The sequence below is a fragment of the Microcaecilia unicolor genome, chromosome 10, assembly GCF_901765095.1.
Source record: "Microcaecilia unicolor chromosome 10, aMicUni1.1, whole genome shotgun sequence".
NCBI classification, from domain to species: Eukaryota; Metazoa; Chordata; class Amphibia; order Gymnophiona; family Siphonopidae; genus Microcaecilia; species Microcaecilia unicolor.
Window position 1 is genome coordinate 79843432 of NC_044040.1, and position 576716 is coordinate 80420147.

Below are 576716 nucleotides of genomic sequence, written 5' to 3' on the forward strand. Positions count from 1 at the left end.
GAGGGACAGAAACAAAAGTGTGCCTCCCTCTAGCATAGTATGAAAAGGCAAATGCCGGCACTTGTGGACAGGTATTCTTCAAACAGAGCCTGAAACCTGGTGTAAATCCTGGCGTGCAAGTTGGGCGCAGATCCCTGGAATTCTGTAACACTGCGTGCATTTTTTGTGAGTGCCCATGATCCACCCCTCCCATGGCCATGCCCCCTTTTGGGTTATGCACTAGAAGATTTGGGTGTGGATTTTTATAGAATTGCGCAAAGATAGATCTGTGCACAAATCAAAATTAATGTCAATTAATGTCAATAAATCGATTGTTAACCAATTGTAACCCAGGTCTCACCGACCTGGGCCACAAACAATCCAGATCAATTCCTTTTCTTATCCATTTATTTATTTAAACAGATTTATAATCCATCCATCCAAACATCTAGACGGAGTGCAATAAGAACATACATAAAATCAGAAGCAATATAACATATCCCCCCATTACCCTACTGATATCCCAATCAAACTCACTCTCCACACCTCATCCAGTCCTTCTGATCCGAGCTTGGGTGCAGGCCGGGTCTGCATAAAAAGCTGGAAGATCACAGGATATTAAGCTGGGCTTATTCTGGAGTATCTTTTAACAGTCTGGAAGTAATCTCTTCGCTTCCTCTCATGCTTAAGAAATACTCACCACACCAAGGAGTTAAATTTTATGCAAACTTTACTGAACTCTGCAATGGGCAGTTAATTCAATCTCAATATTTTCTATGTACAGTCAGCACTTGGTTTAAGAGGTTTTCTACCCAGCCAAAACTATCTACTAATTAAACGATTTCTTATAGCAATCCCAAAATATGTACAAATATGCAACTCCTCCAGTCCATCATCCATTCCTTTGTAATGATAGCAATGGTTGTCACCAGCAAACTGCTCTGGGATCAGACTTCTCCTCCAGTGCTGCACCTCAACAGGATGCACCCTCTGACCTTCAACAGGCGCTTTCCTGTTCTTCCTCATGAGCTGGGCTCCCCTTGCTCATGCAGAGCACTCCTCTCACCAATTACTACCTTTGGCTGACAATAACTCCCCCTTAATCCGGCCTTAGGTTATCTGGTCTTTCCAGGATACCCCCTCTCCTCTTGGTGAAGGAAACCAAAGACCATGAGCTTAAATAAACCAGAACTTTTATTACCTTCAAACTCCACCTACATTGTCAATAATTTAACAAATTCACACTGTCTCTGCAAATTATTTCACAACATACCCCTTGGGCTGGGCTCTCCTCCCACCCAGGGCCATCCCACAACCTCCCCCCAGGGACTCCAGGGAAAAATCAACACCACTCAGTAATCCCCATTATAATGGGGAATTACATAACTATTGATTGTTAATGGCTCATTATCTAATTATTTGTGGGCAGATCTCATGACTGTGCCCAAATTTGGGTGCCATTTATATAATCTGGGGGTGTGTGCTGCATGCAGGACTGATATGGGATCAGACTAGAGGTGCTCCAGAGGGGACTGCAGAATGCAAGTAGGATGGTGTCAGCACAATAGCTTGGGGGATGGAGTGGAGAGAAGAAATTTCCCCTGCTAATCAACTCTTTCATTTCAGCTCAGGTAGCATGGGATTTTCACAAGCAGCTAGCATAAACATTACGCAGAAAATATTAGACCCGCAGTGGTCAACATTTTTAAAATGCTGGCCCCAGTGGACTTTTCTATACTTGAATATTCAGTGCTGGGCTGTACCAGAGGTGTAGCCAGATCTCAATTTTTTTTTTTGGGGGGGGGGGGCAAAAACCCCACATACCTGGGCTAGCAGGGGTCCCCAAGCCCTGCCAGCAGTGCCACACTGCCTGCCCTGCTTTCCTGTCCCAGTGCGCATGCTCGGTTTTAGTGAAATTCAGCACACGTGAAGCTTGCGCATGCTCAATTTCATTAAAACTGGGTATGCACGCGAGGGAGGGGGAAGCAGGGCAGGCAGCACGGTGGTGAATATCACTGCAGAAAAGCTTCTGCTGGCAGGGCTTGGGGACCCCCGCCAGCTAAACCAGCAGACTTGGGGGGGGGCCTGAACCCAAATTGGGGGGCTAGCCCCCTCCCCCCCCCCCCCCATGGCTATGTCATTGGGCTGTACCTGGATACTGGTGTAAATTTCAAGGTATTTGGTGGCCAACAATATTCAGCGCTGGTACATGGATAAGTATCTGGGCAAGTTAGAACAGCTATTTCTCAGATCTAACTTGCCCAGTTATCCAGATAATGCTACTGAATATTCGCAATAAGTGGACAACTTCTGGCTGTCTTAGCTCTGCTCCAACATTACACAGATAGTGCTGAGATGGTCAGATGGGTAGGTATTCATACCTCTATCTCTTTGTGTGTGTGTGTGTTTTTTTTTTGTTAGACTTACTCTAGTACTTGCTTACCTGTAAATTGTAGAAATAATTTCCCTTGGTTTTTATTTGTGTTTTTCTTATGTTCAATCTTATTTGTTTATGTCATTCTTATTTCCTCCGTATTAATTTACTCAAGGTAATTTGTTGGTTTGTACACCATTTTGATGCTTTACTACAGATGGTATAGTAAGCACCAAATAAACCATAATTACAAACCATAAATATGACATTTAGTGGCATTAAATTTGGATAATACTGTGGTGCATAACTGCCTGGGCTTGGTATGCACTACATTTTCGGCAAGCAGCACCTAGTGCTGGTACCTGGATAGCTAGCTTTAAATATGGACCCCTACATGCTATAATTTGACTAGATTGTAAGTTCTTATGCTTTTGTGTAAAGTGCTGTGGACAGTTTGTAGTACTACACAAATGATGATGATGAGGGTGATAATAATAATATTATCAAGACTATGCTACCGAGGGAAAGTTTTAGCATTGTCTCAGTAATATTTTTTGTAGAAGATGCGTCCCATTTTAAGATGCATGTAAAAACTGTTCGAGTTGCATAGTTCTTTTCTTGTGCAAACGGATTCTTTGCTATTGCATTGATGGAGTTCTGATTTCAGTCTTTTAATTATATTTTTATCTTATTGTACACCGCCTTGACCTGTATTTTCAGAAAAGCAAATTTTTAATTAAACATATACATAAAACATTTTTAGTATGAGTTTTTATTGCCCAAGCTCTTTACAGTGTGATATGGTAATATTAAGGATGGGGGTATCAATGTGGGCTATCATTAAGATGGGGTATTAGTAACTAGGTCTAACTGTATAAAATGGGACATATATACTAAAATAACATGAGTTAGTGATACAATAACCTTTCTTAACAGTAGCTCGCTTCCCCTCTAAATGACTTAACGCTTTTAACTTGTAGCAGTGAACTTAAGATGGAAATGACAGCTAAATGAATAACTACAACCTGTGAGTTGAAATGTTATTTTAACTATATAACTATTTTTAAGATTCTGATTCTGTTGAAGCTAAAATCTGTCAACCACCTCTGTATTAAATTTCCAAAGAAATTCACATAGAAGTGCAAAGTCCAGTCATTTGATTCTTTATTACCGGAAGCCTTTGAGCTCCCAAAACTGGTCTGAATTTATAACTTTAAAAGGTCTATTTTCTTAGACCTTTTGACTTAAAGCCTTTAATCCTACATTACCAAGTGGTAAAACTGATGATTCACTGAGTCTTTTAGGACAGAAGTGCAACCTAGTGAAATTTGCCAAAGGAGCTTCTGCTACAAAGAATGTGCCAGCCCAACAGACTGAGAACTCAGGGATCCCAGTGGTGTGTGGGAGAGGAAACTATAATCCCCACGAACCAAAGAGATGTCAGAAGTGCAAGAGGTCAAACGCCTACATAATAGTACTTAAATGATCACCTCACTGCTATACCAAAGCTACCCCCAGACCACCCTTTGGAACCATAGGCCTGGTGAATGCCAGATCAGCTACTAAGAAAGCCTCAGTAATCTGTGATGTCATACACGAACAGCATCTTGGCATTTTAAGAATAAGTGAAACTGGCTTGATGGAAGTGGGGGTTTACCATTGGTTGAACTATGCCCAACAGGTTTCAACATCCAATATCAACCAATTCGTTTTCATGGAGATGCCTGGAATGCCCTCCTGAGGCAGGTGATGGAATTGAAAAGGTGTGGGATGAACACAGAGGAAAACGAATGCTATAAAAAAACAAAACTTAAAGAGTTGCTTATATGTCTGCATGTCAAGTCTTGCGTAGATGGCAACTCTGGCTGTAAAAACTAAGGCTAGTGCTGGGCTGGCTGGTACGGTCTATGTCCCTCGTATATAGAAATCCAGTTTAGGATGGGTTGGAGAGGGCTTCAACAGAGACTCCAGTAATTTGGAACTTGAGGACAGTGCCAGGCAGACTTTTACGATCTCAGTCCCGCAAATGAAATGACAGATTCGGTTAGGCTAGAGTAGGCTTTGGAGGCAACTCCAGTAGTTGGAACATAAGGACAGAACTGGGTGGGCTTCTACGATCTATGTTCTAGAAACACCAAAGACCATGATTAGATATATAATCTCAAGTTCATTGTTGATTTGATCTTGAATTGATAATGAATGGACCATCTAGACTGGATGGACCGTTCAGGTCTTTACCTGTCGTCATTTATGTTACTATGATCAGGAAGATGGGGTGGTGGGATAGCAGTCTTGATTCAGGATATAATCAAACTGTGCAGAATCGACATTCCCCAGCTAAATGCATCAGAATCTAGAAATCAATCTGGCTGTTCATGGTGTATCAAACACCTTGTAACAACACATCATCTGTGGAAGAACTCCTTGATCTGATTACACAAGTGACCCTGAATTACCCTAGAATGGTGATTGTGGGAGACTTCAATCTACATATTGAAATCCCAGATACCACCATAGCTTTCTTCCTGGACATGATGTCAGCACTAGAATTCACATAGGTAATCAATTCTTCAACCCATGAAAGGGTAACATACTTGACTTGGTATTCTACAAAGGGGCTGACATCCAGAATACCAGGATAGCAGTATTGAAATAACTCCTCTGTCACGGACAGATCATTTTCTAATTAAGTTTTTCCTAAGTGACCATTTGAAATAAATTGCACCTCCCAGAGTTTGGAAGGAGATCAGAAACAAGAAAAAGCTGACTGCTGAAAGTTTCCTAGAGGCCTTGGACTATTCACATGTTGATGAAAAGATGACAAAAGTGTCAGAACAGGATGATATTTGGAATTCACACTTAGCTATGACCTTAGAGAAAATGGCACTACTAAAAAAGATCTTATGTCTGACTCACAAATGTTCACCTTGGTTTTCTCCAGAACTTTGGACCCTTAAGCGCGAAGGATGGAAACGGGAAAGGAATTGGGGTAAATGTCACTTGGATGAGGACAGGCTAAACTGCAGGAAAGGAAACACATGACAAAGTATAGCTGAGCCTTACCATCAGCCAAGAAACAATATTTTAATGCATTCAACAGGCTTCCAATTCAACTAAGCACCTGTTCAGCATAGTAAACAGACTACTGTAACCCCTCCCCCCCAACAGAAGCAGCCTGTCCAGTCAAAATGGAGCTGCAATGATTTTCCTGCATACGTTGCCAAAAGAATTTAAAGCCTTCACAAGGATTTACAACCAGTCCCACCCAGTCTCCAATCAGCTAACCAGCAGCATACAAACTCACCCCCTCCTGACAGAGACATATGGGACCCTTTTAACTCAATAACAGAGGAGGACTTTGACAAAATTCTAAGAGGTCTTCAACCAACTACTTTCTTCTTTGACCCCTGCTTTTCAAAGCAGCAGGCAAGCAGAGGCAACATAGAAGGCACTACCGACATCGTGAACTCCTCTCTTTCTAAAAAGCAACTACCAACACATTAAAAAGGGCAGTTGTGCTTCTCTAGCTAAAGAAGAACAGCCTTGACCAGGACGAACTTTAGTTGCCAGCCAGTATCTAACATTCTATTTTAAGAAAAACGTATAGAACAAACAGTTTGTGTTCAACTCAGTGATAGGCTAGAAGAGAGAAACTGGCTAGATCCATGTCAATCTGAATTCAGGTCCAGGTAAGGAACAGAAATGGTCCTAGTATCCCTTCTATCTTCACAGAAACCCTACCCTAACTAAGATAATATTGTCATCTTTCTGACCTGATGTGCATCTTTCTCTAAATTTGTCCCCTTGTTTTCTAACTCCTGTTACTCTATCCTATCTATATATTCCATCTTTGCGTACATCCTATGCTATTAAAATGTTATATTGTGTATTGGTGTTGATGTTGTAATCTAGCATATTATGCCATACTTTGTATTGTTATTTGAATATTTTACTGTTATAATTGACTATTGCTTATGTTTGACTTATTCTTGCTGTACAATGCCGAGTGAATGCCTTCAAAAAGGTGGTAAACACACGTCTATATTTTTATTGCAGTGTGGCAAAGTTTTTTCACTTTCTGCCTTTCCTTTGTGTTGAAATGAATGCTTGGAGTACTGTTGGTGGGCTCTCTCCTACCCTTATTCAGAAAAGCATAATGGTAACAGAGAGAGTGTGTGGGGGAGTGTGTGGGTGGGGGGGGGGGGGGGGTGGAGAGGGGAGAAGGATGGTGGCGGTAGGGAAAGAAGTCTTGGGTCAAATCTAAAAAAAGAGGGGAAAACGACTGAAACACAGCCAACAATGTATTCTATGTTGAAAACAGGAGTTTATAGGCTGTTTATGGGAGTAATTTTATAAGGAGCTGTCTAGTTTCAGGCAATATGAATGCATGCAAATGCCAATATTTTAGTTATTTGTGCTCATAAAATACCAACTAGCATGAAAGTATGTGTGTGTCATGGTGCATATTATTACTGTGGATATGCACAGGGGTGGTGTTTGGATGGAATTAACACTTAGGCGCATAGATTATAAAATTCCTTAATTTATGTGCAAACTGGTGTATGAATTAATTCCTAACATAGAAAAATGTAGGCAGATAAAGACCATATGGCCTATGCAGTCTGTCTATCTATGCCATCTGCTCTCCCTATCACTCCCTTAGAGATCCTGTGTACTTGTCCCCAAGCTCTCTTGAATTCAGAAACCGATTTCTTCTCCATCACTTCCATTGGGAGACCATTCCACGAATTCACCACCCTTTCCATGAAGCAGAATTTCCTCAGGTTACTTCTGAGTCTATCCCCTTTCAACTTCATCCTATGCCCCCTTGTTCCACAGCTTCCTTTCAATTGAAAGAGACTCGCCTCCTGTGCATTTATGTTGCGTAGGTATTTAAATGTCTCTATCATCTCCCCTCTCCTTTCTTCCAAAGTATACATATTAAGATCTTTAAATCTGTCTCCATATGCTTTATGATGAAGACCACTGACCATTTTAGTAGCTGCTCTCTGGACCGACTCCATCCTGTTTATATCTTTTGAAGTTTGTGGTCTCTAGAACTGTACACATCTACACATGTTCTTTTGTGCCTACACTAGTATTTTATAAAGTCAACTAGACTTTAAAATATGCATAAAACAGCCATATAAAAACCTGTGTAAACTAGGCAGGACTTCATAAAATTACTACTACTACTATTTAGCATTTACCTCTACATGTGATGGTCCACATACTGAAAGAAGAAAGGTATACAAAACTTTTGAATCCAAAATTGAGCTTTCATTCCAGAAATTCAGACTACCCTTAAGACCTATTTCTTCACTGAGGGGCCCTTTTACTAAGCTGCTGTAAAAAGGGCCCTGGGCTAGTGGCGGGGACCATTTTTACCGCACGCTGTGGCCCTTTTTACCGCAGTGGGTAAAAAGGCTGCAAAAAGACATGGTCATGCGGTAAAATTACTCTTACTGTGGACCATGCGGGGGAGCACCTAACATGACTCATTGAGGTGGCACTAAGAGCTCCCACACTAACCCAGTGGTAACTGGGTAGCATGCAGCACTGCCCGATTACCACCGGGATAGCAGTGCGCTAAAAAATACAGGCTAATTTTTCTGGGGCTAGAACTACCACCGGTAGCTCCAGATTAACGTGCGTTATGCCCACATTGGGCTTACCGACGCTTAGTAAAAGGGCATCTGAGGCCTTCCTAAAACTTGATCTGATATCTCCACTGAGCTGGCACTTAATTTGTGGTTAACAGCATTGTACCTTATGTTTTCTCCATCCTTTTTTCCCCCTTTATTGTTGTTATGACTGTAATTATTTTCCTGTTCTATTTCCCTTTTGTCTAGTGGCTTGGTTTCTTTGTTTACCTTTTATCCTGGTTTTCTCACCATTATACCGACTTTGCAAGCCACTTATTTTACCATGATTTTGAAGTACATTAAGATTAAATTGAACTTGAAAAATGTTTACTTAGATAAGTTTTCTCATTTGTTGGAAGATATGTTCATAAATGGTGATCATTTTCACACTTAGGACTAGATTCTATATATAACGCCTAAAAAAATCAGCAACAAAAATACGCAACTAAATTTAGTCATGGGCAGTTACGCCAAGTAAAACTTGGTGTAAATACCAATGCCTAAATTAGGCGCGGACCATTGTGTATTCTATAACCACGCCCACGACTTGCCCATTCCACACCAGGGGCCACGCCCCTTTTCAACTATGTGACTTAGAATTTACACACATCACATTACAGAATACGCTTAGACAGTTTTGTGTGTAAATTCTAATTTATGTCAGTGTCAATAAATTGTGCTATATAGAATCTGGGGGTTAATACCCAAGTGATTTACATGGCTGTCTGAAAAACACTCTCTCCCAATGTAGAATAAAGTACATGGATTTTGGAAGATAGAGGTGAGTACAAGTGGTGATCTGGAGGTGTGCTAATGTTGGGGTAAGAAAAAAAAAATTTGTAAAGAGTATATAGCTAGAATTTGAGACATCCAGGTAGATGAGTATTTTATAAAAGTGTTGCTCAACACATATGAATAGTGGGAAATATTTAACTGCTAGCAAATCTACTCAGAATAACATTTTAGTAAGAAATGTGATAAAGAAAAAAAAATTGAGCAGCATCACTAGAGCATAGTACCAAAAAAAGAGGCTTTACAGATCTGCAACAAACAGCAAGGAATAGAACACTGAGCAGACCAGGAGTCCAGAAAATTCTTTTTTGAAAGAGACCCGACATAGCCACGTTTCACCAAAATGGCTGCATCAGGGATTGAAGAAAACACTCACCTGGGGTAAAAGCTATGCTTGCCCCAGCTAACAAACGTATATCCAAGATTGCAATCAGCAGTTCTTGGAAAATAGAATAGCAGTTGGACACAGGGCAGCAACCTCCTCTCTTCTCTCTATAGTGCTATTCTGTTTTTCAAGAACTTGAACTGTTGATTGCAATCTTGGATGTATATTTGTTAGCTGGGGCAAGTGGAGGAGTGGCCTAGTGGTTAGGGTGGTGGACTTTGGTCCTGGGGAACTGAGTTCGATTCCCACTTCAGGCACAGGCAGCTCCTTGTGACTCTGGGCAAGTCACTTAACCCTCCATTGCCCCATGTAAGCCGCATTGAGCCTGCCATGAGTGGGAAAGCGCGGGGTACAAATGTAACAAAAAATAAATAAATAACAACTTTTACCCCAGGTTAGTGTTTTCTTCAATCCCTGATGCAGCCATTTTGATGAACGTGGCCATGTCGGGTCCCTAAAGAATTTTCTGGATTCCTGGTCTGCTCTGTGTTCTACTCCTAGTGGCATTGCCAGACCTTCAAAAAATAGGGGGGGGGGGGGTAAACATTTTTTTGGGGGGTGCTAAGGCCCCCCAACAAACCCCAACTCAACTTTTAAAAACCTGAACTGGCAGGGATCCCCAAGCTCTGCCAACGGAATTGATCCTCCGCCAATGGCCAGAAACTCCCCAACTCTGGTACTCAGTGGCATTTTCCATGCCCCCCCCCATAAACACTACATCACTGGTAAATTTTTACTTCTGGGAGTAATTCTATAAGTGGGTGCCTCCATTTAGGCACCTTGATGACTCATGGTGAGAGCTCACTCTTAAAGCCACCTGGGTACCTGGATTTTATTATAAAATACTAGAATAACCTGGAATTGGTGTAACTTACTGTTTATGCACTTGCAGTTACACCTGCCATAGACCTGGTATAACTGTGATAAGTAAATGTGGCTTGGACACATGTAACTTACAGTATTCTCTAAGGGGCCTTTTTACAAAGCGGTGGTAGGGCTACCGCACGTGTAGAGCGCATCCAATCGACACTACCACCCCGTTAGCATGCCCACCTGGTGGTAATGTCAAAGTTGGCGTGTGCTGTTTCCCCGCAGTAGAAAATATTTTTCTGTTTTCTACCATGGGGGTCATTCTGGGCAGTAAGCAGCAGTGCAGATACATTGGTGCATGCTGCATGATCCCAAATGAGCCCTTACCGCTAGGTGAATAGGTGGCAGTAAGAGCTCAGGCAATAAATACTAGTGCACAGCCATTTACTGCCCCCACTGAAAAAAGTGTTTTTTCCCCAGTTGCAGTAAAAAAAAAAACAGCCCACACTACCGCAGGCCACTTTGTATCGCGGCTTAATAAAAGGACCCCCCCAAGTTACATCCATTAGGTGGGAGCCCTGCCCATGTGTACACCCCCCTAACATTAACACATTATAGGCTAGAATCTACATATAGTGCCAAATTGGCACAGAAAAAACGCTATTCTTTAAGCCGCACTTAAAAGTTAGGCGTGGTTCATAGAATACTGCTTACACCTGGGAATCGTGCCTAACTTTAGACGCGTCCATTTACATGGAAACGTGTGTATGTACAGACCTACATTAGGCCTGTGTCCCCGTTATTCTATAACAATGCACATTAATTTTAGGAATGCCCATGACTCTCCCATTTCTGTGCCCCCTTTTTCAGATCATGTGTAAATTTTAGACATGGACCCGTGCCTAAATTTACGCATGTAAATGCCAGTTAACTCAAATTAGTGCCAATAATTGCTTGTTAGAGCCAATTATTGGTGCTAATTAGCTCGTTATTCAATTAAATTGTGCACACACATCTTGGCAACTTTTATAGAATTAGAGGGCATGCCACTACATGCATCATTACAGAAGAATACTTATGCGCCCTGCTGGCATTTTCACGGGTAAATAAGTGCTAGTATTCTTTGATTTTTGCAGGCAGTTTTAGCTGGATAACTGCTAGATATTTAAATGAAATAGTTTGCATATGACCCTGCCTAAATTTAAGTGTGAGAATGATCAGCAGTTAGAAACAAACCACATAACAGATGAGGAAGACTGTACTATTTTTGGATGCACAAATATTTTATATTTATTAGGAGTGACTTTCCTTTTTCCTTTCACTGTTGATTTGAGTCGTTTGACCTCTGTATTGTTTTAATTTGGTTTCACATACCTCCAAGTTTGTCAGAACTGAGCACCATGTTGAGTAATACAGAAATTTGAGTTCAGGAGTCAGAATGCAAGACAAAGCTCACAGTAAGACATAAAAAGATGGAATATTTTTATATATATTTGCCTAAAACATAATGAAGCATATACATTTCTCTTCTTTTCTCTTTTTTCATTGCACATAAAATTTTCAATACACATAAAATATATCCCTTTACTGAACTTTTGTTTTTCATCTTACAAAAAAGGTTTCACATTTCACAGTTACAAACAGTACTTTTAAACATTGGTCCAGAGGAATAGAGACAAGATGGCGTCTTGAAGAGAACGCAGGAAGCGTCTCTCTCTCCTACCCCAATATTTTTCCTAGTGTAAGTGTTCTTCTTACCTGTATGCCTAAGAGGAGGGGTAAGAAGCGTGTTGGCCCCACAACACCTGCTGCACCGAGGGTCGGACCAATGGACCGCTACACTGCAACTGGATGAATCTCAGGGCAAGATTCCAAGCTGCTGGAGGCAGTGGTGGAAGGAGACCCACTACCTCAGCTTGAGGTCGACATCTCGCTTAGCCCAGATCTTTGGAGTCCGCCTCCTATGCCGGCGTTGGACCCGCAGCGTGCGCTGGAGCCCCCGTGCGATGACGCTCATGGAGGACTCCACTCAGCGGGGGCAGGTCGCAACGAAGGAGCGTCAGCATTTTCCAGCCAGGAAGCAGAGATACAGGCAGAACCCAGCATTAAGCTGGATTCTAAATCGGTAGGAGAGGAACAATCCTTGGAGGGGAAGGAGTTTGAAACTATAGCTCTCAGTAAGTCTTATTTGCCTCAAAAACCTCAGAAGATTACTCTTGATACTATGTGGGAAGCCCTTTTGGGTCTGGAAACCTCTTTCTCACAAAAACTGATTTCAGTAAGCTAATGTTCTATGGCTTCTTTAGGAAAAATAACTGTGCTTGAAACAAAAGTTAAAACTGTTGAAAAAAATATTGAATCCAATAAGGGTAAAATAGAAAATCTTCAGCAAGCTCAGATGAGTCTTATGAAAGAAAATAAACTTTTGCAATATAAAATTGAAAATTTGGAAACAACAAGAGCTAATACTCTACGTTTGATAAATTTTCCTAAAAGGCCAACAATAGCTCTGCTCATTACCTTTAAAAAATACCTACAGGAGATATTGAAGATTCATGAAAATGTATATCCACCAGTTTCTATGATATATTATTTGTTACCATATAAAAAGAAAGATACTAATCAACTTATGGTGGAAGGAGGTGATGTCTCTTTTGATATCTTAAATCTTACACAATTGATTGAAGTGGACGAGCAGGGTGTTAAACCGGCAACACTAACAGTAACATTTGTGTTGAGGCCCAATCGAGATTGGGTTCTAAAGCAATTTTTCCGACAAAGAAGAACTTTTCATGAACTATAAGATTAGAGTGTTTCCAGATGTGGCAAGAACAACCCAAAAGTGGCGGCAACTATTTCTTAAGCTTCACCCTTGGGTATTACAATTGGGAGGTCTCTTTTGGTTAAATTTTCCTTGTAAATGTGTTCTGAAAGTTAATTCGGTTAAATATGTATTTTTTGACCCAACACATCTAACCTCCTTTCTAGACTCAAGGACTGTGGTATCTCCATCCGTGCAACCTGTATTAATAACATCATCTACTCCGTAGCAAGTATAAAGGGTCTAGGTTCTCTTCTATTTTTCTTACTTAATTAAGTGAATAGTTTTCATGGAATTGTGCCTTGTCCCTCATTCTATTAGTGAACTAGAGATCAGAAAGATTACTTATTTCCTTTTATATAATGTTGTAATACGATGAATATATTGTTAATATTTTTCTTTCCTTTTTCTGTATCTTTTCTTTATCAAGAGTATTCTTGATTATTATGTGAAAATATAAATATAAAATTTAAAAAAAAACATTGGTCCAAAACGTTTAAATTCTTCTTCATATTTTTTGGTACTTGCAAAACATAGAATTCTGTATTCTTTACAATACTATCACCCTTTACTTTTGGCCACTTCAAACCAGAATGGGAATGAAGAAAGCAGTAACTTCTAGAACATAAAAGTACCAATAGAAGAGCAAAATATGTAGAGGTTTACATAGAAAGCCTCCTTAAGTACATGACAAGTAAAGGGGTCCTTTTACTAAGACACGCTAATAGATTTAGTTCATGTTAAAGATTAGTGCGTGCTAAATGGTAAGATGTCCATTATATTCCTATGGGTGTTTTATCATTTAGCACAGGTCTTTTTCTGTCATCATCTACTATGTTACTATGTTATGCTACATGCTAATCATTAGCATGCACTTAATCTGTTAGCACGCCTTAGTAAAAGGACCCCAGAATGCAGTGGTAAAGGACAGCATTGTTTGGTCACTGTCTACATTGTAGCCACATTGGTGTATTTTCATATAACAGAACAAAATAACATGAGTTTATAGAGAACTGTGACAAAAAATGGATGGCAGTACCATGTTGGCCAAAATATACTTATGAAAGAAAGCTATGGCATGCTGTAGAAAAGACAGGGAGGAAGTCAGTGGGTGAGGTCAGAGGAAAAAGTAGGCTAAAATTTGCCCAGCTTGTATAGTATCAATAAAATATTAACAGAAACAAAACAAGACTTATGCATTAATTCAGTGTGGACTTCATACAATCATACAGTACTTCAAGTCCCTATCCTGAAACCTTTATGTCACATTTTGGACTCTTTGAAAACTGCCCTCCTTTCCCGGCTATAAGCACACAGACCTCCTGCAGCATGTACATGGTTAGCTGGATTAAAAAGAAGCATTCCAAGGGTTACATTCAGCAGGGATATGCATTTGTTGGAAACATGGGAAATGTCATTTCATATCAATTTTACCCCAAAATGACAGGAAAAAGAAACCCTGAAAATGTTGTTCTTCTTGTATTGTAAACAGTGTGCACTCTTCCTGACATAGCCTTTGAAATTAATCCCCTCCCTCCTCCCCCCAAAAATAAAGAACAATAAACTGAATTTCCCATAACCAGGACAGCTAAATAAAATGAAAAATTCTGGGCTGCATCCCCTAGTATTTAGGTTGGGGGAGTAAATCAGAATATATAGATTTGATATTCAAATGTACACTTGCTATTTTGAGTCCACAGCAGGTACACAGAACACAAAGAGTGGAGGAGTGGCCTAGTGGTTAGAGCAAATATTGCAAAGTTCTACAAGATCGATACACTTCCTATTTGGAAGGGCATATTGGAAAATAGAACAAGTTACATTGGAGTGGAGGAGTGGCCAAGTGGTTAGAGCACCGGTCTTGTAATCCAAAGGTGGCTGGTTCAAATCCTACTGCTGCTCCTTGTGATCTTGGGCAAGTCACTTAACCCTCCATTGCCCCAGGTACAAACTTAGATTGTGAGCCCTCCTGGGACAGAGAAATATTCAGCGTTACCTGACTGTAACTCACCTTGAGCTACTACCGAAAAAGGTTGTGAGCAAAATCTACATAAATAAATAAGGGCATGTAGTGATAATTTTGAAAAAGAAATAACACAGGTGCAATGTACTTCACTTAAGTATTCATGTATGCTACAAAAAAATGCAGGCTATTCAAAATTTCCTCTGTCTCTCCACAGCCAAAATATTATATGTTGGCAATTGCTTTGAATCATGCTTGGGAGCATTGGTTCTCCACAGTACTTCTCAACCCAGTCCTCCTCTGGGCACATTCAACCAATTAGGTTTTCAGGACATCCACAATGAATATGCATGAGAGAGATTTAAATACTAAGGAAAGTGTATGCAAATCACTCTCATGATTATTTACTGTGGATATCCTGAAAACCTGACTGGCTGCGTGTGTTCTGAGGACTGGGTGAGAAGCACTACATTAGAGAGGCTAAATTACTGACAATGAAACACTGGGATACATTGTTAATTATGGGGCAACAACCAAAATTTCTAAGCTGTAAAATGTGTGTTTAGCTGTGTAAAAAAGTGCTTTGATTATGGCTCCTCTCCTTACTGTGAGTAAAGTGGACAGGCATTTTCAAATCACTGTGCATATTTTCCGGCACACGCTTTAATGCTTTGTGTTCATAGTTTGTTCCCTGACCCTCATTTTCAAGTAGAACATCCTATTGGTCTTTAAGCTCCCAGCAGAGCTGCATTTTGGCTTCCTCAAAAAGTCATCAAGTAGATCTGTTTTAACATTTGTGCCCACAGTATACAGTACAGTCTTGATTATCCGACCGGGGCAGGTTGTTGGATAAGTGATACTGTCCATCCAGGTTTAAATTGATCCTCGGCTACTTGAGCATGAGCCTGTACTGAAAACTTGCTTACACACTGAAGCAGCACTGACATACTGCTCTCCTGCCATACTGCAGCCGCACTGCCATGCCCCAAATTTTGCCATCCTAGGGGCTGGCATTGTCTTGCCTGGAAATTACCAACAGGAAAGGAAAGTTGGCCAAGTTCTTGTGACTCAGACTGGTCACTGTTGGATACAGGATGTTGGGCTCAGTTGATTTTGGACCGACTCAGCATGGACAAATATCACAGATTCATGAAACGTGTTTAAACTGTAGGTGCCAAACCTGTTAGCACCATTGCATTCTAGAATGACATTTCTGATTTACAATGCTTTTAAGGTTTTATAAGAGAAGTTGGGTTTTAGAGAAAGCTAGAAGTTATTTTAGCTGAATTGGAAGAGGGACTTGGGCATATCTTTTGGCTTGGTGGCCAGCACTATTCAGCAGAGGGGAGATGGAATGGTTGGATGGGAACAACAGCATTTTCCTTTCTTGGGGAGCTGTGAGGGAAAATGGAGAGGATGTTTGTTTCATCATATATGCTTGTACTTGAGCAAGTGGGAGAAGACTTATCTGGTCAGTGATCATGTTATGCGGCAGAGCTTAAGGGTCCTGATTTCTATGCAACTCAGTTTTATCTGGCTACATTAAGATGACTTAACTGGCCAAAGTTTGCATGGCTAATTAGGCACTCATACCTTTTTAAAAAACTGACTTTAGCAGCCTAGCCAATAGATGATGATATGCAGAGCACACATATGTATATGTGTGTGTGTTTGTGGGGGGGGGGGGGGGGGGGGGAGGTAATTTCATAAAGTCTTTTATGTGAGCAAAGTCTTTTTTTTTTTTTTTTTTTTTAAAACTGCATGACCATGAAGGAGCAGGACAGCATGTTTGCTTCCATGGCCTCGGTGTTACCTCTGAGCCCAGACACACTGCAGCCCCTGCCGAACCCAGCTGCTGTTAGAGTGGAGAGCATCGGAGGTGAGAAGGTCCTAAAGGCAGGTGCAGGAGAACACCCAATGCTGGAGTAGAGGTGGACGCAAGAAGAGAGAGTATCCCCCCTGAGGACATGCCTGAATTGGGAACAGCAATGGTGAATAATAAGGAAAGTATTTCTCTCCTCCAAGCCTAACAAGCTAATCTGTTCATTGTACCTCATGAGATTCTCTACATTAACCAGCACAAAGTGCAACAAATTGATAGAACAGGGGATCCCTGCCTCCTACTTCCTCCCCAAAACAATGGAACTCCGCAGCTCCAGTCCTGCTCCCAGCAATTCCTGAAGACTTTAGATGGCCCTCCATGGCTTCTGATCCTCCTCAAAGATATTAAAAGTTCTTCAGGGCCCCACAAATCTTTCTTCATCTTCCATCAAAGACTCAGGGACCCAATATCCTTTCTCAACCCCACAAAGATACTAAGGGGCTCATTTTCAAAACATAAAATGTCATACGGTGGCAGAATGATGTTTTTCTCTCAAAATGTCCAAGTTATGATTTTTGACACCCGATTTTAGACGTTTTGCTCCACAGTTCATCCAAATTTCAAAGGGGTGTGTTGGGGTGGGACATGGGTGGCACCAAAAGACAGATGTTTTTCTGCAATAGTGGAACAAAATGAAAACGTCTAGGACAAAAATTAAGACTTTTTGGCTAGACCTGTTTGAATCGTGACTAAGTGATCAAAAGGTAACCCAAATGACCACTGGAATGATATAGACATAACCCCCCTTACTTCCACCACTGGGCACTGACCTTCTCCCAGCCCCCTAAGATGTGACAGTGACAGTACATACCATCCTCTATGACAGCCTCAGATAAGTACATAAGTATTGCCATACTGGGACAGACCAAAGGTCCATCAAGCCCAGCATCCCGTTTCCAACAGTGGCCAATCCAGGTCACAAATACCTGGCAAGATCCCAAAAAAGTACAAAGCATTTTATAATGCTTATCCTAGAAAGTGGATTTTCCCCAAGTCCAATTTAATAATGGTCTATGGACTTTTCCTTTAGGAAGCAGTCCAAACCTTTTAAAAACTCTGCTAAGCTAACCGCCTTTACCACATTCTTTGGCAACGAATTCCAGAGTTTAATTACACGTTGAGTGAAGAAAGGTTTTCTCCGATTCGTTTTAAATGTACTACTTTGTAGCTTCATCGCATGCCCCCTAGTCCTTGTATTTTGGAAAGCGTAAACAGACGTTTCACGTCTACCTGTGTTGTTATGGCCATTTCTATCAAAGCAGTAAGCAGGTCCCTTATGTGGCTTAATGGTCAATGCTGTAGACTGTAGAGAAGGGGACTCAGGTCCATATCCCACTCTAAGGTTACCATATGGCTCCAGAAAAAAAGAGGACAGATTGAGCCAGTCTGGGTTTTATTTCCATTGTTATGCTAACCCTATCCCACTCTAGCTGGTACACTTGTGGTAGAACATGTGAGCCCTACAAAAAAACACTAAATACCTACTTTACTTATATATAGGTGACACTTGCAGGCATAAGAGCTATTGTAGTGGTGTACAGTTGGGTACAATAGATTTTTGGTGGGTTTTGGAGAGCTTATCATACAATATAAGGCGCAATGAGATGGGACCTTTAATATGATGTCTATTGCAGCACCCACTAGAGTGCCCCACTGCTCTGCTGGGATGTGTGTGGCCAGTATACTAAGAATGCTGTGTGTCCCCTCCCCCCATATGTCCCAGTGTCTTGTTTTGTGCGTTTTTCTTTTTCCCTTCGAAAATGGTCACAAAAAAAAAAAACCTGACAGCAAAACACACCTACAAAATGTCTAGGAAATGGCCATTTTCGAAACAAAAAGATAGATGTTTTTCTGGTTTGAAAAGGGCCATGCTTGCACCTTGATTTTTGGACATTTTCAACAAAAAAGTCCAAACTCGAATTTAGAGACTATATCGAAAATGCCCCTCTATGTGTCCTTAATGTGCTCACTGAACTTTATTGAATAAGATTCTATATAGTTTTGAAATTTGTTTTGTCTATGTCCTGCAAGTGGTTGAAAAATAATTCCACAAGCCAAAGTTTGTACAAAAATTACTAAATTTAAGAATCAATTGAAAGTTATGAAGTATTCTTTGAGCAAACATTTGCTTGCACAATTGTTTTTCAGTTAATAATGTTCCTTTCCTAAAGCTGTAGGACATTAAATCATTTATTTATTTAGATTTTGCTCACACTTTTTTCAGCAGTAGCTCAAGGTGAGTTACATTCAGGTACTCTGGATATTTATCTGTCCCAGGAGGGCTCACAATCTAAGTTTGTACCTGAGGCAATGGAGGGTTAGGTGACTTGCCTAAGATCACAAGGAGCAGTAGTGGGATTTGAACCAGCCACCTCTAGATTGCAAGACCAGTGCTCTAACCACTAGGCCACTCCTCCACTGCGATCATTGATCGAAAGAAGGGTTATGTCAGGGCTGGCTTAACCCTTGGACCAGGTGAGGCACTGGTCAGGGTACTGACCATAAAAGGCACCAAAATCCCCGGCCACTGACGTCACTGTTAGTGCCCCCCCCCCCCCCAGTGGGTTCAGCATCTCGTCTCTCTCTCTTCCCCTCTATGCTCCAGCATCATGACCACATTTCTTCACTCTTCCCCCACCTGGAGTCCTGCAAACCTGCCAGCAGCAGTAATGTGGAAAGAGGCAGCCTCCACTCAGCTAGCATCCCACCCATAGGAAATTCATCAGAGGAGGCAGGACTGACAGAGGGAACACACCCAAAGGCAGGTTGAAAACTGCCTCTTTTCAAGTTGCTGCTGCTGCTGGCAGGTTTGCAGGACTGTGGGGGTGGGGGGAAGAGAGCGATACTAAACCATAAGGAGAGGGGCACCAATACAAGTGAAAGGGTGGGGCACTGCTGATGGGGGGGGGGGGGGGGGGGGGGGGTAAAGGAAGTTGGTTCAGAGTACCACAATCCTTGGAGCCAGCCCTGTATTTAAATACAATTTCTGCATGCAACTTGACTCACAAGCTTTCAGCATCTTTTTCAGTCCTATATTTGAAGTAGTATTCATAGCTTTGAGGTTGAAACAGGAAGCAGACTGCTAAGAGTGCTGGAGCGGGAAAATGAACTGGAAGCGTAGACCTGGAAAGGGAACTCAGAGTAGTGATGAGAGACTGCGCTGGAACATAGCGCTGGAGAAGAGACATAAGAACATAAGAAAAGAAATGTTGAGCCAGACGAAGGTCCATTGAGTCCTGCATCCTGTTTCTGACAGGGGCTAGCTTAGGTTGTAATTACCTGGCAGATCCCAAAAAGTAGATTGGTTTGCATGTTTCCAGGGAACAACAATAGCTCTCCCAAGCGTACCTAGAAATAATTTGTTACAAAGATTTTCTGCAAGAAGTTGCCCAAACCTTGTTGAATTGCGCTATGTTATTTCTCTTCTCTGGCAACAGATTCCATAGCTTGTTAGGAACTACATGAAGGGAAAAGCTTTCTATGACTTGTTTCAATTTGCCGGTCATTAGTTTTGTGGAGTGTCTTTTAGTTTTTGTGTTTGAAAGGATGTATCTTTGAGCTCTTTCTCCATATAATTAATTGTTAAAATGGTAAAGTAGTTAGGTGCATTTATAACAGTTTTTTGAATCCTGTACTACATATTTGACAGCAGCTTTTTTGGAATATTTGTACTATTTTGCTATTTCACCTTCTAATATTTTTATTGGGGATTCAGTGAAGGAGAATAAATATTCCTGAGATGGCGAGAATATGGTTGAACAGTTTGACAAGTGTTTAGCTGGCAGCATGTCTAATGGCTGCTTTTTAGCCAGTATATCCTATTAAGCCAGGCCAAATAAATACTGGAGTAAATAGGTACAGGTTTGTGATTAAAAAAGTGAGAAAAGGCAGTACCTACATATCTTTATAAACAACTGGCATAAGTGGCAGACATCATGCCTATGTTGCAGGCAGGGCAGTTATATCTGCCCTGGAGCAGGTGTAAATCTCTACATCTATGATTTTTAAGTACATATAGATGAACATATTTTAAATTAGCAAATTTTGATAATCCAAACTCTGGCCGCTGTACACGCATATCAGTAAAGTATATACCATCATACCAACAGCACATACTTTTATCAGAGGCCATGTAAGCATATGTACGCATTTAATGAAAAACGGGGAATGGATCGGAACTGCACCTTATGCTTAAATGTGTTATTCAGTACTGCATGTTTTAAGTGTTAATCCAGAAGAGTTAACAATACCTCAAATAGGGGATGTTAACTGCATCTGGGCTATGTGCAAAGCAGTTGACCTGTGGGAAGTGTGTTGTGTGGGAGGATGCTGGGCAGCCTCCAAAGGTTAACACAGAGGTTTTGCAGTTACTGCCTGTTAATTTTTGCAATTAATGTGCAGTAACTACAGAATTTTAGCACTACTTATTAAATGAGGGCCTTAATATGCATTAACCTACAAATTAACACCAGTAATTTTGGGCATCTTACAAATGTTTATTATACCACAAAATTAGAATGAACGTTTGAAACAAACTGAAAAACAAAATAATGAAATGAGAGAAACATTTGAAAACAAATTGAAATTTTCCTCCGTGCACATTCCTATGACCAGCCCTGCTTTACCACCAGCCTATCTGGTGCCATTCTAATCCTCTCATACTCAAACTCATTGCTTTCATCAATCACCCAACCTTTTCAACTAATAACTTAGCACAACCTTCTTTCCAGCCTCTAAAGGGGTGAATCAAACCCAAAGCATATGTAAAATTTATTTCAATAGATTCATGTGATTTCAAGCTAAACTTTGGCATTCCAGTATAGCTGTTTGGCCTCAGACATGCAGACCGCATCCCATCTGTTGCTTGAGAAATGTTCCATAGATGCTTAATGTCTGTGTGATAACAGTGCAGAAAGCACAGATGTTTCATAATCAGAGGTTACTAGCCAGTCAGTAGGATATAGGATTAAGTTTCTATAATGTATCATTCAACCTCCCCCTTTCCCCCATACACTCACACTCGGTCAACATATGGATGGACATACACTAACCTCCATGGCACTTTGAGTTGCATACACATGTCCAATTTGTCCACGCAACTAATTTAATAATGAGCCAATGTGCACTAATTGTGCAATAACAAGCCATTGTTGGTGCTAATGGCAATAATTAGAATTTACATGCGCATCTTTTTAGGCTGTATCCTATAAAGAGGTGCATGTAAACTCTAGTGCACGGATCGAAAAAGGGGACATGGCCATGGGAGGCGCATGGGCACGTTAGGGGCGTTCCTAAAATGTATGCACGTTGATATGGAATTAGGGGGATCTGTGACTAATTTGTGCGTGGGGATTTACACCAGGTTTTTATTGGTATAAATGGTCATGCCTTAACGTAGTTGCGGTTCCCAGCACTAAACCCTATTCTATAAACCACGTCTAACTATAAGCACGGCTTATAGTGCTATTTTTTTGGCGCCATTTATAGAATCTAGTCCTAAGGGGTCAATATTCAAAAGCATTATCTGGATAACAGCATCTGTTATCCAGATAAGTGCCTGCTGACCAGTATATTTAGAAGTACTATCCGGATAGTGCTATCTTTGCCACTATGCAGGTAGAGGGCAATTTTACAAAGGGGCACCTATTTGGAGCCTATTCAATAAAGGAAAATAGGCGCCCACTTTTCTTTATAGAATACTACTGTAACCAGGTTATATATACACATGTGTGCATTTATGCCAGCCATAGAGCTTTATCTGCTGTTACTATCTACATTTATGTGCTGAGTGGATGAGATTATCTTTAAACAAGTTAAAGTTACAGATTTTTAGCGTGACCACCCGTGATGTTTGTGCATTCAAAAATGTTTGCCGGTAAAGCAACCACACACGGCAGTGGTATGATAGCACTGCACTCATTTAATGGAGAAGGGAGGGAAGGAGGGAGAAGGATGCTTCTTATTTCCTTTCTGGGTCTAGCAGAAAGCAAATCACTAGCCCAAAAACCAATATGGCCAAAATCAGTCAAGAGTCCAAGCTGAAACCAGTAATTTTGGGGCTGTTTTGGGGGTGGAGTTAGCACTTGGCTGGTAAGTGGTAACCACATAAATAAGGACCCGCAAAAAGTCAGTCCTATCCTTATGCAGTTCACCATAGCTGGTTAAATGCTACATTATTGCACTTTACCGGCTATGGGGCCCGTTTACTAAGGCACATCTAAAGTGGCCTGCGCTGGTGTAGGCGCATTTTTGGATGTGTGTGGTCCATTTCCTCAGTGCGCCTGGGAAAAAAGGCAAAATTAAACCAGCGCGTGTCCATTTTCAGCCTGAGATCTTACCACCACCCACTGACTTAGCGGGTAAGGTCCTCACGCGCTACCGGGCGGTAAGGGTTCAATGTGCATAAACTGTCACCTACCAACGGGTAAGCACCACATAGCAGAAAATAGAAAATATTTTCTGCGGCGTGTTTGGACGCCACCACAAAATGGGATTACCGCCCGGGACTCTGAGGAAATTTATAAAGCCATTGTATATCCAATGTTCTGTTGTGGATTGGGAAGTGGTTTAAAAGTTAGAAAGCAGAAAGTAAGGTTATATGGACAATATTTTCTACTATGTTTTGGGTGCATGCCACAAATGGAATTACCGCACGGGGCACACAGTAGCTGGGCGGTAGTGCCAATTTGACACCTGTTGGAAGCGCCTACGTGCCTTAGTAAAAGACCTCTATGCTTTTCCACCTCCGAATACCAGGAAATTCAACGCTGGAGCCCAGACATGGCCTGGCATTGAATTTTTGAGGATAATGCCCAAAGGATAAGGCTCAAAATTACTGAAAGCAGAGACAAACATGGTATAGTGGAACAGAGTCAAGCATGCATTTAGCCAGAAAAGTCTTGCCTCGCCAATGTGCTAGATTTTTTTTATGAAGGTGTCAATAAACATGTGGATAAAGGGAAGCCAGCGGATGCAGTGTTATATCGATTTTCATAAACTCCTGAGGAAATTTAAAAAGCCATTGGCTAGAAGGCAATGTCCTGTTGTGGATGGGAAGTGGTTAAAAATTAGACAACAGAAAGTAAGGATAAATGGACAATTCTGTCAATGGAGGAGGGTGAACAAGAGAGTGCAACAGAGTTCTATAATGGGACTGATGCTTTTCAACATATTTATAAATGATCTGGAAATGGGAACAATGAAAGGTGATCACATTTGCAGACAATACAAATTTATTCAAAGCTGTTAAACTGCATGCAGACTGTAAATTGCAGGAGGATCTTGCAAGACTGAACTTCCAAATGACAGATGAAATTTAAAGCAGGGAAGTGAAAAGCTATGCACATTGGGAAGAATTATATTATAGCTTTATGCTGCTAGGTTCCACATTAGGAATTCATCACCCAAGAAAAAGATCTAGGTGTAATTGTGTACAATAACTGAAATCTTCTGCTTGATGTGAGGTGGCGGCCAAAAAAGCAACCAGAATGTTAAGGATTATTAGGAATGAAAAAGAATAAAACCAAGAATAATGCCTCTGTAGTGCTCCATAATGCAGCCACACTTAAAGTTCTGTGTGCAGTTCTGATCATCCCATCTCAAAACAGGTACAGCAGAATTAAAAAAAAGTACAAAGATGGACAACCAAAATGATCAATGGAATGGAATATCTCATATGAAGAAAGGCTAAGGAAGTTAAGGCTCCTCATCTCAGAGAAACACAGCTTGGGGGGTATATGATAGAGATCTATAAAATCCTGCGTGGAGAGGAATGGGTAAATGCAGATCGTTTGTTTACTCTTTCAAAAAGTACAACAAATTCCTGGAAGTAAATCCATAAAGTCCACTACCCTAGGGGTAAGTAACATAGAATCTTGCTACTTTTTGGGATCCTGCCAGGCACTTGTAACTTGGATTTGCCACTGTTGGAAGCAGGATACCGGGCTAGATGGACCCACTATGGCAATTCTTATGTTTTGTGTCTATGGTTCAATTTCTGACAAAGAACTGTCAAGAATAAATATAGTATTTGAAAAAACTTTATATTTCCTCTGGTATACAATGATTTTCCCATGAACTCTATCAGGAGGTTTACTTTCTTGACTTTCATACAATCACTGAGGACAAATATGATTTCACACTACTAAAATTGTGCAAAGTTGACATAAAGCAATATAAAATATTTTGGAATGCTAATAAATAAACCAAAGAATTCCAGTTTTAAATACAAATAGCTTCCAATACTAAACTAAGATTGCTTTCATTTTAACTCACATTTTCATCATGTTCCAAGATAAATAAATTAGTATATTTTTGGAAGATGGGCCCTAAAGGGATATTAATCAATATCACCTTACTGCGGACCAGGTGGTCAATTTTAAAGACAGGTATCCTACTCTCCTTGAGCAGCACAAACAGCTCTCCTTTCAGGATATCCTCAATAAATATTATTCAGATATCTTGCCCAGGAATCCAGTTAATTGACATATTTTAGCTAACCCGAAAGCCAATACTTGTGTAGCTCTTGAGGACAGGATTGGCCAACCCATGGTCTAAGCTTTTGAACTTCCACCTAGAGCATTCTGGGATTTTTGGTTTTAATAGGAAAAAAAAAATGATTGCCTCAAAAGCTTTTGGAAGGGACTTAAAACACAGAGATGAATCTTCATGTGACTCCATAAATGTATATGCTAATTTAAAGAACCATTCTTAAATGATTGTTCCTGTTCTGTACCTTGGTTACAAAAGAAAAAAAACGGGTTCTTCAATGCTTTTTTCTCCCCCTGTGCTATATTGGAAACCAAAGTATATTCTCACCAGTAGGAGGTCACAGAGGAATACAACATAGAGAACCTCAACTGATAAATCAAATAAGATATTCCTGCCATATAACGAAAACATTGAGACAGGGAAGCTGGAACTTTAAACATGCCTTTCAAAGACATTTGTGCAACGTTCTTTCTTTCTGGTCATAAAATCTCCAATTAGCATAGTTTTACAACACTTAGAGTTACCCTCATTGAATATGGGTATGAGCGTTACCTTAAGAGACCTCTTTCCTGACCATGGCTGCTGAATTTACTACAGTTTGTTGCCATAAATTAAAGGAATAACATAGACAGAAATATCATCTCCAGAGCCTAATCTGTCGTTGGATATTCTCCAGCCTCGGTCTTTCAGCACTCCTCTAGCCCGCATCACCAGATCCTGAGCTGCTAATGTGTACCTGTGGGAAAAGAAGAATTCAATTTGAACACCCTTTTGAAAAGTAAAGCTGTATATGTTACTTTCAGACATTTCACAATGCTAGTACTTTATAGTTTACCATGAAAATTCACTTATTAAGGACATGAGGATCTGTAGAGGTTTGTGTCTATCAGCTCACTAAGGGTTCCTTTTACAAAGGCGTGCTAGCTGTTTTAGTGTGCACTAATCATTAGCCTGTGATAAATGCTAGAGAAGCCCACAGAAATATATGGGTGTCTTTAATGTTTAGCACACACTAATTTTTAGCGTGTGCTAAAAATGCTAGTGCGCCTTTTAAAAGACCCTCTTATTTCTTTCATATTGTATATTATTCTTATGTGTGAATATTTCTATCATCTTCATGAGATTGAGGTAAAAAGGCTAATTACCCCCAGGTTAGCGCCACACTATAAAAATGTTTTTTTTCCAGTGCATTGGAAATGGCAAACACTCAAGGCAGAACTAGTGCCGAAAGCCGCTATGGGCCAGCAGTAGTTCTGAGTTAACATGTGGTAAGTCCACATTGGGCTTACCGACGCTTTGTAAAAGGGCCCCGTGGAGGGGCATAATCAAAAGGGATGCCCAAGTTTTGTTGAGGACGTCCTCGCAAGACGTCCCGATGGAGGGGCAGGGAAACCCGTATTATCGAAACAAGATGGACGTCCATCTTTCGTTTCGATAATACGGTCAGGGATGCCCAAATCTTGAAATTTAGGTCATCCTTAGAGATGGTAGTTTCTGATTTTCAGCAATAATGGAAACCAAGGACGACCACCTCAGAAACAACCAAATGTAAGCCCTTTGGTCGCGGGAGGAGCCAGCATTTGTAGTGCACTGGTCCCCCTGACATGCCAGGCCACCAACCGGGCACCCTAAGGGGCACTGCAGTGGACTTCATAAATTGTTCCCAGGTACATAGCTCCCTTACATTGTGTGCTGAGCCTCTCAAAACCCACTACCCACAACTGTACAACACTACCATAGCCCTTACGGGTGAAGGGAGGGCACCTAGATGTGGGTTTGTGGTGGGTTTTGGAGGGCTCGCTGTTTCCTCCACAAACGTAACAGGTAGGGGGTGGGGTGGGCCTGGGTCCGCATGCCTGAAGTGCACTGCGCCACTAATAAACCTGCTCCAAGTACCTGCATACTGCTGTCATGGACCTGAGTATGACATCTGAGGCTGGTATAGAGGCTGGGAAAAATATTTTTAAAGATGTTTTTTTGAGGGTGGGAGGGGATTAGTGACCACTGGGGGAGTAAGGGGACATCATCCCCGATTCTCTCCGGTGGTCAACTGGTCACTTCGGCCACCTTTTTGTGGTTTGGTCGCAAGAAAAACAGGACCAAGTAAAGTCGTCAAAGAGCTCGTCAGGGATGCCCTTTCCATTAAGGGTCGAGGACAGCCATGTGTTAGTCACGCCCAAGTTCCGCCTTCGCTATGCCTCCGATACGCCGCCTTGAACTTTGGCCCTCCCTGCGATGGAAAGCAGTTGGGGATGTCCAAAATCGGCTTTCGATTATACCAATTTGGACGACCATGGGAGAAGGACGCCCATCTTCCGATTTGTGTCGAAAGATGGGCGTCTTTCTCTTTCGAAAATGAGCCTGATAGTGTCCAGTGTTAAAAGTACAGATAAAAAATCTAAAACCTATAAGATGAAAAAATGGTCAACTTTGATCCTTTAAAACAAAACTGTAGTGAACATAAAAGATGCATCTCAGTAAAATATGTATTGTATTTGCCTCCATAGACAGTATAGCATTAAATTAACACATGGGCAAACATAAAAACATTCGATTGATGTGTGGATAGTGATGACAGCAAAACATGAATAAAATTATTCTAAAATATGAGGGCAAGGTTATGGATAGTGGCAAAAATGTGTACATGAATACTAATAGACATTACAAAAAAACTGTCATCATGTTCATTGTTTAAGCTTGCTGGAGCTACAGTATCAGATTCAAAGATAAGGCACTGTTCTTGTAGCAACAAACATTCAGTGTTACCGCCACGCCATGTCCTCTCAAAATGTCTGAAAACATATATTAAGGTGTGCCTATAAGTGGCCTGAGCTGGTGTAGGCGCATGTTTGAAAGCGCTGGTCCATTTCCTCCACGCGCCTGGAAAAAAGCATTTTTTATGTGCTGGAAAATGGACATGTGGCAAAATTAAAACCAGCGCGTGTCCATTTTCATCCTGAGACCTTACCATCACCCACTGACTTAGAGGTAAGGTCTCACGCACTAACCGGGCGGTAAGGTTTCAATGCGCGTAAACTGCCGATTACTGCTGGGTAATCGCAATGTGGTAGAAAATAGAAAATATTTTCTACTGTGTGTTTTGGGCGCATGCCAAAAATGGAATTACCGTCCGGGGCACACGGTAGCTGGGCAGTAGTGCCAATTTGACACGTGTAGATGCACGTAGGCGCCTATGCGTCTTAGTAAAAGGGTCCCTTAATTTCATTAAGGTTGTGCCCTAGAGTGTTCCAGTGTTGCAGTTACGGAGCTTCCTGCTTGCATCTCCTAATGTTACTCTTATGTTCTGTAATTCTGTTTTTAACCTTCCTGATAGCTTTTCCTACATACATCAAAGAGCAGGGGAATGTGATAATGTATATTACATTCTGTGTATTACAGTCTGTTGTATGTTTCATCTGGTAAATTCCGCCAGTGCGAGAATGTGTGAATTCTGTCAAAGATAAGGATGATGAGCATACTGAGCAATTTCTACACGGTGCGTGCCCTCTGTTAAATGTTGTCTTGTGCTTTGTCCTCAGGAACAGCAGATGGCTCTGTTAGTTCTTTTATGTTTCTACTTCTAGAGTGTGCAATAATTAAGGTATTTGGGGGTGGGGGGGGTAATTTCGTTACATAAAGATAGTATCTAGATATATCTATAGCTATACATGTATATCTATCAATCTAAATATAGATTACCAAATTGTAATTACTTTGTATTTATCTGCATATGAAAGCCAAATTTCAATTTATCCACGGTTTTAATTTATTCAACAGTAACATTAAAATCACAGACCTGTTGGGGTCATCGGGATCACAATTAGCTAGAAATTAGTAACAGCCTCTGCCACTTCTTCGTTTGATAAAACATCCCAGAGTCCATCAGTGGCTAAAATCAGCACATCATCTGCTCCATGCTCATACTGCAAGAGATTGTAGACTTTCACCTGAAACAGCAATAAAATATTGAACTGCATAAGGAACCTGTTGTATGGTAAGTTTTGATCTGCATTCTCATATGTAGCTTCCACATAAGATCTTATTTGGCAAGAATGGATAGAATTGTGCTGTGATTCATTGCAGGATTATAATTTGCTTTTGGTTTCAAAAGCTAACTAGTACATAGGCTGGTGGTGGTCTGCCTTTTTTTTTCTTTAAAGTGCTGATTGCTGCTGGCTAAATTAGACTCATATATTCAACAAAGAGCCAAGTCAGGGCACCGGCATTGCATGTCCAGGCATGACCGTTTATCTGCTGGCTGCCAGTACTTATGCAGGTACCAGCTAATATTCAGACTGGAAATGGATAAGGCTGTCAGTTGCTCCTCCCCTATTGAATTTAGCTGATCTCTCCAATTCTGCCTCTCTTTCCAGTTGCCTCACTCTGTTCTCTATTCCCCCCAGTTCCAATCCTCTCTGGCTCCCCAATCTGAATCTCCTTTCTGATTCTCCCACTCTGTACCCTAAAACTCTCCTTGGTCCCAATCCCCTTCCGCTCCCCAATCCATCCTCCCCCCTTTTTAATCTCCTCTGATTTCAATTCTCTGTTCCACAACCCCCCTCCCCCACTGGGACCCTTGGCCATCCTCTGGACTTTTCTGGAAGTAATCCCTGGTGTCTAGTGGGACAGGGTTGGCAATCATCTCCTTTCCATTCCTGTCCTGTCGGTTTTGGCTTTCAGAATGGCGGTGCTGACCCTAGCTGTAGTCTCAGTACTACCACTAGAGATGGAAGGCTGACCCCTAGTGGTAGTTCTGTGAGACTACTCTTAGGAGTCTGTGCCGCTCTTTTGAAATCCAGAGCCAATGGGGCAGAAGTGGAAAGGGAACTGCTGTAGCTCTGTTCCACTAGTCAATAGAGATCATCTCTTTGGGGGGGGGGGGGGGGGGGAGGGAAGTTTCATAAAAGGAATTGAGAGGGATGGGTGGCCCAAAATGGCTGCGACGGAACCGAAAGGAAACTTATTAAGGGCCAAAACTAAGGAAAAAAGAGGGATTTTGGTTTGGTTTTTTTTTACTAGAAAAGAAAAAACAAGAAAAGGCGACGGGAAACAAGAAAAAAGTGGCGAACAGCATGCGAAAAGGCGCCTAAGTTTTTCCTGGGACCTAAGGTAGAGAGACCGAGAAGCAGACACTCTCCACCGTGGAAAAGAAAAAACTGAGGCGGGAACGTACGCGCGCGGGTGGGAAGATGGCCGCGTGTGCGCAGTGAGTCCGTCGCAAAGCTCTTCAGATTTTACTAGAAAAAATGTCCGTTCCTGGGGCTGCCGTGGACGCCGACCCAAATGTGAGAACAAGCAGCCTGGTTGTCCTCGGAGAATGTATTGTTAGCTCAATAAAAAGGTATCTTTTACTTTCCATCTTTTGTTTTTTTATTCATTAATCTTTAGAACAGATTGACTGTTTAGAAACATAGAAACATGACGGCAGATAAGACCATATGACCCATCTAGTCTGCCCATCCTCTGTAACCCCTAATTCTTCCTGTTCCTAAGCGATCCCACATGCTTATCCCATGCCTTTTTAAATTCTGGAGCAGTGTTCAACTCCACAACCTCCACCGGGAGGCCATTCCACGCCTCCACCACCCTTTCTGTGAAATAGTACTTCCTTAGATTACTCCTAAGCCTATTCCCTCTTAACTTCGTCATATGCCCCCTCATTCCAGAGCACTCCTTCATTTGAAAAAGGCTCTCTTCCTTTACATAAACACCCTTGAGATATTTAAACGTCTCTATCATGTCTCCTCTCTCCCAGCTTATACATGTTGAGGTTCATAAGCCTGTCCCTATAATTTTGTAGCCGCCCTCTGGACCAATTCCATCCTGTTTATATCTTTCCATAGGTGTGGTCTCCAGAACTGCATGCAGTACTCCAAATGAGGCCTCACTAGAGGCACTATCACCTCCTTTTTCCTGCTGGTCATGCCTCTCTTTATGCACCCAAGCATCCTTCTGGCTTTGACCGTCGCTTTTTCTACCTGTTTGGAAGCTTTAAGGTAATCAGACACAATCACCCCCAAGTCCCGCTCTTCCTTCGCACACTGAAGCACATCACCCCCTATACTGTACCGTTCCCTCGGATTCTTGCGACCCACGTGCCAAATATCGGTCCATTCCTGCAGTTTCGCTAGGTCCTTCCTCATGTCATTCACACCCTCCAGGGTGTCCACACTGTTGCAGAGTTTAGTATCATCCGCAAAGAGACAAACCTTACCAGACAGCCCTTCCGCAATATCGCTCACAAAGATGTTAAAAAGAGCCAGCCCTAGGACCGATTGCTGCGGTACTCCACTGATGACATCCTTTCCTTCAGAGCAAGCTCCATTTACCACTACCCTCTGTCTCCTACCATTCAACCAATTTTTAACCCCATCAGTTACTCTAGGTCCCATACCGAGGGCACTTAATTTATTTATCAGTCGCCTGTGTGGAACCGTGTCAAAGGCTTTGCTGAAATCCAAGTATACCATATCAAGCGCCCCTCCCACATCCAACTGTTTGGTCACCCAGTCGAAGAAGACAGTCAGATTCGTCTGACACGACCTGCCACTAGTGAAGCCATGCTGCCTCAGGTCCCGCATTCCATTTAGTTCAGGAAATCTCATAATCCTCCTCTTTAGAAGCGTTTCCATTAGCTTACTCACCACCGGGGTCAGACTGACAGGTCTGTAATTCCCAACCTCCCCCTTACTTCCACTCTTGTGCAAAAGAACCACATCCGCCCTTCTCCAGTCCACCGGGACCACTCCAGTTTCTAAGGAAGCATTGAAGAGGTCAGTCAGCTGAGCCGACAGAACTTCGAGTTCCTTAAGCACCCTCACTTGCAGGAAGTTCTGGGTTACTGCCCCTGGGAGCTTGTAAAAACCGCCAATGCGCCATTTTTGAATTAGCAGAATAGAAAGATGCTTATATCTCTCCATGGGAATTGTTTTTTCTCCTCTCTCAACCTGAGAGGCAAGTCCTTTGAGTGAGGGCAGCATTAGGGAGAGTTCAGACTATGCTACATTACTTTGTCCTTTCCCCAAGCTCCTGAAGGTACAATGCTCAGGAAACCTGTTTTCCCTCTTAAATGACAGGGAACTTTATTTTTTGTTGGGGTACTAGGAGTTGCTTTACCATGTCCTCCTCTATATTTCCCTTCACTACCCTGTACAGTGCATCCCTTTTTATTATAAAGTAAAGAGGGGCTTTCCCTGCTGTGCCTTGGTTGGGTACGGGATTCCTATCTATAGCTCTACTGCCTAGAGTTGAGCCTTTGGAAATCTAAAGGACTCATCCACCCTCTGGGCTCTTATAGTTCCTGAGGATTTTTGGCAACTTGTGTTAATAGCTGTGTTTTGAGAGGTGTGTACTCTAAATCACAGGGTTTTTGAGCTTCTAGTTTGATTTTCTTGGTGGTTTCTGCTCATTATCTATTTAGTTTTTGTCAAGTGAGTTTATTCCCCCTCCCCACATTCAGGTATACTCACTAATTTCCCTGGCAAATTTTGAGTTTCCTCAACCACTTCAAAGTTCCTATCTACTGCAGCCTCCAGATTCTGAGTGTAATGAGACTTCTCAAGCTGGTGTTGCCACTGGGGTTTAGATACTTCAGGGTCCTTAACATATAAGTCCAGGCCTTCTAGAGGGAGATCTCTAGGAACAACTCCTTTTCTGAGCTCGACGGCCAAGGGTTAGTGGGGTCTACACAGTTCCATCCCAAGATGACCAAATGGAGAAGCCAAGACAAGACTCTTATCTCCAGCTCAGCATACCGCGCCAACAAGTTGTTGGGTATTGTCTGTGGTCTATATAAATGAAGGCTAAGGTTACTGCTTATTCATAATTGATTTGAAGTCTCTTGATTAACTCTCTCTGGATAGGGTCTTTACAATTTCAGAGTCCGAGATTGAGTGGGTGCCCTATCCAAATCATCTTGGACTACAAAAGTCCATATCTCAGTAAGTGAAGCATTCATGAAGTTACAGGTATGGAGTGCTGTCAGGTTAACATCCATAGCCTCATCTTTTGACCACAGGGCAGTCTCAAGCAAAATATTCTCTCGCTCCACAGCTGAAGCAGGCTCATGTACTTGGAATGCAGCTAAGTGCTGGTTCCTCAGTGGTGGCAATGGCAGCCATTCACTTTTCCACCTATGATACCTTGGGTCCTGGAGCAACTTCTTTTATTTCAATCTGGAGCTATTAAAATGGATTGAGCCTGATGAAAAACTCCCAGTACACATTCTACTGTCAGCTTGGGATGTTGATGTATCCACCGACTTATGTGAATACTCAAACTGCCTTAAACCTGTTCTAAGAAAATAAACTTGGCTATTTCACCTCCAGACTTCTCTTCTGGTTGTAGTCACTTTCAAGTGACATCCTTAGTCTGTAAAAGAATGCTTGGAGATTCTCTTCTGGGTAGAGGTCCCTTCTGAAACTGTTGTAGATAAGACTCTGGGATGCACCTGGCCCATTCCAGGATGATGGCCTTAACCTCATCATAGGTGGGTCTCCTGTCTAGGTTAGCATCCTTGGAAAGTTTGGCAATTGCTGATTAACAGATTGCCTAGGTAAGCAGTCCAGGTTATCTCTGGCCACCTGGCCAAGAGGGCAATCATTTCAAAATTTCTCCCAAAATAACCTGGCTCATTTTCTAGGATAGTCTTACTCATAACTGAGACTAGTGTTTGCCCCTGCATTGCTTGGGACACCTGAGGTTCAACAGGAGCTCTGTTGAAGTGTTAACGCTTTTGAAAGGCTTGCTATTTTTCAACTTGGATCTGCATAAGTTCTGCAGCTGCTGGTGCCCCTCCACTAGGGTCTGTATTAACCTCAACATCCTGGCCTACGCCATCCCAGTACCTGTAGAGCCATGGCATTTGTCAAGAACAATCACCACAAACACAAAACAATTGCACCTTTCCAGCTCTAATTTTACTTTTTCTGGTTCCTCTCTAGGGCAGGGCTATTCTCTTTAGTCCAACTGTATGTTATGTTATTAGTTATGCTATCAGGGATTTATCTCTTGCCAACTCTCTTATTTTAGATTCAAGGCGAGTTACAAACAGTAAAGAAACTGACAACAAAACATCAGGAAGTCCAAATAACCCAAAAGAAAAAAACATATTAAAATTTAAATTAAGACCCACCCAGTCTAGTAAACAAATAAGTTTTCACGGCTTTACGAAATTAAAAAATAATTTTTCATCAGGTGTAATTCAAGTGGAAGATCATTCCAAAAATGAACGCCAAGAAGAAAAATGATTAAGAGAGAACGGCCTTAAAACATATATTTTTAACTGAAGGAAAAGCTAGTAATAGATAATTAAACCTCCTAGAAGTTATCTTAGGTCTTACCACAGTCACCAACTGAGGACCACCTTCAGGGCACATACCTTTCAAAAACTTAAATACTGTAAACTGTAGTGAGGCTCATAGCCATTGCCCACGCTTGCCTCAAAATGTAATAAGAAAGGTAAGTGTTCAAGCTTTAAAAACAAACAAATGCACCCTTTATTCAGGATGCAACACAGAATTAAAACAGAGAGTCTGTTCTACCTTGCAGCAACATCAAAGCTGAGCAACAAAATGGCCCTTGCACATAGGTAGTGGAAGTGTAGTCTGGAGGGCTGCTTCTTCCTTCTGTTCTGAGCCTCCCTGACTTACTCCAAATGTAGATTTTTATCTTCCCTAGCTAGGCAATGCACTCTTGGCTAAATTCTCCAGCCCTAGCTCTGTTAAGGTGGATCAGAGGATGAATGTGTTTAAGGAGGTCTGGCACTCTCTTATACACTTCCTCATAGACCTATTTACTAATAATGAGGGCAATTTTATAATAGGCAACCTAAGTTGAAAGGGCAAGTAGCCTATTTTATAAAGATACAAACACCAAAAGGCTGCTCCTTCATTAAAGTGTTTGGGACTACTAAAACCATAGGGATAGATATTCATCCAGTGGTGGTGAGTGTTTTTTTAGCCTCCACTGGCATTATTCCCAGAGATTCAATGTGAGGCCATGTCCAGGCACTGGCAGTGAATATCCAGGTTTATGCAGCCAGCTATTTCTTAAGAGGTTAAGTGCGATATTTAGCACATAAACTCCTAAGCAACACAACATAAAGATAGGACTGAGTTTCATGTGGTCTGATATGGCTGCTTAACTTAACTGCATAAATACTGACTCTGCCCCTGGACCACCCACAAAATAGCTGGCTTTTACTTTAGTGGTCTGTGATGATATTCAGCAGCACTAACTAGTTGAGTGCTATTGAATATCAGTGGATAACCCAGGACAAGCAATTTTACCTGCCAGGAGCTGTTTCTTGCCAGTTAAATCACTTTCTAGTACTACCCCATAAGAACTACAATACTAAATCAGATAAATGATGAAATATCCACTATTCTGTTCCCAAAAGTGGACAATCCAGGTCACAAGTACCTGGCAGGTTCCCCAAAACAGCTTGACTCCATGCTACTTACCCTCAGGGACATGCAGTGGATTTCCCCTAAGTCTACCTTAATAACAATTCATGGACTTTTCCTCCAGGATCTTTTCCAAACCTTTCTTAGATCCAGCTATGCTAACTCTAACTAATGAATTCTCTAGTCATGAACAGTGCTCAATTATGTATTGAGTGAAAACAATATTTTCTCCAATTTGTTTTAAATGTACTACTAATAGGGCAATTCTATGAACTGGTGCCTAGAGGTTCGCACAACTATGTGCACCAAAGACATCATTAATTGACAGAGGTCTATGTGCATTAAGCGCTATTCTATAAGGTAGCACCTAAGTGCCATAGCGCCTATCTGCAAGAGGGGGCATACACATGGGTAAAGCATAGGTGGGTCACGGACATGTCTCTCAGTTACATAAGTAGTTTATTGAATACTTAAAATTATGTGCATAACGTGGTGCCCTTTGTTGAATAAAAGCATAAAAAATAGAAGTGGAAAGCTTCAAAGAACATGCAGAGCAAGCTGTGTCAACATTAAGACCTCCTGAGGCATGAGAAAAGATTGACGGACATTAAACATCGGCCAAAGGCACGGCTCCAGAAAGTCTGGCAAGAAGGGGGAGCAATAAGGGAAAACAGATGTAGCATGTTCTGCACATGATTAACAGCGTTGTGGTATTCAGAGACTTGCACAGGAATGTTGTGTGAGAATTAGTCAGATGCCAAAGAAGAACGGTATAAAAACAGTGTGGAACAAAGAGGTAGTAAGCATTTTTTTGCCTTAAGCATTCTGATTTCTCTCTCTGTATATAGCATTCTGATTTATTTTGCTGTATATTGCTTGTTTGTGTAGATATGCTTTCAGTGCAGAAATGCTTCCTGAATACCCAATTGATGGTATTCAGTTTGTAAACTAAAAAAAGTGAATAAACTTTTTATATTAAATAGGAAATTCGTCTGGCCTTTTCTACAAAAGTGGCGACCGCGGCAGGACTGAAGATTTATGCCGCACACGGAAAAGAGAAGGCGAGACGAATGACAAATTAAGTGTTTGTTGTTAATGAAAGTTTTTTACAGGATTTTGAGAGCAAGCGTTGTTTAAGCCTGATTTCTGTGTACCACTAATTTGGGAGTGATCAACCTACTGACGTGGACATACGGGTGACGACTCCTGGGCTTGCTAAAAAGAGAATAAGAAGACGCGTGAGTAAGCTTACATTGTGGACTTATTAGTGGTATATTGTTTAGCTTTGTAGTTTTCTTTTTGTATATTTCTTGTTTAGGTGCATTAGTATATTTTTGTAGGTTGTGGCTCTATAGGAGAAATTGTAATAGTCAGAATAGAATGAAAGGGGCAGATAAGAAAGAAAAGCCTCCTGTATATGCTTTGTATTTAGATTTAGATAGTTCAAAAAAATGCACCCCTTTGCAGCATGTCATAGAATTATTCCCGTTAGAAAAAAAACAGATTGAAAAATACATTGAGAAATGGGTCAAATATGATGCAAACTGGTCTCAGTATGGATCGTTTGAAAAAATACAGCAAGAACAGGAAAAGCAGCCTTTGGTTCAGCCTGAAGGTTGAGGAATGTCATCTGGTTTGATTTCTTGGTGTACAGGTTAGAAAGGTCAGGAAGAACTGAAATTTGTTTTGTTCCTTTTAAAAGATTGTTTTAGATTAGATTTAAATAAGTTTGATTTGTCTTATAAGGTGATCTCTGTTTATTTTACAATATGTGTTATTCTGTTAATTAATAGTTCTATTTCTCTATGTGGAAACTTTGTCTGACCCTTATTAAGTGAGATTTCTGCAGTTTTAAGAGATCATCTGGTTTGAATTAGGCACAGTCCTAGCTAGTTTTGTGTGTAGGGCTAATAGGTGAAAGAGGTGATTAAAATCTCTAATAACCTCTGAACAATATGATTTGTCAACATAATTTGAGGCTGAGGGACGGCTACGGGTTAGTCCCGAGACCTCAACAAAAACCAAAGGTAATCCTGTTCAAATTGACACCCAGACCGTCAAAGGCAATTTTTAGGGAAACCCATGTAGCTGCAGAGCTTGTGAGAATGGATAAAATCAAATGTGGGGAGTTACTAAAAACCTGTTGGAAGTTAAACATCTCCCCTTCCCCCGTGACAAGGGAGGACCTACATCACTTGAGGATGTACAGAATTTGACAAAAGCAGGAACTCAATTGACTATTGGGGATTTTAAAGCTTTATGTGCAGCATCAGGTATCAGTATTTCTCAAAGTTGGGCAGCTATGATTATCAAATAATGAAGTAAATACACCAGTAGCTTTTTTATCAGGCTCTTTTAATCATGTGGAAAAGGGAATGAAAGAAATACCAAAGTTATTGACAGCTATTGTGGCAGCAGTAGGCAAATGGAGAGCACAAATGCCTTTTGTTTCCTATTGTAATACATACCAACCACACGATTAAAACGCTGTTGAGCCCTAGCCAGACGGCATTGACAGCCACTAGAGTTGGAAAATATCAAGCAGTACTTTTAGGACAAGATATAAGAATAATACCATTAACTAAAGAACAGAGAAATAAGATAGATCTGCTTTTTTCCTGTCGATCAAGAGGGTGAGATCGATACTATAGAAATCCCTACATTTCACTGTCTTACTTTGAACCCTTATCTGATGGGTTGATATGGTTTACAGATGGAGCTTGTGAAAGGACTGTTGCAGGCTTTGCCTGCATGCAAGTGGATGAGAATCTAAGAAAGATAATGCAAGTACAATATAAAACCCCTCCTGACCATACTGCACAGCATGCTGAACTTTTGGCCGTTATTACGGCCTTACAACACACTGATATGACTCAAATGTCACTATATATACTGATAGTGGTTACGTTGCAAGTTCACTACAGTATCATATATAAAATGGCAGCGTAGGGGATGATAACCAGTGCAGGTAAAAATTTACAAACATACACATATTGGAAATTGCTGTTTGAAATTTTGGCAAGAGGGAACGTGAAGGTAGAAAACTGCAGTTGTGTGGACCCCGGCCCACACTGAAAGGCCAACCTTTGAGGCACTAGGTAATGCAATGGCTGATGCAGCAGCAACGGAGGTGGTTAAGCAAAGTGAAAGATTTTGTATAATACTAGACAGACACAGGAAGGGCCACTTACGAATGTAGATAAGATTGAAATGTGGCAGCCAGAGGGACAGGAAAGTGAAAAATTGGTTGAAGAGAGGATGTATGAAATTGGGAAGTGAATGGTTTAATGCAGAAGAAGGATTACCTTGTATGCCAATGAGTCAGGTGATTAAGGTATTAACTGAGTGGCATGCAACCATGCATTGGAATAAGGAAACAATGAAACAACAATTTGAGCAAAGATTTTGGACTTTAAAAATTGATAACCTGATTCAACAGGTTGTGCAGAATTGCATGGTATGTAATATTAACATACCTAAAAGAGGTCCTAAAATATCGCCTGGGACACTTCCAATACCAGAAGGCCCAGCAAAAGAATGGTATATTGATTTCACTGATATGATTGTTCCAGTGCAGGGAAAAAGATATTTGTTAGTTTGGGTGGATGCTTTTTCAAGGTGGATAGAAACATTTCCATGTAAAAGGGAGACAGCACATGAGGTGGTACAATGCCTGGTAACTCACATTATGCCAAGACATGGGTGTCTGTCTAGAATAATTTCTGATACGGGACACATTCAATACAGTGTTTTGAAAGAAATGGAAACGATTATGGGTTTAACACACAGGAAAGTATCAGTGTATCGCCCCACCTCCAATGGTTTGGTGGAGCGCTACAATGGCATTTTAAAAACAAAATTGAGAGTCTTACTAAAATCTCTCAATAAAGAAATGGTGGGAAAATTATATACATGGCTTGATGTATTGCCATTAGCATTAATGACAATAAGGGCCCAACCTAATGGGCGTACTAAATTGTCCCCATTCCAAATTCAGACAGGACGTCATTTCTTCCCGATGCAGACAGCAAGTACTGATAGCACAGCTCAGTACTGGCAAAAGCTACAACCGATGTTGAACCTGACAAGTGATATGATCCGAACAAATGTAGCATCACAGGCAGGGACTACTACTGATGTTTGTGCTTTTAAAGTAGGTGATCTAGTACTATGAAAGAACTTTACACATAAAACATGGAAGGATCCTGTGTATGTAGGGCCTTTTGCTATCACGGCCCTTACTCAGACCGCTGCCCGTCTGGAAGGTCATACTTCTTTGGTACATTTATCAGATATTCGACGAATCAATAATACTGAAGTGGACAAGGAATAGACAAAACAACATGTCCATGTCCCTGAACATATTGATATTGCGTTGTTGTTGCTGTTAGTTTTCCAATAGGATGGACAATGAATACGTATGAGAACAGGCTTGTAACGGCAGCAAAAATGTTGAATTTAATTGACTGTATTATATGCGCACACAGACTGACATCATCCTTGTCCTTGCCAGCTATGATGTTTGGGACTACAATGATAAACCTCAACATCATGTCTGTTATCCCAATAATACCTGTGTAAGAGATGATGGAAACTTCATTGGACAAATGAGACTATTTATAAGCAAGCCTTGCTTATGGACAAGTACCCACAGACATCATTTTGGTGTCTGATTAATAGTATGACAACTGGAAACATTCCCCTGATAAAGTGCAATTACACGCACAATGTTGTAACAGGTAATTGGTCTATAGGAGGAAATACAGTGATTGTAAATGTCACAGCCACCAAAGAAAAGTGTGGCAATAAAACAAGCTGCAATAAGACTTTAACTCAATGGTATGTAACAACTGATTCAATGAATGTTAACACCTTGGAATATGCTTTTAATTTGTGTAATTTTTAATGCCACATCAGCTAATGAAAAGTAAGAATGAATGACAGTGTATTCCCCTTTGATGAAGCTCACTGTCCTATAAATTATATACCTCAAGAGATATGAATTTTGTACCCTAGTACAATTGAATCTGTTTAATGCTGTGTAACATGTGTATTAGCATGTTTGCAAAGATGTGCCAGGATGCTTTTAAAATGACAATGGTAACTGAAATCAAGAATGAATAGAACTTTAATATGTCAGCCAAAAATATTGAAAAAGCGTGCAGAAACTGAATGCCACAACATGGGAGAGGAGATTTAGAAGGGAGGTAAGGAAACAGACTGGAGCTGAAACAGATGTTTGAGTCCTGGAATACCAGGCCTCAAAGGGAGGATGTTGAATAAAAAGCATAAAAAATAGAAGTGGAAAGCTTCAAAGAAATGCAGCGCAAGCTGTGTCAACATTAAGACCTCCTGAGGCATGAGAAAAGATTGACGGACATTAAACATTGGCCAAAGGCACGGCTCCAGGAAGTCTGGCAAGAAGGGGGAGCAATAAGGGAAACAGATGTAGCATGTTCTGCACATGATTAACAGCGTTGTGGTATTCAGAGACTTGCACAGGAATGTTGTGTGAGAATTAGTCAGATGCCAAAGAAGAACGGTATAAAAACAGTGTGGAACAAAGAGGTAGTAAGCATTTTGATTTGCCTTAAGCATTCTGATTTCTCTCTCTGTATATAGCATTCTGATTTCTTTTGCTGTATATTGCTGTTTGTGTAGATATGCTTTCAGTGCAGAAATGCATCCTGAATACCCAATTGATGGTATTCAGTTTGTAAACTAAAAAAGTGAATAAACTTTTTATATTAAATAGGAAATTCGTCTGGCCTTTTCTACACCTTAGGCATGTCAAAATACACCTGCTATTGACAAGGTATAAGAGGATGCTCCTAAACCTGGGTGCACCAATGTCAACATAAGCTAATCTCTCTATATAAAAGGCAAAACCAACGTTCTATGAAGCCTCCAGCCGGAAGTGTGAAGGGAGCGAGATATCCGGTTTCCCTATGAGTGTCTGCCCCGCCCTCTCTGTAACACAGTCAGTGAAGGAAAACAGCAGAGCACGAAATCAAATCGCTGGCTCTGTAACAGTGAAGGACTCAGAGGGGGGAGGGGAGAGGGGCCAGAGGGCAGGGACACACACACTCCCACATGCACACAGAAGAAAACATTGCTAGCCCGTTTCATTTGCATCAGAAACGGGGCTTTTTTACTAGTATTCTATAAATGGCATCTTGGTGTCAAGATGCAGTTATAGAATTGACGCTATGGAGGAAGATGGCTGCCGCGCAGGTTGATTGTTGAAACGCTCTCGTGTCTATGAGCGAACAATTTTTGTTTTCTAAAGAAAATGTCCCATTCTAAAAGAAAAGGAATTGTGAGATTGGTACCTCCACCCACCGCAACTTCTTCACCAGCTCAGACGTCCCTTGAGCGTTTCTTTCCCGGAGCTACCAGACTACAGTGAGGCGCGGATCCCATAGCGGGGAAAACCGGAGAAGCGGAATCCCTGCCGGGAGAGGAAGTCTCCTTAACACCACCGTCCACCTCGCTTATTCCTCCTAGCCCGGCGTCGAGAGCGACCCTGGCGGGAAACCCCCATCGGCTCCGATGATGCGTCGATAGGGGCGACAGTGGAAGACCCAGGCATGCAAACGGTGTTCCAGGGCTCTGTGGGTAATTTGATTACCACGGAGCAGACCTCGGAGGTAACTCTACAGACCTTGAAGGTGATGTTGGACCAGATTTCCACCACGCTACAGAAAACGTCAGGTGATGTGGTCAATTTAAATACTAAATTTGAAGAATTACAAAGTACTGTAGATTCTGTTAAGAATGATTATCGACGCAAGTTCAAGCCATAAAGAAAGAAGTTGAACTTTAACCTCTTTTAAAATGTGATAATAAAGACTCTTTGGACATTAGAAATAAAATCGAACAACTTGAAAACTTTAACAGGCGCCTAAACCTCCGTTTACTTAATTTTCCAGTAATAGCAGGGGAAACTCTAACATTTTTCGGAAATACTTGATGGAAGTTCTGAATATTCCTTTAGAGGCTATACCTCCGCTAAACAAGATTTATTATATTCCTGTTAGAAATGAGGGTCAAGGTCCTGCTAAAGATAATCTTGATTTGCAAAATATCTCTGATATCTTAGAACAATCCTCGGAAATAATAGTGAACAGAGCTACAGTCATTGTATCATTCGTTTTTGAGCAAGATTACAACACTATCTTAAGACTTTATTTTAAAAACCTTAAGTCCCAATTTTATGGTGCTAAGGTTTGGGTATACCCTGACGTTACTAAGTCAACTCAGCAAAAAAGGAAGCAATTTCTTTCTTTAAAACAAAACACAATTGATATTGGAGCTTCCTTTTTTCTTGCATATCCGTGCAAATGCGTGGTCAAGCTGGCTCAAACAAAATATACATTCTTTTCACCGGAACAGCTAAAAGTGTTTATAGAGATGAAGAAAGTGGAGTGAAAGTAATGAAGCACTGGTTAATAACAGCCTATACCTATGAGATTATTCTTTTTTTCTTTTTGATCTTCTCCAACTCTTTTCTCTCTCACATTACTATTGAGGTCTAAGAAAGGCTGTAAAATATTATTTTGTATAAATGTACCAATAGATATTTTTCTTTAGAGTGTTAAATACCTTGTTATTATGAATGGAACATTATTCTTTTATATTAATTTTTGCCTGTATTTCTCTTACAAGGTTTATCCTTGTTAAAAATGTATTAAAATTATAAATAAATAAATAAAAAAGAATTGACGCTATGGAGGAGTGGCCTAGTGGTTAGAGCACCAGTCTTGACATATTGGCGAGCCTAAGTGCACCAAGTTATGCACATAATTTAACTGAGGAGCCAATTTATAGAATTGCCCCCTTAGTAACGTCACAGCATGTTCCCTAGTCTTTATACTTTTTGAATGAGTAAGCAACTGATCTACATTTATCCATTTCATTCCACTTATGACTTTATAGACCTCTATCATATCTTCCCTCAACCATCTTTTTTCCTAACTAAATAGCTCTAATCTCTGTAGCCTTTCCTCACAAGGAAATAAATCCCTCCCCTTTATCATTTTATCATTTGTCATTCTCTGTATCTTTTCTAATTCTGCTATATAGCTGAGATGTGGTGATCAGAATTGCACACAATAGTCAAGGTGTGACTGTATCAAGGCTTATGATATTCTCTGTTTTATTCTCCAGTCCTTTCCTAATAATTCCTAACTTTCTATTTGGTGTTTGGGTCACTGTCACACACTGGATTGGTAACTCTTAATACAGAACTCAGCATCATGTTGCTACCGTTTTAGTTATTCTCCTCTACGTGATGATGTCTGAGAAAGGGACTTCAGTAGTTCAGATATTTTATAACTTCAAACATTTATTAAACAAATATTTCATTTTTTTCTCACTGTTTTGTTTGATTGGCTAACATATCACTTCCTTAATACTTTCTTAATCAGGGAATCATAGGCAAGTATGAAAATACCTCTGGAATAGAAGACAGAAAAGGTTTGATGCATATGTTAGAGTCATGGACCTTCAAATCGTGATCTCCAAGCCCCCGGGTTACTCCAATGGTTGCCATCACACGAGCCTGGGAAGAACATGAAAGATTTTGAAATTTCTTCAGATTAGCTGCACGTTTTAGACATATTTGTACAAATATAAATGATCTTAAACATCATACTAAGCACTTTATGGATAAGCTACATCAAAGGGGGTATCCCAAAAAAAACCCTTTAAAACATGCACACAAGAGAGTGAAATTCAACCATAGGAACTTATTACTGCAAGAACAAAACTCCAGCAATGCTGATTCAGATGTTAGTAAGTTTGTGATCAAATATATCACCAGTTCTACAAGGGTGGCTTCCATTATTAAAAACCATTGGAGAATTATGCAATCACATCCAGTATTTGACCAACAAGAAATTAGCTCAGCCTATTCCAGGGGACAAAACCGGAGAGAATTATTACCATAAACTAATATGGATTAAATTATTCCCAGTATTAGTGAACAGGCGATTGGACATCACAAATGTGGCCATTGTTCCATCACTAGTGAGTTGATGGAATTTAAAATCCAGTTGATAATAAAACTTACAAACTTAGGGGTTACACAGATTGTAATAGTAGTTTTATGGTATATGTCAACCATTGCCCTTGCCAAAAATTGTATGTGTGTAAAACTGTGTGGGCATGTAAGCAAAGGATGAATGAAGAAGAAGCTGCTGATACACTGTTTTTTGGATACAAGACTTGCTCACAGCATTTTTGGATACCCAAAACACCCAGGGCATTGCTTGTTTCCCTCGCTAGTGTTTTACAATACCCTTGATGCAGCCTGTTTGGTGAAATGTGGTGGGTCCTTTAGAATAAAGATTGAGTCCTCTTGTTTCACACATCTGCATAAATTAGAAGAACTTAGATGTTTTATAATTGATCAGATAGTTGGCAATAATGAGGGGGGTCAGGGGGGAAACTATTACTACAACAGGAAGAGAAGTGGATATCCCAATTGAACAGTATACAACCAATGGGGTTAACCATCAATATTGATTGGAGAGTGTTTTTCTGATCACACTGAGATGTTAAATCGAGAACAGAAATTTTTTTTTATTTTTTATTTTTGTTACATTTGTACCCCGCGCTTTCCCACTCATGGCAGGCTCAATGCGGCAGGCAATGGAGGGTTAAGTGACTTGCCCAGAATCACAAGGAGCTGCCTGTGCTGGGAATCGAACTCAGTTCCTCAGTTCCCCAGGACCAAAGTCCACCACCCTAACCACTAGGCCACTCCTATATTCATGTTCATTCATTTTTTGTACACGTCAGTGGATGATGAACTGTGATTGGTTGACAGATGGGGCGGGTAACTGAAAAATGCTACCACTGGGGTTTGTAAGTCATGAGGGAGGATGGTATATTGGTAAGGGGGTATTTTTCAAAAATTCTTTGCTGTTGTCACCTTGTTGGGAGAATATTTTGTTTGGTTACATTAATTGTGATAATGTTTTTTGCAGTCTGTAATCTGTTCATTTGGTGACTACAATAAACATATTTAAACTAAAAAAAAAAGCTGCCACCATCTTACATAAGCAGTACAGCCACTCTTCAACGGTGGTTGGAGTTGAGACCTTTTACTCAATATCTGCGGGCTCATGATATGCGCTATAGATGAAAACATCCTTTTTGCTGTTGTTGTTCTACCATGCTGGTAAGCTACATCAAGTGCGCTCGTTACAGGAGGGCCATGAACTGTTCCCAGATATGGCAGAACCTGTCAATGTTCCAGTGCCCTCTAAGGAGGTCATGGGACCAAAAGTGACCCCGAAATGGCAGCGAGCTCCCAATAACAAATTGCTGAAATGGTAGCGTTCAGATACTGTTCTCCAGGGTCAGCGGAAAACATGTGATGGAACCTTGGTGTTTATATAATCTTCATTTATGTGTGGCATCTGAGTGCTGTTCTACAATTCTAGGGCACTTTCAGCTCACAAGAGAAATTTGACTAACTGTTTCTCCTGTTCCAAGCTACAACAAAGATTGGGCATTTGTTTAAGCTTTGTAGCGCTATAGAAATGATAAGTAATAGTAGTAGTAGTATGAGTATTTTACTCCTTTTAATCTTGTTGCTATGTGACAACTTTATAGTCATCAGTTAGCACCAAGAGGAGTATCATTTAGGACAATATATAGTAGGGGTTGTGGGATGGAGCTCTTCCTCCAGGGATGTAACCTTTAATGTGCGCGGACTGAATCTGCCACAAAAGTGCCAGCTTGTGTTCAAGGAGCTGGCGTGTTTAAAGGCAGATTTGACTCTGATACAGGAGACGCATTTGCTGCCACGTTATAAATACTCGGGGCTTTTTTGAGGGGGTACTGAGTACCGGCACCTTTTCCACTGTCTACTAAAATTGGCCCATGGACCCCAAGTTTTAATGAAAGAGCTCAGGCTCTACACATCCATTCTGCCTTGTCATAGATTCTGTGACTGGTTGCAGGGGGCCTGGCTATTGTGGGGTGGATCCCTCAGTGATCACCCCACCCCTGAAGGGTGGCCTAGCATTTGAGTACCAGAACCTTTTTGGCTAGAAAGAACACACTGTAAATACTAATGTGTCTCTAAGAAGTATCCCACTGATTTATTTCTCTTCTAATAAGCAATAAGCTAAGACAAGAGGAGCACTGGTGTCATTTTCATCCACGCATGCATGAGATGTTAAAAAGATCATAAGGAGTGGGGCTGGGAGATATCTTTTGCTTCTCTTGCAGTTGGGGAATATTATGTTTACTATTCTGAATGTGTATGCCCCGAATGACTCTCCTCAGGCTTTTTGGGATGATCACTCCACGCTCTTGCTTACTCATTTAGAGGTAAGCTTATACTTTTGGTGGTGGGGGGGGGGGGGGGGAGAAATTTTAACCTGACACTAGCACCACATTTAGACAATTCTGCCAGGGGTGTATATTATGCTCAGAGTGTTAGGGACTATTTTCAGGGGGGGGGGGGGGGGGGGGGTTAGCCTGATGGAATCTAATAGATTCATGGAGGAGCTTTTATCCCACCCAGGACTATTCATACTATTCAGCAGTTCATAGGTCCCATTCTTGGATAGATTTTTGGTTTGGACACCCATCTGTGGTTCAGAGGGTGCAGTCCATTTCTATCTTTCCTTACACTTGGTCCGATCATGCACCCCTGCTTCTCAGTTTGGAAGTACAGCCTGCACGGGTGGGACTTAGTTATTGACAGTTGAGTGATGCCCAAAATCTTCAATTGTGTAGAAATCAGTATAGTCAATATAGTCCATTGATTCCAAAACCTGTTCCTAGAGGCACCCAGGCAGTTACATTTTCAGGATATCCAGAATGTATATCTATGAGAAAGATTTGCATGGATTGCCTCCACTGCATGTGTTTATATTCTGAAAAGCTGACTGGCTGGAATACATCCAGGACCAGGTTTGAGAATCAATTCTATAGCCCAACTATCAATCTTGAAAGAAACAGGTAAGTGTTATGGAACAGTTCTCCCAATTTTGAACCTGGCACTGGCAAGTGCAGGAGCAACTGAGTATTGTTCCTGTTCAGACCCCACTAAACCCCTGTAGGAGAGCTGCTGAAGCACTACTGTAGCACTATGAGCACTTTGCCCATCCATCCATGTGACTATATGGACCTACATGGTCCTACATACTTGGCACTATCCAGCATTAAGAACCTGATTATAAACAAATTCAGACATTTTCTCTATAAAGACTCTAAGACATTATGGCAACATCAAGTCTAACAGAAGAATAACAACTCTTGTTTACTGGGCAGAAGCTGCTGATAAGGTCATGATGTTCCAGGACAATCAAGCTGTTATCAGGTTGTTACCAGAACTGACGTCAATGTAGGAGGTTGTTATCAAAATGGATGTCAATGCAGCAAGCTGTTATCAGAATTGACATCAATGTAGGACACTTGGAGCTACTATTTATGTTCTCCAAGGTTAGCACATATGTCAGCAATACAGATAAGGCTCCCGATTTGTCCATAAAAGGCAGCTCTTGCCAGGGTTAGCTGCTGTGTGTCAACATCTGCATTGGACCAGACTGACATCTGAAGAATATGCTGACATCTGTAGGACTACATCAGGCTGCATGTGTGCCATGTAACCTTGCAGTGCCCTGGGGTTAGAGTGACTCTTTATACTTTAGAGTCTAGCTAGGGATTTACATACCTTTACTCCAAGCTATTTCTGTAATAGGATTGTCTTTATTTCTGTTTACTCTATGCTATTTGTCTTATTAAATATGAGGGAAAGGGAAATGGGACTTGATATACCGCCTTTCTGAGGTTTTTGCAACTACATTCAAAGCGGTTTACATATATTCAGGTACTTATTTTGTACCAGGGGCAATGGAGGGTTAAGTGACTTGCCCAGAGTCACAAGGAGCTGCAATGGGAATCGAACTCAGTTTCCCAGGATCAAAGTCCACTGCACTAACCACTAGGCTACTCCTCCACTTATTCTATAAGTTGTGCATTCAAATTTCAGAGTGTACAACTTCAAAAGGATGTGGATCAGGGAGAGGCATGGGCAGGTCAGGGAGTTATGCACTCAGGTTATATGGAATACTACTAGCATTTATGTTCCTAACTGGCATGAGCATTTATGCAAGATACTGAGCAAACATAAGTGCCTGTGCCTGAAATTAGGCATGTAAATGCAAACATGTGCTAGTATTCTATAACAAAATTTGCATGCACAACTGCTGTTATAATATTTGCGCTTAGCACTCATTATCCTGATTTCAGGCAAGCTATACAGAATCACCCTCATCACAGCTACTGGAACATATGCGAGACATATCTGAATATTGGCTAGAATCACAGAAGGGGATCTAGGAGGTCATCTAACCGGGCAAATAGGATTGCACACAATGCTGCCCAATTATGCCCTGTTAGTTGTCCACAAGGAGGTTTTATGACAGGAGACAACATGACATCAAAAGGTTAAGCTGTCTCCCCCATGCATCTGCCACATTGTGGGACCTCAAACATTCAAGACGCTATTGAAGATAGCAAACTTGTGAGGTTTGTGACTGCCTATGTATGTGTGTGTTTTTTTTTTATTTGACAGCTTTATTATTTATTTGAAAACTTTCCATATGTAACCCAAGGGTTTTTTTTAATCCTCTAGGGGGATCCCCACAACTAGGACCCGAGGCGCAGGCAGAGCCAAGACCTTTCTTAAAGATGCCCAGAGGTTAAAAACTTGGGTTACATATGGGAAGCTTTTAAAATAAAATATTCAAAAAAAAAAACACACACACAGGTAGTTGCAATAGCATCTGTGAATGGCTTTTTTTTTGTTGGGGGAGGGGGGGGGCACACAATACGGCAGACAGGCTCTGCCCACTGGCTACAGCATACAGAATGGGCCAGAGAGGCTCATGCCGTCTCCTGTCATAAAACCTCCTTAGTTATCCGGGTACCAGTGCTGAATATTGGTAGGACCCTTATAACTTCCAGCAGCCTGCAAAACTCGGATATTCAGTGCTGGTATCTAACTGCCATAGGCTGAATAGTGCCCTCAAAATTCATATAAGGCCGTGCATTTTAAAAGGTGATCAGACAGTGGCAAAACTGATTTATGTCTGATCTGATCTTCCATAAAGGTGTCAAAATGAACAATATAAGAAAATATTACTTGGAAAATATTTTGTTTTCCACAAAGTTAACCAAATGGAAATTAATGTTTGCCCTTTGACATTTCATTTCCGGACAGCACGAATACTCACCTTTTTACCTTCTCCATATATTAGGGGAAATTTCAAGTCATCATCCTCGATGGTCTTGTATGCCCTGTGGGGCAGAAACAACACTATAAAAGCTTGTATGCAATCAGTAATCCTTCAAGGTCTAATTTTTCTTTTTTCTTTTATTTTATTGAAGACTTCACTGAAGGAAAGACAAATGCAAGATTTTTCCACTGGTAGTCACCCTGTTTGTACAGATAGACAAATGTAAGAAAATAAATAACACAGATAAGCAAAGAATATTATGTATCTAAAGATGAAACTGTCTTTGCTCTCAAGATACAGATGCAGCAACTACCTAGTTATCGACAACACTGGTGATATATTACCATCCTAGATGGTAACATGAGCACTATATTACAGTATTATCGCATCTTAAGTAGAGATTGAATTTGTGTAAGTGCCAGAACTTCAAATGAATACTGCAGTGCTCATGAAGACAGAGAGAAAGAGAGATTCTGAATCTTACATATATACATATATCTCCCCAACACATACATAGAATTTTCTTTGACAAACTAGTTGAAGGCCTGAGACACCAAACATTCTGGGCCTAACTAATTACTTAAAAAAAAAAACTTGTAATGAATCAGCTAGAAGGGTGTCCAAATTTCTACATCTACAATATTAACTTAGGTCCCAAAATTCCGCAGCACTTATCAAGGTAGGAGCCACTCCTGCCTGGATAAGTACCACTCACTGGGGCCATATTTCCAGGTGACTTATCTATCATCTCTGATCATCCTGGTACTAAACCCCAAATTCTATAAATGGCACTTTATATTGCGCACACAAGGTGTTGTGGGATGAGTTTTTGTTCTGATTAAATTGTGCCATTATTGCTGTGAATGATTCTTTGTTATTATGATATACCAATAAAAATGAGATTTCCATAAATTGCACGCTCAAATTTGGGTGTGCCCAATTTGCAAAAGTAATTTAATTAACATACCAATTAGTGTTGATAATTGAGCCCTAACAATCAATTATTGGTGCTGTCATTGAAATTTATATGCAGAAATTTATTCACCTGGATCCGTGTGTACATTTTATGCATGGCTCCAAAAAGGGGACACAACTATGGGAGGTTCATGGTTAGATCGGGGTGTTCCCAATATTTATGCGTGTTGTTATAGAATAAGGGAGATCCGCGCCTAATTTAGGCACGAAGATTTACACCAGGGTTCAGCTGGTGTAAATGCTCATGACTAAAAAGAGTTATGGATCCTGGAACTAAGTGCTATTCTGTAAACAGCGCCTAACTTTGAGTGCTGATTACAGAATCGTGTTAAGCGCTATTTTTTTATGCACTATTTATATAATTTAGTTCTAACTGGATAAGGCCAAGGCAATCTGGGGGGCTGAGCCAAGGTCCTTCCTTCTCTTGCCTCCAGATCATTCTTCTGTTACCCTGTACCCCATCTCCTACTGCATCTCTTTCACCATCTTTTTAGCCACATTTATGCCATCCCATGATATAACTGAATTCTATTATTCTGTCTCACTGTATTTTCAAATGTAAGCCACATTGAACCCAAGTTTGCTTGGGATAATGTGGGATATAAATGTAAAAAAAAAAAAAAAGTTGAGCAGAAAGATGTCCCATTTAACATTGTACCATGTACAGGTTATGTCAATTTCTGTTCACATAATTCAGTGAAACATATAGCTTGCACAGGAGTACCTAAACGTTTGCACATAACTGTATATATATACTACTAATAATAATCATTTCTATAGTGCTACTGGACATATTATATGCAGGTACTTTCTCTGTCCCTAGAGAGATCACAATCTAAGTTGGTTTTTTTTGGTACCTGGGGCAATGGAGGGTTAAGAAACTTGCCCAAGGTCACAAGGAGCTGCAGTGGGAATTGAACCCAGGTTGCCAGAATCAAAGCCTGCTACACTAACCATTAGGCCACTCCTATATGAGAAAAGGATGCAAGTTGAAGTAGGATTAGAAGCTAAAGTCATCAAGGTAAATGATAATGGTAGGATAAATGTATTACATATACGGTCTTAGCAAACAATAAATGTATCAGTACCCTGCTGGTCTACAGATTTAGCTGTTGAACAAATAATTTTCACTCATTGGTTTTTACAAGGATTTTCTCATACTGCCTTCTCAATGCCAACAATAGAGTAAAACAGCAGGGAATGTCTATGCTATGTTTCCTGTTTATATCACCAGAGGAAAACAAAAACTACAAAATCATTTCTTTTAACTTTAATGGGAGCTATATAGCTGCAACAAGAGGCTCAGGAACACATAGTTTTGGTTCCGAGTGGACCATGAGATGAACAAAAGACATATGTGTGGGTGAATAAGTCTTTCCAGGTCTGTTCATAGGTACATAAGCACATAAGTAATGCCACACTGGAAAAAGACCAAGGGTCCATCGAGCCCAGCATCCTGTCCACCACAGCAGCCAATCCAGGCCAAGGGCATCTGGCAAGCTTCCCAAAAGTACAAACATTCTATACATGTTATTCCTGGAATTGTGGATTTTTCCCAAGTCCATTTAGCAGTGGATTATGGACTTGTCCTTTAGGAGACCGTCTAACCCCTTTTTAAACTCTGCCAAGCTAACTGCCTTCACCACGTTCTACAGCAACGAATTCCAGAGTTTAATTACGCGTTGGGTGAAGAAAGATTTTCTCCGATTTGTTTTAAATTTACTACACTGTAGTTTCATTGCATGCCCCCTAGTCCTAATATTTTTGGAAAGCGTGAACAGACGTTTCACATCCACCTGTTCCACTCCACTCATTATTTTATATACCTCTATCATGTCTCCCCCTCAGCCATCTCTTCTCCAAGCTGAAAAGCCCTAGCCTCCTTAGTCTTTCTTCATAGGGAAGTCGTCCCATCCCCGCTATCATTTTAGTCACCCTTCGCTGCAGTGGAGAGAGTTAATAGAGCATTCATGGTTGGCAGAATGGTGGCCCAGTTTTTATCCCACATTTACATGGCATTTTGAAAATTATGCATACTAATCTCGCTATCTTTATCATATGCATGAAAGAAAAGGCACAATTACATCAGTGGTTTTAAAATACATATTTTACTTCAATTTTCAAAGGGAAAGTATCAATGTGATTTCCTTTTGAAAACCCTGGTCAAGTTTGTGTGTTAAGTGTTCAAGTAGGGCATCATTTACTAACTGATTTAGGGAGTCTTTTACTAAGCTGTGGTAGCGTTTTTAGCTTGCGGTAGAAATCAGCTGGTGGTAAATGTGCATCTTGGCGTTTACCACCAGCTTATTTCTACCATGAGCTGAAAATGACCCCCCCCCCCCAATGAGTTAATGCATATTAATATGAGTTAATTTAAGTTAAACTCACAGGGGGCTATTCTATAACTGGGTGCTACAACTTAAGTGCCCAAAATAAGTGGGTAGTTCTCCCATAATGGCATTTACAAGTGTAACTGTCATTATAAAATACTAGTGTTAGTCAGTAATGTGCCTACATTTAGACACTAACATTTACATTAGGTTTATGGCTGGAATAAATGTTAGCACCTAAATGCAAAATTTACAGACATAATTTACAGTTGGTCCCACCTCTGCCCTGCCTATGTTTCCCCCTGTGAATGTCCCCCTTACAATTACACACTAATCCACTCATACTGTAAAAGGCACCAAAATTTTCATGCACAATTTAATTAAACAAGCTAATTAGCACTAATAATTGGCTTTTTAACAAGCAATTGACACTAATGACATTTAATTGAACTTTGTGTGTGTGAATTTATGCATGATTTGAGAAAGGCAGAATGGAAACGGGAGGGTCATGGGTGGAACAGGTGCGTTCTTAAAATATGCATTGCTATAGAATAACAGAGATACGTGTCTAATGCAGGCGCATATATTTGCACCTCATTTCAGTTGGTGCAAATAGCCACACCTAAAGGTAGGTGTGATTTCTGGGTGTAAGTGCTATTCTATAAACTGTGCCTAACTTTAAGTGCGTTTTGTAGAATAAGCTTTTAGCGGTGCCAATTTTTTGGGGGGCTATATATAGAATTTACTCCTAAGCTATTTTAGCCAATTATAGAATAGCAGCTGAGCGCTATTTACCCATGTAAGAGCACACTTGCACGCATAAATGCCAACAATAAATTTAAGCATACAATGAGGCATATTTTCAAAGCACTTTGGGAGGCTAAGTTCCATAGGTTTCTATGGAACTTTGGGAGGCTAAGTGCTTTGAAAATGAGCCTCATTAGGTGCTTACATGTAGACACCTGTTACAGAATGAGGGGATAATTAGTAATGCACCACCAAGAATAATGGGGCTTATATTATTTAATTTGTGTTAAATTATGGCAGGGCTGCTGAGATGGGGGGGGGGGGGGGGGGGGCAGTGAGGACAAGATTTGCTGGGCCCCGCACTGGTTTGCCATCCCAGTTCCTGTTTCAGAATTGCACGTCGGCTCTTCTACCTACTGCTTCCTCTGCCACTGCTGTTTTCTGAGATGTGCAGCAGTGCCAATAAAGCAAATAGAAGCTGCGGGGCTTCCACAATGCCGGTGCTGTTACACACTCTGCCGGTGCCAGTTCCGCCCTCAAAAACAGGATGTGACTTCCGAGGGGAGCGGACAGGTACCAGCAGAGTGTGTAGCAGCACCGGCATTATGAAAGGCCCAGTGATTTCTCTCTGCTTTACTGCTGCTGCTGCGCATTGCAGAAAATAACAGTGGCAGAGGAAGAAGTGGGTAGAAGAAGGGAGGAGCGATTCTGGATCTGAGGAGGAAAGTGCAGATGCCAGACTTGTGGTGGAAAGTAGAAAGACAGAGGAAAGATGATGGGAAGGGGGAGAGGGAGACAGAGACAAGATGCTGAACATGGGAAGAGGGAGTAGGAAAACAACGGGAAGATGCTGGATAGAGGGGTGGAGAGAGGGAAGATGCTGGACGAAAGCTGATAGAGAAGACAGAGAGGAAATAATGGATCAAGGATGGATGTAAAGAAAGGAAACATGCTTGCTCAGGTAGAGAAGGGTAGATGGTGTACATGGTGGGTATAAGATGACAGAAGGGAGATGCTGAATTGGGATGGGGAAGAGAGGGTGTACTGGAACAGGATGGGGGAAGATGCTGGCTTAGAGGATGGGGAAGAGGGAAAAGATGCTGGATTAAGAAGTAAAAAGGGACATGGGGGGTATAGGGCTACAGAAGGGGACATGCTGGATATGGGGGGGTAGTCAGAAAGCAAAGGGGACATACTAGACAATTGGACAAGAACAGAGAGGAGAATGCTGGACAAGGGAAGGGGTGCAAGTTAGGGTGATGGAGAAATGCTGCATGGAGGTGATACTGGGCAGAGGAGGGAAAAGAGACACGGAGAACTGCTCAGAGGGGCAGAAAGAGGAAGTGCTGGATAGAGTGGAGGAGAGAGGAGAAACTGGGAGGAGAGGGGGGGGGGGGAGAGAGAGGGGAGTGCAAACATGAAAACTGAGGAATCATAGGATAAGGAATAGTAGGAACAGGGTGAGGGAGATGGTAAGCTGCAGGTAGATGTAGTAAAGAGAAGAAGACCAAAGACTAGATAGAATGAATTAATGAAATCAGATGTACAGAAAAATAAATGAAAAAAAAAAAAAACTACAAGGAAAACAGATTAAAATCAGAGATAGATGTAGGAGAGGAAGTGAAGAAGTTAGAAAGAAAAGGAAGATATGATAGATGGATTGGAAACCTTTGAAAGAGAGTAAAGAAAAAACAGAGGAAAGCAGACTGACAAATATGAATAAAATGACCAAACAACAAAGGTAGAATGAAGCATTAATTTTTATAATTTAGCAAATGGAAACTGTCAATTTATGGGGAAAGTCCTAGATCTATAGTTTCGGACTGTGGTGTGTGTTACAAAACTGGAGGTTCAGGGTTTATACTGAGATTCTCAGAGCTGTCGTTACCCAGTTCCAACAGGGAGATTTAAGACCACATCTAGCTTCTGACAACCCTGTATTGATGCATTATGAGACATGCAGCATGGATTTCAATGGAAAGAATCAAGGACTATAAATCTCACACTGATTTGAGGTGTAAGTTCAAAATCAGAATTGGCTAAAATGTCTCCATCCTGGAACTAGGTAACTTGACATGTCTGGTTTCTGGTCCGTTTGTATAGAATTCAGCTTTGACTTCTGTAACAGTAACGGAAAAAAGCGAATGCTACATACCTGTAGAAGGTATTCTCCGAGGACAGCAGGCTGATTGTTCTCACTGATGGGTTGACGTCCTCGGCAGCCCCCTCCATCGGAAAGTTTACTAGCAAAGGCCTTTGCTAGTCCTCGCGCGCCCATGCGCACCGCGCATGAACAGCCGTCTTCCCGCCCGAAACCGGCTCGAGCCGGCCAGTCCAGTATGTAGCAAGACAATACACTTCAAGGGAAGACTCAACTCCAAAGGGGAGGCGGGCGGGTTTGTGAGAACAATCAGCCTGCTGTCCTCGAAGAATACCTTCTACAGGTATGTAGCATTCGCTTTCTCCGAGGACAAGCAGGCTGCTTGTTCTCACTGATGGGGTATCCCTAGCCCCCAGGCTCACTCAAAACAACAACCATGGTCAATTGGGCCTCGCAACGGCGAGGACATAACTGAGATTGACCTAAAAAATTTACCAACTAACTGAGAGTGCAGCCTGGAACAGAACAAACAGGGCCCTCGGGGGGTGGAGTTGGATCCTAAAGCCCAAACAGGTTCTGAAGAACTGACTGCCCGAACCGACTGTCGCGTCGGGTATCCTGCTGCAGGCAGTAATGAGATGTGAATGTGTGGACAGATGACCACGTCGCAGCTTTGCAAATTTCTTCAATAGAGGCTGACTTCAAGTGGGCTACCGACGCTGCCATGGCTCTAACATTATGAGCCGTGACATGACCCTCAAGAGCCAGCCCAGCCTGGGCGTAAGTGAAGGAAATGCAATCTGCTAGCCAATTGGATATGGTGCGTTTCCCCACAGCCACTCCCCTCCTATTGGGATCAAAAGAAACAAACAATTGGGCGGACTGTCTGTTGGGCTGTGTCCGCTCCAGATAGAAGGCCAATGCTCTCTTGCAGTCCAATGTGTGCAGCTGACGTTCAGCAGGGCAGGAATGAGGACGGGGAAAGAATGTTGGCAAGACAATTGACTGGTTCAGATGGAACTCCGACACAACCTTCGGCAAGAACTTAGGGTGAGTGCGGAGGACTACTCTGTTATGATGAAATTTGGTGTAAGGGGCCTGGGCTACCAGGGCCTGAAGCTCACTGACTCTACGAGCTGAAGTAACTGCCACCAAGAAAATGACCTTCCAGGTCAAGTACTTCAGATGGCAGGAATTCAGTGGCTCAAAAGGAGGTTTCATCAGCTGGGTGAGAACGACATTGAGATCCCATGACACTGTAGGAGGCTTGACAGGGGGCTTTGACAAAAGCAAACCTCTCATGAAGCGAACAACTAAAGGCTGTCCCGAGATCGGCTTACCTTCCACACGGTAATGGTATGCACGGATTGCACTAAGGTGAACCCTTACAGAGTTGGTCTTGAGACCAGACTCAGACAAGTGCAGAAGGTATTCAAGCAGGGTCTGTGTAGGACAAGAGCGAGGATCTAGGGCCTTGCTGTCACACCAGACGGCAAACCTCCTCCAATGGAAGAAGTAACTTCTCTTAGTGGAGTCTTTCCTGGAAGCAAGCAAGATGCGGGAGACACCCTCTGACAGACCCAAAGAGGCAAAGTCTACGCCCTCAACATCCAGGCCGTGAGAGCCAGAGACTGGAGGTTGGGATGCAGAAGCGCCCCCTCGTCCTGTGTGATGAGGGTCGGAAAACACTCCAATCTCCACGGTTCTTCGGAGGATAACTCCAGAAGAAGGGGGAACCAGATCTGACGCGGCCAAAAAGGAGCAATCAGAATCATGGTGCCTCGGTCTTGCTTGAGTTTCAACAAAGTCCTCCCCACCAGAGGGATGGGAGGATAAGCATACAGCAGGCCCTCCCCCCAATCCAGGAGGAAGGCATCCGATGCTAGTCTGCCGGGGGCCTGAAGCCTGGAACAGAACTGAGGGACTTTGTGGTTCACTCGAGATGCGAAGAGATCCACCAAGGGGGTGCCCCACGCTTGGAAGATCTGGCGCACCACTCTGGAGTTGAGCGACCACTCGTGAGGTTGCATAATCCGGCTCAGTCTGTCGGCCAGACTGTTGTTTACGCCTGCCAGATATGTGGCTTGGAGCACCATGCCGAGACGGCGGGCCCAGAGCCACATGCTGACGGCTTCCTGACACAGGGGGCGAGATCCGGTGCCCCCCTGCTTGTTGACATAGTACATGGCAACCTGGTTGTCTGTCTGAATTTGGATAATTTGGTGGGACAGCCGATCTCTGAAAGCCTTCAGAGCGTTCCAGATCGCTCGCAACTCCAGAAGATTGATCTGTAGATCGCGTTCTTGGAGGGACCAACTTCCTTGGGTGTGAAGCCCATCGACATGAGCTCCCCATCCCAGGAGAGACGCATCCGTGGTCAGCACTTTTTGTGGCTGAGGAATTTGGAAGGGACGTCCCAGAGTCAAATTGGAGCAAATCGTCCACCAATACAGGGATTTGAGAAAACTCGTGGACAAGTGGATCACGTCCTCTAGATCCCCAGCGGCCTGATACCACTGGGAGGCTAGGGTCCATTGAGCAGATCTCATGTGGAGGCGGGCCATGGGAGTCACATGAACTGTGGAGGCCATGTGGCCCAGCAATCTCAACATCTGCCGAGCTGTGATCTGCTGGGACGCACGCACCCGCGAGACGAGGGACAACAAGTTGTTGGCTCTCGCCTCTGGAAGATAGGCGCGAGCTGTCCGAGAATCCAGCAGGGCTCCTATGAATTCGAGTTTCTGCACTGGGAGAAGATGGGACTTTGGGTAATTTATCACAAACCCCAGTAGCTCCAGGAGGCGAATAGTCATCTGCATGGACTGCAGGGCTCCTGCCTCGGATGTGTTCTTCACCAGCCAATCGTCGAGATATGAGAACACGTGCACCCCCAGCCTGCGAAGTGCCGCTGCTACCACAGCTAGGCACTTTGTGAACACCCTGGGCGCAGAGGCGAGCCCAAAGGGTAGCACACAGTACTGGAAGTGGCGTGTGCCCAACTGAAATCGCAGATACTGTCTGTGAGCTGGCAGTATCGGGATGTGTGTGTAGGCATCCTTCAAGTCCAGAGAGCATAGCCAATCGTTTTGCTGAATCATGGGGAGAAGGGTGCCCAGGGAAAGCATCCTGAACTTTTCTTTTACGAGATATTTGTTCAGGGCCCTTAGGTCTAGGATGGGACGCATCCCCCCTGTTTTCTTTTCCACAAGGAAGTACCTGGAATAGAATCCCAGCCCTTCTTGCCCGGATGGCACGGGCTCGACCGCATTGGCGCTGAGAAGGGCGGAGAGTTCCTCTGTAAGTACCTGCTTGTGCTGGAAGCTGTAAGACTGAGCTCCCGGTGGACAATTTGGAGGTTTTGAGGCCAAATTGAGGGTGTATCCCTGCCGGACTATTTGGAGAACCCACTGATCGGAGGTTATGAGAGGCCACCTTTGGTGAAAAGCTTTCAACCTCCCCCCGACCGGCAGGTCGCCCGGCACTGACACTTGGATGTCGGCTATGCTCTGCTGGAGCCAGTCAAAAGCTCGCCCCTTGCTTTTGCTGGGGAGCCGCGGGGCCTTGCTGAGGCGCACGCTGCTGACGAGAGCGAGCGCGCTGGGGCTTAGCCTGGGCCGCAGGCTGTCGGGAAGGAGGATTGTACCTACGCTTACCAGAAGCATAGGGACCAGTCTTCCTTCCCCCGAAAAATCGTCTACCTGTAGAGGTAGAGGCTGAAGGCTGCCGGCGGGAGAACTTGTCGAATGCGGTGTCCCGCTGGTGGAGAGACTCTACCACCTGCTCGACTTTTTCTCCAAAAATGTTGTCCGCACGGCAAGGCGAGTCCGCAATCCGCTGCTGGAGTCTATTCTCCAGGTCAGCGGCACGCAGCCATGAGAGCCTGCGCATCACCACACCTTGAGCAGCGGCCCTGGACGCAACATCAAAAGTGTCATAAACTCCTCTGGCCAGGAATTTTCTGCACGCCTTCAGCTGCCTGACCACCTCCTGAAAAGGCTTGGCTTGCTCAGGGGGAAGAGCATCAACCAAGCCCGCCAACTGCCGCACATTGTTCCGCATGTGTATGCTCGTGTAGAGCTGGTAAGACTGGATCTTGGCCACGAGCATAGAAGAATGGTAGGCCTTCCTCCCAAAGGAGTCTAAGGTTCTAGGGTCTTTGCCCGGGGGCGCCGAAGCATGCTCCCTAGAACTCTTAGCCTTCTTTAGGGCCAGATCCACAACTCCAGAGTCATGAGGCAACTGAGTGCGCATCAGCTCTGGGTCCCCATGGATCCGGTACTGGGACTCAATCTTCTTGGGAATGTGGGGATTACTTAGTGGCTTGGTCCAGTTCGCAAGCAATGTCTTTTTTAGGACATGGTGCAAGGGAACAGTGGACGCTTCCTTAGGTGGAGAAGGATAGTCCAGGAGCTCAAACATTTCAGCCCTGGGCTCGTCCTCCACAACCACCGGGAAGGGGATGGCCGTAGACATCTCCCGGACAAAGGAAGCAAAAGACAAACTCTCGGGAGGAGAAAGCTGTCTCTCAGGAGAGGGAGTGGGATCAGAAGGAAGACCCTCAGACTCCTCGTCAGAGAAATATCTGGGGTCCTCCTCTTCCTCCCACGAGGCCTCACCCTCGGTGTCAGACACAAGTTCACGAACCTGCGTCTGCAACCTCGCCCTACTCGACTCGGTGGAACCCCGTCCACGGTGGGGGCGTCGAGAGGTAGACTCCCTCGCCCGCATCGGCGAAGCTCCCTCCGCCGACGTAGTCGGGGAGCCTTCCTGGGAGGTGGCCGCTGTCGGCACCGCACGCGGTACCGACGTCGGGGACCTCAACCCGGGCGATGGGCCAGCCGGCGCCACGCTCGACGGTACCGGAGGCGCAAGCACTGCCGGTACCGGAGGGGTAGGGCGCAACAGCTCTCCCAGAATCTCTGGGAGAACGGCCCGGAGGCTCTCGTTTAGAGCGGCTGCAGAGAAAGGCTGAGAGGTCGATGCAGGCGTCGACGTCAGAACCTGTTCCGGGCGAGGAGGCTGTTCCGGGCTGTCCAGAGTGGAGCGCATCGACACCTCCTGAACAGAGGGTGAGCGGTCCTCTCGGTGCCGATGCCTGCTGGGTGCCGAATCCCTCGGCGACCCAGAGCTCTCGGTACCGACATGGGGAGGAGACAGGTGTCGATGCTTCTTCGACTTCTTCCGAAGCATGTCACCGGAGCTCCCCGGCACCGACGAGGAGGACGTAGAATCCATCCGTCGCTTCCTCGGGGCCGAGACCGAAGAAGGTCGATCCCGGGGGGGCTGTACCGCAGGAGCCCTCAGGGTAGGAGGAGACCCACCCGAAGGCTCACCGCCACCAGCAGGGGAATGGACAGCCCTCACCTGCACTCCTGACGATGCACCTCCGTCCGACGACATCAGCAGACGAAGTCTCGGTACCACCGACGTCGATGCAGTCGCCCGATGCCTCGGCGCCGATGCAGAGGTTCGATGCCTCGATGCAGTCGATGAAGCGGCAGCCAAGGAAGATGGTCCGGACGCTGACGACGTCGATGCCGACGAAGAGCCCGAGAACAAAACGTTCCACTGGGCTAATCTCGCTACCTGAGTCCGCCTTTGTAACAGGGAACACAGACTGCAGTTCTGAGGGCGGTGCTGGGCCCCTAGACACTGAAGACACGCAGAGTGCCTATCAGTGAGCGAGATTACCCGGGCGCACTGGGTGCACTTCTTGAAGCCGCTGGAAGGCTTCGATGTCATGGGCGGAAAAATCACGCCGGCGAAATCAAAAGCCGAAATGGCGAAAATTGAAGCACCAAAATTTAGAGGGAGAAAAATCTCGACCGAGGCCAAAAGAGGCCTACCCCGACAACGAAAGAAAACTTACGGGGCAAAAACTGAGAAATACGGGAAGGGCAGAAAACCCGAAAGGGTCTTCCGGAACACTACCGGAGCGCTTCCCGAACTTTTTCAAGGAAAAAACAGCAAAAAAACACGTCGAAAAGGACGCGCGAGGTCGACTCTCTGGGGCACGAACGGCGTAACACGACCGTACCGAGCGCGGACGAAAGAAGACTGGCCGGCTCGAGCCGGTTTCGGGCGGGAAGACGGCCGCGCATGCGCGGTGCGCATGGGCGCGCGAGGACTAGCAAAGGCCTTTGCTAGTAAACTTTCCGATGGAGGGGGCTGCCGAGGACGTCAACCCATCAGTGAGAACAAGCAGCCTGCTTGTCCTCGGAGAATATACAGTATATTGCTGTAAGTACTTTTTCCCTTCCTGTTCCTAATAGTGCATCAGTGTCTGTATCTAGCTGGTAGTCTTTTTTTCTGTCAGCCCATAACAGTAAATATTTTTGTTTTTTTTAGGGGGGCACGGCTACTAGGGGTGGGGGATCCTCAAGACTGATTGCTCCGGGCCCGGCTTTGACTCTTGACAGCCCTGAATTGTGGTAATGCAAGTCAGTTGATAAGAAACGCAGTTTGTAACTACAGGGGCAAATGAAAAATGGCCTCCTTAAGGTTTAACATAAATCTCAGAAAATAAATGCACAATTTCTGTAATAAGCTGTTGAAAAGTGATGTCAGCATGAAAGATAAGACGACTGGCAATAAGGAAAATTCCTATTCTATTATGCTGCTTCACACTGAAAGGCCGCATGGCAGCACTAGCACTATAACAAGATAAAGAGTTCTCCTTTCAGGACATAATTAGTAACAGGATGAACACAGCATGTGTTGAAACTCCAAAACAGGTGCCTATTTGATTTCTGTTTTATAAAGGGAGTGGAGGAGCGGCCTAGTGGTTAGAGCACCGGTCTTGCAATCCAGAGGTAGCCAGTTCAAATCCCACTGCTGCTCCTTGTGATCTTGGGCAAGTCACTTAACCCTCCACTGCCTCAAGTACAGACTTAGATTGTTAGCCCTCCTGGGACAGAGAAATATCCAGTGTATATGAATGTAACTCACCTTGAGCTACTACTGAAAAAGGTGTGAGCAAAAATCTAAAATAAATAAAGACAACATAACTGCCCAGAGGGCAATTCTATAACTGGGTTTCTATAATTGGGTGCCTCTAGTCAGGCACCTGGAGGGTGCCTGGTAGGATCCTATTCTATAATGGAAGCTAGTCACCTAGGTTTCATTACAGAATACTAGCATAACTGGCTATCAATGCACCTAACATTTAGACGCTTGGGACATGCATAACTTATAGTAGTCTATAAATGATATGTATGTGCCTATATCTCACCCATGCTCTGCCCCTGTGTACACTCTCTTGCAAATACGTGCTATGTAAGTGGGTGCCAATTACAAGGGTTGCCAATTGCACATGCAAGCTCTAGAATACTAGCATTTATGTGCAAACACAAGCTAAGAACTATTCATCAGATATTCAGCGCTATTTAACCGGAGTGGCTCCTGGCTGCTTAAATATCACTTAACCAGCTATCTGCGAATATTCAGAGAGAGATAGTCAGTTATCTCCTGCTGAATATTCGTGGACAGCGCTTAGCGGCTATCCATGAATATTCAGTGCATTGCTGGCTAAGTTGCAGCCTATCTCTGGCTGCTAGAAACTTAACCAGCCAGAGCTGCAATATTGGCTTGGCTGCTTAAGTTTAAACCGGTCAAAAACAAACTGGATATTCAATACCAGTCACCGGAAATGGCCTGGTATTGAATATCCAGGCTGACCACTGACCACGGGAATTATCTGGGCTGCCTACTGCGGTCTGAATATCGGTCCCTATAACTTTAGTGCACAACAGAATTCAGACAAATTATTTGTTGTGTAGTTCAGGAAATGATTGAAGGCACATTTCTTTTGTAGAGACTTGATATTTCATGAAGTTACGTATAGTCAGTATGGTAAGGGCGTTTTTTACTAAGGCGCACGCTAAAATTGTGGGCGCACTAAATGTTACAGACGCCCATAGGAATGCACCGGCGTCTCTAACGTTTAGTGTGCCTACAATTTTAGCACACATCAAAAACAAGAGCGCATCTTAGTAAAAGACCCCCTAAGTGTTTTTTCAAAAATATTGTGTATGTTTCAAGTGTAAGCCGTCTAGAATTGCTGGCTAGAGCAGGACAGAATTTTTTTAAAATAAATATTAACCCATATATGCTTATCATATCACCGTGCGAAGCTTAAGTTCTCACATGTTGTTGCAATGCAAGGTTCAGACAGTGAGCAGTAATATTAACTCCAGTGCTCCTCAAACATTTATGTAATGTGATTCCATACGCATATGAATTCCAAAATTGAGGCCATGTGCTATTCTACCAGAAAGGCACTCAATTATGATGGTGCGTACTTTGAACTTGGCCATACACAGGGGAGGTGTCTGGGCAGAGTATGAACAGTTATGAATGTAGATTATAGAATACTATAATTTAGATGTGCTTTTCAGCAATTAAAGTGTGAGCACTTACATGAGCTCTATGGCTGGCATAAGTGCTTGTGGCTAAATTATATACAAGTAATCTATCATGTTACGTTAATATTCTAGGATAAGCAGCATATAATTTGTTTTACTCTTTTGGGATCTTGCCAAGTACTTGTGACCTGAATCAACCACTATTGGAAACAGTAACCTGGACTTGATGGACTTTTGGTCTGTCCCAGTATGGCAACGCTTATGTTCTTATATTTTTCTATAAAGGAAAGTAGGCACCTACTTTCCTAAAAAAATAGACTATACAGATGCTTCACATGCTCATATGAGACAGGCGACTAAATATCAACATCATTTAAAACCTTGGCAATAACATAACCATACACTCATGATGCAGCCACAATGGGGGGGGAGGAGGGGCCGGGGGAGGAGGGGCCGGGGGTCTGCCCCCCCCCCTTTGGGCTCATGACCCCTCCAAAATTGTTCAATGGCTGGCAGGGATGCTGAAGCCCTGCCAGTCAAAGGGCTCCGCTGCATGAACTGCTCTCTTGCCTCTCTCCCTGAACGCAGCATGCTTCCAGTTGGCGACCCCAGCACTCCCCGAGCATCCCTGCTCACAAAGGTATTATTTTAAAACCAATATTGGGGGGGGGGGGGGGGGGGAGAGAGGAAAATATCCATACCATCATCCAGTCCATCCCTAGTCCCCATCAAAAACAGACTGCTGGCTATGCCCCTACTATATCTATAATAATAATTCTCACCTGGAAACATTCTGAAGCTCACTCTGTGGGAGGGAAACACTGAAGGCTAGGCTCTCAGCTCACTCACTCTCACTCATGCACCACTCACTGTCACTCATAGCCCTGCCCCTTCCGGACATAATTCGCGACCCCAACGTTCTAAATGAAGCCTCCAAACTGCTCCAAACCGGAAGTGTGAGGCTCCAGAGATATCCGTTTTGCCCATAGCTCAAAAACGGAAGTGTGAGGCGTCGTGTGCCCCGCACCCCCATGCACACAATTCGCACCCAATGAAGCCATGTACTGTTCCTAACCTCAGAAACACTCATACAGCCACCCTCAGCCCTGCCCCGCATAATACGTCACTCCCGCTCCACCCAACCCACAACTTCTCATACCTCCATCTTCTGATTTCAACAACAACTGCCGGCAACGGAGACCTCCATCTTTCCATCATAGTGCCGCCCTCAGCCGCACACCCCACACAATATGTCACTCCCTACATCAGTAGCAGATGGCAAAGGACGATACAAAAAAAAAAAAAAAACGGCATTACTGACCCACAACCGATGTCATTCCGTTACAGCACTGAGACTGATCCTCCATCCTCGCTGCACACACTTCTCAAAAACAATTCTGTTTTGCATTACCTACCAGGTACAGTTGCTGGCCAGGCATTGCCCTCTGCTTCCCTTCCGGGTGGCCCCTTATCCTCTTCCACTTCCTGCTACTGCATCTCCTTAATCATAGCCAGAAGCCCCGTCGGGGAGCACAAACATTCTCACTGTGCACAGGTACAGACCGACCCCTCCCCCGCTTTTTTCTCACAATTCCCCCTCTTTATTCTCTGCCTGAGACCCGGCAGGAGGCAGGAAACACCCACCTCCTTACATGAAAGCTAACCAGCTCAAAGGTTCATCTCGAAAACGTCCACAGCTTCAAACCATGCTGGACAGAAAGTTTGAATGGTTAGCAACTTGCTTACAGTAAAGGTATGCGATTAACATTTAACATTCAAGTCACCCAGATGAGTAATGATAAGTAAGTGCTGGCCAACAGGGTTGGGGTTTCCAGTCCTACTCTCTTCCAATGGTTACATAATCACTAAGGAATGGTGTACACAGAAGCACTGGTTGTAGGAGAAACTCACACATCCTAAAATCCCAACCTCATCCAAAAGGAGGCACTGTAATATACATCTCATTATGCACTATCAAACTACTTATAATACACCACAGAAAATTATTTATTACCATCAAAGCATATTTCTCCAAAAAATTTACCTAAAAACATTAATGGGAGAAGGTGATTACCTTGCTAGCGCCCGTTTCATTTCAGTGAGAAACGGGCTTTTTTTTTACTAGTATATATATATATTTCAAACAAGCTAATCTAGTCATTTTTCTATACGGTTTGAGAGTACAGATTGCTATTAGTTTTTCTATTTGGAGTTATCATATTGTAAACCCTATGGGAACAGGAAAATATCTACTGAGAAAGGTGTGAACTAAAATCCCCTGTTATTTTTGATCCCAAACAGCTGCCTATTTTTGAGTCATATGCAGAGTAAAGAAAAGGAGAATAATTCATTGTTGTCAAGAACTATGCTGCAAATAATAATTCAGGTTTCATCTCCTTTATTACTTTGGTCAGAGCAGCAGATCTTTGCAGTTTGCACATTATGCATCTTTCAAATAACTATATATCATTACAGAACCATGCATTCCACACTCAGCTAAAATTAAAGGAACTGACCTTAGTCTTTGCTCACACATGAAACAATGGCTCATTCCTCTTCCATAGCTGCTTCTCATATTTTTTAACCTTGAAACCACCTTTTTAATGTTCTCTAATATTGTTAGATTACATTCTACACCATCACAACACCATGTACAGTGAGTTTTCTACAGTTTCCAGCAAAAGTATAAAACTAATGTCATCGAGGTAATTTTTCAGCTGCTACGATTGTCTGTGATTATGAGGCTCAGCCTGCTGGAATCTTTGTCTTTTTCGCCTCTTCCCTGTTGTGTGCTGATTCTTTTGGTTATCTATCCCCTTTCCCCTAGCTACCCTTACCTTCTCTCTATTCCCCCAGTTTCTTTATCTTTCCTATGGCTATTGTAGTTCATTTTCTATAATCTCTCTTATTATATAGTCACTGTGAGCCGCTATGATGGCACAAACCCTTTAGCGGTATATCTAGAATAAAGAAACTTGAAACTTATTATATTATTAATATTGTTTATGGTTTGTAGGGTGGCATGGTATATATTATCTGAACTAATTCAAAGAGGACTTATAAAAATATACTTCATGTAGGATTTATACAAATAAACAACGAACAGATATTCACTTCTATAGGTAAATAACTGAAATATCTGTTCTAAAAATGGAGTCATAAGACTTTGTGCTTCTTTGAAAAGCTAAATAAATCTATTTGTAGTATGCAAGTGTTTAAGCCTGCACCCACTCTTTAGCATGTAGTACAATATGCAAAAGTCTTGTTAAAATTATTCAGAATTGTAGATGTAATATTGTTCGCATGACAATGGCAGCATTTGGAAGAGGGCAGAGGAACCATATTTATTTAGTTATTTGCACAGTTTACATCCTGCACTATCCATAGTACTAGACGGTATACAAAAACAATATAAATAATTGTTACACAGTTATCACAAGAACCACAAAGCGAAGATACTTACCTGTAGCACGTTTTCTCCGAGGACAGCAGACTGACTGATTGTTCTCGCATGTGGGTCGACGTCCGCGTCAGCCCAGGAATCGGCATTTTGCAAGCAAAATATTAAAAAGGTTTGCCAGAGTCTTCTGGCGCATGCGCGGACTGATTTCCCGCCCGTCGTGTGAGCACTTCTCACAGATCCTGTTAGAGTGGAAATATAGAAGTCTGTGAGAGAGACTGGAATCTAATTTCCATAGCCCAAAGAACTCTAACAGGCTGTCTTTTCTTGTTCCTTCTTTATGAATATGAGAGTCACAGCGTTCTAAGAGGTGAGGGGAGCTATTGCCACAGGAGAAGCCGTGCTTAACTTGAGGTAGCTAAAGTTCAGTGTAATTTGGAGAATTCACCCTGAATGTTAGTTACTGGAAATAAGGACTACTGTTGCTAACTCCTCCCTCTATTTAGGAGGGAGGAGTGGCCTAATGGTTAGCAAAGCGGGCTTTGATCTTGGCAACCTGGGTTCAATTCCCACTGCAGCTCCTTGTGACCTTGGGCAAGTCACTTAACCCTCCCCATTGCCCCACTTACAAAAACTTAGATTGTGAGCCCTCTAGGGACAGAGAAAGTAGCTGCATATAATATGTACAGCGCTGCATACATCTAGTAGCGCTATAGAAATGTTTAGTAGTATTAGTAGTAGCTATCAAGAAGGGTAGCTGTGCAGGCTGGAATCTTTTCTATTAGAGGCAAGGCCCTATTCTCAGTTCTGAAGGACCATTGACCAGCCCCAGCTCTAATTCAAGGGAAGCAGGGCCTTAAGCTGCTCCCTGACCATGTAAATGAGACTGAGTAATAATTGAAGTGTAAGAGAATGTTTTTATCTTCTTTTTCTTACTTTTTTTTAGCATTACATTATGAGTATGTTCCAAGCTGATGGTGCTTGGTATATATGTTAATTTGTTATATTTTTTCTCCGAGGACAAACAGGTTGCTTGTTCTCACATATGGGTCGACGTCCGCGTCGGCCCAGGAATTCACATTTTGCAAGCAAAATATTAAAAAGTTTTGCCAGAGTCTTGTGGCGCGCATGGGCGGACTGATTTCCCGCCCGTCGTGTGAGCACTTCTTTTCAGTTAAATCCAAACGCATATAGAGAAATAAATAACAACTCCAAAAGTGGAGGTGGGCGGGTTTGTGAGAACAATCAGCCTCCTTTCCTCGGAGAATACCTGTTATAGGTAAGTATCTTCACTTTCTCCGAGGACAAGCAGGCTGCTTGTTCTCACATGTGGTGCATTCCTAGCACCCAGGCTCACTCAAAACAATGAACATTGATCAATTGGACCTTGCAACGGTGAGGACATAACATAGATTGACCTGAAACCATAAACAACTGAGAGTGCAGCCTGGAACAGAACAAAAATGGATCTAGGGGGTGGAGTTGGATCATAAACCCCAAACAGATTCTGCAGCACCGACTGCCCAAACCGACTGTCGCGTCGGGTGTCCTGCTGAAGGCAGGACACCCGACGCGACGTGGTCTCAGTCCACACATTCACACTGAAGAGATGTGAATGTGTGGAATGATGACCACGTTGCAGTCTTGCAAATCTCTTCAATGGAGGCTGACTTTAAGTGAGCCACTGACGCAGCCATGGCTCTAACATTATGAGCCGTGACATGGCCCTCTAGAGTCAGCCCAGCCTGGGCATAAGTGAAGGAAATGCAATCTGCTAGCTAATTGGAGATTGTGCATTTTCCAATGGCAACTCCCCTTCTGTTAGGGTCGAAAGAAACAAACAACTGGGCGGACTGTCTGAAGGGCTTTGTCCGCTCCACGTAAAAGGCCAATGTTCTCTTGCAGTCCAAGGTATGCAAACTGCTTTTGCCAGGGCGGATATGAGGACGGGGAAAAAATGTTGGCAAGACGATTGACTGGTTCAGATGGAACTCCAACACCACCTTTGGCAGGAACTTAGGGTGAGTGCAGAGGACTACTCTGTTATGATGAAACTTGATATAAGGTGCATGCACTACCAAAGCCTGAAACTCACTAACCCTACGAGCTGAAGTAACAGCCACCAAGAAAACAACCTTCCAGGTCAAGTACTTCAGATGGCATGAATTCAGTGGCTCAAAAGGAGCTTTCATCAGCTGGGTGAGAACGACATTGAGATCCCATGACACTGGTGGAGGTTTGACAGGGGGCTTTGACAAAAGCAAACCTCTCATGAAGGCAACAACTAAAGGCAGTCCAGAGATAGGCTTATCTTCTACATGGCGATGATAAGCACTAATCGCACTAAGGTGAACTCTTATGGAGTTGGTCTTCAGACCAGACTCTGTGTAGAAGGTATTCAAGCAGGGTCTGTGTAGGACAAGAAAGAGGATCTAGGGCCTTGCTGTCACACCAGATGGCAAACCTCCTCCATTTGAAAGAGTACGACCTCTTTGTGGAATCTTTCCTGGAAGCAAGCAAGACTCGGGAGACACCCTCTGAAAGACCCAAGGAGGCGAATTCTAAGCTCTCAACATCCAGGCCATGAGAGCCAGAGACTGGAGGTTGGGATGCAGAAGCAACCCCTCGTTCTGAGTGATAAGGGTTCGAAAACACTCCAATCTCCACGGATCTTCAGAGGACAACTCCAGAAGAAGAGGGAACCAAATCTGACGCGGATAGAAGGGTGCAATCAGGATCATGGATCCACAGTCTTGCTTGAGCTTCAGCAAAGTCCTCCCCACCAGAAGTATGGGAGGATACGCATACAGAAGGCCTGTCCCCCAATGCAGGAGAAAGGTATCTGACGCTAGTCTGTCGTGGGCCTGAAGCCTGGAACAGAACTGAGGGACCTTGTGATTGATCTGAGTGGCAAAAAGATCCACCGAGGGGGTGCCCCACGCTCGGAAGATCTTGCGGACTACGCCTATGTTCAGTGACCACTCGTGAGGTTGCATTATCCTGCTCAACCTGTTGGCCAGACTGTTGTTTATGCCTGCCAGATAAGTGGCTTGGAGAAACATGCCGTGACGGTGAGCCCAAAGCCACATCTGGACGGCTTCCTGACACAGAGGGCGAGATCTGGTGCCCCCCTGCTTGTTGGTGTAGTACATGGCAACCTGATTGTCTGTCTGAATCAATATAATTTGGTTGGACAGCTGATCTCTGAAAGCCTTTAGAGTGTTCCAGATCACTCGCAATTCCAGCAGATTGATCTGAAGACTTTTTTCCAAAAGGACCAGGCTCATTGAGTGTGAAGCCCATCTGCATGAGCTCCCCACCCCAGGAGGGATGCATCCGTCATCAGCACTTTTTGTGGCTGAGGAATTTGGAATGGACGTCTCATGGTCAAACTGGATCGAATCGTCCACCACTGAAGAGAATTCCGAAAGTCAGTGGACATTTGGATTACAACCTCTTTACTATCTCCAGCTTGGTACCACTGGGAAGCTAGGGTCCATTGAGCCGATCTCATGTGTAGGCGTGCCATGGGAGTCACATGAACTGTGGATGCCATGTGGCCTAGAAGCCTCAACATCTGCCAAACCGTGACCTGTTGAGACACTGGAGCTATGGACACCAGGGACAGGAGGTTGTCTGCCCTTGCCTTGGGAAGATAAGCTCGAACTGTCCTTGTGTTCAACAGGGCTTCAATGAATTCCAACTTTTAGACTGGAGTGAGATGGGACTTGGGGTAATTGATTACGAACCCAGTAGTTCTAGCACCTGAATAGTCATTCGCATGGATTGCTGAGCACCTGCCTTCGAGGTGCTCTTCATCAGCCAATCATTGAGATAAGGGAACACATGCACTCCTAGTCTGTGCAGTGACGCTGCGACTACCGCTAGACACTTGGTGAATACACTGGGTGCGGACGCCAGACCAAAAGGAAGCACACAGTACTGAAAGTGCTGAGTTCCCAGCCGAAATCGAAAATACTTCCTGTGAGCTGAAAGTATCGAGATGCGTGTGTAAGCATCCTTTAAGTCCAGAGAGCATAGCCAATCGTTCTCTTGAATCATGGGAAGAAGGGTGCCCAGGGAAACCATCCTGAACTTTTCTCGAACTAGAAATTTGTTCAGGCTCCTTAGGTCTAGGATGGGACGCATCCCCCCCTGTTTTCTTTTGCACAAGGAAGTACCTGGAATAGAATCCCAGCCCTTCTTCCCCTGGTGGAACGAGTTCAACCGCACTGGCCTTTAGAAGGGTGAAGAGTTCCTCTTGTGCTGGGAACTGTAAGATTGAGCTGCCGGTGGGCAATTTGGAGGTTCGGAAACCAGATTGAGAGTGTATCCTAACCGGACTATCTGAAGAACCCACCAGTCGGAGATTATGAGAGGCCACCTGTGGTGAAAAAACATTAACCTTCCCCCTACCGGTAAGTCGTCCAGAATGGACACCTTTACTGAGGCTATGCTGAACTGGAGCCAGTCAAAAGACCATCCCTTGCTTTTGCTGGGGAGCAGAATAGGCCTTAGTCGCACGCTGTTGACGAGAACGAGCGCACTGGGATTGAGCCTGGGCAGGCTGCCAAGAAGCAGGAGTGTACCTACGCCTAGAGTAGGTATAGGGAGCACTCCTCCTCCCTCCAAAAAACCTCCTAGATGAGGAGGCAGTAGCAGAAGGCGCCCAGTGGGAGAGAGAATCCGTAGCATCATTATGCTTCTTGATTTGATCAACTAGATCTTCTACTTTTTCTCCAAAAAGATTGTCCCCCCGGCAAGGAACATCCGCCATCCGCTGCTGGATAGAATGATCCAGGTCAGAGATACGCAGCCATGAGAGTCTGCGCATCACTATACCTTGAGCAGCGATTCTGGATGCCACGTCAAAAGTACCCCTGGCCAGGAACTTGCGACATGCCTTCTGCTGCTTGACCACCTGGCGAAAAGGCTCGGCCAGCTCCGTAGGGAGTGCATCAACCAAGCTGGACAATTGATGTATCGAGTCCCGCAAGTGTACACTCATGAAGAGCTGTTTTGACTGAATCTTGGCAGCAAGCATAGCTGCCTGATACGTCTTCCTCCCAAAAGAATCAAGAGGGGCGCCGAAGCAAAGTCTCTACTACTACTACTACTTAACATTTCTAAAGCACTACTAGGGTTACGCAGCGCTGTACAATTTAACATAAAAGGACAGGCCCTGCTCAAAGAGCTTACAATCACATTATATGCAGCTACTTTCTCTAGTACTCCTGGCTTTCTTGAGGGCGGAGTCCACCACCATGGAATTGTGGGGTAACTGAGACCTCATCAACCCAGGTTCACTGTGGATCCGAAACTGTGATTCGGCTTTCTTCGGGACCACGGGGCCAGGCAAAGGGGCTGACCAGTTTCGCATAAGGACTTCCTTCAGTACCTTATGCAGAGGAACTGTCACAGCCTCTTTAGGTGGAGAAGAATAATCCAAGACCTCGAGCATCTCAGTACTGGGCTCATCCTCAACCTCCACAGGGAAGGAAATAGCTGTAGCCATTTCCCGGACAAAAGAGGAAAAGGGCAGACTCTCTGGTGGAGACAGTCTCCTTTCTAGCGGAGGGGAAGGATCAGAGGGAATCCCAAAGGACTCATCAGAAAAAAAGTACCTGGGATCCTCATCTGACTCCCATGAACGCTCCTGCTCAGTGTCGGATAAAACCTGAGGTAAGGTGCTTCGACGCCAAGGAACGATGTCCTCTATGGCGATGTCGAGAGGTCAATGCCCTGTCCGACTGCGGCAAAGCTCCCTCCAGGGGAGTCGAACTGGGTGGCAGCTGACGTCGATGCCACAGGCGGCATCGTGGATCTCACCACAGGTAAAGGCCCAGACACCGCTGCAGCAGATGGTACAGAAGGCACAAGCACCCCCAACACCGAAGCTGACTGATGTAGCAGTACCTCCAGAAGTTCTGGAAACAAGGTCCGGATGCGCTCGTTGAGAGACGCCATCAGAGAAGGCTTTGGGGTCGGTGGGACAGGTGGTGTCAGAATCCGTGGAGGCTCGGGAGCAGGCATCGGGCTGCTAGGAGACCGACGCATCGGCACCTCCTGTATCGAAGGGGTGCGATGCTATCGGCGCAGATGCTTTTCGGGTGCTGACTCTCTCGATGTCCCGGAGCTCCCAGTACTGTGCATCGAAGGTGAACAATGACGGTGCTTCTTAGACTTCGCTCGACGCCCATCATCGAGACTCCTCAGTACAGATGAGGAAGACGTGGAATCCTCACGCCTCCTCGGGGCCGGGTCCCAGCATGAGTTGGTCTCATAGCAGCCATTACCTCTCTCCCCGATATCGATGCTCCCTTCGATGCTAACGCAGCCAACCTCGGTACTGATGTCAATGTCGAAGGACCGGATTGAGCCCCAAAATGCTTTTCTCGAGACGCTTGGGTCCGTTTCTTCATACGAAGACACAGACTACAAGCGGCTGGGCTATGGTCAGGCCCAAGGCACTGAATACACCAGGGTATCGGTACCTGAGATAGTCCGGTTGTACCGAGTACAATGCTTGAAGCCGCTGGGAGTCTTCGATGACATGGAAGGAAAAACGGCTTCTGTGAAATCAAAAGACATGATTGTGCCTAAAAAAACAGAAAAAGGCACAAAAGAGAAAAGGGGAGAACCCGACCGCGCAGCCTAAAGGCCGGCAGCAACAAAAAAGAAAGAAAACTTGAAACAGGTGAAAAAACTAAAAGGAAACTACGGGAACCTGAATTTTTTTTTTTAAATCTTGAAAGAAAAAAATTAAATAAAGAGAAGGAAATGAACTCACGAACAGTGAAGACTCTTCCTGGGCCTGAAGAGCAGAAATGAACGTTGCTGCACCTCAACGCGGAGAAAGAAAAACTGAAGAGAAGTGCTCATGCGACGGGTGGGAAATCAGTCCGCGCACGCGCGCCAGAAGAATCTGGCAAAACTTTTAAAATATTTTGCTTGCAAAATGCAGATTCCTGGGCCGACGCGGACGTCGACCCACATGTGAGAACAAGCAGCCTGCTTGTCCTCGGAGAAAAAATATAACAAGTTAACATATACACCAAGCACCGTCAGCTTGGAACATACTCATAATGTAATGCTAAAAAAAAAGTAAGAAAAAGAAGATAAAAACATTCTCTCACACTTCAATTATTACTCAGTTTCATTTACATGGTCAGGGAGCAGCTTAAGGCCCTGCTTCCCTTGGATTAGAGCTGGGGCTGGTCAATGGTCCTTCAGAACTGAGAATAGGGCCTTGCCTCTAATAGAAATGATTCCAACCTGCACAGCTACCCTTCTTGATAGCTACTACTACTACTACTAAACATGTCTATAGTGCTACTACATGTATGCAGCGCTGTACGCATTATATGCAGCTACTTTCTCTGTCCCTAGAGGGCTCACAATCTAAGTTTTTGTAAGTGGGTCAATGGGGAGGGTTAAGTGACTTGCCCAAGGTCACAAGGAGCTGCAGTGGGAATTGAACCCAGGTTGCCAGGATGAAAGCCCGCTTTGCTAACCATTAGGCCACTCCTCCCTCCAAAATAGAGGGAGGAGTTAGCAACAGTAGTCCTTATTTCCAGTAACTAACATTCAGGGTGAATTCTCCAAATTACACGGAACTTTATCTACCTCAAGTTGAGTACGACTTCTCCTGGGGCAATAGCTCCCTTCACCTCTTAGAACGCTGTGACTCTCATATTCATAAAGAAGGAACAAGAAAAAGACAGCCTGTTAGAGTTCTTTGGGCTATGCAAATTAGATTCTAGTCCCTCTCACAGACTTCTATATTTCCACTCTAACAGGGTCTGTGGGGTTTCTCTACTTTGCATTCTTCAAACATTTAACATAAAGACTGGCTCCTATTCCATAAGAACTGAAAGCTCCAGTCTAACAGCCTCCTCACCCTGGATAGGACCAGACTCAGGGCAAGATGCATCCACCAAACGTAAAAGAATCTAAAACGTAAAAGTCCTTACCAAAGTTGAAAAAACGAAGAATGCACTAAAAAAACAAGTTGCACATGTTCGGTGCAGTATTGTAAAGTAGAATGCATTAAAGAGTTGTTAAACTGGTGTAATCCCCGTCGATAATCTGCCCGTAAAGCATGCGCAGAGCACCCAAGCTCCCCAGCTCCGCCTTCTGCCATCCTCCGCCCCCATCAGACGGGGGCGGGCCCAGGAGGAAAGGAGGGACGCCCGAAGACTCCGCGAAGAGGCATCAGCTGTTCTTCTTGCCCGTGCAGCGCCTTCACACAGAGGTGAGAGGCGCTGCGCGGCCCGGTAAGAGGGAGGGGGGAGTGGCAGCGGCGATGAGCTCAGGGGGGGCGGCGGGCGCGCACATGGAGGCGGAGGATGGTGGGAGGCGGAGCTGGGGGGAGACAGAGAAAGGAAGAGAGGAAGGGAGGGGGGCCGGGGCTGCTAAAATTTTGATTTTTCATGCAGGGGGAAGCGGGGCGCAGCGGGGATCACGGGGGGGGGGGGTAGGGGGCAAGGCCATCCATACAGGACGCTCCTGACGAGCGCATTTGCCCCCTCCTGATCCTTTTTTTTCCCTTTTATTTTAATGCAGGGGGAGCGGGGAGCAGTGGCAACCTCGGGCGTCAATAAAGGACGCTCCAGATGCGCGTTTTTGCATTTAACATTTTAGTCGGGCAGCCCCAACGAGAGGTACAACCTCTCGTTAAATTTTCCGGTGATTTCCACCGTTAAGGCAATTGGAAAAGGTTAGTGCATCTCATTACAATAGGGTTTCTGCACAATTTGCTCATCTGCATTCCGTTTTCGTTAGCTGCTACCGCCGTCGGAAAATGGCCTTTAGTGCATGCCACGGTTTAAAACTTGTTCATTAAAGGGTCGTTAAAGGCTCGTTTTGTTTAGTGCATCTGGGCCTCAACGTGACCTTACAGTTCTATTCTTCACCCTGACTGTTCTTCTCAGTTCACAGAAAAAATACAAGAAAACACTGTCCCACTTTCCAAGGTAAGTACCTTGTTCCCTTTTTGTCTACCCTTCAATCTGTTTCACATGAGAATTTTAGGTTGGAGTTTCACAGGCTATCTACTCTCTCCCATCTCCAGGCTATGGGTTCTTCCTTCTCTCCCTCAACTTCCTAGGATTCTCTGCCTCTTGAGAGATATTTTAAGAGACCCCAGGGTTTCAACCCTTCCCTTCTCCTTAGCTTCCAACCTATCCATGGGCTTTGTCTCATTATACTCCCAATTATGATAACTGTTTTTTTCCTCCCAGCCTCTCCTAACATGGGCACAGTTTTCCTTCTGGGATGAAGGCTTCCCTGACCCCACCCTTCTGGGCCACACCTCCCATTTATCCTTAACTTGGGTTGGAACCTTCCTAGCTGATCCTCCCCTTTCTGGGCTCCGGAATTTTTCTGCTGTAGCCCAGGCTTCTGGAAGTTGTAGTTTCCTTCCCCTTTCATCTCTTAAAGGGAAACCATCATTCCGTCTACAGTTTTTAACTTTAACACATAATCAGGGTTCCATAGCGCTCTCCTATGGTATCCTGTGACAGGGCATAACCTGTACCTGTCACAACATATGGTCTGAAACCCCTACACACTCCTGATCTATAGGAAAATAATGGGAGGAAAAGAAATAATTAAAAAAAAACACATCATAAAATGTACTCCCAAGCCTTAAAAATATATAAAACACAAAGATCTGCAATAATAGAAATATAATTATAAGTACATAAGCATTGCCATATTGGGACACACTGAAGGTCCACCAAGCCTAATATCCTGTTTCCAACAACAGCCAATCCAGGTCACAAGTACCAGGTTCCAAAAGAGTAAAACCAATGTTATGCTGCTTAGCCCAGCCAGTGGATTTTCCCAAATCTATCTTAATAATGGCTTATGGACTTTTCTTTTAGGAATTTGTCAAAACCTTTTTTTTAAACCCTGCTAACTGTTTTTACCACATTCCAAAGTTTAATTACACACTGAGTTAAGAAATATTTTCTCTAATTTATTTTAAATTTACTGCTTAGTAGTTTCATTGTATGCCCCTAGTCCTTCTATTTTTGGAAAGAATAAACAAGTGATTTACGTTTACTCGTTCCACCCCACTCAGGATTTTATATACCTTTATCATATCTCCCCTCAGCTGTCTCTTCTCCAAGCAAAAAAGACCTAGCTTCTTTAGCCTTTCCTCACTGGAAAGTCGTCTCATCCCCTTTATCATTTTGTCACCCTTCTCTATACCTTTTCTAATTCCACTATACCTTTTATGAGATGCGGGGACCAAAATTGCACACAATATTCTAAATACAGTTGCACCATGGAAGCGATATAAAGGCATTTTCTCCATTCTTTTCTTAATTTTTCCTAACATTTTATTTGAATTCTTAGCCACCGCTTCTCACTGTCATCCATGATGACAACTAAATGCTTTTCTTGGGTGGTGACTCCGAATGTGGAACCTATGGTTTAATTAAAATTTGATACACCACTCTTCCTGCAGGCATTACAGTGCAGTAAACATAATAAAATCACATATAAAAAGTAAGGAAAAGGAACTCATTTGTGTGATAGGAAAGTAGTCTGTCACACAAGGCAGCATCACTGTCATGACTTACACAATACAACAATGACACCAGGTAGCACATTAAACCATTCAGTGAAACATACATAGGATTATCAATGCATTATGGACCCCTTTTACAAAGCAGCGGTAAGCCGAACGTGGGCTTACCACTCACTAAAAAGGAAGTACCGCAGAGCTACTGCAGCAGCCCGGTGGTACTTCCCACCCCCAATGCCATATTTTGTAAGGTCTGTAGCTTTTTTTTTTTTTTTTTTTTTAAATCAAACTTTCAGATAACCCCACCAATGCAGAATTGTAATAGTCAATATGAGCTCATATTAACGACTGAGCAAATAATCCTAAAAGCATTAAGATTGAATTAGCTCTGACCCTTCTTTTCATTGTGTACAATACCTTTTTGCTTACTGAATTTACATGGGGTTCTAAAGATAAATATTCGTCAAACGTAACACCCAATATTGTTGGCTGTTTTTCTAGCTTGAAAATGACATTATTAATTGAGGATGTTTGTTCAGAATAAGGTTTAGAAGGGTTTACTAACACTAAATATGTAGGGCCTCTTTTACCAAACTGCATTAGCGATTCCTTCACAAAAATGCCGATGAAGCCCATTCAAACTCCTTTCGCCATAGAAATGGATTAAAGCCATTTTTGGGGGCGCTAATTCTCTGGAACCCACAGTCCAATTTGGCCTATTTACCAGTTTCTCGCACATGGCATATTCTGTTAATTCTTCTATGCTACAGAAGCTTGAATTTCTCCCATAGAAATGTATTGGGTCTTTTTTTATTGGGGAGGGGTGTTTATTTGTCTGGAATATCATAGTCCAATGTGGCCCATTTTCATGCAAAGTTTCATCCTGTTTTGTTAAATTTTCAGAGAGTTAGTTTGTCCCCAGACAGATATTCTCAACTCATTGTATTATTTTTTCCAACTTCCATTGGGTTGGATAAAATAGAAAGGGACACTAACGGCCCTATTTACTAAGCCACTCTATAGGCGCGCTAGCATTTTTAGCACGTGCTAACGCTAATGTTTAATATAGAGCTGTCTGGTTTTTACAGCGATCAGCCAGCTTTGTATATGTAACTTATTCCCTTTTCTATGATCTAGCAGGGCAAACAGCTAGCCTGTGGTTTCTTGGCCTTTTCAGGGACAAGTTAACAGGCAAAGCTATAAAATTTAACGAGCGCCTGCTTGTTTTCAAAGAAGCTCTGGACACAATGCAGAGAAACTATCACTGAAGGACAAATATGAGTGATAAATATTCAGGGACATTTGGGACTACAAAGGGCAAATAATGAATAATGGAAAAATACCAAAGAAGCAGAGGTATGTTATGGTGACCTTAGAGGTCAGGGTTGAAGAATACCAGATAAGAAAGAGAAAAAATATAAAAGGAATTAAGAGAGCAGACAGAGAGAAACTTCAGTAATCTGACAAGCACATCTTGTAGCAGTCAGATCTGTTAGCTTCTAGGGAAACACAGAAAGACCAGAGACACATTTTATTTTGCTTACACTGAAATTTAGATTTATAAATAAATAAGAATTCAATTTTCTGTAACATTGGGATAAAAGAATTTTATTGTAATCATTTATTTAGTCTAATAAATTTTAGCATGATTATAAAAGAAAAAAATATATAATCTGGAGTGTGTTTCCTTTGCCGGAAGGGCTTTCTGACCCCTCCGAAGTGTTTAGCTCACCTCAGAGGCAAGGGGGTGATTTACACTAGAGATGACAATAGGAATATATGAGTGTCTCTAGAGTTTAGAAAGCAGTAAAAACGCTAGCACACCTTAGTAAATAGGGCCCTAAGAATTTTTTTGGTGAAGAAACTACTTCATGATTCTATGTATGCCAAGAGGATGCGCAATACACACTTAAGTCATTAGGGGCTTAAGTGTTAATGGCCACACACTAATGGGAAAATTAGAATGTGGCCATTAATGGGGAAAATAGAAAAATTGTCCATTTTACCCCAGCAATAAAAATGGTCTTACAGCATAGGAATGACCAACATAAGGACGCGCTAAGGCCACTTTCTACCACAGTTTGGTTAAAGGGCCCCCTAGAATGTTATTCATTATTCTTCTTTTTATTAGATTATATATTTGGTGGAAAAGACCTCCGTAAACTCTTAGTGCTCTCCTTTGTGCCTGGACTTCTCTCTTCAAACATTGGTCTAATAAACCTCCATTTTTAACATTTATTTCAAAAAGTTTTTTACAAAAAAAATATTTTTTTTAACAGGGATGCAATATCCTCTCGCACCGAGGATGTAATTCCAGGAGCTTCTGCCCATGAGGGAAGGGTTAGGATGGCTGTTGTAATTGGTGATTTGATTATTAGGCATGTAGATAGCTGGGTGGCTGGTGGACGTGAGGATCACTTTGGGGCTCATTTTCAAAGCACTTAGCCTTCCAAAGTTCCATAGAAACCTATGGAACTTTGGAAGGCTAAGTGCTTTGAAAATATGCCTGCTAGTCACTTGCCTGCCTGGTGTGAATGTGGCGGACCTCACGCGTCACCTAGACAGGATTTTAGATAGTGTTGGGAAGGAGCCATCTATCTAGGTACAATGACATAGGAAAATGTAGGAGGCAGGTTCTGGAAGCCAAATTTAGGCTCCTAGGTAGAAAACTAAAATTCAGATCCTCCAGGGTAGCGTTTTCAGAAATGCTCCCTGTTCCACACATAGGGCCAAAGAGACAGGAAGAGCTCCGAAGTCTCAATTCATGGTTGAGACGATGGTGCAGGGATGAGGGACTTAGATTTGTTAGGAACTGGGTAACATTCTAGGGGAGGGGAAGTCTGTTCCGAAAGGATAGTCTCTACCTTAACAAAAATGGAACCAGGCTGCTGGTGCTAACATTTAAAAAGGAGATACAGCAGTTTTTAAATTAAAATTGGGGGTGGGGGGGGGGGGGGGGAGAAGCCAACAGTCACTCAGGAACACATGGTTCAGTGTGGAGTATCCTTGATGGATATTATTGAAACAGTATCTTTAGGGAATCTCATAGTGAGGTTTCAATAATGGTGAAAGAAAACCAGGATTGTTCAATGAGAAGATGCAAATTATCCCCATTAACTTCAAAGCAGCCTGAAGATGCAAGGGAAAAAGACAATTTGAAGTCTCTATATACAAATGCAAGAAGCCTTAAAAATAAGATGGGAAAGTTGGAGTGTATAGCACTGATATAACAGGCATTTCAGAGACCTGGTTGAAGGAGGTCAATCAATGGTATAAACTATATTGCAATGATACAATGGGTCGAATTGGAGGGGGGGTAGGGGTTGTGCTATATATTAAAGATGGAACTGAATCAAACAAAATAAGCATTTTACATGAAAGGAATAGCAGCATGGAATCTTTATGGATAGAAATTCCAGGTGTGAAGGAAGGAATATACTGGTAGGGCTGTACTACTATCCTCCAGGACACAACGAACAGATGAAAATATGTTTACAGAAAATAGGAAAGTTGGCATATTGGGCAACATTATAATAATGCATGATTTCAATTATCCTAATATTGACTGGATAAATGTTACATCAGGGAGTGATAGGGAGGTAAAATTTCTAGATGTAATAAATACTGCTTCTTGGAACAACTGGTCTAGGAACCAAAAAGAGGGGAGTTTTTTTGGATCTAATCTTTAGAATGCAGGGCACAGTACAAGAAGTAACGGTGTTATATCCACTGGGAAACAGTGATCATAACATGATCAAATTTGAGATGATATCTGGTGTTAAGTCACTAAGGGCTTCTTTTACAAAGCTGATTCCCGTGTGGCAAATGAAACGGGCGCTAGCAAGGTTTTCCTCGGAGTGTGTGTGTTTTACAGAGTGTGTGTGAGAGTGAGTCTGTGATAGAGAGAGAGTGAATTGAACTGGCTTCCTCTCATTTCACACACTGGGAATTGGTAGCGCAGCTTTGTAAAAGAGGCCCTATGGAAATCTACTGTAGCAGCTTTTAAAGGGCGACTATGACAAAATGAGGAAAATGGTTAAAAAGAAGCTGAAAGGGTCAACTGCAAAGGTTAGGACTCTGAATCAGGCGTGGATGTTGTTTAAGAACAGATATAGGTAAAAAGTGGGATGTTTGACCACGGAAATACAAATCCTGGAGACAATATCATAAAAACTTCTTTACTGAAGAAAAGACTCGACACAACTGTTGTGTTTCGGCCTACAGGCCTGCATCAGGAGTCTATAAAATCATAAATCAAATAAATCTTTCAAACAAATACTTATACAGAATCAAATAAAACATTCAAATAAGTAATAAATATACAATAAGAGGTCAACATATAATAAAATACAACAATAAAAAAAATGATAATAAATAATGATGAACGTAAAGTCTCTAAGTGACGTATACACAGATTATGCATATGTGGGATGTTATAATATCACCAAAAAATTACACAAAATGGTCGTGTAGATAAATAAATAATTGTAAGAGGGACTAATTATAGGAAGGACTAAACATTCAAAACATGTAAAAATAGATCATACTATCTTAAAATACATGCATATATGAAGGACAATAGATAAAATATCCATGAGGCATTATATGGAAACCTATATATACTAAAGCATATCATAAAAGCAGCATCATACAAATACGCGCACAGCTTATGTTGAAACAAGGAAGACATACAGAAGTAAAACATGCTGTCTTCAAAAGGCAAATATAAAAGACTTTGAATAAAAAACCAAGTAAAAATCATACAACCAACATCATGTATACAGGAGAAAACGTAAGACCAACATCATATATAAACAAAAGAAGGAAAAGTAAATAAAATATGCATGAAAAAGGAACGTGGTGTCAACTAGTGTATGCATGTGGTGGTGCCTATACCTGTGCGCACCATATACAGCCAATTGAGAAAAATATACTGTTGCCATGGCTATTTGAAAGACATTGGACAAAAAAAGGAAAAAACCATGCAACATAAGAAAATATATAGAAATGTATATATGTGCAAAAAAATATATATAAGAATATATATGAAAAATGTATATGGTAAACGAAAGAAAAATGAAAATAAAAATAAAAAGGGGGTAGAGGGAAGGGAAGAAAAGGAAAAAGCTGAAAGAAGAAGAAGTGGGATCACCAAAAAAAGGCATGGTAAGGACGTAGAAGATATGTGCCCAAATTGTACCTTACAGCTGTGATGGAGCAAGAAGCACATGAACTGGATAGAAAGTTAAGCAAGCAAACTGCCTGCCTCCCGTGAATACCACAGAAAATGAATCAGAGTTTGTACATAAAGTGTATGGTATACACATATTATGCCTTACAGTTTTGATGAAACAAGGATTGTGCGAATTATATTTAAAATGTATTTTAAATAGACAGAGCAAGTACCCACCTCCCGCTATGACGTAGCGTATATGAATCTGTTGAAACAGAAAAGCAAAACACAACAAAATCCTTGTTAGAAGGGGTGGAACAGGATGCTAAATTAAGAGCAAAGGAAAAAGAAATGGAAGGTGTAAAAATTGAAAAAACTAACCTGAAATGCCTGAAACACGATTTGGTCCGTGTGACGAACCAAACGTAAAATGTTTAAGAACACCTTTGTGGAAGCCCAGACTAGATGTATTTCACGTATTAACAAAGTTGGAAAAAAGAGCAAACAACTGCCAGCTTGGTTAAGAGGTGAGGTGAAAGATACTAATAGAATCAAAAGAACATCCTTTAAAAAAAAAAAAAAAAAAACCGGAAAAAGGATCCAAATGAAGAAAATAAGAACTAACATAAGCACTGTCTAGCCAGATGCAAAGCACTGATAGAATATGATGAAAAACTTGCCACAGAGATGAAAACTCATAGTAACACTTTTTTCAGGTACATCAGAAGCAGGAAGCCTGCGAAGGAATCTGTGGGATCGTTAGATCAGGAATGAGTAAAAGGAGCACTCAGGGAGGATAACGCCATAGCGGAGATATTGAGGGGCCCTTTTACTAAGCCACGTAGGCGCCTATGTGCACCTGTGTGCCAATTCATAAATGTTATTCCAGTTTATTGGAGGTCTTTATAAAATAGGCATACAAATAATTACTTTTTTGAATTATTTACGTTGTGTCCCTTTACAAAATTAAGCCTCAAAGGCCTTATCTTTAAAAAGTGCTGAGTGTCTTACTAGATGTACCTGAACTGACTGCTAAGTTTAGGTATCTCTATTCAGAAAGTAAAAGCAAATTCCAAAAATTTATGACTATAGGTGCATTAACTTTTACTTTAGGAACCTCTAATAGAGGTGCCTTAACTTAGGACTGAGATAAGGATACCTAAGATATGTGGAAGGGCACTTTCGATATGACGTCCAATAGGAAAGAAGGTCGTTCTCGAAAAAGAAAAACATCTTATCTGTTTTGAACAAGGTTTTGTGCTTTGGCAGATAAATTTATGTGAGAGAGAGAGAGATACACTTTAAATACTACCTTGAGATCTATGTAACGCTAATGATGACCATTATTTGAAAACGTTTTGTTAAATGACTGTCTCCAGAATAGAGTCTATGGCTTGTTAATGGGGCTTTTTGTGTGTGATTCAATACACTGGCTTGCAATAAATGTGGGTGCAGGCTCTGGCATTCTCTTTATGCATCATTCTGTAGTGTTTCTCATACTTTTCACTCCCTTCCTTCTAGCTCAGGCTGTCTGACTGTGCTGTCATAGGTCTTTGAAAAGAGTACAGAAGAGTAAGACAAAAGCCAAATCCATAATATTTGGTAGAAATGAATTTGCTTTACCAGATTAAAATGTACATGCTGGCCATTATTTTTTTTCTCTCCGGTATCTGAAGAGATTACTAAGAGCCAATTTTTGTGACGGAGAATCATATTCATACTCCAAAGCTGGCTGCACATCAAAATGACAGATTTAAAGTGCTGTTGCTTTCAATCATGTCTTCAGAGACTAAAAGACCTTCTCTGCAAGAAAAGGAAAAAAAAATGAGCTCTGAAGCTGAATAGGTTGTCAGCATTCCTGAAGGCAGACAATGCTCCTTTTTTTGAAAAGTGCCCTTTGCCTAGCACTAGCCCCAGGGTACTCATTTCCATTTTCCTGATTTGGATTAAATCATCTTCTTATTCCCAGAAATGTAGCAGTCATTGGCTATTAGCCTAAAAAGAAATCTTTCTAAACAGAGAATTTTTACTAATGGTTGCCACTGGGAATCCAGGATATTGGGTGCACTTTACAGCCTTCAACACTGTGTGATCCTGTTTTAAAAGTAATGAGTGCAGTTGACAGTACTGCATCATTTAGTCCATGAAGCAGCTATAGTATTTTTTTCCCTGAATGATCTAAATACTGACAATAGAGGTCCAGAAAAATAGCAAGGAGCTCTTGTGGGTTTTCTTAGTTTCCACAAATGCAACATAATGGAGTGAATTCTGCCAATGCTGTAGGTGGAATCCTTTACAATTAATATTCTCATTGAGGTACACAAGAAATAGGAGGCATTTTCTCCAAAGGACAGAAGGATAGGAAATGGGATAAAAGATCTTTTATCATGCTGCTATTTTTTTGTTGTTTTTTCAGCAAATTTGTTTTGTTCATTAAATTATTGCATTTCAGTTCATTGCATTACTTCTGTCCTTTCTATCTCTATGCTTCTAGGTAAGTAACAGTAAACAATAATAAGGCACACAAACAGAAAAAAAAAATAAGGGACATGAATTCCTAACACTCTTAACACTGGCACTTGCATCCACTTCCATGCTCACTCACAAATAAAACACATAATACAGTTTTTCAAATGGAATAAAATTTGGCTGCAGCTTTAGTAAAATCATAATATCAGAAAATACATTACAAAGACAACTAATCTCAAGCAACCTTCAGTCTCAAATAACCACTTTATGCTGCTAGTTGGTGCCAAACTAGTTGCCAATTTAACCACTCTCTATATTAAAAAATGTATTCCAGAGAAACCTGCAATATCATCAAGGTCTCATCTCAGATCATGACGGTCTTGCACACCAGCATATAATACCCAAACCAAATACTACTTCACTTGTTACTGAAGGCTGCTTAACAATTGTCTCTTGGTCTTCGCATAACTGTGACTCCTCCCCCCAACCCATTTCAAGCAACCTTCATACAACACCAAATGCAGAAAAATCCAAATCACCATGAACAGTATTAAACAGGGACAAGATGGGTAGTCTTAACATTATTCAACTTATACCCTTCTTGTCCCACTGAAACCACCAGTCACCCTAGCCCTTCTACACCTCAAAAACCCCTCAGAAATTTAATAAATGATCCTCTTCTCTTCCCACATTCCTATCCACCAATCCCCATCTCCCACCAGCTCGCTTCCAAGACCAATCTGCTCCCACTCTCCTGGAATTCCCTCAGCAACATAAAATTAGCACCTATCAGCATTTATATTTCCTCCATCCAAACTCAGCCTCTTACAGGTCACAATTAATATTAACCTTAACATTTTCCGCACCCCTTTCCAGCCCAACCATTATTTAACCCCTTCCTTACTACAACCTTATCTATATTACAAAACTGTTACTCCTAATACACCCTCACCTCCCCTCCCCACTCATCCCGCCCCTTAAATGAATGCAATAGCATACCCTCCAACAGGAGCGATGCCAATGTTATTTTGCCCTCGGACTTCTATGTATCCTATGTATTCCCCATGCTGTTTAGGGTGTATATTTGGTGAATGCATTCAATGGAATTGAAAAAAGCATGTTGTCATATTTAGTCTGACATTTTTCTGTTCTGGGGAAGCCTGTTTCCTTTTTCTTCCCTTTCTTAAGTTCAAGAATGCAATACTACATTTATTTTTTAATAAAAGGGGATAAAGGATAGAATTGTATTAGGTCAGTCTCTACCTACAGAACAAGCTGACATCATAACCCAAAGGGGAAACCAACAATTTGGAAATATGGAGGGTAATTTTATAACATGGTGCTAAGTTAACTAAGACTTCCATATTGAAAAGAAAAAGAAGAACCCCCAAATGAACACACAAGACAAAAATAACAGAAAAAAGAATGGGGGATGACCTGGCGGCTTCCAACTCAAGAGATAAGGTAAAATTATGTATCATACCTGATAATTTTCTTTCCATTAATCATAGCTGATCAATCCATAGACTGGTGGGTTGTGTCCATCTACCAGCAGGTGGAGATAGAGAGTAAACTTTTGCCTCCCTATATGTGGTCATGTGCTGCCGGAAACTCCTCAGTATGTCGATATCAAAGCTCCATCCACAGGACTCAGCACTTAGAGAATTACACCCACAAAGGGACACTCTGCCCAGCTCACCACCGCCGAAACGGGGGAGGGGAATTAACCCAGCTCATCCCCGCGAAGCGGGGGAGGGACACCACCCCGCCGATGCGGGGGGATCTGGCTTATCCTGCAACCGCAACCGCGGGAGGAGCTGACTGACCCTAACACCGCCGAAGCGGGAGGGGTACAAAGCTGCCCTACAGCCGCACGAAGCGGGAGGGAGTGCCGGCAGAATTTAAGTCTCAATCCAGCCCCGTAAAACGGAGGGGAGAGGAATGCAGCAGCTCACTGTAACACAAACTCGTCTCAACTCTTGAAGAATCCAAGTGAAAAAACTTGAACACGAAGTCCTCCTGAAGTAACTGAAGACTAAACTTGAACCTAAAATTCAACCAGAATATAAACAGTACAGATATCTGGGAGGGGCTATGGATTGATCAGCTATGATTAATGGAAAGAAAATTATCAGGTATGATACATAATTTTACCTTCCATATCATCATGCTGATCAATCCATAGACTGGTGGGATGTACCGAAGCAGTACTCACCCAGGGCGGGACATTGAAATCCCTGACCTCAACACTGAAGCTCCAAACCGGGCCTCCGCCCGTGCCGCCACAGACAAGTGGTAATGCTTGGAGAATGTATGGGCCGATGCCCAAGTTGCCGCCTTGCATATCTCTTCCAAGGAGACGGACCCGGCCTCTGCCATCGAGGCCGCCTGAGCTCTAGTGGAGTGAGCCTTCAGCTGGATAGGCGGCACCTTCCCTGCGGCCACATAAGCCGCTGCAATGGCTTCCTTGACCCATCTTGCCACTGTAGGCTTAGCAGCCTGCAGACCCTTACGAGGACCTGCAAACAGGACAAACAGATGATCCGATTTCCGGAAATCATTGGTCACTTCCAAGTATCTGATGATGACTTGTCTCACATCCAGATATTTAAGAGCAGAGTATTCCTCTGGGTAGTCCTCCCTACGAAAGGAAGGGAGACAGAGCTGCTGATTCACATGGAAGCGAGAAACAATCTTGGGCAGGAAGGAAGGCACTGTGCGAATAGTCACTCCTGCCTCAGTGAACTGCAGAAAAGGCTCTCGACATGAGAGCGCCTGGAGCTCGGAAACTCTTCTGGCTGAAGTGATAGCCACCAAAAAGACTGCTTTCAACGTCAGGTCTTTCAGAGATGCCCTCGACAAGGGTTCCAAAGGCGGCTTCTGTAATGCTCTTAGGACCAGATTGAGATTCCACGCAGGCACCACCGAGTGCAGAGGAGGGCGCAGGTGATTAACTCCCTTGAGAAAACGCACCACATCTGGCTGCGAAGCCAGGGAAGCACCCTTCAGGCGGCCCCTGAAGCAAGCCAGGGCCGCTACCTGGACTTTAAGGGAACTGAGCGACAGGCCTTTCTCCAGACCTTCTTGCAGGAATGCCAACACTGAAGAAATTGGAGCAGTGAATGAAGAAAATGAGCCTGCTTCACACCACGCTGCAAAGGTACGCCAAACCCTGGCGTAAGCAGTAGAAGTAGAGCGCTTCCTCGCTCTCAGCATAGTGGCGATGACCTTGTCTGAGAAGCCCTTCTTCCTCAGACGCTGCCGCTCAATAGCCAGGCCGTAAGACCAAAGGGGGAGGGATCCTCCATCACCACGGGACCCTGATGCAACAGGCCCTGCTCCACTGGCAGCCGCAGAGGATCGTCGACTGAGAGCCTGATCAAGTCCGCATACCAGGGACGTCTGGGCCAATCCGGACCCACCAGGATTATCCGGCCTGGATGCTTTGCCACCCGGTCTAGCACCCTGCCCAGCATGGGCCAGGGCGGGAACACATAGAGAAGCTCTTGTGTCGGCCACTGTTGGAGAAGAGCATCTACTCCCAGGGATCGATGGTCCCGTCCTCTGCTGAAAAAGCGCGGCACTTGGCAATTGGCCGATGACGCCATCAGATCTAGGCTCGGCTGGCCCCAGCGCTTCGTGATGTCCAAGAACGCCTGAGCAGATAGCTGCCACTCTCCGGGCTCCAAGGTATGGCGACTGAGAAAGTCCGCCTTGACATTCATGACTCCGGCAATGTGGGCCGCTGACAGCTGTTCCAGGTTCGCTTCCGCCCACTGGCATAGACTCATAGCCTCCTTGGCTAGAGGGGCGCTCTTGGTACCTCCCTGGCGGTTGACATAGGCCACAGCCGTGGCATTGTCCGACAGGACCCGTACTGGCTTCAACGCCAGTACCGGGATGAACTCCAAAAGCGCCAACCGAATGGCTCTGAGTTCCAGGAGGTTGATAGACCACTTTGCCTCTGCAGGAGACCAGAGCCCCTGCGCTGTCCTTCCCAAGCAGTGGGCTCCCCAGCCCGACAAAGAGGCGTCCGTCGTGACAACAATCCACTCCGGGGTCACCAGAGGCATTCCCGCAGACAACTTGTCTGTCTGCATCCACCAGCTCAGCGCCTTGCGCACTGCTGGGTCCAAGGGAAGGCGCACAGCATAATCCTCCGACATCGGAGTCCAGCGCTGCAGCAGAGAGAGTTGTAGTGGTCTCATATGAGCCCTGGCCCAGAGCACTACTTCCATCGTGGCCGTCATGGAGCCCAACAGCTGCACATAGTCCCAAGCCCGAAGAGGAGAGGCTACTAGGAACTGGTCCACCTGAGCCTGAAGTTTGACAATCCGATTGTCTGGCAGGAACACTCTGCCCACTTGGGTGTCGAATCGAACTCCCAGATACTCCAGGGACTGAGTCGGCCGCAGCTGGCTTTTCTCCCAGTTGATGATCCACCCCAGGGAGCTCAAAAGAGCAACCACCCGGTTCACAGCTTTGCCGCACTCTGCATAAGAGGGGGCTCGGATCAACCAGTCGTCCAGATAAGGATGGATTTGTACTCCTTCCTTCCTCAGGAAGGCCGCGATGACCACCATGACTTTGGAGAAGGTCCGCGGAGCAGTAGCCAACCCGAACGGGAGGGCTCTGAACTGGAAGTGTCGGCCCAGGACTGCAAAACGCAGAAAGCGTTGATGGGGAGGCCAGATGGGAATATGCAAGTACGCTTCCTTGATGTCCAAGGATGCCAGGTACTCCCCTGCCTTCACTGCCGCTATAACAGAGCGGAGAGTCTCCATGCGAAAGTGCCGAACTTTCAAGGCCCGATTGACCCCTTTGAGGTCGAGGATAGGCCGTACAGAACCTCCTTTCTTTGGTACCACAAAGTAAATGGAGTAACGTCCCTTGCCAAGCTGATTTTCTGGCACCGGAACGACCGCACCCAGGCGGATCAGATTGTCCAAGGTCTGCTGCACTGCCACAGCTTTGACCGGAGACTTGCAGGGAGAGAGTACAAACCCGTCTCTTAAGGGTCGGCAGAACTCTAGCTTGTAGCCGTCTTTGATGACTTCCAGCACCCAAGCGTCTGAAGTTATTGTGGTCCACTCGCCCAGAAACGAGGACAGCCGTCCTCCAATCTGCACTGGGGTGTGGACCAAGGCCCCGTCATTGGGTACGAGACCCTGGGGGAGGACCGGAGGGAGCACCTCCGGGACGGCGGTCTCTGCGAAAGGAATGCTGCTTGGGGGAGAAGTTCCTCTTGAAGGAAGAGGAGGCAGAAGAGCCCGACCTGCCCGGGCGGTACCGACGGGCTTCCTGAACCCGTCCTCTGGAGGCACCGGGACGAGTACTAGCCCGAGCCCTGACCTCTGGTAACTTCTTGCCCTTAGACGTGCCGAGATCGGTCACGATTTTGTCCAACTCGACCCCAAAGAGCAGCTTGCCTTTAAAAGGCAATTTCGCTAGGCGGGATTTAGAGGCGTGGTCAGCAGACCAATGCTTCAGCCAAAGCCACCGCCACGCAGAGATTGTCTGAGCCATGCCTTTAGCTGAGGCCCTCAAGACATCATACAGCAAGTCTGCCAAATAGGCCAAGCCCGATTCCAGGGCCGGCCAAATCAGCCCTCAAGGAATGATCCGAGGGGGAAGCCCGCTGCACCAAAGTCAGGCACGCCCTGGCCACATAGGAGCCGCAAACTGAGGCCTGCAAACTTAATGCAGCCGCCTCAAAGGACGACCTTAAGGCCGCCTCCAATCTTCTGTCTTGGGCGTCCTTTAGGGCCGTGCCACCTTCCACCGGCAACGCCGTTTTCTTAGTCACCGCAGTGATTAAAGAATCCACGGTAGGCCACAGATAGGCCTCACGTTCACTTTCAGGCAAAGGATAGAGGCGGGACATAGCCCTAGCCACTTTAAGGCTCGCTTCCGGGACATCCCATTGAGCCGAAATTAAGGTGTGCATGGCATCATGCACGTGGAAGGTTCAAGGCGGGCGCTTCGTCCCCAGCATAATGGCAGAGCCAACAGGGGCTGAGGGAGAGACGTCCTCCGGAGAGGAAATCTACAAAATGCCCTCGGCCTGCACTAACAGGTTGGGCAAATCCTCTGAGCTAAAGAGCCGCGCTGCAGAGGGGTCATCCGCTCCATCCGAGCGGGGATCCGTCTCCTCCAAGGAATCCGCAAAGGACCGTTGGGAGAACTCAGATACGCTGCCCTCATCTACATCGGAGGAGACAAAGTCCTCCAAGGCCTGGGAATCAACCCGAGGGCGTTAAACGGAGCCAGCAGGAGGGGGGAGAAAAGGAGGGACCTGGCGCCACCAGGTTTGCACTTGCTCAAGAAGAGCCCTCAACCCCAGGCACTCAACAAAACCTAAAAATTAGGCTTAGAGGCCTAGCCAGAGCTGCTGCTGTGTGTGACCACCACCTGCTGAGATAGAGAACATACTGGGGAGTTTCCGGCAGCACATGACCACATATAGGGAGGCAAAAGCTTGCTCTCTATCTCCACCTGCTGGTAGATGGACACAACCCACCAGTCTATGGATTGATCAGCATGATGATATGGAAATGTTTATTGAAAACAACTCAATAAAAACTGACTTGACGGGAGGGGAGGGCAGGGGGAGAGAAGAGATCGCTGGACAGGAGAGGAGGGGAGGGCAGGGGAGAGAGGAGAATTGCTGGACATGGATGGATGAATGGGGGCAAGGGACAGAGGAAATTTGCTGGATATGGGTGGATGGAGGAGAGGGCAGGGGAGAATGGAGAGTTGCTGGATGGAGGGCAGGGGGAGAGAAGAGATCGCTGGACATGGAGGGGAGGGGAGGGCAGGGGGGAGACAAGATCGCCGAACATGGAGGGGAGGGAGGGGAGGGCAGGGGGGAGACGAGATCGCCGAACATGGAGAGGAGGGGAGGGCAGGGGGAGAGAAGAGATCGCTGGACAGGAGAGGAGGGGAGGGCAGGGGGAGAGAAGAGATCGCTAGACATGGATGGGAGGGGAGGGCAGGGGGAGAGAAGAGATAGCTTGACATGGAGAGGAGGGGAGGGCAGGGGGAGAGAAGAGATCGCTGGACAGGAGAGGAGGGGAGGGGCGAGAAGAGAATTGCTGGACATGGATGGATGGAGGGGAGGAGACTTGCTGGACACGGATGTATGGAGGGGAGGGCAGGGGAGGAGAATTGCTGAACATGGATGGATGGAGGGGAGGACAGGGGAGAAGAGAATTGTTGGACATGGATTGATGAATGGGGGCAGGGGAGAGAGGAAATTTGTTAGATATGGGTAGATGGGCAGGGGAGAATGGAGAGTTCCTGGGAATGGATGGAGGGCAGGGGAGACAGCAGAATTGCTGAACATAGTTGAATGGAGGGGGCAGGGAAGAGAAGAAATTTGCTGGATATGGGTGGATGGAGGAAAGGGCAGGGGAGAATGGAGAGTTGTTGGACATGGATGGATGGAGGGGAGGGAAGTCAGGAAGGCGATGCACACGGATGGAGGGGAGGGAAAAGAGGAGAAATGCTGGACATGGATGGAGTGGAGAGCAGCAAAGAGAGGAGAAATGTTGGACAAGGATGAAGAGAAGGAAAGACAAAGGAAGGAGATGCACATGGATGGAGGGGAAGGGAGAGAGGAGAAATGCTGGACATGGATGGAGGGGAGGGAAGGCAGAGGAAGTACATGCACTTGGATGGAGGGAAGGAGAGTGAGGAGAAATGCTGGATATGGATGGAGGGAAAATTGCTAAATTTAAGGGCTGGATCGGAACAATTTGAGGGCAGATGAAACTGGAGGAAGGATAGGGATATGGCTACAGATGGTAGACAGGACGCATATGGACACAGGAGGATGGTGGACATGGTGAGAGAAAAAATATCAAATGGAAAGAAGACACTGCATAAAACAGAATACACTGGGACCAAAGCGAATAGAAAAACTAAATGATCAGACAACAAAGGTAGAAAAATGTATTTTATTCAAAATGTATTAATTGGAATATGTCAGCTTTTGGAAATGTGCATCTGTGATATTTTGCATGTAAGTTTCAATTTTTCTAGTATTTCTGCATGCTGAGTCTGACTTCTTTTTTTTTTAATTATTATTATTTTATTTTATGTTTAAATCTTTTTTATTAAGAGTATAAGGAATACAATACAGAACCAACGATATATGAAGATACAACATGTGATACAGAGTTTGATTTCTCAATAAATCTGTTGATTGAAATTCCATATGGTGTCTTCTTTGGAAGTCATTAAGTTTAAATCTGCTTATTGGCGTATTATAGGAAACCTATATATTTATTATCCGGCATAAAGCCCAACTAATATCATAGACAACTTGTAATCCTTCCACATTCATCAAATCATTTTCTTCTTTTATCCCTGAACCCCCCCTCCCCCCACCCTTCCTTCCTTGTGGGTTTATATAGTAATCATGTTTAATAACGGAGGTAGTGAACCTTTCACTGAAACTTATCAAAGAAACTACATTACAGGAGATGTTCTCTGATGTCATATCTTCAACAAATGAGTTACCATATTTGCATTTATTTATTCCTCCCTTAATCACCCTCCCTCCCTCCCTACATTGTCAACCAACATTAGGGCAGTGTCACAACTCTTTTTTTTTTTTTTTTTTGTTCCAAAGTAACATGTTATTAGCTGTCTGTACATCAGAATATGAACCAGTCTACGCCTTGCTATAAAGTACTGTCCTACCTGTCACCTTGTCTTAGACTCCCTGACTGATGCAGGGTCAAAGAGTGCCAGATTATGAATTTAGCAGTAAACTTCGCGCTCTAGGCGGGAGGGTGTCCCACAATGGCTCCCATTGCGCCCTAAACCTATGGCCTGCTGAACTGTCCAGATCCTGTACTCCACATCTATCAATTCTCATTTGTTTCACTAATTGGGATCGCCATAGCTGCAGAGGGGGAACTTCTTTTACTCTCCAATATTGCAATATGGCTGTTATTCCAAAATAGATTGCTATCTTTGCAAATGCCCTGAATCCCTCTGTGGGGTCTGCGGTGTAGCTAAAAATATTGAATAAGATAGTAGGTTCCCGCACAAGGGTGCAATGCCATAATTGACCTATCCCTCCTATGACTTGTTTCCAGAATTTTTCAATACCGGGACAGCTCCAAAACATGTGGCCGAGTGATGCCTCCTCATGGCCACATTTAGGACATGCCCCTGTTGTATCAAACCCCGCTTTCCGCGCTCTATGGGGCGAAATATGTGTTCTAAGCATCCACCGATATAGTCGTTCCCTCTGTGGGATAGACAGCCTCTGTTTGTAAATAGATTTCAATTGAGTTCTAAACTCTCCCTCAGTGAGTGTGCACCCTAAATCGTTTGACCACTCATGCGCTAGCCGCCGGAAGTCTATCTCTTCTGTGGAATCTTTGAGTTGCTGGTGGTGGAATTTCAGGGGCACCCTAAGCTGCGCTCCCAGGGTAAACTCCTCCGATAAGACTTCCACCACATCTTCCGTAAGGTCTGTCCAGCCCAGGGAGGCCACATAATGGTGTAATTGATAGTATGCAAACTGATGTGTCTTTGGGATCCCATATCGTGACTGAAGTTCCTGATACGTGTGTATGTGTCCCTCCTCTGTAACTATATGCGCCAAGTATATAATCCCCTTTTTTGCCCATCTGCTAAATATACTGGGCCCTTGGCCTGGGGGGAAAGCAGGATTATCACAAATTGACATCCAAGGGGACACTCGGGGGGAGAAGCGGCGGCGTCTGCACACCCATCTCCAAGTTTCCCTGAGGGATTTCAATAATGGGTGTATCTGAAATGCTGATGTGGGTAAGGGGGTTCCAGAGTGTAATAAGTGACTAAAGTGGATATCCCTGAACATCGAGGTCTCCACTGATGTAACGGAGAAATCCGATGTTCCCCGGTACCAATCGTTTATGTGTCGCATGGAGCTCGCTATTGTTAAGAATTTTATATTCAGTAGTCCCATGCCGCCCCCCTCCCTTGGGGTTGCCATCTGATGATAAGGTATCCTAGGTCTTTTACCCTGCCACAGGTATGCTTGTATTAAACGCTGTAACTGCCTTTCATCTCTATTTTTCAGGTAAAGTGGTAACTGTTGGAAGACATAGAGCCATTTGGGAGCTATCATCATGTTAAATAATGCTATTCTTCCCCAAATAGAGAGTGGCAGTTCCCTCCACATCGACAGTTTACTCCTAGTCATTTCCAATAGTGGGGAAATATTTTCTTTATACAGGGAGGTTCTATCACTTGTAATGTGTACCCCTAGATATTTCAACTTCGCTGTCTCCCATCTAAGTGTGGTTTTTCCTTGCCATTGTAATTTAGTACCTATGTCCATATGCATCGCACAAGATTTGGATAGGTTAAGGCTAAACCCCGATAACACTCCGTACTCCTCTATCAAAGTCAAGGCCATTTTAAAAGACTTTTTCGGATTAGTCAGCACTAGGAGGACGTCATCAGCATAAGCCAGCGCACGAACCTCCTGTTCTCCCAACTGTACACCACTGATTCTAGGGTCAGAATTTAACTGACGAAGTAGTGGTTCCAATGTTAGATCGAACAGTAGTGGCGACAAGGGGCATCCCTGTCGTGTTCCTCTGCCTATCTGAAATTTTTCCGAGAGCCCCCCGTTCGCTGCTATATGTGCCTCCATGTTAGTATATAAAGCCTCTATTGCTTGTCTTACTCCAGGAGGAATCCCAATCCAATCTAGCATATAGAATAAAAAGTCCCATCCTACCCTGTCGAAAGCCTTGGTAGCATCTAAGCTTACCAAGATTCCAGGAATCTTCTCAGTTTGGCAGCGTGCCATTGCGAGCAATACTCTCCGGGTGTGCAGCACGGATTGTCTATTAGGTAGAAAGCCCACCTGCGCAGGCTCAATCACGTTGGGTAACAACTTATTGAGCCGTGTGGCCAAGATTTTCGCAAGAAGCTTAATGTCAACGTTAATTAATGATATGGGCCTGTAAGACTCCGGTTCCTCTACTGCCTTCCCTGGTTTCAACAATAATGATATACATGCAATATTTTCGTGCATTGGGAATCTCCCTTCCTGAATTACCGCTTGATGATATTCAAATAGGGGCCGTATCAATTGGGGTTGCAACATTTTATAAAATTCTCCGGAATACCCATCCATCCCTGGTGCTGAATATGCTTTCAGCCCTTTAATCGCTTCTGACAGTTCTTTGGGCAGGATGGGAGCCTCCAAAGTGGCAATATCAGTTTCTTTGAGCCTTGGCATTTGGGCCCTTCTAAGAAATTCCTCCATGTGTGCCTCCCTGGGTGGATGTTCTGCAGTATATAATTGTGTGAAGTGCTCTTGAAATATTTGAAGAATCTCATCTGGACTGTTAGTAATGCTTCCTGTTTTACTTTTCAGGACTGAGATAGTTCTACCCCCTCCCCTTCTCCGCACCACCCGGGCCAACATGCTTCCCACTCTATCTCCGAATCTGTGGAACTTATATTTTAGGAAAGTCCTATTTTTTACCGCTCTTTCCTGTAATAATGAGTTTAGAGCAGCCTGGACAGACAAATACGCCTCCCTGTTTCCTGCGGTTTGCTGCTGCATATATCGACGCTTAACTTTCTGCAGTCGCTTATTCAGATGTAAAAGGCTAGCTGCATTCTTTCTCCTTTTTCTTGCTACATAGGCAATTATGTCACCCCGGAGCACCGCTTTACCAGTACACCAATACAGTTGCGGGTCAGACTTATGTTCTTTGTTAAATGAGTCATATTCTTCCCATTTTTTGACCATGTATTTTAGAAAAGATTTATCTTTCACTAAATGATTTGGGAATCTCCATTGTCTGTGTAATTGGAAGTTGCATGGTGCCCCTAATTCTATCCATACCGGACTGTGGTCAGAAATCAATATTTCTTCAATCTTTGTGTCTCTTATGCACTGGAATAAAGCTGATGATATCAATATATAATCCAGCCTTCCCCAGGTCCCATGTGCTCTGGACTGATGTGTATACTCCCTTGAGTCTGGGTGTAAATTCCGCCATGCATCTATCACTGAGAGGGAGCTTCCAAACTCCTTCAACATCCGAGTGCCCTTCCTACTCTCCATTCCCTTGTGTCCCTCCCCTGAATAATCCATTTTAGGGTCCATAAGCACGTTCATGTCTCCCACAATTATCAAATGCTTGTCTTCATATGGAAGTAACTTTCTGGACAGTTCAGGAAAGAAAACATTGTCAGGGGGGGTGGGTGCGTATACATTTAACAGGTATAATTCTCTCCCTTGGAGCCACACTTTAACCAAAATGAATCGCCCCTTGGGATCTTGCAGTACTGTCTCTACCGTGCAAGCGAGTTTTTGATGTATGCAGATTGCCACCCCTCCCTTCCGCCCTTCGGGGGACGCGTGGATCACCTGACCTACCCATCCCTGCTTGAGTTTTTCATGCTCTGGTGCTGTCAATTTTGTCTCTTGCAAACAGGCAATGTCTGCGTTGAGGCGCTTTAGGTGTGTTAGGATCTTTTTCCTTTTTATGGGAGACGTGATGCCTCCTACATTCCAGGTGACTATTTTACAGTGTGTTACCGCCAAGACATATTATCTTCATAACAGTATACCAGAAAAAACTCAGCTCCTGGGTCCCAGCCCTTTCCCAGAAGCTGTAGATGTTGCCTCTGCTTTGTGTTTCAATATTCTGATTTTGACATCCTACCCACTCGTTGGTCTTGTGTATAATCTGAGTGGAGGACCTGCCCTTTGTGTTTCTGAGTGCCCCTCCCCCTAAGTGTTGCATCCCACTAAATCCCCATTCCCCCCCGCCCATTACCTTTCTCTTGCGAGAACCCTTACCCTCTAGTAGAACTTCCTCTTATTTGTGGTGTAAGACCGCTATTGGCTCATCTCCCCGCGCCTACCCCTCTCTCCCCTTCATAAGAGGATCCCCCCTATCCCTCGGTGATAACGCTAAAGCCACCCCGGTACTACTACCGGAGGGACTCTTCATATAGACAACAACACTACAGTTATAACTTTTTAACCCAACATTTCTTAATCAACATATTCTTTGCTTTAGACTTATCTTGCATATTGTGTCCTCGTCATATGCAGGGAACCATAAACCAGGTTAAGACATTGTTCTTTCTGTTTTTTGCCAAACATAGAGTCAGGTTGGTGCCTCAGCTGGTGCATGTAGTTCAGTTTCTAGAAATTGTTGGGCCTCCTGGACAGAGTGAAACGATCGCCATCCATTTTCATGTTGAATCTTCAATATGGCTGGGTAAATCAGCATAAATCTTGTTTTTCTGTTTACCAGTGTCGTGCAGAGGGGGTGGAACCGGCGACGTTGCTCTTGTACACCAGCCGAATAGTCTTGGAAGATTTTTATCGATGCGCCATCGTACTTTAAGGTGTCTCTTTTCAGTCGAAAGCCTCTCATGATTTCTTCCTTGTGTAGATAGTTGTGGACTTTGATTATCACCAGTCTGGGTCTTTGCTGTCCTGGTTGCCGACGGCCAAGCCTATGGGCCCGCTCTATGCATAGTTCCCCATAACTGTCTGACAGGGCAAGTTCTTTTTTAAGCCAGCTTTCCAAGAGAAGTCCTAGTGATCTCTCAGGAATTGCTTCTGGGAGACCCACAATGCGGAGATTGCATCTCCTTGCTCTATTCTCCATGTCCTCGATCTTGTCTTGCTGTGCTTTAAGTTGCTCCATCAAGCGCGTGACATCTTGAACATTCTGCGCTCCCCTGTCCTCTGCCGTTGAGATTCTACTTTCCGCTTCACCCATTCGTCTCACCGTGTCAGCCATGGTGGATTCTAAACTGCTCATTTGACGTTCTAGCAAGTCAAATCTGGGATTCAATGCAGCGCTGACCGCCATGGTGATCTGCGCAAGTTGTTTTTCAGAAAAATCACCAAGCTTTTCAAGTTTACCTTCTGACATCTTGATCCCAGTGGATGTTGGGGAATTTTTCCCTTTGTCGTACTTAATTCCGCTTCTAGTTGTTCCTGCTGATTTGGGCCTCAAAAATTGCTCCATGCAGAGGGTATTACAATTTCTCTTTAGCCTCTTCGTCACTGATCTTACTTGCTTAGTCCTTTTTGCCCGGGGGTAATTCAGTGATGTTGTGGGTCCAGTTTTTACCCTCTTATCAACGTGATCAGCCCAATTATAAAAGTCTGGAGAGACACTCTCCGCGTTAATCCAGCCCGTTGGTTTTATTCGCTTTATGGGCTCACTCCTATTTAACTGCCCAGAACCAGGCCGCAGACACCAATTATCTATAACACCCGGCGTCGCCTTCTCGTTTCAGCCAGCATGTTGTGGTAATAGTCTTTATTAACTATCCCTACTATGGTGAGACAGCGTCTATGCACGCTGGGGCATGAATTAGTATACTCGGATCTTTATAGATGAGATGTTTCCAGAAAGTCTCTCGTCATATCTGTATATGGTCCCGTTTCTGTGCGCCGAGGGGGGGAGGGAGAAGAAAAATGGAAGCATCGTCGACTTACTCCCGCTTCCTAATGCCCTGCCACGTCTCCGATTTCTCCAACAATCATCCCCTACACACTTGTTCTGCTCGCCTTACCGCCGCGGCACGAGTGCACTGCACGCTCTCACTCTGCATCCTTGGCCGCCATCTTGCCACTCCGCCGCGTGCGTCGCGATCCTCTGTCGTTCCCGCTTCTCAAGGCGTGGTGGGTGTCTTTCGGCAGAGTCCTCCGGTGCTGGAGGGCTTTAGGCATCTTTTGGGCGTTGCATGGTAGGTCTGGGGAGCGGGGAAGCAAAGAGCCCGATAGCGGAGTTGCGGAGCTCTTCTAGACCGCGGCCATCTTGCCCTATTATTATTTTATTTTAAATTTTACAAATAACTTCAAGATACTACTTGAAATCAGCAAAGATGATTTACAAAAGAAAACAGCTCAAATATTTTACATCCTATATTGGTTATCAATAAGTCTATACTTTAACAAGAGAAAAATCAAAAATATATATTCAATTTTGCAATATAGAATATAAGTATTTCTAAATTTGTACATCTATAGTCCACAACAGTGAAGGCATATCTCAACCCTTTTATTTATATTTGAAAACCTTTACTTTAGAAATTTTAGGGACAGGGGAGGAAGTCTGACTTCTTAAGGTAACTTTCCGGTTCAGTATTTTGCCTTCATATTTTTTTTTTATTTTTAGTTCCTTGTCTCATATCTGTTGTGTCATGTGTTTTTCATGTGTGATCAAGGTGCAGTATTCTGCTAGTGTGTAGTATTTGCAGCCCATTTTGTTTTGTTTTTGTCACTAGGTAGTGTACTGGGTAGTGAGCCCAGTGTAATTACAGTGCTGTCTTTCCACGCATAAGGTGTAGCTCGTCCTAACCTCGGAATTAGTGCTGTTATGGTTTGCTAAGGTTATGAGTGTGTTTTCGCACAAGTTTGTGTATAGTGTTTTGCAGTGGAGAGATTATGTGTTGGCCTTACTGAGGTGGCACCAAAACATCAGAGAGGGTGTAGAGCCTAAATCATGACACACTACCTCTTGAAGGATCTACATATAGAGCTTATGCATTTCTAAGGTCTAGATAATGATGAAGGTGTAGATAATGATGAAGAAAAAGCTAATTTGCTAAATAGATACTTTTGTTCTGTTTTCACAGAAGAAAATCCTGGAGCAGGACCGCGATGGACTGGCAAAAGTACATGTGAGAATGGAGTGGATATAGCACCGTTCACAGAAGAGAGTGTGTATGAACAACTTAAAAATCTAAAGGTGGACAAAGCAGTGGGACCGGACAGGATCCACCCCAGGATATTGAGGGAGCTCAGAGAGGTTCTGGCGGGTCCTCTAAAAGATTTGTTTAATAAATCCTTGGAGACGGGACAGGTTCCGTGGGATTGGAGAACGGCGGAGGTGGTCCCTCTTCACAAAAGTGGTGATAGGGAAAAAGCCGGAAACTACAGGCCAGTAAGCCTCACTTCGATTATTGGAAAAGTAATGGAAGCGATGCTGAAGGAAAGGATAGTGAATTTCCTAGAAGCAAATAAGTTGCAAGATCCGAGACAACATGGTTTCACCAAAGGGAAATCGTACCAAATGAATCTCATTGAATTCTTTGACTGGATGATCGGAGAATTAAATTAAGGACGTGCTATGGACGTAATCTACTTAGATTTCAGCAAAGCTTTTGACACGGTTCCCCACAGGAGGCTCTTGAATAAACTAGACAGGCTAAAGATAGGACCCGAAGTGGTGAACTGGATTAGCATATTCATTTGGGAATAACCATAATGAATATGTATGAGATATCTCATACATATTCATTATGGTTATTTGCATAAAAGCCAGCTCTTTCTTCCTTCCTTCATATTAGCATATTCATTTGCATGCATATATATATATATATATATATATATATATATATATATATATATATATATATATATATATATATATACACAAATGAATATGCTAATATGCCCCACCCCATCCTTTGCCCCCCTCCCAAATGAAACAAACTACGCCCATGCAGAGGAGTGAGCAAGAAAACTGGGTCACAACGATTTAAAGCAACAGATGGCTGGTTGTCATGGTGGAAAGCAGATTCAGGATAAAGTTTAAGACAGCACATGACGAGAATGACAGAGCTGATGCTATAAGTGCTGAACAATGGAAAGCCACAAAATTTCTATGGTTGCTTTGTAAATTTTGTACAGCTGACATTTACAATGCTGACAAAACAGGGTTATTCTACCATGCCACACCGGCTGGTTCCCTGACCTATAAACACACAACACTGGCGGGCTCAAAGAAAGCGATGGATCGTTTCACAGTGCTAAGCTGTTCCAACATGTTGGGAACTGATAAATGCAAGCTTCCGGTCATTGGAAAAAGGGCAAACCTGGTGTTTTCAAGGGATTAGTATGGAAAGTTTACCTGTTCTGTATCATGCTACCAAAAATGCAAGGATGACATCTGAAATTTTTAGGAAACGGTTAATGAGTCAGGACATCGAATTACAAAGCAAGTCTAGGAGGACTGTGCTAGTCCTAATTGTGCAGTGCACCCACACATCGACTCTTTGAAAAATATTCAGGTGGAATTTCTGTCTCCCAACACCACATTTTTGGTGTATCTGATGGACATGGGAATCATACAAAATCTGAAGACCTTATACTGCACTAAACTGGTAACTTACATCCTTGAAGCAACTGAAGAAAATCTGCTCACGTCATCTTTTGCAAAGAGGTCAGTGCAAAGACTGATCTTTTACAAGTGGTCCAGTTTATTGCTGATAGCTGGCAAAATGTTACCATCACAACCACTCAGAACTGTTTTCCTCATTGTGGGTTTAAATGCCCCAAATTGGGCACACAAATACTGCTGAAAATGTTATGGAAAATGAAAATGATGTTTTTGAAGAATACCACATTGAAAATTATGAAGCATTTTCATTCATTGACAATAATCTGCAATGTTACAACAAAAAAGAGGGTTGTGAGGATGAAATCGTTGAGCAAATTTCAGCCAGACATCTGAAGTCATCAGAAAATCAGGAAACTGAAGAGGATGACACAACTGAGCCTGAACAAGTGACAAACTAGGATGCCAGGAGATTTATTTCTGAATTAAAACTATTTGATGCAGGAAGGCAATCCTTTAACTGCACTACAGACCTGTGTCGATTTTGTTCAGCTACAGTCAATTAAGAGAGCTTGTCAAGGTACGCTCGATCAGTACCTCCAATGTTAATACTTTACTATTTTCAATGTGCAACTCATAAATGAATTTTTTTTTACTTTTACTGTACAGTTTTCACTGTGTATTTATCAGTGCTTTGCAACTCTGTTTTTCTTTTGTTCAAATTTTGTTTCAGAATAAATTAAACTTTTCTCGGGGTACCCTTAGAGCTTTGTTTATCTGGGGAAGCTGCTTAATTGAGACAAAATACTAAGTCCTGATGTGTCCCAATTGACTGGAATCCACTGTAGTACTGAGTTCTTGAATACTCTTTTATCAAGTAAATTTTATTCATGCAATTTAGTAATATGTAGAGTCAGTTTGGATTTTCAAAACTACATACAATTGTTTACATCAAAATTTTACTCAAGAAAAAGTAGGGGCAAAGTTCATGGCCACTTTATACTTAGTGACAATTTTCATAGGCAAAATACCCACATCTCTTTTTTTTTCTGTCTGTCTTGTGGAAAATCTCCATAATTCCTACTGCTGACGGTTGAATTGAGCTCAGGCAGGCACATTTTTTTTAAAAATTTTAAATAAACCAGCACAAAAACAAAGGTTATACACATAAAAGTTCCAGCATATAAATTAGCTGCTTCTCTTGCTTTACGTGCAATTTTAAATTCCATATGCATATAGCTGAGCAGCTCCATAGTTTATAATCAGTTCATAGTTCCTCTGCACACAGAGCAAACCAGTTATTTGGATTTAATATGTAGAGTCACATTCCTTACAGAAAAGGTTTTACCTTTTTTTATCTACTACTTACTACTACTTAGCATTTCTATAGCACTACTAGACGTATGCAGCGCTGCACGCTTGAACATGAAGAGACAGTCCCTGCTTGACAGAGCTTACAATCTAATTAGGACAAACAGGACAAATAAGAGATAAGAGAATTACTAAGGTGGGATGATGAAATAAGGGTACTGAACAAGTGAGTAAGGGTTAAGAGTTAAAAGCAGCATCAAAAAGATGGCCAGAGATGGAGCTTGATGTACTGGCTCAGGAAGTCTATTCCAGGCATATGATGCAGCAAGATAAAAGGAAATGAGTCTGGAATTAGCAGCGGAGGAGAAGGGTGCAGATAAGAGAGATTTAGCCAGTGAACGGAGTTCCCGGGGAGGAGTGTAAGGAGAGATGAGAGTGGAGAGATACTGAGGAGCTGCAGAGTGAATGCACTTATAGGTCAAAAAGAGGAGATTGAACTGTATGCGGAAACGGATAGGGAGCCAATGAAGTGACTTGAGGAGAGGGCTAATATGAGCATAACGGCACTGGCGGAATATTAGTCGTGCAGATTGAACAGATTGAAGAGAGATGGCTAAGTGGGAGACCTGTGAGAAGCAAGTTGCAATAGTCTAAGCAAGAGATGAAAAGAGTGTGGATAAAGGTTCTGGTAGTGTGCTCAGAAAGGAAAAGGTGAATTTTGGTGATATTATAGAGAAAGAAATGACAGGTTTTAGCAGTCTGCTGAATATGTGCAGAGAAGGAGAGAGAGGAGTCGAAGATGACCCCAAGGTTACGAGCTGATGAGAGTGTTATCCACAGAAATAGAGAATGGGGGAAGAAGAGAGGTTGGTTTAGGGGGAAAGATAAGAAGCTCAGTCTTGGTCATCTTTAGTTTCAGATGGTGCTGAGCCATCCAGGCAGCAATGTCAGACAGGCAGGCTGATACTTTGGCCTGGATTCCTGTTGATTTCTGGTGTGGAGAGGTAGGTCTGGGAGTCATCAGCATAAAGATGATACTGAAAACCATGGGATGAGATCAAAGTACCAAGGAAAGAAGTATAGATGGAGAAAAGAAGAGGACAGATCCTTGAGGTACACCAACTGACACTGGGATAGAAGTGGAGGAGGATCCACCAGAGTATACACTAAAAGTACGATGGGAGAGATAAGAAGAAAATCAGGAAAGAACAGAGCCCTGAAATCCAAGTGAGGACAGCGTATCAAGGAGTAGGCTGTGATCAACAGTGTCAAAAGCAGCAGATAGACTGAGATGGATGAGGATAGAATAGAGACCTTTGGATCTGGCCAGGAACAGGTCATTGGAGACTTTAGCAAGCGCTGTTTCAGTTGAATGAAGAGGGCGAAAGCCAGATTCAAGTGGATCAAGAATAGCTTGAGATGAAAGAAAGTCAAGACAACGGTGGTGAACAGCATGTTCAAATATCTTGGATATGAAGGGAAGAGGCAGATGGGGCGATAGCTTGAGATGAAAGAAAGTCAAGACAACGGTGGTGAACAGCATGTTCAAATATCTTGGATATGAAGGGAGGAGGCAGATGGGGCGATAGTTGGAAGGACAGGTAAGGTCCAATGAAGGTTTTTTAAAGAGTGGTGTGACTGCGGCATGTTTGAAGGCATCAGGAACAGTCACGGTGGAAACTGAAAGATTGAGGATATGACAGATAAAAGGGATGACAGTAGGAGAGGTAGTGTTAAGTAGATGGGTGCGAACAGGATCAGAGGAACAGGTAGTTAGTTTCGAGAAGGAAAGAAGATGTGCAGTTTCCTCTTCAGTGATTTCAGAAAAGGAAGAAAAGGAGGCAGGGGTTGGAGGGTTGAGAGAATGGACTAAGGGAAGGAGAGGTGGAGATGACTTGGTTGAGAATTCAAGTTTAGTCTTGTGAACCTTATCATGAAAGTACTCAGCCAGAGTCTGGGGGGAAAGTGAAGGGGAAGTTGGTGGTGAAGGCACTTTAAGGAAAGAGTTCAGTGTGGCAAAGAGACGTTGAGGGTTAGAGCACATGCCCAGGTGCACGCGGACCCGAGCTGTGCTGGGGATAGACCCTAAGTGGCCACTGGGTTAGCGTCACAATCATAAAATAAAACACATATTTAAAAGGTGTTTTCCTATGTAAAATTGTTTGAAAACTGCCCTTTCCCCCAAGGTGAGCAAACATAACCACTCTTTTCTGCCTTGTGGGTATTTTTATCTCCATACGTTAGGTTACTGTGGAGACCATTTTCATCCAGCCCTTGAGTACTTAAGATCTCTGGATAATCTTAGCCATTGATCTCGGGCAAATTTCCAGCTAAATATAGTTGCAGCTGAAAAGGCTGCCGACACTGAGTGGCTCAGGGGAGAAGTTATTAATATGGGCTACCATTAAGATGGGTTATTTTACAGAACTTGTGCTATTTTAGCAAAGGTCCTATTTTATATGTGACTGCGTTCTTTTACAAATCTATGACTTTCTCTACGCTGGGAGTTGTTTACTGACTTAAGAATTTGCTCTTATTGAGCTCCCTGTTTACATATCTGATACTGAATCTGGACACCTAAGGCAGGTGTGGTTTGCATCAGAGCCGTAGCGAGGGGAGCTGACACCCGTGGCGGGTTGCTGCTGCGCACCCCCCCCCCCCACCCGGGTGCAGCACAGCGCACCCTCCTCCCGCTGGAGCGCACCCCTCCCCCCGGAGCGCATACCCCCCCACCCCCGAAGCGCATACCTGCGGCAAGGGATGGGCCGATCCACCCTGACTGCACGTTGCAGGGGTGTGTCGGCTCCACGCTGGTTCACTGCTCTCTCTGTCCCGGAAGAGGAAGTAACCTGTTCCGGGGCAGAGAGGGCAGTGCACCAGCGCGGAGCCGACACCCCCCAGCGTCGTGCACCCGGGATGGACCGCCCCCTGCCCCCTTCCTACGCTACTGGTTTGCGTCAAAACACGGCCTGTGTTGGGTCATACTGAAATAGAGGACTTCTGTTGTTTCTGTCTTGAAGGCGCAGTTGTGCTTTTTCTCTTTGTTTTTTAAATTTTATTTATGCTTTTAAATACAATTGCCAAGGATTACCTTGTTCAGAAATGCAGGTAGAAATGAAAACTTATTATTTTAGATTTGAAATTTTCACATAACATTAAATTAAATATTCATAAAGAAGGGAAAATTAGGTTCTTACCTTGGTAATTTTCTTTCCTTTAGTCATAGCAGATGAAGCCATTACGTATGGGTTATGTCCATCAACCAGCAGGGGAGATAGAGAGCACTCAAACTTTCACAGTGCCCTCTTGGCCAGCTAGCTCCACTGCCTCTTCAGTATTTGAAGCTTCCAAAGCAGTATGGCAAACCGCAATGGGAATCACAAGAGCTTTCCTCACAGCGAACGATGGCCCATCACAAGGGCATGAACTCATAAAGGAGGGAATGCACATCCTCCTGGAGGGAATAAACTCATCCTCCTTATTGTATAAGTGGAGGGGAACACACGCGCCTCCTGGAGGGAATCACACATCCTCCCAACACACTGGAGGGAATGAACTCATCCTCCTATTTATAGAACTGGAGGGGAACGAACACATCCTCCTAAATTTAAAATGAACATGAATCCTGAAGATTGTTTTCCAACTTTCTCCCAAGGAAGGAACTTCAGAAAATTAGAACAGAACCTGAAAAACAGATTCACAGCATACAGACAATCATACAGGGAGGGCTCATGGCTTCATCTGCTATGACTAAAGGAAAGAAAATTACCAAGGTAAGAACCTAATTTTCCCTTCCTTGTCATCAAGCAGATGAAGCCATTACGTATGGGATGTAACAAAGCAATCCCTAGATAGGGTGGGAACAAGCCACACCACGCGCTAGCACTTGTGCACCAAAACGCGCATCCCTCCTGGCAGCCACATCCAGCCTGTAATGTCGGGCAAAGGAGAGCTTAGAAGCCCATGTTGCTGCACTGCATATCTCTTGAAGAGAGAGTGCTCCAGTTTCAGCCCAAGAGGAAGAAATCGCTCTAGTAGAATGTGCCTTAAAGGCTACAGGCGGAACCCTGCCGGCCAGCAGATAAGCTGAAAAGATAGTTTCTTTGAGCCAGCGGGCAATAGTGGCTTTAGACACTAGAGACCCTCTGCGAGAACCAGATAGCAAAACAAACAGATGATCAGAAGTCCTGAAAGAGTTAGTAACTCGCAGATACTGCAGCAGAGTACTGCGCACATCCAAAAGGTGCAGCTGCCCAAAAGATTCTGGAAACTCTTCCTCTGAAAAAGAGGGCAAGAAAATAGGCTGGTTTAAGTGAAAGGCTGAAACCACCTTAGGCATAAAGGAAGGCACGGTCAGAACCGTGACTCCGGACTCTGAAAATTGCAGAAATGGGTCTCTACAGGACAGCGCCTGGAGCTCTGACACCCGTCTCGCCGAGGTAATGGCCACCAGAAAAACGGCCTTCAGTGTCAAGTCTTTCTCCGACGCTCACCGAAGCGGCTCAAAAGGAGATGCCTGCAGGGTTTTCAAAACTAGCCCCAGGTTCCAAGCTGGACAGGGTGCTCGCACTGGAGGTCAGAGCCGAAGCACCCCTCTAAGAAACCGTGCCACATCTGGGTGAACAGCCAAAGACACGCCTTCCACCTTACCACGAAGGGAGGCCAATGCTGCCACCTGCACCCGCAGGGAATTATAGGCCAAGCCTTTTTGTACACCTTCCTGCAAAAAGTCCAGAATCGGCGAGACAGGAGCCCGCATTGGAACAATGGCTCTGGAAGCACACCAAGACTCAAACAGGCACCAAATCCTGGCATAAGCCACGGAAGTGGACCGCTTGCGGGCTTGCAGGAGAGTGGAAATAACTTTATTGGAATAACCTTTATCCCTCAATTGCGCCCTCTCAATAGCCATGCCGTAAGACCAAAGCGGCCGGCGTCCTCCATGGCTACCGATCCCTGAGTCAACAGGTTCTGTACCAGAGGTAATGGCAGAGGAGCCTCCAGGAGCATCTGTCAGAGGTCTGCATACCAAGGTCTCCTTGGCCAATCCGGGGCGATGAGGACCACTTCTCCTGGGTGCAGCCGAATCCGCAAGAGCAGGCGCCCTATCAAGGGCCATGGGGGAAACACATAAAGTAGACCCGGAGGCCAGGGTTGAGCCAAGGCATCCAACCCCGCCGAGCGAGGATCTCTCTGTCTGCTGAAGAAGCACGGGACTTTGGTATTGGCACTTGTTGCCATTAGATCCATTACGGACTTGCCCCTTTTGGCACAGATCTGCAGGAATACTTCGTCTGCCAGATTCCATTCTGCTGGATCGATCTGATGCCTGCTCAGATAATCGGCCTGCACATTGTTCTGACCTGCAATATGAGCTGCCGACAGACACTGAAGGTGCAGCTCGGCCCAGTGGCAAATCTGTTCAGCCTGCGCGGCTAGAGCTCTGCACTGAGTGCCGCCTTGTCGTTTTATGTAGGCCACTGCTGTCGTGTTGTCCGACATCACTCTGACAGCCAATCCTTCCAGGGTCACTTGAAAGGCCAGAAGCGCCTGAAACACCGCTTTCAACGCTAGGCGGTTGTTGGACCACTCCGACTCCTCGGGTGTCCATAGACCCTGAGCATGCTTCCCCTTGCAGAGTGCGCCCCAGCCCTTCAGGCTGGCATCTGTTACCACTAGGCACCAAACGGGGAGCGTCAGCGTCATTCCACGCCGCAGCATGCTGTCCGAGAGCCACCACTCCATGCTGAGACGGGCCGCAGGGAGCCAAGTAAGTCTGCATTGGTAATCCTGAGAAATAGGAGACCATCTCCGGAGTAGGGAATACTGTAGAGGTCTCAGGTGCGCTCTCGCCCAGGGTACCACTTCCATCGTGGCTGTCATCGATCCCAGCAGCTGGACAATGTCCCAAGCTCGCGGGCGGGGCATCCTCAGGAGCAGACGGACCTGATTCTGAAGCTTGCACCACCTTAGCTCGGGTAGGAACACATAGCCCGAGACTGTGTCGAACCTGGCCCCCAAAACCTCTAGAGATTGTGAAGGGGACAGGTGACTTTTGGCCATATTGACGACCCAGCCTAGAGATTGCAGTACTGAGACCACTCTGGCTGTAGCTTGTAAGCTCTCTGTTGCAGAGTCTGCTCTGATGAGCCAGTCGTCTAGGTACGGGTGAACCCTGATACCTTCTCGCCTGAGAAAAGCAGCTACTACCACCATTACCTTCAAAAAGGTTCGGGGAGCTGTGGCGAGGCCAAAAGGCAAGGCCCTGAACTGGAAATGTTTTCCCAACACTGCAAACCTCAGAAACTTCTGGTGCGGGGGGCCAAATCGGTATGTGCAAGTAAGCTTCTTTCAGGTCTAGAGACGTGAGAAACTCTCCTGGCTGAACCGCCGCAATGACGGAGCGCAGGGATTCCATGTGGAAATGCCGCACTCTCAGGGACTTGTTCACTTCTTTTAAGTCCAGAATAGGGCGAAAGGACCCACCTTTTCGCGGCACCACAAAGTAGATGGAGTATCGGCCGCAGCCTTGCTCGGCGGGAGGCACCGGGGTCACTGCCCGTAACTGAATCAGACCTTGAAAAGTCTCCTCCACCGCCGCCCGTTTGACGGCAGAACCGCATCGGGACTCCACAAACACGTCTCTTACTGGGGCGTTGAATTCTATTCTGTATCCATCTCTGATCAGGTCCAGAACCCACTGATCTGAGGAAATCTTGGCCCACTCCTCGACAAAGAGGGAAAGCCGTCCTCCGATGACAGGCATCGAGGAGAGGGCCGGCGCACCATCATTGAGAGGGTCGCCCCTGAACTCCTGGTCTTGAGCCACCGGCTGCGGAACGCTTGTCCGAGCGAAAGGAGTTCCTCTGCTGACCACGGGCATGTGAAGTGAACCCAGCAGAACGCCCCGGGCGGTACCTTCTAGCTTCACGGAAGTGAGGTCTGTACGAGGAGTGGACCGCCTGGCCCTTAGAGGAAGGCCTCTGCCTATCTTCGGGCAAGCGCTGGGGTTTGGATCACCCAGGCCTTTCACAATTTTCTCTAACTCCTCACCAAATAGGAGAAGTCCTTGAAAAGGCAACTTCACCAACCTTTGCTTAGAGGCCATGTCCGCTGCCCAGTGTCGTAGCCACAGACGACGGCGAGCCGCCACTGCTACTGCCATTTGTTTAGCCGAAGCTCTGACAAGGTCATAAAGGGCATCAACCAGAAAGGACAAGGCCACCTCCATCCGCGGAGCCACATCCAAGAAGGGCTCCGCTCCATCTCCGGGCTGAGCTACTGCCTGTTGCAGCCAAGCTAGGCAGGCTCTCACAGCATAACAGCTGCATGCAGACGCCCGAACAGTGAGACCTGCAATTTCAAAGGACCGTTTCAACGCTGTTTCCAGCCTACGGTCTTGAACATCCTTCAGGGCAACACCTCCTTCAACAGGGAGGGTAGTTCTCTTTGTCACCGCAGTGACTAGGGCATCCACTGTAGGAATTTGAAAACGAGCCATATGTCCCTCACGCAGAGGGTATAACTGCCCCATAGCTCTGGAAACTCTCAAAGGTCCCTCGGGGTCAGCCCACTGAGCCGAAACAAGCTCTAGGATGGAGTCATGCAAAGGGAAGGCCCGAGCAGCTTTCTTGGTACTAGCCATCCTGGGATTACCCGAGGAGGCCATGCCACTGTCAGGATCTTCAATCGAGAGGGCCTGCAGGGTATCTGAAATAAGCGCTGGCAGCTCATCACGGTGGAAAATCCTCACCGCGGAGGGATCATCCAGATCCTGTGGTAATTCCACACCTGACTCTGGTTCCTCAGAGCAAGAACGTCTGTCAGAGTTCTCCGAATCCTCACACCCCGACCATGGGGGGGGGGGGGAAGGTGCACCACAATCTGAAGGGGAATTAACCCTTCTGCACTTATCTTTAGGCCAAGCATCCGGGAAAAAAGCCTCACTGGGCAGTCCCAGGCCACAATCCATCGGGGGGGGCAATCAGAGGAGCCTCAGGCGACCCTTGAGGAAGGGCTCTTTTCATCATGTATGCTTTATGCAGCAAAAGCACAAAATCCGGGGAGAAAATCTCACCCTGGGTACCCAAATCCTGTCCGGTGCTAGCCACTCCTGAAATAACCTCATCTCGAGGTGCCCCACCCGGCTCAGGTCTCTCCGTGTCCACGGAGGCCCCGCCATGCGGTGTAAGCAAAATGGCGCCCGCTGCCAGCTCAGAGCGGGAAGAAACATCGCTCGCCATGCTCGGGCCGGCTCCTACGCCAATACAGCACGATTTACAGAGCCCTGCTGCTGATTTGCGCTTGCCACAAGTGGAACAGCGCTTTACATTGTCCGCAGCCATCGCCGAAAAACGGCGGTAAAATCCAAAAAGGCGGTTTCGCGCCAAAATCGCCCCGATCGCGGGCCCACCCCGGAGGAGTTGGAAAACACTCTTACCTCAAAGGATCTAGTGTACAACTACGATCCTGCTGAAAATCAGGTCAAAAACCTCTGTTCCAGCGTCTCTGCGTTTAAAAACGCGACTTTTGGTGGGTAAGGACAGGGAAAGCAAGGCAATATGTCCACATCCACAGAGGTATGGGTAAGGCAGGGAAAGGCTAACCTATGTGCCTTTAAAGTGAAGCTGCTATAGCCTCCAACACCCCGGTTAACAACTGGCAAGCCAGGAACCACCTCCTGGCAGATTTTTCTGGAGCTCGAACAAGCTGCAGCCACCCTGCTAAGGGAGATAGAGAATACTGAAGAGGCAGTGGAGCTAGCTGGCCAAGAGGGCACTGTGAAAGTTTGAGTGCTCTCTATCTCCCCTGCTGGTTGATGGACATAACCCATACGTAATGGCTTCATCTGCTTGATGACAAGGAATGTAATATTTTAAACATTTATACATACAATATAATTTGAGACCTTCCTTAGACCCCAATAAAAAAGAAAAAAAAAAAGGGGGGGGGGAAGAGTTAGAGAAGTAATTACAAGGAACTAAACAATTTTAAGTAAAGCTGCATTAACTCCAGACAAATCATTTCACTTGTTTCATTTCTATAAACGATTTTAGCTGTTCCGGTGAAAAGAATGTATATTTAATTTGGCCCAGTTTCACTATACACTTACACGGGTATTCATCACTCTATGTAAAGAAAAACTTCCTTAAGTCACTCTTGTATCTACTTATCACCTATGTGATGACCCTATTTTTGTAATGAAAGATGTTTTAAACAAGAACAATAATTTAGGGGCCCTTTTACAAAGTGGCGGTTAGGCTACCAAGGTAGTGCACGTCAAATCGACACTACCGCCCAATTAGCGTGCCCACCCGGCAGTAATGTCGAATTTGACGTGCGCCGTTTCCCACAGTAGAAAATATTTTTCTATTTTCTATCGCAGGGGGTGTTCCCAGCAGTAATCACCAGTGTGGACACATTGGCATGTGCTGTATGAGTATCGCACGTGTAGCACGTGAGCTCTTACTGCTAGGTCAATGGGTGGCGGTAAGGGCTCAGGCAGTAAATAGCCGCACACTACATTTAATTCTAGCGCATGGCCATTTACTGCCCCAATTGAAAAAAGCCTTTTTCCCCAGCTGTGGCTAAAAATGGCCCAGCGTGTACCAAAAACACGCACCCACAATACTGCAGGCCACTTTTTACCATGGCTTAGTAAAAGACCTCTTAGTTTCTCATATATATGCACTAAAATACCCTTGTTTATGTTTATAGATACCCAGCCTTTACAATAACAAGATCAAAGCATTTAAATTAAAAAAAACCCAAATGCAATAAAAGGGAGGAAAAGAAATACATCAAGGTGATAGGAAAGAAAATAATCAAACAAAAAGTCAATCAAAGCACACTTGCACAAGAGATTAATTAATTAAAAAGCATTCATTCATTCAACTCTATACAGCCATATGTCTAGTGGGATAAGCTGTCGGTGGACAAATTAAATGCCAAATGAAAAAAGTGGCTCTTAAGTAGAGCTTTGAATTTAGAAAAGGAAAGTTCTGATCTGAGTAAGAATTTTGTTTTAAATTCAGAGTTCTTATTTTGAAAAGGGCACAGTATATGCTTACCAGCCTGTCATGTTAAAGTCCCTGAAGAGCATCCTCTTTCCAAGCTCTTTGCGTTGTATCCTCCTCGGAAACTCTAAATGCGTAAATTCATTTCCTAATAAGTGCGGCTGCATGAATGCCTGTAGGCGAGACAAAACACACCGCCACAACGTCAGAGCAAGCATACTGATCCTGCTTTGATTTTATGAGCAACTAGCCTACAACCATCCACATTTATTCTTTTCAATGTAGGATATCAGCGCAATGGCTGGGCGAGCTAGCAAAAGAAAAAACTAAAGGGGTTCTTTGATGACAATTTGATGCAAGTTTGTTCCCATTATATAATTGTAAACTCTCTGAGGCCGCTAGTAATAAAAAAATAAGCTGAATTTCTAAATTTCAGAACCTATTTGTCTCCTTTTTCAGCTTAAATTTAGGATTCTATGACTTATGATTCTAAATTTAGATCTGCTATTCCATTTGCCTAGATTTAGAAGCTAAATTTAGAAGCCTAGTTGTGAAGGTGAGTGCCGAGTTCTTCCTCGCCCTAATTCCACCCCTGTTACCACCCACTTTTTGGGATCTTAAATTTAGGAATCTAGTGAAATTAGGAGCACAAATGTCAAGCACTCAGTCCTAATACATTTTCAGAGAGACCAATTTAGGAACCTAACTCTCAAGGTTAGAAGCAGAAGCGTTTGAATATTGGCCCCTAACCCTCTCATTCTATAACAGGTGGCCTAAATTTAAGTGCCTGTGTGCGCTTAAATTTGTAGAATACTAGCACCTGTTACATTATTCTATAATTATGCGCTAAAATGACTTACCACATAATTGTAAGGGGGGCATTCACAGAGGACGGAATGTGCAGAGCAGGGCAGAAGTGGGGACAAGATTTATGCACTTAACCCCAGATTCTATATAGCACGACTTAAGTTACATGCACAAATCCATATTCTGGGTTTGTGTTGCAACTTATTTACTTAACAAGCCAATCAGTGCCGATAATTGCCACTTAAGCAACTGCTACTAATTGGCATTCATTAGAATTTACGTGCAGAACTGTCTAAGAGTATTTTATAATGCAATGTGTGTAAATTCTTTGCATAGTTGAAAAGGAAAGTGGCCATGGATGGGTCATGGACAATTCTACAATCTATGCGCGTTGTTAAAGAATACACGCATAATTTAGGCGTTGGCATTTACACCAAGTTTTACTTGGCATAACTGCCCGCAACTAAATTTAGCTGCGCGGACAGGTGCTTGCTGTAGTCTATAAACCACGTGGAAATTTAGGATTATCTTATAAAGTACACCTAAATTTAGGTGTACTTTATAGAATACACCAAGGCTTATTTTGTTTCGGCGCCGATTTTTTAGGCACGATATATAGAATCTAGTCCTTAACTTATACAATACTGCAAATGCTGCATTTAGGGACTAACATTTACACCTAAATGTAGGTGTGCTGGTGTTGACTTATGACAGTTTTCTATAATGGCAATTATATGAATAAGTGCCATTATAGAATAGGCTCACAGCCCGCAAAAAGTGGACATCAAAAATGTTGATGCCCAGTTACAGAATTGCCCGAGAAGAGGGTAATTTTATAAAGTAATTTGAACATGTATATTTATTTATTGGGGTTTATTAACCGCCTTTATGAAGCAATTCATCCAAATTAATATATCGACTGGCATAAAAGTATGTACCATGACATGATGGTACAGGAGCAGAGTTCAGAAGTATCTAGATAGATTAGAAAACACACTAATCTACAGTATGTACCTGCATAATTTAGGGGTGGACAGTTATATCTGCCTCAAAACAGGTGCAATTGTCTGCATGTGCATGATGAGCGTTTCACGGGCCTTCTAAAATTTATGCGCCTAGTTATAGAATATGGCCCAGTGCGCGTAAATCAATGCGCTGAGATTTACACCAGCTTTTTGTTGGTGTAAATGGATGCACGCAGATATTGGTGCTGAAATATCAACTAAGCATATTCTATAATCAGCACCTAAATCTAAATCTTCTCTCATATGTACAATCTAGCCCTTTATGTTTCAAAGTAGCTATGAATAAACAGAATATTGAAAACCTCATACTAAGAATGACCGAAGAATGTCTGCTTTAGGAAAGAATCTGTTCTTAAAATGATTTTTTTTTGTCTTAAGTAGACTTCAATTTTTAGGTCTGAAAAACCTGAACCCAATCATTAACAGTGTTTCTGAACAGAATTCAGTCTGATTATAGCCATACAAATCAGTTTTTAAAGAATCAAGAGAGCTGGCAATTTCCAACTCAAGTTTCACATCATTTGCTCTGAAGATGTTTAACATTTTTAACGCAAGAGAACAAACACCCAGAATGGCCAAGGGAACTTTTCTGTAATTTATTTTGTTTTATATTTTGTGACCAGATATTCAGATCATAAGTTATTCTTCATTCATGGGCTCTCATGGGAGCAAAGTTCATGTGAATGTCTCGTTGCACGATTTCACACAAAAATGCAATGTTTTCTAATGTGTTGCAGTTCAATGGAGGGTTGCTGAACTCATATCACTACAGTTGAAAGTTGTCACTCATCTGTGAAATAAGAATTTTGTTTAGTTTTTTAAAATGTGTATTTCTGTAAGATTCACAGCAGACACAGAAGTGGGTCATAAAATGCCATACTCTGAACTAATTTTTTTTGAGTAAACAATATTTGAACAGTATGATAATCTGCTTCAGATTAGGTGTCCTTAACCAATATAAAATGAGGATATTAGGAATATAAGAGGAACAACTCCCTAAGAAAGATGATATCAATGAACCCACTTGAATATGAAGAAACATCTAAAACAAAACCATTTATCAGAAAACATATTCCAGATGAAAGAGTTACTCATAAATGGAGGGGTGAATTTTTAGAACCAGCTTGTATCTTTATGCAGATTTTTAAAGAAATATCTGTAAATTTTGCTGCTGCTGAAAATATAAACTAAAGATATACAAATATCTTTATCCTAGCTATTTCTGTGGGTGTGATATATTGATAACTTTATATAAAAGGTCACAATATGCAGCACCTGTTTTTAAAAAGACACTTGTGCCTATGTGCCTTTCTAGAATTACCCCAGAGAAAGCAAGCACATACATTTATACCTGCCTTTATATGCATGTGCCAGGACGAACAGGCAGATACGCATACACTCCCAAATTCTATATATCTCGTCTTAATTTCCACATGGAAATCGAAGTGTATTCTATAACGTGTGTACCATAGTTGGTTAACTAGCTAATCAGCTCTGTTAACTGGATATTAACAATTATAAGCACTAATTTGCATTAATATTTACACGCACAACTAGCTAAGTGTATTCTGTAACATGGTGCATGTAAATTGTAAGTCGCATATTTGAAAAGGGGGTGAGGCATGGGCATTTCTAAAATCTATGCGCATTATTATTATCTCTTCAACAAGATATATCACAAAGATCAACATGTGTAACTGTATAATCTTTAAAACATCTAGAACTGTCTTATAATGTTTGTTTTTTTTTTGCTTTAACATTATCATGTATTTCGCCACCATGTAACACAAAACCCTCTGTAAATTAATTGTATATTTACTTCTATTTCCAGTATCCATGATGAATTGTAAGCCACATTGAGCCTGCAAAGAGGTGGGATAATGTGGGATACAAATGCAATAAATAATAAAATAAATTATTATAGAATACACCCACTTTAGGCCTTATTCTATAAAGGTTATGCTCCTAAAATTTATGTTTCTAAATTACAAGCATACTCTATGATCCAAAATAGATTATGCTTATAATTTAGTAGCATAAATTATGCTCATAAATCAGGAGCATACATTTAGGAGTATAACCTTTACAGGAAAAGGCCCCCTGCGCCTAAATTAGGTGCCGGAATTTATGCCAAGTAAAACATGGCCTAAATGGACGCAACCAAATTTGGTTGCATAGAGAGGTGCGGCGTATTCTATATACTGTGTGGAAATTTAAGCCTATTCTATAAAATTTAGGTGTACTTTAGAGAATACACCTAGGTGTATTTTTTTACCATGCAGATTTTTCTGGCGCCATATATAGAATCTAGCCCATATTTTATTAATTGCACACTTTCTTCATTCCTGAAAATGCCTATGTAAATAAGAGGAAGTTCTATAAGGAGTTGCCTAAACTTAAGACTGCAAATACTTACTTAAATGACAGTATTCTAGCCAGATAAGCACACATGTGTGCACATGCTTGCGAAATGACTAGCATTCTGTCTACGCACTATTTTGTAAACATGAATGTAAGTGCCATAGCATGTGGCTTTGAGGTGGGCATACACATTGGAAGTCTGCTAGGCGCGTGGGTAAGCTGCACAATTACAAATATAATTATAGAGTACTACAATTTACGTGTTTCTTGGCAAGTTAGTGGCTGGTGTAAGAGGTTACAGTTAAATTATATGCATTTATTAGCACTGTTACACTAGTATTCTATAAAGGAACATAAGTGCCTACTTTCCTTTATAAAATAGGTTCCAGATAGGCGCCCCTTTACGTGGAGCCTATTCTACAAAAAAACATGCTAGAGATCAGCCTTACATATAAGTGCTATTTGCCACTGCATGTAACGTGGTGCCTGTGCAGTAACCCCCAGATTCTAGATATAGGACCAAACAAATCGGCACCAAAAAAGATGCTATCTATAAGCCGCGCTTAAAGTTAGCCTCAGCTTATAGAATAGCGCATATATCTGAGAATCATGCCTAATTTAGGCGCAGCCATTTGCACCAACTGAAATGTGGTGCAAATATACGCATATACATCAGATGTGTACCCCCGATATTCTATAACAATGCATGTTAATTTTAGAAATGCCCCCGTTATGCCCATGACCTTCCCATGTCTGTGCTCCCTTTTTCAGATTGTGCATAAATTTTAGGTGCAGAACCTGCGCCTAAATTTACATGAATAAATGCCAATTAAATCTAATTAGTGCCAATTGCTTGTTAAAAAGCCAGTTCTTGTGCTAATTAGCTCATTATTCAAATAAATTGAGTAAGCAAATTGGGCATGTGCCCAAATCTGCACACCCAATTTTTGGCAACTTTTATAGAATTAGGGGGATGGCAACTCAAGTTGGAGTGGAGGAGTGGCCTAGTGGTTAGGGTGGTGGACTTTGGTCCTGGGGAACTGAGGAACTGAGTTCAATTCCCACTTCAGGCACAGGCAGTTCCTTGTGGCTATGAGCAAGTCACTTAACCCTCCATTGCCCCATGTAAGCCGCATTGAGCCTGCCATGAGTGGGAAAGCGCGGGGTACAAATGTAACAAAAACAAAAATATGGCAGTGCAGCCAAACTGTGCATGCAACGTAATTGTTTAAGAAGCCAATCAGTGCAGATAATTGGTCAATAACAAGCAATTAGCACTAACTGGCACTAATTAGAATTTACACACTCAACTTTCTAAGCGTATCCTGTAAAGTGGTGCAAATAAAGTCTAATGCGCGGATCTCATAAAGGGGTGTGGCCATTGGGGAGGGGCATTGGTGGGTCATGAGTGTTTTTTAGAAACTATGCACACTGTGATAGAATACACCTGATCCATGCCTAACTTAGGTGTGGGCATTTACACCAAGTTTTAGTTGGAGTCATGCCTAAATTTAGTCATGTGTCTGGGTGCTACACATATCCTATAAACCATGCCTAATATTATAGAATAGTGCTAAGCGTGTTTTTCCTCCGTGCCAATTTTTTTCGGCGCCATATATAGAATCTACTCATATGTGCGGTAAATACAGGGCAGATGCTGAGTATGTCCCCTCCACTTACCACACAGGCTTTGCATGTTCCACGCACTACTTTCTGCTCCTAAAGGGTGGTAAGTGCAAAATCTTACTACACTTTAGTAAACATGCTCCTTAGACTTTTTGAAACATGATTTATTATGATTTTTCCACCATAAACAGAGAATGGGAAAAAAAAGGAAAGAATAATTCAGACCCTAAGCCTTTGACAATGGTCCCCCTTAATATTTAAAAAAATATTGCTTAAAAATCATTTGAAAATGTCAGAATGATTTATTTTCCTGCTCTAACTGTGCTCTGAACTTTTCCTTTGAAGATGAGAACCATGACACTGTACATTTGAAATGGTACATGCAAAAATGAAACAAGCAATATCAACAAATATTCTGGAGGAAATCAGATCAAGCACTTTTCTAATCTGTTGCTGTCCTCAAATATAAACCAGAAACACAACATCAAAACATTAAATATGAGCCTTCCAGCTAGCACCAAATATGAACTATGTCAAGTAACGTGGAAAAGATAACATCATTGCCTTTTACTGAGATAAAATAGGTGCTATCGCACACTTTATGTAGCATAAAATTGCGTACAGCAGTATCTGTCAAATTAACTTGCGCTACAAAGTATTTTAGGGGGACAGACCATGTCAGAGGGGCGGAGAGTGGATAGTTACCGCATCCACATTATTGCACACTAACTGGTTAGCATAGGAATACCACGTGAGCCCCTACTGCCTACAAAATGGGTGGCGGCAAGTGCTCACACCATAATTTTTAAAACGGCTGCACGCTCTACCCCCATTTGCATGGAGGCGGGGTGTTTGTTGTTTATATGTATATATTGGATATTGCTTACAGGAACGTTCAAGTCCCTGTGTCTTTAAACAGAATAGGACTACAAGTTTTTGTCATTCTGAAGTTCTGTGTCATGGCCTCTTCCTGGGCACATGTCCCAGTTCCCTGTATGTGGTTGGACTCACCCTATTGGCTGGCTTGATTCTCTAAGCTTTCTGGGTAGTTAGCCCCCCCTCTCCTTTGAGCAGGGGGAATCTGTCTGCAGCATGCTTCTCTATGAACAGTAACTAAGCCCTGTACCTTGCTGCATGAGCCTTTCAAACCCTTTTTGTAACATCAAATTTTCACCAGTTTAAAAGTATTTACAACATCTACTCTCTCAGCACAGTGCCGAATCTCCTGGCACCTCTTTGTGTTCAGACTAAGCCAGTTAACAGACTCCAATATACTGGGCAGAGACTCTTGTTTTACACTTCAGAACTGTATTTTCTTTGTTTGATTTTGCATTAAAGAAGATTTTGGTTCAAGAGTTCCGAGTCTTCTCAGTGATGTTCTGTACTCTGGTTTAACTTACAGCCACGCTTAGTGTTTGCTAACAGCACTTTTAGAAGGACTGTAACAACACTAATGGCAACATTAGCGCCCGACCATTAATACAAACCCCCCCCCAGAAAACTGGCCATTTTACAGCTGCAGTAAAATGGCCTTAGTGTGCATGAAAAACCCAGGTTAAGGGCAAGGCATGGGTGTTTCTAAAATCTATGCGCATTATTATAGATTACACCTGATCTGTGTCTAATTTAGGGGCCAGGATTTACATCAAGTAAAATGTGGCTTCAATGAACGCTACCAAATTTAGGGCCTCTTTTACCGATTCTTGGTGCGGCAAATGAAAGGACTCCCATTCAATTCCTATGGGCTTCCTCTCATTTGCAGCATGGGAATTGCTAGTGCAGCTTTGTAAAGGAAGCTATATGTCGTGTGATGAGCTGCTCGGCATATTCTATATACCATACAGAAATTAGTCTATTCTATAAAATTTAGGTGTACTTTAGAGAATATACCTAGGCATAATTTTCTTGTGCACTGATTTTTCAGGTGCCAAATACAGAATCTAGTCCATAGTGTTGTTCCTGGGTAGTGATTTGGACTTTACATATTTATAGCCCAGAGATTTTTTGCAATTGAGTCATTATAAAATCCCAGTAATAGCATATGTATATTTATTAGGGATATTCTAAAAAATCTGATTGGTTTACAACTCTCTGGGATTTTAGTTTGACACTCGTGTCATACACTGTCTTCATTAAGTGTTGTTTCTCAGACAGAATAAAGTAGATATTATTGAACCTGCAATCTCATGTTCTAATTCTTATATCCTTCACAATTTGCAACACTAGTTTACTGGCAATAGAACCAACCAGTGATTCCAATTTTTTGGTGTCTATGGGGCCTTTTTACTAAAGTTTAGCGTGTGCTAAAGACATTAGCTAAGTGCCACCTGGCCCACAGGTATAAAATAGGATGTGCAGCATTTAGCGCGTGCTATCATTATAGTGTGTAAAAGCTTTAGTGAAAGGGCCTCTATATTAGCAAAGCGTAACTCAGAGTCCCTAAAATGAACTTTCTGTTCATTCTGCAGTAAAACGCTAATTAGAATCAACTTTTCTTTGTAAAGGCTATTGTATGTCTTACCAGATATTGCAGCCGCTGACGCTCAGTTTCAGGTGTGAACTCTGAAGACATTGGAATAATTTCCCCATTTCTAATTATTATGGCCCTGAAATTGATAGAAAACACAGTAAGCAAGAATTGCAGAGAATACAAGAAGGATTCTGTCTTTATTTATATCCTCTTTTAGGTTCTCATTCTAGTTGACTAGGAAGATATAAGACCACTAACTAAAGCGCATTTTCTGTTTTCATGTCTTTGTTAAAAAAATAATACAACAGTATATACACGAACAGAGGCAGGAATTTCTCCAAAAAAGGGGGGAGGGAGTAATTTTTTGCATTATCCAACAGAGCTTTCTATGGAGCAGGTAGTAACAGGGAGGGTGACACCAATGAGAATCGCCTTATGTTCGTGGGACAGATAATATTCTAGAATTCTTGAGTAATCAATGTAAGGAACTGTTAAAACATCAACAAGCTTTTTTTTCCCTTATAAATCTTACCATACAAAAAAGTCTGATGCTAGTGTTATCTCAGTAACATCAACATAAACACTCTCTCAGTACCAGGCACATTGTAAAATACAATCTTGGATAGGAAGCAAAACAGCAGATAATAGAAAAAATTCAAAATTTATTCACCACATACAAGCATAAATACTTAAAAGCCTGACGTGGCTATGTTTTGCCTACACAAGGGCTGCGTCAGGGGCTGTTAAAAACTGTTAATAGATACATGAAAAGCATGTTAGTACAAATAAAACATACTCAAATACAAATAAGTAATACAATAAATAAGTGAATAATTAAATCATAAACCACAGATTAAAGCTAAACACATGTATATAATAATAAAACAATGTAAAATAATGTAAATGAAAACCTCAAAAACATAAAGAAGAGGTGAAATAACCTAACATAAAGAGGTGTGATCCAAATATATCACTTAGTGGTTAAAAGTTAAAGACAAAAAAGAATCATCATTAAAAGAAATATAAACTATCCCCATACTGACCAGCAAAACTTGGAGAGATCAAATCAATCAGCTCAAAAAGAAGCTAATGCTCACATACCTTTCCTCCATATAGCAGCAGCTCGTGATGAATCTGCCACAGCCATGCCAGTGCTTGCTCTTTGAGCTGTCTGTGTGGGGGTTAGAGGTCACAGCTCAGCTTGATTAAACCTTACTAAAACTCTACTAAAAGCCACGACATTGAAAGAAAAATCATTTTGGCATGATGCCTCACTTAGGGCTCCTTTTACAAAGCCGCAGTAGTGATTCCCGCTTGGCAAATGTGATGAAGCCCACAGGAATTGAATAGGATTCGTCGCATTTGCCACACTGGGACTCACTACCGCAGCTTTATAAAAGGAGCCCTTAATAAACGTGCAACTGATATAAAACAAATTATTATCAGTCTCCCAGCACACACATTACATAAAAACGCAGAATTATTAAGACATTAAAAATGAAAAAATGACTAGGTGATATATATTTATTTATTTTACACATTTATAGACCACTTAAACCAAAGCGGTTTAAAATAAAAACATACAAAATAAAATCACCAACAACAAAATTCATGGCATCACTGTATCATAAATTAATAGTGTTCAAACATAACATCGTTCAACGTGTAAGAAGGAGGAAAGGCCTCACAGAGCTCCTAGATGTAACTATCTATCTATCGGAGCTAAAACGGATCTATAATGATCCTCTGTTCATCATTGGCCAAAACCTTCAAGAATGTGTAGTAATCTGATCTATTTCACACACTATGTCTCAAACTGTGAATTAATGAAGATTCCTCTCTCACTATAGTACTCTAAAAGAGCTACTCAATACAGTGTTACTCTGAATATATATAGCTCAAAAGAAAACTTATGTTTTGAAACTGCTTGCACAAGAGTATTCAGTGATTCCAACTCGTTCCTTCTCTTCCCTTGCCCAGCTTGTGGTAGATTACCACACATTCTTGAAGGTTTTGGCCAATGATGAACAGAGGATCATTATAGATCCGTTTTAGCTCCGATAGATAGATAGTTACATCTAGGAGCTCTGTGAGGCCTTTTCTCTTTCTTACATGCTGAACGATGTAATGTTTGAACACTATTAATTTATTGATCAGTGGAAACTAAGACAAGTGACAGTATCTAAAGATTTTATATTTCCACATCCTAATTTACATATATCTTAGTGATCACTGTATCATAAGTAGAGGAGTGGCCTAGTGGTTAGAGTGGTGGACTTTGGTCCTGGGGAACTGGGTTCAATTCCCACTGCAGGCACAGGCAGCTCCTTGTGACTCTGGGCAAGTCACTTAACCCTCCATTGCCCCAGGTACAAATAAGTACCTAAGCCACATTGAGCCTGCCATGAGTGGGAAAGCGCAGGATACAAATAAAAAAATATATAAATATATATATATATAACCAGAATTTGCTGCAAAACTGCGCCATTTTAACAACTAGCTTTAAATAAATGCCTCCACAAACATGTTTTCAATAGCCGCTTAAACTGTGAAATTTCAGTGCATAATCTCAATTGACCTTTTAATGAATTCCATAACTGCACCCCAGCCACAGAAAAGGAAGCAGATCTAACTAGTATCACAAATCTGAGACACTGCATCAGTAGACAAATGCATTGTTGACTCTGACCTCAAACTCCTGGCAGGATGGTACACATAAAAGGTCTCTTTCAAGTATTTTGGTGCAGATCTCTAGATAGCCTGATGCGCATAAAGAACCTTAAACTATATTCTACTCTGCACTAGTAAAAGTGCAACTGTCTCAAAATTGGAGTAATATGTGTTGCCTGGGTTACACCTGTCACTAACCTAGCAGCAGCATTTTGGACTAACTGCAATGCCCTAATCCTGGTCATTGCTATGCCAAGATAAAGAGCACTGCAGTAGTCCAAACGCATTAACACCACAAAACTCCACAAAAATCATGGGGAGACAGCATTCGTTTAAGTCTGAACAACAGACAAAACTGTGCACACCTCTTGGGTATGTGAGTTTATTTCACCTCTCCTTTATTTATATGCATGTTTTTAGAGGTTTTAATTTTTATTTTTACGTTCCTTTAGTCTGTGGTTTATGATTTAATTATTCACTTTTTTATTGTATTACTTATTTGTATTTATGAGTTTTTAACACTTATACTAACATGCTTTTTATGTATCTATAACAGTCCCTGATGCAGCCCTTGCGAGGGCAAAACATGGCCATGTCGGGCTTTTAAGTATTTATATATTTATGTGGTGAATAAATTATGGACTTCTATTTTTCTATTTCTGTTTTGCTGCCTATCCTGGAACTTATAGATTACTTGCCTGTTTGATTCCTAGGACCTAAATACAATCCTATAACAACAACAACAAAAAGTCACTCAAGCCCTATAGCAAATTTACTATTACAACATTAACTTTCAAAAGTCACATAACAAGGACCATACATATGTAGTGGACCCCCTAGGATATAACTAACATTCCAGTCCTAACATTGAAAATAAAATTCCTTTTTCTACCTTTGTTGGCTGGCCATTTTATTTTCCTAATTGTGTTGGTACCAGGCTCTGGTTTCTGCTTTTTGCTGTCTTTTCTTAACTCAATTTCCAGGGTCCTATGTGTTTGCCAATTCTCTCTCCTCCAGTCTTCTCTTTCTTTCCTACAGCAACTCTAACGCTGATTTTTTCCTTCCAGCTTTTTTCCATTTACAGTCTGCTTTGCTATCCAGATTTCACTTCTTACTTACCACTCCTTAATTTTCCTATTTTATATAGCACCTACCAATAGCTTTCTTTCCCCCACACACCAGTCCTCCAATTCCCTATCACTTTCTTGTTCCCCCATATGCAGCACCTCCCCTATCTCCCTATTCTCACTCTTGCGCTACATGTCCCCCATCTCTCTAATCTTCCCCTTATGCTGCATCATCCCTCGTCTCCCTAATCTCACCCCTTCTGCTGAATCGTAACCTACCTCCCTAATCTCACCCCTTGTGTTGCATCGGTCCCCATTCTCCTTAAACTTCCCCTTGTACTACTACTGCATAGTCCCCCATCTCCCTAATCTTCCCCTTTTTCTGCATTTTCCCTATCTCCCTAATCTTCCCCTTGTGTTGAATCTTCCTCCTCTCTATTCTCCCCCCTTATGCTGTATCTTCCCCTCCCCCTATTTCCCTCGCCCCCATTCCTCCCCTAGGTCTACTGTTTTTCCACTGTCACCATATTCCTGCACTCCATGACCCCTTTTCTCCTATCTCTCACTAGCTATATCCTAATCCGGTTTCTCTTGACAGTCAAATCCCTCCCCTCCAGTGACTACAGCATTAATCTTCCTTCCCCACCTGCCAGTTGGCATACCGCTGCACTGCTGCAGTTGCATCACCCCTGCTGGACCTCTGACAATGTCAGCCGTAATAACAGCAAAGAACCATGAGGCCCCATTGAGTCTATGTGAAAAGGAAATCTCCGCTGCCTCTAATCCCCTCTGTTTTAGACTTCCTGTTCCTATAGGGGCGGGACACAGCACAGACTTTCAGCACACTCACTGAGGCTCAATCAGACCCTGACGATTGTTTGCTGTTATTACAGCTGGCGCTGTCACAGGTCCTGGCAAGGCTAAACAACTGTGGTAGTGCAATGGTATGGTCATCTGGAAGATGGAGATGGGCCCCAAGGCCAGTTGCCAGAAAACCAGCCCAACAGCTAAGAAATCTGGGGTGGGGGTGGGGTGGGGGGAGGGTAAAATGCTCCCCCTTGACCTCACCTCCCTACACCCTTGAGGATATAGTTTATACTCCCTATTTCTCATTCTTAAGGCTATAAAGGATCAATCACCAAGCAATACTTAAAAAAAAATTGTTAATAGCCAACATTTAAAAAGGTGAATATTTTATGCTTTCCTATACAAAGATTTTGGAAAGCATAATGTGAAAGGGGTTTGTATCTGTCTTATCTATATGCCCAACTGTTTACATGTCTGGGGCAAAATAAGAGCCTGAGAATATAAAATGTGCTATGCTAGGTCAGGCCAAAGGCCTATCAAAGTCCAGCATTCTGTTTCTGATAGTGACCAATTCAGGTTACAAGTAACTGGCAGATTCCTTCCTTGCTGTTCACTCCCAGTTACAAGTTGAAAATTTCCCAAGTTTACATGGCTAATAATGGCTAATAGATTTTTTTTTCTTCCAAGAACATGTCTAAATTGCTTTATAATCCAGCCACTGATTATGCACTGAATGAAAAAAAATAGTCTCTGATTTCTTTTAAGTTTGTTGTTAATTGTATGAAGTGTCACATAATCTTAGTACTATTTGAAACAGTAAACAACCATTCTTTTTTTTTTCACATGTGCCACTCAAATCACAATTTTATAGACCTTTATCATATCCCCATCTCAGCCATTTCATTTCCAAGTTGATGAATCTTTCTTCATAGGGGAACTATTCCATCCTTTTGTCATTGCCCATTTCTGTTCCTTTTCAAGTACTGGTATATCTTTTTAGAGACACAGTAACCAGAAATGCATATAGTACTCAAGGTTCTATCACACTATGAATTGATAGAGTGATATTATGTTGATCTCTATTTTATTCTCTACTCATCTCTATATATAAAAACGCACCTCCAACGTTCTAATGAAGCCTCAAGTCTCCCAACGTTCTAAACCTGAGGTGGTGTAGATCGCTTTTTCTCCATGAGTGTCTGCCCCGCCCTCGCGTCACAACGTGATGACGTCGAGGGCGGAGCACTGACACTCAGCAAATCGCATAGCTAGACGTCAAACCTGAGGAGGGCGGAAGGCAGTGATTGGGGCGGGCTCTGCCTGCCTGGGAATGCCAGAGATCCCGACGGCGGGGAGCTGTCAGAGGCTCGGTCACTTTCACTTCCTGGATGCTGCTATTGCTGCCCCGCCGCTGACTCCGATAATTCCGGGAAACAAAAGAAGCCAGCGACTTTGTAAGATGGCGACATGCAGAAATCCGCCCAATTAAGAAAGGCTTTACTAAAAGCTCGGGACAGTTCGGGACAAGGAATCCACAGCTGCTCGCGCAACGACCCAAGGGGGGAGGCTGCCATGAGGCGATCCTTGCCGAGAAGACCTGCTCCCGTTTCCACCTTCAGAGACTCTAAAACTCGGGCTAGGTAAGTTCCAATAGCATATTAACAAACGAACGCAATGCAATATTTTACACATTGCCAAATAGGTGTTTTGAACGTTGGAGGGTGGGAGGGAGCCAGCCAGCTGGACTGAACGTGGGAGGGAGGGAGCCAGGTGGAGGGAGGGGGGACCACGATCCTGAAGCTGGGAGGGGGGGGGGAGGAAAAAGGGGAGGGGGAGGGGGAAGGAGGGGGGCCCTGCCAAACACTCTCATTCTTTCTCACATACACACTCTCAATCTCACACACACACTCACACACAGACAGCCTCACTCTATGTCACACACACTCGCACATTCACTCTGTGTGTCTCTCTCTCACACAGTCACTCTCACACACACTCTGTCAAACATACAAACTCCGAGGAAAACCTTGCTAGCGCCCGTTTCAGTTGTTACGGAAATGGGCCTCTTTTACTAGTTTCTCAATAATTCCTACTATATAATTTGCTTTTTTGACTGCCACCATATGCTGAGCTGAGGATTTCAATGTCTAAACTGACTTCAAAATTCTTTTTCTGGGTGGTGACTCCTAAAATGGAACCCATCAATGTGAACTTATAGATAGCAGGGCTGGCTTAACTTGTAGGCAAAATTTGGTTGTTGCTAATTTTATTTGCCATTCTAATCCTTGTTAGACTTTCACAGTATGTTTCTTCATCCCAGCGAAATGGATGGGAATATACTCCATGCCTCAACAGATCCCAAGCACCAGGTCACCATGGTACCCAAAAATTGAACCTTGGCATCCAGGATTCAGTGCCCCTGAATTGGCTGCATTTAACCAAAATAACAGGTATTACTCTACCTCTTCACATGCAGCTTTCATTAGGTTTAATACAGGAAGGAACTCCTATGAAAGTCTTTTGAGGCCTGAGACAGAGACTGGCACCAGAATTCCCACACCACACAGTTAAAACCTACTGAGAGCTGAACATACAATACAGAGGTAGAACAGCACTTATTTCTCAGCAGTGACGGCAATAACAAGCAATAGGAAGAAGAAGTAGAATAACTGTATTGACAGGTTGAGGGAGTGCCTTAGAAGTGGAGGGTAAGTAGTGGCTGGCCAATTGAGGGGGTGCATAGGAGATGAGGAGTGACTGGTTTGTAAGAGGCTGGCTAGGGGGTTAGGACCGATGTAGAAAGAAAGGACTGAGTGAGGGTAGGATGCGGAGGAATGAAAGAGAAAGAGAGAGAGAGAGAGAGAGATTGACCAGGCCATGATGATACACAGAGAATAGAAGACAATTGCCTAAGGTGCATTAATAAAGGGCAACCACTATGCTGTTGAAAGCATGCTTTTTATGGATGATAGGAGGAGGAAAGGGACACTCTTCTGTTGGCACAGTGCAATGGCACTGTTATAGGGGTTATTTTAGAAGCATCTCCATGTGTACATAACAGCATGTGGGGATCTACACCATGAACAGATTGGAAGGCAGATTGTTTTGAGAGGCTGAAACAATCTACATGTGTAGTCCCCATGGTACAAACTCACCCTCTTTTACAAAGCCACATGGTAATGCCGACACAGCACAATCATGGGCAGTGTCAGCATTACCATGCACCTTTGTAAAGGGGGAGAGGGGTAGATTTTAAGCTCTCGGATAACCGGAAAATACCTACTGTTCCTGAATGTAACTCACTCAACTTGTTATTACTGAAAAGGCATGAGCCACATCGAAATATATTGAATAAATCGATAAATGATGCTTAGCAAAGAGTTCAATAGTAAGTCAATCTATCAAATAAAAACTTTTAAAAACTCCTAAAGAACATAATGTAAACTGGTCGATCGTCAAAAAAGGGAAAATTAGGTTCTTACCTTGGTAATTTTCTTTCCTTTAGTCATAGCAGATGAAGCCATTAAGTATGGGTTATGTCCATCAACCAGCAGGGGAGATAGAGAGCACTCAAACTTTCAAAGTGCCCTCTTGGCCAGCTAGCTCCACTGCCTCTTCAGTATTTGAAGCTTCCAAAGCAGTATGGCAAACCGCAATGGGAATCACAAGAGCTTTCCTCAAAGCGAACGATGGCCCATCACAAGGGCATGAACTCATAAAGGAGGGAATGCACATCCTCCTGGAGGGAATAAAGTCATCCTCCTTATTGTATAAGTGGAGGGGAACACACGCGCCTCCTGGAGGGAATCACACATCCTCCCAACACACTGGAGGGAATGAACTCATCCTCTTATTTATAGAACTGGAGGGGAACACACGCGCCTCCTGGAGAGAATCAACACATCCTCCAAAAAAAACATGCTGGAGGGAATGAACACATCCTCCTAAATTTAAACTGAACATGAATCCTGAAGATTGTTTTCCAACTTTCTCCCAAGGAAGGAACTTCAGGAAATTAGAACAGAACCTGAAAAACAGATTCACAGCATACAGACAATCATACAGGGAGGGCTCATGGCTTCATCTGCTATGACTAAAGGAAAGAAAATTACCAAGGTAAGAACCTAATTTTCCCTTCCTTGTCATCAAGCAGATGAAGCCATTACGTATGGGATGTAACAAAGCAATCCCTAGATAGGGTGGGAACAAGCCACACCACGCGCTAGCACTTGTGCACCAAAACGCGCATCCCTCCTGGCAGCCACATCCAGCCTGTAATGTCGGGCAAAGGAGAGCTTAGAAGCCCATGTTGCTGCACTGCATATCTCTTGAAGAGAGAGTGCTCCAGTTTCAGCCCAAGAGGAAGAAATCGCTCTAGTAGAATGTGCCTTAAAGGCTACAGGCGGAACCCTGCCGGCCAGCAGATAAGCTGAAAAGATAGTTTCTTTGAGCCAGCGGGCAATAGTGGCTTTAGACGCTGGAGACCCTCTGCGAGAACCGGATAGCAAAACAAACAGATGATCAGAAGTCCTGAAAGAGTTAGTAACTCGCAGATACTGCAGCAGAGTCCTGCGCACATCCAAAAGGTGCAGCTGCCCAAAAGATTCTGGAAACTCTTCCTCTGAAAAAGAGGGCAAGAAAATAGGCTGGTTTAAGTGAAAGGCTGAAACCACCTTAGGCATAAAGGAAGGCACGGTCCGAACCGTGACTCCGGACTCTGAAAATTGCAGAAATGGGTCTCTACAGGACAGTGTCTGGAGCTCTGACACCCGTCTCGCCGAGGTAATGGCCACCAGAAAAACGGCCTTCAGTGTCAAGTCTTTCTCCGATGCTCGCCGAAGCGGCTCAAAAGGAGATGCCTGCAGGGTTTTCAAAACTAGCCCCAGGTTCCAAGCTGGACAGGGTGCTCGCACTGGAGGTCGGAGCCGAAGCACCCCTCTAAGAAACCGTGCCACATCTGGGTGAGCAGCCAAAGACACGCCTTCCACTTTACCACGAAGGGAGGCCAACGCTGCCACCTGCACCCGCAGGGAATTATAGGCCAAGCCTTTTTGTACACCTTCCTGCAAAAAGTCCAGAATCGCCGAGACAGGAGCCCGCATTGGAACAATGGCTCTGGAAGCACACCAAGACTCAAACAGGCACCAAATCCTGGCATAAGCCACGGAAGTGGACCGCTTGCGGGTTTGCAGGAAAGTGGAAATAACTTTATTGGAATAACCTTTATCCCTCAATTGCGCCCTCTCAATAGCCATGCCGTAAGACCAAAGCGGCCGGCATCCTCCATGGCTACCGGTCCCTGCGTCAACAGGTTCGGTACCAGAGGTAACGGCAGAGGAGCCTCCAGGAGCATCTGTCGGAGGTCTGCATACCAAGGTCTCCTTGGCCAATCCGGGGCGATGAGGACCACTTCTCCTGGGTGCAGCCGAATCCGCAAGAGCAGGCGCCCTATCAAGGGCCATGGGGGAAACACATAAAGTAGACCCGGAGGCCAGGGTTGAGCCAAGGCCTCCAACCCCGCCGAGCGAGGATCTCTCCGTCTGCTGAAGAAGCAAGGGACTTTGGTATTGGCATTTGTCGCCATTAGATCCATCACGGGCTTGCCCCATTTGGCACAGATCTGCAGGAATACTTCGTCTGCCAGATTCCATTCTGCTGGATCGATCTGATGCCTGCTCAGATAATCGGCCTGCACATTGCTCTGACCTGCAATATGAGCTGCCGACAGACACTGAAGATGCAGCTCGGCCCAGTGGCAAATCAGTTCGGCCTGCGCGGCTAGTGCTCTGCACCTTGTTCCGCCTTGTCGATTTATATAGGCCACCATTGTCGTGTTGTCCGACATCACTCTGACAGCCAATCCTTCCAGGGTCACTTGAAAGGCTAGAAGCGCCTGAAACACCGCTTTCAACTCTAGGCGGTTGATGGACCACTCCGACTCCTCGGGTGTCCATAGACCCTGGGCATGCTTCCCCTTGCAGTGTGCGCCCCAGCCCTTCAGGCTGGCATCTGTTACCACTAGGCACCAAACGGGGAGTGTCAGCGGCATTCCTCGCCGCAGCATACTGTCCGAGAGCCAACACTCCATGCTGAGATGGGCCGCAGGGAGCCAAGTAAGTCTGCATTGGTAATCCTGAGAAATAGGAGACCATCTCCGGAGTAGGGAATACTGTAGAGGTCTCAGGTGCGCTCTCGCCCAGGGTACCACTTCCATCGTGGCTGTCATCGATCCCAGCAGCTGGACAATGTCCCAAGCTCGCGGGCGGGGCATCCTCAGGAGCAGACGGACCTGATTCTGAAGCTTGCACCGCCTTAGCTCGGGTAGGAACACATAGCCCAAGACTGTGTCGAACCTGGCCCCCAAAAACTCTAGAGATTGTGAAGGGGACAGGTGACTTTTGGCCATATTGACGACCCAGCCTAGAGATTGCAGTACTGAGACCACTCTGGCTGTAGCTTGTAAGCTCTCTGTTGCAGAGTCTGCTCTGATGAGCCAGTCATCTAGGTACGGGTGAACCCTGATACCTTCTCGCCTGAGAAAAGCAGCTACTACCACCATTACCTTCAAAAAGGTTCGGGGAGAAGGAAGTGACGTCATCCCCTGAAATGGCTGCCTGAGCCACGAGCTCCGATCAGCCTCACGCTATCAGGACACCCACGGAGACGCGAGCGCATAAAAACAATTAGCAATTACATGGAAACAGCATCGGAAGCCAAGGGTAAGCGATCCATGTCGAAATCAAAAACGAACCCGATCGACTTACAAGCTTTTGCGTACACGGGCCCAGCGGCGAACATGAGCGCGCCGTCCCCCGAGCAAGAACCGACCAGCCCTCGTGAAGGCAGTCCCCCGCTGCTCTCCCCGCCACTTTTCATAACGGGAGAGGGACACAACCCAGAAGAAACCCACATGCACGAGATCCGCGGGTGGCTACAAGAAATAAAAACTGAAATTATCGCCGCAGTGCGAGCGGACCTCGTGGCACTGGGGGCGGAGCTCCGAGGGGAAATAGGCGCGCTGGGCATCAGAGTCGCAGAGACAGAAGATCGCATTGACGAACAAACAGAATTAATACAGGCCATAGACTCCCAGATGAGGGAGGCTAAACTGGAAACAATGCAAATATGGGACAAAGTAGAAGATCTCGAGAACCGGAGTCGACGCTGCAACGTGAGGTTCCGCGGCCTTCCAGACACGCCACTGTACAATGATTGTGAAACAACAGTACAGAGTATTGCAAGCGCCCTACTGAAAGAAGTTCAGATATCTAAAGAACCAGCAACAATCCAACTTGTACGGGCGCATAGAGCCCTAGGAAATACCATAAATAACCGTCCAAAAGATATAATCGCCTGCTTTAATGACTTTAAATTAAAGGAACAAATTATGAGGGCCTCACGATCAACACCTGGATTCCAATGGGACACCTACCATATAGAATGCTACCAGGACCTAGCCACAGCCACACTGAAAAGAAGAGCAGAGCTCAAGCCCTTCACTAAATTTCTGACTGACAAGGGCATTAAATATCGATGGGGCCACCCATTTGTGCTACGATTCTACAAAGAAGGGAAACAATATCAAGTGCGAAGTATAGAGGATGTGGCGGAAATATTCCCAGAAGAAGGATCACAGGGGGAAACTACTGCATCAAAGAAACATCTACCCACGATTGGCGATAAACCACGTTGGCAAAGAGTCGTCGCGGGAAAAGGCAGACTACAACGCCAACAATCAGACAAGCAATTAACAAAAATGGACGCCAGAGTAAAGAAATAAACAAAGCCTATATCCTTGGCATCGGAACCCAGATGCAGGCCGCAACTTGGTGACTATGTAATTGAATTGTGCAGAGTTGATGTTGTTAAGAATGCACTACTTAGTGCGGAAAGGAGATATAACTATGATAAGTAATTAGCAATGTATAAGTTAATGAAGTGGGGCCCAGGTATTCAAAGTTGATAACTAGAGGGGTGGGTCATTATCCTTCTAGACACCCTTATGTATATGACACGAGGATGTCCTCAAAAGGGGAGGGAGGGTAAGGGGGGTACTAGTGGGAAAAGACTGACAAGATTTAAACACCACATGAAGGGGAGGGAAAAAACACAACAAGAGGGGATAATCTGGAAGACTAAGCAAGGATTAAAGTCAAGGGGTGCACTCTCACAAATTAGATGAGTGTTGTTAAATGTATGACCCTAAATGTAAAGGGCCTTAACTCCCCAGGTAAACGCCAACTCATGTTCAAAGAAGTGCAACGCCTAAAAGCAGACATAACATTCATTCAAGAGACCCATTTGCTACAGTCAGCTGAGCGGTTCTGTCAAAGTACAAGACAGCAACAGGTATTTTGTGCATCCAACCTACTAGAAAAGAAAAAGAATGGGGTCATGATCATGCTATCCCAAAAATATTCATGGCGGGTCCAGAGAGTGATCAGGGACAAAAAGGGCAGATATCTGTTAATGATAGTACGAGTGGAGGGGGAAACACTTACGCTTCTAAACATATACGCACCTAATGACCAGCAGGGTGTATTCTATCTGGAACTGTCAGCGCTCCTCTCCCAGCACATAATAGGCACCCTATTAATAGGTGGGGACTTCAATCTGACGCTGCACCCAACTCTGGATAACACCACACAGGGGGTTAGATACTCACAATCCGCTCGGTCTCAGCTCCACAAATTTATGAGGCAATGGCATCTAGTAGATATCTGGCGACATAGAAATCCCCAAACGAGAGGATACACATTCTATTCGGCAGTCCACAACTCATACTCTCGCATAGATTTCTGGATGGGCCCACCAACCCTAATGACTGATATCATAGATATTCAGATACACCCGAGAACGTGGTCGGACCACACACCAATGGTGCTAGAGGTGAAGCTGAGGGTTTCGAGCCCTGAGGCGCCGCAGTGGCGATTCAATGACAAATTACTAGCAGATTCGGCTATCGCTACCAGTCTAGAAGTGGCCATTAAAGATTACATCACCCTTAATGATAATGGAGAGGTGACATCAGGAATATTATGGGAGGGCTGTAAGGCAGTGATAAGAGGGAAAGTAATAGCTCTACAGGTACATCTTGCACGCCAGACACGAGTGAGGACCCAACAAATACACACAGAGCTGACAACCCTCAGTGCACAAGAAACCCGCCAGAGAGATAAGGAGAAAATACAACACCGCATACATGCATTGAGGATGGAACTTAGGGAAATCCAGATGGCAGAGATAGCAGAACAACTCCAACGGGTGAGACAGGCATACTATGAATATGGGAACAAGTCCTCTCGGCTAATGGCATTTAAGTTGAAAAAATGGTCTGCCAACACACATATCACGGCCATTCATGACAAAGAGGGGAAAATATGCACCACACGAGAAGATATTCGGGCAGCCTTCACAAATTTCTACACAACACTCTATCAGGCCGAGGGAAACTCGGATCCGCAGGAATCCGAGAGATACCTAGTGCAAGCCAAGCTTACAAAATTAACACCACTAGAAGAGGAGATGCTCTCAGCCCCCATTACACACGACGAAGTGGCATGGGCAATTAAAGATCTACCTAATGGGAAAGCACCGGGACCAGACGGGTTCACAAATAAATTTTACAAACGATATAGCAAACTGCTGATCCCCCTGCTAGTTCGGGCATTCAACGAGTTGGAATTCCAGGGGGAACTATCTCATTCTTGGAGATTGGCAGATCTAGTGGTCCTTCGCAAACCAGGGAAAGATCCACAATTTTGCGGTTCTTACCGCCCAATCTCCCTTCTAGGCTCTGACTATAAAATCTTCACCAAAATACTAGCCAAGAGACTACAAAAGCTAATGCCAAAGCTAGCACAGGAGGATCAGGCGGGATTTATCACAGGCAGACAAGCAACTGATAACATTAGAAGGGCACTCCACTTGATCCACGAGGCACGAAATACCCGACAACCTATGTTGCTTCTCTCGTTGGATGCCGAAAAGGCGTTCGATCGGGTTAGCTGGGGTTTCATGTTTAAGGTCTTAGAACATATGGGATTTACAGGTCGTTTTATAACATGGCTTCAATTGATTTACACCAGACCAATGGCTGCCTTGAGGATCAACGGGAAAAGTTCAGACCCGATAACACTAGAACGTGGGACACGCCAGGGCTGTGCCCTATCACCACTATTGTTCGCTTTGACAATGGAGCCACTAGCCCAGCATATCCGGCTGGACCCATATATACATGGCATCACTGTGGGGGGTGTGACACATAAAATCATGTTATTCGCCGATGATATTCTACTAACCCTAGTGGACCCGAGCGACTCCATGCCTCAGATAATGCAGGAACTAAATCGATATGGTAAATGCTCTGGGTTTCGAGTGAATATGGACAAATCAGAAGCTTTAGGGCTGGGATTAACAATGAGAGATGAAGCTTCAATACGACAACAATTCCCGATCAAATGGGTCACGAGATCCCTTAAATATTTAGGAGTGCACTTAACACCCAAATTGACAGATTTATATCAAGCTAATTTTCCCATGAAGCTCAGGGAACTATTTGAAGATCTGGACAGATGGGAGGGCTTAGAACTATCTTGGCTGGGGCGAGTGGCAGCGATAAAAATGATGATCCTACCCAAATTGCTATATTTGTTTCTTGCACTGCCCCTACCAATGCCGAGGGGGTTCTTTAGGCAACTCAAACGGAAGGTTTTCGCATATATTTGGCAGCATAAACCGCCCAGAGTGAAGGCAGCTATACTATATCAGCCCAAGAAATTGGGAGGTATGGGAGTGCCAAATTTTACGCTATACCATCAGGCGGCACAGTTACGTGTGCTGGCGGGATGGAGTGCTGGTAGTACAAAAGCATGGTTTCAGATAGAGCAACACTGGATGGGACTAAACAACCTGGGCTCTTTACTGTGGATACCAAAGGGCCAACTACGGACATATATTAAGAGAGCCCCCCCAGCGGTGCAATACCCTTTGCAGACATGGTTAGCCATCAGGGGGAAGTATCTTCCTAATCGCTGTTGTTTCCACCAAATGGCAATAAAAACGGCCCCAGGGTGTCCACTAGGGATGGATAATTTAATATACAGACAATGGGAGAGGAGAGGTTTGACCACACTGGGCCAGCTATGGGATGAGGGTCAGGTATTCTCATTCGTAGAATTACAGGAAGATTATGGGCTACCACTTTCACATCTGTTCCACTACACTCGCATTAGAGACTATATAAATAAGAGAGCCAAAGCAGAATTACTTATAGAAGAAACGACCCTAGAAAGAGCAATGAGAGTGGGAAGTCACAGGGGGTGTATCTCTCGCATATATGCTGCACTGCTTAATGACAAGGGACCCATACTATATTACATACAACGATGGGAACGAAACTTGCAGGTTACCATAGATTACACACAGTGGGAAAAAGCATTGAACCACTTGTTGCGGGTTTCCATATCTAGCTCAATGATTGAAAATAGTTATAAGATACTATATCAGTGGTACTACACGCCACAGAGACTGGTAAAAATGTATGGACAGGGGTCTGCACAGTGTTGGAGAAACTGTTCAATGGTGGGGGATATGCTACACATCTGGTGGTCTTGTCCTAAGATTCAAGCATACTGGACAGAACTGTTGGACCTATTTGCTATAGTGACCGGGGTAAGATACCCTACTAAACCGGAGATTTGCCTGCTACACATCAGACCCCCGGGAGTGCGGCTGTCGATGCACAGGCTCACAACAGTTTGGATGGTAGCGGGAAAAATCACACTGGCATCAGCGTGGAAAAGCCAGCTGGCTCCGCCAGTGATAAAGGTGATACACAAGATGGACTACCTCTACCAAATGTCCAAAATGACAGCTATACGATTGGGACATGTAACAAAATTTAATTTACAGTGGGAACAATATCGAGTCTGGCGATCACAAAATGGGATAGACTTAGATGCACCTAAACTGATTATACCAAGACTATGAATGCTATAACACAGTCCTCATATCATGATATCCCACTGGTAACATGGGGGGAGGGGGGTTTATGGGACGGGACAGGGGGGAGGGGAGGATTGGGGATACACCGCTTCTTGTTTTTGAAGCTCAAACATTCTGTATGTGATACATGACTGTTATAAAGAGGTTGTCAATATGTAATCGTTTAAAAACCTTAATAAATAAATATTTAAAAAAAAAAAAAGGTTCGGGGAGCTGTGGCGAGGCCAAAAGGCAAGGCCCTGAACTGGAAATGTTTTCCCAACACCGCAAACCTCAGAAACTTCTGGTGCGGGGGCCAAATCGGTATGTGCAAGTAAGCTTCTTTCAGGTCTAGAGACGTGAGAAACTCTCCTGGCTGAACCGCCGCAATGACGGAGCGCAGGGATTCCATGTGGAAATGCCGCACTCTCAGGGACTTGTTCACTTCTTTTAAGTCCAGAATAGGGCGAAAGGACCCACCTTTTCGCGGCACCACAAAGTAGATGGAGTATCGGCCGCAGCCTTGCTCGGCGGGAGGCACCGGGGTCACTGCCCCTAACTGAATCAGACCTTGTAAAGTCTCCTCCACCGCCACCCGTTTGACGGCAGAACCGCCTCGGGACTCCACAAACACGTCTCTTACTGGGGCGTTGAATTCTATTCTGTATCCATCTCTGATCAGGTCCAGAACCCACTGATCTGAGGAAATCTTGGCCCACTCCTCGACAAAGAGGGAATGCCATCCTCCGATGACAGGCATCGAGGAGAGGGCCGGCGCACCATCATTGAGAGGGTCGCCCCTGAACTCCTGGTCTTGAGCCACCGGCTGCGGAACGCTTGTCCGAGCGAAAGGAGTTCCTCTGCTGACCACGGGCACGTGAAGTGAACCCAGCAGAACGCCCCGGGCGGTACCTTCTAGCTTCACGGAAGCGAGGTCTGTACGAGGAATGGACCGCCTGGCCCTTAGAGGAAGGCCTCTGCCTATCTTCGGGCAAGCGCTGGGGTTTTGGATCACCCAGGCCTTTCACAATTTTCTCTAACTCCTCACCAAATAGGAGAAGTCCTTGAAAAGGCAACTTCACCAACCTTTGCTTAGAGGCCATGTCCGCTGCCCAGTGTCGTAGCCACAGACGACGGCGAGCCGCCACTGCTACTGCCATTTGTTTAGCCGAAGCTCTGACAAGGTCATAAAGGGCATCAGCCAGAAAGGACAAGGCCACCTCCATCCGCGGAGCCACATCCAAGAAGGGCTCCGCTCCATCTCCGGGCTGAGCCACTGCCTGTTGCAGCCAAGCTAGGCAGGCTCTCACAGCATAACAGCTGCATGCAGACGCCCAACAGTGAGACCTGCAATTTCAAAGGACCGTTTCAATGCTGTTTCCAGCCTACGGTCTTGAACGTCCTTCAGGGCAACACCTCCTTCAACAATGAGGGTAGTTCTCTTTGTCACCGCAGTGACTAGGGCATCCACTGTAGGCATTTGAAAACGAGCCATATGTCCCTCACGCAGAGGGTATAACTGCCCCATAGCCCTGTAAACTCTCAAAAGGTCCCTCGGGTTCAGCCCACTGAGCCGAAACAAGATCTAGGATGGAGTCATGCAAAGGGAAGGCCCGAGCAGCTTTCTTGGTACTAGCCATCCTGGGATTACCCGAGGAGGCCATGCCACTGTCAGGATCTTCAATCGAGAGGGCCTGCAGGGTATCTGAAATAAGCGCTGGCAGCTCATCACGGTGGAAAATCCTCACCGCGGAGGGATCATCCAGATCCTGTGGTAAATCCGCACCTGACTCTGGTTCCTCAGAGCAAGAACGTCTGTCAGAGTTCTCCGAATCCTCACACCCCGACCACGGGGGGGGGAAAAAGGTGCACCACAATCTGAAGGGGAATTAACCCTTCTGCGCTTATCTTTAGGCCAAGCATCCGGGGAAAAAGCCTCTCTGGGCAGTCCCAGGCCAGAATCCATCGGGGGGGCAATCAGAGGAGCCTCAGGCGACCCTTGAGGAAGGGCTCTTTTCATCATGTATGCTTTATGTAGCAAAAGCACAAAATCCGGGGAGAAAATCTCACTCTGGGCACCCAAATCTTGTCCGGTGCTAGCCACACCTGAAATAACCTCATCTCGAGGTGCCCCACCCGGCTCAGGTCTCTCCGTGTCCACGGAGGCCCCGCCATGCGGTGTAAGCAAAATGGCGCCTGCTGCCAGCTCAGAGCGGGAAGAAACATCGCTCGCCATGCTCAGGCCAGCTCCTACGCCAATACAGCACGATTTACAGAGCCCTGCTGCTGATTTGCGCTTGCCACAAGTGGAACAGCGCTTTACATTGTCCGCAGCCATCGCCAAAAAACGGCAGTAAAATCCAAAATGGCGGTTTCGTGCCAAAATCGCCCCGATCGCGAGCCCACCCCGGAGGAGTTGGAAAACACTCTTACCTCAAAGGATCTAGTGTACAACTATGATCCTGCTGAAAATCAGGTCAAAAACCTCTGTTCCAGCGTCTCTGCGTTTAAAAACGCGACGCGACTTTTTTTTTTTTTTTTTTAAGCTGTGAGGAAAGCAGAGGTATTGAAGACTCCGGAGGCTCAGATGAGTGGGAAAGGCAGGGAAAGGGCGAACCTATATGCCTGCATCCACTGTTGGTGGGTAAGGACAGGGAAAGCAAGGCAATATGTCCACATCCACAGAGGTATGGGTAAGGCAGGGAAAGGGATAACCTATGTGCCTTTAAAGTGAAGCTGCTATAGCCTCCAACACCCTGGTTAACAACTGGCAAGCCAGGAACCACCTCCCGGCAGATTTTTCTGGAGCTCGAACAAGCTGCAGCCACCCTGCTAAGGGAGATAGAGAATACTGAAGAGGCAGTGGAGCTAGCTGGCCAAGAGGGCACTGTGAAAGTTTGAGTGCTCTCTATCTCCCCTGCTGGTTGATGGACATAACCCATACGTAATGGCTTCATCTGCTTGATGACAAGGAACAGTCTTTTTGCCCCTTGGCATCTTTTGTTTTCTACTTTATATTTGAAGACAGTCTATAGCTAGGGATCTCCATATATGTCAACTTCATAATGTCCTTGAAGAAGTTGTGGAACTATAACAGGTTCTCCAAGCCAGCAGGATATTCAGCCCACACAAACCGATGGGCCACCTCTAGGACCTGTCTTCCATCTTAGCTTATACATTAAGGTAGAAGGGGCCCTTTACAATGCTAATGAGGTGGAAATCTCTGGAGTTGTCCAAGAAAAATCCAATCAGGGTTTTGCTGATGTCACTCATGTCTGTGAAATGAACATATTACTGTCCTATTCAAAGTAAGTAATCTTGCTACTAGTACTTTTTATAGAAGTACTTTGCTTCTATATTAATCTATGTTGAAGCCATGTATCTGCATGCTTTACCCACTTGTTACTGATAAAGCTGTGCTTCTTAATGAAGTAGCATTATGAAATACAAAAATACTTAGCATAGTCATTAATGCTAGTCATGGATGTCATTCTAGCCTAGCTTCAGACTACTCATTCACACCACTTTTCATTTACTGATCCATCATATACTTATCAAAACATCCCAGCGTAACACTGGGTAGAAATGGAATCCTGTATGACATGTATCTAAACCTGAAGCTTACTAATAGGCGAACAGCCAAGAGGAAACCAGGATTAGATCAGCTTTCTAATAAAGCAACAATAATCCTTACAAATGAAAGAAATTATATGTCTTAATTGTTATGTGTTAAGTTCATGGTCATCATTCCCATTTGTACAGTTTGTTCTTTATGATCCACGTAGCAAGAAAAGGCGATAAAAGATTGAAATATTTACTCATGACTTATAGTAACAAAAAAAAACAAACAAACAAAAAATGCTTGTAGAGAGTTTAAAGACACTCAGAAATAGAAAATTCAGGGTTAGATGGGGTCTCAACATCTGTCTTCTTACCAAAGACAAATATTTCCTTGCTGACTGCTTAAAATGTATTGGCATGCTACAGTTTTGATGATACAATAAGCATGCAAACAGCTACCAAAACTAGTGGGCCTGTTGTCTGAACATCTAGATGCCCTTTGATTACTGATGTTAGTGTTGTAACCATGGCTGCTCCAGGAAAGTTATCCCGACCTTCTTGAAATTCTGATGCAGCTGACCCACTAACAGCAGGGTTGTAACTGTAGCCAGCCTCTCATTAAGAGGGTGAGGGTAGCCCCAAAGGTTCTACATAAAAGATATTTATAGGGGTGCCACTTACTTTAAATGAGAAAATAGGAAAACGTCAAACCTGTGAAGCAAAATAGAGTGAAATACCAAATAATACAGAACACAAATGGCATAGCAGACTCCTGGGCTGGCAACGGGGCAGCATATATGAATTGCTGCTACTGCTGGACATGTCTAGATGGCCAGTGAAGGTAGAGTTGGGGGAGAGGGGTGTGAAATAGAAAGAGAGATGCCGGACTAGGGGGAAAGAGGGATGGAAGGAGAGATGACGGAATGGGGAAGGGGACAGGATGGAAGACTGTAGGTAGGATCTAGTTGGGCTGTAGGACTAAAAGGTAGTTCTAGACACATTCATGAGGCATATTTTCAAAGTACTTAGCCTTCCAAAGTTCCATAGAAACCTATGGAACTTTGGAAGGCTAAGTGCTTTGAAAACGATCCCCAATTTGTCTCTCTACCGGAGATGGCGAACGCCTCTATGGTACTATGTAAGCCACATTGAGCCTGCAAATAGGTGGGAAAATGTGGGATACAAATGTAATAAATAAATGAAGGGTGGAGGTACTCTGGAGAAAGTTTCTGTGCTGTAAAAGTGAAGTTTCTGCATCTGACAGGAAGATAAATGAATCCCCTTGCAAAAATGCCGTAATACATTTTTATGGGAAAAGCAAATCAAACAGCTGCAGTTTATATACACTAATTCAACCTCCCTTTTCCTCTCCTCTCCTGATCACAGACACACAAAAAGCACATATGCATATCAACATACAATCAAACATGTACAGACACATAAACATAGACACTCCCACACATACATACCAACAGACAAATAAACATGTATACATATATACACACACAGAACTTGGAAAACATTCCATGAGCCACACTCCACAAGCTTTCCCCATTTGTTTTTACTTATATAGATAGAGGGAGGACAGTTTTCAAGAAGTCCATTTCTGTGGGTATAATTTTAGGCTGTTTCTTTTATACTGTTGTATTCTGTGATGCTGTAAGATTGTATCTGGCTCTTATGTGGAGGAGTGGCCTACTGGTTAGAGCACTGGTCTTGCAATCCAGAGGTGACTGGTTCAAATCCCACTGCTGCTCCTTGAGATCTTGGGCAAGTCACTTAACCCTCCATTGCCTCAGGTACAAACTTAGACTGTGAGCCCTCCTGGGACAGAGAAATATCCAGTGTATCTGAATGTAACTCACCTTGAGCTACTACTGAAAAAGGTGTGAGCAAAATCTAAATAAATAAATAAATAAATAAAATACGTTATCCTCTTTGAAACTGTATATGGGAGTTGACAGAATATAAATACCATTACCACTGAAAATAGCCCTCACCATGCCTTTATTTTCAAGACTGTGACATCCTGCAGGATCTAGAATGAGCAGGTTATTTCTCTGTAGTCAAACACACACAGGGAACTGATATGCCAGGGTTTCATAAATCTGTCCTGGGAACCCCATGGCACAGTTTTTCCCAAGTCCAGTCCTGGAATACCCCTTGCCAATCAGGTTTTCAAGATATCCACAATGAATATGAATGAATTTGAATTGCATATACTGCCTCCATTATATGCAGATCTCTTTCATGCATATTCATTGTGAATATGCTGAAAACCTGACTGGCAAGGGAAACTCCAGGACCAGACTTGGGAAACACTGCCATAGCCAGCTGGGTTTTCAGGATAAATGCAATGAGTATGTACATAAGTACATAAGCACCGCCATACTGGAAAAAGACCAAGGGTCCATCAAGCCCAGCATCCTGTCTCTAACAGCGGCCAATCCAGGCTTCAAGAACCCGGCAACCCCCACCCCCCCAAAAAAAAAAAAGAAAATACATTTTTTAATAATGTTCAATGGACTTTTCCCTCAGGAATCTGTCCAAACCCCCTTTAAATTCTGTAAGGCCAGCTGCTGTCACTACATTCTCCGGCAACGAGTTCCAGAGTCTAACTACACGCTGAGTAAAGAAAAACTTTCTCCTATTGATTTGCATACATTGAGACTTCAAAACAGGTGAACTGATCTGATGTACATTCCTTGTGGATATCCTGAAAACCCAATAGATTATGCAATCCCAAGGACAGGTTTGGGACATCTCCGTGCATTTTGCCAACAGAGTTTCCAAAGTTCAATTTTACTGCCATCATTTGTCTTTGTGCTTTTGGTGTTGAGAATAACAAGACATCTGCCACTGCTTTTCATTCAATTACACATTTTCCTCAGCTGGAAATGATTCGCAATGAAACATTAAACTGAATATTTCTAGAAAGAAGGGTAAAACATAAGGGGCGCAAATGATATGAAGTCATTCGGAAAAGCATTTCTGACAGGGAGTAACAATTTAAAGCTGCAGGGAGAATGGATCCACCTTGTCAAAAAAGAAAAAAAAAAGGCAGAGTGTTTTGAATGCAGTGCTGATAAGAGAACTGACCAAAAAATATTGAAAATATGCTAATGCTGAAAAAAGAATGGATCAGGCTGATGTGTATATGACAAAGCTTTTATCCCATTCTTTCTAATTAGACTGAGAAAAAACAAATACATGTATGTGTGTATATATGATGTAAGAATTAGATTTACATCTCTCTCTCTCTCTCTCTCTCTTTCAAGTTTGACCATTATGTCATGGGAGTATTTGTTTATGTTAAAAAAATGAATGCCTTTTTATCCTTTTCCATTTCTATCCAAATGGAAATAATTATACAAATGGAGTTGAGAATATCAGGCTGTCTATGGGCAAAATAACTCTTAGAAAATTGGCCAAAATTGACCAGGGGTCCCCACCCCCCCCCCCCCCCCCAAAAAAAAAAATATATGGCCCAATGCATTTCTAGAGGAAAATAAGTTCCACCTTCTGTACCATAGAAACTTTGCTAGACTGAAATTTAGCAGTTAGAAAACAGTTTAAAAGGTGGAATTCCCTACTCTTCCAAACCCCTGAAAAAAGACAAACAACGGGGAGTGACGTCACCTGCAGGAATGGCTGCTTAAGCAGTTGGCTCCATGCCACCCCAGTGCATATCTTGCAATATTGTCGCCATCAACTGACCTACTGGCACAGAGACCCACTAAGACCAAATAACTGTATCCTAAAAGAGGGAATGAGTCTTAAACATCACCAGTCTTCCTTAGCAGAGTTTGCCTACACTAGGTGCCCGGCACCAATAATCACCACTTAAGCAATTACTGACACTAACTGGTATTAATTAGAATTTACGCGCAGAACTAAGTATATTCTGTAACATGATGCGTGTAAATTCTAAGTAACATAGTTGAAAAGGAGGCATGGCAATGGGCTTGGAATGGGCGGGCTGTAGGCATTTTGCAAATCTATGCACGTTGTTACAGAACACACCTGGACTGTGCTTAATTTAAGCATCGGGATTTACACCAAGTTTTACTTGATGTAACTGCTTGCAACTAAATTTAGTTGCACAGATATGCGCTTGGCATATTCTATAATCCATGTGGAATTTTAGGCTTATTCTAATAAGTAATCCATAGATATTGTTACGAAACATTAATATAAAGATGTTGAAAAAAGGAAGGAAGAGCCTCAAAGTCGCTCAGACCGTCCTGGGTTTTAATGAGCGATAGCGATCTAAACAGATCCTTGCTTCATCATTGGCAAAAACCTTCCAAAAAAGCAACAGAAAGCAACAAAACATCAGCTACATTAACAAGGAGAAATCTTCTGCAAATTTTTAAATTGTAAGTTTTTATAGAGACACTTATCTTGCAGCATGAGGACAACTTCTGGTGAATGTCAAAAGTAATGTTTTGCCCCTGGACCAATGATGGCCAGTCTTTCGTCAAAACTGCGTCAGGGTCCAGATGGCAAGTATGTTTAATGCAAGCAAATTCAACAGGTGATCTATAGCATGCATAGATGACCTGTTGAATTTGCCTGCATTAAACAGAATATGTGCAGGAATAAGGGGCTCGATATTCAGACTGCGGTCAGCGCTGAGCCTGGATATTCAATGCCAAGCCATTTCCGGTGACAGGCACTGAATATCCGGGTGTATTTTGGCCGGTTTAAATTTAACGCTCAAGCCAATATTCAGCGCTAACCAGTTAAGTTTAAACCGGCCAAAGATATACCTGCAATTTTGGTAGCCAAATTTGTCCTCCAAACGTAGCTGGCGATGTGCTGAATATCGGTGGATAGCCGGTTATATTGCGCGATATAACCAGCTAGCCAGTAAGCGCTAACCGGCAAGATTCATCGAGAGATAATCTTCTCCCACTGAATATCGCTGGATAGCCAGTTAAGTACCATTGAACCGGTCAGGTTCTGTTCCTGGCTGGTTAAATGGTTTTAAATATTGGCCGGAGGGTGTTTAGGAAGGTCCAGAAGGAAATCAGTGGGAGGGGAGCCCCATAGCACAGTATCCGAGAGTGCACCAAGGCATAAAACAAGGTTCAGGCTGCTTACTGTAAGTGGCCTTCTGTTCCTCAGGGAAAGGTGAGCCAGGAACCAGAGCTTAATGACTGGAGATGGTCCCTAGCAGAAGGGTTGCCAAGTAACATGGGTGGGGTTTGGAATCCTCCCTGGGCAGATCATGATGGAGTAGAGGGTTCCTACCAGCTGAATTATTGAGAGAAAGGTAAAGCCAATGGATATCAATGATCATGTGGAATAGGAACAGCCCTGGGGCCTTAATATGGAATGAGAAGCAACTTGCTGCCACATGCAGTCTGAGTAGCAGTGCTTTGCCTTGCCACTTGTGCTGTCAGGGATCGGTTGGCTCCAGGGGGAGGGGAGGCCTTGAGATGGTTTCCATGTGAATACATAGTAGGAGGAAACTCCTTCTTTGCATTAGCTGACCACACAGGAATGTCAGTAAACTAGGAAAAGCAGAGGAACCCAAACAGACTATATGCTAACAGTGCTAGACTGGGACAAAGATTCTGTGTAAAGGGACTTACTATACATAGCACAGGATTGGAGAGGGGATGGCGCACTGCTGGTGGCTTCCAGGTGGACTGGGAATAAGTAAGGTAGGCTTGGGACAACATTCTCTAGTCTTAAAGGGCTACCATACTGTACTCTGAATCAATGATCAGCCACAGAAACTTGGAACAAAGCTCCAGAAGCAGTATTTTGGGGTTTAATAGCTACCTGCAGAGACTACTCACCTGTAGCTTGTCTTATTTTGGGGAGAAAATTATGCTTTAATTGACAGAGGTCCAAGCAGCCTGGCTTACCAGAATTCTATACCAAAGTGAACCCAAGTGCAAATGTAGCCTCCTTTAACAAATACTAGCATAACCTGGTATTGGCATGTCTTATATTTATGCACCCAGTTACACCTGGCAAGGTTGGCATGAGTGCCCGTAACTTATATTATCCTGCACATTACATGTGGAAGTGGGAGTCCTGCTCACTGCTGCCCATGCTTCACCCATGTGTACACCTCCCTTGCATTTATGCCCTATGCCACTTATGAGCACCCTTACAGAAAGGTGCTTAGGTGCCCTGCTAGCACTTTGTAAGTGCTAGTATTCTGTAAATTTATGTGTATAAATGCAGGTACCAATTGTAGAATTGCCCTTCACGAGTCTTTATAAAATAGGCCTAAAATAGTCACTTAGTTGCCTTCCCAACCTAGGCAACTAGCTATAAAATTACCTTCTATGTTGCAGCAGAATTTCAAAAATGAAGGACTTATTGGGCAACAACAGAGGTTATGCAGATCAGTCCATTAAATATCATCCACATTATTTTTATTTTCTATGATCGAACAGTTACCTCAAAAATATCTAAAACATAGTCTCTTACCTGCTATCTCCAGCATTTGCTACATATAATTTTCCCAACAGATAAACAACAACAAGAGCTGTGCAGCCACCCGATATATTGTACATGGCTCTTTCCTGTTCAATTTGTAAATCCTGAGAAAAAAAGGAGTAAAATGTTAAATAGGTCTTGGTATCAAATTACAGCACACTTAACTTAAAAGACTTTTTCTAAATCAAGGCCTGATGCTCAAAGATTGATGGTAGAGGGAAACTCTGCAACGAATCTAGTGCTGAAAAATTGCAGCAGCATGCTCAAAATAATGAGCATGCAAATTCATGCCACGCTAAAATTGCAGCAAATCTGCAGCTCAGTGCACAAAATGTCAACTTTTCTGTCAGTGAATGAGAGGTGATGGCTCAAGTACTGATAGAAAAGTTGACATTAGGAGACAGAAAAAAACATGATGAGGCAATAATTCCCCAACCTGACACCTCTACCTGCTCCCCCCACTCCTACAAACATATCCGTCAGTAACCATGACCCAACACAAACCCCCTTAATAAATAAATAAAAAATAAAACTTAAAGGTCCGATGTGTTCTCTCCCCTAACCCCCGCGCCTAGGCTAGGCCAGGCCAGACCCAGCCCACCTGGAGGCCCCCCACCACCACCACTAGGCTAGAATGGGCTAGGCCAGGCCCTCCCAGAAACAGGCCTGGTGGTCTAGTAGAGACCTGACCCCCCTCCATACCTTTCTGTTGGAAGCAGGAGCAATATTCACTCGCTCCTAGTTCTTCTAGTTGCCATCATGAAAATGGTGGCACCCTGCCCCACGCAGTGCATCCTGGGATGTACCAGGAGGGGCTTAAGTACCATATAAGGGAGTTTCTCCCTTAGACGGTACTTAGGCCCCCCATGGTGCATCCTAGGTTGCAACAGGTGGTACTCTTTTAAAGATGACAGTGTCCAGTCAGAAAGGAGTATGCATCACTCCAGCCTCCTAAGAGGGAGGTATGGAGGGGTCTGATGGAGGTGGGGGTAGGATTCCACTAGACCACCAGGCCAATGGTGACTGGGGGGACACTGGATTACCAGGGCATTTTTGGACAGGGGGGAGGGAGGTATATGTAAGGGAGTGGCCACCGGACCACCGGGGAATTATCTTTTTAATTAAGACAGGAGAGGCTGGTTCGGTATGGTCAGGTTGGAGGGAGAGAAGGACTTTAATCACCCACTCCTCTCATACAACCCTTCTACACTGACCCAGACCTGGCATGAATTTTCCTGAACACGCCTGAGAGCCTTTTATATTAGGGGGAGGGGAAGGAATTGGTGCGAGGTGCTTAACAACTACATTTAAATGCATTTACTGGAGCAGTGGAACATCTTATTCTTTGGAGGGGCCAAAGTAACCAATATCCACTCCCACTCCAATCTCTAGTTACTGTGTTGGGTAAAATATTGTTGGGGCCATGGCTCCTGTGGCCCATCTCATTCTGCTGCCTATGCATTTAAATGCAGTGAAACCAGTAGAGCATTTGTAGGCACACTAATGTGAGCACTAGTCCGGTGCTAATCATCTTTAGCACTGGCGTTAGATTTTGAGCATCAGGGTAGCATTCAGGAATGGGCACAGGTTTGGAAAGGGCAGAAAAAATTAGCAGTATGACTTTATTGTCCCCTTAGTCCCAACACTTTAGAAAAGCACACCCCTGCAGAGAAAAAAATGGTGTGACGATGAAAAGGAATGCCCACAAAAAACAGCAACATGGAGCTTTTAATCCCAGACAGAGACTGCCAGGAGCAGGAGCATAAGAGGGTAAATTGTGACACAAAAAAGCTCAAGGGACAATGCAGAAAGACACTCTTTGCACCAGTTCTACCACACAATTAACGAAAAGTCTCACTGGTATGGAATAAGCAATAAGCATGCAAATTATTGCTCACCTATACCACAGTCATATCCCTTCCAGTCCAGCCTGGCTTATCCATACCACCCACACTCTGGCAGGATGGTTGTTTTATTTTTGTCAAAAAGGAAAATGATGTCCCTCTCCATTTCTGTTTTAGTTTGAGAATAGACTATATGTCCTCTCCATTGCAGAACATTTTCAGACCATGGCATCACATACTGCCAAAACGCCCTCTGCTCCCCCATGTCCCTTCAGTAAAATAACTTATTTATCCTGGTGACTGCAGGGCTGGAATATGGCAAAATACCAGCTATTCCCCATCCTCAACCCAGCCCAGCTAGCACAGAAATCTTTACTGAACCTAAACAATGCTTCAAATCTTTGGGTCTATAGTTTGTCTTATACCCTCTGGCTCCCTCTCTGTCTTCATGTTCTTTGTTTTTTATGAATTATTTTCTAATCTTATTTCTTTCATTTCTCTTTCTTCCATATTTTTGCCAATCTATAACCTGTGTCTCTACTTTCTGTCATCTCACTTCCTTCTAGTGTCACCACCTCATGTCACTTCTCAACCTTGTCACCTTCATGTCTCTTCCTCCATCATGACCTCTCTTTCCTCTCACCTTTCTCTTCCCCTTTTTTTCAAGTCCCACACAGCAAAACTCCATCTCTTTCAGCTCCTCTTTCCTCTGTAGTTTGTAACCTCTCTGCCTGCTCTTTTTCTTCTCTCCCATCACAGCTCATGCTCCCCCTGAGTTCCTCTTACCCCACTCCCTAGTTGCTATCCCCATCACTCAGCCTCTCTGTCCCTTTAGAGCTACCAGATATCCAACTCTTTACAGCAACATTCTCTCTCTCCCAATTAATAATCACTTTCACTTCCCTTCACCTAGTCGTAGCCCCTCTATTGCTTCACACAACTCCACTCTCAGCCTCTATCCCCATTATCCAGTGTCTCTTCCCCTTACAACTACTTTCGGCCTCTTTCAGCCCTTCACAACAGAATCCCCCCCCCCCCCCCTTTCACTTCCCTTCATTTCTTCCTAGACCTCTCTATTCCTCTCTCCACAGCTTCACTCCCAGTGCATGTCTCCATCACCCAGCCCCTCTCCCTCTTATATCTCACTTCCAGTCTTTTACAACAGAATTCTCTCCTACACAGTAACTCCTTTTAATCCATTCACCCCCTCCTAGTCCTCTCCCTACAGCTCCACTCTTAGCTTGTCCCATCACCCAGCCTCTCTTCCCCTTATAGCTCCTGCCTGTTCCATCACTTCACAGAATTCTCTTCCCTGTCAGTAACCCCTCTTCAGTTCTCTTCACTCCTTCCTAGCCCTCTCTATTCCTCTCCCCACAGCTCCACTCCTTCCTAGCCCTCTCTATTCCTCTCCCTATCACCTAGCCTCTCTTTCCCTTATGGTTTCTTTCTGCTACTTCTAGCTCTTCACAGCTGTATTCTGCGTCCCAGACAGAAATTACTTTCAGTCCCCTTCACTCCTTCCTAGCCCTTCTATTCCTCTCCCAATATAGGGTTACCATATTTGCGGAGACAAAAAAAAAATGGTTGCAAGCTTTGCTAAAGAAATATTTAATTGTAGCAAATGTGTAAATTAATTTTAGTTAATGAACACACATCAAACAGTGACTGACATCTAAGCCCAAGCGTACTTATCAGAAGAGCAGACATCACTCAACAACTTTGACCAGCTTTTGAGATACTTGTGAGTCTTTGCATGACATATGCTTAAGTTGAGCTGTACAAACAAAATTCCATTGACTGACAGCAGGGAAACAGAGAGGCCATCAGCAATGCCTTTCTCTCTCTTTAGCACCCCCATGTGCCCAGACTGACTAATAGGCCAGAAAAGGTTTCCCTCATTATGTGGGTAGGTATGTTGGCCACAGGCATATAAAAAAAAGGATATTTTCCTAAAAATTAAAAAGCCTGTTATTTGAATATTTTTACTGCTATAATTACCTATTGCTTAAGTTTGATTTATTCTTACTGTACATCGCTTTGAGTGAATTCCTTCAAAAAGGTGGTAAATAAATCCTAATAAATAAACTTAGGAAGATTCTGTTCAATCCAGGTCCAGGCTTTACATGCCATTTGTAAACTAACCAGTATAATTGAAGATTGATATTGTTCTAACCAATGGAGCCATCTATTGGTCATTAGTTGCAACTACAATATTATCTCACATTTATTCCACATATACTACTTATCATTTTTATAGAGCTACAGGACATACGCATCACTGTACATTTGAACACGAAGAGACAGTCCCTGCTTGAAAGAGCTTACAATCTAATTAGTACAAACAGGACAAATAAGAGAAGGGAATTACTAAGGTGGGAATGATAAAACAAGGGTACTGAACAAGTGGGTAAGGGTTAGGAGTCAGAGATGGAGCTTGACGTACAGGCTCTAGATAGTTAGTTCAATGTTACAAAAGAAAATGATATTTTTTCAGTTCTTATATGGCATCCCAGCCAAGGCACAGTAATTCTTACTTACTTAACACCATCTCTCATACTCTCATACTGTCACCCCACCCATCTGTCATATCCTCAACCTCTCTCTCTCCACTGCAACTGTCCCTGACACCTTCAAGCACGCCGTAGTCACACCTCTCCTAAAAAAAAAACATCACTTGACCCTACCAGTCCCTCCAACTACCGCCCCATCTCCCCCCTACCCTTCCTCTCCAAAATACTTGTGCTGTTCACAGCCGCTGCCTTGATTTTCTCTCCTCTCATGCCATCCTCGATCCGCTTCAATCCGGTTTTCGCCCTCTACACTCGACAGAAACGGCACTCTCTAAAGTCTGTAATGACCTGTTCCTTGCCAAATCCAGAGGCCACTACTCCATCCTCATCCTCCTTGATCTATCTGCTGCTTTTGATACTGTCAATCATGATTTACTTCTTGCCACACTGTCCTCATTTGGGTTCCAGGGTTCTGTCCTCTCCTGGTTCTCCTCCTATCTCTCCCACCGCACCTTCAGAGTACACTCTCATGGATCTTCCTCCACCCCATCCCTCTCTCTGTTGGAGTTCCCCAGGGATCTGTCCTTGGACCCCTTCTTTTTTCAATCTACACCTCTTCCCTGGGCTCACTGATCTCATCTCATGGTTTCCAGTATCATCTTTATGCTGATGACACCCAGCTATATCTCTCCACACCAGACATCACCGTGGAGACCCAGGCCAAGGTATCGGCCTGCTTATCCGACATCGCTGCATGGATGTCCAACCGCCACCTGAAACTGAACATGTCCAAGACAGAGCTTATCGTCTTTCCACCAAAACCCACTTCTCTTCTTCCTCCACTCTCTATCTCAGTTGATGGCACCCTCATCCTCCCCGTTTCATCTGCCCGCAACCTCGGAGTCATCTTCGACTCCTCCCTCTCCTTCTCTGCGCATATCCAGCAGATAGCCAAGACCTGTCATTTCTTTCTCTTTAACATCAGCAAAATTCGCCCTTTCCTCTCTGAGCACACCACCCGTACTCTCGTCCACGCTCTCATTACCTCTCGCCTTGACTACTGCAACCTACTCCTTACTGACCTCCCACTTAGCCATCTATCCCCCCTTCAATCTGTTCAGAACTCTGCTGCATGTCTTATATTCCGCCTGAACCGATATACTCATATCACCCCTCTTCTCAGGTCACTTCACTGGCTTCCAATCAGATACCGCATACAGTTCAAGCTTCTCCTTCTTACCTACAAATGCACTCAGTCTGCAGCCCCTCATTACCTCTCTACCCTCATTTCCCCTTACGTTCCCGCCCGTAACCTCCGCTCACAGGACAAATCCCTCCTCTCAGTACCCTTCTCCACCACCGCCAACTCCAGGCTCCGCTCATTCTGCCTCGCCTCACCCTATGCTTGGAATAAACTTCCTGAGCCTTACGCCAAGCCCCCTCCCTACCCATCTTCAAATCCTTGCTCAAAGCCCACCTCTTCAATGTTGCTTTCGGCACCTAACCTTTATACCTTTCAGAAAATCTAGACTGCCCCTATTTGACTGACTGTACATTTGTCCTTTAGATTGTAAGCTCCTTTGAGCAGGGCCTGTCCTTCTATGTTAAATTGTACAGTGCTGCGTAACCCTAGTAGCGCTTTAGAAATGTCAAGTAGTAGTAGTAGTAGTAGTAATTCACATACAGTAAAAGAATAATTCTTACTGTGTGTAAATGTTGATATTTTAAGTAATTTACATGAAAAGAAATACCAACCAGCAGAAAACATTGTTTGCTTGGCATTTACTTTCACTACGGACATGCACAAGGGCAGAGTCTAGGTGGATCATGGGTGGCGCGAGCAAGTATGCACATGAATTACAGAATATTGTAATTTATACACATTGTTGCTAAATGTAACTGAGGTCATTTGCACCACCTATAGGGCTGGTGTAAGTGATTATGTCTTAAATGTGATTTCAACTTAGACTGGTAACTTACAGAGAAAAGTTGGCATCTGTTTTACAATAGGCTTGAAAGAGGTTTGTTTTTGCCACCTTAAACTAAGTGATTTGGTTATAAAATTACTTTTCACATTACCAAACCCTACCAAGACAAGCTGTATACATTCTCCTCTCCTTTTTCTTCCTTCAACACCTATAAATTGTGTTGTGGTTGCAACTGTGAATTTTATGTCTCAGCATGATGGCACAGAAATTTCTTGAAACTAATGGCTGTAAAAATTTAATTTGTAAGAAAAAAGGGGGTACCCCGCAAACAATGAATGCATGAATAGGTCTATGGAGTTTAAAACAGCAATAACATTTTAAGATATATGGATTACATGGATTTCTCCTTCAGACATACATATCAGCTGAGATGGCTGCAGTGAATAGGGATACTTTTCATTCTGGTATCATTGTTTTAATTATTTTTGTGTGTATAGGTCTGCTGATGCAGTTAAATAAATGAAAAATGTCTAGCCACAACGAATATCAATAATAACAACTGCAACAACTGCAAATGCAAGATAACTCTTGGGTTAGCCACAAAAACAAAAATTAGTACAACAAATCATCTAGACTATATATAAAAACCTTACTGTCTATTTAACCTTTGCTATACCTAATAATAATTCAATACTATCCTATTTAGAGCCACAATTACATAAAATCAGTTTTAAATCAAAAATATTTATAAAAACCATTTATAAAGAGAGGCTCCCAAATAACAGAGCTGATGACAAGCATTATTACCTTGAGTTTTCAGCATAAGGAGCAACAACAACAACAACAACAACAACAACAACAAATAACCCATTAATAACTAGCCATTAAAAAGCAAACTAATATATTATAAATGGTTTATATATATAAACCCCTGGCCCGAAACTATCGGGCGCCCTGGTGGGTTCAAAAGGGTTTTGTGAACCTTGGGTAACGTATAGAGCACTGGTATTCCATGTGACTCAATATTAAGGAATTGAAGCTCTTTTTGGGTGATGAGATTACTAGCATATGCCCTTCTCTGCTGCCCCCCAAGGATCGGGTGTCTCCTGTATTTAGTGGGCACAAGAGGTGTAATGAATGTACGATGTGCCCCCTGATGGTGGAAACTGATAGATTTGCTCATCCCTTGACAGCATGTGAATTCGTTTTTTATGTAAACACAGATTGCAAGTCTGATTGTGTAGTTCACTGCATCATGTGCCCGTGCGATAAGCTGTATGTGGGACAGACCTCACGACAGTTATCCACTCGTCTGATTGCACACAAGAGGCTACCTCACCTTTAGCAAGCCACTGTAATGCTTTGCAGCACCCGTTCATGTCCCTGAAATGTTTTGAGATAGCAGATCACCGAGTCCCCCTGAAAGGAGGGAGAGTGAAAGGAGACATTTTCTACTCCAGAAGGAACAGCAATGGATTTTCAGATTAAATTCCCTGACCCCTGGTGGTTTAAATGAGAAGTTAGAATGGTGCCATTTCTTTTGATGCAATGGTACTTCTTCCACACTGTCAATAGTTTTTCTTTTACAATGTTAATAGTTTTTGGACTTTTTGTCTCTTTAACACACTGTGTTCCTTTAAGATCGTGATGTGATTGGCTGCTGCCCTGACGTCAACCTGCTGTAAGGGTCGCCATTTTTTCTGTTCAATGTCTTCCTTTCTGAGAAGAGATGGATGCAGCTCTTTTGTTGTATGCAAGAAGCTGAAAGACTATAACTATGCACGGTTATTATGTGGCTTTTTCTCCTGAGCTCACTCTTTGTTTCCTGTTTTGTTAGAATATTTGACCGTCGGACCCTGAAGCAGGCAATGAAACGCTGGCCACCATAGGTCGCGGTGTCACACCCCAGTGAAGAGCAGCGGAAGGAAGTACAAGCACTTTCTGCATACAACTTTGGAATACAACACACAGCATGAAAGCGTTAGCTTGTTTAATGTTGGAATGAAGACGCTCATTGTGTGTATACATAAGGAGGTTTTTTGAGCCAACGATGAAGCAGCCCTGCTCTTGTTGCTTAGTACAATTGTGAGCTTCTTGAGGCTTTTTCCTCCTTGTAAAACTACTTAAATTTGGAAGTCGGACCCTCTTGCTAGATATATTTTTGTATATGAGAATTACTTTAGAGGGTTCCCTCCCTTATTTCTAGTTTAGTTCATGTTCTTCCCATGACCATGCCCCCTTTCTCGGTCGCATGCTATATGATTTAGGCACCCAGTGTTATAGAATAGTGTGCAGGCAGATGCGTGTGGAAATCCAAATTAATGCCAATTAATGACAACTGATTAACATCCAATTATTGACTGTTAATGGCTCATTATGTATTTAATTTACGCTTGATTGTTAGGATTGTGCCCGAATTCGGGCAACCTTTATAGAATCTTGGGGCTTGTCTGGCAGCAACAGCTATCTGAGTGTTATTTCACACTCCTTTCTGCTGAAGAAAGAATACGAGTTTGTGTCAGGATGCTGAATGCCAGGTATGCCTTTGGTTGATAGGGAAATAGTTTTGTGCCCAACCTAAACCATCAGAAGTCTGAAGTTCAATTACATTCTAAAACCACAGGGGTCGATACAATACTGAATATCAACCCCCTACAGATGGTTTAGGTGGGCAGCAAAGGCTCCTACCCACTTAAACCATGCTGAGCTGGCTGGCTGCCAATATTCCCTGGCATTTAACCAGGCAGCACTGCTGAATATCGGCTCTGACCACTTGGCCACAATCCAGGGTGGTACAGAGAAGGAGTCAAGGCAGACCCAGAAGTTATGTGGGCACACGCAATATTCACTGCTGGTGCCCATACATGGAACTAGGCAGACAGGACCACATAAAATCTTTGCCCAGTTAGATATGCAGGTACATAACTGAACATCAGCTGGCATCCACTTAACTTTCGGGTTCATTAAGGACCAAAATAGCTAGTCCCCCAACCTGATCTGGTACTGAATATCTGGGTCTAATATAGCCGGTGGTGGTCAGCACTTTAAAAAAAATGCTGACCTCCTCTGGTTGAATATTGATCTGACAGATATCGACCTAATTCAGAGGGTGTCTATGAAAAAAATGGAACATCTAGGTCAGAAGATGCACAATTCCCTGAGTATTTTACAAAAGGGTCACTATTACAGTACAAATTAACATATTAAGAGCTCTGTTTACTAAGATGTGGTAGCGTTTTTAGCACTCGCTAACTGCTAGAGTCGCTCATATGTTCCTATGGGTGACTTTAGCATTTAGCACGCGATAATCATTAGCACATGCCAAAAACACTAACGTGCTCTTAGCGCAGCTTAGTAAACAGGGCGCTAAATGACAGCAGATATAGACTGTCCATTCATTCTGTTTAACAGTCGCATTCATTTTCAATTCATGATTAAACCAAAAATGAATGTGATACAAAATACTTGATCATGGTTTCACGTTGACATTTCTGAGACATTGACCATAGAAAACCGCCCAGCACTGTCCTTAAGTTTCAACTACTGGAGTTGCCATCAAAGCACACTCCAGCTTATCTGAATCCATCTTGTCATTTGCGGGACACATACTGTAAAAATCTGCATGGCACTGCTACTGGAGTTGCTGTCAAAGCTCTCTCCAGCCCATCCTAAACCTGACTGCCATATATGGGACACAGACCCTACAAAAGTCTGCTTGACACTGACCTTTGTTCTTCACAGTCGCACTCGCCTTCCAGGGGCGTAGCCAGACCTCAACATTTGTGGGGATCTGGAGCCAAAGTGGGGGGCACAGTTTGGCCTGCTTTCCTGCCACAACCCTACATACCTTGGATGGTGGGGGTCCCCAATCCCCCGCCTGCTGAAGCCTTTCTCTAGCACTGCTCTCTGTGCATCGCCTGCCCTGCTTCCCCTCATGTCACGTGCATGCTGTTGACGTGAGAAGCAGGGCAGGTAATGCACAGAGAACAGCGCTGGAGAAAGGCTTCAGCTGGTGGGGGTTGGGGACCCCCACCAGCCAAACCAGGGGCCTTAGATCCAATTGGGGGGCACAGGCCCCCAAGGTCCCTTATAGCTATGCCACTGTCACCTTCTAAGCGCCACTCGACACATCCACACACATTCAGCCATATAAGTTTTGTTATACCACCCATTTTCTAATTACAGATCCTCTCTGTTTATCCCATGCCTTTTTGAATTCCATCACCATTTTTGTCTACACTACCTCCCTCAGGAGGGCATTCCAGGCATCCACCACCCTCTTTGTGAAAAAGTATTTCCTGACATTACTCCTAAGTCTGCCACTCTGCAACTTCAATTCATGTCCTCTAGTTTTACCATTTCCCTTCCTTTCAAGTATTTAAACATCTGTACCATATCTCCCCTGTCCTTTCTTTCCTCTAGGGTATACATATTTGGGTCTTTCAGTCTCTTCTCATACGTCTTTTGGCGCAAGCCTCATACCATTTTTTGCCTTCCTCTGGACCGCTTCAAGTCTTTTTACATCTTTATCAAGGTACTGCCTCCAAAACTGAACACAATACTCGAAGTGGGGCCTCACCAATGACTTGTACAAGGGTATCAACACCTCCTTTCTTCTGCTGGTTATGTCCCTCTCTATGCAGCCTAGCATCCTTCTGACTATGGCCACCACCTTGTCACACTGTTTTGTTGACTTCAGATCCTCTGACACTATCACCCCAAGGTCTCTCTTCCTGTCTGTGCATATCAGCTCTCACCTCCTAGCACATTCAGCTTCCTTGGACTTCTACCTCCCAAATGCATCACTCTACATTTCTTTACATTAAATTTTAACTGCCAAACATTAGACCATTCTTCTAACTTGTGCAGATCAGGGGCGTATCTGCGTGGGGGCACAGGGGCCTGGGCCCCCGCAGATTTCGCCCTGGACTCCCCTATCGCCGTCAACCCTCCCCCGCCGTCACCCACCTTTGCTGGCGGGGGACCCCAACCCCCACCAGCCGAGGTCCGCTTCCTCCTCCCGCTGCCTTTAAAAATATTCCTTCAGCTGGCGGGGGACCCCAACCCTCGCAAGCCGAGCCGAGGTCTTTGAAGTTCTTTGTCCTCGTGCTGTTCAACTGCTGAATCTAGTTTCAGAGTCTGACGTCGCAGCACGATGTACTTGCAGGACGTCAGACTCACAGAAACAGAGTCTGTGAGTCTGACATCCTGCACGTACAATGTGCTGCAACGTCAGACTCAGAAACTGGATTCAGCAGTTGAACAGCACGAGGACGAAGAACTTCAAAGACCTCGGCTCGGCTGGCGAGGGTTGGGGTCCCCCGCCAGCTGAAGGAATATTTTTAAAGGCAGCGGCAGGAGGAAGCGGACCTCGGCTGGCGGGGGTTGGGGTCCCCCGCCAGCAAAGGTAAGTGACAGCGGAAGGGGGGATCGGTGACGGCGGGGGGGGGGGGGCTATAATGTGCCCCCTCACTCTGGCTCTGGCCCCACCTACCGCCACAGTTCAGATACGCCTCTGGTGCAGATCCTTTTCCATGTTTTCCACTCCCTCCGTGGCATCCATTCTGTTACAGATGTTGATATAATCTACAAAAAGGTAAACCTTACCTTTTAACCCTTCGGCAATGTTGCTCATGAATATAATTAACAGAATCTGCCCCAGCCACCAATCCTTGAGGCACTACTCACCTTTCCTTCCTCTGAGTGAATTCCATTAACCACCACCCTCTGGCATCTGTCTGTCAACCAGTTTCTAATCATTTTCACCACTCTGGGTCCTAACTTCAACCTGTCAAATTTATTCAAGAGCCTCTGATGAGGAACTATGTCAAAGGCTTTGCTGAAATACAAGTAGATTACATCTAGTGCCTGTCCTCAATCCAATTCTCTGGTTGCCCAAAGAATTCAATCAGATGTGAAGCCTTTTGTAGAATATGTATAAAGATGCCAGGAAATAGACATCTGAAATGCACTACATAGAGTGGACACAACTATTGCAGACAGGAACACATTCAAAAAAACAAGCAGTATCACTCAAGGGTTTGAACATATAAGTGCCAATTTTACAACCTCCATCCATGGATAAGTGCTAAATTTTATAAAACTGCATGTACAGGAACAGACAATTAAGTGAAAAAATAAAACTCTTTTTAAAAAAACATTTTTAAGGCGGTTTTAAACATCATTAAGCATAATTGCCCTCTCAATCACTCGTCTGCCTGAGAGCATGTAGAAATACCAACTAGTTTTTTAATTTTTGTGTTTTTTTAGGTATGCAGTTGCAAAATTGGAAAATGTATACTTTTCCATCTCACCCAAAAGATATCCAGAATCCCTCAGATTCTAATATATCCTACTACATTGACTAATATACCATTTTTTACCTCTTTTTCAATAATAAACTTCACATATACTTTGTTCAACTATTCAATTTACATATTTTATCATTCAACTTTTTCAAACAATAAATACAATAAATGCCAATACAAAAAATACAAACTCCAAAAAATACCAAACAGATGATGTCCGACGTTGTCCTCTTTATCAGACTGATTGAATCAGTTGTGGTATAAATTCTTCCGGTTTTTGCACAATTAGGTTAAACATTTAACCATTATAATAAGTCATTCCAAAATCCTCCTGTGCAAGAACCATGTAGTGTAAATTAAAGATTTCACTTGTAGCTTGATCGAAAACACTCTGCTCCCAGCCTCAAATTGTTCACAGCTGAATTGGAAGTCCAAATTCAAACAATTCTATCACTGTCGCACATCATATGAAAGGTGTTCCAAACATTCCAACAGACGAATCACCAAAATATTTCTGGTCACCATCTGTTTGGTATTTTTTTGGAGTTTGTATTTTTTGTATTGGTATTTATTGTATTTATTGTTTGAAAAAGTTGAATGATAAAATATGTAAATTGAATAGTTTAACAAAGTATATGTGAAGTTTATTATTGAAAAAGAGGTAAAAAATGGTATATTAGTCAATGTAGTAGGTTACTTAAAGTTGATTTGGCTAATTATTGAAGATATACCCCTGTAATTTTGTAGTAAGAGATTCTAATATATGGCGCCTAAAGATACCAATCAGTGTCAATACTTGGTCAGTAAATAGCAATTATTGGCACTGATTAGAATTTACAAACACAACGCTCTAAGCGTATTCTGTAAAGCGGTGCACATAAATTCTAATGTGCAGATCTAAAAAGGGTGTGTGGCCATGGGAGGGGCATGGGTGGGTTGTGGGCGCTCTTAAAATTACGCATGCTGTTATAGAATATTTTTATTTATTTTTTGTTACATTTGTACCCCGCGCTTTCCCACTCATGGCAGGCTCAATGCGGCAGGCAATGGAGGGTTAAGTGACTTGCCCAGAGTCACAAGGAGCTGCCTGTGCCGGGAATCGAACTCAGTCCCTCAGTTCCCCAGGACCAAAGTCCACCACCCTAACCACTAGGCCACTCCTCCATATGCTCGATCCGCACCAAAGTACAAACTAAGTGGAAACCTAAGGTTTGAAAGACAGTGGTATTTTGATCATTCAATCTTTTTTAGAAAAAGATATATTTTGCTGAAACACGCACCATCACATTGCTGGACCTGAATTATGGAACAAACTGCCTACAGACAACGATTAATACAACAAATTGAAAAAAAATTTACAAGTTTATTTTTAAAGCAGGCTTTTGACGAAGACCAATAAGAAGTCAGTATGAAGCTTTCTAGATCAGGTATACAGATTTTGAAACTGTTTAGAGAAGGCATCATTGAGACAGGCAAAATTACCAGCACGATTTACAGATGGTTTATTTATATGACGATGTTGTATTTTTTTTTAAATGGGATGTTCTATTTGATGATTTTATTTTGTGAGGTTTTTTTTGTTTATTTGAACAGAATTTTAAGATATATAAAGAGAAAGGTAACTTGTTCTTGATATCCTATATAATAATTCTCACCTCCAACTTTCTGAAGCTGCCTGGGACCGTGGCTTCCACTGGAGGTGGTCTGCTAGGTGCGGTAGATCACACTGATGTCACTGGCCGCATTCTGACGTGCTCCCAACAGACCACTCCCACTCCACCCTTCTCTTGCCCTCCCCTCCGTAACAGCCACCTGCTTAAAAGTTCTTCACTCCTGCACGCAGGGACGCCGCTACCGACAGCCTTTTCTTCCGCTTCTGTTTCAGCTGTTCCTGTGAGGGCGGGACCACCGGAACAGCTGAAACACAAGCGAAAAACAAAACTGTCGGAAGCGGCGTCCCTGTTTGCAGGAGGCTCCCTACCCCCTCCTCCTCCTCTTACCGGGGTCCCGGTGGAAGCATTGAAGAGCGAGCAGGCTGAGCGAGTCTGCTGCCTTCCCTTCTCTTCGCTCTGACTCTGGTCCCGCCCTTGCCGAAACAGGAAATGAGGTCGGGACCAGAGTCACAGCTCAGAGCGAAGAGAAGGGAAGGCAGCAGACTCGATGAGCCTGCTCGCTCTTCAATGCTGCTGCCAGGACCCCGGTTAGAGAGGGGGAGAGGGGGGTTGGCGATTTTGGAGGGGGGGGGGGCGACGTGCATGTTGGGGGATAGGGGGAGGGAGGGGGAACTGGAACTCAGAAGGACAGACTGAAGGAGAGTGACAGAGGGAGGGAGGAAGCCGTAGAAATCGGAGGGGAGGAAAGGGGGCTGTGGGAGGGGACAGAGGGAGAGAGTGGGGGGGGGGGGGGGGGAGGAAAACCTTGCTAGCGCCCGTTTCCTTTCATACAGAAATGGGCCTTTTTTACTAGTTTATCTATGTTTTGGTTGGAATCTGCCTATGAGTTAGGTGGAATAAATAATAATAGATTAAGGGGGGAAGTTCAAACTATCCTCACCTCCACAAAAATCTTTTAAGTACGTTTTACCTATGGACTTTGTACTGGTTTTTGTACGTACTTTCACTTGAACATTTGGTGCAGGTACATAGAACTCCAAACATATGCATTTATTTTTTCTTTGGGTTACCACGCTATTTTTAGCTGGGTTTTACCTGCATTGTCTGAACTGTATGCAATTGTGCTCTTTCCCTGGAGTAAGCTCCACCCTCTGTTACCACCAATTTCTTCATCTGAATTGCAGGAGCCAGCTGAGCCAAAGGTGCAGTGAGCCTTGTCAGAATGCCTTGGAGGAAGCTGTGCCCTCTATTACTGCCTATATCTCTATCTGCAACTCTGGAACAAGGTGACATCAATACTTTGGTGCCTCCTTTAAAAACTGCTGAATTGCAACACACATCAGTTACTACTGTATTTTTACCTGCATAGTCTGACTTGTGTGTAATTGTGTTCCTTCCTTGGAGCTGAGCCAAGGGTGCAGTGATCCTTGCTAGAGCACCTTGGAGGAAGATCTGCCCTCCATTACTGTCTATGTCTCTCCCTGCATCCCTGGAGCTAGGTGACTTCAAATAGTTCCACACTTCCTTTATAAAACATTGAACCACGGTATGCTGATGGTCACCGGCTAAATTATCCCCCAATATTCAGTGCCAGTCCATGTCCAGGCACCAGTACTGAAAAATCGGGGGATAATTTTGGGCAGGCAGGCCAATGAAGATTATGAGGGCCTAGACGATATTCAGCCAAGCCAGCATAAGAAAGTTATGCAGCCCTGGCTGAACATTGGGCCAGGGCCACATAACTTTTTTTTCGGAGCCCCCTCCCACCCCCTGACAATGATCTTCTTTCTTTCCACCCCCCCCCCCCAGCCCATGGCATGAACCACCCCCGAGAGCCCCAGTCCCCCCCAGCTGTCCAGGTAGGCTGTCCTCCCGGGTCTACCTGTAGCCCTGGTGGTCCATGGTGGTCATTGGGAGCAGGAGTACAGGTCCCTCGCTCTTGCCCCTTGCAGTCGTTGAATGAAAATGGCTGCTGCGATCTCTCGCAGCAGCTCATGGTGTACCATGAGCTGTCCTAAATTTGACTGCTTAGCTATGTGGGTCCCAGCACTAAATATTACCGGCACCCACATAACCCTGGGCTCCTCCCTAATGTCACCCCTGTACCGCCCCTGACCTGCCCCTTTGTGGAGGCGATCAGAGGTGATACTCAGTGACAATGCCCACTTTAGTGCCGCTAAATATTGGGTGGTAGCAGGCGATAGGCGATATAAACGGGCAGAAGCATTTCATACCCACTGAAATCGCTTTGAATATCTGCCCCATAATTTTTTGGGTGCCTTCAGAATGTTTATTTTTTCCCTTTTACTTTTTCTTGTTACCAGGCCACCTATGTCTCTGGAATCCTTATGGCTACTTTTTTGATCCTAGATTGCTGGGGTGTAGGTCAGGAATGGTAGTTGCATGATGTTTATCATGTAGTCCCTCTTCAACAGAATTCTCATGGAAACATAAAAAATGATGGCAGATAAAGACCATATGGCCTACCTACACCATGACTATATCTTTCTCTCCTTTAAATGTCCTACACCATCCACTATCTCTTCCTCTTCCTTAGAGAGCCTATGTGGTTGTTCCGTTCTCTCTTGAATTCAGTCCACTGGAAGGCTGTTCCACACATCTGATACTCTTTCCATGAAGAAGTATTTCCGTAAATTACTTCTGAGTCTATCCCCTTTCACCTTCATCCCATGCCCCCTCATTCCTGAGATTCCTTTCAGATGAAAGAGATTCAACTTTATAGCATAAGTGCACGAGGTATTTAAACATAATATGTTAAATTAGACCATACCTCTTACTTAGTTTATGTTTATACCTTTTGCAACATAGTGCAAGCCACACTGAGCCTGCAAATAGGTGGGAAAATGTGGGGTACAAATGCAGCAAATAAATAAATAAATAAATATTTCCCCTCTCCTGCTTTTCTTCCAAAGTATACATATTGAGATCTTTAATTCTGTCCCCATATGCTTCATGGCAAAGACCATTGACAATTTTGGTTGCTACCCTCTGGATCCTCCATCCTGTTTATATCCTTTTGAAGGTACAGTCTCCAGAACTGTACACAGCACTCTAAATGGGGTCTCACTAGAGACATACAGGGGCACTATCACTTCTTTCTTCCTGCTCATGCCTCTTCTTATGTAGTAGACCAACTGGCCCAGGTGCAGGTGGGTCTTCTGAAGAGCCGTTCTGTAAAGAATAAATGCATCCAGTATATGATCTAATTCAGGGTAATAATCTTCAACTTCTTTTCCTGAGATCTGGCTTAAGGAAAGAAAGGCTCCTTTTTGACACAGTCATGCCTTCAGTCTTTCTTTATCATCTGGATAAAGCTGGAAAACAGGGTGGAGGAACATCTTAAGTTTAGAGACATAGCATTAAGGAAACACCAATTTTCTGGGGTACGGCTCTCTAGGCTCAACATTGAAAATAACTAACAGCAGCTGCTTTTGATCACCCTGTAGCACTGGGTTTGAAATTTTTTTTGCAAGAACTTTACTCTATAATATCAAAGAATACCTCCTTTTTAAAAGATTTGCCCATCTTAGGTGAACTGAAAATTCATGCAGACAGCTGAGACAGAATATCTCACCTTTACGGCAGATCTCAGAAAAGCTTTGGAAAACCGGTTTGCAAGCACATTTATATTTTCTGATATAGCATTCAGTCAGGAAAGTATTCACAGCTGACTTGAACCCTAGGGTTCAGTATTTGGCAAACATGAAACATATCCTTGTGAAACTCTAAATAAAAAGTTGCTAATTGGATAGTTTTAGACACTTTCAGTATCTTATTAGACTGAAGAATATGTATACTAGATAGAAAAAAGGGTTGACTTAGCACACATTTCAGATTTATAACCAGTTGCTCAGGCTTCAGTCTTAGCTACTGACCATTCATGCATAAGAGCACTGTACTGGGTCAGACCAAAGATCCATCAAGCCCAGAATCCTTTCCAACTGTGGCCAAACCATATCACAAGTACCTGGCAGGATCCCTAAATAGATAGATTCCATGTTTCTTTTAGTTAGGATTAGCAATGGCATTCTCCAAGTGTACCTGGTTAATAATGATTTATGAGCTTTTACTCCAGGAACTTATCCACACCTTTTTTAAACCCAGCTACTCTTAAGTGTTTTTCATGAACATTCATAATCTGATTAACTGAAAATAAATAGAAATAAAAATATTAAAAGTAAAAATATTTGATTTTACTTTATGCTTGTGTTGGTAAAAGAACCTGGGTTTTTAAACGTCAGTAGAAGGGCTGAGAGTGGGAGGGTTGCAGAGAAATATGATATAGCCTGGGAAAGAACATATTCATTTTACCATTCATGTAACGGGGGCACAGTTTGGATTGGGTTTTTTTTAAATTCTTTCTCCCCTGGTTCATCTTTCACCTTTTCAAATTATAATCTTTCACTCTCTTGACTGGATCATTCACTTATCATTTTCAAAGTCCTTAATTTAGGGAAATTGCTTGTGTACTTGATCGATAGAGATAAAATCCTGGTTCGGAACTTAAAACATCTTAATCTGGATTCATTGGAGCCGACTCTGTGGGTGCTTGAGCACCCCCAATATTGAGAAAATTCCTTGTATGAGTCCAGGGAGGGGTAATTTCCATTGGGTTTAGCACCCCCAATAGTTTTGAAAAGTTGGCTCCTATGTCTGGATTTACTAAGTAAGATCAAGCAACCTGTTGGAGCAGCACTCCCAACACAGCTTTAAATCTGGTCATATCTCTTGAAGAAGTCACTAGTCAGCCCTTGCATTCACAACCATAGAACCACCCTTGTCTCCCTCTGCTTGAAAAGCTGTCTTGTCAGTTAGGGGCCCTTTTACAAAGGCGTGCTGAAAAATGGCCTGTGGTAGTATAGATGCGTGTTTTGGGTACGCGCAGAATCATTTTTCAACACACCTGTAAAATATGCCTTTTTTTTTTAAAATTTTGCCGAAAATGGACATGCAGCAAAATGAAAATTGTCGAGTTTTCATTTTGGGTCTGAGACCTTACCGCCGGCCATTGACCTAGCGGTAAGGTCTCACGCGGTAACCGGGCAGTAATGGTCTACGTGCGTAAAATGCCAATTACCGCCCGTGCGCCAGAAAATAAAAATATTTTCCAGCACACGTAGTGCAGCTTCTCTTCTCGCGGAGAAAACAAAACTGAGGAAACTGCATTCTCGTGGCGGGTGGGAAAGCACCACGCATGCACAGTGGAGAACGGCTCACGCTTCACAAAGCACTGTTTTTTTTTACTTGGGCATAAATGCCAGACTGGACGACACGGATCGGCATCTACCCACAAGTGAGAAAATGAAGACCGCTTGTCCTCGGAGAACACCTGCTACAGGTAAGTATCTTCGCTGTATGGCGCCTAAGCGCTAGTCTGCAAATACCAGCAAATTTACAAAGCAAATATTTGCAAGACAGCATACACAAGAGCAGAGCATGGATGTGACAGAGGCGGAATTCCCATTTATGCATGTAACTTACAGAATACTGTAAGTTACACGCATCCCTGCTGCACACAGGCGCACACATTTACACCAGCTCTCTGGCTGGTGTGTCTGAGCATCTAAATTTTAGACACATGAATAGCTGGTTATGCTAGTATTCTATAAAGGAAACTAGGTACCTAGGTCCTTTTACAGAATAGGCTCCCACCACATGCCCTCTGGGCACCTAACTGGAGGCAACTAGTTAAATAATTGACCCTGTGGGGGTAATTCCATAGCTGGGTTTAGGCTCCTTGAGGTGGCGCAGGAGGAGTCTATTCAATACCTGGTCCACTTTCCACCCAAACTACACACAGGCATGATACAGACAGTGCCAAAGTGTTTAAAACAATTTTCACTGGTGCTATCCATGTGGAGAGTCATTTTATACTGGGTCGCCTATCTGTCTATATAATACTAGGAGCAAATGGGCAAAATTTACACCTGTTTAGTAACAGGTATAAATTTTCATATGTAAAATGCATACATACATACCTCTCTCTATATAAAACGCACCTCCAACGTTCTAATGAAACCTCACTTTCCCAACATTCTAAAAGTGAGGTGGCTGAGAACGCTTTTTCTCCATGAGTGTCTGCCCCACCCACGTGTGAAATGTGATGACATCGAGGGCGGGTCATAATGACAACACTACACTGTAAGCAAGGAAGCCCATTGGTTAATCTCTGTTTCCACTCCCCAATGCAGCACACTCAAAACCAAGCAAAATTGCCGCTGGACCCCACCCCCCCGCCCACAGTCCCCCTCACCCACCCTACCGCAACCGCTCGCTCACCGATCCGCCGCCCTCCCTCTCCTCCCCGACTCCGGCCATGCTGCAGGACGATTACAATCAAATACACTGTAAGCAAGGAAGCCCATTGGTTAATCTCTGCTTCTACTCCACAACACATCCGTCATTCCCATACACTCAAAAGAAAGCACACCTAGGAGCTGCTGATACACATTGTCGGTTTTTTTCCTTCTTCCATTTGAAACATGTCTAAAGCTGCTTCCCATATGTACATATGAATATCATGAAATCTAAATTAAATATCACTAAAACAGCTTTAAAAATTATTCTACTTGGTAGAAACTGCAATTTTAAACTCTGTATTTTCTGATCATTTGTCAACAATACAAGCTTTATCCAAGTAAGTGCCCGTGGCTGCGTCAGCCCCGCCGTTGCCTGTCAATGTATGAGGGAGCTCCAGCCAGTGGCGTAGCCACAGGTGAGCCCATTTAGTGCTCAGGCCCACCCAACAGTAGCACACATTTAGCGGTAGCTGATGGGGATCTCAAGCTCGGCCAGCTGAAGACTTCCCCCTGATGGTAACAAAAATGGTACTCTCCACAATACTGGCACCTGCACACGCTCAGTTTTCAGCACATGCCTGCTGCATACTGCCAAGGTGGAAAGAAGCATTTTCCCGCCAGCTAAAATATTTTTTTTGGTGGTGGTTGGGAGGGGGGAGAACACTTGATGCCCACCCACTTTTTGCCTAGGCCCACCCAAAATTTGTTGTCTGGCTATGCCCCTGGCTCCAGCTGCCTGTGGGTCAGGACAGGACTTAGCTGCTGGACGCCAGAAGAAGTGTCTCCTTAGGTTGACCGCAAATAGCAACCCCCCCCCCCCCAACCACCTCGGAAGGAGGAAGAAAGGGAGGGGACAGGACCATGAAACTGGGAGGGAGAGGGAGGGACCCTTGAACTGGTAGGGGGACCCTGGAACTGGGAGGTGGGAGGGAGGGAGGGGGACTATGGAACTGGGAGGGAGGGAGGGAAGGTGACCCTGGAACTGGGAGGATGAGGACCCTGAAACTCTGAGGGAGGGTGGGGGGGGACACTGAAACTGGAAGGGACACTGGAACTCAGAGGGAGGGGGGGATGACCCTGGAACTGGGAGGGACGGAGGGAGGGATGGAGGGGGGACCCTGGAACTGGGAGGGAGGGGCCCCTGGCACATACTCTAATTCTCACACACACACTCGCACCCAGTCTCACTCTCTCTCTGTCACACACACACTCGCACATTCACTCTCTCTCACACAGTCAATCTCACATACACTCTCTCAAACATCCACACTCTGAGGAAAACCTTGCTAGCGCTCATTTCATTTCTGTCAGAAACGGACCTTTTTCACTAGCATTTTATAAACAACTCACTGCATATAATTCGGTGGTACTGTGCAATTTTATAGTGGGAAAGTTAAATAATTACCTTACTATAACCATTACATCCAAAGCTCTTCAGTCTTTATACTTAATACAGTAATACCGAGGGGTCTCAATGAGAAGATTAAATGGATGACTTTGGTATGAAACAATTGGTACAGAATGACCAGTTCAAGGAGTGTAACTCAATGTAGTGAGTCTCTGGGAAGAAGTCTTTATCCATCAATCGCCTGGAGATTCAAACGATTCGCTTGGCACTTCAGTCCTTTCTCCCTTGGATCTTGGGCCATCTGGTTCGAGTCGTGTGCAGCAATGCGACGGCAGTAGGTTCATGTCAACAGGTAGGGGGGCACCAGGAGTGCTCCTTTAGCGAGGCAGGCAGCAATTGGGTGGAAGTCCATCTTCCTCTTCTCTAAGCCGCCCACATTGTGGGATCATTGAATGTGCATGCAGACTTTCTCAGTCGCATCTCCGGAAGAGGTTCGTTTGCGGATTGGTGCCTTTCGGGTATTTGAACGTCTGTATCCATGCCACCCCTGTTTCTCCTTTCCTCTAAAGTGTACATGTTTGGTCCAGCGGGTCTCTCGTGCGTCTTGTGGCGCAGATCCCATGCCATTCTCGTAGCTTTTCTTGGCACTGATTCAATTCTTTTTGCTAAGGATGTAAGGGGAATTGAAGCGGTGCAGAGAGTGGTGTGGGATTTGCGTTGCAGGACATGTGAGGAGAGGCTTGCTGGGCTAGACGTGTGCTCTGGAGGAGAGAAGAAGCGGGGGTGATGTGATGCGGACGTTCAAATATTTGAAAGGTGTTAATCCGCAAACGAACCTTTTCCAGAGATGTGAAGGCGGTAGAACGAGAGGACATGAAATGAGATTGAAGGGGGGCAGACTCAAGAAAAATGTCAGGAAGTATTTTTTCACGGAGAGAGTAGTGGATGCTTGGAATGCCCTCCAGCGGGAGGTGGTGGAAATGAAAACGGTAACGGAATTCAAACATGCGTGGGATAAGCATAAAGGAATCCTGTGCAGAAGGAATGGATCCTCAGGAGCTTAGTCGAGATTGGGAGGCTGGGCAGACTTATAAGGTCTGTGCCGGGGCTGGTGGTTGGGAGACGGGGATAATGCTGGACAGACTTATACGGTCTGTGCCAGAGCCGGTGGTGGGAGGCGGGGATAGTGCTGGGCAGACTTATACGGTCTGTGCCCTGAAGAGGACAGGTACAAATCAAGGTAGGGTATACACAAAAAGTAGCACATGTGAGTTTATCTTGTTGGGCAGACTGGATGGACCGTGAAGGTCTTTTTCTGCCGTCATCTACTATGTTACTATGTTAGTAGGAATAAAATGCTCTGTTATAGATTAATTGAATTTTTTTGCCTAAAGTCTTGTTAAATTATCATTGAAGGCTGGATCTTAACTGTTTATTTACAGGTGCCTCTGTCCTGATGCAGTTATTACGAAACATGATCATATTGAAGGAGGTTACCTACTGATCTTAAGCTCAGTGCTTCTGTTATTCGCATAGAGGAAAAAGAATATAATTAGGAAGAGTTATATTGATGAATACTTGGAAAAATATTTAAAAAATCATTTGGACCTATGAAGATTTGAGTGATTGATTGGTACCTATGAAGACAATAATGGGATACCCTGTGCATGGTCTGATGGTCCAGGCACTATAGATAAGATATATAGGGAGAAGTAGTGATTATGATATTTTATAAACAACACATGCAAACTGCAACCCTACCCACACATCTCCCAAACTCTACCCCCTAAACACACAGGGCCAGTCTTAGCAATTGCTGGGCCCTGTGCAAACCAGTTCAGTGGGGTCCCCCAGCTCCTTGTCTACCGCCACCCCCACCTAGCCTTGCCCCCTTTTGACAAAATTATTAAAAAAATGTTATTTGTGTGCACTGATCCGGAGGAGAGAGTCAATGGGTCCACTTGGAGGTCTAAATCAGCAAGAAGAGAAAACCAAAATGAAACACACAAAGCACAGGTAGTAGCAAAAAACAGTAGGAAGTATCAGGCACACAAGCAAAATGAAGACCCACCTTAACTGCTGCCAGGTTAGCCACAAGCCCGAAGGCAGTGACCTGAGGCATGCAGAAAGCTGAGTGAAGACTGGCTGCTGAGAGGAAGCGGCCTGAGAGCAGCTGAACTGAGGACTGGATCACAGAGAGTAAGCGAACCGACTCGCTTGACAGCAGCTAGGCTGAACACTGACAGGATCGGTACATAAGAACATAAGAATAGCCATACTGTGACAGACTAATGGTCCATCTAGCCCAGCATCCTGTTTTCAGCGATGGCCAAGCACCCGGTAGAAACCCAAATAGTAGTACATTCCATGCTACCAATCCCAGATTTATGTACATATTTTTGTGCTCCACTTAGTACTTTAGGTGGACTATAGCTGCTTAAGAAAATTGAAGATGAATTAGAAACCCTGGTACAAAGCTCCCATTTCATTCCAACAACCAGCTATACCCAATCCTGGTCTGCTGTGAACAGTGAACTTTTCCTATCTGCAAAGGGGAAGGCTCTCCACAATTTCACCTCCCTCCTGGGCACAGCATATACTGGCTGTATATTTACACTCACTGTATACTGGCTCAAGTTACAAATGCAGCATAAAATTCAGTGTCTCAAAATGCCACACACATGCACCCTGGGAGTGGAAAGTTAGACCTCCAACCAACCAAAGAAAGCCAACTGGTGACCAAATAAACCACAAGAGAAAAATACAATGCAGGAGCTAGAACTTTTCAGTGCATGTTACACCGCATAAGAGACAGTCTTTTCTACAGAGCACTTTAAACAGCTCAGCATTTAGCATTCAAATGAAAACGTAGGGCAAAGGAGAACACATGAGCATTAGTAAATCACTTCTGTGATCTGTAAAGAAAAGCTCTGCAATCTCAAGCCACCTCACTGGCAGTGGTGTAGCTAGATGGGGCGCAAGGGGTCCCCCAATCAGATTTCAAAGGAAAACGGCGCCTACCTCTCTCGCTGCCGGGCCGCCACACAGCACCATGGATTTTATTTTAAACTTTGCGGCATAACTAACTCTTCTCTCTCTCTCCCACCATACCAAAACCATCCATCCCCCCCGCACGAGTCTAGCAAGACTAACACCGCTTTCGCTTTCCCCCTCCCCCTCGGTGCCTCAAACCTGCTTTTTTTAGCGGCCCCTCCTTGCTGCCTTGTAGCGCTGACAGGCTGCCTGAGCCGGCGCCGAATGCTTCCTTCTGCTTCGCCCCTTGACACAACTACTTCCTGTGTACGCGAGGGTGGGACACGGAAGAGGGAAGCATTTGGCACCGGCTCGGGCAGCCTATCACTGCAGGGGCTGCTAAAGAAAAGCAGATTTGAGGGATGGAAGGGAACTTACAAGGAGGTTAGACTGAGAACTGGCGTCGGTATCAGCCAAGGAAGTTGGATGAAGACAGGTTGAGCCTATCTAGCTCATTATATGAAATAAAAATTGAATATCACTACAACAGCTTAAAAAAAAAAAAAGCGTAATTTGCTCTGCATGAGGAGAAATGGTTTCCACTTCTATCTTACTTTAAAGACCCTAGTGTGGCATGTTGTGCTAAATACCACTAACTGCTGCTCTTTGGGTTTCTATGGCTTTTGCATGAAATGTACTTTTGCTATGTATCCTCCTTTTTTTTCTCTTTCTCTCCTCCCTTTGATTTCTTACCAATTCTGTACAATTGTTCATTGTTACACAGTTGTTGCTTCTTGATTTACCTTTGTATCGAAAACCAATAAAAAATACTGACAAAAAAAAGTGTAGCTCATAGAAACAGCAGTTAAAAACTTTACATTTTGTGCTCATTTTTCTACACTGTTCTATACAATACAGATGAGATTTCAGTGAGGCTGAAGGCGGGACTAAGGGCACGAAGCAAACAGGGAGGGAAAGCTAGAGACGGGCAGAAGGGCTTTAACGCAGCGCTTCAACGGAGGAGGTATTTAAAAAAGATGGATGAGAGCAGGAGGGGATGGTGGGGGCGAAGGACAATCGCTGGGCATGTTTGGGAGCAGAAGGGGAGGTAAGCATGGCGCTCTCCTGCCATGCTTACCTCCTGCAATGGAGCCGGCTCGCCCCGAAGAACAACCGGCTCGCAAGAGCTGTCAAAATTTAACAAGCGGCTCTTGCGAGCCGGAGCGAGCCGGCTCCAGCACACCACTGACTATGCCAAAACTGAAAACTCTTCTATCTGGTCGATAACAAAAGGAGCTCACTGTGAACACTATCCACCCTAAAAGGTTGTTTTGTGGCTGTACATGAGGAATTGTGATACTGAATAAACAAGTTTGTTTTTGTTCCTAGTCATGCATCCAAATGTTATATAATCCTTTCAAGAAAACCAGTTAATCATTTAGTCAAACATAACCATAGAGGCATGGTATGGTTCCATTTTCAACATACTAGAGTCTAGCTAAGGAACAGGTTATTTTGAGTTCGCCTTCACTGGACTAAACTTGCTTTCCTTGTGCCATCACCATCCTGCTGGATAGGCAGTGTCTTAAAAGGTGGAGGATAAAGTTTTTTTATTTATTTATTTATATCATTTATACCCCACAATTTCCCACCACTGGCAGGCTCAATGTGGCTTACAACATTTAGTTAACAAACATGAAAGTACAATAAATGGAAAGTGATACGAGGGGCGGAAAGGTACAGGGTTAAGAGAAAGTAGTTAAGTCCACAAGATCTTTAGAGGAGTTGGAGTCCAGGAATCACAGAGGCAGAACGGGATCTTTAGGGTAAGCTTGCCAAAATAAGTAGGTCTTGAGAGACTTCCTGAAAGTCAGATGATCTTGAACCATTTTTACAGATTTAGGTAATGTATTCCACAAATGAGTGCTGATATAGGAAAAGGTGGAAGCATATGTGGTTTTATACTTGAGACCAGAACACGCAGGGTAATAGAGGTTTAAGTATGAACGAGAAGATCGAAGCGAATTCCTTGGTGGTAAGTTGACAAGGGCATCCATATATGCTGGAGCTGCTCCGTAGAGGATCTTATGGACTAGGGTGCAAATTTTAAAAGTTATTTGCTCCTGTACAGGAAGCCAGTGTAATTTCTTACGAAGAGGTCTGGAACTGTTGAACTTTGATGCTCCGAAGATAAGTCGAGCTGCTGTGTTTTGGGAAGTGTGTAGTTTTTTTGAGAAGTAGGTCTCTGCACCCTGTGTATATGCCATTGCAGTAATCGATTCGGCTTAAGACATTTTACATTTATATCCCACATTATCCCAAAAGAGCTCAGGTTACCACCCCTTAGGATTCGCCTTAAGCAAAGGCCCTTAATATGTAATACTTGGTAGCAGTCATGAAACGGTGATGGAATATTCACATAGCAAGCAGCCTGAGCCAACAGATTTATTTTCCACTGAACATAATTAACTTTGTATGAACTTGGAAGCTAATAGTGTGCTGAACTAGATAATGTTGGTACATTTAGACTGACTCTGTGTTTTTGAGGAAAAAAAGATGTTAAATGCTCCAAGGTTTCAACCTAATTAATGTGTTTATATGTATAATTTTTTTTAAAATCTGGATTTCTGATTGTTAAGCACCTGATTCTTCTGTTTCGGTGGCCCTTTACTAGGTGAGAACATCTCTGCATGAATACAGGAAGTCTTATAACCAGCCCCTCCAAATGACACAATGATTTATAATTTAGAACTAATTAGTACTCTAACTGATGAAACCAGTACTTCCCCTGTGTACATCCATATGCTGCACAAGCCAACATTTTTGAAAATATAAGTGAGATCAAGTTAAATGCTACCAACAATAAAGAATGACAATGTGGATAGAGCAGCTCGTAGGTTTGCTTGTTTTGTTTTGGGTGAGGAGGAGAAGGAAAGGGAGACTAACCCTATTTGGCTTCAGCTTTTTGATGTCAAGCTATCTCATGTTCTCAATCTAACCTCCTTGGGGAGGAAGAAGAGAAAGAGGTGCTGGACTTAGGAAGGTGGGGGAGGGGGGTTTGAGGGAAGAAGAAGGTGCTGGACTCAGGACAGGGGTTGAAGGAAAAAGGAGGAGCAGTGCTGGTATCAAGGTAGGGCTGGGAAAAAAAGTGGGAATGGTGCTGGATTCAGGAGGCAGCTGAGAGAGAAAGAGAGTGGTGCTGGACTCATGGGGGAAGCTGAGGGATAAAGAGAAAGTTGCTGGACTCAGAAGAGGTTGAGGAAGAGTTGTTGGACTCGGGGGTGGGGATTGAGGGAACGAGAGGAAGAGTTGCTGGACTCATGGGGTGGGGGGATGAGGGCAGATGGAGAGGTTATGGACTCCAGGGGGACTTCGGGAAGAAGAGAGAAAGGTCCTGGACTCATTGGGGAGAAGAGAAATGTGCTGAACCCATAAGAGGGGGGAGAAAGAGGGACGAGAAGGGGATAGGTACTCGATCTGCAGGGGTAGAGAGATAGGAGAGATGCCAGACTATGGGTGAGGGGACCAGGGAGAGAGGAAGAAGATGGAAGGCCATAGGGGATGGAGAGCGTGAGTAAGAGAAGGGGAGAGATACTAGACTCACAGGAGGTGAAAGTACACAACCCTTGATGCGGTGCTTCTTCCTATTTTGTGCAGGGGCTAAACCATGCTTAGCAGGTTTTCATTTCTACTGTGCAGTTTGCCGCTTACACAACCTGGAAAGGCACATGGCACTGGGATTTGTGTAGCCACTTCTCCTGGCATCAGACTGGGTTTCCTGAGTAGACTCTTCTCTCTGAGCTGATGCCCTGCTGAACACTGATGCTTCACTTTGAGGGGTGGGAAAGGGATAAAGAGAGAGGACAGGGAGCTGCTGGACCATAAGGGGGAAAAAGAGAGGACATGGAGTTGCTGTAGCATAGGGGTGTAGGAAAAGGGGACAGGGAATTCCTGGACCATAATGGGAAAGAGAGGAGAGAAATGAGAAGGGGAGTTGCTGGACCATTAAAGTAGATGGGGCAAGAGAGGACAGGAAGTTGCTTGACCATAGGTGTAGAGGGGAAAAGGAGTTACTGGACTATAGGGGTGGAGGAAAAGGGATAGGGAGTTGCCAGACCATAAGGAGGAAGGGAGGAGAGGAGACAGGGAATTGCTGGATCATAAGGAGGAAGGGGGGATAGGAGACAGGGAATTGCTGGACCATAGTGGTGGAAGAGAGGGGAGAGACAGGGAGATGCTGGGCTACAAGGGTGTAAGAAGGGAGAGGGAGGGGGGAGATAACTTGGCATGGTGGAACCATGTGGGAGAGACCATGGGGGATCTCAAGGAGAAGAGGATAGTAAATACAGAGGGAAGAATTGTACTAATGGGGAATGGGTGAAAGAGAAGGCAATAGAACTGTACTAAAGGGGAATGGGTGAAGGAAAAGGGAATAGAATTGTACTAAAGGGGAGTGGGTGAAAGAGAAGGGAATAGGAGGCCAGGGAAGGAGTGACTCAAGAGATGTAAGGGTGACAGGAGGAGATGAAAGGTTGATAGGTACTGGCAAGTGAAATATAAGTGAAGGACTGAAGAGTGAGAACGTGAAATTTGTGGGGAGAGACAGAAAATATAGAGAGAGAGGAAATATATCAGAGATATTATGAGGGAATAGTAAAAGATAAGAGTAATGTAGAGGAAGGATAAATGGACTGCACTCACTAGAAAGAGAGCAGAAGACAGACAGGAAAACAGAAAAGAAGAAACAGGAACCAATATGATTGGAAAAATAAAGTACCCAGGCAACAAAGGTAGAAAAGAAGTGTTTTATTTGAATTTATTTGGTGGAATACGTTAGCTTTGGGAAATGTGCATCATGGATGTCTTTGTATTTTTTTGTCTAGTACATACCTAGTTTGACTTCTTGGGTTTCCCAGTTCAGTTTGACTTCTTGGGTTTCCCAGTTCAGTTTTTGTCTTTATAGTTCTAATTTGTGATCCCTTGTTCTGTATTTATGTGTGACCGAGGTGTAGTATTCTGTTGGCAAATAGTTTCTTTGTAGAATTCTGTAGCAGTCTCAGTTGTTCTGTTGTACCAGTGGTAGGTATATCGGTGTTCTGTAGGTATATCGGTGTTCTGTAGGTATATCGGTGTTCTAGAGCCCCGTGTACTATTTGTTGTGCTGCTTGTTCTTACATAGGGTCCTTCTTGTTTAATTCATAGGAATCAGTGCTACTGTTCTATGGTAGATTTTCCACATGTATGTTGAGTTAGAAGTTTTTCAAGCTTTGTGTTATTTCACAATGTGCCTGGTAGTGGAAAAATGTATTTAGCTATTACTGAGATTATGTCAAAATCAGAATTTGTTTTTTGTATGGTAACTTCCATGGAGAAAATGTGCTAATTAAGATCTAAACCTGTTATTGGGAGGGGGGGAGATAGGGCTTTTGTGGATGCAGAACATGTTTATATTTAATATATAAGAACTGACATACTGTATCAGATCAAAGATCCACGAGGATCATGTGTGTAGTGTGTCATGGATGTGAGCATCATCCATTTATTTATTGTATTTATTTACTGCACTTGTATCCCACATTTTCCCACCTATTTGCAGGCTCAATGTGGCTTACAAAGATCTGTCATGGCATCACCATAACAGGGTCAATAATACAGTTGGTGTTACAAAGAAATTAGAGAAAGCAAGAGGATCTGGTCAAGGAATTGTAGAATAAGACATTCTGAATGGAAGGTGTTTAGGTGTTGTGTTGTAGTTAGTTATGGGTTCTCGTAGTAGGCCTTGTTAAAGAGAGAAGTTTTCATCAAGTATGTCCTTACTGAAAAAAGGTTGAGAAGCACTGATATAGAATGATGCTGGATGGGGGGGGGGGGGGGGGGGGGGGGGGGGAGAGAGAGAGACAGAGTGATGCTGGATTCTGAGAAAAGAGATGCTGGATGGGGAGGAAGAGTGAGAGATGCTGGATGGAGAAAGAGAGACAGGGCGATGGGTGAAAAGAGAGATAAATGGGGAAGAGAGACAGGGCGATGGGTGAAAAGAGATAGATGGGAATAATGCTGGATAGGGGAGAAGAGTTAGAGTACAAGAGTGAAGCCGGATGGTGAGACGAGCAAAAAATGTATTTAGACCAATAAAAAGATATCACCGTATTTTCTGGGGTTTTTGTTTGTTTGTTTGTTTTATTTGTATTTGTAAATGTCTAATAAAGTGATTGGAATATGTCAGTTTTTGAAATTTGCAGCTACTAACTTTGTTTTGCACAGTACAGTGGGACACATGTCATTGTTTCTACTTCTATGGTGTTGCATACTCTGGCTTCTTGGGGGTTCAGATTAATTTGTCTACATATTTCTATTTTTAGGTTATTGTGCCACAACCCCTCAGCCTTGGGTATGCTGTAATAAGTAAAGGGGTCTCAACAGCCGGATGATTGTAGTCGTGACAGCTAAATTGAGATCCCAATCACCAAGGTCAGAGGGTGGGTACAATCACTAACCTCGTCTCCTAATCTCTAAGACCAGGAGAGGAAAATAAACTAAAATTTTAGGATCTTTCCTGCCCAAACTCCCAAAATCAGATAGCAATCAGATGGTTTTTTCATGTAATTAAATAACATTTTTTAAAGACTTTTCAATATAATAGTAATCGCAATTCAATAAAAACAATAAATATTTCTTGAACCCCCAAATTTACCATACATTCTTTTTCTTTTTCTTTTTCTTACAGATCGAATTTCAGTACTGCTCCAGCTTATATATCAGATAAGTTCTTTATTTTCTTTTCCTCTTTATTTCCTTAACCTTTCCTAATATTGTTAAGTATTCCCTTAAAAAGTGTTTTTCTAGAATGTGATTCTTTGTGTTCACTTTTCTGTTTTACAGAGGACCTCTACACCCAACTTTTCCAGGTACAGGTAAGTATTTTGTTTGGTTTGTTCTCTCTTCTCTTTCGGATTACCTGACCCTACCATTTTCCCTTTACCCCCAGTCCCAGAATTCCCTGTACAGTCACTTAGCTGTAGGCTGTTCCTCTTTCTCCAGTGCGCCGGTGAACCTTTCTTGCGTTGGGGCCCTTGTAATTGCAGTGTCAGCTGTTCCAGAATTCTTTGCAGGTGACGGCTCTTCCTCCTAAACCTCACCCTTTAATAAAATAAATGGAAGCAAGACCCTCCCTTCACTGACCAGGTACCAGGATACCTAGTGTCCGTAACAATTTTATACTGGGGCCGTCTAGCTAATAAAATCAAAATAATTAACCAATTCCCTATCCTACAAACTTACACTCTCTAATTAAACTTTTATTTTATCTAACTTTCCTATTAAATATGTTTGGCAGTCTTCATTCAAACATACCTCTCATTCCACTTCTATACTCTTAATCATAATCTTAACATTCCATACTATACCCCTATACCTATCCCCTCTCTATTAACTTAACCTTTAAACTCAGTTAACTCTCCTAGATTCTAATATTAATTCAGACTATTCACTATACCCCAACTTCCCATATACTTTATTCACTATTCCAAACCCCACAACTTTCTAAAAATACCCCAAATTCCCAAATCCCAATAAAAATGAATATTAACTCTAACCTATACTCTACACAGTCTATACTCTAACCAATATCCTATTTTTCAATACTTTCCCAATATTTTCTCAAACCTCTACCTCTTCCTTCCCTGAAACCACTCTCACACACTCCCAACACACACCATACCTCCTCTCACCTTGACTCCCAAACACATTCTGACCAACTGCCCAAACACCGTTGCCAAGGAGACCAGCACTGGCTTGCCATTCCGCAGTCAGCTCAGCCAATCACCATCCCTTTTTAAAATTCTAAACTGGCCAAGCTGACCTGCGGAATGTTGACCAGCACTGCTCCAGCACCATTTTGAATAGAAAAATCCCATAGACTTCAATGGAAAAATATTTCCAAAAATCCTAGCCCCCCCTACCGTTTACCCAAAACCCTTAAAACTTGGCCCAAAAATTAAATCCCCCATTCTCTATCCATCCCTGTTTTTCAATTTTAAAAATCCCAAATTCCAATGTCCGCCCTCAAATAAACTGTTCTAAATCCCTCCAAAATCCCTAAATCCGACCAAAAACCATCCCCAAAATTTCCAACTCCCCTCCCGGACCTACCCTATCGAATTAAAAAAATTAACCCTTAATTAACCCCTTAAAACCTGACCCCTCCCAAAAGACCCCCTTAAAATATTAAAACTCAAAATGTAACCCACTGGAAAAATCAGGAAAAATCCCCGGAACCCGAAACTGAAAACCAAATTTAAATTAAACCAATCCCTGATTTTTTAAAAATAAAAAACTACATTTGTACAATTTAAAAATCAATAAATTAAAATTTCGGGTTAAAAACCCCCTTACCTGATTGTAGATTTTCCCCACACGTGTAGCCTTCCCCTGGTTCCGGTCCCGGACGTCCTCAAACGAAAACGGATCGAAAACAAAAAAACTATCGAAGCCCGGCCCAAAATTTAGGCCCCGGCTTCGGCCTAGACGGAAAAACGCGCGCCACCGATATGTGCATGAGGCGCGCCGCCTCATGCACACTCGCGCCGACGTTTTCTACTCGCCGGCCATCTTTAAAAAAAAAAAAAAAAAAAAACAACTCTGCCGCTTCCCCCCAGCCGGAAAACTTCCGCGCTGCCTCCTGCAGCGCTCCTCCGGCCTCCGGTTCCCCTCTTCAGGTCCGGGAACACGCTCCATTGCTCCCAGACCCCGAAACTGACCGTGTGGCCTCCGAACCCGGCCCAACACGCCCCGGACCTCCTCTTCACTCCCGGGGACGTGCTCAATCGTCCCCGGGAGCCAAAACTTCAGCGCTGCCTCCCTGCAGCGCTTCCAGTCCCACACCGGCCCAAAAATTCGTAACGCTGCCCTAGGCAGCATCTTCCTTTCCTCGCTCCTCTTCCCCTGGCCCTCACTGACTCCAAATCACCCCCGAAAACCCAGCCAAGGGCCCGAAGCTGGCACTGTGCCCCAAAATGATTCCCCAGGTAAGTTAAAAAATTTCTATAAATATTTTTCCCTTTCCCTTCCTACCCTTAACCCCTTGTTACATTATGATTACTTATTCTGTATTTGGTGAGGGTCTGTGTGTGAAAGAGGCCAGGTATTCTGTTAAGCACTGAATTTCTATGTAGGATCAATCTGTACTAATCCAGCTTGCTTAGTTTTCCCAATAGATGTATTGAGTTCCAGTGCCCATTGCAATATTTACAGTGCTGTCTTTTCCTAGATAGACCCTTGTGTGATTCCTGGAAATGTAGTGCTATTATGGTATGCTACAGTTGCTTTATAGGTCCTGAGTGACTTCTGTAGGGTTTTGTATTCATAATACAGGGTACTGGATTTTGGATTTGTATTTATCTCATACCTCTCATAGTAGTAGCTGAAGGTGAGTTACATTCAGCTACAACAGGTATTTTCCTGCCTCTGGAGGCTTACAGTCTAAGTTTGTACAGGATGTAATGGAGCAGTAGAGGAATTTGAACCCTGGCTTCTCTGGTTCTCAGCTCACTTCTCTAACCAGTAGATACAGCTAATATACATAATGCCTATTCCAAACATGTTTTGTAACTCTACAGTAAACTTGGTGGCCATTTGGCAACTTACCAAAAATATGATAGCCAAATCATCTTATGGTTGCTAGTAACCACAGGATTTCTGTTACAGTGCTGCTGAACATCACTGTTCACATGGTCAACAAGAAGATGTTGGACTGGAGAGCATAAAAGTACCTGCATATATTTCCAGAATACTGCAAATACTATTCTATTTAATAATTAGTATTATTGTGGTACAGTATATGAATATTTTCAGCACATAATTCCCTGGAGTGTATTCAGTGTACACAATACCATCAGTAATAGAGATACTAGGGGGAAATGACTGGTGCAGCTGTACCAGAGACACAGTGAAGGGGTCCTTCACTGCTGTGTTCAAAAGTACCCTCACTGTTCCTTTGCTGCTGACATAGGTGCTTCCCTCACCCTAAGGATTTTATCTAGCTGTGCCTTAACCCCACTCTAGGCCCACCTCACCCCACCTTAGCCTCCCCACACAGCTGAGTCACTGATCACACATATGCCTATGAGGATTTTAACCCTTCCCTCTCTCCCGGCCCTTCAGCTTCAAACTGGCACAAATTTTACAGAAGTCTGCTCCCCCTGATGTCAAAACCTGGCTACGCCTCTGCTCACTGGTGTTCCAAAACTAGAGACAGCGTTCTGAAGAATCAGTCACTGGAGGACAGCAAGTTATCTTATCATATGGCTCTTGGCTCTTGCAGAGTAGACAGTGCTTGCTCTGAATTTGATTCAAGGTAATAATCCACGAGGTTGTTTACAACTGTAGACCCACAATCTACAGTCAAAACAGTATAAGCAATTAAAGGATGTCCAGCAGCACAATTCAGGGTGTTCCGATAGCAATCGCCATCAGAGCTGCCTACACTTCAGTTCTCTGGACTCAGCTACAGGTTTTTTTTTTTCACATGGCTGAGCTACAGAAGTGGAGCTGTGAATGGTCAGGGAGCCTGTCTGACACCTAAAAGGGCACTCCTAATTGGCTGGAAGTGATGCTGATGACCACGAGGACTGCTGGTTGCCGAGCATGAACTCCAAAGTTATAAGGTAAAGCTGAGGCTGGGGAACACTGCGGGATGGGACGGGGTTTCTGGGGGGTTTCTGAGCTTCAACTGATGCAAGAATACCAATGCTGGGGTCGCGGAGCCCCTGGGAGTGTGAGACTCTGTGAGGCTGCCCCTGTCGCCCCTGCCTAAGATTGGCCCTGTAAACACACCTACACACAGGTCACTTAAAAGTACATGTCTTCTTGGCACCACACATTTATGCGTATAATCACTGACAATTTTAGAAAAGGCATTTTGAACAAAAAATCCTTTATAAAATTACACCTTTTGAATATTGAGGCCATAGTATTTAGAAGAAAGAAAGGAATGGGAAGAAAATGGCAAACCTATTCACACATCTAGTACTCTTCTGCTTAACAGAATGAAAACCTCAAGAACATGAGTGTCACTGTATAAAGCTAAAGGAAAAGAAGTTCAAAAGGAATGTGCGAAAATACTATTTCACTGGGAGGATCATAAACACTAGGGGTGTGCAGCCAGAACACTTTCAGTTTGTTTTGTTTCTCATGTTGTTTCTGGGCCTGTAAATTTTGATTGGGTTTTTTTTTTCATTATTTGTACTCTCTTTCCAAAAGAGTGCACATTGTTGATGGTACATGAAAAGACACAAAATGCTGTGAGGTTTTTTTTCTGCTCCTTTTTGTTTGCCAATGACATGAAACCATTTGGAAAATGCTGCTGACTGTAACATCATTTATGCTGGTCTACTGAAAAAAATTGCAGACTGTGCAAAATACTTCAGTACGACTGCTCTCCCACACTTCTCGGTATGATCATGTTTACCCGTTGTTGGCACAGCACCACAGGCTCCCCATCTTGTACCACACCCATAAAGACCTTTATTTAGGGGTTCTCTCTTACCTGTCCTCATTAATCACCCCATAAAGGCCCTCATGCGTGCTGCGCTCTTCCACTGAGAACCATCTCGCTATCTACTCTGTTTATTAGTCTAGGCTGGAATCTACTGGTTCAATATTCAAAGCGATTTAACTAACCAGTAATGGCTCCTGGCCAGTTAAATCACCTACTTGGGGATAATCAGTCAACTTCAAGAGATCAATCCGAGACAAAGGGTGAGATGCTCCAGAAAAGCTTTATTGGGACCCTACACGGTCCGTGTTTCGGCTTTTAAAAAAGACTTCATCAGGGTCGATCAGTGGATGCACAAAGTGTATACTGATTGACAATGGAGCACATGAAATGTCGTCTCTGAGTAAAATAAAGTGTACTGCCTCGTACCAACAGATTCGATTTGAAATAATTTGAAAAAAAAAAAAATATTTCAAATCGAATCTGTTGGTACGAGGCAGTACACTTTATTTTACTCAGAGACGACATTTCATGTGCTCCATTGTCAATCAGTATACACTTTGTGCATCCACTGATCGACCCCTGATGAAGTCTTTTTTAAAAGCCGAAACACGGACCGTGTAGGGTCCCAATAAAGCTTTCCTGGAGCATCTCACCCTTTGTCTCGGATTGATCTCTTGAAGTTGTGTTTTCCACTTCCTTTTTTTGTATAATTTTGTAAACCACTTTGACATTTTTTTTGAAAAGCAGTATATCATGTAAATAAACATAAAACTCACCAAAATCTAGCCAGGCTAAACAGATCTGTCTAGATTCAAAACCACTATTTGTGCAGCTGGGCTTACCAGTCTCAGTTGCTAATGTTGCACATGTCCATTAAAAAATATTAGCATGTGTGCACTAACTAACATCTATTTTGTACACAATAAGGTTCATGTATTAATCCTGTGCTAACCAGTTAGCGTATGGTAATGCAGATGGGCTAACTGATAAGCACAGGAATGCTCACTTTCTGCCCCTGACACATCCCCTCCAACAAAAAAAAATATATAAAAAATTCAGAGCATAAGCTAATTTGGCTTTTACCACAGGCCACTTGAGTGCATTTCATGGTAGACCATTTTAAGCTGCAGTAAGCACGTGGTAGTGCTTATCACTGCTTAGTAAAAGGTCCCTTAAATAAATCATAAGCCCATCCTTTGTGCCAAGGTAAATTTGTCCGTCTTATGAATTTAGGTGGCCAAATTTAGAAAGACGGAGGGGACAATTTTGGGAAGCAGAAGTTCAACCAGAGTAAGACCTGCGATAGTACAAAAATTCTAACATTTAAACAATGATTTTCTATTTTAAATGTTACCATCTTCATGTTCAGAAAAACAAATCAGTAAGAAAACTGAAATAGATTTTTGCAAACACAGTGAATCTGACAGCCAAAGCACAACTCTATAAATATACCTACCATTTCTTTGAAGGCATTTTCAATGGCCCCAATTACGAGGCACTCGTGTGGTATCTTCTTCTCTGTAAAGAAACGTGTTTGTGGAGTACTAGGTGAGCCTGGAGCTCCTGCTGCCCCTCGCAGGGAAGCAGCTCTGGTTAGAGTTCTGTTGTTACTGGCTGTTTCGGGTTCCTCTCCAAGGCAGGTGGGGGGAAGAACTGCTGAATTCTTCAGGATCTCCACTATGCCCTGCAGCTGTTCCACAATATGATGCTCAAGTAATTTGGAAGCAACCACAGCAGCCCCAGCTCCAGCATGTCCATCAAACAGGGCCCAGTAAGAAAGAGTAATGCCATCTGCTTCCTAATAATAAAACAAGAAAGGAAAATGCAGTTTAACTTTTATCATTTTTATTACTTTTATCATTTTGTTATTCGCAGTGTTACAGTCCACTGCAATCACAGGTGTAGACTGGGGAGAAAGGGAGAAGGGAAGGGAGTTTCCACCCTAGATGTTAGTGCAGAACTGGCTCTCCTCCCCCCCCCCCCCCAAAAAAAAAATAATCTCCCTTTTCTTTGCACCCCCAAACTACACAAATTGTACCTATGACTGCAGATAAATTTAGCCTACGTTTAAGATAGTAAAAACTAATTTTAGAGGGAATTTGTATCAGATATTTCAGATTGTGTCAGGCTTGAACCTGATACACACATTTACAGCTCTTATGTTTTTTACAATTCTTCTAGCCAGGTTTTTCTCTCCTTTTTCCATAGATGTTCATCACACTTCTCCCTTTACACTTATTCAGGATATAAATTTTGTAAATAAATAAATACATTTTTTTAAAAATAAATATGTCCATAGCTTCCATTTTTAGGTTCCTTGCCACAAGCACTGAATGGACCCAATAAGTAACAATCTATGGAGCTCATTTTCAAAAAAAGAAAAATGGCACAAAATGACACAAAGCGACAGATGGATGATTTCATGGGAAAATGTACAAACCACGATTTTCAAAACTCAGATTTGAGATGTTTTTGTCTACAGTTCAACTAAATTGGTAGGGGGCGTGTTGGGTGTGTGTTTTTGGTTGGATTTGGGCAGGGCCAGGATGTGGACTTTTTCAGTGATAATGGAACAAAATAAAACCATCAAGGGCCCAAAATGGGACCTTTTATGGACCTGTTTCAAACACAGCTAAGTCACAAAATGGTGCCCCAACTGACCAGCTGACCACTGGAGGAATTAATCCCCCAGTAGTCATTGACCCCCTCCCAACCCTCCAAGATGTGACAGCGACAGTACAGAACAGGCTCTGTGACAGCTTCAGATATTATGACCATTCCTATTAGAGCAGCAAACTGGTCCAAAGAATAGCCAAGTGGTCAGTGCAGTGGACTGTAGAGAAAGGGACCCAGGTCCATATCCCACTCTAACTAGTCACTTGTGGTAGAAATTGTGAGCCTTCCAAAACACGTAACTGTACCTATAGATAGGAGACACCTACAGACCTGAGGGCTTTTGTAGGGGTGTATAGTTAAGTACAGTAGGTTTTTAGGTGTTCTTGGAGGTCTCACAACACAAAATAGGGGTGCTCAGGTGGGATTTGTACGCGTGTCCTTTTATGTGAAGTCCACTGCACTGACCACTAGGTTGCTCCTCTGCTCTGCTGGGATGTCTATGTGGCTAGTCTACTAGTGCCACACAGCCATCCTTATGGCTCAGTTTTGTGTGTTTTTCTCTAGGACTTTTTTTTTAAATGGCACCTAAAGATATATACTGAGCACAAAATATCTGGAAAACAAAACAATAGATGTTTTTCCAGTTCAAAAATTGGTACATTAGGGATTATTTGACTTGAGAGTCATATCAAAAATGGCCCTCCATGTACCTTCTCTACAAAGAAGCAGAAAATGTGTGCCTGACATAATAACAAAAGCATTATGATCCAGCTAGACACATATACATCATGAGATCTGAGGACCTATTTCATTATCTAATATAATAAAACGCACCGTGAACGTTCTAATGAGGACAACGTTCTGAAAGGGTTCGTGGGGTTCGTGGCGTTCGTGTTGTGAAGCCAGCAAGCCGTCTCTGCCCCGCCCTCGCGTCTAAACAAACAAATCCGGAAGCGAAGCGTCAGGGAAGGAGGCGGCGCTCCCGACGTCTACCCTTCCCTTCGCTGTGTCACAGCGAAGGGAAAGCTAGACGTCGGGAGCGCCGCCTCCTTCCCTGACGCTTCGCTGCACGAACCGCCACGGAGGTAAAGTTAAAAAGAATAAAAAAAAGGGATGCATGGATGCGAAGGGGGGGGGGGGGGAGAAGAGGGCGGCCCAGGCTGGGACATGGCAGAGAGAGTAGCATGGATGCGAGGGGGGGGGGTCATGGAAGGGCGAGAGGGGACTTGCTGGAAAAGGATGAATGGAGGCGGCAGGGGACAGAGGAGTATGGATGGGTATGGATTAGGAGGGCAGGGCACAGGGAGAGAGGGGAATTACTGGAAATGGATGAATGGAGGGGGCAGGGGACAGAGGAGTATGGATGGGCATGGATTGGGAGGGCAGGACTTAGGGAGAGAGGGAAATTGCTGGATAGGGAAAAATGGAGGGGCCAGGTGACAGATGAGCATGGATGGGCATGGATTGGAAGGGCAGGACTCAGGGAGAGGGGAATTGCTGGATAGGGATGAATGGAGGGGGACAGATGGGCATGGATGGATATGGATTGCAGAGCAGGCCTCAGGCAGAGAGGGCAAATGCTGGATAGGGAAAAATGGAGGGGCCAGGTGACAGAGGGGCATGGATTGGAAGGGCAGGACTCAGGGAGAGGGGAATTGCTGGATAGGGATGAATGGAGGGGACAGATGGGCATGGATGGATATGGATTGCAGAGCAGGCCTCAGGCAGAGAGGGCAAATGCTGGATAGGGAAAAATGGAGGGGCCAGGTGACAGAGGAGCATGGATGGGCATGGATTGGAAGGGCAGGACTCAGGGAGAGGGGAATTGCTGGATAGGGATGAATGGAGGGGACAGATGGGCATGGATGGATATGGATTGCAGAGCAGGCCTCAGGCAGAGAGGGGAAATGCTGGATAGGGAAAAATGGAGGGGCCAGGTGACAGATGAGCATGGATGGGCATGGATTGGAAGGGCAGGACTCAGGGAGAGGGGAATTGCTGGATAGGGATGAATGGAGGGGACAGATGGGCATGGATGGATATGGATTGCAGAGCAGGCCTCAGGCAGAGAGGGGAAATGCTGGATAGGGAAAAATGGAGGGGCCAGGTGACAGAGGAGCATGGATGGGCATGGATTGGAAGGGCAGGACTCAGGGAGAGGGGAATTGCTGCATAGGGATGAATGGAGGGGACAGATGGCCATGGATGGATATGGATTGCAGGGCAGGCCTCAGGCAGAGAGGGGAAATGCTGGATAGGGATGAATGGAGGGGGCAGGTGACAGACAAACATGGATGGCCATGGATTGGGAGGGCAGGGCTCAGGGACAGAGGGGAATTGCTGGAAAAGGATGAATGGAGGGGGCAGGGGACAGATGGCCATGGATTGGGAGGGCACGGCTCACACTCTCTCTCTCATATACAATGTCTTTCTGACTCTCACTCTCACACACTGTCTCACACAGTATCACATTCACTCTCTATGTGCCACACAGTCACTCACACACTCGCTTGGTGTCATACACTCACTCTCACAGAGAATCTGTGTCTCACACACACACTCTCTCTGTTGCCCAGACACACACACTCTCTCTCACACTGTGTCTCACATACACACACTCTCATTCTCACACACACTCTCTCACAAACACACTCACACCCAGACACACTCTCTCTCTCACACACTCACACTTTCACTCTGACTCTCAAACAGTCACTCTCACATACTCTCCCAAACATACACACTCCAAGGAAAACCTTGCTAGCGCCCGTTTCATTTGTGTCAGAAACGGGCCTTTTTTACTAGTTACATATATAGGGAACAAGTGAAATTGCCAAAAGATGGTTCCAAAAATCAATGAGTTACATATTTAAGCACACCTTACTAAATCTGGTTCATATTGGTGAAATAAAATGCAATTAGTTTAGTTAATTGGGCATTTGATATACCGCCTTATCAAAGCAGTTTACAATAAAAATTATAGGAAAAAGAAAGAAACTACATGTCAATATCCTATGAGCAAGGACTGTCTTTCTTTGTTAAATTGTACAGCACTGCATAACCCTTGCAGCGCTTTAGAAATGTTAAATAGTAGTAGTAGTAGTAGGAAAACCATAGAAGAGGATAGTATCAGGGAAAAAAATATTTATGAACTGCACCATTCTGCCAGTCTGCTCTATCTCCTAGATATTTGAGAAGGCCAGTGAAAATAGGTGGGTCTTCAGGGAGGTCCTAAATCTTCAATAAGACTGTTCGGCATGAAGCTCTTTGGAAAGGGAGTTCTGTAAGGTAGGAGTGATACAGAAAAATGCTGAATGTTGGATGGACTCAAGGCAGGAACAAAGGACAGGAGGAGGCAACAAGTGGTGAACGGAGGCTGAGCACAGCACAAAAGAAGGAAGAGAAGAAAGTACATGTAAACAGCTCTGTCTCCACCCCCAAGTTCTCTAGTTGCTGAAGCTGTGTTGGCCAAAATATTGGTTGGGCCATGGCCCCAGTGGCCCACCCCATCCGAGGATGGAAAATGCTGAATGAAGTGGCTATTTCATGAGAACCACCAGATGCTCACAGTCCATTAACTAGTTCTGCAGAGCACTCAGGCAGGCAAGGACTATTCATCAGAAAATTTTCAATACATCACAGTGCATCTGCAGCAAGTTCTAAACAGGAACTCAAGATTCCTAAGAGATGTTTATGTTCATCAGTCAACACCTCTACTGCAAACCCACTGTGAATGGAAGTCAGAAAAAAAGAATATTTCACAGACTCACAATTACTTACAAAGATACTCTAAAGAGTGGAATGACCAATGCAAAACAAAAGTTTCCCTGGGATGCAACACAACTGGTGAGTCAGCCATTTTTTCTTGCAAAGGTCTTCACATAAGCTCATTTAGATGAAAACAAATGTCGTGTTACTCAAATGTTAGTTGCTTCAGAGAAAACCTGGATCAATGTGTATTGATTATCTCTAGATTTTGATTTATTATTGCCACATCATTTTATAGATATATAATTTCTATTGAGACAGATCTGATTCCATGGCATGTTATGCTTGTATAATTTCTCTGGTCCCACCATTATTTCTTGTGCTATCTATTTCTTGGGATGAGTTTTTCTCTCTTCCAACTTATAGATCACCTTTCCAAATACTCAGTGATTTACAATACGGCAATTACAGTGTTAAATAAATGAGCTCTACATATAAATAACACATTTTGCTCATAAAACTGTCATTGTACCCAAAAAGGTCAACACTCAAAATATTACACAAGTACAGACTCATACTACCCTATCCCCGTTAAGATGGCCAGCAGTTACAATTAATAAAAACCTCACCGTTAGGAAGAACATGCTAGTAAAACTAACTCTGGCTTCATACAATGTCTAATCCGTACAAACTCTTGCCAAAGTAGTAAACAACACATTACAATAATTCGCATGTGATAAAAACATGATCTTCAGGTTTTCCTCAGTAGCGCTCTAGAAATGTTAAGTAGTAGTAGTAGTAGTTAATTGATAAATGAACCAAAGCTTAATTGTAGCTTTCTGGACTACCAAGGAAAGGTAGTCTTTCGTTTGATGAGTAGAGACAAGCTCAACCATTATGCTCTTGGTCATAAACTGTAAAGGAAGAACCATACATCTAATTTTATTTGATGCTCTACCAACTGAGGGTCAGTTTTGCCAATTCAAAAACCTCACAGGCTGATATTTAAAATGACTTAACCAGACAGGAGAGGATCCTGCTCTGTTAAATTGTAGTGGCTGCGTGATCCCCAAATACTGTCACAGAAAATCCAGGGAGACCATTGTGGCACCATCCAGTTAGTGCTGGGGGAGTCCGGGAATGGAGTGTGGACGGAGACAGGATTTACCCAGTAGCGATTTTCAGACCTCTAACTGGATTAACCACCTGGATAAAGTTAAAGCAGCAAAAAGGCTATCCAAACTTTATCCAGCCAGTTATATGGACCCCAGTCTAAATATTGGCCACCATCCAGACAACATCCAGCAGATTTGGCCCAGCATTTAATATCCCATGGTGGTCACCACTTTTAAAGATTGCTGAACACCATGGGCTGAATATCAGCCTGTCCTATTTTGTGGGATTCAATTTCAACTTATTATTTTTCATCCAGATAGCTATATTCTCTAAACACTGATAGGCTGCAAATTTTGGGATGAGGCAGTGTACTATGGCTCTTTTATTCCAAGCATTTCCTGTGTTTTGCTGTCCAGGTCCTGCATTTCTGAGGTTCAGAGTTGTGGCTGTTGTCTCTGTGGCCTCTGGGGTGTTGCTGGAAGGTGAAAGTGACCCCTGAAGCACCTGTGTAATCCGTTGGGTTGGTTGTGAGCCCTTGGGCCTTGGCCGAGGCCAGCAGGGCGCCGACCCAGGCCAAGGGGAGACCGACCCACCACCGCACACCCCAGCTACACAATACCCCCTAAGCTACCCCTCCCCACAGTCCCTCAGGAAGAAGGGAAATAGGCATACAGGCGGGCCTCGCGGCCGAACCGGAACCCACGCAGACAGAGCCACTCGTGCGAGCCTCACGGCTGAACTGGAACCCAATCACACACAGGGAGGGATGAAAGAACCCAGAGGGCCCCAAGATGCCAGACACGCGCTGAACACCAGCAATAGGGCAGAGGGGGAAACAAAGGACCAGAGCAGAAAGCCTTTGCCTCAAACCCACTGTAGCCAGAGGCACACAGAACACAAAGGGTTAAGCTTGTAGAGCGGGAGTGGGGCCCATCCAACACACACACTGGCAGAGGCAGGAATACAATACACACAGTACACAAAGGGTTAAACTCACTGAGCCAGCAGGCCGGGACACACACACACACACACACACACACACACACACACACACACACACACACACACACACACACACACACACACACACACACACACACACACACACACACACACACACCACACACACACACACACACACACACACACACACACACACACACACACACACACACACCAGCTAACCCAGAGGGAAGGAAAAGAATACTCTAAGAGGTAGATGCACTAAACGTTTTTCATCGTTAAATGAGCCCTCAGGGAAGAATTTCCTATCCTTTCCATGCACTTAAGCCTATTTTCCGACGACAGTAGCAGCTAACGAAAACGGAATGGAGATGAGCAATTAGTGTGAAAACCCCATTGAAACGACATGCACTAACCTTTTCCGATTGCCTTTACGCAGGAAAAAGGCAGGAAAACTAACGAGAGGTCTGGACCTCTCGTTAGGACAGCTCCGTGGCAGGAAAAAGTGTTAAGTGAAAAAATAAACAAACTTTGAGCCAATCCCAGCGCATTAGCAGAGCTAAAAGCGCTGTGATTGGTCCAAAGGACCTCAGAAAACACATAAAAAAATAAAAATAAAAAAAGGATCGGGAGGGGGCAAGGGCGCTCATCAGGAGTGTCCTGTACGGACGGCCTTGCCCCCCCCCCACACTTTCCGCCGCTCCCCCCACCCCGAAAAAGCAAACTTCTAGAAGCCCCTGCCCCCCTCCCTTCCTCACTACTCTGTCACCTCAGCTCCGCCTCCCGACATCCTCCGTCCGCGCCCCGCCCCCTTTTGGGGTCGTCGCCGCCATTCCCCTCCTCCATCGGGCCCCCCTTCCTCTTACCGGGCCCGTGCAGCGCCTCTCTCCTCTGTCCGAAGGCGCTGCACGGGCAAGAAGAACGCTGAATCAGCTGATGCCTGCCTTCGCGATGGGCGTCTTTCTCCTCCTGGGCCCGCCCCTGTCTGACGTCAGTAACCTACGTAGGTTACTGACGTCAGACAGGGGCGGGCCCAGGAGGAGAAAGACGCTCTATCGAAGCTAGGCGAAGGCAGGCATCAGCTGATTCAGCGTTCTTCTTGCCCGTGCAGCGCCTTCGGACAGAGGAGAGAGGCGCTGCACGGGCCCGGTAAGAGGAAGGGGGGCCCGATGGAGGAGGGGAATGGCGGCGACGACCCCAAAAGGGGGCGGGGCGCGGACGGAGGATGTCGGGAGGCGGAGCTGAGGTGACAGAGTAGTGAGGAAGGGAGGGGGGCAGGGGCTTCTAGAAGTTTGCTTTTTCGGGGTGGGGGGAGCGGCGGAAAGTGGGGAGGGGGCAGGGGCTGCTAGAATTTTGCTTTTTCGGGGTGGGGGGAGCGGCGGAAAGTGGGGAGCAGCGGGGGGGGGGGGGCAAGGCCGTCTGTACAGGACGCTCCTGATGAGCGCCCTTGCCCCCTCCCGACCCTTTTTTTTAATTTTTGTTTTTATTTGGGAGCCATGTGCTTGCGATTTGACTGTGTTTTGACTGTTTGTGGCATGCGCAGAGCAGCTAACATAACGCTTGGCTGCTCTGCGCATGATTTGGGGGCCGATTAACGATGTGTATTGTGATTCTTTGATACATTGTACGTTTCACTACCGATCTCAGCATGTGTGACTTTTTTTTTTGGTGCATGTTTCGTTATTTTAAAATCGTTAGGGACTTTAACGATTTAGATTTTTTTACGTTTGGTTGCTGCATCTGCCTCTAAATCAACACAGATCCCTGTCAGAACCTAGAGCACGTTCTGAGAGAAACCTATCAGGCTTTCCTGTTACCACCAAATAAGTAACGCAAAAGCAGAGAAACTCTTCAGTACTATCCCCTGACGTCAGCACAACCCCTGGCAGCCAATCAGAAGAGACGTCCCCCCTCCCCCTCAGCCAAACCAGCAGAATCATAACATCACCCCCCCTTCAAGGGCCCCCCCTACCCCGTCCACGAGGTTTAGGTTTGTGAGGGAAAAGGCGATGGAACCGTCTAACTAGGACTGGCGCGTGGACATGAGTAGCGTCCTCCCAGGAGTTGTCTGCCGGTCCATATCCCTTCCACGCAATGAGATACTGGAGATGTTCCCGGAAGCGCCTTGCATCCAAGACATCCCGGACTTCGTATTCCCCCTGGGAGGCTGAGATGGCTGGACTAGCAGGCAACGAGGGCAAAGCCCCTTTTCTCAGAATCACAGGCTTCAGCAAGGACACATGAAAGGTGTTATGTACCCGTAATGTAGGTGGTAACTTTAGCTGATAACAGACCCGAGTCACTTGCCTCACAATGGGATACGGACCCACAAATCGAGGTGCAAAGCGGGAGGAGGGAATCTTCAGACGAAGATTACACGTGGACAACCACACCAAGTCGCCAGGCTGGAAGCGCGGTTCCACTCTGCGAGACCGATCCGCTTGGCGTTTCATACGAGCGGAGGTCACTCGCAGTGCTTTCTGAACTGATGACCAAATTGCTTGGAGCGAGGTCATCGCATCAGCCGCTGCCGGAACATCCAAGTTGGTTTTCAAGGGGGCTGGTATCCGCGAATGTCGTCCATATACGATGTAAAAGGGCGAAGCGCCCGTGGCCGAGCTCACTCGGTTGTTATGAGCGAATTCTGCCGAAGGCAGCAGCTGACTCCAGTCGTTGTGGTGCTCATTGACATACATCCGCAGGAACTGCTTCAAGCATTGGTTCACTCGTTCTGTTTGGCCATTGGATTGTGGGTGATATCCCGACGAAAAGTTCAGCTTTATTTCAAGGGCCCGATTCAGGGCTCTCCAGAACTTTGAGACAAACTGTACTCCTCGATCAGAGGTAATAGATTCTGGCAGACCATGGAGACGAAAAATAGCGCTGATGAAATACTGTGCCAGCTTCACCGCCGAAGGAAGGGTAGGCATGGGTATGAAGTGGGCCATTTTAGAAAACCGGTCCACCACTACCAAGACAACTGTGTGCCCTTCAGAGTTAGGCAGATCCGTAACAAAGTCCATGGCAATGTGGGTCCACGGTCTCTCAGGTACCTGTAAAGGCATCAGCAACCCCTGGGGTTTCCGACGGTCAGCTTTATGCTGGGCGCACTCAGGACATGCAGCCACGAACTCCTGCACATCCCGATCAAGTGAAGGCCACCAATACTGCTGGGAGATGAACCGCTTGGTTCCCAGGATCCCGGGATGTCCTGCCATTCGAGAGGCATGCCCCCATTGGAGTGTCTTTTCTCTCAGCCGGGGTGGCACAAAGGTCATACCTGCAGGTACTGCTACCGTCATCGCGGGCACAATGACATCGGGTTTAATTACATACTGCAGGGGTTCTTCCTCCAGGTCAGCCTCCATGGACCTGGAGAGGGCGTCTGCCTTGATGTTCTTCTCCGCTGGACGATAAGTCAGAATGAAATCAAAGCGGGAGAAGAATAGTGCCCACCGGGCCTGGCGAGGATTCAGCCTTCTCGCTTCTCGTAAATAAGTCAGGTTTTTATGGTCCGTGAACACTGTGAAGGGCTCCTGCGCCCCTTCCAGCAGATGACGCCATTCTTCCAGGGCCAATTTAATGGCTAATAGCTCCTGATCCCCGATGGCATAATTCTTCTTGGCATAATTCTTCTTTTTAGAGAAGAATGCACATGGGAGAAGTTTCCCACTGGGGTGGGGCTGGGACAGCACTGCTCCTACGCCAACCGATGATGCGTCCACTTCCACAAAAAATTTATTTGTCGGGTTGGGATGGCGCAACACTGGAGCTCCAACAAATGCCTGTTTCAGATTCTCAAAGGCCTGACATGCCTCAGGCGACCAGTTGCGAGCGTCAGCGTTCTTCTTAGTCAAGGCAGTAAGAGGGGCAGTCAGGAACGAGTAATTCCAAATAAACTGCCTATAGTAGTTTGCAAAACCTAAGAAGCGCTGTAGAGCCTTACGCCCCGTAGGTTGCTGCCAGTGCAGGATGGCTGTCAGCTTACTAGGGTCCATACGCAGCCCGTGGTTAGAAATGATGTACCCCAGGAAGAGCAGTTCGGAGCGATGGAATTCACATTTTCCCAATTTCACATAGAGGTGGTTCTCCCTCAACCGCTGCAATACGGTCTTCACGTGCTCCTGGTGCTCTTCCTCAGCCCTTGAAAAAATCAAAATGTCGTCCAAGTAGACCATCACAAACTTATACAGGAGATCCCTGAAGATGTCATTCATGAAGGCTTGGAAGACGGCTGGAGCATTAGCAAGTCCAAACGGCATTACCAGATATTCGTAATGCCCGTCGCAAGTGTTAAACGCCGTCTTCCACTCATCCCCCTCCTTGATCCACACAAGGTTGTAGGCCCCCCTGAGATCGAGCTTGGAGAAGATCTGGGCCCCCTGGAGGCGGTCAAACATCTCAGAAATCAAGGGAAGGGGGTATTTGTCCTTCCGCGTGATGGCATTGAGTCCCCTGTAGTCAATACAGGGGCGCAACCCCCCATCCTTCTTCTCCACGAAGAAGAATCCAGCCCCCGCGGGCGATTTAGAGGGCCGGATGAAGCCTCGAGCTAGGTTCTCTCGAATATACTGGGACATGGCTTCCGTCTCTGGCCGGGATAGGGGATATACGCGGCCACGGGGAGGTTCAGTGCCAGGTAGTAGCTCTATGGCACAGTCATAGGAGCGATGAGGAGGCAGAATCTCTGCTTGCTGTTTGGAAAAAACATCTCCAAAGGATCTGTAGGGCCCCGGTAACATAACATTGGCTCGATCCAAAGGAAGCGTCACTGGGGCTGGCGAGACCTTATCCAAACAGACCTTCTGGCAGCCCGGGCCCCACGCCGTCAATTCACCCCGGGCCCAATCAATGCAAGGGTTATGCAGGCAAAGCCAGGGTAATCCCAGGATTATGGCCTCAGTGGCCGACAGAAGAACGTAGAAGGAGATAACTTCTTTGTGTAAGACTCCTACCCGTATGGTCATAGGCACGGTTCTGGAGCGGAGAACTCCCCGAACCAGTCCCCAAGCCGCTGAGACAGTGATGGACTGAGGTAACTCCATCGTAGGAATTTGATGAACCCGCACCAGGTCCGCGCTGATAAAGTTGCCTCCCGCCCCCGAGTCAACTAGCGCCTCAAAACAAGGGGTATCCTTAATCGCCAGTAGAACTGGCACCAAAACCTGCATCCAAGGGGAGAAGGACTTTGGCCCTGACCCGGTCTCCCTAGCCGGTATCAGGGCTGCTGGTTTCCCGACTTCTTTCTCTTCAGGCACTCACGGACAAAGTGCCCCTTCACTCCACAATGCAGGCACAGCCCCTTAGAGCGTCTCCGCTGTCTCTCCTGGGCCGCCCGGTCAACCTGCATAGGTTCAGACCCATCGGGCACACCCAGCGACGGGGAAGCAGGGCTTTTGTGCGAGCTCCTCAAGTTAGCCCCTGCAACCTGCTGACCAGCGCGACGTTCACAGGCCCGCTCCCCGAACCGGATGTCCACCTGGGTGCAGAGACGGATGAGATCATTCAGATCTGAGGGCAGCTCCCGGCCTGTGAGTTTGTCCTTAATGTTGGCCGAGACCCCATGCCAGAATACCGCAGTCAGGCTTGGGTTATCCCAACCTAGCTCCGCAGCCAAGGTCCGAAACTGGATGGCGTACTCACCCAGAGAGAGTCGCCCCTGATGTAGGTTCAACAGCTGAGTCGCCGCCGAAGAGGGCTTCCCGGGTTCCTCAAAGATGAGCCAAAATTGTCTCAAGAACTCTGCCAAATTATCCAGGAGGGGATCCTTCTTCTCCCATAAGGGCGAGGCCCAGGACAGAGCGGGGCCTGCCAGTAGAGAGATAATATAAGCCACCTTCGCCCGATCCGAAGGAAAATCCCGGGCCTGCAACTCGAAGACAATTTGGCATTGATTGAAGAACCCCCGGCAGGTCTTACTGTCGCCCTCGTACCTCGGGGGCGTAGCCACCCGAATCCCTCGGCCGCATGCGTGGGAACCCCGCGGAGTAGCTGCTGGCGGGCCCTCCGCAGCCCCCGTGACAGTCAGCGTGTCTACCCGTTGAGACAGTGCATTCACGACTCCCGATACCTGTTGTAGCTGAGCATGCAATTGCTGGAGCAGCTGCATGGGGGATGGATCGGTCGAGCTCATGGCTTTTGCGTTCTGTAATCCGTTGGGTTGGTCGTGAGCCCTTGGGCCTTGGCCGAGGCCAACAGGGCGCCGACCCAGGCCAAAGGGAGACCGACCCACCACCGCACACCCCAGCTACACAATACCCCCTAAGCTACCCCTCCCCACAGTCCCTCAGGAAGAAGGGAAATAGGCATACAGGCGGGCCTCGCTGCTGAACCGGAACCCACGCAGACAGAGCCACTCGTGTGAGCCTCACGGCTGAACTGGAACCCAATCACACACAGGGAGGGGTGAAAGAACCCAGAGGGCCCCAAAATGCCAGACACGCGCTGAACACCAGCAATAGGGCAGAGGGGGAAACAAAGGACCAGAGCGGGCCACGCCCACGCAGGGGACTAGCGCAGGACAGGGGAACTAACACAGCAACCCCCCCCCCCCTACCAGGGTAGGAGCCCCAGGCAGAAGCCAGAGGAACCAAACACAAAAGGAAGGCAGAAAGCCTTTGCCTCAAACCCACTGTAGCCAGAGGCACACAGAACACAAAGGGTTAAGTTTGTAGAGCCAGCAGAGAGAGAGTGCCATACATCAACAAACAATCAGAGAGAACGCTTCCCCTCCAGAGAGGGAGTGGGGCCCATTGAACACACACACTGGCAGAGGCAGGAATACAATACACACAGTACACAAAGGGTTAAACTCACTGAGCCAGCAGGCCGGGACACTGGGAAGAGAAATCCTTAAAACAAACAAACAAAGGAGAATGCTCTCACTCAGCCCAGAGCCCCAGAGGCTGAGCAATGCCCAGCCCCCACTAAACAAACGAGCAGCTGACCCTGATTACAGAGCTACCCACACACACACACACACACACACACACACACACACACACACACACACACACACACACACACACAGCAGCAGCTAACCCAGAGGGAAGGAAAAGAATACTCTAAATCAACACAGATCCCTGTCAGAACCTAGAGCACGTTCTGAGAGAAACCTATCAGGCTTTCCTGTTACCACTAAATAAGTAACGCAAAAGCAGAGAAACTCTTCAGCTGCAGGCTAAAGTACTATCCCCTGAGGTCAGCACAACCCCTGGCAGCCAATCAGAAGAGACGTCCCCCCTCCCCCTCAGCCAAACCAGCAGAATCGTAACAACCTGCAGTGACACACTTCTTTGTATGTATCACCACCTCAGCTGTTCACTGTATATAGGACTGAAGTCTAGATCCTCCTGTAGCACATCATCTTACAAGTTAAGGATTTGGTAACAGCGGTTAGCGTATCTGGGTTTAAAAAATGTTTGGACAAGTTCCTGAAGGAAAAGTCTATAATTCGCTATTGAGACAGACATGGAGAGGCAGTTGCTTGCCCCTGGATTGGTAGCATGGAATGTTGCTAATAACTGGGTTTCTGCCAGGTACTTGTGACCTGGCTTGGCCACTGTTTGGAAACAGGATACTGAGCTAGATGGATCATTGGTCTCACCCAGTATGGCTACTCTTATGATCTTATGTATGTTCTTATGACATAATCTCTCTGTTGAAATACCAGTCTATCCTGGACCTTGCTGAGGGTTCTAAGGAGTGAAATAAGGGCCGGTTGTTGGTATTTAGGGGTACAACCCCTGCCACTATACTAGTGCAATATAGAATTTAGTCTAAAGCATCCTGCGCTCTAGAATACAAATGAGCAATGCTGATGCTTCAATACAGCATGAACTTGCACTTCTGAAGGAAAATACCTGTGACCCGCTTATGCAAGAGTGGGGCAACTATGGCAAGAGCCCTTTGTTAGGGCGACCCAGCCTCCCTAGTGCTAGGATTCAGAGAAAATTTTCTAGAATGATAGCAAAAGACATTCATGTAGTTTTCTAAACCATAACATACAGGATACAACTAATCATCTATCTAATCTTCATAAACATTGCCCTTATCAAAATGCTATAACATGGGGCATCAAGTGTGTCAAGGGGGACCAGCTCTATCTCTCTTGTAAACTCCTCTGAATTTCTCTATTCATCTCATCAGTTCATCTACTGGAACACTTCAGAGTATGCCCAGCCAGCTAGGAATCAAGTAATAAATCAGTTGGCTTGATAGTGAGCCTAGGGAGTGTGTTTATTCAACTAGTTTCTGATAAGTGTTCATTTTAAAGTGTTTAAAAATGTTTATTTTCCATTTAATTCTAAGCGTATCTAGTATTTGTTTATAACTTTTAAGTCTTGATTATTTCCATTTTAATTCTTGGTTATATTATTTTCTTAAAAAATAATAAAGCTTCATTGTTATCATATTTAGCACATGTGTTATATTGTTTATTAGTATATCTGGGAGGGGTGAAGAACTCAGATTTGCCCAGTTAGGGGACCGTGAGACGAAGATCATTCCAAAATGGTTTACACAAATATTCTTTGCATGTCCCTACCTGCACTGTCCCATAGGAAGCAGTGTAACTACAGATTTACAACCCCACATGTTGACCTGTGAAAATGATGAAAGGAGACGGTAACTAGAAGGAGCAAGATTAAATGTTTGTATAAAGTGAGGAAATTGTTTAAACATACCGTCTTGGAGGCACAAATAAAATGCACTCCATAAATTAAAAAAAGGTTGAAGCAATAGCAAGCATCTCCCAGGGTACTGGGAAAGATGCTAGTAAAGTCAAAATGATATCCTTTAAGAAAATGAAATTAGGACCAAATGAAGAAAATAGGAACACGCATAAATTCTGGCAAATTAGGTGTTAATAAAGCAAGTAGGCCAAAAGAGAATTTGAGATGAGATTTGCCATAAAGACAGAAAGATAATAACCTTTCCAATTAGATTAAGAACAAGAAGCCAAATGAATTCTTTACTTTGGTCTTTATGGCTGAGGATGTTGAACAGGTATTCAAACTGAAAACCACTCTTTGTAGGTGATGATTTGGAGGCAATGAAACAATGTAGAAAAGTTGCTAAAGCAAACTGATAAGCCAAATAGTGGAAAAATCATTAAGACCTGATGGTAGTAAGGGAACTCAAATATGACTATTGATCTGTTACTGGCAATCTGCAAATTATCATTTAAATCAGCCACAGTGTGTGAGGCATGGAGGGTAGCCAATATAATGCTGATTTAAAAGAAAGGCTCCAGAGATGACCAAAGTAATTACAGACCAGTGAGCATGTTGTCAGCATCAAACAAAATTGTAGAAGCTCTTATTATATATACCTGCATGCTGCTCTAACAGACCTGACTGTAAAATCTTAGGCTGTCATAGAGACTGGTAAGTCATATTTTTATTCACATTTTTGGGGGGTGGGAGGGGGTCAGTGACCACTGGGAGGGTATTAGGGGGGAGGGTCACCCTTGATTCCCTCCACTGGTTATCTGGTCATTTAGGGCACATTTTTGTGTCTTATTCGTTCTGAAAACAGGTCTAGACCAAAACATCTTAGTTTTAGTCCTGCTTTGTTCCGTTATGGCTATAAAACGTCCATTACGCACACGCTAATCCTCCTTTGAAACGTCCCCAACACACCCCCTTGTGATTTGGATGGACTGCAGACAAATTGCATAGATAAACATCTGCAAAACAGGTTTTGAAAATACCAATTTGAACTTTAAAAAAAAAAAAAAAATGTCCAGATGGTGCTTTATGACACTTTTGGCCATTTTTCTCTTTTGAAAATGAACTCCATAGTGTGTTTAGATTTTAGAAGGCATTTGACAAACTAAATCATCAGTTTTTCCAAAATGGTCAATAGTGGAGTGCCTCAGGAATCTGTGTTGGGACAGTGTTAACATTCATTAACGATATGGAAAAGAGTGTAATGATCAAATCTGCAGTTGACATAAAATTGAAAATAGTTAAAACACAAGCAATCTATGAGAAACTGAAGAAGGACCTTGCCAAATTGCAGCTGTGGGTGTCAAAGTAACAGAGAAAATTTAATACGGACAAAGAAAAAATAATCATAATATGTAAGTAATATGCTAGGAGTCACCACCTAGACTGTTTTGGACTATATGTTAAGTAGAGAGGTGTGGTAGCCGTGTTAGTCCACTCTTAAAGGTTATCAACAGAAATCAAACAAAATAAAACATGGAAAAGAAAATAAGATGATACCTTTTTTATTGGACATAACTTAATACATTTCTTGATTAGCTTTCGAAGGTTGTCCTTCTTCCTCAGATCGGAAATAAGCAAATGTGGTAGCAGATAGTATATATGAGAGAAACATCAAAGCATTACTTTGACAGTCTGACAGAGTGGGAGGGTGGGGGTATGCATGGGGACATCAAAGCATTTCATTGATATTCTAACAGAATGGGTGTTGGTAGGTGAGAGGAGGGTAATAAACAGAGAAATACAGCTTTATGTTTTATAATGAGTTAGAAAATCCAGATCAGAAGTAAACTTCCAACACAGACTGAAAAAGAAAAGGGCACGTTTCCGTGTAACACAGCCAGCTGCAAACTATGCCAAAACATTTCACAGTCATTCACAAAGGAAAAATATTCAACATAAAGGACTATTTTACATGCTCATCTTCCAATGTGGTATATATCATTCAGTGTAAAAAATGTAACGAAGGATGCTATATTGGAGAAAGAGGCCAGATGCTTAAGACAAGATTCAATCTGCACAGACATCACATGAAAACAGCCAGTCAGTCAGGCCCCCACCCCTGTGGGCCAACACTTCACAAGACCAGAACACGGCACCAGTGATTTCACAGTAAGAATACTGAAAGGTAATTTTAAAACAATACAGGAACGTAAGACCTTTGAAATAAGAATAATTGAATATTTTGACACCCAACAAACAGGACTATATGTTGAAATCAACTTACTGTGCAGTCATGGTCACAAAATCAAACAGAATGTTGGGAATTATTTGTAAACAAATGAAGAATATTATAAGGCCTCTGTACAGATCCATGGTGCAATAGCATTTTTAGTAATCCCTTCAGTTCTGGTTGCCTGGTCTCAAAAAGAACATAGAACTGCAAATAGTTCAGCAAAGAGCAATAAAAATGATAAAAGGAACAGAACAACTCTTTCATGAAGAAAAGGTTAATAGATTAAGGTTCTTCAGTTTGGAGAAGAGATGAGAGGGCGGATTTATGATAGAGGTTTACAAAATCACAAGTGGGGTGGAACAGATTAATTAGGAATAGCTATTTATGCCTTTGAATTGTACCAGGATTAGGGGACACTCCATGAAACTCATAGGTAGAAGATTTGAAATGGCAAGATTCACTTGTTTCAAAAAACGACTGGAGAGTCAGGTAACAGATTTAAAAAAAAAACCAGAAGGTATTTTTTCCCTTAATGAACTATCAAGCTATGGAATTTGTTGCCAGATGATGCAATCAAAGCATCCAGAATTGATGGATTTAAAAGGGTTTGGACAAAATCCTAGAGGAAAAGTCTATAATGCAATAAATAAATAAAGAAATAAATATAAACTAATAGCTAAGTAAACCAAAAAATGCTTCTACTCATCTCTCAGAGGACTCTGAAAAAAAAACCAGATCTATTCTTTGAGATCTGCTAAGCATTTCCTAGTGACCCAGGCTTTCCACTGTTGGAGACAGGATGCTGGGCTTGATGGAATATTGGTTTGACCGAGCGTAGCATATGGTCTAAAAGGAGACAGAGAGTAAATAAAACACTGGCCAATACAAGCTGAATTAGACCTGGACAGTTGCCTGGATAGTTACCCAGGAACCCGCATTGAATATCAGTAGCGCCTGGATAATTTTCACCTCTGCCCTGGCAGTGTCACTGAATATCATGTGGGGAGCAGATCAGTGGATGTTAGCCAGGCAGAACCCACTCCTGGCTGGTTAACTCCTGTCCAATATAAAGCCCTAATACAAAATATAACTCTGAGGAAAAATAATATTTCCTGGTCTTTCCAATAATACACTTCAAAAAGTGCACAGAGACCGTTACACGATAACCCAAAATAAATTCACCAAACCAAAACATTTTTTGTATGAAAGGTGCTCAGTGAAAAACTAATTATCTCTCAAGAGAGGAAAAACAGACAGTTACCATCACTGACCAGAAGTCTTTTCCCAAGTTCTTATATAAGCTTAAGTACAACCATGCATAAAAATTCCATCCAATACCACAAATATGTGAAAATGATAAACTTATCTGTATATTCTTGTTCTCCCAGTGCAGTGGTTCTCTTTTCCTGACACACTATGAGGGGCATAATCGAACGGGGCGCGCCCAAGTTTTCATGAGGGCGTCCTCGCATGACAGCCCCGTAAAGGGGCGGGAAAACCTGTATTATCGAAACAAGATGGGCATCCATCTTTCGTTTCAATAATACGGTCAGGGATGCCCAAATCATGAAATTTAGGTCGACCTTAGAGATGGTCGTCCTTAGGTCGTTTTTGAGATGGTCGTCCCCGGTTTTTCGGCAATAATGGAAACCGAGGATGCCCATCTCAAAAATGACCAAATCCAAGCCATTTGGTCGTGGGAGGAGCCAGCATTCGTAGTGCACTGGTCCCCCTGAGATGCCAGGACACCAACCGGGCACTCTAGGGGGCACTGCAGTGGACTTCAGAAAAAGGTCCCAGGTGCACAGCTCCCTTACCTTGGGTGCTGAGCCCCCCCAAACCCCCCCCCCAATACCCACAACTGTACACCACTCCATAGCCCTTAGGGATGAAGGGGGGCATCTACATGTGGGTACAGTGGGTTTCTGGTGGGTTTTGGAGGGCTCACATTTACCACCACAAGTGTAACAGGTGGGGGGGATGGGCCTGGGTCCGCCTGCCTGAAGTACACTGCACCCACTATAACTGCTCCAGGTACCTGCATACTGCTGCGATGGACCTGAGTATGTCATTTGAGGATGGCATAGAGGCTGGCAAAAAAGTATTTTTAAAGATTTTTTTGAGGGTGGGAGGGGGTTAGTGACCACTGGGGAAGTAAGGGGAGGTGATCCCCAATCCCCTCTGGTGGTCATCTGGTCAGTTCGGGCACCTTTTTGATGCTTGGTCGTGAAACAAAATGGACAAAATGAACCAAGTAAAGTCGCCCAAGTGTTCGTCAGGGACGCCCTTCTTTTTTCCATTATCGGCCGAGGACGCCCATCTCCTAAGCACGCCCCAGTCCCGCCTTTGCTACACTGCCGACATGCCCCCGTGAACTTTGGTCGTCCCTGCGATGGAAAGCAGTTGAGGATGCCCAAAATCGGCTTTCGATTATGCCGATTTGGGCGACCTTGTGAGGACGCCCATCTCCCGATTTGTGTCGGAAGATGGGCACCCTTCTCTTTCGAAAATTCACCTGTATGTCCAAATCTCTCTCCTGAGGGTTCAACAATTTGTGCGTGAAATGTGCACAGTCTATTCTCATAAATCCAAAAATATATCATGTTGATAAAAACTAATCTTGCTCTCAATGTAGGTCCACATTTTGCTAAACAGCATCTTCAGGAGGCAAGACTAAAAGCCCACTATCTCCTCCATCCCCCTTCCACCCCCACTGCCCTCCTCCTCCTCTTACTTCCTAACCAAATGGAACCCTGCAAGAAATACTGTCCTGGATTCTTGGCCTCTGTAGAAATAAGGCAAGGACTGATCAAGATCAAGTATGCAATCTCTCTGTGACTCTTTTCTCTCCTTGCTGTTACTCTGGAGTCATTCTTGACTCACAGCTCTCTTTTGAACAACAGATTTCCCAAGTTGTTAAAAACAAGCTTCCTCTGGTTTCATTGAATTTGATCAATCAAGTTTTTGGATTTTCCTTCATTGCACACGCTTGTTCACTCATTTATAATTTCACGCTTAGACTATTGTAATTCTGTGTATACTGGTATTCCTCATAGCCAGCTCCACTGACTTCAATGTCTACAAAACTCTGCTGCATGATTCTTCTTGAAAGCCAAAATGTTTGATCACGTCACTCCGTTGTACCTGCAGCTCCACTGGTTACCTTTTCCCTACAAGCCTTGGTTTAAAAATCTGGTCCTTGCTCATACATTCAAGTTCACTCCCCCCCCCCCCCGCCCCTTTACCTAGCATCCGTCATCATCCCCTTCATGCCTACCTGTTCCCTGCATTCTCTGGACTCCAACCGACCAGTTCTTCCTTCCCCAAGGTCTACCCACTATGAAACCACCAGATCCTCTGCATTTTTCTTCCTAGCTCCTAAACTATAAAATGATTTGTATCCCTCCCCAAGATCAGAACTTTCCCTCCCTAGATATAAATCCTGCTTGAAAAGTCATTTTTTCCCCCTGGCCTTCCCCATGGACAGTCTCCACAGACCAAGACCCTGCACAGACCCTGAGTCCATTACATTTTGGATTACCCTAGTATTTCTTTACCTGACTGTCTTCCTATGTGACTAGTTCACTGTCCTATTTGGAGTTCTCTTTTCCACTTGTGCAGCTCTGGGGCCAGACTTTCAAAATGTTCATGGAGCACTAGGGAGGTAAAATTCCTAGATGTAATAAATGACTGTTTCTTGGAGCAACTGGTCCAAGAACCAACAAAAGGGGGAGCTATTTTAGATCTAGTTCTTACTGGAATGCAGGGCATGGTACGTGAGGTAACTGTGTTGGACCCCCTGGGAAACAGTGATCATAACATGATCAAATCTGTGCTAATATCTGGAGTGAAGTGACTAAGGAAATCTACTGTAGCAGCATTTCATTTTCAAAAGGGCGACTACAACAAAATGAGGAAAATGGTTAAAAGGAAGCTGAAAGGGTAGGTCACAAAGGTTAGGACTTTAAATCAGACATGGATGCTGTTTAAAAATACCATCGTGGATGTCTATGCCAGATGTATTCCATGTATTAACAAAGGTGGAAAGAAGAGCAAATGGACAGCCAGTGTGATTAAAAGGTGAAGTAACATAGTAGCATAGTAGATGACGGCAGAGAAAGACCTGTACAGTCCATCCAGTCTGCCCAACAAGATAAACTCATATGTACTACTTTATAAGTATACCTGACTTTGATTTGTATCTGCCATTTTCAGGGCACAGACTGTAGAAGTCTGCCCAGCACTAACCCCACCTCCCACCACCGGCTCTGCTATTAGAGCCACAAGAGCATCCTTCAAAAAATGGAAAAAGGATCTGAATGAAAAAAATAAAAAGCAACATACGCAATGTCAAGCTAGACGAAAAGCACTGATAAAGAAGACTAAAAGAGAATATGAAGAAAAACTTGCTGCAGAGAAAAAAACTCATAGCAACACCTTTTTTCAGGTACATCAGAAGCAGAAAGCCTGCAAGGGAATCCATGGGACTGTTACATCATGAAGGAGCAAAATCACAGAGGACAAGGCCATAGTGGAGAGACTGAAGCAAAGAATTTATTCAGTCTTTAAAGAAAAAAATGTAAGAGATCTACATGTTCCAGAAATGGTTTTCAAGGGTGAAGATGCGGAGGAACTGAAAGAAATCTCAGCAAGTCTGGAAGACATATTAAGCCAAATCAACATGTTAAAGAGTGAATCACCTGGACCGGATGGCACACACCCCAGGTTACTGAAGGAACACAAACACGAAATTGCTGATAGGCTACAGATCACTAACAGACGGTCATTAAAATTGTCCATAGTACATGAAGATTAGAGGGTGGCCAATGTAATGCTGATTTTTAAAAAGGGTTCCAGGGGTGATTTGGGAAATTACAAACCAGTAAGCCTAACTTTAGTGCCGGGCACAATAGTGGAAACTATTATAAAGAATAAAAAAAAGGAACACATAGACAAACATGGTTTAGCGGGACAAAGTCAGCATGGATTCAGCCAAGTCTTGCCTCAACAATTTGTTTCACTTCTTTGAAGGCGTTGTTAATATGGGTCTCTACAGCGTGAATAAACATGTGGACAAAGGTAAGCCAGTTGATGTAGTGTATCTAGAGTTTCAGAAAGCTTTTGTCAAAGTTCCTCATGAGAGATTTCTGAAAAATTAAGAAGTCATAGGATAGAAGGCAATGTCCTTCTGTGGATTAGGAATTGGTTATTGGACAGAAAACAGAGGGTAGAGTTAAATGACCATTTCTTTCAATGAAGGATTGTAAATAGTGGAGTGCCATAGTACTGTGACCAGCGCTATTTAACATATTTATAAGTGATCTTGTTTTATCATGTTTTATCATTATCATGCTACCCAAGATCCTTTTGCAATACCAAATGTCAATCTTTTTATATATTTTTCACTACTCATGATGTATTGTAAGCCACATTGAGCCTGCAAAGAGGTGGGAAAATGTGGGATACAAATGCAATAAATAAATAAATCTGGAAATCAGAATGACAAGTGAGGTGATTACATTTGCAGATGACACAAAAGAGGGCAGAAGCTGAATGGGAGAGAAGGAGGGCAGACGCTGGATGGAAGGGGAGAGAGAAGGATGGCAGACACTGGATGGAAAGGGAGAGTGAAGGAGAAAATGTATGGGAATGCAGGTGTTGGTGGCTGAAGCATGGTATCGATTTGCTTGCGCAAGCAGCATGGAGCTTGGGCTTCGGGCATTGGACCTCTTCAGATAGTGGGAATGGGCATCCTACCAGCAAACGTATGAGTCAATGCTGTTGGGTGGGGGGAGGGTGGGGGAGTGGGGGACTTGAGAGGAAATGTGTAGCCTAGGGGTGCCGTGACCCAAGAAACTTTGAGAACTACTGTGCTAATAGGATTTAAATGAGGTCATTCCCTATTCCCTCCAATGCTCGAACAACAGGGCACCCTTACTGCTGAAAACCTTACACCAGCTTGGAGCTGGCATTAGGGGTTGGGCATGCATAAAATAAAGTACTTTTGAGATGCCTTGCTGCTGTTGCCCAGTCTTCCTTGGTGCTCGTCTGTCCCCTAGTACTCTCCTCCAGGATATCCAGAATGGACGCTGACTTCTGTTCCTGCCCAACCACTTCAACCAACAGCAGTAGTGTGAGCAGGGACTGGAGTTGCTGCCAGGACATCTCCATTGGAATCATCTCTACTGCACAGCCTGAAACTGGACAGGGAGGAGCAGGGGGGATGCACTTTGATGCTCAAAACTAGAAGCCACAGAGATGCTGGATAGGAAGTCTAAGGAGATGAGAGGATGGCAAATCTTCAAGGCCTCTTCCCCCTGGCCATTTGCTCCCTGCTCCCTGACTGTGCATGGGCACAGCTCTTGCATACATGTACTGGGCACATTCCCCCTTCCATACTTCCCAATGCTCAGAGTTAACAGTGCGCATAAAATTTGCATACCATTAACAATGAACATTGGGAAGCTCTTGTACAGTGCTAGAGTTTTAAGAAGCGGCCTAAAAGCGCATAACTGCATGAGGACATACAAGTGGGTGGATATTCCACTATAAAGGTAGAGTGTTGATTGGTGTAATAAAGGGACAGGTACTGTCAAAGTTGTATATTGATCAATAAAATATCTGTCATTTAGTGAAGGAGAGACTAGATTGCACAGCTAGGAATAGGTGCTGTACATTGCTTTGTGGCTTGACAGGGCATTGCAATTCTCGTAATACATACCTGATTGTGGCTTTTTTTCTCTATTGGTTCTTATGGATCCAGTCAAACTAGTGATAGATTCTAAACCAAGGCAAGGACAATTGTTTGTGGCTTCTTGCTCTTAATTCATGCTGACATCACGGCTGGAACATGCTTTATGCATTTGCCCCACTTTTTTCTATAGGGACTCATGTCACCAAAGCAACTCTGCATATCCAGACAGGGAAGAGAATCATGCATATTGTAATAACCCTGATAATGTATTACTTGGAACCCAACTGGCCTTGGAACACATCATTATTATATGTTCATTACTGGCTTAATTCTAGTTATCTAGCCTCCTAAGACTGATGTTGTCAAACTCAGCATTGGAACTGCATGACCTCATTAAATAACTGTTCACTATGGCCTCCATTCCGATTTATTTATTTATTCATTCATGACATTTATTCCCCACATTAGCCCGAAATAGACTCAAGTTCAATAATAAGTACATAAGCATTGCCATACTGGGACAGACCGAAGGTCCAACAAGCCCAGCATCCTGTTTCTAGCAGTGACCAATCCAGGTCACAAGTACCTGGCAAGATCCAAAAAAAGTACAATACATTTTATGCTGCTTATCCTAGAAATAAGCAGTGGATTTTCCCCATGTCCATTTTAATAATGGTCTATGGACTTTTCCTTTAGGAAGCCATCCAAACTTTTTTAAAACCCTGCTAAACTAACTGCTTTTACTACATTCTCTGGCATCAAATTCCAGAGTTTAATTACACGTCGCGTGAAGAAATATTTTCTCTGATTCGTATTAAATTTACTACTTTGTAGCTTCATTGCATGCCCCCTAGTCCTAGTATTTTTGGAAAGAGTAAACAAGCGATTCATGTCTACCCGTTGCACTCCACTCATTATTTTATAGACCTCTATCATATATCCTCTCAACCGTCTTTTCTCCAAGCTGAAGAGCCCTAGATGCTTCAGCCTTTCCTCATAGGGAAGTCTTCCCTTCCCCTTCATCATTTTCGTCGCCCTTCTCTGTACCTTTTCTAATTCCACTATATCTATTTTGAGATGAGACGACCAGAATTGAACACAATATTCGGGGTGCGGTCGCAACATGGAGTGATACAAAGGCATTATAATGTCCTCATTTTCCATTTCTTTCCTAATAACACCTAACATTCTATTTGCTTTCTTAGCCACTGTCGCACACTGAGCAGAGGGTTTCAACATATCATTAACGACGACGCCTAGATCCCTTTCCTGGTCAGTGACTCCTAATGTGGAACCTTGCATTTCGCAGCTATAATTCAGGTTCCTCTTTCCCACATGCATCACTTTGCATTTGCTCACATTAAACGTCATCTGCCATTTAGATGCCGAGTCTCCCAGCCTCGTAAGGTCCTCTTGTAATGTTTCACAATCCTCTCACGATTTAACAACTTTGAATAACTTTGTGTTGTCAGCAAATTTAATTACCTCACTAGTTACTCCCATCTCTAGGCCATTTATAAATATATTAAAAAGCAGCTGTACCAGCACAGACTCCTGGGGAACCCCACTATCTACCCTTCTCCACTGAGTGAATAAAACATAATAATGTACAGAACACAAATTACAATAACTCCAAGAAGCAAATTAATACAAGTGCACTAAGTAACCAGGGTTTTAGACTATCTCAAGGACCAACACATAATTAAGGGTGGATAGGTGAGAGCATAATTAGGCAGGACTAGATGGGAAATGAGATTAAAGAAAAGGGTGTGGGTAAAATTCAAAGAGAGTTCTTTGTATTCAAAAAGGCCAGCTTGAAGAAATGTGTTTTCAGAAGACTTCTAAAAGTTAGGTAATCATCTGTAAACTTGATTGACTTAGGAAGAGAATTCCAAATTGTGGTGCCTTGATAGGAAAAATTAGCAGAGTGAATTGTTTTATATATCACATTCTTACAGATAGGGAAATGTAAAAAGATATTTTCTAGATGACGAGGGGGTAATTCAATTAGATTATTCATATATGATGGAGCTTGATCAAACAGGATTTGGAGAATGAAAACGCATAATTTGAAAGATATTCTATCTCTTATTGGTAACCAATGTAGCTCATATAAAAGAGGAGTTGCTTTGGTGAAATGAGATCTACATGTAAGACGAGCAGCAGTATTTTGAGCTGTTTGTAATTTTTTCAGACGACCTTAATGTCCAGCATAGATGGAATTACAATAGTCGAAATTTGGTGAAGACAAGGGATTGAACCAAAAGACAGATTTAGAGAAATAGCCTCAATCTCTTTAGCTTCCAAAGTGAGTGAAAGAAACTCGAGGTCAACTTGGAGACTTGGTTTTCAAGGGTGAGGAAATAGCCAATTGTGACTCCCAAGATTTTCATTGATAAATAACGCTGGTTTTACCCCATAGTAGACGTTAGCGTAGAGAGAAACATGGAGGAGAAATTTCAACATGATGTCCAAAAATCCAGTGTCAAACATGGTTATTTTTGAATCAGAAAAAAAACGTCTAATTTGTTTGGTTTGAAAATCTCCCTATTTTAGACATTTTTGTATCCAGTGTGTCTTTCTTTAAGTGCCATTTTCAAACAAAAAAACATCCAAGGGAAAAAAAGCACAAAAACAAGCCATTGGGATGTCCGGGGACCAGCAGTCTTACTAGACTGGTCACACAGACGTCCTGGTAGAGCAGTGGGGCACCCTAGGGGGCACTGCAGTGAACTTCACGTCTACATTAAAAACACTTATAAAGAAATATTTATACACTAGTAAAAAAGGCCCGTTTCCGAAACCAATGAAACGGGCGCTAGCATGTGGTTTTTTGTGTGTGTGTGTGTATGTGTCACAGAGTTATTTTGTGTGTGTGTGTGAGTGTGTGAGGGTGCGGTGTGTGTGCAGGTTGTTGATGTGTGTCTTTTTTTGTTTTGTTTTGTTTTTTGCTTGGGGGATGTGCTGTGCTGGCAAAGTGGGTTGGATTGGTGTGTAGCTTTGAGGGTGTGTTTCTGTTGTATTGTGTGTGTGTGTGGTTTTGTCTGTCAAGGAGGTTTGTGGAGGGGGGTCTTTCTGTTGGTGAAATGTAATGTGGTTGTAGGGGGGGGTCAGCCTTTGTTGAGTGTTGTTTTTTTTTCCATGTTTTTTTTTTTTTGTGTTGTGCTGAGGCAGCAGTGTTGTTTTAGATGGGCGGAAGGTTGAGGAGCACGTTCTTTGTCTGTCGGTATTTTTTGGCCGTTTCAGGGCTGCTGTAGGGGAATGCTGGAAGTGAAATGTGCTGTTGGAAGCAGCGCCATCTTTTTCCATTGGGCTGGGGTTCTGGGCATCCTGGAGGTGGGTGACGGCTTGCCTGAGGACGGGGATGGTTGTCTTAAGTTGGCGGAAGGGAGAAGAGCACGGTCTCGGGCCGTCGGGGGGTGATCCAGTATGTTTGGTCCATTTCAGGCCGGCTGCAGGGGAATGCTGGAACATTTATGCGCTGCAGGAATCAGCGCCGTCTTTTTCCGGGTGCTTGGGGAATCCCTGAGGTGGGAGACAGCTTGCCTGAGGCTGGGGATGGTTGGGCACATCCTTGTCCGCTTCGGCAAAAGGGGAAGAGGAAGGGGGTGGGGAGTTACCTGCAGCCGCCTGAGAAACCATGTATTCTTTGTTTGTTTTGTATTATTAGTTTGCATTTCTGTTGAAGAAAGAGTGGATGCCTTTCAAATGATGGAGGTGGTGCGTCGGTGTGCGGTTGTTTCGTTAGTTTGGCAGCCAGTCTCCAGCGATTCCTAGGCAGGGAAGGAGTAGGGATACTCCTCCCCCTTCCTTGGTCGCTGTTTGCTGCTGGCTGGGTCGCGGGTAATTCTTCCAGCTGGGCCGCAGCTTGTCCTGTTCGCCCACGTCCCAGATGGTGACGGGCACGTTGTTTTCCGGCTCCTCTGACTCCATGTCAAGCGATCCCAAATATAGTCTGTGCTATAGGCCCTCTGGCACTCTTCAGTACTGGCATTAGGCATTTAAAAATTCCCCCTCCCCTCTCCCCCGGTCTATTTTTGCACATACCCACAGCAGGAATATTCTTCTCTCGTTCCAGCGGTGGTTCTGTGCTCTCCGTGCTGCACAGATAATGAGCCATTCTGCTGGGGAATGCTCCTCCCTTATTGTCACGTAGTTTCCTCTGATTGGTCCGTCTTACGTTGCCTAGTGTTGCCTGGGAACGGTGTTGTGATGGTCCTTTGTGTTTCAGAATGTTGAGGGTGTTTTTTCTGATTGGTCCGTCATGCGAGGGCGGGGCAGAGAGACATGGTCAGTGTTCTGGCTTCACCACCATGAATCCATGAACCCTTCATTGAGTGACTGAGTGACTTCAGAACGTTGTCTTCAGAACATTGAGGGTGAGTTTTATTATAGTAGATATCTTTATAAGATAACAGTGATCATAATATGATCGGTTTTGATATTGGCATTGAAGGAAGTGAAACTAGGAAATCAAGTACGCTAGCGTTTAACTATAGAAAAGGTGATTACGACAAAATGAGAAAAATGGTGAAAAAAAGACTGAAAGGAGCAGCTCGCAGAGTAAAAAACTTGCATCAGGCGTGGATGCTGTTTAAAAACACCATCCTGGAGGTTCAGGACAAATATATTCCACGTATTAGAAAAAAGGGAAAAAAGACTAAACGTCAGCCGGCGTGGCTAAACAGTAAGATAAAGGAAATCATTAGAGCCAAAAAACAATCCTTCAGAAAGTGGAGAAGAGAAACCAACTGAAAGTAACAGGATAGATCATAAGGAATGCCAAGCCAAATGCAAAGCGGAGATAAGGAGGGCAAAAAAAGGACTTTGAGAAGAAATTAGCGTTGGAAGCAAAAATACATAGTAAAAATTTTTTAGATACATTAAAAGCAGGAAACCGGCCAAAGAGTCGGTTGGGCCGCTGGACGAAAATGGTGTTAAAGGGGCGATCAAGGAGGACAAAGCCGTAGCGGAGAAATTAAATGAATTCTTTGCTTCGGTCTTCACCGAGGAGGATTTGGGGGGGACACCGGTGCCGGAAAGAATATTTGAAGCGGGGGAGTCGGAGAAACTAAACAAATTCTCTGTAACCTTGGAGGATGTAATGGGTCAGTTCAGCAAGCTGAAGAGTAGTAAATCACCGGGACCTGATGGTATTCATCCCAGAGTATTAATAGAACTAAAAAATGAACTTGTGGAGCTACTGTTAGAAATATGCAATCTGTCCCTAAAATCGAGTGTAGTACCGGAAGACTGGAGGGTAGCCAATGTTACTCCGATTTTTAAGAAGGGTTCCAGAGGAGATCCGGGAAATTATAGACCGGTGAGTCTGACGTCGGTGCCGGGCAAGATGGTGGAGGCTATTATTAAGAATAAAATTGCAGAGCATATACAAAAACATGGACTGATGAGACAAAGTCAGCACGGATTTAGTGAAGGGAAGTCTTGCCTCACCAATCTAATGCATTTTTTGAGGGGGTAAGCAAACATGTGGACAATGGGGAGCCGGTTGATATTGTATATCTGGATTTTCAGAAGGCGTTTGACAAAGTGCCGCACGAAAGACTCCTGAAGAAATTGCAGAGTCATGGAATCGGAGGTAGGGTATTATTATGGATTAAGAACTGGTTGAAAGATAGGAAGCAGAGAGTAGGATTGCGTGGCCAGTATTCTCAGTGGAGGAGGGTAGTTAGTGGGGTCCCGCAGGGGTCTGTGCTGGGTCCGTTGCTTTTTAATGTATTTATAAATGACCTAGAGATGGGAATAACTAGTGAGGTAATTAAATTCGCCGATGACACAAAATTATTCAGGGTCGTCAAGTCGCAGGAGGAATGTGAACGATTACAGGAGGACCTTGCGAGACTGGGAGAATGGGCGTGCAAGTGGCAGATGAAGTTCAATGTTGACAAGTGCAAAGTGATGCATGTGGGTAAGAGGAACCCGAATTATAGCTACGTCTTGCAAGGTTCCGCGTTAGGAGTTACGGATCAAGAAAGGGATCTGGGTGTCGTCGTCGATGATACGCTGAAACCTTCTGCTCAGTGTGCTGCTGCGGCTAGGAAAGCGAATAGAATGTTGGGTGTTATTAGGAAGGGTATGGAGTCCAGGTGTGCGGATGTTATAATGCCGTTGTATCGCTCCATGGTGCGACCGCACCTGGAGTATTGTGTTCAGTACTGGTCTCCGTATCTCAAAAAAGATATAGTAGAATTGGAAAAGGTACAGCGAAGGGCGACGAAAATGATAGTGGGGATGGGACGACTTTCCTATGAAGAGAGGCTGAGAAGGCTAGGGCTTTTCAGCTTGGAGAAGAGACGGCTGAGGGGAGATATGATAGAAGTGTATAAAATGATGAGTGGAATGGATCGGGTGGATGTGAAGCGACTGTTCACGCTATCCAAAAATACTAGGACTAGTGAGTTGAAGCTACAGTGTGGTAAATTTAAAACGAATCGGAGAAAATGTTTCTTCACCCAACGTGTAATTAGACTCTGGAATTCGTTGCCGGAGAACGTGGTACGGGCGGTTAGCTTGACGGAGTTTAAAAAGGGGTTAGATAGATTCCTAAAGGACAAGTCCATAGACCGCTATTAAATGGAGTTGGAAAAATTCCGCATTTTTAGGTATAACTTGTCTGGAATGTTTTTACGTTTGGGGAGCGTGCCAGGTGCCCTTGACCTGGATTGGCCACTGTCGGTGACAGGATGCTGGGCTAGATGGACCTTTGGTCTTTCCCAGTATGGCACTACTTATGTACTTATGTACTTATGTACCAGGTACACATCACATCATAACCCCCTTATATTGTATGGTGAACCCTCCAGGAATAGCAAAATATATACTGTACCCAAATATACACCAGTACAATAGCCCCTATGCCTGCAGATGTCACCTATATGTGGGTTCAGTAGGTATTTTGTGGGTTTTGGGGTGCTTACACTTTCCACCACAAGTGCATCAGTTAGACTGCGATATGGGTCTGGGTTCCCTTCTCTGTAGTCCACTGCACCCAGAGCTGATTCAAGGGATTGTGGTGCCCTGTGCCAACTTTTGGTTTGGCGCCCTTCCATTGGAGTGTCCCCCATTGGCAAATCCCCCTCATGCCATTCTCCATCCCTCCCGGACTACCTTTAAAGGCAGTTTCCCTCTTCTGAATACCAACAGCGTTTCACCTAATGCTACCTGCATCGGCCCCTGCATCTTCCTTCTGTTGCGCCCCTGTGGAAACAGGAAGTTATGTCAAAGTTGGGATCAGGTAGCATTAGGTGAAACACTGTCTGTGTTTCGAAGGGGAAAATGCCTTTAAAGGTTGATTGGGGAAGGTGGCTGAGACAGAAAAAGGAAGGGGATTGCCAGCTCTTCTTTTTTCCTTGCACACGCAAAGCCCCCTGGTAAGCTCTGGGCCAGCTTAACCTATAGGGCCAGTGACATCACTGACTCAGGCGTTTGGTGCCCTTTATCTCCGGCACCCTTGGCCAGAGCCTCACCTGGTCCATAGGATAAGCCAGCCCTGACTGCACTGACTACTAGGCTACTCCAGGGACCTACTTGCTGCTGTAAGAGGAATGGTCATTATTATCTGCAGCTGTAACCCCTTAGGAGGATGGGGGAAGGGATCATGCCTTTATCCTTCTAGTGGTCATCTGGTCAGCTTGAGCAGCTTTTTGGCACTTAGTTGTTACTAAAACAGGTCTAGCCAAAAATGTCTTATTTTTTGCTCTGGACGTTTTTACAATGTTCCATTATTGTAGAAAAACAACTAAATCATAAAGTCTTGCCCAAAACACACCTCCAACACACCCCCTTGAGATTTAGATGAACTGCATAGAAAAACATTTTTAAAATGAGTTTAGAAAATAGCCATTTGGAAGTTTTTGCTTAAAAAAACAGTCCACCTGCCACTTTGTGCCATTTTTTGGGGATGTTTTTCTTTTTCAAAAATGAAACCCCATAAGGTGCAGTAAAGTGCAAAACCCTACTGTGCTTTATTAAATATGCCCTAAGCCACTGCCTGGTATTGGGACATTTTGGCAACTTTCCATTCAACATTTTTTAATGTTCATCTGAAAAGCTTTTATTAAAAAGTATCCCTCAGAGATGAGAGTTTTGGGGAAACAGCTGATATCTCTTCTTCACCTGCACTTTTTGGTACAGTGAATTTTTGGAGGTATAGATAAGACCATGATAGAAAATAATATCTTAATATTTTAGCTATGTGGTTTTAATATGTTAGGATTTTTACTTTTTTTATATAGTTTGGAAATGGCATAATCATATCCTATTAAATCTCAGTGGTTATTTCAGGCTTCTGAGGAGGAGAAATAATCAGTTTCTGGCTTTCCCACTGATGGATTCAGCCAGGAAGCAACAACAGCTTCCAATCTGTGCTTCTGCAGTTAGATATTAAATTAAAATTGGCCTTCCAAATACTTGGGGACTTTTTTTTTTTGTCTTACAGAGAATAAATGTACACAATCAGAAAAATACAGGATTACATAAATCTGTATATTGAGGGCTTAATGAAATGATAGCAATGTGGAAAATATTCTACCTTAGAAATATATTTTAATAGTAGGTTAGAATTTAGTAAGTATGACCACTTTCTGAATGTGTATTACCTCACCATTTAACTATAAAGAACAGTGACCAAAGTGTTAAGTGACTTAGGGACCTTTAGGAATAGAAAAACATTGTTTGTCATTTGTATCTTTACTTAAGGAGCGATTTATCATTCCAATATATGATGTGTAATCTGATGGTCAAGGGGTGAAGGAGTCTATCACAAAAGCTATAAATTATGTGTGTATATAGTCATTAGTAAACTAACCTATGCTCCTGTAATGATGAATCTTTCTTTTGTGTATTCCTTTGATCCTTTTGTGTTCAAAATGCCAAATTCCCCATATAAGGAGCTGTTTTTTTTTTTCCAGAATTCAGAACAAACCTTGTCTGCTATTAAGACCTGTATGTCCTCATATATCGATAACAATTGTTAATTTTGAGCACAGGTTAGTGTTTTTTTATTTACAGTTCTACACAAAAATACAGTGAGGGGCATAATTGAACGAAAACGTCTATCTCCATGGGCGTTTATCTCCGAGAACGGGTCCGTGAAAGGGCGGACCGAACCGTATTTTCGAAAAAAATAGACGTCCATGTTTTATTCGACAATTTGTGAGCTGGGCGTTTTTGTTTTTCAGTGATAATGGAAAATGAAAGCGCCCAGCTCAAAAACGAATAAATCCAAGGCATTTGTTCGTGGGAGGGGCCAGGATTCGTAGTGCACTGGTCCCCCTCACATGCCAGGACACCAATCCGGCACCCTAGGGGACACTTTTACAAAAACAAACAAAAAAAGGTAAAAGAGCTCCCAGGTGCATAGCACCCTTCCCTTGTATGTTGAGCCCCCCCAAATCCCCCTCAAAACCCACTGCCCACAAGTCTACACCATTACTATAGCCCTAAGGGGTGAAGGGGGGCACCTACATGTGGATACAGTGGGTTTGGGGGGGTTGGACGACTAAGCATTAAGCAGCACAATTGTAACAGGTAGGGGGGGATGGGCCTGGGTCCACCTGCCTGAAGTCCACTGCACCCCCTAACAACTGCTCCAGGGACCTGCATACTGCTGCCAGGGAGGTGGGTATGACATTTGAGGGTGAAAATAAAAAGTTGGGAAACATCATTTTTTGTGGTGGGAGGGGGTTAGTGACCACTGGGGGAGACAGGGGAGGTCATCCCCGATTCCCTCTGGGGGTAATCTGGTCATTTAGGGCACTTTTTGGGGCCTTATTCATGAAAAAACAGGGTCCAGGAAAAGTGCCCTAAATTCTAGCTACAAACGCATATTTTTTTCCCATTATCGGCGAAAGGCGCCCATCTCTCCTCGGCCAATAACCACACCCCAGTTCCACCTTCGCCACGCCTCCGACACGCCCCCGTCAACTTTGTACGCTTCCGCGATGGAGTGCAGTTGAAAACGTCCAAAATCGGCTTTCCATTATACCGATTTATTCGTTTTTGTGAGATAAACGTCTATCTCCCGATTTGGGTCGAAATCTAGGCGTTTTTCTCTTTCAATTATAAGGTGGAGTGTGTCCCTGATACTATAGAAGACAGGATATGCAATTAATTACAGGACAGTAAAGAAAGTGGTTGCCTAATCTAATCTTACTCAGAAAATAAATAATCCAGCCCTCTGGATTGTGAAAATGGTAGTTTACCATGGTTTCTCATTAAATCTTATGTAAGGACTCAATACAACTAAATCAATGTTTCAATCTATTTCATTCAAAAATTGCCCATCGCCTTCAATTCTCTTAAACAATGAAGTATCTTCCCCATATCTTTTCAAAATTCATACATAAATACATCCAATCTTTTTTTCATTATTTAAATTTAATTAATTAATTAATGGACCTCAGTAGCACAACGAGCGCAGCAGTGGCGATTCATATGTCAAGAGACCCGATTGCTCTCAACTCTTGACACGCCATTGGCTCTTCATGGGTCCATACATACTTCATTCACTTCAATCATATTTATTCACTCTTGCATTAAGTAATTTACTCATTTAAAATGACTGAATTAATTAGAACTTAGCTTTTAGTAGCTGTCTGTTATTAATTAACGGGACCAGTAGTAAACAAGACTTCATTGTTTAAGAGAGTTGAAGGTGCTGGGCAGTTTTTGAATGAAATACATGGTTTCTCATTAGCCAGGAAAAATTGATTACTCCCATAGGTGCCCCATATAAAAAGCTTGGGGATGCTAAACTTCCCCAACCCCAACTGCAACCTTCCCCACCTGCTGAACCCACTGCCTCTCTCCTCCCATCCAGTCGTACCCCATTTCTCTCTCCCTCCCCACCCCCGTTTCTGCCTTTCTTCCCTCCCATCCACTACTGCCATACAGCACAATTTTCCTCCTTCCCTCCTGTTGCAGCTCTGCTGGGCCTGCGCTAATAAACAACCAAAGAAGAGCGTGAGCACGGCTCCTTGCCTGCTGCTACTACTTCCTGTGCCAGTCCCGCCTCCTCAGATGTAAAAATTCTGGGCCTGGCACAGGAAGCAGTAGTGGCAGGCACAGAGCTGCAATCCTGTGCATCTTCTTTGGTTGTTTATTAACATAGGCCCAGCAAAGCTGCAACAAGAGGGTGCTGGTTGGCAGGGGGGAGAGAGGGAAAGACAAAAGAAGAAATGCTAGATGGCAGTGGAGCGAGACAAGAAAGGAGATGCTGGATAGCAAGGGAGAGAGAAAGACAAGAAAAAAGATGCTGGATTGTGATGGGGGAGGGAGGACGAGACAGAAAACGTGGATGACAGGTGATAGAGAGATCCATGAAAACAATAAGGCAAACGGTTTGCAAGATCCAATATGGATAAAAAAAAAAAAAAAAGAAAAGCAGACGTATGAAATTTGTAGGCTTTATTCACTATTTTAGCTCCCAGGTTTATACATACATGCCTGACATGGCCATGTTTCACCACAGGGGCTGCTTCAGGGGCGAATGGATACTATGGAAATATACATACAAACTGTTAGTAATGAAAATAAATAATTCAAATAAAATGATATTGAAATCATATTCACCAAAGGTGCAAAAACATCTATATTAAAAAACACTCATAAAGAAATGTTTATATATATACTAGTAAAAAAGGCCAGTTTCTGACACAAATGAAACGGGCGCTAGCAAGGTTTTCCTCGGAGTGTGTATGTTTGAGACAGTGTGTGTGAGAGTGACTGTGTGAGAGAGAGAGTGAATGTGCGAGTGTGTGCATGTGTGACAGAGAGACAGCGAGACTGGTTGCGAGTGTGTCTGTGAGAGAGTGTGTGTGTGAGAATGAATGTGTGTGCAACTGCGTATCTGAGACACAGTGAGTGTGAGAGAGAGAAAGTGTGTTTCACACAGATACAGTGTGAGAGAGTATGTGTGCGATACACAGACTCTCTGTGAGCAGCCACCCATGTCCAGCGACCCTCCTCTCTCCCCTGCCCCCCTTCCAGCCACCCATGTCCAGCGACCCTCCTCTGCCCCTGCCCCCCCTGCAGCCACCCATGTCCAGTGACCCTCCTCTCTGCCCTGCCCCCCTCCAGCCACCCTCCTCTCTCCTCTGCCCCCCTCACCCATGTCCAGCGACCCTCCTCAGCCCCTGCCTCCCTGCAGCCACCCATGTCCAGCGACCCTCCTCTCTGCCCTGCCCCCCTTGCAGCCACCCATGTCCAGCGACCCTCCTCTCTGCCCTGCCCCCCTTGCAGCCACCCATGTCCAGCGACCCTCCTCTCCCCCTGCCCCCTCCAGCTACCCAGGTCCAGCAACTCTCCTCTCTCCCCTGCCCCCCCAGCCACCCATGTCCAGTGACTCTCCTCTCTCCCCTGCCCCCCCTCCAGCCACCCATGTCCAGCAACTCTCCTCTCTCTCCTGCCCCCCCTCCAGCTGAAGTCGCGGCGGCCATTTTGAAGAGTGATCCGGCAGCAGGGGAGGGTCAGCGCCGGCAGCGGGCAGGCAAGACTGGGGATTTTTCCTGCCTGCCCCAAAGAATTCGCTGGACAACCTGGGTGGCTGGAGGGGGGCAGGGGAGAGAGGCGACCTCGGGGGTGGAGGGGGGAGCAGTGGCTGCGGCGACCTTGGGAGGAGGGGTGAGGGGGGAATGGTGGCGACCCTGGTGGGGTGGAGGGGGGAGCGATGGTGACCTTGGGGGGGGGTGGAGGGGTGAGTGGCGGTGGCCTTGGGGAAGGGGCGTGGTGGTGAGGGCGGGGCCTCTTGCTGCTGTCGTGCGGTTGGTCAGTGCTGCGTGTGACGTCAGCCTGGGTTTCAGAGCCTAGCAGACCAACTCTGAAGAAAGCCACGGACACAGGCAGCCAGACTCATAGAACGTTGGAGGTGAGAATTATTATATAGGAAAACAATTAAAAATGATCATGAACAACTCACACTGAAACCATATTTAAATCATATCAAACATTAAAAGTTTAAAAACATCTATATTAAAACACTCAAAATGAACCCATTACTTAAATAATAAGAACTTACAAAACCATGCAGGAACTAATGAACACAGACACAAGTGAGCTTACCCAGTAAGTGTTAATAGTCCAGACTTCACCAAACTGGTAAAAACTGATAAAACACAATGAAGTGATGGAGATGGATAGCTGTCTGCACTCACCCACCCCCATGCTCTGCTTCTTCTGATTTGCACTTGACTTTAAAGACAAATTTTTTAATGAATTTCAAAGGAAAAACAATAGCCTTTGGAATAATAGCTCACAGTATATGCACTTAATCTTTTGTGCATATACCTTAAATACACATGTTTACATGGTCTGGATGGAGACATTCAAGAATGTAGGACTGGGGTGGGATTTGCATTTCTGTGTGCACTTTATAAATTAAGCGTACAGGCCCATAAAATGAAATGGGAGATTTGTACAATGTAAAATGCAGATCTAAATACGTACATATATTTTCTATGGGATAATTTATAAAATTTGTAATGTATAATGTATATAATTATAATGCATATTATCAAGAAATCCATATGGAGAGACAAATAGAAAGAATGTTATAGTGCTAGAAGATGGGTCCCTCAGGTTGGAAGGCACTCAATAAATTAATGAGGGAGAGCCAAAGTTTTTTTCGAAGTACCATTAGCTTTTATGATGTGGCCAGAGCAAAACATTGCAAGTCCTCTGATTATTGACGCTGCCATCATGGCAAAGAAGATCAAAAGCTGCAAAGACAGAATTACAATTGGAACCTGAAATATGCGAACCATAAACTAAGGCAAACCGAACACAGCCAACACTGAAATGGACCATCTTAATACTGGCATTTTGGGCATTAATAAACTGAGGTGGACGGGAATTAGACCCTTCTGTTCAGGAAAACATATTTATTTATTTATTTAGATTTTGCTCACACCTTTTTCAGTAGTAGCTCAAGGTGAGTTGCATTCAGGTACTCTGGATATTTCTCTGTCCCGGGGGGGGGGGGGGGGGGGGGGAGGAAGGAGTCAGGCTGCCCGTCAGGGAGCTGAGCCACCGGTCGGGGAGCTGAGTCGGGAGGGAAGGAACCCTGCTCTTGTGGGGGCAGCAGGGGAAGAAGGTCACAGTTGGGATGGAGGCTTAGCCTCCCCAAGCCTCTTATATGGGGCGGACGCCGAGAGGAAAAAAGGTGCCGGTACACCATACCGGTGCATACCGGCACAAAAAAAGCACTGGATAGAGTGGTTTGGTCTGGTGTTCAGCACCTTCTTGTCTAATGTATGCTTGCACTTTCTTTTTCACATTAAGTTGTCAATGCAGAGGATCACAGGTCTGATTGAAAATTCTTACTCACTGCTACACACTCCATCAGATTCTACAGTGTTTTGCTTTCATACTACATAAGGTAAATCCCAGTGTATCTGAAACAGTCACCTATGAAGGTCACCCAACAGACTGTCACAATCTTCTCTGGTCCATACATATCATTATGCATATCATTATGTATCAATTCTAGGGAATGATTTGCTCTGCTTCGGCTAGCTTTAAGATAATGTGTTGCTTTGGTTCTTATGTAATGCTTAATTCAGTGATTTCCAAACTATTTTGAGTCACGGTGCCCCAAGGCTACACATTTCCTCTCGTCTCTCCCTCACCCCGCCCCTATCCTCATGAGTCCTACCTTTGCGGGAGGGATGTCCAAGCCTGCTAGCTGAAGAGGTCCACTTCCCGAGGTCCAAGCTCCATGCTGCTTGTGCAAGCAAATCGGTAGCTTGCTTCAGTCACCAACACCTACATTTCCATGCATGCCCTCCTTCTCTCCACCTATCCAGCGTCTGTCCTCCTTCTCCTCTTTCATCCAGCATCTGCTATCCTTCTTTCTCCCCTTCCATCCAGCATCTGTCCTTCTCCCTCCCTTTCATCCAGCCTCTATCCTCCCTCTCTCCCCACTTTCATCCAATCTCTGCCTTCCATCTCTCCCCCCACTTTCATCAAGCCTCTGCCCTCTTTCTCTCTCACTTCCAACTCTCCCTCTATCACTACTTTCATCCAGCCTCTGCCCTCTCTCCTCTTTCCATCCAGCCTCTGCCCTCCCTCTCTCTCCACTTTCATCTAGCCATTGCCATCCCTCAAGCTCCTTCATCCAGCCAGCCTAAGCTCAGATCTCTGTTTCTCTCCCCAATCCAGCATCTGTCATCCTTCTCTCCCCCTTCCATACAGCCTCTGCTCTCCTCCTTTCATTCACTGTCTGCCCTCCTTCTCTCTTCCTTCCATCCCTCCCTGTCTCGTCACTTTCAATCAGCCTCTGTCCTCCTTCTCGCCCCACTTTTATCCAACCTCTGCCTTCCCTCTCTCCCCACTTTCATCCAGCCTCTGCCCTCCTTCTGTCCCCACTTTCATCCAGCCTCTGCCCTTCTCTCCCTTCTATCCCTCTCTCTCACTACTTTTATCCAGCCTGACCTATCTCCTCCTTTCAGCCAACCTCTGCCGTCCCTCTCCACTTTCATCCAGCTTCTGCTCTTCCTCTCTCCCCATTTTCATCCAATCTCTGCCTTCCCTCTCGCCCCACTTTCATCCAATCTCTGCCTTCCCTCTCTCCTCACTTTCATCCAGCCTCTCCCCTCCTTCTCTCTCCCTTCTATCCCTCTCTCTCACCACTTTTATCCAGCCTCTGCCCTCCCCATCTAGCCTAAGCCCCCTCTATTTCTCCCCCCATTCCAGCATTTGCTTCCTCTCTGTTCCCTCTCCCCCCCACCCCCACATCCATCCCTGCTGCTTTTCTAGATGAGCAGTAGCATTGGAAAAACAAGCTGCAGCCACGCGGGACTGGACTCTCCATACACATGGCTGCCAGCTGTGCCCCAGAACAAGAAGCTGATGTTCGAGGGGCAGGATCGGCAGCCGCGTGTATGAAGAGTCCAGCGCTGCATGGCTGTAGCTTGTTTTGCCGCTGCTGCTGCTCATCTACAGATGGATGTGTGTGGGTGGGGGTGCGGGGACAGAGAGAAGGCAGAAGCTGGATTGGATGCAGCAGTAGCATTTCAGGTGGCCGTGAGAGGGAGGTCGGGATTCGCCGCAGCACTCCTGAGAGTTTGCTGCGGCACACCAAGGTGCCGCTGGTTTAATTTATTAATTGTATTTATAACATTGGCACTTGCACTTCCAGCCTTTCACACATCTTTCTATTAAACTCACATTTTCTCAAATGAGAGTGAAGACACAACAGTAATCTATCCAATGTGGCAAACATTTGCCACAGCTTTAACATCAAAGTAGTTTAACTTTTAGAATGATAAACTATTTTGCACAGAACTGTTTTATGAACTTCCCCACTGGTTGGTCGATAACGACCTAGCCCAACTTCTTTTACATGAAAATGTAAAATAACGGTCCCAAATCACGCCAACACTTGTTGCAGTGTCGCACAAAAATGTTCCCCCCAATTTCACAATATTCTTTACATATCGTCATTGTTTCATTATTCCCCTCTGGGTTTTCTACTGACTCTAGTCCCACTAACCCAAAGCTGCGACCCCCATTATCCACCTCCAACCCAACCACAATGGCACAAAATACCCAAACACACCTAGAAACCCAGTGTGAAGGAAAACCCACCATATCAATCAAGCAAAAAGGGAGAGGAGAGTGGATGGGGTTGCTTTACCGCCTTTATCCAACACTCCAATCACCCACCAATCCCTCACCCACCTCACCACACTTTCACCTGCCAACTCCTCACATAAATGCACGCCCTTTCACTGCTCCAACTGCACCTCCTCCCTCACCAACCAACCAATCACCATCATGACCTGCCTCCATCACTACCCTTCATATACATATGGTTTTCTGCCTTTATTCCTCCTTTTCCTATCAGTTTAACATTTCCACTACTTCTATAACAACACAAGTAACTGTTAGGCATGCCCCTGTTCTGCCCATGACCCTCCCAATTCCACGGCCCCTTTTTGAACTTGCACATATATTTCAATTAAATCTAATTGATGCTAATTGGTTAATAATCCAATCAGTGCTAATTAGCTCATTATTCAATTACATTTGAATGCATAATTTTTAGTGATTTTTATAGGATTAGGGGATAAATGTTGAGAGCACTCTAATTCACCTTGTACATATAAGCACTCTAGTTGAGAAACAACTGAAATCATCAAACTAGAACCATCAAAATCAAACAGCAAAAATCAAATTATAATTTACATTTTTGAAATAAACTATTTTCCATACAGTAAAATTCTAAGACAAACAAAATAGCTTTAAAAAAGTCTAAAACGGTGAATAAATCAGCTTCGAATTTTCTAGTTTTCTCTTTAAAAACGTATATGAAAGACTTATCCTAAGATAGAAACATCAGAAAACTAAAAACTGCCAACGGAATGAAGCTATGCATTTCTTACTTATTTTACTAATTTACTTTTCTAAAACACTTTAACTGAGAGAAATATGAACGTCCAAAGGATACAAATTCCAAAAGACTGGTTCAAGAAATATAAAAGACCTTTTTGGCTATATTCTATTTCCTTTAATGAAGACAGGTACAAATTCACAGATCTAAGGGCTGAGGCCGATATATATTTTATTAAGCTCTCTTTCAATCAGGACCCAGATCATATAATGGCTGCTTCGCGAAAGCGTGGCTATCTGCACTACCGTTATCATGAATTACACTTGAGATAACTGCGGCCAGCCCCATAATTTTCAATGGGGCTAATTTACTAAAAAGCATTTGGTGACCCATAACAATGGCAGCACAGATTGCAATTCTGTAGCAAATCAGATTGTAAGAGCCTTAAATGTCAACAGAGCTATATTAAACAGACACCTACATAGCTAATGTAATTCTTTCAGTGTGGGGTAATATAATCTATCCTTTTGTCCCCATTAATCATCCAAGCTGCCATAGTTTGAATTAGTTGAAACTTTTGACAGTATCTAATCAGCAGACCCGTATAAAATGCATTACAATTTTCCAGCTGTGCAATTATATGGGAACGGCCAACTGACCTCAGATCCTGACATAAAAATCAGCAGAACTGTCACATACGGTGGAGATGGGAAAAAAAAAATTTAGTGACAGGCATAGTTTAGTTGTCCTTTTGACAGGAAAGGGTTAATGATCACTCCTGAACTTTTAACCTGCACACTAATGACCTGAATCATCCATCTGATGCTAGCAGAAAAGGCAAAAGGATAGAGAGGGAATGTTCCTTATAGATAATATCTCAGTTTATACCAGACTGAGCTTTTGCTTTTTTCCCCTGTGAGGTTTTCTCCAGGCAACAATTCAAATTGTGCACACCTTGGAGGTAATCTATAATTATGCACCTAAAACAGGTAACCAGAGGAGCCTGGTATGAGCCTATTCTATAATTTTCCTTTATAGAATACTAGCATATTAGTAAAAATGTACGTAAGTTACATGTGTAAATGGGAGTCCTGCTCACGCTCCACTTAAACAAATACAAGCTATGTAAGGTACATGTGTATTTACAGAATAATGCTTAGGAGGAATTTCGGCACATATGCGGCACACATGCGCAGGTACATAAGTATTGCCATGCTGGGAAAGACCAAAGGTCCATCAAGCCCAGCATCCTGTTTCCAACAGTGGCCAATCCAGGTCACACATACTTGGCAAGATCCCCAAAATGTACAAAACATTTTATACTGCTTATCCCAGAAATAGTGGATTTTCCCCAAGTCCATTTAATAACGGTCTATGGCCTTTTCCTTTAGGAAGTCATCCAAACCTTTTTTAAACTCCGCTAAGCTAACCGCCTTTATCACATTCTCTGGCAATGAATTCCAGAGTTTAATTACACGTTGAGTGAAGAAGAATTTTCTCCGATTCGTTTTAAATTTACTACATTGTAGCTTCATTGCATGCCCCTTAGTCCTAGTATTTTTGGAAAGTGTGAACAGACGCTTCACATCAACCCATTCAACTCCACTTATTATTTTATAGACCTCTATCATATCTCCCCTCAGCCGCCTTTTCTCTAAGCTGAAGAGCCCTAGCCGCTTTAGTCTTTCCTCATAGGGAAGTCGTCCCATCTCCTTTATCATTTTCGTCGCCCTTCTCTGCATCTTTTCTAATTCCACTATATCTTTTTTGAGATACGGCGATCAGAATTGAACACAATATTCGAGGTGCGGTCGCACCATAGAGCGATACAAAGGCATTATAACATCCTCATTTTTGTTTTCCATTCCTTTCCTAATAATACCTAACACTCTATTTGCTTTCTTAGCCGCAGTAGCAGGTATATGCCATCATTATGCAGGGGGTTCTCAACCCAGTCCTCAGGACATACCCAGCCAGTCAGGTTTTCAAGATATCCACAATGAATACACATGAGATAGATTTGCATACAATGGAGGAAGAAATAAAAAAGAAGCAAATTGCTAAAAAATATATTTCAAAATGTCCAATTTATTCACCGGAAAATCACAGATAAATAAATAGTTAAAAGCCCGACACAGCCATGTTTCATCCTCTCAAAAGGCTGCATCAGGGGCTTGCAATTGAACCCACTGGTGTTGTAAGAAAGATTCACCTATTGGTTTTAAACAACTTCTCTCTTGAAAAGCAGCAGTTGCGATTACCTCTGGGTTCAATTGCAAGCCCCTGGCGCAGCCCTTTGAGAAGGTGAAACACAGCCGTGTCAGGTTTTTAACTATTTATCTATGATTATAGTGGTCAATAAATTGGACATTTTGAAATATATTTTTTTGGCAATTTGCTTCTTTTTTATTATGTGCTGGATTTTGTAAATAGTCTGTCTACTTACTTTCTTGGATCTACAATGGAGGTAGCGCATGTAAATCTATCTCATGCATATTCATTCTGGGTATCCCAAAAAGATGACTGGCTAGGTGTGTCCCACTAACTGGATTGAGAACCACTGTTCTAATGAAATACACATGTAATCAGTGCTTAACTGTTCACACATACTTTATAAAATTATCTTCCTTATGTGTGCTCTGATGCCATGAAGATTCAGAGTGGAATATCACTTGCACAGATGAAATATTTAATCCCCATGCTGGATGTGGCACATGCATTTCACTAAAAAGATGTATGGGGATACTTCCAAATCCACTATCAGGTTCTTATTTAGACAATCGTTTAATGCACTCAGGTTTCAGTGCCCTATATTGTTCTCTCACATTTGAATGAATGCACTTCTGATGAGGATACTGAGAATTTGCTTTAATTTCCTTTTCTCCACTTGTGAGCGCATAGAAATGACAATCTACATGGCCCTTAGTTAAGATCTGTGTCCTTTCTGAACTGTGCATACTTCCACAGATCAGTGGCATGCAGTGACATTTATAGCAGGGGATTCAGTAGATGTGCTAAACTGGGGGGTGACTAACCTCAGCCCTCGTCAGGTCTTCAGGATTTTCACAATGAATATGCATGAGATCTATTTCATACAATTAAGGCAGTGCATGCAAATAATCTAATGCACATTCATTGAGGAAATCCTGAAAACTCGACTAGACTGTGGTCCTCAAGGACCGAGGTTGGACACCTCTGTGCTAAACATTAGTGCAATGCGTACCCTTAACAAAGGTTAATGTACTCGCTGTTTGGTTTGAGTGATGTCATGTCTTGGTCTCTTTCTGACAGTCACCTACAGTGCTTTTTTTGTGGCGGTACTTGCCGGTACGGAGTACCGGCACTTTTTTTCCCCCTTCCCCACTCATCTGCCCCATCTTCCGCGGCCACACAGCTGCCTTTCCTATGAGCAGCAGGGCCGCAGACACAGCATTGTAAGGAGTAGCAGGCTCCAGTGCTAGGACACGTGCTGGTGTCTCTGCCAATCCCCTGCCCCGGAACAGGAAGCTGATGTCAGAAGGGCAGAGGATCAGCAGAGCCGACAGAGTGTGTCTCAACACTGTAGCCTCATCTACAAGGAAAACTTTCTTTTGTGTTGTGTGTGTATAGGGTATGAGAGCGGTTGTGCAAGTGTGCATTAGTGATTGGAAAGAGTGCATGTGAAGAAAGGATCTTATTGTAAAGTAATGGGGAGTTCTTGTTCATCATACATATAATTTATATGTTCACCAATTTTTCACAATTGCCCTTCACCAGAGCATAATCGGAGCTCAATTACAGTTACATAGCAATGCTACAGTTTTACTCATATTTTATCTTCTCCAAAATTAACATGGATTATAATCTTAATGTCAGCTCTTTCACTCTTTTAAGAATTTACAGCCCTTAAGTAGGTGCTACTTGTTTTATGTACACCAAATTTGTATCAGGCTGTCAATTTTCTTTTTAATAGTGCCAAGTTTCATTAAGGATCTTTGGTGAAATTAATTTTAAACTGCTCTTAACAGCAGTCCGAGAATTGGGTTTATATAATCCACAGCTGTGGTTGTCTGAGTACAGAAGCAACTACCACATAACTCATCTAATACGTACAAAATGAAAACAGTCTGGCCCCTTCCCTGTCAATTCCTACTTTCACTGACTCACTCAAGCACAGGGCTTTGAATCTAAAAATTACCATGGGGCTCAATGTTTTATTTCGTCACATACACAGCCTCATCAAGCACTCAATTCCAGCACTAATTTCACAGTAATACTCCAAGAACAGAATTAAACACATATATTCTCAGCAAGTTTTCCTTCCCAACTGCCTTCCTTGGCAGTTTAGAATCGCTGTTGTGCAGGCTCATGAGCCCACAAGGCCCTGACAATGAGCCTGCAGCAGCTCTGCCTCTTTGTGCCCTAATCTCAATAAGCACCATTCATTAATCCCAGCACCCTTCCAGTACCTTGCCAGGCAGGGCCGTGCTAACCCGGTAAGCGAGGTAAGCATGGCAGGGGGGCGCTTCCCTCTGGGGGGCGCCGCCGCACCATGCTCACCTTGCTCGCCCTCCCCCAACATCCCTTTTCTTTTTTTTCTTTTTAAATTTACCTCCGTGGTGGCGGTTCCGGCAGCGCAGCGTCAGGGAAGGAGACGGCGCTCCCGACGTCTCTAGCCTTCCCTTCGCTGTGTTCCGCCTTCTTCTGACGTCAAGGATGACGTCAGAAGAAGGCAGAACACAGCGAAGGGAAGGCTAGAGACGTCGGGAGCGCCACCTCTTTCCCTGACACTGCGCTGCCGGAACCGCCGCCACGGAGGTAAATTTAAAAAGAAAAAAAAAAAGAAAAGGGATATTGGGGGAAGAGAAGAGGGTGGGCAGTTGAACAATGGGAGCGGGAGAGCAGGGGAGAAACCACAGCAAGGATGCGAAGGCGGGGGAGAAGAGGGTGGGCCAGGCTGGGACATGGGAGAGAGAGGAGCATGGATGCGAGGGGGGGTCATGGAAGGGAGAAAGGGGAATGGCTGGAAAAGGATGAATGGAGGGGGCAGGGGACAGAGGAGCATGGATGGGCATGGATTGGGAGGGCAGGGCTCAGGGAGAGAGGGGAATTGCTGGAAAGGGATGAATGGAGGGGCAGGGGACAGAGGAGCATGGATGGGCATGGATTGGGAGGGCAGGGCTCAGGGAGAGAGGGGAATTGCTGGAAAGGGATGAATGGAGGGGGCAGGGGACAGAGAAGCATGGATGGGCATGGATTGGGAGGGCAGGGCTCAGGGAGAGGGGAATTGCTGGAAAAGGATGAATGGAGGGAGCAGGGGACAGAGGAGCATGGATTGGGAGGGCAGGGCTCAGGGAGAGAGGGGAATTGCTGGAAAGGGATGAATGGAGGGGGCAGGGGACAGAGGAGCATGGATGGGCATGGATTGGGAGGGCAAGGCTCAGGGAGAGAGGGGAATTGCTGGATAGGGATGAATGGAGGGGACAGATGGGCATGGATGGATAGGGATTGCAGGGCAGGGCTCAGGGAGAGAGGGGAATTGCTGGATAGGGATGAATGGAGGGGGCAGGTGACAGAGGAGCATGGATGGGCATGGATTGGGAGGGCAGGGCTCAGGGAGAGAGGGGAATTGCTGGATAGGGATGAATGGAGGGGACAGATGGGCATGGATGGATATGGATTGCAGGACTCAGGGAGAGAGGGGAATTGCTGGAAAGGGATGAATGGAGGGGGCAGGGGACAGAGGAGCATGGATGGGCATGGATTGGGAGGGCAGGGCTCAGGGAGAGAGGGGAATTGCTGGAAAAGGATGAATGGAGGGGGCAGGGGACAGAGGAGCATGGATTGGGAGGGCAGGGCTCAGGGAGAGAGGAGAAATTGCTGGACATAGAGAGGAGGGAAGAGAGATGAAGGAGATGAAATGAGGGAAAAGGAAGAGAGGAGAAAAACTGCACATGGATGAAGAAAATAGGCAGAAGCTGAGGACCAGAAATGACGAAGAAAGGAGGAAAGGAAAGAAATAAATGGAAAGGAAGTCCTGGAAACGGAGTTAAGAGGACAGATAGCAGCAGAATCAGATACTGGGCCAGCATGATCAGAAAAAGAAAGTCACCAGACAACAAAGGTAGAAAAAAAAATCATTTTATTTTCATTTTAGTGTTTGGAATATGTCCACTTTGAGAATTTACATCTGCTATCTTATTTTGCAATGTATAGCAATTTGTTTCTAAGAATATTGCTGACAATTCCTGTCAGTGTGGCAAGTGGTGAGCGATCATTTTCATGGGGGGGGGGGGGGGCCCGCTGTCGCCAACTGATAGTCTGCAGGGGGGGGCGCCAACTGATAGGCTGCAGGGGGGCGCCAGAGACCCTAGGCACGGCCCTGTTGCCAGGGTCCTCTATTGTGGTCTCTGCTCCATCTTCTTTCCCCTATCCCTGCATGCTCTATACTACATAGCTCTGCCAACGGAGTCACTTCCTGCCTACTGATCCGGCCCCTGCCACACAGTGACACCATTCAGGATCTAGGCTCTCTAACTTCCCCAACTCGCACATGAGCAACTTGCTGCTTCACTCACAGAATTGACAAGTACTCAGTTCTGCTTTCTGCCTCATTCTCCAGCACTTCCTCCACAACAGGCCTATTTCTCTTCCAGTGCCCAGCAGACCTCCCACAGACCTACAGCTGCCACAACCCGCAACCCTAAGCACTTCTGGATCCACAGGACATTTGCTCTGCCCACCACTCGGCAGCCTGGAAGCCTTGGAGAATCAGCGGGCAGCTTCCAGCTCAGATCCCCACACTGAAGAATGGCCAGCAACCTTCATTGTTACAACAGGGCTACAAATCCCTGTGCTACACCAACCTGCCAGCAACGGAGCACCAACGTCCCACAAGCAACCATATCAGGACTGCCAAAGTCTCTCATCCCTTCAATCCTGGTTAATATTTTTAACTTAAATTTTAATGTCCCTTTACAATTGGTTAATCAGTTATAGGGAACAATTGGTTAATCAGTTATAGGGAACAATGGATGACTTCTTGCCCCAAGCCTTCCACTTCTGGCCTATAACCAGTGTTTTTTTTTTCTAGCTAAAAAGGTGGAGGTACTCAAATGGCCATCCTTTAGGGGTGGGGTAATCACTGAGTGACCTACCTCACAATACCCAGATCCCCTACAATCAGCTACAGAATCTTTTAAAAATACAGCAGTGTCGTGCAGAGCTTTGGCTCTTTCATTAATATTTGGGGACCATGAATCAATTTTAGCAGGCAACGGAAAAGGTGCTGGTAATCAGTACCCTTGAGTACCCCTTGAAAAAACGCCTTGTCTATAACCCTCTTACAGGATGTGGGTGGTGTAGACTCAGTGGACGACAAGATTTATTTGTGCTAGAAATCATCAACCTGCCAGAGGGTGATATTAAAGTCAGAGTCAGATAGTTTCAGTTTGTCCAGGCACCATTACTATCAATCATACTATTTGTTGACTGCCTTTGCCACAGTCTCTAGGTACTTCAGAAACAATTGTGTCTGATGGCTCTGCAAATAAAACTCCTGTCTCAAAGACTTGTGGCCCTTTATATATTATTATAAAATCATAGAAAATTATGTTAGACAAAAACCATATGGAGCCAAGATGGTGGGGGGGGGGGGGGGGGGGGGGAGGAGCCAAGATGGCAGCCTGACTCGTTTGGAGGAAGTTTGTGGAGCTCTGTTTTTCCTGTCTAAACTACTCTTTTCTGACTAAATGCCACGTACTAAGAGAAAAGGGATGGTAAAGGGTCAAATGCCGCTGACCAGAACGTCGTCCCCAATCCAACAAACTCTCCACCGATACACAAGTCTTCCAAAAGAAGCCAGTTTGTTGAGCCCTGCTGTTAGAGCCGACGGAGGAGCGTCGGCACTACTGGGGATTGAAAGATCTCTATCTCCTCCGGATCTTAATCCACCACCATGTCCTGCAGGGAACCTGAGAAGAAGGCCTAGTCGAATCGGAAGTCAGTATCGTCGAAGCCTTGAGCGGCTGTCATGTTCTCGAGGACCTTGGCATTCTGTCAGGCTTCTTCCCCGGGAACCCTGGGTACGTGAGTCCTTGGACCACGGCCGAGGAGCGGCAGTGGCAGGCAAGATCACCTTCGGAGCAGAGAAGAGACAAGGCTGGACTGGAACCTCGGACTGGAGTCCTGCACTGGAACACTTGGGACTGGAACGCACCGGACTGGAACACACTGGAGTAGGCTTCACCTACGCTTAGCTGCCTTTCCCCGAGGGTTGAGCCCTCAGGTTCGAGCAGCCGGTAGGGCTTACAGGAAAACCAGAACTGGAACCAGCAACAGGACCAACCGGAGTCAGGATCCAGCCGTGCTCCCAGGAACCTAGGCTAACGTGAGACAGGCAGGCAGGGAATGTCCGGGTTCAGGCAATAGTCCGAGACAGGTGGCTGGCAGAGAAGATCTGAGTACAGGCAATAGGCAGAGACAGGTGGCTGGCAGAGAATATCTGAGTATAGGCAATAGGCAGAGACAGGTGTGGTCAGGTTCAAAACAGGAGTCTCTGGACAGGCGGCTAGCAGAGCAGTAGATAGGTACAGGCAAGGGTCAGAACCAATAGCAAGACTAGGGCTGGAGCTCCAGTAACAAGGAGAACTGGCAAAGGAAAGACTAGGGCTGAAGCTCCAGAACCCAAGGAAACCCCACCGGGGAAAACCAGAGGCTAAACTCAGGAGACCGAGAAGCTGTACACAAGCTAACAAGCAGAGCAGTGCCCAAGCTAACTAGGCAAACACTAGGAACTAGAGAATGTAGCAGTGCACAGAGCACTCTAGCAAACCAGGGACCTTAAACGATGCAAAGGCAAAGGCTGCAGTCTCTAAGTGATTAATAAAGCCCTTCAACACCAGAGACACAGCTGCAGCAATCTCTAAGTAACTATGGAGGCTGTTCAGGCACAAACCACAGAGAAGGCAGAAAGCACAGTGAAACACAGAGAGGCTTTCCACACCCAGGTGTAGTGTAGTGAAGCAATTAGAGTCATGCTGGAAGCAGCCAGCACACAGAGAGAGAGAGAGAGAGAGAGCTAACCCAGGCAACACCCACAGGTGCAGTATAGTGAGGCAATTAGTGTCATGCTGCTGGATGCAGCCAGCACAGAGAGCCAGAGCTAGCTCAGAAAGGACAGACAGAAGAAACAGGAGCCAGCTAGGAAGTTGACCCCCAGGAACAAGGTAAGTCTGAGGGTGGTCACGGCCACAGACGTGACAGCGGCACTACCCAGGCTGCAGATGAAGTGATTGTGGAGCATAAAACTCCCTTGGTGCCAACTTTAGAAACTATTTGGGGAGTGATACAAGAATTATCTACAATAGTTACAAAAACTACCCGAGACACATCTCTTCTCGTAAGTAAAGTTGAAGCTTTAATTTTATCTACTGACAATGTAAAACAAGAATCGCTTAACCAAATTTCTCAATTGCAATCTGAGGTTTCAAACATAAGAACTACTACTGAACTTTTGGTTAAGGATAAACTTTTGACATCACGTAAAATAGAACAAATAGAAAATTTTAATAGACGGTTAAATTTGAGACTCCTGAATTTTCGGATGTCGGAAGGAATGAATGCGTCACATTTCTTCAAAAAATACTTAACAGAGATTCTCCGATTTCCCTCCGAGGCTATTCCTCCATTAAACAAAATTTATTACCTTTCTCAAATGCCTCGACCTGGAGTTGGACTCGAAATTCCAGAACGTCTGCCTTTAGAAAATGTTTCTGAATTAGGAGTTCATGATATTACTGCTTTACTAGATCAATCAATATCAGAAGTTAAATTACGACGAACCTTAATTGCATCATTCGTATTTGAGCAAGACTTAAATGCAGTATTAAAGCTGTATTTTAAGAATTCGACAAAGATTTTCTGTGGTTCTAGAATATGGATATATCCAGATATTACAAAGACAACACAAGATAGAAGGAAAAAAATTTCTCTTCCTGTCTCTTTGGCCCTATGTGTGGAACAGGGAGCATTTCTGAAAACGCTACCCTGGAGGATCTGAATTTTAGTTTTCTACCTAGGAGCCTAAATTTGGCTTCCAGAACCTGCCTCCTACATTTTCCTATGTCATTGTACCTAGATAGATGGCTCCTTCCCAACACTATCTAAAATCCTGTCTAGGTGACGCGTGAGGTCCGCCACATTCACACCAGGCAGGCAAGTGACTAGCAGGCATATTTTCAAAGCACTTAGCCTTCCAAAGTTCCATAGAAACCTATGGAACTTTGGAAGGCTAAGTGCTTTGAAAATGAGCCTGATTTAAGGCACTTGGAGCAACATTTTTTGGAAATGAAAAGAATAACCAAATAGACTCTAAGTTTGAATGATAAGTGATTAAGAATTTGAATAGGATGGAATATTCCGGCTAGACATTTTTCCTTTTTATTTTTTGTTATAATTAATGATCTCCTCATCTGTAATACTCCCCCTCTCACTATTTTTCCTCTTTATTTGTGGTCTAAGAAAGAGAGCATATATAATAACTTATGATGGATATTTTCTTATATTTTGATTTTCTCTGTATTGCAGCTTGCAAGTTAATCTTGTAATGTAAAAATAAATATTAATAAAAATAAAATAAAAAAAAAGACCATATGACCTATCCAGTCTGCTAATGCATGCCAAGTTCTATAATACCTTTCTCTCCATCTTCTGTGCTTTTCCCATGATTTCTTGAATTCAGCCAGTCCTAGTCTCCACAACCTCCACTGGGAGGCTGTTCTATTAATTCACCACCCTTTTAGTAAATAAATATGTCCTTAAATTACTTCTGAGTCTATCTCCTTTCACCTTCAGGCTATGACCCCTTTGTTCCAGAGTCTCCTGTGCCTTTATGGCAGGAGGTAAATATCTCCGTCACACCTCCTGTCTCTCACCTTTCTTCCAAAGGAAATTTATCGAGATTTTTAAAGTCAGTCCCCATATGCTCATATGAGGAAAAGCTAAAGAAGTGGGCTCTTGAGCTTGGAGAAAAAACAGCTGAGGGCGGATATGATAGCAGTCTATACAGTTCTGAGTGGATTAGAATGGAGAATCAATTGTTTAATGTTTCAAAAAGTACAAAGACTAGGAGACTTTTTATAAAGTTACATAGTAATACTTTTAAATCAATATTTTCCCACCCAACACATAGATAAGGTCTGGAACTTGTTGCTGGAGGATGTGATAAAAGCAGTTAGCTTAGCTGAGTTTAAAAAAGGTTTGGACGTGTTCCTTAAGGTAAAGTTTATAAACTTATCAAGGTAGATTTAGGAAAACCACTGCTTATCCCCCTGGAGTTAGTAGCATGGAATCTTGCTACTTCTTGGAATTATGATCTGGATTGGTCACTGCTGGAAACAGGATACTAGACTAGATGAACTTTTTGTCTGACCTAATAAAGCAATTTATATGTTCTTATGCAGACCACATTTTAGTAGCCGCCTGCTGGACTGACTCCATTTTGACAGTGGGGTTTCCAGAAATGTACACAGTACTCCAAATGAGGTCTCACCAGAGACTTTAACAGAAGCACTATTGTCTCCTTTTTTCTGCTGACCTCTCTCTATGGAGCTAAAGATCCTTCTGGCTTTTGTCATCACCTTTTCTATCTGTTTGAACGCTGTCAGATACAAGCACCCCCCTAAACATTTTGTATTTCAATCTTTCTATGTACTGTTGCCTCAGCACCACAGGGTGGTCAGCTTGCTTTGCTCTATAAATGCTTGGAATTAATAGAGGTCAGTGGGGTATGGTTTTAAAATGGTGTGTTTCTCTTAACAATCACATTTTGAAGTGACAACACCTATTTTATTTATTTACCGCCTTTTTGAAGGAATTCACCTATCTCAACATCTAAATGTCTTTCCTTAGAATGCAGAGTACCAATTTTGTTTAACATCTTTATGAGCCCCTTAATCACCATTATTCAAGATTCTGGAATAAATGCTCATTGTTACGCTGATGATATGCTTTTACTAGCAAAAGTTCCAGGCTTACCTCAAAATTGTTCAGATGCTGTTTCTGGATGGATCACTAAGCACAGATTAGTTTTGAACACTGCAAAAACTACAGCATCTTGGACTACAGGACATTTAGATCATCCTTCGCTAACTCCAATATTGTTTGGAAGGCCAATAACACTATTGGATATTTTTAAATATTTAGAAAATTTGATAAATTACTGGCTAATGTTTACAGAACATTTCTGCAGTAGTTAAAAAAAGGCTTCTTTGTACTTTATCAAATATGTTTATTAAAAAACTTTTTGGATGAAGCAGCCTTACACACTTTGATCCATGCTCTTTTAATATCTCGCTTGACAATGGAGATGTGATATATGCAGGTATATCTGAATTAAATATGAGAAGACTGCAAATATTGCAGAATGCTGCCATATGACTTTTGTGTAATGCATATAAGTTTGACCAAGTGACTTCCCTGTTCTTACAATATCATTGGCTCCCAATTCATTACAGGAGTAACTTTAAGTTAATAGTATTGGCTCATAAGGGTTACTATGAGCAGCCTTCTTTATATCTGGCTTCTATGGCTATTCCATATGTTCGAGGGAGGGCCTTAAGATCTTTGAATGACTATTGCTTGGTCATTTCTTCTGTTTCAAAGGCATGTTGGGAAATCATGTGTGATGCTTTTTTGGTTAGTATCTAGGTTATGGAATAGACTTTCTGCTTTAACATAAGCAGGACTTTGCTTGAAAAAATTTAAGAGATTGTTAAAGCCACATTTGTTTATTCAGGAATTTGGCATACAGGTTCCAGAAGTTTGAATGGGCTGGATGAAATTTTTCTGCAGGGATGTTGAATTTATATGTTTTGTTTTGGGGATTTTTTAGTCTCAAAGAGAATGGTAAGGTCTTTTCTATCTTACATGGAGTTCTTTTCATTATTTTATAATTTTATATATTATGTACACCACTTTGACCTGCTGAAGCCAAGCAATATAGCAAATTTTAATAAGCATAAATAATAAACAGAGGATGTGATGGGGGTGCATGGACCTCAATGATCAGTACAGGAAGATCATCCCCACATGCCAGTTTAGTTAACTCTAAGAGGCTAGGAGAATGTCTCTGATAGCAGGAACTGTTAGCATCAACTCTCTTGGTTTCTCTAACTCAAAACTATTTATTCATTCCAGGACTGCGTGTGGGACTCAGTGTCATGTCAGGAATATGAGACTCAATCAGGGTGGCATTACTCAGCCACTTCTGCTTGTACAGTCCTGTCTGGAGGTGTATGTTTGCATTCTTTGGCAAGAAAGAACAAGGAGTGCATAGGTATTGTGCATACATATACGGCAGTTGTTGGCTGGCACCTTCTAAGGCTACCCCAATCCTGGGAAAAAGGGTACCACCTATCTGCCCAACTCCTGAGGAAGGGGTCTACCCCACCCTTAGCAGCCAACAAGCAAAGTGACCATCTAAGACTAACAACCTTGTTTTGCGTTATTACTGATTTGATGTCTTTTCAATATCTAGGTCCTCCATGATCCAAAAGATGGCTTCTGGACCCATGATACCATAGAGATTTTTCTCCAGTCTGGTCAGCTATTAAGAACAAGGCCTGCTGCCTCCCATCTTGATCTGGTATCACCATACTCTGGCTATCTTATCCCTAATTCCATGCTTGTAGTCCTGGTATCAATGTTCACTTTATTTGATCGTCCTGAGTTTCCCTCCTAAGTCTTGATTTCTGCTACTACTGCTTTCCAAGTGCATGCCTTCTCAGCCAGGAACTTTCATGTTGCATCTTTACCAAAAAGGATAATGTAATTGTTTTGGAGAGTGTTCAAGGATCTTCTTGTTCCCTTCTCTGCTATATTATCCATAAATGTACCCTTGTCTCATCAGCACTGATGACTGGGTCCAATGACTCTAGAAAGGAAATATATCTTTCCATAAATAACACAGTTTGCAAGGTTAAACATCAGTTATATTATTCAGTATACATTTATTCAGTATACACAATAAAACTGGTGCTTTGCATGAATTTGCATGCTTTGTGTCTCATTATTACTTAGCTTGAATTGCTCTACCATTACATTGGTTATGGGTATATAACATAAGATTTTGCTGTTTAACATGTGTTACTTGGATAAATTCATATGCTATTCTTTTAGCGTATGTTAGTAACTACCCTCTTAAAACAGGTCACCATCAGCCAGACTATATGGATATCTTTAACAGGCGTATATCCCACTGAATATCAAATTCAATATGTTTTGCTTATGTTGGTTGCCTTCTTACAACAGCTGTTACACTAGTGGTTTTCATGGGACACAGCCTGTTAGGCAGATTTTCAGGATATCCCTCAATAAATATACAATGGAGACAGTGTAAACAATCTGTTTTATGCATATTCATTTTTAATACCCGTAAAACCTAATTGGTTGGGTGTGCCCTATGAATTGGATTGAGAACCACAGTATTACACCGAGACTGCTCTAACTTTCTAAATTTAAGGGGGTTTAAGAGGGCAGTTCCACTAAATATTCCATCTGACCACTACACCACTGTTCAATTAGTGCCAGAGCGGTTTGAGGATGGAGTCAAGGCGGATCTGGAAAGATAATACCGCACAAACAGCTGCCTTATCTTGCCCGGTTAGGTATGCAGAGACCAGCTTTGAATATTGGCCAGCACCTGCTTAACTTTGGGCCCACTGAGAACTTGGATATCCAATGCCAGTGCCCAGACATTGCCCGGCATTGAATACCTGGGTCTAATTCAGCCTGTGGCTGTTAGAGGCTTAAACCCACCAACTGCGGTGGGCTGAATATCGCCTGGTTAGTCATTTAAACAGTTTGGGGTGATATACACATGATTTATCCAGTTAACTTCCTTAATTAACTAGACATACTCAATTTTACATTTTCAGGACCACAGACTGGTTAAGTTTTGACCAGAGAACTCGTCTGGTCAAAAGTTAACCAGTTACAACAAGAAGGGATTGGAGGCATGACAGCTGCATGGTTATATTTTAAACAAAATTCAGCATTATCCAGATAAAGATAACCAGTTAAACCAGGCCACACGAATATCAGGACAGAGATAACATACCTGGATATCATTATGCGAAGGCCCTTAGCAGTATATCAAGTTTGTTGTTGATGTATTCAGCAGCGCTGACTTAACCAGTTACACCTTTAACCAGATAAGATGCCACAGAGTATCAGCCACTCCTATTCTTTGCGATCTCTTTCCTGCCATCTGCTTTAACTCCATTGGTTTTCTCCTTTTTATTAATATATATATATGCATTTTCTTTTAAGTGTGCATATGGCCTGTCCATATTTTCTAAACCACAGGCCTCGAAACAGGTTGGGCCATGCATGGATCTACCAATATTTTGCCCCACACTGCATTAGCAACTAGAGAGTTAGGGAGTGGACCAGAGATAGTAACATAGTAGATGACGGCAGATAAAGACCTGTACGGTCCATCCAGTCTGCCCAACAAGATAAACTCATTATACATGATACTTTATATGTATACCTGTCCTTGATTTGTCCTTGCCATTTTCAGGGCACAGATCATAGAAGTCTGATTGGTTTGTATGGCCTCTCCAGTTTCAAAGGTGTTCCACTGTCCCTCCTCTAAGCTATTCCCATCTGTGTATCCTTAGCCTACATGCTTCCATCAAGTTTTCCCCAGCAAGTAAATACTTGATTTGCTGAAATATGACTAATGTACTCTTCTGAAGTTTCTATTCACCCTTTGAATTTAGAGAATTTACATTACACAAAATTAAAGCATGTGGCAGCAAATAATCACAATGCCCATCTAGTCCACCTTTCCTCCCCTACTTAATGCAATAAGCTACCTGATCTACAGGGTTTTTTTTTAATTATTATTTCTAATACATTATTTTCAAACACAATCAGGCAAAAGATACACAACATTTAAAAAAAATGGAAAGGAAAGGGGACCTTTCACATAGGAAAAAATAAGTCATCTAGTCCACATCTCAGAAACCTGAATATACTAGCGTCTGAGAAAGAAATAACCCAACGTAATCAAACATAAAGGACCATGGGCAGGAAAAACAAAATATACTTTCTTTAAATTACCCAATGAATAACCCTTGAAGTATAGGTTTATCAGAAAGAAAAAGTTCTAAATGAGATGGATCTACAAAAATATACTTATTATTCCCATATGTAACCAAGCACTTACAGGGAAATTTCAAGAAAAAAGTTGTTCCTATAGTCAAGGAATTGCTTCCTACACTGATCTACAGTTTTAACCTCATTTTTTCACAATCAAGGGCTATCTTTGCGTATGCCATGCTTCCCTGAACTCAAATACAAGTAGTACCCCAACACTTTCTTCAGGAAGCTGCTCCATGCACACATTGCTGCTTCTACAAAGAAATACCATTTCCTGGTATTCCTGGGCCTCCTCCCATTCAGTCTCACAAAACATTGAGTTTTATAATTGCTAAAATGTCAGAGGATAGGATTAAAGTGTTGCTTACTGGGCTTTCCTTCACCTGCATTCCTTCTCCATTTGGCAGGGATGACCTCCTTTTTGTTGAGTTTTTGTTTGGTGTGCCATGGATACCAGGCTTTTTCTTCACAAATATCACTTCACAGCTTGCTTGGTCTTCATTATGTGTGCTCTTCCCTGCATTAATGACTCTAAAAATGAACAGCCAGGGGAATGAAATAAGTATAAACCAGTGTAAGCAGTCACAACAAGATGCCAATTAAATAACATTTAAGAGAGCAAGGATTTATTTCAGAGCTGGCTCACACCTTCTCAGTAGTAGTTGAAGGTGTGTTACATTCATACAGTAGAGTCTAAATAGTATCTGAGGCAAGCGAAGATTAATGGGGAGATCTAATTGTACGCAATAGGACTCTAGTCTATTAAGGCCATGTAATAGGTGTCTATTCTATAAAGGAACCAAGGCGCCTATGTTCCATTATAGAATACTAGCATAACCTGATATTGGCGCCTAAATGCGACAGGCATGCACGTAACTTTCAGTTCACCCTCCCCTCCAGCATTGAATATATAGGTTAGTGCGGCAACTCCCAAGGTAACAGGGCACCAGTTGATATTCGGAGTGGTGACCGGTTAACTCGGCAGATAAACTTAAGGCAGCATTTTTTTCTGTCCTTACTTTATCTGCTTACTTAGCCAATTAGTGAAAAAAAACCACGCTTAGCTCTATTCTATAAACCTCGCCTAAAGTTAGGTGTGGTTGGTTTATAGAATACTTGTAGCATCCACTCCCATGACTAAAATTTAGGTGCAACCATTTCCGTCAACTAAAGTCTGGTGTAAATGCCTGCGACTAACTTAGGCGTGGATCGGGCATATTCTATAACAGTGTGCGTAATGTTTAGGAATGCCCATGACCCTCCCACCACCACGCTCCCTTTTCAGATCCATGCAATAGAATTTACGTGCACCACTTTACACAATATGTTTAGAAAGTTGCGTGCGTAAATTCTAATTAGTGCCAATTAGTGCTGATAATAGCCAACCAGTAGTGCTGACTGGCTTGTTAAACAATTAAGTTGCTTGTACAATTTGGCTGCATGGCCAAATTGCACAAGCAACTTCAGTCACCATATATAGAATTTATGGGTAAATGGCTAAGTAGTGGTTATGCCCAAACTCGTCCCCGGACCACTCCTAACCTAGATAGTTAGGGAATGGCCAGTGAGAGCTAATATTCAGCGGCAATACCCGGTTAGGTGCTGCTGGACATTGGCAGCCGGCCAGCTCAGTGGGGTTTAATCAGACAGGAGTCTAAGGGACCCTTTCACTAAAGGGTTGCTGCGCGGCCACTCAGAACTACTGCTGGCCCAATGCAGGTGCCTGTGGTAGTTCCACCTCCAGCACACACCATTTCCGGCACTACCAGAAATATTTAAAAGATATTTCTGCAGGGGGTTACCCGGAGATAATCGGGCAGTGTGCAATGGATGGCAGCACGTGCTTCTCCCTGAAATGGCTGCAAGGCAAGTGTGAACTTACCGCACAGCCATTTTTTTTCCATCATTTTTTTTACCCACTGCGGTAAAAAGGGACTCCGTGCGCAGCAAAAACTCGCATTGCCACTAGCGCAGGGCCCCTTTTACCACAGTTTAGTAAAAGGGGCCCTAAGTGACTTGCCTAAGGTCATATGAAACATCAGCAGTTCTCATCTCACAATTCTAACCACCAAACACCTCCTGTACTCCAAGCTACTAAGGAGGCAATAAGAGTTAAAGCAAACTGTAATGGGTAATTTTAATCAGCAGGGTTTGCAGCAATAGTGAAAGCAAAGCCACCTGCTATTAATACCTAAAATTACATTACTTAGAATTGTGTGCCTGTTTCTCTGTGGTTAATTTGTCCACTGCAATATTCTTTCCCATTTCCAATGTCTCTGTGCCTCTGGGACACCTCAGTCTGTGAGCAAACATACTCATGCTATTGAACAATACGTAAATGTTTATTCACGGACACGTTGGGCAACATTCAAAGCCTCAATTTCCCACAGGTGAACTGCCTTTTCAGCCAGAGAAAGAGCTTTAAATGTTGTCCTCCCCAGAAGAGTATGATCTTTAGAAGTAGCAAGTTTAACAGTTTTACAACCTGCTACATTTGGGATGAAATCAGCTATGCAAATAGATTTCACATTATATATCCATGACAAATCAAGATGAGTTCTGGGGTCAGTTAAAAAAAAAAAACCCTCAAAGGTCCATGTTCAAAGGGTTTAGGCGTCTAACTCTCAATCTAAATCGGTCTCTTTGGAAGGTTCAAAGAAGAGCAATCAAAATGGTAAAGGGGATGGAACTCCTCTCATAGGAGGAAAGGCTAAAGACCTTAGGGCTCTTCAGCTTGGAAAAGAGATGGCTGAAGTGGGATAGAATTCAGGTCTACAAAATCCTGTGTGGTGTAGAATGGAAAGTGAATCAATTTTTCACTTTTTCAAAAAGTACAAAGACCAGGTAAAACTCAATGAAATTTCATGGAAATACTTTTAAAACAAATAGGAGGAAATATTTTTTCACTCAAAGAATAGTTAAGCTCTGGAACTCCTTGTCTGAGGATGTGGTAATGGCGGTTAGTGTACATGGGTTTCAAATAGGTTTGGACAAGTTCCTGGAGGAAAAGTCCATAGTCTGTTACTGAGATGAACATGGAGGAAGTCACTGCTTGCTCCGGGATTGGTAGCATGGAATGTTGCTACTAATTGGATTTCTAACAGGTACTTGTGACCTGGATTGGCCACTGTTAGAAACAGGATACTGGGCTAGATAGACCATTGGTCTGACCCAGTATGGTTAGTCTTATGTTCTTATGTGATTAGGGCTAAGCATCGCTATTTAGAAGCCTACTACTAGGATCTTACATTTAGGTGACTAAAAAGGGGGCAAAAATAGGGGCAGAGGTATAAAGGTTAGATACTTAGAGGTAATTAATCAAAACTAGGTGCATAGGTGCAAACTCTCTAGGTGCTTTTTAACTATGATCATAATCAAAGCAAAAGTACACAGGTACTTTTGTTTTCAACATTGCCAAAGGAAAACATTACCTGCACACATTCCCCCAGATTCTATATATGGCGCCCAGATTTGGGCACCCAAATTTGGGCACGCTGCCAACATGCACGTGCATTTTAATTGGCTAACAAGAAATAAATGGATACTAACAGCCAATTACTGATGCTAATTGGCACCGACTGGGATTTGTGGCTGTGCAATATTCTATAACGCTGGGTGCCCAAATCCCATAGCACACAACTGAACAGGGAGTGTGGCCATTGGAGGGGCATGGGCATGTCAGGGGCCCAAAAACTTCTGCGTGTTGTTACTGGGTGCCAGCATTTACAACAGGGTTCAGCAGACGTAAGTCTGGCGCCCAAAGATAGGGTGCAGGAATCAGTGCTAAGTGTGATTCTATAAAGGCTTAGTGACGATCTTTTTCAATGCCCATTTCTGAGCATCATTTATAGAATCTGGCTCTTTGCACCTGCTTTCTCTGCAGGTAATTTATTGACACAAGATACTGCAGGTAGTGGATTAGTCACCAAAAATATTTCCCTTAATTTAGGAACCTAAAAGCTTAAATTAAACTGAGGCCCACAATTCATTTGCGTAGACTTATAGTTGGTGTCAAAATCCCTATTTACTAAAGTGCCATAAGCAGTTAACATGGAAATTAACACACATTAACACTTAGGAGGTATTTTACTAAAGCTTAGCTCGAATTATCTGCAGCAGGGCCCATAGGAATAAAATGGGCCCTGCTGCAGATAACTCGAGCTAAGCTTTAGTAAAAGACCCCCTTAGTACAGCTTGACTGCGTTTACTAATTGCTGCAATGACTGTCAAATATACCATGAGCTCAGGAATGTATGGGACCTCCATCTTACAGCTAATAGTTAACACAGAGCTAGATAAGAAGCATTAACTGATAACATGGCAAGTAATGCAGAGGTGCGATTTAAGTGAGTCCAAACATCAATTGAAAACAATGTGCCTCCTACATGAGGCATAATCAAAACTGGATGGAAGTAATAACAGAATCCTCACTTTAGTCTTGTCTTAACTTAGGCATCGCTTTTACTAAAGTGTGGTAAAATGTGGCCTCAGCGTGCCCTTACATGGGTTTTTCCCGCACACTAAGGCCATTTTTACTGCAGCAGTAAAATGGCTGATTTTCCCTTTTTTTGTATTAATTAACGTGTGCTTTTTAGCTGGCCTGCAGACTCGGTGACCTGATCGGACACCAAGCGGGGAACTCTGCTGAAGATCGCTGGGATCTGTCGAAGATCGCGATCACAGCAGCCCACGATTCACGAGGAGGTGGAATATCTCCTCACGAAAAGAATTACATCCCAAGAGAGCACTGAGCGAGAGTCGTCGGAGCAAACGGGACCGAGCGCAGACCGCCGGGAATAACCACGAGTCCGAGACCGAGAACCAGGTCACAAGGAGACTACGGTCAGAGCGACCTTGTCACAAACGAAGAGGTGGGAAACCCCCTCTCAAAGGATCGCACTCCTGGGAGGCGTGGAGTGAGGGCACCTGGAGAGAAACCCAGAGATTGAAATCGCGACCGATCCTGCTGGAATCCGCAAACGAGGCCTCTCCCACAAGATCACCACCCGGCCGCTAGATGACTCGAACTGCGACGGCCGACTGAGACGCGGCCCCGAATCAACACCCAGACCCCATCCTGCCATTCGATCACAGAGAGGAGGGAGAGGAGAGCGGCTGGGGACCGACGATCGAAACAAGCCCAAGACCGCCCAACGAAGGCCCACCACGAGGCTATGCTCCTACGACCTGGGCCCAGCACACTGGAGAGACCTCCGAAATCTCGTTGTGCCAGGAAGACAGAAACGACAGGGGAATCAGCCGCCGAACGTACAGAGTAGCAGTAAGAGGAAAAAGACAATACACCAAGCAAGCACACACCAGAGTATCGGACTGCAAGTCATCCAAGCACATCGGAAGTACCAGGGGACCAGATTACAGGAAAGCAGTTGGTGGAATGCAGCTCCAGACCTCTCTGCCTGTACAGGTTAACTCTTAGTTTGCTTGTTGAAACACTATAGCAAATACTTTAGCAAAAACCTCTCTGCCCGCACAGGTTAACTCCTAGATTGCTTGTTGAAACACTATAGCAAAACTCTTAGATTGCTTGTTGAAACACTATAGCAAAAACTTTTGTGATAAACTCGTTAACTCTTTGTTTGCTTGTTGAAACGCTATAGCAAAAGGTCTTGTGATAAATCCCATGCATAGACACTCAAATCAAACTACTACTCTGTTTATGAAAATATTGTAGTAAGAGACCCTAAGAACCGGGCCAACTTAAATGTTTCAGCCGCACTGCTACTCTCAAATGCACCTCAAAGTTTTCCGATTGCTTTGCTTTCAATGCCTTGCCTATAAATGCCTATAGTGCCTTGCATTATAAATGACCTACCTCTCACTTAAATGTTTAATGCCAATTTAAATGCTCTAATTGCCTTGTTACCTTTAAACACATGCTAAAACCTTTCAAATTGCTTTGCTTCCAAACGTTCTTAAATGCCTACTTTTATATGCTATTTTTAAATACTTTATAATTAACCTGTCAGACATCTAATAATTCCATAAGGAAACACAAACTGCTACTACCTGCAATCTAAATTTAAATACACATCACAGACCTCAGTACAACAACCAACATGAATACCAACAAACTGATTATGATAATCTACTTCCTCCCCATTATACATTATGCATGGACCATTCCTAACACAAACACCAATTTGCCTACTACACACGCATCTTACAGACAATTCATGCATAACCCACCAGAACAAAAGAACAACAATCAACTAAAAGGAAAAAATAATATATATGGTAATAACCAACAGAAAGGGAAGAAAGGAAATAACAAAACTAAATACCAGGAAAACAGGCAACTAATAAAAATTAAAACATCAACGTCCCGATTTGAACCTTACCACTCAATCCTAATAGGATACGTAAATGGCAGATCAGCAGTAACCAAAACAGAGACCATAACAGCCTGGATCACTGCTGACAACCTTGACTTCCTATTTATCACTGAAACCTGGGTCCACAACCTTCAAGATCCTATAATCCTAGAATTATGCCCACCAGGATACAAAATTACACACTGGACAAGAAACGGGAAAAGAGGAGGAGGAATAGCCATAATATACAAAGCTGAGTTCAACATCATAAACACAGCTGAATCCATACTGCCACAACTCGAAATTGCCTCCATAAAAATCAGCCACCCAAATCTGCAGGAACACCTTAACGCAGTTATACTCTACAGACCACCAGGCAACTGGTGAGATAGCCAAACACACTTTATGGACTTTATCTCAAACACCTGTATCTCTTCCTCTAACCTCATAATAATAGGAGATATTAACCTACACCTGGAAGATCTCACCACAACAAGCACCCGAGACTTCAAAGAGTTCCTACAATTATAGGATCTACAAGGTCCAAACACGCAACCAACACACAAAAAAGGGCACACATTAGACATCATAACACACAAATTTGATCATGACGCAAACTTTATATTAACTAACACTAAATGGTCACCTATACTGTGGTCAGACCATTACAAAGCACATATCACCCTCCAATGGAGAATGAAAGACATACCTAGCAAACAACCACCAAGAACTTACACCACAAGAGGAAAAATAGATCCGGTTATACTCTGGCAACAGATCTACACTGACGGATGGACAATAAAGACAGACACAATCCAATTCCTCTCAAAATGGGATAATAGATGTAAATTAATATTAGACAACATTGCTCCAATCCAAACCAGAACATCGCACAGAAAGAACTCAATACCATGGTTCAACGAAGAACTGAAAAAACTCAAAACACAAGTCAGGAAACTAGAACGTGCATGGAATAAAAAGAAAGACGATCCCGCTCTTAACGCTTGGAAGCAACTCCGAAGGAAATACAAATATACCATAAGACAAACCAAAAGACAATACTACAAAACTGAAGTCGGACCAAATTACAAAGACACACACAAACTCTTCCAACTTGTGAATAAATTATTAGATAACACTCCAGTCACTAACAACAACAAAGACATACCAGAAGCTGACGATCTGGCGAAATACTTTAAGGAGAAAATCATACAACTGCGACTCAAAATACCTGTCAGCCCAATCGAATACACTACACTCCTAGAGTGCCTAGAACCAGACCCCGGAGTTTACCCAGCAGACAGGATCTGGACTGAATTTACTACACTACCAGAAGACCTTGTTTCACAAACACTTAAAAAATTCGCCAAATCTCACATTAGACATCATAACACACAAATTTGATCATGACACAAACTTTATATTAACTAACACTAAATGGTCTCAATACTACATGATTCTCAGTCAGGATTTCGCTCTAATCACAGTACTGAAACCGTACTAGTTACGCTCCTGACCAAATTCAAACAATTGATAGCAAATGGCAACAACATACTACTGTTACAATTCGACATGTCAAGCGCATTTGACATGGTCGACCATGGAATCTTATTACACATCCTCGAATACTTCGGACTTGGAGGCAACGTTCTAAATTGGTTTAAGGGATTCCTAACCACTTGCTCATATCAAGTGACATCAAATTCGACTACATCAGCTACATGGACACCTGAATGCGGAGTTCCACAGGGATCTCCCCTCTCACCAACCATATTCAACCTAATGATGACACCTTTGGCTAAACTACTATCGAATCAGAATCTAAACCCATATATATATGCTGATGATGTAACGATTTATATTCCACTCAAACAAGATCTAAGAGAAATCTCTCATGAAATCAACCAAAGCCTACATATCATGAACTCCTGGGCAGATGCATTTAAACTGAAACTCAACGCAGAAAAAAAACAATGCCTAGTACTCACCTCGCAATACAAGACGAATGAATTCACCACCATCAACACACCTAAACTAAGTCTACCAATTTTGGATACCCTAAAAATTCTTGGAGTCACCATCGACCGACACCTAACACTTGAGAATCACACAAAAAACATAACTAAAAAGATGTTTCATTCAATGTGGAAACTAAAAAGAATCAGACCATTTTTTCCACGGAATGTCTTCCGCAACCTGGTACAATCATTGGTACTTAGTCATCTGGACTATTGTAACTCACTTTACGATGGCTGCAAAGAGCAAATACTTAAAAAAACTCCAGACAGCCCAGAACACGGCAGCCAGACTAATATTCGGCAAACCAAAATACAAAAGCACAAAACCCCTACGTGAAAAACTGCACTGGCTCCCACTCAAAGAACGTATCACATTCAAACTTTGTACCCTAGTCCATAAAATCATCCATGGTGACGCCCCAGCATATATGTCAGACCTAAAAGAACTACCACCCAGAAACGCAAAAAAATCTTCTCGCACATTCCTTAACCTTCATCCTCCCAAGTGCAAAGGCTTGAAATACAAATCAATGCATGCATCAACCTTTTCGTATACAAGCACACAGCTCTGGAACGCGCTGCCACGCAACCTGAAAACGGTCTATGAATTGACCAACTTCTGCAAACTACTGAAAACTTATCTCTTTGGGAAAATATATCATAAAGATTAACACGTATAACTGCACTCTCTCTAATATATCCAGAAATGTTCTTTAATGTCTTTTGCTTTAAAAATATCATGTATTTCATGTATCTCTAATATATCCAGAAATGTTCTTTTATGTCTTTTGCTTTAAAACCATCATGTACTTCACCACCATGTAACCCAAAACCCTCTGTAAAACCAATTGTATGTTCTCTTCTACCTCCAGCATCCATGAAGAATTGTAAGTCACATTGAGCCTGCAAAGAGGTGGGATAATATGGGATACAAATGCAATAAATAAATAATATCCATATGTTGACATTAGCACGAATGCACTTACCAACACCTATTTTGTAGGCAGTATGTGCTCATGTGGTAATCCTGCGCTAACTAGTTAGCACGTGGTAATGTAGATGCATTAACTAACACATGAATGCCCACTCTCCACTCCCTAAGCCCCCTCCAAGAACAAAATATTAAAAAATTCATAGCATGCATATTAGCCTGTGCCAATTTGGTTTTTCCTGCAGGATGCCTGAGCGCGTCCCCTGGTAGACCATTTCAAGCTGTAGTAAGTGTGCGGTAGCACTTACTGCAGCTTAGTAAGACTATCCATACTGGGTCAGACCAATGGACCATCTAGCCCAGTGTCCTGCTTCCAACAGAGGCCAATCCAGGTCACAAGTACCTGGCAGAAACCCAATTAGTAGCAACATTCCACACTGCCAATCTCAGAGCAAGCAGTGACTTCCCCAGTCTATCTACTACTACTACTACTACTACTTAACTCAATAGAAGACTATGGACTTTTCCTCCAGGAACTTGTCCATACCTTTTTAAAATCCAGATTTGCTAACCACTGTTACCACATCCTCAGGCAATGAGTTCCAGAGCTTAACTATTCGTTGAATGGAAAAATATTTCCTCCTATTTCTTTTTTAAAGTATTTCCATGTAACTTCATTGAGTGTCTCCTAGTCTTTGTACTTTTTGAAAGAGTAAAAAATTGATTCTCTTTTACCCATTCTACGCCACTCAGGATTTTGTAGACCTTAATCATATCACCCTCAGTCACCTCTTTTCCAAGCAGAAAGCTCTAATTTCTTTAGCCTTTCCTCATATGAAAGGATTTCTATCCCCTTTACCATTTTGGTTGATCTTCTTTGAACCTTTTCTAACTCCATTATACCTTTCATGAGATACAGTGACCAGAATTAAATGCAATACTCAAGGTGAGGTCGCACCATGGAGTGTGATACAAAAACATTATAGTATTTTTGGTCGTACATATCATCCCTTCCGTAATAATTCCTAGCATCCCATTTGTTTTTTTGGCCACCGCACACTGGGCAGACGATTTCAGCATATTTTCTACAATGACACCTAGATCTTTTTCTTTGATGCTGACTCCCAAGGTGGACCTAATATCACATAACTATGATTTGGATTATTCTTTCCAATGTGAATCAATTTGCAACTGTCTACATTAAATTTCATCTGCCATCTGGATGCCCAGTCTTCTGGTTTCCTAAGATCTTCCTGCAATTTTTCACAATCCGCTTGTGTTTTGACAACTTTGAATAGTTTTGTCATCTCACTTGTCATTCCAATTTCCATATCATTTATAAATATGTTATAGTCCCAGTACAGATCCCTGCTGCACTCCACTATTCACCCTCCTCCATTGAGAAAAAGGCCATTTAACCTACCCTCGGTTTTCTGTCCAATAATCAATTCCTAATCCACAACAGAACACTGCCTCCTATCTTATGACGCTTTAATTTTCTCAGGAGTCTCTCATTAAATACTTATATTGTTTTCATTATGAGTTGCTTAGGAATGTAATAATGCACAGAATAGAAACATCTTTTAAACATATAAAGACTCTCTGGAACTGTGTCTCTAGAAACAATGTTTTAAAAAGTTAAAAGTAGAAACAGGAATCAATGCACTTGAAAAATATGAAAAGAAATGAAGTTAAATAAGTCTCCCATAATCTGCAATTCAGATCATGCTTGGCAACTTTACTGTCTGAGCATTAACTGTGTAAGAAATACTGGGCACGCCCCCTGCAGTTAGAATACTAGCATAACCTGGTATCAAATTACCTAACTTGTATGTGCCCACAGTTACACCAGTCACAGAACTGGTATAAATGCAGACGCTTAAATGTGACAGGAACACATGTAAGTTACAGGAGTGATTCTCAAACCTGTCCTGGGGAACCACCAGTTAGTTTAACTTTCAGGCTATCCCTAATGAATATGCATGAAAGATCTGCACATCATGGAGGTGGCAGGCATGCAAAACTGTCTCATGCATATTCTCTAATGAAGAGACTAATGAAATCTGCTGTAGAATATTCAAAGCACCAACCGAAACAGAGCAGGAAGGATTTTTGCCAGCAGAGAAAACACCAGAAGTTGTAAAGCATTAAAACTTTCTCCCCTCTTTGAAGTGGAATGTTTGTCAGAGGAGAAGCAGCAGGATAATAATACCAGAACAATAACAGCAGGTCTTGGAGAGGCAGTGATTGAGGTCAGTGACACTGCCACTGAATTTCTAGTGCTCTTTAAGGATTATAGCCTAAATGGACAATCAACTGTAGATAAGGACATTATGGCTGGAGAATCAGAGAGGGTAGGGTTGATTTAAAGGGTATACTACTACACTGGGCAAATTTGAACTCAGCTCAGGCATCTGGTGGGTTTGTTTTAAATGTATGACTTTTGTAAGACTTTCTATTAAAGTTAATAAAGGTATTTTTGTGAATAACTTATAGTTGATGTACAATAATCTAAGACATAATTATGCATATTCATTAGGGATATCCTGAAAATCTGGCTGGCTGGTGGTCCCCCAGGACAGGCTTAAGAACCACTGACTTACATTATTCTCTGAATTACACAGATAAGTGGTAGCCCCGCCTGTGTATAAGCCCCCTTGCATTTACATGTTATGTAAGTTACATGTGCCATTACAAACAGAGCTTACCTGCTTTGCTGGCACTTTCACAGGTACATGTACACTTATGGGCATAAGTGCTACTATTCTATATATTTACAGGCACAAGAAGTGCGTAAATATGGGCACCTAGATTTTTTTTTGTTTGTTTTTTGTTACATTTGTACCCCGCGCTTTCCCACTCATGGCAGGCTCAATGCGGCTTACATGGGGCCAGGGGCGTAGCCAGCCTTCCGTGGGAGAGGGGTCCAGAGCCCGGGGGGAGGGGGCACATTTTAGCCCTCCCCCCGGCGCCGCCCCCCCACCGCCGACATTGCCGCCCCCCCCTCCCGCCGCGAACCCGCCGCCGCTGCCGCCTACCTTTACTTTTGCTGGCGGGGGATCCCACTCCCCGCCAGCCGACGTCTTCTTCTTAGTCGCTTCCCGCTCTTCAATTTGTTTGCTGACGTCCTGCACGTTGTACGTGCAGGACGTCAGACTCAGAGAACAGAACTGTTCTCTGAGTCTGACGTCCTGCACGTACAATTACGTGCAGGACGTCAGCAAACAAATTGAAGAGCAGGAAGTACTGAGAAGACGTCGGCTGGCGGGGAGTGGGATCCCCCGCCAGCAAAAGTAAAGGTAGGCAGCGGCGGGGGCGGGTTCGCCGGGAGGGGGGTCCTGGGGTGAATCTGCGGGGGCCCCGGCCCCCTCAGGCCCCACGTAGCTACGCCACTGCATGGGGCAATGGAGGGTTAAGTGACTTGCCCAGAGTCACAAGGAGCTGCCTGTTCCTGAAGTGGGAATCAAACTCAGGTCCTCAGTTCCCCAGGACCAAAGTCCACCACCCTAACCACTAGGCCACTCCTCCACTGCCTTATAAGTTTGGTGCCTAGTAAGGAAAATCAGTATAGTATGTTATTTGTTTTTCTCCACCCTAACTTCTGAATCTGCAGCTCCTTTATTTACTTATTATTTGGATGTTTCTCACACCTTTTTCAGTAAGCAGCTCAAGATGAATTACATTTCGGTACATTAGGTATTTAGTAGCTCAACCTATTCAATTTTCAAAGAGGAAGAATTAGGAACCTACAACCCAAAGTCAAGTAACTTCAGAAATTGACCCTTATATACCTAATGTATTTTCATCTTTGAAATACCTTTTATCTAGAACTATCCTATGGATGAGTCTGTAAATACATATGTCAGCCGTAATAGCTTCTATAATTTTATTTTCATGCCTACAGACATCTTTATTTTGGGAAACTACAGTGAAAAACGCTTGTATTAGGCTTGCCAATGGAGGCTTTCTTTGTCTACATTTTCTATATGGTTCAGACAGGACATGAACATTAATCTGACTAGAAAGCACCATCGAATGGAAGTAAAAAATCTAAGACGCTCTTGTAAAATACCAAGAAGAGCCCAAGGCTGGTCTAACCTTTACAAAGATATTATGTTTATACACAACAGCACTTGCTCCCACCCAGTTTACCAGTCATGAGTGAAGAAATGATACCCCTGGAGCACACTGCTAGCAATGAAAGCTGAAAGAAAAAGTGGAAAGAAAAAAGAAAAAAAAACTACCAAGAAGGAAAAGACTTGTGTGGGGCTAGTAAATCATGTCTACTCAAAATGACTTGACTTTTACTTGTCCTGTGCTGGTAATTTTGAAGCAGCAGTGCCTGTTAATTGCAGCAAAATTACCATTTATCTGAGTAATCAAGATCAATCCCTCTCTCCCACTGAAAGGAAGACTACTACATTTTTTATAATTTTATATTTTTCTAGTGCATTAGCTTCTGTTTCTACTTTAACATATTTTTTTATCACTGCTGAAAACACATTCCCAGAGATTCTTTTCTTTTACTGCAATGAGCATTCCTTTATTTATTTATTGGGATTTATTAACTACCTTTATAAAGAGAGTCACCCAAGGCAGTGTATAGAATGCATTACATCCAGCCAAATTTTTTTTTTTTTTTTTTAAATATTTTTATTACGTGAGGAGTCAGTCACCATACAGCATATGTCTCCAACATAACAGAACCTGTACAGTCATAATAAAACTCTTTATACAACAACATATAATAACTTTATATCTATCTGATCTCCACAGCATTTTACTTATTACCCCTTTCCTCCCTGTTACCCCCCTCCCCTCCCCCTTCCATTCCCCACTCCCCCTCCCCAGTGAGTTCCCCAAACTACACACAGACTCTACTATCCAGGTTTGGAGCATTGTTGTGAGAACAGAGCTTGAGTTCTTCCCCAAAGATCTCGGTATTGGCGAAGTCTCAGGGCAGTAGCAAATTTATATGTCATGCTTACCCAACTACCCATTTCTACCATACATGACTTCCACGACTCCAGGTCCAGGGGCTCCTCAACAACCCACACCCTTAATATACACTTCTTCAAAATTATCATTGCTAGTAGTATAAATTTGGTCTGGGCCGCACCCAATCCCTGCTTTTGGAGTGACTCCCCAAATCCCATCAGGGTGACAGAATACTGCCACTCCACTGTACGCTGCAATAACACCTCAAACAGGAGGCATGGTTTTTATTTTTTTCAAATTAGTGTTTTGGCACTCTTAAACCAAACGTTAAAGTGCTGTGACCAATTAAAAGGCCAATGCACTAATTTACAGCAAGTTTGAAGCTAAGGTAATCTCACAAATTTGCAATGGTACGTGTCAGGACAATAATCCATGCATGCTTAAATTAAGGCTGCAGTAAAACATCCCTTGAAATGGACACCACAATCGCACTGTTTCCTGGGGATGTTGTAACAGTGATACTATGGGGACAAGGCTACACCCCTCCATCCTTAAGTTAACTGGTAGAGTATTAGAGAAGAGATATTGGGGAGGAGGGCAAGACAAAAAAATAAAAGATCACAGCAATCGGGCAGGGTAAAAGTAACAACTTCCTCCACCTCTGCTTCCACCATTCTGCCTTTGGAAATCAAATCAGGTTTCCAATATCTGAAAATCCACTACACAGGTGCAATAGTGCTCTAATGCCATACTCCCCATGGTGCTGTATATCCTGAACTAATGGCTCTTTGATGTCAGTTGTTATATTTCATTGCACAGGAGCACAAAGGACAATTTTTTAAGAAATCTCGCAGAATGAAAATGGATTACTGCATCTAAACTGCCCTGTCTCAAATCTTGTCTCCTCAGCCCACCTAAACGTATGCAAAGGCCTCTAACAGTGCATGTACTTTCAGATGAATCAGGAATAACAATGTTCCCTCAAGGTCAGTGGTCTTTGTTTATTTTTAAGCTGGGGGCACTTTGCAATCTAATGAGCTGAAAGCCACCAAGTATCTTCCCATGTGGGGCCACAACACTGCTGACCAGTGTGTCAATGACATCCATCTCCACTAGCCTATCTTCAAATTTCATTGGATGGTATCCTCAAGGTTGTGAGCATTTCCAAATGCATTCTCTTTTATTTAAGAAATGCCTTGTCCTTCAAGCATGCAGCTCTTCCTCCTCATCCATTTTACCCTTTCTGTCCTGAACCTGGGTAGAGAGGCAGAGTAGCATAAAAGGAGAAAAATAAAACACCCCAAAGATAATGGGGCCCACCCCAGAGGTCTCCAGGGGCTGCCTTTGGCTCCCCAGACCGTGCATTGAACACCATTGCTCTAGGTTGTACGGAACTCCACACTACCTGTGTTCCTTCCCGGGGAGTTGGGGGGTAGAGTAGTTTTAATATTTTGTTTTCAACAGCAAGATACAGGCAGGCAGTTCTGGAATACTCCCAGGGACCTGCCTGCACCTCATGACTGAAAACTCAAAAACTCAGGATTGAAGCCTTCCCCCTTCCACCCCACAGCTAACAGGGAGCCTTGATGAGTAGGCATTCTTAACAGCAAATTTAGGTCCAGAAGGAAAACAGCATTCATTTATAACATTTTCAAAATCACGCATACTAACTTCCCCTTTTCAGCCACCTGTTCAAAACAGCGTGTGAAAAGTAAGCAGGTGCTTTTAAGGAGCATACTTAATGCTACTTAAGAAAATAAATTAGCATAAAATAGTGTCATTTAAAGTGCCCTTGTGCTTAACAAATATATAGGCTACTTGAAAATTGCCCAATACTGGCTAAATAACTCATCGCGTCCCTCTCCTTTTGCATGCCAATCTAAATAATTGAATATGTTGTTACGGTACTACCAATTTACCATGGCTGTTAGAATGTGCTTTAATGCATAGCTTGACTCTGTGTGCACAGTGCTATCTTTAATATATACATTAAAGTCAGCATGGTTTTTTTAATACACCAGTCCCACTCTCTGTAAATTACATGCATACATGTTCAATAAATATTCCACTATATTAACAGCTAGCAAGCAGACATGGTTAAATACTATAATTACAATAGGTAAAACTGAAGTGCTGCTAATTAAAATCTACTTGCTTTGCTGTCAGCTGCTAATAAAACAATCACTGTATGTGATTTTAGTTGCTATTATATTACTCCCATCAGCAGCAGCAAGGAGTATTCAAAATAAAATCAGTATCAATGACGTGTAACCTCAGGTTCTTTTCTTATTTATATTAAACCTAAAGATGAAAGGAGTTTTGAAAATATCTTGAAGGCAGAGTCAAAACTGGCATGGTACAAATGATGGGGTGGCCTCTTTTGTAGAGCTCTCAGAGGCCTAAGTGGTGGCAGAACTGTTATTACTGCTCATTTAGTGATGGGGTGAGTGGAGAGATGCTTTGAATTGTTTCAGTGCAAGGTGATTAATTCTCTAGTTATAGCACTACCTCCAGAACTGTCAAAACCTGCCCAGAGTAAGAGCATGGATGGAAAGCCTAGGCTATGGGCAGCCAAGAAAGGCAGAAACTAGGCACGATCAGGGACCAGTTGTGAAAAAGGAATCACAGGTAGAACACGAGCCAACCTTGGTGCCACAATTCAGAGTACAACAGGAATCAAGGGCAGAGCGGGAGTCAAGCATGAAGCAAGTACAGAAGAACTTAGCCCTGAAGCAGTGGAAGGAGATGGGATACCAGTATACCCAGTAAAGCTCATTGAAAACTGCTGAACCAGCAAGGGTATATCTGGCTGGACTTCTTTATATACTGCATATAGTAAGACATACCTCTTGCTGGTCCAGTAGGCTCCTCCAGAGACAGGCTGCTCCTTCTGCCCCTTTGGTTTTTTACTGTATAGTACAGTACATCACTATATCTGGCCCAGTCCAAGCGACTGAGAAATCAACTCTTCCTATCATCTCTGTCTTTCAAGGGCACTTCAACTCGCTCTTCCCTGTGGCTGGAACTTCACTTTGGAACCTCCTACCAAGTGCCATCAGAACAGACAATGTCTACCATAGCTTTAGCAAGAAGATAAAAACATTTCTTTGCCCAAAATCTCCTATCCACCTTCATCTCACACCTAACCATACCTTTACATCCTCTCTCTGCCCTCTGATTTCTTCATGCCTTGCTCCAACTAATGTGCTCTGTAAACCGCACAGAACCCTAAAATGGGGATATTAGCAGTATATAAGATCGAATTTGAATTGAATTGCGGTCACATTCAGGAAGCAGCAAAGTAGAATCTGGGTTCGACCACACATCTTCAGTGCTGAGGCTGCAGATTTGATTCCTGTAAAACCCTTACAAGGACTTATAAACCAGCTTATCCAATAAATTTAGCACCACACATACAAGATTCCTTCTGCTAACACAACAAAACAAGCAAATGATCCACATGTATTCCTAGACTTTTCTTCAATGACTTTGTCTATTAGGTTCTCCATTTCTTCTTGTATTCCTTCTACCTAGATCACCCAAATCTGAATTTAGGTAATGTAGATCTTTCTTTCCTTCCTCCTATTTTACCTTTTCTTATCTCCTATATATCAACCTTTCTTTTTTCTACGATCAATATACAGTGACATGAAAAAGTACTCCCCACCCAATTTCCCCTATTACATTGAAACACTGCTTGTATGCACATTTACTGTATCATCTCTGAAAAGTACAGAACAGTATATGGTACTCATAATTCCAAAAACTGCATACTGTAAAACAAGTATAATATCTACTGTAAATACGCTGTTATTTTCACTTATTTTTGACTGGCAATGTGCACCTTTCTTGTAAATTCTTTCATTCTCCTCAGGTGCTTAATTTCAAGTGGTTCAGCGCTATTTTCTTCCATAAATCATGTGAATATCTCAACAGCAGGAATCTTAGCCCACCTTTCTTTACAGAACTACTTTATAGTTAATTCTCTTTATTAATTGTTTTCATTTTACATTCATATAAACAATAAATGTCGGAAAACCTACATACTTAGTTCCACAACCATTAATACAAAAGGTAATTCTAGTCTTACTTTTATCCACAATTTACAGATCCAAGAACAAGGAAACAATCAAATATAAGGAAAAAGGAAATAAATAAATAAATACATTTTCCTTTAATAAAAAAGGACTAAATCAGAGCGGAAGGTCCACCAACCTTGCATTCAGGCTGTAGCATTAGCCACTGAGACAACCCCAGGGCGCTCTTTCATTCGTTCTCTGCTTTCCACAAAACTTTTTAATTTTGGGGGGTAAAAAAAAAAAAGGTATGTGTTGGATTAAAGTAATATAATACATTTACATGGGAACTTGATAAAGAAGGTGTCTCCTAGAGCCAGAACTCTTGACTTAGCCCACCTTTCTTTACAGAACTACTTTAATTCAGACACATTTGTAGGTTTTGTGCATTAAGCTTCATTGGGTGAAACTTTAGGTGCGTCTACCTCCAAGTCAAAATCTTCATCAGTGTTCTCAGAGTTGTTTGTATCATCAATATTTTCATCACCAACTTTACGTCAAATTGTTCGTATAATCTCTGCAATCTGTCATTTATAATTTCTATAGATGTGTCCATATTGAACTCTTTTAATATGCCAAAGAGATGGACAGATTTTTGTTCATAAGTTTGATTTGCTGTACAGGTATCAGCTTCGGAGTCATGTTTACTTTCAGCCTCATCTACAGCACTGTTTTCTGAACTGGGCTCATTTGGAGTAGAAACAAATTTCACCAAGGCCTTTCATCAAACAATTTTCAGTGTACAGTTGCTTAAAATTATCCCAAGCTTTGTTAATCATGTATATGATTTCTTTCAAATTTTAGTTTTTTAGAAACTAGCATGCTTAGATTTTCCAATACCAAGGTTAAAATGATTTCACATCAATAATTTTGTTTGAAATTTTGAATAATGCCCTGATCTAAGGGCTGAATTTTACGGTAGGTAAAAGACATATGGCCCTGTTTACTAATCAGCATTATAGGCGCGGATAATGTTTTTAACAAATGTTAACCATGTACGTGCCTACAATATCCCTATAGGCGCCTACATGGTTAGCACGCGTGTTAAGTGTAGGCGCGTTAAACACTAATGCGCCATAATAAACAGGGCCCATAGATTTTTCCATTTTATGATATTAGAGACTGTGCAAGCGGGTGAGCGGGACAATTGTCAAGCAACACTATTACCTAGAGTTTCTTTGTACAAAGTAAAAAAAACCACACAGATCCACTTCACTATAGATAATATGAGAATACTCAGACATAGCTAAGTGAAGCACAAAAATCAACACTCACAATTGTATGTCAAAATTAAAGGAGGAAAAAGACCTCATAATACTGCAGCAAATACTGTGTCTTTATGATATTAATTGCTGTCTGAATTTCTTTGCACACAAATGCCTTTTAACAGCCTACATATGACTGGTGAAACCAGTCATTAAATATGGCACAGGTCATCCATGGATTTCTGTTGCTTTTGTAGATTATGGGTAATTTTGCTTTATTAAGATGGCTGAAGTATCAAGAATTTTCAAAATGGTCAATCAATAAGGGACTCTCAAGACCGAATATACTGAGTGGCGGGTGCACTGAATGTGCTCCATGGTAATAACGCTCCTGATGAAGCCAGGGTGAAACAGCCATGCTATAGAGCATTGCAGCATTTGTTCCAGATAAGTACCAGGGAGAATGTCACTGTATTTGGACTTTAATACTGAATTTTTTTAAAATGATAAAAAATTAAAGAATTATAGAATTAAATATATAGGAGGTTTTTTTCAGGACTAATGAAGAAGTAGGGCGGGTCATTAGTCAAAGCTTTGTTTCAGACGTGACCTAAGCCACTTAAGTCCTTTTTCCTCACTGTATTTTTATTTTTAGCAAATATGATGTTACCTGCTAGTTTTGCATGGTGAAACAATCAACAAGGAAGCAAGCTTGTGTATGCCCATTTTATTGGTGCAAAACAGTAGAATCACAAAGTGGTCTTTTTTTTCTTTTTTTAATAGCCACCTGTTTTACGAGGTTCATAATTAAATGCCAAAGTTTTATCTGGTAACAGTTTTGTAAATAAAGATGTTTCATTGCGACTGTATACTTGTTTATCTGTGTAGCCTTCATTTTCAAGAAGTTTCTTAAGCTCACTTGGAAATGCTCTGGCTGCACCTGAAACTGGGGGTCTGTTTTCCCCAGATACTGAAACCTGAGAAATTCCCTGGCGCTTTTTAAACCTACGTATATATCCTCTACCAGTTGAAAATGATTCTTCGCCAGTTTGGGGGTCCTTTTACTAAGATGCACTGAAAAGTAGCCTGCGCTAGTGTAGGCGCGTATTTTGGACGTGCACAGAACCATTTTCAGCGCAACTGTAAAAAAAAATGCCTTCCTTTTTTGGGGGCAGAAAATGGACGTGTGACACAATGAAAATTGGCGCGCGTCCATTATGGATCTGAGACCTTACCGTCAACCATCCACTAAGAAGTAAGGTCTCACGTGTTAACCAGGCAGTAATGGTCATCATGTATTCAAATGCCGATTACCACCCACGTACCAGAAAATAAAAATATTTTCGGGCGTGCGTTGTGGATGCGTGTAAAAAATGAAATTACCACCCAGACCACGTGGTAACCAGGAAGCAATTATGTGCATTATGCACTGTAGGTGCCTACACAGCTTGGTAAAAGGGCCCCCAACTTTCCTAATTTTTCTGCTTGTGCTTGAAGAATTGAGCCACTAAGGGGTCCCTTTTTTTCACTCCTGAGCAACCCACGTGCGCAAATTTGAGGATTTGCTATATAACACACTCTTTCTTGTTCAAGTCCCTGAGATATATCAATGTTTTAATAAAGTCTTGCAGAATATAAGAACATAAGAGTAGCCATACTGGGTCAGACCAATGGTCCATCTAGCCCAGTATGCTGTTTTCCAAACAGTGGCCAAGCCAGGTCACAAGTACCTGGCAGAAATCCAAATCATAGCAACATACTACAAATCCCAGGGCAAGCAGTTGCTTCCCATGTCTGCCACAACAGCAGATTACGGACTATTCCTCCAGAAATGTATCCAAACTTTTTAAAACCCAGATACACTAACCGCTGTTACCACATCCTGTGGCAAAGAGTTCCAAAGGATAACTATTCGTCGAGTGAAAAAATATTTCCTTTTATTTGTTTTTTTTTTGTTCCAATATTTTTATTGAGTTTTAGGAAGATAACAAAATGGCTAAAATAAATACAATTAGCCAACATAACAGGATAACAATGACAGAGCATCAGTATACATGTTTAAGTCAAGATTAGAAAATAATTATTGCAATAAGAAATCATAGTAGTCACAGGAGTATACATACACAAATTTCAGCTCTGAGAGAGGTTATTATGTAGTTGATCTGGCAAAGGAGACCATATTTTTTTGTATTTAATAAGTGAGTTATATTTTTCAGCCACTGCATATTTGTGTTTAGCTAATATACACACAGAATTCCACCATGTTAGATAATTTGCTTTGGATAGGTCTTTCCAACAAAAGAAAAGGGTTCTTAAGGCTTGGTATAACAGTACATCCAATAGTTGTGCTTGGTAACTATATAGTGGTGATTGTATCATTAGAGATCCTAGAATGACTATATTATATGACTAGTAAAAAAGGCCCGTTTCTGGAGCAAATGAAAAGGGTGCTAGCAAGGTTTTCCTCCCCAACCCCCCTCCCTACCCATCTCTACGTCGTTGTGAAGGCACTGACGCCATTGCTCCGCACCTCGTCAACGCACGCCACCTTCATCTCCTGAGTCCTTGTTCATTGTGAAGCCACTGAAGCCATTGCTCCGCCCTTGATCTGTGATGCCATTGCTCCACCCTCAACGTCATAACGTTTGACGCGAGGGTGGGGCCCAGAGACAGTGATTTCGGTGGCTTCACCACCACGAACCCTTCGAACCCGAAGGAAGTGCCCGAAGGAAGTGACACTGACGTCAGTGTCCTCAGAACGTTGAGCGTGAGTTTTATTATATAGGATAAAGTGTCCTGGATATTCAAAGTAGATGATACAGTGTCCCATACAGAGTTCCAGTATTCTTGAATGATTGAGCAAGAGTAAATAATGTGTTTAAGATTTCCATCATCCATTTCACATGTCCAACATTTATTCATATTGTTTTTTGTTTTTGCTGTGTTAATTTGGCAAGCTTAGCTGGAGTCCATAGAGCTCTATGTGCTAAGTAATACATGGATTGGGAAATGGACACTGATTTGGTGGTATGAGTAGTTTTGAACCAGAATTTTTCCCACTCTTTTTCATTTAGTTGGACATTTAAATCATGTTCCCATGATTGCATGGTGTTAGTTGGTGAATTAAATTTTGCTAATTGAAGTATTTTGTACCATTTAGAAGCAAATTTTTTGGAAGATATAAAAGACTTGCAAAGTTGGCAACAGCTGGGATACTCATTAGATAATTTGCTTATGACTAAGGTGTTAGTTACACAGTGTTTGAGTTGAATCCATTTATAATATTGAGAACTTGAGAGTCCATATTTGGTACATAACTGAGAGATGGGAAGCCAAAAGTGATCTTTTATAACGTCATTTAAGGACCAAATGCCAGCATTTTTCCAATTAGACCAGTTAATACAAGACTTATTAATTTTAAAATTTGGATTATTCCAAATTGGAATGTACATGGAATGCTTTAAGGGATGTTTAACAACTGAATCAAGTTCTTTGAAAACAGTTTTAAGAGTTTTAAACAAAACATTGGAAGAGACCTTGAGCTGTTGAGACCAAGGGAAGAAATGTGTAGGTGTATCTGGTTGCTTTAGTATTTCAATATGAAATCAAGATGAGGTGCTGTGTTGATCCTTATCATACATGAATGTTGAATTTTGTTTCAAGAGAAAAGATATATGGTAATCAAAGAAACTGGGAAAGTTGACACCACCATTTAATGAGCAGGCTTTCAATTTTTTAACAGATATTCTAGGTATTTTATTACTCGATAAAAATTGTATTAGTTTAGCTTCAACTTTCTTATAAATTGAGGGGTTTCGTAGTACGGGAAACATGCTAAGAATGTAGTTAAGTTTTGGCACAATCATTATTTTTATAGTTTTAAAAGTACTTCCATGTAACTTCATCGAGTGTCTCCTAGTCTTTGTTCTTTTGGAATGACTAAAAAAACTGATTTACTTCTACTTGTTCTACACCACTCAGGATTTTGTAGACCTAAATCATATCTCCACTCATCTGTCTCTTTTCCAAGCTGAAGAGCCCTAACCTCTTTAGCCTTTCCTCATATAGGAGAAGTTCCATCCCCTTTATCATTTTTGTCACTTCTTTGAACCTTTTCTAATTCCACTATATATTTTCTGAGATACAGTGGACAGAATTGAACACAATACTCGAGGTAAGGTCATACTATGGAGTGATACAGAGGCATTATAATATTCTTGGTTTTATTTTGCATCCCTTTCCTAATAATTACTAGCATATTGTTCGCTTTTTTTGGCCTGCTGCTCCACACTGGGCAGAATATTTCAGCGTATTGTCTATAATGATGCATAGATCATTTTCTTGAGTGCTGATTCCTAAGATGGATTATTTCCAATATGCATCACCTTGCATTTGTCCACATTAAACTTCATATGCCATTTGGATGACCAGTCTTCCAATTTCCTAAGGTCTTCCTGCAATATTTCACAGCCCACACGTGTTTTAACAACCTTAAATAGTTTTGTATCATCTGCAAATTTAATCATCTCACTCGTCGTTCCGATTTCCATATCATTTATAAATGATCCCTGTGGCACACCACTGTTCACCCTCCTCCACTGAAAGAAGTGACCATTTAACCCTACCCTCTGTTTTTTTGTCCAATAACCAATTCCTAATCCATACCAGAACCTTGCCTCCTATCCCATGATGCTTTACTTTTCTCAGGAGTCTCTCATGACAAACTTTATCAAAAGCTTTCTGAAAACTTAGTACACTACATCAACTGGCTCACCTTTGTCCACATGTTTATTCACATCTTCAAAAAAAATGAAGCAAACTGGTGAGGCAAGGCTTCCCTCGACTGAACTCATGCTGACTCTGTCCCATTAAACCATGCTTGTTTACATATTCTATAATTTTATTCTTCATAATAGTTTCCATTATTTTCCCGGCACCAACATCAGGCTTACAAGTCTATAATTTCCTGGACACCTCTAGAACCATTTTTAAAATTCGGCATCCAATTGGTCACCCTCCAATCTTCAGGTATTATGGACATTTTTAACAACAGGTTGCATATTACTAACAGCAGATCAGCAATTTCATGCTTGAGTTCTTTGAGTACCCTTGAATGTATGCAATCCGGTCCAGGTGATTTACAACTTTTTAATTTGTCAATTTGACTCAGTACATCTTCCAGGTTCACTGAGATTTCTTTCAGTTCCTCCGCATCATCACTCTTGAAAACTATTTCCGGTACAGGCTGATCTCTTACATCTTCTTCCATAAAGATAGAAGCAAAGAATTCATTCAGTTTCTCCGCTATGGCATTGTCCTCCCTGAACACACCTTTTGCTCCTTCGTGATCTAACGGTCCCACGGATTCCCTCGCAGGCTTTCTGCTTACGATGTACCTGAAAAAGTTGTTACTGTGAGTTTTAGCCTCTGTGGCAAGTTTCTCTTCATATTCTCTTTTAGCCTTCTTTATTAATGCTTTGCATCTGACTTGTCAGTGCTTATCTTGCTTCTTATTTTCTTCATTTGGGTCTTTTTTTCCATTCTTTGAAGGTCATTCTTTTGGCTGTAATGGCCTCTTTTACTTCACCTTTTAACCATGCTGGCTGACATTTTCTCTTCTTTCCACCTTTGCAAACACATGGAATGCATCTGGTCTGGGCTTCCAAGATGGTATTTCTGAATAATACGTGATTTAGTATCCTAACCTTTGCAGCCAATCCTTTTAGTTTCTTTTTAACCATTTTCCTCATTTTACTATAGTCACCCTTTCAAAAATTAAAGCAGCTACAGTAGATTTCCTTTGTGGGTTCATCCCAGATAGTAGCTCAAATTTGATCATGTTATGATCACTATTTCCCAGGGGACCCAACATCACCACCTCTCAAACTATTCCCTGCATGCCACCAAGGACCAGACCCAAAATGGCTCCCCCCTCTCGTCGATTCCTGGATCAGTTCCTCCAAGAAGCAGTCGTTTATGACTTCTAGAAATTTTATCTCCCTGGCACTCCCTGACATAACATTTATCCAGTCAATATTGGGGTAATTGAAATCACTCATTATTACAGCATTGCCCAATTTGCCAGCTTTCCTAATCTCTGTAAACATTTCTTCATCCATCTGTTCGTTTTGTCCTGGCGGACAGTAATACAGCCCTACGAGAACACTCTTTCCCTTCAGAGATGGAATTTCTATCCATAATAATTACATGCTGCTATCTGTGTCATGTGGAATGTTTATTTTATTTGACTCAATTCCCTCTTTAACATATAGCGTAACGCCCCCTCCAATTTGATCCTATTATTGAGAAACAATTTGTACCCTGTTAATACAGTGTCCCATTGATTGTCCTCTTTCCACCAAGTCTCTGAGATGCCTATTATATCTACCTCATCAGTTAGTGCTATATATTCTAACTCTCCCTCTTCAAATTGTGTTTTTTCCTTTGACCTATGCTGCTTAGAAGTTGAAGGGGATAATGTGCATCTTTTATCCTACTCTCTCATTAGGCACACATGGCTTACTTTCAGCATTGTTGAAACCTCTCTACTAGGATTCCCTAAATGTCCTGTTTCAATAGTATCTTTCAAGGACACTCCACATTGAACCATGTGCTCCTGGGCGATTGTTGGCTTCCCCTTCCATTCTAGTTTAAAAGCTGCTCTATCTCCTTTTTAAAAGTTAGCGCCACTGTATGGTCATTCCCTCTTCACGCCCTCTCTATGCTTCCATTCTTCAACTGAAGCTTTAGAATGTGGTGTCTTTGTACAGGGCTTTTCCCCCTATTATGACTGCTAAATGATTATTTTGAATAGCTGGAAAGCAGAAATATGACCTACTAATTCTATTGCCCAAGCTGAAATATGGAAGTTGGGGTTGAATTCCACGTGCAGGTCCCAAAAGGCAGGCAGAGCTCCGAAGTCTCAATGTGTGGTTGAGACAATGGTGCAGGGATGAAGGATTTTGTTTTGTTATGAACTGGATGACGTGCTGGGAAAGAGGGAGACTGTTCACCATTTAAAAAACAAGTTTCAAAAACTACCAGAGCAAACTTAGGGTTAGATTTACTAATGCTCACTAACACTTTAATGCCCATTAATTTGAACTGGGGCCTCTTTATTTAATTATTTATTCATTACATTTGTACCCCGTGCTTTCTAGCTCATCGCAGGCTCAATGCGGCTTACATAGTAACAAGAGAATACAATCTGTAGTATCAAAATCAACAAAGGAGGTATGTGATAGGACAAATAAACAAGGAGTAAATGGGATAAAAGAGGTATGAGAGAAAGGATAGGGATAGGTACGGAGGTGGAGCGATAAAGAAGAAGTTGAGGAAGAGCATGGAGGGTAAGAAGGTTGGTAGGAGATATTATCTGAGTCATTGTTGTTGATGATTAGATGAACCGGTAAATAGATGGGTTGCTTATATCTTTTATCGTGCTGTGCTAGCGGCTCCCAGTGCAGTAATGTCGACACTTTGAATGGGTTCTGTTGGCATTGCTGCATGGGAATCGCTAGCGTGGTTTGATAAAAGGGGACCTTAATGAGCATTAATGTGATTAATATGAAGTTATTAGTAAATAGGCCCCACTGAAAATAATGATACGTGTTAAATAATGTGTGTTAAATCTCATCAACACATGTTCATGTGCAATAACACGTTAGTAAATCTAGGACTTCAACTGTAAGCCCTCTGGGATGGGAAAATACTGTACCCGAATTAACTTGCTTTGAGTTAGCAATGGAAAGCCAAGAACTAAATACAACCAATTAAAAAAAAAAGAAGTTGAATCCTAAGTTGAAAAGTGCACACTTAGGATTCAATTCTGTAAAAAAATGCATGCTACGCACTATTCAATAAATGGCGCTCAAACTTGGGTGCCATTTATAGAATAGCGCTTAGCGATGGGATCCTCACCTAATTTAGTGCAAGGATTTACACCAACTGAACCATGGTGTAAATCCCTGTGCCTAAATTAGGCATAGATCCTCCAAATTCTAACACACTGCGTACAAATCCTAGAAATGCCCCTGACCTGCCCATGCTCTTCCCATGGCCATGCAAGTTTCAGTGTTATATATAGATTTAGGGGGTTAAACTTCCTCTTCCTCCATTCACAAACTCAGCCATGTCTAGGGACTTGGTGGCAAAAGACAAAGTAAAGTGTGTCTTCAGAAGGTGGCAGAGATATATGAGAGGGTTAGTAGAGGGTTGCTGGGTGTTTGGGGGGGAGGGGCATTAGGGTGTATTTATGTGTCTATACAGAAAACATGAGAGTGTATCTGTGGAAATGTGTGTGGGCTGCCATTAGCATGTCAGGGAGGTATGGGGCCCCCTGGGTGGGGGTATACTGTGTTTTTTTATGTGCAGAGAATGTTTTCAGGCAGTTTGTTTCCGCCTTCAGGCATATAGATATTCTCTGCCTGCCCCCCAATACACTTTTCCCCATTCCTCCCAACCATGCACTCACTTCCTTTGCATCGCCTTCCATTGTCTTCCCTCCCCGCTTCAGTTTGCACTCTCTCCCTCCTTCACCTCACCCTTCAAACCCTCTCTCCCCTCTCCTCTGGTATTCTATCCTCCTTGAACCCACTGAGTGTTCCATCCCTCCCTCTCCATTCTTTACCTCCCCTCCTCCTTCCACTCCTTTCCTTTGTACTCACCCTCAGCAAACTGCTCCCCTCCTTTCAGTCACCCTTCTCTCCTTGAAATCTCCCCTACTCCCAGTACCATATTCTGCCACCGGCAACACCCAGCAAACATTTCAGCCACACCTGTGACTCTTTCACTATTCCTCTACTACCAGGGGATGGGTCCCATAAGGCAGTGCACAACCATATTCACCACAATTAAAGATCTTCCACAGGGGAGAAACTCAGTTTCTGCTCCCCAGTACCTCTCCACTCTTGTCTCTCCCTACGCCCCCCCACCCCCCCCATCGAGTACTCCATTCTGTAGATAAATCTCTCTTGTCTGTCCCCTTCTCCTCTACTGCTAATTCCAGACTCCGTCCCTTTTATCTCGCTGCACCTCACGCCTGGAATACACTTCCCGAGCCTGTAAGTTTAGTCCCATCTTTGGCCGTTTTCAAATCCAGGCTAAAAGCCCACCTCTTTAACGCTGCTTTTGATTCCTAACCACTACTTACTTGCCCTCTACCCTTTTGTCCCCACCTCTTTAATTCCCTTACCTCTTAATTGTTCTGTCTGTTTGCCTGTCCTATTTAGATTGTGAGCTCTTTGAGCAGGGGCTGTGTTTTCATGTATGGTGTACACCGCTGCGTATGCCTTGTAGTGCTATAGAAGTAATAAGTAGTAGTAGTAATCTCTCCTTCCAAGAGTTGGGTCCCTGGTAGCAGCAAGCAGCCATGTCTTTCTTCCTCTGTTTATCTGCTGCTGGGGTTTGGATCCCCAGTGGCACGTTAAAAATGGTGCCACCATAGCTTTTCTACCTTTTTGTGTTGTATAGATAGGGTTCTATGGCATCCACTTTTACATGCTGGACAGAAACTCTTCTGGTGGCAAGGCCTGACTTCCCCGCCAACCAACTAACTTCTACCTTTGGTGTATGGAAGGACAGACAGACAGATGGACCCTTCCCAAGAGGTGCTACTGCCTAAGCATAACACCCCTAAAAAGAATTGATAATAAACAAGATTTTGTGAGACAATGATAATATACTACTATTTGTACTCTTAAGAAAAAAAGCTTTTAGTATTTGTATAGAAGTCACAAGCCTATCATACGTGGAGGGGCATAATTGAACGAAAACGTCTATCTCCATGGGCGTTTATCTCCGAGAACGGGTCCGTGAAGGGGCGGACCGAACCGTATTTTCGCAAAAAATAGACATCCATGTTTTATTCGACAATTTGTGAGCTGGGCGTTTTTGTTTTTCAGCGATAATTGAAAATGAAAGCGCCCAGCTCAAAAACGAATAAATCCAAGGCATTTGTTCGTGGGAGGGGCCAGGATTCGTAGTGCAATGTCCCCCCTCACATGCCAGGACATCAACCGGGCACCCTAGGGGACACTTTTACAAAAACAAAAAAAAAGGTAAAAGAGCTCCCAGGTGCATAGCACCCTTCCCTTGTGTGTTGAGCCCCCCCAAATCCCCCTCAAAACCCACTGCCCACAAGTCTACACCATTACTATAGCCCTAAGGGGTGAAGGGGGCACCTACATGTGGGCACAGTGGGTTTGGGGGGTTGGACGACTAATAAGCATTAAGCAGCACAATTGTAACAGGTAGGGGAGGGATGGGCCTGGGTCCACCTGCCTGAAGTCCACTGCACCCCCTAATAACTGCTCCAGTGACCTGCATACTGCTGCCAGGGAGGTGGGTATGACATTTGAGGGTGAAAATAAACAGTTGTGAAACGGCATATTTTGTGGTGGGAGGGGGTTTGTGACCACTGGGGGAGCCAGGGGAGGTCATCCCCGATTCCCTCCAGTGGTTATCTGGTCATTTAGGGCACTTTTTGGGGCCTTATTCGTGGAAAAACAGGGTCCAGGAAAAGTGCCCTCAATTCTCGCTAAAAACGCATATTTTTTTCCCATTATCGGCGAAAGGCGCCCATCTCTGATCGGCCGATAACCACGCCCCAGTTCCGCCTTCGACACGCCCCCGTCAACTTTGTACGCTTCCGCGATGGAGTGCAGTTGAAAACGTCCAAGTTCGGCTTTCGATTATACCACATTATTTGTTTTTGGGAGATAAACGCCTATCTCCCGATTTAGGTCGCAATATAGACGTTTTTGTCTTTCGATTATAAGCTGGATAGTAATATACATAGTAGATGGCAGCAGATAAAGACCAGTTTGCCCAACAAGATAAGCTCAATACATACGGCATGATGTGATACATCATATGCATACCTGATCTTGATTTATTCTTGACATTTTTAGGGCATAGACCATAGAAGTCTGCCCGGCACAGGCTTTGTTCTACAATCTCTGAAGTTGTCGTCAAAGCCCCTGAACAGTTCCACTACTGCCCATCCAAATCTATTCAGCCTCGATTAGGACACATGTCATAGAAGTCAGCCCAGCACCGGCTTTCCCACTTAATCTCCTCTAAGCTTCTTCGGATCCATTCCTTTTAAACAGGATTCCTTTGTGTTTGTCCCATGCATTTTTGAATTCTGTTACTGTTTGCATCTCTACCACCTCCCATGGGAGGGCATTCAAGGTATCTACCACCCACTCTCCTGACATTATTCTGACTTCACTGACATTATTCTGACATTACTGACTTTGATGCCTGCCTTTCCTTCTTCCTTGAACCTTCATCTCCTTCCCTCATTCTTGGGGATTTTAACATTCATACTAATGATCTCTCTGACTCTTATGCTTCTCAGTTTCTTGCTTTAACATCCTCTTTCAATCTTCAACTGTGCTCCACTGCCCCCACTCACCAAAATGGCCACTGTCTTGATCTTATCCTCTTCTCAAACTGCTCATTCTCCAGTTTCTGTGCCTCAACTCTTCCCCTCTCTGACCATCATCTGATAACTTTCACACTTAACACCCTCTCCCCAGTTCCATCCAATCTCCACTTAGGAATTTTCAGGCTATTGACACTTCTATACTCTGTCCTCCAGTGTTTCAAATCTCTTCTCTACCACTATGTTATCCAAGTCTGTCAATGAGGCTGTCTCTTCCTATAATACTATTCTCTCCTCTGCTCTGGATACTCTCGCTCCTCCCATTCCCCGTTCTGTAAAACGTACCAAACCCCAGCCTTGGCTGACCTCTAGAATCCGCTACCTACATTCCTGTGCCCGCTCTGCTGAACGCCTTTGCCTGAAATTCCGTGCCCATGCCGACTTCATACATTTCAAATTCTTGCTGACCTCCTTCCAGTCTGTTCTTTTACTTGCCAAGCAGGACTATTACATCCAGTTGACAAATTCTCTTGGCTCAAACTCTCGACGTCTCTTTGCCACACTGAACTCTCTCTTCAAAGTGCCTTCACCTCCAACTCCTCTTTCACTTTCCCCCCAGACTCTGGCTGACTACTTTCATGATAAGGTTCACAAGATTAAACTTGAATTCTCAACCAGGTCACCTCCACCTCTCCTTCCCTTAGTCCATTCTCTCAACCCTCCAACCCTTGCCTCCTTTTTTTCCTTTTCTGAAATCACTGAAGAGGAAACTACACATCTTCTTTCCTCCTCTAAACAAACTACCTGTTCCTATTCCCACCCATCTACTTAACACTATCTCTCCTACTGTCATCCCTTTTATCTGTCATATCCTCAATCTTTCACTTTCCACTGCAACTGTTCCTGATGCCTTCAAACATGCCGTAGTCACACCACTCCTTAAAAAACCTTCATTGGACCCTACTTGTCCTTCCAACTATCTCCCCATCTCCCTCGTCCCTTTCCTATCCAAGATACTTGAACTTGCTGTTCACCACCGTTGCCTTGACTTTCTTTCATCTTAAGCTATTCTTGATCCATTTCAATCTGGCTTTCGCCTCCTTTATTCAACTGAAACAGCGCTTGCTAAAGTCTCCAATGATCTGTTCCTGGCCAGATCCAAAGGTCTCTATTCTATCCTCATCCTTCTTGATCTATCTGCTGCTTTTGACACTGTTGATCACAGCCTACTACTTGATACGCTGTCCTCACTTGGATTTCAGGGCTCTGTTCTTTCCTGGTTTTCTTCTTATCTCTCCCAGCATACCATTAGTGTATACTCTAGTGGATCCTCCTCTACTTCTATCCCACTGTCAGTTGGTGTACCTCAGGGATCTGTCCTGAGACCTCTTCTTTTCTCCATCTATACTTCTTCCCTTGGTACTCTGATCTCATCCCATGGTTTTCAGTATCATCTTTACGCTGACGACTCTCAGATCTACCTCTCCACACCAGAAATCTCAGCCGAAATCCAGGCCAAAGTATCAGCCTGCCTGTCTGACATTGCTGCCTGGATGTCTCAGCGCCATCTGAAACTAAACATGACCAAGACTGAGCTTCTTATCTTTCCCCCTAAACCAACCTCTCCTCCTCCCCCATTCTCTATTTCTGTGGAAAACACTCTCATCCTTCCTGTCTCATCAGCTCGTAACCTTGGGGTCATCTTGGACTCCTCCCTCTCTTTCTCTGCACATATTCAGCAGACTGCTAAAACCTGTCGTTTCTTTCTCTATAATATCACCAAAATTCGCCCTTTCCTTTCTGAGCACATTACCAGAACCCTCATCCACACTCTTATCACCTCTCGCTTAGACTATTGCAACTTGCTTCTCACAGGTCTCCCACTTAGCCATCTCTCTCCTCTTCAATCTGTTCAAAATTCTGCTGCACGACTAATATTCCACCAGTGTCGTTATGCTCATATTAGCTCTCTCCTCAAGTCACTTCACTGGCTTCCCATCCATTTCCGCATACAGTTCATCTTAAGTAGAGGAGTGTGGTAGCCGTGTTAGTACACTCTTAAGATTATCAATAGAAATCAAACAAAATAAAACATGGAAAAGAAAATAAGATGATACTTTTTTTTTTTATTGGACATAACTTAATACATTTCTTGATTAGCTTTCGAAGGTTGCCCTTCTTCGTCAGATCGGAAACAAGACATTTGCTTCGAAAGCTAATCAAGAAATGTATTATGTCCAATAAAAAAAGGTATCATCTTATTTTCTTTTCCATGTTTTATTTTGTTTGATTTCTATTGATAACGCATACAGTTCAAACTCCTCTTATTGACCTATAAGTGCATTCACTCTGCAGCTCCTCAGTACCTCTCCACTCTCATCTCTCCCAACATTCCTCCCCGGGAACTCCGTTCACTGGGTAAGTCTCTTTTATCTGCACCCTCCTCCACTGCTAACTCCAGACTTCGTTCCTTTTATCTTGCTGCACCATATTCCTGGAACAGACTTCCTGAGCTGGTACGTCAAGCTCCATCTCTGGCCATCTTCAAATCTAAGCTAAAAGCCCACCTTTTTGATGCTGCTTTTAACTCCTAACACTTATTCACTTGTTCAGAACCCTTATTTTATCATCCTCACTTTAATATTCCCTTATCTCTTGTTTGTCCTGTTTGTCTGTCCTAATTAGATTGTAAGCTCTGTCGAGCAGAGACTGTCTCTTCATGTTCAAGTGTACAGCGCTGCGTACGTCTAGTAGCGCTATAGAAATAACTAATAGTAGTATTCCTGAGTCAGCCCCCTTTCAACCTCAATTCATGTCCTTTAGTTCTACGGCCTTCCCATATCTGGAAAATGTTCGTTGCGGATTAATACCTTTCAAATATTAGAACATCTATATTATAGCATCCCTGTTTCTCCTTTCCTCCAGGGTATACATATTTAGGTCAGCAAGTCTCTCCATATACGTCTTGCTATGTAAACCCCATACCATTTTCATAGCTTTTCTTTGAACCGCTTTAAGTCTTTTTACATCCTTAGCAATATAAGGCCTCCAAAACTGAACACAATATTCTCAGTAGGGCTTCACCAACGACTTGTACAGGGGCATCGACACTTCCTTTCTTCTGCTGGTTATACCTCCTCTCTATGCAGCCTAGCTTCCTTCTGGCTGTGGCCACCGCCTTGTCACATTGTTTCGTCACCTTGAGATCCTCGGACATCATCACCCCAAGGTCCCTCTCTGGATCCGAGCTTACCAATCTCTCCCCTCCTATCTGGTACATCTCTTTTGTATTTCTGCACTCTAAGTGCATCACTCTGCACTTTTGGGCATTAAATTTTAACTGTCAGACCCTTGACCGTTCCTCCAACATTTGAGAGATCCCTTCTCATGATTCTACTCCCTCCAGGGTATCCACTCTATTGGCTATGTTCGTGTCATCCGCAAAAAGGCAAACTTTTCTTTCTAACCCTTCATCAATGTCTCTCACAAATATATTAAAAGTCATACCCCAAATTACAGATTTCATAAATAAAATCCCCCCCCCCCCCCAGGCAGAAAATGGGAGAAACCCTTTGATAATTCAAGTCTACTGCCGTAGCATCTGAGCCTCAAACCAGATGGGATGAGATAATTAGCAAAACAAGCTTCTCACTGCTGAACAGAAAAGAGCAGTGAAGTTGAATCATGCCTAAAATTAGCTCTTTTCCATATGTAGAAGGAAGATGTGTTATTATTATCAGTCTGAGAATGCATGAATGATTACCATTTACTGAAGAAAACTTCTCTTTTTTGGAGTAGTAATATATTTCTAATATGTTTATATTTTTCTTGCAGTGCTCTTTATTCAACCGTTGCCAAAAAATCTTAATATTCTGATTTTTTGGCAGCTCACTCCAGTTTTTTTTAGGCCTGGCAGCTTCCTCTTGCTCATTCGGGTTTCTTCCTTAATCAGAATTGAAGTTGGGAGCCAGAACCATGAACCTTCATTCACAAATCTCAATGAATTTTTCCTAAATTTATTATCCCCTCCCAACTCATCTACTCTAGTCATTGCAACAATGGACCTTGACTGGAGGCCATGCACCAAGGATCCTTCCAATACCCTGGGCCCTAAATCCAGCTATTAGTTTGCAAGCACTATAGAGCTAAAAACATTGCTAGTTACAAAAAATTTAACATGTGCTTAACTCGCATTAAGATGGACACCAAATGAAGCAGATACGTATGTGGAAAACAATATTTAATTGATATGGATCAATAAAAAATTAACAAGCTTGTTAATTTTTTATTGATCCATATCAATTAAATATTGTTTTTCACATACGTATCTGCTTCATTTGGTGTCCATCTTGGAGTTTGCAGATCGATTACCCTGCTGTTTTTTTGGACCTTAACTCGCATTAATACATAACAACATATACTCTAATCCTCTAATTCTATATATAGCACTAAAAATTGCATGCACAAATTTGTTTGCACAATTGTATAACGAGCCAATTAGCATCAATATTTGGGTGCAAATAAATTATTGGTACTAATTGGCAATAATTAAAATTTACATGTACATCTTTTAGTCACTATTCTATAAAGATGTGCAAGTTAATTTTTACGAGCAAACTCAAAAGGGGGAATGGCCATAAGAGGGGGACGGGTGGTCAGGGGCATTCCTGGAATTTGCACGCAGTGTTACTGAATTAGGCAGATCTGCGTCTAATTTATGCACGAGGGTGTATACTAGGTTTTAGTTTGTGTATATCACCATCACAGTAATATGTAAGCCACACTGAACCTGCAAATAGGTGGGAAAATGTGGGATACAAATGCAACAAATAAATTCATTAAATAAATCCTCACACTCAAAATTGGGCACAGATCCAGGCACCAAATGCTATTCTATAAACGGTGTCCAATTTGGAGTGTTGTTTATAGAATAGCACTTAGCGCTAATTTTTCGGTGCCATATCCAAAATTTAGTCCTAACGCACACAAATATTCTCTCTAACATGCAAACAGTATTAGCAAATTAAGAAACACTTCAACCCTTCAATCACCCACTCATGCTACTAGGGGGAATCTTGTTATATCTTAAGGGTCTATATCTGGAAACACACTTGCTTCCCAACAATTCTGGTTTCCATTTGTCCCATATTTGGAATGTTAACACTGTAATGGGGTTGGTCACCTGATGATAGGGAATCCACAACCTCTCTGACAGAGGCACCATCTTGCTTCTCTTTCTTTCTGCTCAACCATGCTAATGTTGCTTTCAGTTGGGCACTAGAACAACATCAATATACCTACTGAAAAACTAAACAAGCTGGATTCTAACCCTGCACAAATATTCAACGCTTACAAGAAAACCCAGCCTTTTTCACACATGAACACAGGTAGACCATTATCAAGTACAGAATAAATAACTACAAACTAAAAATAGAAATATGTAGACAAAAATTAAACTGAACCCCCAAGAAGCTAGACTGCATACAGTGCAACACCAGAAAAACAGAAATAGTGACACATATCATTCTATACTGTGCAAAATATAAAGATGGCAGATGTAAATTTCAAAAACTCACATATTCCAATTGTTACATTTAAAATTAATAAAATGAAAATGGAAAATAAGGTGATACCTTTACATTGGATTAAAGTATTACATTGTTTGAATTGCTTTTGTAGGCCAAAATCTCCTTCCTTCAGTCAGGACAAACAGACTACAATAGCAGTATACTGTCCCGACCTGAAGGAGGAAGTTTTGGCCTCCAAAACCAAGTTTAAAAAGGTATTTAGTCCAATAAAAAGGTATTACTTGTAGGGGTATTTCCCTGTGATCTTACCCAGGCTGGCTTTGGTTCATACAAACCTAGTGCATCCTGTTACAAACAAGATGGATGCTACAACCTCTGCCCTGAAACTTACTGTGTCAGCAAGATCCAGCTTCAGCTTGTGGAAAAACACTGGCAGATTCACTGAAGCCAAGGACATTCCATGTTCCAACCACCCCCTTCCAACACTCTGAGAAGCTGAGAAGGGAGTCAGACCCATGGCACCAGAAGTTACAATTTCCAAGGTCACAAAACAAAAGAACTCTTCTTGCCCATGTACTGAACTGGACGAGATTATGATTGGTCCGGGCTGTCACCTGACCGAGAGATACTAGGAAAGCAGGAACAGAAGTTAGTAAGTTGGAGACCCTCGGAGGAGGGGTAACTGGTAAGAGGACCTGAGAAATCCAGCAAGGCTCAGGGTGAGCCAGAGACTGTGTTTAGTACAACCTTGTGACCTGCATAACTGGTGCAGATACATGTGGCAGATATATTGGCTCGGAGATACAACACGGAGGGACGGAAACCTGCTTCCTGCAGAGAGACCTGCACGACATCTAAGACACAGACAGCTGGGATAGCGTCTGGGGAGAATCTGCTCCAGTCTCATCAGAAGCCTTCATAAGGACAGCGGTGAGATCACAGTGATTTACTTCCTAGTCTGGGGTTAGTGGTTAGTTCTTATCTAGGTAAGGATTGGTTTATGTCAGCTCGTGGTCAGAGAATAAGCTGCTAATTTGTAATTTGCATAAGATGCGATAAGTTTTCATAAGGATTATTAGGATATCATTTGTACTGTTCTAATCATTACTGTACTTAGTCTCAGGATAATCAGATTATAGTTTAGACAATATATTTTGGTAGTGCTCTTATCAATAAGAGATATTTCTATTGCATATAAGCTAATGCAGAGTGTTTCTATTTTTCTTATTACCTAATAAAATATATATATTTCATCTGTGGCTTGTTTTCACTTCTCTCACGGAACATCTGGCAAGGTGACAGAACCAAGGTTCTTGTATATTATTTTCCCTAGACAGAGCTAGGAAGTTGCTTAGGCAAATTTCCTCACCTTAGGACCTTGGAATAAGTAATCTGTGGGTAACTGTTATCCTAAGTATTATTTATTTACACCTACACACCTTATTTTCTCTATTTTATTTATATTTATTAACTTTTAAAGTAGACTAACATGGCTACCACATTACTTCATCCTAATCTAAAAATAAAATTCTTTTTTCTACCTTTGCTGTCTGCCATTTAATTATTTGTTTTGTGTTGGCCCCATTCTTTGGTTACTGCTTTTCTATCTTCTTTTAACTCTTTCCAAGGATCTCCTGCCCATTTTTCTCCTTCCGTCTTCTTCCTTCTCACTTTCACTACATCCAACACTTCTCACTTCCTCCACTACATCCAACACTTCTCACTTCCTCCACTACATCCAACACTTTCAGCTTTCTTCCATTTTTTTCTCTCTATCCATTCAGATTTCAGTCAAATATCCGGTCTTCAATCTTGCTCTTTTTACTCCGCCTACTTACAGCATTCCATCTCTTTCCCTCACCCTGGCCCTCCCATTCTCCTTCCTCTTATTCCACAGTCTTTCACTTTCTTCACTCTGTCTACTCCTGCTATCTAGTAACTTCCCTCTTTCTCTCTCTACCATCTGCCATCCAGTATCTTCTCTGTCTCTCCCTCCCTCCACCATCATCCAACATCTCCTCTTGTCTCTCTCTCCCTAATATCCAGCATCTCCTCTTTTGTTTCTCTCTTTCTCCCCACCTACACCAGCAGAGAGATTGATTTTTGGTTGTGGCAAGTTTGAGCATGTAACATTTGGGTTGAAACGGCTTCATTGGTTGCCAGTGGAATACAGACTGTTTTATAAAATTGAGGTGTTGGTGTATAATTTGGTTTGGTCTGGTGCACCTCTCTATCTGTGGTAGAAACCTGCAAGATTACTTCACAACAGCTTTCTATATCACCTTCGATGGACACACATTATGTGGAGACTAGCCAGGCTTCATTTTCGATCACTATGCTGTTGCTTTGGAATAAGTTACAGAGGTATTTACAGCTCAGTATAACATTGCAGCAATTTAAGAAAGCATTGAAAATCTATTTTTTTGTACAGGACTTCCCCAGTAGGTAATGTTGTAGGCTTTGCTATTAGGATTAGGTGTGGCGGAGCATTTTCAATATGACATCCAAATCTGATTTTGGATGTTTTAATTTTCGAACCAGAAAAACATTTATCTTTTTGGTTTGAAAATTGCCCTGTTTTAGATGTTTTTCTGCTCCATGCGTCTTTCTTTATAGGTCATTTTCAAACAAAAAACGTGCAAGGGAAAAACGCACAAAAACAAGCCATTGGGATGTCTGGGGGCCAGCAGTCTTACTAGACTGGTCACACAGACATCCTGGTAGAGCAGTGGGGCAGCCTTGGGGGCACTGCCGTGAACGTCACATAAAAGGTCCCAGGTACACATCACATTATAACCCTCTTCTACTGTATGGTGAGATCTCCAGGAATAGCAAAAAATTTACTGTACCCAATTGTACACCACTACAATAGTCCTTATGCCTGCACGTGTAACCTATATGTGGGTTATATGTGGGTTCAGGAGATATTTTCTGGTTTTTGGGGAACTCACACTTTCCACCATAAGTGCACCAGTTAGAGTGGGATATGGGCCTGGGTCCCCTTCTCTACAGTCCACTAAACCGACCACTAGGCTACTCCAGGGACCTGCTTGCTGCTCTAAGAGGAATGGCCATTATATCTGCAGTTGTCATACAGCTTGGTATTTACTGTCACTTTCATGTCTTAGGGGGGTGGGAGGGGGTCAGTGACCACTGTGGGAGTAAAGGGGGGTCATGTCTTTATCCCTCCAGTGGTCATGTGGTCAGATGGGCATCTTTTTGGTACTTAGTCATTATTGAAACAGGTCTAGTCAAAAAGTCCTGTTTTTGCCCTGAACATTTTTGCAATGTTCCATTATAGCAGAAACACGTCCAAATTGTAAGCACACCCTTCTCACACCCAAAATACGCCTCCAACATGCCCCCTTGAGATTTAGACAAACTGCATAGAAAAATGTCTTAAAAATGAATTTCAAAAATAGAAATGTAGACGTTTTCGTGTAAAATCATCCATCTGCTCCTTTGTGCCTTTTTTGGATCTTTTTCTGTTTTGAAAATGAGCCCTTAAATGTATCATCAGATGGATATATTTTACATTTGTTTTCTAGATTTTAAAATTATGAATTGTGGTGATCATGTGCCTTTTTTTTATGTATGCTTTGTAATGTAAGCAGGTCAAAAATTTTAAAATAAATAAATGTAACATGTTAATTTTGACTCTCTGCTCAAGAGAAGTAAAATGATGCTCCAAATGCCTATTTCCTGGTTTCTTCCTAAATGTAAGAATGTTTCAAGATTATGACAGTTACTAACTGAACTGATGTAAAAAAAAAAATACTTGTATACACTCAGAACCTTGATTGAAATTTGAAAGCATTTGAGAAAATGGTTCAAATTATAGTAAAATTAAACAGTCAGTTGCTACTGATAATAAAGCTTTACATCTATTAAACCTACTGCTATCTTTGCCCCTTTCAGAGCTGCTCTGGAAAAAATATCTTTCTTCAACTAAATAAATTGATTTTTATTGTACAGCTCAAGGTCTGTTATCAAATGAACTGTCAAGGATATCCAACAACAGCAGAAATCTACCTTTCTTAATTGATGACTTCTGTACTAAACAGGGGGGTCAACATTCAAAATGATTTAAATGAGCAAGAGAGACATCTGCCTGCTCAAATTGCACTCAGTGGGTGAGTCCCCGATATTTAGCAGCACTTAACCAGGCATTGTCACTGAATAATGGCTCTGACCAGGGCCGGTCTTATGCCGAGGCGGCCGCATAGGGCCCCACGCTTAGGGGGGCCCCGCACGGCACGCCTCAGTCAGCCTCTTCCCAGGGCCGGCAGCGATCTGATGACACGCTATTCTGCCCGCCCTGGCGCCCTCTTCTCCCCGCAACCAACAAGGATCCTTTTTCTTTTAAATTTACCCTCCGTCGCCGACTCGCTGGAATCCGACTGGACAGCACAGCAGGCAGCGTCGCTGAAAGTGCTCCTCCCTCCCGAGTCCCCCCGACATCTCTAGCAGAACGTAGAAGCTCTTCCTGATTCGTTCATTCTCAGTGTCCCGCCCTCGAGGGCGGGACACTGAGAATGAACGAATCAGGAAGAGTCTTTGATGCGGGACGGTAGTTGTTCGGTGCTGAGTGTGTTATCCAGGGAGAGGTGAGTTATTTGTAAGGTGGAGGATCGGAATTTATTGGGTGATGTTCGAGGTTGTGAGTCATGGGGTGAAGAAATAGCTTCTTGCAGCTCAGTAGCTGATGCCTGGGCTAGGGGGGACGGGCAGACACCGGCTAGGAGCTCGGTGGATTATGTCGGAGCAGGATGCGGGGCCAGGGGTGATGTGTGGGACGAGATGGGAGTAGAATGGGGTTCGGAGCTCGGTGGGCGATGCCTAACTGGTAAGTAAGCTGGATGTAGAAAAGAACTTTGTGTTCTTATTTCTTTTGCCTTTAAAAAGCGAGTTTTGTGTGTGTATGTTACGTATAGTTAAGGTGTAAACTAAAAAGTGTCTTTTAGCTGAGTCTTGGAGTCATGTTTCAGAATTAAAATTGTGAGTTCCTAACGCTACAAATAAGTTCCGTTAGTTTTACCTTTTTATACACCCTAATTTTCATGAGTTGCCCAAAGGTACTTTGGGGTCACAATATCTAAATCGTATACGAGCGTTTGTGCAGAGAAAACTTTCTAGTTTGTATTTCCAGTTTTATGCTTTCCTGGGTTTGTGTTTGTCAATTCTTAAATCTAAGGAGTTTTGTCACAGGGTGCTACTTAATTACATGCCATTTACCTTTACTATTCTGCTACTTTAGATACTCGGACAAACCTTGTGGATTCCTGGGGCTACAGAACAGATTGCTTTCTATCTTTATGGGTTAGGGAAAGGGAGGAAATACTCTCTCCTACATCCCCTACTTTTCCACTTAAGATCTGCCCTCGATGAGGGTATGCAATTTTACTGAACAAATTTGGATCTCTGGCACACTTGCCTTCTCTCCCACACTAGAAAATCCTCTGTTCCTTGGCTTTTAGAGGGTATTTCTATTTTTTCAAAACTTAGCCAGTGCTGGGAGGCAGGGCTGGTGGTTGGGAGGTGGGATAGTGCTGGGCAGACTTATACGGTCTGTGCCAGAGCCGGTGGTGGGAGGCAGGGATAGTGCTGGGCAGACTTATACGGTCTGTGCCAGAGCCGGTGGTGGGAGGCAGGGATAGTGCTGGGCAGACTTATACGGTCTGTGCCAGAGCCGGTAGTTGGGAGGCGGAGCTGGTGGTTGGGAGGCGGGGATAGTGCTGGGCAGACTTACACGGTCTGTGCCAGAGCCGGTGGTGGGAGGCGGGGATAGTGCTGGGCAGACTTATACGGTCTGTGCCCTGAAAAGACAGGTACAAATCAAGGTAAGGTATACACAAAAAGTAGCACATATGAGTTTATCTTGTTGGGCAGACTGGATGGACCGTGTAGGTCTTTCTCTGCCGTCATCTACTATGTTACTATGTTACTATATCTGTTGTGTCATATGTTTTTCATGTGTGATCAAGGTGCAGTATCCTGCTAGCGTGTAGTATTTGCAGCCCTTTTTATTTTGTTTTTTTCACGAGGTAGTGTAATGGTGTTTTAGAGCCTGGTGTAATTACATTTCTGCCTTTCCACGCATAAGGTTGTAGCTCATCCTGTCCTTGGAATTAGTGCTGTTATGGTTTGGTAAGGTTATTAGTGTCTTTTTGCACAAGTTTGTGTATAGTGTTTTGCAGTGGAGAGATTGTGTGTCCACACCTCTGACCCCCCCCCCCCCCCCCCCCCCCCCCCCCCCCCCCGGGGTTATGAGAATTGGAACTACTAATTGTAGTGGACTTGAACTGAATAATTTCTGGGAGGGGGTGTTTCATGATAGCATTGTGCTTATTATTTCAATCAGTTTTTCTGTACAAGTTTAGCTTCATTTGTCTTTATTTGAAATTTCATAAATAAAAAAATTTCTAAAAATTGAATATTATCAATGGGGTGGAGCTGGGGTAGGCGGGGCTAGGATGGGGCGGGGCTAGGATAGGGCCCCACCAAATTGCTCTGCATAGGGCCCCGCACTTGCTAAGACCGGCCCTGGTTCTGACCAGCCATTTTTGAAGTGGGTCAGAGGGTAGCATTCCATGGGTGGAATCAAGGAGGAGCTCGCAGCTAAGCAGATGCCAGCAATATTCAGTGCCATGCTCACATAGCTAATCAACCAAACAGGACCACATCGGAATAAAATGGGCCTTGCTGCAGATAACTCGAACTAAACTTTAGTAAAAGACCCCCTGAATCTTAGGATTATGAATTTTCTACAAGTTCTAACTGCCACACCAATCTGTTTTATAGATTTATTTTATGTTTTATAGAACTCAATAAATATGACCAAGTAAATTACACTTGTACAGTAAAGTAAGAAATTTATTAAAAACAAAATAGGGAACAGGTAGCAACATTTAAGCTAAATATGAAAACAAGAAGGAAATTATCTTGCAATACAAATCATACTTACTCTAGGCCTCAATATTAAGAGATCCAATTACAAAATAAGAGAAAAAAAATCAGAAAAATTTAAAGATCATTCAAAGAAATGTAGCTTTAGTAAAATTTTTACATGACAGTTCAAAGGAGAAACATATGTACACATAACCTCTAATCTACCCCGAGAGAAATACTGCTGGGAAATCCTCTGGTATACAAAAAGGAGGTTAAGTGGGCAATATACCAAAACACATATTTCAGGATTGGAATATTATTGTACATTTACATGGGGATTTTATATAAAGAGGTGCCCAATTGGAGAACCTCAGGGACACAGCAGTTAAAAACTGTCTTGAATCTGAGACTATAGAATTTCCCAAGTCATCCGTTTTTTTTTTCTTCACTGAATTTATTAAAAACTTATTTTGAGGAAATTCTATTATTGCCAAAAGAAGTTTTTTCACCTACAGCTAAGGCATATTATATATCTAATAAATCTAAGACATTACCTCAGCAGAATAAAGACTCAGGGGATGCTCGGATTCTATACCTGAAGGAAATATTGTAGGACAGCTTAAGTTTGACTGCTTTTCTGGAAAAATCTGATTCTGATTTTGAGAGTATGACTTGAGAAACCTTAATAGTAACTTTTTTATTTCCTCAAGATTGTGACCATATTTTGAAGTCATATTTTCGTTACAGACAAAAACTTTTTATGGGCCAGAAAGTATGGATATTTCCCTACTTGACTAAAAGTCCACAAGATCGTACAGAGTTATTTTTTCAGATGCGGCAACAAGTGCTAGCAGCAGTTGGTGCCAAGTTCATTTTGAGATTTCCTTGTAAATGCTGTGTGATGTTGGGCTCTCAGAGCTTTATCTTTTTTGACCCTAAGCAGTTGAAATCATTTCTGAAAGCGAAGAAGTCGGAGATTCCTATACCTGCAGGCAAATAAGAGCAGATTAAGATTTTGTATAGATGGGTTCTCGCTCAAATAATTCTTCATAAGGTTGTTTACCCTTGTTTCAGGGGATTTTTCGTTTTGGATCTCTCCTCATTGTTGTGGACTAAGGGAAAATTAGATTCTTACCGTGATAATTTTCTTTCCTTTAGTCATAGCAGATGCAGCCATTACAGATGGGTTGTGTCCATCAACCAGCAGAGGGAGATAGAGAGCACACTTTTTTCAGTGCCTCATACCAGCTTGCTCCACTGCCTCTCTTCAGTATTTGAAGCTTCCAAAGCAGTATGGCAAACCGCAATGGGAATAACATGAGCTTTCCTCACAGCGAACGATGGCCCTACAACAAAAGGCATTAACTCAGAATGGAGGGAATGAAATATCCTCCCGGAGGGCATAAACTCATCCTCCACTGAGACATAACTGGAGGGAATAAACTCATCCTCCAAAACATGAAACTGGAGGGAATTAAGTCATCCTCCTTTAATTGAACAAGAATCCTGAAGACTGTTTTCCGACTTTCTCCCAAGGATGGAATCTCGAGGAAACCTGAAATAGATTTACAGCAGATAGCATCAGACAGGGAGGGATCATGGCTGCATCTGCTATGACTAAAGGAAAGAAAATTATCATGGTAAGAACCTAATTTTCCCTTCCTTGTCATCAAGCAGATGCAGCCATTACAGATGGGATGTATCAAAGCAATCCCTAGATAGGGTGGGAACAAGCCACACCATGCGCCAGAACTTGCTCTCCAAAATGTGCGTCCCTCCCGGCAGCCACATCCAGCCTGTAATGTCGGGCAAAAGAGAGCTTAGAAGCCCATGTTGCTGCACTACAAATCTCTTGAAGAGAGAGTGCTCCAGTTTCAGCCCAAGAAGAGAAAATTCCTCTAGTGGAATGCGCCTTAAAGGCATCATGCGGAGGCCGGCCGGCAAGCAAATAAGCTGAAAAGAGATTCTTTAAGCCAGTGGGCAATAGTGGCTTTAGACGCTGGAGACCCTCTGCGAGGACCTGATAGCAAAACAAACAGATGATCAGAGGTCCTGAAAGAGTTAGTAACTCACAGATACTGCAGCAGAGTCCTGCGCACGTCCAACAGGTGCAATTGCCCAAAAGATTCTGGAAACTCCTCCTCGACAAAGGAGGGCAAGAAAATAGGTTGGTTTAGGTGAAACGCTGAAACCACCTTAGGCAAGAAGGAAGGCACGGTCCGAACCGTGACCCCGAACTCTGAAAACTGCAGAAAAGGGTCTCTACAGGACAGCGCCTGGAGCTCTGACACCCGTCTCGCCGAAGTAATGGCCACTAACAAGACAGCCTTCAGTGTCAAATCTTTCTCTGAAGCACGCCGAAGTGGTTCAAAGGGAGCACCCTGAAGGGCCTTCAGCACTAGCCCCAGGTTCCAAGCTGGACAAGGTGCACGCACGGGAGGACGGAGCCGAAGTACCCCTCTAAGAAACCATGCCACATCCGGATGAGCAGCTAAAGACACGCCTTCAACCTTGCCACGTAGGGAGGCCAACGCTGCCACTTGCACCCGCAGGGAATTATAGGCCAAGCCTTTTTGTACACCATCCTGCAAAAAGTCCAGAACTGGCGAGACAGGAGCCCGCAGGGGTGTGATCTCTCTGGAAGCACACCAGACTTCAAACTGGCACCAAATCCTGGCATAAGCCACGGAAGTGGAACGCTTGCGGGCTTGCAGGAGAGTGGTAATTACTTTATTGGAATAGCCTCTGCCTCTCAATTGTGCCCTCTCAATCGCCAGGCCATAAGACCAAATCGGCCGGCGTCCTCCATGGTCACCGGACCCTGTGACAACAGGTTAGGAACCAGAGGTAACTGAAGGGGATCCTCTACAAGCATCTGTCGGAGGTCCGCATACCAAGGCCTCCTGGGCCAATCCTGGCCGACGAGAACCACTTCTCCTGGATGCAGCCGAATCCGCAGGAGCACTCGCCCTATCAAGGGCCACGGAGGGAACACATACAGTAGGCCCGGAGGCCAGGGCTGAACCAAGGCATCGAACCCCGCCGCGTGAGGATCTCTCCGTCTGCTGAAGAAGCACGGGACTTTGGCATTGGTGCTTGTCGCCATTAGATCCATCACGGGCTTGCCCCACTTGGCACATATCTGCAGGAACACTTCATCTGCAAGTTCCCACTCCGCTGGATCGATCTGATGCCTGCTTAGATAATCGGCTTGCACGTTGCTCTGACCTGCAATGTGAGCTGCCGACAGAAACTGTAGATGCAGCTCGGCCCAGTGGCAAATTTGTTCGGCCTGCACGGCTAGAGCTCTGCACTGAGTGCCACCTTGTCAATTTATGTAGGCCACTGCTGTCCGTTGTCCAACATCACTCTGACAGCCAATTCTTCCAGGGTCACTTGAAAGGCCAGAAGCGCCTGAACACCGCTTTCAACTCTAGGCGGTTGATGGACCACTCCGACTCCTCGGGTGTCCATAAACCCTGGGCATGCTTCCCCTTGCAATGTGCGTCCCAGCCTTTCAGACTGGCATCTGTCACCACTAGGCACCAATCGGGGAGCGCCAGCTGCATTCCTCACCGCAGCATGCTGTCTGAGTGCCACCACTCCATGCTGAGTCGGGCCGCAGGGAGTCAAGAGAGTCTGCATTGGTAATCCTGAGATACTGGAGACCATCTATGGAGTAGAGCATACTGTAGAGGTCTCAGGTGCGCTCTCGCCCAGGACACCAGTTCCATGGTGGCCATCATTGATCCAAGCAGCTGGACAATGTCCCAAGCTCGTGGGCGGGGCATCCTCAGGAGCAGACGGACCTGATTCTGAAGCTTGCACCGCCTTTGTTCGGGTAGGTACACATACCCCGAGGCTGTGTCGAACCTGGCCCCCAAATATTCTAGAGACTGCAAGGGGGTCAGGTGACTTTTGGCCAAATTGATGACCCAGCCCTGAGATTGAAGTACTGAGACCACTCTGGCTGTTACATGCTGACTCTCTGCAGCAGAGTTTGCTTGAATGAGCCAGTCGTCCAGGTACGGGTGAACCCGAATACCCTCTCGCCTTAGAAAGGCAGCTACCACCACCATAACCTTCTAAAAGGTGCGGGGAGCTGTGGCGAGGCCAAAAGGCAAGGCCCGGAACTGGAAATGCTTTCCCATCACCGCAAACCTCAGAAACATCTGGTGCGGGGGCCAAATTGGAATGTGCAAGTAAGCTTCTTTCAGGTCCAGACACGTGAGAAACTCTCCTGGCTCTACCGTCGCAATGACAGAGCGCAGGGTTTCCATGAGAAAATGCCGCACTCTCAGGGAATTGTTTAATTCTTTTAAGTCCAGAATAGGGCAAAAAGACCCTCCTTTTTGCAGCACCACAAAGTAGATAGAGTAGCGGCCACAGCTGTGTTCGGCGGGAGGTACCGGGGACACGGCCCCTATCTGAATCAGACCTTGTAAAGTCTCCTCTACCGCCGTCCGTTTGGCGGCAGAACCGCATCGGGACTCCACAAACACGTCTCTTACAGGGGCGTCGAATTCTATTCTCTAACCGTCTCTGATCAGGTCCAAGACCCACTGATCTGAGGAAATGTTGGCCCACTCCTCAGCAAAGAGGGAAAGACGTCCTCTGATGACAGGACTCGAGGAGAGGGCCGGCGCACCATGATTGAGAGGGTCGCCCCTGAACTCCAGGCCTTGAGCCAGTGGCTATGGAACGTTTGTCCGAGCGAAAGGAGTTCCTCTGCTGAAAATGGACACGAGAAGTGAACCCAGCAGAACGCCCCGGGCGGTACCTTCGAGCTTCACGGAAGCGAGGTCTGTAAGAGGAGTGGACCGCCACACCCTTAGAGGAAGGCCGAGGCCTATCTTCGGGCAAGCGCTGGGGTTTAGCCTCACCCAGGCCCTTCACAATTTTCTCCAACTCCTCACCAAACAGGAGAAGGCCTTGAAAGGGCAACTTCACCAACCTTTGCTTAGAGGCCATGTCCGCCGCCCAATGCCGTAGCCAAAGAAGACGGCGAGCCGCCACTGCGACTGCCATGTGTTTAGTCGAAGCTCTGACAATATCATAAAGGGCGTCAGCAAGAAAGGACAAGGCCGCCTCCATCCGCGGAGCCACATCTGAAAAGGGCTCTGCTCCATCAGCAGGCCGTTCCACTGCCTGTTGCAACCAAGCCAGGCAGGCTCTAGCAGCATAACAACTGCATGCAGACGCCCGAGTAGTGAGACCTGCAATTTCAAATGACCGTTTAAGTGCTGATTCCAGTCTACGGTCTAGAATATCCTTCAGGGCAACACCTCCTTCAACAGGGAGGGTAGTTCTCTCTTTGTCACAGCTGTGACTAGGGCATCCACTTTAGGCATAGCAAAGCGAGCTATATGCTCCTCACTCAGAGGGTATAATTGCCCCATAGCCCTGGAAACTTTCAAAGGTCCCTCGGGGTCAGCCCATTGAGCCGAAATAAGCTCTTGGATGGAGTCATGCAAAGGAAAGGCTCGAGCAGGCTTTTTGGTACTAGCCATCCTAGGATTCACAGAGGAGGCTGTGCCACTGGCAGGGTCCTCAATAGAGAGAGCCTGCAGGGCATCAGAAATAAGCGCTGGCAGCTCATCATGGTGGAAAATCCTCACCGCGGAGGGATCATCCAAATCCTGAGTCACTTCTGCACCAGACTCTGGCTCCTCAGACCATGAAGGCCTGCCAGAGTCCTCCGAATCCTCGCAGCCCGACCACGGGAGGGGGGGGGGGGGAATGGAGGTGCAGCACTCTCTGAAGGGAAATGAGCCCTTCTGTGCTTCATATTCTGCCAATTATCAGGGAATAATGCCTCAGAGGGCATACCCAGGCTAGAATCCACCGGGGGGGGGGGGGGCATTAGAAGAGGCCCATGCCGGGCTTTGTGGGAGAGCTCTTTTAAGCATGTATGCTTTATGCATTAATAAGACAAAATCAGGGGAGAAAAACTCACCCTGGGCACCCGGATCTCTGCCGGGGCTACTAGCTCCCATATCAGCCTCACTCCGAGGCCTCCCCCCAGTCTCAGGACTCTCCGTCTCAGCGGAGGTTGCGCCATGTGGTAAATTCAAAATGGCGCCCGCTGCCAGCTCAGAGCGCGAAGAATCGTCGCTCGCCATGCTCGGGCTGGCTCTAACGTCTGTACAGCACGATTTACAAAGCCCCGCTGCTGATCTGCGCTTGCCACAATTGGAACAGCGCTTTACTGTCTCCGCAGCCATCGCCGAAAATGGCGGTTTGCACCAAAATCACCTCGATCGCGGGCCCACCCCGGAGGAGTCAGAAAACACTCTTACCTCACTGGACAGAGTATCACAGCTCCAGTCCCATAGAAAAAGGCAAGGAAAAACCTCTATTCCAGCGTCTAAGCGCTTTTTTTTTTTAAACTGTGAGGAAAGCAGAGGTAAATAGAACTCCGGAGGCTCAGGTGAGTTGGGAAGGCAGGGAAAGGGCGAACCTATGTGCCTGCATCCACTGTTGGTGGGGAAGGACAGAGAAAGCTAAGCAATGTGTCCACATCCACGGAGGTATGGGTAAGGCAGGGAAAGGGCGAACCTATGTGCCTTTAAAGTGAAGCTGCTATAGCCTCCAACACCCCTGCTAACAACTGGCAAAAGTACAGGAGCAACCTCCAGGCAGGTTTTAGATGGAGCTCGAAGAAGCTGCAGCCACTCTGCTAGGGGAGATAGAGAATACTGAAGAGAGGCAGTGGAGCAAGCTGGTATGAGGCACTGAAAAAAGTGTGCTCTCTATCTCCCTCTGCTGGTTGATGGACACAACCCATCTGTAATGGCTGCATCTGCTTGATGACAAGGAATAAATGTTACTATCAATGTTGCATATAGGTTTACATAGAGGGGCATCGAAAGGGGCGCCCAAGTTTTCCTGAGGACATCCTCGCAGGTCGTCCCTGCGAAGGGGCGGGGAAACTCATATTACTGAAACAAGATGGGTGTCCATCTTTCATTTCAATAATACAGTCAGGGACGCCCAAATTGCGAAATTTAGGTCGACCTTAGAGATGGTTGTCCTTAGAGATGGTTGTCTCCGATTTTTGGCAATAATGGAAACTGAGGACGCCCTTCTGAGAAAGGACCAAATGCAAGCCATTTGGTCATGGGAGGAGCCAACATTCGCAGTGCACTGGTCCCCCTGACATGCCAAGACACCAATCAGGCACCCTAGGGGGCACTGCAGTGGAATTCATATATTGCTCCCAGGTGAATAGCTCCCTTACCTTGGGCGCTGAGCCCCCCCAAACCCTCCCCAAACCCACTACCCACAACTGTACAACACTACCATAGCCCTAAGAGTGAAGGGGGCACCTAGTGGAATGGAGGAGTGGCCTAGTGGTTAGAGCACCTGTCTTGCAATCCAGAGGTTGCCGAGGTGGCCAGTTCAAATCCTGCTTCTGCTCCTTGTGATCTTGGGCAAGTCACTTAACCCTCCATTGCCTCAGGTACAAACTTAGATTGTGAGCCCTCCTGGGACAGAGAAATATCCAGTGTACCTGAATGTAACTCACCTTGAGCTACTACTGAAAAAGGTGTGAGCAAAATCTAAATAAGTAAATAATAAATAAAATACATGTGGGTTTGTGGTGGGTTTTGAAGGGCTCACATTTACCACCACAAGTGTAACAGGTAGGGGGGGATGGGCCTGGGTCCGCCTGCCTGAAGTGCACTGCACCCACTAAAACTGCTCCAGGGACATTCATACTGCTGTCAGGGAGCTGGGTATGACATTTGAGGCTGGCAAAAAATATTTTTAAAGTTTTATTTGAGGGTGGGAGGGGGTTAGTGACCACTGGGGGAGTAAGGGGAGGTCATCCTCGATTCCCTCCAGTGGTCATCTGGTCAGTTTGGGCATCTTTTTGAGGCTTGGTCGTAAGAAAAAAGTCGCCCAAGAAAAAAGTCGTAAGTAAAGTCGCCCAAGTGCTCGTGAGGGACACCCTTCTTTTTCCCATTATCGGTCGTGGACGCCCATGTGTTAGGCACACCCCAGTCCTGTCTTTGCTATGCCTCCGACTCGCCCCCATGAACTTTGGTCATCACCGTGACGGAAAGCAGTTGAGGACGCCTAAAATCGGCTTTCGATTATGCCGATTTGGGCGACCCTGGGAGGATGCCCATCTTGCGATTTGTGTCAAAAGATGAGCACCCTTCTCTCTCGAAAATAAGCCTGATAATGAACCATAGATCCCTGGGTCAGTCCTAATGAATCTACAGATAAATCCAGTGCATTCAAAAGAGTTCCCTGACACTTCACAGGCAGAAAATAAGCACAAGCAATAAGAGGCAGTTTAAACTGAACAATACCCAAGATTTCAGAAAAATACTTTTTGATTGCATCAACTGGAGTCATATTAATATCTTGTGGAAAACTGATAAATCTTAGATTAGCACTTCAAAAAGAAACTGACCATATTTTCCATCTTGTAGTGTACCCCTGATATATCCTTAATTAGAAATGTTTGTACATTTTTAACCGATTGAATTTGAGTAGATAAATGTTCAGTATTCTTCTCAAGTTTTTCCTCAGTAAATTTAATCTGAGATAATCACTTTCCATGTTGTGCAACTTTATTACCCAGCTCCTTTACTTGAAATTTCAGATCATTCACCATGGGGAGCATCAATTTAGCTAAATCAGAAACTGCAAGACAAATAGTATCGAGGTTCATAATTGTAGGCTTACTCACTAAAGCTTCTGGAAGTGACATTATTAGTTTCTCATGGGTACCTCCCTTCAAGCCTTCAACTACCTCAAAGATGTCCATGGTAAATCTTCCTTCTGGGGATCCATCAAATCTCCCACACCTGGAAGTTGTTCTGTAGCAACTACAACCTTGCCCTGCCTCTTCCTTCTCCCCCAAAGACAAATGAAAACCCTCCTGCTTCCACCTCTGTATCAAGGGGCGTACAGAACTGCTCATGGCTGAGGGGGTGGGGCATTCAAGTCTGCAGTAAGTGTGACATCAGGCCCAGGTGACTACCTCTCCTATCCTCTCTGAGGCCATGTCGTTAGCAGGCTAGATTCTGGAAATCCTTGTGGCTCTCCCCTACAGGTCACAAAGGGATTTATTGGACCCATAACTGGGGAGGTAGGAAGAGAGGAGGATCATTGTGGCTGCCCATCCTTTCGCTTTCTCATAGTGCTACACAACAGGAAAAGGTAAGAGACTCCGCAGTCAGAACTCTTCATGCAGCTGCCATCTCAGATCTCCCTCAAACTCTGTTTTACATATTTCTAAGAGAAGTTTTTCATTTCCCTGAGAACACATTGCCTCCTTTGCATAAAACCTATTATGTACCACTTCAGGCTAGTCGTTCAAGAGTGGAAACTGAACAACAAATGGTGCTTGACACCTCTGCAGTGCTTTGAATGTTACAGCTATTTTGGAAAAGTCAGATGATGACGTTCTTCACAGAAAAGGATCTCTTGGTGTCTTTTGTCTTTTTACAAGACAAAAAAGATCTTCTAAGACTGTATTTTAAGTTTCCTGAGCTAAAGTTTCGGGCATTACAGTACATATTTACCCAGATGTATTTAGACAGACTCAAGAAAGAAGACATTTTTGCTGTTATATTAAAAAAAGTTATAGCTTTAGGAATTACATTTCAATTACGACATCCCTGTAAATGTGTTCCTAAATTAGAAAATATGTCTCATGCCTTCACAACTGAGTTTCCTTTTGAATTCTAGAAGGAGTCTTATGAGGTGGGGGGAGAGACCTGATCACATCCAGTGAAGTTCTATAGAATAATGGGGAAAAACTGAAGTCCTACTCTACTGATTTAATCTATATTTCCCTGTTTAAATTTGACTGTCCTTTCTGGTGTATGTGAATGGGATCCTCCTCTGTTTGTGGTCTAAGTTTTTTGACAACCTTTTCTTTTGTACTTCTACTGGAATGATATCTTGGGAAAAGATTTTTCTTAGGTTGTTTTCCTTATTGAATGTAACTTGATATTGTTGGATTATTTGTAGTAAATAATTAGCAGATTTTAGTACACACAGCTTCAGCTTTAGAAATGTTAATTTCTTTCTTCATCTCTCTCTCATTCACCCCTGAATAATTCACTGCTGAGTCACTTTAAAGTTGAAGTAACAAAACATCTGTTTACTCACAGTTTGTAGTTAGATTATAATCAGACAGGCTTATATATACATATTATTATACATTTGTATTATCAGCTCCTTCCATGTGCTTAGATGGTAATGGATGCTCACACCACCATAGATCCTCTCAGGTTAGGAGAGATCATGAGCTCCATGTGCTCCATGTGCTGCATGTGCTGCATCTGCTGCATCTGCTGTGTCTAACCCCCACAGGAAGTTGCATAGCTGTGTGACCTCTCTAAGTAATTCACATCAGAGGTCACAGAGTAATCACAGAGAAATAATAGGTGACAGGCAATGCATGTAAAATACAATTACATTCCAACAAACCCCTTCTCATGCATAACTGTCATGCAATTATTTATTCATACAAAGTCCAAGCTTTATACGCAGATTCACAAAATGTTCTCTGGGTAACGGTTTGGTCATGATGTCAGCTGTCATCTCACTGGTGTGACAATAGTGTAGACTGATGACCCCTTCTTTCGCCAACTCTCGCACGTTGTGGTATTTCGTTGCGATGTGCTTGGTGCGTGACTGAACCTTGTCATTCTGTGACAGTCGGATGCAGCTCTGATTATCTTCCATTAACTGGATTGGTCTCTTTTCAGCTATTCCGAAATCCAGCAAAAGTTTTTCAACCCACATCAGTTCTCTGCACGCTTCCGATACGGCCACGTATTCAGCTTCTGTAGAAGACAAACTCACAATACTTTGTTTATGACTGGCCCATGAAATTTGTACATTTCCATACATAAACACATATCCACTTGTGGATTTATAATCAGAATGATCCCCTGCCCAATCTGAATCACAGTAACATATTAGTTTTGGATTACTATTGGCTGAAATCTTTAATTTACAATCAATGGTACCCTTTAAATACCTTACCATCCTTTTAACTGCAGTCCAATCTGATTTGGTAGGTGAGCTGACCCTTCTGCTCAAAATTCCTACTGCATTTGCTATATCAGCCCTGTATGTGGTAGCTAGATATAAAAGCTTACCTATGGCTGATCTATATTGGATGTTATCTGGTAAAGGTTCTCTTACTGTTTCATCCTTCAGAAAATCAGTGATCATGGGAGTGCTTACAACTTGGGCATCTTGCATACCTAAACTTTCAATAAGCTCATTTATTTTCTGCTTCTGGCTTAGAAGATAAGAACCATCATTTTGTTTCTCAATTTCTATACCAAGATAGTATGACACATTACCCAGTTCTTTTATCTCAACATTCTGGTTTAAACATTTTACAATGTCCTTGTACTCTTGCTCACTTTTGCTTGCAATGAGCAGATCATCAACAAAAGCTAAAATGTATGCATATTGTCCATTTGTGCACCTAGTGTACAAGCATTTATCTGCTTCACCTTGCTTAAATCCTAAATTTGTCAATATTTCATGCAATTTTTCATTCCAACATTTTGCACTTTGCTTTAATCCATAAAGACCTTTGTTTAATTTACACACTAGCTGTCTTTGTTTTGTATTTATGAAACCTGTTGGTTGTTCCATGTACAAGTCTTCAGTTATTTCTCCGTGAAGAAACGCTGTTTTCACATCAATGTGGTTGACTTGCATGCCTTTTGAGACTGCAATGCTCAGAAGTGTTCTGATTGTCGTGTGTTTCACTACAGGTGCAAACACTTCATCAAAATCTTCTCCATATTTTTGAAGATATCCCTTTGCCACTAATCTGGCTTTATACCTTTCCACTTTTCCTTGTGCATTCCTTTTTAACTTGAATACCCATTTGCATCCTATAGCTTTCTTGCCAGGAGGTAATTTTGTAAGAATCCAAGTATTATTTTTATCCAATGCATCAATTTCTTCTTGTGCAGCTTTATGCCATTCAGCAGCTTCTTCTGCTGGCATTTTCTCAATCTCATCCCATGTTAAGGGCTCTTGAGCTTCTGCTGACTTTGTTAGGTAAGACAGTCTTGGGGGTGGAACACCTTTGTTTTCCCTGGATGAGCGTCTGACAACAGGTTGGTCTGACCTTTCCGCATCCTCAAAATCTGAGAGTTCTTCTCCAATTGATTCCCCTTCTCCAACTGTACTGTCTTCTTCAATGATCCTTTCTGTGTCTGCTTCCTCTGCCTGTTCCTCGTTAGATACAGATGAGTTGCTTTCAGACATCTGCCTTGGTATGGCATTTATATACACTGGCATGTCTATTATGGTTCTAGTTTCATATTCTGGATGATAAGGCTCATCTGGGATAATCCAGCCTTTATCAACCCTTTTGTTTTCATCAAAATATGTAACATGTCTTATGCCAACAATGCCAGTTTTCAGATTCAAAATTCTATATCCTTTGTGTCCTGGAGCATAGCCAACTAAAATGCCCCTTTCTGTTGTGGAATCCAGCTTATGCCTTTTTTGCTTTGGTACATGAGCATATGCTGTACTTCCAAATGTTCTTATGTGTGACAGGTTTGGCTTCCTACCATGCCATGTCTCATGTGGTGTGCGCTCAGCGCCTTTAGTTGGCATTCTGTTTTGTAGGTACACTGCTGTGAGAATGGCTTCCCCCCATAGTCTTTTAGGGAGATTGCTATCTGACAGCATACATCTGGTCATTTCCACAAGTGACCTAAATTTTCTCTCTGCAACAGAATTTTGCTCTGGTGTATTAGCTACTGTTGTGATATGTTGAATGCCTTCTTGTTCTATAAATGTGCGCATGCTTTGTGAAGTGAACTCACCACCATTGTCGGTCTGAAGAACCTTTGGTTTTCTTTCAAATTTATTGCTCACCATGGCTACGTATTTCTTCAGCATGTCTGTGACTTGACTTTTCTCTTTCAGCAAATAGGCCACACAATATCTAGAGAAATCATCCAAGAATATTAGCACAAATCTGTTATTTCCCAATGATGGGATATTAAACGGTCCACATAAGTCACTGTGTATTAAGTCCAGTACTTTATTACTCCTATTTCCTGTGTATGCAGGAAATGAGGGTCTTACACCTTTTTGAGTAACACAGTCTATGCATTTCTCCATATTACCAGCATCTGCACTTATCTGAATGCCTGTGGCTAGTTGCTTACTGTAAAGATCCTGGATCACCTTAAAATCACGATGTCCCAGGCGGCGGTGCCAGATTTCCAGACTACATTTACCATCATTCTTCCTTACTTGCGCCATATGTGAGGCTTCACCTGAAATGCTCAGTTTATAAACATCATTATGCATAAAAGCTTCAGCATACACTTCATCATTTTTAGAGATTGTGCACTTACTGTTTTCAAAATGAATCACAAATCCCTTCTTATCTAATGTAGATACACTAAGCATATTGCAAACTGCTTGGGGAATATACAAGACATCACTTACAGGAATTTCTTTAACTTCATTAGACACTTTGCATTTTAAGAATCCAATACCTTTTGCTTGGATCTTAGCAGTCCCTGCGTTTGCAGTTTTAAGAATACCTTCCTCTGGACACATTTCCTGAAAGAAATTCTTACAATTGGTTAAATGGCATGTGCTCCCTGAATCCAAAATCCAAGTACTTTCATTTGAATTATTATTTACCATAGTCAAAGATTTTTCTGCCATTAGAAAACCCTTGTGTTTATCTTTGTCCTTCATACATTTCCTGGTTTGAAAATTCTTTAGTTCCATTGGCTTAGGTGAGCTAGAGGGAGTGTTTTGTGTTTCCTTACACCATTTAGATACATGTCCCTCCTTTCCACATGAGTAGCAAATCAGCTTGCCCTTGGGTGGAGTTTTCCCATAGCTCCGCCTTCCTCTGTTCTTTGCCAAGAAATTTGTTTCATTTCTCTCTGACTTGCTTTGAGAACACATCTCCTCAGAATCATTTATTATGCATTCCTGCCTTAGTTTTGATGTTGTCTGTTCAAAAGATTGCCCTTCAATGGCCTCATTTACAGACCTAAAAACATCAAACTTCTTTGATAGTGAGGTAAAAAGAAATGCTCTTTTCAATGCATCACACATGGGAATTCCAGAAAGTTCTAGCTTTTGAAATGAAGACATAAGATGCATAATGTGATCATTACATTTACTTTTATCCCTTAATTTGGTTTCATTCAACTCTGCCAGCCAAATTGGTTGCTGCTTTGCATATGTAGTTGCATACATAGTTCTCAGTTTATATAAAATGTCCTTTGGTGTATCTTTTCCCTCCACTAATATGGCTTGTTTCTCTGAGAGAGCTTCCAAAAGCATGCACTTCACATAATAGTTTGCATTGTCCCATTCAGCCATATTTTCAGCTGTTCTGTCTTGATCTAAGCATATATATAATCCTTTTGCTCGAAGGAGACATATGAATCTTAGTTCCCACTGCTGATAATTAAACTCAGTTAATTTAGGCACCTTGAGAGAATAGAACAATGGTGAATTTCTTCCCTCAGCCATTTTCTTAGCCTTCTGTCTGCTGTGTGGGGGGAGAGAGAGACAGACTGAATCTTTCCTTTAAAACTTAAGAGAAAAATGTGGCCTTTTTTTTTTTGCCTGGTAATATTTCTCTTCTTTTTCAATTCCTGGACCCTGGGCCCATAACCCTTTTGTTGGATTATTTGTAGTAAATAATTAGCAGATTTTAGTACACACAGCTTCAGCTTTAGAAATGTTAATTTCTTTCTTCATCTCTCTCTCATTCACCCCTGAATAATTCACTGCTGAGTCACTTTAAAGTTGAAGTAACAAAACATCTGTTTACTCACAGTTTGTAGTTAGATTATAATCAGACAGGCTTATATATACATATTATTATACATTTGTATTATCAGCTCCTTCCATGTGCTTAGATGGTAATGGATGCTCACACCACCATAGATCCTCTCAGGTTAGGAGAGATCATGAGCTCCATGTGCTCCATGTGCTGCATGTGCTGCATCTGCTGCATCTGCTGTGTCTAACCCCCACAGGAAGTTGCATAGCTGTGTGACCTCTCTAAGTAATTCACATCAGAGGTCACAGAGTAATCACAGAGAAATAATAGGTGACAGGCAATGCATGTAAAATACAATTACATTCCAACAGATATTAACATATCTGAAAGGCTCCCCTCTCTATGTGTGTGTCATCGGCTGCCTTCTACTCATAGGCGCAGGGTGAAGAGAAGCAGGACAGCTAATGACACACACACAGAGGAAACACACACATGCACCGGAGAAGCAAAGGAGTGTGACTAAGGAGCTTCTTAGGGCACTCCTTTGGATGGACATTGGGGGCACAAAGTTTTGGTGGTGTGTGTTGGGTGGTTGGTAAGTGAGGAAAAGAGTGGTGTGGGGTGGGTTACAGTTGGGGTATGACACTAATAGAGGTAGTGTATGTACACGGGATGTATGGGGAATTGGGGTTTATGAATATGAGAAGGTGGGAGAGATACGGTTTACATCTGCATTAAAATGGACAGGTTCTGATGTATGGATTGGGAGGGGTAGGTTGAAGGTGGGTCTGGTGAATGCAAGGTCATAAGAATAAGATGTCTGTGGTTTATGATCTTTTACTGTTGGATAATTTGGATGTGTTGTGTGTGACTGAAATCTTCGTTCCTTGAAACTGATCTAGTGTTGGTAAGGCAATGTTGTCCTGTGGGATACACATGGGAATGGGTTTGTAGAGATATTAAACAAGGGGGAGGGGTGGTGGTTTTTTAAAGCAATGTTTGAGTTTAAAGTTGGTGGTTGGGCAGTCTGCAGAATGGGTGGGGGGGAAGTATTAGTGGTGGGCAATGAAGATTAGGTTAGCTGTGTGATGTGTTGCCCTCTGGGGGTTTTGATGGCTGATTGTTCCACTCTGTTGGATTTTATTTTGTCTTAAGATGTGGAGAAGTTTGTATTTTAGGGGATTTTAATTTGCCATTAGATCCTGGTGTAGGTGTGTTTGATGATACTAGTCATGTGCTGTTTGAGGCATTGGCAGCCTGGTCCTTGCAATGTGGTGTTGAGTCAACGCATAAAGCAGGTCACATGCTGAGCTTAACATAAGTCAGGAATGCATATGTTAGGTTCAGTTCAGGTTTTGAAGATGGGGTGGGGTTGTCTGATTATTGTGTTTTGATGTTTAGTGTGGATGTGCAGTGAATAATAAGGAAGGAGCAATATGGTGTAAAGTCAGTGAAGATACACCCTAGATTTAAAATTATGAACTTGAAAAGGGAGTGGTTGCCTAGGTTACGTAGAGAAGATCTGGGATTGGTTGAGGAGATGATTAACTTTGGTATCAGTCATTGATACAGTCATTGGTTGTGACTGCTCTGGAGCGGATGATTGTGTTGCATGAGAATCAGATATCATAACCTTGGTAGTTGGGTGCTTTGCTTGGGATATGGTAGGAATTAAGACAGACTGAGAGGGTGTGGAGGAAATCTAGGAACACGGAGGATTATGAGAGTTATGGGATAAAATTGAAGGAAAGCGAAGATACTTACTTGTAGCAGGTATTCTCCGAGGACAAGAAGGCTGCTTGTTCTCACATGTGGGGCAGTGGCGTAGCCAGAAGGCAATTTTTGGGTGGGCCAACAGGTTGGATGGGTGGGCACTAGAGTTGCCAACTTTTTTGAAAGAGAAAAAACAGCAACCTGATGCACCCATGCTCTGTCCCTACCCCACTCCCCATAACTTCAATGAGGGTTGCAGGGCAGGCTTCAGTGGCTGCAGGCCAACTGAGAGCTAAGGGAAGTACAATAGGCTGCACTATTCAGCCCCATTGAGCCATGGTCCTCCAACACATATATGGTATTGAAGCCAAACACATTCTGCATCAAGAGAACCTCCTGGCCCTCCACCAACAATAGATACAGAGCACAGCAAGGACAATTCTCCATAAAACTCATCATACAAAGAAATTTTGTTTTCTAGTGTAATCTCAATTACAGACATATTATAAATTAACTTTAAAAAAATCTATAAAACAAAAGTCACTCAGAACCTAGAGCAAATCTACCATGCCAACACTAACTTCCAAAAACAAAGATCCTACCTATGAAAAAGAAGTGCCTTAAATATTATAGTAGGGTCCAAAAATACAAATACATTTATCAGGAAAGCTGAACACGCCAAATTACTACAGAATGCTACATGGAAACTTCATGCTGACAGAATACCTCAGTCACACACATAAGACACAAATGCTAAATACAGAATAAGTGACCACAAACTCTAGAAATATAAATTAAACGGAAACCCCAAGAAACTAGACCTTGCATGTAGTACAACACTATAGAAACAAGAAAGGCATTTGCTCCTGTGCAAAATATAAAGATGGCACATGCCAGGGATGGTGTTAGGGATTGCAACTAGGGCAATTGTGCTTAGTTCCTTGGCAGAGAAAGCTTGCATGCTGGAAGCTGAAGGCGCAGCCTGGTAATGGACTTTGGGGTCCTTTCCTAGATTTCTGTCCTGGACCCCAGCCATGTTTAACATCAACTTTGGCAAGATGTACATTCCAAATCCAACATATTATATTCACAACATTGAAAATAAAATAATTTTTTTTATACCTTTTTGTTGTCTGGTCATTTTTTCTCAAATCATATTGGTCCCAGTCTCTGGTATCTGCTTCCCTCTTTCTTCTCTTAACTCACTTGCCAGGGTCTCCTATTTGACATTTCTTCTTTCTCCATGTCCATCATCTATCTCCCATCTCTGTTTTCCTATATTTCCTTGTCCAGTATCTCCCCTGTGTTCATATCCCCTCATCCATCATCATTCCTCTGTGCACCTGTGCACCCCATGCCCAGCATATCCCTTCTGTGTTCCTATTCTCCCCCTTGTCTGGTATCTCTCCCCCCCTCTGTGTCCATATACCCCCCTCTCCAGTGTCCAGCATTTTATCTCTATTACATATCCCCGTTCCCCCCCCTTGTCAGGCATTACCCCTCTGTGCCCATGTGCCATCCTCACACAGCATCTTACATTTGTGTCCCTGTCCCCATGCTCCCACCTAATGCCCATCATCTCCCTTCTGTATACTTAACTATGTCCCCTTTCTCCCTCCACAACACCAATGTGTCCCTCTCCTCTCTGATCCCACCTCCCAACCAGCTTCTCTTCCGCTCTTTCCTTCCCCTTAAGCATCTGGGCTCTTTTTCCATGCACCTCTCCCCTTCCCTCCAACCTCCCCTCTGCAAATCCAAAACCTCTCCCCTTCCCTCTGCAAATCCAAAACCTCCCCTCTGCAAATCCAAGACCTTTCCCCTTCCCTCCGACCTCCCCTCTGCAAATCCCAAACCTCTCCCCTTCCCTCCAACCTCCCCTCTGCAAATCCCAAACTTCTCCCCTTCCCTCCAACCTCCCGTCTGCAAATCCCAAACTTCTCCCCTTCCCTCCAACCTCCCCTCTGCAAATCCAAAACGTCTCCCCTTCCCTTCAACCTCTCCTCTGTAAATCCCAAACTTCTCCCCTTCCCTCCAACCTCCCCTCTGCAAATCCCAAACTTCTCCCCTTCCCTCCAACCTCCCGTCTGCAAATCCCAAACTTCTCCCCTTCCCTCCAACCTCCCCTCTGCAAATCCAAAACGTCTCCCCTTCCCTTCAACCTCTCCTCTGTAAATCCCAAACTTCTCCCCTTCCCTCCAACCTCCCCTCTGCAAATCCCAAACTTCTCCCCTTCCCTCCAACCTCCCCTCTGCAAATTCCAAACCTCTCCCCTTCCTTCCTTCCTTCCTTCCTTCCTTCCAGCCTCCCCTCTGCAAATCCCAAACCTCTCCCCTTCCTTCCAGCCTCCCCTCTGCAAATCCCAAACCTCTCCCCTTCCTTCCAACCTCCCCTCTGCAAATCCCAAACCTCTCCCTTTCCTTCCAACCTCCCCTCTGCAAATCCCAAACCTCTCCCCTTCCCTCCAACCTCCCGTCTGCAAATCCCAAACCTCCAACCTCCCGTCTGCAAATCTCAAACTTCTCCCCTTCCCTCTGCAAATCCCAAACCTCTCCCCTTCCCTCCAACCCTCTGCCCCTGGCAAGTCCAGCACCCTTCTGTTCCCTTCCCAGCCTCCCCTTATTGGGCCAGCACTCCACTGACTTCCTCACCCTCTCCTACCCCTGCCGCAGCGCTTCATTTAATTCTGTCGGCGCTGTTGTAAATGCACAGTCTCCCACCACCACCCCCCCCCCCCCCCGCCCACGGCGGCGCTTACAGTTTGCTACGGTGCTGACAGCAACTCTACAGATGCGGCTCCGACGTCCTGCTCTGAGGCCTTCCACGTCCCGCCTCCGTAAACAGGAAGTTACATCAGCGCAGCAGAGGGAAGGCCCCGGAGCAGGACGTTGGACATCGGTTCTGCATCTGTAGAGTTGCTGTCAGCGCCGTAGCAAAGTGTAAGTGCCGGGGTGGGAGACTGTGCAACAGCCGTGCCCACAGAATTAAATGAAGCGCTGCGGCAGGGGTGGGAGTTGGGAGAGGGTAAGGATCTGCCTCTGGGCGGGCCTGAAGCTAAACTGGGTGGGCCTGGGCCCATCCAGGCCCACCCGTAGCTACGCCCCTGATGTGGGGTATCCCTAGCAACCAGGCTCACTCAAAACAATGAACATTGGTCAATTGGGCCTCACAATGGCGAGAACATAACATAGATTGACCTGAAACCATAAACAACTAACTGGGAGTGCAGCCTGGAACAGAACAAAAATGGGTCTAGGGGGGTGGAGTTGGATTCTAAACCCCGAACAGATTCTGCAGCACTGACTGCCCAAACCGACTGTCGCATCGGGTATCCTGCTGAAGTCAGTAGTGAAATGTGAATGTGTGGACTGATGACCACATTGCAGCCTTGCAAATCTCTTCAATGGAGGCTGACTTTAAGTGAGCCACTGACGCAGCCATGGCTCTAACATTATGAGCCGTGACATAGCCCTCTACAGTCAGCCCAGCCTGGGCATAAGTGAAGGAAATGCAATCTGCTAGCCAATTGGAGATTGTGCGTTTTCCGATGGTGACTCCCCTCCTGTTAGGGTCGAAAGAAACAAACAACTGGGCGGACTGTCTGAAGGGCTTTGTCCACTCCACGTAAAAGGCCAATGCTCTCTTGCAGTCCAAGGTATGCAAACTGCTTTCGCCAAGGCAGGTATGAGGACGGGGAAAGAATGTTGGCAAGATGATTGGTTCAGATGGAACTCCAACACCACCTTCAACAGGAACTTAGGGTGTGTGCGGAGGACTACTCTGTTGTGATGGAACTTGATATAAGATGCATGCACTACCAAGGCCTGAAGCTCACTGACTCTACGAGCTGAAGGAACTTGATATAAGATGCATGCACTACCAAGGCCTGAAGCTCACTGACTCTACGAGCTGAAGTAACAGTCACCAAAAAAACGACCTTCCAGGTCAAGTACTTCAGATGGCAAGAATTCAGTGGCTGAAAAGGAGCTTTCATCAGCTGGGTGAGAACGACATTGAGATCCCATGACACTGGTGGAGGTTTGACGGGGGCTTTGACAAAAGCAAACCTCTCATGAAGCGAACTAAAGGCTGTCCAGAGATAGGCTTACCCCTCTACACGCCGATGATAAGCACTAATTGCACTGAGGTGAACCCTTACAAAGTTGGTCTTGAGACCAGACTCTGCCAAGTGTAGAAGATATTCAAGCATGGTCTGTGTAGGCCAAAAAAGAGGATCTAGGGCCTTGCTGTCACACCAGACGACAAACCTCCTCCATTTGAAAGAGTAACACCTCTTTGTGGAATCTTTCCTAGAAGCAAACAAGACTCGAGAGACACCCTCTGAAAGACCCAAGGAGGTGAATTCTAAGCTCTCAACATCCAGGCCGTGAGAGCCAGAGACTGGAGGCTGGGATGCAGAAGCGACCCCTCGTTCTGGGTGATGAGGGTTGGAAAACACTCCAATCTCCACAGTTCCTCAGAGGACAACTCCAGAAGAAGAGGGAACCAAATCTGACACGGCCAGAAGGGAGCAATCAGAATCATGGTTCCGCAGTCTTGCTTGAGTTTCGGCAAAGTCTTCCCTACTAGAGGTATGGGAGGATACACATACAGGATGCCTGTTCCCCAATGCAGGAGAAAGGCATCTGACACTAGCCTGTCGTGGGCCTGAAACCTGGAACAGAACTCAGGGACCTTGTGATTGACCTGAGTGGCAAAAAGATCCACCGAGGGGGTGCCCCAAGCTCGGAAGATCTTGCGGGCAACATTCATGTCCAGTGACCACTTGTGAGGTTGCATCATGCTGCTCAGCCTGTCGGCCAGACTGTTGTTTACGCCTGCCAGATAAGTGGCTTGGAGAAACATGCTGTGACGGCGTGCCCAAAGCCACATCTGGATGGCTTCCTGACACAGAGGGCGAGATCTGGTGCCCCGCTGCTTGTTGGTGTAATACATGGCAATCTGATTGTCTGTCTGAATCAATATGATTTGGTTGGACATCCGGTCTCTGAAAGCCTTTAGATCGCTCGCAATTCCAAGAGATTGATCTGAAGACCTTTTTCCTTAGAGGACTAAGCTCCTTGAGTGTGAAGCCCATCTACATGAGCTCCCCACCCCAGGAGGGATGCATCCATCGTCAGCACTTTTCATGGCTGAGGAATTTGGAATGGACGTCCCAAGGTCAAATTGGATCAAATCGTCCACCACTGCAGAGATTCTGGAAGTCGGTGGACAACTGGATTACATCCTCTAGACTCCAAGCAGCTTGATACCACTGGGAAGCTAGGGTCCATTGAGCTGATCTCATATTTAGATGTGCCATGGGAGTCACATGAACTGTGGAAGCCATGTGCCCCAGAAGTCTCAACATCTGCCGAGCCGTGATCTGTTGAGACGCTGGAACTATGGACACCAGGGACAGGTGGTTGTATGCCCTTGTCTCGGGAAGATAAGCTCGAGCTGTCTTTGTGTTCAACAGAGCCCCAATGAATTCCAACTTTTGAACTGGGGTGAGATGGGACTTGGAGTAATTGATTATGAACCCCAGTAGTTCTAACACCCGAATAGTAATTCGCATGGACTGTAGAGCGCCTGTTTCCGAGGCGATCTTCACCATTCAATCGTCGCGATAAGGGAACACATGCACTGTGTAGCAACACTGCGACTACTGCTAGAAACTTTGTGAACACTCTGGGCGCAGACGCCAGACCACAGGGCAGTACACAGTACTGAAAGTGCTGAGTTCCCAGCCGAAATCGAAGATACTTCCTGTGAGCTGGGAGTATCAAGATGTGTGTATAAGCATCCTTTAAGTCCAGACAGCATAGCCAATCGTTTTCTTTAATCATGGAAGAAGGGTGTCCAGGGAAACCATCCTGAACTTTTCTCAGACTAGAAATTTGTTCAGGGCCCTTAGGTCTAGGATGGGACGCATCCCCCCTGTTTTCTTTTGCACAAGAAAGTGCCTGGAATAGAATCCCAGCACTTCTTCCCCTGGTGGAACGGGTTCGACCGCACTGGCCTATATAGAAGGGCGGAGAGTTCCTCTGCAAGTACCTGCTTGTGCTGGGAGCTGTAAGAATGAGCTCCCGGTGGGCAATTTGGAGGTTTGGATTTCAGATTGAGGGTGTATCCTAACCGGACTATTTGAAGAACCCACCGGTCGGAGGTTATAAGAGGCCACCTTTGGTGAAAAAATATCAACCTCCCTCCAATCGGTAAGTTGTCTGGTACGGACACTTTTATTGAGGCTATGCTTAACTGGAGCCAGTCAAAAGTTCATCCCTTGCTTTTGCTGGGGAGCAGTATGGGCCTTAGACGCACGCTGTTGACGAGAACGAACGCGCTGGGGCTGAGCCTGGGCAGGCTGCCAAAAAGCAGGAGTGTACCTACGCCTAGGATAGGAATAGGGAGCACTCCTCTTCCCCCCCCCCCCCCCCCCCCAAAATACCTCCTAGATGAGGAGGTAGTAGCAGAAGGTGCCCAGTGGGAGAGAGAATCCATAGCATAATGATGCTTCTTGATCTGATCAACAAGAACCTCTACTTTTTCTCCAAAAAGGTTGTCCCCCCGGCAAGGAACATCCGCCATTCGCTGCTGGACCGAATGATCCAGGTCAGAGACACGCAGCCATGAGAGTCTGCGCATCACTATACCCTGAGCAGCAATCCTGGATGTTACATCAAAAGTGTAAAACGTACTTTCGACATGCCTTCTGCTGCCTGACCACCTAGCGAAAAGGCTCGGCCAGCTCCGTAGGGAGTGCATCAACCAAGCTCGACAGTTGCCGTATCAAGTCCCACAAGTGTACGCTCGTAAAGAGCTGGTATGACTGAAGTTTGGCAGTGAGCGTAGAGGCCTGAAATGTCTTCCTCCCAAAAGAATCAAGAGTTCTAGCTTCTCTGCCTGGGGGCGCCAAAGCAAAGTCTCTAGTAGTCCTGGCTCTCTTGAGGGCGGAGTCCACCACCATGGAATTGTGGGGTAACTGGGATCTCATCAATCCAGGTTCACAGTGGATCCGATACTGGGATTCAGCTTTCTTCGGGATCACAGGGCCAGACAGAGGGGCCGACCAGTTTTGCATAAGGACTTCCTTCAGTACCTTATGAAAAGGAACTGTCACAGCCTCTTTAGGTGGAGAATGTATGGAGAAGCTCCATACCTACTGTCACAGCCTCGGCTTTAAGACTGTTAAATTTATCTCACTTCCACCTATACTTTTTCCTTGTAAAAGGTCTCTTGGCTACTATTTTCAGTTGTAATTTTAAATTTGTACTTGTCCTAGTAGCTGTTATCACACCCTTTTAATTTACAATTTGTTTTGGGACAATGTTAAAGGTTTTATTTTTATTTTCCTATTATTTCCTTTATTGTTCTAATTGTTTTTCTAAGACTTTCCCCGTTATTTCTGTTTATGTAATTTAAATTGAAGTTGCTATTCTCAGATACAAGGGTAACATCAAACCCTAATACTGGCTATGATATCATAATGTAGGTGTAAACCCTGTTAGTATCAACCAGTTATGCAATTGTTTAACTTTGGTGTAGGCTTACTTAAGCTGCATGTCTTTCTGTAGGTTTGACTGAGCTCCAAGTGGGGTAGCGGATATATAAAATGCTTCCCATACTTCCAGGTCATTATGCATATGTCAAGATCCATGATCCATGCATGACCTTTGTTAATATAAATATTCCTAGGATTGACCATTTTTGCTGTATGAGGCAACCTCATACTTGCTATCCACTTTTTAGTGCTCATGATTGGATGCTAATGATGAGTAATAGTAAGGTCCAGGCACTCCGACCTGTTTAATGATTCTGAATACCTACAACCTTAAACAGCCTGCAAACAGAGTATTAACCATATATTTGTTGAGCCCATAACAATGCTTAATCAAAACCACTATTCCTTCTCAAGACCACTGAGATAGATACATTAGATTATCTCCCCATGCACTATGCTACAGATACAATAGAAGCCATAGAAAGACCTGAAAGTATTTATTAGCATGATCCACCTGAAATTGCTATTACCCATATACCTATACTTCATGAGATTTTGTAGATGAACTCATGGATTTGTCCCATTCATAAAACCTCAAGAGAGATGACATCAGAAAATATACCACCTAAGAATGAAGTTTCCTGTCTTGCACCATACCTTCTAGCAATTTGTAAGACCAAAACTCCCCCTCTAGTTTGATAGCTTGCCACCTTCTGGAATGGATGATGGCAAGCTTGACGAGCTTTGTGTCACCCCTCCTCAGAGGGGGTGACAAGTGGGGAATGTATAATTATAATACAGCAAGAGGCCCTCACTGGATGCCCACCGGAAGGGTGGAAGGCCAGATTTTAGGACTCAGGCTGTAAAAATACCAGCTAGGTTTAAAAATCTATGACTGGCTGAGCAAGGACTTGCTTTTCCTGCAAGTTAATATGTGTTCTAGCTTAAGACCTATCCACTGGAATAGTGGTGGACCAAGCTACATAGCTTTAAACAGCTGAAAAGCACTGACTAGGCCTGATAACAAGATGATGGCCTTATAGCAGAGAGCCTGCAAGAGCAAGGACTGCTTGGTGAGTTCTAATGAAACCTGGTGCAACTTCCAAATTGAGTGTAACACACATGATGTAGAAATTAAAGACAGAAATGATAAGAAGTTTGGTTCATAACACGGAGTCTGTCTTTAATAAGTTGGCACCCAGATCACAAGATGTTATGAAATTGATATATCTATATTTAGATATCTTCATAAGAACAAAGTGTTTACAAAAAAGGAAATTACACAATAGCCATGTTTGGATGTTTGGATGTCCGTATCTAGGGAGATGTTGACAAAAAGGGAAATTGCACAATAGCTTGCAATAGCTAAAACGGAAAGATGGGCACCTGACCGGGTATGATTCAGAGAGATTGAGCAAGATTAGAAAAAAAGTCCCTCTCAATAGACTTGTATGGGGACCAGATGGTATATAAGGACTGGTCACCCAAGCATATTTCGGAGGTTCTCCCCAACGCATCTAGGACGCAGAGCTCCAGTCAGCTGAATCCAGAATTTGTCTGATGAATGTATCTGATTAAAGTCTGATTTGGTAAGAATAAAAAGACTATTTCTTTAACTACACTGTTTCTGTCCTTGCTTCAATTTATTCTCTATCTTCTATCTGTTTTGCAAACTAACACACACACACACACACAAGTAAGATTTCCCACTGAACATAAATAGCCAAAGATTCATTTAGATCCAAAGAGACAGAAAGCTGTGGTCATGGGAATAAGATCTGAACTAAGCCTTCTGATGCCTCCTCAACAGCGATACCCATGGGCAGGAGTATCGCTGCAATTCAGGGAGGCGGTCCACAAGATCATAGAAGAACAGACCCTCTGTACAACTCCGTGTGGAAGGATCCCACGGGGGTCTATAGAGGGGTAAATAAACAAGAAGAATAATCCAGGACCCCGAGCATCTCAGCTCTGGGCTCATCCTTAACCTCCACAGGGAAGGGAATAGCTGTAGCCATTTCCCGGACAAAAGAGGAAAAGGACAGACTCCTGTGGAGACAGTCTCCTTTCTGGCAGAGGGGAGGATCAGAGGGAATCCCAAAGGACTCATCAGAAGAAAAGTACCTGGGATCTTCCTCTGACTCCCACGAGTACTCCTGCTCAGTATCGGATAAAGCCTATGTTAAGGTGGTTCGACACTGAACTTGCCTCGACACCGAGGAACAATGTCCTCTATGGCGATGTTGAGAGGCCAACGCCCAGTCCGACTGTGGCGAAGCTCCCTCCACCGACGTCGAAGGGGAGTCGACCTGGGTGGCAGCCGACGCCAATGCCACAGGTGGCAACTCAGTCAGGGACCTCACCACAAGTGAAGGGCCAGACACCGCTGTAGCAGATGGTACAGAAAGTAAAACACCCCCGATACTGAAGCTGACTGGCGCAGCAATCCTTCCAGAAGTTCTGGAAACAATACCCGGATGCGCTCGTCGAGAGCCGCCATTGGAGAAGGCTGCGGTGTCGATGGAACAGGCGGTGTCAGAATCCGTGGAGGCTCAAGAGCAGGCACCGGGCTGCTAGGAGACTGACGCATCGGCACCTCCTGTGTCGAGGGGGAGCGATCCTCTCAGCGCCGACGCTTCTCGGCTGCTGACTCTCTGGACGCCCTGGAGCTCCAGGTACCGTGTGTCGAAGGAGAACGATGGCGGTTCTTCTTTGCCTTCGCTCGACGCCTGTCATCGAGACTCCTCGGTACTGACAAGGAGAATGTGGAATCCTCACGTCTCCTCGGGGCTGGGTCCAACGAAGGTCAGTCCCGGGGGCCTGCATAACATGAGGCCTTGAGACAGGTGGAGACCTGCTCCACGCCTCACTGTTCCCAGTGCGAGTTGGTCTCTCAGCAGCCATTACCTCTCTTCCCAACGTTGATGCTCCTTTCGATCTCAACGTTGACGACCTCGGTACCGATGTCAATGTCAAAGGACCGGACCGAGCCCCAAAAAGCTTCCCTCGTTGGGTTTCTCGAGATGCTTAGGTCCGTTTTTTTTCATAAGAAGACACAGACTACAAGCGGCTGGGCTATGGTCGGGCCGAAGGCACTGGATACACCAGGCGTGGGTATCTGTATCTGAGATGGTCCGGTTGCACAGAGTACAAAGTTCGAAGCCGCTGGGTGTTTTCGATGACATGGAAGGAAAAATGGCTTCAGAGAAATCAAAAGACGCGATTGTGCCTGCTAAAGAAAAAAGAGCACTAAACAAAACAGAGGAAAAACCCCAGCCGTGTAGAAAAGAAAGAAAACTTAGAAAAGGTGGAAAAAACTAAAAGAGAACTACGGGGATAGTTTTTGGTTTGGTTTTTTTTAGAAATGCCGCTAAAATATTTAGAAAAAAGTCATCAGACTCTGTTCCTGGGCCAAAACGAGAACACGAAAATTCCTGTTACCTCGTCGCGGACAAAAAAGAACCGAGGAGGCACGCTCACACGACGGGCAGGATGTCGCCTGCGCAAGCGCGCCAGAAGACTGGCAAAACTTTGTTTATATTTTGCTTGCAAAATGCCGATTCCTGGGCCGACGCAGACGTCGACCCACATGTGAGAACAAGCAGCCTGCTTGTCCTCAGAGAATATTTGGTTATTAGTGAGAGTGTAAAGAATGAGTATTATCAGAAAAAGGTGAGAGAAGCTTTGAATTGGCCAAACAAATTATTTGGTAGGAAAGAATGTTGGGACTATGAAGTTGGGATTTGTGTGTGAGTTTGGAAAGTTTTTGAGGGAGAAAACTGTATCTTTGGTTGGGAGATTTAGGCAGCATTTTATGGGTATAGACATGCAGCCAATGTTAGGTGTGGAGGGGCAGGTGTAGGAAACTTTTCTGGAGATATCTGAAGCTGAGATGGTGTTAATGCTTCAAGTGTGGAACCTACAAAGGCATTAATGGACTTGTGTTCTTCAGTGATTTTGAGACAGCTGGCATGTAATTTGGTGCCTGTGTTATGAGTGTTGATGAATGTCTCTTAAACAGGGGGTTGTTAAAATATCATTGAATTTGGCCACAGTGGAACCTTTATTGAAAAAAGTGGGGTTAGATCAGTCAGTGATGAGTAATTATGGTAAAATTATGTATAATCATACCTGATAATTTTCTTTCCATTAATCATAGCTGATCAATCCATAGACTGGTGGATTGTGTCCATCTACCAGCAGGTGGAGATAGAGAGCAAACTTTTGCCTCCCTATATGTGGTCATGTGGTGCCGGAAACTCCTCAGTATGTCGATATCAAAGCTCCATCCACAGGACTCAGCACTTAGAGAATTACACCCACGAAGGGACACTCTGCCCAGCTCACCACTGCCGAAACGGGGGAGGGGAATTAACCCAGCTCATCCCCACACAAGTGGGGGAGGGGAATCCGTCCAGCTCATCCCCCGCGGAGCGGGGGAGGGACACCACACCTGCCGATGCGGGGGGATCTGGCTTATCCTGCAACCGCAACCGCGGGAGGAGCTGACTGACCCTAACACCGCCGAAGCGGGAGGGGTACAAAGCTGCCCTACAGCCGCACGAAGCGGGAGGGAGTGCCGGCAGAATTTAAGTCTCAATCCAGCCCCGTAAAACGGAGGGGAGAGGAATGCAGCAGCTCACTGTAACACAAACTCGTCTTAACTCTTGAAGAATCCAAGTGAAAAAACTTGAACACGAAGTCTTTCTGAAGTAACTGAAGACTAAACTTGAACCTGAAATGCAACCAGAATAAAAACAGTACAGATATCTGGGAGGGGCTATGGATTGATCAGCTATGATTAATGGAAAGAAAATTATCAGGTATGATTATACATAATTTTACCTTCCATATCATCAAGCTGATCAATCCATAGACTGGTGGGATGTACCGAAGCAGTACTCACCCAGGGCGGGACATTGAAATCCCTGACCTCAACACTGAAGCTCCAAACCGGGCCTCCGCCCATGCAGCCACAGTCAAATGGTAATGCTTGGAGAATGTATGAGCCGAAGCCCAAGTTGCCGCCTTGCATATCTCTTCCAAGGAGACGGATCCGGCCTCTGCCACCGAGGCCGCCTGAGCTCTCGTGGAGTGAGCCTTCAGCTGGATAGGCGGCACCTTCCCCGCGGCCACATAAGCCGCTGCAATGGCTTCCTTGACCCATCTTGCCACTGTAGGCTTAGCAGCCTGCAGACCCTTACGAGGACCTGCAAACAGGACAAACAGATGATCCGATTTCCGGAAATCATTGGTCACTTCCAAGTATCTGATGATGACTCGTCTCACATCCAGATATTTAAGAGCAGAGTACTCCTCTGGGTAGTCCTCCCTACGAAAGGAAGGGAGACAGAGCTGCTGATTCACATGGAAGCGAGAAACAATCTTGGGCAGGAAGGAAGGCACTGTGCGAATAGTCACTCCTGCCTCAGTGAACTGCAGAAAAGGCTCTCGACATGAGAGCGCCTGGAGCTCGGAAACTCTTCTGGCTGAAGTGATAGCCACCAAAAAGACTGCTTTCAACGTCAGGTCTTTCAGAGATGCCCTCGACAAGGGTTCAAAAGGCGGCTTCTGCAATGCTCTTAGCACCAGGTTGAGATTCCACGCAGGCACCACTGAGTGCAGAGGAGGGCGCAGGTGATTAACTCCCTTGAGAAAGCGCACCACATCTGGCTGCGAAGCCAGGGAAGCACCCTTCAGGCGGCCCCTGAAGCAAGCCAGAGCCGCTACCTGGACTTTAAGGGAACTGAGCGACAGGCCTTTCTCCAGACCTTCTTGCAGGAACGCCAACACTGAAGAAATTGGAGCAGTGAAGGGAGAAAGTGAGCCTGCTTCACACCACGCTGCAAAGATACGCCAAACCCTGGCGTAAGCAGTAGAAGTAGAGCGCTTCCTCGCTCTCAGCATAGTGGCGATGACCTTGTCTGAGAAGCCCTTCTTCCTCAGACGCTGCCGCTCAATAGCCAGGCCGTAAGACCAAAGGGGGAGGGATCCTCCATCACCACGGGACCCTGATGTAACAGGCCCTGCTCCACTGGCAGCCGCAGAGGATCGTCGACTGAGAGCCTGATCAAGTCCGCATACCAGGGACGCCTGAGCCAATCCGGACCCACCAGGATTACCCTGCCGGGATGCTTTGCCACCCGGTCTAGCACCCTGCCCAACATGGGCCAGGGCGGGAACACATAGAGAAGCTCTTGTGTCGGCCACTGTTGGAGAAGAGCATCTACTCCCAGGGATCGAGGGTCCCGTCCTCTGCTGAAAAAGCGCGGCACTTGGCAATTGGCCGATGACGCCATCAGATCTAGGCTCGGCTGGCCCCAGCGCTTCGTGATGTCCAAGAACGCCTGAGCAGATAGCTGCCACTCTCCGGGCTCCAAGGTATGGCGACTGAGAAAGTCCGCCTTGACATTCATGACTCCGGCAATGTGGGCCGCTGAAAGCTGCTCCAGGTTCGCTTCCGCCCACTGGCAAAGATTCATAGCCTCCTTGGCTAGAGGGGCGCTCTTGGTACCTCCCTGGTGGTTGACATAGGCCACAGCCGTGGCATTGTCCGACAGGACCCGTACAGGCTTCAACACCAGTACCGGGATGAACTCCAAAAGCGCCAACCGAATGGCTCTGAGTTCCAGGAGGTTGATAGACCACTTTGCCTCTGCAGGAGACCAGAGCCCCTGCGCTGTCCTTCCCAAGCAGTGGGCTCCCCAGCCCGACAACGAGGCGTCCGTCGTGACGACAATCCACTCTGGGGTCACCAGAGGCATTCCCGCAGACCACTTGTCTGTCTGCATCCACCAGCTCAGCGCCTTGCGCACTGCTGGGTCCAAGGGAAGGCGCACAGCATAATCCTCCGACATCGGAGTCCAGTGCTGCAGCAAAGAGTGTTGAAGTGGTCTCATATGAGCCCTGGCCCAGGGCACAACTTCCATCGTGGCCGTCATAGAGCCCAACAGCTGCACAAAGTCCCAAGCCCGAAGGGGAGAGGCTACTAGGAACTGGTCCACCTGAGCCTGAAGTTTGACAATCCGATTGTCTGGCAGGAACACTCTGCCCACTTGGGTGTCGAATCGAACTCCCAGGTACTCCAGGGACTGAGTCGGGCGCAGCTGGCTCTTCTCCCAGTTGATGATCCATCCCAGGGAGCTCAAAAGAGCAACTACCCGGTCCACAGCTTTGCCGCACTCTGCATAAGAGGGGGCTCGGATCAACCAGTCGTCCAGATAAGGATGGACTTGTACCCCTTCCTTTCGTAGGAAGGCCGCGATGACCACCATTACTTTGGAAAAGGTCCGCGGAGCAGTAGCCAACCCGAAAGGGAGGGCTCTGAACTGGAAGTGTCGTCCCAGGACTGCAAAACGCAGAAAGCGTTGATGAGGAGGCCAGATGGGAATATGCAGGTACGCTTCCTTGATGTCCAAGGATGCCAGGAACTCTCACTGCCGCTATAACAGAGCGGAGAGTCTCCATGCGATAGTGCCGCACTTTCAAGGCCCGATTGACCCCTTTGAGGTCGAGGATAGGCCGGACAGAGCCTCCTTTCTTTGGTACCACAAAGTAAATGGAGTAACGTCCCTTGCCAAGCTGACTTTCTGGCACCGGAACGACCGCGCCCAAGCGGATCAGATTGTCCAAGGTCTGCTGCACTGCCACAGCTTTGACCGGAGACTTGCAGGGAGAGAGTACAAACCCGTCTTTTAAGGGTCGGCAGAACTCTAGTTTGTAGCCGTCTCTGATGACTTCCAGCACCCACGCGTCTGAAGTTATTGTGGTCCACTCGCCCAGAAACGAGGACAGCCGTCCTCCAATCTGCACTGGGGCGTGGACCAAGACCCCGTCATTGGGTACGAGACCCTGGGGGAGGACCGGAGGGAGCACCTCCGGGACGGCGGTCTCTGCGAAAGGAATGCTGCTTGGGGGAGAAATTCCTCCTGAAGGAAGAGGGGGCAGAGGAACCCGACTTGCCCGGGCGGTACCGACGGGCTTCCTGCAACCGTCCTCTGGAGGTACCGGGACGAGTACTAGCCCGAGCCCTGACCTCTGGTAATTTCTTGCCCTTAGACGTGCCGAGATCGGTCACGATTTTGTCCAGCTCGACCCCAAAGAGCAGCTTGCCTTTAAAAGGCAACCTAGCCAGGCGGGATTTAGAGGCGTGGTCAGCAGACCAATGTTTCAGCCAAAGCCACCGCCGCGCAGAGATTGTCTGAGCCATGCCTTTCGCTGAGGCCCTCAAGACATCATACAGCAAGTCTGCCAAATAGGCTAAGCCCGATTCCAGGGCCGGCCAATCAGCCCTCAAGGAATGATCCGAGGGGGAAGCCCGCTGCACCATAGTCAGGCACGCCCTGGCCACATAGGAGCCGCAAACTGAGGCCTGCAAACTTAAAGCAGCCGCCTCAAAGGACGACCTTAAGGCCGCCTCCAATCTTCTGTCTTGGGCGTCCTTTAGGGCCGTGCCACCTTCCACCGGCAACGCCGTTTTCTTAGTCACCGCAGTGATTAAAGAATCCACGGTAGGCCACAGATAGGCCTCACGTTCACTCACAGCCAAAGGATAGAGGCGGGACATAGCCCTAGCCACTTTAAGGCTCGCTTCTGGGACATCCCATTGAGCCGAAATTAAGGTGTGCATGGCATCATGCACGTGGAAGGTTCTAGGCGGGCGCTTCGTCCCCAGCATAATGGCAGAGCCAACAGGGGCTGAGGGAGAGACGTCCTCCGGAGAGGAAATCTTCAAAGTGTCCATGGCCTGTAACAACAGGTTGGGCAAATCCTCTGGGCTAAAAAGCCGCGCTGCAGAGGGGTCATCCGCTCCATCCGAGCGGGGATCCGTCTCCTCCAAGGAATCCGCAAAGGACCGTTGGGAGACCTCAGACACGCTGCCCTCATCTACATCAGAGGAGACAAATTCCTCCAAGGCCTGGGAATCAACCCGAGGGCGTTTACCTCTGGGAACCTCAACCTCTTTACCAGACGAGGGAGCAGGGGCAGCGTTGTGCATGAGGAAGGCCTGATGCAGCAGCAAAACAAACTCGGGGGAGAAACCCCCCAGACTGTGCACTTCCGCAGCCTGGGCAACAGCCCTAGACGCACCCTCAACCGGCGCTCGCAATAGCGGGGGAGAGACATGCTGCGCATCCAAAATGGCGTCCGGCGCGAAACTCCGCGAAGGAGCCGCGCGGGAAGAACGGCTCTTAACTTTAGCCGCTTCTGTGCCGTCACCCAAATTAAGGGCGTTCATGGCATTAATGTCTCCAACCTCAAGGGCGGCCCAAGAAGAAGCCGTCCGAGCCGCGTGGCCGGCCAAGATGGCGGAGGCGAGGAGCGGGGGATGGGCGTTTATGGCGGGAAAAACCGCCACGCCAGAGGAAGGACCGGGACATTCATCGGTCACGAAACTGTCACCCAACAAGGGCGAATCAGGCTTTAAGACCCCCGCATCCCCTCTAGAAGCGCTCAAGCGACCCGGGGAGCGACCCTTTGCGCCCTCGCCCTCCGACGCCATATGCCACGAGGAGAAGAATCGGGGAACCTCCTGCCTGCTATAAAAAGGTAAAAATTACCTGCTGTCCGCTCCGAGTTGTAACGACCTGGTGTCCCAGTGAGTAGCTGCAATAGACGCTTAAATAAACGTCGAAATAAACGCCTTTAAGGACGTTCAAAATTTTTTTTTTTTTTTTTTTTTTAACGGAGCCAGCGGGAGGGGGGAGAAAAGGAGGGACCTGGCACCACCAGGTTTGCACTTGCTCAAAAGAGCCCTCAACCCCAGGCACTCAACAAAACCTAAAAATTAGGCTTGGAGGCCTAGCCAGAGCTGCTGCTGTGTGTGACCACCACCTGCTGAGATAGAGAACATACTGGGGAGTTTCCGGCAGCACATGACCACATATAGGGAGGCAAAAGTTTGCTCTCTATCTCCACCTGCTGGTAGATGGACACAACCCACCAGTCTATGGATTGATCAGCTTGATGATATGGAATACCCCATTTCCATGCTGCCAGTTGTGGCAACAATTGCGGAAAAAGTGATGTTAGGGCAATTAAGTGAATATGTTGATAGAACTGGTGAGTTGGATTAATTTCAGTTTGGGTTCCAAGGAAAGCACAGTGTGGAGTGGTTGTTGGTGTTAACAGTGGATGAGTTGCATTGTGGTACGGATGAGAGGAATATTTACTGTTTTGTGACATTAGATTATTTCCTCATCGTTTGACTATGAACATTGATGTGTTGTTGAAGAGATTGTTTGAGCTTGGTTTGCGAGAGAAATGTTTATGAGTGGTTTGTGTCTTACTTGACAGACAGGAAGATCAATGCAAGTGAAGGTTGGAGATACTGTGTCTCTGGTTTACCCTATGTCTATGGGAGTACCACAGTGGATGGCATTGTCAACCCTTCTGTTTAATATTTACATGGCCCCTGTGGGGAAGGTGTTTAGGGATTGGGGGTGATCTATTGGCTTTATTGGGATATTTGCAGCTTTTTTTTTTTTCCTGTGCAAGGTCAATGGGGACACTGTGTTCAACAGCTAGAGTTGTGTCTGGAGAAGATTGGGAAATGGATGGGAGATAACCAGTTGGTATTAATGTGGAGAAATCAGAATTTATGCTGGTGGGTAGACATATAGATTGGGAAATGACAAGGGAGGTTGGGGTTCTGGGTACACAATTACTAGTGAAGAAATGTGTGAAGAGTTTGGGAGTTGTATTGGATTCAGGATTAAATATGCAAGAACAGATAGGACAGTTGATAAGTTCATCTTTTCACCAGTTCCATCTGTTCAGCAAATTGAAACCGATGCTGGCAGTTTATGACTTGAAGATTGTAGTTCAGAGCTTAGTGTTCGGAAAGACGAGTTATTATAATACATTGTATCTGGGGGGTTTTGCTGCTCACTACAAGGCTTTGCAGATCAAATGCTGCAGAACGTTCGATCACTGGAACCTCTAGGTACATGCATATAACTTCACTATTGAAGAAGCTTCATTGGCTGCCAGTGCCTAGCAGGATTTCATTCAAAGTGTTGACTCTCGTATACCAGGCCATTCACGAGACAGCTCCCTGGTACTTTTCACAGATTTTGAAGGTGTACCAACAGATGTGTACATTGCATTTAGTGGATGCAAAATATTTGGAAACTGTAAATCTGAGGAAAGTGCATTATGCAGATACGAGGGCAGCTGCATTTTCTATTGTGGAACAATGTCTGTGAACAGTTTGCTATGGTATTTATGTCTAGCCATAAATGTGACCCAATTTAAGAGGCTGCTGAAGACCTACCAATTTGTTACTGTTAGTATATCCTTTGGCATAATGGGAGTACAGGTATAGTGTGGGATGTTTTGTGTCAAATGTTGCTGTTGTGTATGTGGAAAGTTTTTATGGATGTTTTATTGTGATCCGCCTAGTGTTTAGGTGGAATATAAATAAATAAATAAATCAGAAGGCATCAATTTTAGTATATGCTTCTTTAAATAATGTTTGTGTAAAAGTGTGGACTACATAGGAGGTAGGGCCATAGTGGACATTCCACCAATGCCATCCAGTTCACCCACAGACATTCCTCAGATTAATCTGAATATGATTTTGCTACAACTTTAGGATACTCCAGGCACAAATATTTATACATTGTCATAACACCTTTAAGGAACTGCACTATTCTTAGTGCTTACCTAAGGCTTTATGTTTATTAAGACTTATTTGACCGTCTTTTCTGACGTATAAAGGTCAAACTAGTTTACTTACAGTTGCCTACAGAAACAAAATGTGCACATGCATACTAGTACACAATGAAAATATAGATAACCTTAGCAATATGCTCCTCTCAAATATTAAGCAATGATTTGATTTGAGATCCACATCAAACCAAATTGCAGGCACTGTAGCATATACTAGGGTAGGCAACTCCGGTCCTCGAGAGCCGCAGGCAGGTCAGGTTTTCAGGATATCCACAATGAATATGCAGGAAATAGATTTGCAAGCACTGCCTCCATTGTATGCAAATCTCTCTCATGCATATTCATTGTGGATATCCTGAAAACCTGACCTGCCTGTGGCTCTCGAGGACCGGAGTTGCCTAGCCCTGGCATATACAATTACCAACACGCAAATGCATTTCTATTTTTAAAAAATGGAGACACACAGTCATTCACACTTCAAAATATTATATTTCTAGTTCGCTTCTACTGTTTGAACTAAGGAATCTCCAGAACTTTCCAGTGGGTTATTTTATATCTTCAGCCTCAAAATAAGATCAGGCAAGTAAAAAGGCAGAGCACCAATCACTCCAAGACAAGAAAAAAAACAGACTCTCCCCCGAGGTTGCCTCTTCAGTCTTTTGCCTGGAAATCATATCAGTATGGGGTGAAATTGGGGTAGGCTCAAGGAACAGCAGTGCCAATGACAACACTGAATGGAGGGAGTGACGTAGAAACTGCTTTGACCCCAGAAAGCAACCAGTCAAACTGAACAGCCTCATTCAGCCCACTCATTTGATGTCTTTATATGATTGTCAATCCAAGACTGCTAAAATCTTGCTCCACATATGTGACCTGCTGAACAAAAGGTACTAAAAGTGGGGTTACAAATAAGAGGAAAAGATTATGAAGGGGTAAATTTGAGGAACTTTTATTTTTTAAATTTGATCATCTATATAAAACATGGTCAACATTTTATCCGCAATTTCCTATGGATTATAGAGATGTAAAAGTTTCGTGTTTGCTATTTTTCAAATGCGTTTAAAAAAAAAACACTTTTTTATTGATAAGTTTTTCATTTTTTAAAGATGTAATTAGTCTATGCCTGAGCCCGAAATTTTGTAGGATTATGCAGTTGATTCCAGTTTTGGTACCTTTTCACTCAGTGGGACACATATATTCCCACTTCTGAGATAGTATATCCCAAAATTAGATTTCTTATTTTTCACACTGAAGTTTTTCTACTTTGAAAATTTTGATGAATCAGAGCCTACTGCATTTGCTGATCATGGCCTTAAATAAAAGAGCAAAATATCTAAATATCCAATTAGGAGGGGGAGTTCTGTAAAAAGCTATCTAGTTCTGTGTTGCAAGAATGCATGTAAATGCCAGTATTCTAAACAGTCAATCATGACCTTGAAGTGAAATAACAAAAAAATTTTTTTTTTATGTTTGAATCTGTTTATTAAAGAAATAATAATACAATATACAGGGCTATACCAGAAAATACAACTGAAGAACAGTAACCATGTAACAGACAGCCGATAGCCTCTAGTAGTCTAGACAGTTTTTCTTTTTGTTTTGAATCCCCCCTTCCCCCCCTATCATCCCCCCTCCCCCCCTCCCATCCCCAAAGATCACTTATGGATATGGAGTCAGATAGTTACTATTCAGTCCTTCATCTTACGGGGTTACACAACATTAAGGTCATATCTAAGCTACAAAACATGACTGTGCTTTTAGGTCAAGCTGATACAACTGTCATCCAGGGTTTTACCCCGGATTATAACTCATAGTTACAAGGGTCCCGAAGAGACATAGGTAAACACCATCGCTGTCTTTTACATTATCTCCTTCATCTTATCACAGAACCATGTCACCTCCCTTTCTCTGTCACCGCACCGGGGCAAACCCATCGGCCCAAACTTTAAGAATTCAAAATTCTACTTCTAGCCACCTCCGTTAATGAGTCCCAAAAAGGGGCCCACGTCAAGCAAAATAGTTCCCCTCTGGGTGAGGCCAGGTCGCCCGCTGCTCTACGCTCTAAAGAACATAGAAAGATCATTCTCGCTCGCCAGTGGGACAAAGTTGGCGAGTCTGGTGTGATCCATAAATTTAAGATGACCTTCTTACCCAGTAGTACCGTTCTTTTAAGAAACGGACGTAGCCCTTTAGGTGTTTTTTTGGGTCAAGTGGAATTTATGGAATAGTAGGTGTGGCTTTTGCCGCCAAGTAATCTTCCACAACTCTGACACATGATTACACACCTGTGCCCAAAATCGGGCTATTCTGGGGCAGGTCCAAAACATGTGGCCAAGGCCCGCTGGGGAGTGACCACACTTCAGACATCTGTCTTCCTGTCCCATATGAGCTCTCCATGCTCTATGTGGGGAAAAAAAACATTTGAGACAGGAACTTATACGCCGTTTCTTGCAGCGCCACACTCTCCGATATTCTGGGAATGTCCAGAAAGCATGCCTTCAAGTACTCAGACTGAATATTCACTGGTAGGTCTTTATTCCATTGTAAAGCCAATTGCTCATAATCGTTCTCACCCAGTTGTTCCCGGATTTCTGAATGATAGTATTTTAAGGGGACTGCCCCCTGAGCATCCAAAGCTAAAAGAGACAGCAGTCGATCCCATATCTGTGAACTCAGGTGCTCGGGCGGAAGGGATCGCAAATAATGTCGTAATTGAAAGGAGGCAAAAAAATCTCTTCTAAGTGTACCAAATTCTCTATCTAGATCCTCCATAGTTTTTAAAGTGCCCTCTTCTGAGTATAATTGGTGAATGTATCTTATACCATGTGTTTCCCAATCTGAAAAGAGCCGGGCTGTGTTCCCCGGGGGGGAGTGACTGTTGCCTCGTATCGGTAGTAACGGAGTACAAGTCACAAGGAAGCCGTATTTACGGCCTAGCCAGCGCCAAGTCTGTCTTAAAGGTGACACCACTGATGAGAAGTACCGGGGCGTATTTACTGCCCCTGGTTTAGCATGCAGCCATGAACTGAAATGACGGGGGAAAAACACCTTGGTTTCCATTTTCATGCACGAAAAATAACTAGTGTCACGAAACCAATCTGAAAGGTGTCGCATATTACTGGCCACAGACAGGAGTTTTAGGCTTAGAAGTCCCAACCCCCCTTTAACTCTGGAGAGATATAATTTAGATACTGGTAATCTTGGTTTTTTCCCATTCCAAAGATATTTGGTAACCACCCTTGTCAACATCAGGTCCTCTTTGTGCTTAAGGAACAAGGGCAACACCTGCAGCACATAGACCCATTTTGGGACTAGAATCATGTTGTAAAGGGCTATCCGCCCCAGCAGGGAGAGGGGCAAGGATGTCCACGTCTGCAGCGTCTGTCTAGTTTTCAGTTTAAGAGGTTCTATGTTTAGGTTATATAAAGATTTCAAGTCGGCAGTTAGCCATATGCCAAGATACTTCAGTTTACCCTCTGCCCAGGACAACGGAAAATCACCCTCCCAAGCCGTACGGATCCGGGTCTGAACTGGTAGTGCCATTGATTTGCCCCTATTCAGAGATAGACCCGAGTAGCAGCTGAACTCTTCAAGAGTGCCAAACAAGTGGGGTAGGGAGGATTGGGGCCTTGTCAATGTTACCAGTAAATCATCTGCAAAAGCTAGAGTTTTGAGTTCCTGTGTATGTAATCTGATCCCCTTTATATCTGGATCTCTTTGAATGGTGCGCAACAAGGGTTCAAGGTATAACAAAAATAAGATTGGAGAAAGCGGGCAACCCTGCCTGGTGCCATATGATATAGGAAAGGAGTCTGATCGTATACCATTAACCAATAAGGAAGCTTTTGGATTAGCGTATAACGTTGTTATAGCATTGAGTACCCACCCTCGTAGGCCAATGTGATTGAGAACGAGAAAAAGGTAATCCCAGCGCACCTTATCAAAAGCCTTTTCTGCGTCTAGGCTGACCAGCAACAACGGTTCGTTCATGGTAAGGCTCTGTGCAATAGCTAAACATGCTTTCCTAACATTATGGCATGGATGTCTACCCCGCACAAACCCCACCTGGCCCTCTCCCACTAAACCTGGTATTAAAGGGGACAGACGCTCAGAGAGAACCTTCGCTAAGATCTTTAAATCCACATTTATGAGTGATATAGGTCTATATGATCCCGGATTTTCTGGGGGTTTGCCTTCCTTTGGGATTAGGGTTATCAAGGCTTCATTAGATTCTCGCCTGAATCCTCCACACCTAATGGATTCATCGAAAAAGTCTAGAAGAGGGCCACACACTTGTGAGAATAGCAACTGATAATATTCCGCCCCAAACCCATCCGGGCCTGGGGCCGACCCTCGTTTAAGCGATTTTACTACTTTTTGTAATTCCTTGGCTCGTATTGGCATATTTAATTGCTCTAATACCTCGGGGTTCAAGCGTGGCATTCCAGAGTCTGCCAAGTAATCTTCAATGGGTGGGCCTGAATGTTGTTCTGGGGCAGTATATAGGTTTGCATAATATTGTTCCAACAATCGTACTACCTCCTCTGAGTTATTCGTTTGTTTGCCCTCTGAGTCCCGTAGTGTTGGGATAAACCTATTTCCTCCCCAGGTTTTGTTAAGGCGAGCTAACAGTTTCCCGGATTTATTACCGTGCTTGTGAAAGGAGTAAGATCTATGAAAGAGTTGTTTCTTTGTTTTCTCATGGATCATCGTGTTGAGGGCTGCCAAAGAGGCCAGCATAACCTCCCTGGTCTCTTTCGAGGGGTGAGCTATGTGTGCCCGCTTCGCAGCTTGATATGTGTTTTCTAGGTGTTTCACTCCTCTTGCCAATCGCCTCGAACGGGCACACATATAGGCAATTATATCCCCGCAAATCACCGCTTTGGAAGTCTCCCAGAACAACCTAGCTTCCTGCACATGACCACCATTTGTGTCTAAGAAGTGAGACCATCTTTGTTTCAGATAATCCTGAAAGGCCGTATCATCTGCCAGATATCTGGGGTACCTCCAGACATGATGGCGCAACTTAGTTGCCCCCACCTCCAGTTCGATCCAAATCATTGCATGGTCTGAGACCTCCATCACTCCGATTTCTGCACGTGGCACTTGGGAGAACAGAGCTGAGGATATCAATATATAGTCTATTCTCGACCATGAACCATGTGCTCTTGACAAGTGTGTGTAGTCTTTAGATGTAGGATGCGTTAACCGCCAAGGGTCTATGAGGTCTAGGGCAGTACTCAAATATCCCAACCCTTTACCTGTCCCAAACGCTGAGCTTGCAGTCGGGCTCGAGCGGTCTTGTAACCCATCCATGACTTGATTAAAGTCCCCTGCCACTATCCATGGGGTGTGCCCATATTGGATTCCTAACCGAACTAAATGTTGGAAAAAAGAATGATCGTATACATTAGGGCCATAGACATTGAGCAGAAAAACTTCCTGCCCCATTAAGTTTAGTTGTAAGAGTATGTATCTGCCATCCCTATCTTTACAAATTAACTTTGAGGTGCATTGCAGGTGTTTGTGTATTAGAATTACTACTCCTCCTCTTTTACTTCCAGAGGAAGCAAAATGACATTCACCCACCCAGCGCTGTTTAAGCTTTTGATGTTCTGCGTCCGTTAATTTGGTTTCTTGGAGGCATGCTATCCCAGCGTGGTGGCGCTGCAACACTGTCAAGATTTTTGTACGTTTTATTGGGGAGGAGATACCAGATACGTTCCATGAGATCAACCGGGGGGGGGGGGGGGGGGGGGGGGTGGTGGTTTAGCCATAGTCCCAGCCAACCCATTTGCATAAAATAGATAATTTTTGTACTCTTAAGGCTCCCAGGTGCCCAGCCCTCACCCAGCAGCCCTGTATTTGTAACAGAAGTGGCGTATGAACATATCTCAGTAGACACACATTCTTACCTACCCCGGCACAGCAACAGAGCTCACCTAAGTTTTGCACTCTCCAAGACCCTCACAGTGTAGGCGGCACCAGCTCCGTCCAACTGAACTCCACAATCCAATCTAGTGTCCAATTTTGTGTCTTTCCCCTTCTCCCCCCCCCCCCCCCCCCACACTACAGATCCTACCCCACCCCCTCCCCTCTCTCCCACTTCTCCTCCTCCCCCCAAATCTTGCCCAACCCTCTTCCCTACACTATTCCCCATATAACCGAACCTAGGCCTACCTCACCAGTTGCAACCTAGTACAAGCTGCGTCCGGTGTAGGGTCAATGGGTGCCAGTAAAGCCTCGCTCTCAGTCAAACATAATTAACATGAAACAGTATTCGAACCTTCCTCCACCCTCTCCAGCCACTCGGCAATCTGGGCAGCAGACCCCTCCTCCCCGGGCTCTCATGCCTCCGGTATAACCCGGTAGGCACACAGTGCGCCCGAGGGGGCCAAGTGTCTCTGGTTTACACCTGTTAGTGTTCTGATCTTGGCCTTGTCTCGCCATCATCTGAGTGCCTCCAGTCTCAAATATTGTGCCGATTCTCCAGAGAAAGCCAGGATGTTTAAACCAATGTTCCAACTACTCAACAAAGTTCCAACAGTAACTTGTCATTCTCGACTGGCGTAATCCAACAGGTTTTTATGCGTACATCAACATATCATCACGAAACCGCAGCTGAAGTGCACTAGTCAGTCCGCTGGTCCCATAGCTTGCTTATTCAGCCACTCTGCGGCTGCCTCTGGTTTGGTGAAAGCTTTCCAAACACCATTCTCCATGATTTTTAGAGTAGCTGGATATTGTAACATAAATCTGTACTTCTTATCCACCAGGCGGGTACAGACTGCCGAGAACGCCCGTCGCTGCGCCGCCAGGGCCGCCGAGTAATCTTGGAAAATACGAATGAGGGCGCCATCATATTTAATGGTATCTCTGCAGCCTTTGTATGTTCGTAAGATGGCTGCCTTTTGTGAGTAGTTATGAAATTTTGTGATGACAACCCTAGGGCGCGGCTCCCTCACTGGCCTAGGGCCCACTCAGTGGACTCGCTCAAGTCGGATCGGCCTCCCCTCTCCCGCTTCAGGAAAGGTCGCCTGTAGCCAGGTTTCTAGTGTGGATTTTAAGTTGGCATCTGACAAAGATTCTGCAAAGCCCACAAAACGAAGGTTGTCCCACCTGGAGCGATTCTCCAAGTCTTCCATTCTTTCTGCATAGTCATGTACCAGGCGGGACAATCGCTCCAGCTCGCCAGCGTGTTCTTGGTGCCCCTCCTTCACCTCAGCCACTCGGGCCTCCAACTCACCCGTGCGTCGTGAAAGTTCTGAAGTCACCGCTGTTATGCCCGCTATTTGCGCTGATAGTTGGTCGAATTGAGGAGCTAAGGCCCGCACAACCGCTTCCGTGAGTTCCGGGACGAGCGCCTCCATATTCGGGCGGGGAGGAGAAGGTGCCGGCGAAACCGTCACCATATTGGCTTCGCTAACCCTTGCTTTGTCCTCCTTTTTCTTTCCACTTTTCGCCGCTTGAGCCATCAAGGATCTCGTGATATATTTGTCCATGCGCTAAGGAAGATGTTTTTGTGCAGTGGGAGTTATTCCCAAGGGTGGAGACAGCCGAAAAAATTGATTTTCGAGCGAGGCTCTGAGCAGCTAGAGTGAGACACGTCCTCTGCCGCTCACTGCATCACGTGACCCCTCCTCAACAAAACAAAAAAAAAAAAATTTTTTTTAATTTACTTTTTTACTTTTCAATTACTTATAATTTCTTATCATAGTTTCTAAAATAAAATCTGAAAGGCGGGACATCAGCAATATCATACTGGGTCACAGGGTTTCTTACAACACAAAGTTATTTCAGATTCCAACTCACTGATCAAATTCAATCTGTCCTGCCTTCAAAAACCATAACATGCCACCATTACTATGAGTGAAAAATTTCAAAATATACACACAGCACTTTCATAAATGTCCATCTTCTGAGAGACAAATAAATAAAACCAATGTGACCATTTATTTGTTACTGCAGAATCCAGTGCTCAAACAACACATCCGATGCCAACCTACAGCAAAAATGGGCATTTCATAACAACCTGCTTCGGGGGACCAACATTCTGAAGAAGTGGACAATGGTCAGAGCAGCAGCAGTGGGCAGAAAAGAGTGGGGTTCTTTCCTGCCCCATGAGGTGCATCTCTGTAGCTCCTCCCATGCTGGACAGGTAAGTGTGGGTTGGGGGGAGGTTGGAAAAGGTGAGTGGTATCTGTGGATAGAGAGGGAAGGGGCTGCAAGGTGGGTGAAGTGGGGGTGAATGGAGGGGGGCTGGAAAAACTATATATGGATGGTATCTGTACAGGGAGGGGGGCTATAAGATAGAAGAAGTATGGGTGAAGGGAGGAGGTGGATAGAAATAATTAATATGAATGTTATCTGTGAAGGGAAGAGGGAGGCTGGAAAAAGTAAATATGGTTGGTATCTGCACAGGCAGGGGGGCTGTAAGATGGATGAAGTGTAGGAGTAGAAAGAGAGGCTGGGAACAATGGTGGATGGCTGTGGGTGCAAAAATATTGTTGAAATCATGACAAAGAAATGTGCAGAATTTGCAAAGTTTTATACAGAATTTGAATATTTTATCACAGAATTATAGCAGGCGTAATCCCACTGAGCACCTACAGGGCACTGGGAATCAACCTCAGAGTCACCAACTGTGTAGTCCATACCTTAGAGAAGCAAGCTACATAAAAAAGATCCTACTGCACCAGTCCAAACTGTCACCATCTGCTGCAGGCAGAACATACAGGCAAGTTCCATTGCTGCACCTCTCCTTATATTGGTGATGATGTCACTGAAAGCTCAGTGTGCTCTGCCTCCATCTGCAGTTGGGAAACATAACTCACTCATCTGGACGGGTCTAGCAGAATAATAAGGAAATTATCTTTTCATTGTGTTTTCTCTGCAAGGTGCTTTGAGACTCTGTTAGGTAACTGTGACCTGGACAGGTCACTGTTGGAGACTAGATGCTGCATTTGATGGACCTTTGGTCTAATTTGGCATGGCATGATTCAATATTCTTAATCTTTATTTTTTGTAGGGTTAAAACACTCTTCTCTGATTGAAAACAGAAATGATTGCACCAGTTTGCGTATATAAGTTGCTGCCAAAATACTGCTCTATAAGAAGTAATTAGACAAGAACAATCATACTGCAAAATAGACATGTTTATTTCCAACTGGAGAAATGCAAGCTCATCTGATTTGAAAGCAAAATTAGCTTAATGTGTAATTAACAGATGTATCTCAACTGAAGACTATTTTTTTTTCAATTCCATCAAATAAAATACTATAGATTCAACATGATCACTACTCAGCCAGACTGAGTAAACTCATTAGCCAAAGTTCCTTCTGAAAACACTAAAATATTTTTCTGGGGAGAGTGGCCAGCATGACAGTTTTTCCTGTCCAGTGCTTTTACTGGAGTTTCTAGCTTGTTTCCTCCCTTACTCAATGCCACCCACAAAAAAAGAATTGTCAAGGCTGTGCCCCCCAATGGCCAAGACTTCTTCTTCCATATAACAGAAGATAGACTGGTAAGCTGCCAGAGCCCCACTGATAAAATCCGAAGATATGCCCTGCTTGGATCTTTGATGAAGGAGTGTCCGAGATCCAGTTGCCAACCCTCCAACATGTCCAGCAGATTCAGCAGTTGTGAGAACAGGGACACTTGCTGTGAAAGTTGCTGACAGAAGGTTCCAGGAGAGGTTGTCACACCCAGCAATGGGATTACCGAGAAAGAAATCAGTGGAATCACAGCATGTAGGGAGGCTCCAATGGTGGTTACATTAGAGAACATATAGAAAGCCCTTAAATATTTTTCTATCAGGAACTTCAGCTTGTTCCTATGATGAACCATGTCAAAGGCATTCCTGAAATCCAAAGAAACTACATCTAGTGCTTGCCCTCAATCTTGTTCTCTGGTCACCCAATCCAAGAAATCAATCAGATTTGTATGACACAATTTCACTTTTATATGATGAAAACTACATGTTGTGATGAGCCCCTCGTAGCCAAGGGCCCACTCCATCTAATCTCCTCTCACTGGAGACTCGGTCTGGATTCTGACCACTTTCTCAGACAATTGATGCTTTGATGCAAGCTCCCTGGTTCTCCATAAACTTGACTGTAGCCTGTTTACTGTGTGTTGACCCTTCAACAAGTTCCACCTGGGGTGTTATTATATGATGGCCCTCTTGTGGCTCACGGCCTGAACCACTAGCTTTGCCTCTAAGAAACAGCTCAGAGACAGCTCTCCCTTCTAGGCAGCTAATGCTATCAGAGTCAAAGTTAGGACCTTTCTTCCACCTTAGGGTGACTTTTGTCCACCTTTGATTTTTCACTCCCAACTTTTCTGGAAAGGTTATTCAAGGATTATATAACAGTTCTGGTACCATCTCTCTTGGTCAGCAGGCTTCTTTTATTCTCTTTAAGAAAATGGTTATCAGGCTGAAGGTAATATGCAAATTAGACTCCACCAATATCCAAATTAGCTTCCTATAAGCATTTTAATGAAGGTCACTTTGGGGGAATGACTTCTTTACATCAATAAGTTATCAAATACTCCTACACCTGAGCATTCCTTAGGAAGAATTGGAGTCTCAGTAAAATAGCCTCCACCCATGGACAGGACTTTCAACTTTCACCACAACTTTACAGTCCTGTCCTCCACTCCACGGCTGTTAGTCCAGTTCTTAATTCACACCACCGAATGTTACCTCACACTGGGTTCCACAACAGTTATTTACTTATTCAGTGTAGCATTATGGTAAGTACCTTTTCCTTGGTTTTGGGACATGGTATCCTGCCTCATCATCCCCAGGCATCTGGCAGAGATCCTCTCCGCTGGTCCGTGCCCCGGGGTTTACAGCCCATTCCAACCAGTCTCCCAGGTTACCAGGTACTCTGCATGCCTCCTTACTCTTCGGGTCTCCTTTTCTTCCTTCTTCCTAGCTCCTCTTGGAAGGTGCCTTTTTATGGTGCTGGAAATAACCCGCCACACACCCCTTCTGGGCCTCTCCTCCTAGTTCTGGAAGTGTCCAGAATCTTCTCCTGGGTGCTTTCTTCTTAAAGGAGGATCCTCTGCTAGGGTCCTCCCCAGCTCCTATGTTCCTGGCCCTTTGATTTACAGGCTTTTCACTGTGAGAGCACCCTCTGGTCTTTTAAGGATCTAAACAACCTTGGACCAAAGTATCTGGAAACATGTCTGTCTCAGTATCTGTCTACAAGAACACAGCATTCTTTGCAGCAGTTGCTATTTCAGGTTCCTTCCAATAGCAACTTAATGGATATGAACAAACTAAAATTTTCAAGCCTATATCCAACAGTTTGGAAATCTCTTCCATGGCAGCTGGTGAAAAATCTACATCAACTCAAGCTTTGCAAACATGGTTATTTGAATGTGTCTTTGAAGAAAGAGTTTAAGCTACACTAGACAATTTTGTTATTATTGAACTGTGTTACTGCATGTTAATATGCATCAATGCAAGTTAATTAAAGCATGTTCCATTTTAAGCAAAGTGGTAGGGTACTTTAGTAAATCTAGCCAGTTATAGGGATATACCTTGCCTGCTGTTATATTTTGTTTATTGAGATGTTTTATCTATTGTTTTTTTCACTGTTTTATGGTTAGTGAGCTTTAATTGCACTGCATTGTTTTTCATGTTATGTAACTAATTTGACTAAATGACCTGGACCAGATGGCATGCACCCTAGAAAAAACATGAAATTTCTGATCTGCTCTTAGTAATTTGTAACTTGTTAAAACTGACCGCAGTACCTGAAAATTGGAGGGTACTCAATGTAAAGCCAATTTTTAAAAAGGGTTCCAGGAGTGGGTCAGGAAATGCAGACCTGATAAGCCTGACTTCAATACCAGGCAAAATAGTGGAAACTATTATAAAGAATAAAATTATGGAACACATACACAAACATGGTCTAATGGGACAGACTCAGCATGGATTCAGCCAAGGGAAGTTTTGCCTCAAAAATCTGCTTCACTTCTTTGAAAGTGTGAATAAACATGTCGATAATGTATAGACCATTTTGAATGGGCTGTGTTGGCATTACCGCACCGACAGCCACTAGCACAGCTTAGTGTAGACACCCTCTGTTGAGAGATGAACCCAGTCCTATTCTTCAACCAGTTTGTGTAGTTGTTGTGTATCGGACTTACCTCAGAGTTCAATTCTCAGGAGGTGTTATGATCTTGCCTGTCTGGCAGGGGAGGGGTGTGGACTTCATTCCTGATTGGCTGTCAGGGTTTGAGCTGACGTCAGTGGGTAGTACTTAAGCCTACATATTCCTGCTTCCCCTGCTTTGGCTTACATTCCTTTGTGGCTAAGCCTTTGCAGTTCTCTCTCAGAACGTTGTGCTCTGGTTTTGAATCTGTGTTCCCCTGTTCGGGGCTTTCAGTTACTTTCCCTTTGTCTGGGATATCTCGTGCCAGCATGGGTGTGTGTATGTGTGTATTCAGCTGGCTGTTTAGTTACCTTTGTCTGAGTTCGTTTCTGTCAGCCTGTGTGTGTAATCAGTTCACTTGCCTCCAGCTGGGGCTCTCCCTCGCTGCTTGCAGTTCTCTGTGGGAGGCCAGCTGCTTTGTTTGTTCAGTGGGGGCTTTGCTCTTGTTCTGCCGACTCGGCAGGCTGCTGGTCTGCGGGCCTTCCCTCAGGTTTGTTTCTTTATTTAGTTATCTTCCTCCTCCATGCTCCTGCCTCTGACTTCTGGTTCAGTAAGTGTTAACCCCTTGTGTACTGTGTCTCTGCCTCTGACTTCTGTGTGTTTAAGACAGAGGATTTTCTTCCTCCCTTTTGTGTCTTTGCCTCTGGCCTCTGGGTTGGGGGCTAATCTACCTTTTTGTTTGCTGTATCTGTCTCTGGCTTTTGTTGTTTTTTTAGTTAGTTCTTTTCCCTTCTGTGTTGGGGGGTTCCTGGCTGCGGTGTTCTTGTGGCAGCCCAGTCTTCTAGTTTTCTCCCTATTCCCCTGTGGTTACGGGGTGCTTCCTGTACTAGTTCTCTTTTCCTGCGCTTGTTCCCTGGGGGTGTTGCACCCCGCTCTGGTTCCTGTGGTGTCTTTCCTTGTTAGTCTGGGGGGGTTCTGTCCTAGGTCTGTGGAGCCTCTGTGGTTGGTTATTTTTCCTGCGCCCTGTGGCTGGTGTTCAGTGCACTGCTGGCACCTTGGGTCCCGTGAGGACTCCTGTGTTCCTTTCCCTCTACCTGGGTGTGTATCGGTTCCAGTTCGGCCGTGAGGCCCATACGAGTGTGTCTGAGTGTATCGCTTCCCGTTCGGCCGTGAGGCCCACTTGTATGCCTGTTTCCCTTTCTTCCTGTAGTGCTGTGTGTGTAGGCAAGGGGTGTTGGATAGCTGGGGTGTGTAGTGGCGGGTCGTTCTCCCTCAGGCCTTGGCCTCTGCTACCAGCAGGCCTCGGCCTGGGCTCAAGGGCTCACGACCAATCCAACAGATTACAGAAGGGAGGTACTACAAAAAAAAATTACTCCATCCACAGATAAGTTACCGGATGAAAATTAATTTTAGAATGAATTATGAGTGAGTTAAGTGTTTAAAAGAATCAATTGATGTTAAAGGTGCTTTTATTTCACTCAGTTAAGAATGAACAGATGCTTGTATAAAATGCAAACAGTTATTTTATTCAACTTAATATTCTTAAGGCCCTGTTTACTAAGTTATGTTAACGTTTTTAGCATGCACTAAAAATTAGCACGTGTTAATGCTAGAGAAACCCACACAGTGCGGCATAGTAAACAGGGTCCTTAGCTAGTTAAAAATATTTTTTAAAAACGTTTAAATATTTTAAGAAGTGCACAAAAAAATAATTTAATTCTTTTAGACATGCCTACTGGATCCAGTGCTAACTTCATAGGTAATATCCACACTGAACATTCTGTTAAGTTTACAGATTTATTTTCGAAAGAGAAGGACGCCCAACTTTCAACACAAATCGCCAAGATGGGCGTCCTTCTCCCAGGGTCGCCCAAATCGGCATAATCAAAAGCCGATTTGGGTGTCCTCAACGGCTTTCTGTCGCGGGGACGACCAAAGTTCACGGGGGCGTGTTGGAGGCGTAGCGAAGGCGGGACTGGGGCGTGCCTAACACATATGCATCCTCGACCGATAATGGAAAAAAGAAGGGAGTCCCTAACGAACACTTGGACGACTTTACCTGGTCCTTTTTTTTCTTATGACCAAGCCACGAAAATGTGCCCTAAATGACCAGATGACCACTGGAGGGAATCGGGGATCACCTCCCCTTACTCCCCCAGTGGTCACTAACCCCCTCCCACCCTCAAAAAAATTTTTAAAAATATTTTTTCCAGCCTCAAATATCATACCCAGCTCCATGACAGCAGTATGCAGGTCCTTGGAGTAGTTTTAGTGGGTGCAGGGCACGTCAGACAGGCGGACCCAGGCCCATCCCCCCCCCTACCTATTACACTTGTGGTGGTAAATGTGAGCCCTTCAAAACCCACCAGAAACCCACTGTACCCACATCTAGGTGCCCCCCTTCACCCCTTAGGGTTATGGTAGTGGTGTACAGTTGTGGGGAGTGGGTTTTGGGGGGCTCAGCACACAAGGTAAGGGAGCTATGCACCTGGGAGCATTTTCTGAAGTCCACTGCAGTGCCCCCTAGGGTGTCCGGTTGGTGTCTTGGCATGTGAGGTGGACCAGTGCACTACGAATACTGGCTCCTCCCACGACCAAATGGCTTGCATTTGGTCATTTCTGAGATGGGCATCCTCGGTTTCCATTATTGCTGAAAATCGGAGACGACCATCTCTAAGGTCAACCTAAATTTCGCGATTTGTGCGTCCCCGACCGTATTATCAAAAGGAAAGATGGACGCCCATCTTGTTTTGATAATACGGGTTTCCCGCCCCTTCGCTGGGACATCCTGCGAGGACGTCCTCAGGAAAACTTGAGCGCCTCTTTCGATTATGCCCCTCTATGTAGGGCTAGAAAAACATCTGGAGGAGATAGTTTTTTAAATATTTTTATATGATGCTTTCTCTTTTTGTAATTTCAATATGTGTACATTTTTATTTTACTGTATATCTTTTATTTCTTTTCCCTTATTATCACCTTTTGTGCTATGTCTATTCGATGGACAGTTGGTCTGTCTGTGTACTCTGTAACCCCTGTCTGATCCTAGTCTTAAGAACCTTTCCAGCTAGTCTGATTATCCAGTGAATATCTATTAAATATATTCGTATGCACTGCCTCCACTGTAAATATGTCATGCATATTTATTGAAGATATCCTGAAACCCCAACTGCACAGATGAGTCTTGAAGGTTACATTACCACATTGTTGTATTTAAAGTACTTTGGTTCTGGCGCATTCTACTTGTCATCACTTAGCAGCTGTTAAACTACCACAATTGCATGATATATGATCTTTTAAGTTGCATCAGTTTGAATGAGCACATTCAGTTTACTGCTTAAAAACCCACACCTACTCCTTCTTTAATTACAAACTGAATCTAAAACACACAACCCACAGTACTGTTTAAATAAAACATGTGAGGATATGTCAGTGAAATATTCTGAATGTTTTGAATGCAAGTATGGTTTGTGATTTTGTAATTTTGTGGCTCTTGAGAGTTTTGTTTACTGTTAAAGTGTTGCCGTATTAATGCTTTTCATATATTTTAGTCATCTATCCCCGGCTTTAGAACCTATTTTGGAACTCAATAAACTATGCATATGGTTTATAGAACAGGAAAAGCAGCATCCAGTCCTGGACAAATTCAAAGCAGATGCCCTTCAATTTTGAATACTAATCTAAACTATATCTTACTATTGTTTTACTGTTAATTTCCTTTCATTTTCCTGTTTATTGTTTTTATGCATATGATTTTATAATTTAATTAATGTAAACTGCTCAGATGGTAATATTAACGGGCAGCATATCAGAACAAATAAACCTGAAACATGAAACGAGGCAGCTCCTTACAGAATTATCCCCAGAAGACCCACTAGATACAGGTGTGTCTGTAGACCAATCATGCAGGAGTACCACTTGTCCTGGCCTCAGCATGAAGATTTTTCTAGCTGGACTCCCCATAAGGAGAATCAGGGCAGGAGCTTGGTGGGCTCCATAAGGTATGCAGGACATTGTCTGGAGGGAAAAAGCGTCTCTCCTCTCTCTCTCTTTCTATCAAGCTGACAGCTCGGAGGCAATACTGCAGTGTCAGTGGGAGCTTGGTTCTGAATTAGACCCATGCTAAAGAAAAGAGGAGGGTCCTGCTGCATATGAGGTCTGCATACCATGGACTTACGGGCAAGTCCAGAGAAACAAGAAGGACCAGTCCAGGATGCAAAGCTATCTTTTGCAATGCCCCTCCTAGAAGAGGCCAAGGGGTAAAGTACACACAAACCTCCTTGATAGGGACCATACAAACAAGTGTATCCACTATTCCTTCCATCAACTCAAAAAGCAAGGCACCTGTACATTCTGCCTTCTAGCCGTAAAGTCCATTATTGGAATGCTCCACTGACTCCTGATCAAAGCAAAGGCTTCTTCTGATAGCAACCACTCCCACAGATCCAGGACTGCCTACTGAAGAAGTCCACTTGTACATTCTGCATTCTGCAATGTCAGTTGCTGACAATACCAGAAGATGGGACTCAGCCAATGCAACAGAAGAGAGGTGGACCCCCCCCCACAGCCGGCACCGACGAACTACCCAAACCCGCACCCCTGTTCCTCAACAGCGGTGGAAAACTTGCAGACCCTGTTCGCACCCAAACCCCACTGCTGACAGACGGAGCAGCGGCGGAGTTTTTCTGACATGTCATAAGAAGAAAACAGCTGATACTAAAAGCGAAAGTAAATACACTACTAAGAAAAGAGCTGCAGTGCTTAGTTTAAACTATAGGATTTGCCACAACAGAAGACCTGTCAGTCCAGTTGGGTTTGGTTTTTTTTAAAGACTGCCTCTCCCTAAGTTCACAGGTCTTCCAGAGAAGAGCTTGAGAATACTATTCTGTGGCTTTTATTCAGTATTAAATATAGACGTAGTCAAAATCATATATTAGAGTCACATTCATTAGGGAGGGAAAGGGGGGAGGGACTCGGGCTCCCGAGTGTGACACCCCCGAGGCTACAAGAGACCCGCACGGACCTCTGCCTCAGAAAAGCAGGATTTGGGGGGGGGGGGGGGGGTTGTAAATGCACAGGAAAATTAAAGAAATAATGGAATAAAGAATTGAAGAATAAAAAAAACCATAGAAATAATAAATGAGACTGAAGGGCTCACCACCTTCCACCTGCTGGAGACTGAGCTTAATGGATCTTTCTCTAGCTGGCAAGGGCTCTTATTGGCTTGCTAGAGTCACAGATTTTTTACTCAGTCTCCACCTGCTGGAAGGCGGGCACAACCCATCAGTCACATTCTGGGCCGGTCCGGAGGGACGCTAAGGAAATTACTACTAATATTTATAGCGCTACTAGATGTAAGTATTGTTGTACAAAAACACGCAAGAAGGGCTGGGGTTCAAACTACGGTTAAGGGCTTCACTATTTTCATATTGTCTATTTGGTCATTTTCCAAGACAAATATTTCCAAAACCATTACGGCTCTCCAGGACATGACTTAAACAACCGCTCGCCAGATTATTTTACCCATTGTATTCAATGCCTTACAGATTTTAGCAATCTAGCACCAAACTGATGCAGCAAAAGTATGCAGACATTGACATGAGGTTAGGACAATATCTGTGCACAATTTTGCAGGTGCACATTGCAGAAAAGAGTTTTATGGAGAAGCTAACCCTTGAAAAGCTGTGCATTAGACACCAGCATGCATGATATTCAAATCAATGGTAATGAGGTTATTAACTATTTGGACCCAATGCATAGCCTTAAAGCCTGCAGAAGACTTTAAGGCTGGGCACAACACAGGAGTTTGAATGCCATGTCCAAAGAGGCACAAAAGGGTTATTCTTCTGCAGTAGTGTTCGTGAGGATTTATTGCTGTGAGAATAATAATACCTGCAACTTTAAAATGAGGAAAGTGACAGTTCTATGTTAAGGGCAGCTACAGCTGCATACAGGTCTGAGCAGAAAATAAATTGTGCTGGCATACATCTACGCATTTCCTGGAATGCTACTCTGTGCACAAATATCACCATTACAAAAATTTTATCCAGAGACTAGCATTCCTGCACATGCGTAGAGGTGTCCCGATATGGTTTTCAGCTCAGATATGCACACAGCAGTAGCTGCCCATAGCATAGAACCTTGTGTGCATGTGTCCGGTGTAATCTCCCTGATTAGCATATAAGATTTACATAAATCAAAATATTCAGCTAATCCCATAATTATCGTACACAATGGCCTGTGAGCCTAATACACCCAGAATTTGGCAGGTTCCATATCCTTCTTGGCTCATGTTTTGGCCCTCCTTGCCCTTTCCCAGCAGCTCAAAGTGAAATGAATTAAGTAATGATCCAACTAGGAGACTAGATATACTCCCCCCTCAAAATTCTAAGTCGCACCTATAATCCTCACTACAAGAATAAAATACCTAATCTACAGTATACCTGCAACATGAGTAAGGCTGGCAATAAATTGGAAAAAGCTCAACAGGCATACCATCCATAAAAGTTCCACTAGATCTCAAAGTCAAATTTGTCCACGTGATCATTAAAATTGTCTGGAACTAAGAAATTAAAAGAAGCCAAAGCCACTTCCACTGTTATATCTAGTAACTATAGGAAGACATTAGGAAATTGCAAATGAAATTTAATATTGACAAATGCAAAGTGATGCACATTGGAAAGAATAACCTGAATCATAGTTACCTGATGCTAGAGTCCAACTTGGGAGTCAGCACTCAAGAAAAAGATCTAGACGTCATCGTAAATAATACGCTAAAATCTTTTGCTCAGTGTGCGGCGGTGATGAAACAAGCAAACAGGATGCTAGGAATTATTAAGAAAGGGATGGTGAATAAGACCAAAAATACTATAATGCTTTTGTATCGCTCCATGGTGCATCCACACCTTGAGTACTGCATTCCGTTCTGGTCGCTGTATCTCAACTAACTAAAAGGTGTGTCCTTTAAAAAGAGGAGTTTCCGGTTATACTGAGGTCTTTTTTTCTCCACGATCTTTCATGGTTGAGAGTCCATATTCACCTTTGAACACTTTAACAGTTGTAGACTTTTTTGAGTATAGTGGAGATTATATTCTATATATTCCAAGATTTACGGTAATTGAAATCATCCGTTATTATTATGTTGCCCAGTTTGTTTGCGTCCCTAATTTCCTTTAGCATTTCTACATCCGTCTGTTCATCCTGGCCAGGCGGACAGTAGTACACTCCTATCACTATCCTTTTCGCCTTTACACATGGTGATTCTAAGAAGTGTTTTCTTTCCTGCAGAATTTTCAATCTATTTGATTCAAGGCTCTCGTTAATATACAATGCTACCCCTCCACCAATTCGATCCACCCTATCACTACAATATAATTTGTACCCCGGTATGACAGTGTCTCACTGGTTATCCTCCTTCCACCAGGTCTCAGAGATGCCTATTATATCTAATTTTTCATTTAGTAAAATATATTCTAACTCTCCCATCTTATTTCTTAGGCTCCTGGCATTCGCATATAGACATTTCAAACTATGTTTGTTGTTCCTATTTACATCATGCTCAGTACTTGACAGTATTAAATTGCAATCTCTTGTCTGATTTTTATTTTTATTTAAGGACACCTGCAAGCTCATTTTCAAAGCACTTAGCCTCCCAAAGTTCCATAGAAACTTAGCCTCCCAAAGTGCTTTGAAAATATGCAGGCTGATCTACTATGGTCTCTTTTGCAACCTCACTAACAGGATACCCTATCTTCCCTGTTTTGGGGTTATCTTTGAAAGATACCTTATCCCAAACCATGCACTTTTGAGCGACTGTCGGCCTTCCCCCCGTTTCTAGTCCTACTTCACCGGGTGATGCTCTCCTTCTAGGAGCCCTCCCTTCTCCAAGGTAGCACAGGGGCTACCAGACTGGAGGTGGGACTTCTCACAACATCCCTGTAGGTCTCCTCTATGTACCTCTCTGTCTGCTACTCTAGCCTCAAGAGAACGGACATGTTCTCTGAGAGCTAGGAGCTCTTTGCATCAGGCACACATATATGATATCTCACCAACTGCGAGATAATCATACATGTGACACTCAATGCAAAAGACTGGATAGCACCCCTCTCGCTGCTGGACTGCTGATTCCATCTTAGTGTTTTTGAGCTTTTCAATAATTTAAAACTTGCTATTAAGGATATTAGCCTAATATAAAAATGTCTTTTAGTTTATATAGAGGGACATTTTCGAATGGGGGCACCCATCTCTAAGGACATCCTGGCGAAGGGGCGGGGAAACTCATATTATCAAAACAAGATGGGCGTCCATCTTTTGTTTCGATAATACGGTCGGGGACACCCAAATCTCAACATTTAGGTCGACTTTAGAGATGGTCATCCCCGGTTTTCGGCCATAATGGAAACCAAGAACGCCCATCTCAAAAACGACCAAATCCAAGACATTTGCTCGCAGGGGTGTATTTGAGGTTCGGCGGTAGGGGGGTCAGGGGCTAGAGTGAGGGGGCACATTATAGCCCTCCTGGCCGCTGCCCCCACTACCGCCATCAACCCTCCCCCGCCTACCGCCATCACTTACCCCCGCCGAGGTCCGCTTCCTCCGGTCTGGTGCCTTTAAATATGTTACTTCAGCTGGCGGGGGACCCCCAACCCCCGCCAGCCCAGCCGAGGACTTGTTTTAAGTTCTTCTTCCATCCTCGTGCTATTGAAAACTACCTGCCTGCATCCCTTCCAGTTTAGGACTGAGTCTGACGTCGCAGCACGTTGACGGCTTTCGATTATGCTGATTTGGGCAACCCTGAGAGAAGGACGCCCATCTCCCGATTTCTGTCGGAAGATGGGCGTCCTTCTCTTTCGAAAATACCCAATTGTATATTGTATGATTTATTTAGTGTTTCCTTCTTAGATGGTAATGCAATGTATTTAAAACTCTGTAAGAGCACTCCTTCCTTGTTACCCTAATTACAATAGCTGACTATAAATGAAGAGTTGTCCTAGGGGTGGGAAGACTAAACTAGATCCTGCAGTGCCTGCTAGATTCTGTTAATGCTGTGGTACAAAGTTTTTAAAACTAAGTGGAAAAGACTATGGAGATTAGTTGATAAAATTTGTTTTTTATTTTGCCTATCACTAACCTACAATTCCTCCTTTAAACCCCAATCTTTAAGTTCCCAAATCACAAAGCAAAATTGTGTTCACTTACCAGAGAAATGTCCTCTTCTCTCAGAACTTCTCAGAAAGAAAGTTCAGTGGGACCTTTCCTCTTTATATAGTTTTGAATCTAAGGGGGCTTTTTTAAACAGGCTCTTTAAAGCTGACTCAGCAACCTATGAAAGTATTCTACTTCCCCACACCTTAGTTAACACTTAATTGAGGTCGCTGGATGTGCTACCTCTCCAGCAGCCAAGGAACAGTAAATAACTGCCAGAGAAATGTCCTCTTCTCTTGGAACTTCTCAATAGCAAACTTTGGACATTTCTCCAAGAACTTGTCCAAACCTTTTTTAAAACCAGATGCACTGACCGCTCTTATCACATCCTCTGGCAAAGACTTCCAGAGCTTAACTGGAAAAATATTTCTTCCTATTTGTTTTTAAAGTATTTCCGTGTAGCTTCCTTGAGTGTCCCCTAGTCATTGTAATTTTGAAACAAGTAAAAAATTGATTTACTTATACTCTTTTTTTTTTTTTGCTCACACCCTTTTCAGTAGTAGCTCAAGGTGAGTTACATTCAGGTACTCTGAATATTTCTCTGTCCCAGGAGGGCTCACAATCTAAGTTTGTACCTGAGGCAATGGACAGTTAGGTGACTTGACCAAGATCACAAGGTGCAGCAGTGGGATTTCAACTGGCCACCTCTGGATTTCAAGACTGGTGCTCTAACCACTAGGCTGCTCCACTCCATTCCTTCTATACCACTCAGGATTTTGTAGACCTCAATCATATCTCCCCTCATCCGTCTCTTTTCCAAGCTGAAGAGCCCTAACCTCTTTAGCCTTTCCTCATACAAGAAGAGTTCCATCCCCTTTATCATTTTGGTCGCTCTTCTTTGAACCTTTTCTAATTCTGCTATATCTTTTTTGAGATATGGTGACCAGAACCGAACACAATACTCAAGGTGCGGATGAACCATGGAGCAGTACAAAGGCATTATAGTATTTTTGGTCTTATTCATCATCCCTTTCCTAATAATTCCTAGCATCCTCTTTGTTTTTTTGACCGCCGCTGCCGCCACCACACACCAAGCAGAAGATTTCAGCGTATTATCTACAACACCACCTAGATCTTTTTCTTGAGTGCTGACCCCCAAGTTGGACCCTAGCGTCAGGTAACTATGATTCAGATTATTCTTTCCAATGTGCATCACCTTGCATTTGTCCACATTAAATTTCATCTGCCATTTGGACACTGCGGCCCAGTCTTCCAATTTCCTAAGGTCTTCCTGCAATATTTCACAGTCCACACGTGTTTTAACAACCTTGAATAGTTTTGTTTCATCTACAAATTTAAACACCTCACTTGTTCCGATTTCCATATCATTTATAAATACGTTAAATAGCAATGGTCCCAATATAGATTCCTGTGGCATTCCACTGTTCACCGTCCTCCTTTGAGAGAATGACCATTTAACCCTACCCTGTGTTTTCTGTCCAATAACCAATTCCTAATCCACACCAAAGCCTTGCCTCCTATCCCATGACTCTTTAATTTTCTTAGGAGTCTCTCATGAGGAACTTTATCAAAAGCTTTCTGAAAATCTAGATACACTACAACAATCAGCTCACCTTTATCCACATGTTTATTCACACCTTCAAAGGAATGAAGCAAATTGATGAGGCAAGACTTCCCTTAGCTGAACCCATGCTGACGCTGTCCCATTAAACCATATTTGTCTATGTGTTCTGTAATTTTATTCTTTATAATAGTTTCCACTATTTTGTCCGGCACAGACGTCAGGCTTACCGGTCTATAATTTTCAGGATCACCACTAGAACCCTTTTTAAAAATCGGCGTCACATTGGTCACCCTCCAATATTCAGGTAATACAGAGGATTTTGACGACAGGTTACATATTACTAACAGCAGAACAGCAATTTCATGCTTGAGTTCTTTGAGTACCCTTGGATGTATGCCATCCAGACCAGGTAATTTACTACTCTTTAATTTGTCAATTTGGCTCAGTATATCTTCCAGGTTCATTGAGGTTTCTTTCAGTTCCTCCACATCATCACCCTTGAAAACCATTTCCGGTACAGGCAGATTGCTTATATCTTCTTCCGTAAAGACAAAAGCAAAGAATTGCTTCTCCACTTTGGCCTTGTCCTCCCTGAGTGCCCCTTTAGCTTCTTTGTGATCTAATGGTCCCACAGATTCCCTCGCAGGCTTTCTGCTTCCCATGTACCTGAAAAAGTTGTTACTGTGAGTTTTAGCCTCAGTGGCAAGTTTCTCTTCATATCCTCTTTTAGCCTTCTTTATTAATGCTTTGCATCTGACTTGCCAGTACTTATGTTGCTTCTTATTTTCTTCACTTGGGTTCTTTTTCCATTCTTTGAAGGTCCTTTTTCCATTCTTTGAAGGACAATCTTTTGGCTGTAATGGCCTCTTTTACTTCACCTTTTAACTACGCTGGCTGACATTTTATCTTCTTTCCACCTTTGCAAACACATGGAATGCATCTGATCTGGGCTTCCAAGATGGTATTTTTGAATAACATCCACACCTGATTTAGTGTCCTAATCTTTGCAGCCAATCCTTTAGTTTCTTTTTAACCATTTTCCTCATTTTACTATAGTCACCCTTTCGAAAATTAAAGCAGCTACATTAGATTTCCTTTGTGGGTTCATCCCAGATAGTAGCTCAAATTTGATCCTGTTATGATCACAGTTTCCCAGGGGACCCAACATCACCACCTCTCAAACTATGCCCTGCACTCCACCAAGGACCAAATCCAAAATGCCCCCCCCCCCCTTTTGTCGGTTCCTGGACCAGCTGCTCCAAGAAGAAGTCGTTTATTACATCTAGAAATTTTACCTCCCTGGCACTCCCTGATGTAACATTTATCCAGTCAATACCAGGGTAATTGAAATCACCCATTATTATAATGTTGCCCAGTTTGCCAGTTTTCCTAATCTCTGTAAACATTTCTTCATCTGTTTCTTTGTTCTGTCCCGCGGATGGTCGTACAGCCCTGCAAGAATACTCCTTCCCTTCACACATGGAATTTCTATCCTAATGATTCCACGCTGCTATCTGTGCCATGTGCAATGTTTATTTTATTTGACTCAATTCCCTCTAACATATAGCGCAACCCCCCCCCCCCTCCAATTTGATCCTATCATTGTGATACAATTTGTGCCCTGTAGTAAACACAGTGTCCCATTGATTGTTCTCTTTCTACCAAGTCTCTGAGATGCCTATTATATTTATCGCATCATTTAGTGCTATATATTCTAACTCTCCCATGCTATTTTTTAGGCTTCTAGCATTTGTATACAGGCACTTCAAATTGTGCTTTTTCCTTTAACCTGCAAGCTGCTTAGAAGTTGAAGGGGATAATGTGCATCCTATATCCTGCTCTCTCATTAAGCACACCTGGCTTACTTTCATCATTGTTGAAACCTCTCTACTGGAATTCCCTAAATGTCCTGTTTCAATAGTATGCTTCAAGGATACTCCACACCAAACCATGCGCTACTGGGCGACTGTCGCCCCCCCCCCCCCCATTCTAATTTAAAAGCTGCTCTATCTCCTTTCTTTCAGAATAGTCTCCCCCTTCCCCAGAATGTTGCCCAGTTCCTAACAAATCTAAATCCCTCATCCCTGCACCATCATCTCAACCACGCATTGAGACTTCGACGCTCTGCCTGCCTTTTGGGTCCTGCACATGGAACAGGGAGCATCTCTGAAAATTGTACCCTAGAGGATCTGGACTTCAGCTTTCTATCTAAGAGCCTAAATTTGGCTTCCCTCCCACATTTTCCTATGTCATTGGCACTCACATGTACCAAGACCGCTGGCTCCTCCCCAGCACTATCTAAGATCCTATCTAGGTGACGCGTGAGGTCTGCCACCTTCGCACTAGGCAGGCAAGTCACCAGGGGATCCTCACATCCACCAGCTAAATAGAAGATTATTTTCATGTGATCTTGGATTGTGATCCTCTAAACACTGTTTGTAAAACACACGGTGAGTGGGTGCAAATTAGGGTTACAGTGCAAAATTATCTTTTAAACAAATTTGTAAATGAATTCAACTCCTGGATGTGGCATTTATACGTTCTCTGCAGATTTATTCCCTTTTCAAAAGTTTCAGAGTATATTAAGACTAGTCAATAACGCCTTTATATTTCTACTAATGAAAAAAAAATTGGCAAAATATCTAGGGCAAGTGAAACTGAAAATCTGTTTAATCACACTGGTAGTAAAAGATTGATTCATCTCTAGTTTCTTGGTCTTGGTTTTATCCATGTGTGGAATCTTAGGATGTGCAATGAACAATGCACAAGATGTACTTTTTGTAAAGCCTTCTTGTATTCAAAACAAATGCATGAAAATATTTTATCAGGCTTGAAGCCAGAATTTTCATCTTTCTTAGCCATGCCTATTTATAACCTCCAGAAAGAGCAGGCTTTGTAGAACAATCTCCTTTAGAGAGCTGCCTTTATAGTTCATTACAACTGTAATTTGCAGTTTTAGTGCGATGACCCCATTATATGTAAAGCCACAAGTGACAGACCTTGGCTTGGTGGTCAATGCCTCCAAAGAAAAATTTAAGCTTCTAACTGTTAGAACACAACCTCTTAGATTTTCATATGGAAGTAAATTCATCTAATGATTAATTACTTTTACTTGCTTCCTTTACTTTGATTTACTTATGATATAATTTTCTGTTTGATTTTAGACCAGGAAATAAATACATATATACATATATATATTCTCTGAGTATTTCAATACCTCCTTCAAGTACCTATGAAATAGGTCTCTAGGAGGTAATATTTCAGAATATGGAACGTTCAGAAGCCTTAAGTTCAAATTCCTTATGCAATTCTTTAGATATTCAGTTTTTATATGAATGACAAGTCGATCTTCAGATGCGTGCGCTTGAAAATCTTTAATTTGAGAAACTGTAGTTTCCAGTTCTGCTAATTTTGCAGCTTGAGAACCCATCTGTGTGGAAAGTGTCTTTAAGGAAGCAGACTGTTCCATAGTAGCAAGAATAAAGATAGAACAGACCTGATGGAGAGATTCCAGTGCTGTCCATATTGTCTACAGAATGATTTGAGGATAAAGTTGCTATGTGTGAACGGTCCTCTCCACTCTCCGTCTCCACATCACTCACAAGATCTCTTCCACTCGACAGAGGCCCAGATTCTGAAGAACTCCCCGCAGTGGGCAGAAACGCCTCTTGAGCATATGCAGTGCCAATTATAGATTACACTTCCTATATAATAATTCTCACCTCCAACAGGATGTGCTTGGGACCGTGCCTGCCGGAAGTGGTCTGCTAGGCAGGCACACACTGACCTCAGTGACATCAGTGACAGACAATTTGGCAAAGCAAAACAATCTGAGTGCTGGCCATTAGGACACAGGGTTGATAGGAGAGTTTTAAAAGACTGAAGGAACTGAAAGTGTTAAATGGGGGGAGGGGGGGAGTTGTGAAAGACTGAAAGACATGCAAATTTGGGACAGGAAAACAATCTCAATGCTGGCCATTAGCACACAGGGTACATAGAGTTTTAAAAGACTGAAGGAACCGAAAGTGTTCGGGGGGGGGGGGGGGGGCAAGTTCTGAATGAATGAAAGAAATGAAATTTACGAGAGGAACACAATCTGAATGCCGGGCATTTGGACACAGGGTAGATAGGACACTTAAAAAAAAAAATGAAGGACATGAAACTGTTACATCTTGGGGGGGGGGGAGGAGGAAAGCGGTGGGGTATCTGGATACTGGGCGTTAGGGCCACGGGGGTACATAGACTTTTGAAAGCCTTAAGGAACCCAAGTTGTGGGAAGGAGGAGGGAACGGGGTGAGGGGCATTAGGAACAGGGGAGGGGGCCCTGCCACACACTCTCATTCTCACACACACACTGTCACACAGACAGTCTCACTCTGTCACACACCCACACATTCACTCTGGCTCTCTCTCTCAAACATACACACTCCCAGGAAAATCTTGCTAGCGCCCGTTTCATTCGTTCCAGAAACGGGCCTTTTTTACTAGTAGTAGATATTAGAGAATGACATAGGGACGGGGACGTGCAGTAATCTGCGGTAAACCACAGTAAATCCATGGCAATTTTTTTTTAATTTAAGGTTTACCAAGGGTGTAGGAGCAAAACCTTTTACTGCCCCACGGGAGTGGTAAAAAGCCTTGCTCCCGTAGTAAAAGATAAAAAGCACGATTATTGTAGGACAGGCATCTCCTCCCTCCCACCCTCCTTCCTTTGTTCCTCCATCCGTTACCTTCTTCCCCATCGTGAGGAATGGAGATTCCCCATAGGCCTGCTCCAGGGCCTTCTCTCCTCTGCTGACTCCTGCCTTCTGATGCAACTTTCTGTTTTGTGAAGGGAGAGAAGAACAAAGGAAGGAGCAGACACAGAACATAGGCTGTAACTAAATACACTGGATTTTACTCACAGAGTTTCAAGTATATTTCATCAGAAATTTTCTATTTATTTATATGTGGCCATATTATGTACCATATGTTGACTTACTGTTGTTCACTGTCATCTACTTTGCTGTTAAAGGTTTTTTGTATTTCTACACTCTGGTAAGCGCTTCAGTCACCTTTTAGAAACAAATATATGTATTTTTCTAATCAGTAGTAGCGGCGGCAGCTGCAGTACTAACGTCCCCTCGTTTCTTTTAATTTCAGTTCCTGTGATTTTGTTAGCGTCTTTTCATTCAGTTATTATAATGTATACATTCCTCACGTGCACAGTTCAAGAGAGATAGGAATGGTCTCATAATAGTTAATCAATAAGGTGGAAACTGGAAACACACTGAGGTTTGGGTTTCAATAAACTTTTAACTATAAAAAGAATCGCTTTATTCATAATGCATTCAATTGTAACACACATTTCTCATGCGAATAATCCAAGAGAGATAGGAGTATACCATTCATCTTATATGTTGGATATGCACAAAAGTTTGGTTTTCAAGTACTTTGTACTGTATCAATAATCACTGTTTACACTGCATTTAATCCACTGTTTGCACAATATTCACGTTGACAAATATTGCACATACTCATTTGGTTCCACAACCTACAGTGTAGTAGTTTTCTTTAAGGATCTGAGCACATCACTTATCTAAGCGAATCATAAATTTGATATAAAGTTTCACACTTTCTCATTCATATTATCTGATGTGTCTCATCCATGTCACAAAGATTAACACAGCATTTCTGATATGCAAATAACAATCTTTCTTTTTTCATTGCCATTTTTAGTTCCTATTGAACTTGTCTTTTTAAAGACAAATACTGTTTGCAGGAAGTTTCTATGTAACATTCTATAGTACATAATGTGAGAAATGTGTAAACATATTGCTTTTTCACTTAACATAATTGCAAAGATAGAATATATAGCATATGCCCTGGTAGAAAGGAACTCTTTAGGGGTAAGGGTATAACTATATTTGTGTAGGCCCTTTCTAACAGAGATCACCACATTATATCTTTCTAAATTACTAAACAAAGGAACTGTGTTAGTTTAAAGAGACGTGTGCAAATGATAAGGAATGCTGAGACAGGAGGAGAAAGAAGCAAGCCCAAACTGCCGAGACAGAGATGTATGAAAGTTTCAAGGGCAGGTTTTAGAGCTGAAATAAAAATATAACCAGGCATGAGACCATGAGACTGAAACTATGAACAAAGAGAATAGAAGAAAAAGGGGTTGGGAGGGGGGAAGGTGAAGAATACCATGTATGAAACTACTAATGCAGAGTTCTCACATGAAGGTTTGAACAGAAGAAAATGTAAACCGAGTAATGAATAGAGGCTCTGTCTATGGAAAAATTTCAGAAGGGACTGTCATATGATAACCAGAACTGATGTAATAGGGGGTAAATGTGATCAATATCCAATGAGAAACTTAGGGGCAGACACCTAATTAACCAGAAAGAAAGAATATATAAAAACTGTAAAAATTAAGGGAGGGTGTGCCTGCTTGCTTTCAGAGACACCCATTCTTGCAAGACAATATTTTTTTTTAACAATAAAGACTTGTTTCACCAATTTGATTTTGTAAGTTCTTTTTGTATAGGTTCTCAGGTTATCTGGGGGCTATTTATAACACATAAGTACATAATGTGACAAGGCAAGACCCAGAGATTCTCCAGTGTAACAGTTGAGCCCAGAACTACAGGTCCCAGAAGTCATTGCAAGAATGAGAGAAAAGAGTAGTCCTAAAAAAATGGAATGGATTCCCAGCCCCAGCAGGGGATGCAATGGCTCGAGGCAGGCTGAGCCTGTTACTCTTCGCCATCAGTATATGATTTCCCCCCAGCTGTGAGAAGGGGAGAGCAGATTTCCCGGAGGCTCTCAGTCACCAGGAGATAGGGGAGACAAATGGAGAGAGAGATTCCATGGAGTATGTGGAGGAAGGAAGTAGCCTGCCACTAGAGCTGCCTAAGGGAGAGGAGCCAGCTACCATGAAGTGGGAGAATTCAAAGGTTGCCCTGCCCAGCACTTCACGGCAGAGGAGGAGACCACACTGGGCATGGTGCTGAGAGGTTGGAGAAATAGTAGTAGAAACTGCCAACCCTGCTCCTTACAGGGTTCACCTGCCTTTTCACAGCACAGAGGGATTTGTGGTATTGGTTTGATGTGCAAAGACTGTCCATGAAGATCTGTTCTGAACTGTTGTGCTATATTGGAAGTGTGCTGAACTCTTACTAAACCCTTCTGAAGGAGGGGGAAGGGAAAGCTAATGTCCTAATAGAAGACCTGATGTCTTGAGGAGCTGAGCGTTTGCTGAGGGATTTTGGGACCTGGACTGTACCTTTTTTCTTTTGAAGATTATCTTATGAGGACTGTACCTTTTTCTTTTGAAGACTATATTAAGAGGGCTGTACCTTTTGAAGAATATAATTATGATTTTTGGTATGAAATTGCCTTGATAATAAAATATTTTGGCTCCGAGTCCCAGCATCAGCAGTATTCTGTCCTGGAACCCTGGGAGCCCCGCAGGCTTGCTGGCTCCACCCAAGAGGAGGAAGCGGACCCCCCCCTTTACAATAAGTATTGCCATACTGGGTCAGACCGAAGGTCCATCAAGCCCAGCATCCTGTTTCCAACAGTGGCCATTCCAATGAATAAATGCATATTTATCACCTTTTTTCTGTTTTATATATTTTATAGGTATTCACATTTGTATATTTGTTTTTAGACGCCTGATGCAGACCTAGCAGCCAAAACACAACGTTGTGTCAAGTCTTTTTATCAATAAACTTTTTTTTTAAACTTAAGATTGCATCTCTCCAGTCTCTGATACCTGTGGTCAATCTCCCACTCCTTCTCATATTGGTGTGTTTTCCGTGGAATGTTTCAATTCTCCACTTTTGCGGATTCTTCTAGGCCAATTAAGAATTTCGGCACGGATCTCTAGGCGCACTATATAGAATCTGTGGGATAAGGTCTAGTTTTTCACCAGAAGTGAACAGACTCTGATACTGTTCCATGTCAACTACCGTAATAGTCTACATGGACTGAATACAACAGCGCGTTTGATTTTTAAGGAACCAAAGTTTAAGAAGGCTACTCCATTGCTGGTAGTTGCCAGTGCATGCACGTGTTATGTTTAAGTTGTGCTCTTTGTTTGTTTGTTTTTTTTAATTTTGCATGGGTTAGTTCCTCATTATATGGTCTACTATTACTACTATTTAGCATTTCTATAGCGCTACAAGGCGTACGCAGCGCTGCACAAACATAGAAGAAAGACAGTCCCTGCTCAAAGAGCTTACAATCTAATAGACAAAAATAAAGTAAGCAAATCAAATCAATTAATGTGTACAGGAAGGAGGAGAGGAGGGTAGGTGGAGGCGAGTGGTTACGAGTCAAAAGCAATGTTAAAAAGGTGGGCTTTCAGTCTAGGTTTAAAGGTGGCCAAGGATGGGGCAAGACGTAGGGGCTCAGGAAGTTTATTCCAGGCGTAGGGTGCAGCGAGACAGAAGGCACGAAGTCTGGAATTGGCAGTAGTGGAGAAGGGAACAGATAAGAAGGAATTATCCATGGAGCGGAGTGCATAGGAAGGGGTGTAGGGAAGGATGAGTGTGAAGAGATACTGGGGAGCAGCAGAATGAGTACATTTATAGGTTAGTAGAAGAAGTTTGAACAGGATGCGAAAACGGATAGGGAGCCAGTGAAGCGACTTGAGAAGAGGGGTAGTATGAGTAAAGCGTCCCTGGCGGAAGACGAGACAGCCAGCAGAGTTTTGAACCGATTGGAGAGGGGAGAGGTGACTAAGTGGGAGGCCAGCAAGAAGCAGATTGTAGTAGTCTAAGCGAGAGGTGACAAGGGTGTGGATGAGGGTTTTGGTAGAGTGCTCGGAAAGAAAGGGGCGTAGTATACAGATGTTGTAAAGAAAGAAACGACAGGTCTTGGCGATCTGCTGGAGATGAGCAGAGAAGGAGAGAGAAGAGTCAAAGATGACCCCAAGGTTTCGAGCTGAGGAGACAGGGAGAATGAGAGAGCCATCAACAGAAATAGAAAATGGGGGGAGTGGGGAGGTGGGTTTGGGGGGAAAAATGAGAAGCTCGGTTTTGGTCATGTTTAATTTCAGGTGGCGTTGTGACATCCAGACAACAATGTCAGACAAGCACGCTGAAACTTTGGTTTGGATGCAAGGTGAGATATCAGGGGTAGAAAGGTAGATTTGGGAGTCATCAGCATAGAAATGGTAGGAAAAGCCATGGGATGAGATTAATGAACCAAGGGAAGAAGTGTAGATAGAAAAGAGGAGGGGACCCCTGAGGTACGCCGATCAGGCGACCCTCAGGGGGAGGAATGCTGGCTTCGGCCTAACCCCTGGTAAGCCTTTCCTCAGCTGAGAGATGCCCAGCTCTACCACCAGCTGCCTTTCAGGTGCTGTGGAGGACTTGCAGCTCATCTGCATGTCCTTACAGCCTTCTCCGGGGTGACACCCAGGTCCACTCCGATCCACTCAGGGCCTCCGCTCTAGGTGCCGCGCACTGGGGCATTTTTTCTCTTTACATCTAAACTTCTTCCCAGTTGCTAAAGTACCTTAGTCGTTTATGGCCCCTATTCACATTTTCTTCCTAGCCTTGTCCCTTCCTAATCTTTTCCCTCACCCCCTACCTCTCTCCTCTACAGGAACTCACTGACCATCCATCGACTTCATCACCTCACCTTCTCTCCTACCCTCTTCCTCCCTCTTGGCTTTTAATCTCCGTCTCTTTCTTCCCTCCATTTTGCCTTCCCCATTCCACCTAAATACCTCTCGCCTTCGACGCCTTCGTGGCCACACCTCTCCTACTCTCCTCCGCTCTCTTTTACTCCTTCTCTTACTCTCAGCCGGTGACATCAATCCCAATCCTGGCCCTCCTCACCAACTATTATCCCAACTCTACAGATCTCACCACAACCTCTCTAACCTCATCTCTATTCCCTCCTCTTCTCTGCCCTTCTCTTGCGCCCTATGGAATGCCCGCTCTATCTGTAACAAACTCCCCTATATCCAGGACCTCTTTATCTCGCGTCACCTCCATCTGCTCACCATAACAGAAACCTGGCTCTGCCCTGATGACTCTGCTTCAGTCGCAGCCCTCTGCCATGGCAGTTATCTTTTTTCACATACTCCTCGCCCTGCTGGTCGCGGGGGCAGTGTTGAACTACTTCTCTCTCCCTCCTCCAGATTTCAATCCCTTCTTCCACCTCAATCTCACTGTTTTTCCTCCTTTGAAGTCCACTCTATCCGCCTTTTCTCTCCTCTGCCTCTTCGAATGGTCTCTCTCATTTATCTGTCTCCTGACTCTAGGGAGTTCCTATTGCTCCATTATTCCAACCACAAAAGGGTTATATTTAAGGGTTATTTTGTCAGCATTTTTGAATATCAGGCTGCCACTTAGTGGAATAGTCTTCCATGTAACATTAGAGGTCAGGTTAATTAGGCCACATTTTGGAAGTTGTTGAAATCTTTTTTATTTACAAAATTTTGATTCAATGATTGCTATGGATTATTTTTGTGTTAGGTAACTTTTTTAAATGAATTGTTTATTTGTATTTATCATGATTTCTCTGCTGTAGTATTTCTGGGAATCTCCATTCTTAACATGTAAGCCACACCGAACTAATGAGGCATGTGTGGGATATAAGTGTCCAATAATGTAATTTCCTGGAAAATAGGTGATGACAATCAGGCACAATACACAAGAAATTATGATTTAGTAAAGCGAAGGTATTCTCCGAGGACAACAGGCTGATTGTTCTCACATGTGGGTCGGAAGCCACGGCGGCCCCAGGAACGGAGATTTTCCAGCAAAATCAAAAAAAAAACTCTGCGACAGCCAATAGGGCGCAGGACGGACGTTCTGCGCATGTGCGGCCATCCTCTCGCCCACGCGCCTGTTCCCGCCTCAGTTAAATGAAAAGTAAATAAAGAATAAAAGAACAACTCCAAAGGGGAGGTGGGCGGGTTGGTGAGAACAATCAGCCTGCTGTCCTTGGAAAATACCTGCTACAGGTAAGTATCTTTGCTTTCTCTGAGGACAAGCAGGCTGCTTGTTCTCACATGTGGGGTATCCCTAGCCCCCAGGCTCACTCAAAACAACAAAGAAGGTCAACTGGGCCTCGCAACGGCGAGGACATAACAAAGATTGACCTACGAAGAAATAACTGAGAGTGCAGCCTGGAACAGAATAAAAATGGGCCTAGGGGGGTGGAGTTGGATTCTACACCCTGAACAGATTCTGCAGCACCGACTGCCCAAACCGACTGTTGCGTCGGGAATCCTGCTGAAGGCAGTAATGAGATGTGAATGTGTGAACTGATGACAACGTCGCAGCCTTGCAAATCTCTTCAATAGTGGCTGACTTCAAGTGGGCCACTGACGCTGCCATGGCTCGAACATTATGAGCCGTGACATGACCCTCAAGAGTCAGCCCAGCCTGGGCATAAGTGAAGGACATGCAATCTGATAGCCAATTGGAAATGGTGTGTTTCCCGACAGCAACTCCCCTTCTGTTGGGATCGAAAGAAACAAACATGCGGGCGGACTGTCTGATGGGGCTTGTCTGCTCCACATAGAAGGGCAATGCTCTCTTGCAGTCCAATGTATGCAACTGACGTTCAGCAGGGCGGGTATGAGGACGGGGAAAGAATGTTGGCAAGGCAATTGACTGGTTAAGATGGAACTCCGACACCATCTTCGGCAGGAACTTAGGGTGAGTGCGGAGGACTACTCTGTTATGATGAAATTTAGTATAGGGAGCATGGGCTACCAAGGCTTGCAGCTCACTGACTCTACGAGCTGAAGTAACAGCCACCAAGAAAATGACCTTCCAGGTCAAATACTTCAGATGGCAGGAATCCAGTGGCTCAAAAGGAGCTTTCATCAGCCGGGTGAGGATGACGTTGAGATCCCATGACACTGGTGGAGGTTTGACAGGGGGCTTTGATAAAAGTAAACCTCTCATGAAGCGAACAACTAAAGGCTGTCCAGAGATAGGCTTAGCCTCTACACGATAATGAAAAGCACTAATCACACTAAGATGAACTCTTACGGAGTTGGTCTTGAGACCAGACTCTGACAAGTGTAGAAGGTATTCAAGCAGGGTCTGTGTAGGACAAGAGCGAGGACCTAGGGCCTTGCTGTCACACCAGACGGCAAACCTCCTCCATTTAAAAGAGTAACACCACCTCTTCGTGGAATCTTTTCTGGAAGCAAGCAAGACTCGGGAGACACCCTCAGAGAGACCCAAGGAGGCAAAGTCTACGCTCTCAACATCCAGGCCGTGACAGCCAGAGACTGGAGGTTAGGACGCAGAAGCGCCCCTTCGTTCTGAGCGATGAGGGTTGGAAAACACTCCAATCTCCACGGTTCTTCGAAGGACAACTCCAGAAGAAGAGGGAACCAAATCTGACAAGGCCAAAAGGGTGCAATCAGAATCATGGTTCTGCGGTCTTGCTGCAGTTTCAGCAAAGTCTTCCCCACCAGAGGTATGGGAGGATATGAATACAGAAGGCCCTTTCCCCAATGAAGGAGAGAGGTGTGGTAGCCCTGTTAGTCCACTCTTAAAGGTTATCAATAGAAATCAAACAAAATAAAACATGGAAAAGAAAATAAGATGATACCTTTTTTATTGGACATAACTTAATACATTTCTTGATTAGCTTTCGAAGGTTGCCCTTCTTCGTCAGATCGGAAATAAACAAATGTGCTTATTTCCGATCTGACGAAGGGCAACCTTCGAAAGCTAGTCAAGAAATGTATTAAGTTATGTCCAATAAAAAAGGTATCATCTTATTTTCTTTTCCATGTTTTATTTTGTTTGATTTCTATTGATAACCCAATGAAGGAGAAAGGTATCTGACACTAGCCTGTCGTGGGCCTGAAGCCTGGAACAGAACTGAGGGACCTTGTGATTGATCTGAGTGGCAAAATGATCCACCGAGGGAGTGCCCCACTCCCATAAGATCTTGCGTACCACGCCCCAAGTTGAGCAACCACACGCGAGGTTGCATGATCCTGCTCAATCTGTTGGCCAGACTGTTGTTTACACCTGCCAGATACGTGGCCTGGAGAAACATGCTGTGATGGCGAGCCCAAAGCCACATCTGGACGGCTTCCCAACACAGGGGGCGAGATCCGGTGCCCCCCTGCTTGTTGATGTAGTACATGGCAACCTGGTTGTCTGTCTGAATTTGAATAATTTGATTGGACAGCCGATCTCTGAAAGCCTTTAGAGCGTTCCAGATCGCTCGCAACTCCAGGAGACTGATCTGAAGACCTGATTCCTGGAGGGACCAAGCTCCCTGAGTGTGGAGCCCATCTACATGAGCATCCCACCCCAGGAGAGATGCATCCGTGGTCAGCACTTTTTGAGGCTGAGGAATTTGGAAGGGACGTCCCAAGGTCAAATTGGATCGAACTGTCCACCACTGAAGGGAATTATGAAATTTGGTAGACAGTTGGATCACATCCTCTAGATTCCCCGCAGCTTGGAACCACTGGGAAGCTAGGGTCCATTGAGCAGATCTCATGTGAAGGCGTGCCATGGGCGTCACATGAACTGTGGAGGCCATATGGCCTAGCAGTCTCAACATCTCCCGAGCTGTAATCTGCTGAGACACTCTGGCCATGGAAACGAGAGACAGAAGGTTGTCTGTCCTCATCTCAGGAAGATAGGCCCGAGCTGTCAGAGTCCAGCAGAGCTCCTACGAATTCTAGTTGTTGAACTGGAAGAAGGTGGGATTTTAGGTCATTGATAACAAACCCTAGTAGCTTCAAGAGTCAAACAGTCACCTGAATAGACTGTAGAGCTCCTGCCTCTGAGATGTTCTTCACCAGCCAATCGTCGAGATAAAGGAACACATGTACTCTCAGTCTGCATAGCGACGCTGCAACTACTGCCAGGCATTTTGTAAAAACCCTGGGCGCAGATGAGAGACCAAAGGGTGGTACACAATACTGGAAGTGCTGTGTTCTCAGACGGAACTGAAGATATTTCCTGTGGGCTGGAAGTATCGGGATGTGTGTATAAGCATCCTTTAAGTCCAGAGAGCATAGCCAATCGTTTTTCTGAATCATGGGAAGAAGGGTGCCCAGGGAAACCATCCTGAACTTTTCTCGGGCCAGATATTTGTTCAGGGCCCTTAGGTCTAGGATGGGACGCATCCACCCTGTTTTCTTTTGCACAAGAAAGTACCTCGAATAGAATCCCAGCCCTTCTTGCCCTGGTGGAACGGGCTCAACCACATTGGCGCTGAGAAGGGTGGAGAGTTCCTCTGCAAGTACTCACCTGTGCTGGAAGCTGAAGGACTGAGCTCCCAGTGGACAAATTGAGGGAGATCAAAATTGAGGGAGTACCCCAACCAGACTATTTGAAGAATCCACCGGTCGGAGATTATGAGAGGCCACCTTTGGTGAAAAAATTTTAACTTCCCCCTGACCGGCAGATCGTCCGGCACAGGTACCTTTATAGCGGCTATGCTCAACTGGAGCCAGTCAAAAGCCAGTCCCTTTCTTTTGCTGGGGAGCTGCAGGGGCCTGTCTGGGCGCACGCTGTTGACATGAACGAGCGGGCTGGGGTTGAGCCTGAGAAGGCTGCCGGGAAGGTGGATTGCACTTATGCCTATTGTAAGCGTAGGGAGCACTCCTCCTTCCCCTGAAAAAAACGTCTACCTGTTGAGGTAGATGCTGAAGGCGCCCGGTGGGAGAGTTTGTCGAGAGCGGTTTCCCGCTGGTGGAGCTGCTCTACCACCTGCTCGACCTTCTCAACAAAAATACTAACCCCCCCGGCAAGGAACATCCGCAAGCCACTGCTGGGTCCGATTATCCAGGTCAGAGGCACGCAGCCAGGAGAGTCTGCACATCACTATACCTTGAGCAGCGGATCTGGATGCAACATCAAAAGTGTCATAAGCACCCGTGGACAGGAAATTACGACACGCCTTCAGCTGCCTGACCACCTCCTGAAAAGGCCTGGCATGCTCCGGAGGGAGCTTATCCACCAAGTCCGCCAGTTGATTAACATTGTTCCGCATGTGAATGCTCGTGTAGAGCTGGTAGGACTGAATTTTGGACACGAGCATAGAGGTCTGGTAGGCCTTCCTCCCAAAAGAGTTTAAAGTCCTAGATTCCCGCCCTGGGGTGCCAAGGTGAAATCTCTAGTACTTCTGGCTCTCTTGAGAGCGGAGTCCACAACCGCAGAGTCGTGAGGTAACTGCGACCTCATCAACTCAGGTTCTCCATGGATTCGATACTGGGACTCCGCTTTCTTGGGGATGGTGGGATTAGATAACGGTTTCAGCCAATTACTCAGCAACGTCTCCTTAAGGACATTATGCAGAGGGGCAGTGGATGACTTCATAGGTGGCGAAAAATAGTCGAGAACCTCGAGCATCTCAGTCCTGGGCTCATCTTCAGTTACCACCGGGAAGGGAATGCCCACCGACATTTCCCAGGCAAATGACGAGGAGAGACTCTCTGGCGGAGAAAGCTTCCTCTCAGGTGAAGGAGTGGAATCAGAGGGAAGACCACAAGACTCCTCGGAAGAGTAATGTCTGGGAACTTCCCCTTCATCCCAGGAGGCATCCTCCTCGGTATCGGACAAGAATTCTCAAACTGCAGTCCGAAACCGGGCCCGTCTCGACGCCGAGGAACCATGTCCCCTATGGCGATGATGAGAAGTCGACTCCCATGCCGGCGGCGATGAAGCTCCCTCCAACGACATCGATGGGGAGTCCACCTGGATGGCAGCCGAGGCCGATGCCGCAGGTGGTACCGGCGTCGGGGACCTCACCATAGGCACGGATCCAGCTGCCGCTTCCATCGAAGGTACCGAGGGTGCAAGAACCCCCGGTAACGGAGAAAACTGATGCAGCAGCCCTTCCAGAAGGCCTGGAAGAATGGCTCGAATGCTCTCCTCCAGAGTCGCTGTTGAGGAAGGCTGTGAGGCCGGTAGCGGAGTAGAGGTCAGAATCTGTGAAGGCCTGGGAGGCGGTAACGGGCTGCCCGAAGATCGACGAACCGACACCTCTTGTATGGAGGGTGGCGTCGATGCTTTCCGGGTGTCGAATCCTTCGACGCCCCAGAGTTCCCGGTACCGTGTCTCAAAGGAGACCGGTGCCGATGCTTCTTCGCCTTCGCTCGAAGCACGTCACCGGTACTCCTCGGTACTGACGAGGAGGACGTGGAATCCACACGCCTCCTCAGGGTCGGGCCCGACAATGGTCAGTCCTGGTGGGCCTGCACAGCAGGAGCCTTCGAGACAGGTGGAGACCCACTCGATGGCTCACTACTCTCAGCTAAAGGTGAAGTTCGGACAGCCATTACCTGCGCTCCCGATGTCGATGCCTTCCCCGGTGCCGAAGCCGACGCCGAGGAATCAGTCAGAACTCTGAAAAGATGGTCCCGAAGAGCTCTTCTTGACGCCTGTGTCCGTTTCTTCAAACTCAGACACAACTTGCAAGCTTCTGGGCGATGGTTGGGCCCAAGGCACTGGATGCACCAGGAGTGCGGGTCAGTGCCCAAGATTGACTGCTGGCACCAAGCACACTTCTTGAAGCCGCTGGGAGGTTTCGATGACATCAGCAGAAAAATCGTGGCGGCGAAGTCGATTGTGTCAACCAAGGGCACAAAAAAGGAGTACCGCGGACGTGCGCCAAAGAAGGCTGCAACGGAAACGAAAGGAAACTTACCAGAGAACAAAACTAAGAAAAAGGTTTTTCTTTTTTTTTTTTTAAAGCTGGAAAGAAAAAGACAAAAAAAAGGCGACGTAAAACAAAAAGAAAGTGGTAAACACCACGCGAAAGGCGCCTAAGTTTTTCCTGGGACCTGAAGGAGAAAGGCCGACATGCAGCCACTCTCCACCGCAGAAAAGAAAAAACTGAGGTGGAACGAACGTGCGTGGGTGGGAGGATGGCTGCGCATGCGCAGTATGTCCGTCCCGCGCCCTACTGGCTGTCGCAGAGTTTTTTTAGATTTTGCTGAAAAATCTCCGTTCATTTGGGTCACCGTGGACGCCGACCCACATGTGAGAACATGCAGCCTGTTTGTCCTTGGAGAAAATTATTTCACTGGATAGTGATTACTGAATCAACTCAACCCTAAGAGTACTGAAGTTTTGCTTCCTTATTGGAACAAATTTCTAAGATTGCCGCAAATTGTATCAGCAGCAAAGGAATGACCTTTTTAATAAAGACATGGCAGAGGTTTACATAAACAAAAATCAGTGGATTTCCAGTAAATTATATTTTTAAATCTAAGAAGATGTGTACAACAGCCTGGGCTATGAAACTTCATTAGAGTAAAAGAAATCAGAGTCATTTGTGTTCTAAAAATCTTACTGTTTAAGTTATATACAGTATCACACCCTATCAAACCTAAAACACAAAACACAGAGAGGCAGCATCTATGCTGTCAAAACACAGTAGATATTATGTGAGCGTGCCCTGTGATACTAAAACAGTAAATTATTTTGATTAATAATCTGAAAAACAGATTCTTCACATTTTGAGTGTATTTTTAGGTTTCCAGTATCTTGGAAAATCAACATCTCTTTCAATACAAGTTTAATTTAGAATTAATTAATTTAGAATCCAAAGAAAATGTAACTATTCTACTCTACTAATTAATTCTATACAACAGATTTTAAAAGGTGGGGAAAGCATACCGAGCACTGCTCATTAAATTCTTTTCAGCCCCTCTGCGCACACTTATACATGTGTCTGGTGTCCGGTGTCTATGTTTTGTCCGTGTTTGTGTGTATATCTCAGTTTTATGTTTATTCATTTTGTTTGTGTATGCTTGTGTGTTTCTGGTATAGGGCTGGGTGTGGGTGGTAGTTTTGTGGGGGCAGTTGTGAGGTGAAGCAGTTGTTTTAGGGGTAGGTGAAGTTTGTGGGGTGGAAAGCAGTGTGTGGAGTTAGTTTAGGCATATAGGGGCAGTTTGCAGAGAAGCTGCAGGGTAATTCTGGGTGTTGGGGTGGTTGGGATGGTAGGACAAGTCAAGAGACAATTGTGGGCAGTTTGGAGATAGGGACAGTTTCAGAGGGTGGTTTGGGGGGGACTGGGTAGATAGCAGGATATTTTGGGGATTGTGGGGCAGTTGTGTGGGGTAGTGTAGGGGGTGGGAGCAGTTCATGAGGCGGCGGAGCAGTTGCTTGGGGTAGATTTGGGAAGGTGAGGTCAGTTTGTGCAATGGGGGGGGGGGGGGGAGCAGTAGAGAAAAGGGCAGAGGCATAGTAACATAGTAAATGACGGCAGAAAAAGACCTGCATGCTCCATCCAGTCTGCCCAACAAGACAAACTCATGCGTGCTACTTTTTGTGTATACCCTACTTTGATTTGTACCTGTCCTCTTCAGGGCACAGACCATATAAGTCTGCCCAACACTATCCCCACCTCCCAACCACCAGCCCCGCCTCCCACCACCAGCTCTGGCACAGACCGTATAAGTCTGCCCAGCACTATCCCCGCCTCCGGCTCTGCCACCCAATCTCGGCTAAGCTCCTTAGGATCCATTCCTTCTGAACAGGATTCCTTTATGTTTATCCCACGCGTTTGAATTCTGTTACCGTTTTACGTCTGAGTGTGTGCCAAATGCCCGAGTTGAGAACCAGACACACTCATTAAAGGGGGGCCGACCACAACCGGGCTGAAGGCCAGCGAAGTCAGAAGTGTGGGGGAGGATACAGGGAGGGCCTAGCTAGAGAGCAGAGATAGTAGTGGGAGGGAAACAAGGGATGGCAAGGGGAGAGGGCAGGAAAGAAGGGGAGGAGCAAGGGAGGAGGAGAGAGGAATTTGAACTGCACAGGAAGTCCTTTTGAATTTGGAAGCAGGAGAAGAGCAACGCCCACCCGCCCACCCACTTGAGAGGCAAGATTTGTCGCAGCGAGGCGTTAGACTACAATGTTTACGCACAACCAGCAATGGGTACACAGCAAAAATCCAATTCTATCGAAAAAAAAAAAGGCAGTTTGAAGGACCAATTCTTGTGAAAGTACTTTTAACACACCCTAAATCACACCTATTTTATAAACACTTTTAAGCACCTACTTATTTTTATGAAATAATAGCAAATGTGGCAAAGAATATACCTTGAACTAAGGTGTGATCACTTATATCAGCCCTAGAGCTGGTGTAAATGAGCACACCTACATTTTACAAGTATGCATATCAATTATCGTATTTCACAATCAAGTGGATAAAGTGGAGTTGTTGGCTTCGGGGGCCCTCGGGTAATCTGCCTGTGTATGGCCGTGGTAAGCCTCCTCATCACTGGACCTGTGCCTGTCTTGAACCGGGGTGCCGTGGAGAACCTGTTGGGCTGTTGTCCGACTAGTCAGCTCGTTGCCAACCGCCGGTCAACTGCAGCCTGCCCGTTCATGCTATATTGTCTACCTCCAGCTGTTGCCGTGCACCTCCGGTTCCCTCTACTTCACTCTGGACCACTCCTGTTTCCAAAACCACTTTGTCTGTGCCTCCTGGTATTCTGCCTGCCTCTTCTTCTCTCCTGCCCGAATTGATCATCTCTGCGGCGCCGTTGGGCATTTTGAACCTCATCTCCTGGTCGTTGCCTCAATCGTTTGGGAGTTGGTGTGGTCGGTGAAGCAGCAGTTTTCAACACCACTTGTAACTTGCTATTTCGTCATGGCCAGTCCGGCTGCTTTCCCTCTCTTCCTGCCTTCAACGGCTCTCATCGTGGCATTATTTCTCCTCGTCTGGATGGGATTTACACCTGCTCCCTATCATGGATTGCCTTGCAGACAGCTGAACCATCTCCGCTTCTGGAATCTACTAAGACCAGCCTATTTCTGAATGCCATCTTCAGACTTTCCTCATATTCCCTACAGCCCTTCCTAATGATATGTCCATTGCCCTTTTTACTCTCTCTTACCCTTTTCCTATTTCTTCTTCCTCTGTTCCTTCTATCCTATTTCATGAAATTGTAATTGTATAACAACTGGTCTGGCTATAGCCTTATCAATACATTGTAAGCCACTTTGAGTCTGCATACCTGAGGAAAAAAGTGGGATATAAATGTGCAAATAAATAAATAAAATGTAATCATATGACTTCATGAGAGAGAGAGGCATCAGAACTCCTGCTACATTAAGTCAGTTTTCAAAAATAATCTATTAGGGGGGGAAGTTATCAAGCTGGGCTATAGCAATAACATGCGTTACTTGCCTCTTAACATGTGTTAAAGGGCTGTAATGCAGGTTTCATTGCCTTAAAACAGGGATATTTAGATTACCATGGGGTAATAGTAATGAGATTCAAAGCATACAAAACACTTCATTATTATGTGATTTCTATAACACGGCTTGTAGTGAACACCTCAAACTGAGTTACAGGAGGAAAAATAAAAACTGTAAAAGCTGGGGTTGTTTTACTATCCTAATAGCATTGTGCCACATCTTAAAGGAACGCCAAAAGACAATGATGCCACTCAAAAACCCTCATCCCCCCCTAATCACAACCTTCCAACTGGAGTTTCCCCCCATATCTGAGCCCCCCTCCCAAAGCTCCCACAACTGGAAGATCCTTCCCACTGATAGCCCTCTCAACTGGAAGCCCCCCCCCAATAGCCCCCTGACTGAGAAGCCCCATAATTCAAGGGGTACCCCTATCCAGGAGGCTCCCTGAGTCAGCCATGATCCTCCCCCCCCCCCCCCCCCCCATCTTCCTCAAGGCCTTCCTGGGCCAACCTTTAAGATTACTGGTTCCTATTGGGGTCAGGCAAGAACAATCGCCCAGTCACATCAGCTGTTACCAGCACCATGTTCAAAATAGCGCTAGCAAGCCCTTACAGTAGTCTCATGGTATTATTGCTAGGGCTCAAGCTTGCATATAAGGAACTTATATAGCACTCTAATCTCTAGCTGTAGTATTGTGAGGGGGTCGCCAGCACCATTTTGAACCTAGCACTGACAAAGGCAGGAGCGAATGGGGATCACTCCTACCCAACCCCACTAGGCTCCAGGGATATTAAAGGTAGGCTCAGGAAAACCTCCAGGAAGTGGGAAGGGGGGGGCATTTGGTTGACCCTGGGATCTCCCAGAAGGAGACATCCCTTGAATTAGAAAGGCTTCTGGGTCAGGGGAATATCAGCAAAAAGAAGCTTTCGGGTCTGTGGGGCTATGGGTGGAGGGGCTCCTGGTGGGAAACACTTGAAGTGGCAGGGCTTGATGAGGGAGTTTGGGGGGGGGGGGGGTCACTAATTCCTTGGCTGGCCCATTTAAGAGGTTCCCAGGAGCATCGGACCATGGATTTGCAGCCCAATGTTCCTGGGACAATAGAATAATGACACTTACAAGGTTGACCACAAGTAGCATTATTCATATACTGCAGGAGTCAGTAACCTGCAGTACTGAACTACCAGCGTTTGCTGACTCCCTTGGTAAACCAAGGTGCAGTAAAAGCCCGACTTTTACCACACCTTGATGTAAATGAAGGGAGAAATGTATCTCTGTTTTTTATATCTCTGTTACTTGTAACACAGGGACAATTTTTTTAAATACAAACGGGCCTATGTGATAAAACTCATACACAAATTATGGGACTATGCCATGGACTTACAAAAAAATTTCACTGGCATGTAAAAACCTAGCAACACAGAACATGACAGCAGACAATGACCAAACAGAACAGCCAGTCTGCCAAGCCACACCAGCTACTAAGCTCTACAATCCCTTCCTTTCCCACAGGGGTTCTTCTATGCCTGACCCTTGCTTTCTTGAATTCAGATATTGTTCTTGTTTGTACCACCTCCACGGAAGAGATAATGCACAACTTAGTGAATGCAATACAGGGGCATTTTGGGGTTGTGATGATGTACAATAGACATACATCATATATTCAGGTTATCTGATTACTGGCACAGATGCCAAGTTATGCAGATCTAGGAGGGAGGTTACAGTGCAGTCCTGTTAGTGGTGGCCCCACCATTAGGTCAACTAAGGTAGGGGCCTCAGGCAGTACTCTCCCCTATCCTCCTCAACCCTCTTCCCAGTGTTTACCTTATTTTTTTCTTTTCAAAAGGTGGCATTGGCAGCAGCAGCATCAGTGGCAGCGATTTCCTTAGGCTGCCCTGCCGCTGGTACCGGCCTCTTCTCCCTACTGCAGCCTGCCTCTTGACGTAACTTCCTGATTCCTTGGAGACTGGTCGCAGTACACTGAAGAGGCCAGTGCTAGGGCAGCCTATGGGAATAGCTGCTGCTGCCACCTTTTGGAAAAGAAAAAAAAATAAGGTAAACGCGGGGAGGAAGCAGGACACAGCAGAGCGAAGAGGCCAGTGCCGGTGACACCACAGCAAGGCAGCCTATGCGAATAGCTGCCACTACCACCTTTTGGAAAAGAAAACAATAAGGTAAACGTGGGAAAGAGAGTTGAGGAGGGAAGGGGGAGATGCCAGACCAGGCCTGCATCTCATCCCTGCCTCGGGCAGCAGATTGCCTTGGGCTGCCCCAAGTCCTGGATTTCTGACACATCTATCTTGGTTAGAGGCTAACCAATTTTTCAGTTTCAGCCAAAACTGTCTAAAAACGAAACTCATCACCTGGTGGTCAAAGCCAAAATCAAAACCAAAAACTCAAGTTTGGTTGTGTGAATGTGTATCAGTGAGAGTTGCTGAAGATTGTCAGAGCTTGCAGTCTGTACCTCTCTGCTTAATCCACAGTATCAAAGCCAGAATATAATAATTTAAATAAAGACCGTATTTCACCTCCAAGTAAAATAGACCGACCTGAAAGCAGAAATGCAGGTAAAATGACTTCCTTGAGCCAATGGGCTATAGTGGCCTTAGACGCTAGACCTCAACACCGAGGACCTGACAACAAAACAAAAAGGTGATCAGAAGTCCTGAAGCCATTTGACATCTGAAGATACTGCAACAGCGCTCTGCGGACATCCAAAAGATGTAACTGCCCAAAGGAGTGCGGGAACTCTTCCCTAGAAAAGGAAGGAAGAAAAATAGGCTGGTTCAGGTGAAGCGCTGAAACCACTTTAGGCAGGAAGGAAGGCACCATACATACCTTCACTCCGGACTCCGATAATTGCAGAAAGGAGTCCCGACAGGACAGAGTCTGCAGTTCAGACATGCGTCTAGCCGATGTAATGGCCACCAAAAAAACTGTCTTGAGAGTCACATCCTTCTCTGAAGCTCGCTTAAGCGGCTCGAAGGGCGAACACTGGAGAGCCTTCAACACCAGCCCCAGGTTCCAGGCAGGACAGGGCAACCGGACAGGACGGAGCCGAAGCACCCCTCTGAGAAATCGGGCGATGTCCGGATGAGCAGCCAGGGACAAGCCAGCGACTTTCCCTCGATAGCATGATAATGCTGCCACTTGCACCCGCAGGGAATTGTAAGCCAGACCTTTTTGTAAGCCCTCCTGCAAAAAGTCCAGCACTGTTGAGACTGTAGCCCGCGTGGGTGTGATCGCCTTTGAAACACCCCACACCTCAAATTTGCGCCAGATCTGAGCATAAGCTGCGGAGGTGGACCGCTTGCAGGCCTGCAAGAGAGTGGAGATGACCTTGTTAGAGTAGCCCTTGTCTCTCAATTGCGCTTTCTCAATAGCCAGGCCATAAGACCAAATCGGCAGGGATCCTCCATAGACACCGGACCCTACACCAGCAGGCTCGGCACTAGGGGCAAATGCACCGGAGCGTCCACTAACATCCGGCGGAGATCCGCATACCATGGACGCCTTGGCAATCTGGAGCGATGAGAATCACCAGACCTCGGTGCTGACGAATCCGCAGTAGGACTCGCCGTATCAAGAGCCAAGGAGGAAATGCATACAGGAGGCCCGAGGGCCAGGGTTGAGCCAGCGCATCCAACCCCGTCGATTGAGGATCTCTCCTTCTGCTGAAAAAGCGAGGTACTTTGGCGTTTGCACTTGACGCCATTAGATCCATTCCGGGAGTCCCCCATTTGGCACAAATCCGAAGAAAAACTTCTTCTGCCAGCTCCCATTCTGCCAGGTCGATTTGGTGCCTGCTGAGAAAATCGGCTTGCACGTTGCTCTGACCTGCTATGTGGGCAGCCGACAAAAGCTGCAGGTGTAGCTCGGCCCAGTGGCAAATCTGAGTGGCCTCCGCGGCCAGGGCCCTGCACTGAGTGCCTCCCTGACGATTTATGTATGCCACCGCTGTCATGTTGTCTGACAGAACCCGGACAGCAAGGCCCTTCAGAGTCTTTTGAAAGGCCGTTAGAGCCTGAAATATCGCTCTCAGTTCCAAGCGATTGATGGACCACCCCGCTTCCACGAGTGTCCACAGACCCTGGGTATATTGACCACCCAGCCTAGCGCCTGCAGGACTGTCACCACTCTGGCCGTGGCAAGACGTCTTTCGGTTGCTGAATCCGCTCTGATGAGCCAGTCGTTGAGATAAGGGTAAACTCTGATACCCTCCACCTGAGACAGGCAGCTACAACCAACATTACCTTGGAAAAGGTACGGGGAGCTGTGGCTAGGCCGAAAGGCAAGGCCCAAAACTGGAAATGTTTTCCCAACACCGCAAAGCGGAGGAAACGCTGGTGTGGAGACCAGATAGGAATGTGCAAATAAGCTTCTTTTAGGTTCAGAGACATGAGAAAACTCTCCTGGCTATGCCGTCACAATGATGGAGCGCAGGGTTTCCATGTGGAAATGTCGTACTCTGAGAGCCTCGTTGACTCTCCGTAAGTCGAGGATTGGCCTGAAAGACCCGCCTTTTCGAGGCACGACAAAATTAATGGAATAGCGGCCGCAGCCGCGTTCGGCAGGAGGCACCGGGATCACCGCTCCGAGGTGCAGCAAGACTTGTAAGGTCTCCTCTACCGCCGCCCGTTTTACGGCAGTGCCGCATCTGGACTCCACAAACACGTCTCTCACCAGGGCACCGAATTCTAGTCGGTAACTTTCTCTGATCAGGTCCAAGACCCACTGATCTGAGGTAATCTTGGTCCACTCCTCTAGCAAGAGGGAAAGACGTCCTCCTATTGCAGGCAATGAGGAGTGGACCGGCGTCCCATCATTGTGGAGGACGCCCCTGAACTCCTGGCCTTGAACTGGCCCCTACGGAACGTTTGTCCGAGTGAAAGGAGTTCCTCTGCTGAAAACGGGCACGTTGAGAAAACCCAGCAGAGTGCCCCGGGCGATACCTTCGAGCTTCACGGAAGCGAGGTCTGGAAGAGGAGGAGGGAAACACAGAACCCTTGGAAGAAGGCCTCGGCCTATCCTCAGGTAACCACTGGGGTTTAGATTCCCCCAGGTCTTTCACAATCTTCTCCAATTCCTCTCCAAATAACAGGAGGCCCCGAAAGGGTAGCCTCACCAGCCTTTGCTTAGAAGCCATGTCAGCCGCCCAATGCCGTAGCCAAAGAAGGCGGCGGGCGGACACCGCCACAGACATCTGTTTAGCTGAAGCTCTGACCAGATCATAAAGGGCATCAGCCAAAAATGACAGGGCCGACTCCATCCTTGGGGCAACCTCAGAAAGGAGGCCCGCACCATCGGCACGCTGTTCCACTGCCTGATGTACCAAGAAAAAACATGCCCGTGCTGCATAGGAACTGCAAATAGACACCCTCAAGGCAAGGCCCGCAATTTCAAAGGACCGCTTCAGCGCAGACTCCAGCTGCCGGTCCTGCATGTCCTTCAAAGCGACCCCTCCCTCTACTGGGGGGGTGGTCTTTTTTGTCACCGCTGTGACTAATGCATCCACTTTAGGCATCCCCAAAGAGGCCACGTGCTTCTCACGCAGAGGGTAAAGCTGACCCATAGCCCTGGCCATTTTCAAAGGCCCATCAGGGTCAGACCATTGAGCAGAAATAAGCTCTTGGATGGAGTCATGCACAGGAAAGGCCCGAGTAGGCTTCTTAGTACTTGCCATCCTAAGATTAACAGAGGAGGCATCGCCTTCAGCAGGATCATCAATCGAGAGGGCCTGCAAGGCGTCAGTAACGAGAGCTGGCAGTTGGTCACGGTGGAAAATCCGGACCGCAATGGGATCATCCAAATCCAGTGGCAAACAGGCACCCTCCTCTGGATCATCCATCCCTGAGAGCCTGCCAGATCCCTGAGACTCTCCACAGCTCGACCACGCGGGGGGGGGGGGGGGGGGGGGGGGGAGTAGTGCGCCACTTTCAGACAGGGAATTTAGCCGTCTATGTTTAGCATGTTTCCAACGCTCGGGGGAGGAAATAATCTCTGAAGTCATCCCCGGGGCATCAACACCCAGAGGGAAGCCAGGAAGCAATGCAGTGTCAGACACCTGCGGCAGAGCTCTTTTCAGCATAAAAGCCTTATGCATTAAAAGCACGAACTCAGGGGAGAAAAACTCACCCTCCGCCTCCGAATTAGGAAAAACGGATGTAGGAGTTCCTCTGGCAGCCTCTAAACGAGGCATCCCCCTGCACTCAGACTCCTCTGCAACCACGAGGGTCGAGACATGCGGCGCTTCCAAAATGGTGCCCGCTGCCAGCTCCATCGAGCGGGAAGAAACATCGCTCGCCATGCTCATACTAGTGTGAGCGTCTAAGGAGCACGTTTTACACAGCCCCGCATTTACCACAACGGGAATAGCTTAACTCCTTCAGCAGCCATCGTCTGACAGGACGGGAATATAGCAATAAAATGGCGGCTTCGTGCCAAAACTTACCCCGATCGGAACGGCGTCCGCGGGACCTCCCTGGAGGAGCTGGGCACCACTCTCATCTCAGAGGATCGAGTCAACGAGCTGCGGTCAAGCTGCACAGAACCAGAATCACTGGAAAAAGCCTCAGAACAGCCACGCTGTAAAAGCGTGCTTTTTTTTAATGTTGTGAGGAAAGTTGGAGGCAGGCAGCAACAGAGGGGCTCCAGGAGGAGAGGGGAATGGTTAAGGCAGGGAAAGGGCGAACCTATATGCCTTTAAAGTGGGCACCATCAGCCATAACACCCCTGCTCAACTGGCAAAGCACAGGAGCCACCCCAGGCAGTCTGAAATCCAGGAGCTGATCAAGCTACGTCCACACCTGCTGGGAGATAGAGAAATACTGAAGGCAGTTGGGGCTAGTCGGCCAAGAGGCACTATGGTTTATGGTTTTTCAGTGTTCTCTATCTCCACCTGCTGGTAGGCGGATACAACCCATCAGTTAATGGATTCATCTGCTGCTGATGACAAGGAATATACATTTTCTTTTAATTATGGGGAAAAAAGATTAATGCAATCTGTAGAAAATACTCAAATGCGTGGAAAACCAGCAATTAGAACAAAAGAAATGCTGTCTCTCCCCCTTCCCAAAAATAAACAAATGTAATCTTAGAAATCATAAGAACAGTACAGTAGTAGTATGCTTGGTGATTTTATATATAAATTCATAGTTGCACAGGTTTCTTTATTCTTTATAAATAACACCACTTATAACTGGAACTGGTGTGATACAGAAAGAACTCCTTGTAGTCCAGGCTTCTTGCTTCCTGTAGCAGCTCCAAGTTAGATTTTGTTTGGCAGCTTTTAAATATTCCGTGCCAATTCTGTGGAAATTTGAATATATTTGTACAATATTTAACATGCACAAAGTCATTTTTTTCTGAACATCTTCCAAATATTAAATGTTTAATTTTTTTAAAAAGTATTAATTTCTCCATTTTAGTTTTATCATTTTTTGCCTAGGCACAAACTTATGGATCTATTTATTAAGTTGCATTAAGGCAATAATGTACATATCATATAGCATGTTAAATACGAGTAAGCTAAGAAGCAAACAAATGCGTGAAAAGCAGCTCATTGTTATGCAAAATAAATAACACTATATTAAATTTCTCAAACTGCATTGTTCATTGAAAGATCACACCAGCTCAAGAGCTGTTATTTGTTTACTGAGAGCTTTGGCCACTAATGTGTGGACCCAATACTCCCAGTGAGCAACTTAAAGGGGCTAGTGCTAATTTACAAGTAACCTCCAACCCCACAATCCCCCCATCCCTGATCCCCTTTCAAAATACCACCCACCCTAAGTTTTCCAACTCTCCATTCTTCACAACTCGACCTCTACCAGGGGTTCTCCCTACTTGGATAATTCCTGAGCACTCCTTATACAGCGAGACCATGAACCAAAATGTGTGCTCTCTTACTATTCTGGGATCTTGCCAGGTACTTGAGTCATGGATTGGCCACGATTAGAAACAGGATACTGGGCTTTATGGACCTTTGGTCTGTTTAAATATGGCAACAGTTTAATTCTTAAGTTTGATAGTTATTATTGTATTCCTGGGATGTTCTGGTTCATCTTAGCTATGTGATCCGCGTAGAACTAATTGTTGTTGAAATACGCAGACTATAAGAATAAATAGCATATTGTTGCACTGTGCAAATATTTGCCAAAGGATTCACTAACCTGCTGTATCTCAGTTTTGCAAGTTAGTGAATTTTAAAGTAAATTTACTTTTGCATTGCATAGTCAAAAATAACCCCCCCCCCAGTCAATCCCTTTTCGAAATACCTTCCCTTGGACCCTCAAACCGCTGGTCTCATTACAAAATAACCCCTGATCTTCCAACTCTGGGGAATCTACTGAGCTCTCCCTTGAGGGTAGTTGGCGAGCTGGAGTGCTTCTTCCCCAACAGCTCCCTGAATCAAAATGTCAGCTTTATCCCTCTAGTGGTAGTCTTGTGGAATTACTGCTAGAAATTAGACTGCTTAATAATAATATTTTAGCTTGGGTCAATAAACAATGGCCACAGATTATAAGCCCCCTGAAGACAGGGAACTACCGACTGTAGTTGAATTTGACTCACCTTGGGCTATTTCTAATAAAATATGAGAGCTAAATCCAAATAAAATTAGTGGATTTTATTTATGACTAGTAAAAAAGGCCCGTTTCTGACACAAATGAAACGGGCGCTAGCAAGGTTTTCCTCGGAGTGTGTATGTTTGAGAGAGTGTATGTGAGCGTGATTGTGAGAGAGTGTGAGTGAATGTGTGAGTGTGTGTGAGTGTGTGTGTGTGACAGAGAGAGAGAGTCTGGGTGCGAGTGTGTCTGTGTGGGAGAGAGAGAGTGTGTGTGAGAATCAGAGTGTGTGCAAGTCCATATGTGAGACACAGTGAGTGTGAGAGTGAGTGTGTTTCACACAGATACAGTGTGTGTGAGAGAGAGTGTGTGTGAGGCACAGACTCTCTGTGAGACCGAGGGTATGAGACCAAGAGAGTGTGTGAGTGACTGTGTGACACATAGAGAGTGAATGTGATACAGTGTGAGACATAGAGTGTGAGAGAGACAGTGTGTGAGAGTGAGAGAGAGAAAGACACTGAGTGTGTGAGGGAGAGAGAGTGTGTGTGTGAATACACAAAGAAATCATGTTAAAATATGATGAAAGAATAATAGGATGGGACCCATGAGGCCGAACAGATGATGGTTCCCTCTGAGTCAGGTAGTGCAAAGAGAAAAATCTCAAATGATGAGAGGAAGGAATAGTGCATACAGAGATTGCTTACATGATGGCTCCATACTGACAAATGGAAGAGAACGCAGACAGAAGGGGTGCACAAAAGGTCTCCTTGATGAGTGTGACAGAGCACAAAAGATTCTAAATACAGAAGCCAGATACTGTAGCACCTTCTTGTTACCTTGTAAACATCCCCAAAGGAGCCTCGTCCTAACTTGCAGATTCTCTGGAAACACTGCTCAAAGAACAGCTCCCTCCTGCTCTCATCATAGAGTCGGCTATGTAGCGGCTGTCGCTCTAGACTACGGAAGGATACGCTCTGTGGCCGAGGCTGACTCCAAGACTGGCAGCGATGTGGGAACATGCGACTGATGGGTGGGACACTGTTGTCTGGTGGGCGGGGAGGCAGAGTACAGCAGAAAGTGCGCCCTTGCCATTTCCGTGAGAAGCTGCACTCTGCGTCCTTGAAAAAGGCTGGCACGGGAATTGGGGTATGACTGAGAGGAGAGTCCCCCATGGCATCCTGGGACAATGGCATGGCGGGCCTTAGGCACCCTAGCAGCAGTGGACAATAGACTCACTCAGTTCCATCCTGACTCTCAGGTTTCGTCACTTAGCAACGGGTGAGCGATGCAATTCGCTGAGTGTCCGTGCTCCGCCCTCGACGTCATCACGTTGTGATGAGAGGGCGGGGCAGACATTCATGGAGAAAAAGCAATCTACACAACTACACATTTAGAACGTTTGAACTTTTGGAGGCTTCATTAGAACGCTGGAGGTGTGTTTTATATAGAGAGATTCTCTCTTTTCCTTTTCTCAGGCCTGCTGTATTTATTTCACAAATAGCATGTCAATGGTCAGTTTCTCAATTTACCAATATAGTCCAGAAGTTGATTGCAGCAAATTTAGGGCCTCTTTCATAAAGCTGTGCTAGCGATTCCTGTGTGGTAAATGAGTAAGCCCACAGGAACTGAATGGACTTCCTCTCATTTACCACGAAGGAATCGCTAGAATCACTTTGGGAAAAGAAGTCTTATCGAAAAGATATCAAAATATTTGATATCTGTTCAATAACTTTGCTGCCAATCAACTTCTGGTTGGGTTGGTCTGTGTCCCTTCCCTACATTTTTTGCTTTCGGTGTTTTATTCCATAAGGAATTATCCTTTTTGTCAGTGTGTACTGATTCAGTTTCTCATTTTCCCAGCAGGAAATAAATTCTGTAACAACTATTGTGACCAGGGGCATATCTGCGTGGGGCCACAGGGGCCTGGGCCCCTGCAGATTTCGCCCTGGCCCCCCTCCCGCCGCCAACCCTCCCCCACTAATGTTGTTTACCTTTGCTGGCGGGGGACCACAACCCCCGCCAGCCGCCGAGGTCTTCAAAGTTCTTGTTCGTCGTTCTCCGTGGCCATGCTGTACCCTGTTGATTCGGAGTCTGTCTGACGTTGCACCACGTTGTACGTGCGTACAACGTGGTGCGACGTCAGACAGACTCCGAATCAGCAGCGTACAGCATGGCCACGGAGGAGGACGACGAAAAAGAACTTTGAAGACCTCGGCGGCTGGCGGGGGTTGTGGTCCCCCGCCAGCAAAGGTAAACAACGTCAGCGGGGGAGGGTTGGCGGCGGGAGAGGAGGTGGAGAGAGTCGTTGGTTGCAGGGGGGCTCTGGCAATGGCGGGGGGGGGAGTCGTTGGTGGCAGGGGGGGCTCTGGCAATGGCGGGAGGGGGGGGGTCGGTGGTGCGGGGGGGGGGGGGCTAAATGTGCCCCCTCCCTCTGGCCCTGGCCCCCCCTACTGCCAGAGTCCAGATACGCCCCTGATTGTGACTGTGATATATGGCAAATTAAGGGCCCTGGTTATAACTGAGAAGATGATCTCCTGGAATTACTTGGACCATTTAATCCCCTGAGATCAAAAATCTCATCACTGGGAATAAGGCGGTAATCCCCTATGAATTTTGCTTCCATTGTATTTCTTTTAAAATAGATAGATTATTACTGCCATGATTTATAGCTTGCTTGTAAAAGTGAAAAGAAATTGTTCATAGTACTAGTGTCCTACATTTTTACTTTGATTTCTGAGCAGCACAAAAATATTCAAAAACGTTTTTCCAAAACTCACTGAATAGGCAAGGTCAGATACAATGGCCTTAAGTCTACTGGAAAAGGTAGCACAGAATTACATAAAAACATAATTGAAACAGTTTTACTTATATTATCTCCTTTTCATTGACTGACTGTCTGATCCTGCTTTCTCTATAAATGTTGTGCTCTCCATTCCTTTTACTCTTTACAGACTTTTCTCATTTTCCATTTTTTTTTTCATTTCTTTAGTTTCCTTATTCTCATATCTCTTTTCTGTGCCTCAGTCTGCTATCTTTCTCCCTTTCACAAACTGATAGCCCCTCTTCACTTTTTTTTGTTCCCTCTCCTCATTCACTCCCATGTTGTTACCTTCCTTCTGTGATCTCCCCATAACATCCATCTCCATCTCTTCAGCATGCTATTTCTTAACCTCTTCTCTATTCCCCTTCTTCCCTTTCCACTCATATCTGTTTCCCTTTCCCTCATTATCACCACACCTTATTCATGGCACACTCTTATATTCTCTGTCACCTTTTTGATTTCTATCCCTTTGTCTTCACCCCTCTTTTTTTTTTATCTCACTCTCCTTTCATCCTCCCCTCACAGCTTTCCAGGCATTTGACAAGCCACAAAGCTTTTCCAAGCTCCTCCATGTTGGTGTGGCAGCAGAATAAGTGCCAATATTCCACAACTACTATTGCTCTTTAATTATTAAGTCAGCGGTCCAACATGCATCAGAAATACATTTTAAGCATAGGATTTCTGATATAAAAATTGTACTTGTCATGGCACACCAAGACAAATCCCCCTCCACAGCCTGCACACCCTCTCATGCCTCCCAACCCCTCCTCCAGAATCTAGCATGTTATTTCTGCCCCACTCACACACCCATATCCAGCAGCATGTCTTTATACACACAGAGGAGAAGCACCAATTTTAAAACTGGTGAGCTAGAAATCTTATGAAATATATAAAGAAATTGAGGTCTCTTTTTTCTAATAAATAGCAACTGAAAAAGGCACATACAAACAGCTGCTTTGATTTCAAGAATCACACATCATTCTGTGTCAATTTGGAGTCCCGAATATCTAATTTGTTCCTTCACCATTGCATATACATATTATCTGATAATTACAAATACTTCAATGGGAGAAAATATTTATAAATGATAATATTCTTCACTCCAGCACATCAACATGAGTACATAAATTTAACATCCAATTGCTGGGTAATACCAAAAAAATATAAATCAGTAAATTTCTATACATAAACCCAAAATTTAAAAATGTGTTTAAAAGTGATGTATGCTCAGAAACCTCAAGCCAATAGTAACCAATATTACAGCACCACTCCAATCACTGCACATTTTGGATCTATTTCACACATATTTATTGTGGATATCTTGAAAACCCAACTGGCAGGTTGTGCCCCAAGGACTGGGTTGAGAAGCAACGACATACAGTAAACACAACAAATTAGGGGCCCTGTTTACTAAAGTGCGCTAGCATTTTTTGTGCATGCTAAAAATTAGTGCGTGCTAACTGTGTAGATGCCCATAGGGATATTACGGGCATCTACATGCTTAGCGTACACTAAAAACGCTAACACACCTCTAGCGCAGCTTAGTAAACAGGGCCCTAGAGGTATTACTAGTAAGGATGTCAGGTGGACTATCCTGAGGCCTGTCTGGACGGTACGGCTGAACAGGTGCAAGAGAGACATGGGTGCAAAAAAAAAAAAAATCACTCCTCCTCACTAAGTCCCATGCAGTGGGTGGGGTAAGAATGCTAGGGCACTGCTTCTCAATGCAGACCTTGGGGCAAACCCAGCCATTCAGGTTTTCAGGATACCCACAATGCATATTCACAAGATGGATTTGCATGCACTGCCTCCATGGTATGCAAATTTATCTCATGCATATTCATTGTAGATATTCTGAAACCCTGACTGGGTTGAGAACCACTGTCCTAGGAGATGTGTCACACAGAGCACAATTCCAGTATGGGATGATCCGGATGTCAGGTTCTTAGGAGTTAGAGCATGTTCTATTATGAGATATGTATATGCTATGGTGAAGGAACAAGTTAGATATCTGGGACTTCAAATGACACATAATGATCTATGATTCCTGAAATCAAAGTAGTTGTTTGTGCATGCCATTTCCAGTTGCTAGTTATTAGAAAAAAAACAGAGGCATCAATTACTTTATGTATTTCATAAGATTTGTAGCTCACCAATCTTAAAATTTTCAGTAGGTTACAGTATCACATTGATAACATTGACACTCATATGCCATTCAAACATGATCATTAATGCTGCGCGTCTACAATTACACAAAGACATCGTTAACATATATACAACAAATTTATTACTTCAATGGGAATGTGATTTTTCAAAGTTTTGAGCAAAATTATGTATGAAAAATGTCCTCAAAAAGGAAAGTTTTAACTTCTTTTGTGCAAGCCATCAAATTCTTCTCACACCTAAATTCAACAGATAAAGCATTCCACTGCTTTGGATTAACAATTGCACAAGCTTTACTACAGGTCCAAACCCTTGTAGCACAGTTTAGGAAAAGAAGTAATCAGCAAACAGAGAGGGTGATACAGCATACACAGAAAGTATACAAACAAAAAAAAGCAAAACTGGGCCTTCAAGACGGAGACAACAGAGTCCTTTATTAACAAGTGACCCGACACAGGCCATGTTTCGGCGTTAAACAATGCCTGCCTCAGGGGTCGGGGTATAATTATGAAGTATGCGAAATGAAGAAGTCCAATTCCTCAAAAACCTGAAGAAATTCTTCAAAACGAGCATGTCTGTCGACAAAGACAGCAGCAGTGTTTGGATAAAACTCCTATGGTAACCTTGTTGTTCAAGTATCATAAAAGCACCATTTGGACAGATTTCTTCTCAACACGTCCAAATCAGTATTTTCGAAACCTGTTTTGCAGACGGCTATCTATGCATTTCATCTGCAGTGTGTTCAAATCACAAGGGGAGGGGCATGTCAGGAGTGTTTTGAAGGCGGGATTAGGGTGTGTCTAACACTTAGTTGTTTTGCAGCCATAATGGAATAAAACCAAAACGTCTAGGGTGAAAATTTCAACGTTTTGGTCTAGACCTGTTTTTCTAAAGAGTAAGGCACAAAAAGGCACCCTAAATGACCAGATAACCACTGAAGGGATTCAGGGATGACTCTCTTATTCCCCCAGTGGTCACTGATCCCCTCCCACCCCCCAAAAATGTGAATATAAATAGTACTCACCAGTCTCTATGACAGCCTCAGATGTTATAGCCAGGTCCATTAGAGCAGCAGACAGGTCCATAGAGTAGTGTAGTGGTGCAAATTGTGAGCCCTCCAAAATTCACCACAAACCCACTGTACCCACATATAGGTACCCCCTTCATCCACAAGGGCTATTGTAGTGGTGTACAGTTGGGGGGTAGTGGGTTGTGGGTGGGTTTTGGAGGACACAGCAGACAAGATAAGGGAGCAACAGTGAGATGTGTAACTGGGAGCATTTTTATGAAATCCACAGCTGTGCCCCTTAGGTTGCCCCATTGATCTCCTGGGATGTCTTGGAGACCAGTCTACTAAAATTGCTAGCCCCTCCTACATCCCAAAGGCTTGTATTTGTGCATTTTTAACCTGTGTGTCTTTTTTTCAAAAATGGCCTAAAAAAACGAATGTACAAAGATCAGAGCCTTGTTCGAAACAGTATTTTGGGGGGGGGGGGGGGGGGGGAAGATAGACATTTTTCTTTTTTTTTTTAATTGGTAAACTTACTATTCAGATTTGGTACGTATAGCGCAAAACATCCAATGTCCAACTTAGACGCACTATCGAAAATGCCTCTCAGAATCTCAGTCTTCACAACATTCTTAATTTATGAAAACTTTGTTTTGCTAGTTATCTTATATGTGGTTTAAAGATCAGCTGTGCATTTTTTATTATGCCTAAGTTTTGAACCTTATGACAAATTGAAATCATGGTATGGATGGGCAGATTTGATATGCCATTGGTCTTTATTTGCTACCATGTTTCTATATGATTGTTAGTGAAGATAAAGGTTGGTAAAGAAGATGTCTCAGCCCTTTGCATTACCATAATTTGAGACTATCTGTAGTTTGCATTCAGGCCTTTACTGCACACCATATGGAAAAGTCTAAGCCAATCATTATTTCAACAGTTTCCTTAATATGTTTTGCACAATTAAGATACACTATTATACCTTCTGTGTACATCCAAAATGAGAGACCAAGCTTCTTTATTTCATCACAGAAGAGGTGCAAAGAGAGGCTGAATAATGTCACAGATATATCAGAGCGCTGAAATACCCCCGCAAGGCATCACAAAGCAATCTGACAAATGTTTTCAACCATTTCAACAACACTAATTTTATTCCAAGATTCCATAATCTCCTAATCAGGATTTAATGAATTACAAAATCAAAAGCAGCAGTAATATCAAGATTCCCACAACAATGGCATGTTAAATTATTGGCAGACAGCCCTAGAATCTAAGGGCCCTGTTTACTAAGCTGTGCTAGGGGTATGTTAGTGTTTTTAGCAGGCACTAAAAAATGACCCTGTTTTAGGCAAAGCTTCACTGTATAAGATGTTGTGCTTGGTGTTTTAATCTTTAAATGGTATGAAAGATTAGGTCTTAGGGCCCGATATTCAAAGGATTTATACTCCTAACTTTAAGAGTTGTGCTCCTCAATTGAAAATTTACTAGGGCTGTCTAAATTAATGTTCAAAATTTCTTTAAACCTAAATTTAAGAGTACAAAAAGAGGGTGGCAGAAGAGGCAAATTTAGGGAGAGGAATAAAGTTAGTGGCTTAGCACTGATTTACAGTACTAGGCTAATAAATTAAGTTCATAAGTCTAGGCAAATGAATGGCAGGAATAAATGTATAAGTACTGAGGGGCATTTATGAAAGAAAGACCAAGTCAGAATTGGGACAACCTATTCATAATGTCCAAAAAATGTCCATCTCACCATCATTTTTGAACCAGGAGTGTAGCCAGACCTGTTATTTTGGGTGGGCCCTTCCCATCCTCACCCATATCCATCATGCCCCTATCATCATCATGCTTCTCCCCCCCCCCCCCCCAAGCATCTGCTTCTCTTTCCTCCCCTCCGTCGGCATTCATTCCTCCCCCCCCCCCCGGCCAACATCTATTCCTCTCTTCCCCCCCAGCATCCGTTCCTCTCTTTCCTTCCCGCTGCTGGCATCTGCTCCTCTCTCCCTCCCCTGTCTACCCCCAAGCCGCTGCCGGCAGTGATTCCAGTAAGCAACCTGCGCTAGCCCCGCAGGCTCCCCTCTACCGCATCCCCACCAGTGAAGAAACAGGAAATTATGTCATCGAGGGCAAGACACGATAAGAGGAAAGCCTGCAAGGCTGGCGCAGGTTGATTACAGGAATCGCTGCCGGTGAGGTCAAAGGTAGAAGAGGGTGGGGAATTTAGAGAAAGATGGACAGCTGCCTTGAGGGCGAGAGAGAAAGGCATAAGGCACCGCCAATGAGGTGCTTTGGGGGCCACTAGACTGGGTGGGCCTGTGCCCACCCATAGATACACCACTGTTTCGAACAGGAAAAACACTGAGATTTCCTGTTTGAAAATATATTCTTGAACTGAAAACATCCCAAATTAACAGCTGTTTTCCAAAATGAAAAGTTCAAAATATGAATGCCTTAAAAACAGGCACAAACACATCTGTCTGGCATCATTTGTACACAAATGTGTCTGCAGAACAGGGCAATCTAGTGGTCACTGTAGTGGACTTTAAACAACAGAACCCAGGTACATATCCCAACTTTATATGTTACTGTGAGCCCTCTAGGAATAGATAAAACCTACTGTACAGCGAATGCTACATACCTGTAGAAGGTATTCTCCGAGGACAGCAGGCTGATTGTTCTCACTGATGGGTGACGTCCACGGCAGCCCCTCCAATCGGAAACTTCACTAGCAAAGTCCTTTGCTAGCCCTCGCGCGCCCGCGCGCACCGCGCATGCGCGGCCGTCTTCCCGCCCGAAACCGGCTCGAGCCGGCCAGTCCAGTATGTAGCAAGACAATACACTTCAAGGGAAGACACAACTCCAAAGGGGAGGCGGGCGGGTTTGTGAGAACAATCAGCCTGCTGTCCTCGGAGAATACCTTCTACAGGTATGTAGCATTCGCTTTCTCCGAGGACAAGCAGGCTGCTTGTTCTCACTGATGGGGTATCCCTAGCCCCCAGGCTCACTCAAAACAACAACATTGGTCAATTGGGCCTCGCAACGGCGAGGACATAACTGAGATTGACCTAAAAAATTTACCAACTAACTGAGAGTGTAGCCTGGAACAGAACAAACAGGGCCCTCGGGGGGTGGAGTTGGATCCTAAAGCCCAAACAGGTTCTGAAGAACTGACTGCCCGAACCGACTGTCACGTCGGGTATCCTGCTGCAGGCAGTAATGAGATGTGAATGTGTGGACAGATGACCACGTCGCAGCTTTGCAAATTTCCTCCATGGTGGCTGACTTCAAGTGGGCTACCGACGCTGCCATGGCTCTAACATTATGAGCCGTGACATGACCCTCAAGAGCCAGCCCAGCCTGGGCGTAAGTGAAGGAAATGCAATCTGCTAGCCAATTGGATATGGTGCGTTTCCCTACAGCCACTCCCCTCTTGTTGGGATCAAAAGAAACAAACAATTGGGCGGACTGTCTGTGGGGCTGTGTCCGCTCCAGATAGAAGGCCAATGCTCTCTTGCAGTCCAATGTGTGCAGCTGACGTTCAGCAGGGCAGGAATGAGGACGGGGAAAGAATGTTGGCAAGACAATTGACTGGTTCAGATGGAACTCCGACACAACCTTTGGCAGAAACTTAGGGTGAGTGCGGAGGACTACTCTGTTGTGATGAAATTTGGTGTAAGGGGCCTGGGCTACCAGGGCCTGAAGCTCACTGACTCTACGAGCCGAAGTAACTGCCACCAAGAAAATGACCTTCCAGGTCAAGTACTTCGGATGGCAGGAATTCAGTGGCTCGAAAGGAGGTTTCATCAGCTGGGTGAGAACGACATTGAGATCCCATGACACTGTAGGAGGCTTGACAGGGGGCTTTGACAAAAGCAAACCTCTCATGAAGCGAACAACTAAAGGCTGTCCTGAGATCGGCTTACCTTCCACTTGGTAATGGTATGCACTGATTGCACTAAGGTGAACCCTTACGGAGTTGGTCTTCAGACCAGACTCAGACAAGTGGAGAAGGTATTCAAGCAGGGTCTGTGTAGGACAAGAGCGAGGATCTAGGGCCTTGCTGTCACACCAGACGGCAAACCTCCTCCAATGAAAGAAGTAGCTTCTCTTAGTGGAGTCTTTCCTGGAAGCAAGCAAGATGCGGGAGACACCCTCTGGCAGACCCAAAGAGGCAAAGTCTACGCCCTCAACATCCAGGCCGTGAGAGCCAGGGACTGGAGGTTGGGATGCAGAAGAGCCCCTTCGTCCTGCGTGATGAGGGTCAGAAAACACTCCAATCTCCACGGTTCTTCGGAGGATAACTCCAGAAGAAGAGGGAACCAGATCTGACGCGGCCAAAAGGGAGCAATCAGAATCATGGTGCCTCGGTCTTGCTTGAGTTTCAACAAAGTCTTCCCCACCAGAGGAATGGGAGGATAAGCATACAGCAGACCTTTCCCCCAATCCAGGAGGAAGGCATCCGACGCCAGTCTGCCGTGGGCCTGAAGCCTGGAACAGAACTGAGGGACCTTGTGGTTCACTTGAGATGCGAAGAGATCCACCAGGGGGGTGCCCCACGCCTGGAAGATCTGTCGCACCACACGGGAATTGAGCGACCACTCGTGAGGTTGCATAATCCTGCTCAACCTGTCGGCCAGACTGTTGTTTACGCCTGCCAGATATGTGGCTTGGAGCACCATGCCTTGACGGCGAGCCCAGAGCCACATGCTGACGGCTTCCTGACACAGGGGGCGAGATCCGGTGCCCCCCTGCTTGTTGACATAGTACATGGCAACCTGATTGTCTGTCTGAATTTGGATAATTTGGTGGGACAGCCGATCTCTGAAAGCCTTCAGAGCGTTCCAGATCGCTCGCAACTCCAGAAGATTGATCTGTAGATCGCTTTCTTGGAGGGACCACCTTCCTTGGGTGTGAAGCCCATCGACATGAGCTCCCCATCCCAGGAGAGACGCATCCGTGGTCAGCACTTTTTGAGGCTGAGGAATTTGGAAGGGACGTCCCAGAGTCAAATTGGAGCAAATCGTCCACCAATACAGGGATTCGAGAAAACTCGTGGACAGGTGGATCACGTCCTCTAGACCCCCGGCGGCCTGATACCACTGGGAGGCTAGGGTCCATTGAGCAGATCTCATGTGAAGGCGGGCCATGGGAGTCACATGAACTGTGGAAGCCATGTGGCCCAGCAATCTCAACATCTGCCGAGCTGTGATCTGCTGGGACGCTCGCACCCGCGAGACGAGGGACAACAAGTTGTTGGCCCTCGCCTCTGGGAGATAGGCGCGAGCCGTCCGAGAATCCAGCAGGGCTCCGATGAATTCGAGTTTCTGCACTGGGAGAAGATGGGACTTTGGGTAATTTATCACAAACCCCAGTAGCTCCAGGAGGCGAATAGTCATCTGCATGGACTGCAGGGCTCCTGCCTCGGATGTGTTCTTCACCAGCCAATCGTCGAGATATGGGAACACGTGCACCCCCAGCCTGCGAAGCGCCGCTGCTACCACAGCTAGGCACTTTGTGAACACCCTGGGCGCAGAGGCGAGCCCAAAGGGTAGCACACAGTACTGGAAGTGGCGTGCGCCCAGCTGAAATCGCAGATACTGTCTGTGAGCTGGCAGTATCGGGATGTGTGTGTAGGCATCCTTCAAGTCCAGAGAGCATAGCCAATCGTTTTGCTGAATCATGGGGAGAAGGGTGCCCAGGGAAAGCATCCTGAACTTTTCTTTTACGAGATATTTGTTCAGGGCCCTTAGGTCTAGGATGGGACGCATCCCCCCTGTTTTCTTTTCCACAAGGAAGTACCTGGAATAGAACCCCAGCCCTTCTTGCCCGGATGGCACGGGCTCGACCGCATTGGCGCTGAGAAGGGCGGAGAGTTCCTCTGCAAGTACCTGCTTGTGCTGGAAGCTGTAGGACTGAGCTCCCGGTGGACAATTTGGAGGAAGTGAGGCCAAATTGAGGGTGTATCCTTGCCGGACTATTTGGAGAACCCACTGATCGGAGGTTATGAGAGGCCACCTTTGGTGAAAAGCTTTCAACCTCCCTCCGACAGGCAGGTCGCCCGGCACTGACACTTGGATGTCGGCTATGCTCTGCTGGAGCCAGTCAAAAGCTCGCCCCTTGCTTTTGCTGGGGAGCCGCGGGGCCTTGCTGATTCGCACGCTGCTGACGAGAGCGAGCGCGCTGGGGCTTAGCCTGGGCCGCAGGCTGTCGGGAAGGAGGATTGTACCTACGCTTGCCAGAAGTATAGGGAACAGTCTTCCTTCCCCCGAAAAATCGTCTACCTGTAGAGGTAGAAGCTGAAGGCTGCCGGCGGGCGAACTTGTCGAATGCGGTGTCCCGCTGGTGGAGAGACTCTACCACCTGCTCGACTTTTTCGCCAAAAATGTTATCCGCACGGCAAGGCGAGTCCGCAATCCGCTGCTGGATTCTATTCTCCAGGTCGGCGGCACGCAGCCATGAGAGCCTGCGCATCACCACACCTTGAGCAGCGGCCCTGGACGCAACATCAAAAGTGTCATAAACTCCTCTGGCCAGGAATTTTCTGCACGCCTTCAGCTGCCTGACCACCTCCTGAAAAGGCTTGGCTTGCTCAGGGGGAAGAGCATCAACCAAGCCCGCCAACTGCCGCACATTATTCCGCATGTGTATGCTCGTGTAGAGCTGGTAAGACTGGATCTTGGACACGAGCATAGAGGAATGGTAGGCCTTCCTCCCAAAGGAGTCTAAGGTTCTAGCGTCCTTGCCCGGGGGCGCCGAAGCATGTTCCCTAGAACTCTTAGCCTTCTTTAGGGCCAAATCCACAACTCCAGAGTCATGAGGCAACTGAGTGCGCATCAGCTCTGGGTCCCCATGGATCCGGTACTGGGACTCGATCTTCTTGGGAATGTGGGGATTAGTTAATGGCTTGGTCCAGTTCGCAAGCAATGTCTTCTTCAGGACATGGTGCAAGGGAACAGTGGACGCTTCCTTAGGTGGAGAAGGATAGTCCAGGAGCTCAAACATTTCAGCCCTGGGCTCGTCCTCCACAACCACCGGGAAGGGGATGGCCGTAGACATCTCCCGGACAAAGGAGGCAAAAGACAGACTCTCGGGAGGAGAAAGCTGTCTCTCAGGAGCGGGGAGTGGGATCAGACGGAAGACCCTCAGACTCCTCGTCAGAGAAATATCTGGGATCTTCCTCTTCCTCCCACGAGGCCTCACCCTCGGTGTCAGACACAAGTTCACGGACCTGTGTCTGCAACCTCGCCCTGCTCGACTCCGTGGAACCCTGTCCACGATGGGGGGCGTCGAGAGGTAGACTCCCTCGCCCGCATCGGCGAAGCTCCCTCCGCCGACGTAGTCGGGGAGCCTTCCTGGGAGGTGGCCGCGGTCGGTACCGCACGCGGTACCGACGTCGGGGACCTCAACCTGGGCGATGGGCCAGCCGGCGCCACGCTCGACGGTACCGGTGGCGCAAGCACCGCCGGTACCGGAGGGGTAGGGCGCAACAGCTCTCCCAGAATCTCTGGGAGAACGGCCCGGAGGCTCTCGTTTAGAGCGGCTGCAGAGAAAGGCTGAGAGGTCGATGCAGGCGTCGACGTCAGTACCTGTTCCGGGCGTGGAGGCTGTTCCGGGCTGTCCAGAGCGGAGCGCATCGACACCTCCTGAACAGAGGGTGAGCGGTCCTCTCGGTGCCGATGCCTGCTGGGTGCCGAATCCCTCGGCGACCCAGAGCTCTCGGTGCCGACACGGGGAGGAGACCGGTGTCGATGCTTCTTCGATTTCTTCCGAAGCATGTCACCGGAGCTCCCCGGCACCGACGAGGAGGACGTCGAATCCATCCGTCGCTTCCTCGGGGCCGAGACTGAAGAAGGTCGATCTCGGGGGGGCTGTACCGCAGGAGCCCTCAGGGTAGGCGGAGACCCACCCGAGGGCTCACCGCCACCAGCAGGGGAATGGACAGCCCTCACCTGCACTCCACCCGATGCACCACCGTCCGACGACATCAGCAGACGAGGTCCTGGTACCACCGACGTCGATGCAGCTATCCGATGTCTCGGCGCCGATGCAGAGGCCCGATGCCTCGATGCACTCGATGCAGGGGCGGCCGAGGAAGATGGTCTGGACGCTGACGACGTCGATGCACTCGAAGATCCCGGTGCCGATGCCGACGAAGAGCCCGAGAACAACACGTTCCACTGGGCTAGTCTCGCTACCTGAGTCCGCCTTTGAAGCAGGGAACACAGACTGCAGTTCTGAGGGCGGTGCTCGGCCCCCAGACACTGAAGACACGACGAGTGTCGATCAGTGAGCGAGATAACCCGGGCGCACTGGGTGCACTTCTTGAAGCCGCTGGAAGGCTTCGATGTCATGGGCGGAAAAATCACGCCGGCGAAATCAAAAGCCGAAATGGCGAAATTTGAAGCACCAAATTTAGAGGGAGAAAAAATCTCGACCGAGGCCGAAAAGAGGCCTACCCCGACGACGAAAGAAAACTTACCGGGGCAAAAAAGCTGGAAGTACGGGGAGGATTTACACGAAACCCGGCGGGGGGTTTCCGGAGCACTTCCCGACTAGGACAAAGCTTTCCCGAAGGAAAAAACACGTTCAAAACAAATTGGACGCGCGAGGTCGACTTTCCGGGGCTCGACACGGCGAAAACACGACCGTACCGAGTGCGGACAAAAGAAGACTGGCCGGCTCGAGCCGGTTTCGGGCGGGAAGACGGCCGCGCATGCGCGGTGCGCGCGGGCGCGCGAGGGCTAGCAAAGGACTTTGCTAGTGAAGTTTCCGATTGGAGGGGCTGCCGTGGACGTCACCCATCAGTGAGAACAAGCAGCCTGCTTGTCCTCGGAGAAATAAAGTTACATCACTATAATAGCCATCATGCTTGCAGGTGTCTTATAAATAGATGGGAAAATGTGGGATACAAATGTAACAAATAAATAAATTCAGGTACAGTAGGTATTTCTATGTTCCAGGAGAGATCACATATTTGTACAGAAAAGAGTTAAAAAGGGAGTTGCACCTGAGTCCTGCTATTCATAATCCACTGCACTGACCACTAGGCTACTCCTAACATTTGCTTGCTGCTCTATTAGGAATGGCCATAATTCCTGAAGCTGTAATACAGCATGGTATCCACTGTCACTTTCATGTCTTAAGGGGGTTGGAGGGGGTCAGTACCCACTGAGAGATTAAGGAGGGGTCATGTCTTCATCTCTCCAGTGATCAGCTGCTCAATCAGGGCACCTTTTTGTAACATAGTAACATAGTAAGTGACGGCAGCTAAAGGTCTATCCAGTCTGCCCAACAGTCACAATCGTTATCAATTCAAGAATTAAATCAACAATGAACGTGATATTATATACGTCATGATATTATATACTTGATCATGGTCTTTCTTTGGTGTTTCTGGGACATAGACCATAGCAATCCCCCTGGCTCTGTCCTTATGTTCCAACTACTGGAGCTGCCATCAAAGTCCACTCCAGCCTAACCAAATCCATCTTGTCATTTGCAGAACAAAGATTGCAAAAGTCTGCCCAGCACTATTCTCACATTCCAAACCACTGGACTTTCTGTCAAAGCTCTCTCAAGCCCATCATAAACTAGATTGCCATATGTGGGACTCAGTCTGTACAAGCCAGCCCAGCATCAGCCTTAGTTGATGCAGACAAGAGTTGCCATCTAAACACCACTTGACATGCAAACACATATGCAACCCTTTTTTTGTTTTTTATATCATTCATTTTCTAATTAGAGATCCTCTGTGTTTATCAGACACCTTTTTGAATTCCACCACAGTTTTTTTTCCACCATCTCCAGCAGGAGGTCATTCCAGGCATCCACCACCCTCTCCATGAAAAAGAATTTTCTGACATTACTCCTAAGTCTACCACCATGCAACCTCTGTTCATGTCCTCCAGTTTTACCACTTTCCATTCTCTGGAAAATATTTGTTTCTATATTAATACCTTTCAAGTATTTAAACATCTGTATCATATCTCCCCTGGCCCTCCTCTACTCTAGGGTATAAATACTCAGGTCTTCCAGTCTCTTCTCACATGTCTTTGGTGCAAGCCCCATATTATTATTGTCTTCCTCTGGATCACTTCAAGTCTTCTTACATCTTTAGCAAGATATGGCCTCCAAAACTGAACACAATACTCCAGGTGGGGCCTCACCAACGATTGTACAGAGGCATCAACACCTCCTTTCTTCTGCTGGTTACACCCCTCTCTATACAGCCTAGAATCCTTCTGGCTAGGGCCACTGCCTTGTCACACTATTTTGTCGCCTTCAGATCCTGTGCATATCAGCCCCTCACCACCTAGAACATATATCTTCCCTGGATTTCTACTCCCTAAGTGTCTAACTTTGCACTTCTTAGAACTGAATTTTAATTGCCAAACATCAGACCATTCTTCTAACTTCTGCAAATCCTTTTTCATGTTTTTCACTCCCTCCGGATTGTCCACTCTGTTACAAATCTTGGTACATCCACAAAAAGGCAGACCTTACCTTCTAAACCTTCGGTATTGTTGTTCACAAATATATTGAACAGAATCGGCCCCAGCACCGATCCTTGGGGCACTCACCTTTCCTTTCTCCGAGTGAATTTCATTAATCATCACCCTCTGGCATCTGTCTATCAACCAGTTCACTACTTTGGGTCCTAACTTGAGCCTGTTAAGTTTATTCAAGAGCCTCCTATGAGGAAACATGTCAAAGGCTTCACTGAAATCTAAGAGATTACATCTAGTGCACGTCCTCGATCCAATTCTCTGGTCACCCAGTCAAAGAATTCAATCAGATTCATTTGGCATGATTTATCTTTGGTAAAACCATGTTGACTCGGATCTTGTAACCTACTGGATTCCTGGAAATTCACTATCCTTTTCTTCAGCATCGCTTCCATTACTTTTCCAATAGCCAAAGTGAGGCTTACCAGCCTGTAGCTTCTCTTGCACCACTTTTCTGAAAAGGGACCACATCTGCTCTTCTCCAATCCCAAGGAACCTCCCCCGTCTCCAAGGATTTTCTTCCGTGAACACAAAACTGATTTGTTTAGCATGTTTATTTTTAAATCATCATTCTCCACATAGTGGTTCACAGCATCTTTCAGTCTCACAATTCCATTTTTAGTCTTCCTCCTTTCACTAATATACCTGAAAAAATTTCTTGTCATCCCTCCTTACATCTCTAGCCATTTGTGCTTTTGCCAGATGTCTCTCTCTCTCTCTCTCTCTCTCGGCTTCATTCAGTTTCATCCAATATTCTGCTCTGTGTTCCTCTTCTTGAGTTTTTCTGTGTTTCATGAACGCCAACTCTTTAGCCTTTATTTTCACATCCACTTGCTTGTGACTAAAACAGGTCCTTCTTTTTTGCCTTGGACATTTCTTCCTGTTCCATTATCGCTGAAAGACATCCTAATTTTGGACCTGCCCTAGTCTGCGCAAAACACACCTATAACATGCCCCCTTGCTATTTGGACAAACTGCAGCGTAAAACGTCCAAATTCTACTTTTCAAAATCATGATTGGACGTTTTCAGCAGATGGACTTTTTTGCAATTTTGAGATGGCCATCTGCTTCAAAAATGAGTGCCACTGCTTTTTAAGATCCTCAATTAAGATGAATGTTTCAGCTGAAAACTTGTTCCTAAGCTTGGCTGAAAATAGGCATATGTTTAGAAACTTGGCTTTTTATGAATATTGAGATTAGTTTAATTGATAGTAGCCCAAATAGTTTTTGCTTTATTAGTGAAGCCCTCATACAAGTACTGTAGAGACAGGAATGGTTAAGTAGAGAAAAAACTTAAACCTAAACATGAGAGATTGATAGCTGAAGCACAGGAAAGTGGACTGTGGTCAAGTTGGTTCACAGAAAGCATAGAAAAAATGGTTAAACAAATGCAGATTTTGTAGCACTGAACTGAAAACAGTCATACATCTCACTGTCCAGTGTAATATATTGATGTCAGAAGACCTGTATACATAAAGGCACCTGCTTCAGCCTTTTTTTTATTTTTTTTTTAAATTTCAGGGCACACTTTCAAGTTTGCTTCATCCTCATGGCACACCGAACCAAATCTGACCCCCCCCCCCACCCCACCACAGTCTGCACACCATCTCTTTGCTCCCCTAACACACACCCATCCAGCACATCCTCCTCTCTGCCCCATTTACGCAGACACATCAGCTGACATCAAATACACACAGTCAGCATGCCCCAATCACTGCTGCTCTCCCTCTTTCCTTCACTACCTACACACACACACACATACAGACAGAGGCACTATGTCTCTCTTTGTTGCCCCCCCCCCCCCCCCACACCAAAAGCCAGCAGTCCCTTTCTCCTGCTCCCACCACATACAGCCATGCCCTTCCTTTTTTCACCACCAGGGCATTTTGAGGGGGTACTGAGTACCGGCACCTTTTCCATTGTCTGCTAAAACTGACCAATGGACCCCAAGTTTCAATGACAGAGCTCAGGCTCTACACACCAATTCTGCCTTGTCATTGATTCTGCGACTGATTGTAGGGGACCTGGCTAATGTGGGATGAGTCCCTCAGTGATCACCCCACCCCTGAAGGGTGCCCCAGCATTTGAGTACCGGCAGCATTTTTGCTAGAACAAGATGCACTGTTCACCACCCACACATAGCAGCACACCCCTTTTCTCTGCTAACCCTCCCCCCCCCCCCCGACACACACACACTCAGCATGTCTCTTTTTTTCACTGCCACCTACAGACACAAACATACACACACACAAACACCCTCTCTCCCCACCACAGCCAGCTCTTGTTTCTGTGGCTTTCCTTCCCAAGCCAATATTTCTTCCTTTATCCAACCCAACACAGGAGACTTAATACTCCAGCCTCCTTGTGTAGCTAATCTCTTTTCACTTTGGGAAGGCAGTGGCAACCACAGGGGACTTCCTACTACTGTACAGAGCTTTTTTTTTTTTTTTTTTGGCAGTTCCAGATATCCCACAATATGAGCCCTTGCTGGGAATTCAGAAAATAGCCTGTGGCTGCAGGGAGGAGGGGGAGGGACTCCACCTGAGAAAGGCAGTTCAGGGTAAGCTGCAGTAGCAGCATGGTGAGGACCAAAGTTCTAACTGGGGAAGGTAGGTAGAAGGTAAGCTAAGCTGCAGCAGTGGCATGCTGGGAGGCTCCTTTGATTAAGCTTTTTTCTTTTCGCTCTGGGTAGGCTCTTAGAAGAGGCAGATTTGCAGCACAGGGAATGCTCCACAGCACAGCTCTTACTAGCCGTGTCTGCTTTTAGGCATGTGGTTCCCACATGATCATGTAACTGTGAAGGTACTGTTGTGTCTGCATTGGGGAGAGTATTATAGAGGCGGGTGTAGAGGCTGATCAGCACACCAAGGAATTCCCAATGGCATATCAGTTGAGAAGCACACCTCATCCACTAGAGATACTGCCTCTGGACTAACCTACCAGACATCCTCTGAGACCAGCTGCACATGCTTTATTCAACTGTATTGTACATGCAATTTTCTGTGAGTCTAGCCATCCACTCTTCTATCCCAATGCCTTTGTCTTACCTATTTTATCTGTTTGTAAGTCCCAGTTACACAGGTCACTCTGCTGCTTATTAAGATATTTCACTTTTACTGTGCTGACAATTTGTTCATTTATTTTAGCTATACTGTTTATGTCCAGCCACACCTGCTGTACACTGTCTTAGATGAATGTTTCATAAAGGCAGTTAACCTGCCTTAATAAATAAATAAAAAGCTTGGATTGTCTATTTTTAATCAGAGATGTTAGTAGGGTTGCCCCAAAATAATCAAATGGGCTCCCTTTGGACATATGGTATCATTTAACATGGGCACAAATTAAAAACAAATTATTAGGCTTTGGGGTTTATATTGTTTTATTATACTGGAACATCTTACCGTTCACCTTTCATGTATGAAGGAGTGATTTTCTTATGTTGATTATGGAACTCATTTACTAAGATTTTGCAGTTACCACTTGATATTTGACACATCTGATGTGTGATAACTGTAAAATCTTTTCCTTAAGTGTTTGGGGTGTTCCCATCACAAGGCAGGTAACTCCACCTTTTAAGATGGTAACTGCTCCAGATTAGCTGTCACATTAACAATAAATGCGTAATAATGGCCTCTGCATTAAGCTGGCAAATTTATAAAGTCATTGTCATACGTACATGGCCACATTTGCATATAAATGGCTTCTTATTAAATTCTGACTGGTGTAAAAGTATGTGCTTTGATGTGATGGCATGTACTTTGCCAAAAGGCGTACACGAGGTAGAGTTCAATACTGCACACACAACATTCAGTAAATCGTACCGGAAAAAAATATGCACCAAGTGGTATTCTATAAAGGGTACCTACACTTTACAGAATAGCGCCTAAACCACTAACACACGCCTAACTTAAGTCACCAGGCATAAATGCCAGTGCCTAAATTTGGTGCGGATTGGGCATAGTCTATTAAAATGTGCATAACTCATAGGAATGATGTAAAAAAAAAAAAACCCTAAAAACACACCCCAAAAAATATGCGTCCTAGAATTTATACATGAATCATTATAGAATACAATCTATGTGTAAATCACAAATAAAGCCAATTAATGCCAATAATTGGTCATTGGTAGCCAATTATTGGCACTGATTGGCTCATCCATTAAGTTGAACGCACAAATTAACAATACACACTGATCTGTGCATACAACTTTAGTCGCCATATACAGAATCCCAGGGATAGGGGGTAATTCTCTATAGATTGCCTAAGAATTGAAAGTAAATTCAAGAGTACAGAGTACAGAGTTTCTGGATTAGTACAAAATTGTATTATGTTGTTTGTCTGATATGATCTGGTTGTCTATAGACTATGTATTGTAGCATAGGCTAAAGTAGGTTATTGATACTATTAATTATGTTTTATATATGTATTAATATTTTGTTTTTATTGCAACTCACTTTATTCGGCGGAAAAAAGTGTAACTGTCTCATCAATGTCCAAAATCTGCCAAAGTAATGGCCTCCATCTCTACTGCTAGTAGGCTACTTCAGGCCCTGCCAACTTCAACTTTGCTTTCTACCAAACTAATACCGCAAGCCAACACCCCAGCTTCCTTTGTCAGGCCCTTAATAGGATCTTACAAACACCAAGCATGGAAATATGGAATGCGTTGCATATAAAATAAAAAAATAAGTAACAATTTCATGCATATATTCATGGAATATGCTTATACTAGCCGTTGAGCCCGTGTAAACGGGCTCGTTTTGGAATGGGGGGGGGGGGTTCTGAGGCCCCCCCCCCCGGCCCGAGCACTGTCTGTTATTGAACTTACATCGCACGGACCACGCAGACGCAGCAGGCACATCAGCAAAGCTGCTATCGGGACGGCCTTCCTTCTCTGCCTGTGTCCCGCCCTCGCCGCATTACGTCATACGAGGGCGGGACACAGGCAGAGAAGGAAGGCTGTCCCGACAGCAGCTTTGCTGATGTGCCTGCTGCGCCTGTGTGGTGCGATGTAAGTTCAATAAGAAAGACAGTGTTCGGGCCGGGTGGAGGGGCGGCAGCGACTCCGGGTGGGGGGAGCGGTAGCAGTGACCTCGGGGGGGGGAGGGCGGAGCGGTTGCGAGTACGTCTGCGGCATGCGCAGTAGAGACTTCCCGCTCTGTCCCGCCCCCCTCATCACGTATTGATGCAGGGGCGGGGCAGAGAGGGAAGTGCTCCAACTTCTCCCTAGTCCTGCAAAACAGCACTGGAAGTGCTTTTTTATTTTTTAAATACAGCTCTCAGGGTAAAGTCCCAGTTGCCCTTACCCTAGTTCCAGCCTTGAAACTAAGGAGTGGCGTATTGTAGTGCTCCCCTCCTGGAAGGGCTTACCCAAAGTGAGCTGAAATGGGGTATATGGAGACTAGGGCCCAGATGCATCAACCATACGTAAAAAAATCTAAAACGTTAAAGTCCTTAACGAATTTGAAAAAATGAAACATGCAGCAAAAAAAAAACAAGTCGCAAATGTTCGGTGCAGTATTGAAAAGTACAATGTATCAAAGATTCGTAATCCCCGTCGGTAATCGGCCCCTAAAGCATGCGCATGCCACAAACGTCAAAACCAAAAAAAAAAACCCCCACAAACACGTGGCTCCCCGCTTTCCCCTGCATAAAATATCTCAACAAACATCAAAAAAGGATCGGGAGGGGGCAAAGGCGCTCATCAGGAGCATCCTTTATGGATGGCTTTGCCCCCCCCGCCCGAGGTCGCCGCTGCTCCCCGCTGCTCCCTGTATGAAATAAAAACTCATAAAAATCAAAATACTTTTGCAGCGCCGGGCCCCCTCCCTTCCTGTCTCTCTTTTCTCCTTCTCCCACCACTGCTCCGCCTCCCGCCATCCTCCGCCCCCCGTGCCACGTCCCCCTGAGTTCGTCGCCGCAGCTCCCCCCCTCCACCGGACCCCTCCTCCGCCTTAATGGCCGGTGCAGCGCCTCTCACTTGTGTGTGAAGGCGCTGCACGGGATGGAACAGCTGATCGTCGATCTCTTCTGCCTTCACCGACGTCTCTCTCCTTCTTCCTGTGCCCGCCCTCCTCTGACATAGGTTATCTACGTAGGTAACTTGCGTCAGAGGAGGGCGGGCACAGGAAGAAGGAGAGAGAGACGTCGGTGAAGAGAAAGAGGCTGAAGAAGTTAGAGAAGGTGCTCTTCTTTGCCCTGAGAGTCTGCTTCAATCATAACTCTTCAGTTGGATTGGGAAGCAGAGTGATTATTTGTTCTTCAAGCTCGTCTCCTACCCAGTGGTGTAGCTAGGTGGGGCCACAGAGGCCTGGGCCCCCCACCAAATTTGCTCTGGTCCCCTGGTTGGCTGGCGGGGGTCCCCAACCCCCACCAGCTGAATACTTCCTCTAGTGCTGGTCTGTGGCGGTGCAGTCGCATTGCCTGCCCTACTCTCTCTTCCCTCACGTTGGGCACGCTCCTTTTAGTGAAATTGAGCATGCTTAGTTTCACTAAAAGGAGCGGGCCGGGCGTGAGGGGAAAAAGCAGGGCAGGCAATGCGGTGGCGCCAGAAACCAGCAGTGGACGAAGTCTTCAGCTGGCGGGGGTTGGGGACCCCCGCCAGCCAAGGTATTTGTGGTGGTGGTGCTTCAGCTGGTGGGGGTTGGGGACCAAAATGTGCCCCCCCCCACCTTGGACTCTGGCCCCCTCCCACCTCGAGGTCTGGCTATGCCCCTGCTTCCATCTCCTGTTCCCCTCCACCCCTTGCTGCCTAAAAGAACTGCTGTGGAAAGCAGAGAGCTGTTCTCTAGAGCACTGCCCAGTAAAGATGGGGCAAGAATCCATGCATACCTATTCTCCCATCAATCAACACCATGGCACACCAAGGACATTTCCAAGGCACACTAGTGTTCAGAAGCACTGATTTGAAGCACATCATTCAGCAACAGATCTTGCTTTCTATTTTTCTAACAAAATTGAGCTGATATTTCAGTCTTTTCATCAGATATCAAGCAATGCTCAGCACTGTGAAGAAAATAATAGCAAAAATAGAATTACATGATATTCCAGCTGAGAGGAGCCGGTCATCTTTTTCAGCTGTTTCCAATTCTGATGTTTTAATAGCTAAATGTCTTTCTAAAACACACACTGTCCATTAGATGAATGGCCTGCATATCTTTATTCTGAACCTCCTGCGTATTTGATTACTTGGTTGACTTATACAGTGAATTTGATTTTAAATTGTGGCTGGTCCTCTCTGTTGCTTGGAGACATTGTATTAACTCCCATCTCGAAAGCATCAGGATTAGATATTTCTCAGCCATCGAGTTTTAGACTGGTTGCCAGTATCCCCTTTCTGACTAAACTGAGATTTTGGTAGCCTCTCAACTTTTAGATTTTATTATCCATTAATGTCCATTAGATGAATGTTCTGCATATATGAATATTGATGTCCATTAGATGAATGCCCTGCATATCTGAATATTAATGTCCATTAATTTGAATATTGTTACCGTCTCAACACGGTTTTAGGAATTTTCACAGCACCAAGACACTACTGATTGTATTGACATCAGATATTAAGAATAATTAAGTAAAGGGGTTTAAATTTACTTTAAATCTAAAAGACTGGAAGCGGTGCAAAGAAAAGATACAAAAATGGTATGGGATTTGCGTTACAAAACGTACGAGGAGAGACTTGCTGACCTGAACATGTATACCTTAGAGGAAAGGAGAAACAGGGGTGACATGATACAGACATTCAAATATTTGAAAGGTACTAATCCGCAAATGAACCTTTTTCGGAGACAGGAAGGCGGTAGAACTAGAGGACATGAATTGAGGTTGAAGGGGGGCAGACTCAGGACTAATGTCAGGAACTATTTTTTCACAGAGAGGGTGGTGAATATGTTGAATGCCCTCCCTGCGGGAGGTGGTGGAGATGAAAACAGTAATGGAATTCAAATATGCGTGGGATAAACACAAAATGAATCCTGTTTAAAAGGAATGGTTCCGTGGAATCTTAGCGGAGATTGGGTGGTGACGCTGGTAATTGGAAAACAAAATGGTAGTTCGGCAGACTTCTACGGTCAATGCGCTGATCATGACTGAATAGATAGGGATGGGCTGGAGTGTTAATTTTTTAGGGCCTTTGACGTTAGCTTCAGAGCTTAGTACAAGAACAGTGCTGGACAGACTTCTACGGTCTGTGCCCTGAGAAAGGCAAGGACAAATCAAACTCGGGTATACATATAAAGTATCACATACCATGTAAATGAGTTTATCTTGTTGGGCAGACTGGATGGACCGTACAGGTCTTTATCTGTCATCATTTACTATGTTACTATGTAAATTATGTTACTACAATTTGATGTATCAGCAGCATTCAATACTGTTAATCATCATTTTTTGTTGAACAGACTAGTTGAGTGTGGAATGACAGGTTATGTTCTACAGTGGTTTGAGGGTTTCCTAAAAAAACAGGTGACAAAGTCATTAAAGATGGAGTTTCTTCTCTCTTTTCGACTTCCCCATGAGGAGTTCCTATGGGGGCCCAAAGTTTTCCGCTTTTATACAATAATTATACGATCTCATTCTTTTAGATTTGGGTAAGAAAATCTATGTGGATATTTTTCTACTGCTTCCTGTTAGCCCACACCTAACTATATTGACTTGATAATAGCTATTGAAAAAGTTAAGCGATGATTATCAAAATATCATCTTAAACTTAACACAGAGAAAACTACCAGTCCTGCCTTAGGGTGGGAAGATGTCCAAGAATTTGCTGCATGGATCAGTTTATTTCTTATGAGACGTGGAGGGGCATTTTTGATATGATGCCTAAATCCAACTTTGGACGTTTTACTCAAAACAAAAATGTCCACGTGAAAAATGCACAAAATCAAGCCACTTGGATGTAGGAGGAGCCAGCATTCTTAGTAGACTGGTGTTGCATTCTCGAGGGCCTTGGCATTCTGTCAGGTCCTCGAGGCAGGACTGGAGTTCATGAGCCCTTGGGCCACTGCCGAGGAGCGGCAGTGGCAGGCAAGACCACCTCGGGACTGGAAACACAGAAGAGCAGTACTGGAACTCTGGACTGGAGTAGTACAAGGCAGGTAACTAGAACAGACGAAACAGGAACAGCTTCACCTGAACTTAGCCTCCGTTCCTCCGGAGTTGAGCTCCGAAGTGCAGGTGGCCGGCAGGACTTGCAGGATAAGGCAGGAACTGAAGATCCAGAGGACCCACCCTGGGTCTGGGATACACGAGGGCGACAGGGCACGGAACTAGACTCAGACAGTGTGCTGCTGCACCACTGCACAGGGATAACAGAAAGGCTAGAAGCCCACAGAGAATAATAAACACAGAAAGGCTGAAAGCCTGCAGGTCAGAGAGATACACCCAGAAAGGCTAGAAGCCCACAGAAAGGCTGGAAACCCCCAGGCCGCAGTAATACACCCAGAAGACCTGGAAGCCCACAGGTAAAAGGGATATACGCAAGACTGGAGGCCCTCAGAGCAATGGGCACAGAAGGGCTAGAAGCCCACAGCGCAATAGACACAGAAGGGCTGGAAGCCCACAGAGCAATAAACACAGAAGGACTGAAAGCCCACAGCGCAATAGACACAGATGGGCTGAAAGCCCACAGAGCAATAATACCCTGAGCCAGAAGGCAAAGCCCACAGGTGATAGTAGTTCGCAAGCAGAAGAGCTGGAAGCCCACAAGAAAAGACAAGGAAAGCTAACTGTGCAAACAGCACACTAACCTCAGGACCTAAAGCACTGCAGAGGCATTGGCAATGCAAATGCAAAGGCTGCAGTCTCTAAGTGCTAAATAAAGCCCTTCAACACCAAAGGCACAGCTGCAGCAATCTCTAAGCAACTACGGAGGCTGTTCAGGCACAAACCACAGAGCAGACAGAAAGCACAGTGAAACACAGAGAGGCTTCCCACACCCAGGTGCAGTGTAGTGAAGCAATTAGAGTCATGCTGGAAGCAGCCAGCACAGAGAGAGAGAGAGAGAGAGAGAGCTAACCCAGGCAACACCCACAGATGCAGTATAGTGAGGAAATTAGTGTCATGCTGCTGGATGCAGCCAGCACAGAGAGCCAGAGCTAGCTCAGAAAGGACAGACAGAAGAAACAGGAGCCAGCTAGGAAGCTGACCCCCAGGAATAAGGTAAGTCTGAGGGTGGTCACGGCCACAGACGTGACAACTGGCCACACAGACAACCCAGCAAAGCAGTGGGGCACCCTAGGGGACACTGCAGTGGTCTTCATATAAAAGGTCCCAGGTACACATCTCACTGCTACTACTACTAACATTTATATAGCGCTACCAGACGCACGCATCGCTGAACACCTGACATAGAGAGACAGTCCCTGCTCAAAGCACTTACAATCTAGATGAAACAGGCAGACAAGACATTAAGGGCAAAGAATTACAGGGTAAAGAGGAACAGGGGAGAAGGAGGGCAAATGAGTAGCGGTTAGGAGCCAAAGGCAGTAGTGAAAAGGTGAGCTTTCAGCATAGATTTAAAAACAGGTAGAGATGGAGCTAGACTTATGGGTTCGGTAAGACGAACCCCCTTATACTGTATAGGGAGCCCTCCAAAACCAACAAAAAAAACTTTCTGCACCCAACTATACACCACTACAATAACCCTTTTGTCTGCAAGTGTCACCTATATGTGGTTACAGTAAGTGTTTGGTGGGTTTTCAGGAGGCTGACCCATTCCATAACTGTAACAATTAGAGTGTATTATGAGCCTGGGTCCCCTTCTCCACAGTGCACAGCACCGACCACTAGGTGCCTCCAGTGGCCTGCTTGCTACTTTAATAGGACTGACCATAACATTTGAGGCTGCCATAGAGGCTGGTATGTACTGTTTCTTTCACATCTTTGGGAGGTGGGAAGGGGTCAGTGACCGCTGGAGGAGTAAGTGGGTGGTCATTCCTTTATTCCTCCAGTGGTCACCTGGTCATTTAGGGCACTTTTTTATGGCTTAGTCATTATTAAACCAGGTCTAGCTCAAAAGATCTTAGTTTTAGTCCTGGACATTTTTGTTTTCTGATGCAGACCTTGTGAGAAAAAACACAGTCTTTATTTGTTAACTAAAAGCTCCCAGGAATTCAAACATCTGTGCCCAACATGGCCATGTTTCGCCTGAGATACCAGCTCATCAATTTTGGCTCTTGCATATTCATGATAGGTATCTTAAAAACCTGTGGGGTTAGGGTTTGAGAAGCGTTTGAGAAGTCCATTCCCTACTGCTCAGTCCCTAAAGTATGAAGTGCTCTGGGAAGTCTGATATTGGGAAAGGGACAGACCAACCATACGGGCAACTAGGCTCTGGGGGGGTCCAAGGGTTCTCTCTTCCCCCACACCCCGGTCCCACTTTAAAGGGCCATTTGGGGGCAGGAAAGATCCCCACTTTTTCCTGCCAGCTGCAGCTACTCTGCCTGGTGCCGCTGCATTTTCAAAATAGCTGCTGAGACTTCCCTGCAGTAGTCTCACGAGACTGCCGAGACCTGCAAGACTATTGCATGAAGTCTCGAAAGCCATCTTGAAAACATGGTGGCATCAGACAGAGCAGAGCACAGGACAGAGTGAGGATATTTCTTGCCCCTGAAGAAGCCACTAGACCACCAGGGTCCTTCAAAAACAATTATTGTACCAAAAACATGAATTACAACAACAGTTTAAATGAAATCAACAAGACACATAACATGTGAAAGCAAAGACCCAAAAAACAGAACCCTTATGAGTGTAACACACTGACGCGATAAAAAAAAACCACTCTACAAAAAAACTCAATGCAATTATAAATGTCATTTAAGACTAAGGCTCCATCAGCATTGCTGTGCAGGAACCGCTAGCGTGACTTGATAAAAAAAGGCCCTATACTTGTATTTCTCATTTCACAATGGGAAATTCATGTGTATTTTTAAAAATTTGCCTGTTGGCTTTTGCACCTCTGATGAGCCACACATAAGCTTATGCAAAGTGCTGTTTTCAGCCAAGGCTTCAAATGTCAGAGGAGTGGCAGTGGAACTTCTTCTTGCCTGGGAGGGCCAAATAAACTATTTTCAGTCCCTATCTCCCACCTCCCTTGGTGCAGATGCTGTTGGGGCAAAGAATTGGTAGGTCCTGGCCCCTGTGGCTCATTCCTTTTCATTCCCTATTAGCAAGTGCTTAGATTACCAATACTCTGCAGAAGTTAAAATATAAATAATGAGTCACAAAAACATATGAATCAATACAAAGTGTAAATGAAACAGAAAACTGCAGACAAGATATAAGTAATGAAAACAAGTCCTCCCTCCATGCCTGTGTCTACAGAGGTCTCTGAGGCCACGATTTTGTATTGCTGCCATACAGCACCATATTCTTTAATAACCTGATAAGAAAGTCTTTTGCTGTTTTGAAGAAGCTTAAAAAGATCAACCATCTGTTTCTGGCTGAACAGTTCAGAATGTTAATTCAGGCTCTACTGCTGATGCAATTGGATTACTGCAATGTAGTTTATAGTGGTTGTCCTGATTTTTTGATTAAGAAGATAGAAGCTCTGAAGAATACAGCTGCAAGATTAATTTGCTCAGCGACTCGATATGATAGAGTTACATACTTACTATATCAGCTACATTGGCTCCCAATTAGAGAAAAAATTATTTCCAAATTGTGTACTAATTCTTTGTATGGTCAAGCTCGACATTATATGGTCAAATTGTTACCATCATTTTTAGGACAAAATAAGAAATCTTTGCATGTTCCTTTTAAGTTTCATTTCCCTGATACGAAAGATACAATCTCTCCCATACTAGACAGCACAAATTTGGAATGATCTTATTTTCCAAATAAAATATGCAGGACTAGGGACTATATGTTATTCTGTCAGAAGATGAAAACATGTTTATTCCAAAGATTTTTAAGGTGTGAATTTAAAATCAATCCAGTGAAAGATTTAAGAGGCATGTCAGTTTTGATTAACTTGTAATTTCTAGTATTTGCTCTGCAGTGGACTTCATGGTATCTGGTGGAATACAAATGATTATATCATATATATTGTATTCTAGCTTCCTACCGAACAGTAGCCCATGTTGATAACACTACCCTTAAAGGGATTGCATCTTGGGCATGGTTTAGGTGGATCAAAAAATTATGGGCCTCTTAACAAGCAGTGCTAGCGGCTCCCGGGGCTGTAATGCCGACAAAGCCCATTCACTTTGAATGGGCTCATCAGCATTGCCAAACAGGAACCGCTAGAATGGCTTCATAAAAAAGACATTATACTCGTATTTCCCATCTCAGAATGGTAAATTCACGTGTATTTTGAAAAATTTGCCTGTTGGCTTTTGCACCTCTGAGAAGCCACGCATAAGCTTATGCAAAGTGCTCTTTTCAGCCAAGGCTTCAAATGTCAGAGGAGTGGCAGTGGAACTTCATTTTGACTGGGAAGGTCAAATAAACTATGTTCAGTCCCTATCCCCCATCTCCCTGGGTGTGGATGCTGTATGGGGCAAAAAAGCTGGTAGGTCCAGGCCCCTGTGGCCTATTCCTTTCCATTCCCTATTAGCAAGTGCATAGAGGACCAATACTCTATATAAGTTTTAAAAGTAAATATTTACTTTGGGGGGAGTTTCACTATAATTGGCTACATTTATACAAATAAACTATCTGGAATATGGCTTTTATATGTATACTTGCCTGCACTTCCATATATAGGGCTAGAATCTATATATGGTGCCTCAAAGTTCCATGTGGAAAAAAAATACACCTAGGCATATTCTCTAAAGCACACCTATATTTTATAGAATAGGCTTAAATTTCCATGAAGTATATAGACGTCAGACATTAAAGCCTTAACCCTGCACTGGCAACTAGGAAAATTGCTGATCTACAGGGTGTACTCCAAACAGTGGACTGCAGCGCCACCCAGTGAAAATTTGCCTAACTAGCTCCTGACACCAAAAATGTGTCATGCAAGCATTCCATTGGTGTGTGGGAGAGGAAACCATAATCCCCACCAACCAAAGAGAAGGCAAAAGTGCAAGAGGTCAAACATCTACGTAACAGTACTTAAAAGATCAACTCATTGCCACACCAAAGCTACCCACAGCACCCCCAGACCACCCTTGGGAACTATAGGACTGGTGAATACCAGAGCAGCTGCAAAGAAATCCTCAGTGATCCATGATGCCATAAATGAACAGCATCTTGACATCCTAGGAATAAGCAAAACCTGGCTAGATGAAAGTGGGGGTTTACCACTGGCTGAACTATGACCAACAGGTTTCAACATCCAACATCAACCAAGACCAGGAAGACAGGGTGGAGGGGTAGCAGTCTTGATTCAGGATACAGTGAAACTGCGCAGAATATCCATCCCCCAGCTACATGGATCAGAATCTCTTTAAATCCAACTTGAAAAGAAGAAAACAATCTGGCTGCTCATGGTATACAGAGCACCTCTTAACAACGCATTAACTGTGCAAGAACTCCTAGACCTGATTACTCAAGTGACCCTGATGATCATCTACACATCAAAATCCCAGATACCACCACAGCTGTCTTTCTGGACACGATGGCAGCACTAGAATTTACACAGGTGATCAATTCTCCAACCCAAGAAAAGGGTCACATACTAGACCTGGTATTCTACAAAGGGGTGGATATCCCAGGATTCTGGGATAACAGTATTGAAATAACACCCCTATCATGGTCAGACCATTTTCTAATTAAATTCTCCCTAAGTGACCACCTGAAACAAATGGCACCTCCCAGAGTTTGAAACGAGATCAGAGACAAAAAAAAAGGTGACTGCTCAGAATTTCCTAGAGTCTTTGGACTATCCACATGTAGATGAAAAGACAACAACAGTGTCAGAACAAGTTGACATCTGGAATACACACTTAGCCAAGACCTTAGAGAAAACAGAACCACAAAAAAGGTCCTGTGCCCCACTCACAAACGCTCACCTTGGTTTACTCCAGAACTTCGGATCCTTATGTCACGTCTGTGGCCGTGACCACCCTCAGCCTTACCTTCTTTCTGGGGGTCAGCAGCTCTGCTGGCTTCTGTCTGTGTTTGTCTTGTCTCTAGTCTCTGGGCTGATTGCTTCACTAGACCTCACCTGTGTGGGCTATGCCTCTCTAGGGAGCCAGCATCTAAGATGGCTGCCACCGGCTCTGTGCCAGCTTCCAAGATGGCTCCTGCTTGTCTTTCCTGTGGGCTCACTTCCTATGTGTGTCAAGCCTCTCTTTGGGGTCTGTGTACTTCCTGCTTCTGCCCCACTACTGGTGACTCATCAGTGAGAGCCTTCATAAGGAAGTGCTGTGCTTGCAGTCGGGGCCTTTGCATAAGTGTTATGCTCTTAGGCCAGGTCAGGTTAGTAAGTGTCTGCTGCACTACTGCTTAGCCTCTCTCTGGGTTCCAGCCCAGTTTCTTTCTGTGTCTCTGTTGTCCTTCCGTGGGGGGTCTTCCCTGCCACTGTCTGTCTGTGGACTGCGGGTTCTTCCTGGCTTACCCTGTGTTTGGGGTGAAGCCTCTGTTCCTGGCTTACCCTGTGTTTGGGGTGAAGCCTCTGCTCCAGGCTTACCCTGTGTTGGGGTGAAGCCTCTGTTCCTGGCTTACCCTGGGTTGGGGTGAAGCCTTTGTCCGGGTTTGTTCTCTGTCTGTATGCGAAGCCTCAGCCTTTGTGGGTTCCCCAGTCAGTGTGTGGAACGGCTATGGCTTCAGACCCTTGGCCTGTTCTTCCTGGTTACTCTGTTTGCTGTGCTGCCTGCCCAAGACCCTTGGCCTGTTATTCCTGGTTTGCTCTCTTTACCCTGAACCCTGCCTTGCCTAGCCTGTGTGCCTTCCCTGCTTGTATATCCTGAGGGTATATCCTGAATCCTGTATCTGTCTGGCTAGTGTGTTTTCCTGGGTGATTTCCTGTATCCTGTCTCCACCTAGCTAGAGGGTGTACCCTGTGGGTATTCCCGGATCCCCGTTCTGCCTAGTGTGTTGCTGCTCTAGTCCTTGCTCCTGCTAGCTTCTGTACGCCTTGTGTTCCTTGGTCTGTCTTCTGGGTCTTGCTAGTGGCTGTGCAGCAGCACACTGTCTGAGTCTAGTTCCGTGCCCTGTCGCCCTCGTGTATCCCAGACCCAGGGTAGGTCCTCTGGATCTTCAATTCCTGCCTTATCCTGCAAGTCCTGCCGGCCGCCTGCACTTCGGAGCTCAACTCCGGAGGAACGGTGGCTAGGTGCAGGTGAAGCTGTTCCTGTCTCATCTGTTCTAGTTGCCTGCCTTGTACTACTCCAGTCCAGAGTTCCAGTACTGCTCTTCTGTGTTTCCAGTCCCGAGGTGGTCTTGCCTGCCGCTGCCGCTCCTCGGCAGTAGCCCAAGGGCTCACGAACTCCAGTCCTGCCTCGAGGACCTGACAGAATGCCAAGGCCCTCGAGAACGCAACACCTTAAATGCGAAGGACGAAAACTGGAAAGGAGATGGCGCAAATCTCACCTGGATGAAGACAGACTAAACTGCAGGAAGCAGATGGCAAAGTACCGCCAAGCCTTAACAGCAACCAAAAAACAGTACTTCTCTCAATGAATTGCATAGGCTGCCAATTCAACCAAGTAGCTGTTCAGTATAGTAAACAGCCTACTGCAACCCCCACAACAGAACCAACCTGCCCAGTCTAAACTGAAATGATTTTGCTGCATACTTTGCCAACAAAATTAAAAGTCTCCACCAGGATTTACAGGGATTCCCACCCAGTCCCCAACCAGTCAACCAGGGGTGCACAAACTCGCCCCCTCCTAACAGAGACAGTTGAAACACTTTTAACCTAATGACACAGGAGAGCCTTGACAAAATCCTAAGAGACCTTCGACCAACTACCTGTTCCCTCAATCCCTGCCCATCAAAGATAGTGCAGCAGGCAAGTTTGGGTCGTATAGATGGTGTCACAAAAATTGTGAACACCTTTCTTTCTAATGGGCAACTACAACAGCATTAAAAAGGGCAGTGGTTTGCCCTCTGCTGAAGAAAAACAACCTTGACCAGGAGAAACTTGAAAGTTGCAGGCCAGTATCCAACATCCCGTTTCTAGGGAAACTCTTAGAACAAACAGTCTGTGTTCAACTTAATGAATGGCTAGAAAAGAGTAACTGGCTAGATCTATTTCAATCTGGATTCAGACTCAGTTATGGAACAGAAACAGTCCTCATATCCCTGCTAGATGATTTTCACAGAAACCGAGACAAGGGATTCGCCTCGATATTAGTACTGCTAGATTTCTCAGCAGCTTTTGACACTGTGGATCATGATATCCACATCATCATAATACAATCAATGGTACTAAGCCATGCAGACTATTGCAACGGAATCTATGCGGGATGTAAAGAACAACTCACAAACAAACTCCAGACCACTCAAAACACAGCAGCCAGGCTGACATTTGGTAAAACATGATTCGAAAGTGCCAAACCCCTCCGAGAAAAACTGCATTGGCTCCTAATCAAAGAACGTATTACCTTCAAAATCTGTACCCTGGTCCACAAAATTATCTACGCCGAAGTCCCAGGCTACGTGACAAACTTCATAGATCTACCAACCAGAAACACAACCAGATCATCATGAACATGCCTAAACCTCAACTACCCAAACTGCAAAGGACTCAAATACAAAGCAACCTACGCATCCAGCTTCTCCTATATAAGCACACAACTATAGAACTCACTGCCAAAAGCTGTGAAAACAACCAATGACCATCTAAACTTCAGGAAATCACTAAAAAAACAACCTGTTCAAAAAGGCATACCCTACCGACCCAACATAAATGCCTACACTCAGCTCGTAATGGACACTATATAACCTCTCCTGTCTTCGATCCCCATTGTGCCTGAACCTTAATCGACCACATCATCACCATGTATTTGTTTCTCTACCAGACTTGGTGAACGCCTATACAGTACTATGTAAGCCATATTGAGCCTGCAAATAGGTGGGAAAATGTGGGATACAAATGTAACAAATAAATAAACAAAATATCTTGCTAGCACGACTGACAGGAACAGGTGTCAATGGAACAGTACTTGCCGGGTTCAGATCCTATCTATCAAACAGGCAACAATCCATAATGTTTGGCAGCAACTCATCACCACCATGGACACTGACCTGTGGGGTACCACAAGGATCGATACTGTCACCTATTCTGTTCAATATCTACCTCAAGTCACTAGCTGAACTGATTTGGTCAACGGACACTCAGTTCTACATCTACCCAATAACCCGATTTACCTACAGCCTTGAATAACTGATGACCTGTCTAACATCAATTCAAGAATGGGCTAAACACAACAAACTTTGCCTGAACCCAAGTAAAACTGAGCTTCTCTGGGTTCCTAACACACGTGGATACATACCTGACATCAAAATCCCTTTTGGGAAGTATGAACTCCCCTACAAGTCAGGAACCTTGGAATACAGTTAGATTCAACACTTACTCTGATTTCCCAAATCCAAGCAACCTTCAAGAGCTGCTTCTACTATTTGAAACAGCTATGCTCCCTCTCTCCATACATCGAGAAGGTAAATCTTATTCCAGTTGTTCATGCCAAGACTGGATTACTACAATAAACCATACAATGGTCTGACTATAAAGGGCCTTCATCAACACCAGTTGATTCAGAATGCAGCAGCAAGACTCATAGAAGGTTGCAAGCGACGTGACCACATCACACCATTTTTGCAAAACCTTCACTGGCTACCAGTACAATACAGGGCTAAATTTAAAACTCTATGTCTGATCTTCAAGGCCCTAAAAGGAAATGGCCCGAGTATCTGAAGAATAGGATGATCCTCCACACACCGCCAAGGACACTAAGGTCCTCCCAAGGACTTTCACTAACTACACCCTCTCAAAAAGACATAACATGATGTGATACCCACAAGCGAGCCTTCTCCGGAGTAGCCCCCACACTCTGGAATGCATTGCCAGAAATGCTCCACTTAACACAAGACTATCACTACTTCAGGAAGCAGGTGAAAGCTTGGCTCTTCAACCAGGCCTTTAATGAAAGAAGTAACTAACTTGTTAGTCTCACTCACACACACAAGGAGTGACTCGGGCTGGACATACTGCAGCGGGACATGTTTATCCACTCCTACCCTAGCTGAGATAATATTTAACCATCTCTCTGACCTCATGTGCAACTTTCTTCAAATCAGTCACCTTACTTTCTAACTCTTCCTACGTTTTTACCCATCTATTTGTTACAACTTTGCCTTACCCTTCACGATCAAGTAAAATGTTCTATTACATATTGTGTTGACATTGAAAGTAGTATACCATGCTATACTTTGTATTATTAGTGGAATATTTTTACTGCTGTAATTGCCTATTACTCATGTTTGATTTATTCTTACTGTACACCACCTTGAGTGAATTCCTTCAAAAAGGCGGTAAACAAATCCTAATAAATAAATAAGGGGGAGATTCTATATATGGCACCTAAAAACAATTGGCACGTAAATCAATGCAGACTAAATGTATTCTATAAGTGGCACCTAGATTTAGGTTGTGGTATATAGAATATGCTTACACCATTTACACCAAGAACGGGGCGCAAATCCCAGCGTGTAGATTTACACGCACTGGGCCATATTCTATAACTGCATACATAAATTTCAGAACGCCCACAAAATGCCTATTCACTGCCCATAACCATGCCCCTTTTTGCCTGCACGGAAGTTTGGAACACTTCTTTATAGAATACTAGTAAAAAAAGGCCCGTTTCTGACACAAATGAAACGGGCGCTAGCAAGGTTTTCCTCGGAGTGTGTATGTTTGGGAGAGTGTATGTGAGAGTGACTGTGTGAGAGACAGAGTGAAAGTGTGAGTGTGTGTGTGTGAGAGAGAGAGTGAGTCTGGGTGTGTGTGTGAGAATGAGAGTGTTTGCAAGTGTGTATGTGAGACACAGTGTGACCTCCCTTCCTGTGTCTCTCTGGTGTCAGGCCCCCTCCCCTCTGTCTGTGGTGTCTGAGATTCCTGCCACTGCACCCAAGCAATTGGTGTGCTGGAGGAGGGGGAGGGGGGATGTGTTGGGGGGGTTCAGGTTGAAAGAAGAGGGGTGCGGGGGGTTCAGGAAGCGCTACCAGATGCGAGTGAAAGAGTGTGTGTGTGTGGGGGGGGGGGGGGGGGTTCAGGAAGCGATGCCAGATGACTGAGTGTGTGTGTGGGTGGGGGTGGGCAGTGGGTTCAGGAAGCGCTGGCAGATGAGAGAGAGAGTGAGTGTGTGTATAGAGTTTCAGGAAGCGCTGCGAGATGAGTGAGAGTGTGTGTGTGTGGGGGGGGGGGTTTCAGGAAGCGCTGGCAGATGAGAGAGAGTGAGTGTCTGTGTGTGTGTGTACGGGGTTTCCGGAAGCGCTGGCAGATGAGAGAGAGAGAGTGTATGTGGGGGGAGGGAGGTTCAGGAAGCGCTGGCAGTTGAGAGTGAGAAAGAGTGTGTGTGTGTGTGTGTGTGTGTGTGTGTGTGTGTGTGTGTTGGAGGGGTGTGTGTGGGGGGTGTGTGTTGGAGGGGTGTGTGTGGGGGGTGTGTGTTGGGGGTTTCAGCTTGGAAGAGGAGGGGTGTGTGGGGGTGTCTGTAAGTGCTGCGAGATGAGTGAGTGAGTGTGTGGGGGGGCGGTTTATCAAGTGTTTCCACATGAGAGTGTGTGTGTGTGGTGGGGGGCTTCAGGAAGCGCTGCCAGATGAGCGAGGGTATGTGTGTGTGGGGGGGGGGGTTCAGGAAGCGGTGCGATATGAGAGACTGAGTGTGTGTGTGTGTGGTGGGGGGGGTTGCCACATGAGTGAGTGAGTGTGTATGTGGGGGGCAGGGATTTCAGGAAGAGCTGCCAGACGAGAGAGAGAGAGACTGAGTGTGTGTGTGTTGAGGGGGGCATTGAAGTGTGGCCAAATGAGAGTGAGTGTGTGTGTTTGGGGGGGGGGGGTCAGGAAACACAGCCAGATGAGTGAGTGTGGGGGGGCAGGGGTTTCAGGAAGCGCTGGCAGATGAGAGTGTGTGTGTGTGTGTGTGTGTGTGTGTGTGTGTGTGTGTGTGTGTGTGTTGGGTGGGGGGGGGGGGTTCAGGAAGCGCTGCCAGATGAGAGAGAGTGAGTGTCTGTGTGTGTGTGTACGGGGTTTCCGGAAGCGCTGGCAGATGAGAGAGAGAGAGTGTATGTGGGGGGAGGGAGGTTCAGGAAGCGCTGGCAGATGAGAGTGAGAAAGAGTGTGTGTGTGTGTTGGAGGGGTGTGTGGGGGGGGGTGTGTGTTGGGGGTTTCAGCTTGGAAGAGGAGGGGTGTGTGGGGGTGTCTGTAAGTGCTGCGAGATGAGTGAGCGAGTGTGTGGGGGGGCGGTTTATCAAGTGTTTCCACATGAGAGTGTGTGTGTGTGGTGGGGGGCTTCAGGAAGCGCTGCCAGATGAGCGAGAGTATGTGTGTGTGGGGGGGGGGGGGGTTCAGGAAGCGGTGCGATATGAGAGACTGAGTGTGTGTGTGTGTGGTGGGGGGGGGGTTGCCACATGAGTGAGCGAGTGTATGTGGGGGGCAGGGATTTCAGGAAGCGCTGCCAGTTGAGAGAGAGAGAGAGAGAGAGAGAGACTGAGTGTGTGTGTGTTGGGGGGGGGGGGGGCGTTGAAGTGTGGCCAAATGAGAGTGAGTGTGTTTGGGAGGGGGGGGTCAGGAAACACAGCCAGATGAGTGAGTGTGGGGGGGGGGCAGGGGTTTCAGAAAGCGCTGGCAGATGAGAGTGTGTGTGTGTTGGGGGGGGGGGGCGTTGAGGAAGTGTGGCCAAATGAGAGTGAGTGAGTAAGTGTGTGGGGGGGGGGGGGTGTAAGGAAGCGGTGCCAGATGAGGATGAGTGTGTGTGTGTGTTGTATGGTTCAGTTTTTTGGGGGGAGGGAGGATCCTGCTTTTTAGAAGAAGAAGTAATGAAGCGTGTCCTCCGCGCGATGCCCCCCCTCCCGCCGCCATCCCACCCACAGCGATGCACCCGGTCGCCGCCATCCCACCCACCGTGGCCATCGCACCCACCATCGCGTAGTTTTGCTGGCGGGGGGACCCAAAATCCCGCCAGTAGAAGTCTTGTGTGTGTGCTGAGTGAGTCAGACTCCTCCAGCGATCTTCGGCGTTGCTAGCCTGTGCAGGGCGGGGTTCTTTGCGTCTGACGTCCTGCACGTGCAGGACGTCAGATGCACAGAAGCCCTGGCTGCCTGCACAGGCTAGCAACGCCGAAGGTGACGCCGTAGTCAGCAGACAGGATTGCTGGCGGGGTTTTGGGTCCCCCGCTGGCAAAGCAACGCGAAGGTGGGTGGCTTAGTAGGGGGTTGTTGCGGGGGGGGGGTGTTGGACCTCCTTATTTTGACCTGCAGCTTTGGGGGGGGGGGGGTCGGGTCGGGGCGAAGGTAGGCGGATCTATCATTATGTGGGTGGGGCTTCTAGTTTTTGACGTTTTGCGTGCGGGGGGGGGGGGTGCTGGATGTCGGGACTGTGGACTCCGGAGCTTTGGAGGTGTTTTCCCTTTCCACGGGTGGGTCGGCAGGGGGAGGAGTAGGGAAACACGCTCCGCGTGTTTCCCTACTCCTCCCCTTGCGTGGGTGCGATCCGTTTTTTTTTTTCCGCCCTCGACGTCATGACGTTTGACGCGAGGGCGGGGCAGAGACGGCTGGGTGGCTTCACACCACGAACACCACGAACCCTTCAGGGAGTGTTTTAGTGACTTCAGAACGTTGTCCTCATTAGAACGTTCACGGTGCGTTTTATTATATTAGATGCTTAGCGAGTTGTGCACGTAAATTCTAATTAGTACCAATTAGTGTCCATTATTGCTTAAGTGCTGTTATCAGCATTCATTAGCTTAAGTTTGTTAACTTATGCGCATTGTTAAAGAATCTGCTTGGATTTCGGCGCAGATCTCTAGGCACGCTATATTGAATCTGGGTGCTAGCACCACTCCACGTGAACAATCTTAGGGCCCTGCTTACTAAGCAGCGTTATAGGCGTGTTAACGTTTTTAATGCGTGTTAACCATGTACATGCCTACAATATCACTGTAGGTGCCTACATGTTTAGCGTACGCGCTAACTGTAGGCGTGCTAAAACACTAATGCACCTTAGTAAACAGGGCCCTAATTTTGGCTATTAACATAACTACAGATGCTTAAATTAGGTGTGGAGCAGGTGTATTCTATAACAACGCACGTAAATTTTAGAAATACCCACGCTCTGCCTATGGCCACCCCCCCCCCCCCCCCTTTTTCAACTATGTGACTTAGAATTTAAGTGCACCACATTACAGAACACACTTAGCACTGATTAGCTAGTTAACCAATTAAGTTATGCATACTGTTATAGAATACGCTTTGATTTCCACACAGAAATGAAGGTGTGATATATAGAATCCCGGGGATAATTGCTGGCACTCAGATTAGAAGCTGCTGTGGTTGCCACTCTATCTATGCTAGTAAGATTTGAAATCAATGCTCCCTCTATATTTGCCAGTTGCCTTATACATATTTTACAAGACGCCGAATTCACGAGAACCTTTGGTAACTTATATGGGGAACTGTGAATATTCTGAACAGGACATTCCAGTTCCTACATCAACATCCTATACAAAAATGGGAATTTACATCAACTTGTTCACAAATGTCAACATGTTTGTTTACACTTTCAAAAAATTCTAAGAGATTGGGAAGGCAAGATTTCCCTTTGTTGTGTCCATACTGATTCTTCCCCAATAAGCCATGTCTATCCATATACTTTCAAAAAGTAGAAAGACCAGAGGACACTCAATGAAATTACATGGAAATACTTTTAAAACTAATAGGAAGAAATATTTTTTCACTCAAAGTATAGTTAAACTCTGGAACTCGTTGCCAGAGAATGTGTTAATGGTGGTTAGATTATCTGGGTTAAAAAAAAAGGTTTGGACAAGTTCCTGGAGGAAAAGTCCATAGTCTGCTATTGAGATAAACATGGGGAAGCCGCTGCTTGCCCTGGAATTAGTATCATAGAATGTTGCTACTATTTGGGTTTCTACCAGGTACTTGTGACTTGGATTAGCCACTGTTGGAAGTAGGATACTAGACTAGATGGGTCACTGATCTCACCCAGTAAGGCTTATTACAACATAATTCTGGGGCTGATATTCAGCCCGCGGTGGTCAGTGGTTTTCAAGCCGCTGACATCCACGGGCATATGCAGGCCAGCTACCGACTCTGAAGTTATGCAGGTACTGGCTGATATTCCATGCTGGCACCTAGGCAAACAAAGAAAAGACTGCCTGTTGTGTGATCCTATCTGCCCACTTAGCTATGCAGGCACTGGCAGTGAAAATGGCTCCGCCCATGGATCACCCCAGCACTAACCAGGCAGTGCTGTAGCAGTCAGAGCCTGTATTCAGTGGTACTAACTAATTAGGTGCCACAAATATCAGCAGCCAGGGCGCTCACCAAAATGTAAGCAGGCTGGAGCCTCTCCTGCCCAGTAAATTGCTTTGTATATTGGACCCTCTGTTTTTAAGACTAACTTCTATCATTTTGTCTGTCAGGCTCACTGGTCAATAAATTCCCAGATCACCACTGGAGTCTTTTTAAAAACTAACCATCCTCCACTCTTTGAGAGGTGGTTATATAAATGATAGATTTGTTACCAGTAATCTGTAATGTATAATCTCATATTTGAGTTATTTCAGAACTCTGAGATGAATGGCATCATGTCCTGGTGACTTGTTAATATAGTTTCTTAATTTATTCTAATCACAGCTTCCAGTTCCACAGTGGTCTGCCACAGTTCCTCAAAGAATGTTTTAGTGTGGGCATTTCTCCAGTATGTTCCTCAGTAATAACGGAAACAAAAGTTTAATTTAATTTTTTGGCGTTGGCCTAGTCCTCCCCGAGTACCCTTTTTATACTCTGGCCATCTAGTACAACATTTATTCAGTAGGATGGTAAAATTATGTATAATCATACCTGATAATTTTCTTTCCATTAATCATAGCTGATCAATCCATAGACTGGTGGGTTGTGTCCATCTACCAGCAGGTGGAGATAGAGAGCAAACTTTTGCCTCCCTATATGTGGTCATGTGCTGCCGGAAACTCCTCAGTATGTCGATATCAAAGCTCCATCCGCAGGACTCAGCACTTAGAGAATTACACCCACGAAGGGACACTCTGCCCAGCTCACCACCGCCGAAACGGGGGAGGGGAATTAACCCAGCTCATCCCCACACAAGTGGGGGAGGGGAATCCGTCCAGCTCATCCCCGCGGAGCGGGGGAGGGACACCACACCCGCCGATGCGGGGGGATCTGGCTTATCCTGCAACCGCAACCGCGGGAGGAGCTGACTGACCCTAACACCGCCGAAGCGGGAGGGGTACAAAACTGCCCTACAGCCGCACGAAGCGGGAGGGAGTGCCGGCAGAATTTTAAGTCTCAATCCAGCCCCGTAAAACGGAGGGGAGAGGAATGCAGCAGCTCACTGTAACACAAACTCGTCTTAACTCTTGAAGAATCCAAGTGAAAAAACTTGAACACGAAGTCTTTCTGAAGTAACTGAAGACTGAACTTGAACCTGAAATGCAACCAGAATAAAAACAGTACAGATATCTGGGAGGGGCTATGGATTGATCAGCTATGATTAATGGAAAGAAAATTATCAGGTATGATTATACATAATTTTACCTTCCATATCATCAAGCTGATCAATCCATAGACTGGTGGGATGTACCGAAGCAGTACTCACCCAGGGCGGGACATAGAAATCCCTGACCGCAACACTGAAGCTCCAAACCGGGCCTCCGCCCGAGCAGCCACAGTCAAGCGGTAATGCTTGGAGAATGTATGGGCCGAAGCCCAAGTTGCCGCCTTGCATATCTCTTCCAAGGAGACGGAACCGGCCTCTGCCATCGAGGCCGCCTGAGCTCTTGTGGAGTGAGCCTTCAGCTGGATAGGCGGCACCTTCCCCGCGGCCACATAAGCCGCTGCAATGGCTTCCTTGACCCATCTTGCCACTGTAGGCTTAGCAGCCTGCAGACCCCTACGAGGACCTGCATACAGGACAAACAGATGATCCGATTTCCGGAAATCATTGGTCACTTCCAAGTATCTGATGATGACTCGTCTCACATCCAGATATTTAAGAGCAGAGTACTCCTCTGGGTAGTCCTCCCTACGAAAGGAAGGGAGACAGAGCTGCTGATTCACATGGAAGCGAGAAACAATCTTGGGCAGAAAGGAAGGCACTGTGCGAATAGTCACTCCTGCCTCAGTGAACTGTAGAAAAGGCTCTCGACATGAGAGCGCCTGGAGCTCGGAAACTCTTCTGGCTGAAGTGATAGCCACCAAAAAGACTGCTTTCAACGTCAGGTCTTTCAGAGATGCCCTTGACAAGGGTTCAAACGGCGGCTTCTGCAATGCTCTTAGCACCAGGTTGAGATTCCACGCAGGCACCACTGAGTGCAGAGGAGGGCGCAGGTGATTAACTCCCTTGAGAAAGCGCACCACATCTGGCTGCGAAGCCAGGGAAGCACCCTTCAGGCGGCCCCTGAAGCAAGCCAGAGCCGCTACCTGGACTTTAAGGGAACTGAGCGACAGGCCTTTCTCCAGACCTTCTTGCAGGAACGCCAACACTGAAGAAATTGGAGCAGTGAAGGGAGAAAGTGAGCCTGCTTCACACCATGCTGCAAAGATACGCCAAACCCTGGCGTAAGCAGTAGAAGTAGAGCGTTTCCTCGCTCTCAGCATAGTGGCGATGACCTTGTCTGAGAAGCCCTTCTTCCTCAGACGCTGCCGCTCAATAGCCAGGCCGTAAGACCAAAGGGAGAGGGATCCTCCATCACCACGGGACCCTGATGTAACCGGCCCTGCTCCACTGACAGCCGCAGAGGATCGTCGACTGAGAGCCTGATCAAGTCCGCATACCAGGGACGTCTGGGCCAATCCGGACCCACCAGGATTACCCTGCCGGGATGCTTTGCCACCCGGTCTAGCACCCTGCCCAACATGGGCCAGGGCGGGAACACATAGAGGAGCTCTTGTGTCGGCCACTGTTGGAGAAGAGCATCTACTCCCAGGGATCGAGGGTCCCGTCCTCTGCTGAAAAAGCGCGGCACTTGGCAATTGGCCGATGACGCCATCAGATCTAGGCTCGGCTGGCCCCAGCGCTTCGTGATGTCCAAGAACGCCTGAACAGATAGTTGCCACTCTCCGGGCTCCAAGGTATGGCGACTGAGAAAGTCCGCCTTGACATTCATGACTCCGGCAATGTGGGCCGCTGAAAGCTGCTCCAGGTTCGCTTCCGCCCACTGGCAAAGACTCATAGCCTCCTTGGCTAGAGGGGCGCTCTTGGTACCTCCCTGGCGGTTGATATAGGCCACAGCCGTGGCATTGTCCGACAGGACCCGTACAGGCTACAACACCAGTACCGGGATGAACTCCAATAACACCAACCGAATGGCTCTGAGTTCCAGGAGGTTGATAGACCACTTGCCTCTGCAGGAGACTAGAGCCCCTGCGCTGTCCTTCCCAAGCAGTGGGCTCCCCAGCCCATCAAAGAGGCGTCTGTCGTGACGACAATCCACTCCGGGGTCACCAGAGGCAATCCTGCAGACAACTTGTCTGTCTGCGTCCACCAGCTCAGCGCCTTGCGCACTGCTGGGTCCACGGGAAGGCGCACAGCATAATCCTCCGACATCGGAGTCCAGCGCAGCAGCAGAGATAGCTGTAGTGGTCTCATATGAGCCCTGGCCCAGGGCACTACTTCCATCGTGGCCGTCATAGAGCCCAACAGCTGCACGTAGTCCCAAGCCCGAATAGGAGAGGCTACTAGGAACTAGTCCACCTGAGCCTGAAGCTTGACAATCCGATTGTCTGGCAGGAACACTCTGCCCACTTGGGTGTCGAATCGAACTCCCAGATACTCCAGGGACTGAGTCGGGCGCAGCTGGCTCTTCTTCCAGTTGATGATCCATCCCAGGGAGCTCACAAGAGCAACTACCCGGTCCATAGCTTTGCCGCACTCTGCATAAGAGGGGGCTCGGATCAACCAGTCGTCCAGATAAGGATGGACTTGTACTCCTTCCTTTAGCAGGAAGGCCGCTAAGACCCCCATTACTTTGGAAAAGGTCCGCGGAGCAGTAGCCAACCCGAAAGGGAGGGCTCTGAACTGGAAGTGTCGTCTCAGGACTGAAAAACGCAGAAAGCGTTGGAGAGGAGGCCAGATGGGAATATGCAGGTACGCTTCCTTGATGTCCAAGGAAGCCAAGAACTCTCCTGCCTTCACTGCCGCTATAACAGAGCGGAGAGTCTCCATGCGAAAGTGCCTCACTTTCCAGGCCCGATTGACCCCTTTGAGGTCGAGGATAGGCCGGACAGAACCTCCTTTCTTTGGAACCACAAAGTAAATGGAGTAACGTCCCTTGCCAATCTGATTTTTTGGCACCGGAACGACCGCACCCAGGCGGATCAGGTTGTCCAAGGTCTGCTGCACTGCCACAGCTTGACCGGAGACTTGCAGGGAGAGAGTACAAACCCGTCTCTTAAGGGTTGGCAGAACTCTAGCTTGTAGCCGTCTCTGATGACTTCCAGCACCCACGCGTCTGAAGTTATAGTGGTCCACTCGCCCAGAAACGAGGACAGCCGTCCTCCAATCTGCACTGGGGCGTGGACCAAGGCCCCGTCATTGGGTACGAGACCCTGGGGGAGGACTGGAGGGAGCACCTCCGGGACGGCGGTCTCTGCGAAAGGAATGCTGCTTGGGGGAGAAATTCCTCTTGAAGGAAGAGGGGGCAGAGGAACCCGACTTGCCCGGGCGGTACCGACGGGCTTCCAGCAACCGTCCTCTGGAGGTACCGGGACGAGTACTAGCCCGAGCCCTGACCTCTGGTAATTTCTTGCCCTTAGACGTGCCGAGATCGGACACGATTTTGTCCAGCTCGACCCCAAAGAGCAGCTTGCCTTTAAAAGGCAATCTAGCCAGGCGGGATTTAGAGGCGTGGTCAGCAGACCAATGTTTCAGCCAAAGCCACCGCCGCGCAGAGACTGTCTGAGCCATGCCTTTAGCTGAGGCTCTCAAGACATCATACAGCAAGTCTGCCAAATAGGCTAAGCCCGATTCCAGGGCCGGCCAATCAGCCCACAAGGAAAGATCCGAGGGGGAAGCCCGCTGCACCATAGTCAGGCACGCCCTGGCCACATAGGAGCCGCAAACTGAGGCCTGCAAACTTAAAGCAGCCGCCTCAAAGGACGACCTTAAGGCCGCCTCCAATCTTCTGTCTTGGGCGTCCTTTAGGGCCGTGCCACCTTCCACCGGCAACGCCGTTTTCTTAGTCACCGCAGTGATTAAAGAATCCACGGTAGGCCACAGATAGGCCTCACGTTCACTCACAGCCAAAGGATAGCGGCGGGACATAGCCCTAGCCACTTTAAGGCTCGTTTCCGGGACATCCCATTGAGCCGCAATTAAGGTGTGCATGGCATCATGCACGTGGAAGGATCTAGGCGGGCGCTTCGTCCCCAGCATAATGGCAGAGCCAACAGGGGCTGAGGGAGAGACGTCCTCCGGAGAGGAAATCTTCAAAGTGTCCATGGCCTGTAAAAACAGGTTGGGCAAATCCTCTGGGCTAAAAAGCCGCGCTGCAGAGGGGTCATCCGCTCCATCCGAGCGGGGATCTATCTCCTCCAAGGAATCCGCAAAGGACCGTTGGGAGACCTCAGACACGCTGCCCTCATCTACATCGGAGGAGACAAAGTCCTCCAAGGCCTGGAAATCAACCCGAGGGCGTTTACCTCTGGGAACCTCAACCTCTTTATCAGAAGAGGGAGCAGGGGCAGCGTTTTGCATGAGGAAAGCCTGATGCAGCAGCAAAACAAACTCGGGGAAGAAACCCCCCAGACTGAGCACTTCCGCAGCCTGGGCAACAGCCCTAGACGCACTCTCAACCGGCGCTCGCAATAGCGGGGGAGAGACATGCTGCGCATCCAAAATGGCGTCCGGCGCGAAACTCCGCGAAGGAGCCGCGCGGGAAGAACGGCGCTTAACTTTAGTCGCTTGTGCCGTCGCTCAAATTAAGGGCGTTCATGGCATTAATGTCTCCAACCTCAAGGGCGGCCCACGAAGAAGCCGTCCGAGCCGCGTGGCCGGCCAAGATGGCGGAGGCGAGGAGTGGGGGATGGGCGTTTATGGCGGGAAAAAACCGCCACGCCGGAGGAACGACCGGGACATTCATCGGTCATTAAACTGTCACCCATCAAGGGCGAATCAGGTTGTCAAACCCCCGCATCCCCTCTAGAAGCGCTCCAGCGATCCGGGGAGCGACCCTTTGCGCCCTCGCCCTCCGACGCCATTGCCACGAGGAGAAGAATCGGGGAACCCCCTGCCCGCTATAAAAAGGTAAAATTACCTGCTTGCCGCTCCGAGCTGTAACGAACTGGTGTCCCAGTGAGTAGCTGCAATGAACGTTTAAAGAAACGTCGAATTAAACGCCTTTAAAGACGTTTAAAAATTTTTTTTTTTTTTTTTTTTAAACGGAGCCAGCGGGAGGGGGGAGAAAAGGAGGGACCTGGCACCACCAGGTTTGCACTTGCTCAAAAGAGCCCTCAACCCCAGGCCTCAACAAAACCTAAGGATTAGGCTTGGAGGCCTAGCCAGAGCTGCTGCTGTGTGTGACCACCACCTGCTGAGATAGAGAACATACTGAGGAGTTTCCGGCAGCACATGACCACATATAGGGAGGCAAAAGTTTGCTCTCTATCTCCACCTGCTGGTAGATGGACACAACCCACCAGTCTATGGATTGATCAGCTTGATGATATGGAATATGGGATTGCCACAAAAGAATATTTATGAAAGATTTGAACACATTAGTGATCCACTCTGATACTTAACAACTGTGGCAATCCTAAAACATGACTAGATAGCTGTGTCTCCAGGACAGATTTGCAAAGCATTGATCAGGTTGTCCAAAAGGTTCCCTCACTCCCTACTGCTTCTAATGAATCTGAAAAGAGTTATTTGTTTTTGTCTCTGTGAAAGCCTCTTCTCCAATTCTTCTGGCATCCATATCAGGAAAGGACAGTTTATAAGGCATGCTGTCTCTCTTTTCAAATTATGTCTGTTTGGTTTTAATTTCCTTTTTCATCTCAACATTTGAAACATGCTGACAGTCATTTGGTCTTTCTCTTGATATTTTTCATGTAGGGAATTGATGTTATAAGAGCTTTCAAACTTTTATTTTTAAGCAATATTCATGTCTCATGCAAACTTTTAACCCTCACTACTAGACTTTTTAATTTTGAAGTTCCTCAGTTCTTAGTAGTCTTCCCTTTTCAATTTTAAAACTAGTAGAAATTTTAACACAGTATTGTCCTTCAAGTAATCAAATATTTGTAATTTTTTTTAATATAAATTTCAAAATAAACACAAAGAAGATACTTTGTACAAAACTTTTGCCAGAAAGAAAATACAAAAAAGAAGTAAAAGTAAACTGACAACCATAGTTCACAATATTAAAGAAGCAAGGTCTACACTAACATGAGTAGCTGCATTAAGAAAATAAAAATACAAAGAAATGAGGAGTGTGCCAACACCTAAAACACATTTCCCGAAATTCTATATATCGTGACTTAATTTCTGTATGGAAATCAAAGTGCATTCTATAACAGTGTGCATAACGTAATTTGTTATCTAATCAGCGCTGTCAATTGGATGTTGAAAAGGGGGCACGGTTATAGGCATGGAATGGCCGAGTCATGGACAATTCTAAAATCTATGCACGTTATTATAGAACACACCTGCTCTGCGTCTAATACAGGCGTTGAGATTTACACCAAGTAAAAGATGGCCTACATGGATGTGACTAAATTTGGTCGCATGGAAAGGCGATCAGCATATTCTATATACCACATGGAAATGTAAGCCTATTCTATAAAATTTAGGCATATTTTTTTTCACGTGGATCTTTCAGGCACCATATATAGAATCAAGCCCATTATACATAACTAGCCGTTGAGCCCGTAAAAACGGGCTAGTAAAGGAGGGGGGATTGAAAGGATAGGTCGCCGCCACCCCTCCCCCCCCCCCCCCCGGAGTCCCCTCCGCCACCCCTCCACCCGGGCCAGGTACCTGGCTTCACTATTCAAACCGCCGGAACGCAGCACACAGCTTATCTGAGCTGCCATCGGCCTTCCTTCTTCTCTGTGTGTGTTCCGCCCTCGTGTGATGTAATGTCGGCAAGGGCGGGACACAGGCAGGTAAGGAAGGCCAACGGCAGCTCAGATGAGCTGTGTGCTGCGTTCTGGCGGTTTGAATAGTGAAGCCAGGTACTCGAGCCGGGTGGAGGGTGGGTGGCGGCGGCGGCGACTCCGGGTGGGTGGGGGGAACGGTAGCGGCAACCCTGGGGGGGGAGCGGTGGCGACGGCGGTTCCCTCACTCGCAGGTGCGCAGGTTCCCTCTGTCACGCCCCCGTCATCACGTATTGACGCGGGGGCGGGACAGAGAGGGTCTGTACTGCGCATTTGCAAGTGAGTACGCCTCTTGCCATTTATATGTTTGATACATCTGGACTATCCCAACCCTGACCTCCCATTGAGAAAGGAATGCAACTGCTAAGGCTCAAAGAAATGATATATGTTACAGTATTCAAATTTACAATACATTTGCAAAGAAATCTTAACAGTAATTTTGCCCCCCCCCCCCCCCCCCCCCCCCCAAAAGGTCAAAACTTCCAGCCTCATAAGCAGAAATGTTTTTCTTCTCTCATGTCCAACAAGGCACATTTGGCAATATCTGAACTCTGTCCCCCAAAAATGTACCATCAGATAATCTACAGTAGAGCCATAATAACGCTTCTTTATCTTGTAGGAACATGAATAAAAATTAGATCAAATTTAACAGCATTATAATCATTTTACCAACCGGTTTCATCACTGTTACACCTTGTAGCGGGTTCTACATTCCGCTGAAAGCCAGAACTAAAGTCGATCCTCCTCCCTCCTCTTGGTTCTGATACAGCTGTTCCATGAGGCTGTCATTTAGGGTATCTAGACACTTTACTCTATAGCATGTCCTAAGACTTACATCCTATCAAAATCTCTCATTATTATTGAGTTGCCAATTTTATTGCCTTTCTGATCTCTGTTAGCATTTCACAGTCTGTTTCTTCATCTTGGCCAGATTACCATATCATTGGTATTATAATATTCCTCATCACACATTTAATTTTCACCCATAAAATACCAAAGTGCAATTCATTCCCTGCAGGACTTATTGTATGCCATCCTTTACATCAACCCCCTTATTCTACAATCTTGTGCGTATATTTTTGCACTAAGGGGCCCTTTTACTAAAGGGCTGGCGTGCAGCAACATGCTTGCCGCGCGCCAATCCAAAACTGCCGTAGGAGCCCGGGGGTAGTTCCACCCCCAGTGCTCGCCATTTCCGGCGCTACAAAAATAGTTTCAATTTTTGTAGCACTGGTACTTACCCAGTGGCAATTGGGCAGCACATTACTGCCAGGTAAGCGCAGGAGTCCTTACCGCCACCTTAATGGGTGGCGCTAAATGCTCCTCCCCTGAAAGGGCCGTGTGACAAGTGGATCACTTACCACATGGCCATTTCTTGTCCTTAGAAAAAGATAGCTTTTTACCCACTGCAGTAAAAAGGGGGCCTCAGCGCGCATCAAAAACACACGCTGACGCAGCTTAGTAAAAAGACCCCTTAGTGCACAAATTTGCACTCACAGGTTATAGAATAGTGCTCTAATTGGCACTACCAATAATAGGCTAATTTGGAGTTAATTGGTGCTAATTGGCATTAATCTGCAGTTATGTGCCTAACTGCACTTAGTTGTAATTCTATAACCTTAGGACGTAAATCCTTTATGGGCAGATGCTCAGAACTCCCACAGTGAGCCAACAGTGCAGAAATCATACCACTGGAACAACACAGAAATCTAAATCGCCAATACTCAAAGAAAATGGAATTCAAATTATACGTGTGCTATAAAATGTGAAAGCTAGGGGGGACCGTGCTTGGTGCACGTGCAGAAGAGTTTTGCGGTAAGCTCAGTTCCTGTGCACATGAGATTGACAAACCCGAAAGTGAAGCACACATTGCCATGTTTTCTGTGCCTTGAAATATAAGCATTTCAATTTTTTTGTTTTTACTTAGAAGGCTTATATTTAAACATGGGGAACTGGCGCCAATGTGTGCTTTCACTTTTGGGTTTGCTCTGACTCACACACATTCGACTGTCAATATCAGTGCTTAGGGGCTTGCATGGGCTTCCTTCTGCTTCCAAATTTTATAAAAATCAGCAGATTTTAAAGAAAGAATCAAGACAAATACTCTCTTCAAACACCCTAACCACCTGCTCCGAGCTGGCGTTATTTTTTTCAGCGGTAAGACGGCTTTGTTTTGTGCACCGCTCTCTGAGAATTGGGAGAGAATAGGAAATGGCCTCATTAACATCCATTTGACTATATTTGCTAATCTATGGCGCACACATCTCCTGTGCTAGAGCCTCTGAGCATTCTATGCTCACTAATGTGGGCGCTAATAGCCTCTAGAGCCCATGTTTGGTTCCGAGCATCAGTCTATTAAAGCATAACTGCTATGTGGATATGGGAGAGGCATGGGTGTCTCAGAGGCATGCCTAGCACTTCCAGGTAACTGACTGCATTTAGGAGCACAAAACTGGGGTAAAAATAATTCAAAACAAACTAAAGGAAAAATCACATGCACCCCAAAGAGATATATATAACCCAGAGTCTTATATGCTCTAGTATAAAGCTGAACACTAAGGATTTTGCAAATTTTGAAGGGATTTTTGAAGAGTAGCAGCTTTTTGAAGAGAGGTTCTTGTGACCCTTTTTTTTTTTTTTTAAATGCTGTTGAACATTGGAAATCATATACGTTGCACAACAACTTGACCTGATTTAACTTCAGGTTACCTGATGTAGCCTCGGTGAAACCCATCAGTATTCTGGATGTTTGTACAACAATTCTGCAGAAAAGTGCAACAATATGTTTTTAAAAATCTGAAAACTTATATGTTTTTTTTTTAAGTTTTGAAGTGATAGATATAAATGTGCAATGATTATAATTTTGAAGATGAGTTTGTCCAATGGGATCATATTTTTTGATCCATGATGGTTTCCTCTATATATGAGCACATTGAAGGAGCTACATTGGCTACCAATTACACAACATATCAGATTCAAAATAATGTGCATGGTCTTTAAGGCTCTTTTCGGATCAAATGCTGAAGGGCTAGTAGACTTACTGGAAATCTCTTCCTCCCTGAAAAACCATTGCTACCACCAGACTCTGATGCTGGGTTACCCATCTACCAAAAACGTCAGACTAGAATCTATCCTCAAAAAATCATTCCCATTTCAGGGGGCACGCCAGTGGAACACGCTCTCTATGGCCCTGAAAACTCAATCATCTTATATACTCTTTAGGAAGATGCTTAAAACCCACTTATTCGATGGTTAACACTATGCTTGTTCTGAACCTTCATGCTTGCTCGAACTCAATAGTGTGATCCTCTTTAGACTTACTCTGTAACACTTCTCCCTTATGGCAATGATGTACCAAATGTAAACCGTCATGAATCCAATCTTGGAACAACAGCGGTATATAAGAACCAGATAGAATAGAACAGAATACAAACTCTGAATTCACTGTCCCACCTAAAAGCCTAAATTTGGCTTCCAGAACCTCCCACCTGAACATTCCTATCTCACTGGTACCCGCATGCTCCACAATAACTGGCTACTCCCCAGCACTTTCTAAGATTTTACATAGATGACATGCAATATCCACTACCATCACACTAAGAAGACAAGTTACTAAGGGCCCCTTTTACAAAGAAGGAAAGAGACCTGGCAACCTAAGCTAAGTTTATTACTTTGATAGCATTAAGCTGCTTTATGGAGGTTTTTGCCGATGATGATGAAGTCCTGCTTCTGTAAGACAATTTAGAAGTTTAGGTGCTTCTCAAGGCTTTTCCTCCAGTAATATTCTGTGTTGACTTATAGAAAGAGAACCCCATATATTGATTGTGCAATTGGACATTCTTGGTTTACGGAGCGAGGTATACTAGGGAGGATGGGAAAGGGGTTATAAAACATTGTATTGTCACATGGATGGGCCAGTATATCATGTGATACCATGGCTTATGACACAGTTTTGACTGTGTTATGTTTGGTGACATCAATAACATATAAGTGTCAGTAAGTGCTAATTCGGTAATGCTTTGTAATGGCAACACTAGCGCCTGGCCATTAATGCAAAAAATGGAATATAGGCCATTTTACTGTTGCAGTAAAAATAGCCTTAAAATGCGGGGGGAAAAAACAATAATGGCAAGCTAAGGTCACTTTATATCACAGCTTAGTAAAAAAAAAAAAAAAAAAAGACCCCTAAATGATCTACCTGAAGAAAATCCACTTTAAAAAAATCCAATTACTTCTGAAACATTCATGTACCCTTCTCTATCATGGACTGTCCTACACACTAAAGCGTTCACTTTCGAAGCAGATGATGTGTCAAAAAATGTTCATCTGCCGAAAACATCTAAATAGCGATTTGGAAAGGCAGAATTAGGCCATTTTACCCAGTGTGTCCAAAGAGCAAGGAGGCTGGACTTAGGCAGGTCAAAAATTAGGAACCCCAACAGCGATAATGGAATGGGAACAAATGTTCAAGGAGGAAAAGAAGGGTGCTTTCATCTAGACCTATTTCAATCATGTCCAAGTTACAAAAAGGTGATCTAATTATGCAACTGACTACTGGAGGTATTAAGGCATGACCTCTCATGAATCTCCCAGTGACTGCTGTCCCCTGAAAGTGAAACTGGAAAGAAATACCAGGCTCTATGGCAGCATCAGTAATTATGGACATTCTGAGCAAAGCAGAAAGCAGGTCTGAGGAGTAGAGTAGTAGTCAGTGCAGTGGATTGTAAACCAGGGGACCCAGGTTCAATTCCCACTTGAGCTCTTTTTTTCCCTATAAATTATGAACCCTCCAAAAAGATATGTACGTACTGTATCTAAATATTTATGACACCTGCAAGCCTGAGGGCTGTTGTGGTGGTATACAGTCATATACAGTAGGTATTTCCCTGTCTCTGGAGGACTCACTGTTTAAAATAGCAGAGTTGCAGTGTTGGTCCATTGCACTGGCCACTAGGCTGCCCCTCCTTTCTTCAAGGACATCTGTGTGGCAATTTTGTACAAATGCTGCCAGACATCTATGTCCTACAAATGCTGCCAGACATCCTTGACCTAGGGTATTTTTTTGGGAGGGAGGGGGGGGGGGGGTTGGCTTTCATAATTTGGACATTTTATTTTGGAAAATGGCTGTTCATTTTGGTCATTCTCACATATTTTCGAACAGGAAACCCTGTTCGAAAATGACTGTGAGATAGACAGGGTTTTTAGGGGGGATATTATGAGCAGGATGTCCCAATTCTGACTTGGACATTCTTTCAAAAATACCCCTTCTAAGCTGTATGTTGTATGGAAAAATATTATTATCCAATTGCAGGCACGGGAAGATAAAATTGTTCCCTAGCTCATGCAAAACCAATACTAAAGGAAGGCAACACTAGAACCATGAGTACAGTATAGCTTTAAGAAACCCATGAAATAATTCAATCGAGCCCAGGTAACAGCAAGCTACCTAAATACAATCTCTCCTATCCCAAGGAAAACAGGGATATTACCATTCTATTTATGCCCAAATGCCTTCAGTCTTTAAATGGAAAGGATGGAAATTACAGCAGTTTTGCTTTTAACCCAAGAAAACTCATTAATGCACATACAGAAACAATTGTGTTAAAAGAATCACATAAAGTGCAAAAGACAGTAACTACAGTGCAGAATTGTAACCTGACTCCATCAGTGCTCAATCCCAAAGCCTGTGGAGATCTCAGATAATGACAGTTTTAAAAGATGACACTTGATATGGAAATGTGACAATGAACAATAGCAGGTAAGTCTGATACACTGCCAATTTACATCCTAGTTTCAAGGTAAAATTAAACAGCTCAGCACCTGTCTCTTCCTGTTCATATGCATAACCCTATTTCAGTATATACACATTTACATATAAAGGGATACCTACATATAGATATATATATACTCCTACTAGCTAGATCGTTATAGGTAACCCTAAAACTTACATTTTGCCCCCTTTTCACCTCATTCGTTTAATTTCTCTTTCCTACTAAAAATTGGCATTCTTTTCCTTTTTTAGTACTACTGAACAACACCCGTTTGATTTGAGGTGAAAGGCGGTATATCAAGCACCTGAACAAACATTTTCAAAGAAAGTCAGTGCAAAACTGTAAATTCCACTTACCCACTGGGGTACAACATTGGTCAGAGCGACTCACACCTGTGTGGTGACTGACGAGCATGTGGCCGCAGGCCAAAAATGCAACCTTGCAACTGCCATAAACGTTTAAACCAGGTTTTTGCTTTTGTTTTTTTGATCTTTCTGCTCTCACCGGGAGGCAAAACCAGAGAGGGATTAGTATGCTTTCCAGTTTTCCCATAGAAACAAAGCGATTACACCGGTCTCAGTTCTTTCCCTCAAATCTCCTCACAGAGCAGAGAGCTAAGCATTAATATTTGTACAAGCTGGGGGGGGGGGATACGGATACGCCACCTGCTAAGCACTTCTGCCTCACTCAAAACCATAGGATCATGTTCTGCAAAATTCAATCACCATCTAAATCAGAAACGTGACGTTGTTGTGAAATGTAAACGCAATGCCAAACAGGAACAGGTACAAAGATTCGTGTTGCGCGTCGCTTTTCAACTCTTTCAGTACGAATTTCGGGGTCTGGCAATCGCCAGGTACTACTCACTCTGCGTAGCCGGTGCTCCAAGGCAACCTCTTCGTCTCCTTCAGGATCAAAATGGGTCTGGCGATATGATCGGCGGAGCATTCGATCTCGTCCTGAGACAGTCCCAGGAACTCGGGTCTCACGTACGGGAACCTGACGGGCAGCTCGGAGCTATTGGCATGATCGGAGCCCGAGCTGCCAGCCATGATGCCTCCCATGAAATTGGCCACGGCTGATTTCACGCGCGTGAGCATAGTACTAGCCGCGCCGCAGTGCGAGAAACATCAAGAATAAAATACCAAGCCTGCGCGGAAAAGGCGATGCCGGGGCAGCACGCCGGAATCCGTACGGTAGCTCTGCCTCTCCCGGCTGCACTTCCGGAAAAGCTGCATGGAGCGGACGGGCTCGGCGACGAAGGCAGAGTGCTAGGCGAGGTGTGTGTGTGTGCGATCGCGGGGCGCGGAGCCCGGCGGCTGCCGAGTCATGTGACGAGAGCTGGTCGAGGACGGGGTAAAGGGGACGTGCTGTGGCGATTTCATTCACAAGCAGATAAGATTGCCAGCCTGACACATAATAAGGGAGATCGCCTATAATTATTGTAGTGGACAAGCCTAGCTAGGGAATGGAAATGTTTGCAGTTGACTCAGAAGCAGCAACGCAACCAATGAGGGCTCACTCCACAGAACATGAAAAATATACAAAAAAAAAAAGAAGTGAACGATGGTTGGCAGAACATTTTTATTCAATGGGAACGACCCGACATGAACCATGTTTCGGCACTAAGGCCTGCATCAGGGGTCTGCAGTCTTTCATCTCACAGTAATATAACATCCATACATGAGCAAGAAATCTGAGGCCCCTGGTTTGGCTGGGGGGGGGGGGGGCTAAAAACTGCCCCGCATTGCCTGCCCAGCTTCCTCTCATGTCCCTTGCATGCTCTGTTTTAGTGAAACTGAGCATGGGCAGGGAGGCGGGCCAAACTGCCCCCCAACAAACACACACACACTTTAGGCTCTGGAGTCGGATCCCCCACAAACATTGAGGTCTGGCTACACCTCTGCTAGAATGGAGTCTTTAAAAAGACTATCAGGACGTCTAATACAATAAAATACAAAAGAGTTATTCTGATATCAGGATTTCATCATATTAGACGTCCTGATAGTCTTTTTAAAGACTCCATTGATTTATTTGCTCATATATGGATGTACAGTCCACACAAACCCAGTGGGAAAATAACTGCAGCTGACACTTTAAATACTGGAAATATTATACAGGGTTGAAAAAGAGACCTCAGACACCTGTGCTTTTTTGTGCTGTTATATAATATAACAATTACATCACAGTACTGACTTCAATCATCGGTCTCAAAATGTCCTAACAATCCAATTTTGTAATATTCTAATTTATATAGTGATGCAATGAAATCTTAGTACATTAAAACATCAATATGAAAAACATGTTTTTTTGTAACTTATCTTTTGAGCAACAGTTTGCGGCATAAGTGGAACGTCCCAACAGGGACCCATTTCACCAAAAATGGCTTCCTCAGGGGACTTTATGATACCATTGCTGTTGGTAAGCTCAATGTGTGTAGCTGTGTATTTCAGTCAGTACTGTGCTGTAATCTCTATAAATAAATCCCACCTTGAACGTTCTGAAGCTCCCTCCAACTGTGGCAGTGAAGCCCTGAACTGCTGTAGTCCTCCTGGTAGGGAAGGCTATTCGGACTACTCACCACCGCCCTCAGCCACGCCCCATCTGCGACCTACGCCACGCCCCAACTGGACATAAAAAGCACCCTGAACGTTCTGAACCACACTCTGAGGCTTCAATAGTTCGTATGTTCGAAGCTCTGTAACCACTTTTAAGCACAGTACATCTCTGCGCTGCCATGACCTGGACAAGCGTCACAGCTGCAACACACACGGATGAGCGTCACACCAATAGGAAACTCAAATACAAGAAGGGAGGAGCGTCTGAGGCGAAGGACTGCATCGTTGCGAGGCAACGGAATGCAATCACGCCTCATGCACCTATCAAACAACTCAAAAAGAAGAAGGGGGGTGCCTTACACGCGAACGGGTCACTCATTGCGTCGGCCTCCATCGTTGCCAGGCAACGGAATGCAAGGACAGATGATGGACCTATCACAGCCAACTGCTACACAAGAAAGGAGGAGCATTACACGCCAAAGGGGTCACTCCTTCTCTGGGTAACACGAGACGAACAACGCTGGAAAAACAACATTGCTTTCCTTAACTTTCTTCCAACAAAGGTAACACGGACTTACTTTTCCAAAATTACAAAAACGTATTACCGACTTCTTGCTGTTTTCTGTGTCCGCAATTCCCCCTCTGCTTATTGCTGCTTTCTGTGTCCGCAATTCCCCCTCTGCTATGCCGTGACATTAGTGCCCACAATACATAAACAAAAGCGTCCACTGAACGAACATACTACTTTCGTCTGCTTCTACTCATCTGCACTCATTCATTTCATTCACTTCCTTCCTCTTTGCTGCTTTCCCGTTATTTCACCCGCCAATTTCACAATACGTTTCACCATGTTATAATCATTGCACTGCTACAATGCCCACCGACCACAATAACCAAACCTTTACACACTACTTTAGTAGCTGCTCATCTGCTTGCACGCCTCTACCCTGATTCATTTCTGTTTCTACACCTTTGCTGCTTCGCTGTTATTTCCCCCACCACTTCCACGCTACTTTCAACGCTGTTATAGGCAGCCATTTTGAGCACCACTACCACTACTGAAACAAATGCTAAAGTATAAATCTGTTAACAATAATAACGTTACAAAACACAACAACAACTGTGGGGATAGGTTTTCTACATACATTACAAAAAATCATTTCTGTGAGCAATTCAAACGACAATATCCTGGTTTTGGCGGCCATTTTGTCAAACACCACGACCTACACAGTGGGATGCCTTTCCATTAATATCAAGAGACAAAATAACAGAAAAACAAACTACATGCTAGCGCCCGTTTCATTTGTTTTCGAAACGGGCCTTTTTTACTAGTTGTTATATAACAGCACAAAAAAGCAGAGGTGTCTGAGGTCTCTTTTTCAACCCTGTATAATATTTCCAGTACTGAAAGTGTCAGCTGCAGTTAAAGTTATTTTCCCACTCGGTTTGTGTGGCCTGTATTATTATTGTACCGGTGGGTGTCCAAAGGTGCTGTTACTCATATATGGATGTTACATTACTGTATTGAGACTGCAGACCCATGATGTAAGCCTTAGTGCCAAAACATAGTCCGTGTCAGGTTGTTCTCATTGCATAAAGGGAAGGGGAAATGGGACTTGATATACTGCCTTTCTGAGGTTTTTTTTGCAACTACATTCAAAGTGGTTTACATATATTCAGGTACTTATTTTGTACCAGGGGCAATGGAGGGTTAAGTGACTTTTGCCCAGAGTCACAAGGAGCTGTACTAGGAATTGAACTCAGTTCCCCAGGAGCAAAGTCCACTGCACTAACCACTAGGCTACTCCTCCACTCTTCTTCATTGTTCACTTTGCTGTTTTGTTTTGTGCATGCAATTGACTGAGGACATGGGCTATTTACTATTAGGCTCAGAAAACTGGTGTATATAGTCATTATCTGTTTACCATGATAATAAATTGGTGGACAAGTCTGGTAGAGGATTTAGGAGGTTGTACAGTACATTCTTTTAAATTTAGCTCACACTTTTTCATTCATAATTCAAAGTGAGCTACATTCTGGGACTGTAGCTATATCTTCACCATAGGATTTATAATCCAATAGCCTCATTTACTAACCTTTGTCAATACATATAAGCCACATTATGCTCATTGGGGCCTATTTACCAACTAACCACCCCCCCCTTTTACAAAGCTGCGCTAGCGGCTGCTGGTGTGATAGTGCTGACACAGCCCATTCAACCCCTCCCCCTGTTTACAAAGCTGTATGGCAATGCCAACATAGTCTGTTCAAAGTGAATGTATTGTGTCGGCATTACAGCATGGCTTTATAAATGGGGGAGAGGGGTAAGTGTATAACTTGGATTAACAGTTAAACCAGTTTAGTAAAGGAAGTCCTAAATTTGTACCTGAGGCAATGGAGGCGGATGTGACTTGCCCAAGGTCACAAGGAGTTTTAGCAGATTTTGAACTACTGTAGTTCTACTACTACTATTTAACATTTCTAAAGCGCTACTAGGGTTACGCAGCGCTGTACAGTTTAACATAGAAGTGTAGTGTGATATGAGTTTAATCATCAGAATTAAATGTGTAGCATAATTATTAATTGTGCTGAATCAGACACCAATATAGAAATACAGCTTTTAAAGACTTATTGGGACAGAATCATTATAAACTGATCTGGCTTTCAGTTCAAGCCCCTCTTCCCCCTCCCTTTGGGAACATTCAAAATAGACTTAACGAACCACGTAAACTTCATGCTACAAAACAGACTTTTCCCTAAAGAAAAAGGAAAACTTTTACTCACCCCAATACCCAAAGATACAAAGAAAAGCGCAAGTGAAATAACCAATTACAGACCAGTAGCATCCATACCACTAATAACCAAAATAACCGAAGGAATGGTAACTAAACAACTCACAAACTATCTAAACAAACACTCAATACTGCATGATGCCCAATCAGGATTCCGATCGAATCACAGCACAGAAACAGTATTAATTACCCTAAATTTAAACAAATGATTGCAACCGGCAACAATATACTCCTTCTACAATTTGATATGTCAAGTGCCTTCGACATGGTTGACCACAAAATCCTATTACATATACTCAAATATTTTGGCATTGGAGGAAATGTCCTAAACTGGTTCAAGGGGTTCCTAACCCAGCGGTCATATCAAGTCACATCGAACTCAACAACGTCTGCTGCATGGACACCTGAATGTGGAGTACCACAAGGATCACCCCTCTCACCAACCATTTTCAACCTAATGATGACCCCCTTGGCAAAACTTCTATCAAACCATAACCTCAACCCATATATATATACGCCGACGATGTAACAATATACATCCCTTTCAAACAAGACATTAAAGAAATCTTCAATGAAATCAACCAAAGTCTACACATCATGAACACATGGGCAGATGCATTTTGCTTGAAACTAAATGCAGAAAAAACTCAATGCCTGATACTCACTTCCCAGTACAACACGAATGAATTCACCGCTATAAACACACCTAAACTAAACCTTCCAATCTCAGAAACGTTAAAAATCCTTGGAGTCACTATCGACCGCCACCTAACACTCGAAACTCATGCAAACAACACAACCAAAAAGATGTTCTACTGCATGTGGAAACTGAAAAGAATAAGACCATTCTTCCCAAGATCCGTCTTTCGCAGCCTAGTGCAATCCCTCGTACTCAGCCTTCTGGACTACTGCAACTCACTATACGCAGGTTGCAAAGAGCATATACTGAGGAAACTTCAAACAGCCCAGAATACAGCAGCCAGACTCATCTTTGGAAAACCAAAATATGAAAGTGCAAAACCCTTACGAGAGAAGCTACACTGGCTCCCACTCAAGGAACGCATCACTTTTAAAGTATGCACATTAGTCCACAAAATCATTCACGGCGAAGCCCCAGCCTACATGACTGATTTAATAGACTTACCACCCAGAAACGTTAAAAGATCATCCTGAACTTTCCTCAACCTCCACTTCCCTAATTGCAAGGGCTTGAAATACAAGGCGCTGCACGCGTCAACCTTTTCTTACATGAGCACGCAGTTCTGGAACACACTACCACGCAACCTGAAAATGATCTAAGAACAAACCACCTTCCGCAAACTATTGAAGACCCATCTTTTTGAGAAAATTTATGGAAAGAACCAAAACATATAAAGCCCACACTCATTGTTCAGTTATGCATCAATACAGCCACTCCTGAATTCTCATCCCCCGGAATCTCACCACACTCATACCTTTACTCACAGAAAATGTATACCAAGTGTTTTCCTGTTATTATATATTGCCCCTTTTTGTCTCCCTTGTTTCCTTCCAATGTTTCAGTGCTCTTTCCATGACTATACTCCTTATCGATACTTTAACTTTGACTCAAATAACTCATCACAATGTAATCCATAACCAAGTTGTAACAAATTGTATTTCCATGATTCATAATGTATTGTAAGCCACACTGAGCCCGCAAAAAGGTGGGAAAATGTGGGATACAAATGTAATAAATAAATAAATAAATAAACATTTAAAAGGACAAAAGGCACTACTTCAGAAGTCTTCAAACTTCCTCTCCCCCTCCCACTTGAAGAACTGGTAACAAAAGCATGACTAAGGTGGGTACCTGAAGGCTCATCAAGACATCTCCACCAGCAGACAGAGAGTCTGGAAAAGTGTAAATCCAGATACTGAAAAGAAAGGAAAACCATAAACAAGGCATTTGCTTGTTAATTGCCTCAGATATGTATATCTGCCCCCTCCCATCAGCTATCAGACATGAAGACGCCAAGACGTGCAGAAAGGAAAGACTTATAATGTGATCATGTGAACAGACTACAATAACCATGATGCCTTGCAAAATATCCAGTGCAAACCAGGAAGCAAATGATCCAGGACATGCACCCACCATGCTTCTCCGCTAACTATAAAAAGCCTGGAAATAGCCCAGCTCGTCTCTTGGGACCTGCCTCTTTCTTTGGGATCTGCTGCTCTGGGAACCTGCAGCTTGTCTCCCTGCTGGGAAGACATCCCTGCAACCATGTGCTCATCAATCTGCTGGACCACAGCATGCTTGTAACAAGAACTGTAAGTCAACCTAAAAACCTTTGATTTGAACCTGTTGCTTTGTTTTATGCACAAATTCTCTGTAACGATCCTTGAAGCTATCTCTCGCTGCAATATATGTATTTTGAATAAACCCTTTTGAAGCTAAAAATATAGTCTCTTTGTGTTCTGAGCATATGGTATCTTTTAAAGTTATACTGATAGCGCATGGACACTCTTAAAACTTAGTGCCATGCTATGAGCACATACTTTTAAATCTTGCAGTACATGCTAGTGAAATTACAGACATATAGCATTTAATTCCTTTGTATTCTTGCAATTGTAAATCATTCTTACCTTATAGGTAAGTGGTGGAGAAATATTAGTGAGTGCTCTTAAAATATTCCCTGCTCTTTGTTCTTAAATATCATATTAGGACTGTGACAATTTTGTAACATTTTTAATGGATATTAAGAACATTTAAATTAATTCATGTAACAGAAGGACAGTCCCTGCTCAAAGAGCTTACAATCTAAAGGACAAATGTACAGTCAGTCAAGTAGGGGCAGTCAAATTGGGGCAGTCTAGATTTCCTGAAAGGTATAAAGGTTAGGTGCCGAAAGCAACATTGAAGAGGTGGGCTTTGAGCAAGGATTTGAAGATGGGTAGGGAGGGGGCTTGGCGTAAAGACTCAGGAAGTTTATTCCAACCATAGTGTGAGGCAAGGCAGAATGGGCGGAGCCTAGAGTTGGCAGTGGTGGAGAAGGGTACTGAGAGGAGGGATTTGTCCTGTGAGCGGAGGTTTCGGGCGGGAACGTAAGGGGAGATGAAGGTAGAGAGGTAATGAGGGGCTGCAGACTGAGTGCATTTGTAGGTAAGAAGGAGAAGCTTGAACTGTATGCGGTATCTGATCGGAAGCCAGTGAAGTGACCTGAGGAGAGGGGTGATATGAGTATATCGGTTCAGGCGGAATATAAGATGTGCAGCAGAGTTCTGAACGGATTGAAGGGGGGATAGATGGTTAAGTGGCTGCGGCTGTAACCAGTAGGCTACACCTCAACTCCATATATGTGTGTATATATATATATAGAGAGAGAGAGAAAGAGTTTTACATGAATTATAGTTGCACTTTGATTAATTGCTCGATTAATTGGGATTAAAAATTTTAACCGCTAGATGAATTGCACAATCCTGCCTTGATACAGTACAATATGAAGAGTGTGAATACAACATTTTGAAAATGTTTTTATTGTTTCTTAAAATTCTTAAATATAACATTGATTCCAGTTTTCTTAAGAAATTAGGGCCCCTTTTACGATGCCGCATTAGCGATTCTGGCGCAGCAAATGCAATGAAGCCCATTCAGTTCCTGGTGGCTTTGTTGCAGGGGAATTGCTAGCAGGACTTTGTAAAAGGAGCCCTTAGTAATACCTTTAGGCACAGAGAGTAAACTACTGATATTGTACTTTAAGGGCCCTGTTTACCTTCTGTGATTGTTTCTTATGTGATGGAAATGAAGGTTTAGGGCCTGAAGATTCTGCAGCAAACAATTATTTTAGGGAAAGCCAAGTATGTTCACATTCCATCTGAGTAAGAAAAGTCAGCTTCTTGAACTGTGTATCCAGTATCCTGAACTTAGTATTGAAACTTTATGCTCCCTGTGGTATTCCATATACAATTAAAAATTCTCATTCTTGCCCAAAAGACATTGCATCATGATAGTCTGTCCTATCTTGCCTCAATAGTTATCCCATATACGTACCTTTTCACAGGCTTTAGGATCCCTAGATGCTAATCGGTTAGTATTTCCCTCCCTGAAGCAAGCTCACCATGAGCCAACCCAGAACTCTGCTTTCTTTTTCTTAGCCCCCTTCCTTTGGAATAGCTTGCCTGCTGACAAAAGATCTGAGCTTTCCCTACTCAAATTTAAGGCAAAACTTAAGTCCATCTTCTTTTCTACAGCTAGGTATTGGCCTTATGAATTTTTATATACACACTACTGTGCTCCTTCCCTCCTGTACCCTCCTAACTCTTTTTCTCCCTCCCTTTGTCCTTTGTCTTGGTTTCTGTTTTTATTGTAGTTTGGAAGAGTGTCTCTTTCCTATTTTTAATGGAGTTCTTTTCTTAATTTTTGTTATTTTTTAGGGCTGTACATTTAACACGTTAATAATGCAAATAACGTGTTAAATGTTTAACTCACATCAAAAATTTTAATGTGAGTTAAAAATTACCACTTTGCCAAGTCTCTCTCCATTTTTTTTTTAAGGCCAGGACCTTACCTCTACTACTACTTACTACTACTTAACATTTCTAGAGCGCTACTAGGGTTACGCAGCGCTGTACAATTTAACAAAGAGAGACAGTCCCTGCTCAAAGAGCTTACAATCTAATAGACAAGTGAACGGTCGGTCCGATAGGGGCAGTCAAATTGGGGCAGTCTGGATTCACTGAACGGTAAGGGTTAGGTGCCGAACGCAGCATTGAAGAGGTGGGCTTTAAGCAAAGAATTGAAGACGGGCAGGGAGGGGGCTTGGCGTAAGGGTTCAGGAAGGTTGTTCCAAGCATAGGGTGAGACGAAGCAGAATGAGCGGAGCCTGGAGTTGGCGGTGGTGGAGAAGGGTACTGAGAGGAGGGATTTATCCTGTGAACGGAGGTTACGGGCGGGAACGTAAGGGGAGATGAGGGTAGAAAGATAGTGAGGGGCAGCAGACTGAGTGCATTTGTAGGTAAGAAGGAGAAGCTTGAATTGAATGCGGTATCTGATCGGAAGCCAGTGAAGTGACCTGAGGAGAGGGGTGATATGAGTATATCGGTTCTGGCGGAATATGAGACGTGCAGCAGAGTTCTGAACAGACTGAAGGGGGGATAGATGGCTAAGTGGGAGGCCGGTGAGGAGTAAGTTGCAGTAGTCCAGGCGAGAGGTAATGAGAGCGTGGACGAGAGTTCGGGTGGTGTGTTCAGAGAGGAAAGGGCGAATTTTGCTGATGTTAAAGAGGAAGAAGCGACAGGTCTTGGCTATCTGCTGGATATGCGCAGAGAAGGAGAGAGAGGAGTCAAAGATGACTCCGAGGTTGCGGGCAGCCTCCTCTCCTCTGCACACTCCAAGCCTCTCTCTTTAACAGGTGAGAGAGAGATGCAGGGGGTGTTAGAGGGACAAGTGCTGGAAATAGGGAATGGAAGAATTAAAGAAGGGAGATGGTGGCCATAGAAGGAAGAGGTGGAAAAGGAAAAAGTAGATCATGGATGGATGGATGGAGGGAAGGGAGGAAATGGTGCCCATGGAGGGTAGGGAGATGGGAGGAGATGGTGTTAGGGGAGGGGACGGGAGGAGATGGTGTCCACGGTGGATCATGCAATTAATTATGGGGTTAAAAATTTTCATCGATGTACAGCCCTAGTTATTTTTAATTTTATTGTAAACTACTTTGATCTTCTTTTAGCTAAGGCAGTATATTAAGTCTCCAAATAAACATAAACATAGTTTGGGGGGAGAGTGAGGGGGGCATTGCCCCATCAAACTTCATAGCAGAATGTCTCCCTGTTTCCCTCCTACCTCCTGCACCTCTCACACACACATGGTACAGCATCTTCCCCTCTCCATTTTCTCCCTCCCCCCCTCTCTCGAATTCCCCCTTCCCCTCAATCCTTCCTGCTATGGTCGTGTCATGCCCGAAAAGGGTTGTGTTTCAGCAATAATGGAACAGGAAGAAACCGCTAAGGCTAAAAAGGATGTTTCAATCATGTCCAGGGTACAAGAAGGCAGATTAAGCAGCTGACCACTGGAGGGACGAAGGCATGACCCCTCCTTAATCTCCCAGTGGTTACTGACCCCCTCCCTCCCCCCCAAGGAGTGGAAATGACAGTGGATATCAGGCTGTATGACAGCTTCAGGTATTATGGCCATTCCTAACAGAGAGCAAGCAAGTGTAAGGAGTAGCCTAGGGGTCAGTGCAGTGGACTATGAACAACAGGATCAGGTGTAACTCCCACTTTAGCTCTTTTATTTCTGTACAAACATGTGAGTTCTCCTGGAACATAGAAATACCTAATACCTACTGTACCTGAATTTATAAGACACCTGCAAGTGTGATTGCTATTGTACTGGTATACTTTTAGGCATAGGCACCTCATATAAGAGGCTTGGGGAGGCTAAGCCTCCTTAGCCCCAACCACAACCTTCCCTTCCCTACCAGGCCGCTGCCTTCCCAAGTTTGTGGCAGCAGATAGAAACTGCAACCTTCTCCCTCCCTGCTGCACGCAACCAACTCTACTCAGCCCGCCCCTTATGATGTAAGTTCCTCTTTCAGTAGCAGGCCCAGTAGAGCTGGCTGCAACACGCAGAGGATTATGACCCCACACCTTATTTCTGTAAAATCAGGGAGGCAGCAGGCCTAGGAAGATGGCCTGGTGGATGTGCTGGCACTGCCGGTGAGAGAGGGAATGGAGTAAAGGAGTGACTACAGGCAAGAGAGAGAGAGATTGGCAATACCGGATGTTGATGGGGGGAGAAAGGGAGATGGGATGGTGGTGGGAAAGGAACAGCGAGAGAAATAGGACAATGCTGGATGGAGAAGGTGGAACAGAGAGAGAGAGAGAGAGAGAAAGAGAAGGGCAGTGTTGGATATTAAGGGACAGGAGGAAAGAGAAAAATGGGACAATAGTGGGGAAGAGAGAGACAGACGGGGTGATGCTGAATGGTGGGGGGAGGAGAAAGATGGGGTTATTATGCTCAAAGGGGGAAGGGAGAGAAAGGGGCAATATTGAATGATGGGGGAAAGAGAGACATAGTGGCAATGTTGGATAAGGGATGGGTGGAAAGAGAAAAATGGAACAATAGTGGGAAGGGAGAGAGACAGGGGGGTGATGCTGAATAGTGGGGGCAATGCTGATTACAGGAGGAAAGATAGGGACACAAGGGGGCAATGCAGGATAGGTAAATGTAGGAATACAGAGGGTAGATGCTAAGTATAGGGTCACTGAACATGAAGAAAGGGATAGGGACACAGAGGAGAGATATTAGACAAGATGGATAGGGACGCAGAGGAAAGATGGATGGTGGACATGGAGAGAGAGGAAATGTCAAATGAACAGGAGGGTAAAGACAGGAAAAAAACAGAAAAAACAGACGAGACACTGGGACCAAAACGAATAGAAAATAAATGATCAAACAACAAAGGTAGAAAAAGTATTTTATTTTGAAATTGGAATATGTTAGCTTTTGGGGATTTGCATCTCTGATAATTTGCATTTAAGTTTCTCTTTCTCTAGTATTGCTGTAGGCAAAGTCTGACCTTGAGGTTTCCAGTTCATTTGTTTTACAAATATAGTAAATGACAGCAGATTTTGCCTTCTTTTCTCTATTACTGATCTGTGGTACCTTGTTTCTTATTTGGTGTGGGTCTGTCTTTGTTTTGCACGTGTATCCAAGGTGCGGTATTCTGCTAGCATGTGGTTTCTGTGTAGAGATCTATAGCAGTTCAGTTTGTTCTATTTTCTCACTAGATGGTGTGTTGGTGTTATAATGCCTGCTGTAATAGTACATTGCTGCTTTTTCACACATAAGGTTATTGCTCTTTGAGTCCTGTCAGTCTTGTCTTGTTTTGGTATGGTAAGGTTCTGATTTTTTTTTGCACAAGTTTGTGCTTAGTGTTTTGTAGTGGAGGGATTGTGTGTTGGCCTTACTGAGGTGACATCAAAACTTTAATATAATTTTAGTTTGTCATAACACCAGATGTGATCTGATGAATGAGGGCAACTGAGATGTGTAAGAGATAAGAGAAGCAGACTTTTTTTCAATCTGCTTTAACTAAATTGCTAAAAATACATCTATTTCTACTGAAGTTTGCACTATTTAATTTTCTTGCCACTTTATTTTTTGGCATTTGATGCATATTTAATATCTAAGTTTAATAAAAGGTATTATTTGCAACTGTTTTACTGACCCTCCTTTCTGCATGTTGCCAGAAAATTATAGACAGGCTCACAATAACATATAAAGGAATTAAGCTGGGATTTGTACCAGGGTCCTGTTGTTTAATGTCCGCTGCACTGACCACTAGACTGCCCCTCTGCTCTGCAAGGATGCCTGTGTGGCCATTTTTGTAGAAATTGGGCTAAATTCTATATCTGGTGCCTGAAAATTCTATGTGGAAAAAAATACACCTACATTTTATAGAATAGGCTTAAATTTCCGCATGGTATATAGAATACACTGAGCGCCAGTCCACGCAACTAAATTTAAGTCACGGTCAATTGCGCCAACTAAAACCTGGTGTAAATCCTGATGCCTAATTAGGCACAGATTTGGTGTATTCTATAACAACACACATAGATTTTAGAAATGCCCATGATCCGCCTATTGCACACCCATAACCACGCCTACTTTTCAACTATGCGACTTAGAATGTATGCGCACCACGTTACAGAATATGCTTAGACAGTAGTGCACGTAAATTCTAATTAATGCCAATTAGGGCTGATAATTGCATAACATCCAATTATCAGTTCTGATTAGCTTAACGAATTATGTGCATTATGAAATATGCTTTGATTTCTAAGAAGTTTGCATCACAGGACTTATGAAGGAGAGACTTGATGACCTGTACATGTATACCCTGGAGGAAAGGAGGGACAGGGTGATATGATATAGACATACAAATATTTGAAAGGTATTACCCTACAAGCAAACCTTTTCCAGAGGTGGGAAGGTGGTAGAACTAGAGGACATAAATTGAGGTTGCAAGGGGAGTGGGGAAACTCAAGAATAATGTCAGGAAGTATTTTTCACAGAAAGGGTGGTGGATACCTGGAATGCCCTCCTGCAGGAGGTAGTGGAGATGAAAATGGTAATGGCATTTAACATTGTGTGGGATAAACACAAAGGAATCCTGCTTAGAGGGCATGGATCCAAAGAAGCTTAGTGGAGAGACGAAGGCAGAGAGAGTTTAAAGTTTATGCCAATGGTGTTTGGAACTGTAAGCACGAGTTCCTGACGAAGCCTTGATAGGGGTGAAATGGTGGCCTCGTTAGGACTTCCTGAAAGTTAAGTGCACAGTTTTTCACCATGGGGCTCATTTTCAAAGGACTAAGACTTACAAAGTTCCATATGTTAGTATGTAACTTTGTAAGTCTAAGTGCTTTGAAAATACGCCTCATCATATATATTTTTTCAACATTTGTGATTGATGCACACAGTTGAATACACAACATTAAGAGAAAATTTACCAAAAAAAAAAAAGGTTTTGTACACAAAGCGTTTTTTTTGCCCGATGATTGAAACATAGTACTGGTTTGGCAAACATTGAACCGGACTTTATATTAAAGGCATAGTTCTTTAGTTTCTGAGGGCTTTTCTCCTTCATAAGGACATTTATTCAGCATTTATAAAAGTTCTAAGCTACAGCGTTGTCCTGTTAGTAACTGTAGGCCTCTGTGGTCTCTGCCCTGATTGTGGACATATTCAGCTTCAGTAGCTGGAGAAGACAACCAGTGCTAGGCAGACTTCCAGGGCCGGTTTTAGACAGGCTGAGCCCAGGCCAGAAATTAATGAGGGGGCCCCCTTCCCCAGTCTCCCCACCCATCAGTGCTGCCACATATGAAACAACTTTAAATGACTTCTTCACACACAAAACACAGGCCTTCACCAAATACAGAACAAGGGATCAGAAATGAGAAAAAATGGAACTATGAACACCAAAATTGAAGTACTTGAACACTAAAGAAATAAAAATAGAAATACATTTCCTTTTTGTATTGAACACAATTGGTAGCATCAGTACCAATTGTCTCCCCCCCCCCCACTTTGTGCTGAGACCCCCCAAAATTAGCTATCACCCTTGCTGTGGCTAGCAATCTGGTTTTCGCCCTCTCCACTCAACCGAAACTGCGCTTACTAAAGTCTCCAATGACCTATTACTGGCTAAATCCAGAGGTCAATATTCCATCCTCATTCTTCTTGATCTTTCCGCTGCTTTTGACACTGTCGATCACAGCTTACTTCTCGATACCCTGTCCTCACTTGGATTCCAGGGCTCTGTCCTTTCCTGGTTCTCTTCCTACCTCTCCCTCCGCACCTTTAGTGTTCACTCTGGTGGATCCTCTTCTACTTCTATCCCTCTGCCTGTCGGCGTACCTCAGGGTTCTGTTCTTGGTCCCCTCCTCTTTTCTATCTACACTTCTTCCCTTGGTTCATTAATCTCATCCCATGGCTTTTCCTACCATCTCTATGCTGATGACTCCCAAATCTACCTTTCTACCCTGATATCTCACCTTCCATCCAAACCAAAGTTTCAGCGTGCTTGTCTGACATTGCTGTCTGGATGTCTCAACGCCACCTGAAATTAAATATGACCAAAACCGAGCTTCTCATTTTCCCCCCCAAACCCACCTCCCCGCTCCCCCCATTTTCTATTTCTGTTGATGGCTCTCTCATTCTCCCTGTCTCCTCAGCTCGAAACCTTGGGGTCATCTTTGACTCTTCTCTCTCCTTCTCTGCTCATATCCAGCAGACCGCCAAGACCTGTCGTTTCTTTCTTTACAACATCCGTAAAATCCGCCCCTTTCTTTCCGAGCACTCTACCAAAACCCTCATCCACACCCTTGTCACCTCTCGTTTAGACTACTGCAATCTGCTTCTTGCTGGCCTCCCACTTAGTCACCTCTCCCCTCTCCAGTCGGTTCAAAACTCTGCTGCCCGTCTCATCTTCCGCCAGGGTCGCTTTACTCATACTACCCCTCTCCTCAAGACCCTTCACTGGCTCCCTATCCGTTTTCGCATCCTGTTCAAACTTCTTCTACTAACCTATAAATGTATTCACTCTGCTGCTCCCCAGTATCTCTCCACACTCGTCCTTCCCTACACCCCTTCCCGTGCACTCCGCTCCATGGATAAATCCTTCTTATCTGTTCCCTTCTCCACTACTGCCAACTCCAGACTTTGCGCCTTCTGTCTCGCTGCACCCTACGCCTGGAATAAACTTCCTGAGCCCCTACGTCTTGCCACATCCTTGGCCACCTTTAAATCTAGACTGAAAGCCCACCTCTTTAACATTGCTTTTGACTCGTAACCACTTGTAACCACTCGCCTCCACCTACCCTCCTCTCTTCCTTCCCGTTCACATTAATTGATTTGATTTGCTTACTTTATTTATTTTTTGTCTACTAGATTGTAAGCTCTTTGAGCAGGGACTGTCGTTCTTCTATGTTTGTGCAGCGCTGCGTATGCCTTGTAGCGCTATAGAAATGCTAAATAGTAGTAGTAGTAGAATCCCCAAGCTGTGCCAGCTGAAGACCACCTCCTGTAGTTCAGCAGCCAGAGCTCTCCAAGCTCTGCAGCTCGTGGCTGTGTCCTTAAGCTGCTGGCACCCCCCCCCCCCCCCCCCAAAGCATGCTCAGCTTTCATGTATGCAGAAAAAAAACAAGCATTTCCAGGCATCGGTCATCAGTGGCAGCAGCAGCTCTGGGACACTGCCACTGGCTGCAGAGCTTGGAAGAGTTCTGGCTATCGGAGCGGCAAAGGAGGAGGAAGTCTTCACCTGGAGAGACTGGAAGTCCCTGCCAGCTCAGGTATTTACATGTTGCATTCAGGCAGGGGTGGGAGTGGGGGCAGGAGACAGGGAGAGAATTTGGTGGCCACTCACTTGTTCAGCCTTGTTTCCCCCTCAATCAACCATCTGGCTATGCCAATGAACACAGTACAAAGTAATCTGTGATACACAAAATCCCAAAGTTAACATTCAAGTTAATAAACTGAAAATAAAACTTTTTTCTACCTTTGCTGTCTGGACATTCTATTTTTCTGTCATGTTGGTCCCAGTTTCTCCATCTTCTGCTAATTCTTTTTCCAGCAACTTTTATCTATTTGTTTTTTCTTCTCTCTCCTGTCTTGTTCTATTCCTTCACTACACCTGTCTCTGACATATTGATCCTTCCCTTATCTGTCTTATCTCCCTTTTTTATTTTCAGCCTCTCTATCCACTCATTCTTCATCTTCTTTCTCACTCTTCTCCTTCTTTTAACTTTTCAGCTACCTATTACCTTTCCATATTCTTTTCTCATTTCTTAGCTGTACCATTTCCCATCAGTCCTTCCCCAGCCTGCTATTCTCTTCAATCTTTCATCTACCTCCATTACTATATTTCTGCCTCTGTATTTGCTATCCTTCTCTCGCTAATTATCTTGCCATCTCTTCTTGACCTGTACCACATGGTTCCACAATTTCCACGCTTTCCCCTCCCTCTCCCTCCACTGTTGGAGCCCAGTATTTCCTCTCCCTATCTTCCTCCCCCCCACCATGGCCTAACATCTCCCTGTCCTTTTTTCTCCACACCCCTATCATTTTCCTTTCCCATCTCTCTATCCTCCTGCCCCCCCATGGTCAAATCATCTCTTTTCCTCTCTCTCTCCTCCATGGTCCAACATGGCTCCCTCTTTCTTTCCTGCTGCTGTTGTTCCCCTCCTACCCTATCCCACATAAGCCAGCATCTCTCCCTACCTCCTTCCCTCCCATTGTTCAACACCTGCCTCTCCTTCCCTTCCTTCTCTGGGTCCAACACAGTGGCGTAGCCACAGGTGGGCCTGGGTGGGCCAGGGCCCACCCACTTAGGGTTCAGGCCCACCCAACAGTAGCACAATTTAGCGGTAGCTGATGGGAATCCCAAGCTCCGCTAGCTGAAGACTTCCCCCTGATGGTAATGAAAACGCTACTCTCCACGATACCGACACCTGCACATGCTCAGCTTTCAGTGCATGCCTGCTTTAGACTGCCTAGGTGGAAAGAAGTGTTTTCCTGCCATCTGAAATATTTTGGGTTTTGGTGGTGGGGGAGAAGACATGTTGCCTACCCACTTCTTGCTAAGGCCCACCCAAAATCTGTTGTCTGGCTACGCCCCTGGTCCAACATCTTTCTCTTTCTTCCCAACTTCCCTCCCATCTAACATCTCTCCCTCACCACCACTCCCGAGACCAATATCTTTCCCTCTCTTTCCTTTCCCTCCACTCCATTGCCATCTCTCTCTCCTCCTTTCCTGTTCCTAGTCCTATCATTTATTCCTCCACCATCCCCTCCCCCTGGTCTACTTTAAAATATCTCCAGTGGCCCCTGCAGTCCCCCATCTCTTCGCTCTTCTTGCCACTCCGATCTGAGGTCTCCCTTCCCTTTCTACCTTACATCCTGTTATTGTTGACGGGATTGTCGCCGCAGCAATGATTCTGATACATTGCCTGTGACTGCCTGGTGCTGTCCCTCTGCCGCCACAGTGTTCCAAACAGGAAGTTGCATCAGAAGGGGGTGGAATGTCTCAGAGGAACAGTGCCCTGGCAGTCACAGGCAGCGTATCAGAATTGCTGTCATTGAGACGATCTCCTGTCAACAAGAACAGGATGTAATGCAGTCTGGGAAAGGAGGGAGACCTTGGATCGGGTGGCAAGAAAGGGGAAGAGATGGTGGACTGCGGGGGCCCCCTGAAGCTTTGGGACCCAGAGTAACTGCCCTGTCTCCCCCTCCCCAATCCAGCCCTGCAGACATCTACGGTCTGTGCCCTGATCGTAGCTAGACAGTTAGACCAGTGCTGGGCAGACTTCTGTGGTCTGTGCCCTGATCATGGCTGGACAGATTTTGATGCACTGGAGTGGGGCTTCAATGACAACTTCAGAAGTTGGAGAACAAGGACAGGGCCAGGCAGACTCCACATGATACCTTATGCTACAAGTTTATTTTGATGGGCAGACTGGATGATCCATACAGGTCTTTATCTGCCATCATCTACTATGTTACTAAGCTTTGGTGCCTGTTTTTTTGGCGTTCATATTTTGGACATTTCATTTTGGAAAATGGCTGTTAATTTTGAACATTTTCAGTGCAAGAACATCCTCATGTATTTTTGAACAGGAAATCCCAATGGTTTTCCAGTTCAAAAATGGCTGTGAGATGGATGGGATTTTTTTGGATGTTAAGAGCAGGACGTCCCAATTCTGACTTGGACATTCTTTCAAAAATGCCCTTTCATATAACACAGTCATGCAATAGCTGTATGAAAGTAAAACTGAACATACTTTCAGGAAACCAAGTGTACAATGTTAGCAGTACATATTTCTTCAGCACAAAGCATCAGCCAACCTATAATAACTATAATGATTAAGCATCCTAAGCTAGATGTAGTCTGTCATGCAACAGAGAGGCAAGTATTGACCTAAGAACCTTTGATAGGAAAGGAATATGCAGTGTAGGTAAAAACACATATGTAATATGAAAACACATAACTTTCTTTAACTATTATACTTATTTATTTATAACCCACCTATTAACATACAGAATAAAAGAAACATAAACAGTTCATTGTCCTGTTATCATATCAAGCATATGCAAGCACAAACAGATGCATTTTTAGCATTTTCTTAAATTCACATAGCAATGACAGAAGTTGGACATTGTTGGGCAGCTTCTTTCATTATAAAGGTCCAATTATGGATAATGCACCATCATGGGTATCAGAATAATGCACCCTTGCCTAAGAAGGGTGCACTAATTGACGGCTCTCCACCAATCTCAGGAAATGAGCTGGATCATAAAGCATCAGGGCTTGCTTAAAATATTCAAGAGCCATGCCAGTCAGAGTCTTAAAAACAATCAGCAACGATTTATATTGTGCTCTAAATTGCACAGGAAGTTAATGCAAAGCCTTCATTGAACAAGAAACTACTACTACTACTAAAGGGGATGGGACAACTTCCCTATGAGGAAAGGCTAAAGCAGCTAGGGCTCTTCAGCTTGGAGAAAAGATGGCTGGATATGGTAGAGGTCTATAAAATAATGAGTGGAGTGGAACGGGTAGACATGAAGCATCTGTTTACTCTTTCCAAAAATACTAGGACTAGGGAGCATGCAATGAAGCTACAAAGTAGTAAATTTAAAACAAATCTGAGAAAATGTTACTTCACTCGAGGTGTAATTAAACTCTGGAATTTGTTGCCAGAGAATGTGGTAAAGGCAGTTAGCTTAGCAGAGTTTAAGAAAAGGTTTGGGACTGCTTCCTAAAGGACAAGTCTATAGACCATTATTAAAATGGACTTGGGGAAAATCCACTGCTTATTTCTGGGATAAGCAGCATAAAATGTTTTGTACGTTTTTGGGATCTTGCCAGGTATTTGTGACCTGGATTGGCCATTGTTGGAAACAGGATGCTGGGCTTGATGGACCCTTGGTCTGTCCCACTATGGCAATACTTATATACTTATATCAGCTGGACATGGGGGTGCCACAGGGGTTTGCCTTGTTAGCCATGCTATTTAATCTGTAATTGAAGCCATTATGTGATGTATTGAGGGGTTTGGATATTGATTTTCAGATATATGCTGTTGATATGCAATTTCTTTTTACGGTGGATGATGATTTTGTGACTGTTCATATGAAATTGCAGAATTGCATCGAGACCCATACAAGAGAGAATGAGTGACAATAGACTGGCTTTGAATTTAGGGAAACCTGAAATTTTGCTTTTTGGTAGAGATATAAATGATGAGGTTCTGGCTCCAGTGACACTTCAAGATTGCATTATTCCAATGAAGAATCAAATTGTTAGTCTTGGAATGATACTGGATGCACAGTTGAGTCTTAAAGCACAAGTGACTAGGGTTGTTCAAACCGGTTTCTGTTAGCTATATGTTTTGAGTAAGATCAAGTCTATGATACCAAAGGCCGATTTTAGGCTTCTTGTTCAAATTCTAGTCCTATCTAAATTGGACTACTGTAACAGTCTTTATTTGGATTTATTGTATTCATGCTGTAAAACCTTACAGGTGGTACAACAGAACTGATCCAAGTTTCTTCCTCATGCTTCTTGATCTATCTGCTGCTTTTGACACTGTTGATCACTGCCTACTCCTTGATACGCTGTCCTCACTTGGATTTCATGACTCTGTTCTTTCCTGGTTTTCTTCTTATCGCTCCCATCATACTTTTAGTGTGTACTCTGGTAGATCCTCCTCCACTTCTATCCCACTATCAGTTGGTGTACTGCAGGGACCTGTCTTGGGACCTCTTCTTTTCTCCATCTATAATTCTTCACTTGGCACTCCGACCTCATTCCATGGTTTTCAGTATCATCTTTATGTTGATGACTCCCAGCTCTACTTCTCCACACCAGAAATTTCAGCAGGAATCCAGACCCAAGTATCAACCTGCCTGTATGACATTGCTGCCTGGATGTCTAACCGCCATCTGAAACTAAACATGATCAAGACTGAGCTTCTTATCTTTCCCCCTAAACCAACCTCTCCTCTTCCCCCATTCTCTATCTCTGTGGATAACACTCTTATCCTCCCTGTCTCATCAGCTCATAACCTTGGGGGTCATCTTCGACTCCTCTCTCTCCTTTTCTGCACATATTCAACAGACTGCTAAAACCAGTTGTTTCTTTCTCTGTAATATTACCAAAATTCATCCTTTCCTTTTTGAGCACGCTACCAGAACCCTTATCCACAGTCTTGTCACTTCTTGTTTAGACTATTGCAACTTACTTCTCTCAGGTCTCCCACTAAGTCATCTCACTCCCTTTCAATCTGTTCAAAATTCTGCTGCACAACTTATACTCCAACAGTGTCTCTATGCTCATATTAGCCCTCTCCTAAAGTCACTTCATTGGCTCCTTGTCTGTTTCTGCATACAGTTCAAACTCCTTTTTTTACTTACAAGTGCATTCACTCTGCAACTCCTCAGTACCTCTCCACTCTTCTCTCTCCCTACACTTCTTTTCAGGCGGGACGGGGGCGTGCATTGAGATGGCCGGCTTCACCTGATAATGGAAAAAAGAAAGCCAGCCTTGACGAGAATTTGGTCTGCTTTATTTGGTCCCTTTTTTTTCAGGTCCAAGTCCCAAAAAAGTGCCCGAACTGACCAGATGACCACCATAGAGAATCGGGGATCACCACCCTCAAAAAAACAACTTAAAACATTTTTTTTGCCAGCCTCAAATGTCATACTCAGGTCCATCGCAGCAGTATGCAGGTCCCTGTAGCAGTTTTAGTGGGTGCAGTGGACTTCAGGCAGGCGGACCCAGGCCCACCCCCCCCTACCTTTTACATTTGTGGTGGAAAATGGGAGCCCTTCGAAACCCACTGTACCCACATCTAGGTGCCCCCTTCACCCCTTAGGACTATGGTAGTGGTGTATAGTTGTGGGGAGTGGGTTTGGGGGGCTCAGCACCCAGGGTAATAGAGAGCAATGCACCTGGGAGCTATGTTAATTTTTTTTTTTTACTTTTTAGAAGTGCCCCCTAGGGTGCCCGGTTGGTGTCCTGACATGTGAAGGGGACCAGTGCACTACGAATCCTGGCCCCTACCATGACCAAAAGCCTTGGATTTGTCCGGATTTGAGATCGCCGGCTTCGGTTTCCATTATGGGCAAAAACCGATGCCAGCCATCTGAAACCCAGCCATCTCTGACATTTGGCCGGCCCCAACCGTATTATTGAAAACAAAGATGGCCAGCCATCTTTTTCGAAAATATGGTTGGCTCCGCCCACTTGCGGAGCTGGCCATGGAGATGGCTGGCGCCGTTCGATTAGGCCCCTCCCAGTCTCGTAAGGTCCTCTTGTAATTTTTCAGCATCCTCTCGTGATTTAACAACTTTGAATAACTTTGTGTCATCAACAAATTTAATAACCTCACTAGTTACTCCCATTTCTAGGTCATTTATAAATATGTTAAAAAGCAGCGGTCCCAGCACAGACCCCTGGGGAACCCCACTAACTACCCTTCTCCATTGAGAATACTGACCATTTAACCCTACTCTCTGTTTTCTATCTGTTAACCAGTTTTTAATCCACATTAGGAGATGGCATAGGATGAGCAAGCCAGCAAGGGAGGCATGCGGAGCATGCAAGGCAGTGGAAACGACGCCGGCAGAAGGACACCAGAGCCCCCTGACCCTGCAAGAGATGGGCCCACAGCACCACGCAGGAGCAATAAAGCGCCTCCGTGACATAAACAAAGGTATTTGGGTAAGGACCATAATGTTTAATCCCCACAAGAAGCGGAGGAGTGGCCTAATGGTTAGAGTGCCACCTTTGACATCCAGAGGTGGCTGGTTCAAATCCCACTTCTGCTCCTTGTTATCTCGGGCAAGTCACTTAATCCTCCATTGCCTCAGGTACAAACTTAGATTGTGAGCCCTCCAGGGACAGGGAAATACTCAGTGTACCTGAATGTAGCTCATCTTGAGCTACTATTGAAAAAGGTGTAAACAAAATATAAATAAATAATCAGGGCCTGCTCTAAAGCTGCCAGGTCATTCTTCTTGTGCGATGGTATGGAAGCTAGAAAGTATTGGCATGAATCAGAGAATGTCCAGGGAAAAAGAATAATCACATCCTGTTCCCTAGTCATCTGGTCCTATATGGAGAACCTACCCTCTTTCACAAAAGGGGTACCATCCCCCTATGTCCCTTTACACACATGCAGAAGTCTGTGGGCTCAGCATTACGCAATTGAGATCTGGTCCAAGGAGTGGATGGTGTACCTGTACTTTCAGGTATCTGCATCAGAACCTGGGATCTCTCATGGGTAGAGGCATACTTCTCTTTGTTCAAGAGAAGAATTCCTGTTCCTGTAGGCCACTGGGTTCCTCATCAGATCCCTCATCACTACCATTCTATAGGCTTGTCTTGCTCCTGAACCCTGCTTTCCAGGGCTTCCACAAGCAGTGTACACTGCCCCATTAAGGCAGGACATCTGTCTTTCCTTTATTAACTGGGTGTTTTGAGTTCCAGCACAGACACTTTACCTTTTAAGGTCTCTATATTCTGCTTATTTTGTTCCATCATCTCCACTGACTACTTCTGCAATTTAGCATTCTCTGTAAGCTTAGGCATTGATGATCGATATCAGCTATCTGCAGAAACACAAACTGGCCTGACAATTCCCTGTTATGTTGGGGTTAATTTGAAGACCTGGTCTGCCCCAGCTCCCTTCCTGATAGGGCAAGCTTGCTTTATAACAACTAGGTTTCCTGGGGAAGGGGATTAATTCTTACTTCCATGTCACACCTCTCTTTTAATAAGTCCTCTTTCTCCTTTTATAAGGCGAGACACTGTTCCCATATCTCCTTTACTAGTGGAGGGGTATTTCTATTCCCCCTAAGGTCTGACCAATTGTTGAATGACATAAAGTCAGAAATATTATTAAAGGAGGAAGAAAAAACCTCAAAAACTGTTTTAAAAAGACTGTAGATGATGTCTTTCATTACTGGTTCCCTTCTCATTTATCGGTCTTAAAAAACCTCCTTATCATTTTAATCTTGTGATCATAAGCCATTGTTTTACAGGAGCTATGAGTCAAATAAATAAGTTGAATTGAACACTTACCTTCACATGCTAATCCATTTATTTATTTATTTTGTGCTACCTAAAGGGTATCTTGCCAGCTTGCTCTGTCAGTCCTGTTGGTTCTTGGCTGCTGATTTGCTACACCAAAATACACTTCCCGACATCCAGGTAGTGCTGAGCTAATTACTATCACAGTAGGCAAGCAGCACTCTAACCTCCTTTAGCTGAACATGGAAGATCACTGCAAGTGGAGGTCACCAAATGCATATACCAGTAGATCTGTTGACCTCGGATACTGCTGACCCATGCCTGTGTCTGTGTGAGCCTTGCAGTCAGTGTGACTGCACTGAATTATTGAAGCAAAGAGGAGGAGGTGGTACTTTGCTGCAGAGGGCGCTGAGTAAATGAGATGCTTGCATAAGTTATACTCCCATGGGAACCCCACAGGAACTACCTCCATCCCAGTGGGATTCTCAGAGATCTGGAGATGATTCCTGCGGGATTCCTTTGAACTCCATTCCGGGTACATTAGAAACAGTTAAAATGTATAACTGGCTCCTATGTAAAAAGAAAACTGTGTTTCTTTTTCTTTGTTCCTCCACCCCCCCCCCCCCCCTTTACAAGCGAAAACCATCACACAATTTAGTTCAGATATGAATTCCAGGCTTATAACCAATACATTATCCTAATGAAAACAATTCTTCAGAAGCTTTGAACAGTGCACATGTGGTCAAAGGACAGAAAAGAGAAAGGAAAAGCAAAAACAGAAGAAAGAATCTCTCATCGCAACTGAGCTAATGCTGTGTGCTGAGACAGAATGGTATGTGCAGAAAGAGAAGCTAGATTAACACACTTTCTTCCCAAAGTGTGCCAAAGATATGATAATATAAATGGCACCATAAGGATTGTGTGCTTATCAATAAATACGTAAATCAATTATCAATGTTAAATATCTTAGTAGAACCTCCAAATTGCCATGGAGGTAATACCAGTAATCACCACTGATTCCTAGTGGTCAGAGGTAGGACTAGGACCTGTAACTAATAACTGAATACAACCTAAAATTGAAGAGGAATGGAGGAAATAAGTGTCAGTATACTACTATAAACCACTCCATTATCAAATTGCAAATGAATGCTCTCTGAAGCAAATGCAGTTAGGTGAATGATTTTGGTCCAGAATTGCATGAGGCAGCAGAGTATGAACCACAAAATACTAGCCATTGTTGGGTGGATAAGTAGTTGATTTCCTTGTTTGTGTGTTAAAAATGAAAAGTAAAACATATAGGTAAAGAAGTGGTACATGAAGTTTATGAAGGACTGTTGGTTGTTCTCAAAGGAGGGTTTTTTATGCCAGTGACTAGATGAATTAAGTACTTTACTTTGGCTTTTTCCTCCTGAGACACATTGTTCAGTTGATCCTAAGAGAGCATTTATTTGCAATTTAATGAAGGAGTTGTATATTGTAGTATACTGAAGACTAATAACTGTGTAACACTCTGGAAAAAGAAACATATTTTATATTTATGTTTATTTTGAACTTGATATACCACCTTTCAGGACTAGAATCAAAGGGGTTTACACTCAAATAAAAATGCGAAAAGAGGGAGCGGAAAAGAACTACAATTTGATAGGACAGGTGAAAATCAGGCTACAAGAGAAAAGATAAGAAATAGAACAGCCAGGCTGTGAGCTAGCCCCCCGTGCCTCAGCCAAAGGCCTGCTTGAAAAGATGAATCTTCCAAAAAGTTTAAAAATTGGGTAAGAACACTCTGCTTTAATTTCTGAGGGAAGTGAATTCCATAAGGATAGAACAACGTAGAAGAAAGTGGGGTGATGAGTTGATTCAAAAGGAGAGCATAAGACAGAGGAGACAGATAGATGGTGATCTGACATAGAGAGGAGAGCACGTTCTGGTCTGTAGGGGATAATAAGATAGAAAGATATGGTGGGTTTCCTCTGTAAAGAGTTTCATGTGCAAGTGTGAGAACCTTTTACTGCACACGTTGAGTAATAGGGATCCAATGGTGATGAATCAAAAAGGTAGTGATAGAGTCAAAATGACCAGCATGACAGAGCAGGTGAATAGATGTGTTCTGAACCAATTGAAGTTTTTAAAGTAGAATTTCCAGAAGACTAGCATAAATAATGTTACAATAGTCCATTTTGGATGCCACTAGGCTCTAAAGGAGGCTAGCACAGGCATCTTGATCCAGATAAGGGTGAAGTGAGTGAATGAAACGTAAGAAGAAAAAACGAGATTTAGCTACCGAAGATACCTGCAAATTGAGGGAGAGTTGAGGTATTTCAGAAATTCAACTAAGGTCAATGGTAACGTTATGAAGAGTGGGTATAACTGTAGGGTGAGAAATATGACCACTAATCCAAAGTGCTACTATTTTTTTGAGATTTAGAATTAGATGACTACCCCCAGATTTTATATATGGCACCCAAATTGGCTGCTAGTACCCTTTATAAAATTGTGCTTAGCACCGATCTTTTCCAGTGCCCATTTTTTAGTTCAATTTATAGAATCCAGCCTTCAGTGCTTAGCCAATGAGCTACAGCATCCAAACAATGTTGCAGTGTTGCTACGCAGTCAAATCATGGTGAAGGGGGTCTTGGGGAAGAAACAAGGAGAATATTATTTATATATATATATATATATATATATATATATATATATATATATATATATATATATATATATATATATATATATATATATATATATATATATATATATAACTTTATTGTTGATTCATGGATTAGAGATGCAAGCTGACTAAGAAAAATATTGAACAAAAGTGGTGAGAGAATCAATCCCTGGGGAATACCACAATCTAAAGGGTAGAGTTGTGTATTCCTGTCCCTTGCCCCAGGGGAGGGGAAAACATTTCAGTCCTAGAGGCTTGAATAAGAGAGACAATCAGACTTAGGTATAGGTGCAACCAGTAGAAATCTTTATTGGTATCTCACTAAGCCATTACAAAATAATTGTTCTCTCTGGAGCAGGTTGTCACCCAGTAGCCAGACACACAGACTGAATAACAAAATCTGCTCAGTAAAACTTTCTTAGTTATCATATAGATATATCCAACCTAAATGCCTGTACCCTGCAACACAACGAAAACAAAGCTCGCACTGGGCATAACTAAACTCTTCTTCCCTATGAGTCCCTAATGGGTCTATTACATAAGCACATAAGTAATGCCACACTGGGAAAAGACCAAGGGTCCATTGAGCCTAGCATCCTGTCCACGTCAGCGGCCAATCCAGGCCAAGGGCACCTGGCAAGCTTCCCATCCACCTGTTCTATCATGTCCCCCCTCAGCCGTCTCTTCTCCAAGCTGAAAAGCCCTAGCCTCCTTAGTCTTTCTTCATAGGGAAGTCGTCCCATCCCCGCTATCATTTTAGTTGCCCTTCGCTGCACCTTTTCCAATTCTACTATATCTTGAGATGCGACGACCAGAATTGAACACAATGCTCAAGGTGCGGTCGTACCATGGAGCGATACAACGGAATTATAACATCCTCACACCTGTTTTCCATACCTTTCCTAATAAGTACATAAGTAATGCCACACTGGGAAAAGACCAAGGGTCCATTGAGCCCAGCATCCTGTCCATGACAACGGCCAATCCAGGCCAAGGGCACCTGGCAAGCTTCCCAAACATACAAACACTCTACACATGTTATTCCTGGAATTGTGGATTCTTCCCAAGTCCATCTAGTAGCAGTTTATGGACTTGTCCTTTAGGAAACTGTCAAACCCCTTTTTAAACTCCGCCAAGCTAACCACCTTCACCACGTTCTCTGGCAATGAATTCCAGAGCTTAATTACGCTTTGGGTGAAGAAACATTTTCTCCGATTTGTTTTAAATTTACTACACTGTAGTTTCATCGCATGCCTCCTAGTCCTAGTATTTTTGGAAAGCGTGAACAGACGCTTCACATCCACCTGTTCCAGTCCACTCATTATTTTATATACCTCTATCATGTCTCCCCTCAGCCGTCTCTTCTCCAAGCTGAAAAGCCCTAGCCTCCTTAGCCTTTCCTCATAGGGAAGTCGTCCCATCCCCGCTATCATTTTAGTCGCCCTTCGCTGCACCTTTTCCAATTCCACTATATCTTTCTTGAGATGCGGCGACCAGAATTGAACACAATACTCAAGGTGCGGTCGCACCATGGAGCGATATAATGGCATTATAACATCCTCACACCTGTTTTCCATACCTTTCCTAATAATACCCAACATTCTATTCGCTTTCCGAGCCGCAGCAGCACACTGAGCAGAAGGTTTCAGTGTATTATCGACGACGACACCCAGATCCCTTTCTTGGTCCGTAGCTCCTAACGTGGAACCTTGCATGACGTAGCTATAATTCGGGTTCTTTTTTCCCACATGCATAACCTTGCACTTGCTCACATTAAACGTCATCTGCCATTTAGCCGCCCAGTCTCCCAGTCTCGTAAGGTCCTTCTGTAATTTTTCACAATCTTGTCGCGAGTTAACGACTTTGAATAACTTTGTGTCATCAGCAAATTTAATTACCTCGCTAGTTACTCCCATCTCTAAATCATTTATAAATATATTAAAAAGCAGCGGTCCTAGCACAGACCCCTGAGGAACCCCACTAACTACCCTTCTCCATTGTGAATACTGCCCATTTAACCCCACTCTCTGTTTCCTATCCTTCAACCAGGTTGTCAGACTTTCTAGAAAATAACATAAAAGCTGACATTTATTTGATAGTATAATCAATCGGCATTTATAGGAAGAAGGAACTGGCACCCAGTCACCTGCTGAACGTTATCATTAAAAAAATTAATACAAATATCTTATTAATTTGAATACGTTTTATACAGCATGCATCTTGTCTTGAGTCTATATAACAGATTTCAGAATCATTGTTCTGTCAAAAGCATGGTTTAAAGGACCAATATGCAGTATTAGTTGAAATATATTTGCTTTACATAGTTGCTGAGTGGGGTTGCAAAAAGAGTATAGCTGAAGATATACCGCTGAGAGACAAAATAGGAGAAAGCCTTCTTAACATAAGCTTCTCATTTGATAAACGCTTTTTACAACTTGAGAGTAACATGTTTAACATTCACCTTAATTAACTTAATTTTGTGTTGTCTTGTAGTGTTTTGAACTTACTTATAACTTAACACAGGTTAGTGCTATCTGAGTTTGATAACATTAACTTGATTTAGGTATTGGATACGCTTTCCAAAAATACTAGGACTAGGGGGCATGCGATGAAACTACAGTGTAGTAAATTTAAAACAAATCGGAGAAAAGTTTTCTTCACCCAACGCATAATTAAACTGTGGAATTTGTTGCTGGAGAACGTGATTAGTTTGACAGAGTTTAAAAAGGGGTTAGTGGCTGAAAAGGAGCGGCAGGTGGGAGATGTGTGCTGGGGCTGGAACTAGGGGCAGGTGGGATAATGGGGCTGGAACTGAGGGCCGAAAAGAAGGGGCAGCGAGAGGGAGGGCAGACCCTGGATGGATGGGAGAGGGAGGGCAAATGGTGGATTGAAGGGGCAGAAAGAAAAGGCAGACAGTGGATGGAAGGGACGGCAGAGACGGTAGACACTGGATGGCAGAGAGAGAGAGCGAAGACATGCTGGATGGAAGGAGACAGACAGTGAAAAGAAGATGAGGAAAGCAGAAACCAGAGACAACAAACTGTAAATAAAATATGTTTTTATTTTTTTGCTTTAGGATAAAGTAGTATTGTAGGTGTGTTAATAAATGTTTATAAATAGAACATGTAAATAAGGTAATCTTTTTATTGGACTGATTTTAATACATTTTGACTAATTTTTGGAGAACAAAACCCCCTTCCTCAGGTCAGGACTAGGATACTGTAACAGCAATACTGTATTTACCTGAGGACGGAGGTTTTGGCCTCTGAAAGCTAAATGTAATTAGTCCAATAAAATGGTATTATTTTATTTTCTATATTTGTTTTATTTCTATTTGTTAATTTGTAAAGTGGTGATTGGTATTTTTTTTTTTTTTCAAATTTACATCTGCTGTCTTTATATTTTGCACAGTACTAGGGGACATTTTCTGTTTCTGTGGTGTTGCATTGTATGCAGAGTCTGGCATCTTGGGGGTTCAGTTTAATTTTTGTCTAAATAGAAAGTTTATGATTACTTATTCTATAGTGGGTTAGGGTGTATCTGTGTTTCTGAAAAAGACATAGCTTTCAGTTGGCATTGACTGTGCAGGATCGACTATCTGTACTATTCTGTCTGGTTTCGTTTTACAATAGGTGAATTGATGTTCTAGTGCTCACTGTAGTGTTTAAGATGCTTTCCTTTTCCTTGGGCTACAGTTCTAGGCTGGAGATTTTGGGACAGTCCTGCATTTCTGACCACCCCATTGTTATGGGACTAACAGCACTGATTTCCATGGGCAGAATCAGGCACTGCAAATCCCACACTGATTTGGGTTATATTATTAGTCTAAATCAGGACTGCACAAAAGCCTGGAACTGGGTAATTTGCCATCTCTGTGATTTCTAATTTTTTGTGTTTTATTCTGCAGTTGGTAAGGGGTGGTCTGTGTTCTGCATGTGACCAATATAATAGATTCTGTGTGCATGTAGTTCGTGTGGGGATCTATATGAGTCTGACTTCTCTGGCTTTTTAAATGGGAATGTCAGTTTCAGAATTTACCTGTTTTATGAATACAGCTTAATCAGGCATTTGCATTTGTTACAAAGTAAAGTTTGAAGGATATGTGCCATTGACATGTTTGCCTTATAGCAGTCATATTTGGTTAAGTTTAAGATATGGGATAAAATCACTATATTTAAAAATGTTGGTGTTCCATGAACCAGGTATGCGGTTTGTGTTAATGCAGGAGAGCTGTTGCACAGACTGTTTACTTAGAAATCCATCATCAAGTGCACTCTAAGGCATTATTAAGGAGTATTCCAAGAAACACTACTCACATCTAGTGCCCACCCATATTAGCTTTGGGCCCACCCAAAATGTCAGGTCTGGCTACGCCACTGCTTTAGGGCATTCTATGCCTCAAGGGACAGCTGTGGATCAGACTGCAACCCCTGATTTGTTCAGTCTTTTGGGAACAGTCCTCTCTCCTATCAATATGTACTAGGGACATGGCAAGCTCATGTGCTTGTTTCTCCTTCTCCTTAGCCCCTAGAGTAGAAAGCTACGGTTCCTGTGGACCCCAGAGTAAGGTACCTCATTTGCTGTAGTTTTACATTCTCCTTACCGGAACTTCTGTGAGGAAGGAAGGGATCTTCCTAGCTGGAGCCCCTCTGGAGGAGGAATACAAGCTTCTCCCTTGAATCAGAGTTTTATATTTCCCTCCAAAAGCTTTAGCCTCATTGTTATTGGGTCATTTTCTCAAAATAGACCACTCACTATTCCAATTTAAATGGAACCTTCCTGGAGCAGGGGCCCAAAATGTTCTCCTGCAACAGCAAAGGAAAGCACATTTTGGCAGCCTGCTACACAGGTAAAACACTCTTTAGGGACTGGGCAGTGTAGTTGGCGACCACAGCAAAAGTTTGAGAAATTTCAGCTCTCCTATGCAGTTCCTTGAGTAATGGTGGATAAATCTGTTGCAGGAGGTATAGAGGCCTCCATATCTTATCTTTCCCAAATGAGTAGAGGAAAAGAGAAAGAAAACGGTAAATCTCAGCTTATGCTGATAAAGGGTCTACATCAGGTTCCTAGGGATGTGAGAATTGGGGGATTTTTTTTAATTGTTTTTGTTTCTTTCTCCTTGTAGGGGAGGGTGAAGGCTCAACAGAAAGTGCCAGACACTTTATAAATACTAAACTTTCTGTTCTATGGTGTAAAAGTCTGGAATGATATTCCTATCCAAATTAAGGAAAATTCAATCTTATACTTGTTTTAGAAAGGTGTTAAAACATATTTGTTTTCTAATCAGTATTTAGTAATGAGATTGATCTGTAATTTTGTACAAGAGTACTGTCTCTATTAGGTTTTGGCAGTACTACAATATTTGCATCCAAAAAACGACCTGGAGATAAGGAGCCCAATAAAGTTTGATAATAGGTTATTATGTTGTAGAACGGAAAACATTATTCAATCACTTATACACAGAGATCAAGCTGGTTTTGTAAAGCTCAGATATGGTGCTGATAACACTAGATTATTTTGTCATCTCATCCACTTCGCTCGGTCTAAAGATTGTCCTATATTATCTGTCTCCTTAGATGCTGAAAAAGCCTTTGACCGGGTGGAGTGGAAGTATTTGCTTAATGTACTTAGACATTTTGGTTTTCCTGACTATTTCATACATATTCCCTACCACCTGCTCAAATTGCAGCTAATGGTGAACTCTCCGCTCCATTCTTATTGCATAGAGGAACCAGACAAGGTTGCCCTATATCTCCTATACTGTTTAATCTGGCTTTAGAACCTCTTTTAGCTGCTATTCGAAGCTCAAATGATATTACTGGAATCCATATGGGCCAGGGTTAGGTTAAGCTTTCAGCATATGCTGATGATATAATGTTATACCTCACTAAACCGCAGGCATCTATGGCGGCACTTATTCATCTAATCTCCCAATTTTCAAGGCTGTCAGGATATAAAATCAACTGGGATAAAACTGAGCTAATGCCTCTAAATGAAGCCTGTGCTCCTTTTATCATTCCCCCCTTAAGTGGGTAGTCTCCTCTATCAAATATCTAGGCGTTCTTTTTGATAGAGACCTCCCTACCACTATTAAACTCAACTCTGATAAGATTATAGCTAAAGTTGAAAGTTCCCTCTCATCTTGGTCTCTGCTCAATTTATCATGGTGGGGTAGGCTTGACACTATTAAGATGATGATAATACCTAAAATTACATATATTTTAAGCATGATTCCTCTCATCTTTCCTAGCTCTTTTTATAAAAAGCTAGAAAAACTGCTCTCTAATTTCTTATGGGATCTTAGGACACCCAGAATCTCCTTAGGTAAGCTAAAGTGGAGGAGTGGCCTAGTGGTTAGGATGGTGGACTTTGGTCCTGAGGAACTGAATTCAATTCCCACTGCAGGCACAGGCAGCTCCTTGTGACTCTGGGCAAGTCACTTAACCCTCCATTGCCCCATGTAAGCCACATTGAGCCTGCCATGAGTGGGAAAGCGCGGGGTACAAATGTAATAAATATGGGATCTCAATGATTTCATTGATGTAAATAATCACACTTGGAAATCATTCTCAGTTATGAAAGCTGAATTCTCTTTGCTAGATGCTCACTTTTATCAATGGTTACAGCTTAATACAATGTTGAGGAAGAGTAAATTACAAATATAAAAGTTGTCCCATACTCCTGAGATTATTAATATTTCCAAGCAATTTCAATTCTCTGGACATGTTGCATCCCATATATACAAATTCATCTTTAAACAACTTTCCTACTAAATGCGTGGGGTTACGCAAATGCTGGGAAGAGGATATTCAGCAATCGATCACTGACAAATCTTGGGATCAGGCATGGAGTTCTTTATTTAAATGCTCCAGATCCTGCTCAATAACACAATCTCTATATTTCTTCACTCATAGATCCTTATGGACACCTCTCAAGTCACATATGATTAACTCTTCTATTTCCAACATGTTGGTCTTGTCAATCCCAACAAGATACTCTTAAGCATATTACATTTGATTGTATATGTATTCAAAAGTTTTGGAAGGAAATATGGTCCAATTTAGTAAATATACAGTGGTGGAAATAAGTATTTGATCCCTTGCTGATTTTGTAAGTTTGCCCACTGACAAAGACATGAGCAGCCCATAATTGAAGGGTAGGTTATTGGTAACAGTGAGAGATAGCACATCACAAATTAAATCCGGAAAATCACATTGTGGAAAGTATATGAAGTTATTTGCATTCTGCAGAGGGAAATAAGTATTTAATCCCTCTGGCAAACAAGACCTAATACTTGGTGGCAAAACCCTTGTTGGCAAGCACAGCGGTCAGACGTCTTCTGTAGTTGATGATGAGGTTTGCACACATGTTAGGAGGAATTTTGGTCCACTCCTCTTTGCAGATCATCTCTAAATCATTAAGAGTTCTGGGCTGTCGCTTGGCAACTCGCAGCTTCAGCTCCCTCCATAAGTTTTCAATGGGATTAAGGTCTGGTGACTGGCTAGGCCACTCCATGACCCTAATGTGCTTCTTCCTGAGCCACTCCTTTGTTGCCTTGGCTGTATGTTTTGGGTCATTGTCGTGCTGGAAGACCCAGCCACGACCCATTTTTAAGGCCCTGGCGGAGGGAAGGAGGTTGTCACTCAGAATTGTACGGTACATGGCCCCATCCATTCTCCCATTGATGCGGTGAAGTAGTCCTGTGCCCTTAGCAGAGAAACACCCCCAAAACATAACATTTCCACCTCCATGCTTGACAGTGGGGACGGTGTTCTTTGGGTCATAGGCAGCATTTCTCTTCCTCCAAACACGGCGAGTTGAGTTCATGCCAAAGAGCTCAATTTTTGTCTCATCTGACCACAGCACCTTCTCCCAATCACTCTCGGCATCATCCAGGTGTTCACTGGCAAACTTCAGACGGGCCGTCACATGTGCCTTCCGGAGCAGGGGGACCTTGCGGGCACTGCAGGATTGCAATCCGTTATGTCGTAATGTGTTACCAATGGTTTTCATGGTGACAGTGGTCCCAGCTGCCTTGAGATCATTGACAAGTTCCCCCCTTGTAGTTGTAGGCTGATTTCTAACCTTCCTCATGATCAAGGATACCCCACGAGGTGAGATTTTGCGTGGAGCCCCAGATCTTTGTCCATTGACAGTCATTTTGTACTTCTTCCATTTTCTTACTATGGCACCAACAGTTGTCTCCTTCTCGCCCAGCGTCTTACTGATGGTTTTGTAGCCCATTCCAGCCTTGTGCAGGTGTATGATCTTGTCCCTGACATCCTTAGACAGCTCCTTGCTCTTGGCCATTTTGTAGAGGTTAGAGTCTGACTGATTCACTGAGTCTGTGGACAGGTGTCTTTCATACAGGTGACCATTGCCGACAGCTGTCTGTCATGCAGGTAACGAGTTGATTTGGAGCATCTACCTGGTCTGTAGGGGCCAGATCTCTTACTGGTTGGTGGGGGATCAAATACTTATTTCCCTCTGCAGAGTGCAAATAAATTCATATACTTTCCACAATGTGATTTCCGGATTTAATTTGTGATGTGCTATCTCTCACTGTTACCAATAACCTACCCTTCAATTATGGGCTGCTCATGTCTTTGTCAGTGGGCAAACTTACAAAATCAGCAAGGGATCAAATACTTATTTCCACCACTGTATTCTGGTCCAATAGTATATAAATATGTGATACTTAAAGATCAATGTTTTAGACCCATTTTAAAGACTAATGAATGTTTGCTTGTTAATACCATGTTGAATCTAGCTTTGAAAGTAGTCTTTACACACTGGAAAGCTTTACAACATGCTTCTTATCAAGAATGGTAGAATTTATTGTTTCAAACCTTTAAATATGAAACATATTTTGCTAAAAAAACATCTCGATATGCTTTGTTTAAAGAAAAATGGGCTCCATTGATATTTTTTGAAGATGTGATGTGAGAGGTGTATATTGTACTTTTTCTTTTTTTTCTTCATGTATATTGTTACCATCTGTGTCACATGCATGAACTTTATACTGCTTACATACTTTAAGGTGTCTTTTTTAAATTTAATTTTAAGTCAATTTAAATATCATATTGTAATACAATTGTTATTAATGTTCTCTCTTTATTACAAAATCAATGAAAATATTAAGACTAAAAAACCATATTTGTTTTCTGATTTGACTAATAAATTATTGTTTTTATATTATCCTTGTTTAATATTATATTTCTTCTGTTTATAGAATACTTCTCGACTGTACTCTGCCTTGAATCTATTGAGGGATTAGGCAGATTATAGAATAGAATAGATGGTAAGAGAATCATAAAAGAGCTCTTTCTTGTGTGTGTGACGTGAGCAATGGATAAATGACTCCTGGAGCTCAAAGAAAGACACAAAATAAAGGGGTATGCTAGAGGGAACCTCCTTTTGAAGAAGGATGACTAAATTTATGCTACTGCACAGTGGAACTGGTTTATTAAGAGTGGTCTGATTCTGGAACAAGCAACAGTGAATGGAACTTAGTTGCATATTTATAATAGAAAATGAACTTTGATAATACATGGGACAAGCAGGCTACATATTTATTTTATTACATCTACAGGAGAAGGAACTAGAACCTTTGAGAGACCACATTTCCAGCAACCCGTATAATTCCTTTCTGCTGATCAAACTGGGAGAGCGTGTTCTACTTGTGACACTGCAAAAAAGGTAAACCTTTCTGAAACAGCAGTCCAGCAGTACTGCTTAGAAAAATATTGTAAGTTATTTTGTGCAGTCTGCTGTTCCACTGTACACCAAAACCGCATGGCCTAACTGCGATAGTCTTCAGATTCATGATGTGATACAGTTTTTGTAATTTAAATTTGATAATGAAACCAGACTAGAATAGGGTTTTGGTCATTAGCTACATAGCAGCAAAATGATTTACCATGCTATTGAAACTTGCAGGGTAATTAGAAATATTTATAAACTTCATACTCATCTCACCTGGGAAATTAAAGAGAACCTGAAGGAAAAGCAGCATGTTGCCATTTTTCTTAACTGCTGACAAGTTTACTGTATTTTGAGACATTATTTACCACAGTAGTCTTTGAATATATAATGAGCCTTGCTTGTTCCTGATGAAAGCACTAAAATAAGAGTGAATCCGGATAGTGGAGTTCTTAAGTGGAAAGCAATCATTCATCATGGCCTATATTTCTTTTCCCAGAGAAAAGAAATAAGAAATTTCTAATACATTTTTTTAGACCAGCTGTAAGATGTAGCCTGGCAAAAATTGTAGTAGAAGTCAGAACTTGAAAAAAGGAGGATCCCATCTATTGACTACCATTGAAGGTTTAGTGCAGGTGTGGGCAACCACAGTCGAGGGCCACAACCCAGTCAGGTGTTCAAGATTTCCACAATGAATATGCATGATTTCGATTTGCATACAATTGAAGCAATACAGGCAAATCAATCTCATGCATATTCATTGTGGAAATCTTGAAAACCTGAGTTGTGGCCCTTGAGGGCCAAAATCCAGTCCAAACCCACACTTGGTTTACTGGATAGGAACATGTTGGATCCCCTTATATGGATAAGGAAACAAGAAGGCAATCGGTCTACAATATCCACAGTGGAACAAATGAAAAGAATCAGACCTTGTTGAAGAAAACAGTCTTTAATCTGTTGTATTGATGCTCCCAGGGTTCACAATCAGATGCCTGACATGGCTATGTTTCACCAAGAGTACAGGCTGCATCAGGGGGATTAAAAACAGTGCTGCATTCAAACACTCACACACTGAATACTGATTTCCATAATGTAAATTAGCCTGTACTCTTGGCGAAAAATGGCATCTGGTTGTGAACCCTGAGAGCAACAATACAACTCATTAAAGACTGTTTTCTTCAACATGGTCTGCATCTTTTCTTTTGTTCACCTATATGGAGACCAACTGACTAAAGCATGAAGTCACTTTCCAAAAGTGGGTGTTGCATGGAAAAGTGCGCAGTCCTCCCACAGAAGGACAGAAAAGCCAAAATTCTAGCAATTTGCGCACTGTCCCATACAAAGTCCACAAGTGCAAAGTGACTTTGCAAAAGCATGCTTCACATTAGTAAATTTTTATTCATAGTCTGCTGTGTGTAAAAGTTTTGTTTAAATTCACAATTAATTAATTTGTTATGCAGAATCATATAAAGCGGCTTATTAATGCAGAAACTTGCAAAATGGGCAGACAAAAAGGCTTTGCAGGCCTGTTTTTGCATATAAAGATAACTACTCTTCATTGAGATGTGGTTATTTTTCTTGGAATTCACAGAGCTATCCTTTATGCACAGTGAACATTATTTAAAGGGACAAATGGCCTGTATGACATTGCCCCATGGTCATAACTCCTGATGGACCAACATTATACCAGTAGGGGTCTCCTGGCACCGTTTTCCAAGATGACACTAGCAAGTCAGGGGTGAGTGGGGATCACTTCTGGCCCTGACAAGGAGAAATAAAACTTTAGAGTAGGTTTTGATGGGAAGTGGACATAGAGTAACTGGGTGCCCATACCAGGGAAGTGAGGACAGAGCAGAAGGGGTCCAAAACAATGTCTTGGGTTCATTTTTTTTGAAAGGATAGGGTTTCAGAGAGTGCATTGATTGTCACAAGGTCAGAGAGGGTTTTTTTGTTTGTTACATTTTCGGCTGGCATTGGGTTGGAGGGGCTTTTGAGATCCAACGTTAAGCTTCCAGGGCTGTTATAGAGGCCGTGCAACTCCTTTATTGGCTGCTACATGTGAAGGTGCAAGTTAAGAAAAAAAATTATATGCATTTCCATAGCTGGGAAGTAGAAACATATAAAATGACTACAGATAAAGACCATATGGCCTATCCAGTCTTCCCATCCATACCATCGACTATCTCTTCCTCTCCCTTAGAGACCTTAAATATGAAGGTGCAGGCTGTGGTAATGCACATAAAACTTCTTGAAATTTTTCCCAGAGATGCTAATGGGTGAGGACCTCATTTGCATTAGTAGCAAAAGTTCACACAAAACAGAACTGAACATGTGGTATTTGTCACAGATTTTAGCCTCTTGGAGGCTTGTGAATTCAGAATGCTATGATTACTGACATCCCATAACCAAACAGAAATGCCCTGTTTCTAAAGCAACTGCAGGGTTATGTGCTTTGCATGTAAGGTTCACTGTATTTTTCCTTAATCTTGTAAACCAACAGCTGATTTCTGGTGCCAGAGAGCTTTTCCATATTGGATTAGCAGCCTTCTGGACAATGGTCTGCAAAGCTAACAAAAAAAGCATTTTGTAAGAAAACACTAACCTTTTACAGTAAATCGTGCACAGAAAAAGAAAACACACCCAGGAGCATTGACTGTGGGAATTCTGGATAATTAAAATAAAAAAGGAAGGGCCAAGAGAGGGTCCTCAGCAATTAGTTGGCTCTAGTTTTTGGGTGGCAATTATGGTTTTGGTTCCTGCTATTGATTTCTGGAGCAGTTCAGTAGTAACACTTGGTGGGCAGGAAATGAAGTACTGGTTGACCTTGGTGAAGCTTGGTCATATCACATTCTTGTGTGCTTAGCATGCCAAAGGGGGTTATAAGCTGTGGCCTCAATGGGCTCTGCAAGGTACTGTGACCCTGATGCTCAAAAGTGTACATATACAACCACTGCTGATCTTACCGAACGTGGAACAGCAATCGATGCTCAAAGGAAATTGCATGAAAATTAGATACATGGAAAGTGTATGTGCTGCTTGGTACAGAAAGCGCATAGAGAATGTTCTTGCGATACGCACCAATGTTCTGTGCATGCCCAAAAGAAAAAAGTAGAATGGCAACAACTGCATGATAGGAGGACTGTTTTGTTGTTTATTGTTCCATGACACATTTCTACACTACTGTTACATGCGGAACACACACATATAATACAGGCACATGACAAATTTCCACACATGTGCAGATAGTATTAAAAATGCAAACGGACTGCTGCTTTCCTTTTTCTATGGGTAGAACACACACACACACATATAAGTACACCGCATGGCACATTTCTCATACACATACTTAAAAAATGCTAGCAGACTGCTCCACCGAGAAGTTGCCTCATGCCTTCAGACCTGCCGGAAAATTTTGAACGTTACAAGTAGGCTTTCCTTTTTGTGCATCGCTTGGAAACGTCTGTGCATCACATGAAATGCTGATTTTAATACAAATGAGCTAATTTTAATACATTTGCATTGCGTTTTCGGTCACTGCTTCTGCGAACAGTACAAGCAGTGCTGAAACCCATTGTGCATTAGTCGCAGAATAATGTGAGTGCTAAACTGGGTAAAAGCAGTCTAAACCAAATGTTACAAGCCCAGTAAGATTTGAGCATTGGGCCCTGTGTTAATAAAGTTTGTGCAGGGCTGGGGTCACACAGGCGCCGACTCCATGGGTGCTGTGGGTGCTCGAGCACCCCCAATATTTTCAAACCTGCCCTCCTTGCTTTCCTGCCGCTCAGCCAGCCCTTAAAACTAATTTTACCTGCCTGAACGGCAGTGAAAGAAGCAGAGTACAGCCGGCTCCGTCTTCACCTTTCTCTTTCCCTCTCAGTGTAAACAGGAAATGAGGGCGGGACTACAGCTGAGAGGGAAGGAGAAAGGTGAAGACGGAGCTGGCTGTACTCTGCTTCTTTCACTGCCGTTTAGTCAGGTAAAATTAGTTTTAAGAGGTAGGGCAGGGAAGAGGGGAGAAATCACTGAACATGGATGCAGGGCAGGGGGCAGGGGAGAGAGGAGAGTTGCAGAACATGGGTACAGGGGAGGGCAGGGGGCAGGGGAGAGAGGAGAGTTGCTGAACATGGATACAGGGGAGGGCAGGGGGCAGGGGAGAGAGGAGAGTTGCTGAACATGGATACAGGGGAGGGCAGGGGGCAGGGGAGAGAGGAGAGTTGCTGAACATGGATACAGGGGGGGACAGGGGAGAGAAGAGAGTTGCTGTACATGGATACAGGGGAAGGCAGGGGGTAGGGGAGAGAGGAGAGTTGCTGAACATGGATACAGGGGAGGGCAGGGGGCAGGGGAGAGAGGAGAGTTGCTGAACATGGATGCAGGGGAGGGCAGGGGACAGAGGAGAGTTGCTGAACATGGATACAGGGGAGGACAGGGGCAGGGGAGAGAGGAGAGTTGCTGAACATGGATACAGGGGAGGACAGGGGGCAGGGGACAGAGGAGAGTTGTTGAACATGGATACAGGGGAGGGCAGGGGACAGGGGAGAGAGGAGAGTTGCTGAACATGGATACGGCGGAGGGCAGGGGAGAGAGGAGAGTTGCTGAACATGGATACAGGGGAGGGCAGGGGACAGAGGAGAGTTGCTGAACATGGATACAGGGGAGGGCAGGGGACAGGGGAGAGAGGAGAGTTGCTGAACATGGATACGGGGGAGGGCAGGGGAGAGAGGAGAGTTGCTGAACATGGATACAGGGGAGGGCAGGGAAGAGAGGAGAGTTGCTGAACATGGATACAGGGGAGGGCAGGGGAGAGAGGAGACTTGCTGAACATGGATACAGGGGAGGGCAGGGGAGAGAGGAGAGTTGCTGAACATGGATACAGGGGAGGGCAGGGGAGAGAGGAGAGTTGCTGAACATGGATACAGGGGAGAGCAGGGGAGAGAAGAGAGTTGCTGAATATGGATGCAGGGGAGAGAGGAGAGTTGCTGGACATAGATGCAGGAGAGGGCAGGGGAGAGTGGAGAGTTGCTGGAAATGGATGCAGGGGAGAGAGGAGAGTTGCTGGAAATGGATGCAGGGGAGGGCAGGGGAGAGAGGAGAGTTGCTGGACATGGATGCAGGAGAGGACAGGGGAGAGAGGAGAGTTGCTGAACATGGATGCAGGGGAGGGCAGGGGAGAGAGGAGAGTTGCTGTACATGGATGCAGGGGAGGGCAGGAGAAATGCTGGACATGGATGAAGGGGAGGGAAGACAGGAGGAGATGTACATGGATGGAGGGGAGAGAGGAAAATGCTGGACATGGATGGAGGGGAGGAAAGAGAGGAAGTGAGATGAACATGGATGGAGGGGAGAGAGGAAAATGCTGGACATGGATGGAGGGGAGGGAAGAGAGGAAGTGAGATGAACATGGATGGAGGGGCGGAGAGGAAAAATGGTGGACATGGATGGAGGAGAGGGAAGAGAGAGGAAGGAGTTGCATATGGATGGAGGGGAGTGAAGAAAGAGGAAGGAGATGCATACTGACAGAGATGAGGGAAAGGGAAAAGAGGAGAAAAACTACACATGGATGGAGAAAATAGATGCTGGTTGGAAAGAGGGAAGAGAGGGGGCAGATGCTGGATGGAAAGGAGAGAGAGAGGGGGCAGATGCTGGAAGGAAAAGGGGGAGAGAGGAGGTAGACGCTGGATGGAAAGGGGGGAAAGTTAAAGATTGAGGAAAGAAGAAACAAGAGACTAGGACCAACACAATTAGAAACAGTAAACGGCCAGACCACAAAGGTAGGAAAAAATGAATTTTATTTTTAGTTTAGGATAAAGTAGTGTGGTAGCTGTGTTAATAAATACAGAAAATGCAAGTAATGCTTACTGTACTAATTTTAATACATTTTTGACTAATGTTTGGAGACCAAACCCTCCTTTCTTGTGTCAGAACAGAATACCATAACAGCAGTATACTGTCCTAACCTGAGGAAAGAGGTTTTGGTCTTTGAAAGCTAATTGAAAAATGTATTTAGTCCACTAAAATGATATCATATTTTCCATTTTTTGTTTTATTTGTGTTTGTTAACCTATAGTATAGTGATTGAAATATGTCAGTTTTTGAAATTTGCATCTCTTTATATTTGCACAGTACAGGGGGAATTGAGGGGTGGGACTGTTCAGTAGGGAAGAAGTCCTGGTGCAGGTTGCAGGCAGCCTATGAGTGGCGCTGCCACTGCCCAGGTGAAGACTGCAGTAGATATAATTTTAAGGTATGGGGGGGGGGGAACGCACTGCCTGTAAAAAAAAAATTTCAGCACCCCCAATCATTTTGAAAAGTTGGCTCCTATGTCACTGCTGTCAACTACTAAAGCTTGACCTGTGTTGACCCTGGGTGGAGTTCAAGATAAAGGAGGGTGAAGAAGTACTAGCTGATAGGGTGCTGCTGATACTGAGAGTGTTGCTAGGGGAGCTCGCTCTTTCATCCTCTGTATTCCCGCTGCTCCTCTGCCTCTTGTGCTCATAGTCCTGCACCCCTAGGCACTATAAGTCATTAATGGACTGCACAGTAGTACTCCCTTTCAACCGTGGGTCACACAAGGTGGCTAGCATGTAAGAAGCCACCTGAGTGAAGGGTTTAAGCTGACTTTGCAAATTCAGATGCTAGCATATCACCAGCACCAGCAATTCCAGTGCCATACCCAGCTCCTGCTGGAAATGCTCTAGCTTCTTATTCAGCAGTTTGATTAGAGGAATGACCTTTCTTATGGTGAACTCAGGGCCTCTGTGGCACCCCTGTGGGACTTTGGGTCATACACCACCTGTTGCACAATTCCAGTTACACATGATGTGGAAGCCTGATGCAGGCACTCAGCTGAAACATGGCCATGTTGGATTGCAAGAGTTGTGTATATTCTTGGTCAATATTTATTCTATCCATACTTCTTTTGCTTTTGTATCCGATCTCATCAGTGACTTTGCCATTCTGTTTTAGCCTCACCAGCACTCTTCTATTTGCCATCAGTGATACCACATTCCTGTTCTTCATTAGTGATGCCATGCTCCTGTTGGTCATCAGCAACGCACTCCTCTGGGATGTCACCAGTAATCCCTCTTGCTCCATATAGTTTCTTGCACAGCTCCTCATATTGGGACAAAACTACATCCTGTGATCATTCCTGCCAAAAATCAGGCAATAACGAATAGTCATGAGAAACCTTGCCTGTCTTTATTCAACATTAACCTGTGGATTGTTACCCTTATAATACTTCCCAAACATCCACAGGTATGTCTCCTGCCATCATCTTTGCCATAATGACTTGGTGAACACTTTTTATTTATGCTTAGCAAGATACTGATCCCCATTTCATCCTTTTGGGTTTTTTTTTCTGGTTTCCCAGCTGAGCATTCGGCATGACACTCTGGATTCTAGACTCACCTAGACATCTCTGGTGTCCATTCTAAGGTGCCCTGCTTATTTCTGGACTTTTTTTTTTAATGAATCCTTTTATACTATTTACCACTATTATCTGTTTTTCCAGCAAGTGTTACTTCTGCAGTAGGTCGCTGCACTTCGAACCCATTTGGAAACTGTGCATAGCAAAACAATCTCCAATTATTTTTGTCCATCTTGGCAGACCATCCTTGCATAGGCTGCGTGGTCCCAGGTTATTTCCTAGATCTTTGACAACCAGCCAGTGGCGTAGCAAGGGCGGGGTGGTGGGGGCGGTCTGCCCCGGGTGTCAGCGGGTGGGGGGGTGCTCCGTCATCTCCTGCCACCACCCTGCCTTTAAAAAAAAAATCCATGCAGCGATGCAGGCAGCGCCTCGCGTCTGCCCTGCGTGTGCTGTGAAGAAGAAAATTGCGTCACTGGCGTCGGGCCTTCCCTCACTTTGTCCCACCCTCGAGGAAATAGGAAGTTACCTCAGAAGAGGGCGGGACACAGCGAGGGAAGGCCCAACACCAGCGACACAATTTTCTTCTTCACAGCACACGCAGGGCAGACGCGAGGCACTGCCTGCATCGCTGCATGGATTAAAAAAAAAGGCAGGGTGGTGGCAGGAGACGCTCTGTTGGATCTAAATGGAGGGGAGAAGGGGATTGGGGAGGGTGGGGGAGCTTAGATGGGTGCTCAGAGGGGAGAAGGGGATTGAGGTGGGGTGTGGGAGCTCAGAGGGGTGCTCAGAGGGCAGAAGGGGATTGGGGAGGGTGGGAGAGCTTAGATGGGCGCTCAGAGGGGAGAAGGGGATTGAGGAGGGGTGGGGGTGCTCAGAGGGCAGAAGGGGATTGGGGAGGGGTGGGGAGCTCAGAGGGGTACTCAGAGGGCAGAAGGTGATTGGGGAGGGTGGGGGAGCTTGGGTGCTCAGAGGGCAGAAGGGGATTGGGGAGGAGTGGGGGAGCTCAGAGGGGTGCTCAGAGGGGAGAAGGGGATTGGGGAGGGGTGGGGGAGCTCAGAGGGGTGCTCAGAGGGCAGAAGGGGATTGGGGAGGGGTGGGGGAGCTCAGAGGGGTGCTCAGAGGGGTGGGTGAGCTCAGAGGGGTACTCAGAGGGGATTGGGGAGGGGTGGGGGAGTGCTCAGATGGGAGAAGGGGTCTGAAGCTGGAACTGGGGTCTGACAAGGGGGCAGGAGGGAAAATGGGTCCATGCCTGGGGCAGGTGGGCGAATCGGTCTGGGGCTGAAAAGGGGGGATGTAAGGCATGTGGTGGATGAAGGGGGCTGGAACTGGGGGCTGAAAAGAGGGGGCAGAGAGAGAGGGGACAGACCCTGGATGGAAGGGGGGCACATGAGGGAGGGCAGACCCTGGATGGATGGGAGAGGGAGGGCAGACAGATTGAAGGGGCAGAGAGAAAGGGCAGATGGTGGGTGGAAGGGGGAGAGAGAAAGAGGGCAGACTGGGGCAAATGGTGGATGGAAGGGGCAGATAGAGGGCAGATGTGGATGGAAGGGAGAGAGACAGGGCAGATGTTGATGGAAGGGGGAGGGAGAGATGGCAGACTGGGGCAGATGGTGGACGGAAGGGGCAGAAATAGAGGGCAGATGTGGATGGAAGGGAGAGAGAGGGCAGACAGTGGATGGAAGGGGCAGAGAGAGAGGGCAGACTGTGGATGGAAGGGACATTAGAGAGGGCAGACACTGGATGGCAGAGAGAGAGAGCGAAGACATGCTGGATGGAAGGAAGACAGTGAAAAGATGATGAGGAAAGCAGAAACCAGAGGCAACAAACTGTAAATAAAATATATTTTTTTATTTTTTTGCTTTAGGATATAGTATTGTAGCTGTGTTAATGTTTATAAATAGAACATGTAAATAAGGTAATCTTTTTATTGGACTAATTTTAATACATTTTGACTTAACTTTCAGAGAACAAAACCCCCTTCCTCAGGTCAGGATAGGATACTGTAACAGCACTATACTGTGTTGACCTGAAGAAGGAGATTTTGGCCTCTGGAAGCTAAATGCATTAGTCCAATAAAATGGTATTATTTTATTTTCTGTATTTGTTTTATTTCTATTTGTTAATTTGTAAAGTGGTGATTGGTATTTGTTAGTTTTTTCAAATTTACATCTGCTGTCTTTATATTTTGCACAGTACTAGGGGACATTTTCTGTTTCTGTGATGTTGCATTATATGCAGAGTCTGGCATTGGGGGTTCAGTTTAATTTTTGTCTAAATAGAAAGTTTATGATTACTTATTCTATAGTGGATTAGGGTGTATCTGTGTTTGTGAAAAAGACATGGCTTTCGGTTGGCATTGACTGTGCAGGATTGACGATCTGTACTAATCTGTCTGTTTTCGTTTTACAATAGGTGAATTGATGTTCTAGTGCTCACTGTAGTGTTTAAGATGCTTTCCTTTTCCTTGTGTGACTCGTAGAAATGACTGCTTATGGTATGGTAGAATTGCTCTATAGGTCCTGAGTGTTTTGTATTCTCGGTATGCCTAGTACTGGATTGGGGGGGTGTTAAAAAATGACCGGCCCCGGGTGTCAACTACCCTAGCTATGCCACTGCAACTAGCCCATCATCTACAGGCTTGCTTCCCCTGGTCTGTGGTACCATTTCCTTCTCTTTCTTCTGTGTGGAGTGGAAGAGTAGCCTAATGGTTAGTGCAGTGGGCTATGCTCCTGGCAATCTGGGTTTGATTCCCACTACAGCTCCTTGTGACCTTGGCCAAATCACTTAACCCTCCATTGCCCCAGATACAAAAACAAGAAAAGAAAAAGCTTAGATTGTTAGTTCTCTAGGGACAGAGAAAGTACTTGTATGCACTGTGTACATCTAGTAGTGCTATAGAAATGATTAGTAGTAGAACATAACAGTAGCCATACTGGGTCAGACCAATGGTCCATCAAGCCCAGTGTCCTGTTTTCCAAACAATGGCCAAGCCAGGTCACAAGTATCTGGCAGAAACCCAAATTGTGGCAACACTCCATACTAAATCCCAGTGTAAGCAGTTGCTTCCCATGTCTGTCTCAATAGCAAACTATGGACATTTCTCCAGGAACTTGTCCAAACCTTTTTAAAACCCAGGTACGCTAGCCACTGTTACCACCTCCTCCGTCAAAGAGTTCCAGACCTTAACTATTTGTTGAGTGAAAAAATATTTCCCCTATTTGTTTTAAAACTATTTACATGTAACTTCCTCGAATGTCCCTGGTCTTTGTACTGTTGGAAAGAGTACAAAAATCGATTTACTTCCACTCGTTCTACACCACTCAGGATTTTGTAGACCTTAATCATATCTCCCCTCATTCCATGATGAAGAGCCCTAACCTCTTTAGCCTTTCCTCATATGAGAGGAGTTCCATCCCCCTTATCATTTTAGTCGCTCTTCTTTGAACCTTTTCTAATTCTGCTATATCTTTATAATGGTTTCCACTATTTTGCCCCCACCGATGTCAGGCTTACCAGTCTATAATTTCCCGGATCACCCCTAGAACCCTTTTTAAAAATCGGCGCCACATTGGCCACCCTCCAATCTTCAGGTACTATGGATGATTTTAACGACAGGTTACATATTACTAACAGAAATTCTGGAAGAGTAAGATCCACAGACATGGTATTCTTTCTATTCTCTAATCACGACTAAGTCCGAAAACGTGCCCTAACTGACCAGTTGTCTATTGGAGGGATTAAGGCAAGACCCTCTAATCCCCAGTGGTCACTGACTACCTCCCACCCCTCAAAAATGTGACTGTGGCAATAGATACCAGGCTCTATGATAGCTCCAGATATTATGGGCAATCCTAAGAAAGCAGCAAGCAAGTGATGGAGTAGCCTAGTGGTCAGTGCAGTGGACTTGCAGAATGCAATGGGACTCAGGTTCAATTCCCACTTTAACTCTTTAATTTCAGTACAAATATGGGAGCCCTTCTGGAACAAAGAAATACCTCCTGTACCTAAATATATAAGTGACCTGCAAGCCTGAGGGTGGTTGTAGTGGTGGACCTTTAGGTACAGAAGGTTTTCTCTGTTCTTGGAAGGATCACCATACAATATGAAAGGGTATAGTTGGGGTTTGTACCTGGGTCCTGTAAGAAATATAAAGAGTTGAAAAAAGTTCACAGCAGCAGGAAGTGCTGACAGTGATTGATTAATGCAACCTCCCCCCCATGTCTTGAGAGAGAGTGCTGCAGAACGGGCAAGGGCAAGGCGCCTGAGTGTCTGTAAGAGAAAAGAAAAGTGAGCAATAATGGGAACCAGATGCGGCATATGTTTTGCTTTAAGTTAAAGGATTTATGGTATGATATAGACTGCACGTGATGTTAGAAGAAAGAGCAGGGAAAAACAGTATTTAAGCAGGATGAAAGAAATATGTATTAAGCATTTTGCTTTGTCTAGATATGCTTCCTGGATACCTCCATTGAAGGTACCCGGTAGAATTGTAAATAAACTTTTTATATTAAATATGAAATTCGTCTAGCCTTTTCTTCAAAGTGGCGAGCCAGCCATGAGCGAAGATTTATGCCGCACACGGAAAAGAGAAGGCGAGACGAATGACAAATTAAGTGTTTGTTGTTAACGAAGTTTTTTACAGGAGAGAGCAAGCGTTGTTTAAGCCTGATTTCTGTGTACCACGGATTTGGGAGTGATCAACCTACTGACGTGGACATACAGGTGACGACTCCTGGGCTTGCTAAAGAGAAATAAGAAGACGCGTGAGTAAGCTTACATTGTGGACTTATTAGTGGTATATTTGTTTAGCTTTGTAGTTTTCTTTTTTGTATATTTTCTTTGTTTAAGTGCATTAGTATATTTTTGTAGGTTGTGGCTCTATAGGAGAAATTGTAATAGTCAGAATAAAATGGAAGGGAAAGGGGCAGATAAGAAAGAAAAGCCTCCTGTATATGCTTTGTATTTAGATTTAGATAGTCAAAAAAAATGCTCCCCTTTGCAGCATGTCATGGAATTATTCCCGTTAGAAAAAAAACAGATTGAAAAAATACATGAGAAATGGGTCAAATATGATGCAAACTGGTCTCAGTATGGATCGTTTGATCGTCCAAAATTATTATCTCTCCTGACATACATACAAGAAAATAAGAAAAAGAAGAAAAGCTTAGAGAAGCATCTTACTATTTGGAATTTATTTTCAGTTGCGTCTGATTTATTTCATGCAGATGTAGAAAAAATACAGCAAGAACAGGAAAATTATAAAAAACGGCCACCTCCTTATGAGTCAGGTGGAATTACACGAGAAACCCTTTGCCCAATAAGGGACAAAGGATTGAAAGGAGAGCAGAAGCGCCCTAAACCGTGTGAGGGATTTTCTGCTTTAGACGACCCCTCCAGTGATGAAGATGGTTCAAAGGGAGGGGATAATGAGGACAGTGATGTGGGGACTAGGGAACAAAAAAAAGAGGAAAAACGGGTGAGACAGAAAGAAAAAGGAAAATCTAGTGCAGAATCAGGCACTTACCCTGATTTAAAAACTCTAATTACATCAGAACAATATGACCTGGCAACTCAATTTGAAATTGAGGGACGACTGCAGATGTATTCCGAGCCTCCCATGACCATGTCAACCCCAACTCATAAGCGAACAAAAACTATGCCAACATCTTTAACCCCAGGGCCCCCCAGGCCAATTTTTCGAGGCACGCATGTGGCTGCAGAGCTTATGAGACTGAATAATACTAGATATGGTGAGGAATGGTGGGGGGCTACTAGACACTTGTTAGATGTAAAACGGCTCCCCTTGCCGTGCGATGAAAATGGTCCTAGTACACATGAGGACATTCAGGAATTATTAGAGATTGTCAACAAAAATTGCCCGGGTATAGGGATTGGAACATTTGTAAAGGAGGGATTGGAATTCTGGGATCATTGGTTCCACAAAATAAAACGTGATTTGGAAGAAGAGGTGGAAGAGGAAGGTAAACAGGAGATTTGCGGCGCTTTAGATAGTAGTGCTTTACACATGCCAGTTATGACACGCTTAGACGCAGCTGGCAATCGAGTACGCCATTACAAACCATACACCCCCGTAGATGTTACAACTTTAGTTGCAAAAATTCCCAGTATAGTGAAAGGAGCTCGTATGTGGTTAGATGGGATAGAACAGGCAACTGCAGGGACTCAATTGACTATTGGAGATTTTAAAGCCCTGTGTGCAGCGTCAGGTATTAGTATATCTCAACTGGCAGTGCAGTGTGGATATCAGCGCCTGCCATCACATACTGTGGATGGGGATGTATACGCAGGGAATAGTAAGGCTGCTCTTTCTGCAGCTCTGCATGTGATGTATCCAACCCCAATTGATTTTTCAGCCATAACGGCAAATAAATGGGACCCTAAAACTGATTTTTCGGCGCATTTGACAAAATGTATAAATTTGTATAAGGCTCAAACAGGGCAAGATGCAGATGTGGACCATAATGTAGCAGTATTTTTACACCTATTCATGTCCACACTGCCTGATAATATGCGTAAGAATTTAGACGCTGTCATTGCCCTGTCCTCAAAGCCGTGGCCAGAAATAAGAGAGACATTGATGCATTTTAGTAATGTGCATCGTAAACTGATAGAGACCCCACAGAAAGAACAGGCTAAATTAACTTCTAAGTTAATGACTATGCAGTTAAAGGATTTGGAAAGCAAGGAACAGGATAGAAACAAAAAACAGGAAACCATTGTACCTCCACAGGTCATTTACTATGTACAACCGGGATATAGCCGGCCTTTCCAACCAAGGGGACGAGGCATGGTTAGAGGCAGGGGTAGAGGTCGAGGGATGCAAGGATCAGGACCATCACCTAATAGAAGGACGCATGTACAATGTTGGGGCTGTAATCAATTTGGTCACTATGCTTCAGAATGTTATCAGAATGCAGGAATGCCCCAAGTACAAATGCAGACGCAGCAAGGATTAATGCCACAAGTAGTAGGGATACCTGCGAGTGCACCGCAGACTGCAATACAGCAGCCGGCGACGCAATCACAGGGACCAGGGGCAGCAGTACAGAGACAGGGTACTGTAAATGCCTTTCCAACTTGGCAGAATATTCCAGACCAATGCTATTGACTGGAAACAGACCCGTGTCAAGAGGAGGGAATGATTTTCAGGTTAGACACAAGGGAGCCCTTTATTACATTGACAATTGGAAAATATGGAACTCCTGTGAAATTTTTGATAGATACAGGGGCGAGTACCTCTGTGTTATGTGCAAAACCGCAGGGAGTTAAGCTTTCAAATCAGTATAGAACAACAGTGGGATTTACGGGGATAGAACAAAGAAAAAGGCTAACAGAACCGACTCTGGTGCGCTTGGAATGCCAACCGCACGGTTCAAGGGAGGTTGTGGTACCCTTCTTAGTGGCACCTGATTGCCCAGTAAATTTGTGTGGTAGAGACTTGTTGTCTCAATTAGGACTGTGTTTAGATTTTGGAAATAAAGAAATACCAAGTTTGCTCACTATGGTCCAACAGTTGAATAATGAAAATAAAGTAAAGGTTATGGAAGAATTACCGCAACATATTTGGAGTACAAGTGAGTCACCATATGGACTAGCCGTAAATGCAAAACCCCATAAGATAGAATTAATAGAAGGGGCACAGGGGCCGAAGCAAGACCCTTACCCCATACGACCTAAATTAGTATCCAAAACCCTGGAACACATTGGTAAATTATTGAAATGTGGTATTATTGAACCTTCAGTATCCCCGTACAATACCCCATTGTTTCCGGTCCCGAAAGGGGAAAACAATGTAAGGATAGTACATGATTTAAGAGAGCTAAATGAAGTTACAAGAAATCAATTTCCGATTTGTGCAAATCCTGCTACACTTTTGCATACCCAGAATATATATGCGTACAATACTGTCATTGACTTGTCTAATGCATTCTTTTCAATACCTCTTCATCCAGAGTCTAGGGATTTGACGTCATTTATAGTACAGAATGAGGCATACAGGTGGACTAGGATGCCGCAAGGCTTTACTGATAGTCCATCGGTATTCTCAAAACAACTAATGATGGATTTAAAGGATTTCAGGAGTCACTTGCCTGACACGGTGTCATTGTTTGTCTATGTAGATGATATTCTATTGTCTGCTGAGACTGAAACAGAATGCCTAGAATGGACTAGAAAATTATTTTTGTTATTAGGAGAGTTAGGATATAAATGTAACAAGGAAAAATGTGTTATAGCTCAGTCTACTGTCACCTTTTTAGGACAAAATGTTTCAGCAGAACATAAGGTCATTATACCGGAAGTTATATCTATTTTAAATGAATCCCCGGTACCGCAAACAGTTACTCAGTTACGTGCTGTTTTGGGAATGTTAAATTACTGCAGACAATGGATACCAAATTATACACAAAAAGTAATGAGACTGTATAAACATTTGAAACTGCCCGCAGCTACACCAAAGAATACACTAATTGTATTGGAAGAGCAGGATAAGATAGTGCTGGCTAAGATTGTGAGGGATTTGTTATCCCCAGGACCCTTAGCAGTAATAGATATACAATCACCTGTGCATTTGTGGGTAAAAGACATGGGAAATAGTTGGGCAGCTATGATTAATCAAAACAATGAAGTAAATGCACCAGTAGCTTTTTTATCAGGCTCTTTTAATCATGTGGAAAAGGGAATGAAAGAGATACCAAAGTTATTGACTGCTATTGTGGCAGCAGTAGGCAAATGGAGAGCACAAATGCCTTTTGTTCCTATTGTAATACATACTAACCACACGATTAAAACGCTGTTGAGCCCTAGCCAGACGGCATTGACAGCCACTAGATTTGGAAAATATCAAGCAGTACTTTTAGGACAAGATATAAGAATAATACCATTAACTAAAGAACAGAGAAATAAGATAGATCTACTTTTTCCTGTCGATCAAGAGGGTGAGATCGATACTATAGAAATCCCTACATTTCACTGTCTTACTTTTGAACCCTTATCTGATAGATTAATATGGTTTACAGATGGAGCTTGTGAAAGGACTGTTGCAGGCTTTGCCTGCGTGCAGGTGGATGAGAATCTAAGAAAGATAATGCAAGTACAATATAAAACCCCTCCTGACCATACTGCACAGCATGCTGAACTTTTGGCCGTTATTACGGCCTTACAACAAACTGATATGACTCAAAATGTCACTATATATACTGATAGTGGTTACGTTGCAAGTTCACTACAGTATCATATATTAAAATGGCAGCGTAGGGGGATGATAACCAGTGCAGGTAAAAATCTACAACATTACACATATTGGAAATTGCTGTTTGAAATTTTGGCTAGAAGGGAACGTGAAGGTAGAAAAACTGCAGTTGTGTGGACCCCGGCCCACACTGAAAGGCCAACCTTTGAGGCACAAGGTAATGCAATGGCTGATGCAGCAGCAACGGAGGTGGTTAAGCAAAGTGAAAAGATTTTGTATAATACTAGACAGACACAGGAAGGGCCACTTACGAATGTAGATAAGATTGAAATGTGGCAGCCAGAGGGACAGGAAAGTGAAAAATGGTTGAAGAGAGGATGTATGAAATTGGGAAGTGAATGGTTTAATGCAGAAGAAGGATTACCTTGCATGCCAATGAGCCAGGCGATTAAGGTATTGATTGGGTGGCATGCAACCATGCATTGGAACAGAGAAACAATGAAACTACAATTTGAGCAAAGATTTTGGACTTTAAAAATTGATAACCTGATTCAACAGGTTGTGCAGAATTGCATGGTATGCAATATTAACATACCTAAAAGAGGTCCTAAAATATCACCTGGGACACTTCCAATACTAGAAGGCCCAGCAAAAGAATGGTATATTGATTTCACTGATATGATTGTTCCAGTGCAGGGAAAAAGATATTTGTTAGTTTGGGTGGATGCTTTCTCAAGGTGGATAGAAGCATTTCCATGTAAAAGGGAGACAGCACATGAGGTGATACAATGCCTGGTAACTCATATTATGCCAAGACATGGGTGTCCGTCTAGAATAATTTCTGATAACGGGACACATTTTAATAACAGTGTTTTGAAAGAAATGGAAATGATTATGGGTTTAACACACAGGAAAGTATCAGTGTATCGCCCCACCTCCAATGGTTTGGTGGAGCGCTACAATGGCATTTTAAAAACAAAATTGAGAGTTTTACTAAAATCTCTCAATAAAGAAATGGTGGGAAAATTATATACATGGCTTGATGTATTGCCATTAGCATTAATGACAATAAGGGCCCAACCTAATGGGCGTACTAAATTGTCCCCATTCCAAATTCAGACAGGACGTCATTTCTTCCCGATGCAGACAGCAAGTACTGATAGCACAACTCAGTACTGGCAAAAGCTACAACCGATGTTGAACCTGACAAGTGATATGATCCGAACAAATGTAGCATCACAGGCAGGGACTACTAATGATGTTTGTGCTTTTAAAGTAGGTGATCTAGTACTGCGAAAGAACTTTACACATAAAACGTGGAAGGATCCTGTGTATGTAGGGCCTTTTGCTATTACGGCCCTTACTCAGACCGCTGCCCGTCTGGAAGGTCATACTTCTTGGATACACTTATCAGATATTCGACGAACCAATAATATTGAAATGGACAAAGAATAAACAAACATCATGTCCCTAAACATGATGGTATTGGGATGTTGTTGTTTTGTTGTTGTTTGTTAATGGACAATGAACACATATAGACTTGTTACAGCGGCCAAGATGTTGAATTTGACTGATTGTATCATATGTGCCCACTTACTGACATCATCCTTGTCCTTGCCAGCTATGATATATGGGACTACAATGATAAAATCATGTCTGTTATCCCAATAATACCTGTGTAAGGGATGATGGAAACCTTCATTGGACAAATGAGACTAAGCCTTGCTTATGGACAAGTACCCACAGACATCATTTTAGTGTCTAATTAATAGTATGACAACTGAAAACATTCCCCTGATAAAGTGCAATTACACGCACAATGTTGTAACAGGTAATTGGTCTATAGGAGGAAATACAGTGATTGTAAATGTCACAGCCAAAGAAAAATGTGGCAATAAAACAAGCTGTAATAAGACTTTAACTCAATGGTATGTAACAACTGATTCAATGAATGTTAATACCTTGGAATATGCTTTTAATTTGTATAATTCTTAATGCCACATCAGTTAATGCAATTGGGCATTATTCTTATAATTTTTCTTATATGAAAAGTAAGAATGACAGGTATCTGTGGTGTGACTATAAGTTATAGTACAATTGAATCCGTTTAATGCTGTGTAACATGTGTATTAGCATGTTTGCAAAGATATGCCAGGATACTTTTAAAATGACAATGGTAACTGAAATCAAGAATGAATAGAACTTTAATATGTCAGCAGAAATATTGAAAGACGTATGATAAAGATGATGGAAAGACAGAGCTTGCAGGCATAGCATACCATAAATAATGAGGGGGTGGATTAGAGGAGGTGTGTATATGAATGTCCTATTTTCTAATCTCGCAGACAAAAGGAAGCCAGTACCAGACCCAAAAGTGCACGCACATAAGAAAGTGTGAGACCTGACTGACAAGTCATCAGATCTCAAGGGAGGATTGTAAGAAATATAAAGAGTTGAAAAAAGTTCACAGCAGCAGGAAGTGCTGACAGTGATTGATTAATGCAACCTCCCCCCCATGTCTTGAGAGAGAGTGCTGCAGAACGGGCAAGGGCAAGGCGCCTGAGTGTCTGTAAGAGAAAAGAAAAGTGAGCAATAATGGGAACCAGATGCGGCATATGTTTTGCTTTAAGTTAAAGGATTTATGGTATGATATAGACTGCACGTGATGTTAGAAGAAAGAGCAGGGAAAAACAGTATTTAAGCAGGATGAAAGAAATATGTATTAAGCATTCTGCTTTGTCTAGATATGCTTCCTGGATACCTCCATTGAAGGTACCCGGTAGAATTGTAAATAAACTTTTTATATTAAATATGAAATTCGTCTAGCCTTTTCTTCAGTCCCTTTATGTGAATTCCACTGCACTGACCACTAGGCTGCCCTTTTGCACTGCTAGGATGTCTGTGTGGCCAGTTCAGTAAGAATGCTGCCAGACAGACATCCATATGACTTGTTTTTCTCATTTTTCCCTGGGATGTTTTCTTTTTCATCAAAAATGGTACAGATGGATGTGTTGAGCCTGGAACCCTCTAGCTCAAAGCTATAATCGAACCAGACATTTGTATGTTTGTATGGCTATGTCCTAGATGTTGGTTTGAGATGTTTTTGGCAAAACATCTCAATGGGACTTACACGTCATATAAAAAATGCCCCTCCATGTATCTGTATATGCAATTAATTCTCTGGCTTGCTTTCTAAGGTTTAAATCTACACTACAATGTTTGATGGTAACTGAGAGTTTTGCACTGGACCTGGCAGCTTGAGGTGGAGGGGCTTATGAAATGGGATGATTCTTAACATTCTGCAGCCTTTTACTGCCATGTTCCACAATTCTATTTAAAACCATCCATACATTTAGACAACACACACAGGCACATTCCAAGAACCTGTTTCCCCTCTTATATTATGGTTGCAACAAATGGATTGTGTTCCAGCAAATGGAAAAAACATATTGAAGCATCAAATATGGTCAGCATGTAATGGAAGTACCGCTTCAACAAATCTATGTTGGAAAGCATTCCTGAAGCTATGCTTTGCAAGTTTCCCCCACTTGTGCTCTCCAACATATGAAATGATTGGAAAGAATTATGTAAAGTGGATCCATAATCATGTAAAGAAGTGACAAATATCACAAAATTTGGATTGCAAGAAGAAAATGGGAATCTCTCAGATGTGTTCTAAATTCAGACCAGTATTTTTCTAGAATGAATCTAAGTAGACCATATGATGCAAAACAGTTCCTTTATTGGTGTTTCAAAGCTCCAGGGTTTACAATCCAGTGCCTCACATGGCCATGTTTCGCCAACAATAAAGGTTGCGTCAGGGGCAACTAAAACCAGCTGGTGTGAAACAACAAATTTCCCCAGTGCCGATTACCAATGTGTCTCTGCCTGGGTTCTTTTAGGAAATTTGTAATCAGCCTGTATTGTTACATACGGTCTGCTTCTTTCTTCTGTTCCATATTGGATCTTGTAGACCAGTTGCCTCCTTGCCTGAATGAATCTAAGTTGCAAGTATTTTAAAGACAGATGCAGAATTCTGAAAATGGATTTAATGTGTGCTATATAATTTCTTTCTAAATCATATAAAACAGAATGTGCTATTTTCACTCAATGAGTAGTTAAGCTCTGGAACTCGTCATCGGGAGATATGGTACCAGTAGTTAGTTGTCTGGGTTTACAAAAGGTTTGGACAAGTTCCTGGAGGAAAAGTCCACAGGCTGCTATTGAGACAGACATAGGGAAGCCACTGCTTGCCCTGGGATTGGTATCACGGAATCTTCCTACTATTCGGGTTTTTGCCAGAGATACTTATGACTTGGATTGGCCAGTATCCAAATAGTATGGCTGACCCAGTATGGCTATTATGTTCTTATATTTTCTCTAAATATCTCAGCTTATAGCAGTTTAATTTGAATCTATTTTTGTTTAATTTGGTCCCATATCAGCATTGCCCAGACATTGACAAATTAAATCTGCTCCAAAGAGTTGCCAAAGACACTGGTGAACATAACAAGGAATACCTACCAATGTTTTTCAGTCATGACAACTTGGCACTACAATGTGCATGTTTATTTTTATTTTGAGCTTGATATACCACCTTTCAAACTGGAATCAAACCAGTTTACATTTAAAAAAATGAAAGAAAAGATAAAAAAAGGAGAAAGATGTGGGAGAGATATCAGTGCCAGAAATGGTATTCAATGCTAATGAGTCAGAGAAATGAAACAAATCTCTCTAAAACTAGAAGATGTAATGGAGCAATTTGACAAATTGAAGAGTAGCAGATCCCCTGGATCAGATGGTATACATCCCAGAGTACTGCCAGAATTGAAAAATAAACTTGCAGAGTTATTGTTAATAATATGTTATTTACCTTTAAAATTAAGCATGGTACTGGAAATTGGAGGGTAGCCAATGTAACACGAATTTTTTAAAAGGGTTCCAGACGTGATCTGGAAAATTATAGACTGGTGAGCCTGAAGTTAGTGCCAGGCAAAATGGTAGAGACTATTATAAAGATCAAAATTGCAGAGCATATACATAAGTATGGATTATAGCCAACATGGATTTAGTCAAGGTAAATCTTGCCTTACCAATCAGCTATATTTCTTTGAAGGGGCTAATTAACAGGTGGATAAAGGTGAGCTGTCGATATTGTGTATCTGGATTTTCAAAAGGCATTTGACAAAGTACCTCATGAAAGATAGGAAATTAGGAGGTTATGGGATGTAAGTTAATGCCCTATTGTGGATTAAAAACAGGTTACAAGATAGGCAACAGAGAGTAGGTTTAAATGGTCAGTATTCTCAATGGAGAAGGGTAGATAGTGGGGTTCCCCAGGGGTTTGAGCTTGGACCACTGCTTTTTAACATATTTGTAAATGATCTAGAGATGGAAATAACTAGTGAGATAATTAAATTTGCTGATGATACAAAGTTCTTCAAAGTTGTTAAATTGCAAGAGGATTGTGAAAAAATTGCTAGAGGACCTTACGAGACTGGGCATCCAAATGGCAGAAGCTGTTTAATGTGAGCAAGTGCAAAGCGATGCATGTGGAAAAGAGGAAACCAAACTATTATTACATGATGCAAGGTCCACATTAGGAGTCACCCCAGAAAAAGGATCTAGGTGTCATAGTTGATAATACGTTGAAACCCTCTGCTCAGTGTGCAGTGGCGGCTAAGAAAGCAAATAGAATATTAGGAATTATTAGGTTATCAATAGAAATCAAACAAAATAAAACATAGAAAAGAAAATAAGATGATACCTTTTTTATTGGACATAACTTAATACATTTCTTGATTAGCTTTCGAAGGTTGCCCTTCTTCCTCAGATCGGAAATAAGCAAATGTGGTAGCAGATAGTATATATGAGAGAAACATCAAAGCATTACTTTGACAGTCTGACAGAGTGGGAGGGTGGGGGTATGCATGGGGACATCAAAGCATTTCATTGATATTCTAACAGAATGGGTGTTGGTAGGTGAGAGGAGGGTAACAAACAGAGAAATACAGCTTTATGGTTTATAATGAGTTAGAAAACCCAGATCCTTATTAAGTCCTGTTTGTTGGGTGTCAAAATATTAAATCATTCTTATTTCAATGGTCTTACGTTCCTGCATTGTTTTAAAATTACCTTTCAGTATTCTTACTGTGAAATCACTGGTGCAGTGTTCTGGTCTTGTGAAGTGTTGGCCAGAACACTGCACCAGTGATTTCACAGTAATTTAACAGTAAGAATAGTGAAAGGTAATTTTAAAATAATACAGGAACGTAAGACCTTTAAAATAAGAATGATTGAATATTTTGACACCCAACAAATAGGACTTAATAAGGATCTGGGTTTTCTAACTCATTATAAACCCTAAAGCTGTATTTCTCTGTTTATTTCTCTGTTTATTACCCTCCTCTCACCTACCAACACCCATTCTGTTAGAATATCAATGAAATGCTTTGATGTCCCCATGCATACCCCCACCCTCCCACTCTGTCAAACTGTCAAAGTAATGCTTTGATGTTTCTCTTATATATACTATCTGCTACCACATTTGCTTATTTCCGATCTGACGAAGAAAGGCAACCTTCGAAAGCTAATCAAGAAATGTATTAAGTTATGTCCAATAAAAAAGGTATCATCTTATTTTCTTTTCCATGTTTTATTTTGTTTGATTTCTATTGATAACCTTTAAGAGTGGACTAACACGGCTACCACACCTCTCTACTTAGGAATTATTAGGAAAGGAATGGACAACAAAAATGAGAATGTTATAATGCCTTTGTATTGCTCCATGGTGTGACCACACCTCGAATACCGTGTGCAATTCTGGTTACTGCATCTCAAATAAGATATAGTGGAATTAGAAAAGGTATAGAGAAGGCTGACAAAAGTGATAAAGGGTATGGAACAGCTTCCCTATGAGGAAAGGTTAAAGTGGTTAGGGCTCGTCAGCTTGGAAAAGAGATGGCTGAGGGGGCAATATGATATAGGTATATGAAATACTGAGTGGAGTGGAATAAGTAGACATGAATTGCTTGTTTACTCTTTCCAAAAATACTAGAACTAGGGGGCATGCAATGCAGCTACTAAGTAGTAAATTTAAAACAAACCAGAGAAAATATTTCTTCACTCAATGTGTAATTAAACTCTGGAATTAGTTACCAGAGGATGGGTTGAAAGCAGTTAGCTTAGCAGGGTTTAAAAAAGGTTTGGATAGTTTCCTAAAAGAAAAGTCCATACGCCATTATTAAAATGGACATGGGAAAATCCACTTCTTATTTCTAGGATAAGCAGTATAAAATCTGTTTTACTGATCTGGGATCTTGCCAGGTACTTGTGATCTGGATTGGCAACTGTTGGATACAGGATACCGGGCTTGGCTGACCTTTGGTCTGTCCCAGTATGGTATTGTTAATGTTCTCATGTTCTTAACTACAATTCAATTGATAGGACAGATGAGGAATAGTGTCAGAGAGATAAGGTTAGCGAGAGGAAAAAAAAAGTAACAGAATAACAATAGGTTGTATCTCTGTTTCTTTTATCATGTCTGGCCTTTTATGACTTTCTCTACATTCCACCTGCTAAGGGCTGCATGAGCAAACACTTATGAAAGCTAATATTTCACTACCATCTTGATCCTTGGAATACAGGGGCCGTTTTATTAAATGACATTAAGCACTTAAAATTTGGTGTATCCCACAGTAACTGCTAGCGCAGAACTGAGTTAAGGGCATTGTGGTATTTTTACAGATACTACATGGCAAAAACACATGTTAAGTGTTTATTTTTGTGTTAGGGAGCATGTCATGGACGGATAATGGGTGTTGAAGGTGTTTTGAAGCTAGTGCGCTGCAAATACCATGTGCTAATTGCTATTTATTTAGTTAATGCCGGACTCCTAAATAGGAGGCATTAACCCCCGGATTCTATATATGGCATTTAAAGTTGCACACCCATCTTTTGGCATGCTTTTGAGATGCATGATCAAATAAATTGGATAATGAGAATAATTGGGTGCTAATGGGCTTTGTCGGCATTGCTTCACGGGAATTACTAGTGCTGTATGGTAAAAGAGGCCCTAAATTTTCAACTGGTAAAATCCTATGTTATGCTGTGGTCACTGCAAATTTTACCACAGTTTAGTAAATGGGTTCCACAAGTAATAGTTCTTAGTTTTTTTGTTTTATCTTTTACCTAGCAACTGACTGCTTCTGGGCTGTTCTGCTTTCATTATAACTGTGGCATGTGAAAAAATCAATCATAATCACAGTGTACTGTAAAGAATGACCTTCATGTGGGGCAGGGGTTGGTTTTAACTTGGTTTTGAACCGAGTCTGATTAATTTTACTAGAAAATCATTGGAAGCAGAGTATCAATTAAAAGTAAACATGTTTATCTATAGGAACCAAAAATAATATTGAGTAGATGGCAAAAATTACAATTCTCTAAATCCTTTAAATCTTATTACCAGCCAGGAATCAGGAACATATCCTGTCATTACAAAAAAAAGTATTGGAATTGAAATCAAGACTTGATGCGTGAAACAATTCTTCCCAAGGGGAACATTTCGCAACCTGATACAATCAATGGTAGTAAGCCATGTAGACTACTGCAATGGAATTTATGCGGGATGCAAAGAAAAAACCTTAAAGAAACTTCAGACCGCTCAAAACACGGCAGCTTGGCTTATCTTCGGAGAAACGCGATTTGAAAGCGCAAAACCCCTTCGCGAAAAACTACATTGGCTCCCAAAGAATGCATTGCTTTCAAAATCTGCACTCTGGTTCACAAAATTATCTACGGTGAAGCTCCGGGATACATGATAGACTTGATCGATCTACCAACTAGAAACACATCCGAATCAACACTAACGTACCTAAATCTGCACTACCCGAGCTGCAAAGGACTCAAATACAAATCAATTTATGCGTCCAGGTTTTCCTACATAAGCACACAACTGTGGAACGCATTACCAAAAGCCTCAAAAACTACAAACGACCACCTAAACTTCCGGAAAACACTAAAAACTAACCTGTTTAAAAAGGCATACCCTACCGATCCAACATAAATGCCTGATCTTTGCAACAAAACAAACTAAAGAACGGAATGGACATAACACAACTCTTCTGCTGTATGATTCCCTAGTGTGACTGTGCCACACTAACTTTATCTTACCACAACATCACTTTGTATTTGTTTACACAGGAGTCTGTAACGCCTCTCCGGTACTATGTAAGCCACATTGAGCCTACAAATAGGTGGGAAAATGTGGGATATAAATGTAACAAATAAATAAATAGACAGCACAGCACCATCATTTTCTGCTTGTTTAAGGCAGCTAGCTACAGGACACTTGAATATAGTACCTTGTGGATCTATTCACATCAGAACAGGAGAATAACACAAATGGTAAATAGGTTCTCTTCATTTTATTGATTGGAATTTATTAACTGCCTTTATGAAGAGATTCACACATGGCAGTATACAGCAGATACAGTTTAACATAGAACTTACAATTTTGTTAATAGCATAACAATAGTAAAATAATCAAGAATAGACATAAATACAAAAAATGAGGTAAGCTTGAAAACAGAACATTGAAACCTAATAATAGAACTACAGTGAAACAGTATTAAAAATATATGCATTTAACAGCACTGGAAGTCAATGTGGATAATGTCTTCAGTCTAAACACAGCACATAGGTTTTCTTAAAATAATGGGTCACAGCTGCTTCTCAGCATTCCAGTTGAAAACACCAAATCAAGCCTAGAATCACACGCAGCTCAGATACTGCAAATTCAGGGTTATTTTAAGATATTACAAACACTTCAGCAGAGTCAGCAGAGTTATAGTGGACCCTGAGACAGGTTCACAATACAGCTCTTAATCCTGTCAGGAACAATTTCTTGTTCACAACAACCCTCTTAAATCCTATCTCATGCCTTGGTTCACTCTCCAGCTTATTTTCGAAGGAGATCGCCGACCATCTTCCGACACAAATCGGGAGATGGCTGACTATCTCCTAAAGCCGCCCAAATCTGTGTAATCAAAAGTTGATTTTTGCCGGCTCCAACTGCTTTCCGTCGCAGAGCCGGCCAAAGTTTCTGGGGGCATGTTGGAAGGGTAGCGAAGGCGGGACAGGGGCGTGCTTAAGAGATGGGTGCCCTCGGCCGATAATGGAAAAAGAAGGGCGTCCCTGGCGAGAATTTGGTCCACTTTATTTGGTCCCTTTTTTTTCAGGTCCAAGTTCCAAAAAAGTGCCCGAACTGACCAGATGACCACAGGAGGGAATTGGGGATCACCTCCCCTGACTCCCCCAGTGGTCACTAATCCCCTCCCACCCTCAAAAAAACAACGTTAAAAACATTTTTTGCCAGCCTCTATGCCAGCCTGAAATGTCATACTCAGGTCCATCGCAGCAGTATTCAGGTCCCTGGAGCAGTTTTAGTGGGTGCAGTGGACTTCAGGCAGGCGGACCCAGGCCCATCCCTCCCTACCTGTTACACTTGTGGTGGTAAATGGGAGCCCTCCAACCCCCCCCCCCCCAAATCCACTGTACCCACATGTAGGTGCCTCCCTTCACCCATAAGGGCTATGGTAATGGTGTAGAGTTGTGGGGAGTGGGTTTTGGGGGGGGATTTGGGGGGGCTCAGAACCCAAGGTAAGGGAGCTATGTACTTTGGAGCTATTTTTTAGAAGTGCCCCTAGGGTGCCTGGTTGGTGCCCTGGCATGTGAGGGGGACCAGTGCACTACAAATGCTGGCCCCTCCCATGACCAAATGCCTTGGATTTGGCAGGGTTTGAGATGGCCGGCCTCGGTTTCCATTATGGGCAAAAACTGAGGCCGGCCATCTCAAACCCGGCCATCTCTGACATTTGGCCGGCCCCAACCGTATTATCGAAACGAAAGATGGCCGGCCATCTCATTTCGAAAATACGGTCGGCCCCGTCCCTTCGTGGCGCCATCTTCGGAGATGGGTGCCCTTAGAGATGGGCGTCCACGATCGAAAATGCCCCTCTCTCTGTCCTCAAGGGCTGCCAACAAGAACTGGTTTTCAGGATATTTCTAATGCTATTACTTTAGTACAATGATTAAGGATACAATATTCAAATACTAAATCACTAGTTACACCATCAAAACTGTACTAAACAATTTTATTACTGTATTAAACAAACTCATATTTTAAAACCTAGTTGAGCCACAAACCATCTGGTGCTGTTATTTCCTGTATAGATCATAAATTGATGGGCACTAACAGTTCCGCTATCAGTAATTATTTGTGACTAATATCCTTTAAATACATTCGTAGCACTCAACAAAAAGAAACATCCAGCAAATGTCCCATTCTATCACTCCACATCATCGACATTCCCTCACATCATATCTGATGCCAAACAGTCTCATGTCTTCTAACTTGCTCAATGTCCACAGTCCAGAAGACCTTGACTCCAGAAGCATATGGTTCACACAATTCAAAGTAACATAAGTCTCTCACGTTGCGTAAGTCTCAACACAACCACGTGTTTCACCACACGGTATCTTCAGGAGACTAATCCCTGTTTACAAAGCTGCACTAGTGGCTGCTGGTGCACTAATGTCGAAACAGCCCATTCACTTTGAATGGGCTGTGTCTGCATTGCCGTGCAGCTTTGTAAACAAAGGGGTAAAACTATAAACATATAGAACTATTGAAAAATATTCTCCTAATATACCCATCTCACAAACATAATAATATTGCTGTCAATGGTAATATATGACTACATACTTGACATTTTCTTAAAAGAAATACTCTTGGACACTGTCGAAATGAAATCTTCCCCACTGGAACCTCCGAAACCGGAAGACTCAGTAGGGTATTAGGTTAGCAGCGGAAATGACACAGTTTAAAATACCCTACGTCTACTTACACCTGTGTCCAATCTACTTCTTTATTAAGACCCCTAAGGCTCAATAGTATTGCAAAACAGATCATTCTTTGTTTCCTACGAATCAAAATTGCCAAAACATCACCTCCTCTATGTAGTGAGATCTGCTGTAAAACTACAAATTGCAGATCTTCTACCTGATGTTGTGCCTCCCTCCAATGATCTATTAGGGAAACATCATCCTGACTGAGTCTGAGATTACTAAGGTATTGTCCATTTCTATGTTTCACCTGCTTCTTAGTTTGACCCAAGTATCATTTATCATTTATCATAAGGGCATTTATTACCATAAATAACCTGCTTAGATGAACAATCTGCACATTGTCTTAACTTATATTGTTTTACAGTGCCTGGAATTATGATGTGATCAGTGGTGATGGTAAACTTCCAGTAAATGCGTGTAATGAAAATTTCTTCCAAAGTCATGCAAGTGGAAGAACTCTGCCTTCAAGTATATATAGGTTAAAGTACCATATGTGCATTAGGGTTAAGGCTTCTCTCTCTGTTCCGGCCAAGCCAGGCAGCTGGGGCTGTCACTATCAGCATGGGCTGCTACTGTCAGACCTAGGGGTCCGGTGAACACCTAGACCCACCAATAGCTAAGGCTCTGGTGGCCTAGTGCCACCCAAGCCCTCACACCCTCCCCCCGGACACAGACATGAGGGATTGGAGGTCCAGTGCATTCTGGTTAAGGCTTCTCTCTCTAGTGGATCTCCAGCTCCCACATGGTGGTGTAATGGCCCCTCTGGTGGTCTAGCAGCCCCAAACCCCCATACCTCAAGATGACGGAGGAGGGAGTAGCACTCCCTTCTCTTTCCAGTGCCGCCTCCAAAATGGTGGTGCCCCACCCTGCCCAATGTACTCTGGGATGCACTGGATAGGGCAGGGTGCCACCATTTTGGAGGCGTGCTGGAAGGGGGAGGGAGTGCTTCTCTCTCCTCAGTAAGCTTGAGATACAGGGAGTGTGTGTGTGTTTGAGGCCGCTAGACCACCGGGTGGGGGTTGGAGGTCCTGTACCCTTGTGTTTGGGGGTTGGGTCCTCTGCTGGGGGGTGCTAGACCACCAGGGCCTCTGTCGAGGGGGGGGAGGGGTTAGGGGATCTGGAAGCCCACATTGGTTTGTTTAACAGGTGTGTTTTTTTTTACAGAACGGACCTGTCAAACAACTTCTGCAGGAGGATTGTGCCTTGGGCACATGCCTAGGCACAATTCTCCTGCAGAAGTACCCTGATAATCAAAGCTAATAGCGCACATAAATCTGCAGGTCCCTGGAACAGTTGTTGTTGGTTGCAGTGGACTGCAGAAAGGCAGAGCCAGGCCCATCCCCCCCCTACCTGTTCCACTTGTGGTGGGTAATGTTGAGCCCTCCCAAACCCCCCAAAACCCACTGTACCCACATGTAGGTGCCCCCCTTCAGCCCTTAGGGCTAGGGTAATGGTGCACACTTGTGGGCAGTGGGTTTTGGGGGGGATTTGGGGGACTCAGCACACAAGGGAAGGGTGCTATGCACCTGGAAGCTAATTTGGTTGTTTATAAAAGATGTTTGAAGTGCCCCCTAGGGTGCCCGGTTGGTGTCCTGGCATGTGAGGGGGACCATTGCACTACAAATGCTGGCTCCTCCCATGGCCAAATGCCTTGGATTTCGCTGGGTTTGAGATCGCCGGCAGTTTTTTCCATTACTGCGGAAAAACAAAAGTGGCGATCTCAAACCCGGCGAAATCCAAGGCATTTCGCCGGCCCACACCGTATTATCGAAAAAAAAGATGGCCGGCCATCTTTTTTGAAAATACGATTCCGGCCAGCTGTTGCGCCGCCGCCAAAATAGATCGCCGGCGACGTTCAATTATTCCCCTCCACGTGACTTGTTCAATTCTGATAAATGCTCTAGATTTATTATTATTATTAAAGTTCATTTGATCTTAGACTCCTAACCACATAACTAAACAAAAGTCGTGTTAACTAATCCAAAACTGTAGCAGTAAGGTGACAACTCTTTCAGTGTTAGCAGCACTGACATACTTGAAGCCCCCAATATTTAAAACGATTTCAAACTTGTTAAACAATAGGTTAACACAAAGGCCTTCTTTATGTAAAGTGATATTGCCCTCTAATGGACACTAGATAGAATAGCACTCACTTAAACTGTGTTTTCCTTATTAGACATTTTTTTAAAAAACTCTAGTCAGATATAGGGGAAACTTTGTTCCATGGGTATTACAAGCCTAGGAAAACAAGAAAGGCACTAATAAGTGCCAATTTACCAATTAAAGAGCAAACTTTCCTCTAGGGAAAGAAGGAAAAAGTAAAACAAACCTTACCTTGCATAACTGATAACGGGCTCAGATTGTGTTTCTTGGAGCTGTAGTGGGGAGGGTGTAGAGAAAAGTTAATTGTAGACTTACTCGGATGTTTCAGTCGGGGTGGATCCTTTTTGATATTAAAATCTGCAGGTGTTCAGCACGCTTCTTGGGCTTCATCTTCCTGATTGCAAGACACCCGTGTCTAGGGAAAACTGCCATTTGAGATGTTAATTGCTTTGTTCTAGCACCCAAATGGAATGTGTTGTCTTTGTGTTCCAGACTAGGGTTTTGGTATAACTTTACTGTCCCTATAGGGCAGTGGTTCCCAAACGTTTTTGGTTCAGGGCACCCTTCGTGTCCGAGCAATTTTTTGCAGCAACCCCCCCCCCCCCCCCGGCCACACACGTCTCCACCCCCCAGCCACACTGATCTCAGCCCTCCCCCGGGTCATACAGGTCTCCATCTTCTTCTTTGCACAAATATAACAGTGCTAGGGTGTCCATATAACCAGCCCCTCCAAATGACACACTGATTACAATTTATAACAAATTACTACAGAGGAAATTGGAGGGTCATGGGATAGGAGGAAATGTCCTATTGTGGATTAAAAACTGGTTGAAGGATAGGAAACAGAGAGTGGGGTTAAATGGGCAGTATTCACAATGGAGAAGGGTAGTTAGTGGGGTTCCTCAGGGGTCCGTGCTAGGACCGCTGCTTTTTAATATATTTATAAATGATTTAGAGATGGGAGTAACTAGCGAGGTAATTAAATTTGCTGATGACACAAAGTTATTCAAAGTCGTTAAATCGCGACAGGATTGTGAAAAATTACAAGAGGACCTTACGAGACTGGGAGACTGGGCGGCTAAATGGCAGATGATGTTTAATGTGAGCAAGTGCAAGGTGATGCATGTGGGAAAAAAGAACCCGAATTATAGCTACGTCATGTAAGGTTCCACGTTAGGAGTTACGGACCAAGAAAGGGATCTGGGTGTCGTCGTCGATAACACACTGAAACCTTCTGCTCAGTGTGCTGCTGCGGCTAAGAAAGCGAATAGAATGTTGGGTATTATTAGGAAAGGTATGGAAAACAGGTGTGAGGATGTTATAATGCCGTTGTATCGCTCCATGGTGCGACCGCACCTTGAGTATTGTGTTCAATTCTGGTCGCCGCATCTCAAGAAAGATATAGTAGAATTGGAAAAGGTGCAGCGAAGGGCGACTAAAATGATAACGGGGATGGGACAACTTCCCTATGAAGAAAGACTAAGGAGGCTAGGGCTATACAGCTTGGAGAAGAGACGGCTGAGGGGAGACACGAAAGAGGTATATAAAATAATGAGTGGAGTGGAACAGGTGGATGTGAAGCATCTGTTCACGCTTTCCAAAAATACTAGGACTAGGGGGCATGCGATGAAACTACAGTGTAGTAAATTGAAAACAAATCGGAGAAAATTTTTCTTCACCCAACGTATAATTAAACTCTGGAATTCGTTGCCGGAGAAAGTGGTGAAGGTGGTTAGCTTAGCAGAGTTTAAAAAGGGGTTGGACGGTTTCCTAAAGGACAAGTCCATAAACTGCTACTAGACAGACTTGGAAAAATCCAAAATTCCAGGAATGACATGTATGGAATGTTTGTACGTTTGGGAGGCTTGCCAGGTGCCCTTGGCCTGGATTGGCCGCTGTCGTGGACAGGATGCTGGGCTCGATGGACCCTTGGTCTTTTCCCAGTATGGCATTACTTATGTACTTACCTATGAAAAGTTATTCCATTATTATACTTCCTCTGTGTACATCTACTACTACTTATCATTTCTATAGCGCTACTAGATGTACACAGCGCTGTACACTTGAACATGCTACACAAGCTGCCATGGTTGAAAGTACAAGTGAGATTAAATAAAAATGCCACCAGCAATAAAGAACGATAATGTGGATGCAGTAGCTCATAGACTGGTTTGCTTTTTTGTTTTGAATGGGAAGGGGAAACAGAGACTGACCTATTGGCTTCAACTTTTTGACTTTATCCCATCTCTTGTTTTCATACAACCTACTTGGCAGCAAAAGCGAGTCCCGAAGTCCATCTGCTCTGTGTCCCCAGTGACCAAAACAACACCAAAAATCAAGTGTGGGGGCCGCAGCAACCTTCGGGCATGAGCTGTCGGCTCTGCCAGTCCTATGCTCCCGCTGATGTAAACTTCCAGTTCCAGGGGCTGGGGGCAGAGGACCAGCAAAACTGACAGCACATGCTTGAAGGCTGCTGCAGCCCTGTGCTTGCTTTTTTTTTGTTGTTGTTTTGCTGCCGCTGCTGTCTACATTAGTGGTTTGGGTGGTGGCGGGAGGGAGGTTGGAATTTGTTGTGGTACCCCAGAGGGTACGCTGCAGTGCACCAGGGTGCCATAGTAGTTTGGGAACTGCTGCCATAGGAGTTTCCTTATAAAACATAGAGGGAAAAGTATGCTTTAAAGTTGAATCCTCAAAAGAGGGGCTATCTGCCCTAGACTTTTCTGCATGCCCTGCTTCTTCAACCTGTTCTGCCCATGAAAGGGTCTGATCAGAGTCATTAGGAAGTGCAATGTCCTGCCCACAAACAGCCCCCCCTTTCTGGGCTGTAGCTAGGGGTGGCCATCCAGCCTATCTGTCCTGGCTCTGGGAAACTTGTTTGTTGGCATCTCTTTGAGCCTTTCATACAGGGCTTGGCATTCTATCTCGCTGGTAAACATTAATTTCAACCACCCTTGGATGAAAGAGCTAGGATTTTTCATAGTTAAAAGAGTTCTGTAAAAAAGCATCACATGCTTAATATAACTTTTTAATCTTTTCGGAGATTGGATTTCCAGTTGAGAAAGTAAATTAATTAATTCATGCAGAGCCAGGCCACTAGGTGGCACTATTGCTTGCCCAGCACACCTAAATGCTGAATATTCTCACGTCTGTTTTTAAAGGGTGTTTGTTTTCAATTGGGAGGCCATATTTGTGGCAGAAAATCAAATTAGTTCAATATTTAGCTCTTTTGTAAGTGAAAGGCATACCACAATGATCCATAATAGGAACTGTAACGCACCATCACTTATATGATATTTTAAATGTTTTCTCTTTATACTTGATCGCTTAATTTTATTATGTCATCCATGTTTCTTTATATAATACCAATTGTATATTTCACTCTGGATTGGTGAATGCCTTGACGGAAAACTGTAAGCCACATTGAGCCTGCAAATAGGTGGGAAAATGTGGGATACAAATGCAACAAATAAATAAATAAATAAATAAATAAATAAATGAATAGATAAAGTGAACAATTACTATTTTTGCCCAAGCAGTTGAATTTGAGACAGAAATTTATGATTCCTATTAGTTAAATCCTGAATTCTTCTGTTGATGTTTAGGGCAAGTATCAAAGCTTCCCTGGCTAGCAGGGAACTAATTAAGCCGTTATCTGTTTATGGCTTAGAACAGTGCTGCAAGATTTTTATTCAAAGAACACTACTTTGAAATATATTACAAAAAGCACAAGTAATTTACAAGTCTGTGCTTTTGAGCCTTTAAAGTAGAATATTAAAGTGTTATCAGTGAATTAAAAAGAAAGAAGGTAATTTACCAAATCACTAGCATTTCACTTCAAGAGCAGTGATCAAGCACTCTATTTCAGAGCACAAGACTACACAGGGATAAACAAACAGCACATCAGACATCTTTGAAAGTTGACACAGCTTATTAAATACCTTCAATCTGCTACAGCTATTAATGGTAAATTAGAAAAGAGTATATATATATATATATATATATATATATATATATATATATATAATCTCCCATGGGATCAGCCAAATCGAGGAGATAGTAGTGTGATTTGTCAGTATGGTATTTAACTACTGACACAATGGTATAAAACCAACATCTATAGGTGGAACAGGCCAAACTGTAGGTCTATTTCTACAATTAACTATAAAAATCAATATGCCATAAATGGAAAGAGCTTATCTAAAATGAACAATGGTGTAAGCAATGTACTGTAGAAGTGCAGGAGCCAAATATAGTTCTTCAAAGATATAAATTATCAAGAATATAGTTCATCAAAAATAGGGAGAAAAGACCTCATAACGACCAGAATCCACAATCACTCCTGCTTTAAATTACAGCTGTTTTAACATGTGGTCGGTCCATAAATAATCATAGGTCAGAAAAACCTCCCAGAGTGTATATCACTTTATTTTCTGAATTAACATCCACTAAACGAGCAGATAGAGAGTACTTAACTTAATAAGTGTGGAGGAGTGGCCTAGTGGTTAGGGTGGTGGACTTTGGTACTGAGGAACTGAGTTCGATTCCCACTTCAGGCACAGGCAGCTCCTTGTGACTCTGGGCAAGTCACTTAACCCTCCATTGCCCCAGGTACAAATAAGTACCTGTATACAATATGTAAGCTGCATTGACATGAGTGGGAAAGTGCGGGGTACAAATGTAACAAAAAAAAAAAGCGGTGCACAGTTGCTTGACTTGCCGATCTAATCTATTGGCTGCCCTCATGATCACTGTACCCATCTTCCTTCAGGTTCACCTGCTCACTGGTCTCATTCTGGACAAGCCCACTACTTAGTATAAAGATGGAAAAATATAAACGGTAGCACTCTGGTGTTTAGATAAGGTATAAGAGATGTCCCACTAAGTGCATACCTGAATTCCTATAGCCCAGAATACTGATAAAGACTGACACAAGGCTCAGATATTATAAAGATATAAAAGCTAATTAGTATTGGCAGCAGTAATAATAATAAAGATCAGAGATAATGCACTTATACTGAATTACCCAAAATTATGGTAAAGTAACGAGTATTTATGTCCCTGTCAAAGTAAGGTAAAGATAACACACATTAGGTACCCTGGACCTGAACTGATTAAGCCTCATAACTCCCAGGCACTATAGGAAAATAAACAGTTACAACTTGACTTGATGATGCAGGCTCTCCATCCTTATGGACGTCAGAGGTAGAGGAAGTCAGGGAGCTGTTGAATCTCTTGGGAGGATATAGGAGCTGCAATAGGGATGGTCAGACAGCAGGCAGATGCAGACAGCAGGCCCTCAGGCTGCAGGCCAGAGGAAGAACAAGGTTGTCTGCTCTCTCTGTCTCTGGCTGGCATGGATCTGGGTTGTCATCCGATTAACTGACAGCAGCTCTCAAAGTAACTGCTTCAGATAATATCATTTGTGCAGAGGCTTCTTATACCCTTTTCTTGGGCAAGACAAACCTTACAGTCTAGAACAACAAATTGGTGATTTACAATGTTGTGATTTAGGGAACCCAGAACATTGGGCCAGAGGCGCAGAATTGTTCTGACCATGAAAGCACAATTTTTGTAAACAAAGTTGTTGTTGAAGCTGTTTTTCTCAGATACTGCCTTGGCTGTATTTAGCAATGTCTTTCACTGCAAGCTTAAGGCCTATTGAAGCAACAAGCCTTAGCATGAGCGATGATGTCCTGAGTCTGTATCTTTTAAAGTCAGGTTCATAGCAGTAAATAGTGCTTCCTGCAGGGTCCTTTGCTCCCATAGAACCAAACAAGCTTAGCGGTAATTAGATGGCAACACCAGTAATTGGGAAGCAAAGCCAGTGCTGTGCAGAGTTCTACAGTCTGTGGCCTCGTGATGGCTGGACAGATTCAGCTTCAGTAACTGAAGAGCAAGGCCAGGCAGATGTCTATGATCTGTGCCCTGAAAATGGCAAGGACAAACCAAGTTAAGAAAATAAGTATTGCCATACTAAGACAGACCAAAGGTCCATCAAGCCCAGCATCCTGTTTCCAGCAGTGGCCAATCCAGGTCACAAGTACCTGGCAAGATCCCAAAACAGTACAATACATTTTATGCTGCTTATCCTAGAAACAAGCAGTGGATTTTCCCCAAGTCTATTTTAATAACGTCTTATGGACTTTTCTTTTAGGAAGCTACCCAAACCTTTTTTAAACCCTGCTAAGCTAACTGCTTTTACTACATTCTCTCTCAAAGAAAGGGGAACACTTACAAATGTGCAAAAAACAATGTTCCTCAGTAAGTCATGAAGTATTAAAAATAGGAACAAGAGGAAAAGTGATGTGAAGGGAAAAAGAGGAGAAAAGGAACCGGAGGCATCAGAAATAAATCAGTTAACAGGCTATCAGGTCTCTCATAGCACTTAGCTATTTCAGACCCCTGAACCTCCTGAATGACATTAATCATTTGCCTATCTGGAACCAAAACCTCTGTACATGTTACAATCTTTATTAATGTCTTTCTTTAGTCCATTAAACCTTAAAACATTGAAAAAAAGAAAACGGGTATAAACGTTTACTAAATATACAGTGGTGTCAAACTTTGCAACCCACCAACCAAGTTCTGAAATTACTAGTAGAGGATTGTGGAACTAGGAGACTGTGCATCTAAATGGTAGCTGAAATTTAATGTGTACAAGTGCAACATGATGGACATAGGGAAAGATAATCCCAAGTACAGATACAAAATGCTAGATTCTGAGTTAGGATTTACCACCCAAGAAAAAGATCTTGCAGCCATTGAGGGAAGTATGTTGAAATTTTCAGCCCTGTGTGCTATGACTGCCAAAAAGGCAAATAGAATGTTATGGATTATTTGACAAGAAATGGAGAACAAAAGTGAGAATATCATTATATATATGAATGGGCCCATGATGCAGCCACAATGAGTATGCCTCCGGATTCTATATACGATGCCCAAATTTGGGCATGCTGCCCAGATGCATGCTCATATTAATTGGCTAATGAGCAATAAATGGATGCTAACAACCAATTATTGAAGTTAATTGGCACCAATTGAGATTTGCATGTGAATCTAGCCTTGCACTATTCTATAAAATTGGGTGCTCAAATTCTATAGTGGGCAACTTTAAAAGGGGTGTGGCCATGGGAGGGGCGTGGGCCCATCAGGGGCATTCTGAAAAGTTTTGTGTGTTGTTACTGAACAATTGGTCAGCATGCCCAACTTGGGCACCAGCATTTACACCAGGGTTTACCCTTTATAGAATCGTGCTTAGTACCAATCTTTTTCAGTGCCTATTTTTAGTGCCAGTCCATTGTGTGCATTTTTGGTTGCCCCATCTCAAAAAGGACATAATGGAACTAGTCAAGATTCAGAGAAGGAAGAAAAGAATGATAAACAATTAATTAAACAATTTTTTTCGCACAGCACAAAGTTAAATTGTGGAATCTGTCATCATATGACATAACAAAGTGACTAACATACTAAGGTTCAAAAGAGGTTTGACAAGTTTCTGGAGAAAAGCCCATTACAAATTTAGCATCAAAGAATTTGCACAAAACAACTAGTAGAGAGCTGAATGAGATGGTTACTGCTCAACCAGCCATGAAACCATCTTCTAAATTCTACCCATTTTGGAACTTGGTTTTGTTGGTCAGCAGTATTTAAAACTTTGCTTCACATAAGTGACTTGTAGCAGAAGAGGTGAGAGACTACAATATAAGAGCCAATGTTTAAAAATGTTTGGTGTGTTAAACCCAGGGCACAGTGAAGGAGTTTGCTCAATACTGGGGCTAAATAACCACCCACTGGGCTGATATCTATGGATTGCAAAGCTCAAGATATTCTTCCCACCCTTTTTTAAGAGCATTCCCAAATTCCACTAAATCTTGTGTCTGGAACCAATATTTATTCTCTGTGGCATCTGAGTCCCTTTGCCTTAATACTGAGAGTAACTAATGCATGCATAAAGCTTTAGCCAAAATATTTTGCAATGAATTTTTTATAGTTGTCAACTGAGTCAAAATATCATCCCTGATATGATTTGACAAGATTTCTTCAGCCTCTTCACATGCCAGAAGCCTTTTCACTCCTGAGAAAACTTAAGCTCATGTGAGCCAATAAACTTGTGTGGTACAGGAAGACATTCTGCTCTGAGCCAATTTCCTTGCAGAGAATTCTGAAGAGAAGGTGGTGATTTTTGACATCAGCTCATATGAAATGCATGACTTGCACGGCATTGGATAAATCCTTCAAATGGCTCACATGGCATTGGATAACAGTGTTTTAGAGGCAAGAGCCTATCACTTTAGGATGCAATGAATGACAGCGAGGTGAGGAACTTCTTTCAGGCTTTCATATCCTGAATTATTCCTAAGCATTGATGGCTATCCATCAGTACAAATTGATTCCAAATGCAAAAGAGAAAAATATTGGTGATATGTATGCAGAGGCAAAAATGCAAGGGGGTTGAGCAGACAAAACAAGACCCACTGATATTGTTGCATTACTAAAAACACCAAGAACTGTACAGTTTAAAACAGCATTCACCATCCCTCCCTGATAATGCACAATAACTTGCAAAGTATTCAGAACAAGTTTGTCTTAGAACAACAAACATTAACTCTCTCACTGCAAAAATAAGCACTACACTGAATAGATATGGCTGGGCTTGAGTGTAAATTTTAAGGGGTTTCAACGTTAGCTTCATAACTTTTAGTACAAGAAGAGTGCTGGGCAGACTTCTACAGTCTGTGCCCTGAGAATGGCAAGGACAAATCAAACTTAGGTATACATATAAAGTATTGCATACCATGTAAAAATGAGTTTATCTTATTGGGCAGACTGGATGGACCATATAGGTCTTTATCTGCTGTCATTTACTATGTTACTCTCAGGGGCATTTTCGAAAGAGAAGGGTGCCCATCTTCCGACACAAATCGGGAGATGGGCGTCCTTCTCTCAGGGTTGCCAAAATTGGAATAATCGAAAGCCGATTTTGGGCGCCCTCAACTGCAGTCCATCGTGGGTACGACCAAAGTTCATGGGGGCGTGTCGGAGGCGTAGCGAAGCTGGGACTGGGGCGTGCTTAACAGATGGGCGTCCTCGGCTGATAATAGAAAAAAGAAGGGCGTCCCTGTCGAGCATTTGGTCGACTTTACTTGGTCCATTTTTTTCATGACCAAGCCTCAAAAAGGTGCCCAAACTGACCAGATGACCACAGGTGGGAATCGGGGATGACCTCCCCTTATTCTCCCAGTGGTCACCAACCCTCTCCACCCTAAAAAAATTTTAAATTTTTTTTCCAGCCTCAAATGACAGCAGTATGCAGGTCCCTGGAGCAGTTTTAGTGGGTGCAGTGCACTTCAGGCAGGCGGACCCAAGCCCATCCCTCCCCACCTGTTACACTTGTGCTGGTAAATGTGAGCCCTTCAAAACCCACCCAAAACCCACTGTACCCACAAGCAGGTACCCCCCTTCACCCCTTAGGACTATGGTAGTGGTGTACAGTTGTGGGGAGTGGGTTTTGGGGGGGGGGGGTTTGGGGGGCTCAGTACCGAAGGTAAGGGAGCTATGCACCTGGGAACAATTTGTGAAGTCCACTGCAGTGCCCCCTAGGGTGCCTGGTTGGTGTCCTGGCATGTGAGGGGGGCCAGTGCACTACGAATGCTGGCTCCTCCCACGACCAAATGCCTTGGATTTGGTTGTTTTTGAGATGGGCATCCTCGGTTTCCATTATCGGCGAAAACCGAGGTTGCCCATCTCTAAGGTCGACCATCTCAACATTTAGGTCAACCATTTCTTAAGTCGACCTAAATGTTGAGATTGGGGTGTCCCCGACCATATTAGTGATATGAAAGATGGGTGCCCATCTTGTTTCAATAATACGGGATGCCCCGCCTCTTCGCGGGGATGTCCTCAGAGCTGGGCGCGCTCTTAGAGATGGTCATCCCCGTTCGATTATCCCCCTCCATGTTACACAACCTAGATTTAATTGGCAAGTACGTGCATATATGCTGGTATTCTAGTCATTTACAGGCATAAATGACAATCTGACTACACACTATTCTGTACATGCGTGCTAATCTTTGATGGCGCATACTTTGACCTCCCGCTGCCCCGGTACACATCAAAGCTCCCGCCTACAACATGGCCTTTAGCTCATCCCCTCATTATCATTGGACTCAGGACAAGCCTTTCACCCTTGGTACTTTCTCTATGGACAGAGTCCTAATCCACCTTAATACTATTTACTAGGGGTTTATTTGATTTATTCATTTATCATCAATCATATTAAATATGAATTTGGATGAAGGATTTGGAGTCTCCCTTATTTGGTAGAAAACAGTTTCAGAACAGCTACAGGTTTACCTATCTGGATATACAGGCCGAAGTTAACATCTTGTAGAATATTCTGTAAGTTACATACTTACCTGTAAGCCTTGCTTATGTCCTGCCCATGCTCTACCCCTGCTTCTGCCTCCCTTGCAAATATGCATTATTGGGTCCTTTTACCAAGCTGCGAGAAAAAGGGCCCTGCGTTAATGGTGGGGGCCATTTTTCCCATGTGAAAGGGCCCTTTTTACTGAAGCGGGTAAAAAGCCCACAGACAAACATGGTCATGTGGTAAATGAACCCTTACTGCATGGCCATACGGCAGGGAGCCCTTACCGCCACCTACTGAGGTGGAGATAGGGGCTCCCGCGGTAACCCTGCAGTATCTGGGCAGTGCACGGCGATGTATGATTACTGCTGGGTTACTGCTGTGCAAGCCGTTTCTGGAGGTTTTCTTTTTTCCCCCTGGAAATGGCACATGCTTGGGGTGGAACTAACACTGGCAGCTGTGTTGGGCTGGCAGTAGTCCCTATTTAGCATTCGGTAAGCCCACATTGGACTTACCAATGCTTTGTAAAAGACCACCCGTGGAAATTAAGAGGGTATTTGCAGAATAGTGCTTAGGTGGCATGCTGGCATATACATTAATATATGATAGTATTCTAAACATTTATGTCCATAACATTCACATAAATACTAGTATCTAGTTTATGCCACTATGAAATATACTGTGGTGCACTAAAATTGACTATATTTTCTGACACAACATTGTAATTGTCTGAATATATTGGGCAAATAATCTTATGTGATATCCTGGTTTATTAAAATTGTAAATTATACAACTAATAACAGAAGGAGAGCATTCATTTCCATGTAATACAATGCTATAATGATGAAAGATTTCTTTGCACTCTGCAATTTTTGTAATGATGTCTGCATTTTTAATAACTATAATAGTTTTCATTTGAACAGCATGGTGGCTTCCGTACATTTAAGCAGTTTTCAGGTTCTGTAGCGTTAATTGTGATTTTTTAAAAGTTGTAAACATTACTAATTACATAGAAAATAGATCTGGGTTTTTCAATAGCCAGTAGAGGTTTATTATGTAGAAAGCTTCTAGTCCTAGGTGTGCTGTAAATTGAATTTTAGATGTTTATTTTTCAAGCAATGAAGTGCTATAGGAGTGTAAGAAAAAATGGGGGGGGGGGGGGGGTGTTGTGGTGTTTTTATCCATTGCAGAACAAAATTCTAGGTACATTTATGGCGGAGCAGATGGGGGGAAGAGGGGTTGGTGGTTGGGAGGCTAGGATAGGGGAGGGCAGACTTATACGGTCTGTACCAGAGCCGGTGATGGGAGGCGGGACTGGTGGTTGGGAGGCGGAAAATACTGCTGGACAGACTTGTACGGTACAAATTCAAGGTAAGGTATACACATATGAGTTTGTCTTGGGCAGACTGGATGGACCATGCAGGTCTTTTTCTGCCGTCATCTACTATGTTACTATGTTACTATATGTGAATCTGATTTTGAAATGCATACTTCCTTTTAAGGGAGGGGTTAGTGAGAGCCAGTCTAAAGGATCTTTCGCAGTGGTTTGAAAAAAAAATCTCTAATAATTACAACTAAAAATGAGAAAAATACTTGGGTTATAAGCTTCACTTCATAGGCCTTATGTTGCAGGGGTTAAGCACTCATTGCTGCACAAGGGTAATTTTTATGATAGATTACCCAGGTGGAAAGAGCCTGTTCCTATAACTAGGTGCCCAGATTCCATTATAGAATAGTGGCATAACCTGGCATCAGTATGCCTTACATTTACATCAATATAACAAAAATAATCCCAACGTTATGCCTAGGTACTTATCAAATAACTACACTTCAACCAAGAGACCAGGCTGGTGGATACGTGAGTACTATTAAAGAAGGACTGTTCTTTTAAGCTATTGTTTGGTAAAGTACTCCTTGTGTGATTATTAATTTTTGGAGGGCTTTCAGAGTATTAACACACCCTATAACACGAGAATTTGCCCAACATCTGTGCATCTCGTTGGGTGGTTGAGCATCTCAATCATAGAGCCTCTCCGTGGTTTTTTATTCTTTTTTTACAATTGAATAGGTGTTCCCTTCACGCAAACCACAATAGTGCTCAAACACTTCAAAAAATGTATTAAAAGTAACAGTCCAACAAGTATCTCTCGTGCCACTATCCCTCTTGTAAGATTTTATTGACTAATTCATAGTTCATATATTCAAGAGGCACTGAAAGGAATACTTAAATTCACTTATCTTGTCGTGAGCTTCCACAATATTTCTATATAAATCCCCATCCGCTATTTAAGTGGATCCAATATGGGTTATTTCCAATGATTATATTTCACCACAAGCGCCACGCCGAGGTGAAAATCTTCGCACCCCGGTTGAGCTGTATTGCTGTCTTCAAAACATCAAGAGTCCGACACTGCAGGGTTTCGTTGGAAAACTTCCTCAGGAACTCCAAATGTTTACAACTGTTTGAAACGTGGAACAAAGATCAGTCCCTCTCTCTTTTCAGAAGTATTACCTATTACTATGAGGGTTTTATATGATCCCTGGCAGGAAATGACGTTATCTAATTTACTCATTTCCTCAATTGAGGCTAAAACTAAATAGTGATCAAAACTCAACCTGAAAAAATGTATATATCATATCTGACTCACTCTTACACCTGCATTGCTACCACTTACATGCATAAGTGTATACTGAATGGTGACAGTTCTAATATTCTATGGGGTCCTTTTACTAAGTTGTGGTAAGCACTAATACATGCTTACTGTGTTGGAAAATGCACTACCACGGGGCATGTGCACGGTTCCCACACACTAAAAAATATTTTATATTTTCTAGCGCTGAGGGAGTGTTTGGAGTGGAGAGTAGGCATGCCCAGTGCTAATTGGTTAGTACAGCCACATTGCTGCATGCCTATCGATTAGCTTATGGTTAGTGCGTGAGCCCTTTCCACCTAATAAATAGGTGTCGGTAAGGGCTCACACACTATGGGCCACGTGCTAATTGGGAAACTAGTGAATGGCCATTAATTGAGGAAATGAAAAATCAGTCATTTTACAGCTGCGCTAAAAGTGGCCTCAGCATGTGGGAAACCCACGTGTTAGTCATAGCACAGGTCACATTTTAACGCAGCTTAGTAAAAGGGCCCCTATACATTTACATATGCAAGCGATGTGTAGATATGGATGCCCAGTTATAGAATTGCTCTGCCCATGTCTTTATAAAATAGCTCTTCATATTCAGCAAAACTCTTGGCTAAAAAGCACCTGTGTACATTTAACAGGTGTAGATGTACCAGCATAGGCATATATTTTATAAACAGTTCATGTAATTCATACCTCTGCTTGTGTTCTGCACAAACTACATCTCCAAACATACGTACATGCATATTGTGAAACATACGTGTCTTCTTGTCAACTTGTGTTCTTTTATGCACGTGTGCACTCATACAATTTTATAAAAGTATTTTTCTACGCATACAATAGGGTTTACCAGTGGAAAATTACTCCCCACTCCCCATCTGCTTTCTGTTCCCTTTCAGCCAGGGGATGGAGCATGTATCACATGATTAAAAGTATGATGCTACAACTCTGTGCTACAGGGAAAGAGGAAGCAGCCCAAGGTGTCATAACTGTCAGCTTTAAAAGTACAAAATTCAGATGAGGGGCTTGTGGGAAAAGGAACAGACGTGCTTAGCACATTCTGACTCCCTTCGTGGCCTGGCGGGGAGGGGTAGAGGTTTTTCTCACGGTAATAATGTCATTCAACTATTACAGTAGCAGCTGGATGACATCATCCCACCACCATAATTTCCAGGGTTTTGTGGTTCTAACTGGAAAACCTTGCTTTTCCATTGGGGCTTTGTGTGGTTCTTTTTTTTTTTTTTTTTTTTGCTTTTTTCTATAAATAAATCAGCATTTACACTACTACTCATTTATAATTCCAGCCCTATCAGAACCAGGGCTGTGATCTGGTAGCATGAGCATTGTTTCACAACTGCCTGGAAAGTTTCTCCTCTATTTTATTCTAATCAGATCAGAGTGGCCTAGTGGTTAGGGTGGTGGTCGGTGGTCGTTGGTCCTGGGGAACTGAGGAACTGAGTTCAATTCCCACTTCACGCACAGGCAGCTCCTTGTGACTTTGGGCAAGTCACTTAACCCTCCATTGCCCCATGTAAGCTGCATTGAGCCTGCCATGAGTGGGAAAGCGCAGGGTACAAATGTAACAAAAATAAATGTAATCATCTTATTCACAATTTCCCTAGCTCTTCATATATTTCACTAATCTTTAGTGGCACTCGTTGAGTTTCCATTCTGTTGAGAACAGTGGCACAGCCTCAGTGGCTCAAAGTTTTGCTGCTGACTGCCACGTTTTTGCACTGTACTTTACAGCTGACTTGCGGGATCTGGATTTCTTGATGGGGCTTGGAGATCCCTACCAGCTACATGAACATTGTTGCCCAGCTGCTGGGTGGGCCTGAGGCAAAAATGGAAGGGTTCAGACTAGTCCACCCGTGGCTACATTCCGGGATCAGAGCCAGAAATTTCTGCTACTCCTGGACTGGTTCACATATATGTGAGATTCATCCTCTTTGCTCATTCTATGCATTCTTTCTTCCAGAACCAACTAGTTTTTCTTCTATTTTCATATTTGTTCTTGCTTCCTCAATTTTATATCAATTTTAGTTTCTTGTAATTAAAATCTGTGCTTTTCTCCTCTTTTCATTCTCATTATGGACCTGATTTACTAAAGTGCACTAAGCAGTTAACATATGAATCATTGTGCACTAATCAAGGAAGCTTGCAAATGATAATTCCTGTGTTAATTAGCTGATGAAAAATGGGGGGAGGGGAATGGGTTGGGAATTCACTTTACAGTTAATATGGAAGCAGTTACTGTGAAAATAATGCAGAACAGTTAATGTAGGTGGTGTTAATTGCATCACCTTAAGGGGGACAATTCTATAACTGGGTGCCTCCATTTAGGTGCCTCAAGGATGGGTGGTAGAAGCCTATTCCATAATGGAATCTGAGTGCCCAGATTTCATTATAGAATACTAGTCTGACCTGAGGTAACTGCTGGAGCCTGAATACATCAGGGATGCACGTAAGTTACAGTATTCTGTAAATTAACTGTGTAACTTGGAGTCCTACCCCCTTACATTTACATGCTATATCGCTTATATACACCATTGCAGAATAGTGCTTAGGTGCCCTGCTGGCACTTTTGCATCTAACTGTACCCTTACATGCGCAAATGCTAGTAGTCTATACATGTATATGCAAAAGGGGCATAAAATTACAGGCACCTAGATTATAGAATTACCATTTTAAGGCATGATAAATGTATTGTTTCTCCATTAACTGTATGGGAAGATACGGGGATGCCCCCCCTAACAGTTAATGTAGAGGTTGTGCAGTCATTGTTCATTTATTTTGGCAATTTCAATGTATGTTAATTTTAAAATCTTTCTGTACTTTAGTAAATAGGGACCTATGTGACTTGATGCCTCTTTATGTTTAAATATATTTATTGGTGCAATGAGAAACAAACACAATACTGCCCTTGGAGGGATACTCCATACACCACTAAAGTCTTCTCATGATGATCGAATACAATACAGTGCAAATACATTTTAATTCCCCCCCCCACCTTACCCCCATCCCCTTCCCCTTGAACAGCTCAACTCCCCCCACCACCCCCAGACTCCTCCACTCTATGTCACACTTAAGAATTCAAAATTCTACTACGCGCTACTGCAGTCAATGAGTCCCAGAAAGGGGACCAAACTTGGCAAAGTCTATCTCCTTGTGGCGAGGATAGGTCTTCTATTCCCCTACGCTCCAGTGCGCAGAGGTGTATCATATTAGATCGCCAGTGTTGCAGTGTAGGCGGGTCACCGGTTATCCACTGTTGAAGAATCGATTTCTTTCCAACCAAGACTGTTTTTTTCAAGAAGCATTTAAGGCCCCGAGGAGCAAATGGTGACACTCTAAACACCTCAAATAGTTGAGATGGAGTTGGTTTCCAAACTACCCCCCATAGCCCAGACACATGCTGACTAACTTGGCGCCAAAACCCAAGGATCCTCGGACATCTCCAAAACATATGTCCTAGGTCAGCTGGGGATTGAGCACACTTCTTGCATCTATCCTCCGTCCCCATTGTTGCCCTATATGCTCTATGGGGTGAAATATACATCCTCATCACAAATTTATAATGTGTTTCTTGCAACGTCACATTCTCCGTCAGCCTTTGGGTTCCCAAAAGACAAACCTTTACCGTTTCCATCTGGAGGTTCATCGCTAGCTCCTTATTCCAGCAATTGGTCAATTTACCATATTCCACCTCTCCCAGATGTTCCCGCAATGAAGCATGATAGTATTTGAGTGGGACCCTTAATTGTGCATCTAACCCCAATATGGTAACTAATTGTTCCCACACCTGCGTTGTCATAGTGGAAGCCGGCAGGGATCTCAGATAGTGACGTAGCTGGAACATAGAAAAGAAATTGAGTCCCTTAACCCCATACTCCAACTGCAGTTCCTCAGAAGATTTCAGAGTGCCCTCCGCATTATATAACTGATATAGATATTGCAAATTTTTAGTGCCCCACCTGGCAAACTCCTCTGAACTGGTACCCGGCATGAAGTCTCTGTTACCCTGGATTGGCAGTAGCGGAGAGGACTCCGCGGACAAACCGTAAAACCTACAGACCCACCTCCAAGCTTTCCTCAGAGGCATAAGTATTGGTGCAAAAGCCGGCGGTGTCCGAAGTCTCCCCGGCGCCGCATGCAACCAGGCACTAAAGTGCTCCGGGGCAAACAGCTTCGTCTCAACCCCGTACATGAAAAGTAGGATGATCCCCGGAACCAATCCGTGAGGTGGCGCATGTTACTGGCAATTGAAAAGAGTCTGATACTCAGCAGCCCCAGCCCCCCCCCTGTTCTTGGTAAAAAGAGCTGAGCCGCTCACATACACGATTTCTTACCCTGCCATATAAACTTCGCTACCAACCGTGTTACCCACTGGTCATCTTTTTGTGACAGACACAACGGCACCATTTGTAGCACTTAGGTCCACTTAGGCACCAATATCATGTTATATAGTGCAATTCTACCCATGAGGGACAACAGAAGCGAGTGCCAGCCCTGCAGTGTGTGCCGTGTGCTATGCCGAAGCGGTTCAACATTCACATTATACAAATCAGATAAATCCGCAGGGATTAGTACTCCCAGATATTTTAAGGGCCTCTTAGACCAGGTAAGGGGAAATTCTCCCTCCCATGTCTCTCTAATCGAGCTCTGCACTGGGAACGCCACTGATTTCTGTAAGTTAAGGGTAAACCCCGAAAAGAAGCTAAATTCTCCAATAATATCCAGGAGGCACGGTAATGACCTGTAAGGGCTTGTCAGAGTCAGCAGAATATCGTCTGCGAATGCCAAGGTTTTTACTGATAGGGAGGACATCTCAACTCCCGCAACCCCAGGGTCTCTTTGAATCGTGCGCAATAAAGGTTCCAGATAAAGCAGAAACAGCAACGGGGAAAGCGGACATCCCTGCCTTGTTCCCTTCGCTATCGGAAACGTGGCAGAACGGGTTCCATTTACTAATATAGCGGCCTGTGGATGAAAATACAAGGCAGCAATCGCACGTGCAAACCAGCCCCTCAAACCCACGTAGTCTAAAACTCCAAACAAGTAATCCCAGCGTACTTTATCGAACGCCTTCTCGGCGTCAAGGCTCACCAAAAGCAAAGGTTCTTGCGACATTTGACTATATGCTACAGCCATGCAAACTTTACGGACGTTAATAGAAGAGTGTCTACCCCTCACAAATCCCACCTGTCCCTCTCCCACCAATGTGGCCATGTGCAGGCTTAGCCTCTCTGCCAACACCCTAGCTAAAATTTTAAGATCAACATTAATGAGAGAAATCGGTCTGTATGATTCCGGACGTTCTGGGTCCTTCGGTATCAAAGTGATCCACGCCTCATTGGAGTTCCGTGGAACCCCTCCTCCCTCCACCGAGGCTTCAAAAAAGGAAACCAGGGCACCACACAATTGTGGCAACATACACTGGTAGTATTCTGTCGTGTACCCATCGGGACCCGGGGCCGTACCCCTTTTTAACGCTTTGACTACTTTCTGAATTTCCTTAGCGCTCAACGGGGAGTTCAACCGATCTCTCACCTCCGCTGTTAGTTGTGGAATACCCGAATCTTCTAAATAGTCTACCAAATCAGGTCCACTCCGCTCGCCTGGATTACTATAAAGGGATGCATAAAAATCATGCAAAATCTGTACTATCCCCTCAGGCCGGGTTTCACGTGAGCCATCTGGCTTTATCAAAGATGGGATGAACCTATTACCCCCCAAATTCCTTACTACTCTTGCCAGTAATTTCCCTGATTTATTACCGAATCTATGAAAAGTGAATGATTGGTGGAACAGTTGTTTTTTAGTACGTTCATGGATAAGAGAATTCAGTGCCGCAAGTGCCGACACCATCTCTTCCCTACTTCTGGGTGAGGGGGCCGCTAAATGTTTACGTTTTGCTACCTGGAATTTATGTTCCAACTGGACAATACCCTGTGCTAACCTCTTTGCCCGGGCACACATATAGGAGATGACCTCCCCCCTCATAACTGCTTTTGATGTTTCCCAATAGAGAAGGGCATCATCCTCATGCTGCGCATTAGTGTCCGCAAACAACTGCCATCTCTGCCTAAGATGCTCTTGAAAGTGTACTTCCCCCACTAGGTGTGATGGAAATTTCCACTGGTGTCCTCTAAGTCTACCCGCTCCTAGCTCCATGTCCACCCATATCATAGCGTGGTCTGAAATCTCCATTGGCCCCACCTCTGCTTTCACGATCTGTGGGAACAGTGTACCCTCAGCTAAAATATAATCTAACCTAGACCACGTGCCGTGTGCCCGGGAGAGGTGAGTATAATCGCGTGCAGTGGGATTGACCAAACGCCATGGGTCGACTAAGTTCAGTGCCCTACACAGGTGTTGTATGCCCCTACCTCTACCCAATGCTATCCCCGCTGACGGCGCTGACCGATCTAATTGCCCGTCCATCACCTGGTTGAAATGACCCGCTAAGAGCCAGGGGGCAGTTGTGTATTGAAGACCCAAGTGAATTATGTGCTGAAAAAATGTAGGATCATGTACATTTGGGCCATAAATATTAAGCAAGAATACTTCTTGTCCCATTATGTTCAAGTGTATAAGGATATACCTCCCCTGTCCATCCCGGGCTACAACTCGGGCCTTGCATTGTAGGGATTTGTGAATCAGGATTGCCACGCCCCCTCTTCGGCCTTTTGCTGGTGAGAAAAAACATTCCCCCACCCACCTTTGCTTGAGCTTTTGACTTTCCTCTTCAGACAATTTTGTCTCCTGTAAACATACTATGGAAGCTTTGTGACGTTGCAAGGCATTTAAAATGTTTGTTCTTTTATTGGCGATCCAATCCCAGCCACATTCCACGATATTAATCTAGCCGAATGCATCTAACCCGGATCCCAGGACTCCCTCTCTGCTCTCCTTAAATGCAATGATATTTTTAAGGCCCCTGGGTGCCCAGCCCCCACCCCGGAACCTTCCCCTCCTATCCATTCCACATAGTGCGTAGTTTTCCCTTCACCCAAGTTCAAATTCCTGTGCGACATTCCCATCATCCTTGTTCCCCAAAGAGACCCCTCTTTATCTACCCACCCTCCCTCCCCCCCTACTTTCTCTCCCCCTTCATTAACCCACAACTGTAGAACTCCCATGACACCTGAGTCACAACATGCTGCGATCCCCACCCCACCCCCACCCTTCAACCGCACTTTTTAACCAAGTGAAATTTCTTGAACACAAACTTGCAAAACATTGCATACTTGCCCCTGCATTCTGCAATTACATAATAGCTTACATGTCCGACTGACCCACCAGACCAGTGTTTTCTTTCAAGTAGATGTCCCAGTTGGGTTCAGTTCTCTATTAATAAACTGCATGGCTGCTTGGTCTGATACAAAAGGGATCCATTTCCCCTCATGTTGGATCTTTAGAGTAGCTGGATACAGCAACATGAAGCGCTGATTTCTTTCCACTAGTGAGGTGCAGACTGGATGAAACTTCCGTCTCCTCTCTTGTAAGCTAGTTGAATAATCCTGAAAGATTCTTATTTGTGCTCCAGCATATGTCAGGGATTCCCTTTTCAAGCGATAGCCCCTAAGAATCTCTTCTTTATGAATATAGTTCAGTACTTTTATGATAACAACTCTGGGGCGCTGATTATTCTGATGTTGTCTCCTGATCCTGTGCGCTCTCTCTAAACAAAGCGGCCCACGACTGTCCGACAAGGCAAATTCTTTCACGAGCCATTCCTCCAGAACTGTGCTCAAGTTTTTCTCCGGGATAGTTTCTGGCAATCCCACTAACCGGAGATTACTCCGTCTAGCCCGATTTTCTAACTCATCCAGTTTCTCCGCCTGCTGGTGTAGCTTGTCTTTAAGGCTCTTCATCTCCGGGTCACACTGCTGCCATGCGTCCTCCAGCGCGGACACCCTCGTTTCCACCTCCGTTGCGCGGCTCACTAGCGTTGCCATCAGCCCATCCACCTTTCCCAGGCGGTCATTCAGCGATGTAAACCTGGGTTCCAGCGCCGTTTCCACCGCCGCTACCAGCTGCGACAATTGGCGGGTTGAAAACTCCGCTTCGCTTCTCGGCGTTCCGGGCGCCATCTTGGATTCGCCGCTAGTGCCAGCCGTTTTGTCTTTCTCTGGCTTTGCGCTCTTTCTCGTTGTTCCCGGCGACATGGACACTAAATATTGGTCCATGCACTCCCAGCCAGCCGTAATGAACCAGGTCAGTCGGTTTCGGGGCTATTTGTAGGCAATATCGGGCGGGAATCGGGCAGGGATCGCGGAGCAGTGCAAAAGCGTGGCTACTGCTCCTTCAGCATCACGTGACCCCCCTTGATGCCTCTTTAAAAAATTATGTTTACCTCTCTTACTCTGATATGTTTAACCTTCAAGGAGGTTTAATGACAGGAGACAGCATAAGCCAGTAGGCGGAGCTTGTTGCCCTACCAATTACATTGTTATGGGTGTACCAAGATAGCGGCTACTGCATTAGGGGAAACTAAAACCTTAGTAGGTGGAGACTGGCGTCAGCTTTGTGACATCATGCCATTTCCTTGTCATTAAACCTCCTTGTTAAGCATCTATTTTTCCTTAGGAATTGTGTGACTCTTCAAAATAAGCTGGAGGTAGTAAAGCAAAATTTAGTTTTGCAGTTTATAATGTGACCACCAGGTGTCACTAAACCACCATTTATGCATATCAGCTTGTTAAATGACTAGGAATTCAAAACAACAAAAAAAGAACTTTTCTAACAGATGGACAATACTTCATGAGAAATAATTATACTATAAAATATAATATAATATCAAATTAACTTGGGCCTTTGTAGAGTATTGTACATTGCATCCATTGTTTAATTCAATTTGTGAAAAATCTCCCAGCTCCAGTCTCACCAGACATACTACAGTGACAGTGGCCACTGGCCACCAATGGCAGCTGGAATCAGGCCCAAAACAGCCCAAATAGAATCGGGACAGCCCTGCCACCCCCAGATCAACTCCAGACCCAGGAAATGGGTCCAAAAAATCCTGGGTCACTGCTGCAGCCCCCAGAGCCCAGAACAGACCCCAAAACAGTCTCCCCTCTCCAAAGGTAAGGGAAAACAAATCTTCTTTTAATATAAATACCCTTTACACATTCCTACCAGCAAGTGGAAACTGAGAATTCTGACTCTTGTGAGAACCAATAAGAGCCCTGCCCAGCATGGGTTAAAACCAGTAATCTCAGTCTCCAGCAGGGGTAGGTGGTGAGCCCTTCAGTCTCAATTTCTTCCTCTTTTTTGTCTTTCTATTAAAGTGGTGAATGAGAAGCTCGGTTTTGGTCATGTTTAATTTCAGGTGGCATTGAGACATCCAGACAGCATGCTTGTCTGACATTGCTGTCTGGATGTCTCAACGCCACCTGAAATTAAACATGACCAAAACCGAGCTTCTCATTTTTCCCCCCAAACCCACCTCCCCACTCCCCCCGTTTTCTATTTCTGTTGATGGCTCTCTCATTCTCCCTGTCTCCTCAGCTCGAAACCTTGGGGTTATCTTTGATTCTTCTCTCTCCTTCTCTGCTCATATCCAGCAGACCGCCAAGACCTGTCATTTCTTTCTTTACAACATCCGTAAAATCCGCCCCTTTCTTTCTGAGCACTCTACCAAAACCCTCATCCACACCCTTGTCACCTCTCGTTTAGACTACTGCAATCTGCTTCTTGCTGGCCTCCCACTTAGTCACCTCTCTTCTCTCCAATCGGTTCAAAACTCTGCTGCCCATCTCGTCTTCCGCCGGGGTCGCTTTACTCATACTACCCCTCTCCTCAAGTCACTTCACTGGCTCCCTATCCGTTTTCGCATCCTGTTCAAACTTCTTCTGTTACAAGAAATGATTTATCTTGGGGGAAAGAGCTCTAGAGCACTCGCTACTGTTATAATTTAAGAGCAGGCGCTGTATTTATAAGTTTTAGGATATTAATTTCTCCACCAGTCACCAAAGGTGATAATTGCAATAAATTAAATAAATTAAGTATATATAAAAGATACCATATACTCAGAACACAAAGAGACCGTATTTTTAGCTTCAAAAAGGTTGATTTAATATACAATTGCACACGAGAGGTAGGTTTTTAAAGACATCTTTACAGATAATCTGTGCTTAAGTAAGGCAAAGTAGCAGGTCTAGATCAAAAGTTATGTTACTTACAAGTCCTTGTTACATAGTATGAACAGCATGAGGTAAGCACATGTTTGCAGAAGAGGAGCAGGGCTTCTGCAGTGAGTGGATCTGAGTTGCTTGCAGCTGAAGAGAGAATCTCTATCTTGGCGGGGAAACAGCTTTCGCTTTTATATCTTGCAAGCTGCAGGAGGATATGATCACAGAGTCCCAGCACCTGCTTCCTGGTTTGCTCTGGATAACTTGCAAGGCATTATGGTTATTGTAGTCTGTTCACATGATCTGCAGATGTCCTGGCGTCCATTTGTCTGATAGTTGATGGGAGGGGCAGGTATACCTTTGACAAGCAAATGTCTTGTTTATGGTTTCCCCTCTGAAGTCTTTTTTATCAATAGCTGGAGTTATGCCATTTCCAGACTATCTGTCTGCTGGTGGAGATGTCTATGTGATTCTTCAAGAATCCACCTTAGTCATGCTTTTGTTCAGTCTTTTTAGGTGGGAGGGCAGAGAGAGTTTTATTTCTCTTTGAAGCACAGTACCCTTTTGTCTCTTAAATGTCTTTTAAATGTTCCCCAAAGGGAGAGGGAAGAGGGCTTTTGGAATGAAAGCCAGTTCTGCTGCAGTGTCAAATATATATATTTTTAAAAGCTGCACAAATATATTGGTGTATATATATGTATCTGATCCAACACAACATCATGCTACACATTTAATTCTGATGATTGGCTTATACCATAACACTTCTACTAACCTATAAATGTACTCACTCTGCTGCTCCCCAGTATCTCTCCACACTCGTCCTTCCCTACACCCCTTCCCGTGCACTCCGCTCCATGGATAAATCCTTCTTATCTGTTCTCTTCTCCACTACTGCCAACTCCAGACTTCGCGCCTTCTGTCTCGCTGCACCCTACGCCTGGAATAAACTTCCTGAGCCCCTACGACTTGCCCCATCCTTGGCCACCTTTAAATCTAGACTGAAAGCCCACCTATTTAACATTGCTTTTGACTCGTAACCACTCGCCTCCACCTACCCTCCTCTCCTCCTTCCTGTACACATTAATTGATTTGATTTGCTTACTTTTTTTTTGTCTATTAGATTGTAAGCTCTTTGAGCAGTGACTGACTTTCTTCTATGTTTGTGCAGCGCTGCGTACGCCTTGCAGCGCTATAGAAATGCTAAATAGTAGTAGTAGTAGTAGTAGGAGGGGGAGGGGGGATGGGTTTATCTTTCTGATATAGGTTTCTAGGGTATGTGTGAGCCTTGCGTCCTTGTTTTTACTGGCAAAGGCTGAGGCCTGCGGTGGTTCTCTGTTAGCCTCTGGGGTGCCACACTTGGACAGCCAAGTCTCTCCCTTTCCCCCACTGACCATTCTCACAGGTCCCAAGGGGGTCTTCTGACTGTACAGTGCTGGTACGGCTTCGACCTCTTTGAGGGAAGGGAGTGCTCAGGGGAGACAGTCACACTAAGCTTGACATTCAATTCCTGTTTAAAAAAAACAACAAAATTGAACAAACAAGCAAAGCAGTGCTATTTTATTTTTGCTTCAGCACCGGGGTTTGTGTTCCCCATGTGGCTGGCAGCTGTCTTCCTCTAGTGGAGTGGGGGATATCAGAGTTGCACAGGCATGGTTTAGAAGCTGCGATGGAGTTCAGTGTGTCAGTGGTGAGGTCTGATGGCGGCGGGGTTTGTAAGATTTGTACTGCCATGTTGGGGCCGAGTGTTTAAACAGTAACTATGTCAGTGTTGGCAGCTTCAGTGTCAGATACAGTTTCTCACAGGACAGCAGTTCCTGTTTTGGTGGGAACCACCACCATTTTGGATCAGTAGTCGTCGGCATGTGAGTGGCCCTCATGGTTCCCACTGCAGCCATCTGAGGCTTCTTCAGTTCAGGAGAGTGGGTAGGGAGAGTTCCCCAGAGGGTGTTTTCCTCCAGATTTTGTACTGGCCATGTATCAGGTCTTTCTCTTAAAGCAGTCTTAGCCTTGCTGAGGGAGCTCTCTGGGCTCCTCTGGGAGACCTCCTTTTAGTATCAAGTGGCCTAGGGTCTCCTAGGACCTGGAAGAGGAGAACTTTTCCATGGAATTGTTGGATGCAAAGCCTATGTTGGAAGATGGTGAGGAGGACCTTGGGGTTGAAGGTTTTCTTGAGGAAGCTGTAGGTGGATGTCAGGTTCCGGATGAGCTGCCTCCTGGTGAAGATCTCTCAGTAGTGAGGGTGTTTCACAAGGAAGATTTGCAGGAACTTATGTCTCTAGTATCCTCTACTTTGAATTTTGAAGAGGAACCGGCAGTAGCTGAGGGGTGTAAAGTGGACCCTCTAGGGAGAGGAATTTGCAAGTCCGGTGAGTGTTTTCAGGGACATTGTTCTGGCCCAGTGGGACGTTATGGATGCTCCGTTTAGGCTGGCTAGATTCATGATCTGGCCTTATATGGTGCCGGATCAGGATAGGGCATTGCTGAAACCGCCGGTTGTTGATGCTTTGTTTTAAGAAAACTACGGTGCCAGTGGATGGTGGCTCTCAGAGATCGCACAGCTCTCAGACATCCTCAAGACTACCATATGGAGATGCTTTTAAAAAGTAGCTTTGATGTTTCAACTCTGGCAGTTCAGGCAGCTGTCTGCAGTGCTTTGGTGGCCAGGGTGTGTTTTTTGTGGTCTGAAAGGGTTTTGGATAGAGCTTCTGATGTCTTTGCTTTGATAGTTGCTAAGATTGAGATGGGGTCCGCCTTTTGGCAGACACTCTGTATGATTTACTTCAGGCTTCTTCAGAATCTATGGCATTGGGGTGGCAGCTCACCACTTCCTGTGGCTTCGCTGATGGTCGGTGTGTGTGGCTTCTAATCCAGGCTTAGTAAATTTCCCTTTCAGGGCGCCTTCTTGTTTGGCGAAGATTTTGAACAAGCTGGTTAAAAGTGTGGGCGATACTAAGGTGCCTCAGCTTCCTGAGGATCATCCTAGGTCTGCGGGTCATGGACTACTTTCTGGTAGAAGCAGTTTATATGCTTTTTGGCATTTTAAAACAAGGAGAGTGGCTTGCTCATAGAAGTCACAATTTTACCAGCGGTCCCAATCCTTTCATGGAGCCAAACGTGGAGGCAGGAATGGTGGCACCTCCTCTCAGTCCCAAGGTTGTCCTCCCCAGTAAAGATGTTGGGGCTCAATCTCTGATTCCTGCGGGAGCTCAGTTAAGAGGAGGTGAGCCCAGATTAACTTTGATCAGAGGGTGATTGAGGTCATTTGTGATGGGTACATCTTGGAGTTCGCAAGGAATCTGCCAGACACCTTCCTAGAGTCTCCTTGTCATTCTCAGGTCAAGGTGAGGGTATTTAGGGATACCCTGGACAGACTTCTCAATCTTCTGGCAGTCTGTCTGGTGCCTTCCTCAGAGATAGGAACAGGTCATCATTCCATCTATTTTGTCATACTGAAGAAGAAGGATTCCTTTTGTCCCTTCTTGGATCTCAAGGGTGTGAATCGAGCTCTCAAAGTTTCAAGTTTTTGCATGGACTCTCTTCACTCAGTTATTGTGGTTGTTCACTCCGGAGGATTTTTGACTGCTCTGGACTTGAAGGAGGCCTATCTTCATATCCTGATCTGTCCGATGCACCAGAGATGTCTTTGCTTCACAGTTTCGTGCTCTACCTTTTGGACTGGCAATGCCTCCTTGAACTTTTACCAAGGTTATGGTGGTAGTGGCAGTGTCTCTCCACAAGGAAAAGATCTTGATCCCTCTGTTTCTGGATGACTGGTTGGTCAGGGCAAAGTCATATCAGGAGAGTTCTCAAGTCATGGCTTTGGTAGTTCATTTTCTGAAATCCCTTGATTGGGTGATAAACCCTCTCAAGAGCCGCTTACAACCGTTGCAGACTCTCGACTACAGTCCCGAATTCACAAACTGCAAGGTCTGATTTGTCAGTTCCTTCAGAAGTCAGTTCCAGTGAGAGAGACTATCGTCAGGTCTTGGGATCCATGGCGGTGTCCATAGAAGTAGTTTCTTGGGCCAGGGCACATATGAGGCCTCTCCAGTGGTCTCTCCTCTCTCGATGTTCTCCTCTCAGATTCTATGGCAGTCATATTGCCACTCAGGGAGATGGAGCATAGGAATCTCCTCTGGTAGCTCCAGACATCCAACCTGTCCAAAGGAGTTTGCTTGGATCCTCCACAGTGGATGGTGGTAACCACCGATGCCAGTCTCAGGGGCTGGGGAGCTCACTGTCTGTGTCAGCTCACACAAGATCTCTGGCTCTAGGAGGAGGAAGTATGCTAGTCAATAAATCTGTTGGAGACCAGAGCGATTCACTTCGCACAGGTGGCATTTCTAAATCTGATCAAGGGCAAGCCAGTGCGAGTTCTGTCCGACAATCTGACGGCGGAGGCTTACATCAATCATCTGGGAGGAACAGAAAGTCTTCAGTTTGAGCAGGAGATGGATCTACTCGTGAGTTGGGTAGAGCTTCATCTCTGGGAACTTTTGGCATCTCATGTGGCAGAGACGTTAAATGTTCAGGCGGACTTCCTCAGTCATCAAATGATAGACCTGGGAGAATAGGTTCTCAATTCAGCAGCTTACAACAGCATAGTTAGTGGCTGGGGAATACTGGTCATGGATCTCACGGCAACACATCTCATTGCCAAAATGGTGCGGTTCTTCAGTCACAGGAAACATCGCAATTCAGAGGGTATCAATGCTCTCATTCAGCCTTGGTCTTCAGGATTTCTTTACATTTTCCTCCTTGGCCTCTGCTGGGTCATGTAATACAGAGGATTGAAACTCACAGGGGCCTGGTGGTCTTGGTGGCTCTGGACTGGCTGCAAAGACCATGGTATGTCGATCTACTGCGTGTAGTGGTAGGCTTGGTGCTAAAGCTTCCAGAGTCGGCAGGGCTCCTGACTCAAGGTCCGATTGCTCTACCAGATCTGGCTTGATTTTGTCTTACAGCCTGGCTCTTGAAAGGGCTCAGTGGCTTATGTTAGAACTTGGAGGATTTTTGAGGTCTGGTGCACAGATTGTAGCTTGGAACCCTTGCAGGTTTGGGTGGCGCAGGTCCTGGAGTTTTTGCAGGATGGGTTTGATAAAGGTTTAGCTCTTAAGATACAGATTGCTGCCTTGACTTCTTTTTGAGGTTGGGTCAAAAAGAAGTCCTTGATGAGTCATATGGATGTGGTACGTTTTTTCCGCAGATTTGGTCTTCTTTGGACTGCGTCAAGCTATGTTCCCAGCTTGGGATCTCAACTTGGTTCTCTTGGCACTACTCAGCCACCTTTTGAGCCTCTGTCTGCTAGTTCCCTTAAGGATCTGACTCTCAAAATTGTATTTTTGGTGGCCATAGCTTTGGCAAGGTGTGTGTCGGAGCTGCAAGCATTTTCGTGCAGGTCACTTTTTCTGGAATTTTCAAACGAGAAAGTAGTGCTTCACCCAGTTCCTTCCTTCCTTCCTAAGGACCTGTCGGCTTTTCACTTGAATCAATTGGTAGTTTTACCCATGTTGGGTTCACCGTCTGACTCAGAGGAGCAGTATTGTTTGTAAAATCTGGACATCAGGAGAGTTCTTTGCAGAGGATTTGCAGAGGACAGAGGAGATTTGGCGCTCGGATCATCTTTTTGTTCTTCTCAGCGGTTGCCTTAAAGGGTTGTCAGCTTGAAAGGCCTCCATTGTGCAGTGGATTAAATTAGTTCTGCTTATCTTCTTTCAGGAAAACCTATTCTGGAAGGAGTGAGAGCACATTCCATGAGGGGGCTGTCAGACCCATGAGTCCTTGTGCCGAGTAGAACGCTGATGCTTCCTGGAGAAGAGGAGGACCCAGGTCCTGACTTGGCAGTTGGACACACCTGAGGCTTCACCTACAATGACTGCCATTCCCCAGGAGTTGAGCCCCCAGGTGCAGGCAGCAAGACTTAGAGAGCAGGCACAGAGAGTAGTCAGGGTCCACGTAGGGTCAGTAGGCAGGCAACAGGCACCGAGAGTAGTTCGGGTACACACTGGGTGAGTAGGCAGGCTGCAGGCACAGAAGGTAGTCAGGGAACACGCAGAGTCAGAAGGCAGGCAGCTGGAACAGAGAGTAGTCAGGGTACATGCAGTCAGTAGGCAGGCAGCTGGCACAGAGAGTAGTCAGGGTCCACGCAGGGTCAGTAGGCAGGCAACAGGCACCGAGAATAGTTCGGGTACACACTGGGTGAGTAGGCAGGCTGCAGACACAGAGGGTAGTCAGGGTACCCGCTGGGTCAGTAGGCAGGCAACAGGCACAGAGTGTAGTCAGGGAACACGCAGAGTCAGAAGGCAGGCAGCTGGCACAGAGAGTAGTCAGGGTCCAAAATGGATCAGTAGGCAGGCTGCAGGCACAGAGGGTAGTCAGGGTACCTGCTGGGTCAGTAGGCAGGCAGCAGGCACAGAGTGTAGTCAGGGAACACGCAGAGTCAGAAGGCAGGCAGCTGGCACAGAGAGTAGTCAGGGTCCAAAATGGATCAGTAGGCAGGCTGCAGGCACAGAGGGTAGTCAGGGTACCTGCTGGGTCAGAAGGCAGGCAGCTGGCAGAGATTAGTCAGGGTCCATGCAGGGTCAGTAGGCAGGCAGCTGGAACAGAGAGTAGTCAGGGTACATGCAGTCAGTAGGCAGGCAGCTGGCACAGAGAGTATTCAGGGTCCACGCAGGGTCAGTAGGCAGGCAACAGGCACCGAGAGTAGTTCGGGTACACACTGGGTCAGTAGGCAGGCTGCAGGCACAGAGGGCAGTCAGGGTACCCGCTGTGTCAGTAGGCAGGCAGCAGGCACAGAGTGTAGTCAGGGAACATGCAGAGTCAGTAGGCAGGCAGCTGGCACAGAGAGTAGTCAGGGTCCATGTAGAGTCAGTATGCAGGCAGCAGGCACAGAGAGTAGTCAGGGTACACACAGGGTCAGTAGGCAGACAGCAGGCACAGAAGGTAGTCAGGGTACCTGCTGGGTCAGTAGGCAGGCAGCAGGCACAGAGTGTAGTCAGGGAACACAGAGTCAGAAGGCAGGCAGCTGGCACAGAGATTAGTCAGGGTCCATGCAGGGTCAGTAGGCAGGCAGCAGGCACAGAGAGTAGTCAGGGTACACGCAGGGTCAGTAGGCAGACAGCAGGCACAGAGAGTAATTTGCTGATGACACAAAGCTGTTCAAAGTCGTTAAATCGCGGGAGGATTGTGAAAAATTACAAGAGTACCTTACGAGACTGGGACACTGGGCGTCTAAATGGCAGATGACGTTTAATGTGAGCAAGTGCAAAGTAATGCATGTGGGAAAGAGGAACCCGAATTATAGCTACATCATATAAGGTTCCATGTTAGAAGTCACTGACCAAGAAAAAGATCTAGGTGTCGTCGTTGTTGATATGTTGAAACCTTCTGCTCAGTGTGCTGCTGCGGCTAAGAGAGCAAATAGAATGTTAGGTATTATTAGGATTTATACTGCAGACACTATGGATTTTTTTTTATTGATTTAAAGTCAGTTGCACACCAAACATAATTTAACTTGTTAGTGTCTTTACTCTGCAAGAATTATATCACTCACCTCCTCACTGGCCTGTAAATAAAATACTATTTTTGTTATTTCAAAACCAATGTTAATGCTATAGATATTTATTATCCAATTTTCCTATAAAATATATATAGTAAGCAAATATAATACTCATTTTAATGCTGTTTTAAAATAATGTGTCAGGGACAACTTGCTGTCGAGCGGCTGCTGCAGCTGTGGAGGTGGCTAGAGCCCAAAGTGCCACTGCAAGAAACCATCCCTTGGATGGTACTAACTTGTAGAACTGAGGTACTTCAGGTTAGTGATTTGTGCAGTCCATTCATCTTTGGCAAAGTGCAAAATTTTACTGTCGGTTGGTATTTACTGGTCTTAAGAGAGATACCATCTTTCTAAGTAGGGCAAATCAAAATGCTTCCAGAACCCCAAATGTCATTTTTGCTGTTGTTGTTTTAATGTTTAATTAGTCATCAAATACATATTTGCCTTGTCAAAACTGTTCCATTCATGGTACTTCTCTTGTAGCTCTTTCCATCATAATTGTGTACAATGGGGTCGATATTCAGTTGTTGGCAGTGAGCATTTTTGCTCACCGCCGAGGCATTATTCCGATATTCAAAGCCAGGACCTGTGCAGGCTCCAGCTTTGAATATCTGGTTATTTTTAAGCCAGTTAAAACATAACTGCTGAAGTAGAATGGCCAGGGTTACTGAATAAAAATAGGACAGATTTTTATGCGGTCTCATTTATGTGGTAAACCTGGTCACTTAAGGGCTGAATATCAGCACTTAAGCATCCAAGTGCTCACTCCGCACCTGGAACACCCCCAACATAGCTGGCATTGAGTTTGGCGCTAACCGCGATATTCGGTGGCACTTGGCCAGTTAAGTGTTGCTGAATATTAGTGGCTAGCCCCGTCCAAGCCATTTAACTGGTCAGCGGCCAGCTAAATCACTTTGAATATTGGGCCCAATGAGTTTTAAGTAGAAAGATACTGGCAGCAGGAGCATTTCTAAATTTATAGCTCAGTTATCCTTCTTGCACTTACACATTGGGATTTTGGTTTTGGCATGTGGGTTATGGTTGTGGCATGTGCCAGACCCTGATATTGTTGTTCTTCCTGTGATATTTACACTGCTGCTTATATTTTAAGGAATGCAATGGTATATGAAGAATTGACAACTGGCAGCTGTGAACATTCTAGAAAAACATTTTAAATTAAAGCTGAATGATGTAAATGAGTAGGTATGTTGTTCATTTACCATTGATTATGCAGGGTTACATTTAGACTATCTCATTATTTGACATTACTATATTATCAGTTCATCAATTACTACAACCCGTCCTGCACTTACCAGACTCCCACTGCTTCTTGTTTGTTCACAAAATAAAATGTTCCACATTATTGTATGTCTCCTGAGTATTTTTAACCTTATTTCCTCCTAATTCTACTTCCTCTATAAAGTTATTGAATGAGCATTGCACAATTCTATTTATATTTGGAATATTTTTGGATTAGAGAACATGTCCATCTTATCTGGTATTAAAGAGGTAATTATCAAAACTGAACAGGGGGTACTTTTACCTCCTGAGTTTGCTTCAGTTTTCCAAAAGAAAATATTATTGACTGATTGAAGAATGCCTGTCCAATATACTGCAAAGAAAGAAGGAGCAGTAATAGTGTAGGAATAATATGTTTTCTATTTACCTTGCAGTGCAGAGGAGAGAGTGGAGGAAAAGGGGGGGGGGGGGGGGGGGTGAGAGAAACTGAAAGGGAGACTAGAAAAGAGACTGTGGAACTGAAAGAGAAGAGTCTATGAAGGGATGAGAGAAAGGGCTAGGACAGGGCTTCTCAAATTGGTGTGCCATTACTCTGCACCACCGGTTGCGTGCTTCATTGTGGCCGTGATAATGGGGTCATGGCCGGAAAAAGAATGCTTAGTGCTGGCTGTTTACAAAAATTAATAAATGAATTCCTTCAGTTATATCCTGCAGGAGGCAATAGTGGCAGGCCTGGCTGGAGTATTGGGCTATTTTGGCTATGAGCAGAGCTGGGTGGGTTGTGGGGGAGGGTGTGGGGGGTGGGATGTTATCCTCTAATCTATGTATGTTTCTTGGTTCCTGGTGCAGCATTTCAGCTTCCTTCCCAACTCCTGGCTCCCAAGTTAGCTTATTGGGCCATTGCTCAGTCTGCTGGATCTGTATTCCCATGTTCATAACCACTAGCACACATCTAGATATTTCACCCAGAGGCCAGTGTAATAAACCGTGCTATCTTTTAGTGTGACAGTTTACTTTTGATTTTCTCATACTAGTCTTAATCCTAATGCAGTACGGGGTTTAGCATGGAAAACTCCACAGTAAATCCATCACACTAAAGAGCAGTGCAGTCAGCATGCAAATTGCAAACAAACTCACTGAATCGAGAATTGCTCCCACAGAGTTTCCAAATTACTGAGTTCCAGGAGGGAGCTTTTAAGCCAGTCCTGGTTTTCTGAAAGTCCTATCCTGATGCATTACAGGACCTGCAGCTCTGATTTAGATGGACAGAATCAAAGACCACAAACACCACACTGTTTTGATACTGAATAATTTCTATTTCAGGATGCCTGTGGTTTATACTATAGTTAGTTAATATTGGTAATCTCTTCTCTTTGCCCGTCCCCCAGTAGGGTAGTTGAGAGCACCATCTCTGTTTGGACTGCACCTCTTTTATTTACTTCCTTTTCCTACTTATGATGTACCTTCATTTCACCCTTTCTCCATCTCTGGATTATAATAACCTCTCAGAATGGATTTCTGAATGGGCAGTATATCAAATATTAATGAAACTTGGATGTAAGCTCATAAACCGGACTGGCAGAAAACTCTTCCTCCTTGACCTGGGTAACTTGACAGCTCTGTCCCAATGTAAAAAAAATATATTAAAAAAAAATCTGGATTTTGGTGTTATTTTTTTAACTTTCCTTTTAGTGCAGGTTATTTACCTCAGGATGAAGTTAAGATCCTACATAGAAGCAATAGGGCCATCTGAGCAAGGACACCGCTGGCCTGGACACCCCTGCCTTGGGCACCAGGCAAAAGGTGGCTCTGGACCATAGAACCTTCAATGTAGCTAGACCCTGCTGGACCAATAAGACTTACCTGGTCCCGGGAAGCGTCCAGTGGCATCCTGTCACCGTCTTGAAAAAAGGCAGGGCCCTTAGCAGTGCATCAGAAATAATAAGAGAGATTTTTAAAAAGAGAGCAGAAGGAGTATGATGGGGGGGGGGGGGGGGGGGGGGGGGGGGGGGGGGAGAAGAGGAGAAAGAGAGAGGAGAAAAAAAGATAAGGAGAAGTGAGAGAAATGGGAAAGGACAGAGATTGAGGTATTATGCAGGGGAGCAAAACTGGTGAGGAGCAGGGGGAGGGGGAGGAAGACTGTTGGCTGGTGTGGTGTGGATGGACCAGACTAGAGGTAGAAAAAAAGAATTTTGTATGGGATGACAAAAGCCTGGTGGAGATGAGCTGAAGTTGTTGGAAAAAAGACACCTGAAGAGCTTTGAGTGCTTCCTTAGCTCTTATTTTGACCACAGGATTCTCATGTCTCTGCACAGTACTTGCTCTGCTCTGGTTGTTTAATACAACCTGGCCAGTTGTCCCCATGATCCACCATGGCTGGGAGGGCAAGATATTTTGAATAAAGAATCCCCATTCATTCTGAAAAGTTAGCTCCTATAATTTGATGTTCATGTTATGCATGTGGAATCAGTCCCCGGACATTCTCAGCCTTCTTGAATGCCCTTTTCTCTGCCAAGGAAAGACCGATAATGCAATGTTCAAAGTAGGTAACAAATATGAACATGGTTACCGAGTAAGTACTTTTACCCACATGGAAGCCATAATGTATACTAAGTGCTGAGTTAGAATGCCGTGCTAAGCTCCAGCACACAACATTCTGATGCAAGAGCAGTAAGTGTTTATTCCTAATACAGTAAACTAATATCAAGCAAATTACCACAGCATTAAAAAAATGTGCTATCAGACAAAACAGCACACACCGTTGCAGTAATATGTAGCTCTTTGTGGCACTGAGCGGGAATTGGCTCATGCATTGACAGGAAGGAAGATATATTAAAAAACCAGGCTGAACTCCCAGGACTTCCCCTTCCAACCCACCCTGCAAAAGTTCCCTGGTGGTCCAATGGGGCTAAGATCCTAACCCTTCCAACAATCCTGACTCTTTCTCCCTACATTCTGGATCTCCCCTTCCCCAATCCCACAAAAAAATCCCTAGTATTTCATGGCATCCCCATCCCAAAGATGTCTCTGGTAGCCTGTCGCTCATGGTTCCCCCACCTACTCCTTACCCAACTCCACCAAAAATAGGCTGGGGGCCCAAGTGGACCACAAAACACCCTCCCTAGAACCTCCCGAGCCCACATGAAGAGTAGGGAAGCATGAGTGAGGCCCACTTATCCTGCTTCCTTTCTACTATCTTGGAAAATGGCAGCACTTGATCCCATGAAGTGTGATGTACCATGTGAGGTCAGCTTTCCAACTAAAGGAGTCATTTGCCTTACTTGGCATACTGACTGTGGAGTCTGCCAAATATGAAATGATTATTTCCATAGCTTCCCACAGATCAATCCAGAGACTTATGGGTTATCTCCCTCTACCAGCAGGTGGCGATAGAGAGAAGTTCAGAGGTTTACTATATGTGGTCATGTGCAGTCACCTTAACTTCAGTATTCTCTCTATCTAGCAGGTGGATGGTCATATCTGTGCAGCTCTGGATTGATTGGCTCCTGGCCTGGTCCCCTGGGTCTAGTCGAGATTCTGGGGTCTGAGGTGTCCTGGTCCTGGGACTTGGGTGCACACCTGGTGGTGCCAGGTCCCTCCCTTCCTCCCCCATCAACCTCTCCTCTCTGCCTGACTAGGGTTTGTGGTTCTCCTGACTTTAAAAGGAGTCTGAGGTTTCTTTTGCTCCGGAATCCTCACCTGCATTTAAAATTTAAAAAATAAGTGCCTCTTGAGCACTGTTTAAAAAAAAAAAAAAAAAGTCCTCAGTCTGATTTGTCCAGCGCGGCAAGCTCATGCCAGTTTGCAGTACTGGTTGAATGGTGTGAGGACCAACTTGGCATGTGACAGTGATTCCCAAGGGGATGAGTAGTCATTATCCTATCTGTGCCCATGGGGCAGAGCAAAAGCAGCTCCCAGTGTGGGAGCCACTGGGCTGCTGCAGTTTCCACTGCTGGAGATCCACTGTACAGCCCAACTCCATGGAGCGGTGTGCTCCTTCCCTCCCGGCTCATTTTGGTGGGCACAGGGCAGTTGTTTTCTTGGGTGTGCATGCGCGCTTGAGGGCTCCATCTTTCTTGCCGGTCCACATGGCAATGCTGACGCCCCGGCATTCCCCTGGGGCCTGATTTGCTTATAATTCATAAATGTGACTGGGGAACTGGGGTGGATCACTCCCAGTTTCTTCATATTTGGTATTTAAGGGCTTCTGAGAAAGGAGACCTGGGGCGGTTTGCAGACTCCTGTGGGAGTCCTCAGGTCTCTCACAGCTTTGATTCTCCCGCATCTTTCCAGGGGCGAGGTCGGAGACCCATTAGACCCCTGCAGCTGTTCTGTGGCAGTGAGAGCCTTAAGCTGCAGCTTGGAAAGTACTGACTATCTGAAAGTCTTCTGGTAGAGATGCCTGTGCTTCACTAGGTGATTTACACGAAGAATATTTCTGGACCCTCCTTAAGGAGGTTCAGGGTGTGTGTACATCATTAATGGAGGGAAGAAAGGGATCAAGATTAGGGATCATACTCTAGGTTTGTCTCTCTTTCCCTTTTCCCCTTTCTCAGAGCATGGCAGTACAGTTTGTTTAGTTAGTCAGGCTTAGGGCTGTTGACTCAATGTTTCTGTGAGAAATGTTACATTTTGAGGCTAGTGCAGGCCTCTCAGGTTTCTCTTGGTTTCCATGGTAATCCTGCACCCTGTGTGCTGCTCTGGTGGCTTTTGCTATATATGTGTACTGTTTACATCAAACTAGTTTTATTCATGAGGGTGGCTGGCCTTTCAGCCTGAATGTTATAGGTTCAAGGCTGGTTTTATCCATCCTATTAGAAACTGTGGGCTCAACTAGGTTTCCAGAGGGGCATATTTTATTTCATTCTCTCTTACTGCTTGCCTGGCCAAGCAGTTCTTGCATGACTGGAACAGTTATCAGTATCAGAGCTGCCAAGGGGTCCCAATTTTTGAGAGGGAGATTTTAGTACACGCCCAGCCCCGCCCACTCCAAATTGGCTCCACCCACTATACATGGCCCCGCCCTCTGACACACCTCAATCCCACAGTCATTTCAGAAAATATTTTATTTAATAGCCTAATACCCTTTTCAATTAGCTTTCAGAGGCCAGAATCTCCTGCCTCAGGTCAGGACAGTAGAATGCTGTTATGGTATCCTCTCCTGACCTGAGGAAAGAAGTGCTGGTCTCTGAAGGCTAATCAAAAATGTTTTAAAATCAATGAAGGTATCACCTTATTTTCTATTTTGTGTTTTATTTGCATTTATTAACCTTAACTAACACAACTACCACATTACTTTATCCTAAATTAAAAATAAAATTATTTTCTGTACCTTTGCTGTCTGGCCATTTATTTTTTCTAATTGTGTTGGTCCCAGTCTCTTGATTCTGCTTTCCTTTGTCTAACTGTCTTGCCAGGGTTTCCTGTCCATTTGTCATTTTCTCTCCTTTTTCTGTTTTCTTCAATTTATTTTTCTGTCTCTCTCTCTCTGTCAAGATTTAATTCATTTGTACTATCCATTTTTTAATTTCCCTTTTTTTTTACTTTATGGCTTTTCATCTTTTCTTCACTTTTGTTCTCCCCATGCCCCTTACAATTATTCTCCAGTCTTCACTAACTGTATCCTCTCCCCCTTTCCATCCAGCATCTCTCCTCTTTCTCTTCCCATCCTTCCAGTGTCTCCCCACCTCTTTCTCTCTGCATCCTTCCATCCAGCATCTTCTCTTTCTTTCCCTATCCTTCCATCCAGCACCTTCCCTCTTTCTGTCCCCTACTTCTAGCATTTTTTCTCTTTCTCTCCCTCCTTTCATCCAGCATTAATCCTCTTTCTCTCTCCATCTGACCAGCCAGGGTCCCCCCCTTGCTCCCCTTCCTTCTCTTCAACAGCTTGTCTCTCCCCTGCCCTTTTCCATGTCCCCTCTTTCTCCCACCATCTTCCATTCATCTCTCTCTCGCTCTCTATCCCTCTTCTATCCAGCATCACCACTCTTCTTTCTTTCCATCCAGCATGTCCCCTTTCTCTTTCTCTCTCCCATCCAACATCTCCCCTCTCTCTCCATCTTCTGTCCAGTGTCTCCCTCCTTTCATCCATCTCCTCTCTCTTCCTCCTTTCATCCAGTGTCTCCCCTTTTTCTGTCCCCATCCAATATCTTTGATCTCTCTCTTCCCTCCATGCAACATACACACCGACACACTCTTTCTTCCTCCTTCCCTTCTAAACAAAATCTTTTTTTCTATTCTCCACCCCAGCACTTTTTGTTTCCCTGTACCTTAGTTCCCCAGGCACTCAAGCGGCTGCTATCTCCTGGGTTCAGCCAGGGAGCTCAGCTGCATCCCTTCTACATGCTGCCACTGTGACCAGCCTCAGCAAAAGAAGAAAATGAAGCACGGGGCCTCAGCAGCCTTCAGGTATGTGCTGTCGGTCTGCCGGTCCTCTGCCCTGGAACAGGAAATTGATGTCAGTGGGGGCAAAGGACGGCAGAGCCGACAGCGCATGCCTGAAGGCTGCTGCGGCCCCACGCTTCATTTTCTTCTTTTGCTGAGGCTGCTCACAGAGATGCAGCGGAGGATCATCTCAGCAATAGGAGCCAACTTTTCAAAATGATTAGGGGTGCTGAATTTTTTTTTTTACAGGTGGTGCAGTCCCCCCCTCCCTTGTCCCCCCTCCCTCTCCCTTTGAGTTCCAGGCCCCCTCCCTCCCTTCCTTCGAGTTCCAGGCCCCCCTACCTCCCCTCTCTCTCTCCCCTTTCTCTCGCCCTCCCTCCGAGTTCCAGGGTCTCCCAGGGTCCCCCTCCATCCCTCCCTCTGAGTTCCAGGGTTCCCTCCCTCCCTCCCTCTGAGTTCCACAGTGCCCCCCTCCATCCCTCTGAGTTCCAGGGTTCCCCCTCTCTCCCTCCCTCTGAGTTCCAGGGTCCCCCCTCCCAGTTCCAGGGTCTCCCCCCTCCCAGTTCTAGGGTCCCCTCCCTCCCAGTTCCACAGGGTCCCCCCCTGAGTTCCACAGGGGGTTCCCCTCCCTCCGAGTTCCAGGGTCCCCCTCCCTCTGAGTTCCAGGGTCCTCCTTCCCTCCGAGTTCCAGGGTCGTCATCCCTCCCTCCCTCCCTTCGAGTTCCAGGCCCCCTCCCTCCGAATTTTAAAAGCCATCTTGACTTACCTCGTCGGGGTTACGGCGGCCGGCAACAGCGGTAAAAAGCGTGCAGGCTCGGCCCTTAGTTCAGTTTTCCCTTCCCTCTCAGCTCTGGTCCCGCCCTCATTTCCTGTTTCTGCAAGGGCAGGACCAGAGCTGAGAGAGAGAGAAGGGAAAACTGAACTAATGGCCGAGCCTGCATGCTTTTTACTGCTGCTGCCGGCCGCCGTAACCCCAATGAGGTAAGTCAAGATGACTTAAAATTCGAAGGAAGGGAGGGAGGGAGGAAGGGAGGGATGACGACTCTGGAATTCGGAGGCGCCTATGATCTCAGCGGGAGATTTTCCTGCTTTGGCGGGAGTGCGGGAGATGACCTGCCAAAGCGGGAGTCTCCCACTGAATGTGGGAGACTTGTTAGGTCTGCAGTACTCTACTGTACTAAAGATTGCCCTTCTTTCTCTCTTTGCACACTGATACTGGCCATACCTTTGCATACTAGCCTCAGCTATCCTGGTATCTGCAGCGTACCTGGTACCTCTAATTGCTTCTATGGCATTTTTGGGATCTTTTCATGGCATAGGGTACCTAAATTTCATGAGGAGTGGTCCAGGAACTAATTCAGTGTAGAGGTAGCTTAATAGTTGTTGCAATCAGCTGAGAGTAAGCACAGAGCTCTAGGGGTGCTACTTCATGATTCACTGCAGCTTGCTATCTGTAGTGCGCAATGGTGCAACAGCTATATTCTGCTACGCCATCTGGCTCTGGTTCTCAGCCGCACTTGTTAGCTCCAATGCGCAGCAGTTATAGTGCACAGTCACACCAGCCAATTCTTGTCCCTATCTGCAAGAAGTTAGTGCTGGCTTAGGCATCAGACCACTTAGGCATCAGACTTCCAAGTCACATTTGGCAACCTTCCTTTTGGAAGTAATCTTGGGACTGGAGAAGATCTAGGGCAGTTGTGTAAAGACCTGAGTGACTTCCAAGTCTCGGAGATTGCCAGGGGATGAGTATAAGGATGATTTTTAGATCTCTTGGTTTTGTCGTAGGTTTTGTGGGGCCAGGAAAACCACTTTCAGGGTTTCCACTTCCACTACGACATGGCAGCTTTCCTTTGTGAGGATGGATTGCAGGTTCATCCATACCTCATGACTGGCTGATTTGTGGCTCTCTCTATCAAAGACTCTGCAGATTTCATCCAAGATACCTACTCATCTTTAGTCCTTAGGACTGGTAATCAGCATCACCAAGAGCCAGTTGTTTCCAGCACAAATCTTGGCTTATTGGGGAGTGCTGTCCCATATAGGCTTGGGAAGTCCTTTCTTCCTTTTGCTGCTCAGCAACAGGTGCCAACCCAAGTCAGGGTTTACTTTCCCTACCATGTCCAGGATATAGGAATAGGTTCAAGTTATGGGCACAAGGTTCTCTTACTTGGACATTCCCCCATGGGCCTGATTCTGTATCAAACCACTTCAGGGGTTCTTTCTCTGCTTTGGTACCCATCTCTATGGCTCCCTTCAAGCCAACTTAGTTTCAATGGGTGATTTCAACACAGCTTTCCGCTGATATTTCAGAAGTTCTCTCTCCCTGGAGGTGGCGCTTGTAGGCTGCTAGGGTGTGCTGTAGCTGGTGGCAACAGATTTCGGATCCCTTCCAGAAGGCAGACAGTCGACCGCCTCCTCACTTGCCAGGTGTAGAGTTGAGGCCGGCTTAGTTGCCAGTTTTCTTCTGTGATTTGTTTTGGGCGTCAAATAAGCAGACGTTTTTGGCGGTCACAGCCTGTTGTTTGATGTAGTTGCACTGCTGGGTGGTGAATACAGCTTCTAATGACGGCTGGTTCAGCTCCCTTTTCAGGGCAAGCTATTGTTTGAGGACTCCATGCAGTTGATGGAAGATCTGGGTGACTTACAGACTCAGCGTCTTCCTGAGGACATGTCTACAAGTTCTTTTCAGTCGGGTCAGGCTCATCCTTCTTTTTACAACACCAGGACTATCATCTGGGGCAGCCTAGTTTTCTTTAGCAATCCAGTCCAGGCAGGTTCTCAGAACTCCCGACTTCATCTGTTTGAGATCCTCTGGATTTCTACTGGTGACGGGGCGCACAGTCCAGTCTTTTCTGCATACGGTGGTTTCTGCCTTCCATCCCATTCCACCTTTTTCTTTTCCTGCTTCTTGGATGTTCACCATATACTCCTATACTATTTGGAAGTGACCGGCGAGTTCCGTTGGTCAACTCTTTGCTTCTTCCTTTGTTCGGGACCGTAGGAAGGTAATGCCCTTTCCAAAGCCACGCTGGCTTGCCATTTTTAGATTGGCAGATGTGGGCATAGCAGTTTTGATGTCAGGAGGAGCAGACCTTTTGTAGAATAGGCGTCAGTGTGAAGCTGAAGAGCTGTTCTGCATAAGCGCCATTTTATTCAAAATCCTTTTAGGGGAGCAGCTGCTCCCCTTGCACCCCGCCTAGCTATGCCTCGACAATACTGAAGTTAAGGTGACTGCAGATGACCACATATAGTAAACTTCTGAAGTTCTCTTTATCTTCACCTGCTGGTAGAGGGACATAATCCACAAGTCTCTGGATTGATCTGTTGGGACTAATGGAAAGAAAATTATCAAGTAAGGACTCATTTTACCTTGGCAGACTGACCTTGAATGATATATCCTGATATGTGGGGGCAGGAGTAAATGGGCATCACCTCCCAACACTGGAGGTGGGCTTGGGGGGAATCCAGGACGGTTACATACAGGCTTATTTTCGAAAGAGAAGTGTGCCCATCTTTCGACACATATCGGGAGATGGGCATCCTTCTCCCAGGGTCGCCCAAATCGGTATAATTGAAAGCCGATTTTGGGCATCCTCAACTGCTTTCCATCATGGGGATGACCAAAGTTCACAGGGGCGTGTCAGAAGCATAGCGAAGGCGGGACTGGGGCATGCTTAACACATGGGCGTGCTTGGCCGATAATGGAAAACAGAGGGTCGTCCCTGATGAACACTTGGCCGACTTTACTTGGTCCTTTTTTTTTTTACGACCAAGCCACAAAAATGTGCCTTAAATGACCAGATAACCACCGGAGGGAATCGGGGATGAACTCCCCCTATTCCCCCAGTGGTCACTAACCCTTTCCCACCCTAAAAAAAAAATAAATAAATATTTTTTCCAGCCTCTATGCCAGCCTCAAATATCATACCCAGCTCCATGACAGCAGTATGCAGGTCCCTGGAGCAGTTTTAGTGGGTACTGCAGTACACTTCAGGCAGGCGGACCCAGGCCCATCCCCCCCCTACCTGTTGTACTTGTGGTGGTAAATGTGAGCCCTCCAAAACCCACCACAAACCCACTGTACCCATATCTAGGTGCCCTAAGAGCTATGGTAGTGGTGTACAGTTGTGGGGAGTGGGTTTGGGTTTTTTGGGGGATGGCTCAGCACACAAGGTAAGGAAGCTATGCATCTGGGATCTTTTTCTGAAGTCCACTGCACTGCCCCCTAGGGTGCCCGGTTGGTATCCTGGAATGGCAGGGGGACCAGTACACTACGAATGCTGGCTCCTCCCATGACCAAATGGCTTGGATTTGGTCGTTTCTGAGATGGGCGTCCTCGGTTTCCATTATCACAGAAAATCGGGGACGACCATCTCTAGGGACAATCATCTCTAAGGTCGACCTAAATGTTGAGATTTGGGTGTTCCCGACCGTATTATTGAAACGAAAGATGGACGCCCATCTTGTTTCGATAATACGGGTTTCCCCGCCCCTTTGCGGGGACGTCCTGCGAGGACATCCTCAGGAAAACTTGGGCGCCCCGTTCGATTATGCCCCTCACAGTAACATAGTAGATGACGGCAGATAACGACCTGTACGATTCGTCCAGTCTGCCCAAGATAAGCTCATAGCATAAGGTATGACATGATATCACATATGTTTACTTGATGTTGTGTTATCAAGTTATGTTATGTTATCAAGGACTTCACCAACTTTCTTAAAAAGATAAAATTCAAGGCGAGTAACAGCAAATTACAAGTAAATAAAGTATTTTATTTATTATATTTTATTTATTAGGATTTATTTACCGCCTTTTTGAAGGAATTCACTCAAGGTGGTGTACAGTAAGAATAGATCAAACATGAGCAGGAGGCAATTAGAGCAGTAAAATTATTCGAAGAATAATACAAAGTATGGCATGGTATACTACTTGCAATGACAACACAATATGTACTAGAACATTATAATTGGTAGTGAAGGGTAAGGCAAAGTTGTAACATATAGATGAGTAAGAGAGTAGGAAGAATTAGAAAGTAAGGTAATTGATTTGAAGAAGGTTGCACATGAGGTCAGAGAGATGGTTAAATATTATCTCAGCTAGGGTAGGAGTGGATAAACATGTCCCGTTGCAGTATGAGCAGCCCGAGTCAATCCTTGTGTGTGTGCGAGTGAGACTAACAAGTTAGTTACTTCTTCCGTTAAAGACTTTCACCTGCTTCATGAAGTAGAGGTAGCTTTGTGTTAAGCAGAGCCTTTCAGGCAATGCATTCCAGAGTGTGGGGGCTACTCCGGAGAAGGCTTGCTTGCATGTATCACATTGTGTAATGTCTTTTGGAGAGGGTGTAGTTAGTGAAAGTCCTTGGGAGGACCTTAGTGTCCTTGGCGGTGTGTGGAGGATCATCCTATTCTTCAGATACTTGGGGCCATTTCCTTTCAGGGCCTTGAAGATCAGACATGGAGTTTTAAATTTAGCCCTGTATTGTACTGGTAGCCAATGAAGTTTTTGCAAAAATGGTGTGATGTGGTCATGTCGCTTGCAACCTTCTATGAGTCCTGCTGCTGTATTCTGAATCAACTGGAGCTGGTGCAGGCCCTTTGTAGTCAGATCATTGTATAGTGAATTGCAGTAATCCAGTCTTGATGTTACCATGGCATGCACAACTGGGATAAGATTTACCTTCTTGATGTAAGGAGAGAGGCAGCGTAACTACTGCACATAGAAGCAGCTCTTGAAGGTTGCTTGGATTTGGGGAATCAGAGTAAATGTTGAATCTAACTGTATTCCAAGGTTCCTGACTTGTTGATTTGAGGGGGAGTTCTTACGTCCCAAAAAGGATTTTGATGTCAGGTATGTATCCACTTGTGTTAGGGACCCAGAAAAGCTCGGTTTTACTTGGGTTCAGGCAAAGTTTGTTGTGTTTCGCCCATTCTTGAATTGATGTTAGACAAGTGATCAGTATATTCAAGGCTGTAGGTAAGTCAGGTTCAATGGGAATGAGTAGCTGCACATCGTCCGCATAGATGTAGAACTGTACAAATATTACAGAGGTTACAAAACATTAAGACAGATAAAATTATATCCCACTTGTCCTAGTATATAGATAAGTTTTTAAAGCCATTTTCAGCACACAGACTGTAGAAGTCTGCCCGGCACTGGCCTTGTTCTCTACCTACTAAAGCTGAATCTGTCCAGCCATGATCAGGGCTTAGACCATAGAAGTCTGCCAGTATTGGCTTTGCTTCCCAATTACTGGTGTTACCATCTAATCATTGCTAAGCTTGTTTGGTTCCATGCCTTCTGGAGGATTCTGGGGGGGGGGGGGGGGGGGGGGGGGGGGGAGCACACACGTATGGTTCCAGGGAAGTTTTAATGCAGTTGTTCCACTAGGGTGGTTTCAGTTCTAGAGATCACTTGGGCCATGAGGGTTCTTAGGTAATCTGAAGTGAAATGTCGTACTTCACCTCATGATCCCCTTGTTCCTATATTGCATCTTTATGCTAGTCTGAGCTGGTGTGAAAGTCAGCGCTCCTGAACTGGGCGTAATATTAGCATCAGAAAATCAGGAGTAAACCACTGCACTGAATGGCAATACAACTTACTGCATCAGCCCCTGATATTACACAATGTTCAGAAACCCATTGAACATATACCCACATGAAGGAGTTAATTCTATAAAGTAATTTCTGCATGTATATGGCCACATACTCATATAAAAGAACTCTTATATATTGTAAGTTTTATCAAACAAGGACTGTCCCTTATGTGTTCTGTGTACAGCACTGCATACTTCTCGTAGCACTATAATAATAAATAGTAGTAGTAGTGGTACTGACTGCCTAAAAGTATGCACTTTGGCATGAAGTTGAGTGCTTTGCTGGTGAGTGTGCACATGGGTGGAGTTTGGGTGGCATGTGGGTGGTTATGTGCACATATATGTATAGATTATAAAATGCTGTAATTAACTTGCAAAATATAGACATGACATGTACACTAGCTCTAGGGCTGATGTAAATGTTTGCATCTGCAGTGTAGGCATGGATTAGCTCAGTCACCTAACCCACAGCTTCTCAACCCAGTCCTCGAGGCACATTCAGAGGGGCATAATCGAACGTGAACGCCCATCTCCATGGGCGGCTATCTCCGAGGACAGATACGCGAAGGGGCGGGACAGACCATATTTTTGAAAAAGATGGATGTCCATCTTTTGTTTAGATAATACGGTTGGTGCCGGGCAAATGCATCGGATTTGGGTGGATTTGAGCTGGGCGGTTTCGGTTTTCAGCGATAATGGAAACCGAAGGCACCCAGCTCAAAAACGAACACATCCAAGGCATTTGGTTGTGGGAGGGACCAGGATTCGTAGTGCACTGGTCCCCCTCACATGCCAGGACACCAACCGGGCATCCTAGGGGGCACTTGTAAAAAAAAAAAAAAAAAAATTAAAATACCTCCCAGGTCCATAGCTCCCTTACCTTGGGTGCTGAGCCCCCCAAATCCCCCCGAAAACCCAGTGCCCACAACTCTACACCATTACCATAGCACTTATGGGTGAAGGGGGCCACCTAGATGTGGGTACAGTGGGTTTTGGGGAAGGGGTTGGAGGGCTCCCATTTACCAGCACAAGTGTAACAGGTAGGGGGGGATGGGCCTGGGTCCACCTGCCTGAAGTCCACTGCACCACTAACAACTGCTTCAGGGACCTGCATACTGCTGTGATGGAGCTGGGTATGACATTTGAGGCTGGCATACAGGCTGGAAAAAAAAGGTTTTAAAGTTCTTTTTTTTTGGTGGGAGGGGGTTAGTGATCACTGGGGGAGTCAGGGGAGGTCATCCCCGATTCCCTCGGGTGGTCATCTGGACAGTTGGGGCACTTTTTGTGGACTTGTTCGTGAAAAAAAAGGGTCCAAAAAAAGCGGCCCAAATTCTCGCTTCTGCCGCCCTTCTTTTTTCCATTATTGGCTGAGCACGCCCATCTCTCCTCAGCCGATAAACACGCCCCAGTCCCACCTTCACCACGCCTACGACACGCCCCAATCAACTTTGTTTGTTCCCGTGACAGACTGCAGTTGGAGGCACCCAAAATCAGTTTTTGATTATACCGATTTGGGTGCCCACGGGAGAAAGGCACCCATCTCCCGATTTGGGTCGAAATATGGGCGTCTTTCTCTTTCGAAAATAAGCTGGCTAGTCTCATCAGGTTTTCAGGATATCCACAATGAATATGCATGAGATAGATTTCTATGCCAAAGAGGCAGTACATGCAAATCTATCTCATACATATTTATTGTATATATACTGAAAATCTGATGGGGCTAGTTGTGCCTCAAGACTGGGTTGAGAAGCACTGAGTTAGGTGACTCTACTAGTATTTTGTAAAGAAAAGAAAGTGGCTATATATATATATATATATATTTTTTTTTTAAAATAAAATAGTGCCTAGATAGGCACTTCTGTAGATGCCTACCTATGGCACCATATCATAATATCACCCTCCACATATGTAGAAAAGGTCTATCTTTATGTGTCCCATGAGAAACGCATTTTAATAGTGTTTCTTGTTCATTTTCAGTTAAAGTTTTTTAAGAGGCAAGTTTTAGTGGGATATTTAAAGAAATTAATCAGGCATTAATATCTTGAAAAGGCCGCACAAATATGACTTTTGGAGAGAACAACGTGACCAACACACTCATGTAGCAAACTATGAATGGAAGAGGGTTTCTTGACACAGTTCTTGGGACGTACCCAGCCAGTCTGATTTTCAGGATATCCACGATGAATATGCATGATGAGATATGTTTGCATGTGTAAATCCACTTTTCATGCAGGGGTTCTCCTATCAGTACCCTTCTCCACCACCGCCAACTCCAGGCTCCGCCCTTTCTGCCTCGCCTCACCCTATGCTTGGAATAAACTTCCCGAGCCCATACGCCAAGCCCCCTCCCTCCCCATCTTCAAATCCCTACTCAAAGCCCACCTCTTCACTGTAGCTTTTGGCACATAACAATTTACCTCTACCCAGGAAACCTAGACTGTCTCATTTGATTGATTGATTGACTGCATACTTGTCCATTAGATTGTAAGCTCCTTTGAGCAGGGACTGTCCTTTGTTAAAATTGTACAGCGCTGCGTGACCTTAGTAGCGCTTTAGAAATGTTAAGTAGTAGTAGGAGGAGGAGGCAGAATTTTATATTGGGCCTCCCAGTGTCTCCAGTATTTTTCAAAATCAATAACCAGGCAGCACAAATATGGTGTGGGTCTCACAGAAAAATAAATGTTACTTGTAAGGTAAAGAAGGTAATTTACATCTTCCATCTGACTTCTTCAATTTGCGTTCCAACATAACTATTTACAGTCTTAAACATCAGCATCCAAATCTCACTCTAGCCTTCCTTAGCAATGATTCATACAGTTGTGTATGAAATTTGGTGCAGGACTCCTGACCCTTCCAGTGTTTCCCCTAAGGAATCCAGTGGACTGCTTTACTCATGACCTCAGAAAGGAAGTTGAGGTTCCTCCAACTCTTCTAAGCTCCCTCCATCTTCAGTTGATCTCTCACTCCCTAATTCCCCAGTCTTCTTGGAAGCAAGAAAATATTCTGTGACACAGGAGACCTCTACCTCACCCCTTGACAGGAAACTTCAGTTGTCCCAGTTTAATCTATGGGTTTTCTTTTCCCACTCCCTTCAAGGAACAGCAAGAATGCTCATGTAACCCGATCCTGCTATCCCAGGTTAGAAGGGGCTCGAGAGGCATTGCATGTTTTTATTACTTAACTCACTCTGGGCCCGTCAGCTCATCCACTCAGGAACCACACGGCACTCAGAGTATTAAAAGAACTGGAACATTTATTAACTCTTAACTGATGATTTCCACTGCATTGATCTTCATAAAAGTCAATTATACTTTATATTGCTTTCCAGGTGATCATAAGCAATAATACATATCTGGGCTAATACACATTCTTAACCCTCAAGCCTATCCTGCAGCTCAGTCAGAACCCAGCGCGGATTTCACACTCCTGGTGTACTTCAATACCATCCGGGCTGGACTTCCAGTGACTGCATACTCCCTTCAGGCTGCCACCCGAAGGTCTCACTATCAGACAGGGGTAGACTACAATTTCACCTGAACCCCAGTTATGGCCTGATTCAACAATCTGCTGAGATTCTGGCTCCTATAATGGCTGATTCATTATATCAGCTTACTATCCAGATAATCAATTCACTGGTCACAATGCTGCAGGACACCCCCTTCTCTTACAATGGGTCATCTGGCAGGGGGCAATCAGTAATTCCAAAGTCCCACACCCAGAGCTGGTTTCTTATTCAAGAGGCTGAACCAGAGACAAAACCCTTCCCACAGGGTTTCTCTTATATATCCAATGAGCTCCTCCCAGGTCCTCCAGTCACTCCCCTATTGACCTGCTACCCGGGGACCCACTCTATCATGTTCTTAAACAAACTATGGGTTACATTTTTCCCCCAGTTGGATACCACTTGCCCTCAAGGGTCCAAACTCTATTCAACATGTATCAGTAATTAATATTCATTACTCTTCAGCATGGTATCAACATTTTAACTTTTGATTTCTTACAATTAAACTTTATTTAACACTAGTAAAAAAAGGCCTGTTTCTGACACAATTGAAATGGGCGCTAGCAAGGTTTTCCTCAGAGTGTGTATGTTTGAGAGAATGTGTGTGACTGTGTGAGAGAGAGAGAGTGAATCTGCGAGTGTGTGTGTGTGACAGAGAGTGAGACTGGGTGCGAGTGTGTCTGTGAGAGAGAGTGTGTGTGCTTGAGCCCCCCCTTCCTCTGTGTTCCAGGGTCGTCGTTCCCCCTCCCTCTCTCCCTCCGAGTTCCAGGGTCGTCCCCCTGTTTTTTTTTAAAGTTTTTGTACAGGTGGTGCATTCCCCCCCTCCTCCCCTCTCGTCCCCTCCTCCAAGTTCCAGACCCTCCTCCCTCTGAGTTCCAGACCCCCCTCCCTCCCCCTCCTCCTCCAAATTCCAGACCCCCTCCGAGTTCCAGACCCCTCCCCCTCTCTGAGTTCCAGACCCCACCTCCCTGCCTCCCTCCCTCCGATTTGCAGACCCCCCTCCCTCTCTCCGAGTTCCAGACCTCACCTCCCTGCCTCCCTCCCCCCGATTTGCAGACCCCCTTCCTCCGATTTCCCGACCCCCCCTCAGAGTTCCTGACACCCCCCTCGGAGTTCCTGACCTCCCTTCGGAGTTCCTGACCCCTGGACCCCCCTGCCACGACCCTCTCAAGCCCCCCTTCCCGCCGCCAACGCTCGGGGCTTCGGAGCCCATCTGTGAAGAAAGTTACAGACACAGGCAGGCAGACGCATAGAACGTTGGGGGTGAGAATTATATAGGACGCATCATAATGGGTCTAGTGACATCAGCTAGGGCTTCGGAGCCCATCTGTGAAGAAAGTTACGGGCACAGGCAGGCAGATGCATAGAATGTTGGAGGTGAGAATTATTACATCCATCTTAAATACTAAAGAATAACACTACACACGATCCTTACAACACCGAAACCTTATTACATGACAAACAATACGACCCTAAACCTTATGTCAAACAGGATCTCTCTATAGTCATTGACCCAATTTAGATTACAAACCAATTTATTACTCAGGAACCTTCATGTAACACCATAATCTATTCTTCTTTACCATATTTGTACGCACATGGTATATATATATATACCATGACCTATTCCATATATGCTATGTTCCATGTATGTTACCATGTACGTTTGCACCTTAATGCAATACCATTTGTAATTCTGCTACCCGGAAATGGCAACAGCCATTACGGCAATGTAAGCCACATTGAGCCTGCAAATTGGTGGGAAAATGTGGGATACAAATGCTACAAATAATAATAATTATCTTAAGATGGCGACCTGATCGGATGCCGAGACGGGAGCTCTGCTGAAAATCGCTGGGATCTATCGGAGATCATGATCAGAGCAACCCGCAACACACGAGGAGGTGGAATACCTCCACCGGACGAGATCGCACACCCGGTGGGATCACAAGACGGAGCAGGACCGCACGAGACCAAGGCCGAAACTCACCTCGGAGGCCTAGGGTGCGAAGAGACCGGAAGAGCCGTTGAACACCGGAGAGCGTCCTGCCCGATCGACCTGAACTAGTCAAGAATAAACCGGGAAAACAATAGAGCGGATCCCTGAAACGGCGCGACTGCCCCCTTGCACGCAGCTAGTAGATACTGCTGGCGCCTGAGTGGACCGGGGAACGCTGCTTCGGACGGTCGCCCGACAGGAGCACTTATGAACTCCTGAAACGGTGCGAAGCTGCGCCTGCCCCTTCGCATGCCGACCGCTGCTGGCTCATACGGCTTATCCTGTTGAGCCGACCGAGGTGCGTTGCTGCGGATGATCGCCCTGATCGGAGGCATCCACGGAGTCCCAAGTGGAAACGCAGCCAAAATCGAGCCGATTGCAGTGCGAGCTACGATCCAGGACTGGCCACACGACTGCACCCTGGACTTGCAGTGGAGAAAGAGGAATCTAAAGAAAGGGACTCCCAGCTCAAAGTCCTGCGCACGGACAAACAACGAGGTTAGTGGAAAACTAACTACTAACTTCAGAACTGGTGCGCAGACCTGCCCACCGATCGTCACAAGACTGCAGTGCACCCCCAGCGGGCAGGGACCACCCGAGACTGCCCAGGAACCGAGGTGAACCGCAAGCATTGACCCACCACTTGGCCGACGAACACCCTGGTCGGGCTATGACCAGGTATACCGGACTCACCAAATGCTCTGCTTGCTTTATTTGCTCCCAACTGCATGCACCGCTTAGATTATCTTAACTGCATGCACAGCTCACAGCTACGACCTAAAAGTCTTTTACTCTGCCTTCCTTTGCTCTAAATAGAAAGCAAATAAACTGACTCGCCTAAATAGCACTGTACTCTACACTGTTTGAATGTAAATGCATTGAATTCCTCATAACTTGTTGCTTATACCACTAGTAGTTCAAATTTAAATGCAATTATCCCACTTTGCTTGTTCTAATATGCTTTAATTTTAAATGCAAGCTTACTTTCATGTAATGCTTATTATTACGCTGAACTGTAAACGCAAGCTCTGCTTTGATATGACTAATAGCCAAACATGATTAGCATGAATTGTTGCTAAGCCTAGATGTAACAGCAGGCCCTGATTTGCTCAACTGTAAACCAGCAAACCAATTGTAATAGCGCCTCAAACACTGACATGATTACCTGCACAACAATCCTAACCATCTACGGTCTCACCCTAATTACACACGGAAACACAACCTACGACCCAGACAACAACAAACCCATAACTCACAAATCATACATCACTAACATACACAAAATGTCCACCCCAAAGAACATACATAACGACCCAACCACAACACACCAATTCTGTGTACAACCTATCAACAGCTTACCAGACCAAAGACTCAACAACCACCCAAAAGGAAAACACTCCACATACGAAAACCGCCAACAAACAGAGAAACAAAAAAACAACAATAACAAATTTAACCAACGAGGAAACAGACATCTAATAAAAATAAACACATCGAACTCCCCAACGGAACCATACCGCGCAATCCAACTAGGATACATCAACGCAAGATCAGCAGTAAGTAACTCAGTAGATATACTAGACTGGATCACCACAGAAAATCTAGACCTCCTATTCATTACAGAAACCTGGTTCCACAGCTCTACAGACCCAGCCATCTTAGAAACATGCCCACCAGAATACAAAATCACCCACTGGACAAGAAATGGAAAAAGAGGCGGCGGAATAGGCATTATTTACAAATCCGAATTTACCATCACAACCACCGGTGAATCCACCTCACCACAACTTGAAATTGCCTCGACTAGAATTAGTCACCCAATCCTACAAGGACACCTCAACGTAATCCTATTCTATAGACCACCAGGTAAATGGCAAGACGCCCAAACACAACTCATGGACTTCATCTCAAATACATGTGTCCTTGCCTCAAACATCCTCATAATAGGAGATATCAACTTACACCTTGAAGACGACACCTTAACAGGCACACGAGAATGCAAAGAATTCCTAAAACTTTGGGATCTACACGCACCTAACACTCAACCAACACACAAAAAAGGACACACACTAGATATCATCACACACAAATTTGATCTAGACTCAACAATCCTACTTACAGACACAAGATGGGCACCTACACTCTGGTCAGATCACCATAAAGCAAATGTCTCCCTTCACTGGCGAACAACAAATAAAATGCAATCAGCAAACCTGAGTGAACAACATACACCACGAGAGGAAAAATAGATCCCACAACATTTTGGCAACAGATCTATCAAAACGAATGGCCAACGGATGCAGACACCATCCAATTCCTCCAAACATGGGACGATATATGTAAAACAACATTAGACAAAATCGCCCCAATCCAAACCAGAACATCACACAGGAAAAAAACAAATTCCTGGTTTACCGAAGAACTGAAAGACCTTAAAACACAAGTCAGGAAACTAGAACGCGCTTGGTACAAAAAGAAAGATGAACAAACACTAATTGCCTGGAAACTACTTCGGAGGAAATACAAATACACCATAAAACAAACTAAACGACTACATTACAAAACAATAATTGGACCAAACTACAAAGACACACACAAACTCTTCAACCTCGTGAATAAATTGCTAGACACCACGCCAGTTACAAACAACAACAAAGATGTACCAAGTGTAGACAACCTTGCGAAATACTTCGAAGAGAAAATTATACAACTACGACTGAAAATACCCACTAGCCCTAATGAATACACCACACTCCTAGACTGTCTAGACCCAGAAGATGGAATATACCCAGCAAACAGAACTTGGACCGAATTTGAATTAACATCAGAGGACCTCATCTTTGAAACACTCAAAAGATTCGCCAAATCCTATTGCAAACTAGATATATGCCCAAACAACCTCATGAAATCAGCTCCTCAACAATTCATAATAGACCTAACGAACCATATAAACTCCATGCTACAAAACGGACTCTTCCCAAAAGAAAAAGGAAAAATTTTACTTACCCCAATACCCAAAGACACAAAAAAAAGTGCAAGCGAAATAACTAATTACAGACTAATAGCATCCATACCACTAATAACCAAAATGACCGAAGAGATCGTAACAAAACAACTCACAAACTATCTAAACAAGTTCTCCATACTGCATGACGCCCAATCAGGATTCCGATCGAATCACAGCACAGAAACAGTATTAATTACCCTGATGACTAAATTCAAACAAATGATTGCAACCGGCAACAACATACTCCTACTACAATTTGACATGTCAAGTGCCTTTGATATGGTCGACCACGAAATCCTACTACATATACTTGAATACTTTGGCATCGGAGGTAATGTCCTAAATTGGTTTAAAGGGTTCCTAACCTTGCGCTCATACCAGGTCACATCAAATTCAACTACATCTGCAGCATGGACACCAGAATGTGGAGTACCTCAAGGATCACCCCTTTCACCAACTATTTTCAATCTGATGATGACACCCTTAGCAAAACTTCTATCAAACCACAACCTCAACCCACACATATACTGTATGCTGACGACGTAACAATATATATCCCTTTCAAACAGGACACTAAAGAAATCCTTAACGAAATCAACCAAAGCCTACAAATCATGAACACCTGGGCTAATGCATTTCGATTGAAATTGAACGCAGAAAAAACTCAATGCCTGATACTCACCTCCCAATACAACACTAATGAATTCACCGCAATAAACACACCAAACCTAAACCTTCCAATCTCAGAAACCCTAAAGATCCTTGGAGTCACTATCGACCGCCATCTAACACTCGAAACCCACGCTAGCAACACCACCAAAAGATGTTCTACTCCATGTGGAAACTGAAGAGAATAAGACCTTTCTTCCCAAGATCCGTCTTCCGCAGCCTAGTGCAATCACTCGTACTCAGCCATCTTGACTATTGCAACTCACTATATGCAGGCTGCAAAGAGCAAATACTGAGGAAACTTCAAACAGCTCAGAACACAGCAGCCAGACTCATCTTCGGGAAACCAAAATACGAAAGTGCGAAACCACTACGAGAGAAGTTACACTGGCTCCCACTCAAGGAATGCATCACTTTCAAAGTATGCACACTAGTCCACAAAATCATCAATGGTGAAGCCCCAGCCTACATGTCCGACTTAATAGACCTACCACCCAGAAATGCCAAAAGATCGTCTAGAACTTTCCTTAACCTCCACTTCCCAACTTACAAAGGCGTAAAATACAAAGTGATGCACGCATCAACCTTTTCCCATATGAGCACGCAATTCTGGAACAAATTACCACGAAACCTAAGAACGACCTATGAACTAACCAACTTCCGCAAACTACTAAAGACTCATCTCTTTGAAAAAATCTACCAAAAGGATCAAAGCACATGAAGACCACACACACTGTTGGCAACGCATTAACACATTCTCCTATTACACCTATCCCCATAATTCTAACACACCCAGCCTTTCTCTCTTCAACTTTATTCTTTCCCCTATCGATACCTGGACATTGTTTCAACTCAACTCCTCATAATGTAACCATAATCAAGTAATAACTTATTGTACTTCCATCGTTACAATGTATTGTAAGCCACATAATCATGTAATAACTCATTGTACTTCCATCGTTACAATGTATTGTAAGCCACACTGAGCCCGTAAATAGATGGGAAAATGTGGGATACAAAAGCAATAAAATAAATAAATAAATAAAATATAGGATAACGTCTTTTATCTTTATTGCTTTTAACGTAATTCTATAACTCGTTCCCACATATCTCTCCAGTCTTTGGTGGGTGATCTTTCTTTCTCCGCTGTGCTGTCCTCAACAGTCAGCTCCACGACGGCCTGTAGTCGATGCGTCATATCTCTCAGTTGGTTGTTTATTCACCAAAGCCGCACCCTACTAAGCCACTCCTGCTCTCTTTTATAAGGCAGGTATCCACATTCACTCCACGTGCCATTCCATTGCTTGGAAAAATTTGTGAGTGACGTCACTCAGTTCAACGTCCAATGGTAGCTAGTGCTCAGGCTCTCTGCCGCATGCCACTTCCGGATAGCACCACCCTCCTCCTTCCCTGGCTGGCACGGGAATCGCTACCACTAGGACTCAGCAAATGTCTCCCGCCCTTCTCCCAGGGTACAAATTATATTGTAGCGATAGGGTGGATCAAATTGGCGGTGGGGTAGCATTGTATGCTAAGGAGGACCTTGACTCAAATAGAATGAAAATTCTGCAGGAAATAAAACACATCTTAGAATCCCTATGGATTGAAATTCCATGTGTAAAGGGGAAAAGGAGTGTACTACCGTTCACCTGGCCAGGATGAACAGATGGATATAGAAATGTTATCAGAAATTAGGGAGGCTAACAAACTGGGCAACACAATAATAATGGGTGATTTCAATTACCCTGATATTGACTGGGTAAATGTAACATCAGGGCATACTAGGGAGGTAAACTTCCTTGACAAAATCAAAGACTGCTTTATGGAGCAGCTGGTACAGGAGCCAACAAGAGAAGGAAACATTCTAGACCTAGTTCATAGTGGAGCGCATTATCTGGTGCAGGAGGTAATGGTGCAGGGGCCGTTTGATAACAGTGATCATGATATGATCAGATTTGATATCGGCTTTCAAGTAAGTACATACAGGAAATCTAATATGTTAGCATTTAACTTTCAAAAAAGAGACTATGATAAAATGAGAAGAACAGTGAAAAAAGAACTTAGAGGAGCAGCTGCTCCAGAGGAAATTGGAGAGTCATGGGATAGGAGGTAGTTTCCTATTGTGGATTACAAACTGGTTAAAAGATAGAAAACAGAGAGTAGGGTTACATGGTCAGTATTCTCAATGGAGAAGGGTAGATAGTGCTGCTTTTTAACATATTTATAAATGATCTAGAGATGGGAGTAACTAGTGAGGTAATTAAATTTGCCGATGACACAAAGTTATTCAAAGTATTTAAATCACAAGAGGATTGTGAAAAATTACATGAGGACCTTACGAGACTGGGAGACTAAGCAGATGACGTTTAATGTGAGCAAGTGCAAAGTGATGCATGTGGGAAAGAGAAACCTGAATTATAGCTATGTAATGCAAGGCTCCACTTTAGAAGTCACCAACCAGGAACCCTCTGCTCAGTGTGCGGTGGCTGCTAAGAAAGCAAATAGAATGTTAGGCATTATTAGGAAAGTAATGGAAAACAAAAATGAGGATATTATAATGCCTTTGTATTGCTCCATGGTGTGACCGCACCTCAAATATTGTGTTCAGTTCTGGTTACCGCATCTTAAAAAATATATAGTGGAATTACAAAAAGTACAGAGAAGGGCGCTGAAAATGATAAAGGGGATGGGACGATTTCCCTTTGAGGAAAGGCTAAAGCGGCTAGGGCTCTTCAGCTTGGAGAAAAGACGGCTGAAGGGAGATATGATAGAGGTCTATAAAATAATGAGTGGAGTGGAACGGATAGACGTGAATTGCTTGTTTACTCTTCCCAAAAATACTAGGACTAGGGGGCATGCAATGAAGCTACAAAGTAGTAAATTTAAAACGAACCAGAGAAAATATTTCTTCATTTAATGTGTAATTAAACTCTGGAATTCGTTACCAGAGAATGTAGTAAAAGCAGTTAGCTTAGCAGGGTTTAAACAAGGTTTGGATGGCTTCCTACATGAAACGTCCATAGACCATTATTAAAATGGACTTGGGGAAAATCCACTGCTTATTTCTAGGATAAGCATCATAAAATGTATTGTACTTTTTTGGGATCTTGCCAAGTACACGTGACTTGGATTGGCCACTGTTGGAAACAGGATGCTGGGGTTGATGGACCTTCAGTCTGTCCCAGTATGGCAATGTACTTATGTACTTAAATAAGTGTATCCCTCTGTTAGGGAACAAACCAGTGTTTTACTTTTAGAGCTAAGACACAAAATCAAGATTTCTTTTTAGGCAAAGACACAGATGTTCTGGGCCAACACTCCCTGCATTCCAAATATATTTAATATGCCCCTGGCACACACAAAGGAGGTACTGCATGCAGATTAGTCTTATGTAGATATTCTGAAAACCAGACTTATTGGGTAGGACCCAGGGGCTGGATTGAGAACCACTAATATAGAGGGCTCCTGATGGTTATAGAAAATAAATGCAGTCCAAATGAAAATCATTTGCCAGGCAGGGATTGCATATGTAAGGTATGCAAGGTAAAGCATGCATGGGGATTTTAAAAATCTAGTATTAAGGGCGAATAAAAGAGAGAGAGAGGGAAAAGCAAGCAGGACCTAGTTTAGTATTAAGGGGGGAATAAAAAGAGAGAGAGAGAGAGAGAGAGAGAAAAAAGCAAGCATCATTAACTAGTTGCTGTGGAGGGGAATAATCGAACGGCGCCGGTGAAATACATGGCCGGCGATGTATTTTGGCGGTGCCGCAAACAGCTGGTCAAACCCATATTTTCGAAAAAGATGGCCGGCCATCTTTTGTTTCAATAATACGGTTCCAGCCAGCCAAATGCCTTGGATTTGGCCGGGGTTTGAGATGGCCGGCTTCATTTTTTAGTGATAATGGAAAGTTATGTCAGCCATCTCAAACCCCGGCCAAATCCAAGGCATTTGGCCATGGGAGGAACCAGCATTTTTAGTGCACTGGCCCCCCTGACATGCCAGGACACCAACCGGGCTCCCTAGGGGTCACTGCGGTGGACTTCAGAAAAGCTCCCATGTGCATAGCTCCCTTACTTTGGGAGCTGAGCCCCCCAACCCCCCCCCCCAAACCCACTACCCACAAATGTACTGCACCCACTAAAACTGCTCCAGGGACCTGCATACAGCCTCTAGGACTTATTGCTGCTGTATAACTTTGGCACACCAGTTGACACCTGAAGACTAATCTCTTTGAAAAAGCCCTTTATTTGAATAAGCATGTTTACTCACAGTTAACTGCAGATCAGAGGTTGTGCCCCACTGGCAAAGAGTCCCCTGGTACTAAGATTAGCAGTAGGTCAGAGCTGGCACAATGGTGTACAATGGCCTCTTTCAGCACCATTCAAGGTAAGAACGTTCTCTAACATGGGTAACACAGGAAAGGGAACTAAAACTGGCTTACAAAAATGGCCACTACCGCATGGACTACAACAGGAAACAAAACAGGGCACACTCTGACCCAGTAAGCAGGGGGAAAGCACCAGGGGAGTAGAGCCTACCAACTACCAATACCTACACCCAGTGGTGTACTGGTAAATTTTTAACAACAGGCTCTCTCCCTGGTCAACCTCGGCGCCCCCCCCGGCCACCTCGGCGCCCCCCCCATTCACCTCTGCACCCCCCCTGTCCACCACTGCACCCCCCACCCACCTCTGTGCCCCCCCCAAAAACATTTGCAGAGCTGGCTATACCCGGGGGGGGGGGGGGGGGGGGCGGCGGCCAACACATTACTCTCTCTAGGAAAAAAAAATTAAATGATCCCAGGTTCCAATCTAATTCATGTTTAATATGGGATAAAATGCCATAAATAAGTAAATAAACATAAACTTTTAACGTTCAGCACCTGATTCTCAAAGTGGACATATTCCAAACACTATAATGAAAATAAAATTATTTTTTTTCTACCTTTGTTGTCTGGTGACTTTGTTTCTCTGATTCTGCTGCTCTCTATCTGTTCCCTTGACTCCGTTTCCAGGGCTTCCTTTCCATTTATTTCTTTTCTTTCCTCCTTTCTTCTTCATTTCTGGTCCTCCGCATACTTGACTGTACAGTGGATCCAGCTTCTGCCTATTTTCTCCATCCATGTGCAGTTTCTCTTCTCACTTCCTTTTTCCTCATCTAATCTCCTTCCTCTATCTTCCCACCATGTCCAGAATTTCTCTTGCTCTTCCCGCCATCCATGTCCTGAAACTCTCCTCTCTCCCCTGCCCCTCTCTATCCATCCATACCCAGCAATTCTTTTCTCTCCCCTGCCCCCCTCTGCCCATCCATGCCCAGTTCTCCTCCCCTGCCCCCCTCTGCCCATCCATGCCCAGCAATTCTCTCCCCTGCCCCCTCTGCCCATCCATGCCCAGCAATTCTCTCCCCTGCCTCCCTCTGCCCATCCATGTCCAGCAATTCTCTCCCCTGCCCCCCTCTGCCCATCCATGCCCAGCAATTCTCTCCCCTGCCTCCCTCTGCCCATCCATGCCCAGCAGTTCTCCTCCCTCCCCTGCCCTCCCGCTCCCATCCATGTGTAGCAATGTCCTTCGCCCCCCATCCTCCCCTGCCGCTCCCATCCGTCAGTTTCAATTACCTGCCTCAAAGCGCCGCATTATTTAAGGCCTGCCTGCTACCCGTCTCCAGCTGCCTTCCCTGCTTGCTTCTTAGGAGTTTGGTTCGTGCCCTTAGTCCCGCCGCGGGAAAAGGAAATGACGTCAGAATGACGTCAGAAGGCGGGACTAAGGGCACGAACCGAACTCTTGAGAAGCAAGTAGGGAAGGCAGCTGGAGACGGGCAGCAGGGCTTTAAATAAGGCGGCGCTTCGAGGCAGGTATTTGAAATTGACGGATGGGAGTGGCAGGGGAGGATGGGGGGGGGCGAAGGACATCGCTACACATGGATGGGAGCGGGAGGGCAGGTAAGCATGGCGCCCTCCTGCCATGCTTACCTCGTGCAATGGAGCCGGCTCGCCCCGTACAACAACTGGCTCGCAAGAGCTGTCAAAATTTAACAAGCGGCTCTTGCGAGCCGGTGCGAGCCGGCTCCAGCACAACACTGCCTACCCCCACCACAATGCATTGCTGATGTGACTCTGCAGTGCAAATAACAGAAAACGTGTCACACTCACCCCAGAGCCACATCACAAGCAGGAAAAGGCTGTCGGAGGACAGAACACATTCTGCTGTCATGGAGGTGGGTACGGCATTTGAGGCTGGCATACAGGCTGGAAAAAAAGTGTTTAAAGTGTGGTTTTTTTGGTGGGAGGCGGTTAGTGACCACTGGGGGAGTACGGGGAGGTCATCTCCGTTTTCTTCCGGTGGTCATGTGGTCAGTTTGGGCACCTTTTTGAGGCTTGGTCGTGAAAATAAAAGGACCAAGTAAACCCGGCGAAATACTGCTTAACACCGTATTTTTTTTCCATTATCGGCGAAAGCCGGCTATTTGGTAGCCACGCCCATACCCGCCCATGTCCCGCCTTCGCTTTGCCACCGACACGCCCATTTGAACTTTTGCCGGCAAGGCGACGGGAAAGCGGCGATGCTGTCAAAAAAAGCAGCTTTTGATTATACCAATTTAGCCGCTTTTCTGAGATCGCCGGCCATCTCCCGATTTGTGTCGGGAAATGGCCGGTGATCACTTTCGATTATGAGCTGGATAGTGTACAAACCCTTTTCCCATAGTTTTAATCTGTACTTTTCTCTAGAAATAGGCATTTTCCCCATAGTTTTAAACTGAAACCTTTTTTAGAGGTAGAAACTGAACAGCCCAGAATTCCTTTGTTCTAAAAGGCAGTTATTTTCTGTTCCTTGGCTGCTGGAGAGTTAGCTCATCCAGGGACCTCAATTAAGTGATAATTAAGTTGTGGGGAAGTAGAACATTTGCATAGGTTGCTGAATCAGCTTCAAAGAGCCTGTTAGATTCAAAACTATATAAAGAGAAAAGGTCCCACTGAACACTTTAAACAGTATAATGAACAATCTGCAAAACAAAAAATATATCTTTATAAACCAGAAGTAGAACTTAATCACAAATGCAAGTGCTGAAAATGATCCCTTTACATCAACTCTAGGATCCCTGATTCTGTTTCATTACAGGTATTGTATATCTATAGGAATAAGCATATTACTAAATGTTAGAGGTGGAGATAAGAAATTATACATATATATGTAATTAGTACCCATTTATATTTGCAAAGATTATAATAATTAATATTAACTGGATGAGTAATTGAGTATAGGAGACCAGGTTTTATTGAATGCTAAAAGGGAGCCGCATTTCTCTGCAGCAGCTTTTTTATATTTAGCGTAAAGACATACTGTATTCCACCACATATCATAAGATAACTTCGTAAAGTCCTTCCAATTTTCTACAAGTCAGTGTACATAATCAAACTTGTTAAAACTATTATTAAGTCTCTGGTACTTAATTTCCTTTCTTTTTGTTATTTCAAAATTAATAAAAATGATTGAACAAAAAAAAAAAAAAGAAAATGATCCCTTTAAAAGAAACAAACAAAAACAAAAAAACAAACAAACAAAAAATATATATAAAAATATACAGCAGACTTTTGAGGTCTTTTTCTGAAAAAGACCTCAAAAGTCTACTGTTGTAATCTTTTGAAACTTGGTACTAAGCAGACACCAACCTCATCATTGGTCAAAAAACCTCTAAGATTGTCTGAAGTTTCAGCATTTTAATCTTAGTTCTTCAATATAACAACTTCCATTTATTTAACATATCCTTTCCTCATATTTTTTCAAGACAGTGTTGGTGTTCCTTGGAGTCAGTGGGCAGCAGAGTGCCTCTCCCCCAGGCAGCTTTTTTCCATCTTTTCCTGTCTCCCGTCACTCAGGACATAGCTGGCTCCGTCCCCAGTGACGTCACTGGGTGGGCATGGTGAAGTCCGGGAGGTAGGCGCATTATGGAGGAGTCGTGCAGATGAACGAGCGCAGCTAAGACTAAGAGCGCTCCTTTGAGCGGCCTTTGGACTCAGTGTGCTCTTCTTTTCTTTTTACTGAAAGATGTGTTTTATTCCTGTTGTGTTAGGGCAAGGCCATTAAACTGGCGTACCTTCCAGACAGGTGGGGGTTGTGGATTAGCGAGATCGAGTCTTGCGGGAGGTTAGAGCAACCCAGGGGACAGGTCTTGAAGACAAATGAAAGTAGGACTGTTGAAGTATGATTTTTAAAGAGTAAGACTACGGTAGTTAGTGATTTATTTGTTCACCAAACTTTAGATGTGTTTGGGATTATTGAATCTTGGCTGTTGGAACCTGATGCTGTGTTAGCTAATTTGTGCTGTCCTGTTGGGTTCTCATGGAAATGTAGGGATGGCCAGCGGGGGGAGTTTATTTTTAAGGTCTAATTTGCAATTTAACATAGTAACATAGTAGATGACGGCAGAAAAAGACCTGCACGGTCCATCCAGTCTGCCCAACAAGATAACTCATATGTGCTAATTTTGTGTATATCCTACTTTGATTTGTACCTGTGTTCTTCAGGGCACAGACCGTATAAGTCTGCCCAGCACTATCCCCGCCTCCCAACCACCGGCTCTGGCACAGACCGTATAAGTCTGCCCAGCACTATCCCCACCTCCCAACCACCAGCCCCGCCTCCCACCACCGGCTCTGGCACAGACCGTATAAGTCTGCCCAGCACTATCCCTGCCTCCCACCACCGGCTCTGGCACAGATCGTATAAGTCTGCCCAGCACTATCCCTGCCTCCCAACCACCAGTCTGCAAGGATATATTAAACAAATCTTTAAGAGGACCCGCCAAAACCTCTCTGAGCTCCCTCAATATCCTGGGGTGGATCCCGTCCGGTCCCATGGCTTTGTCCGCCTTTAGCTTTTCAAGTTGTTGATACACACTTTCTTCCGTGAACGGTGCTCTATGCACTTCATTCTCATTTGTACTATTTCCAGTCCATCGCGGTCCTTCTCCAGGATTTTCTTCTGTGAAAACAGAACAAAAGTATCTATTTAGCAAATTTGCTTTTTCTTCATCATTTTCCACATAGCGGTTCGCAGTATCTTTTAGTCTCACAATTCCCTTTTTAGTCATTCTCCTTTCACTAATATACCTGAAGAAATTTTTGTCACCCCTCCTTACATTTCTAGCCATTTGTTCTTCCGCTTGCGCTTTTACCAGTTGTATCTCTCTCTTGGCTTCTTTCAGTTTCATCCGGTATTCCTCCATGTGTTCCTTTTCTTGAGTTTTTCTGTATTTCTGGAACGCCAACTCTTTAGCCTTTATTTTCTCAACTACTTGCTTGGAGAACCATATCGGTTTCCTTTTTCTCTTGCTTTTATTTACTTTCCTTACATAAAGGTTCGTGGCCCTATTTATAGCTTCTTTCAGCCTGGACCACTGTCCTTCCACTTCTCGTACTTCCTCTCAGCCCATCATCTCCTTCCTCAGGTATTCCCCCATTTTACTAAAGCATGCTTTAAATCCAGGACTTTGAGTTTTGAGTGGCCACTCTCCACTTTAGCTGTTATATCAAACCAAACCGTTTGATGGTCACTGCCGCCCAGGTGGGCACCCACTCGGATATTTGATACGCTATCCCCATTTGTGAGCACCAGATCCTGTGTCGCTCCCTCCCTCGTGGGTCCCATCACCATTTGTCTGAGCAAAACACTTTGGAAAGCATCCACGATCCCTCTACTTCTTTCCGATTCCGCAGACGGAACCTTCCAATCTACATCCGGCAGATTGAAATCTCCCAGCAACAGCACCTCTCTCTTATTTCCCAACTTTTGAATATCTGCGATCAGGTCTTTATCTAATTCCTCCAATTGTGTCGGAGGTCTGTAGACAACACCCACGTGGACAGAGGTTCTATCATCTCTTTTTAAGGTGATCCATATCGCTTCTTCCTTTCCCCAGGTCCCTGTCATTTCAGTCGCTGTGATATCATTCCTCACATACAGAGCTACTCCTCCACCTTTACGATCCTCTCTATCCTTCTTAAATAGATTATAGCCTGGTATGTTTGCATCCCATTCATGGGAACCATTGAGCCACGTCTCCGTGATTGCAACAACATCCAGGTCTGCCTCCAACATCAGGGCCTGAAGGTCATGAACTTTATTGCTTAGACTGCGAGCACTTGTGGTCATCGCTTTCCATCTACATTTCCTGGTATGCGTTTCAGCATTAGTGATTTGGGGGTTTCTTTTCTCTTTGGGTACCTTCATATCTTTTTGCATATCTTTTTGCAATTTAAGAAGGTTTTTGAGGGAGAATGTGACAGAGACTTCCCTATGAAGAAAGACTAAGGAGGCTAGGGCTTTTCAGCTTGGAGAAGAGACGGCTGAGGGGAGACATGATAGAGGTATATAAAATAATGAGTGGAGTGGAACAGGTGGATGTGAAGCGTCTGTTCACGCTTTCCAAAAATACTAGGACTAGGGGGCATGCGATGAAACTACAGTGTAGTAAATTTAAAACAAATCAGAGAAAATGTTTCTTTACCCAACGCGAAATTAAACTCTGGAATTCGTTGCCGGAACACGTGGTGAAGGCGGTTAGCTTGGCAGAGTTTAAAAGGGGGTTAGACGGTTTCCTAAAGGACAAGTCCATAAACCGCTACTAAATGGACTTGGGAAAAATCCACAATTCCAGGAATAACATGTATAGAATGTTTGTACGTTTGGGAAGCTTGCCAGGTGCCCTTGGCCTGGATTGGCCGCTGTCGTGGACAGGATGCTGGGCTCGATGGACCCTTGGTCTTTTCCAGTGTGGCATTACTTATGTACTTATGTGTGTTCTGTTTGTCTATTGTACTGTCCTCCTCATTTGTTCCCGGAGATTTCTCTTTTTTATTACCAACATTAATGTATTCTCCAGTACATGTGGATCGTTTAGTTATCATGGGTAATTTTAATATTCCTTTGGCTAAGGTGGTTCATGTTTTCCATCCCTTGTTTGATGCATTATTGGCTTTGTCATTAGATTGAGTTGTAGGGGAGAGTACACATTGGGTGGGTCATATTTTAGATTTAGCTTTTTTACCATCAGAGCGGACACAATATACAAATGTTGTTTTGGAGATTAAGGTTTGGACAGATCTTTCTTTGGTACTTTTTTCTCTTCCTGGGACAGAGCAAATAGGTGGTGGGCCTAGTCAGGAAGCTAAGTTACACAGACCATGGGTAGATCCCAAATTGTTTTTAGGTGAGTGGGTTCCCTGGTTAGGGGATGTCTCTTCTTTGCCCAAGGGTGATATTATGTTGGCATACAACCTTGAGGGACGTGTTGGATGTGATTGCTCCTTTACAAGTGTGTTTGATGAAATCAGGAAATACTTCTGTTCTATGGCTCTCAGGTGGTTTGAGGCAGGTCCGCAAGGAGTTGTTGCGGGTGGAGATAGAGTGTCACAGAACAAAAGATATAGATATTAAAGATTCTTATTTGTTTAAATTGCTAGAGTATACCAGAGTAGTAAAAAATGAACGTGAATTTTTTTTTACCAGAAATGTATTGCCTTTGCCTTAAATCGACCAAGGGAACTGTTTAATGTAGTATGTTCCTTAACAGAATTTAGAGCTTCCTTAGGGGGAGTTTTGCCTTTTTTGCCAGAAGAACATATGCAATTTTTTGAACAGAAAGTGAATACTATAGCATCTAGTTTTGTTGGGCAGGCATGCTTGCATGAAATGGTCGATAAGGTACATGAAAAATGGAGTGAGTTTTCTCTAGTTAGTGACTGGCAAATGGGTCAATATTTAAAGGTCTGTCACATCACTGGATCAGTGGGGGATAGGCATTTGCCTGAATTTTTTAAATGTATTGCAGATATTGTAGCTCCAGAATGGGAAAATTACAAATTTGTTTTTGAAAGAGAGATTTTATCCTGATGATTTGAAGTTGGCCACTATTTGTCCAGTTTTGAAAACTCCAAAGGTGGGAAATGCTGTGTTGTCCAACTATCGTCCTAGTTCAGCCTACAGTTGCAAAACCTTTAGAGCTGTCTGTTTTGCATCAGCCGAATGTGAGTGTGCATTCTCTGCCTGACCCTCATCAGTATGCCTTTTAGAAGGCTCACAGAAAAAGACCTTATTGGCTGCAACTGTGGATGAAGTATCTATAAGATTTGATAGGTGTACTAATTTTTGTTTCGTTTTATGTAATATATCTGCAGCGTTTGATACCTTAGATCATGAGATTCTTCTTCATCGTCTGTTTATTTGTGGCCTTGCTAAAGTCATCTTGCAATGGTTTTAATTTTTTCTGAGCAACTGCAGGGCTGTATGCTGATGACATCCAATTTTTCTTCCCTTTGGCTAGAACCGACCCAGATGGATCCTCCAGATTAAAGGAAATCCTGACTGCAGTCTTTGATTGGAGTTTAAAAGGGGTTAGATAGATTCCTAAAGGACAAGTCCATAGACCGCTATTAAATGGACTGGAAAAATTCCTCATTTTTAGGTATAATCTTGTCTGGAATGTTTTTACGTTTAGGGAGCGTGCCAGGTGCCCTTGACCTGGATTGGCCACTGTCGGTGACAGGATGCTGGGCTAGATGGACCTTTGGTCTTTCCCAGTATGGCACTACTTATGTACTTATGTACTTATGTACTTGGAATCGTTTGCAACTGAATATAAAAACAAAAATGTATATTGTACATAACCCATCCCTTGTAATTCCTTCTAGTTTGTCAGTGTTAGGGGCGGATATTAACAGTGGTGTGCTGGAGCCGGCTCGCTCCGGCTCGCAAGATCCGGTTGTTAAATTTTGGCCGGACTTGCGAGCCGGTTGTTGGAAAGGGCGAGCCGGCTCTCCCTCCCTCCGCCCTCCGGATCCGTCCCTCACCGATCCTACCTTGACTATCGAATTCTTCGGGGCAGGCAGTGTTGCCTGCCCGCTGCTATCGCTGACTTTCCTCCGCCATCTGTTTGCGCTTTAAAAATGGCCACCGAGACTTCCAGAGGCGGCCTCGCGAGACTTCTGTAAGTCTCGGCGGCCATTTTGAAGCGCGATCGGGCGGCAGAGGAAAGTCAGCAATGGCAGCGGGCAGGCAACACTGCCTGCCCCGAAGAATTTGATGGCCAAGGTAGGGTCGGTGAGGGACCTGATCGGGAGGGAGGGAGGAAGCAGGAGAATTTGCGGAACAAGTCGGGAGGGGGTGGCAGGGGAGAGAAGGGAGCTGCTGGCCATGGTGGATGGAGGGCAGGGGAGAGAAGGGAGCTGCTGGCCATGGGTGGATGGAGGGCAGGGGAGAGGAGGGTCACTGCTGGCCATGGGTGGATGGAGGGCAGGGGAGAGAAGGGTCGCTGGCCATGGGTGAATGGAGGGCAGGGGGAGAGGAGGGGAGAGAGAATAAATGCTGGACATAGATGGAGGGGAGGGAAGAGTGAGGAAGGAGATAAGATAAGGGAAAAGGAAGAAAGGAGAAAAACTGCACATGGATGAAGAAAATAGGCAGAAGCTGAGGACCAGAAATGAAGAAGAAAGGAGGAAAGTAAAAGAAATAAATGGAAAGGAAGCCCTGGAAACGGAGTTAGGAGGACAGATAGCAGCAGAATTGGATACTGGGTCAGCATGATCAGAAAAACAGTCACCAGACAACAAAGGTAGAAAAAATCATTTTATTTTCATTATAGTGTTTGGAATATGTTCACTTTGAGAATCAGGTGCTTCACATTAAAAGTTTATATTTATTTACTTATTTATGGCATTTTATCCCACATTAAACATGAATTAGATTGGAACCTGGGATCATTAAATTTTTTTTTTTCCTGGAGAGAGTAATGCATTGCTCCCCCCCCCACCCACTGGCTATAGCCAGCTCTGCAATTTTGGGGGGCGCAGAGTTGGACGGGGGGGGGGGGGGGGGGCGCAGTGGTGGACGGGGGGGGGGGGGGGGCGCCGAGGTGGACCGGGGAGAGAGCCTGTTGTTAAAATTTACCAGCACACCACTGGATATTAATATATCTTTATAGGTTATAAATGTGGGTGTTACATTGGACACTTCATTTTCCTTTAGAAGCCAGTACAAGGCTTGGTTCATAATATTAAAATCTACATGCTGTGTAAGTTGAAATCTTTGTTATCATGGCATGATTTTAAGTGGGTTGTGCAAGCAATGATTTTGGGAAGCCTTGATTATTGTAATATGGTGTACTTGGGGTTGCCTGGTTTATTATATTCTGTGGTTCTGAGTTCTGCGGTACATCTAGTATTTGGGCTTGCTAGAACTGAGCATGTGACTGTCTATCTGAAATGACTAAAATGGTTACCTTTGAAATATTGCCTATTGCATAAATTGTTGCTGCTTACACATTGTGCATTGCAACAAAGTTCAGCTTTTTTACAGAAAGCAGTTGTTCAGTATGAGCACCGAGTCAATCTCATTGTACCAGCCCTTTTGTCGTTTCTGTTTGGATTTGACTAGGGGCCCTGTTTACTAAGGTGCGTTAGTGTTTTTAGCGCACCCACACTTATCACACGCGCTAACCATGTAGGCGCCTATAGGAATCTTGTAGGCACGTACATGATTAATGTGCGTACATGGTTAACGCACATTAATCACTGAGAATCTGACTGGGATGTTGCTATACCTGGATATAATCTATTCAGGAAGGACAGAGTAGGAAAAAAGGGTGGAGGAGTGCTCTTATTTACAACTCTGTAAGAGCACTCCTTGCTTGTTACCCTAATTAAAATAACTGGCTATAATTGAAGAGTTGTCCTAGGGGAGGGTGGGTGGGAATGCTAAATTTGATCCTGCAGTTGCTGTTAGATTCTATCTGTTAATGCTGTGGTACAAAGCCTTTAAAACTAGTAGAAAAGACTATGGAGATTAGTTGTTAAAATTTGCTTTTTATATTTTTATTTTTGCCTAACACTAACCTACAATTCCTCCTTTAAACCCCAATCTTTAAGTTATATGCTAAGAATGATATCCAAGTGACGGAACTGCAAGACACTTGGGGTAAGGAAGAAGCGCTGTGGGTTAAGCTGGAAAGAGGGAAAGGAAAATGTATCTATATCGGAGTGATATACAGACCACCCTCATAGTTGGAGGAAATGGACAGGGACTTAATTGAAGACATGTGCAAGATAGCTAGGAAAGGGGAAGTACTACTGATAGGTAACTTCAATATGCTGGATGTTGATTGGAGTGTCCTGGCTGTGGGTCGTCTAGAAGCAAAGAGAACTTAGATTCCCTACAGGAAGAATTGTTCCAGCAGTGGGTGATGGAACTGATGCAGGATGGAGCTATTTTGGACCTGGTGCTTGCGAATGGAGGACGTTTCTGACGTCAAGGTGGCAGACCATTTGGCATCTAGTGATCATCATATGGTGTGCTTCAATATTAAAACAGAAGAGAGGGCTCATTCAAGATTGAAGGCCCTGGATTTCAAAGGAACTAACTTTGTCGAGATGGGGGAATTCCTCAAGGAATAGTTAACAGGATGGGAACAGCTGAAAGATGTAGAACAGCAATGGACAAGACTGAAAGGAACTATATTAAAGGCAACTAACCTTTATGTTAGAAAATTACATAAAAGTAATAGGAAAAGAAGGCCTCTCTTGTACTCGAATGTAGTAACTGAAAAGATAAGGTAAGGATACTAGCCTTCACATGTTATAAGACGACTCAGAAAGATGAAGACAGGAGAGAATACCTGAATAAGCGAAGAGAAGCTGGAAAAGCTATCAGGAAAGCGAAGCGGCAAATGGAGGAAAAGATAGCTAATACGGTAAAATTGGGGGAATAAGACCTTTTTCAGATATGTAAGTGACAAGAGGAAGTTCTGAGAGGAGGACATTTCTCTGGTAAATGAACGCTACTTTGCTTTGTGCTTTGGGAACTTAAAGATTGGGGTTTAAAGGAGGAATTGTAGGTTAGTGTTAGGCAAAAATATAAAAAGCAAATTTTAACAACTAATCTCCATAGTCTTTTCCACTAGTTTTAAAGGCTTTGTACCACAGCATTAACAGATAGAATCTAACAGCAACTGCAGGATCAAATTTAGCATTCCCACCCATCCTCCCCTAGGACAACTCTTCATTTATAGTCAGTTATTTTAATTAGGGTAACAAGCAAGGAGTGCTCTTACAGAGTTGTAAATACATTTCATTACCATCTAAGAAGGAAACACTAAATAAATCACACAATATACTATATAAACTAAAAGACACTTTTATATTAGGTGAAACCAGGCGCCTCTCTTGTGCAGCCAAGGATAGAACAATCTCCTCCAGCCACAGGCTCCTGGTACAATGAATAAATAGATGTCCACCAGTAACTTCAATCTTAAGGACTTTTATTCCATGCAGGTTTTTAGTACACAGTTCCAACAGCAGCATAGCACATACCAGGATTCAATGCAGGCTTCAGTCTGGGCTGTTTATCCAGTGCACAATAAACAGTAATTCAATTCCCCAAGACAAACAGTTCTTTCAGTTCATCATCACAGTTCAGTCACCAAGCAGCATTTTCTACCTTCTATCCTCTTTACTTTCAGGAAAGTTCAATATTTTAGGGACTCCTTCTACACAAGGGTTTTCCCCTGCATCAGCTTCACAGTGAATTCAATACTTTTGAGACTTCCTCTCACCCAAGGAATCTCAGCCTGCTTCAGTACTTTAGGGACCTCCCTGCCCAAGGATTTTCAGCCTGCAAATACTTCTCAGATTTCAGTACTTTAGGGACCTCCCTGCCCAAGGGTTTTCAGCCTGCAACTGCCTCTCAGACTTCAGTACTTTAGGGACCTCCCTGCCCAAGGGTGTTCAGCCTGCCACTGCTTCTCCCCTTCTTTGCTGCTCTCCCTGAACTGAACTAATGAGACTCCTTCCCACCTGCCTAATCAATCCCTGGCTTCTGCCTTCACAACCAATCATTCTCCACTTATTAGCTTCTCTACACACCCATACCAGCTGAGTTGAGCATGAGCCTAATGAGGAGCTCCTGCACACAGGGTTTCCTATCTCTTTCCCCCTAGTGGCAGCCAACCTACACCTCCTGTTAGCCTACACCCATGTCCTCCCCCATTGCAGCTAGGAGTCCAGTCCGGGTTTTCCATCTCACCCCCTGGCTCCTTGCCTGCAATGCCTTCTGGGACTTGTAGTTCAGACTGAAGCTGCCTTAACCCAACTATCCTGGATGTGACTTTATCACATACCCCCCCACTTAAGAAATTGCGAGTCCCTTTGGGACCTTCCCAGGGATTCGCAATTCTAGACAGAACCCTTCGTCCTTTCTTTTTATGCCTCCCTAGGCCTCGGCGTCTAATTTCTTCGCCCACTTTCCTGACCCATGGGTACACCCCCTTTACCATTATGGGCTTCTGGCGTATGTTCCTCAGGCCTAATTCCCTTATCACCTCAGGGGAACTCCTAGTCCTACCCCTCTCATGGCTACAACCCTGGGCTGTACTTCTTCGCTTACTAGGCCCAGAATGGTATTTGTGGGTTGTGTATAGGGTCCTAAGTCTCCTTTTCCCTGGGACTTTTAAGTGTCTCCTATCCCTCCCTTTTGGTATAGGATACCCACTCTTGGTACAAGGCTCCCCCCAGCCTCTGGGTGATCTAGCATCCCCCTGGCACCCTCCCTGAGCCGTTGTCCCCTGCCTAGGAGCTCTTTCCTCACCTGACTCTAACGTGCGGTGTCTGGGCCCTAGGATCAACCCTTTCTTCTGAGGCCTGAGCCTTTCCCTCCATTGGGCAGCCTCTTCCCTTTTCTGCTTGCCCTTCCGGGGTTTCTCAAATTCCTTAACCTTTACACTATCTCTTTCTGGGGTTTTAACAGTGCCCTTCTGACTCTCCCTATCCTGATCATTACTCAGGGATAGGAGTTTACTTACTTTAACCCCTCCTTGGTCCTTCTTTCCCTCTATCTTTTTCTGGAGGTCCACAATGCAGGCCTGGGCTTCCTGAAGCTCTTTTAGTCTTCTCTGCCCATCCCGGAAGAAGACATCTACCGCTAGGGTCAACACCCTGCACCTCTCCTCCAGGGCCACCCGGCAGCTTTCTGCCCTTTCTGTTGTTTCCTTGGCTTGCTGTCTCTCTACCACCCACTCAGCTGCCCCCTGAGCTTGAACCTGTTGCAACTCCTTTATCTGAGTTTCCAACTCAAGGTTCCTCTGAGTAAGGTATCCTACCCTTCCCTGGGCTTCCTGCACCTCCACCAATAACCCCTCTATCCTTTGGGTGTATCCCTTGTGCAGGTCTTCTATCTGGATTACCCTCTCCCTATTAAGCTCACTCAGGCCCCTGGCCTCAGCTTGGGTCTGCTGCAATGCCACAGTTAACTGAGCCACCACTTCAGTATATCCCTGCTGCACTTCCCTCAGTGGGCTTTCCTGTTGGCCATTCAATTCTCCCAGCCCAGCCTTTACCTGGGTTAAAATCCCCTTCAGCTCTCCTATAGCTGTTTGCTGTAGTTTACCCACCTCCTTAACACTTTCCTGCCTTTTGGCCAACTCCATCTCCTTCTGCTTCACCTCCTGCTTGGCTTATTATAATTCTGCCCTTACAGAGGTGACAAGCTTATTCGCCCTTTGCTCCTGGAGTAGAATCAGGGCTTGCTGTTCCCTTATACTTTTCCTTAGGGCATCTTGCTCTTTATGCCACTCCTGGCGAGCATTCTGGAACTCAGCTTTAACTAGGGATACCCTCTGCTCCTGATCTCATTGCAACTGGTCTGTGAGGTCCCTCATCTCCTGCTCATGTGTGGACTGCAGCTTAGCTAATCAGGTCTCATTTAAGGCTTGGGTCTCTTTTAGGGTAGCTGTAAGATGGGCTACTTCTGCTTCCTTTTCCTCCCTTAGCCTACCTTCTGTGTGCAGCTCAGCCCTAACAGTGGCTAGCAGTGTCTCACAGCCTTCCTTCTGCTTAAGGGACTCTTCCAATTTGGCCTCTAAGGCATGTGCTGAAGCAGCCATTTCTTTCTTACAAGCTGACTCAAATAGGACCCATCTCTGCTCATTCTCCCTTAGACTATTCTCCATTACCTTATGGGACTCCTCTTGCTGCTGTATATTGCCCACTAAAGTTACTATCAGTCCCTTATTAAGTTCCAGGACCTCCCCCAGATGTTGCTCAGAGTGCCTATAGAGTTTCCCCGGTTTACCTAGGGCCTGTAACTCCCATTCTACCTGCCAGATGCTTTCTTTTAGGGATTTCAACAGCAGGTTCTCCTTCTCCTTTTGGGCTTCCTCTTGGAGTTTCCTATCCAACTCCAGGCTATCTTTGGGAAATTCCCTTAATACCATTTCCAGGGCGATAGGTTTACTACCTTCCACTCCCTGGGTTTCCCAGTATTTCTCCCTTGGGGCAACTCTCCCTGGTTCCCCACCACATGGAAGTACGGGCAGTTCCTCACTGTAGCATGGGCAGCCTACTTTATCTTCAGCTGTCTCACCCCCCTGCTCACAATGTACATTGACTTTCCCTTCCTTGGGCTCTACCCCTACCCAATCAGGACTACTTTCCATCCCGTCACCTGGGGAGCTCTCACCTGGGCCTAACCCCCCTTTCACTTTCCTAGAGGGTTTACCTTTTTTGTCAGGACTACCACTATCCTGCAACTGGGGTTTTCCTTCCTTGTCCAGGCACCCCTCCTCCCTCTTGGCACTTTTCAGGTTTGTGGCCTCCCCTCTCCCTGGGACATTGGGTGCTTTCCCTGCAGCGGGTTCCTCCTGACCCTCTTCCCTGCAGACACCTCTTTCCCCTTGGGTTCCTGGCTTAACCATGAAGTCTGCCCCTGAGGAATGGGTCACCTCCAGACTCCCATGGCCTTTGGGCTTCCTCTTGCCTGCCATGTCACTTAACCCCCCCCCGAACTGAATGTAGGATTACCTATATCCTCCCAGTCTCCCAGTTCATCCTCTGAACTGAATACTTCCAGACACCACTCTCCAACATGGCCTATTTCCCCACATTGGTAACACACTGGCTCAACCTTCTTTCTCCTCCTTGGGGTCCCCTCTTCCCTAGACACCCCTTCAGGCTTAAGCATAGTCCCACAAGTCTTTAGACAAAGTCCTCCTCCAAGTCCCAGAACCTGGATCATGGTGTCCATCCCTGCCATGTCCATTCCTTCTGCGGGTGACTTGGGCTCCGGCCTCTGGACTTTTCTTTCCAGTCTGACCCATCTTGGCCTTCCCATGGCTCCGGCGTCCTCCTCGACCGTCCGATGGGCTGCAGCCTGGGCAGACGAGTAATGTGCCTTCATCAGCGTTGCCCCCCTCGACGGACTTCAGGAACCTCCAGGACACCACCACCTTCACCCAGAGGCATTCAGGATTTAAGCATTCAGGCCACCACGACCAGACTCTCTGACTTGCATGTATCCATGTTCAGTCCCATCTGGGAAAGTGCCATTTGTAACCAGGCGCCTCTCTTGTGAAGCCAAGGATAGAACAATCTCCTCCAGCCACAGGCTCCCGGTACAATGAATAAATAGATGTCCACCAGTAACTTCAATCTTAAGGACTTTTATTCCATGCAGGTTTTTAGTACACAGTTCCAACAGCAGCATAGCACATACCAGGATTCAATGCAGGCTTCAGTCTGGGCTGTTTATCCAGTGCACAATAAACAGTAATTCAATTCCCCAAGTCAAACAGTTCTTTCAGTTCATCATCACAGTTCAGTCACCAAGCAGCATTTTCTACCTTCTATCCTCTTTACTTTCAGGAGAGTTCAATATTTTAGGGACTCCTACCCAAGGGGTTTCCCCTGCATCAGCTTCACAGTGAATTCAATACTTTTGGGACTTCCTCTCACCCAAGGAATCTCAGCCTGCTTCAGTACTTTAGGGACCTCCCTGCCCAAGGATTTTCAGCCTGCAAATACTTCTCAGATTTCAGTACTTTAGGGACCTCCCTGCCCAAGGGTTTTCAGCCTGCAACTGCTTCTCAGACTTCAGTACTTTAGGGACCTCCCTGCCCAAGGGTTTTCAGCCTGCCACTGCTTCTCCCCTTCTTTGCTGCTCTCCCTGAACTGAACTAATGAGACTCCTTTTCACCTGCCTAATCAATCCCTGGCTTCTGCCTTCACAACCAATCATTCTCCACTCATTAGCTTCTCTACACACCCATAACAGCTGAGTTGAGCATGAGCCTAATGAGGAGCTCCTGCACACAGGGTTTCCTATCTCTTTCCCCCTAGTGGCAGCCAACCTACACCTCCTGTTAGCCTACACCCATGTCCTCCCCCATTGCAGCTAGGAGTCCAGTCCGGGTTTTCCACCTCACCCCCTGACTCCTTGCCTGCAATGCCTTCTGGGACTTGTAGTTCAGACTGAAGCTGCCTTAACCCAACTATCCTGGATGTGACTTTATCACATAGGCTAATATCCTTAATACTGTAGCAAGTTTTAAATTATTGAAAAACTCAAAAACACTAAGATGGAGTCAGCAGTCCAACAGCGAGAGGGGTGCTATCCAGTCTTTTGCATTGAGTGTCACATGTATGATTATCTCCCATTTGGTGAGATGTCATATGTGTGTGCCCGATGCAAAGAGCTCCTAGCTCTTAGAGAACATGCCCATTCTCTTGAGGCTAGAGTAGCAGACTTGGTGGAGCTGAGGGAGACAGAGAGGTTCATAGAGGAGACCTACAGGGATGTTGTAGAGAAGTCCCACCTCCAGTCTGGTAGCCCTTGTGCTACCCTGGAGGAGGGAGGTCTCCTAGAAGGAGAGCATCACCCTGGTGAAGTAGGAAGTACTCCTGTAGCCAGGACCTGTCCACCAGGGGATGTACTATCCTCTCGCACCGAGGATATGTCTCCAAGTGCTGCCCGGGAGGGAAAGGTTAGGACAGCTGTTGTAGTTGGTGATTCGATCATTAGGCATATAGATAGCTGGGTGGCTGGTGGACGTGAGGATCGCCTGGTGACTTGCCTGCCTGGTGCGAAGGTGGCGGACCTCACGCATCACCTAGATAGGATTCTAGATAGTGCTGGAGTCGACTGTCTTGATACATGTGGGTACCAATGACGTAGGAAAATGTCGGAGAGAGGTTTTGGAAGCCAAATTTAGGCTCTTAGGTAGAAAACTCAAATCCAGATCCTCTAGGGTAGCATTTTCTGAAATGCTACCTGTTCCACGCGCAGGGCCCAACAGACAGGCAGAGCTCCGGAGTCTCAATGCGTGGATGAGACAATGGTGCAGGGAGGAGGGTTTTAGATTTGTTAGGAACTGGGCAACATTCTGGGGAAGGGGAAGCCTATTCCGAAAGGATGGGCTCCACCTTAACCAGGGTGGGACCAGGCTGCTGGCGTCGGCATTTAAAAAGGAGATAGAGCAGCTTTTAAACTAGAAATGGGGGGAAGGCCGACAGTCGCTCAAAAGTGCATGGTTCGGGATAAGGTATCTTGCAAAGATACCTCACAAATAGGGAAGATAGGGTTTCTGGATAGTGAGGTTTCGCAACAGACCGTGGTAGGCCAGGTGCCCTTAAATACAACTACAAATCAGACAAAAGATGGCAAATAAGTAGTGTCCAGTACTAAGCATCATGCAAATAGGGACAACAAACATACTTTGAAATGTCTATATGTAAATGCTAGGAGTCTAAGAAATAAGATGGGAGAGTTGGAATATATTGCACTAAATGAAAAATTGGATATAATAGGCATTACTGAGACCTGGTGGAAGGAGGATAACCAGTGGGACACTGTCATACCGGGGTACAAAGTATATCGTAGTGATAGGGTGGACCGGACTGGTGGAGGGGTAGCATTGTATATTAACAAGAGCCTTGACTCAGATAGATTACAAATTCAGAAGGACACAAATCACACCCTTGAATCATTGTGGGTTGAAATTCCATGTATAAAATGGAAAAGGACGGTGATAGGAGTGTACTACCGTCCGCTTCGCCAGGATGAGCAGGTAGACGCAGAAATGATAAAAGAAATCAGAGATGCAAACAAAATAGGCAAAAATGGGTGACTTCAATTATCCAAATATAGACTGGGTAAATGTAACATCTGGACACGTTAGAGAGGTACAATTCCTTGATGAAATCAAGGACAGCTTTATGGAGCAGTTGGTGCAGGAACCGACGAGAGAAGGAAAAATTCTAGACTTGGTCCTTAGTGGAGCGCATGATCTGGTGAGGGACGTTATGGTACTGGGGCCGCTTGATAACAGTGATCATAATATGATCAGTTTTGATATCAACCTTGAAGTAACTATACACAGGAAGTCAAATACATTAGCGTTTAACTTTAAAAAAGGAGACTATGATAAAATGAGAAGAACGGTGGAAAAAAAACTTAGGGGGGCAACTGAGAGGGTAAAAACTGTACAACAGGCATGGACGCTGTTCAAAAATACCATTCTGGAGGCCCAGGCCAAACATATTCCACAAATTAGAAAAGAAAGACGGAACTCCAAAAGACAGCCGGTGTGGTTGAAAAGTGAGGTGAAGGAAGCTATTATGGCTAAAAGAAATGCCTTCAGAAAATGGAAGAAGGAACCTTCTGAAAATAACAAGAAGCAGCATAAGGAGTGTCAAAGCAAATGCAAGGCGCAGATAAAGAAGGCCAAGAGGGATTACGAAAAAAGATAGCATTAGAGGCAAAAAAGCATAGTAAATGTTTTTTCGGTATATTAAAAGCAGGAAGCCGGCAATAGAATCAGTTGGGCCGCTGGATGACCGAGGGGTAAAAGGGGCGATCAAGGAAGACAAAGACGTAGTGGAGAGATTGAATTAATTCTTTGCTTCGGTCTTCACCGAGGAAGATTTGAGTGGGATACCGGTGTCGGAAATGATATTTCAAGCGGACGAGTCGGAGAAACTTACTGACTTCACGGTAAACCTGGAGGACGTAATGGGGCAGTTCAGCAAACTGAAGAGTAGCAAATCTCCCGGACTAGATGGTATTCATCCTAGAGTACTGATAGAACTGAAAAATGAGCTTGCGGAGCTACTGCTAGTGATATGCAATTTATCCTTAAAATCGAGCGTGGTACCGAAGATTGGAGGGTGGCCAATGTAACGCCCATTTTTAAAAAAGGTTCCAGGGGAGATCCGGGAAATTATAGACCGGTGAGTCTGAAGTCGGTGCTGGGGAAAATGGTAGAGGCTATTATTAAAAACAAAATTACAGAGCACATCCGAGGACATGGATTACTGAGACTGAGTCAGCACGGCTTTTGTGTGGGGAAATCTTGCCTGACCAATTTACTTCAATTCTTTAAAGGAGAAAACAAAAATGTGGACAAAGGGGAGCTGGTTGATATTGTGTATCTGGATTTTCAAAAGGCGTTTGACAAGGTACCTCATGAAAGGCTACAGAGGAAATTGGAGGGTCATGGGATAGGAGGAAAAGTCCTATTGTGGATTAAAAACTGGTTGAAGGATAGGAAACAGAGTGGGGGGTTAAATGGGCAGTATTCACAATGGAGAAGGGTAGTTAGTGGGGTTCGTCAGGGGTCTGTGCTAGGACTGCTGCTTTTTAATATATTTATAAATGATTTAGAGATGGTAGTAACTAGCGAGGTAATTAAATTTGCTGATGACACAAAGTTATTCAAAGTCGTTAAATTGCGACAGGATTGTGAAAAATTACAGAAGGAACTTACGAGACTGGGAGACTGGGCAGCTAAATGGCAGATGACGTTTAATGTGAGCCAAGTGCAAGGTGATGCATGTGGGAAAAAAGAACCCGAATTATAGCTACGTCATGCAAGGTTCCACGTTAGG

At 44.3% G+C, this 576716-nt stretch overlaps 1 protein-coding gene across 1 annotated transcript; it reads right to left on the bottom strand.

Annotated features, from left to right (window-relative positions):
- Positions 1 to 24096: 24096 nt before the first annotated feature.
- Positions 24097 to 431408, bottom strand: PPM1H (protein phosphatase, Mg2+/Mn2+ dependent 1H). The gene is given in 11 exon segments (XM_030216868.1): positions 24097 to 25877; positions 28938 to 28974; positions 28977 to 29088; positions 44003 to 44110; positions 49809 to 49872; positions 114411 to 114529; positions 122697 to 122781; positions 149189 to 149301; positions 186992 to 187333; positions 245402 to 245564; positions 430926 to 431408. Coding segments are annotated over 11 exon segments (1521 nt in total). The 5' UTR covers positions 431159 to 431408; the 3' UTR covers positions 24097 to 25732.
- Positions 431409 to 576716: the final 145308 nt, after the last annotated feature.